We start from the raw sequence: 576,716 nt of genomic DNA on the forward strand, positions 1-576,716 counted from the left end.
CATCAAGATATTGGGATACAAACCGCCCCCTTAATCTGCCTCCCAGAGACAACAGGGTCAGTAAAGGGATTAACAATACAATGGGGTCCCAACCTCCACTATCTATTACTGGCTGAAATCAGTTACAAGGTTTGGCTGGGGTAAATGTCTGTAGTGGTGGAACTGGGGGGGGGGGGACTGACTTATACAACACATTAATGCACCATGGGGTGGGGTCTGATGAAACAATGGCGGTCACTCCCTGATTGCAGATCCTGGCTGTCTGCCAGAGATAATTCCTTCAGCAAGTGATGAGATGATATATTTCTGGGGTACATACAGAAGTCTTTACAAAGCCAAGGGCCAAAGTCGGTAGGGAGGAGGCTGGCTCTCATACCTCTCCAGTGGCCCCAGTGATGGAGGGTTCTGTCACACTCAGATTTTCCTTTTTATTTCCATTTTGAAACAAAGGAAATTTGTAATGGGCATAAACAAAAGTCAGGGTGGAATATATTTGTCCCAACCGGTATTTAGTAGACGTGTGCATGCAAATTCATACAAACTTGTTTTTTAACAAAAATTGCCTGATTCATATGAACCAACGAATACATGTGTCATCTCCAAAGAAACCAACGAAAACTAATTGCAAAAGTTCTGAGGAATTCGTTAGACTTTGTCCATTGGTTGCCACGTGTAGTCACCATAACAAGCTATACTGGCACCATTACATGCTCTTTTTTCTTTAATTTTTCACTCTGACCTTTACAATGGAAATGGGCAATCATTAGATATATAATTGTGCTGGTGCCTTAAATGAGTGTGAGACAGTGACAGTAAGCTTACCAGAGGCTGAGATTGATGCTCATGCTCATATACAATATTGCAAGTTAATAAAGTAATAATAGTTTATTTTAGTGCATAACATTTACCGGTATGGGATGGATTGGAAAAGCCATAGTGTACTACTGTAGTGTATGGATATCATTTATAGATATCATGGACTGCATCAGATATTTTTTCCCCAATTTATTTTAGGGCAAAATCTCTAGTTTTTGGTCAACACAGTTTTAACGAAATTTGCATGTACGGGCAATTCATACAAATCCCTGAAAATGAGGAGGGACCCCTAATAAAACAACCAAAAATGAAGCAAAAAGCTCTGAATTGTCGCTTAAATAACATTGGTTCTTTCACCCTCATTTACCAATTTGATAATTCACGCTCTCTCACACTATCTCACACTCTCTTTCATGCTCTCCCGGTAAGTGTCTCCCTGCCATCTTTGCTGATCGCTTCTGTGTCCCTGTCTCGGTGTCGTGCAGCAACGCTTCTCATCTTGCATCTTCTCTCCTGTCTTCTATCTTCTTCCGCTGCACCAAAAAGTTTGCTTCTCTGTGGACAATGGGACAAGGACATGAACTGGCAGACCTTCTTGGCACATCCTCTTCCCCGATTACAGAATACAATTCTTAAGAATGCATTTCTTATGTATTGCTAAGACAAAGTTAAGGTACAAGAAGCAATTATGAATTTTGTTACATTAATTAATATATAATGAATGCGCCATATGCAGTATTCTTTATTTTTTCCAACTTATCTGTCCAGAAGTGGTTTTAAAACAATTTTAAGCAATTGAATGGTCCATCTAATAGTTCTTTACAATTTTGATAAGACTGTTTTAAAGCTTTTAATCACATTCAATGTGCAAATGAATTAAAAATTATTCAAAGAAAAGAATTTTGTTTAATTTTTGGTCCATTTGTTTTTGGGTGAATTTTGTTTCCTGCCCCTTTGGTTTGAATGAAAATTAAAGGGCATTTTATATTTGGAAATAAAACTTGTTGTCACTTAACCTCTGTTAGGCAGGGCCATGCGGAACACAGGAGAACTTGACCCACGTAGAAGAGACGGTAGATAGGACTCACAAAGCCAAAAATAGGAAAGTCCGAGGTCGGGACAGGCGGCATAGATGCGAGGTCAAAGATATCCAAGGTCGGGGCTGGCAGCACAGGATCAAGGTCAAAAGACAAGCCAAGGGTCGGTACACGGTAGACAATGAAGACACACAAAGGACTGGAAAACGCAAGTACTCAGAGCAAAAAACTGTAATACTCTTTGATCGGGCACTAATGATGTGGAACTCAGGTTTTACTTTCAATAGTTTTTTATTAATTTTCAAAGAAATAAGAAGTACAAATAACACCAATAGTAATACATGAGAGACAGTCACAGCTGTCAGTTGTGATCAAACCAAGACAGTCGCAGCCGTCATTACATTGAAAATTGAAACCATCTTGATAAGCATGTATCTCAGTTACATTGTAACGTTATAAGGTAATAAAAAACGTAAACAAGAAAACTTCCCTGTAAAGGAAGAGGAACAGAACAGTATGCCTGAGTGAATTTTTTTTTTTAAAAAGTGTATATCTGCTCAACTATTTTATAGTGAATAGTTTTAATAGTTGACATGCCATACCAGTGAGGATGACTGTAGTTACAGATAGCATAGAGAGTAGGTCTGGAATCCTTAAATATACTAAAGAACCTCAAATATCTATACAATAGGATGAAGAATACCATGGTTTCCATCTGATAGAGAATTTTTTTGTGTTGCCTGAACCTCTAGATAGATTTTTTTCGTAGGAATATGTAGTATTTAGTTTGGAAATGACTATATCAATAGAGGGAATCTCCACAGTTTTCCATTTGCTTGCAAGAGTATTTTTTGCAATAATGCAAATGATACAGAATAATTCCCCATATTGTGGGGAAACAGTTTGTATCCCTAGAAAAAGTAAAATCAATTGAGGCGACCAATTTATAGGGCAGTTTAATATCGTAGAAAGAAGGCTTTTACATTCTACCCAATATGATTGTATAAGAGGGCAATTCCATAAGATATGGTATAAGGTTCCCTTCTGGCCACACTTTCTCCAACATTTATTTGAAGAGTTAGGGAAAGCTTTAGCTATCCTATCTGGAGTATAGTACCAACGGGATACTGTCTTAAAGGCGGATTCTGCATGTGAGGAGCATTGAAGAGCTTTATGTGAACATTTAAAAGCTAACCGCCAATCTTGAAGGGCTACATTTATTCCTATATCATTTTCCCATTGTTTTATGGGATAAGTTTTATTACATTTATCAGATTTAGTGTAAAGAGTATATATAGGTTTTAATCCCTTCATATCCGATGAGAGGTATTTGAGAGTGACGTTATCTACATGCAAAGAGGAGGGGGTCAAAGATTGTAAAAAATGTTTAATACGTAGATATTTGTAAAAATCCTTATTGGATAAATTATATGTGCGTCGAATGGTTTCAAATGTCATTAATCCATTAGCATCATATATATGCTTGACATGAGATATACCCCATAAAGACCAGTTAGTTAATTCAAGCCCTGGACTGGAGGCTTGAATTATTGACAACGGTAGTTCCCCAAGGTTGGGCACCGTAGAGGAAGATAAGGCAGTATGATATTGCAGCCAAACATTATATGAGGTTTTTACTAATGGGTTTGTGAGAGGAGGCCCGTGAAGGTTCCAGGCTGGAAGTAGTAAAAGATCACTAATTTTGTAGGGATATACCGAGGAATTTTCAATGTGGACCCAATGTGAATTAGAAGTATCGCACCACCACTGTTTTAGGAGAGTTATCAAAGTAGATATGTAATAACCTTTAATATTAGGCATCCCAATCCCTCCGGCGAGTTTCGATTTAGTGATAATGGTAGCCGATAATCTTGGTCTCTTCCCAGCCCATACAAAATGTGACAGGATTCTATTTATTTTAATGAAAAAGGATTCAGGGAGGTGTATGGGCAATGTCCTAAATAAATAAAGAATTTTTGGTAATATGAACATTTTTAAAGTAGCTATTCTGCCCAACCACGAGACTTCATGCTTAGAATATTCCGCAGAGTCTGACTCAATAGTTGCAAGGAGGGGGATGTAGTTGTTAGTGAATAGGGAAGAGAAGGGGTATGACAATTCTACTCCCAAGTATTTTAGACTAGCTACCTGCCAGTCAAACCGGTATTGGGACTTCAAGGATGTTAATTGCTGAGGGGGAAGGTTCAGAGGGAGAGCCTGTGTTTTAGAGTTATTTAAATGATAATATGACAGCTGACCGTATGTGTTGATGTTTTCCATAACTGCAGGTAAAGATGTTTCTGGCAGGGTGAGGGAAAGGATGACATCATCCGCATATAGAGAGAGATGAGATGATCCCTACCATTAATACTCAACCCAGAAATTCTGTCATCTAGTCGAAGGGCCTGAGCCAGTGGCTCCATGGATAAGATATAAATTAATGGGGAAAGAGGGCACCCCTGTCGTGACCCATTTGTAATATTGAATTCCTCAGATAAGGCACCATTAGATAAAACTTTCGCTGAGGGGTTGGAATATAAAGATGACACTGCCAGCAATATACTACCAGCAAAACCCATATGTTCTAATACCGAGAAAGCATACGACCAGCGCAACCTATCAAAAGCCTTCTCGGCATCTAAGGCGAGGATCAAAGCAGGGGCGCTGTCCACCTCAATATAATGGAAGATATTTAATAGTCTTCTGGTGTTGTCAGAGGTCTGACGGCCCGAGACAAAACCCGACTGATCTTGGTTCACCAGATGTGGGAGAATTAAGGCAATTCTATTAGCTAGGACCTTTGCATATATTTTTAGGTCCTGATTCAGTAGAGAGATCGGTCTAAAATTTTGAGGGTGGTCAGTAGATTTGCCTGGTTTTGGGAGGGTGGTGATCAGGGCTTGTAAGTTTTCTTTGGGCAATGAACCACTGGACATGGCCACCCGACAGAAGTTTCGTAAATAGGGGGACAGACTAGTGTTATAGGTTTTATAATATATGCTAGTAAAACCGTCAGGGCCAGGGGCCTTGCCGAATGGAAGAGAACGTATGGTTTTTTGAATTTCTTCTGTGGTGATCTCCTCGTTTAATTTATTTAATTGGAAAGAATTCAATCGTGGTAGATGTAAGCGGTCCAGATATGTCTGAATAGCTTTTATGTGATCTGGGGGGGATATAATCGAGTCTCTTAAGTTATATAAATGAGAATAATAGGTCTTAAAACCATTAGAGATGTCAAATGGGGAGAAGAGCTTATTGTTAGAGGTTGGGTGAATGAGAAAAGGTATGCGGGAATTTAATTGTCGCTTTTTTAAGCGATGTGCTAATAATTTACTCGTTTTATTGTTTTGGGCGTAATAGTGGGCTTGCGTCTTTCGGTGGGCTTTTTCATATGTTGTCAGCATGTGGCAACGGAGATCACGTCTAATAGAGGTTAGTTGTGAGGCCAGTACATCAGATGGTGAGGCTATATTAGCTTGTTCTGTATTTCGCAATTTAGTCAGGAGATCCGTTAATTGTTTTTCTCTTTGTTTTTTGAGTATGGAGCCATATTTAATACATAAACCACGAATCACCGCTTTATGACAATTCCATACAGATATGGGGCTTTCTACAGAGGGTGCATTAATTTTGAAAAAATCCTCGATATCAGTATGTAAATGCTTTGAATATTCCTGGTGAGACAGTAAGAAAGGGCTAATGCGCCACTGATAAACTCCATGTGAGGATATCTCATCGTCAAGCGTGAGTGTGATTGCCGCATGGTCGGACCATGTTATAGTTTCGATAGTTGAAGCTAAGGATCGTAAAAATATTCTATCCACCAGGAACATATCTAAACGTGAATAGGTGTTATGTGCTGCTGATAAATGAGTATAACCCCTCTCTGTACCGTGATTGATCCTCCAGATGTCATAAAGGTCTCTTTCCCACATCCATGATGATAAGAAAGTGGGTTGGGTTCTAGAGAGTGAGGTAGAATCTAGATTATTGTCCATTACGGTATTAAAATCGCCACATAAAATATATGAGCCCCATTGTACCTTGCTAGCAACTTTAAGTAGCTTTTTAAGAAACAGTGATTGTCCAACATTAGGGGCATAAAGAGAGATCAATGTCATAGAAATATTATTAATGGTGCAGTATAAGATGATATACCTCCCATTAGGGTCTGCAATAACCTCTTTACATACAAAGGATACCGTATTTCTAATGGCTATTAGTACACCTCTAGTTTTTGAACTGTAGTGTGAATGATATATATGATGATAGGCAGGGTGTTTCATACGACCCACATCGCCCAAAAGGAGGTGTGTCTCCTATGCACATATCACGTCACATCTCAAGGATTGAGCCTCTCTCCAAAAATGTGATCTCTTATGAGGTGTGTTCAAACCGTTGACATTGATACTAGCTATCCGTATGACCATTTTTCATAGAAAATGGTGATGTTAAAAAATATATATATATTTGTAAGAGTAGGGGAAAGGCGAAAGTGTGTGTTTCCCAGCGAGCACGCACACCTTCTATAGATAATGGTAAGGCACTTTGAGTGGAATGAGCAAGAAATGGTATTAGCATATACATTAACATGGCATTTAAGAACAAAATCAAATAAAAACAGTTAGGAGCAAAAAACATATGGCTCTTAAAACATGAACCAATTGTGTAGTGAGGGGTTATAGTCCGCACTGAAGCCAAGTAGGTATGACCAACCAGTAAGGCCTGGACAAAAATAGGTGCAAATCATACCGCTTTTCTTGATCCTGCAGTGGACCATTCTTGTGTCATGCGAACTTGAGATCGGGTTGACGACGATCTTGCTTGAGGAAATGGTGCTAAGTGGAACTCAGGTTTTAAATAGGAGCAATAGCGGGAAAGTATAGATAAGTGCCAATAGGAGAAAGGTATCAAAGAATGATGTCATCGCGAGCGACACGAACGTGTAGCATCATCGCGCACGTCATTTTGCGGATTTACTGCGCTGGCGCGCACGTCAGCCCACGGGTGCCACAGGCGTGCCACGTCTTGCGTACATCAGCCCGTTAGTGCCGCCTATGTGCGGCAGCATGTCGCAGGACCCGTTAAGATACGGTAGGCATAACAACCTCATTCACTCTCTTGTGCTCTTTCACACTCTCGCTCACACTCTCTCTCATTCATATTCTCATTCATTCTCTCTTCTACTATCTCACACTCTCATCTCTTTCACATTTTCTTTGTCTCCCTACTTTCTCTGCCAACTGCATCCATTTCTCAGTCTCTTTGCCATGCAGCTCTGCTTCTTTTTTTATATCTAGTAGTTCTTCTGTCTTCTTACCCCACCCTCTGCTCCTTGTGACTTCTTTTTTTGTCTGTTGCTTGGTGGACATGGCCTCCCGGTGAACTACTGCAAAAGGGTGGCACACCTTCTCCCTCAATTGGCGGAAAGGGGAAGAGGCTGTCCCCATGTCTCTGCCCTTTTGTGGATGTGAACAGAGAAGCTAGAATAATGTAGATAGATTCACAGAGAAAGAAAGGTTAACAAACGTTTTTCTTTCACATCAAATCTGTCTTGAGTCATTCTGGTCTCCTAGTTAACGTCCCAGCCTCGGGACACACCTTCTCCCCCGTTCCTCCAATAAGGGGAGAGGATGTGCCTAGAAGCCCTGCCATTGACACAGGGACATGAAGCAGTTGGCAAAGGTAGGGAGATATTCAGAGAGCGAGCGTGAGATTGAATGAAAGTATGAAAGAATATGAATGAGAGTGGGTGAAAGTATGAGAGAGCATGATTGAGAAAGAAAATACCAACAAAATTCAACAAAATTCAGTGTTCTTTGCTTCTTTTCATTTTATTGGGGTCCCTCCCTATTTTCGTAGATTTGTAAGGAATTGAGGAAATTGGCAAATTTTGGCAAAATTGAAATTCGTACAAATTTTAAATGCACAATATATGTTATAGGCTTTTGTTTTGCCTAATTGGCATAATCGCATGGACATGGTCACTAATTTTAATAGCTTTTATATATATATATATATATATATGAGACAATGGCTTCTGCTGAAATAAAAGTGACTAATTTCACATGCTCCTTTACAAGATCTTGTCTTAATCCGTTTAATTTTATATACATATATTATGAAATCCAACCTAAATCTAGCTGTCAATTGTCAGATGATTTAAAAACTCAAAGCAATTCTTTCTGCACATAAAACTTACAGGATATTCATATTATGGGAAGTATTCGCTGCTGGAAAACAGGCAAAATCAATACACACATATACTATTATATCCAATATATCTTTTTAAATTACTAAACAATATATGCTATATAGGTTGTATCTTTATACATCATGGGGGGAAGTCAGTCTCAAATCTGGTTAATAAATCACAATGTATTTGTTATATTCACCCTACCACAGACTAACACTCATCTCAGCTTCCATATGGTGAACTAAACATATCTAAATTACCATGATCAATAAGCAAAATCATATGTAGTTTCAATAATTTATTTATGCTAAAATATGTGATGGTGACAATTCCTTTTACGTTACAGGGATGCATTAGATTAGGTAATTCACAAAGATAAGGTTCAGATAATTATTAATGAGAAAGAATGACTATTTATGTCACAAATACAGATAACTCTAAATGTAGAGTAAATCTTCTGTCCAGGGTCTTTGCATTTCTAGAAGCCTATTAATCCCATCAGGCGGAATAAAGCTTAATCCAATCCAATGTTGTGGCAAGAACCAGCCAGCTTTGCCCTATATCAATAGAAAAAGATTATCTTGATCCATCAGTTGTACTTGACTGGAGATCTTGTATTACAATATTTCAGATAAAATGTATATATGACAAAAGGGTATGTTTTCTGTCTACAGTTAAGATACAAAACATAAAAAAATCCAATCTCCTTGACAATCAAGTTTGACTGCGCATACAAATCACCCCAGACCTTTCATTCTTCATCTGTAGCTGCAGCAATTCACCATTTTCCCATTCATCATCTTTATTTGTTTATCTCTTTTCTTAAAATTTATTGCACCTTCACAACATATAAACAAGTGGCGGCTGTCTAGTCATAGCTATACAACTTGATTTGGTTATTTCAATCAGAATGCTGCAGGAGACCAACTAATTAGGAGAAAGGTAATGAGAACTGCTATTTATAATTAAGTCAGGTTCTCTAGAAAATCAATTCCATAGGCACTAGAACTATTACTATACACTGCACAGTATTCTAACTATACAGCATTGGAAGCACAGCTTACCTTGTTTATTTAACTAATTAAGTGCAGATGATTTTAGTAATGTATTTTAAATTGCAAATTAATATTTTCCTGTATTTTTTACCAAATAGTTTTTATGCTAAAGTACTTACCCACTGTTGAATTTGCAGGATGGCACTTCTGTATTTCAGAGAAACATCAAAAATATTTTTCCCTTTTTCTCCAGTATATTTGAAAATGCTTCTGAGTTATGAAATTTTAGTCTTGTAACATAGAGGCTTTTGTATCACCATCCAAAATCACATCGAGTTTATTCCAATTATGCAAATTAAGTGCAATGCTCTGGCAGTTTCAAGGCAATATTCTATTAGTACACATTTAGTTGTAATGTGGTTGTGCTTTTATTTGCCTAATATGTGAATTGGAAATGACAAATACACATACCCTTAAAACAGCTGTGGCCTATTAGTGTGGCAATTTATATTTCCAATGCAATGGAGTCATTCACCCATGTACTAGATTTGAAATATTTCAGATGTTGGATTTTAAATTACAATTGCTATATTTAGTCAGTTCACATGAATTTTACACATAGAACCCCTGTAGATTTTATATTCCACCAACAGCACATGCATATATATCAGTGGACTATATATGTTTTACTTATGTTTGTATTGCTATTGGTTTACAAAGATAGATGCTGAGATATCACATTGAATTTTCCTGTTCATCTGGTTTTGATATGTTTGTGCTTGGCTACTACATCTTAGGAAGTCATATTATTAATATGTATGATACAATTGATTGATATTGATACTATGACAGTAGTAGTTAAACATATACCAATTAACAACATGAAAACAGCGTAACATTTACTGATATACTGTTAAAGAAAAATGTTTATGAAAAATACACATGATTTCTATTTCGGTAAGGACTTTTGCAATCTATTGCTACAGGCTTCTATTTAAACTTTTAGAATCACAATTTGATGGGCAGAAATCACATTGCTTTACAGTGAAATCAAGAGTGAATGTCATTTTCTAATAAAGAAATCACAAAAAGTGAGCTAAATATTATATTCAGTACAAAGAGGCCGCTTGTTCAGGCATAGTTAAATTTTCCTCTAGGCATACGTATTAGGAAAGATCTTCATTTAAATCTCTTGAAAGCATTAATTTGTTATGTTCTTCAGCTTATCACAATTCTAGCTCAATACGATGTACACATAAAGATGTCTCCTTATACTAGGTAGCTCCCTACTCTAGACAAACCCATAAATAATGTCCAGCCTTAAAGGCTTCAAGCATTGACTGTAATTGTCTGAAGACCTCTATCGCTCTGCATAGGACTCGAAAACAAATTTGTATTATTTTTCTAAAGAACAGTCATTATATACTTAATCATAGACCCAAAAGTCTCTTATACATACTGAAGTACGTGAGAAAATATATTTTAAAGTGTTCTTCTAAATCTGTTATAGGGATATCTGATAACCTCTACCATAAGGTGCAGCTGATGTTTGACTCACTAGAATTCATTATGAGGACCTAGAAAGGCAAATAAAGTTAAGTGAAATGTTCCTATAGGATCAAATATACAGCCTAGATCTTTATCTCATGCCTTGGATTTTTTTTTGTCCTACTACATTTAGACCAAGGTGTCTGTCTCTCTTCACGTGATCCCTAAATCAGATAATGTAATAAAACTCATGATCTAACTATTAAGATTCTGACCATGGATAGTGTTATGTTTTGGAAAACTTGCTCTCAGTCTCAAACTCTTTGTGTTTGCTATATGAGCCAAAATAACCATGTGTTATGAAAACATTCTTGTATTTTGTAATGTAATCATTGTGCTAATGCAGGGGTGTCCAAGTTTTTTCTGCAGTGGGCCACTTCATCAGAATTGTATACGTGCGAGGGCCGCACTCATTTTTCACTGTGAGAAAATATGGCCTTTAATAAAATATGCAGATTAAAATAAAGTAAATGACACAAAACCTTTACTTTTCCTCTCACTGATTTCTGGGCCTAGTGTTGTGACTACAAATTCAGGATAATTAAAAATGAAATCGTTCTATTTATTCTAGGGATGCACCAAAATGAAACTTCTGGACCAAAACATTCACTTAGCCAAAACCGAAAATGACCCCCCACCTTTAAAACTAATACTAAAACCTCACATTTTTAATAAAAGTAGGTAACACACCACAATTGGACAAAAAAAATTAGGAATATGACTTGGCATGATAGGAGTGTGATTGCTAACAGCAATCACACTCCTATCATATCCAGGCAGGCAACCAGTAAATGCTGGTACCTAGGCATGATGGGACTGTGCTTGCTGTTAGCAATCATACTCCTATCATGCCAAGTCAGCCAGTACATGCTGGTACAGGGTGGCTGTAAGTGATGTGCAGACCCCATGTTGCTGGCAGCATCAATACACAAGGGGAGCAGCTAGCTAGGTTTCAGCATGTACTGGCTGACTTGGCATGATAGGAGTGTGATTGCTAACAGCAATCACAGTCCCATCATGCCTAGGTTCCAGCACTTACACATCCAACCAGTAAATGCTGGAACCTAGGCATGATGGGACTGTGATTGCTGTTAGCAATCACACTCCTATCATGCCAAGTCAGCCAGTACATGCTGGAACAGGGTGGCTGTAAGTGATGTGCAGACCCCATACTGCTGGCAGCATCAATACACAAGGGGGCAGCTAGCCAGGTTTCAGCATGTACTGGCTGACTTGGCATGATAGGAGTGTGATTGCTAACAGCAATCACAGTCCCATCATGCCTAGGTTGCAGCACTTACACATCCATGATATCACACACACACTCATTCATTCATATACATTCATTCATTCATTCACACTCATTCATTCCCTCAGTCATGCATACTCATTCAAACACCCTCCCTATATTTTATTTAATTGGACGAAATATTTAGGACAAAGATCAAATAACACATAGTCTAACTAGATGGACTGTCCCTTCAGTATAGTGAAACATAGTAACAAAAACAAAGGCATAACCCATATGGCTAAACGCAAATTTTATATGTAACTAAAGATCTGCCATGTAGATCTTCAGACCAGGAATAATGGAGCGCATACACATGTGGGGAGAAAAGACAAATCTAATGGTGTAGTATTATAAATGAAAATAGTAAATTTTAGTGTGTAAGTTGCACTTACAAAAGGACTGAATAAAGCAGGCTCATCAAAATGTCAGGCTTCCAAAAGTTGGGTGCAGTGTTCTATAAAAACAAACATAAACCGGGATGGTGCAATATCTTCTGTCAACTGATCTTAAAAGATCAAAATGCACTTACGATTCAGAAGAAGCACAACTCAGCGAGTATTGTGCAAAAGCGAATGGAAATCAAACATCCGGTGTATGGTGAAAAATATCAAATTTATTCTCTCTACGCGTTTCGCCGATGGGTCGTCGGCTTCATCAGGAGGAAAATAAATTAATAACAATAAAACTGCAATCAGGATCAAACAGCAGCATAAAATCAAATAGTAAAGTTCCGTATGTCTTCTAGCGTCCATTTAAATAGATGGGGATCCTTCCGGGTACGTCATCACGTCCTCGCGTCCTTAATCGCGTCATCGCGTCATCGTTCCATCTCCATGGGTATGCGTGCCGGCATTACTGCAATCCAGCTTCTAGATTGTATAGCGGCATCACCTCGCTCTGGCTGAAGGGGCGTGTCGGCGTCACCGCGTCTCTGACTGGAGCTGCGTGTCGACGTCACCGCCTCTCGAGTTAGAGTTCTGAATTTGCATATGCAAATCCTTCGGTACAACATATAGTTTCTTTCTTCATTGTCTATATACAGCTGAAAAACGACTCGTATACCCCATGGAGTTCTATGGTTAATTTACATATCTTATCTTAATCCCGGAAATCACCAATGGTAATAAATAAACTTGAATATACTGCTGTATATAATCATGATAATAAATAGTTAAAATAACATAAAAATACTATATGGTGTAAATCTAAAGGAGTCCTAGACATTTTGAATACTTTACAAGATAAAGGAAGTATATATAAATCTATATTATTATCCAGAGATGATATGCTACTATAAATATGGAAAAAAGGATAAAAGACTAAAAATCAATAACATATGAGAAATCATTAGTATCATTAATATTGCAGGGATATTATCAGTATGTACACACTATAAATATCAAAATCATTCGTGGTTATATATATTATAAAGTGCTTTGTGTCATTATTGCACATCCTATAAAGTGCTATACATGAATTAATTGTTATATAAATAAAAGTGCTTCATATCATGCATATATACAGTGCTTTATACAGTGCAGACCGTACTTCAGATGAGGTGACAATATTTTATCTTAGATTCATATAGTCAATACATTTCGTACTGTGCAGGTGAGTGTATATGAATATATATATATTTATTTATATATATATATATATTTTTTATTTTTTTTTTATTTTTTTATTTTTTTATTTTTTTTTGTGTATTATTCATTCATAAAAGCTAGAATGTCTAGATCGGTGTTTAAACCCCCATGTTTATGTGTTTGAAATTTAAATATCCACTCCGTTTCTTTTCTCGCAAGTATTTGCTTTATGTCTCCACCTCTCCAATGTGGGGAAATTAGATCGATTCCTATCACCTTAAAATCTGCCAACGAGAACTTATTGCACATATTGCAATGTTTTGGGACACTATGTTTTTGGCTCTTATTCCGTATCCCCCCGAGATGTTCCAAGCCTCTTACTTTAAGCTCTCTTATAGTTCTTCCAATATACTGGATCCCACAACTGCATTCCAAAAGGTAAATGACATTGGTAGACTTACAATGGATGAAATGTCTGATGTTATATTCCTTTTTAGTATTAGAACATATAAATTTAGTGATTTTTTTCTCTTGTTTATGACATGTTCTGCAAAGTTTACATTTCCCACACCTATAAAACCCTGTAGATCTTCAGAGTCTGAAATGGGTTCCTCCTCTTTCCATCCGTTGAAGTCTTGATCGGAGGTAGCTGTTGCTTCTTAACCAGTCTAGAATGATTCTGTGGGTAAAATTGAACAAACGTTATCCAATATTTTGTACTCATAACTTTGTAATACGATAAGCACAACTCTCCTTTATTATATATTCTGATTAAATTGAGAGTTTAAAAAAATAAAATAAAAATAAAAAAACAGATTTGCAGGTGACTTAAAGAGAGAGCTTGTAGATAGACTGCAGTCAAAAGCTTGCAAGTCCCTATGCAGCTTTTTACAAGTGGCCATGCTAGTACTTGTGCATTGATTCCTAGACAAACTTGGTACTAATAATACCATAGAAACATAAAATTTAATTAGAGATAAGAACCCTTTGGCCCATCTAGTCTACTTGTCTTTTTTGATGCAGACGCTCAATCCTTAAATGGGCCTCGGTCTTTTTTTCAGATTCACGATAGCATTATGTCTGTTTAAATTTAATTGATTAGCCTCTACCACTTCTGGTTGAAGACTGTTCCACTTATCTACCCCCCGCACAGTGAAGTTAAACATTATCATGTGACATCAGACACCACTTGGTGGGTGCGATTGTGTCTGATTAACATGTTCCTTACATTTATAACACTATGCAAAAGACTCAATTGTGGCTTACCTGTGACAAGAGCAATTATAATGCTGCCTGGGTTTCCTATAATTGCCTCAAGCACGAACAGATGATTGTTGTTGTTTTTGTTGTTGTGAATCTCTTATTGCCTACCTTTCTTCTTTATTGTTGTCCTTGATTATTTTTGGATAGTTATGCTTCATGAGACTATGTGGACTGGAGTGCAGTTTTTGGAAAGTCTGAGCAACACAACCAAAGCTCTCCTTATACATTTATATACCGTATATACAAGAAAATGAAGGGATCACTTACAGGATTCTTTCAAACCTCTAAGATCAGTTTCATTCAGGGTACAAAAAATAATTTGGGTCACAGCATGACCTGTTATCAAGATAACCCAACAAGTTAAAAGACCAGAAATATAAAGAATAACGGAACTAGCCACTTACCCACAAAAAGTATGCAGAAAATACAGGTACACTGCAGGTGACAAACATTTACTCCACCCCCATCACCATAACCACAGCAAGCTATGATAACCAAGCCCTTGATGCGATGACCTGAGTATTTTTTTGAGCAACATCCCATTTGTCCTTAGCTCAATATACTGTCTAAATTGCATAAAGATACACAATGCCCACCTGGGATACCTTTTATCTCAGCAAGAGGCAGTATATTGAAACCCCTTGCCAAGTGGATTGATTTCCATCTTAAGGGGACAGCAATTACCCTATCTACTTGTCTCAAGGATACTCTGGATTTCCTATACCATGTAAAGCAATTGCCTGAGATTGGTCATACCACACACAGAAGAGTAGTGGCCATACTCACGATTCTTTCTGCATCCTACGATAGGGCACCAATTAATTTGCTACTTGCGATGTTACAATTCGCTTTGATATCTAGGGTTTTATTGAGGGTTTTGACATATCTATGTTACCTGTCTCATTTGAGCCTAATTGTCAGCATATTAAGTGTATAATATTGTATTCATCCAAACACGCAATGTCCAGCTGGGACTTGTACATTGTGGCTAATTTGTGGCTCTGTATTATTATTGCTACTCTTCTCTGTATCCATGTTTAGTTCTTCAGTTGTCATGGTGATAGAGTTTCAACTATGGAGTAGATTTTTTCCCCCCAATTCTCTGTTTATTGAAATGATAATGGCAAATACAATCATAGCAAGGTTCACAAACGTGTCATAGTGGTCATCATAAACATGCAAAGATGTACATCAGGCATTAGAGAACATGGCATAAAATAAGAGAATACAAGAATGGTCCAAGAAACAATTTAAAATTATAGCATACATAAATAGTTGACATCCTGACACATGAAAATGCTCAAATTTATATCAAGACTAGCGAACGGAGTGTTGTCATGAGGTAGTCAAGAGCAGGAAGATGGTCAGTAAATATATGATATGCGTGGCTATCTGTATCATGTAAATGGCATTTTTTTTGTACCATGACTGGTTTTGTGATTGTCTTGGCCTGTCCATGGATAGAGACTGGCACTGTAGACTTGTCATGTGTACTTGACAAAAGGTACACATCCTTCTTGTTTGTTAATTTCACTGCCAGTAGCATTTCCTGGAATAAACTAGTGCTCTTACCCCTCTTTTGTGTAGTTGCAGATAGCTGCTTAGGAAAACCTAAACTTTTTTGTGAATTGTCCCACAGGCCATAGTATCAAAATCTGAATAACAGGACACATCTGTAAAAGTTGCCCAAGTATAAATGGAAACCTTTGTTTACTATGATGTAAACTAAGTCATATACTATTTTTGCATTGGTTCCCAAAAACTGCACAGACTGAAGTGTTGAGGTGGCTATCCATGCCCTCATAAATTATAAATGCCTGAGTGTACCCTGTGCGCTCTTGCACACTATCACAGAATTGTACGCTGTGCCTTGATCTCTTTAAAGGAATGTACAGCTTAAAAACTTTATTAAAGACTTATCAATAGCGATGTTTGTCCAGGTGTATATACATCAGAGATAAAAAAAAACCCTTAACCGTAGGTTTTCTTTAAAAAAAAGAAAATGTGGTATTTTTTTCCTACCCTTCATTTTCTTATGGACTTTGTATCTTTCAATAGTGTGTATAGAGCCCGGGCATATTGGAATCCATTGAGACTATTAAACTGTGTAGACATTGTGGACTTTTGTATAGTATTCCGGTGTGGTTCCTGGGATCTCTTGGAGCCACTCACCCAACTTAGGGATATATATATATATATATATATATATATATATATATTGTTCCATACAATCTTGAGCCACCTCTTGAAGAGCTCTTTGATGAATTTCAACAACATAGGGAAGAAATAAAAGAAAACTGGTAAGTTGAAATTTAAAAAAATAACTGAAAATTCCCTTCTACGGCATTCTCAGACATCGCCGACACTTTTCTCAGCACCATCCCATGTACGGTCCTCCCATCATGATAAGCCCTTGGAGAGGGAAGTCTACATTAAAAAGGTGCAAGTTGCTTCTATGATATTGTTGTGTCTGACACAGATAGGGTTCCGGTAACTAAAGGGAGCATTAATGTGCTCTTTTGGCACAAGTGAAATGTGAGACAGCATCTTGGCAGATGTGGAGTTGTGCACCTCTGGCCTAGTCTATCAGTTACTAAATTTATATTTACTCTTATTAAATAATGTAATATGTGTTTATTTGGGACAAAAATGTCCTTTTGAGTTCTAGGTTCTCTTAATGTCTATATTTTTATAATGGCTGTTATATTTATAACATAGCTTTTCAATGGGTAGAACAAACACATAAAATTGTTTAATATTGCTAAATTATAGTGCCTGTAATGCTACATCTTGAAAATTGCATTTGGGATGGGTTAAAAATAAGTAATAAACCTATAAAATTTATTTTTACAGAGCGATGAAATACAAATTAATTGAATCCTTCGAGGGTGAGCCACATAGGCAAAAGTGTGACACAGTTCATTGCTCAAGGAGCTGGAACACTTCCCTACTCCCTAATAAAATATTTATTTTAATACATATAAAAAAAACTATAAAAGCACTTTCAGCTGTTAAATAGTTTATTGGCACAGTTATGATTTATATAGTCTGCAAATAACTAGTCTTTCCTTTTGTAGTAAATAGAACCATGTTATTATACTATCTTGTTAGGACACCACTGTCAAAGTCTTCCTCATGTTTATCTAAGAGGAAATTTTGTTTTTTGACAAAGAGCACAGTGTATTTTAACTGTTTTTATTAAATGTATAAACGAGATACCTGTATTAAATGTACTTTAATATTTTCATATGAAACTTCTTATGTGTGTGTCTGAAGTATGACTGTTCCCCAGTGCACAAAGCAAAGTCCAAAGAGATATGATTGGATGAGTTTGGTATGGAAGAACTTGACTGGCTCGCGCAGAAACCTGACCTCAACCTCTTATCAGACACCATTGGGATGAACTGGAATGGAGATTGCAAGCCAGGCCTTCTCGTCCAACATCATTGCCTGACCTCCCAAATGCTCTACTGAATGAACGGGCAAACATTCCCACAGAAACACTTCTAAATCTTGTGGAAAGCCTTCCCTGAAGAGTGCCTTGTTACCTAGCACCAGGCTACTACAGAATTGGTTTGGAATGCAATAGCATATTATTGGTTTTGTATATATATATATATATATATATATATATATATATATATATATATATATATATATATATAAAATAAAAAAATAAAGTTTATGTTTATGAGCAAGTCCTAAAATTAGCACTGCATCTTCCCAAAAATCCTGGCAGGGAAAGAGTTAAAATACTAGCTTTTCAAATACCCTTTTCAAATGGGGTAAATTGAATTGGCCAGGTTCAAAGATGCCCTAAATAAGGGGCAGACTGACCAGATGTCAAAATGAAAAAAATAAAAGCACACATCCCAAATGTGGCCTTTTAGCCCCCAAACAACCCGACAGACCCACGAAGCGGTGGTATCACTGTACTCAGGAGATGTTGAACACATATTGGGATGTAGTTTGACAGTGACATATACAAAGGGCTGGAAATTCCTACCTAATTAGTGCATGCAGAATTAAATATCACCAGTTGAAATACACTGGGTTGTCTGTTTTTTTCCCCAAACATGAGAAGGACCAGATGTTACAGTTCCAAGTTAAAAAATGAGTAAAAAGATTTTTCAAATAAAAGTGAGAAAAAGTGATTTTTTTTAAAAAACTTTACCATCTGAAGAAAGCCCTTCTTGTTCAGAAAAAAACCCAATATATAAACTGTGTGGGTATACTAGAATGAAGAAAATTACAGCTAAACACAAGCACCACAAAAGTGTTAAAACAACCTTTGTCATGTAGGGTACAAAAAGAAAAAAACACCCTGGTTCTTAAGGGGTTAACCAGCCCATAACATTTCTTTTTTAATTACTTACTCAATACTTTCCATCAATTTAAGAAGCTCACAATAGCTTTTTTACTTTCTTAATTACTACTAAAATGTTTGGAAGTATGTGTGAGTATATGTGTCATCTGTATGCTATTGAATATAAATATATATATGAATATATATGAATATATAAACATCAAAACTATTTTTTTAAAGTTCAAAAATGTTATTTTTTTCCTTTTATTAGCCCAAAGACAGTTTCTCACTCAGGGATCAAGATCAAATAGATTGACTTGGTGTGCTAGAAATACCCTGCAGCAATATTCAGGAGTTTTTGATCAAGCCAGTTTTAAATATATATTTTTCATTTTATTATATGTAGTTTATTACATTTAACCCTGTATCCTTTTTTGTTTTACAAAAACAAGAAGCTGGAACATTTGTTATCTATTCAATCTAATTAATCAAACTGAAACACATAAACATAAAAATGATGTCCAAGGAAGAGCTGTTCCATGCTTGGGTAGCTTCCATGGAGCAACAACAAGGTCCCAAATTCTATATTATCTTATGCTAGATCATTGACTCATAATTAAAGGGCCAAAACAAATTTCAGTTTATTTTTGAGATTTATTTTCTCTTTTTTCCCTCTCTTTCACACATTGCACTGTACCATTCACTACACCACAAATAACTGACTGATGTCCACCCACAAATGGCTGCATTATCTCACTCACAACAAAACCAATTACTGCCACTTTCCCTACCCATGGGCCATTACTACTACATAGTTAATGTTTAATAAAGTAAGTGCAATACGATTGGACCATGGCTTGAAACCCACCCAGCAAGACCAACAATTCTCTCAATTACCTTTTGTATGTATGGAGATATCTGATGTACTAACATTTTACAACTGCTCAGGTTGTCTGATTACATGGTATTCTCAAATATGGTGTAACAATCTGCCTAAGCGTCCTGCGATGCATCGTTACCGGCGCCATATCCTATTTGTAGATGTATTAATCCCCTTATGTATGAACTGGATTTATATAGTAACCTTTGCATTCCTCATAATTTCTACCTATCCCTCTTCAAACCGTTAGTCTATAACAGTTTCTTTCAAGTTCCTGGCCATCCTGGTCCTGTGACAGTTGATTTCACAGAAGAATATGAGACTCAGGCCATAACAGACTCTAGAATTGATAAAGGGGTCCCCCAGTATCTAGTGTACTGGCAGGGATATGGTGCTGAAGAGAGATCCTGGTTATTGGCTTCCGATGTTCAGGCTTACTGCCTCATCCGACAGTTCCATTCTAGTTGCCCAGAATAGCCTGATGAATCCCTCTTTGGCCCCTTAGACAATAATCAAGAAGAGGTTACTGCAACAACTTACCTCCCTAAGTGTCCCGTGATGCTTGTCCCGCTCCAGAGCCAACCTTCCCCACCAACGGATCTTCTGAGGTAACAGGTGCTCACGGACAGCCTGTTATCTTGCAGCTGCATGGCAGACTGCGCCTCCCTCTGAGAGGGAGCAGGTAGTCACATGAACACGCGTCTATGGGCGTTTATGACCCAAGAAGACCCTGCTTGACCTTAACTGGGCTATATTAGCACGGGACCTTCAGTATCCAACTGCCCTTGGTTGGTGTAACATTCTATATTGTTTCTGCTCTATTAGGATTTATTTTCCTGTAGTGACCCTGCTTCATCTCCAGGTCCTCTTCTCTTGCATCCTAGCCTATTCTGCTTCATGGGATCCAATTTTGAATGTATTTTGAGGTTCGTGGGTAGTGAATTTTTAATTAATTTAATTTTTTTATGATTAGCGGACTTGTACAGTACATTGGTACAACTATGGCAACTTTTTACTTTTGATATTTACATTTTTTGTGATTCTCTATTCTACACAATAGGACTACAGATCCCACTAAGGTTTTGAAAGACTTTTTAGTTTAGATTGCCTCCCTTCTCACTTTGCTCTCCCCTATGTCTAATCCTAAGCAGAGAGATCTATTCAAAGCTCCCGGTCTTCTCAATCTTCACAAAAATATGTGACTTGTAATATATATATATATATATATATATATATATATATATATATATAATGACACATATAAATAGTTATGCATGTAAAGTAAATAAAAGCATCGTATTTCAGTTTACCAAGGTTAGAATTCTTACAGCAATCAAAACTTATCTTTGATATGGTGTATAGCAGTGGTGCATTCTTGCACAGGCTGACTAGGTCTAAGGCAGCAGTTCTAGTGTGGTAATAGCCCCTCTGCCACAGAACCAGTGTCCTTGATTGCCCTTTTGGGATAATCAGGCTCACCAGTTTGCCAAAACACACAACTGGCATAACCTCCATAGTGACCTTACTCCACAGTTCACATGGGTGGCACCAGGATATGAAGTGATAACACAACGTTTAGCATAGTAGATGGCGGTACGTAAGATACATATCTGGTGTATGGTGTATGTAAATTTTTTTACTTTACCGAGAGGGCGGTACATAAACCGAACCGCCTTGCATCAGAAGTGTTAGGGGTTAATACCCTGAGTCAATGAAAGGCAGACTAGATGTGCCTAATGGCACTTATCTGCCACCAAAGTTTCTAAGAGTCAATGCAGGTTAATATTAGAAAATACTGGGATTGCTGGACTAAAATACTCCCCAGGTCTAGGGGCGGCCTTGGACTCCCAGATTTCAAGATGTATTACCAGGCATCACATTTGCTTTAAGTGGTAGACTGGTCTAGCATCAGCAGATAAACAGTGAGTTGAGATCGAAAGAGAGGCAGTGGATGAAGCCCTGCCATTCGGTCCGTTAAGATGCACCCCTTGATCTCTGCTACGCCTAAGGTCTAGAATGCCAACATTCTAGAATTGCCACGGATCAACTTATGTTCATTTTATTTTGCATTAGAAATTAGAACAATTTTTATTTTACAGACTTTCCAGACATGTGTGAAGTGAATTGTGATTTCTTTTTACATTTCGCAATTGATTGTGTAGTATGGTACAAGATTGTGGCTGGCGAATATTCAAGGAAGGAATCACCTACCTTTTGAATTATCTTTAAAAACATTTTCCAGAATGAGATGATCAGAGGGCAGCTCCATCAAATGTGGAGTAAATCTCCACCTGCCTGCACAACGTCTCCAACACTGAAACAATGCAAGTCCACTGGGGTCGTTTACCATCTAGTTAGGATTTTGTAAGCAATTTCTTGTACTCTAGTGGCAATGGAACATTTCTGGGTGAGTATAATGATCTTATGCCATTGATCATCTTTTAGAGAGATTTCTAGGTCACGCTCCCAAAGCCTTACAGAGTAAAGTAGTAAAGTTTTGAAGGAAAGAAGTGTTTATATACATGGGAGCAGGTGTATTTGTGGTTTTTGCAATGAGCATAGTTCCTCAAATGTTGTGAGCCTATTCGGTAGCGGTTGCGTGTTTGCTAAAGACTTTACATAATGTTTCAATTGATGGTGAAAGAAGCATAAACAAAAGGGTGGGGGTGGAACATATGAAATTTCATGGAATGCCAGAAAGGTTTCTCCATTGTGTATATGTCTTACTCTCAAGAAGTCAACATCACGGGGAAATCATGATTGTGAGACAAAGCGAGCAGAAGGCTTGGAAACAGTGTAAGCACCAAAACTGACATCTCTTTTTCTAAAAATTGTTAGTGTTGGTGAAATAGTAGGATGGTGGGGGATGTGCAGAACATAAGATGTTTAGGTAACCATGCAACAAAGGGAATGGGGGCTGATAAACCATTCTGTTCAGTTGAGTCCTATGTTTTTTCGGCAGGAAGCATACATTCTACTCCCCTTGCCAGATGGGCAGCATGATAGTACCTCTTTACATCTGGTAGCCTTAACCCCCCGTCTGACAAGAAAGACGTAATAGGTCTCTATTTTGTCTGAAGAAAGCACAAGGTGTGTGTATAGGGAGAGTCTGTAATAGATATAGCTTTCTAGGAAGGTAGTTCATTTTAATAATGATGATTCACCCCACCCATGTAATTTGGGGCCAAAACCAGCATTGAAGGTCAGCTTTGAGACACCTGAGTAGCAGTGGAAAAAAAAATTTTTAGAGTGTCATTCTTCCATGTAAAAGGGAATTTACATTTCAGTTTAGCTTCCATTGGCCCTGACATTACTGTTTAATATTTTGGATTTATTGACATTTATTTTAGGTTAAAAATGTCCCCGTACTTCTAAAATTCATTATTTATCTGGGGTAAAACTGTTTCAGGGTCCTTTATTATGAACATCAGATAATTTAATGGCCCTCTCATTCATGCAACTTTTCTTGATGGAACACCTCACTGAGGTTATTATTTATGGCAATCTTAATGAAGTATTTTCCTCCATAGACTGATTAATAAGAGTATCCTAATGGTGATTAGGACTGGGTCATTTCCCATGCTATTGGTATTCATATAACAAAAACATTTATCTAACACTGCACTACACTTCACTACCCTACACCTAAGGCAGGGAATGCTAAACAATTTTGTTTATGAGGCACAGCCCATTTTTGTCTGGTGCCAGTGCTGTTTTCCAGGATTATCTGTGGTGATACTAGACATGATGTGGTGCCAACAGCAGAAAAGGCAAAAGGCTAAGAAGCTTTGCATGTTAATCAGATATAGAAGCTGGAAAAGCAAAGTATAACAACCCCAGTGCCTCCAAATGAATGACTTTGACTGCTTGGTCAGGTGTGGATTCCGTAACTCTGAAGTAAAATATCCAGTGTTTTCAATTAATTGTAATGATTTCTTCCATTATTTCCATGTGATTGTATTTTGGGGGGGTTTGCAAGAGGTCATTTTTAATCTATATCCAGTTTATCATAATATACACCCTCTAACTGCTGCTTACGATTTTTCCCCAGGACTATCTCATCCTACAGAGCCATGACTCCGCATGACTACTCATGTAGGCTTTACCTAATTGATCTTGATTTTCCATCTAGGTACTACTAAACAACAACAGGCCTGTGACCATGATGGAATAAAGTTTAACAGGAAATTACTAAAATGGAAAAATAAATGAATGAATAATAATGCATACATTACAACAATTTAAGATACATATTAAAAAACATATTTGAAATTTATTTAAAAGGTTAGTTATTACATAACATTCTAAACATGTATTAAGTGAAAGGTCTAGGTAGGATCAAAGTTTTCGTAAAAGAAATTCCTTACATTCTTATCAACCAGACACGGGATTATACAAATAATATTTTAATTAATATAAAAGACATTATACTTTCAAGCTGACTGGGCTGACAACAGCTGTGCGATTGCAGAACTCTGCTTTTAAAAACCTTTATATTGACCCACTTTGCATAATATGAGGAACATGAAATTATCATGGCCATTTATCCTGCATTATTAATTGACTGATCTAATTATTTTAGATCACATTAAACCAAATGATCACAAGGGAAGTAGTAAGCTACATTATCTGTACATATCCACAAGTTCTCCTTGGGCCAGCACAACGACTGCAGTCTATCTTGGACGAGAAATGACTATGATTTTCAAATAATGTAATACAGTGAAGATGTCATGATGAGTAAAACTGAGAGATAACCAAAGCCATTTTAATACAAACCCAATATAAAATATATTACCAAAAGTTTTCAGTTGATTTGGTTGTTTTTGAAACTTACCAAGAATTTCCCCATTATATTAATATTACACTTTTAGTATATGTAATAATATTTGAAGCAACAGAAACCTATATTGTCAAAAATGAACCGAGCTTCAAGTGGCACAAATGGAATTTGTTGCAATATTTTATCGGGATAAAACACATATCATCTGGTTGAGCTATTGCTTTGAAGATTTGAATTAAAATGTAATCATAGACAGGTTTAGCTAATCTACTCTAGTTTTCTCAGATGGGTGCCTACTTATTTGACCTTCTTCCTGCAAGGCATGTTGTAATGGTGAGATAAAGTTCTCCCTGTCAAACCTAATTACCATATCAGCAATTCCTGTCATCTGTAATTATCTTATCCATAAACGCACCATTAAAAACTGGAAAAATGTTATCACTGTGTATAGAAACAAACACCCATTAATTAAAGTATGTGTTTGCACAGCATAATGTGCTTAAATGAACACACCTTGCAGAATTTTTCTTTTAAGATAAAAAAATAACATGGTATAACTTTTTGACTATGCTCAATCTATGGTATATGTGATAATGTAATAATGACATTTACAACTCCCATTCCAATGTTTTAAACCATAAAAAACCTTGGTTTTAACCTAAGAGGGAGAGTAGCAGTCCTTATATATATTTTGGCAGTATTGGCTCCTCTCCTATGATGGAGTAAACATGTAAGAAGAAATGAACAGTCAGTAATTAATACAATACAAAGGTCAGAATACGGAAAGGTTATATGTCCACTTTAAACAGAACTAGCTAGTATGTTCAAGTAATCAAAGTATGAAATCATATTACACATGAGTAAGCATACATAATTTAAAGCAAAAGAAAAGCGTGATAGTGCTGGAGAAATATGACTAGAAATATACTGAGCCACTAGTAGCCTCTGTTGTACTGTGACATACATAGATGGGATGATGTCATTATACTTGGAAACACATTCAAAACACATTAATGCAGATAGCAAAATTTGACAGCTGGCTTGGAGCAACTATGCATATGTATTTCTAATCATATTTGAGTAAGATATGCAATGTAGTAAGAAGAAAAATCAGAGAAAAACATGTTGATGGTATAATTAAAGTAAACAACACAAATGTTTGTATTCATGGCCACAGAGGCAGACACTTTATTGCAAGTCTAAAATTTGTTACAAGTATGTGAATAGTAAGTACCAATATGTTAAAATTTGCTTCTTAGTTCTTCTCAAAACAATGAACATATTAAATTCCTGGGTGTAAACTCAAATTATATCTAAGCTAAAGAAATTGTAAAAAGTAAGTAAAAAAATAAATTTTTCTTTTTTTTTTCAGTAAGGCCAGAAGGTATTTTTGTGATATACCCATAATTCAACAGACTGACATTTCCAAACCTTTATATCTAGATGTTAAAGAACATATGTGAGTTTGAGTTACAAAAAGGGTTTTACGTTGAAAATCATAGTAACTGTAGACAGATATGATTGGAATCTGGACAGGGTATTCATTTCACCCTAAGTATAAGTAGTGGCCTTCAAAGCTTTTTGAATTTAGTAAGGTTTAACTTGACAAATACGGACCATTATTACCAGGTTCTTATGTATCAACGAGCCTTTAAGACCATATATTTTCTGGAAAAAAAATGAAATGTGACAAAAAATAATACATATCTATAATTTTCATTGTAATTGTGTTTGAAGATAATGATATTTATTTGAAGTGTCTGAGAGAATCATAACGTGAAAGGGTTAATTTTGAGGAAATGGTTAATGTACCCTTAATTCTCTGTATAAAAGTATAACAGGAACTTTAATTCAAAATGATGTCATGTAGAAAGTTCTAGCGTGGCTGAGCACAGTTGAACATGTTCTTGAACATGAACAAGATGAGAATCCTGTTTGTTTTTAACTAACCACAAAATTTCTAACCACACATTAATGAGTATTATCACATAGATAATTTTATAGAGTTTCATGTATTACTAAAAGATGTAAAAGTAGGTCCCATCAAGCAATGAAGAGAGGCTGCCACTGATCAGTGTATAGTGCTTGAAGTCCATCTCGCACTGTGATCCAGCATATAGCCTTTGAGAGTCTCCCAGTGCAGTAAAGGACATAAGCATCATCTATTTCATTCTCCTTTAGCTGGTTATTATTTATGTATTTTGATTTGGTTAATAAACTATATGCACGATTTCATCCATTGAGTGAAAGTGTAATCTCTGTATCAACAAACCTGATAACCCCTGCCTGTACACATAGGTGTGTGCAGTCGTGGGTTAAAACACCATTGTATACATTGAGGGTTAAAATACTACTTTATTGAGAGAAACTATGTTCCCTCTAAACTGCGAGTGTATGAAAATGATGGAGAATGATGGGTGGAGACAATGTGAAATTGTGTTATGGGGCATGAGGGGGATGATTGTGATGCAATATGGGGTGAGATGGAAATTTTGGTGATTGCGGGATAATGATTGTGGTGGGGGAGTTAATTAATTGTGATGTGGGGGTATTATGATGGTCAGGAGCAGCACTATATATTTACATACAAACATACAGATGTGCTCACTCTAACATTTCACACATACATACACACAGCCACTGTAACACTATAAACAGATTTTATATATATATATATATATATATATATATATATACAGTCATACATAAACACACAAACCCGCTCCTTCCACATACATGTGCACACACACTCTGACACCACACACACACACCGTTCCAACACTTACACATACACACTTACACCCACTATAATGCCTTCTACATAAATATATACACAGGTTGATGAACATTGGGGTAACCTTCCTTGATGTTTTATTTTAAGAAAAAATAATAAACTGAGTAGTTGAAGCTTCAATGTAAAGAATAAAATCTTAAAGAAATACAAAACTTTTTAGATTGCATTTATATTTGTATTATATTAAAACACAGCAATAGCGTTTTATTACCCATGGGACAGAGGCTGTGCCAAAATTATCTTGAAAAAAGTTTCAGGTTTACATTTGCAAAGGATTTAGTGCGCATATACTTTTGTAACTTGAAAAAAATGTGCCCAACATAAGACTTCTGCGCACACCAACTACTAAAAATAAGAGGGGGCATTGGTGAGAAGGTTATTCTGGAATCTTTAGAGTTAATGGAAACTTATTTTATTGAGTAAGGCAAAGAATCTAAAAAGGACTTTTAAAAAAGATTTTGCGAAAGCCGGGAAACTTTATATTAATTTTGCACATCTTGAAGGTGTTTTTTAAAGCTTATACATTGAATTGTTTTAGAACTTTTATTCAATCACAGTAATCACATTTCAAATAGTTATTTGATATTAACCATACAGTGTTTCTAAAGGTGCTTGATATTGATGTTTTTTTAGAAACACATGGTATACACATTCACACCCAAGAAAGCTAATCAGCAACCAAAAAGCCTTCCTTGAGGGTTTTAAGTTCTTATTGGCATTCTCAACATATTGCAAGTTGAATGCATCGTGTCTGAGGGTGGGATAAATTAGTTATAAAAAGTGGAATATTTATAATATAACTATGCTTTCTGATGCGGATACTTAACAGTTCTTTTTCAAAAATTTTGTACATGAGATATGTGGCAAAATATTATATCTCACACATGGTGGCTCCCCATATCCCCCAAATCATGTTTTCTTTTCTGTTTGTAGAGCGTCAGCTGAACGGCCGTTTAGATTCCAAACATGTTACTTGGTGATCTTTGTTGTTTACATTCTCATATGGAACATTTGTTATAGACAGACGCCTTTCATTTGCGACCAAATGCAGAGTGACTGCCAGAAAAAAAAATCAATCCTTTCTCAGCCTATGTTCAGGTACTGGTGTATTAACCTGGCAGATTACAGCTGGTAGTTTCCATGGTTACCACAATAAATAATGTGCCTGCCATCTGTATATACTCGTAACAAATTGTATAAATATACTTTATTTATATTGAAAAATGGGCAGAGTTAATCTTGTGGTCTAGAACTCCCAAGACCAGCTAGAAAAATAATGAAGATCATGGGAGTCATGGTCCAGAAAAGCTGGAGCACCAGATGTGAAAAAAGGGTGTAACATTTGTGGAAATTTGTTTTGATCCATAAACTGTGTTTAATTAATAATTTATTGCGGTATTTGGAGCCCACGTTACATGATTATTCTGCAATATCCCTTTTACTGTCACCATGCATGTGCAGTCTACATGTATGCACAACTACATACCTCGAATAAGTTTACTAAGTGTGGGTGGGGGAGGGTCAGAAAAAAATATTACCTTTGGTTTATTATTAGGTCAAGCATATCAAGGGAAATAATTTTATTATACCATATTACATAATGCAGCATTTGTATTGAACTAGGTAGTAAGAACAGCTTAATGTGTTGTTACCTAAATATAACTGAAAACTAGTTAAAACTGGGGCAACAACCGACGCCCCCATCTCATGGCGTCTCGATCCTCTACGGCCTCCTCCTCTCGGCTGTTTTTCCCTCTCCCCCGCCCCATGAGGGCAAATGGGAAGCCTCCCTGCAACTCACCCTCACCGAACACCATTGGGAGAAGATATGCGTGCTCACTCACCGTTGCTCCCTTAGCAACAGGGACCAGGAGATGTCGTACAAGCTGATGGCCCTGTGGTATAGGCCCCCGTCGACCACAGCCCGGTTCTGCCCCGATGGGGGAGATGAGTGCTGGCGATGTGGTGCATCACCCTGCTCTTTGCTTCACCTGTGGTGGTCTTGTCCCCGCATGGCTGCCTACTGGTCGGCCATTCACTCCCATATTCGATCCCTAACCGACCGGGACATTCCCTTTTCGCCGGACTTCCTCCTCCTTCTCCACATGCCCTTTCCGATCTCGTGGTACAAGAACTCTGTGGTCCGCTACCTCCTGACGGCCGCGAAAGCCCTTATCCCCTTGCATTGGGGTGATCCTTCCCCCCCTACGATCCGGGAGTGGGTCCAGCGGGTGGAACGGACTCGCGTTCTTGAAGAACTGATCTATTCTGTCACGGACAGGTCTGACAAACATCATCGCATCTGGTTTCACTGGTTGCAACTACTCGCTAGTCCCCAGTTTCGCCCGTTGCTTGACGGCGTGCCCTCCTGAGCTTGGGTCTCCAGGTTGCCTCTATCCGCGCCATGGCCTTTTTGCCCCTACAGGGCGTCCATCAAACCCCCCCCTTTTGTCCCCCCCCTTTTTTTTATTTATTTTTTATTTATTTTTTTTCCCACCCTCCCTCCCTTGCCCTTGCAGCCTTCCTTCCCTACATGTACTGGGCTCTGCTCCTGGGCGCTGGAGTTGACCGCACGTGCGCTATCCAGCTGCATTCACTCGAGGTTGCACTGCTTTCGTCCCGCTCCCTCGTCATATGGCCTTACCGCATCCCCGCGCCACGCGCATGTGACAGGCAGTCTCTGTGTCCATTGCACCCCACCTACCTGGTTGTGATGCTAGCCTCGGCGCGCTTGGCTGCCTTCTGCTCTCTGGCGTCAGTGCCTCTGCTCCTTCTGGCTCATAGGCGCGCCGCCTGGGCTTCCTCCCTATGAGTTACGAGTACCGGAGTGTTTCCGCGCTCCCTTTTCTCGTGCGCTATGTCTTTGCAGGGGGTATTTGTGACCATGTGTCCTATTGCTGTGGAGCTCCTTGTTCCTGCCGTGCTGTTTATTACCCGCTGTACTCGGATGTTGTTACCATTTTGCTTTGTACTCATGTTCAGCCGATGTGATATCTGTACACTGTATTGTGGGTATTGTGCCTGCTCACTTCTCCCCCCCCCTTCTCTCCCCCTCCCCCTTTACTCCTTTTGATTTTCTGTACCCCTTCCCCGACCTATTTCCATGAAACTTGAAAACCTCAATAAACATTGATTTACCCTAAAACTGGGGCAATAACAAATATCCAGAATCAGACAAAAATATTGAAAATAATAATAATGCCACCACCATGTAGCTGTAACTAATTATGCAGTGCAAATACTTTTTCATGTTTTTTTTTTTCTTCTTAGTAAATGTGAGGTTTGTTTTATTACAGTTAAAACATGTTCTGTTAAAGTTTGCATTATGGCTCATTTAAGTGTACAGCATGTTAGCAGCAGAGCGTAAATGCATTTGTGACCTACTTTCAAAGTGCTTATTGGCATAGTAAGAAAGAAGAACCTAAACTCATAGATCTGTGCATGCTAGCAAATCAGAAAGCTACAGCTGCGTAGCTTGATTCCAGCTAAATCCCTAATACCAGTGGGTACATTTCAGAGAAGCATTGCACTTTGACATCAGCTATGAAAAGACACATTTCATGCTGATTTTATGTGACAGAAAATAGTTTTTATTTTCACTAATATTGTGATATAACAGTTCGATGGCTGAAGGAGTGAAAATCGGAATAATAAATAAAGATTATTATTACTATCAGGGAAGACAGAAAGCATTTATTATCTGCAAAACTGGGATAACACAAAGCAATAATCAAGATAGACAATATATATATATATATATATATATATATAAAAACTGAAAAAAAGACGTTTGTGACTTTGGTGTATTTTTATCATTATTTTACTTTATTTTGTGTTTATTTATTTTATGGTTGAAAGGAGTTCTTTCTGTGGCTAGCAACCATCACCAAAGCAGGACAAATTGTAAAGTATGATATAGTTCTCCAGTGGTAGTATTCTGATTTAGCTGTCGGTGTGCAATTGTACCATTGTTCTGTAAGGCATGTCTTTTCATCTAGTAAATATTATTTTGATTCTGCACCATTAGTCCCCCTCTGTTTTATTTTTTTTTAAATAGACAATGCGAATAAAAATGTATGGTGTTGGCGAGCTCAATAAATAAGATTCTGTCTTTATCTTGTTCCCATGCAGTAATGTGTTCAGCAACCTGCTGTAATTCTGAGTGGGACTCGCTGAGCTTTTTTAAGGGCTCTGCTTTAGTTTTACCTAGAGCATGCTTAAATTATTATTATTATTATTTATTGTTTTATATAGCGCCATCAAATTCCGTAGCGCTATACAATGGGTAGACAGGACATAACAAGTAGTATGTAACATAACAAATTGACTAACAGAGACAACAGGTGAAGAGGGCCCTACTCAAACAAGCTTAATGCCTCTTTAGGGTAGATATACACTTGAGACCTCATGCAACCCTAACCATTACCTATCCTGTACCATTTTGCTTAGATCTGACCGTGGCTGTATCTCAGACCCAGTTTCTGGAATCACTTTCTTGTACTTTAGCTTGGTGGACTGTTTCTTAGTTCCTGACCTATGCTTCAGGTCAGACCAGTGGCAGATTCAGAGCCTGACTTCGGAGAGGTACTCATACTAGCACACTAATGCACACGCATAGACACACACTCACACACTAACATATCCAAACACATATAATAACATACCCAGACACATACAGACAGACACACTAATATACCCGTAAACACACCCTAACATATCCAGACATACAGTCACACATTAAGATACACACACTGAGATATCCTCACACACTAACATACCCAGACACACAGGAGCAATACCAGACACATACACTAAAATACCCAGACACACATTGTGAAGAACCTATGTCTGATCTTCACTGTTATTATTATTATTATATTTATTTGTACCCTGTTTGAATGTGGCTGCAGCTCCAGCCTTCAAAGAGACGATCCTATAATCTGGCTGGGGCTCTTAATCAGCCAGCACAGCCATGTCTGCCCAGACGGCACCCGCACTACAGGGGGGATAACACAGGTGGGGGAACCCATTGTATCCCTTAATCCCCTCACCTGATACATCCTCTGTATACCGATGGGATTTGTGAGGGGATGTGGCTGATGGGATTTGTCATGGGATGTGGCTGATAGGATTGGGGGTTGGGTTCGGTGCACAGTGAATGTAGATTGTATATAAGTTCTGTGTGTTTGTAATAAAGAGAGTTCTGTTTTTAACCTCAAAGCATGAAGTCCTGTCTCATGATTGAGGGAAGTGCTGGTCTGTGACTGCTTTCTTCGGACAGCCACAGCGTGTCCGCTTACTGGGAGAGGGAAGGAGCTGGCTGGCGGATGTGTCCAGTCTGGGGCACAGGACGATCCGTCACACACATACTAACATAACTAACATACTCACACACATAAGTCACAGGGGGTAGACTGTTGTAGCTACGCGTGCTAAGCTCATGGGCATGGAACTGAGAGATCATGAGAGGTGGGCTGTGGAGAGATGACTGATCAAGCTAAACAGTATGCATGTGTGAGGCGTGAGAACCCGGTATGCAGGTAACAACTTGGAGCACACCACGAAAAAACAGGAACGAAAGGAATAGCCGGGGCCTGGTACACGAGATAGCACGTCAGGAATAGCCGGGTCTGGTACACGGGATAGCACGTCAGGAATAGCCGGGGTCTGGTACACGAGATAGCACTTAGGATCACAGGAAAACGAGGTATAAGGCACAATAACTGAGCACTGAATGAGTTTCAGTGCTCAGTTTTTAAACTTCCCGCCAGTGATCGCCACGCCCATAGACGTGACGTCACTCGCACGTGTTCCCTGCCGGCAACGGCGGGGAATGCATAAAGTTTTGTGAGGGCGCGCGCGCGCGCTTAGGAACCACCACGCGGCCGGCAGAGGAGGACGGGACAGCCGCGGCGCGGGACCGTCTACCCGGAGCGGGTAAGTGATACCGGCGAGGACCCTGCCGTCGGTCCTGACAGGAGGACGGGGCAGCCGTGGCGCGGGACCGTTTACCCGGAGCGGGTGAGTGCTGCCGGCGAGGACCCCGCCGTGGGTTCTGACAGCATGAGCTACCTTCGCAGTATTTCTTAGATTTCCTGGTTCTGCTTCACTGGGTGGTTGCTATTTTTTTTCTTATCCATATCCATATATTAATTTTAATTATATATATGTTATACACCAATAAGCAAGACGGAATCGACACTGAACTGGAATGCACATAATATACAGATTGACTTGCTTGTATAGAATAACTCATGTTTGTGTTTTTCTACAAAAATGCGGCCACATAGTACATAAATGTACACACTCCACTTTGCGTGGTACCTAGCTCCTGTCTCTGTGTTTATATGGAGAAAGTTATCTGAGTGTGTTGTTTGGGTACCTGGTCTCAAAAGTGCATGTGTCAAGATTTTGTGAGTGGTCACATATTTGTGTCTTCATACTTGAAATATACATCATTAGAAATTGACAAATGAACAAGCTCTCCCCCACTAGAGATTCCCACTTTCACTCATTTTCTATGATGCCTTGTGTATTTAAATATACTTTTGTTATAGATGTAAGCCTTGTGTTCACATTAAAATAAGGAGGGTTGCATCGAGAAATAGAAATGTGTACTAAAGGCCTGCAAAATAATAATAATAAATATAATTATGGCATTTAATCATACTTTGTCCACAGCCACGTACACAGGCTTCATGTGGAATGTACTGCTACATATACTGGTTAAAGGGATTGTCAAAACATTTCAGAAATATTGGAATATTTATTTTTCTTACTTTCATTATTTGTTTATAAGACCCCTGGATACGCTTGCCACCAGTACAGATTTTACCTGGACAGTCCCAAAATTAAAAAGTAAATCTCAGGTCCTGGAATCACCTCGTTATATCCCTGAAAATGCTGGGCCAGTGGCCATGTGAGTCAGCATTTCTTAGGAGGAATGAAGAGCATTTGGACAAATGAAACTACTAGATTAGCGGGGTCCTGGAAAGATATAAAAGCTATATTTTATGTCTGATGAATTTACTGGGGTTCAAATGTCATCAGTCTCAGTCAGTAATTAGTTTTTCTCTCTGTCCTCTTCTCCCTATTTGCTTCCCATTTTTTATTCTCCTCCCTTCTCTTTCCTCTCTTCCACCTCTTTTTTATTTTTCTTAGGATCTCTCTCTCCATTCTGTCTTTTCTATACTCTCTTCTCTCTCTGAAACACATTTTAGTGTCTGAAACACAACTATGACGTACATAATCTGAATTGTTTCACACAGTTGTCATGTTTCATATTTGTACACTAAGTTTCTTTTGGGGATGAACTCCTGATAAAGATGTTCAGGGTGTAAAAAATAAATGGGTCATACAGCAAAAGAGTCCCTTAAAATATTCCTTTCTACAATATGTTATGCAATATGTATATTATTTCCTTTGTGTGTCTCGGTGCAGCAGCTCTGCAGTTGTTTAGTGGTGACACTTAAAAAAGTATATTTTATTAAAATCAATGGAGCCAGATCAGTCTTTAATATGCTACAAAGGAAAGACATTGATATAAAATTTAACAGACCCTCTGGATCTTCTGTCCCAAGGGTGAAGAATATTTTTCACCCTTCTATTTGTCAGGTATTTTTTAGTGCTCACTAAAACATTGTCATTGTTACTCTCCTGCTTACTCAAGTGTAAAATTCTTTGTGAGCAATAAAACATAAAAAGTCACCAGAGAAAAGGATTGTAGGACAGTAAAACTAAGCTATTGAATTATTCTGTTAAAGATCATTCCCTATGCCTGCTTCAGTAAAGTAGTACTTCTACTGGTGTCAAGCACCATTTACTAAAATTTCAAAATAATATTTGATGAATTTCTTCAATCACACAGAATGTCTTCTAGCTAGGCATTTTAGGTTTGTCTTGAGATATCAAATACTTGCTTTTATTTGCCACCAATTATGCATGCTTACTTTTGTATGAAATAGATGAGAGAATGACACAAATATTGTGTGTGTGTTTGTACATTTGAAGTATAAAACAATATTTCAAGCAGAAATAAATTACATTTTCTTTTACAGTAAGTGCTTGCAAAACATTTCTTAGGGGCTCAGTTCAGCAAATGGTAAACCAATTTTGTTTTAGTCAAAATATGGCAACATAATAATTAGTGTTTTTGTATAATCAAGATTGCATTAGAATAAAATCTTTGGTGAGAAATCCCATAAGCTTCAAGTTCTGATTTTCTGGTGGAAAATTGCTACAAAGCACACACTGAGAAAAGTTCCTCTCTTTAGCACACGATTGTATTAAGGGGAAAACAAAATCTGTAATACAGAATTGTCTACCTTTTTATTTTAATTTTATGTGACCCGAACAGTAAAATCTAACTCTTTTTCTTGGGATTTTCTTTTACCAGATGATGCAGATGTAAGGAAACTGGTTAACAGAATCACTTAATAAAAGCTCTCGAGAACTGATCTTTTCTCTGAAGCACAGAAAGCAGAAAACACATTGTCACATTACTGAAATAGCACAAAGCATTATATATATAAAAAAATGATACAGTGCCTTGCAACAGTATTCACCCCCTTGGTATTTTTCTGTGTGTGCCACATGATCTGTCACATGAATTCAGTATATATATATATATATATATATATATATATACACGCCTGTTGTGAAAAGCCCCAGAGTCTGCAACACCACTGAGGAAGGGACACCAGAAAGCAAGCAGGACCATGAAGAACAATGAGCTCTCCAAATGGGTGAGGGACAAAGTTGTGGAGTAGTACAGATAAGGGTTGGGTTATAATAAAATATCCAGTACATCCCACAGAGCACCATTAAATCCATTATTAGGAAATATAAAGAATATGACACCACAACAAACCTGCCAAGAGAGGGCCGCCCACCAAAACTCATGGACCAGGCAAGGAGGGCCTTAATCAGAGAGGCAACAAAGAAACCAAAGACAACCCATCCAACTTGAAGGAGCTGTTGCCTTGATAGAGACATAGCCCCAAGAGACTTCCAGCTGCAAAAGGTGGCTCTACAAACTACTGACTTGGCCGGGGGGGGGGGGTGTGAATAGTTATGCATGCCCAAGGTTTCTATTTTTTTGTCTTATTTCTTGTTTGTTTAACATGGTAGGCATGTTGTATAAATAAATCAAATGATGCAAAAATCCAACCAATTCATTTTAATTCCTGCTTGTAATGCACCAAAATAGGAAAAATGTCAAGAGGGGTGAATACTTTTGCAAGGCACTGTAGGTATACAATACAAAAAAAAATTCAACACAGAGCAAACACAGTTGGGTTTGAAACTGGGATAAATAACCTTGCTTTTGGGCAAAAACATTCCTCCTAGGAGCAGGATGTGCCGATTTTCTCAAAGGAGTGCACCACATAGAAAATGGTGTGGGATCCTTGCTTCATGTAAAAAATAGAGCAGCGTACTTGGAGGTCTTCCTGGAAGGAAGAGGATGTGTCTGATTTCCACTACCGAGCAATCACCTGGCAGAAGATCACAGATTTGTTTGCAATATGGTGGAATCTCTTGAGAGGACACCAAACAATACCACATTGGCTATTTGTATACACATATCTAGGTTCAGTAAAGTGAAAGTTGGTTTTACATAAATTATGAAATTTGGGCAAAAACAGAAGGGGACCTTATTGCTTTATAGGCATGAAATATAGCTAGATCCCATAACACTGTAGTGAACAATTGTGGTAAGTCTGCCTCCTGTTTTAGAATATATGGGTATTTTGAAGGTATAAATGGGCTCACTATCAGCAAGTAAAAAGGTGTTCTATTTCCTTTGACATTATCAGATTATATATATTTGAACATATACAACATACCAGTTTCAGCCATGGTTGAAAGGGCATCCCTAAAAGGTGCCTATATACATTTTTAATTTCCACCCAAGCAAACATAACATGTGTAGTGTATGTTGCTTGGTAAAAATATAGCAGTATATCTAGAATATGTAGCCCCCTTGCTACATTGGTTTGCATAATAGCTGCTTCGCTCCATTTCTCAAATTAATAAACAATTCTGTTTGACTGTAAAGCAGCACAAACTTATTGGCAGGGGGTTGGTTTAAAATAGTTTGGTTTTGAAGATGTATACGAGTTTAAGAAAATAATGCATTTTTGTCATGTTGTTCTCCCCAACCAGCATTATTTATAGGAGGACCAGATTTGAAGTTGTTTTTCAATTTTTCACCATTTATACACATGCTTTACCTGATAAATATCATATAAATAGCAAGAAATGTTTATATCCAGGTATTTTATATGCCTGCTTCCAGTTAAATTTAACATAAGCTCTCAAGGTATGTTCATGTGACGTCGGGGGGAAACACCCCCATATAAAGGAAAAAATGGGCGGGGAGCGGGTTGAGTCAAGGCCCTGCTCCCGTGACCCGGAGGATTCCAATTTTGACCCGGAGAACCAGAGGAGCAGCACTTAGGCTAGGTTTCCACTTGGGTTTTTTTTGGCTAAAAACGCCCATAATAACGCCAATTCAGCCACACAGCGTTTCTTAGCTGTTCTTCAATAGGAAATCGCACAATGCCATATCCACTTGGCGTTTTTCTGTTTGGCGTTTTTTCAGTCCTCTTTGGCGTTTTTCTGCTTTTTTGGGCTCTGTGGCAGTTTTTCAAAATCGCAGCATGTTGACACTCTGGCGTTTTTTGCAAGGAAATCTTGGTGTTTTTCTCCAATAGAAGTCTATGGGAGAGAAAAAACGCCATGAAAAAGCCATGTGGGTTTTTTGCCTTGGCGTTTTTTATGGCGTTTTTTTTCACAGTTACAATGCAGAGGATGGACCCAGTATCTGTGTGTCCTACGAGAAATAGGCTGGAAACAAACAGTTTCACACAAAACAAAGTTCATATTGAATTTTACACCATTTGGAACAAACATGCCATTACAAACAAACCAACTGGATCCTGCGTGCCACAAGCAACAGCAAACAATTTGCACCATCATTTGGGGCCAATCTTCCTCGAGGAGCAGACATTCGGAATAAAGCATGCCTTACAAACCACAGAAAAGAGACAAAAGGGGTCCGCCGGGGCGTGTTTAAGTAGAACTCTACCAAGGAAATGACATCAGGAGGAGGCAGATACTTGCCATTTATCCTAATCCCTTTTAGCTGGGTGAAAATTCTAACGTGTAAAGGCTGGAAAAGCTGCTTAAGGTCAAAAAAGCAATTTCCACAGAAAGGCTAAAACGCCAGAAAAAACGCCAAAACGCAGGAAAATGCGGTGGCAGTTTTCTTGGCGTTTTTCCTGGCGTTTTTCATCAAGAAAAAAACGCAGGACAAAAACCCAAGTGGAAACCTAGCCTGACCTGGCAATCTCGGAGAGTTCCCAGGTATGATAATAACCCAACACCCACTCCTTATGACTTCTATGAGTGTTGGGAAAGGTAGTTGTTAAATGCCTCATAGTCACTTATACTTTGTGCAGCTCACTGTTCTCTTATGTTGCTCCTGAACCCTTTAGTCACTGTTATTGCTTCCTTCCAAACAGTCTCTCCGCTAAGATAAGAGATGAACCAACAATTAAAAGGCAATATTTTCATTTCAATATAAACATTTTTAAAATTCTTACATACAAGCTTGTGTTCACAGTCCAGCACAACTATCCATATTCTGGTTAAAACTTAAAAGTTTAATCCCATCCTCAATTCACAACACATTTCACCTCTGTGCAGCTTCATCAAGGTGTATGGTAACAAGTTTCACGGTTCTTCTTGGTCAGTCACATGGGAGTATCATCATTAGACTTGGGCACCAGGGGGCTCTTCGTGTTCGTCTTCGTGCTCGTCTTCGGGGGGGAAAAAACCTTCGTATTCCGCGAATATTCGCCCGTTCCTGTCTTCTCTTCGGGCGAATATTCGCGGACATTCTTCGTGCTCGTTTAATCTTCGTTTCCTTCCCGGTTGCCTTGCAGGGGTTAATACGGGGTTAACAACACATCGGAGCAGCAGCAGCTGCCGTGAAGGAACGTGTGTGCAAGTCTATTGGTCGTTTCGGCAGGGGGCTGGTCTGGCATCAACTAGTGAATTGCAGAACGCACTTCATTCGTTGATGGCAGGCCAGCCCTGTAATAAAATGTATATAGGGCCAAATACAAACTTCAAATAATTGGAACACATATAAATGTATGTGCGTCAAAAATAGGCAGAGTCACTTAGATGCAAACAAAGGTAAAACATTTAATACGAACAAAAATAGACGAAGAATATAAAAAGTAGGTAACAAAAATACGAAACAAGTCTTACAAAACCTTGGAGAGGAATTTAGTTCATGACATCTGTCCTATGCATTCCTGAGGATGGAGGGAGGGAGTGTTGGGACGTGAAGAGTCCGTGGATGGCAAGTACATCTTCTCTCGACCTCTCTTCCCATGCCTCCCCATGTCTTACAAAAGCCTAGCTTATATGTGCCTTGGATAGTGATGTCAGTCTATTGGTCTTCACCTAATTGGGTAAACATGCTCACTAAGATCTTTGTACGTCGAAACCCTATTTTAGGTGGTCACTCTACGTATACTGTAATGCCCTTTTAGAGTTACAACTATACCATGCATTAGCAAGCTTCTATCCTATCTATAGAATGCCTGTTCAGCAAATCCTTCATTCTATATTTAAGGTCAAGGAAACCCTGAAGCTTATTATTGAAACCTATTAATATATCTTAATAATCATTTATTTATGAACAATGATTACATATCTTTGACTATTGCCTATACCAATAATTATATATGGTCCATTTCATATTACTAGGGTTAAAATAGATGTTAAATGTGTTAGAATCTTTTACAATTCCCCCTGATGATAGGATAATATCCTTATCATATATTTTCAAATACACACATTTACTCACCATTCATATCACATTCGTATCACACTTATACTACCATCACATCACACTTTACTTGGGACCATATGATAATCATTAGCATGAGACACCCTTTTCTCTACATTTGTTATGGAATGAGAGGATTGTGCTCTTTTTATCATTTCCCTTAATATTCCATCTCCCTTATCTACTTCATACTTAACTTGTTTATATATCTTACCTATTCTACACATAAGAAAACTTTGATAAACAATACATAATAAAACAAGTATAGCTATAATAACAATTGGATTTAACAATATATTACCAGCTGCGGATTTTACCGAAGATTGTGACCACATATTTACTGATTTTTTAAAATTTGACCACCAATTAACTCCAGACATATCATTCCATTGATGTTGAATTTGTTCTAATTCACCTTGTTTATGTTGGAAAACAATTTCTGCATCTTTCAATTGTTGCTTTAACATGGCCAATAATCCCTTATCTTTCTTTATTTCCTCTGTCCATGTTTTCCAAGGAAAATGGTCTATCTGTGTCAGATTAAATTGCTGAGGTAGTGTTTTTAAACGCTCTGTGCCTATAGTGGAGACATTAAACTTTTTCCCATCTATCTCCAACTTTTTCAAATCACCTTCTATGCAATTTAATCCTCTGTGAAGAGTTTCATTATGCATACAATTTGAAAAGAATGCTCTGACCAATGACTCCTCCTTCATTACTTGAAAACAAACTTTCCCTATCTTTACTTGAGTCATTAATTCATGCATAGATGTAACACTTTCAATCCTGGCTTCACATAATGAATGATTGTGAAAACAAGAATGATAGACAACCTTTTCTTGTCCTGGAAGACATATTACTTTGGAAACAAAATGAAGACAAGCTGAAACATCTAATTGTTCCAGATTTTCCCCATCAAATACAAAATCTGTATACCTTAAATTATAATGAATCAATTGTGTGTCACTGACTGGAATTCCTAAAACTGTTACTGGTACCACTACTTGTTCAACTCCTGCCACTGGGATTAAAGATGTCCCTATACAAAAATCCTGATCACAACCCATCCATTTATTAATCCACAAATCAATATGACCCAGACCAAAACTATATTTGTCAGGTAAGCTTTTCAACAAACCCAAAGGTATAATACCACTCTGTAAAGCCTGTGCAACCATCTTTAGATTAGTGGAATATTCTATCTGTATTTCCAGGCATGCCCTTGACACTTGATTCTCCTCTTGACTCTCTATTAAGTCTAAAGTGGCATCCTGTAAGTGAGATACAGACGACCCAATCACAGTAGCAGAACTTAGAACCATTTTTTCCAATAACTGATTTAACCCTTTTTGTACTTTTGCTCCCTGACTTCCAACATAACTCACGGATCCCAAATCGGATTTAAGAGTATTTATATCCATAGTATTAAGTAAGCTTCCTACCGAACCAACACCCCCCAAGATTCCCTCAATAATACCTCGTCTACTTCTTGCCATTCTCAATGGATTTTGTCCAAACCATTGAGCAAGACCTTTTTCCATGTTAGTAAGGTGTGACAAACATTGAGGAAACCAAGTGGATATTTTCCAATCAGTCATGTTAAAAGTCCAAACTAGGGTTACAAACGATCCATTCCTCAACAATGGCTTAGATTGAAAGTAATTAACCTGAAAAGGATTGGATGGTTTGAGTCTAGTACCAGTACACAAATTGTCTTCAGGGGACCAAACACTGACATTTGCTCTGTCACAGTGTTTGTAATCTCCTTTCAGTAATACACAACATTCATATATCCCAGAGTCTTTACGAGTTGGACTATCTAATCTAAGCATAAAATGTATACCATTCCAATGTACATCCCCCATTTGACCCTTATGAAGTATACGAGTTGGATTATTTGTAAAACTTCCTAAAGATGTTTTCCCTTTTGACCAAACGAGTGATGCTTCCTGGGGTAATAGTAACCTTGTCCCACATTGTAGTTCTATAGGTTTCAATTCCTCTTGGCTTTTCACACTATGGGGATTAACTCTAACTTCAGGTGCTATAGAATTAGTTACCGTAAACACAAAAGATACTTTGACCATAGCTATTTCTCTTTCCACCTGAAAGTTCCAAACCCTAGTCCAATCATCATCCCCTGCTGATATAGAAAGCAGTGAAGGATCCAAGATTTTACCATAAGACTGAGTTTTATACCAAATCTCTGTCTTTGATCTTCCCATTTTCCCTGATGTTAACATCTCATTGGTAACATCACCTGTCCATTGTGCATGTTCTTCTCCCTTAATTGTTATAAACCACCACATGGACTCAGTAGGATGACATTCCCAAACACCTGTCTGATTATTATGGGTATAATTCCCCTGTGACTGTGTGAATTTGGCTTTTGGTCCTACTGTTGCATGAACCGTGATCTCTGAGGTATGCTCAAAAAATATAGTCAAACAAGGTTGATCTCTGGAGCCATAACCGAATCTAATTTGTCCAACAATGTCTCTTGATGTATCAATGTCTGATGTCAGGAGTCGATCCACTCGAACTTCTCTTATCTTATGCAATAACAATATCTTCTGTGGTAAATCCTTTGTCTGATCATCAATTTCAATTGGCTTTTGGTACTGTTCAAACAACACAGCTATCAAAAAACTATGCTATCTTGATGTCACGATTCTTGTATTGCTGTTTCTCTGGAGGTTCTCCTTTCAATAGTTAACTGCTTTGTTTCTCCATTTTCTTGCAGAACTGTGTTCCTGCAAGAACAGAATTTAGTTAGAAACATATAATTTACACTGGTCAACATGTACCCACAGCTTCTGCTGCCTACGGGTATTTTTCACAGTCTTTTCTGTTTTTGAACAAGGATCTTGACCCATTGTGTCGATTATTTCAAACGGTCCTTCTCAATTGCTTTCCCAAGGTCCCGCCTTCCTAAAAGTCTTAATCATTACTGATGCTCCTCTCACAAATTTAGAAGAGTGAGGCGGTACCATACTCTGCATTCTAGATGCTGCATGGGGAAGAATTGTTTTTAAATTCTCCTGAAGTACCTGTAACCACTTAGTTCTTGCAATGGCATCTTTCTGTGGAGTAGACAAAAATGGTTCATAAGGAAAGATCAATGGCATTTTCCTTCCTGTCATTAATTCAAAAGGTGTATACTGGGTAGTTGAGGAGCTCGTTCCCCTAATACTCGTCAATACTAGAGGTACTGCATCAACCCAACTATTTCCTTTATCAAGTAACATTTTTGCAATTCTAGACTTAATCGTTCTGTTCATTCTTTCTACAATACCTGCGGACTGAGGATGGTATGGAACATGGAATTGTTGACGTACCCCCAGGATTGCGCAAACAGCCTGCATGACTTTGCCAGTAAAATGGCTCCTTCTGTCAGAAGCAATCATCCTTGGGATTCCCCAAGTACAACATGATTCCTTAATGCTTTTGCCGTAGACAAAGCATCATCATTCCTGACAGGCTACAATTCTACCCACTTATAAAATACATTTACCACAACCAATGCATACCTGAGACCTTGGTTACCTGAAGTAGGAGACCTATGTAGTCAATCTGCAGTATAGACCACGAACCATCTGCAGGTGCAATTCTTAGAAGTGGAGACTTTTGTCCTTTAGGCCTGGGGTTTACTTGAGCACAAATGAGACATGACTGAACAACATTTTGTACAGAGTCCACCTTTTTGTCCCAATAAAACTTATCTTTGAAGTTTTCCAGCAACTTTTGCTGACCCACATGACCTAATCTTTACATCTTATAGCGGGTGAATTCCGTCTGCAAGTGTTTAGGCACAACTGGAAGTAAATTACCTTGCATCTCATAACACACCACTCCGTTCTCACAAACAAAGGGAGGTGTTATTTTATTCTTACATTCTATAATGAACGCATCTTTCATCTTTATCGATGAATGAAGGTAAATTTGCTTCCTTACTCTTTACTGGTAGTACTTCCAACCGTTCTAGTTCCATCACTATCTCTTCTGTCAAAGCTGCTTCCTTTACTAGAGAATCTGCTTTCTCATTTCTCAAAGCTAAATCACTAGTCCCTCTGCTATGGCCTGGTACCTTGACAATAGCATATCGGTTAGGATTTTTAGAAGCAAGCTCAAAAATAGTCTGCAATGTATCAACATGATTTAAGATTTTGTTAGATGAATCCACAAAACCTCGTTTTTTCCACACAGGTAAGTAGTCTGTTAGTGATCATACGACATATGAACTATCGCTATAGATTACCAAAGGATCATTGCTTTCTTTCTCGTTAATTTCCAATACTGTTTTAACAGCTTCAACTTCTGCTCTCTGGGCAGAAAAATGTCCTGGTAGTCTATGCTGAATAGCTCGACCTTTCAAGCAAAATCTAGAACAATCTACAAATACAGGTTCATCAGTTTCCTCTACTTCTTTTCTAAAAAGAGATGGATAATCCCCCTGAAATATCTCAACACATGTGATTTGGATTTATCAAAACTCCCAAGTACTGAACCTCTTGTTTCAGTAATTGGACCTTCCTTGGATTTAATTTCAATCCTGACTCATACAACAGATCAAACAATTCTGCTAACAAGATGAGGTGTTCCTCTCTACTCTCTGTTGCCAACAAGATATCATCAACATACTGTAGAATACAATCTTGCCTTGAGAATTTTGATAATACTTTTGCCAATGCCTGATGAAACAGACTAGGTGACATGTGTGCCCCTTGTGGTAATCTGCAAAATACATATTGCTCATTCAGAAAAGTAAAAGTAAATTTGTATTAACAACTCCTCTCTATCTGAATACTGAAAAAACCATTACTGATATCCAGTACCGAGAAAAACTTCGCTTTAGCATTCAATCAAGACATGAAGTCAGGGGTATCTGCTACAATTGGTGCCACATTTGGGGTACATTTATTAAACATACGCAGATCTAGAAGCATTCTATAAGAATTATCTGGTTTCTTAACTGCCCATAACGGATAGTTTGTCACCGAATTTGATTTGCGTATGACGCCTTGTTGAAGTAGTTCTTCAATAATTTTGGACAAAGGCTCAATTGAATCTGGAGGCAATCGGTACTGTTTCTGAGCTATGGGATCTGTTCCTTCCACTTTGACAACAACATCTTTCATCGTCCCTACCTCATTCTTAGATTGAGCCCATAACGAGGGATGTTTCTGCACAATTTCTACAAGAGTCAAGTCATTACAATCCATTTGTGGCCATACATGATTTGGGGATACCTCCTCAATTAAATTGATGACGGCCACTACACTGTAGTCACTTGGATCAATTACTACAGGCCCTTTAAGGTTATTACTTCTCCAAATCACTTGATTCCCTAAGTCAATGACCCAGCCTCGTTCTCTCATTACATCAGCCCCTAAGATATTTTCTGAGCTAGGACAATGCCAGATATCAATTTCAGTACACAAATAGCCAGGAATCTCAAACAAAACACCAGTAACCAAAGTTGCTGAAGTATTACATTTTCCACTAAAACCTACAATTGTGCAAACAGGTGAGTTAGATGTTATAGGCAAAGCTTGATTAGTCACACTTAATTAAGCTTCTGTATCAACCTTTGGTTAGTAGTATCAATTTATTCAGAATTAGTAGGATTAGTTTGTGGCTTGTGACAGTCATTCTGAGTTAATTCTAGCCGTTTGTCTGTCCATATCTCTCTCCAAGTTCTCTAATTGCTGAGCTAAAACAAAACAGTCGGGACAGCTGTTAAAGTCGTCAGTACTGTCATCAGGGTTAGATTCTGGTACAACTTTGTTAATCATGCAAATACTTTGTCTAGGTTGTAAATCCTCCACAATCAAGTCATTAAACGTTTTAAACATGCTTAGGACATTTTGCAGTTTCTTCTTAAGTTTATCAATACATAACAATTTCTTATCTATCTTCATATTTTCTAGCTCACATTGTTTGTACATACTAGCCCATAACTGTGCATTAGTAGGACAATTATCAAATTGAAAAGTTATTTTACTTTTGTTAGCATAAGTTTTTATAAAATCCATGACTTACCCTGTTTAGTGAACTCTCCGTGAGTGGCTGTTGTTTCACGCTGTATGGCTGTCTTGCGTCTGCCGTCAATAGCGTCTCTTAGCACTTGTTTTTCCAATAAAATCTGGAAGTCTGTATCCTCAAAGGTTCTTTTCTTAATTATCTCCCGACAGTTTGCAAAAAGTGTACAGATATATCTGCCCTTCCCCCTGAGCAAGCTGGAGGGCAAAGGTCAGGAAGAAATACGCAGGGCTGGCACGCCAGATATGTAATAAAATGTATATAGGGCCAAATACAAACTTCAAATAATTGGAACACATATAAATGTATGTGCGTCAAAAATAGGCAGAGTCACTTAGATGCAAACAAAGGTGAAACATTTAATACAAACAAAAATAGACGAATATAAAAAGTAGGTAACAAAAATACGAAACAAGTCTTACAAAACCTTGGAGAGGAATTTAGTTCATGACATCTGTCCTATGCATTCCTGAGGATGGAGGGAGGGAGGGAGTGTTGGGACGTGAAGAGTCCGTGGATGGCAAGTACATCTTCTCTCGACCTCTCTTCCCATGCCTCCCCATGTCTTACAAAAGCCTAGCTTATATGTGCCTTGGATAGTGATGTCAGTCTATTGGTCTTCACCTAATTGGGTAAACATGCTCACTAAGATCTTTGTACGTCGAAACCCTATTTTAGGTGGTCACTCTACGTATACTGTAATGCCCTTTTAGAGTTACAACTATACCATGCATTAGCAAGCTTCTATCCTATCTATAGAATGCCTGTTCAGCAAATCCTTCATTCTATATTTAAGGTCAAGGAAACGCTGAAGCTTATTATTGAAAGCTATTAATATATCTTAATAATCATTTATTTATGAACAATGATTACATATCTTTGACTATTGCCTATACCAATAATTATATATGGTCCATTTCATATTACTAGGGTTAAAATAGATGTTAAATGTGTTAGAATCTTTTACATATGGTTCCAGCCAAACTCCAGGCCATCCTTGATTTTATGACAAGACACGGAGGCTCCTATTGCTTTAACTCTTTCTTTACTGGATAACATAGCAGCAAGAAAAAATGAATAAAGAGAAAAATATAATATAACATGTGACCTCAACGGCCAATCCCACAACAGAATGCTTCATAAGGCTAGACCCCTCCTCCAAAACCTCCTCTTTCTTTGCTGCTCACTGGAAAGATAAGTATTACCAGTGAATTTTTTCCTCATATTATGCCATGTATATTTGGATTGTCATAGTGCATAAATATGTGTAATTTTCTTTTTTCCTTATTTGGTTTTTCCCCTCGGCCGGCCCCACATTAGTAGCGTAGTTCTTTTCCTACCTCCGTTGTCTTCTTGTACTTGGTGGGATTGGTTTGAACCTTGTCGTTCTTTCTGTTAGTGTCTTCCTTGCTTTCAGACGAGATCCCGACGACTAGGTTCCGTTTTTCGTCTGTTCGCGGCTTTTTTCTTTGCCGTTTCAGCAACGGACGGGTTTCGTGTCCTTCTGCGCATGCGCGAGTCCGCCGTTTTTCCATATTGGGGCTTCGTTTTCATCTTCACGAAGCCTGTGGTGACGGCCGCCCCCGCGTTATCGGTTCTAGTGATTTCATCGACGTTTTGCCTCTCGGCATCTCCCGGCACCCTGGTGAACCTGTTTCTTTATTGCAGTGCAGCGTTTTCTTCCCTTTTTACAGTTTCTCCCAGGCAGGGGTAAGCTCCCACCCTGGGATTAGTTTTTCTTGTAGCAAGTTAGTTTTTTCTTCCATCAGGTTCTTATTTACTAAGCACCTGTTAGGTCATGCATAAACCTACTAGTGATGTTCCTGTTCAGGCAGCCAAAAGTTTAACCCCTAGTGGAGAAGTTATCAGTAATATATCTCCTATGGGTATGGAAGGAGGTGAACCCTCTTCAGGGTCAGGACTCCACATGGACTTTCAAAAGGCCATTTTGGCAGCCATGGGCTCCATGACCTCCACTTTATCTCACTCAATTTCTCAGGCCTTAAAATCCTGTCATTAGGATGAGCATTATAATGCTTCTAATCTGCCACTGGGCCCACATACCTCAGCCCCAACCACGTTGTCAGCACCTAGAAAGGCGCTTGCTAAACGTAAGCACATTAACCCTCCGACCTCCAGAACTAGTATGACTGGCGATGTGCATGCCGCCCAAGATGGCGTGATTCCAGCACGCAAACAAGCCTTGTCTGGGCGCGGCGGTGGAAGTGCGCAAAGGCGCTCACTGACGTTTTGGATTCGGAGCTTGACTCCGCAGAGGAGGTCTGGTTAGTGTCGGATGTATCCTCGGCCGAGGATGAGGATTTGGATGAGGAACCTTTACGTTCCTCGGGGTTAGCCTCCCCTACTCTCGAGGACCAGAAGGTCTCTCACGTATCCCCGACCACGGAGGGCATTCTGGACCCCCAGGGCGCATCCCTTTTCGACCCGGAGGATCTCCATCACCCTAGATCAGCTGAATGGGTACCGACGGATCATATCGCCCAATTCCTCGAAAAATGGGTCAGACGACCACTCAGTAAAACCGCTAGACACAAGCTCCGGGCTGAATGCCCGCGACCTATAGTGCCTAACAAGGTCTGTGAGACTCCTGTGGTGGACCCTAAAATGGTCCAATATTTGTCTAAGTCAGGGTGGAACCCCAGAAAGGGCTTAGAGGCAGCCCTCAAGTCTTGTCAAGACAAGCACCTGGATGTCTTTGGTCCTTTGGCCAAATTATTTGAACTGGCGGCTACTGCCAAAGAGAAGGGTGAGGCGGTTGACCCGGATACCCTCTTAGGTTGGATCCAGAGGGCTATATGTATTGCGGGCAACTTTAACACCTCATTTTGCATAGAAAGACGTAAAGCCATTCTTTTAAAGGTGGAACCTAAGCTGGTTAACCTTGCGCTTACAGAATCAGGCAAGGATGCTCAGGGTCTCTTATTTGGAGACTCCTTCATCAAAGAGCTTGGGAGGTTTGTCGGGGCTTTCACCGCATTAGATAAGGCCCAATCGTCTATGAGACGTGTCTTCGACAATCGGGTTTCCACCAGGGCCGGCAGATTCAGGGGCCGTCTGGCCGGCCGTAACACCTTCAGTTCGTCACGAACTTCCAGAGGCTCCTTCACTCAGTTCCCTCCGAACAGGATGGACAGCTCCCGGCAGTACAGACAGGCTTCACCGTTTTTCCCTTCAAGAGCCAGACCTTGGCACTCGCGAGGATCGGGAAGAGCACAGCGACGTCCATATGGTGAGTACACATATCACCACCCTTTCTTCCCGTCTTCAGGTGGGAGGTCGTCTCCGTCATTTTTTTCCTGCTTGGCAAAATCTCACGGCAGACGTTTGGGTCCTCGATTGTGTTCAGGGTTACAAGATAGAGTTGATAGATTTGCCATACCAGACTGTTCTTCCGTCTCCTATTATATTCTCCCTTCAAGACCAGATTTTAATAGAAAAAGCGTTGACAAATTTATGGGGAAAAGGTGCTATAGAACTCGCCAGAGCAGAGTCGCCAGGTTATGTCAGCAACATATTCCTGGTTCAAAAGAAAGGAGGCGGCTTTCGCCCAGTGATCAACCTCAGGTCACTAAATGCATTAGTTCGCTACAGACATTTCAAGATGGAAGGAATCCATCTCCTTCGGGACTTACTCTTACCAAATGATTGGATGGTAAAGTTAGATTTACAAGACGCATATCTCACAGTGCCCATGGCAGAGGCGTCGCGAGTCCTGCTCCAGTTCTTTTGGAAGGCACAGAAATGGCGTTTTACATGTCTTCCTTTTGGGCTTTCGTCAGCTCCGTGGTGCTTCACCAAGCTACTACGTCCAGTGGTGGCTTGGCTTCGTATGTAGGGAGTGAGGCTTATCATCTACCTGGACAATCTCCTGATCATGGCCCAGGACCAACAGACGTTGTTGTCGCACCTCCAGTTGACGATTGCACTTCTATTAGATTTGGGTTTCTTCATAAACGAGGAGAAATCGTGTATGGAACCAGCCCACAAGATGGAATTTCTGGGTTTCCTAGTAGATGCGGAATCAGAGTCCCTCAGTCTGCCCTCTGCCAAGATCCGTGCTATTCGCAAGGAGCTGACCCGGGCTCTCAACCGCCCACTCATCTCTATTCGTTTCCTTGCCAGGATTGTGGGATTGTTAACATCATCGATCCAGGCGATCTTTCCGGCCCTGAAGATAGCTCATCTCCGCGAAGGAGCTTCTTACGCGGATCTCATTTCCTTGGACACAGATACACGAGACGAGTTGCGCTGGTGGATCAAAAATCTGGAATCGTTCGCAGTTCGCAGTTTTTCAAAGGACCGCGCCAATCTATGTATCAGACTCAAGATGGACAATGTCTCGGCAGTTCGATACATCAATCACTTGGGGGGTACCCAATCCAAGGCTCTGGCGAATCTAGCGTTGGATTTTCGGAGCCACTGTCTTCACAAGAACATTACAATCCAGGCGGAATACTTACCGGGGCTACACAACACTGTAGCAGATTGGAATTCACGGTACCTACGGGACTACAGCGACTGGAGATTGGATCCGACGGTGTTCCTCTCTATTTCTTCTTTTTGGGGCCCTTTATGTACAGACCTGTTCGCCTCCAGACTCAACGCACAACTCCCGAGGTTCTTCAGCTGGCACCTGGACCCAGAAGCCTTGGCAGTGGATGCGTTTGCACAGGATTGGACGGGAAACATTCATTATGCGTTTCCCCCCTTTTCCATGATCCCTCATACCTTACTTCAAGTCAAACGTCAGGGGGTTCAGTTAGTGATCATTACGTCGCTATGGAGGTCACAACCGTGGTTTCCTCCACTGTTGGAAATGTGGATAGACCATCCCAGGTTCTTACCAACGTCACTTTTTCTTCTACGGAATATGGAGGGTCATGGCTGATTTCCGGGGACCTTGGTCAGTCCACGGCGTATAGGACACGACTAACCGACTTTTGGCAGAATCTTGGGCTCCGGGAACCAGGAAGGCTTACGGATCAGCTTGGAGAGTTTGGTCCCATTGGTGCATGGCTAGGGACTTGGATCCCGCTTCAGCACCTTTGAATGCGGTGCTCCAGTTTCTTACCTCTCTCTTTGAGGACGGTAAGGCCTACAGAACAGTTAGCGTTTACAGATCTGCGATTTCAGCTTCTCATGAAGGCCTGAATGGTTGCTCGATCGGGAAACATCCTTTGGTTTGTCGATTACTGAAGGGTGTTCGATTTAGTAGGCCTCCTTGTCCTCGATATTCCACTACCTGGGATGTCTCCTGTGTTCTCTCTTTCCTAGAGGCATGGCCTCCGAATGAGGACCTTTCCCTAAAGGACTTATCGGCCAAACTGGTTACTTTACTATGTTTGATCTCGTGCAAACGAGTAGCGGATGTTCGTGCTTTGGATTTTGACAATCGTTCCTTCGACCCGGACGGGGTTACATTTAACATATCCAGAAGGACTAAAACGTTGATCAAATCTATTTTTTACCTGTCTTTCCCATCTAATTTGTCTTTATGTCCAGTGGCTTGTCTTCGGGAGTATGAAGCTCGCACGGTGAAGTTAAGGTCTCTATCGCATCCTAATCTTTTTATTTCGTTCAAAGCTCCATTCGGACCTGTGTCTTCTACAACTTTGGCCCGATGGTTGCGGCGTACTATGGGGCTCGTCGGGGTGGATACCTCTGTTTTTGGGGCTCATTCCTCCAGGAGTGCAGTGGCAACAAAAGTTATTAATTTTGGTGGCTGTTTGGAAGATTTAATGAAAGCGGCAGATTGGTCCAGGCATTCTACGTTTGAAGAATTTTATTTCAAACCTGCCCCTAATCTGTTCTCATCGATTATTGATCAGCTTTAAACTTGCAATAGGAGCCTCCGTGTCTTGTCATAAAATTACATGATTTTGCTATTTACATGATGAAAAGTCCTGATTTTATTAAAGACACGGAGGCGAGTATTGCTTCCCACCCTTCGTATGGTTCTACTCATTCCCACCTGATGGTTTTTTCTGGTAAGGGTAAGTGCATACTTTGTGAGATCTGTTTTATTATTATTTTTCATTGCATCCTTGACTGTATATGGTTTTCTGTGTCGTCATGGTACCTTTTATTTGCGTTGCCTATGCCGTATGTCTATGTCTAGTTCACTGTAATTAACCCATAGATCTCCTACTATTTCTTGTCTTTCTGCAGCCTACGTGGATTCCATGACGTTTCCTTGTTCGACGTTTATATCAGATGTTGCTTTCGGGACCGTGAAGTTCGTGTCTGGCTACTGGTTCCAAGTTTCTTCACGTTCGTCAGCCAAAGAAAGAGGAGGTTTTGGAGGAGGAGTCTAGCCTTATGAAGCATTCTGTTGTGGGATTGGCCGTTGAGGTCACATGTTCTATTATATTTTTCTCTTTTGTACCTTTATTCATTTTTTCTTGCTGCTATGTTATCCAGTAAAGAAAGAGTTAAAGCAATACTCGCCTACGTGTCATTAATAAAATCATGACTTTTTGTCATGTAAATAGAAAAATCATGTAATTGGCCTCAAACATTTACAGTGGTTCTTTGGTTATGCAAACTATTACAAGAAGATTATACATTACTACTCCAAAATCGCTTCTCCCTTGACTGCCCTAACCAGAATGGGGAGTGGTGCCAAATCGTGTCCACCAGAGGCTGTTGCGGCTTTTCAACATTTGAAGGAAAACAATGTGATCCTTATGATCGTGAACTGGTTCACTTAAATGTCTCACATAGTTCCCCTCAAAAAGTTGCCCACCAATTCCATCTTGGCTGACATCATCATCAGAGAGGTAGCCTGCCAGCATGATCTACCCACTGAGATTGACTCTGATTGTTAAAAAGTTCTAAACGGGAACCCAAAATGCAGGAAAGGAATCCCAAAATGCCGGGAGGGTTAAACCGAGGACAGGGATCATAGCAAGGCAGTAAACGGTTAAACAATCCAGGGTCCAGGACACCAGAGAGGCAGCAAAAGAAAAAACAATACACGGTCAGGGACTCCAGAGAGGTAGCAAAATAATTGAACAATACACGGTCAAAAACAGGTAGTAACATAAAGGGAAATACTAGCTACTGAACACAGAGAACACCAAGCACAGATTAGCAGGACCAATCTACTTGAAATGTTCCCAGGGTTTTGGTCAGATGGTGACATCACCAGGGGGCGTTCCTGAGCCGCTTCTTCATACGCTGCCGGCATGCTTGAGCCTGCATCTTCAGCAGGCACAGAGCCCACAAAAGTAAATAAGAGGGACAGGGCTCTGTGCGCAGGAGGTGGGGGTATTCGGCTGAGGTCCTGCGCTGTCTAACAGGCAAGACCAGTACCAAACAATTTGTCGCACGCTTTTGGCACAAATTTACCATGGCACTGGTGAGCTCACTTACCTTCTCTTATCACCTCCATTTTAACAGGGCTGCACAGGGAGCCAACCTGCATCTGACAAAAACATGCATCAAGATTACTGGTCAGATCTCCTATTTGATGTGTCTGCCCGCAAAAATGCTCTTCCATGAGAAAAACACCATTCTACTGTCCATCCTCATCTTTCCTTGTATATTATATTGTCCGCCTGCGGCCTCGCACACAACTGTGCCACACTCAAGATGGCTGCAAGACAATGTCCTGTGCCAAATGACATAATTCCTTTCAAATTTTTGACTATTATTATTTATTGTTTTATATAGCGCCATCAAATTCCATAGCGCTGTACAATGGGTCCTGAACTCTTGCTTCCTGACTATACCTCGTCTTGTAAATCCTGCTTGTATACACTTAGAGTCTTTCCCCAGTCTCAGATGATCATCAAACAATTCAATGGCCGCTCAAATATTAAAGGCTCAGCCTGTTGGGGACGGGGTGAACAGATTGTTGGGAGGCCCTGGGAATTATCCTGCGAGCATAGTCTATGTTGACCTCCAAGGTAATATTTTTAGTAATGTTACTAGGAAGGCAACTGGAGCTTAGAGAGATGAGTGTGTGCTAATGTGGTGTAGAAAGAAGGCATTCAAGTTTTTAGTGAGTTAGGCAGACATTGCTGTCAGCTACAGACTCTATAGCAGGGATGGACTGCCCCTCAATGATAAGGAAACTGCGGTACTGGGGGGAAAAAAGATGGTTAAAGGGCTGGAAAATATGTTAAACTAGAGTGTGTGTGGAGGAGGGAGGGTGAAGATAGCATTAAAGGGGTAGATAGAGGAGGTTCAGGGCAGGGCTTAAGTTTGGGAAGTCGGTAAAGGAATGGTGGGATCAGTATTGATATAGAAAAAGCTAAACCACAACATGTTGTGACACAGGTTGAAAATTGCTTTGTGTTGATGAGTACAAATGCCCTTCGTTTAGGGACTAAGATCCCTGCAATTACTGCATTGTAACTCTTCACAAAGTAATAAGGAGAACCTAAAAAACATTTTGGTAACTTTGTAAAAAAAAAGTGGTTGTTCGCATTGGTATGATATATAGACCACCTGAACAAGCAGAGGATCTCCACCATCTTCTAGTTGAAGAAATGACTGAGATGTCAATGAAAGGCGAGGTAATCATTATGGGAGGCTTTAATCTCCCTGATGTAGATTGTAAAAAACAAACAGCTGGGCCAGCCAGGAGGAGACATCTTACATTTCTTACAGGGACTGTGTCTTAACCAGTTAGTAGAGGAGCCAACAAAGAAAAAGACTGTGTAGGATTTATTATTTAGAAATGGAGACTTGATTTCGGATGTCACTGTAGGAGAGTGTTTGGGCTACTAGAAAACCATGCATTTATCCGAATCGTTTTTTGGGCCATGTGCACAAGTCTATTAAAAAGTATGGGTCCCAGTACTGATTCCTGAGGTATCGTTATTGTAATTATTCCTTGTTTACGGTTTCCTCTTCACTTATATATCTAAATAATGTTTTATCACCTTTTTACATTAACTCCTTCATGTGTGTTTTGGCACATCTAATAATGAGTTTTGCCTCCTTAAGCTTAGTGACAGCTAATTCCTCATCCTGTGTCTGCTTATAGTTCCTAAATGCTACCTTCTTTACCTTCAATATTCTGTATGTACCACATCTGTGGATTACCAAAGTGGTTTCGTTTTTATATTAACCTTACTAACCAGTTCAATGCAATGTTTTACTCACTTTAGCAGAACAACCCTTAATTAATTCAATTTCTTTTGGACTCCTTCTAAAGATCACCAGACCATCAAAGACTCACCCACACATCTTTCAATTTCAGAAAAATCAGCCTTTCTAAAATCCAAAACCGTAAGTGCAGTGCAACACAACCTCTGTCTTTATATTAAACCACACTTATTGATGATTCCTTGAGCCCAAACACTCTCCTACAGTGACATCAAACATCAAGTATCCAGTTGTAAATACAAAATCCAGCATATCCTTGTTGGCTTTCCTACTAATTGGCATACTCCCTGTAAAGAATGTAGGATTTCTCTAAACAGATGCTTGTTTTTTTCCAGTCTATGCTCCTTTTTTTTTTTTAAATATGCATTGGATATGCACATTGAGCTCTAGTGTCCTTGCCATTGTAAGCTGCATGTTTTGGCACACTATATTACTGAGCCTCTAGCTTTCGCTTTCCCCTTAGGCAAGCCTCTGACACTTGGGTTTTTACTCATTACTAGCTGAAAGTTCACATTGACCCATTTTGACACTCTATAAATGCTGAGGTTTTTGGTTTATGTGTTGATAAAAATATACAAATGTGGGAGCTATGTTTACTTCAGAAGGAAAAATGTGCAACTTGCTCTCCAATTAAATTTGGTATCAGAACTTACCCTCTAAATAGATTTGCATTTATTTATCTCTGCCAAATGATCCTGCTGACTTACCTGACAAATTTCTATATTAATGATTACTTTGCTTTAGGTTATCAATGATTGAGAACAGCATTTTCTAATTGATGAACTAACGTTTAATGTAACCTGTCTACTGTAACACTATATTAGAAAATTAACTGCATATGGTAGTGCAATGCCCAAGGGAATATTAAATGTCCTCCTGCCCCTTAATCGTGGTAATTATTTATTGTTGCTCGGTGCCCACATTCATTCTCACTCTCTCACACATTCTCCCTCTAATGCTCTCTAAATATTTCTCTGCTGACCACTTCAGGTTCAGCCAACCACTTCCACTTTAGTATTTCTTCAACCCCTATGTTATATCTTTTCTCTTCTCTCAGATTGGAGGATCAGGAGGGGATGTCACTGGAATCACCACAATAGTGGTTTAAATTCAATTTAGGGCAAAATGACTGCTCTTTAAGTGACATCCTCTCCTACTCTGCGCATTTGGAGGATTGAGGAGAAGACGTCACCGGAACTTCTGCCATATTACCCTAAATTTATTAGCTTAACAGCTAATGTGTGTTAGCTAGTGGGTGTGTGTGTATATATATATATATATATATATATATATATATATATTTTAACAGTTTTATAAGTAAGGATAATGGACATTACCCCCCATAGTTGAATGGGATTCCATTCATGTAGAGCACAGATTGATATTTTGAAGCGATTACGTAATACATATCAGAAGGAGGAGACAGAGAGAGTAACAGATGAAGTTATGAAGATAGATAGAGCTGACAATTATTTTAGATTATAAAAACAAAAATAAAGAATTAGGAAAAATAATTCAAAAACACTGGCACATTCTAAAATATGATGAAGCATTAAAACTCTCTTAACTGACAAACCAAAAATCATTTTTAGAGGGCCCAAAATTTGAAACGTAAACCCACTAAAAGCTACACACACGCTTCCCTAGGAAAAAGGATGCAATCGTTGTACAGCATGCACAAAAACTGAAGGGAGTAATAAAAGGGTAGAAGAATTTAAATCAAACACCGCAGGCCAAAAACACAAAATAAGGGATTTCCTAACATGTAATTTACCTATTGCAGTGTACGTGTGGACTCCAGTATGTGGGTAGGACCATGAGAAAATTAAAGACGTGGATTGGAACAAAATGCAATAATATAGGAAATAAAATGGTAAAAATAGCATGCCACAACAACAACAATCAATCCAAAGATTTTTCACAGCAATTGCTAAACTAAAAATAAATTGGAGAGGGGGTGATATGCAAAAGGAGTTAGGAAAATGATGGCACTTTTGCTGATTTTGAATAATGTAAGTTCCTTTAGTTTAAAAGATACTCGCACCTATACAGAGTAACTGCAATTCTCCCTTAATGTGTCCTAGTAGACTCCAAATGATAGCAATACATTCCCTCTCTAGTTTAGAAGGTGTTAAAATATACTGTGAAATAATAGCAGCTATAACACTTTACATTTTAATTCTGCAATCTAAAGAATTGTAATGTTTTATTTAAATACTTGTTCTTTTGAGACATCCGGAACGTAGAAGAGCTCACTAAATGTCTGTATATGAGAGGTGGGAGGTGTGCCTCGGTCGCAGGGAGGAGGAGAAGGCATGCCTAGACAAAAGGATGACAGAAACATGATATGATGATTAGACTTGCGCATTCGTCTTCGGGCGAACATGAAAACGAGCACGAAGAGGCCGTTTTTTTGTTCGTTCCGAAGACACGCCGAAGAGAATACAGTGCCGGCAAAACGTAGGAGAAGACGAAGACTCACAACCACGAAGAATCGAAGATTCTTCGTGATCGTCTTCGTTTTTGCCGCGCAGCCGCCAAAATTTCAAACAGGAGTGAGCTGATCTCGTCTGTCCAATCAGCTCACTCTTGTGACGTCACGCTAAGGGTCTCGTCCAATGCCTGTGCTGCTGTTTTTTGAATTCTGAAGGCGCCTTTATAAGACCAGAGCTTGCCTGAGAGATCCATTCATTTTTCGCTGTGACTGCTTTGGCAACACTGCTGTGCTGCATCCGAGCGTTACAGAGAGAGATTGTTCTGTTCTGTGTGAGATTGGTAAGCCTTAGCCTGCCATTTCTCACAGTGTACTTCATCCTCACTTCAGTGCTACTTAATATAATTAATAATAATAATTTGATTAATTTAATTTTTTTTATTTAATTTGTCATCAACTGTAGTGTAAGTGCTGTTGTGCCTATTGCCTGTCCTGCTTAAATAAATTAAATAGAATTTATAAATAATAATTTAATAGAATCTATAATTTAATAGTTCATTATTATATATATATATTTGTCAGTCATATATATATATATTCTATAGTATACTAGTGTAGAGTGTACTGTAGACATTCATCTACTAGTGTCTAATTTAAAATCAGTAATATTAATTAATATAATTAATAATTGAATTCATTATAAAATTATATATATATTTGTCAGTTATAGTTAGTAATAGTATACTAGTGTAGAGTGTACTGTAGACATTCAAGACATCTACTAGTGTCTAATCTAAAATCAGTAATATCAATAATTCTATAATTCTTTCTTGTCTTAATAGTTAATTAAATTATCTATAAATAAAAGTAATAATATTAAATAATTACTACTAGCGTATAGTTCAGCTAATCTTATTAGTACTGGTGCTGCAGCTCTATAGTTTGTGCTTTGTTTTAGCAACAGCAAGAGACCAAGTCAATTTTTCTTAATTAATCTTTCATTTTATTTCATTTGTTTTGCTCACCTCAGTCCATCAGTGAAGTGAACTTGTTGGGCTAGTGAGTGCAGCCGCATAAGTGCTGTGTTTTTTTTTGATCAGCAAGCAGTGACGTTAACTGTTTTGCAAAGATTTTCTCATTTATTTTACATTTTATTTCAATTTTAGTACCCTTAGTGTTTTGCTCACCTCAGTCCATCAGTGAAGTGAACTTGTTGGGCTAGTGAGTGCAGCCAGCAGTGAAGCTAACTGTTTTGCTGTGACATTTTATTTTATTTCTAATTCTTTTCAAGAAAAATTGACTGTGACGAGCTGTACTAAGCAAAGCTTCAAGCTACTAGCTGTAGTACTAAAATAATTCTAATCTTCTTTAATCTTAATCTATAATATATTATAAATAATATATAACAATATAAATTCTAATTCATAATCTATAATATAAGTAATTCTAATTCTAAATTCTAATTCATAATCTATATTCTTCTATCTATAATACATAATATATAAGTAAATTATTTCTAATCTATTAATATTATATAACTTAATATTAATTAATAAATCATATACTGAATCTGATTTAACCTCACTTTAGCTTAGTGGGTTTGAGAGCGTCTGCCTAGAGGTAGACTTATAGTAAGCAAATATAGCTTTAGGCTAGCATAGTAGTAGGCTAAGCTCTTAGGCCCGTGTAAATTCAAATTAAAAATAAAATACTGCTAGTTATTAAATAGTTAATCTTGAGTTAATAATTTAAATAACTTTAGCACTTTGGCAGATTGCACACAGCACAGTGCAGTAGTGCATAGTTTTACTTTTTAAGCAGTAGCACTGAAGAGAACTTCCTCTAATTTTTTGTCTTTAATTCGTTTTTCCTTTTTTTTTATTTTTATTTTTTTTTATTTTTTTTATAGTTTTTTAAACACTACACTACACTACACACACAACACAAAATTTGAAATGGATCCTCCTTTTGGGACTAAGGAGGGACAAGCTCCATCTACCACCGCCACCACCAGCACCACCACCAGCACCACCACCAGTTCTAAGATGCAGCCTTTGCGTCAGTCTAGTCGGCCAAGTAGGCCAAGCTCTCGCTTATCATTTGGGGAAGCATTGCTTGAAGGATCATCAAGTAAAGGAAAGGCACCAAAAGCAGGCAGTAGTAGTGCGGCTAGGCCCACAAGCTCTATGGTTTTTTACGGAAAGCCTAAAGCACCAGAAGCACGTTCAAAGTTAAAGGGTAGCACAAGTAGTACCAGCCCAGTGACTAAAAAGAAGTGCCTTTTGCCCCAAGCAGCATCTTCCCCATCCACCAGCAGCATGCAAGGTACCAAGTAGAGCCAAATTAGCAGCAAGACTCAGAGGGGTCCCAAACCAAAGCGATCTCATTCCTTTGTAGGGAAAACCACCACCACCACCACCCCCACCTCTACCGCCTCTACCACCACTAGTGCTGCGCCTACTGTTCCCACTGGTACCGCCACGCCATGTCCTCCTAGTACCACTAGCAAGCCACCAAGTCCTTACAAAATTTTTGTAAAGACAGTTAGAGAGAGGGCTACACATAGTGGAACTCCACCTAGCGAGGTAGCAGAGGAGCCTGAGACTGAGAGGCCAAGTGCAGAGTCTATTCTTCCTGCTCGCACTACTACTAGTCACGAGTCTCACGACGATATCAGTCTTAGCTCCAGCCTAGCAGGAATTCCATTCGATCTGGCTAATGAAGAGCTAGACTATGAGCCAGAGGAAGTAGAGGAGATGAGTGGTCAGGAATCAGATTCCTCAGGGAGCAGTGTCCAAATGACTAGTGCACAATTTTCCCCTTAGCCTCCACCTTCTCCGCTACGATCATCACCACCACCACCACCACCAGCAGCAGCAGCAAAACCTAGCAAATCTAAAGCAATTAGCAGTCCCACTATGGCCAGTACTGTTACCACCAGTCCCACCACCACTAGTTCTGCCTCTGTTCATCCACCCCGAGCAGTAGGAGCAGCACCCAAGGCACACTCCAAGGCTATGCGCGCCCCAATTTGGGAGCACTTTGAAAATGTTGAAGAAGGGCGCTATGGAAAGTGCAAACATTGTGGGAAGCTAATAAGCAGAGGGAAAGTGTCTGGCCATTTTACCAGTGCTAGCATGAAGCATCACTTTAGCACTCAACACAACGCTGTGCTATTGGGGAAAGATGCAGAGGGAAAACTTAGTGCAGGCAGCATAGCTGGTGGCCGTGGAAAAACCCCAACAGCTTCTTCTTCTGAGCCAATAGCAGCAGCAGCAGCAGCAACTAGTGCTGGCAGCCAGAGACCAAGGCAGGTTGGAGCACTGCATGTCCAGCCCACCCTGGAACAATTTGTGGCATTCCAATCCAAAAGGTCAATGCCCAAACAGCAGGCCAATAAAGTAACGCGACTGATTGGTCAGTTCATTGCTGTTGGAGGGGCATCCTTCTCTATGATCGAAGGGGAGCCTTTCAAACAATTGATGGCGGCTGTGGCTCCACAATATACAGTTCCGTCACGTTCCACTTTCAGCAGGAACATTGTCCCCTCATTGTATCGGTCCTGTGTTGCAGCAGTGAAAGAGGAGCTTTCCAAGGCTGCTGGTCAGTCTGTTCATTTCACTACAGATTTGTGGAGTGCACCTAGCGGCCAGCATGCCTTTCTTTCTTTGACAGCACACTGGTGGCAGCCCGGTGTGTCTAAGGAAGCTGCTGCAGCAGGCTACCGATCTTTCCTTCTCCATGCAGAAGTGATGGATGAAAAGCACACTTCCCAAAACATTCTGCATGCGATGAGGAAAATGTTTAGCCTTTGGGTGGGAGCAGAGGCGGGCACCAATGTTGAAGTTGGTTTTGTGGTAACTGACGGAGGTGCCAATATGGTGAAAGCGCTGCGAGATGGTCATATTGTTGGTGTGCGCTGTGCAGCCCACATCATCCATCTTGTAGTGAAGGCAGCAATGTCAGAAGGAACTAATGTGGCAGCAGTAGTTCTGTCCCGCTGCAGAAAGATCTCTGGGCACTTTCACCATAGTGTTAAGGCTAGCCAACTTTTGAGGGAAGAGCAAGAGAGGTCAGGTCTTCCCGTACACTGCCTACGTCAGGATGTCAGTACACGGTGGAACTCCACGTTAGACATGCTCGAGAGGATTTTGGAGCAGCAGAGGGCAATCCATAATCTTGCCTCAGAGCACAATATTGGGATTACCTCTCCATTGAATAGGGAGGATTGGACAGTGATCGCCCAGCTAGTGGCAGTCCTTAAACCATTCAGGGATGCCACAGAAAATTTAAGCTCAAACACTGCCAGTCTGGCCCAGGTAATCCCAGTGTTCTCCCATCTAGGCAGCAAGATGGATGTGTTCCTTGGAAACCGTGAGGCTGTTCAAGGTGGCACTCTACATCCTGACATAGCAGCCATAGTCAGGAAGCTGAAGGATCTGCTAAAAGTACACCTTCGCAAACGAATGGAAGAGAGTCCCGAAATGATGCTAGCGTGCCTTTGCGATCCAAGAATTAAGGGAAAGCTAGCTTTGAAATTTAATGTTCTCAGTAGCTACCGGGAGCAATTGGTCAACAAGGTGCGTGACTGGCAGCGTAAAATGGGAATGCTGTCCGAGGAGGGAGAGGTGCAGGAGGAGGAAGAGATGATGTGGTCTGTTACTCCTAGCAGCAGCATCAGCAGCAGTGCCACAAGCAGCACAACACAGCTGAGTGGAGCAGCTGCATTTTGGGAAGAGGCACTTGGGAGTATAGTTGGACCATCTGACAGAGCTAGCAGCAGAAAGGAGAGTAGTGCTGCTGAAATGGTCAAACTTTACCTCTGTGAAGTTCCTTCTGCGCCTAATGTTGATCCTCTTAGCTACTGGGATGAAAAGAAGAGTGTGTGGCCTGCACTCTCATGGGTTGCGCAGCAGCTACTATCATGTCCGCCAACCACTGTTCAAAGTGAGCGCGTGTTTTCTATGACTGGAAACATACTGAGTCCACAGCGCTCACGCATGGCACCTCATCTGATGGAGCAGATTGCCTTCCTTAAATTCAATCTGCCCAAGTTGGGTTACCCAGCTCTTAGCTTGGAAAGTTAATTTTTTTTATCTGTAATGTTTAAGGTAGTTTCTCCCCCTGGTTGCACGTGTTTGCGGTGTGGCAACGTCTGCTACCTCCGCCGGTGTAGCCAATTTACGCTAGGGCCTAGTGTCTGAGTTCTGGAAGTCCGCTCCCAAACGCCATGGACTGACAGACTTTCATGCTTTGCCCTGGGGTGAAACAGGTGAGCGGGTCGTCAATTGCCCACTCATTCACCTTTTTCCTTTTCCAACGGTGCTGCTGGTGGTGGTGCCAGCATCTTTTGCCAGTTCGCTTCCTGGCTGAAATCATGCCTCAAATGTCCCTAATGGAGAGGGTAGTTTCTCCCCCTGGTTGCACTTGCTGCGGTGTGGCAATGCCTGCTACCTCCGCCGGTGTAGCCAATTTACGCTAGGGCCTAGTGTCTGAGTTCTGGAAGTCTGCTCCCAAACGCCAAGGACTGACAGTCTTTGGATGCTTTGCCCTGGGGTGAAACAGGTGAGCGGGTCGTCAATTGCCCACTCATTCGCCTTTTCCAATGCTGCTGCTGCTGCTGCTGGTGGTGCAAGCGTCTCTTCTCTGCCAGTTCGCTTTCTGGCTAGTGTCATGCCTTAAATGTCCCTAATGGAAAGGGTAGTTTCTCCCCCCCTGGTTGCATTTGCTGCGGTGTGGCAACGCCTGCTACCTCCGCCAATGTAGCCAGCTTACGCTAGGGCGTTGTGTCTGAGTTCTGGAAGTCCGCTCCCAAACGCCAAGGACTGACAGTTTTTGGATGCTTTGCCCTGGGGTGAAACAGGTGAGCGGGTCGTCAATTGCCCACTCATTCGCCTTTTCCAATGCTGCTGCTGTTGCTGCTGGTGGTGGTGCCAGCGTCTCTTCTCTGCCAGTTCGCTTCCTGGCTAGTGTCATGCCTTAAATGTCCCTAATGGAGAGGGTAGTTTCTCCCCCCCTGGTTGCACTTGCTGCGGTGTGGCAACGCCTGCTACCTCCGCCAATGTAGCCAGCTTACGCTAGGGCCTAGTGTCTGAGCTCTGGAAGTCTGCTGCCAAACGTCTAGGACTGACAGTGTTTGGATGCTTTGCTCTGGGGTGGAACAGGTGAGCGGGTCGCCAATTGCCCACTCATTCGCCTTACCCAATTCTGCTGCTGCTGCTGCTGCTGGTGGTGGTGCCAGCGTCTCTTCTCTGCCAGTTCGCTTCCTGGCTAGTGTCATGCCTTAAATGTCCCTAATGGTAAGGGCAGTTTCTCCCCCCTGGCTGCGTCTGTTTGCGGTGTGGCAACGCCTGCTACCTCCGCCGGAGTGGCCAGCTTACGCTAGGGCCTAGTGTCTGAGCTCTGGAAGTCTGCTGCCAAACGTCTAGGACTGACAGTGTTTGGGTGCTTTGCCCTGGGGTGAAACAGGTGAGTGGGTCGCCAATTGCCCACTCATTCGCCTTTCCCAATTCTGCTGCTGCTGCTGCTGCTGGTGGTGGTGCCAGCGTCTCTTCGATGCCAGTTCGCTTCCTGGCTAGTGTCATGCCTCAAATGTCCCTAATGGTAAGGGCAGTTTCTCCCCCCTGGCTGCCTCTGTCTGCGGTGTGGCAACGCCTGCTACCTCCACCGGAGTGGCCAGCTTACGCTAGGGCCTTGTGTCTGAGCTCTGGAAGTCCGCTGCCAAACGTCTAGGACTGACAGTGTTTGGGTGCTTTGCCCTGGGGTGAAACAGGTGAGTGGGTCGCCAATTGCCCACTCATTCGCCTTTCCCATTTTTCAATGCTGCTGCTGGTGGTGGTGGTGCCAGCATCTCTTCTCTGCCAGTTCGCTTCCTGGCTAGAGTCATGCCCAAAATGTCCCTAGTGGTAAGGGCAGTTTCTCCCCTCTGGCTGCGTCTGTTTGCGGTGTGGCAACGCCTGCTACCTCCGTCGGAGTGGCCAGCTTACGCTAGGGCCTTGTGTCTGAGCTCTGGAAGTCCGCTGCCAAACGTCTAGGACTGACAGTGTTTGGGTGCTTTGCCCTGGGGTGAAACAGGTGAGTGGGTCGCCAATTGCCCACTCATTCGCCTTTCCCAATTCTGCTGCTGCTGCTGGTGGTGATGCCAGCGTCTCTTCGATGCCAGTTCGCTTCCTGGCTAGTGTCATGCCTCAAATGTCCCTAATGGTAAGGGCAGTTTCTCCCCCCTGGCTGCGTCTGTTTGCGGTGTGGCAACGCCTGCTACCTCCGCCGGAGTGGCCAGCTTACGCTAGGGCCTTGTGTCTGAGCTCTGGAAGTCCGCTGCCAAACGTCTAGGACTGACAGTGTTTGGATGCTTTGCTCTGGGGTGAAACAGGTGAGTGGGTCGCCAATTGCCCACTCATTCGCCTTTCCCATTTCCTTTTCCATTTCCATTTCATTATTTTCCTTCTGATACACAACCAACCAAACATAACACACACAATAACACAAATAACACAGTGACATAACACATAACACACATAACACATATAACACAGTGACAAGTGACAACACACATAACACACATAACACATACACGTACAATGCAAAAATCACAAGGACCTTTCCTCTTGTTATTTGTCCTGGCCTTCATTTCTACACTCACTAGCATTAACGCTATAACTCACACTTCATACTATAACATTGTTCCATCCACATACCTGCCAACAGACCCAACTTTTTCAGGGACAGTCCTGCTTTTTTCCAGTCCTGTCCCATCTAATTTAGCTAAACTAGGTATGCAAATACACGTTGGTAGTTATAGCTCGGTAGGTAGCACTAGTATAAACATTAAATAAATATAATAAAGTACTAAATAATAAATCTAACTTTAAAATACATTTAAATAAACCCCTAATTTTTTTTTAAAACCCATTAAAATTAAATTATTATTTAGACATAATACATCTTTAACCAAAGCAGTGCACTGCTACTAATCTTAAACATAACCGTACATTAACCCTAAGCTATTTTTTAGTTCTTGTCCAACATTTTTCCATCCGCATACCTGCCAACACACCCAAGATTTTGGTGGACAGTCCTGCTTTTTTCCAGTCCTGTCCAGTAAAAGTTGGGTTGTTGCAAAGTATGCCATTGTAAATAGGTAGCAAATTAGGCATGTATTACAAGTGGTCCAAAATCAATTTAAAAATGTAAAATAATCCCTATTCTTTTATTAAACATCTATGGATGTGTGATTGTGTATGATAAACGGAGGCCAAGTTCCTTGGAGCATTTGTCTCTAGGTCATTTTGTGTACAGTACACCTCAGTACGTGTGTGCAACTCTATTGGTCGTTTCGGCAGGGGGCTTGTAAAAGATTCTAACACATTTAACATCTATTTTAACCCTAGTAATATGAAATGGACCATATATAATTATTGGTATAGGCAATAGTCAAAGATATGTAATCATTGTTCATAAATAAATGATTATTAAGATATATTAATAGGTTTCAATAATAAGCTTCAGGGTTTCCTTGACCTTAAATATAGAATGAAGGATTTGCTGAACAGGCATTCTATAGATAGGATAGAAGCTTGCTAATGCATGGTATAGTTGTAACTCTAAAAGGGCATTACAGTATACGTAGAGTGACCACCTAAAATAGGGTTTCGACGTACAAAGATCTTAGTGAGCATGTTTACCCAATTAGGTGAAGACCAATAGACTGACATCACTATCCAAGGCACATATAAGCTAGGCTTTTGTAAGACATGGGGAGGCATGGGAAGAGAGGTCGAGAGAAGATGTACTTGCCATCCACGGACTCTTCACGTCCCAACACTCCCTCCCTCCCTCCATCCTCAGGAATGCATAGGACAGATGTCATGAACTAAATTCCTCTCCAAGGTTTTGTAAGACTTGTTTCGTATTTTTGTTACCTACTTTTTATATTCGTCTATTTTTGTTTGTATTAAATGTTTCACCTTTGTTTGCATCTAAGTGACTCTGCCTATTTTTGACGCACATACATTTATATGTGTTCCAATTATTTGAAGTTTGTATTTGGCCCTATATACATTTTATTACACCATATCAAACCCTTTAGATGTTATGATATACTCCTGAAATGCTACCATGGTAACCTTGAGTAACCATGAGTAGGCCATGAGTAAGTAAATATACAAGTATATTGCAGACATGCTTTCGGTCAGTTGGCAAATCAGTTGAGTAGATGAGAATGTCATCCAGGTGACCCACAATGAACTGGTAGTGATTTATGAACTTCTGAAATATTGGGGGGGTGGCAAAGACTGAAAGGCATGACCGTGTGTTCCCAATGACCACCCAAAGTGTTGAAGGCAGTTTTCCACACCTGACTGTATCCCAACAATGTTGTAAACTCCATAGAGTTTAGTGAAGATCTTAGCCCCCATAATCTGTCAAACGGCTCTTGTTGAGTTCCCTATAATCGATATTACAAGATACAGAGAGCCGCATGAACCCTCTCCTGAAATTTTCCTTGAAATATGCCTCTATCACCTACATCTCAGGAACGGATAATGGGTAGAAACGGCCTCTGGGGAGCATGGGCCCAGGGGTATGTCTATAGGGCAGTCATAAAGCCAATGAGGCTGAAGTTTCTCAGACTCCTTGTTGCTGTGGCCCTGTGATTCTGTCACACCAGGGGAGACGCTAGTGCAGGATAGGACACTGTGTACCTACAAGAGAAAACCTGATGATCTCACAAGAGTTCTTCACCCTCCAACTAGTCCCCCCTCAGGTTGAACATTTTGGGTTTCGATCGTCTGTAGGACTATTTGATGATCCTCCAAGACCGTGGACAGACCCGCACAGGCAGGATACAGAAGATGAGCCTTTGTCAGAAAGTTCAGTGATAAACAAAATATTAAAGCCAAGGTCAGAAAGCCAGAGGTTAGGACAATCAATACATCAGAGTCAAGGTCATGAAGCCAGGTCTAATACACAGAAACAATAACAGATAATGCACTAGGACAAAATACACTATGTCAGGTACAGTTATGACCACCAGTAGCAGGTTACTGGGGTTAATATAAAGCTATCCTAAATCTAAAACAAGACCAAGGACTGATTAAGGTCACCACATTAGGTAAAAAGGCAGACTAGATGGGCTAAATGGTTCTTATCTGGCATCAAGTTTTATGTTTCTTGAGACTTGGATGAAAAACAGGATTTTACTGCGATGAATGTAAATCAAGTAGACTTCAGTCAATCAATTATGATCAACTAATTTTCAACTAATAATACATTACCAAACATTAATAAACATATAATCTGTGTATGCTAGTTAATTCATTATCTATTCAATAGAATGAGCGCATAAAATTAAAATATGTGGGGTTGACAACCAGAAAATTAATAACCGGGATATTAGAACATGTCAAAAACAAGAATTAAATTACAATTCATTATCTGTCAAATCATTTTTCGATATTTCATGAAAAGATGAAAAGGGTATAGCATTACATTAATGCAAAATTACAATTTATTTGGAAAAGATATAGCTTAAAAGGTAATTTTCTCACAAAGAAGCCCTTTGTAATTTTGATCTACATGTCTCTTGAACCTTCATATTTAAAATGTAGTTGGATTTATTGGACTGCTTTTTGTTTGAGAAAATAAGAGGTGACATCTGAGATAAACAAGTAACACACATTTGTGCATTATCATCTGAGTTTCCTTGTAATGTGTTTAATATTGTATTTAAGATATCTTATACTTTACATTACTTACGTTTTTTTTTTTTTAAATCACATTTGTTTGACTTAATTAACCAAAGTTTGCCATTTCCTTCTTTACATAGCATAAGACCCCCTGAAATAACTGAAATATCTTCTGTATGACATGTAGATCAAGGATAACATGGAATAACAAACATAGAATAAATAAAATAAATAAATAATGAAAACTATTCTGTGAGGGAAGGCTGTAATAGAATATTGTTCTTATTGCACCTGTAAAATATTTCCCTATATGTAAAAATTTAGTTTGAATTCTACTAGCTGTTGTTCACACAATCTTCTGCTTCTATATTTAGTAACTTAATATAATATTTACATGTATTAATATTTTGTTAAGGATTTTTCCCGTATAAGCAGTCCAATCCAATGAAATAAGAAACAAAAAGTTTCATTTTCAGAACACAGCTTTCAACAGTCTCTATGTGCAGTCAGGACCCTATTCTACCAGGCTGTGCTGAATCAAGACTTACATATTCATCATTGTATGGTAGAGGACTGTTGATGGACTGCTACATATAGTTGATAATAAACCCAATCCATACCAATACAAAACTTTTCATCATGGACCGTTTTGTCAGGGAAACAAACTTCATAAGTGTTCAATGAAAAAAAATTGCCCAATGTTCTCACCGTCCTAATTAATAGAGACTTTGGTTGAGCTATAGCTCAACTAGAATTGAGTATATCCAATTAAATATAACAAGCTGCATTACTAATTTTAACCCAAGTTACCACAACATTTCTAATTTAATTGAAGCTTGTTGATGGGCTCCAATGGTGCGAAAATAGGAGATGCATATTACTGCATCTAGCACTTACAATTCTGCTATTTACTATATGACCACACTATGAGGTTTAGGTTATAGGTTTAGGTTATAGCAATTACTGTGGCAACTTGCTCTTCATACAAGAGCCAATGGGCTGAAACACTTTAGGAATATTTTTAGTACAACTTTTCTTATAACAAAATATGGACTTAAACATTTACATAGCACATATAAACATAAACCATACATTATACAGTTTGAAGGTTTTCATCATTATCTAGTCCTTGTAGAATACAACAAACAGTGTATGATATTAAAGTTATATATGATCTTCATATATTTACACTTGGTTTTCAAAATTGGTTTTGCTCCAGAATGATCAAACACTTCCTATTTGATTTGTCAGTTATGACTCTTTTTTTAAGTATAACAAACAAATCCAGTCTGTTGTTCTTTGTAGGGCCAGAACCTAATGACCCTAAAACACAGCAGAGGTGGCTGAGCACAAAGCTCTATTTCAACTCTAAACCATGATAATAGTTATAGATAGCTATGCCAGACTGCCCTTCATATTTGTCCCTATCAAATTGCCAGACTGCGTTTGACTAGATAAAATTGAAGAACTATTTAGAATGTATTTAAGAATGTATTATTTTCTTTAAATAATTGGAATCTAAATAATTGGAGTACATTATATTCCCATGTGTTTTGAGGGACTTTTTTCTGTAGTGTTAAGGTATATAACAGGCAATCTCACATTGTTTTAATTAGGGCTGCAACTAACGATTATTTTCATAATCGATTAGTTGGCAGATTATTTTTTCGATTAATCGAATAAAAAAAACAATATGCAAATGTTTTGTTTATTTAGAATAATTTAATGAACATTGCGCAGACGCCCACCAGCTTCCAGAGAGGAGAATCCGGGTCCCCTGCAGCGCTGTGGGGGATCTGGATCTTGGTGTTATTATGGATTTTATCGATTAGTTGTTACAGCCCTAGTTTTAATAGGTTTTTGTAGGCAGGGCCAGGAAAGAAAGAAGCAAAGAAAAAAAAGAAGGAAGAAACAAAACAAAAAGGAAATGAAAGGAAGGAAAGATTTAAAAAATATTGAAAAAACTGGACAATAATGTATAGGGTTCATTAAGAATGAGTAACAGCAGTCACAAATTCTATTAGACTAATTAATGTTATATTTAACTTACAGAAAGGGTCTCTTTGGCAATAAATTATGAAGGAAAATGTACACAATCTCATATGGGCAACAATACTTGACTGTTTCCAAAAAATATTGTATGTACATAGGGATATCATTTATACATTTATATAATGGTTGTCCAAACCCTTAAAAGCAGTATGAAGATGTTCCAAACATTTAAAAATGGCATAGAGAGACTGAGGGCCACAATCATCCTGACAGGTGGACAGCCGTTAGACTGCTCGGTATAAACTATTAACATAAGTATTGTCTGTTCAAACATAAATACTCAATATTTATTAGCTTTATAAAAATTATTGATCCTCATATAAAAGATGACAAATTTCTTTTAGTACAGTTTCTAAGTAAATACATTTCCAGCACTTTTGTTTAAAAAATAATATGTAAATCAGCAATTTAGAATTTATCACAGCTTAATGGTTTCCTTCATTTCATTAGGCTAGTAATGTACGATGTGAACTATTTTGTCAGTTTATATTATTGTTGGAATCCTAGTGTGAAGGTCCCACTTAATTTTCAGCATTGCTTGTTGGGAAGATTCAAAATGTGTATTTTAATTAATTCATAGTTTGTGTATATTTCTCATTGATTCATAAATATTTTAAAATGTTTCTGAAAAGCTATTCAATACTAGGGATATTAAAATCATGTTTTTAATTTGTTTGTACAGTTGTTATGTGACCTTACATTTTAAATGCCTGCTAATGGTTGGCAGAAACAAATCAATCTTTGTAGTATTTTGAAGTTTATGATTTATTGCTATACAACAAGACAGAAATGATTGTTTGTAGCCTTCAAGTTTGTGTGCAATGCTGCAGGGGCTTTGGTGCTTTATATTATGGTGTGCAAAAATCTGTAAAATGAATCACTTTGTTTCTGAAGCAAAGCAACATTTTTTCCACAGAAAGCTGCCAGAAAGAAAGAACAGATGGTATGGAAAAGGACGACAGCGTGTGATTGAAAAAGACAGTGAAATGAAAGGAGAATCAAAATTTAAAAAAAAATGGAAAGTCGATTTAGATATCGGAATAAACTTTGGAAATATTATGAGGATATATCTCTGAAAATGCATCTAATGGAAAGCTATCATTACAGGGTTTATTTTCCAAACATTCATTTGTGGATATATTTGCTGTGAGATTGCATGCCATCATATTCTAAGAATTATAGATTATGAAGGACCAAACTAGACAAGTTTTTTCTTGCAATAGTCATTGACATGTTTTGTTTAGCATAGCTACTGCAATTAAATTACTTTTTCATCTCACACAGCTAACTCTTTAGCCAAAAAAACTGTATGAAATCTAGTTAGCTTTTACTAGGGTCAGGCTGATTCTATCCTTAGGTCTGAACTTTGACAAGTCCATTGCAACATCTTGATTCTTTTCTTTTTCAGCCATTCTGTTGCTGATGTGCTTTGGGTCATTGTCCTGTTGCATTACCCTAATTCAGCCAAGCTTTAGCTGTCAGACAGATGGGCTCACATTTGATTCTAGAATACTTTGGTATACAGAGGAGTTTATGGTCGGCTCAATGAGGTCCGGGGCTCTGTGGCTGCAAAATAATTACCCCTCCACCATCGTGCTTGACATTTGGTATGAGGTGTTTGTGCTGATATGCTGTGTTTGGTTTTTGCCAAATGTGGCACTATGCATTATGGTCACGCATTACCACTTTAGTCTTGTCTGCCCAAATGACATTGTTCCAGAAGTCTTGTGGTTTGTTCATATGCAACTTTGCAAACCTAAGCTGTGCTGCCATGTTCTTTTTAGAGAGAAGAGGCTTTCTCCTAGCAAACCTTCCAAACAAACCTTTTCAGTGTTTTTGTAATTGTATTGTAATGAACTTTAACATTTAACATGCTGAGGCCTGTAGAGTCTAAAATGTAACTTGTTTTTTTTTCAATTTATCTGAGCATTGCAGGGTATGATCTTGGGGTGAATTTTCTGGGATGTCCACTCCTGTGAAGATTGGCAACTCTTTCTCCCTGTAGAATTATGGACTTTAAATTGTTTGCAAATGGCCTTATAACCCTTCCCAGAATGATGGGCAGCAACAATTGCTTCTCTAAGATCACTGGCGATGTATTTCCTCATTGACATTGTGGTAACATGCACCTGAATGCTTCAGACCAGCAAATTGCTAAAACTTTGGCTTTTATAGGGGTGCCCACACTTGCTGATGATTAATATGAGCATTTTCCTGGAACTCTGTCTGTGAGTCAGGTGGATGTGGATTAATGGTAGATTCACCCAACACTCTAAAGTTTGTTATTTTTTTTAACTATATTTAGGAAATGGTTGAGGGCATAACACCTTTCTTTCTGCGCAAAAGAAATGGAGATTTATTGCCTGGGTATTGACTGGCAAGGAATGATGACTTATTACATGAGACGCAATAGAAAAGTACATTTAAATACTCTGTTTCAACTGCAGTAAAATTATTCTTCATAATAATCATATAAAAATGTAAATCTCAATTTGAATTTATTAAAACAATCAAAGTCATACACAGTGTAATAAATCCAATGATGATTCCATTCAACACTTAAGTATTCTTATTTGCATTTGTATTATTGTAGTACTTTAGAATGATAATAAGAACATGCTCACATGTGATCTTAAAGCACGGTTAAAAAAATGTTCAATAGATACATTTTTAAAACGTATTTACTAAATAATACTTTAGAAAAAAATGTGCACAGTTTGCTAAGGCAATTATCTTGGTTCTGAATTACCCATAAAAAACAGAATTGTCAGACTGCAATGTTAAGATAGTATTTTGCTGGGAAATCAAACACTTATAAGAAAGATAAAGGTCTAGAACATGTAAAATAACTGCACACATTTTTCACAAAAACAATTTGACGGCAATCTAAAAGGAGTGTTTATCAATGCATTCAAGGGCCACTAATAATAAAAATAGGACAGTATTCATCTTCCATTTAGAGCTTTTTTTGGCAAAGGCAGCTTTCTAATGGTTGTGCAAAATAGTTCCTGTTTTAAAGTGTTCTAGCTGTACAGCTTTGACATCCATTTTTGAATAAATGGTTCTAAATAGCAAGGGAAAAAATATAACACCTATGAAAATGCTAAACGAATTGTATAGAAAGGAAGGATCTCAATTCCCTTTTTTATGGAAGCAGAAATGATCTACTATATAAAACACACTGATATGTTTCAACGTGTCATAAACATGCCTAACGTACAACTCAATGACTGCCCATTTTCTTTGCTATTTGAACTAATTTTAACCATAACATTCTTTCATTCATGGTGAACGTTACAACAAAAATAATATATTGTGCTTTTTTTTTGTTTTTTGTATTATCTGGCATTTAGCATGAATAATAGACTAGTAGGTGTGGATTTGTACAAACTTTAGTTTTAAGACATTTTGCCTAATTTGTGCAATTGTACAAAGCCCTGAAAATGAAGATGGACCCCCAATGAAACAAGCAAAACATATTCATTTTATTCAATGTGACCAGGAGACAGTTTCTTTTCAAAATAATGATCAAACCAATTCTTGTATGTGCAAATAACTTAGTCCTATGTAGACACAGATTTCCCTCTGAAAGGATAAAAAGACCCCACAATTTGTATTATCTAGAGCTAATATGATCCTTAACCCCTTAATGTCCAATGACGGGCCAGGCACGTCAGACACAAACGACCAAACAAGCTTAGAAAGTGATCTTAAATGGTGTTGAGGAATTCAGCAACACTGAGATCAGCATCAGGGGCCAGATATTGCCTCCTAAACTTCAATGGTGTCACTGAAATGCCTCGGTAGCGAGGCATTCAGCGACATGAACACCCACCCAGGACGCACTGTGACCGCTCCGGTCCGATTATAACACAACCTTGTATATAAGACGAAAGGGTGTTTTTCAGAGTATTTTCTCTGAAAAAAATATGTGTCTTATATTCGAGCAAATATAGTACTACTGCAAACTCTGACAAAGGCTGGTGGCAAAATGTGTGTATGCAAAGAGTTAAAATACCAGCATTTGAAACACCCTGGGATGTCTAGTTTTCAAAAATATTTGGTTTATTTGGCAAATAAAATTGGCCAGGCTCAAAGATGTCCCAAATAGGGCATGGGCACAGGATCACCAAATGTCAAAGTTCAACATGGAAAAATGCACACCTTCCAAACATGGCCTTTGGCCCCAAACAGCCGGGCAAACCTATGTTACTAAATGTTACAGGGTGTTGTTTGGAGGTGATATATACCAGAAGCTGTAAATTCATACTTGAATTACAATGTGTGTGAAAAGAAAAAAAACACACAGTTTGAAAAAAGCTGGTAGTAGAATTAGTGAATGGAAAGAGTTAAAATACTAGCATTTAAAACACCCTGGGGTGTCTAGTTTAAAAAAAAAATGGTTTGATGGGGGTATATCGAACTGACTGGCTTCAGTATTTCCCAAATAGTACATGGGGCAGAATGACAAGTTGTGGAAAAATGGTTTTATGCTACTTGTAATTATTACCCTATAACTTGCAAAAAAAAAACAAAACAAAAACATTGGGTATTTCTAAACTCAGGATAATTTTTTTTTCAAATACAAGTAAAAAAAGTGCATTTTTTCTATTTTTCCCGATGTGTTATAATTTAATTTATATATTAGATTAGATGATATGATCAAAATAATGGTATCTAAAAAAAGCCCTCTTTTCCTGAAATAAATCATATACTTGCATAGGTACATTGAATAAGACAGAAGAAAATTACAGTTAAACACGAGCACCGCAGAAATGTTAAAACAACCATTGTCACGAAGGGTACAAAAAATAAAATCCGCCATTTTCCAAAAAGGGTTAAAGTATATGTTGCATTTTTATTATTTTCCCATAATACATAACTTTACATTTGTCTGTATCCTCAAATCCTGTCAAATCCTCCTGCAGAGAAGCAACATCAAGGTTAGACTACCTAATTTTGTGTCATCAGCAAACACTGAGATGTGGCTCTCAGTGAAATATGGTTGATCTTTAATAAACACATTTAAAAGAAGAGGAACAAGGACTCCTGAGGTCTTACCACTTAATACCTTGGCCCAGTTTGAGAATTTTCCATTTAAAAGCTCTTAGTGGAAGATTGTTTAAGCATTATTAAATAATGTTTTGTTGGTGGTCTTACCAATATAATTCTTTCATTATTCATACACTATGACCTAAAGAAGGGACATCACATAATATTAACAAAAGATACGGTAAAGTGCCATAGTGCTGAAAAAAATAACATTTAGATGAATGAACTCACAAACAGGAATGGCACCTGAAGAAAGATTGGAGAGCTAAACAGCAAACGTTGCAATGTGAAAAGCAATTCATGCACAAATCAAATACAAAATGCATTAATCTGAAAGCTCTTTATGCAAGAATGGCACAAAAATATGGCTGGCAAAATGTAAATGACTTAAAATAAGCATTAAAAGGGTGGTTGGTAATGCAAGCAGATGCTCTTTGTACAATGTCCAACAGGTAAGTTATTTATTTCATAACTTAAAAGTAAGCTATTTAATAATCTCAACTAGTGACAAGTTTGCAGTAGACGTGAATGTACCTTGGCATGTTAGCGTTGGCTTGAAGCTCAAAACTAAATGTCCATATAACAATAATATTAGACAATTCCACATTCAGTGACTATGTGCATTTTACTCTCTATATAGTATTCATTTGTTTAGTGGTTCATGTAATGGTTTATGCACACCCAACTCGTTGTTCAAAAGTTTGTTCAGTGACTCTGTGGGCTAGTCACTAAATTCCACCTAAATCTTTTAGTTACAAATACTATATAGTGAAATAGTATGGGCAAAACTGAAATTCTCTATATTTGTATGAGAATCCATATGACATACACATTAGGTTCTGGCTGCTTCAAGACCATATTGATCCCATCATTTTTTTTATATATGTTTCTTTGATGTTACTGTAATGATACTATTGTTATTAGAAAAATAGATACAAATGTTGTTCACCATTTGCCCATTTCCTGATGCATTGTGAATGCAGATTACACCAATGGTTGTATATGTAATCTGTATATATCACAAATATATTCATGCTTTGGAAATATCATTTTGCATTGGTTGTCTGTTTAATCTTCTATGTCTATGTTTAATCTTCTATAATGAATTAATACACTAAACTGATACCAATTTGTACAATGTTCAGTCAATGTGAACAAAAAATATTTAATCATGTCTGGATAATTTATATACATTGCATAAAGTTTTATAAGGGAAAATGCATTTGGCAAAAATACAATAAGTAAATATGGTTTAAGGGAAACTTAAGTTAAGTGTAAATTCAAGCTGAGTTATCTCAGCCCAATCTACTAAACAAACACGCTTACTCCTTATCATACTGCCTTGTGGAAAACAGTAAAATACACAGATCAGCCATAACATTATGACCACTGATATCATGGCACCTGTCAGTGAGTTGTATATATTAGGCACCAAGTAAACACTTCATCCTTAAAGTTGATGTGTTGGAAGCAGAAAAATTGGGCAAGCTTAAGGATCTGAGCGACTTTGACCATTGCTAAATTGTGATGGCTAGATGACTGGGTTAGAGCATCTCCAAAACTGCAGCTGATGTGGGGTGTTCCTGGTCTGCAGTGGTCAGTACTTATCAAAAGTGGTCCAAGGAAGGAAAATTATTATAATTATTATTATTTATTGTTTTATATATCACCTTCAAATTCCGTAGCGCTGTACAATGGGTAGACAGGACATAACAAGTAGAATGTAACATAACAAATTGACTTACAAAGAGAACAGGTGAGAAGGGTCCTGCTCAAATGATTTTACTTACACAATAGGTAAAAGTGCCATTGTAAGGGATGGACCAGCCACACTAGTGTAAGTTTAGAGGGACTAGGAGAGGTGAGCTAAGGGAATATGGGGGTGTTAATGTGCAATATTATAAGTGTCCTTAAATAAGTGGGTCTTGAGGTATTTTTTGAAGGACTGAAGGCAGGGGGAGAGACGAACAGACCGGGGGAGGGCATTCAAGAGGATAGGGGCAGCCCTGGAGAAATCTTGTAAGCGTGCATGAGAGCTAGAAATTAGAGGAGATGATAGAAGAGATCATTGGATGAGCAGAGAGACCGGTAAGGGGTGTATTTAGAGATGAATGAGGAGATATAGGCATAGGAACCGCTGTGAAGGGTTTAAAGGGCTCCAGTGATGATCAGTTATGTATAGATTTTTTTCTTCTTCCTCATGGTGAGGCTAGGTTTCCACTTTTTTTTTTGCTAAAAACGCCCATAAAAACGCCAATTCAGCCACACGGTGTTTTTTTTGTGAAAAAACGCTGCGGCAAGATGTTAGCTGTTCTTCAATAGGAAATTGCACAATGCAATATCCACTTGGCGTTTTTCTGCTTTTTTGGGCTCTGTGGCAGTTTTTCAAAATCGTAGCATGTTGACACTCTGGCGTTTTTTGCAAGGAAATCTTGGCGTTTTTCACCAATAGAAGTCTATGGGAGAAAAAAAACACCATGAAAAAGCCATGTGGGTTTTGCCTTGGCGTTTTTTATGGCGTTTTTCTCCACAGTTACAATGCAGAGGATGGACCCAGTATCTGTGTGTCCTACGAGGAATAGGCAGGAAACAAACAGTTTCACCCAAAGCAAAGTTCATATTTAATTTTACACCATTTGGAACAAACATGCCATTACAAACAAACATACCCAACTGGATCCTGCGTGCCAAAAGCAACAGCAAACAATTTGCACCATCATTTGGGGCCAATCTTCCTAGAGGAGCAGACATTCAGAATAAAGCATGCCTTACAAACCACAGAAAAGAGACAAAAGGGGTCCGCCGGGGCGTGTTTAAGTAGAACTCTACCAAGGAAATGACATCAGGAGGGGGCAGATACTTGCCATTTATCCTAATCCCTTTTAGCTGGGTGAAAATTCCAACATGTAAAGGCTGGAAAAACTGCCTAAGGTCAAAAAAAGCAATTTCCACAGAAAGGCTAAAACGCCAGAAAAAACTCCAGAAAAAACGCCAAAAACGCAGGAGAATGCAGTGGCAGTTTTCTTGGCGTTTTTCATCAGGAAAAAAACGCAGGACAAAAACCCAAGTGGAAACCTAGCCTAATAGATGCTTAAGCAATGTGGTCAAAGAGTAGATTTTTTTTTCATACATATCAGGAAAAAAAGAACAAATATTTATAGCTATGAAAGATGGTAGTGTTCCCAAAAGTAAAATGTATTGAGTTACACAAAAGCACTTTGTTGGCCATATTCCACAGCTTCCAAATACCACATGAAGAACATAAACAGCATTCTTTTATACAAGTCACACACTGTGGTTTGGTGTTGCTCAAATGTCATTTCAAGTTCTAGTTTGTAGTGACATCAACATTCACTCCACTCTCTATTCAGTCTCCACTCTCCGCACTTAAATGCAAAATGTCATTAAAATTATAAACTGGTTTTATTATTCTCACAAGGCAGGCAGAGTTCATTACATACAAGTAATTCAAGATAATTGACCTACTTAACAGCTACTTATGTTTCTAATTATGTCTATATGTAACTGTAAGTTGTATGTGTACTAAAAAGACTTTTGGATTTCATTCATGTGTTTGTTTTATTTTCTAGTAAAATTAGCAGACGTTACATTCTAATTTAAATTTATATGTAACTCTGAGTTATATGTGTACTAACAGACTTTAGGATTTCATCCATGTGTTTGTTTCTAGTAAAATTAGCAACTTCTACATATTTTAAGGATTTTGAATTTGGCTAGGAAATTATATAACCACCTGAAGTAATACAGCAATGTCTTTAGTTTTTTTGGCCTTCTGTCAATGTTCAATATGTCTTGAGGATAATATTTATAAGCAGGGCTCATTAATCTGTAGAGTTGGAAAATCAGGGTTATGTAATGAGTTATTCTTTCTAATGAGAAGAGTCAACAGATTCAAGTAGTGAGTGACAATGAGGCCAGTGAAATAAAATCATGTATGTATAATTTGAAAGGGTAATTTAATGAATCATAAACAAGTGCACAATTTTTGATTTTTATATAAATTACAGATCTGGGTCAAGTTGTTCCATACAAAGAACACTTAAAGCAAAATTCTAGCATTTTAGCCAAATGAGATGCAAGAACTGAAACTCTTTTTTTCCCCATATGGCATAAAATTATTTCTTGAGAATGTAAGACAAAGTACATCTTATTTAAAAAATGCAAATATTTCTCAATATGTTTAGCAGTACACCTTTAGTAAAAAATTATGAAAATACATAAAGCAAATTAAACAACAGCATATAATGTTATTGCTGAAGACAGTATTTATGTTCAATATTATTGGTCGTAAAATATGTACAGTACAATTTTACGCATTTAGGAAATTTAGTGCACCACCAGCTTGTTTGAAATTATTGCTTATAAAAACATTTCTCTATCCCATTAATTATTTTGGCACCCATGTGATAACTCTGGCTTAAAGATGACAATTTAAGAATTTTTGTAATCAGCTTATCCTATTTGTGATAACGTCGACAAAATGCACTTAGAACCCAGAGAGATATATGAAATGAAAGAGTTAAATAGCCCATGCATAAAAATTTCTGCCATGATGAGTTATTGCCTGATTATATAAATTATTTCAATTAATTCTGCTGGGCACCTATTTTCATATTATGACTTCTTGACAGACATCAGGCAGACATGCTTCTAATTGTTTTTTTCGTGGGTACACATCAGATGCCAATATTTTAATATTAACACATGGCCCTTTCTCGCTGTGGGATAAACAAAGTTTTTTCTTATTGAATTAATTTATTATGTATTATTGTAATCAGAAAATACAATTATCTTTAGTAGTGTGGTTAACACACATTATCTCAATAACAAACATGTAATTTATGTATTTATCCACCTCTAGATTGTAAGCTTGTTTGAGCAGGGGCCTCCTGTCAAACTGTAATGTTATATACTACTTGTTATGTACTGTCTACCAATTGTACAACACTATGGAATATGATGGTGCTATATAAAACAATAAATAATAATTATATTTATATATATATATATATATATAATATTACAAAATCATTTAAAATATCTTGTTACAATATCTAAAATTGTATGGCTGTTTATTGGCGTTGTTTCCTAAAAGAAAATATTAAATCAATGAACCTCTTCTTTGTATCACTGCTTCATCATAAATAATAACATGGCTTCCCCAGTTGGGCTAAGAGATCTGAGCTTACCCACAGGAATTGTTAAAGCTGTTTAGAATGTTGTTCTATAGCAGTTTATGAATAAATGGAACATACAATGGTCTTTGAAATGTAAGAATATGTATCGAACATTTGTCTCAATTAAAAATCAAACTCATATTCTAGTATTTTTTAATTAACTGAATTAAAAAATAATGATCTAAAAGGTTTGCCTGCATGTAATCACACCATTAAATCTGGTTTATCAAAATGAAGATAAAAAGGCACAGTTATACTATATAATTGTAATTGAAGACTGTTAGGACATGTATTTGTGATTCGTTTGTTTGCTAGGTTATAAATCCAAACTTGTTATTGCACACCAGAATGTTGTTTTCGAAGAGAATGGCAGGAGGTGACAGATATTATAGGCAGTTTTACATCTTTTGCTTCCATTATCATTAGGCAACCTATAAATGGAGAGCTCTTTCAATGCTAACTTTCTGTGAATACCACTGTTTTGGTGTCAGAAGTCACTTTGGATCAAAGGAGTAAAGAGTTATTATAAATCTGTATTTTTATATGACTATTGCAATAAAGAATGTAGAGTTTATATAGGAAAGATAAATTGCCATAGTATATGGAAAAATTAAAAGCAAGTTCCTGTAGCACAACCAGAATGCATCTATTGCATTATATATTGTTATACCTTTTATTGCCTTTCTCTGATAATTGCAACATGAAATTGTATATCCCACTGTTTTAAGCAAAAAAGCAAAACATTTATATTGAATTGTGTGAGAATTCCCACGAAAACATCTAAATTTAATCACTTGGCGAATTTTCCCTGTCAAAGCAAGTAGAAAATGGGATTTAACAAATCGCTCCCTACCCCTCCTCAGAGTAAAAAATGTGCAGTTAAATGTACAGATAAGTAATAAAGTAAAAACTGACACATTCTGTCTCCTAGAAGATTTGACAGTCATTTTAAATCAAAACCAAGAGTGCATTTAAAGTACAGATACCAAAAAAAATTCCAAAAAGTGAAAATAAAAAATTCCAACCAAAAAATTTACCTATTTTCTTCCTATGTTATTATTAGTTTCTATAGTTCAGGGAAATAAAATTATCTTGGACCAACTGCCAACCTGATTGCTAGTATGTTTTAAATTGTATCATTTCTAGGTCTGCTGATCAAATCCTTATACAAATTAATATACTGAAATATTTAGCTAGTTATGTCCTGTACTCAGAAACACAGTTTTCCCAGTGAAACTGCTATTTATTTATTTTTATCTTAATAGGCTTCAGTATACTACTTAATGTAATACAAAATAAGTTGGTTTTTTCCAGGACAAGAAACCTCTATTATTCTTTGTTGGTTTTTTTTTGTAGACACAGAAATGTTAAACATCCAACTCATGACTGCAATCTGGTCTTTAAATCCAAAATATGAATAATAATATAAAGAAGAAGAAGAAGAAGAAAAAGAAGAAGTGTGGAGTAATGACAAAGTTACACTGATACTGCAGTTTACAATAGTAATATGGGGCATATTTGATCGCATTCAATATGCTTCCATTGCTTCATAATTAGGACAAAATCCCGATGTTGCACAAGAGTGCATACTTATCAAAGCTGACATATCTAGAACACAGTGCACAATTTACCTTAAGGACATTAAAGGGTCATACTGTTATACTGTTGTGTAGAACTATTGTTTAATAATATCATACATAGCTTTAAGGTGTGGGATTCAATGAGAAAAAAACACTGTCATCATTTTGAGCAGAAACTAGTCAACTTATCAGTCTCTTTTTGTGAGGACCAGATATGAGCCCAATAACACAGTGCATTTATTGATCCAATAATTATTGAAATCCAGTAAAATACATATCTTGATGTGACAAAACAATTGATCCTATTTTATTAAATGTTCATGTAGTATTGGTTTTTGTTTTGTTGCAGAATGCAATCACCTGCTTGTCAGATGAATTTAAGTTGCTCTATTTAGCCTGGATAGTGACCAATGGCTACACTAAATGTCTTGTAGCATACAGCTAATAGTGTTAATAGAATCAAACAGAAGGTAAATGCACTTTCTTCCCATAACATACATAGAATACTAGAATATTTTTTCTTCTTTCTCCTCCCTGTGTGAAATGCTTTTATGATGGGAAACCTCAACAAACATTAAGCAATTTAAAATGTAAAATGTCTAAAGTACAATATTAAAAATAATACGATTGCTCAGTATATGTTGACATGCTCCTAACAATTGCTATGACAAAGTGACCTGCAGGGGACTACTGTATAATGTCTATGTATGTTTCTGTCAGTACTTACATCTGTGGGCAGGTACTTATTTTTGGTGGCCAGAAATAACAGGTGATTGCAATTAATTTGTTGCTGCGTGTTTTCCATGTGCCACCACTAAGATTGACATTAACATTCTCGACCTGCCGATCTACTTTATCTATTGCCCATACGTCTACGCCCCTGGACTTATCTGGCCATAGACTTCATTGTGGAACTTCAGCCTTCAGAAGGCAACACTGTAATTTTGGTTATAGTAGACCATTTTATCTCGCTTCCCTTCTCAAGCTACCCTCCACTCCAGAACTAGTTCTAGTCTTCGTTAGAGAAATCATTTGCATGTATGGCATTCCCCAGCAAGTTGTATCAAACAGAGGGGTACAATTTTCTGCTTTGTTTTGGAAAACCTACTGCTCTACACCTAGGAATTTCTCTGGCCTTTTCTTCTGCTTATCATCCTCAAACTAATGGCATCTCTAAAAGAACCAACCAATTACTAGAACAATTTCTCCATCTGTTTGCGTAGGATCATCAAGACAAATCGACTCCTTTTTTCTTTGGGCTGAAGTTGCCCGGAACAATACCGTACATGAAGCTTCTAAACTATCAATTTTTCTACAATTATGACTGTCACCTCTCAGCTCTACCAGACTCGTTTAGCAGCACCCCAGTTCCTGCAGTGGATTAATATGTCAAGTAACTACCTTCCCTCTACGATGGGACCCTCCTACGCTAAAGGAGACAGAGCATGGCTGTCCACCAGAAACATCAAACTTAAAGTTATTTCCACAAAGCTCGCACAACAACATATTGGCCCCTTTTGGATTCCCTGTTACCTATGAACTACTTCTTCCTCCTTTCATGTCTCTCTGCTCAAGCCTCTTATATGCAAAAAAGTTACCAAATATACTCCTCGACCTAGATCTAAGCAATTGACTGACATATAGAATATGAGATACTGTCCATCCTTGATTCTACAAAGGTTAGGAAGTCTATACATTACCTGGTCCATTGGTCAGGAAGAAAGGTAATCTTCTAACGATCTTAATGCTCCCGCTCTTCTTAAGAAATTCCATTAAACCTACCCTGACAAACCTGGGGAGTTTCAGCCTGCTGACAGTTCTCAAAGAGGGGGTAATGTCACATCTACAGGTCTCCCACCAGTGCAGGGTACCTGGGGTTTCATCCTGGGAGCCCAACGCCTGGGGTTCTGTTTTGGGGTCCTGCTACTGGCAGACAGGGAGCTTTGTTTTTCTGCCTGTGCTCCACGTGTACCAGTTTGGCTTGTCTGACCTGTGTGCTGACCCTTGACTTGTATAACTGCCAGCTACCTGTACTGACTTGGCTATCCTGACCTTTCAGAACACTTTAACCCTTGGTTTCTTTATTCCTGTTTTGCTACTTTTCCTACGTTTGTGCCTGAACCTTGCATTCAGCACTCAGTACCTAAACTTACCTGCATTCACCAAGGCCTCCTTACTGTTTGGATCCTCTAAGCCCTGTTTTTTTCCTAACGGGGTGCTCAAACTTTTTGTTGGCTGCATTATAGGCTGAAGAATGTCCATGGAAAGTGCCTCTGGTGTGTGCAGATGTGACACCATCTAATTTGAAGTTCTGTGCTCCTTAATCTTATTTTCTAGTTCCCATGCCCTTTATGCTCTGCTACCTGATTAGGTTACTAACCTAGCCTGTTCCTCACTTTGATGTTTGTCATTGCTTTGAACTGCCCTAACATGTATGACCTTGCTCTGCTTAGTCTACATTACTACTTTTTGACCCTATATAGACTGCTGATTCTGGCAGCTGATCCAGACTGTTCCTTTGTTATTTCATACTTCCCTGGATTGCTCTACAGTGTGTGACCCCAGCTTGCCTAGCCTACTACCTGATTCTGGTTCCTGACTTTCTTTCTGGTGCTTCTGCCTTTTCAACTTCCTGCCTGCACCAGCTAGGGTAGGGTTTGTTCACTTTGTGGGTAAATTCAGGGTGGTGTTTTTTCCTGCACAGGGGTCTATCTTCCTTGGATGAGGTTGGCCAATCATCTTAACCATTTCTAAATGGAAAAATACCAATATGGGAATCTACCAATACAGCTTTAAGGTTGACAACTACACTAAAGAAAAAGGAATGACAAAGACTGCCACAGTAGTTATTATTATTTATTGTTTTATACAGCGCAATCAAAATTATCAAGTCAGTGAGTAAATGTTGTCGAAACTCGGGTGGCTGTATGAGGAATTAAAAGTAAAATACATGATAAAGTGCAGTTGTTACTACTAGTTAACCGGATGCAGTAACTTATAAATAATTAGTGTTACTTGGTTTCATTATAGTGAGCTTCTTCCTGTTTTTTCCCGTTTTATTCCTATTTCAAGGCAGCACTGGAGATTGCTGGAGATCTAGCAATGTTTTGTTAAATGACACTGGACAATTTAACCAGTCCAATAAATGCAATTCATAACACTATTTTCTAATTTAACCCAGACACACTGGAATTTGTTGATTGAATTCTTCATTTCTACCATTCATGGAACTCATTTTTGTATTCACAAATGTGATTATTTCATATGTATCCGTTCAAAAGGTACATGCTATTTATTTCTATCCATGACATAACGTGGAAAGAATTTTGCCTGGGTATACTGTGTAGTTGTCCGATATGTAATTGTGATTGGGTGACTTAATCTACAGTTCTGAGATTGAGTGACAATGTAAGTCTTTTCAGTTTGACTGAGAGTCAAGGCACAGAGCAGGAGATTAATTATCCCTATCACATACCCACAGCTTCAAGGAAACAGTAATCTATCGGTTGGTTAAGCAAGCCAAAAAAATAAGATTTAAAAGTAAAAAAAGAGAATGAAGGGAGTGCATTACATCATGTCCCCATTCTTGTTGTTGCAGTCTATAATAAACTGTATAACTAAAATGCCCCACAATTAAATGTTTGTATGATATAAACTAACACAAAGTGCATTTTTACATAAAATAGGTTCTACAGAAAACAATTAAACATTTACTATTTACATTTAAAAACATAGACAAAAATATAAATTTTACTCCCTGTATTAAATTTACCGTTATATAATCTATCTATATCTTTACCTGCTGTTGTTCCCTGAATAGGTCGCCCTTGATCTAGGCCAGAATGTACTAGTTTAGACACACATTAGATGTCAAAGAGAAATGTCCCCCTTGGGACACCTACTTTGAGTACACACATACAACAGCTTCATAGCTGGGTGTTACGGTAATTTGAACAAAAAGCGCTCACCCAAGCCTGCAGTTTTACACTGACATTCTACTGAAATGATTTCAAGAAACAATTGAAATACATTTTTTTGAGTGTTGGTTCCTAAAGAAGTTTTGTTGGTGAGGTAACATCTACGGAAAAGTTAATTGAATAGAAAGAAAATGCATAGGTTTTCATGTGAAATATGATGCTATGGACCCTGTTTTCTGGCAGGAACTGCATGCTGCCATACCCATCTAGTATGATGTGAATTAGCAAAAGCGCTAGATAGCTATATATTGCAGATTGCAGTGATGGGTACAACAAAACACCCTATTGAGTTCCCAAAAATAAGTCTGGAAAAGCAGCCAGCTCAATAAGTAGTATTACATTAGTTATTATTGAGCTGGCAGAGATTCCAGAATAAATCTTAAAAACAGATTAGAAACATGCGTCTCTTATGATTAATGTCCATTGAAGTTTATTATTTACAGAATTTAAAACATGGTGTATGTAGTGAGAAGGTTAAATATCTTTGCTGCAGTTTTGGCTGACTGTGCATGTGCAGTGCGTTGTATTGTTTCTTATACAATGTTTTCAATGAGTTTAGTCAGGTATTATGGAGATTAGACTGAAAATGTATCCATTTTAGTACTCATACAACCTGAGGGGCAAGTTTTAGAGCAGGGTTTGCATGTAGAATTTTGTGATTGTATTGTTTAGTCAGGCCATTGAATTGCTTTCTGCATTTTATTATGACCTTGGTTGCAAATTACATGACTGAGGTAGCGCCAATGCGACGCCCTCTTTACCCCCCTTCCCACAATAAATACACAAACACAAAGTAAATTAATATAATGCTTTATTATAGTCAACTATGGAAAAATAAGGCCACGGTGCAGTCCGCTTTACGCCTTCCACACCGTGACACAGATATAAATAACTTTATTCATAGTAAAATTAACTTTATTTGTAAACACATATAACATAGTATATAATATAGCAATGCACGTGCCGCACCACCCGACTTACTATGACACGTGCAAGCCTTAAAACTAACAATTGTAAACAAAATATAAAGGCTACAAATCGTAACCCTAAATTGTAAACAACTGAACCGGCTGGCACAGGCGTAAAACCGTAAAAACGTAGAGACCACCGGCGTCCCTTGCACGGCAGCCATTGTCACGGCTAGGATTCACCAAGGCACAATCCCAAGGAGTGTCCTGCACTTAGGCCGAGGGCCTGTGCACCACGGGTCAAACCACACCTAAGGTGGTTAACCCTTGCGCTATGCCAGCTTGATAACCAACCGCCAAGAAACAGAAAAAAGAGAGGGGTGGGAGGGAGGGAAAGCTTTCCTGGTCAATCGAAAAAGTGACCCAAATGGGGTGGGCTCCCATATATATAGTGACCCCCACCCCTAAGCACAGTAAGGTGATGCACACCTATCAATCGTCAGCTCAGGGCCGTCAATCAACATTGCCCGCCGGCCCCCATAGCTGACTCAGCAAATTTACTAAAAACAGGAAAACGGGAGGGGGAGAAGGCTGCCTGTCGTCCCCTCAGTCATGCGCCCTTCTTGCTCCATGCTCTCGCCTGGGGCTTTCTCTTCAGTCAAGTCATTGAATCAAGCCCAATGTTTCTTAAACCATTGTGTATGTAATACCATCACAAGAACTTACATTACACTAAGGCAAAAGGAAAGATACTGTGTATTGCACGGTAAATACAGTTGTCTTTATTTTGTTTGTTTTTTTACAAATTGTTACACTATTGTAAACTATTTTAAATAAGAATGCAAAGTCAGCCATTGCATAATATCTGGAATAAAATAGGATGGCTGGGTCAAGTGGATATCTTTAGCTGGTTTGATTTACCAAACACACTCAGCTTAGTAAAAGCCTCATGAAAATACAACCTGGCATGTCAATTCTAGTCCTATGTTTATTAAAAAGCTCTTGGATGAAAAGATATAAGATGCTTTGAAGCTTGTGCATAAAAGACCAACATCTAGGTTTCTGACTGCAGGCACATGATAGGAATATGTGCTAAAAAGTAATTAGTACAGGGCAAAAGTAAATGCCAGCCCGATTGATCACACAATATAAATACAAGTAGGGTATTTAATAGGTGTCATATTGGATTTGTAGCAACCAAAGTTCCATGGCTATTCCATGGAGTATACACTAAAACATACCTCCATTACCTTCAAATTTATTTTAGGGCAAAACCTCTAGTTTTTGGTCAACACAAAAAAAAAATTATGATAACATTTGGCATTTGACTGTGCTTGCTACTACTACCACCACTATTCCTGAGTAGAGTTTAGCTTATTGACAGTTGCGCATTTACTAGCCAAACTCTAATTTGTGAAAAAGACAAAATATTTTGTATTATCTTTCTATCTTATTGTATATTATTCTTTACCTTCATTGATAAATATGGGTGACAAAACTAGGCATTCTACTGGGCTTTTAGTTGTTTAAAATTTAAAACCAGTTCCTGTGTAGTTACACTACCAGCCTAATTTTGGGCAAGTTATTTATTATATGTAAAACCAAAATAAAGAAGCAGAGGCTCAGCACTCAAATGATAAGGTGAGTTTATTTCACGCAGGCAACGTTTCAACACACAGGTCTTTCTCAAGCCTTGAGAAAGACCTTTGTGTCGAAACGTTGCCTGCGTGAAATAAACTCACCTTATCATTTGAGTGCTGAGCCTCTGCTTCTTTATTTTGGATTTATTGAAGGACTTGGTGGTACCCTGGCTCGTGTACCATCTCAGTACTGAGTGCTGTATTCCAACCTTTTTTTCTGTGTATGATATGTAAAACCACAAAAATCAAAGACGGCGTACTTCCTTTTTTACACAACTAAATACCAGACTGAGTAATGCATAAAGGAACCAGCTATGCATGCTGCACATTCTTGGTAGATTTTGTTTCTACAAAGTCTACAATTGTTATACTTTAGGATTAGTTTAATCTCTTATCAAACAATACCAATTGCTTAACATTAATAAATGATAATGCATTTAATGTGTTTATTCAATCAATTTATAAGAATTGAGTAACACACAAAGTAACACAAGACATAATAAAATTCATTAGTCTTGTATAGTTAAAAATGAAGTAATCTAATATGTAAAAACGCTCCATTTTAAGTCTGAATGAGAAGGTGTTTTTATGCCATTTGTGAGCAAATGCCGATAACAAGAAGATAACTAAAACAATGGAATATTCAGATTAAAACAATGTATTTAAATAATCATTATTTGGAAATACAAAGAATTAAACATGAAAATAAATATTTTTAGGAGATTATCCAGTTAATCTTTTCATTTTATATGGAAATCATATCCTTTTGTTCCTGCTTGAGCCTTGGTATTATTCATTATTATTATTTTTATGCAAGGCTTAATTTGTAAATGCACATTGAATTAGGAAGCATATTATACTAATATACCGTATTTGCTCGATTATAAGACGACCCCCCAAAATCTGAATATTAATTTAGGAAAAAAAGAAAAAGCCTGATAAGACGACCCTATAGGAAAAAAAGTTTTACCAGTAAATATTAATTCATGTAAACTATTTTTTCATATTGAATAAAAGCTATGATTGAGTAAAATATTTTTTGTTTCATGTCCTTTAATTTGCCAACCTGCCCCCCAGTTATGCACATCTGCCCCCAGAAATGCCTTATACCCCCTATATGCCACTCTGCCTCCCTGATATGCTTTTTACCCTCCTATATGCCACTCTGCCCATGATATGCCTTTTAACCCCCTATATGCCACTCTGGGGGGTTAAAAGGCATATCATGAGACAGAGTGGAATATAGGGGCATTTCTAGAGGCAAAGTGGCATATAGGAGGACACTTAGACACCCAGACACTAATTTACCCACTTACCCACCAAGACACTTACATACCCACTGTGACACACATACCCAGACACTAATATACCCACTCAGACACACTTCCAAACCAAGACTCAAGCACTCAAGCAACTAAAGCACTCACCGCGATGGGTCGGCAGGCGCTTAGTATACTGCGGCTCCCACGGCATTACAGCATGACGCGGTGTGACCCCGCTAGGCCCCGCCTCCTCAAAAAAATTAAAGCGGTAAATCTACCGGATCCGCCTTCGACTTTGGGACGGCACAGTGCCGCCCGGGTCCCACGGGGTCTTGCTTCTGGAGTGCCGTGCCAAGATCAATGATTTCCCTCAACCGGCTCTGCTCCCCGGCAGTGGGCGGGCTATCGCGGCGCGGAGGAGGCGTCCCCCATGCTGAGAGCATGCTATGCAGGGAAAGGTACGCTGCTGCCCGTGCTTTCACGGCGCTCACTGATAGACACCCGGTAGCAGCTGAGGTTACTAGACCGGAGGATCCAGATTCCCTGCAGCGCTGCAGGGAATCTGGATCTTAGTCTCATAGTCAGACCTCTGTTTGAGGTCTGATTAGAAGACGACCCCGATTACAAGACGAGGGGAATTCTTCAGAGCATTTGCTCTGAAAAAAACCTCGTCTTATAATCGAGCAAATACGGTATATATATATATATATATACACACACAAATAAATTAATATAATTTATAACAACACCTGGCATAAGTAGCCACATTATCTCAAGTGCCATTTGTGAGCCACATGATTTTTGTAAGGTGTTTTAAACAGAGAGATTGTTACATTTTATAGCTTACCAAACCAATCTGTATAGCAGTCAGTATATAGCTAGCATCTTATTCTAAGCATCATCCCTGGCATCCCACTGACCTGGTGGGAATTAAAAAATATATAGCCATAAACCTGCTGATAGGCATCAATCAGCTCCTATTAGGAGGGGCTCCTATTGGAGCAAAACACCTGTCCTAGCTACACCTATTTCCCCAGCAATGATGACATCTGGTTTCTAATTTAAAATTGTTTTCTACTTTCCTTTGATAACACAATGTGCCATCCTAGAACTGACTCATCATATGACAGAATTTATTATAAAAAGACCAATTGTTAACCACCTGCCTAACCTACTTTAAAAAGTCTACACACCTTAGCAGACTATATGAATTAATGAATTATTGATGCAGTACAAAGGAATGCTGATATTTAAACAATATATACCTTCATCCTACCCTGCTTAATTAGTGGTACCATATGTACATGGACAACTACAACCAAAGTGCATAACAATAAGCACATAGGGGGAGTTGACAGTGTCTGAAATCATATTTGGTTAAGCGCAAAACCAAGATTTGGCAATATTCAATTCCTTTGTATTGTATAAAAAGGCAGGTACAAAAAGACAGTTCCAGCTAAAGTCATCCAAGATCTCCTTTTTAAACAGCCCCCTAACCATGCACTTCTGGAGTCTTAGCATATTGCCTGACTGGATGACTCTACCAACTGCCTCCAAAAATAAGTCACACAGATGTAGGGTCTGCTGGAAAAAAGCATAAGGAAGGACATTAGCTTTTTACTGCCGGCTCAGAAGCGTTCATTAAAAATACAAAGAAAAATTGCCACTCTGATTCCAAACAACATACGAGTGCAGCTAGGATGTCTAAACAGACTATGGACCATGATGTGTGTAGCAGTGAAATGTTGATGACTAAGGCAACGGACTAGTGCAAAGGGCAAACATTAAAAAAATTGCCGTGCCAAGACAGATAAGTTGAGAAAACAATGGACAACCTTCAATTACTTGTGAAAATAGTTGTAATATTGTTTATCTACTCACGTTTAAGAAAGCACAAAAAAAATAATGTGACTTATTTTATGTATTCTTAAATCAACCTTTATACTTTTCTGCCGCTGAACAATACAATTTCCATGATGCAAACACTTAATTCTTTACAGTTCTCCTTAATATTAAGGAAATGGTCTCATATAGTAATTATTATCCATTATATTGCTAATTAGGTAAGCTTTGCTTAAGTAGCCATCAACAATCTTTATTGTTAAGCTGATTGGGAGCATAAACGTCTACTGCTCATAAGTACTGTTAACTTCAAAGTGACAAACAAAAACAAATAGAATATGTGTGTAGCTGATACAGCTGATGTGTGGAGCCTCTTAACCCCTTGATGACAATTGACGGTCCAGGCACGTCACGTGAAAACAAATGGTGCTGCTGTAATGCCTCAATGTCGAGGCATTCAGCAACACTGAGATCGGCATCAGGGTCCCCTCCTCGGGACGTCAACATCCAACCCGGCAACATCAGTCACAACTGCCGCTGCGAGATTTTGTCTTAAAAAAATATATGGTTTGATGGGGTAAATCGCATTGGCCAACTTCAAAGATCCCGAAATAGCACATGGGGGAAGATTTACCAGATTTGGAAAAAATGGTTTTCAAATAGCAAAACGCTACCTGTACTTAATGCCCCATAACGTGCAGAAAAGAGCAAAAAACACTGGGTATTTCTAAACTCAGGACAAACAGTAGAATCTATTTAGCAGGTTTTTTCATTAGCTTTTATAAATGAGTAAAGTATTTTATATTTTTTTATAGTAAATGATATGATACAATCAAATAACATCTAAAGAAAGCCCTTCTTGTCCTGACTGTGGGTTTAGTGAACGGGAAAGAAGAAAATCACAGCTAAACACGAGCACCGCAGAAATGTTAAAACAGCCATTGTCACGAAGGGTACAAAAATTAAAACCAGCCATTGTCACCATAGGGGTTCAAATAAAGTACATTGGCCTTGTTCTGAGGTACAACCTGTTAAGCAAAAGGTTTATTGTAAGCATGAGATGCTTACTTTAGTATAATTGGCATTGCATACGTTATATTCCATGTCCACTGCATTTTTGTATTCTTAGGAGTCATCTCTTATTGTGCCCAATTTACCTGTTGGACATAATTTACAATTTCTTGTTTTATTAATGTATTTAATCTCTACCTGGTAGGTAGAGATTAATGTATTTTCGCTATTATTAATTGGTGATCTCAAATAGTGTAGAAAGTTTCTTGAAACCCTATCCAACATTTCGGGGGCATTTATGAAACAGAGATCAAAACATGATTTCTTTTGAAATGTGCTTAGTTAAAGGTTAGGTTAGAAGCACCCTTAAAAATAAAGCAAAGTCTTTTAAAGTCTTTACGAAAGGGGGACAAAGGAATAATTTCTAAAATACAAAGAACATGAGAATTTCTAAAAAACAATCAGGTTAGCTAAAGTAGACATCAACAATATCACACTGAACAGCTGCAGCAATAAATATTTGTGATACCAGAAAGTTGTATAAATAGCAAGCAAGTAGAATACAAAATAATAGTAATTTTAAAAAAAGTCTTTAGAAGGAAAAAACAATAGGCATAACACCTAGCAGTCTATTAAAATGTATCTAGAAAGTATTTTGGGTCCACACAAACAATATCCATTTTAACCATTAAAAATAAACCATAGTGCGCAGTGAAAGTAATTTATCTCTGCTCTCTGAACGCAAACCGTCCGTCAATGAAACCCTCCCAGCTTGGGACAAATGCTGCAAAAGAAATGTTCCGTGTCTGAAGATGCACGAAAGAAGTCCCAGTCAGCATTTGGCTTGCAATCCTGCCCTATGCGCTTTGTAGATCTAGTCTATTTCATTACGGGCTTGAACAGTGATCGCAAGATAGATATTTTTAAAGAATCTTTCTGTGCTATAGTGTTTTTGTTAATAAATACCATGCAACATGCATAGACACCTATTGAACAATAAGATTTCAATATTAAAAACACAGTCCAAAAACATTAATAAAGATGACCCTACAAACATAATAATACAACCCTGTAATAATAAATATCACAATATAGAGAAATTGATTGATACAAGAGGATTGGAAAAATTAATTCACAGGGAAATAAATAAATATAGAGAATAAATAGGTATGTATATATAAATGGAATATATATTGTTATTATGTATGTAACAATATAAAAAAAATCTTATTAAATAAAATACATTTAAATTGCTTTTCATTTAAAATCAATGTTTAAACATAGCGGGTCTAGGAAACACAGACTATAGATCAATGTAGGTTCTGGCCTAGCTAAAATGGGGAGTTTAACAATCATTGCAAGAGAAAGGAAAACAAATCCTAAAACATTTTTTTCCAGTATATTAACAGCAAAAGGATGTAGAAAGCGAAAATATAGGACAACTGAAAACCAAAGGAGGCACAGTCTTCAGTTTGTTCCCCGGTGTCAGTGTTTGTACCAATAAAGGCGTCATTTATGACTGACACAGCCAAAATACAAGACTACAATACTCTAAAGGCCAAAAAAGCTCATATTGTGATTCACCCCCAGGTACTTTACCAGGTGATTCACCCCCAGCTCAGTAATAAACAAACCTTTATATTTAATTTTTAAGAATTCAGTTTTGACTGGAAATATGCCATTGGATTAGAGAATATGAAATGTGATGCATTTCTTCAAGAATCCAGGGAACTGGTAAGACTAATATTCATAATGGGAAAACTGCTTGAGGGAATGTTAAGAGATGCATTCCAGGATTTTGTTTCAGGTAATAATATTATTAAAAATTGTCAATGTAGATTTATGGCAATCCAGTGAATGTAATATACCTAGATTTTGCAAAGGCTTTTGATACAATGCCACACAATAGGTTACTGAATAAACTAGGGTATATTGGATTGAAAAAAAGTATTTGTAACACAGACTACAGAGGGGGAGGGTTGTAAATGGCACGTTTCCCAGCTGGTATGTATAAAAAGAGGAATATGTTTAAGAGACCGGAATATAATTTTGCCTCTGTATAAATCATTGGTAAGACCACAACTAGAATATCAAGTGCAGTTCTGGGCACCGGTACAAAAAAGGACACACTGGAAATAGGAAGCATTTAGAGAAGGGCTATAACAACTAATAAAAAATTCAGGTATAAAGAAAGGCTGTCCATAGTGGGATTGTTTTCTATGGAGAAAAATACATCTTTGTGGGGGATAAGATAAATTTACAATTTACATACATTTACAAGTATGTTTAGGTCAATACAAAGATCTTTTTAAAAATCTCTTTGTAATCGTACCTTCAAGGCAAGAAGTATGCATCTCTTAAGATTGGGAAAAGAAGCTTTCGTCTTAAACTTAGAGAAGGTTTCTTTACTGTTGTGAATTGTGAATAGACTGCCATCTTAATTCATTTGAGCAATTCAATCAATATATTCAAAAAGCGCTTGGATGTTTTTCTAGATATGAATGCATACAGGGCAATTATGATTAAAAGTAGATAAGGTAGTCAGACTGCCTTGGAGTCAAGAAGGATTTTTCTGTTTGAGATGACATTACTCAGTGGGGTTTTGCCTTCTCCTGGATCAACTAATATGGGTTTATGAAATACTTGAACGTGATGGACTATGCAACTATGATTATACTGGCAAAACATTTTATTAAAATTGCTGGAAACCTTATGGGGTATTGCTTAAGGTTTTTTTTTTAATTTAACACAAAGTAAATATTTAATAATAATTGCAGTAGGATTCAATTATTGATCAATATTCCTTATTGTTCAAAGTCCTCAATTTTATTGTCATGTAGGCAATTGTTTACATTTTATGTCATTGATTAAAAAGCTGGATAAGCTCCTTTACTTTATATGTCCTTAAGTAAGGTTTTCCTTCTCTGTAGAGGAAAGGTAAATGCTTTTATATGCTTGAGGTTACATTTAAGAACCCCATTTGCAGTTGACTTGTCCATATTCACAGTTCTAAAGGTATTTATTCTTCCTATGCAGTGATGTAGTGAAATCTTGGCTTCACATGAGTGCACAGTTCTTAAGAGTTGAGGAGATAGTTCTATATGCACACAGCAGAACAGAAAGATAAGAACAGAGAAAGAGAGAAAAAATCTACTGTCAACTACTGTCAAGCCATTATCATTCACTTTACATGGTATGAAACAAATATAGCTGTCACTTTCTAGAAGTCACTATAGATAAATTGAAAATGTATATCATCCTCAGCAAAGAATTGGAAAGTCTACCTATTATTCAGTGATGCACGCTGTTCATGCAATATATATTACCAAAAGACAAATTAAGTAGCTTGCCGGATGGCTGAGGGCACTAGCGGAGCTTATCAAGTCCTTAAATCAAAAAATAAGAACAAATGCAAAATGACAAAGCAAAAGAATATGCCCTAATCATGCTGAGAAAAGCAAATGCAATTGTTTTTATTTTGTGCACAGATCAGCACACAGTACTGAATTTTTTTTATAGTTGAAGTGATGACAAAGAGCCAGATATCTATATTATGGAAAAATATAGCCACCGTATATATATATATACTGTATGTGGAACATAAAACAAAGGAATCAATAACATTTTAAGCTTCTCATCATAAAGAAACTATGTATGATATGTGTTACTTGTTTACATTAACCATTTGTGAACCATTCTTTATTTGAAATAAGGTATATATTAAATAAATTATTAAAGTAGTAATACATATATATGATTGCACAGACTCTATTAATTATTGCTGTGCAATGATACAGTATATAGTAACTCCTAAATTATAAGTGATTACAATAAGTGATATATAAACAGATACATCAAAAATAAATGTAATGACACAAATAAAAAAATAGAAAATAAATGTATATTTTAATTATATGTTAATATTTAATCAAATTTAATTTAATTATCAAATGTAACATACTTCTTAGATTTAGATATATAGGTCATATTCTGTATTCGTGCCACAGGGTTTCCTAGTGCCTAAGGTAAAAAAAATCCAATAGGCTTCTTTGTGGCATATGTTACGAAAAAACATTTCCTCCTCTGGGACCTCGATGACTGCAATCTATAATCAACAAATCTCCTAATTTAAATTGTTGAGAGTTTTTGTTTATTAGTATGTTGACATCTATCTCAATATCTTTGATTTGTTCACATATTCTGCATTTTATTTGACTGCTGGTTCACCCTTAATTTAATATATGACACTTTTTGCAGCGAATAACATATATTAAATTCTTAATTTTACAATTAGCATATTCTTTGAGACTATATACTAGTACACTTTTTTATTTTGAGGACAAGCCTGTTTATTTAATGAATGTTTATTTTATTTCCACTCTCTATATAAAATTCCTTAACAGCTTACTGGAGCTAAGAAATGCTGCCATTCTCTATAAAGTGATATTCCATAATAGGCCGAATGTCACAGCTTCATTACACAGAATAAAAGAATGACAGGGGTAGCCTCAACTCTCGGGTTATGTCATCCTCAATACCCCCCCAAATAAAACACAAACACCAAATATGGGATGAAAAGGCCACAGCCGATTTATTAACGTCATTGCCACGTAAATCTGTGAACATAAAAAGGTGCATTAACATCCCTAAGCTTTCCAGGACCAACCGGGGCTGAACCGTAAGCATCACCTTAAGGGAGGGCACCCCATGATGTGCCGCCCCCACCCGAGGTTCCAGCAACACGCCCAGCCAGCAACCTCCCACCGACACTTTAACACCAGTGGCAATAACCACATAACACCTGGCAAGCTACCGCCCCCGGCTGTGACAAAATCCTAAAACAGAACAAAGAAAAATTAGTAAACAAGAACACCAATCACCATAATAACAGGAAAAAATCACAAAATAACGAGAGGGAGGGTAGGACAAAAACACCGGGTAAGCTGGCACAACAAAAAGCCCAGAACCCCCCTATGCCCCCAACCTTATATACCCCCCTCACTTACTCCTGCTCCCCACTGAACTATCTTTGACCCCAGACCTATCCCTGCTCTGCATCCCAGTCAATGCCTCTTCCATTCTATTCAGACTCCATGGACATCACTCTACTCATGTTTTGTTGATAATTGTTTATGCTATGCACGTGTTGCAAAGGCTGAAAGAGATAAAAAAAATTAGGTACACATCAGGTTTGTAGGGTGAGTCACATAATAGGAAAACACAGCAGGCAGTGGTGGGACAAATATCATTTCTTTGTATTATGGATTGCCTACAGGGAGAAAGTGAGGTCGCATATTCAGTTATACAGAAAAACTACAAGAAAGGTTAAAAAAAAGAAGATAGTCATAAATAGTTTAGAAGAATTTAGTATTTTTGACTAGGGCAGCATAAATTGTCCCAAGATGTCTACAGAGAGGTAGGTGTAAGAAAATTCAATTGCTAATGTAACTTTATCAGATCACAATCTGGTTTCATTCCAACAAAAAAATGTCACGCTAACCTTTGAGCATCTGTAATAAATAACAAATATATAGGTTTGAGGTATTTTCAGATCAACGAAATGACAGGCCAGTCGTTATTTTTTCTTCCACTAAACTTTACCATCAATAATCATTATAGAGTTTACCCCATTAAACCAAGTTAATACAGGGAGATTAATCTAAAAAAAAACAGCTATCGGAATCCTGAATTTTAAAATGGGTGTAATATTTGTACAAAACATTGTTTTCTTTTCTTTCCTCTTTTTTTTTTAAAGCAACCCTTAATGCATTTCATATTCCTTATATCAGTGTTTTTTATGTTATAAGAAAGAAATAAGAAAGCTCACTGCATTCATCCAACTTGACAAGGACATTAATGTTTAATGCATCCCATGATGCCTGAGGATCTACATTAATTTAGTTCTCTGCAGGGGTAGTACATAATTATAGGTCCATACATCTGATTTCCTGATTATTCAACTTCCTTCCTTTGTGCTACATTGCAAGAACTAATGCAAAAGATCAATGGAATGATCCAATGTATAAACTAACAACTATGGTTAAAAAATCTTGAGGAACCCACGCAGAGAAAATATATATAGCTGAATAAGTGACTATAAAACAAAGGGAATTCTAGAATGCATCATAGGAACATGATATTTCAATCAGTAACACTATCCATAGTGAGAGCAGACACGTGCGCCTCATGAATACACCCCAATCCTGGATGACTCATGGACAACAAGCCAGCTCTTTAGTGATCAATGGTAGCTGCATAGGGAGAGGTAACTGTGTTATGTTCAGTTGCACCCAAGAGATAAAAAGCTTAACATGGAATAACACAAAATAAGTACACAGTCACACACCACATGATGTTATGATTTATAGTGCTGTAGGTTCAACAGTACAACATTAAGTTTGCCTTAAAAATGTCTTCCATTTGTTATTGTCCTGTATTAGGACCCTTTGTGTGGGTGCAGGTTACAGAGAATGTGGTCTTTTGTCTTGAGATAGAACTTTGTAGTCAGAAATAAGGACAAACATGTGTCACGCGCGCCGCCGTCCCTACCTCTGACGCCAGGGCTGCCACGCCTGGTCCCGACTACTCCGCGGCGGTCCCCGCCGGGCGCACACGGCGGTGTCGCGGTCCCACCTCCTCCTCTTCGGCTAGGGTCGCGTCTGCACAGCTGTTTGTAATCACTCACCTATTTAAACACCACTTTTCTCTCCTGTAGTCACCCGTTCAAAGTGTTATGCTTTCTGGGTGTGCTGATTACTCTATATTATCTCGATTTCCTTGTGTACCGACCATTGCCTGTTTTTTGACTACGATTCCTGCTGCCTGCCCACGACCTCGGACCTGTTTAACCGTTTTGCTCCTATCCTGCCTGCCTCGACCTCGGATACGTTTGACACCGCTGCCTGCCTTTGCCCTTTTGATTACGGACTGTATACTGGACTTCTCTACAGTGCTTATCTGCATAGTAGGATCCTTCCTCTTTCCCTGACCCCGTGACAACATGCAATTTCACATTTGACCATAAGCTCTTGATACACATATACAAATACACATATAGTTAATACAAAACATGTACAAAGATCTATATTTGGGACTATATAAATATAAATGTTGTTTAAAATTACTATGATATGACAGTACTGAATTAAAAAAATAATCTGGTTTCATTAATTTGTTTTATAAGCATGTTACAACATAATTTGCTTTGTATAGTATTAGTGTGCTGGTGTATTCCATCATTCATTTGTTTTATGCTTATTAATTGTTTAGCAAGTGTTTGAAATATTGTTCACAAATCTAAAGAACAGCCCCGTAGGGAAAGAATTGGACGAAGGGGCCCCATGAATGAAGTGCCGGACGAGGTACCCCGTTGAAAGCCTAGCGTTAAGGGTTAAGGCATGACTAGGCAAAATTTTAGCACCTAAGGTGTTAAGCCTTTGAGGCACCTGCAAGACCAGAAGGGAGGGGGTAATTGCCCTCCCTGAGGGGATATATAAAGGGGGGGGTTTATGCTATAGGGTCAGCATTTAAAAAAAATATTTTACCTTTTCTGTTGCAGGTCTTTGATGGCGTCCAGCATGGAGTCCTTGTTCCAGGAGCTGCAGGATGCTGCCAGGGACGACGTTGAGTGGCTTCGGGAGCATCTGTCTGGTGTCCTGTCTGCTACTCCTACTCCTGGCCCATCTTCTGACCCGGGGACGGCGCGTTTGGGCCTATCCAGGGTCTCCCGTCCACGCAACAGGCTGAGCCTGGAGGTGTCCAGTCGGAGGGTGACTGCCGCATCTCCGGCCCGTTCCGCACCCCGTTCGGGGCCTACAAAACGCCGCAGTTCCCACCCGGCGAGGTCCGGTAGGGCGGGCAGGCCTCGCCCTGACGTTCGGCCCCTCCATGTCTCCCCGCCGCAGTCTCGATCCAGCTCCGGAGCTCTGGGCGGCGTTGTAGGTGAGTCCGGTGCTGGTGCGCCCGGAGCTACCGGTGCGGACCGGCCTTCATGTAGTCCCGGCGGTACAGGCCGCGACCGGGACGTCGATTTTGCGCGCTCCGGTGCTCGCGCCCGGGTGCCTTTGCCGCGGAGGGCTGCTTCACGGAGGAGGGATCCGGCTCCAGCGCAGGCTGTGTCGCGGCCTAGCCTCCGGTCCGGAAGCAGGGAGGGTTCTGATGCTCCTGCTGCTCGGCGCTCTGCTGCGCCACGCCCTGAGCTGGATGATGACCTCCTGGATACTCCTGCTGTGTTTCGGCCCAGTGATTCGCCTGCACATCCTTCTGAGGCTATGCCTTCTACATCCACCGCTGGGGGCGCTGCATCTCAGAGTGAGCATTCTGTTCCTTTGATTTCTCCAATTGCTTTGCGCCTGTTAGTGGGTTGGCTGGGAGTAGTGGGAGTTCTTCTGTTTTGATGGGTAGCACGCCTGTGGGTTCGGGTGATGGCACTTCAATTGCTTTCGGTCTTTCGGGACCTGGTGGCTACGTGTGGGTTAGGTGGTCCGGGTTCATCACCGGCACGGGTGTGGGGGTCGTGTGGTACGCCTGGGGCTGGTGGTCTCAGTGCAGTTGGGGGTAGTGGCGGATCGCCTGTTCCTGCTGGGGTGCCGTCTGGGGCGGTGGGGCAGGTGAACCCAAGCCCTGTGGTGGTGGCTGCTAGCTCTGGTGGTGTTTCTGCTCAACCAGCTGCTGCGGGTTCACGGGCGGAGGTTGATCCTGTGCGGTTGGCGGATGCTGCCCGGGGGGAAATTTATGTGTGTTTTGAGGCCCCCTTGGGTACTCATTTGAAACAGGAGGTGCGGGAAAAGATTTGGAAAGGGGAATATGTTGAAATTTTTTCCCTCCTTCCCCTTGAAAAATTTAATCTGGATCGGCCGTCTAAGAATGAGGCCACTAAAAAGGAGGATGAGGAGAAGCGGCGATACCGGTTAATTCCTCACACTTTTACCAATTGGCTGCAGGCTTTTGCGATTTTGGCCAGCGTGATTGGTCAGAAGGCGCCTGAGCATTGCTCGGGTTTGTTCTGCTACCTTGACTCTATTGGGGAGGCGTATCGGGTGTACGGAGGGCAGTCTTGGTTGCGTTATGACGAGCAGTTCCGTCAGCGCATGGCCGTGCGCCCTGGGGTGCGTTGGGACCATAAAGATATTGCTTTGTGGCTGCTTGTTATGACACCTGGTCGGTCTGTTTCGCAGCCTTTTCCAGCGGGTGCCGACGCTTCCGGTGCGGGGGTGTCGGCCAGTCAGCAAAAGGGATTCTGCTGGAAGTTTAATGAGGGGCAGTGCAAGTGGGGCACGCTGTGTCGTTTTAAGCACGAATGCTCCGGCTGCAGTGGTTCCCACCCGCTTACCAAGTGCCTTAAGCGCCAGAAGGGGAGTAAGGCCGGTGCTGGAAAAAGGGGAGACTCCGGTGCTGCTGGAGATGATGCAGCCGTGGCTGACTAAATATACTGATCGGGATGCTGCCCGTTTACTGGAGGAGGGTTTTCGGGATGGGTTCCGCATTCCTTCCAGGGTTGAGGGGGTTGTTGGTCGGTTCTGTAATTTGAAGTCTGCTTTGGCCAATCCGGCCGTTGTTACTGAGAAGCTGCAGAAGGAGGTTGGGTTGGGACGGATGGCGGGTCCTTTTCCTTCTTCACCTATTCCTGATTTGCGGGTGTCCCGGCTTGGGCTAGTTCCTAAAAAGGAGCCGGGGAAATTTCGGTTGATCCACCATTTGTCTTATCCGAAGGGGCAGTCGGTTAATGATGGTATCGACCCGGCGCTGTGTTTGGTTTCGTACGCTTCCATTGACAGGGCGGCTCATTGGGTGAGGGTGTCTGGGAAAGGGGCGTTGTTGGCGAAAGTTGATGTTGAGGCTGCGTTTCGTCTTCTTCCTGTACATCCTGAGAGTTTCTCTTTGTTGGGGTGTTTTTGGGACGGTGGTTTCAATGTGGACAGGTGCCTTCCTATGGGCTGCTCTATTTCGTGCGCTTATTTCGAGACATTTAGCACGTTCCTTGAGTGGGTGGTTAAGGAGGTTTCAGGGCTGCCTTCCATTTTCCACTATTTGGACGATTTTTTATGTGTTGGTCCGGCAGGTTCATCCAGGTGTGCTGTTTTGCTGGCTACAGTTCAGCAGGTGGCTCGGTTCTTTGGTGTCCCGTTGGCACCTGATAAAACTGAGGGGCCGCGCTGTTCGTTGAGTTTCTTGGGTATCGAAATTGATTCTGTTGATATGTCTTACCGGCTTCCCGAGGCGAAAGTGGTTGAGCTTCGTTTTTTGGTTGCGAGTTTTCAGCGGCTACGTAAGGTTCCTTTGCGGTCTTTGTTGGGTAAGTTGAATTTTGCCTCTAGGATTATGCCTATGGGTAGGGTTTTTTCCAGGTGTCTGTCGTTGGCTACCGCTGGGGTGTCTGCCCCCCACCATTATGTGCGGCTGACCAAGTCTCTGAAGGCCGATCTTGCGGTGTTGGACATGTTTTTGTGTGACTACAATAGCCGGTCTTTGTGGATGGAGGAGGCGGTGTCTAATGTGGATCTGGAGTTGTGGACGGATTCTGCTGGAGCGGTTGGGTTTGGCGCTTATTTCAGGGGAAGTTGGTGTGTTGGGAGCTGGCCGGATGGCTGGACTCAGGTGGGTTTGACGAAAAATTTGACTTTTTTGGAGTTGTTTCCCATTTTGGTCGCGGTTGAGATTTGGGGCGAGCGGCTGGCTAATCGCCATGTTCGTTTTTGGTGTGATAACCTTGCGGTGGTGCAGGCCCTTACTAGTCTTACCTCTTCCTCGTTTCCAGTGCTGCGTTTGTTGCGGAGATTGGTGTTGCATTGCTTACAACTTAATATGTGTCTCAGGGCTTCTCATGTTCCGGGTGTTGATAATTGTATAGCGGATTCCCTTTCTCGTTTGCAGTGGGAGCGGTTCTTCACTCTGGCGCCCGGGGCGGACAAGGTGGGCGCGGGATTTCCGCTGTGGATGTGGAGTCTGGGCGATCCTGAGTAGAGTTCCTTCTACAGCGTTCACTGGTCCCTGCTACGCGTCAGTTTTACGACAAGGTTTGGCAGGAATGGTCTGTGTTTTGGGATGAGGCGGCCGTTTTGGAACAGGGTCTTGGTAGGGCTGAGGGTCTTCTTTGGCTCGTGGGCTACTGGTTTAGTAGTGGGGTTTCCGTGGCTGGGTTAGATCGCCGGATGGCGGCTTTGGCTTTTCATTTTAAGGCGGGAGGGGAGCCTGATTTCACGAAACATTTTATGGTACGTCAGGCTCTCCGGGGTTATCGGAGGGGTGCAGTACGGTGGGACACGAGGCGCCCGGTTTCCTATCCTTTACTTCTGGATTTGGTGGCATTTTTGGAAGAGGCATGTGTGTCCAGGGAGGAGTTTCTGTTGTTTCGCCTGGCTTTCACTTTGGCTTTCTTTGGCGCGTTCCGGATTGGGGAATTGGTGAGCCCTAGCAAGGTCGTCCCTGGGGGTATTCAGTTCGAGGACGTGTTGGTTGTTAGTGGGGGTGTTCGGTTGTCTATTCGTAGGACCAAGATGTATCAGGAGGGTAGGGGTCGTTTTATAGTCTTACAGGATCTCCCTGGTTCTCCTGTTTGCCCTCATGGCTGTTTGGTGGAGTATCTTGCTGTGCGTCCTAGGGGTGGGGGTCCTTTGCTGTTGCATGTGGACGGGACTCCTCTGTCTCGTTTCCAGTTTATCGATTTGTTCAAGCGGGCTCTTGTGGGCCTTGGTTTATCGGTGGATGATTATGGGTCCCATTCCTTTCGGATTGGGGCTGCCACGGAGGCTGCCCGGTGGGGGTTGCGTCAGGAGGTGATCATGCGGATGGGGAGATGGGAGTCTAGTCGTTTTCGGTCTTATATTCGTCCTCATTTGCTGTGATGTTTTTTTGTTGTTGGTGGTTTAATTTTCTTTGTTTGTTTCTTGCAGGTGCGGTCTGGATCCTGGGGCACTCCTATGTATTTTGGGCGGCGAGGCGTGCTGCTGTGCAGCCGAACGGGAGGCAGCTAGGTCTTGATCCCGCGCTGTTGAGAATCCGCTGGCTCGGTTTTCGTGGTCTACGTTGGGATCGTGTCTCCCGGGAGGTGTCTCGCCACGTTCAGGTTCATTGTGTGCCTCGGATCCTGCTCCTGCATGTCGGTGGGAATGATTTGTGTTCCGTTCCTATCAGGGTTTTGATTGCTGATATTAAGGCGGACTTGCTTCAGCTTTGGGCTGCTTATCCGGAGACGGTGTTTGTCTGGTCGGAAATTGTGTGCCGATTGCGTTGGCGTGGGGCCAACTCGTTGGCCGGTATTGAGCGGGCTCGGAAGGAGGTTAACAGGTCTGTGTCTCGTTTTGTGGCTTTTCGGGGCGGGGTTGTGGTTAAGCATAGGGACCTGGAAAGTGATGTGGCTGGGTTATTTCGGGAGGATGGGGTTCATCTGACGGATATCGATTTGGATATCTGGTTGCTTGACGTTCGGTCAGGTTTGGAACGGGCCGCGGCTGTGTTGGATAGCCGGTGAAGCGCAAGGGGGTCGCGTTCACCGGCCTTGGCCGGGGGCTCAGGTTTTTTAAGCTGGTACGGTGCAGGAGTTAACCATCTAGGTGTGGTTACTTGTGGTGGCAGCTGCCCCTGTGAATCGTATGGTCGTGTGACTGCCGCGCTGGGGGACGCCGGCAGTTCCAGCAGGGATACAGGAATACAGGGATTTTGACAGTAAAATGTTTATATACTGGGCCAAAATATGTTTGGCTAATAAACGGTTATAAAGTTATCAATGATGAAAACATTTAATAAAGGTTGAGTGTCGCGGTGCTGTGTTATATGCGGTCCGCACCGCAGACAAATAAAATCCATAGTTGACAAGTTCATTATGGAAGTTAAGTGTCAGTCCCTATTGACATGCCATTGACCAATTTGCATGCACTAGACTCCATGTAAAATGCACTTCAATGAGCTTTAAAAATAGGGTGTCTCTTTAACAATTTCAAGGGGAGTCTCTTGGGAAAAGAAGATTTTCCTTCATGAGCATTCCATAAATTGTTGTATACAGTTATGTAGGTTACCATTTACAAAAAAAATGTTATCATTGCCATTGCTGTCAGTCATGTGATATTTTGGGTGCTTTCCCCTGCTCCATATCTAACTCCACGGTAAGATAATCTGTTAGGCAATGATAATGAAGTCCGTTCTTCCATAGACTTTTATTGGCTGCATGATTATCAATTAGCCATTCTGTTGGTGTTTATTCACTAAAAGAAGAGTTGACAGGAGAGTTTGTAAGACAAAGCTGTAGGTTCAACTTCCCTGCTACACCGTTCATTATAAAGTGTCACCACTGGCAATCTTTAGCAAGAAGGGCTCAGCTAGCCCTCTGTAATATATAATTTAATGAATGAGGAGACCAAAGAATGAACGAGGAGACCACTGCAATTATTTAATATTGCATGTGGTCAATCTTTTATAGTGTATAGTTAGTACAGTGCTATATAAAACAATAAATAATAAAGTCAAGGAGTTGAAACTACAACTTACTTGCAAACTGTCTCTTTAGTGAATAAATTCCAGCTGTCAGGAACCACAGGACTTAAACCAGCACCCCTAAGCATGGCTTTCAGTTGACCTACAGGTATCACCACCAGTAGGGTTCTGTGGTCATTGGGATTCCAGTCATTCCCATGTCCATGTCCAGTTTGTCGACAGTACCTGTTATACTTGATACCCATATCTTGATAGAGAATTCAGGTAGTATATGTGTCATGCAACGCAAACGCAGAAAGTCCCCATCTCTTACTGCTTTCAACATGTTTGCTGCTTCGTCAGTCACCGCCATTCCCATTTCTTCTGCTGTGCCTGCCTGTGCCCTGATCCACAGCACCAAAATTTTCCTAAGAGCTGCCAAAATGTGAGCTAATGTGGCTTGCTCATCCATAACCTTCACATTGAGTAGAAAAGATCTGCCTTTCTGTCCCTGTTCTTCCCCTCCTGTTACCCCTTGTGACTTGCTGTCCTCCAAATATTTGAGCAGTGTACCATCAGTAAAAGAAAAACATGCTGTGCACTAGTCGCGCTCAATATATCAGCGGTGAAGTGGATGGTTTGTCCCCTTCAATCAAGGAGAAGGAAGCACCTCCAACAGTGATGAGCTGACCATGCAGTCACGTCAATTTATTTGACTGCTGCTTTGACATACCCCTTGAATGCAAAGCTGGCGCGGTAGATGTTCCTGCCCCATCTGTCTCAGGGAACCAGTCCCACTCTTAGAAAAGACAAAGGCCTAACCACTCCCTTTGCTCCTGCAGCTGCTGCTAGAGGCAGCTGTTGTGGGTTTGCTGTTGGCGCCAATGTTGCCAGTTACCCCCTGAAGCAAAGCTGATCTGTGATGTGTATGTGGGTGTTTATTCATCCAAGAATTGGAGAGATGTCCTAACATCTTATCTCATCTCATTACCTTATGAGACAACTTTCACCTTGCTGTGCGCCCATCTCCCATACTCTTAAAATATTCTGACACTTTACTTTTGTACTTTTTTTCTTAATATTACTGACAAGTTAAAATGGCACCAGCACACTTTTATTTCTACTGCTTGTCCCTTCTCCTTGTAAATGCTGATTGGTCAGAGTGAAAAGGTAAGGGGAAAAAAACGACAGGTTGTTAGACCCATCAATCATGGCCATTACTATCAATGAGACCACACACTGATATTTTGTCTACTTCTACTATCATTTTTTGGGGTTGTTTTATTGGGGACCCTCCATGTTATTGGAGATTCATACAAACGCATTAAACAGATACATTTGTTTAAATGGTTGTGGGGTGCACTAAATGAGCAAGTGGGAAATCCCAGTTGAATAAAGACATAGAAAAAGACAAAACCTCTTGGGCCCTGTAGCACAGACATCTTAAAATACCTCCCATCATGAAGAGGTTAAAAAAAACTGCAGGATATTTTTTGAAAACATATTTTAATCTATAAGTAATAAAAATGGTGGGAGTTCCCCTTTAACTAAAAAAAATGTACATAGACACCTATTTATGCTGAATTAGAGAAAATGTAATCTGAAGGGCTATTATTTGTCTAGGTGACATTAGTAATGCTAATCTTTTTTAACATATGCCATCTTTAGAACTAGCAGATTCATTTATCTGACCTTTCTAAATAATAAAAATCCGTCAAACATGCCGATAACACGTGCAGCTTTCATCGCAAACTCACAAGAAAGGAACAAGTGACATGCAGATAATAACCTCTGATAGAGGAAACGTCTGATAGATTACTTACTTTGTTGTCCCATCTGTGAGATGTAGCTTCTATTAATTATTATTTAAAGTAGTGTGCATTTCCTTGTAAATTACATGTATGTCATGATTACATAAAGTTCATAGAGATTACTATTACGTATTGAACTGTTAAATAGTCTCATTTTCAAATAAGACTAACTTAGTCAGGACTGTAAAATGGTGCACTCCATTCACTATTACTGGACAGTTAATGTATGATCCCATAATATGATGATGCATGAAAACATTAAACAAAGGTCATGTCGAGGAATGGTAGGAGTGTGTGCATGTATATTATAGAATATGTAAACCTTTATATAAATAACATTACTACCATTTTACATTTACCTTTAGCAACAAATTAATTAAACTTAATTAAACTCAAAGCACTAAATAGAGGTATATTTGATAATTAAATTGCATATTGTGCTGATTTTAGCTGTTCTGTTGTTCACCGAAGGCGGAACAATGCATGGCCAAGTATACTAAGGAATGAATAGTTGTAAATTATTCTACCTTTTAGGCACTTAAAAAGTAATAAAGCGTTGATTTTCCATTTGACCTACTGTGTAATTATGACAATATTTCATGTATACTATAAGCACATTTGAGCACAGCCCAGATTACCTTTTGGTTAAACATAAAATTCATTTTATGACATTTTAATAGATACCCAAACTGATCAGTTAAGGTTAATCTAAAGAATAATTTCACTTCTACAGTCTAGATGCTGGTAGTATATTCGTATCAATTGAAAGGTTCCATTTTACTCTACCTGACAATCACGAGAATAAGTCAAATGGAGGCTAGATAAAATTAATACAAATAAGACACCTGGAACAGATGGTGTGTATTCCCAGATCCTTTGGGAGTTTAGTACATTAATTGCCAGACCTTGCTTTTAATCTGTGGGGACTCTGTCTCGTTGCCACATGATTGGAAGAAAGCCAGTGTTATCCACACTATTTACAAAGGGATCAAGGATTACAGACATAGCATTAAGATAAAGTAATTGGGGAGATATGTTAAAAATAAATCTGGATGTATTGTGGAATTCTAAACCTCAGCAATTTTTTTTAAAGAGTTTCCAGTTTCTAATAGTTTGCATACAACAACCTGTTACTGCTATTCTTAATACGACATACACATCATGTTATAATGCTGACTTTAAAGAACTTTGAAAATTATGCTGCTGGAATTTAATAGTGAAATGGAAAAAGTAGAATATGTTATTGAAACTGCTCCTACATCATCTTACATTTTCTCCTACTGCCTGAAAAACATGTAAAAAGAAATATATACACATGCAAAGATAGCACCCCATGGACTGGCCATTGGGATGGTGTTTCCCCAAGTACTTTTTTTCTCTTTTCAGGAACCAGATCCCACTTATGGGGTGGTACATCTTTTTATCAGCTGCTGGCCTTTAAGTGCCAGGGCCAATTTTAATCCCCAGTATGGTCATGTCTGCAAAATCCCCTTGATTAAACTCCCATTCACGGTAACAATTAATTGACGGACAGTGATGGAAAACATTGATTTAAAATAGTAGCAGTCAGAATGGACAATAACAGGCAGCCACCCTGTAGACTCCTTTACACATATGTTTCTAAGGGTGGCTAGTGGGGGTGTTCAAATGCCCACTGTCCCTTCTTTAGATACTATTCACTAAAGGGAGAGCTGTCAGAAGAGTTTGTAGGAAAGTTGTGATTTCAACACTATGGCCTCACTATACATTATGAAGGTTTAGCCCCAATTAGCTTCTGCTACAGGAAGAGCTTGAGTGATTCTGTATGATGCATAGTTAGATCAGTCAGAGTGTAAAGTCTCCTCACCCGTTGAATTATACATTATACAGGGCCAGCTCTACCCTTCTTGCTGGCTAAATCTTCCAGTGTTGGTCTCTCATAAAGAAGAATAAAGGGAGTGAAAACCACAATCTCTCCTTAGTAAAAAAAAAAATCCAATTCGGCTGTTGTCCACTCCAATATGTTGCATTCCAAGAAAGAAATGGAGGAGTTGGACTTTGGACACCTTGTCAGACCTCCGTGACAGCCTTGGCAATCCGTTCCCATCCACGGATTGCAAGCAGGCACAGACGCGTTAAAATCATCTACCAGCAGAAAGGAGAAGTGTCTGGGCAGGTGGAGGTCGGTGCAGAAGCTGACTCCCCAGCAAATCTTTCCCCAAACTCCAGTCAGACAAACTGAGCGCGCTGTGGGATTCACCATTTTAAAATAGCGTGGTGGAGCAAGAGTCATGGGATGGCATCAGTGAGGTGGCGGTGATGGCTAAACATATGGTCACTCACATACCTGGGATCTTGTGAGTATCGCAACTTTTCTCAGGAACCTACTACTCCATCCTATACACATACTTGAGGTGAAATAATTAATTTCAAAATCCTGACTCTTACTTTCAAAGCCTTTCATGGCACTTCCCCATCTTAAATCTCATCACTCATCTCTAAATACAAACCTAATCAGTCTCTACGCTCATCCAATGATCTCCTTCTGTCATCTTTTCTGATTTCTACCTCTCATGCATGCTTGCAAGATTTCTCAAGGCCCCTATCCTTTGGAATGCTCCTCCATGGTCTATCCATCTTTCCCCTTGCCTTCGGTCCTTTAAATAATCCGTCAGGACCCACTTACTTAATGATGCTTACAACACTACACACTAACACCCTTCCTCCCATATTCTTTTAGCTCACCTTTCCTAGTCCCTCTCCTGCAATACTTATACTAGTGTGGCTGGTCCATACTTAACAGTGGCACTTTTACCTATTGTGTAATACACCCTAAATCCCTCTAGATTGTAAGCTTTTATGAACAGGGCCCCCTCTCACCTGTTCTTCTGTAAGTAAGATTTTTATGTTATATACTATACTTGTTATGTCCTATCTACCCATTGTACAGCTCTACGGAATATGATGGTGTCATATAAAACAAAAAGTAGTTGGATGAATTTGATGTGGAAGAATTTAATTGACCCGCATAGAGCACTGATCTCAAACCATCTAACACATTTAGGATGAACTGGAGATTGTGAGCCAGGCCTTCTCGTCCAACATCAGTGCCTGGCCTCGCAAATGCTTTACTGGATGAATGGGCACATGAATTCCCACAGAAACACTCTAAAATCTTGTGGAAAGCCTTCCCAGAATTGTGGAAGCTGCAAAGGGGGAATGAACTACATATTAATGTCTATGTATTAGGGATGTGATGTTATAAAAGTCCCTGTTGGTGTAATGGTCAGGTGTCTCAATACTTTTGTCCATATAGTGTATATAAACAGTGCCCTCCACTAATATTGGCACACTTGGTAAATATGGCAAAGAATGTTGTGTCTTTATTTTTTAACCTTTTGATCATTAAATATAAAAAAATGCTCTGTTCTCATTGATATAAACAAGTTCATACAGAATCACTCCAGATCCTTCAAATTTTGAGGTTGTTGATGGTGTACTCCTCTTCAGTTTACCCCTCTATGGGGTTCAATTCTGGGGACTCGCCATGGTAGGACCTTGATTATGTGGTCAGTAAACCATTTTTGTGCTGATTTTGATGTATGTTTCGGAACATTATCCATCCAACCACAGCTTCTTTTGAGTTTTCTGGCACAAGCAGTCAAGTGTTTGTTTAACCCCTTAATGACAAAGCCCGTACATGTACAAGCTCAAATGCATCGTTTTCAATCGGTTTAGGGACCGCCCATTGTCCTTAAGGGGTTAATATCTGTTGATATAGGATATAGTTCATGATGCCAAGTATCCTAACAGAATGTCCAGTTCTTCTGGCAGAAAAACAGCCCCAAAATATTCGCCACCATATTTAACCATAGGCATGAGGTACTTTTCCATATGGCTACCTCTCTTTGTTTATCAAACCCACCTCTGGAGTTTATTGCCAGAAAGCTCTATTTTGGTTTCATCTGATCATAGAACCTGATCCCATTCGAAGTTCCTGTAGTATCTGGCAAAGTGAAGACCACTGAGTTTGTTTTAAGATGAGAGTTGAGGCTTTTTCTTGAAACCCTTCCAAACAACTTATGGTGATAAGTCAACATTGGCAACAAACATCTGCAATTTTCCAGCTGTGATCCTTGGAGATTTTTTTGCCCATCCTCAGCACAGTGCACGTGTCCTCTTTCATGTTCTTTCCCATTGTGATGAATTACTAAGGGAATTTGGCTTATGTGTTACCTAACATCTATACCCTTGTGAAACAGGAAGTCGAGGTTGAACACGACATTTCCTGTTCCTAGTCACCCGGGTGTACTAAAAATTTTGCCACACATACATTTAACTTTTTTGTATAAATCTGTGTTATGTTTGCAATTGTTTGATATCCAGGAGAGCAGAGCATTTTTGTGTATTCTTTAAACAAAAGATCAAAATGTTAAAAAATAAAGACATATTTACCAAGGGTGCCAATATTAGTGGAGAGGACTGTATATATATAATGGTGTTTACGTGTCCTGGACCAAATTTAGTAATTAGGGCAGCAACTCTTTTTGCTTGCACAGATAATAATGTGTATCTTTAGTAGAATTAGATTTCTCTAGTTACAAAAAATTGCTTTTCATGTCATGAAATTGTATAAGGCGTTTGTTTATTAACCCATACTCACTATAAGAATTGCAGAGAAAGGCTTTAAACTATTAAGTTTCCAGAATAACATAATGAAATCTCCTATTTTTATATCCCAACTTCTACTGTTGATTGATTATCCTGCTTCAATTCAGGGAGTAGCTACTTTCCGCTTCAGATCTTCCAGCTGCTGATGTTGTTATCGCAAGCAAACTCTGCAGCATTTAACTGTTATCTCTCAGCCCCTCCAGAGCTCAATAAATCCAAATAGCTCCTCTACAGCTACCAAGCTTTTCATTTAGTGCTCTAAGGGACCTCCCTCCCAAGACCATATAGACATGGATTAGTTATTTCTGGTGGTCCCGATTCAAATAGGTGTATTTTTTTACATAGCAGAGGAATCCTTAAAGTTAAATCTGTAACTTTTACATTTACTATATTTTAGATTTCTATACAGTAAATACATGTATGAAATCATTTTTCAGCTTAAAACAAACAATATTCATGTACTATCTACCTTATGTTTATATGTGGAGATGTATCTTAGCATTCTGTTTACATGATCGGCATGAATATTTCTCCCTATTTTCTCTCTCTCCTGTTGTTTACATTGATGTTATTGATGTGTAAGGACAGGCAAGGAGACATTTAGGACAGGAACGAAAATGCTGGCCCTGCCACATGCTGTCATAGAGCTAAGCCTTCAATAGGTGAACTTTTAAGTATCTCCAAAATAATTATGACGGATTGTAAACACCTCCGAGCAAGGCCTATACACTACTTGCCATGTCCTATTAACCCATTGTACAGAACTTTGGCACACTAATAGCTTACACAAGATGAACAATAACAGCCACAACTCTTAGTACATCATGCTTTGTGTCATGGGATACTGAATATTAGACATGTGCATATGGGCCAAAAACTATTTAGACAAATATTTCGGTTCATACCAACTTTTAGAGCCCTGGTCAGTTGAATGCATAATGGCTGCACATTAAACATTTACATAATCAGAGCTTCATCTCTTCAGTATTTTAAATGTGCAAAACAACAACATATGTTCAAGCCTTATGTAGCTAGGCTGCCACTATCTATATTTCATGCACAGTGTGCTTTATTAAGTGAAATTGAGGATTATTCCTCCTTGTTGTTCTGCGTACATTGAAGAGGTCATTCTCATGAAGAAAACAAACAGTGTGCGATACATATCAGTACATGAATTGGAGCAACAGTGGAAAATGCTGCCATCTGTTCAAATGTACCAAGTCCTGTATTGATCAATTAGTGCCCTGAGCATTAAGCAGAGTGGTCGGTAAAGTACCTTGAACATTGTATTTTTCATCATCCCATTCTCTCTGTTCCATTTATTATAGCAATTTCTGCTTTGTAAATAGTGCAACCATCACCTTGGTGCTAATACATTCAACCCTGGATAAATATAGGAGGGGATATGTCCTGGCTCTGTGGCTGTTAACTATTTGCGTACCAGAAGCGTGCACAACATAATTCAAATTCCAATCTTGTAATGCTCAATGGGTTTAGTCTTTTAGATAAGCTTAGTCATTTTTTTTCTGTAGAAAGCCTTGCAAAAAACTAGCAAAGTGACCTTGTTTACTTTCTGCTTTATGAAGCTACCATTTTTATGCATGAACTTCAATGAATATGGGGTATGCGATTATAAATAGTTTTTTTGTTTCCGTTATCAAAGCTGAAAACATTTGTGTCAATAAAACCAGCATTCAGCACCATTTGTCATATTAACTAATGGTAAATGAACATTTTAAGGACCACAATGGAAAAGAGATGGTTTAATATATTTGATGAAATGGACCATAGAAATTAACTATTTGCAGTTTGAGTGGACATCATGTGGATATCATTTAGAGGGAGTATCTGGAAGAAACCAAGAAATAAAAACTTTGTGCTTGAGAGGATGTCAGACCAGATACCTTTTTTTCTGTTACTTGTATATAGCTAAATAAGCAAAGAAACAAGAGGTCCTGGAGAGCAGGGATTTCATGCTATTCACAGTTTAGGTTCTGTGGGCTTAAATGGGTGATGCAAGTTAAAATACACTCATAACTTCGTGCTGTCACGCATAATAATTCAAACTGTGTTGCGGGAAAAAAAGCACAGATAAGTGCGCAGTCTGTAAATGTGATAATCATTCCATGTGTGAAAATAAGTAATAATAAATACATACACAAAAAAAAAATAGTTGAAGTGCTTAGAAGGAACTCAAAAGGATCCAAGTATATGCAGAAGAAAAAACCCCCAGAAAATAAACAGCATACAGTGTAGTTAGTAAATACATCTTGAATGTATAAAGGAAAAGACAGCTCCTTACCTGATATAGGGCATGAAACAGCTCTTTAAGTTGAATCTGTGTTCTTGTTATATATGGACTCCCTTCTCACTCAAGGCAGTTTATGTAGAAGACAGGAAAACCAGAAGGTAAGAATATCTTTAATAATAAAAAATAAAAATTCAGATTTTTCTTACTTACATTGGAGTTTACACTTCTATTCACCACTACTGTATAACTAATCCATATAGCAGCGTCACGCTAAGGGTGGATACCAGTCCCCAGTGGCTTTGTGTACTTCCTCCTTCCAATGTTAACGTTGCGTCTGATGACGTTAACACGTACCACGCAGACGTGTTTCACTGTAACAGCTTCCTCAAGTACATGTCAGGTAAGTCTTCTAAGCATTTTGAAGATTTTTTGTGTATCTATTTATTATGGATTGATTATCACATTCCCAGAGCACACGGTTATCTATGCTTTTTTTTCATTTTATTGTCACTTATCAGCAGTGAGTTTTTTATAACACGCAGTACAGACATTTGTGTTTATTAATTTTCATAATTATCTTAGGGCATCACTTGATCTGTTTTTGTTCCAACAGTATTCCTACGCAAAGGCATTTGGATTGCTGCATAAACAATAATGCAATGAACTTGGGGAGAGAAAAAACAATGCTTAATTTGTACGTACATACAAACTATAAAAGACTGTATGAGTTTAATACAAAATATTTATTTATAAATAACCATTGCATGACTAGTTTATTAGAAGTACTGACCCTAATAATGAATGATTCACTTTGTTGTTTGCAAATACCCAAAACTTTCAAAGAATAACCTGATTTTGTCTGATATGACTATATGCAGCAGTTGTTGACTATATGTTAGGGACTTACAAACAGATTGGTCAGGCATGCCAATATTTAGAATTAGAACTCAATGAGTATAAAGGATACAAGTTTCCAAGCCCACTCCCTAGATAGGAAAACACTATGTAGTACAAGATTGCTGTGAACAATATCCATGCATTTAAAGTGACCACAGAACGTTTAATAAAAAAATAAGACTTGTGGCTTAGTTTGACCTATACACACCTTTTCTCCTCTGTAATTGTTATGCTTCTTTATTCACAGCTGATGCAATTAAAAGGAACAATCAGAATTAGTCTTTTTTATATTTTAATAAACATTATCCTCATTGTACTCCTCGTGTCTCATGTTATGTTCTTATTCAGGTTTTTCAGAACAGTTCTTTGTTAAAATGCTTATTTTTAACCAGTGGACAATGTTTGAGTACAGGTTTTTCAGATTTTGATACATATCATAATTGATCACAAATGCCTTTTCAGTCCTATTGTCTTCACAAAAGATCATCCAGTTTCCTTTTGCAGGTAGTTTAACAGACAGACTAGCATTTAGTAGTAAGAAAAAGAAGTTAACAGGGTGATGATTCTGCATTACATTCAGTTGCTGAGCAACCAACATAAAGTCTATTGCAGGGCTGTTCTTGATTTATAACAGATGAAAATGTTATCTTTGATTGTCGATGAGCCCAGCACCAACGTCAAAATAATAAATTTGAATTATTTGTGATTTGTATAGTTTGTAGTTTGGAGCACCGTTTGTAGCGCCTTCATCCACTGTAGCACACATGGAATGTCTTGTATTGCTAGTTTAATCCAGGCAAGGATGCAATAAACAATAATAATAATAATAATAATAATAATACAAATAATAATAACCCCAAATAAATCTAGTCAAGTTTTTTTTTACATTTATGATGGCACTTACGGTGAGTGTCATTCAGAGCCTGGGTTGGGCCAACGCAGGGGTTTGGCATTGGAAAGGTTACCCTAGCATAGAAGTGTTTTACATCTTACAGCTTACCCTCTTAAGCCACACAGACTGACACACACCCTGTACATACCGGAGCTCTGCCATAAATTCATTCGGTTCAGCCGGAGTATATGTTGGATACTAAGGGCTAGACCTAGGACGTCTCTCTGTCACACTGGAAGAGCAGAACATCTCACAAGAGGATACATTTTTTTTTAAAAAATGAAAGCACCTCTCCTGGAACTTTCTATGGATTTGTAACATCCCTGATAACCCTCAATCTCGTCAAGGACATTGAGGTTCTCGCAGATGACCTATATGGATTTTGTATAATTCTAAGATTTTACTAGTCTCATGACATAAAGTCATGATTTTATTAAGGACACGGAGGCGAGTATTATAGTGCATTCTCTTTCTTTATTACTACTCCCTCAGCAGCAAAAAACAAGGGAAGCAGTTAACTGAAGAGAAAAACATATATAAAGTGCCATAACAAATCAACCAATCAGCATAGATCCAACATATCAAAAGGTGAGAGACACTGCTGCACTTCCTCTTTTCTTGCAAACTTAATCAGCTCAGAAGCGACTCCACACGAACAAACATGGACATCGGAAACCTTGGACAACGGGTCAGGAGAGTCCAGAAGACGTCAAACTAGAACAGAAGAAAAAGAATAACGGTAGAAACCAAGGACTAAATTGGAATGGTGAACACTAAATGAGGTAAGACAATGCCAACCGTAAGACAATAGTGCCACATAAACATATGAGCAGAAAACACATAGAAACTATCCGAAATGAATCAAAAAATAAACAGAATTATAAATACATCACAACAAACATTGAAGATAATAACAGTCAAGAAACCCAAATGAAGGGAAGGGAACGGGAGGGAATAATACTCGCCTCCGTGTCCTTAATAAAATCATGACTTTATGTCATGAGACTAGTAAAATCTTAGAATTTTATTAAGGACACGGAGGCTCCTATTATAGTGCAAGTTCAAAGCTGATCAACCAAACGCTCAGAAAAATGCTGCACCGGGCGAAGATAGAATTCCCGAAATGTGGAATCCGAAGACCAGTCCGCCGCCTTTAAAATATCCTCCATGCGACAACCAACCACCAGGGCCTTGGACGCCGAAGCACTCCTAACAGAATGCGGGGAGAAAATGGACATATCAATACCTGCCTGCTGCAAGATCCACCGCAGCCACCTGGAAAGAGTAGGAGAAGAGACCGGACCATGAGGTCGCCTAAAAGAGATGAACAACGGGAGAACGGAAGGATTCTGAAGAACTCGAGTGCGAGACTCATATTCACGGAGGCAAAGGACTGGGCAGAGAAGAGGCCTGAGCGGGAAGGACGGATAGAAGACCGACTTTATATTGGTCTTCGTCCTCCTAGATATATCAAACAAGACACCATCCGGACGGTAGACCTTAGCAGAAAAATCCAAAGCCCTGACATCGGAAACCCGTTTACAGGAAAGTATGCAAAGAAGAAGCAACAGTTTCGCAGAAAGCTCCTTGAGAGAAAGGTCTTGATTAGGGGACCAAGCTTCCAAAAAGCGAAGAACAACATCAATGTCCCACGTAGAAGAATAACGTGGAAGAGAAGGTCTAGAGAAACGGATACCCTTAAGTAACCTACAAACCATAGGGTGTTGGCCGATAGGGACCCCGTCAAGAGGGACATGGCCAGCCGAGATGGCAGAGCGATATAAATTGACCGTACGATAGGCCTTGTTGCCATGAAAGAGGTCCGTAAGGAAGGACAGAACCATATTCAGAGGGGCCGAAACGGGATCCAATGACCTGCCCAGGCACCAGCAAGACCAAGATCGCCATGCAGAGGCATAGACTCTTCTAGTTCCCGGAGCCCAAGCATCGGCCAAGAGGAGGAGAGTCTGTTGTGAAACACCCTCGACAGACCAAGGTCCCCGGAAACACGCCAAGCCACCAACCGAAGCTTGCCCAGCAGAATCAGGTCGTGAGGATGAAGGTCCGGGTCGAGGAGAAGATCCCTGAAGGACGGAATGATCCTGGGAAAATCTGACGACGTCTCCAACAGTCTGGGAAACCAATGCTGGGACTTCCAAAGAGGTGTTATCAGTACCAGAGATGACTTGCAGCGAATCATGTGCAGGATCGTCCGCGCAATCATGCTGAACGGAGGAAACGCGTAAAGAAGCGTTGGCGGCCAGTGATGAAGGAACGCATCCGTGGCCATCGCCTCCGGATCTGGTCTCCAGCTGAAAAAGGTCGGGAGGTGCGTGTTCAGGCGAGACGCGAATAAGTCTATTTCCATCGGACCCCATAAGCGCTGAAGCTTCTGAAAGACAGATGGGTGAAGTCGCCAATCCCCGGAATCCCGGAGGAAACGAGAGTTCCAATCCGCCGTGAAATTGGAGAGACCGGGAATGTGTACAGCGGTAACGGAGATCCCATGAAGAAGGCAATATCTCCAGAAGTCTCTTGCGAGACAAGCCAACAGTCTGGATTTCGTGCCCCCGAGGTGGTTGATATAACGCACCGCAGCCACGTTGTCGAGCTTCAGAAGAATGGAACAACGGGCATCGGAAGGTGCTAGACTCCGGATGGCGAACGAACCCGCCAAGAGCTCCAGACAGTTGATGTGGAGGTATGATTCCCCCAAGGACCACCTGCAGCCTGTAGATACAGTCCCGTAACGCGCTCCCCAACCATGTAAGCTTGCGTCCGACTCGATAACTACGTCGGGAGTGGTACCGAAGATGGCCCTGCCGTTCCAGGCCTCCATGTGGGACAACCACCACATCAGTTCGTCTTTGGATTCGTCGTCTAGAGATACACAGCTTTCGTAAGAGGGAACGGAAGACAACGAAGAAGTTCTTAGTCTTTGCAGTGCCCTGTAATGGAGAGGGCCTGGAAATATGGCCTGAATGGACGAGGACAACAGACCTATCATTCGTGCAATCTGCCGCACGGTAACCACTGGAGTGCGCAGCAATCTCCTGATCTCTTTCTGGATAGCCGAGATCTTGGCCTGAGGAAGGAACAGGGACTGCTGAACTGAGTCTACCTGAAACCCCAGAAATTCCATCGTCTGCGAAGGCACGAAACAGGATTTCTCTCCATTTATGAGAAAACCCAAGGACTGGAGAAGGTGGAGAGACCAATCAAGATGTAGACGGAGAAGAGAAGGGGACTGAGCCATAATAAGGATGTCGTCCAAATATATTATCAGCCGTACCCCCCGAGAACGAAGGAAAGCTACCACCGGCTTCATGACTTTCGTGAAGCACCACGGGGCCGACGAGAGACCGAAGGGAAGGCAGGTGAACCTCCATTTCCGATCGTCCCATAGGAACTGAAGAAAATCCTGATGAGAGGACGCGATTGGGATCGTGAAGTAAGCATCTTGAAGGTCCAATTTCACCATCCAGTCCCCTGGCAACAAGAGGTCTCTGAGGCAATGGATCCCTTCCATTTTGAAGTGGTGATACACCACAAAAGCATTGAGGGAACGTAAATTGATGACCGGACGGACACCTCCTCCCTTCTTTGGAACCAGGAATAGAGAGCTGACAAACCCGGGAGAAGACATGGGGATAGGAACAATAGCCCCTTTGCGGCAAAGTGATCTTACCTCTTCTGAAACTAGACGCCTTCGAAGGGTTGGAAACTGGGGGGAAGGCGGAAGCCGATCCTGTCGAGGAAAAACGGTCAGTTCTAAACGATAGCCTTGGACAGTATTTAACACCCAAGCGTCCGAGGTAATCTGAGCCCAGACGTGGACAAAATGCGCCAGACGACCACCCACCGTCGCGAGAGGAAGGGAAAAAGGACTTACCGTAAGGGCGTCTGGATGGGAAGTAACCTCTGGGACTTCTGGTGGATCCAGGACGACCTCTGGAAGGAAAGAAGGGCGTCGATCGTTGCTCGGGGATATGGCGCTGAGAGAAGGAGCCTCTATAGTTTCCAATGAATCTGGAACCACGGCCGGACGAACGGCCCCTGCTTCGCCCAGCCCCTGCAAAAACCTTGGGGGCGAAAACTTTTTTCATGGAAGACTGGGCCTTAGCAAGGGCAGTAAAGGTCTTAACGAAGGAACCGACGTCCTTAACGAACGAGTCACCAAACAAGAGCCCCTTGGCCGAAGGGCCCGGTTCCTGTGTAGCCATGTTGACGAGCTTGGGCTCGATTTTAATCAATATGGATTTGCGCCTCTCGGCACAGAGGGCGGCATTCGCATTGCCCGTTAAACAGACCAGACGTTGTAGCCAGCCGAGGGCTTCGTCAAAATCAAAGGTATCAGGGGAGGCCTTGCCCGCCTCAAGCAGCTCAAAAAGTTTGGTAATGGGGCCTAAACTGTCCAGGAGTTTGTCCTGACAGTGACGGAGTGAGAACTCCAAGCCCTTTCTGGGTTTCCAACCGGTCTTAGAAAGGAACTGAATAATTTGAGGGTCCACCTCGGGGGTCTTACAAACCTCATCAGGAACGATAGGCCGAGGGCATTCAGCCCTAAGCTTACGCCTACTCTCTTTAGAGAGAGGCTTGCGCAATGTGAGCCGGTGGATCCCACTCGGCCGACCTCGGGTGACGCAAGGCATCCGGATCAAAAAGGGGGTTGCCGTGAGGGTCTGTGACATTATCATCAGTGTCCCCAGGAGGGACAAGGGTATGGGCCACATCACCCTCAGCAGAACCCATGGCTAACCCAGGGGAGTCATCCCCAACAGACAAATCAGAACCCGGGTCTTTATAGGAATCAAGATCATCACCACTCTCATCAGACTCAGATGAATCTATTTGAGCCTTAGCTCTTTTCCAATGTCTGGCCGCTTTTGTCCGGTCAGGGACTCTTTTGCGCGGTACACCAGCGCACTCAGGGACAGGAGCAGTAGCATTGTCCATCATGACAGAAACATGGCTGTCAGTCACGAGTGGGGATAAATGTTTAGTCTTAGAAAGGGCCTTTTTGCCCAAGGGAGGAGGGATGGGTACAGCTACAGAAGCTGAGGAAACAGGCACCTGGAGTAAGGCCTGCTGGATAGATTGTGAAATCGAATGGGACATAACACCCATGGCAGAAGACAATGCCTTAGTGATAGAGTGAGACATGGTGGCATCTAATAATGATTGAAAATCCTCTGAGGATAGAGGATGGGAATCATCATCATGATTCCGACTAGAGGAGCCAGAAGCACCAGCAGGGGCAACCTGATCGTTCAAACGATCCATGAGAATAAATTAGAGCCACAGAAAATGTCAGTAAACAACAAAGGAAACCTGTGAAGGGTTGAGTAACCCGTAGGGAAGCAAAACGAGGAACCGTAACGCCAAACGAGACGAAACACGCAGGCAGTACTGAGGAGAAATCTGAAGCCACGCGCCAACAGAAAATGGCCGCCGCGCGAGACACAGCGCATGCGCGAGACGCAGCCGCTGGCCGAAAGACCGATGACGCGGCAGCAAAGAAATCCGACAGATACGCGCCAAGGAAAAAGGCCGCTCTGCTGAAGGGCAGAGCGGCGGCGCGAACGAACGCACCCGCCGACAAAACCGGCCGAAGACGCGGCAGCTCAAAGAAAGAGCACCGCGACACGGAAAAGCAACGGAGGAACCTAAAGGTAAGGGGACCTACAAGGGAGAAAAACGGCAGGCACAATAACGAATAAAGGGAAGATAAGGTATACGGAGAAAACAACAATAAAGGCAGTAAATAAGGCAGTAAGAAATCAATAGGAAATCAATATATGAAATTAATATGAAATTAATAATCAACAATAAAATCAAATGTATAAATCACACAAAGAGCAAATATACTTAACTGTCCGCTGAGGGAGCAGCAAGAAAAGAGGAAGTGCAGCAGTGTCTCTCACCTTTTGATATGTTGGATCTATGCTGATTGGTTGATTTGTTATGGCACTTTATATATGTTTTTCTCTTCAGTTAACTGCTTCCCTTGTTTTTTGCTGCTGAGGGAGTAGTAATAAAGAAAGAGAATGCACTATAATAGGAGCCTCCGTGTCCTTAATAAAATTACTTTTTTCTGTGTTTCTCCTTGTAGTGTAGTATACTCTGTGTGTAAATTATCACCTTTGTTCATATTATTTTTGTATGTAAACAGATTAAACTATATATTAATCCAGTTTCCGTCTCTGTGCTCTAACCTAACTCTACCTTTGAGCAAGCTGGAATAAATCATGTTAATGAATTATTTTACTTAAATTGGGCTTTTTACCCTTTTTTTCTATCCGTTCAATATGGTACTGGGCATTACCGAAGTCCATACAATGTACTCAGCTTGAAACGTAACTTGGTGTTTGCAGCCTATTACCAGTCTTGTGTGGTGTTTGGGGTTAAGTGAGTGGCCAAAGGGCTGGTATCATTAACCCTTGCACACCCATACCCTATGTGTCAGGTTATCTGATAGATAACTGTGATAGTGAACATTCCAGGACAGCTGTTTGTTGTGATTGCAGCTGGTGCAATGGTCTATTGCCATATGGAATTTATCCCTAGACTGTTAACTGCCAATAATTAAAATAACCCCATTAAGAAAGCTTGACATTCCAAGCAATTCATAATGTCTTGGCTATTTCAAAATGTGACATGAATCACAAAACTCAATAAAATTATATAAAAAAACCAAAAAGACATGTCAGCATCTCTAGCAAAGAGATCATTTTAGCTGCCTTTCAAATTTGCATTGACTAGTTCATGATATTGTTTTTTTTTTATTGTTAGTTTTTTTATTTTTAACATTTTAAATTTGTCCTAAAAAGAATTTATAACAGGATTATACTTCTGCTTAACCCCTTTATGACAGTGGTGTTTTTTTGCCATTTTTACTGCATCTTCGTTCAATCATGATTCTTCTTGTCCATGTTTAATGCACCCACATAAATTAGATACTGCTTTTTTCCAGGAAAGATAGGACTTTCTTTTGATACCATTTTTCTAACTATAGTGCAGCATATATTATATAAAATATGCTGAAACCTAAAAAAATTTAAACATTTACATTTTCACAGTTTTTACGCTATGTACGTTTCCACTAAAGAACTGTATTTGCTTGATTATAAGAAAACGCTGATTATAAGATGCCCCACAACACTTTGTTAATAAAAGGAAAAAAAGGTCTTAATGTAAGATGAACGTATTGACACTCTTTTTTGCTTTTATTTATTATTACAAGATCAATAGAGAGGAAGAACAAGCTAAGTTATGCAGGTACTTTCACACACGCACACATACACCCTCTCCCTTAATTGAAGGAAAGAGGAGAGGCTACTTCTGCGGCTCTGCCCGCGCTCCAAGAGGCCATTTTTTAAAGAGGCTCCAAGAAGCCATTACAGATGGATTTGTGGAGAAAGACAGGTGCAGAAACGCCTTTCTCTGAAAATCTGCCTGCAATATTCTGGCCTGTTGTAGTATGACCATGATTATTAGACAGGGTGTGTTTTTCTGAGAAAAACCTTGTCTTATAATTATAAGTGTGTTAATCTTTAAATGTCCTCATTTACATATAATTTTAATATATGTCTTGCAATTACAGGGTATATATAAGAAAGTGTAGCTTTTTGTTTCAAAGTTGTAATTTTATACCATTCGTATAAAGAGTCTGTAACATTAGATATGCAATATATTTTTTGAAAGCAGGCAACCTGGGGTATGTTTCTTGAAGTGAATATTAGAAAAACAAACAAGAGATGATGCCCCAGAATAAGGAAGGACATTAGGACACTGGCAGGAATAGACATCCAGCCATATGGTTTGTACAAGACTGAATTTCCCTAAACATTAGAAAGAAACTATGAGAATTGACCACTCCAGAGTAAGGAATCAGAGACAGCAATAGCTGTAGTAAGCCATGTGACATGGGTGGGCACTGGCAGTCCTTTGGTGCATGACAGAACTTTTCCAATATTCAAAAAAATTACAAGAACTGATCACCTCAGAGTAACTGTTGCCAGTTTTTCCCAGAAGCGATGCTGTGCTGTGGTATGCACATAGGTGTTGGTTCATACCAGAATTGGTGAGATTTTGTAACATCTTACCCCAGCTTGCTTCCTTATGACACAACTTGCAGTGCAAGAATCTCCCACACTCTCAAACTAATCCCACACTATGGCGCGGCCCACAAGGTGAGGTAGTAGTGGTACTAATGTTTTTTTTTCCCATGAGAGTATAAGTGGTGGTGGTGACGGTGTACCTGTGATGCTGTTGAATGGAAGGAACATATCTTACAGATAAATTACTGGAAGATGTGTACCTTGACTCCTCCTTCTCTGAGTCATAATCGAAAAATCCAGGTAATCTTCCACATATAAAAGACAGAGTTAGACCCACTTTTGTGGCAAGGGTTGATCTTTTGTCTTCCCATCTTTACTCAGGGCTAGAACATTCCAGTGATAGCAGTGCTGGTAGTAGTGGCGGCACCAGCGGTGGCACTGCTAGTTGTATTATTCCGTGCTTCACTATAGAATAGTTTACAAACAATCTTCGCCTTTAATGCCTCAAAGGTATCAGGACCCCTTTGTGAGTCGTTGACAGTAACTAAAATTGCCTATTGCATTGGTAGGTGGGGAATATTTTACCACTATTATAGCCAGGATGTTCACTAGTACTGCTGCTGCATGTTGCTGGTTGTATTTCTGACTCCAGGCAAGAAGGCTTCAGCTTACTTGAGCCTGGCTCACCAAGGGTCATCGGACTACCTCTGCCCAACCCATCAAAACCAGGATACACTCAGTCTTAGAGACATTTCCTAATCAATTGCAGTCACTGTTCAAACAGGAACAAAAATCCTGCCCCGCTTAATTTTCTTAATTATTATCTGTGTTGTCTAAAACTAAGAGGTTTTGCTGGTAGTATAAACATGCAAATGTCTTAAACCCTACTCAAAAACAGTATTTCAAGAACTAAAACACACCATGCATGCACAGTCCTTAGTGCCGCCTAATTTGTCACAAGTACTAATGATTTCTTGTTTTGTGTTGTCAAAAATACTAGAGGTTTCACTGGTAGTTTAGACTGTCTTTAACTCTACTCAGGAAAAACTACTACACACAGCATACATGCACATTATTTGTATTTGCATTATGTTACTGGTAGTATAATTGTACAACTTAAACACAATTCAGAAACTAAAACACATTGCACACATGCACAGTCGAATGCCTAATTTTGTCACACATATTTATTCATTTATTATTTTGCTGGGTTTGTAGGTAGGATAAGTGCATTTCTAAAGCACAACTTAATAGGAAAATGTGAAAATGCCCCTAAATAAATTCTTACATTGAAAAACAGCCCAAAAATAAATAAATCAACTCTAACATAAAAAGGGGAAAAACCTTCTACTGCAGTCCCAGTAAATCAATAAAATGAAGTATAGATGTACAGCTTCTCCAATCCATCCCACCCTAGCAAATTTTCTGCACTACAGTACTTGACACTTGGAGTATGGTAGATAGATAAACTTCAATCTCAACTGGATCTAACACTGTCACTATCTCACACTCCCAACTTCTATCAGTCTGTAGCTGCTAATAGTAAGTTAAAATCGCATCAGCACATCTGCATGTCTATGTTTTCCCTTTCCCTTGTAAATGCTGATTGGCCAGAGTCATAAACTATGTCATTATTTAAAGGCCCTAACATGAGCACTTACATGAGCAGTAGTAGAAGCACAAATTGGACCATACTAATAGAATTAGTATCAGGTTTCAATCCTTTAAAGACAAATGCAACTCGTGTGTGCAAAATATTACTTTTCGAACCTTCTGAACTATTTAGTGCAGGGGTGGGCAATTAATTTTCCCATGGGGCCACATGAGAAATTGGAATGGTTTTAGAGGGCCAGACCTCTACAAACTACAAACTCCGAAGCCTTGTCCATTTTGTTAACTTATGTGCTGTTTAATAAAGTTATTCAAGCCTACGTCATTGGTAGAGGTGCTTGAATAAGTAAGGCCTGAATAACTATTAGCACAGCACAGAAGTGAACAAAATGAACAAGGCTTCGGAGTGCATACCGTATTTTTCGCTCTATAAGACGCACCTGCTGATAAGACGCACCTAGATTTTAGAGGAGAAAAAAAAGGAAAAAATATTTTGAGCTAAAAAATGGGCTAAAATATTTATTACAATAACTGAATAAGCTATGAACACAGTAAGACACAAGCAGTAAGACACACACAGACACAGTAAGACACACACAGACACAGTAAGACACACACAGACACAGTGAGACACACACAGACACAGTAAGACACACACAGACACAGTAAGACACACACAGACACAGTGAGACACACACAGACACAGTGAGACACACACAGACACAGTAAGATACACACAGACACAGTGAGACACACACAGACACAGTAAGACACACACAGACACAGTGAGACACACACAGACACAGTAAGACACACACAGACACAGTAAGACACACACAGACACAGTGAGACACACACAGACACAGTAAGACACACACAGACACAGTGAGACACACACAGACACAGTAAGACACACACAGACACAGTAAGACACACACAGACACAGTGAGACACACACAGACACAGTAAGATACACACACACACAGTAAGACACACACACACAAACACAGTAAGACACACACACACAGTAAGACCTCCCTCCCTAACCCCCCTTCTCAGTATCTCCCCTCTAACTCCCTAACCCCCCCTTCTCAGTATCTCCCCTCTAACTCCCTAACCCCCCCTTCTCAGGATCTCCCCCCCCGCCCCGGTCACTTACCTTAAACTCCTGTGTTGGAAGCGTGAGGCGTTTGTCTCGGGTGCCGGCGCTTCACTGCTGATCGCCGGCGTCTGACGTCATATGCCGGCGCCCAGCGTAAAGCGCCGGCACCCGAGACAAACGCTTCCAACACAGGAGTTTAAGGTAAGTGACCGGGGCGGGGGGGGACACCGGACTCATTGGTGAGTCACCAGGACACTCTTTGCGGGCCGGTCCGAGCTATTCAGCGGGCCGGATGTGGCCCGCGGGCCGTGCTTTGCCCAGGTCTGATTTAGTGTCACAACGGTTTGTGCAAATGAAAAGTGAAGATGCTAGCTGTCAACTAAAATTCTCATGATTCTGAGCCAGCCAGGTGTCCAAAATAACACTGGCTGAGCATCATTGGAAGAGTAGTCCACAGCAGCAGAGGTTCTTTTAAAAGGCTAATGTTAGCCTCCCTCCCAGGACCCTTACTGCCTTTACACGCACCTGCCCATAAACACACATATACACATACACTGCCCTTACACACAGGGGTTAATACACCTAAATGTAAATATATAAATAAAAATATAGTGTCCAATGTTTATGTATGATATTATGCAGAGATGGAATCAAGCCTTTAATTTTACACAGATAGCATCTATATTGCACTATTATAGGATTAGGAAGCAAAGACTTGGCCATAAGGGGCTTTATAAATAGTTTACTTTCATGTTTCATATTTCATGTTGAAATATACACAAATATTTAATCAAACTGATTCAGTACATGTTTTGTTTTTGTATACCCATAGTTCTTAAAATCTGTGATTTAGAACCCAAACTATTCCAAGTTGACATTAGTTCAGATTTATGATACATTTGGGCACTGGCATACTGTTACAGCTGATGGGACCTCCTGGAGATGTAATACTGCCCTGGTAATGGAATGGTCAGTGTATTCATTCTCATGCTTATTTCTCAATTTATCAGGCCTCATTCTCCTTGATAAATTACCCTCACTGAGACTTTACAAAGCCAGCAGAAACTAAATGCATCTATACTTTTTATATCAATTTATCTTTGTTTTGTTTGCCATTCCTCTGTCATCTCAACATTAAGATACAAAGCATCATGACAAGAGATCACAGTTTTTATGATGAAAAACAGATTATGAAATATAACAGTGCTTAAGGGGAATCTAAGACAGAATAACTAACATGCAAGAAAGGTACTTCTGTTCTAAAATCTTTTGCAGTTTCATACCAATAGAGATGTTCATTATAACAAAGCAGTAGCCGCTGCGGTGTTCTGCCCTTATGAAGGTCTGTTTTCCTACTTAAGGTTATATAAGATATATATATATATGTCTTATTTTATAAAATCTAAATAAAAGAATAAAACCAACTAGAACCCACAAGCAGATGTTTGAAGCTGTAATGGGATATAATTTAGGAAGAATGATTCATATTTTTTATAAAATTTTCTCAGGTTTCACTTCATTTCAGGTCTTGCTAATATAACTAAAAAGTGCACACATGTAAGATAGGTTCAGGTGTTCTGTTTTTGTCCTTCCTCATTTTTTTTATATTGCTCGAAATGTAATTGAAATAGACATTTTTTTGTAATCCTATAAACCGTTTGCTTCTGCATTGTACCAGAGGTCTGTTTGATGCAACTGATATGTTTTATACAGTGTATGTTTGAGATAGTCCTTTACATATCCCAGTCCATTTTATATATCCCCATCTACTCTATTTGTCATTCGGATAAAAATGCAAATTCATTTTACAGTAGGCAAGAATTTCAATGATGAGATTAAAAGCACAACTATCATTTGAGCAGAATGTTTACTAACATTTGTTATATAGGTATGCCATGATTTTGGTCCCCAGCTCACATGGGGATGCATTTAGACGTAAGATTATTAGATTCCCTACTCAATGGGTTAGCAGATCTAAAATCCAGTTTGAACAGAGGTCTGTCCCTCCACTGCAGATCTATTCTGGTAGAGATGTACCTTCAAATATTAGTTTATAATGTACTACCTTGGCAATTCACATCCTACCACATTGCTGTGTGAGACACTAAGTACCTTAAAACTTCCTGAAAGACTTCCAAGGTCAATGCTGGAGCTGGCATGGGATTTCTGTATTTTAGCAGTATTAGGCTGGAAGGAACTGAAAACATCATTGGCTTCCTCTACTTCCTTTCCATGTTTTCTTTGTTTCACCAATTTGTTTGGCATTGTGAATGGAACAGCCCTGCTCACAGGGCCGGCCCGACAATGGAACTGAGTGGGGCAACCGCTCCAGGCGGCACTTTTGAAGGGGCGGCACTTTGCCGCCCCAAGGCCTTTTTTTTTTTTTTTTAAAGCGAAAGAGAGAGAAAGGCGCGCTGAGTGGTTTTCGCTTACCAAGCTGTCAGTACCCGCTCAGCGCCCCTCTCTCTCTCCTCTGCGGCGAGTCTTCCTGTTCGGTCTCGGTGCCGGCTTGTAATGCTGAGTGTGATCACCTTACTATTTCTTTTCAAAATACCATGATATACATTTTTCTGGTATTGTTGTCATTTTTTCATAATACGTAGAAACATGTTGCTTTTTTATTGTTTTCTTCTTGTTTGCAAAGCAATAGAGTGTGTGTGATTTTTGTCAGTTTATAAATGCCTATTAATATTTTTTTCTTCCACAAAATGGTGGATATGTCTCTGTGTGCAAATTTCAGAAGATTTATTTTCACTCATTTTGGTACCAGTGTAGAACCAAATGGCTGCAGTTAAGGCAAATCGGGAAATTTTGATTTGATATATCTCCCAAACCTATTGGTAATAACACTGTATAATGGGCGGCTGTTAATAAAACAAGAACGGATATTCATGCTAGAACAGGCTGTTAGCTGGCTTCACTTGTGTCAATAGTCCTGTAAAAACTCATGGAGATTTACAGTATTCCCAGGCAGATCAGTATCAGCCTAACAATGTTAGCTGTGGTTCAGAAAGATACTTATTATTCAGTGGACTTTTATTCACTGTGCAGCTGATAAAATAGAATTGCTTGGAGTCAAAAGTTTAGTAAAACAGAGAGTGATGTATCCATGGGTAGTCGGGTCAGTGCTTATAGTTAAGACAGATGGGATAAATTCAGGAAAATATATTTCCCAACAGTTCAATAAGTGTTTCTGTATTCTGTATTTCACTTTTAGCAGGAAAATAGTTTTGGGAGAATAATATTGCTATTCTTAAAAAACATTGCATGGCTCAAGGTATGTAAATATTCATTTCATGACTAGTGCCCAAAATAGAATAATTGGCTAAGTGTCATTATAATTAGAAATTCCAGAGGTCTTTTTCATATAATAATAATAGGATGCTGACCCACAAGGCAGAACAGGTTGAGAAATGCATTTAAAAGATTAGTACCATGGAAAAACATATCCTTTTTTAATAGTAAATATTGTGCTGTACACAGTAATGTAGTTTACAGAATTGAAGAGAACCTGGATATATTTAGAACTTCAATAAACTTCAGTATTGGGACCTGTACTTTTTAATATTTATATCAATAATATTACAGAAGTTCTTAATGGTATGATATGTCTTTTTGCAGATGATACAAAGGTCTGCAACAGGTTAGACATTCCAGGTGGAACAACTCAAATGGCAAATGACTGAAGTAAATTAGAAGAATGGTTGAGAGTGCGGCAGCTGCAGTTTAATATTAATAAATGCAAAATAATGCACTTGGGATGTAAAAATCCCAAGGCAGAATATAGCACTGGTGGCACTGTACTGACAGTAACAACAGAAGTGCGGAAAAAACGAAAGTGGACACTTCTTAGTATATTGAAAGGAAAAGAGTAAATTATACTACCGGTGGAAGTATCCATACCTCGAGGAATGTAACACTGAATATTAACATGTCTCTCTGCTTCTCCTTAAATTATATGAATATGGGCAAATTATTTTGAGTGTGAGAAATGAATCTTGTTTATACAAACATATGTGTATATATGCTTCTCTTTTTTTTTTTTTTTGTTTCTCCATTGATGTTTTTATGCTCAAACTATATATAATTTATTTATATATATATTTGGAATTTCTATCTAATAAAATAAATATTGATTAAAAAACAACAACAATGGAAGTGTTACTTACCTGCCCCCAGCTCCCACGTTGCCTCCGCAGCCGCCACGCAGGAGAGGGAGACCCCCCTCCAATGCACGGCCACCGGAGCCACCACGCAGGAGAGGGAGACCCCCCTCCAACGCACGACCACCGGAGCCGCCACGCAGGAGAGGGAGACCCCCCTCCAACGCACGGCTACCACCACAGCAGCCGCCTCGCAGGAGAGGGAGATCACCCTCCAACGCAGTGCCGCTTCCGCCGTCGTCCTCTGAGCTGCCGCGCAAGAGAGGCAGACCTCCTGGAACACGGCGTCCGGCTTCGGCGAACTCCCAAACTGCAGGCATATATGAGGGGAGATTACGCCACAATCATGATGGCGGCGATTCCCGGACATTGGAAGTGACGTCATGAGGTTTGGCGGGTTCCTTCCTCTGCGGTTCCTATTTAAACCTCCTCAGTTCTGCCTGACATTGCCTTCTGTTGGTTGTCTATGCCTTGTGCTAGTACCCAGATAGCATTTGATTCTGTTTTCTCATGTATGATCCCGGCTTGTCTGACTTTGTTGATTTCCTGTTACCTGACCTCGGCTACGTTTACGTTTATCCTGTTCTCCTGAATAATGACCTCGGCTACGTTATATGACTATCCTGCTCTCCAGAAACCTGACCTCGGCTTGTCTGACCTGTTCTGTCCTGGAGTCCTACCTGACCACGGTGTCTCCTAACTACTTGTACGTGACAGGAAGAGAGGGAATTAGGAGTAATTACCATATTTGCTTGATTATAAAACGACCTTGATTAAAAGGCGACCCCCCAAAAATTTGAATATTAATTTAGAAAAAAAGAAAAAGCCTGAATATAAGACTACCCTATAGGAAAAACATTTTATTAGTAAATATTTATTCATATATAAAAACTATGATTGAGAAAAATGCATTTTTTATTTCTGTTTATTTGCCAACCTGCCCACAGTTGCACATCTGCCTCATGGCTTGCCACTCTGCTCCTCAGATATGCCTTATACCCCCCTATATGCCACTCTGCCTCCTTGATATGTTTATACCCCCTATATGCCACTCTGCCCCCCAGATATGCCTTATACCCCCCTATATGCCACTCTGCCTCTCTGATATGCTACTCTGCCCCCCAGATATACCTTATTCCCCCTATATGCAACTCTGACCCCGATATGCCACTTCCCCCCCTATATGCTACTCTATCCCCCCCAGATATGCCTTATACCCCCTATTTACCACTCTGCCCCCGATGGGCTTACCGATGCATCCGTAGACTTGTACCCGTGCTCCAGACTCCCTGGGGTCAAGTGGGGGCAGCCGGTAGATGTCTGCGCAAAGCACGCAGAAAACCTCCGCTTCCACCCGGGACATCACAGGGGCTTCTATGACTGGGCACCGAAAGGTAACATCATGCCGGCGCACCTTCATAGAAGCCCCGCCGGAAAAGTCGGGTAGCATCGTGAATACGTTCACTGGCTGCCAGAGAGGAGGATCCAGGTCCCTTGCAGCTCTGGGGGCTTCTATGACGGAGCACCGGCGTGACATGACCTTTCGATGCTCCACCATAGAAGCCCTGGCGGAAGTACTAGCCAGCAGCAGCAGAGGTTGTCTACAAGCATCATGCAGACAACCTCCGCTGCTACTGTCCAGTACTTCCGCCGGGACTTCAATGGTGCCCCCAGGGGAACTGCTGCGGGGGATCTGGATCTTAGTCTTGTAATCAGACCTCTATTTGATGTCTGATTATAAGACGAAGGCTATTTTTAAGAGCATTTGCTCTGAAAAAAACGTATCTTATAATCAAGCAAATACCGTATTTCTGATGACTTAAAGGTAAGCAAACAATGCAATAAAGCATCTCAAAAAGGAAGCAGGATGCTGGGTTGCATAGGGAGAGGAATTAGTATCAGAAAGAGGGAGGTTACTATGCCACTTTACAGGTCCGGCCTCACCTATGCACTGTAATTACGTACAGTTCTGGGGACCCCATCTCCAGAAGGATATCGCCACATTAGAGAGTGTTCAGAGGAGAGCTACAAAGTGGTTTGCAGTACAGAAGAGAGAGGGGGGTGCAAGAGAAACATTTAAATATTTAAAGGGATTCAACAAAGTACAAGAGGCAAGCTTATTTGAAAGAAGGAGTTCAGTATATGCCTGGTAGAAGCTTGCTAATCTTTTGATCACATGTGAGTTCAATTGATGCTTATTAACAACCAAAACAATACCAAAATTACTACACTATATATATATTATTTTTTTTCTGGTTTTGTATTAACTATTCTGAGGACAAATTCAAATGGTGAAGGTTGATACAGTGGCAGGTTAATCAACACTTTTTGACTATTTGTATGTGAAAGGAGGAGCAATGTTAGAGAAAAAGGTCATGATCTAAAACTTGGGGGCCCAGAGTCTTAGATGTAACGTAAAGAAGTTCTACTTTACTCAGAGGGTAGTAGATAAATGGAACAGTCTCCCAGCAGTAGTGGTGGAGGTGAATACAGTAAGAGAATTTAAACAAGCATGGGATAGACATAAAGCTTTTCTCACTATAGGACCTGACCAGACTGTTAGGTGTTTACATCAGGTAAATGGGCAGACCAGATGGACTGAATGTTTCTTATCTGCCATTAAATTCTATGTTTCTGTGTAAGACAGTAGAGATAAGAATAAGATGAAGAAGTAGCTAGAGAAGAAGTGGAGCTGTGAGACACTGAAATGGAAGCGGTTGGCGGTGAAGGTAGGGAGTGTGAAAGAGAACGTGAATGAGAAAGTAAGAGAGTGGGATTAAGTAAGCACAAAAAATTTGAACACAACGGCTAAGCTTTTTGCTTAGTTTTCGTCTGTTTCGTGGGGGATCTTACCTCGGTTTCAGAGATTTGTATGAATTGACGAAATGTACAGATTTTGTAGAATTTGCATTTCATACAAATCCAAATGCAAAAGTCTAGAAAATATGAATTTATGTTTTGTATGAGCTATGGGGAGAAAAGACCCAACATCCTCCTCTTTTGACCATTGGTATTGTTTATATAGGCTTAGAGCTAGCTTGAAGGCTGATGTGTTATTATGCAGTTGGGACCATTAAGGGCCCATGATACCTGAGCAAGCAGATTGGAAATCCTAGGCACCATGACCACAATTCAACAGATGATGGATTTTTACCTTTGTGTAGGACAAAAAATCCAAATGTCCAGGGCGGGTGGTTGAATCCGCAGGAAGGTGAAAAGTTAGTAACAAAGCCGTAGTGGAATATTCAAGCCAGAAACAATGATTAGCTCCAAGTACACACTGGTAGCACCAGAAAAACTAAGCAAGGAACACACTAGAAAGCAAACTGATACTGACGCATTGAAACGTTGTTTTGACAGCTGACATTCACAGTAACCGGACTGTGAATGTAAAGACCTCTGTTCAAATCCGTTCAGAATGGGAAGTATGTTAAAAATAAGCTGAGGACTGATCATTAAAGACAGGGGCAAGCAGGCTCTCAAAACTGCTCGAAAAGAGACTGGTCTGATTTAGACTGCCCCACTCCCGGAAAGGGAAATGCAGCTGCGGTAAAAGTGATAAACAATCCTCCGGGAAGGGAAGGTAGTTACAGAAAGGAGTAAGAAGATTAGGCAGTGAGAGGAAGGGTGAAGGAGGGAATATGCATGTGTTAGCATGAGTGTAAGAATGACTGTATCTGTAAATGTGTGCTGGCATGATTATGTATGCGTATTAGCATGAGTGTGTGTATGTGTAATTGTGTGTGTCAGCATGAGTGTGTGAATGTATAAGCATCATTGTATATGTGTAAGTGTGTGTGTGGTAGCATGTGTGTGTATTAACATGAGTGTGTATGTGTGAGTGCATGTTGGCATGAGTGTATATGTATATCTGTGTTAGCATAAGTGTATATGTGTGTGTAGTTGTAAGTGTGTGTATGTTAGCACGAGTATGTGTTAGACTTGTGCGCATGCACCAATAACAATTCAGACAATATTTTTTTTGGGGGGGCTTGGTCCTAGATTTTTTGGAAAACCACTTAATCACACATGCTGTAAGAGGGATGAGCCTAGGGTCAGAGAGGCCTAAGTGCAGTATTTCTTTGGCATCCTTCCCCAATAATTAACACACACATCCTAGCACACAAACTCACCCTTTCACCATACACATATATAAACACACATGTCCCGCTCTCGATCTCTTAGTTGAGATAAACCAACTTGATAAAGACCTCATTGTGAGGTCGAAGCGTTGTTGTCCTTCTCCTTCAATAAATCTGCCTGAGCTGGAACCCTTGAGTGCCTGGAGACTTTATTTATTTTGATCTACTGGGGAGCTGGCCCTTCCTGGCACAGTTAAGCACCTGAGTTCCTTTGGTGTGTGCGCAGATTCCTCATTCTGGTGACTCATTAACCCTAGGCTGACCACTGACTCCAACACCATATGCTGAGACCCACCTCACGCACATGCATGCTAACACCACCCACAAATACACACACTCTTAATACCATATGCAAACATACACATTCACACTAATAACTAACAGTAACACACACAACACCATATTACATACACACTGATGTTAACACTACACTGTTATATATATATGCACCCACACTTAAACACCATATACTAAAAATTAACAATATGCACTAACATACACACTAACACTAACACTACCCCCCACCCCGTCCCATCACCTGTGCAACTCATATTGCTATCCCTCCCCCTTTTACCTTGTACTACCTCCCTACTACCACTGGGCCATGTAATGCTTTTTACATGACCTCACTGGGGACCTTGTTTACGAGTTAGAAGCCCCTTGCTGCAGGGTAGCACTAAAGGTGGTGAACACCAACATGTAGAAGTTAGATGTGTTCTGGAATAATGAAAGATAATCCAAGCCCTATCCACAGGTCACATTTAGCATTCTTTTAGAGGTGAAATCCAAAAAAGAACTTTGTAGATACCTCTCTGTATTAGAGACAGCAGTGAAATCTCTGTGGGTGAACAATTTCTTTCAAAGTTATAGACCCAATTTGATAGCACTAGTTTGTTGCACATATAACTTCTATGTACTGATTTATTGTAAGACCTCAACTCAAATTTTGGCGATGAAAGGTAAATCAGACATTTGCTTTACCTCTAAGAAAAGACACATTTTTACCATTTATTACTACAGGACACCCTGGGTTATATAGGGTATATGGTATTCTATTAAGATAATGCTAAACAGTCTATTTTTTATATTTAATGATCTAGTGTTTCGTTTAGCTTGACAGTAACAAAATTGAAATGTGGGATTTTATCCAATTGTTTCAATATTCCATCAAAGTGCTAAGTCTGTTATGCCACTGTAGTTTGTTGCTGACTTTGCTGTTTGCAAATGAAACATTATTTGGAAGAGTGCCTTTGAGCCCTTCCGAATGATAGATGAATCAAAGATTTGAAGCTTAAATGGCAGACTACTATATGGATTTTTATAATCATTCCTTTTTTCTACCAGGTAGTGTACTGAAATTGAATTAAAGATTAAGGAACAATTCTTTGGCACTGGATCCAAAGATGGTGGTACATAACATTTTTATTAAAAGCTAGCTAGTAAACCTAGACAGAATAATAATATTGTTATTTTTAGGCAAATAAAGACTTGTCAGCTATAGAAGTGTCAGAATAAAATTAAAGGCACTATCTCATGCTAATCTAGCATGATCAGAGGAAAGAGGAAAACCAATCCTGTTAAGCACCAACCAAATTGGGTCCAACCAACCCAGTGTAAAACTTGGTGATTCCAAGCTATCCAGATAAAGCGAAGTGCGACAGCGGTCTGTCACTTACAAATCAGATTTCTGTTGTGACAAAATCTGCCTTCTTTCATCTGAGGAACATAGCCTGGATAAAGCACATAATCCCACTTGAGGACACTGCCACCCTAATCCATGCTTTTGTGACATCTCTGGAACACTGCAACACACTATACCTAGGCCTCCCAGAAAAAGAACTTCATCGCCTACAGATGGTCCAAAATGCAGCAGGCAGGCTAATAACAAATCAGCCACGCTTATGCCATATCACACCTATTCTCCGCTCTCTCCATTTGATTCCTATTAAATGAAGAATCTATATTAAGATGGGCTTGAGGAAGCCCACGGGCGAAACGCGTATCGGAGGATTCACAGAGACATTTCAATAGAGTATATTTTATGATAGTGTTGTCATTTATGTAATAAAGTGTTTATTCTACATGTTACATCACTTTTTATATTATATTTATATACATATACTCCATACACTCTGCTGGATCCACTCTGCTGTCCATCATCTTAAAGGGGGAGTACTGCCCTAAGTCAGTACAGTGTTCTTTATCCCTGGAGCCAGGTTACTGGGTCTAGGCAAGGTGAGACGCTAATTGTAGCCACCCTTTTCTGTTCCATTTCTGATGTGTTGCAATACTGCTCTTTGTGATTTTATCAATTTGTAGACATCTCCATTCAAGTACAGTTGGGTGTGTGATCCCTAATCACACCAGGCATTGATGATTTGAGTCAGTCTTGGTCTGACTCATCAGAATGTGAGTTTTTTATGCATTTTTAAAAACAAATTGCTATATTTTATCATACAGAGTGCACTATTATCCTTTTTTTCTTTCCTGTTATTTTTATGTCATTTATTCTGCATAACCCATTGGGGTGAGTTACGTTTATATTTACTTCTGTCGCTCCGCTCACTGTTGGTGGGTTGCACCACCAATACTTGTCTTTTATCTTGTTGAAGTGTGGGAGAGTGGGATTCCCACAGAATGTTGTAGAGCATGTACACTTTTACCTATTGTTCTTTTAATCCTAAAGAACCAGGGCCTGAAAGAGTTATTATCACTATACATCCCAACTCGCCCCCTTTGATTTACACATCTTTCTTTTCTTTCAGTGCCCAGAGTGTGCACAAAATCAGGCTCCAATGCATGCTGTTATGCAGCTCCTACACGCTGCCACATTCAGCCAGGGAGGCCCCATCTTTAGAGACTTGTAAAAAAATAGACTTTTAACGCATCCTTTCTCCCAAGCATTCAGCTAATTCACTTTTATTGTCCCACATTAATGTCCAATTGTGTAACTACATTAAGTAAATATATATGTTTGCCCCTGTAAAGTGCTTTGAGTCCCACTAGGAGAAAAGAGCTGTAAAAATGCCTGTATATATGTCTATTTGGAGAGTGAGATGAAAAATGCAAACTGGTATGTTGAGCAAAATTGAAAAGAAGATAAACTTTCCAAACTATATTTTTCTGATGTCACATAGGGTGCAGCCAAATAATCTGTGCAGAAAATGGTTCAGCCCTTTGGCTGCCCTTTGACTGACACCAAAGGCTGATGTCTTTGAAAGTAAATGAATGGACATGCAAATGAAATTAGCTGGAACAACAGTCACAAACGATAATAAGATATACCCGTTTCCAGATCCACAGTTGTCATTTCATATCTGTAGCCATTCATAGTGTTGTTTTGTGTAAATGGGAAAACAATTGTACCAATGAAAATCCTATGGATCTTCTCTTTAGAAGCTAAGTTATTTGGGGTGCACCCCACAGATAAAGGCAATTCTTTTTCATCACCTTCATTTGTAATTTAAAATCATTTTATTTGTACTTTTTACTTTCTGTTATAGTGTTTCATAGTTATTTGCATAAAAAAACCAAACCATGGTGGTAATTATGAAGATTTTTTAGAAGAGTACTTCGTAAGCTGGATGAGTCCACTGCCAAATAATTGTTTGCTTGGACTGTTATTACTTCATGGCACCTAAAACATTTTTTTTTCTTCTAAAGTATAATTGATTTTTATTCCCACGGTAGTTTATATGTGTGGAATAACTTAATATTTGTAATATTCACTTTGAAAAGGACTCTTCATTAGTACATTTTATTATTGCGATCTTAACTTTCATTTGAGTGGATTTTATGTAAAATTCTAATTATCTTAAATAATATTTCAAGATAAATTGGATAATAAATAAAATCTTTGGAAAGCATAGCAGTGAATAAAATTAGCAACACATCAAATGCTTCCCACAGAATTTTAGGCTCATAAATGCACAGCACCCTGGATGTTCTCCACAATTAAAACTACATTAGCAAAATCTGGCAAGAAATAAACATGTTTTAGCATAATATATTTTCAGTGAAAGATTTAGTTATATAAGTGAATCAGATTTATTTTTTATATTATCGTAACAAAGTATAAAATGGAATATTTAATGAGGTACCATGATAACACCATACTAGGTCTCCAAGCCCATGGTGGTTAAGCACTGGGTGGCAAACCATTTTATTGCATGCCATGATGTGAATCAGAGGATAAAATGAATGCCCATTTAAAAAATATTTGTGTATGAATGCCAATATTAAAAGCTTCGTTTTATCCAACTTACCTGTTTCATACAGGCAGTATAAAGCTTCTCATATAAATATATTAAATAGGCACACTAGGAGGATGGTAGCAGCACTTAGTAATCATGTGTATGTTCAGAAAGACAGTGGAAGAATGGGGCTCTATAGACAAAAATGTTTAGACATAGCTAATAGAATTCTAAATTGTTTATTTCTATGTTACACAAAACAAGCTTCCACCATTATGGAGAATAAAATGTTCACATTTTGTAAGGGTTCATTCATAATCCATTATAATGAGCCAACATATTTTGCTTCTGATGCAAGGTAGGGTGAGCTGAACCTATATAATGCATGGATAAATCAGGTGAATTTTAAGATGTCTCCTATTTAATCAATGCATTAATACCAGAACCATGAACGCTACACTATACAGAGAGCCTATATTTAAATATTACAACAAACATACAATCCAAGTGTACAATGAGAAAAACTGAGGAACTTCACTTGTATGCTTCTGTAACTGGAGTAAAATAGCAAACTCTGAACTTAAAAAAAAGGCAGCTTGTGTTATTGCTGTGAGGATCTAAACTGCACTTGCAACAAACTACCACCAGGTGTGCTAGCACAACAAGCATATAATAGACAGCACAATTAACCCCTTAAGGACCAGGCTGTTTTTTACTTCTTGTACCCTTTGGGACCGAGGCTGTTTTAACACTTTTGCAGTGCTCGTGTTTAGATTAAATTTTTTTCTCACTCATTTCGTGTACCCACACAAGTTATATATTGTTTTTTTTCCAGGACGAGAAGGGCTTTGTTCAGATACCATTTTTAGATATTATCGAATTTCCTATAAAAAAAATAAAATATGATGAAAATTGGAGAAAAAAATTTTTTTTCTCACTTTTATTTGAAAAATCTTTTACTCATCCAAAAAAGCTATTGAAAAAACCTGCTAAATAGATTCTACTATTTGTCCTCAGTTTAGAAATACCCAGCATTTTTATGTTTTTTTGCTTTTTTCTGCAAGTTATTGGACAATAAGTAGCATTTTGCTATTTTAAAAACATATTTTTTTCCAAAGCTGGTCATTCTGCCCCATGTGCTATTTCGGGTATCTTTGAAGCCGGCTAATTCAATTTACCCAATCAAACCATATATTTTTGAAAACTAGACACCCCAAGGTATTTCAAATGCTAGTATTTTAACCCTTTCATGCATGAGATTTTACCAACAGCCTTTGCCAAAGTTCGCGGTAGTAATTTATTTTTGAATTTTTTTCACACAAATTGTATTTCAGGTATACGTTACCCCAATATGTGTTCAGCAACATCTCCCGAATACAGTGATACCACCCATGCATGGGTTGGTCTGGTGTTTGGTGGCTAAAAGGCCACATTTGGAAAGTGTGCTTTTTTCCCCCCATTTTCGTCAGTCTGTGCCTATGCCCTATCTTTGAGCCCGGCCGCTCCAATTTACCCCATCAAACCATAATAATAAACTATATTATTTTTATTTTATTTTATTCTTTTTGGACTTTTTTTTACATTTTGCTGGAACTGGATGGTTCCTCTGATGCCTAATTATTTTTAAATGTTACCACTTTTTATTATTTAATATTTTACTAATCACATTGTGATTAGAAAGCTGGGCTCCATTGACTTGCATGGTTGAATGCAGTACCTGTTTTCAACCTGCAAGTGGGTCAGAGACATGGAGAGTGTAATTATCTATCATAAATCAGACTAGTTCTTAGCTAATTATAATATGCACAGTTTTGGGATAAAAGGCTAGGTTTCGAGTATGTAGGACTCATCCAAAAAGCATGCACTTTTATTGTAACAAAGTATAAATGATGCACAAGGAGGTATAAGGCTAGAATTAGGTGTTTGTGCCAGCTGCATTGGGAGAGAATGCTTGTTCTTCATTTCTGGTAATTAAATGGATGGTGGAGTATATAAAACATCAATGAAATTTCACAATGTATCAAAATAACAGTGTTCTAGAACATACAAATGCATTGAGAAAAGAACTGACAACACATTTTTTGGGCCATGACCCTTGGCCAATAACCAATACAATAATATAATAACACACATTCAATGGTTTGTACAGCTATGAATTTCAGCAACAACATAATACTACTGCATTGCGATAAAACAATAAAGAACTTCACATCCACAATCCAAAAGATTGCCAGTGATCTGAGGGCTTTGATAAAAGGAATAGCAAATCTTTCTCCCTGTTTATACAAAGATGAATCAATATATACATTAGTATATACATAATATATGTACAACATTATACAACTATTATACTCTTGCACTCTATTCTAAAACTGTAATATCTATAAGAAGACTAGCTTGGTGTATTGCTTTTACCATTCTAACAAAGCAGAGGTGCATATTAACTTGTCAATCATGTAATTACATCGTACAAGCTCATATTTCATAACAATATATAATTGTCAGTATCAACGTCTTTATGTTTGATTAAACAGAAAAAATGGCAGGGAAAAAACAATGTTTTGAGAATATTTTTCAGACTAAAACATACCCATTCAAAAACAGCTCATGACCATAAATGTCTGGGCCAGGTCTAATGTCCTGTCTAATGCCAAGCAACAGATGGGGCAGAAATTGCCCAAAACTGGTTTGAAGCCGTTTATTTCTGTTTCTAACATTAGAATGTTATAAAAGATCTGCCTTAGAAATTTTAGGACATACAAGGGTTAGTGTGACTAACACAAGAGACTAGGTAGGAGAAAATAATTTGTCCGTGTACACTTATTTTCTACCTTAGCAACTGTTTTATCAAGAATATATTGATGACTGTTCCTATTTTGCCCACATGGATTGAACTGTATAATAGTTGACAATGTGTGTTCATTGCGATGGAAGCTTTAGTATAATGTGATACATTATATTGGGCAAAATGTCACATAAGCTTCCAGGTTCTCTTCAGGTCTCTTCAGATTAATAAAATGCACTGATTTTTAACTAAAATACTCCCACCCTTCTTGGAACAATTCAGCTATATCTATTTCCCTTATGTGCATTGCAATGTAAAATAAAATCATTAAGAAAGAGACTACACTGCTACACAATTAATATGAAACAATTGTTAATAATTGTTATAATTAAATGTGTTAGTAGTTTTAGTTTTACCATTATTTATCAGTAATCAAGATACATAATTATCAAGTATAAAGATCAGAATTGCTAACAGAAGTGAAATATGTGCTTTTTTACCTACGTATGTCAAATAAAATGTTAACTCTATGAAGGGGCAATTTTGTCAGCAGTTTGAGTGATATTAAGGGTCATATGTACCATGCCCAAAGCTTAGAGACTATACAAACACCTCTTACGTTCCGTATACACATGCAAAACATATGCACATTGCCCATACAGCGTTCTAAGTCAATGAAGGGGCAGGGACCATATTGGTTCTAAAAGGAAGAGCTCAGTAACAGATTTAATGGCTTTTTAACCCACTTACCTTTAAAGTAAGATACACTGTTGAATATAATACTGATTGAAAACCAGTGCTATGCCCAGAGGCAATCTTACTGGCATTTTGCCCTTACGTCCTTGAGCCAATTTCACATTATACTATCTTTAGGGTACAGAATGTATGGTTGTAAGTACATACCATGCATTGTTGCATGGGCACCATATCCATTTTGGCACGCAAAGATTTTTAAAGAGCTACACCTAAAAAAGTAGTAACGGTAAAAATTCTTCATACTCGGGGTTGGCTGGTACCCTCAAGCAAAACATTTCACACTTCAAATGTTGTTTTTAAATTGATTTTTTTATATGTAAGAATTATTATCCTGTCCTCTGTGTCTATGGTACAGCAGGCTTTATTACCTAGTATTTGAATGTAATAGCTTTGTTATTTCTATTATTACATCAAGCACAAATGATGTGTCCATGAATAAATATCCCATCCACATATGTATATCTTATCAGTGTCACAATTTTCCTTTCTCATGTGTTATCAGTTCCTTTTAAATATGGATGAAGTCAACAGTCATAATGTTGCATCATAGCACAAATGAAATTGTCTGTTCATTATCTTTTTACCCTTTGTATTGCTAGAAATACACTTGGTATTTTCTACTAAAACCCATTATGGAGAAAACACCTGTTTTACTTAACAAATACATAGTGGCTTTTGCCAATCTTACAATTTGTTTACTTGACCTCTAAAAATTCATAATACACAGCTGAAAACTCAGTGGGTGATTTGAGTACTCCAACAGATCTGGGAAAATTACATTGCACTTGTTAAAAAAGCATCAAAATCCCCAAGTGATGCCAGAAAAATATATCAGTACTTTATTTAATTTTTTTTTCACTACAATTTAGTAGTTTTAACCACCAAGTGAAGTGGCTTTGATGGATTCAGTCAATACTTTGGGAGGAAAAGGTTGGTTAGTCATTCAGTTGTAACAATTTTACTTTAGCTTAGTTAATGTTGATCTAGACAAAAGAATATGAATGCTTTCATCAAAAAGGTTTTTTCCACCTCTTTAATCATGATGGTCAGTCTGCGAGATCTAGGGTGGAAGCAGCAGCCTCTGTGTCCCATTAGGGGCATAGATATTCCTCATAACTATCCCTTGTACTACAAAAGTCTGTGCCTAGAACCTTTACCACACATCCTTCAGAGATGGAGAGCTGAATATAATGTCATGTCCCAATGGCTAGAAAAGAAGATGTGCGGCGTGAGCTAAATCCTGTGAGGTGGCAACCCCTATAAACACATCACTGCATTAGGGACAATATTGGATACAAATCTATTGGATCTTTTTGTTCTTCTAGATCAGCAGATATGGTTAGCTAGAAAGGTAGGACTTTGTGTTCTTGTTTTTCTGTGTAATAGCATAATGAAGGAACTTGGAAAAATGTCTTCCATTAGTGCAATAATTATACATTAGTATCATGTATGACAAAAGCTGATTGGTAGACATGGATTAGCTACAGGGTATGCAGGTCAAATGTGTGGTGGACCACAGGGGTCAGTGCCCATATTTAGCCTCAGTTTGGCCCTGCTAATGAGCCAATTTCATAGTTTCATTTATACCTGTTTGTATCACTTTATTGTCATTGATTATGTTTAATTCTACTGAATTACCTTCTTCATAATTCATTAACATAAATTTAACAAATAAAATTGGCAATTGCAAAGCCATACATGCTGCCAAGAGCAAAATAAAAAGCAACAAATCTGATGTTGGTTTTGCATATCACTAAAATACTATAATTACGGTTTAATAATATTTCTTGTTTTTCTCTACTGAATTAAAATAAAGATTTGTGCATATATCTATTTCCATTCCATTTCAAGTTTAGGGTTTTCATTGAAGAGAAGGAAACTTCTAGCTGTTCTAAAAACAGTGCAGAAGGCTTTTCTAATGATGAATTAGTTATTTAAACCTAAACTTGGATCAGCTTAGACAATGTGCCATTGGAACACAGGGGTGAAGGTTGCTGATAAAGGGCCTCTGTACACCTATGAAGATATTCCATTAAATATAAGCCCTTTCCAGCTACAGTAGTCATTTACAACATTAACAATGTCTACACTGTGTTTCTGATCATTTTTTTAATGGAAAAAACTTGCATTTCTAAGTGACCCCAAACATTTGAACCATCGTGTATATATATATATACAGTATATATAATTATATACATATAATTATACTTATATATTAAATATATTTAATTAGAATTGTGAAGTCGATAAAGAAACATGTGAATACAAAATATATTCTGTACCAAATGTATACAGCCAGATGCAGCGTGTAATCTGCAAGCAAACGTTACACTTGGATGGGATCTGTAACTAGTTGTAAATAGGACATATTAAGCTTTTTTTTCCTTCTCTCTTCTCTATCAACAGTAGATATTACTATTACCAGATTACCAGATGTGAATCTCAAACTAAGGTCCATGCCCAACTCATTCTTAAATCTTTACGCTTGAGCTTCTATACATATAGAAACATTGACATACTCTAATCTTTAGCAAAAACTACAGTATGTGTATAGGTATCTCGACATATTCTACTGTGGCATATGACAAAATGATAATACTGAATGAACAAAAATAGTTGTATTATGGAAAAAGCAAATGTGTGCATTGTACATACTCTGCATTATACAAGCCATATGGTAGATGTATTTTTCTTTTTGTATTTTCAATGTAATAAGAGCCTATGAGACAACAAACAGAAACCAGATTTTGTGTTATAGTTAATCAGTAATATCCAAGTAATTTCAGAATATCTCGGAGTAAAAGCAAAATAAATCTTCTCCAATCACACCAAATTAGCATACAAAAGGCATGCATTAATGTAAATCAATATTTATTTTTGTTTAGGAAAATGAGAATTTTTGGCCAATTCTACAGATACTACAGATATTTTTGTAAACTATATATAAATATATATATATATATTTATATATGAGGAGCAGATTGACCTGGTGCACCATTGGTCTGGCTACAGAGGAGATGTCTGATCTCCACAACTGCTCCCTTCACACTATGAAGAGGCTGTGCCTAGCCAGTACAGGCCCATAACATGCTGTTTTCAGATGACGCACATCCTTGATAGCAGTAAGGATGGCAGCTGCAGAGGTTTTGAGAGGAGGGGCTGGATCAGGCCTCGAGTAGGGCTAAACACACACACATATATATATATATACATACATACATACTGTTTATTTTTATGACGTGTCAATAGGCTCTGTCAAAGTCTCGCTACCTTCTCCCTGTCTCTGCTTCTCCTTTGCTCTGCTTCTTCTGTCATCCCCAGTGGTCCGCTTGTCCCAGTTCTCTGCAGAATTATCCTTCCCTGATGTAGAGGGTCTGTGGGAGGATGGTGCTCCGGCGCACACACTCTCCTCCAATTGGAGGAACAAAGAGGGGTCTATCTCAGTGGTGTACAGCGATGCTCCGCCCTGTTGCGGAAGTACTACACCAGGCCAGAATGATGCAGACAGTCCCGCGGAGAAAGAGAAGCATTTCTGCACTTCTTATCAGACCATTTGAGAGCTTCTTTGAAATGTTATAGGCAAAGCAAAACTCAGGAAATCAATAAAATTATTTTCAACCCATTTAGTATTGCATATTTATGTATAGTAGGACAACTTACCATCCTCAATTTAAAGCCACCATTAAGAAAAATGTAAAATTACTTTTTTTTGTTAATTCTCAGAAAATATAATTTCCTTGTTTAGTTGCATCGCATATTTTTCTTGAAGCAACATTTAAATGTATGATGCCCAATTTAGTTTTTTAGTAAGGCTTCCACCATAAACGTTCTACATGTGCAATCTCTTCTTGCAAAAGTAAAATCACTGAAGAAGTAACATAATATGGTGTTCTTCAAAACGTATTACATGTAAGTTGTTCTGTTCCTTTGGGTTTGTTTTAAGAGTGCTGTCACTCACACATTTTTTTCAGTATGTACCCTACTGATTCTTAGAAGTTGGCTTACTTCCAAAACAGCTGGATACCTTGTAGTACGTAATATTACTCTGTGCTCCACCAGATGGTGCTAGAGAGGAAAGTCGGGTTTCTTTAAAAAAAAGCGGTTTAATAGATGTCTTGGTTGTAGAATTAGTTTTTAAACTTTGAAAGAATATTTTTATTCTAAAAAAAAATGTAAGTGTTCATGTGTTGCACCACTTAGCAGCAGGATAGATGGTATGTATTATTGTTAAATGAGTGCAGTTCTCATTTGAAATGGATTTTTATTGTGTAGGAATCTCAGTCATGCATTGCAAATTAAACTGAAAACCAAAGCAATACTTTGCTTAGAAACTATGCAGAGTTAAACATTTCTGGCTCCAGTGATGTATACCTAATTCTTGCCTCTTGTATAAATTCTATTTTACAGGAAAGAACAAAAATTAATGGCCCTTTTGTTTCCTGACATTCTAAATAAATCACATCTTATTGATCCTATACAGATTATCTGATTCCTTAATTACAATGTAGGTTGAAAACAGACTTGCATATAAACAATTTCATTATTACTGCCTTTCATAAATTAATACTAAACATAATGATAAGGGTTGTCCTAGGTAGAAAATAAGGACATTTTGAGAATAGATAATCACCATCCTTTGGAACAAGAACATAATCTCTTGTGAGAGTTCTTAACATTTATTTAGTGTTGTGCCACATAGGGAATAATATGTAAGAGACAATAAATCTGGAAGGCCACTCTGTCTGGACTGTTGGTAATTACTTTATCTAGAAAAAGGAGCAGAATATACAATACTCCTGTTGAAGCTTCAGCCAACATGTGCTCGGCCTTGATAACATGATATTAGTGGGTCTCAAGTTTGATATAATATTATACAATTCCTGAGAGACTTTTCTCTTTAGATGCCTTATACTAAAAAAAAATTGCAGATACAGGTTTTTATGTATGTGTTTATATGTATATGCATGTGTCTGTATGTGTGTAGATATTTGCCATATGTTATATGCATATTCTCATTCAGAAAATAATAATGTATAGTTTTTCTCATATTCACAATTCTATTATATGTTGTAATGACTTGTGTATTATTGTCATCCTTGCAAAGGTATACTCATTTATTTCTGTAGACTTTAACCCATTCTGACAGGTTCACATCCAGCACTCTCATTTGTTTGTGTTTCATCTGAAGCAGGTAGAGTTTCCAATTGCTTTCAATTTGACTTTCATACAGAGCGACTTGTCTGTATTATAAGGATTAGAAGAGCAGTGAGTTTGAGCTGATACAAGTTTGTAACCTTTAGATGACAGATACAGTATCAAAAAGTCTGACTTAATTTTCTCTAAAGCTATTGCATGCATAATAGATGTATGTTTCATAACAGTGATCTGTGTGTTTAAAAAGCTATTACTAACCTAATGGTTCCCTACTTGAACAGCATCTAATGCATGCATTTGATTCATTTAAACAGTTCGATAATGCATGTAAACTGCGCATTGCAAAAACATATAGTTACTGCTTCGGTAGAAATGTTTAGCTACACCAGACTATATTAATAATACAGCACAGTTTTGTTTGCACCGGTTATTGATCTACCAATAAAGCCTGTGAATATCAAGAAACACAAGAAAAAAAAACGGTTGGTGTTTTTCTCTCCCATCAGAAAAGAATCAAGCACTGTTGCTGAGATAGATCATCAAGGAGCCCACAGTTTCCCCCAGCTGCATATCCTGTTATTGCCAGACATATGCACATGAACTGGATATGGGGGGAAGGGAAAGAATGGGAAACAGATTGATTAAGAAAAATAAAGAGTGAGATGCAGGATGAAAGAGAGGTGGAGAAGAGGGATTAAAAACGCTGTAGCGAGCATATGGAATACACATTTGCGCTGTGGGGGATCTGCCCTGCTAGTAATGAATAGATGAGACTGTCTTAAGAAAAGAGGAGGGTATCCCCGTTTCGTTTCTACTTGGCCACCCCTCTAGCCCTTCTGCTGTAGGAAAACACCCGTGTTACCTTTTAAACCCTATGCTCTAGAAAAATATCCTGGCTTAATGCAGTGTTACACCTTGTAATTCGTTTCCACTTTGGCTTCCCATCTGTCCTATATACCAATTCCTCCGATGCTGTCATCAGACACTTCCAACGAACGCGTTTGCAGCTCTGGCAGAGCCCAGCTGAGAGCAGAGTCACTGTAGGTGGGCGCAGGAGGCAGAATTTAACGGTGATACTCGATACCTGGAACAAGCCGACCGAGGAGCCCTCGCTCCTTGCACTTGGCCGGCACCCGGATCTGTAGCACAGTCTGCCAGAGGAAACCGCATACACCGCGCTAAGAGTGTGATCAGAAAAGCTGCTGGGCAGATGGGGATGCTGTAGGACAACCAGCCGGCTTGGGAGCAAACACAACCCAGCAACTTCCCCGAGATGTGTACAGCCTCCTAGTGCGATCGCCTGTATTCAACCGAGAAAGGGACACCAACCCAATCAGAAGTCTCTTTGATTTTCTTGAGAACGATTGGAGTTGTGGGAAATGCCATGCAGCCCTGTCACTTCTCCTCCCCCTTATAGGCAATGAGTTGACTCCAATACCCCACTATAAACAAAGTGCTTTTGCCCAGGACAGGAGCTATTTGTTACTGACTAGTTGACACTGTTAGCAGAATCCTCGGTGGGGAGGATTTCTTTGAGCTGCTGGATGTGCATCTTTATCCTGAATAGGGCACATTTCCAGAGGTGACAGCAATAGAGATTTTAAAGGTACTCCAGTGTTTGTGGGAAAGATGGGATCAGCTGTAAAGCTCCAGGTCCGAGAACGGATCTCCGATCTTCTCTCCTTAGCGTGTTGATCGCTTGATTCCACGGAGTTCTAGGATGTGCTTGTATGGCTGTGGACTTTAAACCATAATACAATACAGCTTCTATATCAGCTCTCGGATCAGAGAAAACACCGGGATCATGAGGAACGGCAGGGGGCTCCAGGATCAGTGGGCTGATACAGTGGTCGTTAGACCCAGAACAACCGAAAGGCAAATCACGGTGCACAGAAAGCTAGTGCTGGGCTTTGCCATCTCTATTCTGGCTTTGATCGTAGTCACTATCATCGCAGTCCTGCTTAGCGTTAGGTTTGAGGAATGTAGCGATGGCTCCGGTAGGATTATTAATAGTAGCACCCTGGAAGCAGCCAGGTTCAACCAAAATCTAGAGGCAGGAAAGGATGCTGGGGATGGGATCAACCACTTACCAGGGAGGGATGCAGAAGAAGAGTGGAAACCCTGGACATTCTTGAGGCTACCTACTCACCTGAGACCCTTACACTACAATCTGATGATCACTGCCTTCATGGACAACTTTACTTTCTCTGGAGAGGTTAACGTGGAGATTGAGTGTCTGAACTCCAGTAAATATATTGTGCTTCATGCACACAGGTTGTCTGTGGAAAAGGTACAGGTGGCAGAAGACAGGGTTGCTGGGGATGTGAAAGTTGCGAACTATTTTTCTTACTCTCCTAATCAAGTGTTAGTGGTGGTTTTAAACAGGACTCTGGATGCCCAGAAAAATTATAACCTGAAGATAATTTTCAACGCTATTATTGAGAATGAGCTCCTGGGCTTCTTCAGGAGCTCTTATGTACTACATGGAGAGAGAAGGTAAGGCGATTGCAAACCAGGCTTTATATAGTATAAAATATCATGCATTTATCTGAGAAAAGGAGTTTTTTCTTTATTATAGCTACTGTGACTTTTATCTCCAAGGGATGGGCGAGATGATAGAAGTTGATGTACTTGGTGGGGTCATTGATGTAGTCTGTACCTGCTCTTCCAGAAATATTGCCCCAAATAGTGTTTAATTACCATTACCCCTCTTTAACATTTTATATGAGACTCTTACTTTGTTTTTCCAAGTGGATACAGATTACAAGGGCTGCTTTCATGTGTTATATTTTATATAACTGATCTCAGCACAACCTGTGTGCAAAACCTCATAGAAATCGAAACGTTGTGCTTAAAAGCTTTTCTCTACAATTAGATGAAAAGAAACACATTGCATTTAGGTGACATGAAGTGAAATACTCAAGCTACCTAGCAGTTGAAGCAACCTGTATTATCCATATTATCCACTCTTATAAAGTCAATGTGAGTGATGAGCGTTTCATAAAATGTTATGCTGACCACTTCACACCTGTAGCATTGGTTTGCCAACTAACTCCTCACCCAAGCTCTCTATGTCCCATCAACAATTATGTAAAAACTAATTTATGTAGCATCTGCACACAGGCATGCAACACTGTCCTAATATCACACATATTAATATTACTAAAGTGGATTTGGTTTAAGGGGTTACCAATATTGTTCTCTGGGGTAGGGAGAGGGGGAGTCAGTTCTTTTAACTTCCAGCTTTTGACATTGAGTTAGTGCCAATCTTTTTTCTGGAAAGCTCATTAATAGGCATTTTATTTGCCATGCCTTCATTTTAATTACTGCACTGGGGTAGACTCTCCAATTCTGCATAAACTACTCCTAATTTGTATAATTTGCATATAATTGAAAAGCCTCCAGCACAGTGTCACACAGTGCATGCCACAGTGTGTAAAAATGACAGCAGTTGTAAATTGTATTTGACAAGCACAATCCAAATTTACAACACCTTGCCTTACTTTTGTGACTAAAGCCCATCCTTACAAAAAAAAATGACACTGTGATATAGTTTGTTACAGTTAAAGTCTGGTGAGCATAAGATGCTACTTAGCAGCATGTGAGCATTTAGCTGGTTTGTAGAGTAGAGGGGCAAGAGCATGGGGTCGATTCACTAAAGACAGAGTTGTTTTTGTAAGTTTTGTAAGGTTCATTCACTAAAGATAGAGTTAACAGGGGAGTTATTTTTTTCAATTCCCTGGGGTTTATACCATAGAGTTAGCAGGAGAGTTATTTGCCAGCTCCTTGACAATATATATTATAAAGGCAGCCACAATGAGCTTTTGCTGCAGGAAAAGATAGACTTGCCCTGTGTAATGCTTAGTCAAATCAGTGAGGGTTCTTTAACATTTTTTTAAGCCTTGAATGATGCATTATACAGGACCAGCTCATACCTTCTTAGTGGTGTTGATGTAGAAGTTGCATGCTAACAAAGTATTTCAATTGCTTTCGCTTAAAAGAATATTGTAAGTAGTTTTTTTTATACAAATGTATTGTTTAAAGGAGATGTTGAAACCTTCACCATCAATAAATAATTTTGTAATGTGTTTGACACTTTTAAAGGAGACATCCATGCAGTTTCCACTTTAAAACACAAATGGCGCTACTTAGCGCTTCCACAAATGGAAGAGACCAGTTTTGCTTATAAAAGAGATGACAGTTTTCTGTATAGCAGTTGGATACCTAATGTAGCATGACTCCATGACCAATCCTGTAAAAAAGTAATCTACTAATTTCACAAATAATCTTGATCTTTATAACAGCTGATTATAAACTGATCTTTATAACTCTGGGTTAAATAATAAGAGCCATGTAAAGTCATATATGGCTTACTTTTTCTTTTTTGTTGGTTATTAAACCATTTCCATATAGAAGCATATAGAAGTGCTATTTTATTAAGCTGGCTAATTGATTTTGATGCAGCCCTATAATATACATGTTTCCCAGGTTAAATGGGACATTTGGTTACCCCAATATAATACATCTGATAAGCCACAATAACACTATAAATACCAAATGGCCCTTTTAACCGGTGACATAAGAGAATCTATCATGCATTAGCCCTGAAAAATAAAATTTATATAAGCATATGGATTTATAATAAATCTGGCTATCTATTCCTTAATGTAAAATTTAAAAAATAAATAACAAATTGTAGATGGAGCACCAAATGTCTGCATCTGGTCACTTTTGGGTGAGTTAGTTTTAAACTCAAATTAGGTCACTTGGGCTCTTGTTTTCCTTATTTATACTTGAATTGTATTCCTTAGATTTCATTACTTTCTAATAATGAAGTTCTAAAGTGAGAAATGGAACTGTTTAAAGTTCAGAATACAGCATATTAGCTTAAATCATGGTCAGATAAAGTGAAGCATGTTCACCAAGGCAAGCCATTGAACAGGCAAAGCGAAGTAGCATCTGCAGTAAATTAAGGTTGTAATGCATTTCTGAACTACTTTGTCTATACACGTTGCCATCTAATTTCAGAAGATGAGATTGTCCGGGACAGCAATCATTTAGATATTGGGCTCAGTTATATTGTGTTATATGTGTTGCGTATTGTGTATATTGGGGCACATGGGGCATCACATATATAAATCTATAGAACAGAAAGCAATTTAGTGGTCCAATGGAATTAAAGTACAACCGGTGCAATCAATGTACACCTTTTGTATAGGTTAGCAGACACAATCATTCCCAGCTAGTTGTTTTTATTACCAAAGTAACATTAATCATTATGTGGGACAACCCGTACTATATGAAATTATTTTTTTACTACAGTTCTTTATTTATGATATAGTTTATGGCACAATAAGACAAAAATACAAAGTAACTTAGTATTAATGCTATTAATGCATCTTTGTAATAAACCCACTTATAATTACACACACACACACACACACACACATATATATATACTGTATATTATAGGAATGCAAAACATGCAACAGTCCCTTTAAATACAGTTGACAGATACATCTACTTAGGCGCATATATATATATATATATATATATATATATATATATATATATATCCCACCAAGAGCAAATCTCAGCAGCATATTAGTATATGGGGTTTAAGAGAAAATAATAGATAACAGAATTCACTAATTGTATTAATAATTGGATGCTTGTGCTCTTGGTTGGAAGTTATACAATGAAGTATCTGACAAGTGCAATACAGGTTTTAGTTACGACCTGAGAAAGCTGGGCTGGCCCCAGCGAAATGCGTGGAGGGATTTTTATGTTGATGATTCTTTATCTTTCTACAATTGCACATTTGCACATCAACATTTTGATTTCACTTTGTAAATGTTCTTACATTTACTATATATATGGTGGATGGTGATACTGTGCCATTAGCCTCTAGCTGTCATTACATGGAAATACATTGTTTTAACAATTATGAATCTGAACTATTAAATACATTTGTGAGTGCATACATACCCTTATATATTGCTTTTTTCAAACTTTGTTACTCTATTTATTTGTTATTAAAAAATCTCCACATGTATTTGCACCCCATTTGGAGGAATTATTGTATTGGAGAAATTATTGTATTGGAGGAATTATTGTATTGCAGGATTTATTGGAATTATTGTATTGGAGGAACACTTTTGCTTAATGTAAAAAAAAAAAACATCATTCAGACATTTTTTTGTGTTTGTTACATTTAAGGGCAAAAGGGATATCACTTAACGTTAAGGGGTATACACACATGATTCACTTTACACTCTTTTACACTTTTACAATAAGCACAGGCAATGATTACAGAATACAAAGCCTCAAAATATGCAACATCTGTCACTTCTGTTGCCATAGACTTTAATCCTCACCATGATCAGTCCTCCAATCCACATACGAAATTTGCGGTTTAAACTACTCTGCTGAATGTAATACAGTTCAACTAAATGTAGCTCTAGAAACTTCATTGCTAGTACTGTTGAAATCTCTTATCATATAAAAGTTTGCCAGAGACATGTGTCATGTAACATAAAAGCAGACATCAATAGGTTGTTGTCCTAGAAACTCAAAAAGCTTCTTAAAAGTTTCTGTATTGAATTAAATAAAAAAAGGATAAAATGTACTTTCTTAGCATGTTAGGAGTGCAATTAAAGTTTTGTCTTAAAGGGACACTCCAGCCATCATATACACTTGAATGCTTATGATTGCTGTGTGGTGCGTTTTTATGTAAAATCCCCCCATTGATTTCATTGGAAGCACACATTGCCACCTATTGACAGTTTAAGCAGCAAAGCAGTGGCATGAAATTTAAGATCATGGAGGAAAAAAAGCAAATTTTTGTAGCATGGCTTTAGTGTCTACGTCTCTCACACGCTCACAATCTTGTTCCCTCTCGCTGTTATTTTCTCTGAAAGTTTCCCTACCTTCTCTGCCGACCACTTCAGCTTCTGCCGGCCACTTCTGCATCTTCTTCTTCTTCTTTGTCCGCATCTCCACGGATATAACCTGGCAGGACCTTCCTCCGGAATAGGGCGAGGACGTCACCAAAAGTGCCCTATTGTGAACTGAGGGTAATATGGTGGAGAGGATGTCACTGCCATTTGGGTAGAAGCTTCTGCCAGGTTATGTGAAGACTGAAGACAGAAGAGAAAAGATAGAAATTGATGAAGAAGATACAGAAGTGGTCTTTTGGTTCCTCAAAAGGGGGTAGCCAAGGCTGTAGCTTCTCTCCCACTCCTACCATTGAGAGAGAGGGCCTGCCCAGAGGCTCCTCCTTTTGGCAAAAGTGTGTATAGAGAGCCCGAGTTAATGGAGAAGCGGACAAAGAATAAAAACAGAAGAACAGGAAGGGTCAAGATAAGAAGCGGAGCTGCGGGAAAGGAGTCAGGGATACGGAAACAGTCGACTGAGAAGGCAGGGAGACATTGTGTGAGACTGTGAAAGAGAATGTGAGAAACAGTGTGAGACAGTATGAGTAAGAGTGAGAAAAACAAGGAAATTGAATTAAAAACTTAGATCTCTATGCTTTGCTTGATTTGTTGGGAGTCCCTCCTTCTTTTTGGACATTCATAATATTGAAATTAATACAAATCACAAAACACATCCCTATGTTATCAGCTGATTAATATAGTGTCGGTGATTTTTTTCTTTTTCCAAAAACATAGATACAACGGCAATGTTTGAGTTAATGTCTTGCATGATGTGGTACCCAGTCATCATGACGTGTCCAATGGGAATCCTGTTTTGCCTGAATTTTGGCAAGTACAGTTTTTAAGCCATAATGGAATTCAATAAGCCACTCTTGTATCCGATGTACAGTATAATGAGCCTGGGAGGTTTGAGCTATGGCTAGACTCTCTAGGGCCTATTAAAATCAGTATTGCATTCCTTGGCTGGACATTAATGATAATACTTAGTCCATTATTTAGCTATTCATACAATTGATTGGCCAATTACATGTTAACCGGAGAAATGATAAAAACATTCTTGGTCTCTTGTGGATTAATTTTGTCATCCCTGTATTACAACACTTTAGCCTTAACATTTAAATATTAACTTAAGCAGATACAATGATAGGCCATTTTTAATCTATTTTTCCACTGTTAATAATCATATTACAACATACATAATATTTTTGTTCTATCAGTGATTAATGGCCAGTATCTAATATTATTATTGATTGTATTATTATGATTATCAGTAATTTAAAAAAGAATGCAGATTTTGCCTGCTGTTCTGCATTTAAGAGCTTTCTAACTACATCATCACTCTTTGTACTATTCAATAATCAAAACCTTCCCAGTAATAATTCTTTAAAAAGTAAAAGAAAATTGCCTTAGTCATAATTTTTGCGTGGAGCAGTTAATTGCTGTATGACACAAAAATGTGCTTTGATAATTGCAATATAAACTAAAACAAACTGTACTGTCCCCTCACCCCAATTTCTGCACCAAGTTATGAAGAAGGCCACTATACAGACATTAGATTGATTCCTAGCTGCAGATGGCTGCGCCTTAGACTTCAGTGCCATCTATAAACACAAACTAATAAGAGCATGGAGTCTGTAGAATGGGCAGACAGCAACATAGTCGATGGAAAGATGTGTCTGTGAGCGTCCAGATAGGCAGAATCAACGCAGTACAAAGGGAAATTATGATTGCTGTCCGAGTCCAAGCCAGCGGTCAAAACCGGAGAATCAGCTACGCTACAGAAAACCATAGAATGAACAAACAGCCAGGAACTACATGCCAGGGTTATAAAGGGCCCTGATTGTTGGAACGAGGAACAGGTGGGACAGGAGCAGCTAAGCATCTTACGTCCATGGGGAGGCAGAGATTGCAGCAAAACCCACCTGGTGGTGTAAAGGTTAGGTGCAATAGCTACCATATGCAGCATCATCGCCTCAAACTCCCCTGATAATTTTGAATAAGCTTCTAAGCAAAAATGGTACATACCAATCAATATTCAGGAAATGAAAGCCTTCAACCTGAGAAATGTTTTTATTCATGTAAAGCAAGACCAGCAAGCTAAATAGCTCATTTAGAAAATGGTTGGTGTTCAAGCATTAACATCCCGTTGACAAGAAACTATAAGCTACAAAATTAGCAATATTGACATCTGTGGGTTGTGCACAATATGTTAGCATTATCTAAATTGAGTAGTCATGTCTTCTGTGATGCCTGCTGATAACGGTACTGCTAACGCTCCCATTAGAAACAACTGTTTCCTAGTTGTTTGCCTTGGTATCTTTGGATAGACATCCATATGGACTCCACTACAAAAGTAAAATAAAAAGTACGTTATAGGAGTACACAAGGAGCAAAATGCATGGAGCATGTGGTTCACCAGCTAGAGTATAATTTTTATATTTCTATTTCTTATATATTCTTAAATGGAGTGGCCACTGTAACAAATGGGTGTGGTTAGAGGGGTTATGTTCGCTAAGGGGAGGAGTTAGCAATATAGCCACACTCAACTTTTTTGCACCCAGGCATTTGTGATTCTAGGCTCGGCTCTGTGAGTTCACCAAGCTCCCTTGAAAAGTGATATATATCAGTTTCCCCCCAAAAAATAAAAAGTAGAATTTCTGCTTAAATATGCCATATGTATTTTGATTTATGCAATATTTGTAACTTCAACTTTATTTTATAAGTTTTTAGGTATGTATTCTCATTCGAAACAGAAGCAAGCTGACCCAAATAATGGAATTTTTTATGAAGCTAGGCTACATGCTTTCTAGATTTATAATTTCTGTACTTGTCCACATGTTTTATGGCTTTGTCCAATGTTTTATTCAAAAGGTTGAAACACATTTTATGCTATAATTTTGCGCAGAATGCAAATTGATAACAGCTTTTTTACAGTAAAGGAAATAGGTCCATACTTCCATTATGACATTCATTTCTAACAAGGTATGGATGTTATTTTGTGCTAGTAAAACTTCAGCTTCTGAAATTTTATTTTGAAAAGAAACAACCATTTACAGCTGTTTTATCTGTAATACAATAGTGCCAGTTTGTATTTCAGTAAGCAATGCAGAAGCAAACTACAAATATTTTACATGACTGTAAAAATATATATCTTAGGTAGCTTCTTCTTGTATATGTTTATGCTATTCATATTTGACATATGCATAGTGTTATTTGCTTATGACTTTTTGACAAATGCATAGATAGTCTTACAAACTTGGTGTTCAAGATTTTATTCTTGCATTAATATATTTATATAATACCCAATTGTCCTAGTAGTTAATCATTTAAAACAAAATAATTGCAATTATTTCTATGCATTTTTTTTCATGTTCTGTTTTTAATTTATATGTGCAATGTTGCAATGTGGATTCATCCATGGTTGTAACTAGTGGATATGTGCATGTGGACCAACAACAATTAAGACAAATTGTTCATTTTGTTTTTGTTCCATTTGTTTTCAGACAAAAGATGGTCTCTTGCTTAGCTTCTCTTCAGATACCAAGCCAGCAATTTACATACAGTTTGCTTGAATGGCATTTTAACAATACTAGGGTTAAATAAATACTCAATTTAATTCAACTAATTGCAGTATAAAATGTTAATCTCCATGAGCGATCAATTCATTATTTTGCAAATTCTTTGTTTATACATATGTGACCCTGCCATTGTACATAATCTTGTGAATTCAGTAATAAGCCAGTAATAATTTCCAAAGCCTAATCAAATTGTGGGCCTGAGTAACATTTGACATGATGTGGTGGATGTCTGGTAGACAATAGCCCTTTCTAGTATGTGATAAGTTTTGTGTCAAAATATTAAGAAAATATTATCAAGTTGGTACAATAATTAGTATATAGGGCATTTTGGAAGAGCAGCAGAGTCTGGAACTATTATATGTTGTAACAAAGGTGGGTATTAGTCTTACTACACACAAGTATCCTATACCTACCTGATGAATAGCCCTTAGGTACTAATATCCCCGACCTAAGGCTTTGTCTATAGTCTCAGGGCTTCAATCACAATCAGACCCATAATAAAGGTTCTGGGGATCTGGATACAATTAGTAACACAATGTAAATAGAGTAATTGTTTTCTTAATTCATTCTAACATTAACTACAAAACTTTGTATATATCCTATAGAAAGTGGGTTTAGGGACCACATTTAACTTATAAGTCCCATAACGTATCTGATATGTTTACCATGCTGTCACAGAGGCATGCCAGGAAATCAACTATCTGCATCGTTGTTTTCAATTTAAGAAGAAAGCCAGTGCATTTAACATTAAACACGCAGCTTTAGTGGAATTCTTACATGTCCTCTGGGGAGGTGAGATGGCTGCCGGTTGACACAGAAGCCAATCAGCAGCCTTCCTTGAGCTATGGAAAGGTGATCGTTTTATATTTTATTTTATATATTGTTGGACAATAATGTCCAATGATTATCCTGGAACATTAAAATTCATAGGTGTCTAAGTTTAAAGGGTTTATCTGGCAACTTCATGCAAAGCCACTGAACCCCATTATGGAGTATGCCAGTTTTCAAGTGTCAATTCATTTTTGTTCTACTAACAAGTAAGATATATTTAGCACCGTTTACAAAATTTGAGCTGTAATTAGTGAGCTGTATAGAAACATCAATATAAACCCCAATCAAATCTGTTCATTAAAATGTCTGTCTTTGTTGTCATGGTTACTAAGGATTTTAAAATCAAATTATGTTTGAATTTTAGCCAGAGGTTTTACATAATTTATATAGTCTTTTCAATTCTCCTTATAGTTCTTATTGAATTAATATTGACTGGCACATGTAACAAGTGCTCTAGGTAGTTTAAGATTTTTGCATAGGGATTTGAAGCATATGTACGTTCAAAGAAATCTCTGTTTAAAATATGTAATTTAATTGGCAGTATCGTTTTGACGTTTGGCTTTTACAATCTAGGAACAAAGGAATTGGTATCCCTTTTTCAACAAATGCCAAGTGTAGAGTAGCTGCAAAAGCTGCCTAAAGATATTACTGCTTTGGATTGTAATTTATTGTCTCAAGGGATTACAACGACTAGATTGTAAACTTGCAAGAGCAAGACCCTCTTATCCTTTTGTACCAGTTTGTTATTGTGTGTGATTTTAAATTAATTTACTGAGTCTGTTGTAACAGCGCTACGGAATCTGCTGGCACTATATAAATACATGTAACATCCTTACTGCAGTTTGACTTGGTGAATATTAATAAAGTAAAAGTGAGACATAAACCAGACTCAAAATGTCTCATTTACTACACCCAAAACCAACAAAGAGGTAAGGGTAACACTTGATCTAGATCAACATCATCGGCATACCTGAAGAGGGAGGAGTCGGAGCCTGGAAAGTCCCAGGTATGCTAATATGGCTGCTTGCTACCATGATAAGGCATGGAATAAAGTCAGATCAGCTGGCTAGCATCCCGATACAAATGTTAATATGTCATATGCCCCTCACATTACATAAAAATGTAAAACAATAACAAAATAAAGAGATACTGTCCCGACTACTGTGACCCAGGAGTGTGCATTGCAGGAGTTATTTGCCCTGAAGCACCTAGCAACCTAGCGGACAGGGACTTATGATACCAACAGTGAGGAGGTGTAAGGCGTTGGCCATAGCTTTATTGTTTAATTTCATGAACCAGCAACTGTACGTACCACTGCCACCAGCTGTCATAAGACCAGTAGGCACATTAGTTACCAGATACACCAAGAGCCCTCTAAGCACCTCAAGCCACATGCAGTCCACGTGTCCCCAAGCCCATGAGGGTAGTTGACAACCCTACATACCGAACAGTGTTGGTCATGATACCGCCAAGCTGTGACTGTAAAGAAACAAAAAAAGGGAAAGGGAGGGTGGTAAACAAAGAGCAGTGCACTTGACAAGAGGCGGTTAAACGATGTCCTGATGAAAGTCAGCAATGGCTGAAACGTCGCCTTGACTTTGTTTGAATAAAGAAAAGTTGTTAACTTGAAGACCTGGAGTGCTGACCATCCTTTGAGAGTGCTTTGTATGGAAACTGCTGGTTACTAGCACCAGGCTTGGAATATTTGGAATGGTGTGCAATGGACTTTGTGAGTAAATATAGATTATAGATTAAATACAGAATATAGTATTATTAAACACTCATCTACAGACACCAGACAAGCCAGAATGCTTGTTTTTCCCTCAGAAATCTCATGGTGCTGCCTGGGTAGGCGCATGCAAATAAGGCTAAAAATGATCGCTTCTATATCCACTTTATACATGGATCCCTTGAAAGTAATTGCCCACTGTACAGAACAGCCTTTAGATACAACTCGGGAAGAGGTGCAATAGCCAGATCACAGCTCATGGACAGCTGTTTAGTTCTTAATGGGACTCGTCAGCATGAGGTTGTGATACTGGCTTAATAGTTGAGGCTTGGGGTAGCCAAGAAATACCATTACATAAGTTATGGTGGGTAAAGGTGATGGAAAACCTTCCACTTAAATTTAAGGGGTAGTAGAAGTGTTATTAAACACTCATCTACAGACACCAGACAAGCCAGAAGGCTTGTTTTTCCCCTCAGAAATCTCATGGTGCTGTATAGTATATAATAAATTTTTGACTATAGACACACAATCAAGCGTTCATGCTTTTCAAACTTTTTTGTCTGTATAGAACAATGTACTGGCTCTAAAAGTATTTAATATTTTAACCAAAAATTTAGAAAAAAATCATATTTAAAATATTGGTGACACAGAACTCCACCACCTCCACATATTCACATATGGCCTTTATGTCGCTTAAAACCTTTGTCCCTATCACTCTGATCGAGGTGGCAGTTTAGTGTCTTAGTAGCATACCTGGGAACTTAGTTTTTCACTGTGGAAAGGCCTGCCCTGGGTGGAGTTTGAACTTGTAATGACCAGCTTCTTGTTGACTGCTGCTGTCCTTATGTCTAGACGTAAAAAGAACCCAAAAACATAGAATTATTTTTTAATTAGCAAAAGGCTTTTTTCCGCAACTAATTACACATGGTGTTGCCTAATCAACTATGCTGCTTTAATTATAATTATAAGTCTGTTTTGTTTTAGAGATTTCATTAGCTTTTCTCAAAATATTCTCCAAAGAGAAAGAAGAAGGAGAAATAAACAAATATTTGACAAAGCCTCTGTGTTATCCACAGTATTGTAGCTGATCTTGCCATCTCCTAAATTACTGAATTTACCTCTTATTCTGTAGAATTATGCTTTGCTATATCATTGGAAAATTTTCCAATCTCAGTGAGGCACTGAGTGATAACTCCAATTATGCAAGTCCTTTTCACATCCCACTTATCTTAAACATTCATATTTAAGTTCCGTACAGAACCTCATCTGTATTTCTTAGTATCTATTCTTCCCAACATGTTTGAGCTGTCACACTATAGAGTAGATTTTGATTCAACAAACCAGTAAGTCAGAACATTTTCAATTATTTTTTGATGCCTCAAGAGCAAAACACAGTGGGATTTTTTATTTATTATGCTACAAATTCTTTTAATAATTTTAAATAAACATCAAAAAAGAAAAAGTGCACTAATCTGGTGCTAATGGTCTTGCATTATACAGAGTAATTTGTTAGAACGCAGCAAGGATGCACAACATTTGATCACTCCTATTAGTTCAACTTGACACAGAATGCGTGTTCACAGTACCAAGCTGCTGTAGAGATAAGAATAAATCAATTGTCTATGTCTCCTGAACACAAAGCATGTACTTTAGCTTTAAAGTGTATTCTCTCATAAAGTTAAAATTAATTTATTTTAAAGTCCAGAAAAGAACAATATGTGGTTATGTAGTGTATTACAGAAAAAGGGACGTGGAAGATTTCACTTTTGTCACCACAATGTTAATATTGTTGGTTTCCAAAGTCAAGAACAGGTGAATCTATATTACATCCTTATAGATTTGGACTATGTTTTAAATGTGTGCCAAAATAAAATGTCCAAAGCTGCAGAATTATTAGTCTACTGTATATAAGGTGTTCTCTTCCAATGGGTATTAGATAACGGTTTGTTGTTCTGCCATTTTTCAAAAATTGTCTGAATGAAATTCTCAATTAATTTATATACGTGAAATAAGAACTTTTATTTTCTTAGCTTTATCTAGCTGTATCTGTTTCTACAGATAATGCAAATTAATAGTAGGATGTGTATGAGATGCTACCAACAGAAATTCAACCATTTTTTAAATACACATGGAACTAATTTATACATTTGAGACACCCAGAGTGTGGAAGAGATGAGTTTCAAGAGATAATGCTAAATATTTCTAATAATTAATAAAACAGAAATAATTAGAAATCTGTTATTAACTCAGTTTTATGGGTGTCCCAGCAAAGCAAACTGTAGGTACATTATAGAGTGCAATTATGACTAATTATTACTCATTTCATACATCTATTGCCAAGGGAAAGCTGGCACCTTCTGGCCCAGCGGATAAGTAGAGTTGTGATAACATGATGTCACATGACTTACCTTTTCACTGTTTCACTATTTATAGATGATCTCTGGTTGCTGATTCGATAGTTTCTCTCAGATTTACATCTCCTAATTTCCCTTTGTTCCAACACAGTAACAAATCCTGAGAAAGACCTACTGAGCTTCAATAGTTTATCTACTCACAGACACTTAGAAACAACTGTTGCTCTTTTAAATAGGGGTAAGAATAAATTATTGCCCCGAAATATCATTTAATGACTGTACATTGCTATTTTCTGATATCTAATTACATATAACACAATAATTCTATGCCCAATATTTTGACAAATTATATTATCAATTAACTTTAAATGAAAATAAAAAATCTAAGACAAAACAAGAGAAAACTAAATGCTATTTCAGAAATACATATATAATATAGATAAGCTTAGGGACTGGTACGCATTGCTCTTCACTTCTGTGATAAAGGAGTTTCAATAATTGTTTGGATGGTTAAACAAGATTACCTTGTGGTATGCATTTTATTTTAGCTCAAGCTTATACAAGTTAATTTTAATGGAAGCGCAGTACGTACAAAACGTTATTACTATTTGCATAGTACGAAATCCATGACACTGACACAGAGTCAATGTTGACAAATCTTATTCTTTTCAATATTCTGCCAAGAATATAATAATGTCAAAAGCATCAATGTGACTGAAGCTCTGAATTTGTCCTTTCACTTCCATTTAATAAAAAAAAAATCCTTAGCTTCATTGTTAATTGCTACAAAGTATCAGGCCAAAAACAGATGGATGGACCTATTTGCCAACTGAACATTTAATGGGTTCACAGTTGCTCAAGCCAGTTCAGTTGTTCAAGACAATTCTACTAAAATCCCTAAAAATTAGATGCTTATCTTTAGCAATGGAAACTTAAGAGTTGATAAAAGGGATTCAACTGAACAATATCTGCTAGATTCCTCAGTAGGTTTGTTGAATTTGATGACTAACCCGATTAATTCAATCACACAATCAGCTCTAGTGAAAAAGTTGACAACTCACCTGCTTTCAAATTCAATTCAAAAGTAACTGAATCCAACTTGATGCAAGACGATATCCATCATTCCACTCAGCAATTTACATTTTGAGTTTTCTAGCTCATTAAGATGTTACTAGTAAGTATACTAGTATGCAATACAGAAGAAAATAAATATCACAGTTCCTTCACCAAAAGTGTTTATCCACATCAAGAAATAAATAATGATATGATGTAATATGTTATTTGCAAAATTAATGCATTAAAATAGCCATATGATAATAACAAATTCTGACATATATACTACACAAAGCTTTGAGAGTATATTAGCTGTGGTTAACCGTACAGTGTGAAAAGATTTAGATCTGATTAGGACAATTCCACTGAGACCACACCAAAAAAGAACAAAAACACAATTACATGCAAATTGCATGACTTTTAATTGGTAGCTATATTTACTCTAGTATTCTTTGGGGTTCTTGAACAATGAAATGTAACTTTGAAATATTGTAATCATATGGTCTAATAAACCAATCTTTTACTATTGCACTTTTCAAAAAATTATGTAAAATTATTGACAGCTGGTGACATTACATACATTATCCAAAAGATAGCAATAACAGTGAATTAAATATCTCAAAGATGATATAAGCAGAGTCCTCATAAATCATTACACACTCAATTATTATGCATTTTTAAAGCTGTTATGTAACCAATGAAATAAATTTGCATTGAAAGATGTTTTTAAGTAGGCCAATTAACACTGCTCTCCTTTTAAGATCAATGCCGTTATTGACAAGCCAGTCAGGTTATATTGCAGAAACATACACATCCTTATTGTTGTCTAAACATGATGTGGGTAAAGTATACATGGGAATATATTTTGTTAAATATGTTTTCATAGCTTACAACCATAAAGGAGAAGGTTGACTGTGAACTGTTGTAATGGTGAGATATAAGAATGTACCCTGTGTACTTGGCTGACTACTAAAGAACTCCATAAACTGTAATCAAAGAAATACTGTGGCCGACCATGCACAGGGAAGTCCACTGTCCAGCAGCAAGAGCTTCCCAATATATCCCTCTCTCTCTCAATGCGTTTCACCGGACAACCGGCTTCCTCAGGAGATGAATCAGGATTTTCTTTTGTAGCTTGCCTGAAGATATAATGTAGACCACCTTCCTTACGGCTCAACAAATCAAGAGTGGTTCCTTATGGCTCAACAAGTCCAGAGTGGTTTAGTCTCCTTGGAAATTGTGAGGCATGCTAGGGCTTTAAAAGGAGGCAGATTTCTACTGGAACTTTATTGTATGCCCCACCCAGAGTGGCAGATAATATCGCATTTTTTGTTACAAATGTATGCCTCATTAGAAACCTAGAATTTTTCAGCAGTGTAATGTGCTGGATAGTATAGTGTGCGGAGGTGAGTGTGGTTGCACCGTTGTCTGCAGAGGACAGAAATACTTCCATATAGTGTTGTGTGAGGGTGGGTGATGAGGCTGCCAGATAGTGTTGTGTGAGAAAAATTTTGTTGTGGGGATAGCGTTATTTATGGTTCTATATGGTCGGTGAGGTGCAATTAAGGAGAGAAGAAAAAATGAGAAGCTTAAATAAGAAAATGAGGGAGAGGAAAGGAACCATTGCCACTGTCATTTCTTGCATATATACCACTTCTTTGACCTGTAAAAAGAGGTTATTCCTCAGCAGCAAATATAGGCTGCACTATAATCCAAAACAGAGAGAGGATAAAAATAGTTACCGTATTTGCCCGAATATAGGCCACACTTTTTCTCCCCACTTTAAGTCTTTAAAGTGGGGTGCGGCCTATATTCGGGGTTTAGCGCAGGAATGCACAATTCGTATCGCCCGCCGCCCAGGACATGCAGCAGGGTTGGGTTACAGATCCCCCGCAGCACTTCAGGGGACCTGCATCCTACTCTCCGATACGCTGAGACAGCCTCCCCTGCCAGCACTGCCCACGGCGATACGCGTAAACAACCTCCCCTGCCGGCATGTCTGCTCGATGTGCTTTAACAATATCCCTTGCCGGGACTTCCCACGGGGGGGGGGTGGCGCCGGAAGTTGTCCACGCGTTTTGCGCAGATGTCCCCAGCCCCGCTAGACACCAGGGAGACAGCATTGGAAATTCTAGGGGGGGGCATATCTAGGGAGCAGAGTGGCAGCATATCCCGGGGGGGCAGAGGGGAGCTTATCTGGAGGGGGCAGAGTGGCAGCATATCTCAGGGGGCAGAATGACAGCATATCTCGGGGGGGCAGAGTGGCAGCATATCTCGGGGGGGCAGAGTGGCAGCATATCTCGGGGGCAGAGTGACAGCATATCTTGGGGAGCAGAGTGGCAGCATATCTGGGGAGCAGAGTGGCAGCATATCTGGGGGCAGAGTGACATAGTTGGGGGCAGAGGGGCATATCTGGGGGCAAAGGGGCATATCTATAAGTAAGGTGCATTAAAATGGCTATTGGTTTTCTGTTTGTATGTAACATATGTTGACTAACTGCATAATAGATACCAAAAATGTTAAAATACAGTGTGTTAGTTAGAATACTGTTTTACTATTCCACTATTGTATATTTTTTCTAAAAATCAATATTTTTCTTTAAAAAAGCACCTAGCTTTTTGGGTGTGGCCTATAATCAGGTGCGGCCTATAATCAAGCCAATACGGTATATAGCATTAGTTGCTTTAGGACATGCCTACAATTCACATTTCTCACGTTACCAGAACCTATTGTATCTGACACTAGCACTCTAGAAGGAATTCCAGGCAGTGGTATAGAATTTAGGTAAATCTACTTTAAAGGAACTTTAACATGCATTCATCAAACCTCTTGTGTGCTTCTTACGTTGTATATTAGTACATATAACTTGGTGGTTAAGCCTCATTGAAGCATTGGAAATGCAACAGTTTGGAATACCTAGCTGTGTATTCTGTCAATGAGTTGGTCCAAGCTGAGTTCCCATTGGCTCAAATGGCCACAAAGTACATTTTTAACATGGTTAGTTTCAGGTTTCTTGTCTAGCCTTGCTAATGTTAGAGTTAGAGTATTGGATTTATTGCATTTTAAATGGATTGTATCCCTTTATTAGTTCTCTTTTTGCTCAATGAATGTACTTCAGCATCATGTCTAAAAAAGAATGTGTACATATCTGACAACAGACAATTACATTATGTCATACGAGGATAACTGCAGACATATAATTCAAGAAAATAACCTACATCTCAAAGAAGACACTTCAGAAACACCTCCATAAAAGTGGCATTCAAAAAAAAACAATTAGATGATGTGTATGCAATTAGGGGCGCACACAAAGATGACAGTATAGTGGATGTATGCTACAGCTGATATATGTAATTGAAAAATAACTTTCATGTTACAAGAGACAATAAAATACCCTTACCTTACAGTAACAAATTGTCAATATGCAATGAATGTCCTTGATAACTACATATTAAACTAAAGCTAATACAGCAATAATAAGGCAGTTACCAAAGATGACAATAGGTAGCTACAGACCTCATATTTCTGAGACAAAGTTCACTGTTGCCAAGAGCAGGGTGAAACACCACTGTAAAATATTATGTCAACAAATGATGGGAAAAATTACAGAGGAGACTCCTATATCCTATCGTTATTAATTTCCATGGGAATTTGAATAGTGGCATATTTAGTTTGGGGCATAACATAAAAGTAAGTAGGGTAGGTTACTTTGACTTTCCTGTGCTAGTATATTTTTCTTGAAATTGGTATCTGGTGTTTCCCTTGTGTAGTTTGACTCTATACCAATACATTTAATTGTTTATTAGGCCAGGTTGCCAGTTGTTTATTGTATCACTCTATTATTGTAAGATACATTTCTCTAAGTGCTAACATGCTGTGAAAAGCATATGCAGTTTTCAACTACAGGCCTTCAACAAACTGCAATGTTAAAATGAAATTCCTGTATTGAGCAAAGCTTAGAAAATGTGCAGACTAGATGGACCCAATGGTTCTTGTCAGCTATTTCAATGTAAATAATGCAAGTGTGAAAATGGGTGTATATTTTCCATTAAAAACAGTGATGCTTGTAGACTACAGGGACTGAGATTTGAACATGTATTCTCATTTATTTCTTGAAGTTGAAGGAAGGGGTTAATAAACATAGAAGCTACATAAAACAGAGGGGTTTACTTGTGTAGCTCCTTTAGAGAAGAAGCTTGTATGCATGATGCCTTAAATTGTTAACTTAAAAGTAGCTAAGCATTTATACCCCATTCCCTCATTAGTTATGGTAACCTTGAAAATATGCAGTGGGGAGGGAAATGCCTAGAACCAGCTGTTAAACTGTAGCTGGTATTAGATATTTGTATAAACTAGATTTTTTTTGTAAATGTACTAGTAATTAGTGCGTTTTGGTGTTCGTTCTGAAGACACGCCGAAGAGAAGACGGTGGCAGTAAAACGTAGGCGAAGACGAAGACACACACCACGAAGATCTTCGTGATTGTCTTCGTCTTCGTCTACCATTCTCCCCCCCTCTTCTAACTTACCTTGTCTTCGCGGCTTCGCGGCAGTTCCCGGAAGTGGAAATCCGCAGGTTAGCCGTCACGGGTTACAGGGCAGTGTGAATGAGCTTATTGGTCGCCTACAGGGACCTCCTCTGGCATCAACCAATTGGTTGATGCCAGAGGAAGACCCTGCAGGTGACCAATAGGCTCACTCGCACGGTCTTTGTAACCCCTGCCAGCGAACCTATGGATTTCCGCTCCCGTTAACCCCTTCGATGCTGCGTTATCTAACACAGCATCGAAGGGGTTAACGGGAGCGGAAATCCATAGGTTAAAGGGCCGTGCAAGCGACCAATAGGCTCACTTGCACGGCCCTTAACCCTTTAAAAAATAAAGTTAACCCCTAACTAATTGAACAGGGAGGGAGACCAGTGGTTTTAAAACCCCAATGCTGCAACTTACCCTGCCGATGCCACTGATCTCCCTCCCTGTTCAATTAGTTAAATGTCCGTACGAACGACTTTATTGTTCGCTCGTACGGACATTGAATTAATTGAACAAGGAGGGAGACCAGTGGGATGTGCCGGGTAAGTTGCAGCATTGGGGTTTTAAAACCCCAATGCTGCAACTTACCCTGCCGATGCCACTGATCTCCCTCCCTGTTCAATTAGTTAAATGTCCGTACGAGCGACTTTATTGTTCGCTCGTACGGACATTTAATTAATTGAACAAGGAGGGAGACCAGTGGGATGTGCCGGGTAAGTTGCAGCATTGGGGTTTTAAAACCCCAATGCTGCAACTTACCCTGCAGATGCTACTGGTCTCCCTCCCTGTTCAATTAGTTAAAGACCAGTGGGATGTGCCGGGTAAGTTGCAGCATTGGGGTTTTAAAAGTCTGCACGAGCGACCAACAGAGTGGCTCGTGCAGACTTTTAAAACCCCAATGCTGCAACTTACCCGGCACATCCCACTGGTCTCCCTGTTCTATCAGTTAAATGTCCGTACGAACGACTTTATTGGTCGCTCGTACGGACATTTAACTGATAGAACAGGGAGACCAGTGGGATGTGCCGGGTAAGTTACAGCACCAGGACCCTAAAAGTCTGTACGAGCGACCAACAGAGTCGCTCGTACAGACTTTTAAAATCCCAATGCTGCAACTTACCCGGCAGATCCCACTGGTCTCCCTGTTCTATCAGTTAATAAATGATAGAACAGGGAGACCAGCGGGATCTGCCGGACAATTACGGCACCAGGAGTTTAACAGTCTGAACGAGTGACCCTATGGGTCGCCAGCAGGGGGCTCGTCTGCCATCAACCAATGGCAGACGAGCCCCCTGCTGACGACCAATAGAGTTGCTCATACGGACATTTAAACTCCTGGCGACAGAGCGGCTTTAACCCCGTTTTAACTCCTTAACCGGGGAAAACGAAGAAAACCGGAACACGAAGAATGTCCGCGAATATTCGCCCGAAGAGAAGACAGGACCAGGCGAATATTCGCGGAATACGAAGTTGTTTTTTTTTGCCGAAGACGAGCACGAAGACGAACACGAAGAGTCCCCTGGTGCCCAAGTCTACTAGTAATCTGGTGCTTTGCTTGTCTATTTACTTTTGTACTGTTGGGTTTTTCTTGAGAGATAGATTGTATTATTTTTTACTCATACTTTATAACCAAATACTTGAAATCAAAGTAATTGCCCTACTTATCACTCAATCACCATTCCAAAGATTTACAGTTTATTAGTGGTAGGTATAGTGTTTGTTAATACATTTGCTCTAATACTATTGATGAGGTGCAAAAATTTTCCCATCATATACAGGAGACACTTACATAGTAACATAGTAACATAGTTCATAAGGTTGAAAAAAGACCAAAGTCCATCAAGTTCAACCTATATACATATTGTGTCCCTACTGTGTTGATCCAGAGGAAGGCAAAAAACCCTTATGAAGCAGATGCCAATTGCCCCATACCAGGGGGAAAATTCCTTCCCGACTCCAAATATGGCAATCAGAATAAATCCCTGGATCAACGTTCTGTCCCTATTAATCTAATATCCATAACTTGTAATATTATTGCTTTCAAGAAACACGTCCAGGCTCCTTTTGAACTCTTTTATTGAGTTTACCATCACCACTTCCTCTGGCAGAGAGTTCCATAATCTCACCGCTCTTACTGTAAAGAACCCCCGTCTGTGCTGGTGTAGAAACCTTCTTTCCTCCAGCCGTAGAGGATGTCCCCTTGTTATAGATACAGTCCTGGGTATAAATAGGTCCTGGGAGTGATCTCTGTACTGTCCCCTTATATATTTATACATAGTTATTAAGTCCCCCCTAAGCCGTCTTTTTTCCAAACTAAATAACCCCAATTCTGATAATCTTTCTGGGTACTGTAGTCCTCCCATTCCCCTTATTACTCTGGTTGCCCGTCTTTGAACCCTCTCCAGCTCCACTATATCTTTCTTGTACACTGGTGCCCAGTACTGTACACAGTATTCCATGTGTGGTCTGACTAGTGACTTGTACAGTCAGATCTAAAATCAATCTAAAATTGATTTTAGATTACATTGCTCTCTGAACGTAATCCACTCATAAGAAACTCTTATGTATTTTAAGTCCAAACCCTAAACTTAGCTTGCCGAACTGTATCTAGATTTAAGAAAATAAAAAAACCTAGTTAGTAAGTGTCCCTTATCCCCATGCTCTTTATGGTTCCCTTGGATCCCTTGGTGGAGGCGATCCAAAATAATTTAATTGTCTATGGCATTGTGGGTGGCTGGAGAACTGCAAGGTTTCTGCATAAGGTAGTATCACAGCTGAGAGTTGCTTTGCCCAACATTTTACATGGACTGGAAATTTATGGGTCATTGTCTTAAGATGAATACAGACAGAGGTTCTAATAGAATTAATCAAAAGTGAGTTTGTTATTCTGTTTTTTTAAATTTTAGTGTCATTGTTTTAGGTGTGCTGAGTGAACGTTCTCCGTAACGTTTACTATGGTAAAACTAGTAGTAGTAAAGCTAGTAAAGCTAGTTTTAGTGGGTCTGAATGCAATATTTCTTAAGCACCGTTTTATATTTTTTATATTACATGATACTGACATAGTAATTAATTAGATGGGCTCCATTGCCCTGCATGGATGGCTGCAGTACCTCAGTCCATCTGGGAACCCTTTTACTTTGTACTTATGAGCGTGATCACACGAAGCCCCAGAGTTTTCCTGTGTTACTGAATTTCTCAATATCGAGGCAATTTAGTAACACCAGCTGAGATTAGGAGGCCATCATTGATCACTTCCTAAGCCCTTATTTTAGAAGCTGGGAACACCATTTCAATATGGCGATCGCATTGGTCTATATTTTTTTTGGTGTTATTAAATTCCTTGATGTTGAGGCATTGCAGTAACACCAGCCGAGCAACGAAAGTGATCATTAATTGCTTTCTAAGCTACTTTATCTTCATGATGCGCCAGGCATATCAATGTCACTAACTGCGTGATTTAAAGTGACATACCTGGCACGTCAAGGAGTTAAATAAAACATTAAGGAAGGTTCCCTGAATGTTCATCAATCAATGTTCGAGTGGATGTGTGTACTGTATGTTTATATGTATGTGTGTGTATATTTGTATGTGTGTGTGTGTATTGTAAGTGTAGAGCTGCCCCTGACCATTGTAATAACCCCCATGTCATAATTAATTCACAGCCTCCACCATGATCATTATCCCCAAAGCACAAAATGTCCATCCCCTACAATCATCAGCCCATATCGCATCAGAGTCATCCCCCTCCATCCTCATGACCCTAACGTAACTGCTCATCATACTCAAACTCATTTGATACTCACATTTTATACTTTATGTATATGTCAATTTACATTTTTTTTTGTGTATTAATATCACAAATTTAAGGAGTCATATTATTATGTTTTGGTTCATTTAGGATTTACTTTACATATTTAATTTTAATGAACTGATGCTAATTTATTGCCTCTTAGTTTTCCTTTAGAAATTTAAAAACACCATCTGCTTTATAATCGTAAACACTCTGAATGCACTTAGTGGATTTTTATTATCCATAACAATAATGCTAGTAATAGGAATAGTGAATCAGGGCAGTGCATATTAAAAAGAAAATTATAATGTACTTTAGGATTATTGAATGTTATAAAAACAATGCTGACTGCATTATATTTGGAGTAGGTGTATGTGCTGAGACTCCTCTGAGACTGAACAGCCTGTTGCAGTTTCTTCAATAGTAATTTAGTAGTGTTTCACAATATTTATGAGAATTGTTTTTTGGGTTTTTCTTGCCATCTCTAAAGGGCCACAATGAGAAATCTTGTCTCAGAATACCCTGGCCCTGCATTCCTTGTCTATAATGTGAAATCAACATGTAAGCAGGTTTAATTATCCTTCTTACAGGATGACATTTGTGTACATTTAAAGTATAGCCTATTTTAGTTCATTGGATCTGCATTGGATTCCTTTAACTATGTGTTAAAAGTACAGTATAGTCCCCAAAACCGCAAAATTGTTTTTGTAAACATGTTTTAAGCATATTGGCATTCATGTTGCATGGACACCAATATATTTTACAGCATATATGTACATGTTGGGGTTAGATGATGAAACTTTTTTCTCATCTTCCTCCTCCCCTGGTTGCTTGTGATGAAACCAGGCAGTGTAAGCAGGAAGCATTTACATGCTCTTTAGTACTATGAAATCAATAGGAATAGCACCATCACATGTATGCTAGTTGAACATCAATTGGAGTTCTACAAAGCATGTGCAAGAAGCATATCCTGCTGTCAGTAAAAAATCAGATACAGGTCTCATTTTCAAACTCCAATAACTGAAGTATGCATTGTTCTTTATTGCAGCTTTGTGTTTCAAGAGGGACTGTCATATCTGAGGAAAAACAAGAGTTAAATCAAGCCAGAAAATCATTTAACCGCGTTACTTTTGTTATTTTGGGGGATAATCTAGAATGAGACAGTTTTTAGTGCCAGTGTGGCTCAAAACTCTAGTGCCTGCGCCAGCAGGTCTAAACACTAGTTATCTACTTGACTTGTGCATTTGGATTGGTAAGAACCTATTTTTGTTTAAATGAATCTCTGATATGACAAAACTGACAAAAAAGAATTGCAAAAGTGCAGAATTTTCTTTAGGATCCGTCGATTCATTACCATGCATTGCGCTCCTTGTATATAAAAATACTGTAAAAAAAATACAACGAATATATGTGCTTCCAATAAAGTTTCTGAAGAAAAGAAAAAAAATATCTGTACTTTTTAATTAGTACAATTAAATCATATTAGTACATAAAAAAAGTTATTTTTTTTAAATCATTTCTGAAAGATATTTTTTTACAAATAAAAACCCAAAGTATGTTAGGCAAAGCCTTTAACAAGGCTCATAGATTTAGCAGAACCAAATAAAACATATAAATCAAAACAGACACAAGCATTCTCTTTTATTAGAGAAACAATTCAGCAAGCAATAAGATGACAACAGTCTGGATAACAGCTGCAATGTACTTGTATCTGACCCAAGATCATGATGCATTTAGGGAAGTACATATAATTTTAAAAACATTTGAGAACTTGCTAGACCAAAGAGCAACAGAATATCAACCATATTTATAGCATAGCTTGATTATTTTATTTATGTAATGCCATGCTTGCTAAATGAAATTATATTCTCTTTTACAGTGAGAAAAAAATATTTTAGACAAATCAGCTGTTGGTTTTAGTTATTTTAATTACTGTACCCATGCAGAATTCTTGTTTGATTGGATTTTCATTCTATCAGAGCAACATTTAGTCTTTTTCATGTAAAATGAGCAGATGGTACAAACTAATGAAACATTGCTCATTATGTCAAAATTTTAGGTTTAAAAGAGCTACTATATATAGACACTTTGGTAAAAAAACTTAATAGATAGTTGGCATTTTGGTCCACACACAAAACAATAGAAAAGCTATTGATTCCACTTACCCTTTTTGGGGAAAACATAGTGCTGCATGTCCTGATATAAAATATTTTTGGGGGTTTGCAAGTAATTATATTGTATTCCTTGCTGTTTGCAGAAATTAGGTCTGTACACTACATTATATAAATTGTACACATTTCAACAGAGCCAAATGCAATCAACAAAATTAGCATTTGCTTGTTGGTATTCAGGGAAAAGAGAGGCCGAGTGTTTTCTGTTAATCTAAGGTGTTTGGAAATAAAATGCATGATGTAGAATTTTAAATTGCATTTCCTAGAGATTTTGTATGATTATGTATACGTTTTAATAACTAGATAGCTAGATAACTGTTGTTTTGCTTCAAGGCATTGATTTTCATTGGTATGGATTGAAGTCTGTTGCTGTACAGTTGCTGTATATGCTGTACTGAATATTTTTAGCCAGAACTCAAATGACTGATATTCACATATCATATTATTAATACATCAGTAGTATTATTGTTAAATTACTATTGTGTCAATTCTTCTGCAAGTATATGTAAACAGACAAGAGACAACAAATACAGAAATTAGTTGCAACTTAAACAGAGAGAAATACTGGATACTGTAACACTGAGTCAATGACCTCAGAGGGGAATTGATTGTTGTGTTGTATTTCAAGGAAAATTGTTGCAACCAAAATACAATTTTTGAACAGTGTTGACTAGATTTGTTTCATGCATCAATGATGATAACTAGCATTGAATGTTTCATAGAACTCATCATTATTTGCAGTCTATTACCCTTTTGTATATGAACCTTAATAAATATAAGGTTGGGGCAAATCAGATGCTTCCCTGATAGTGTTGAATGATGGATAAGCATTCAGCATTGCAGAAATGCAGCCCCTAACTTGCAAAAAACGTCCACCATGCTTCGCTGTTGTCTACCAACACTTGTGACTGAGCTGTTGTAATGGTGACTCCTGTGACTGCTTGTTCTGTGTTAGATGTGGATCTTTCCAGGCAGCAGCTAGAGGCTCCTATTTCTCACTATCACCTCCCCTGTTGTACCACCTTTAGCAGGACTGTGTGTCATTGTTGAAGGCAGAACTGTTCAAGGCAGCTGGACAAACCATCCACTTCACCTCCGACATATGGAGCTCCACTATTGCACAGCATGCCTTTCTTTTACTGACGCCACATTGGTGGCTGGCCAAATATTTGGAGGACAAGCAGAGGACCACTGTAGCCAGTGTACGCAGAGGCACACGGGGTGAAATGAGTAGGTGGAACTGGAGTAGAAGGGCTATAGATCCTTCCTACTCCATGCTGAGGTTATGGATGAGCAGCACAAATCAGCTTACATTTTGGCAGCTCTTAGGTATTAGATGCTGGTGCAGTGGATTGGACCATAGACATGCACAGCAGCAAAAATGGGAATGGTGCTTACTGATGGGACAGCAAACATGGTAAAAGTTGGAAAGATGGAGAATTTGTGGGTTTGCACATATAATACACCTGGTGGGAAGGGCAGCTATTCCAACTGACGGGCAGTGTAGGCTTTCGAAACTGATTAAAAAGTGGCGAAAGATTGCGAGGCACTTTTACTGTAGCCTGATTGCCAGCTAGCAGCTGGAGGGAGGATCAGAACTCAGGATGTAGTCACCACTGGAACTCCACCCTGGACATGATGGAATGGATCCTTGAGCAGCAACGGGCTCTTCACTCCATTTCTTCTGAGCAGAGGATTGGAGTATCCAGCCCATTGGATACGGTGGAATGGGCATTAATGGGGCAGATAGTAATGGTTCTGAAGCCATTTAGGGATGTGACCAAGGACTTAAGACAGTGTACTGCCTCTTTTTCAGGTCATCCCCTTACTTACCATTCATGACTTGCTGGAACAAATTATGTCCTTCTAGGTGAAAGATTACAAGTGGAGGTTGTGAAGTTGACCAGTAGGCTAATAGAGGAGCTATGAGGTTGCATGCAAGCCATCATGGACACCGCAGAGTGCATGCTGGCCACCGTTCCTGACCCAAGGGTTAAGGGCAAGTTGGCCCTTAAAAATAATTTTATAAGTTAGAGAGACATGTTTTTCCTTAGGGTGCATGAGATGCAACACAAAAGGAGTATGCTAAGCGGAGAGATACAGGAGCCGGAAATGGAAATTCCAAGTAGCAGTGGCAGTTGTGCCAGCCACATGTCCCATTCCCTTGCACCCATTCAGAGCAGCTGCACTAGACCCACAAACAATCCACTACAAACACCTATCTAAGGCATACATATTGGGAATTACATCACACTATATGGCCATATATTGCTTAGCCCACCACTAGGTCAAAGTACCTCAAGTTTGGCGAGTGCTATCTAATTTTTCATGGCTATATTGCTTACGAAGGAGCTGAATCAGTGGAACTGCACTCCTTTTTAACCCAAATGAGACTCTCAAGCAATTTAAAGCCATCTGGGCACCATTAATGAGGCACCTGTATGGTTGGAGGGGCTGATCAACCACAAGGTTTGGCCAGAGCCTGCATATGTGGACAGCACCAAAACATACAAACTAGGGAAGTTTGAATTTAAAAGTATACCAGTCACTAAATGAAAATCTAAATATGTTAAAATCATTCTTTTATATGGATAAATATAGAAATGACACTTTAGATAAATTAATCACACAATGGAAACCACAAAGTTTTATACAAGGAAACAGCATTCATTTCAAAATAAAGGCACTGATAGAATATATACTTCAGATAAAGACAAAAAAGAATTGCAATTACCTTTATTATTGTTATTGTCATTATATATATCTTGACAGTCTTGTCACATTGAGTACTTTAAAAAAGGTACAAAGGCTTATATTAAAATTATGCATTCTTAACATACTGTTATGTTAGCTGGAATTCTAGTATGTAATTATTCAAAAATGTATTAAAAAACATATTTATTTTTGATTTTCTAAAGAAGCGCGGCCCAGCATTGATGTAGAGTCATATCATCTTTCAAGACTTCAGTGGTCCCTTTTCCAGACACAATTTTTTACCAATAGCTTTTCCAATGGTGCTCTGAAAATTGAAAATACCGTATTTTCCGGCGTATAAGACGACTGAGCGTATAAGACGACCACCAACTTTTCCAGTTAAAATATAGAGTTTGGGCTATACTTGCCGTATAAGACTACCCCTCTACCCAGTATACAACAACCAGCCAATCACGGCAAGCCATGTACCTTACCGGTAATTGGCTGGTTGTTGTATACAAAGCCTGCTTGGATTGGGTGCGTCAAATCTCTGTAACATATGCCTGTCCACACACACACATGTATAGACATACACTGCCCTCATACACCCCTTCCTTTACACACATATACACGTACACACCAGCTTACAAACATACATATACACATACACTGCCCTTACACACACCTGTCCATACACATACACTGCCCATACACAGACATATACATACATATACTGCCCTTACACACACATACATAAATATATATCTACACATACTAACATACGCCTGTCCATTTATACACTGCCCTCACCACACACCCATATATATATATATATATATATATATATATATATATATATATATATATATATATATATATATATTTACACACACCAGCTTACAAACATACATATACACATACACTGCCCTTACACACACCTGTCCATACACATACACTGCCCATACACAGACATATACATACATATACTGCCCTTACACACACATACATAAATATATATCTACACATACTAACATACGCCTGTCCATTTATACACTGCCCTCACCACACACCCATATATATATATATATATATATATATATATATATATTTACACACACCAGCTTACAAACACACAAATACCTATACTACTTTTACACACACCTGACCATACACATACACTGACCTTACACACACATATATACACATACACTGCACTTACACCCCTTTCTCCCCATCTCTTACCTTTCTCATCTTCTATCTTCCATCCAGTTGTGGGAGCGTGAGGTCTGTCATTTCAGACCGCTGCTTTACTGCTCTCATCACTACGCGCCGGCAATTGATGCCGAGCGCCGGGATATGACGCCATCCCAGCGCTCGGCATCAATAATCGGCGCGTAGTGATTAGGGAGCACGGAAGCTGAGGTCTGTAGTGCCAGACCTCGAGCTCCCTAATGTTGGGCTAGTTAGAGGGAGGTCGTGATCTCCCCAACCAGACCTGCTCATCGTGCGCCCGCTGATCAGGGCTAGTTGGGGAGATCACGAAACTGCACCTACCTCGGCGCGGCCCTGAAGACCGTCCCAGGGGAGGCGGCTTCTCCGCTCCCCCCTCCCCTAGAGATACGCTACATTTTAGGGGCTTCGTGGGGGAATCGTGATTTTCCAGTCGAGCTCGGTAAGTAAGTATACCCGGCGTATAAGACGACCCCCGACTTTTGAGAAGATTTTCATGAGTTAAAAAGTTGTCTTATAGGCCGGAAAATACGGTAGTTAAAATTTAAGAGAGTAAAGATCTAAATGTGAATGGCTATAAATGTAAAATTGTTTTTTAAGCAACTTAACATGTCTATGATACGTAACATGTCTTTTTGTTGTATGTGAAAAGGCCAAAGGGTTGAAAACATAAACCAATGCAGAACTGAATCTTTTTTCCCATTTACCTTGACACACTCCCATATGTTTAGAAAAGGAGGGTTTAATTCAAATTTATCTTCTGAGGTGTTCTTCACAAAGTTATACGTTCACAGTATCAGCTTAAAGTCGGTTGGACTGAGGTTGTATGTTAAATAGAACACATATCATTTTTCTTTCTGTAGGTAAGTAGTGCGTGTAAAGAATCTCTTTGGTGCTTGTAACAGAATTATATTAATATCAGTTAAATTTAATTTTACGTGGTACAACATACCAAATATGAACAATTTACTTACCGTGTTGTATGTTATTTACGCTGTTCTAAATTCCCTAATACTGATATCAATAAAATAATCATATCAATAAAATAATCAAAATAATCAAATCTACTCTTTCCACAGTCTACATTTCATGGTATCTCCTCCACAGCAATAAACGATCCCTAACTCGCTTTAAAAATTCAAAGAATCTTATTCATTTTTTGCTATTTAAAGCAAATTAAACAACCTAAAAGGATCAAGGAGGTCATGTGATGGCACTTTGCATAGATTATACTATGCATTTTAGTTTTTTTTATTATTTCTTCTGGTGGAGGTTTTTCTCGCTGACTCACAAATGAAGTAGGATTCTTATTGTTGATACTACCAAGTATACTAGGCATCCTATTATGCAGCGAAGGCTTATTATTGTGTGATGGTGAGAAACTAATTTAAGGCATTTTTTTTGAACATATGGTATGACATTTATAGGATAGTTCTACATGGCTTTAGATTAATTATTGTGCCATACCATGAGTGAAACTGAATACAGATGACCGACCTTGCTCATTCTATATTATTTAGCAATTTTTTTCAGAAAATCATCTGCATATAGTGAATGCTAATGACTAACACTTCCCTTAACTATTCATTATGCTCTGTTGTCGTGGTTTATTTTTTAATTAAATTAACAATTGGCTTTAAAATAATTTGCTTTTCATTGATTTACCAGTTTTCAACACATTTGCTGTATTATTGCCACTCTCATTTAAATGAGAAGTATATCACGCATAATATAGGGACACTTGCTTTGTTAACAATAAAAATGTGCATATTGCTGGGGAACAAGAGGGAATTAAAAATTATATTTACTGCTATGATGTAAATGTATTATGTTGCCACAGGGGTAATCCTTCTTTGAGACCCATATCCCCCTGTTGCTGATTCCTCCCCTGATGTCCATTCTTTCTACAAACTTATAATGCGTATCACTGTGTTCTATAGCCCTAGAAGTTAAAATATATTTATAGAAACTGTATTAATTATTTTTAGACATTAAATAATGTAAATAAAATGCATTATTTTTCATGTGAATGCCTAATTTCCCTATATAAATTATCAGTAGGCCACAAAATAAATATACATAGTAATACTAAGTTATTTTATACCGTAATAGTATTAGAATGACATTATGTTGGTTCAAGAAACAGACAAAGCTAAAGTGTGTAGCCAAGCCATTTTAGGGAAATACGGAAAAAGACTACAAATATATTCCATATGTTTAGTAAAGATATAATTATTCTTTTTTTGTTTGCTTTGTTTTTTAGGTTCCTAGGTGTCACACAATTTTCTCCTATTCATGCCAGAAAAGCCTTCCCCTGTTTTGATGAGCCAATCTATAAAGCCACATTCAAAATCAGCATTAAGCATCAGACTTCCTATCTTTCCTTGTCCAATATGCCAGTGGAGACATCTGTTTTTGAAGAGGGTGGATGGGTTACTGATCATTTTTCACAGACTCCTTTAATGTCAACCTATTACCTTGCCTGGGCAGTATGCAATTTCACCTATCGAGAAGCTATCACAAGGAACGGTGTTGTAGTAAGTAAATTTTGCCTACTTTACCTTGTCAGTTGGTACCATTTTTCTTTATTTTGGCAGATAATAAAATTGACTGGTTTGTATATTATATAAAGACATTGCAATGAAGCATACAAAGCAGAATCCTCTTTGTTTTTCAGCCTAGACATGGTCATGTACTGTCTGTATCATAGAGCACAACTTTGGTAAATAAAATAAACTATTCTTCTAGATACTGTCCTTAAAATATCAACAGAGTGTCTACTTACATAACAGTTCTTGATAAAGCCCTGGCCCTTGACAAATCTTCAAATGCCACCTAAAACACAAGTGCTTACCTGTATGATCAGTGATATAGATCCATCCAGTCTGTTTTGCACAATTTTATTTGGGGAAATCCTTAATTTATTTCAGGACTACATGCTTCAAGGACTCTAGTCTACAAAGTACTGTTAGAGAGAGAACTGTACATACTTTTTACATTTCTGTTCATGTTTCTAAAGAAATAACACATGGCTATGCTGTGGATTCCGCTGAAAAGATAAAAATATGAAAATCTGAAAGTACATGTAATTCGGAAGAGTTTAAAATGTCAATATCTTGACATGTATAATGTTTTATGTCACAATTCTAAGATAGTAGCTGAGAGGTTAGTAAAAGAGAAATCAATAGTGAAAATCACTGATTATCCCCAGAGATTCATTTTATCACTGAGTGAAACACATGGTATTCTGGTAATGGAGAAAAAAACCAGAGGATTTTACAGCTAGAGCTTGTTTTGTCTCAGAGCATCAGATTACTGTCTGTCAGCCTTCAATAGACAAGACAATTCTGTCTATCAAAACCAGATTAATGGATTTTACTCATGTCAGGTATGAGTCAGGTTATATATATATATATATATATATATATGTATGTATATATGTATATATATATATACACATATATATATATATATATATATATATATATATATATATATATTCTGAGCTGGGATCATGTAACCACACAGTCTTAAGGTTTGAAATACCACATAAGGCTGAATTTTTAGAATTGTAGTCCTTTTTATTAAAAGGTCTGTAAACAAACATAAATAAAACAAACAAAAAGAAAAGCCTTGCTCTCTGAGCATTTACTGACAAACAGCAACTAACTATCGTTGGACGGCTTACCCGCTACCAACAAAAAAAACATTTAGCACAGACCTTTTTCGTTTAGGAACCGTTCAGCAGATTTGTTAGGAGAAAATGCAGTCTCACTCACTGCTTGTATGTTTCTCACCTGAATAACTCACAGGGCTCCTTTTTGTAGCAGCCCCCTGCTGCTCATTGGTAACAGGTGAGTAACTCTCTGGGATAACCAGAACTCCTGGACTGGCTGCATCACCTGCTGCAAGTAAACTGTGGAGTGGAGCACTGGCCCTCCCTTCTCTCCAAATGCTCCACCCCAGGGACCCAAACATAACTACAACATTACCATTATTTTGTTGGTAACAAAACATTCTCCCTGGGGTTATCGAATATATTGCACTGCAGTATTTTGTGGGAAATGTACATGTTATCCACCACCATGCCCTGTTCCCTGTCACAATATACATATATATATATATATTTATTTTTTTTGTTTGTTTTGTTTTGTTTTCCCATTACTGGCTTAGTAATTAGTTTAAAAGGGGTTCCACATCTTTTATATCCTCTATATCTTCTGGAATAACATATAATGCAAAGGAATGTGTTTTGGTATAAAATACAAGTAATATGTTATACTATTTTACAGCGTTTCAGGTTGACTGCTGTAATAGAGGGCATGCATAGCTCCTCAAGCATTGTAGTCTATATATACTTAATAATAATCTCAGGGAAACATTATATATAAGTGAAGTTTTAATACAATTTTTGTGCTTGTAGCAGAATAGGGCAAAATTGTTCCCATGTCACTGAAGAATGGCAGGTTTGGAATGTAGACGGTGAATAATCTGTGGTGTTTGCCTAAACATCTAATTCATAAAAGAGACTTTTAAATTCTGCCATGCACTGAGGCAGTTCTGTTCAATTTGGGGGACTACTATTTGAATGTTGGACTACTAAATGTAAACTATATCATGGAGCATAACATTATTCTGTGTGCAGTGACAGACAGCATCCCTCTCCCTTTGGTTGACCAAAGAAAACAGAAAGGATAGGGGAAATGTTGGCTTGTCCAAAAAAGTATTACACATATATTTTAGCATTAAACATATACTTTTTAATGTAATAAGTATTTTATTTATTATTATGACAGTTCTCTTTACTAAATGACACTAAATGTCTACTAAATGACACGCTATTGAGGGGTACTTTTTGGGAGCTGGTGGCTTATGACTGCACAAGATTGGGACTGTTTTACAAGAAAACAGTCGTTTGGCAGGTATATGAAACGTGTGCCAACCAGAGGCTCAGCAGTCAACCAGCCAACAAGAGGTTGAGTTGTTACCTACCTACCAGCCAACTAGAGGATGAGATGCTACCTGCCAACCAACCAGAGACTGAGCTGTCATCCAGGGGGGTGAGCTACCAAATACCAAGCCAACAATAGGCAGTACTACTGTACTAAGAGTTGTCACTCACTCTCCATTATACCCGCTGCTGAAGGAAAAGTTTATTCATTCATGCACCCTGGGCAGCTCCAGAGCCAGATTTTATTTTTCTATCCACTACCACAAAAGTGCTTTTGTTTTTTTTTACAGCGAGGACAATGCTTTTATGAGTATCATGGGGTCTTAACATTGTTAATTAGAATGTAATTGTCACGGAAGTCTCCATGCCCTGGGCTCCTGGAGGTGCCTGGGGCCAGCCTCCTCCCTATAGACTACTGGCCCTGGCCTAGGAAGGGGTTTTGTTTCTGGGGAGGGGAGTACAAGAGGTCCGCTGGGACTACTACCCCCCCGCGATACAGAGTGCCACGTTTCCCTAGTGACTAGAGACTCTAAAGATTGCGGAGGTCCAATACAAAGTATGGTTACCCTTGTTTTGAAAAGGGTTTTAAGGGACTTGATTTTTGTACAGGTCTCCTGGCATTAGCTATTGTTGGTATTTACTAGACTTGGGCACCAGGGGGCTCTTCGTGCTCGTCTTCGGGAAAAAAAAAATCTTCGTATTCCGCGAATATTCGCCTGTTCCTGTCTTCTCTTCGGGCGAATATTCGTGGACATTCTTCGTGTTTGGTTTTTCTTCGTTTTTGCCGGTTAAGGGGTTAATACGGGGTTAACGTATTATGTCCGTTTAAATGTCCGTATGAGCAACTCTATTGGTCGTCAGCAGGGGGCTCCTCTGCCAATGGTTGATGGCCGCTCGTACAGACTTTTAAAACCGCAACGCTGCAACTTACCCGGCACATCCCACTGGTCTCCCTGTTCTATCAGTTAAATGTCCTTACCAGCGACCAATAAAGTCACTCGTACGGACATTTAACTGATAGAACAGGGAGACCAGTGGGATGTGCCGGGTAAGTTGCAGCATTGGGGTTTTAAAAGTCTGTATGAGCAACTCTGTTGGTTGATGCCAGAGGAGGTCCCTGTAGGCGACCAATAGGCTCATTCGCACTGCCCTGTAACCTGTGACGGCGAACCTGCGGATTTCCACTTCCATGAACTGCCGCAATGCCAAGGTAAGTTAGAAGGGGAAGGGACCGGGGAGAGTGGTAGACGAAGACGAAGACGATCACGAAGATCTTCGTGATGTGTGTCTTCGTCTTCGCCTAAGTTTTACCGGCGCTGTCTTCTCTTCGGCGTGTCTTCGGAACGAACACGAAAACGCACTCTTCGTGTTCGTTTTCTTGTTCGCCCGAAGACGAATGCACAAGTCTAGTATTTACTATCATTGGGTTACTGAGGTAATCCCTCCCTGTTGTGAGAGTTCCTGTAAAATCTGACTAGACTGTTTTACCACCTCCCGGCTGCTAGCTGACAGAAAGAAATGTATTGTACTATTGTTCTCCTGGAGTGTGAAAAACTTGTCCTGTGAGACCTTTGATTGCTTATTTGTTGATGTCTCCTGGAACTTTTACTGTTGCTCCTTTTTTGTCTATGGGGAAGGTTTGGTATTAATGTGTTTGCATGTTCCATAATAAAGATGGTAGTTCCTGTTTGACCCACAAGCATTCAGTCTCTTGGGGGTAGCTATATCAACTTGAGCGGCTGACACCTTGGTATCAACCAGAAACCAGCGAAAGGCTCAGTGGTTAGCGAGGGAAGGCCGGCTTAAGCGGTTAATCCAGCCGGGATACCGACACCTTCTTATCTTTTTAGGCAGCTGCATATTAACCATTTATATATGTTCTAGCTTTTTTATCCATGCCCACTTTATCATACAGTCTATGGGAAACAATAGAATTACTCAGTCTTAATCATCCAGTCTGACCCTGTGACCAATTTAAGTCTATGGTGGAACAGACTTCATTAGCATTGCCATAAAGTGAGGTGTTTGAGAAGAGAAAGTCACCCAGAATATCTGACAACAATGTTGGCCTCCAGGTCTTCGAATAAAGGGGGTTTATTGAAACAAAATGAGATAAATACAGTACAAAAATAAATAAAACAGGGTTTTGTCAATGCTAATCTGCATTACTGTATACATCTATTTTACCACAAGGGGGGTAATATTAAATTGAGAACAATAAAACACCACAACATCACTGTAGAACATATGCACAATATATAGATTTGTACTGGCAGCAACTTTCTTCTCATTCTGTACCAGTATTTATTATTAAATGTGAGATTTACTTAAAGTTCTTGCAATATAACTATGAAATATTGTTCTCTATAAATCACATTGTAGATGCTTAACCTTTTCAGCAGTGCATAGTAGTTCACAGGAGAATTGTGACGTATAAGGCTGAATAAGGCTGTATAAGGCTTACATGTGTTCACACAGCAACAAGATGAAGGGAGTATTAAAATTCAAACATTTAAATGTTTAGTGCTTACCTTTGATAAGCACAAACTTAGTGTCCATCAGCCTTTGTATTGTCCACATCAGCCCTTGTATTGTCTTCATCAGTCCCTGCCATGCCCCCCCTTCAGCCTCTGTCATGTCCCGCTCAGTTCATGTATTGTCCCAATCAGCCCCTGCAATGTTCCAAACCAGCCCATGCCATGCTCCCCCTCATCCGCTGTCACAATCCCCTACAGCCCCTGCCATACCAGAACAGTGCTTCAAAATACGTGACTGTCCTGTGCGATCCAGGACACGTGGTCGGCGTATTCTCAGTCTCTTCACTGATTGCAAGTACACTCAAGGGCTCAATTCAAAATCTGTATACTCAATTTCAAAGCACGTTCATAGTGATTCCTCTACTTACTTCTCCTCACTTATCTTTAAATGCACTTCTACATTGTCTTTGTCTGTCCTCTGCTCTGATTTCTACTTCTCATGTACACTTACAAGAGTTCTTAAGGGCATCCCTCATCCTTTGAAATGCCCTTATTTAGCTTATCTAGCACTTCACTTGCCTTCAGTCCATCAAAAATCCCTCAAGACCCACTTCTTTAGGGATGCCTATGAACTGACAAGTTAACTCTCTTCTTCTCACCTACCTCTAGCTCACCATTCTGTGTCTCTCTCTCTCCTGCAGTAGGACTGTACATATGCCCAGCAATATTATTTACTCAGCTATTGTTAACAACACATAGGTGGCTGGCCCATTGCTAAAAGTGTCACTTTTTCCTCTTATCTTATATACCTTGCATGGAATAGCCTTCATGCAGAAGTGGTATGTGTAAATACAGTGAAGGCGTGAAGACTACATGTATTAATCTATTTTGTTTATTATTCTAAATCTTTTGAACAAAAATAAAAATGCATTTGAAAGAATTTGATTATTTTTGGGTCACATTATTATTAGATTACATTCTCTGTATCTGTCTTTAGTTCTTTGGATCCCGGAAGATGCCAATCCCTACCTATACAATATATCACTGCATGTGCATATAATAAATGATTTATTACTTGTACAATAGGAAATGAGAAGATTAATAGTAATGGTTTATTGTTTGTGAAATCACTGTGAAATGTCATATCTAAATGTGTGTCTGCAAAAATAACATGCCTAGACAAATTTCATGCAAGAGGATTGGTCAGTGATTTAGAATATGTTTTTCGTTTAATCAAAATCTAACAAAGAAGGCTCTAAACAGTGCAACGCCATTAATCTGATTTTTTTTTAACATTATCCCTCAACAAAGCTAAATCACTTGCTTTCTATACGTTTCATATTTGACATATTTTTTCTTACATATTGCAAGGTCTGAACAATCAGTATTTGTATCTACATCTACATTTTATGTGTTTCACAAATTTAAATGATACAGGCAATGGTCTATATTCATATATGCAAGCAATAGAATCAAGCATTAAATACAAACCAAGTCATCAATAAACTTTCCTAAGCATTTTTGTACTTTTTTCCAGCTTGCTGTAAATACATGGTTGATAACTTAACAGACTTTAGTTCAATAGTTAGGAAACAGAACATAAGAAATTATAAATCCATGACTTAACTGTCAATAGTCTGCTTGTGGATGAGATAAACTGATTATATTCTCCTTTAAAAAGATAATGCCTTTCCGACTTGTGCAAATGAACCAAAAATGATTTGGATTAATTTTTCGTTAAGTTTTGGTCCATTTGTTTTCAGACAATTAATTTAGTTTTCTGCCCATTAATTTAGTTTTCTGCCCTGTTCACACAAAATTGGGAGGGCTTTTTATATTCGGAAATTAAATTTGTTGTTACTCGCCCTCTTTCACTTTCTCATGCTCTCTCACACTCTTGCTCACAGTTTCTCACACGCTCTTACAAACGTATTCACGTGCATACACACTCACATTTACCTTCTCTCATGCCGTCCCTCAATGTCTCTCTACCTTCTCCCTGTCTCCTTGCCCAACAGCTCTGCTTCTTTTGTTGTCTCTTTCTTCATCCTCTTCTCCTTGTGTCTTCTTTTTCCATCTGCTTCTCAGCGAACAAAGCCTCCTGGGGCACTTCCGCAAAAAGGCAGAGCCACAGGGACAGCCTCTCTCTGTTCTTCCAATTGGGGGGCAGGGTGTGCCTGGAGGCTTTACCCTTTTGCGGAAGTGCCCTGAACGCAAAATGACGGTGCTTGTAATGACATCCTCTGGTTTATTGCCGTCAGTCGGTTCTTTCGGTGATGTCCTCTTCCATGATGGAGGAGTGGGGAAGATGTTTGCGGGCGAAAAAAGAAGATACCAGATTAAGAATTGAAGATAGAATGGAGAAGATAAGGGAGAAGAAAGATGATGAAGAAGAAGGGGAAGCATAAGTAGTCGGTGGAAGTGGTCGGCAGAGAAGGTAGGGAAATATTCAGGAATCATGAGAGAGAGAGTATGAACTAGAATGCGAGTGTTTGAGAATGTGAGGGAATGTGTACCTCAAATTTCAGACAAAAATACTGAGCTTTTTGCTTTGTTTTTGCTTGATTCATGGGAGGTCTGACCCCATTTTTGGGCCTTTGTATGAATCGTCAGATTTACCAAAAGTCCGAATGACCAAGTGTCGTTTAGATACTGCCCAATTGTCTTATTTCCTATCAGTTCAGTCTTTGTTCACATTTTGAATTCCATGTCTTTTTTGGCCATTCTCAATACTCTGGATAAAAGTCAATGTTACATTTTATCCTGTGTTAAGCCTTTGACAAACATGGGTTATTCCACACTGCTGCACTTTGATCTAAATGAATAAGCATGTAAGCAGTACGCAGTGTATATTCTCATTCATTGGAGAATATATTTAACTTTTCTAGTTATATGTGTTATATTCTGCTTTACTGAAATCTAATTTACATATCATAGATCATCATAAATGGCTTTTAAGACAGTGAGCATGTCAAGACCTTCTTGCAAAATATGCATTGAAAACTTACAATCTATTGATTCCAAGTCTATCGCACTAGAAAAAAACTGAGTATGTAATAGAATGCTCAGTGTTTTAGAAAATATCAGTAGTCAGGAATTGTGGTAAATATTTCCCAAGTGACTTTATATTGTTGACATGCATAAGCGGATAATTTCTCTTATGCTGTTTTAAGATTATGTATAAAACTCTATATACATTTTATAAAATGTACAATCACTTGATTATCAATAACATTGTCAGGACTCGGGTGATCAGGTCGGGTAGGAGCCCATGTGCAGGGGATACTTGGGGTTCGGTCTGTAACCCACAGTGCATGATTATGCAAACAAAGACACCACAAGCAGAAATCCAGGTAATGCAATGTATTTTATTTATATAACAGGACCAGCAAATAAGGGTAATACAGTCTAAGCAAGAAACCGGACGTATGGCAAAATAAATACCGGTAATAGGTCTTTTGACAGGGAGCCCACTTGGAAGGGCACAAAAGGCAGAGAGCCCGCTTGGAAGGGGACGAAAGGCAGAGAGCCCGCTTGGAAGGGCACGAAAGGCAGAGAGCCCACTTGGAAGGGCAAGAAAGGCAGAGAGCACGCTTGGAAGGGTACGAAAGGCACACAGCCCGCTTGGAAGGACACAAAGCAGGGAATCCCCTCGGAAGGACACAAAGCAGGGAATCCCCTTGGAAGGACACAAAGCAGGGAATCCACTTGGAAGGACACAAAGCAGGGAATCCACTTGGAAGGATACAAAGCAGGGAATCCACTTGGAAGGACACAAAGCAGGTAACCAGGAACGCTACAGGTGCAGAGCCACAGCAGAAAGGTCCACAGACTTCAATACAAAGGCCCTGACTGAAGGGCAGGGCAGGTTCATAAAGGCAGGGTAATCCAGGTAACATGGCCCAGCTGGATGTATTGACTAGGGCTCAACCCAGGTTACAAGGCACACCTGAGTTCTGAGTGCTCCAGAGGGCGGAGGGTGGCCACTAGTGGTAGCAGATTTAAACGCCACAGGTATAAAAAAGCCATGGTTCAGGCAGCGAAAAAGTGGTTCCTGACAAACATATTATAAGAATTTGATACCATTTATTTAATAAAACAGCTATTGTATTTCTTTTTCCTCTAATTAATTAAATTGGTTTGTGATCCATTGACTGTGATATGAAGTACTGTAAAACATTTTAGGCAGATGTGAAAAATTGTAAGAAACAAAATGCAAAGTGAGTAACCACAACCAATAGTAAAATCTAAATCAAATCAATATTTGGTGTGACCACCCTTTGCTTTCAAAACAGCAACAATTCTTCTAGGTACTCTGGCACATAATGTTTTACTCGGGAGGTAACTAACTATCCTGGAGAACTAACCACAGTTCTGTGGATTTAGGCAGCCTCAGTTACTTCTCTCTCTTCATGTAATCCCAGACAGATTCCATGATGTTGAGATCTGTGGGGGCCATGCCATCACTTCCAGAACTCCTTAATCTTCTTTACACTGAAGATATTGTGCTTGATTACTTGCTGTATGCTCAGGATTGTTGGCATGATGCATAATACATTTGTGGGCCAATCATAGAAACATAGAACATAGAACATAGAAAATGATGACAGATAAGAACCATATGACACATCCAGTCTGCCCAACCTGGCCTTATCTTATATCTAGCTTAGCCTTCTGCTAAACATTGCCCGCTTCTTTTGAAAGAGTTTGGACAGAACATATGGAAACCTGTCTGTCTTAAATTTCTAACTGGTAGAGACCTTGCAGATGCAGTGTAACTACCTAGTGTCTTGTTGCTGTGCTCAGTCTTGCCGTGGTGTATGACTTTTGACATGAAACTGTCTTCAGCAACCTTATCTTGTTAGTAAGTTTGGCTGTTTCTCACCCAGTTTTATTCCTCTTACACAGCTGTTTCTGTTTCAGTTATAGAGTTCTACCATGTTAGTCATAAAAAGAGAGAAAGCTAATTTTGGTAAAAACAATACCTTTATGGACTAAAGTTTAATGGATTGCAAGCTTTCAAGACTTTCTAGGCCTCTTCTTCAGGCATATTATTATAATATGCCTAAAGAAGAGACCTAGGTAGCTTGTTATTGTTATTATTATCCTCATTATTATTCTTATTATATAAAAAGGTTAAAAAATGTGGAGAATTATATTTCCCTCTTTTTAACAAGGTTCCTTATCAACTCACTGAAGTGTGTATATTTTGAAAGACTTATTTTGACCATAGTGTCCAATCTATTTTTATCTACACATCAGCTGAAATAGTTGTTCAAATTATGTACATCACTTTTGTTTTACCGTTGCTTCAAAAAAGATATACTAAGTTTTTCTTCTGGTCACTTCTAAGTATTCGAGAATTTTTAACATATTCACTTTGAAAGTTTTGCTGTAGAAATACTAGCAGTAATACCTTGAAATAGACTTCAAAGTGTGCCCTTTAGAAACCTATAATAATTTTTAGTCGCCTTCTAGTTTTTTTTCTTTTGCTCTACAGGTGAAACCTTTTAAGAACTTTTAACTTCTGCTAAAATATGGCCCGAATTTACTTGGTTTTCATGCAGTTCATGTTTGCTACTATTAAGTTTGCCTACGTTTTTTATTTTCCTGTAAATTTATTGTATTCAGTCTTCATAGTATAGTTCAAATGACATAGGTTTTAAAATATTTTTAAGGGAAATTGATTACTAAAACATACAATAATGTAAATCCCATAGCAGGAGATTAAGATTGCTGTCTACTGTGGCATAAAAATAAATTTGAATGCATACATATATAAACCATATTGGTCCAAGAGTGAATAGAGCCTTTAGTAGAAGGTAATACCTTTTAATGGGACAACATCAAAAAAGACAACTTGTAGAAATGTTTATACTATGATTTAGCATGGGGTAAATGAAAGAGTTGCACATAATTATACTGCCACAATTTTCAGTACTGATTTGTTTCCTAATGTTATCGTTTCTGCATTACTGGGACACTCTAGCCATCATATACACTTTAATGCATGTGATAGCTGTGTGGTCCTTTTAAATTTTCATGTGGTCCTTTATGTGAATGCATTGGAGGGCTTCTTTAGAATCCTCATATGCATTCACCTTTTTCCCCATCCCCAGCTAAATGCTATGCAGGAAATGTGTTCGGCTGTGTTAAGACCCTCGTGTGTATTTGTGGAACATGCTACTATTGATTTCAAAGGAAGAACTTTCTTGCCACTGATTGCCTGCTTCAGGCAATAGTCAATAGTTGGAAAATGGAGGAGGAGGAGGGCAACTACTGCAGTAGGGCTGCATCTTCTGTCATTTTGAGAAAGACCATCAGAATGACAACCTTGATAATATTTACCCCTTTATTAATTATTTTCAGATCAAATTTACTTGAATTTTATACCCTCCAAAAATTGTGTGGGAAAAAAGTCTCTGAAATTTTTTTTTGTGTGCATGTTCCATGCTTGTGCCTGTTCTACTTTAAACCATGCAGTGTCCCATAACAATGCAAACGTATGCGTGAAGGGCATTGTTGAACTCAGGGAATGTGCAGAATACAAATTGTGAGATTGTTTGTTCATGCATATATTTATACCTGTGAACTTGTGGGCTACCTGGACACTACCCTTTTTTTGGACAAGTGTTGACCCGGAAAACTGGAGAAGTGGCGCTTCTCCCTGAGTTCTCCAGGCCAAACCTAGCGAGTTCCCAGGTATACACAAATCCAGTCAGAGGAAATACTGGTGAAACTGCAGTTTGCAAAAGAGATGCATAGACATGTCCATATACCCCTAGGCATCATAGGTTGTTTAGTTTTTAAAAAGTTCTAGTTTACTTAAATTGAAATATGTAACCACCATAATGCCTCAGATAAGACATGGGCCCATTAAATACATCAGTAAAAAACAGACATACAGGTGTTCTAAGTTAGACACCACAACATCCCAAAAACATGGCAGATCTAAATATGTGAGACTTGGCTGTATCAGTGAAATGTTATCGAATGAACGTTATCATTTTGTACTGTATTTGCATATATTCTGTTGAAGAAATCAATTGTAATACATTTTGTGCCCACTTCTTAAATTATGAGATATATAAACCATTGCTGTCTTGAAAAAAACAATATATGGTTTGTGTGCAAGAAATAAATGAGAGAGGAAAATTCGAGTTAAATAAAGCCATAACAAAAATGCTGAAAGGCCTTTATTCCTCAAGAGTAAAATAAATGCCTGCATCCTTAAGGGGTTAATATTGTTTTATCAGTTTGTACCACATAATATGTCTGTTTTTTTATTGAACTGTGTGAAATGTTTTATCTGTCCTCGTATGTGCTGCATGGCATAAGAATGTGATGATATCTATATAATCTTGTGGTAGTGCATATAAAATGATTTATCATGTATGTGCAAGAAAATATTTTCTATATTTTATATTCTCATGGTATAAAAATTTGGATTTTTCTCTGTGAAAAAAATCAGCCACTTGCCCACTGCTGATTGTAGTCGAAAAATGCCTCAAATTAGAACATCACACTTTTGAGCCCCCATTTCCTTGACGCAAAGTTCATTATTCATAAACAAATTGTTATGTTTATTTGGTAAGGCTTGTTAATACCTTCTCAACTAATATTACAAGCAGAGCATGGTGGAAGGGCTTAGAGGAGAGAGAGGGGCGCAGAGTGGTCGCTGATAACCTTTTCACAAACAAGCGGCTCGATCTTAAAAATGTTTTCTGCTACCTATTGGCGTCCCTCTCTCTCCTCCGCTCCCTGCTGCCACCCGGCTCCTCGGAGGCCTGACTGCGGTGGTTGGAGCCCAAGGCTTCTGTCTCACTGTTTCATTGCAGTGCAGGCACTTGATTCTGAGGCTGGAATATGACATCATATCCCGGCGCTTTGCAGTGAAGTCTTGCGCACCGCAACTGATTAGTGAGACAAAACCCTCGCACTCACACCACAGGACTTCAGCAAGGTAAGCGATTCAGAAATAGGGTGGTAGATAGTGAGAAAGGGTAGAGATAAATAAAGAGAAAGGGAAGGCGTTGTAAGAAAATTCTGAGATAAATAGAAAGCTATGAGGGAGAGATAATAAAGAGAAGAAATAAAGGTGGCAAGTCCCATGTCTGCAATCTGAGTGCTGAGGCAAATTCTGTGTATGCAACCTGGGTTCTGGGCATGTCCTTTGGATGTAACTTGGGTGCTGAGCATCTCCCATGTGTGCAATCTGTGTGCTGGGCAAGTCATATGTGTGCAATCTGCGTGCTGGGCAAGTCATATGTGTCTATGGAATCTACGTGCTGAGCTAGTGCTGTGGTACAATCTGGGTGCAAGGGCTGGCGTTTGGGGTGTGTGAATGGGGGTCAATGAATACTAATAAGCATTTTTCACTTTTTTTAATTCTAACTTAATGTAATAATAACATAAGTTCAATACTGGCACTAATCTTTATAAAATGATTTCCTTAACATGCTCTTACTATGTAGCTAACATAGTAACAGTTAAAAAATAACAAGCAATTCTTACATGTTGTGTGTTACTAAAAAAATCTAACAATGCATAAAATCACATAATAAATATGCAGCTTTTCGTGGGCTAGAAATTGTGTAAACATTTTGTTTTCCATTTGCTAGAGGCATGGAACTCCTAATGTGTTTGTGACTTATGATGCAGGAAGAGAGCTCTGAAAATCCTACTAATTAAAAGCTGAAGCAGAATCAATTTATATCTTGAAGTTGAACAATTACATTTTTATCTGTGGTGAACACTTGGATTCTGATATATTTTTTGTGCTTATTTCTGTTCCGTGTACAATTACAGACTATACTGTTAATTGTTAGTTCGTTGAGGGAATATAAGCGTGCATGAAATAGGCATAAGACAAGACCACGACTACAAAAGACAAGTATGGCTAGAGGACTTAGGCTGTAAGTCTTTCAGGGTAGGGCCCTCTAATGTATCCATAATGTCTGAATACTGTACTTATTATACAGTTGCAATTACAATTGCAATTCTGTACTTCTCCTCTATTATACCATAAAGTGTAAAGCACTAAGTACATTTACATAACTACATAACACATAAAAGTACAATTACATTAGCAATTAATAAACATGGGGGAAAATTATTAAAATGGAAAAAAAAACATGTTTAAATACATGCATAATAAGAAATAAACGGACTAGATGGCTCAAATAACTCTTGTCAGGTGGCAAACAATGTGTTTAGGTCTTTAGAGCAGTGTGAAACTGGGGTTAATTTAAACCAACTTGTTGTAATTACATGCTCCGTGCAATGGCATGTACTCTGCATGCTCTATGACCAGCCAAGGCCAGTATTTTAGTGGCATCACAGTTGGTAGTACAAACAGATTAATCATATTAACTCCAAACTATGCAGCTTATAGAGTATGACAGTAGGAAAACATAAGTGCCCCACATTTTTATACCTTATTTAACAGCTTTATCATTTATGTATGTTCTAGCATTCTTGAATTCCAAATATCAGCTTCCCTTACTTTAAAGTACATTCATGTTATTTCACCTTCCGCTTTCCGACTTCAAATGTTGCAATTTTGTTCTAGTATACCTCTTATTTTAATGAAAAATTAGTTTCCTGTCTGTACAATTCATATGACTGTACAAGTCATATCTTCACTATTTGTGTTTCCCCTATTTGTTTTTATTTTTACTAAGGATATGAAGTCTTTCCTGGTACATATACCATTTTATTGGTTCTTCTTTCTTTTTAATGTCCTTATGGCGTTTCATAGTTATGGTTCATAGTTCAATATTTCAAGCAAAAAATGTGACTTAGTGGAACTGAAGAGGTGGATATTAACTGTGAACTTTTTTTTAACATTTTGTTCCTTAACTACACATTGTGTTGTTTATGTTTGTGTTCTTTATATTGCACTACGCTTTTTGAAAATACTGTGTATGTATTGTAACATTTTACTACTACAGGTTTAATTATTAATGTGTGCAAATTCATGAGAATCCAATTCTCATGAATTCATGAGAACCCAATTCTACCAGAGTGCCATACAGAAACTGCCTTAATCCAGAGCTATATGAACCAATAAAAATTAATGCTGTTAGAGAATGTTCCTTAAGGTTCAAGAGACTTTCCATCCATGAGAGTGCATATAAAAATCTGTGTTGGGTTGCTTGTTTTATTTAGGTCATATCCAAATGTTTAAAGCATGGAATGGTTTGTCCTGTTTTCCCCTTCTATAAACACAAACAACAAGCCTTGCGTTATGGCTAAATGGCCTTTGATGCTATATACTTGTAAATAGCCACTGCTCATAGTCTAAGCATTACATATCTGGGTTGTTAAAAAAGGCAAAAGGGCTTTTCAGCGTAATTAAAGAGTGGGGACGGCTCAAGACAAAAAAATTAAACTGGGATAATACACTAGAAACTGAAATATTAAACATTTTACTGGATGTACTTGTACTAGGTCTTGTTCCTTGTTTGAATAGCTCTCCTACTGACTGGGAGAAGGTGATTGCTGTAATATCACGTCCACTATGAATCTACCTCATGTTTGTGCTTATAAGGTGGGAGTAAGGCTAGACTGGGGATAGCTAAGCACCAGTAGAACTTAAAGACCAGCATCTGCTAAGAATGACTCTCTTCATGTGGTCACAAGTATCCATCTGATGAATGCATACTGCAAAACCTGACATGCATCTGGTGTGCCATGTGTTGAATCTCTTTTGATAATCTTCTTTATGATGGTATATAGTCTTAAACCCTGTGTTTTTAGGAACTAAAATCCCTTTTTCTTAGGGCACAAAATGATGTGATAACTGGAATTATTGCACATCGTGTTATGTTAAAGTAAAAACCTGCAGATATTAAACCTAGCAAACAGTTGTCTGGAAAAAGGACTGATTATTGCTGCACAAAATAGTGTTCCCAAATGCAAAATGTCCCCCACATTTTTGGCCGAACTAAATGAGCGGGGAATGAAATTATTGCCAGAAAATGAATGGGCCAAAAATGAACCGAAAAATTCAGCCAAATCATTTTTGGACCATTTGTACATGTCTATTGTATATGAATATGTTATTAAATATTATATACACATTAAAAATATTTTACGTTCAATTAAATATATAAAACATACAGTACTGTGCAAATGTTTTAGGTAGCTGTGAAAAAAATAGACATGTTAATTTTATAAAAAAAATGCAAAGTGAGTGAACAGAAGAAAAATATAAATTAAATCAATATTTGGTGTGACCACCCTTTGCAAAACTTAACATATGATAACATAAAAAAAATGTTTAGTGCACTCATAATTTGCTTATGTCAAATTGTACCATGCAGTGAATTAATATCTTGGATTAATGAAGAGTGATATTACATACGGTTAACAACAAATGTTACCTATAAAAACGAATGGAACTCCGCATGCAGAAGAGTCAATGCTCTCCTTTTTTGTTGCCCCCTCTAAACTTAGCTTGTTTTATGGATGTTGCTTGTTTACCTATGACCCTGACCTTGAACATGTTTCCAAGCATGTTTCTCTACCATTGATATCTTGCAGCGCAATATTCACAAGGATCAAGCCTTGAGGAACATTCATAGGATATTGAGTCAATGTCTGTACATGGCACATAGCAATTAACTGTGACGCGTGCGCTGACAATAATTGCTACTGACAGTCTTACATAAGAGGCTGTTTTTAACTGAACACCATTAATTTGCTCTCCTCAATAGTATATCTAGTGTGTTTTTTTCAGTTTTTCATGCACATTTAGTGTATGGATTGTTCCTCCTCATAGAATAAAAATAAGTGTCAAAGGGTACCTGGTAACATTACTTTTTCATTAAATTAAACAGTCAATGTATTTCCTCTTGAGACTGTTACTCAATTTCAGCAAGCAATGAATATTTTTTATATTCTATATATTTAAATCAGTTATTATAAGATAGTATTATTGCAGCATATTTTGGAATGCTTTCATGAAAAACAGATAATTCAATAGAAAAATCTAGATTTTGTTGCATACTACTATCAATTAGTGCTGTGCTTAGTATACATAAGCCCCAAAACATAGAAGGTCTGTGTTATAATTGCTCAAATAGACTTTGAGATAAAATGAAAGTGCTTACAACATCCATTTTTAAAAAAAACGTTATTTTGGCAGAAATCTTAGCCTTAACAACAGAGGCCGTAGGGATTTCTCGTGTGTGTAGTGAGAGGGCAGGTTTTGACAGAAAACATACAGTAACCATGGGTTTAGCAGGAGTGGCTTGCCCAGAGCTCTCATGTCAATGTACAATGCCCCAGAGTCTGGCCACTTTCGGACAGGACTACCGTACATGTTTATAAGTGCATACCTGGCTGCATAGTTCCCAGCATGCATCTGTGGGTTTAGCTCCCATAGAGTTGAGATGCAACAAGTTAGAGTATCGAACAAGACCGTGAGACTGTAAATTCTTAAACAGCAGCAGAACAAATAATCTGTTTCTGAAGAGTGGTGTTAAAGGGGGGGGGGTTCATAGGTTTTTTCTTAAGCACTGTTTTATCCCAGATGCCCAATGAGGTACAAATACTTGGACAGGTAGAGCAGGAGAGAGGACGTGAAGTCCTTGACAAGATATATTGGTTAAGTGTATCATATGGAAGAAGAACATGTTCCAGATCAACCCATCGTTTGGTACCCTTACCAACATGTAGCTGCTGAACTACTGTAAATTGTGAATTATTGCAGGGAGTTCAGTAGACCTTAACCACCCACTTTAGTAGGGAAACATGTAATGGTTCTCCTGGCTCTTAGTCTAGGATTGTTCCAGACAAAGGAATCAATCCGAGACTGAAGTGTGAAGTGGAATGGGGTTCATCTGGAACAAAGAAAGGGTTGAGCCGTAAGGTTCATTTTGACAGAGGTCACTCTGCTCAGCCAAGATATCCCATAGTCACCTCATCTACTCAAACCTACCTTTGCACGTGCCAGCATAATTCTGAAATTTATGTGGAAATGTTAATCCCCAAGTATGTGATAAACGATTGGTGCAAAGAATACTGAAAGTCCAACTCTATTAGTTTAATATGATGTCTAGATAAATGTATTGGTAGAGCCTCTGATTTATTATGATTAATTATAATCTGGAAAGTGCAGGATAATCTCCAATCACTTTAAATATATTTAGGAGGAATGTAAGAAGAAAAGATAAAGAAGGACATCATCGGCATACGCCACAGCTTTGTACTCATGATCTCCAACCACAATCGCCCGAATGTCTGGGTGTTCTCTTACAGACTGAAGCAATGACTCCAGAGTGCAAATAACAATGGGGACAGCGAATAGCTCTGCCTGATCCCGTTAAATCAAGAATGTAGCTGAAGGAGCCTGACGCAGAGCCCTAATGGCATTCAAATAGTGATTAGGAAAGCGGAGGTGAGAACAGGTGTACCTTTAATTATACCTAAATGTTTCAGATCCTGATATTGTATTTATGGAAAATATCCCAAATGACGTTGCTCAGTACGTTTCTTGTCTTATATATATTAGACATCTATGGGCCATAAAAAAGATTTCGATGCATTTTTTTTTCATGCGTTTTTCGGTCAACACATTTCTGTTCCCTACCTGAAAATAGCAGTTTGAAAATAGAAGAGAAGGGAAAAGATAGAAGATAAAGATGCAGAAGTGGAATGGGTCACCAGAGAAGGTAGGTGAGTAGGTATATACTGTGTATATATATATATATATATATATATATATATATATATATTTTACACCCATTATGATGGAAATTCAGAATAGTGCATATATCCAACTTGTGCAGATTTTATAACATCAAAGGCATGTGTTTCCTACCATATAAGAATATTGTGACTCAACATTTGCTGCTGCAAGATAATGTTGTCTTCTGTGTAACAGAGAAGCTAATGAGGATACTTTAACATGACCTTTCACTTCCAAAACCATGCTACCGTAATTATCATTACTAATTATATCCATTAAAAGAGAAGAATCCCTTGACATACATTTAAATAGCTTTAATGTTATTAATGGTCAGCATTCCCTCATTGTGATCTACAGTAATTGACTTTCTAGATAAAGAAACCATTTATTTTTTTCATCAGGTCTTACGGTAATGATGAGAACGTTTAAATGCATATATTATATGATTTTTGTTTGTTTTAACCCTTTACATCAAGGCATGTTCTTCTTCTTTCTAATGTAAAAATAATCACATAAAAAACGATGGATAATGTTTTGTTCTCCATAATCGTATACACTTAAAAAATGCTGGTAGCTGTTATGAAAAGAACAACTTAATCGTGTTTCAGTCTATTCTTAGCCACTTACTTTACTTTATAATAAAAAGTTTACATATATCCAGCTATATAGTATAAACATATAGTATATAAACATATATAATATGTATATGTTTGTGTATTTGCAATACATCACTCAAATTAATAAAAAATCGATACGTTACATGACTGATGATCATACAATATTTTTTGTAAGTATTGGAAATATTAAAGCAAATTTCTGGATGGTTTTGCTTTTTATAGAAGCTTATTTTTTTCTTCCAAGGGTTTAATTATGCAAAAAGGTTAGGGAATATATTCTGTAACACTTTCTGTACTAATTTCATCTTTCAATGGTTTCTTTAATACCTCCCTGATAATTCACTTTGTGCTTGATATGCTGTTCACATTTTAATTGTTTGTTGATAACTCATGCATTAAGTACCATTTTTCTTGCTGTGAGAAATGTTTTACCTTTGTTGACAAGTGGGCTTGAATTGCGTTTATTTTAAAGAAATTAACAATTTTTTTTATCATTTTAGAATTCACTTTGTTTTGTGCTATAGGAATTTTTCTGACCCCACCTTTCAACACCTTGTGTAACAAAAATATTGCTTTTGGTAAAAAGAAGAAAGAGGCACTATGAAAGTGTATAATTGTTTCTGAAAAGTTGAATAAGGTATTCAGAAGTTGGAAAAGGTACTCAGAAATGTGTCCTTTTTGGTGGACATATTATCTTTACCTATGTGTAAGGAAATGCAGTTTTAAACCTTTACTTTCATAAGTAAACATAAAGTTTAAACATAATGGGGATCTTGCCAGTAACTGATGCATGTGTATTTTCCATTTACCTTGTTGGTACTGTGATTATCAGTTATAAGTACTCAACCTAAATTGGCTGGAGCCAATCCCATATGGCAAGTGTTAAATGACTATGAAGGCCCCAGGAAGACTTATGTTACTGTTTTATATGATCTTTAGTTCGATACCCTGTGCTTCTCCTCTTGAAATATGAGACTTTGCTGCTTCTGGATTTTAATAATAAAAAATCAGAAAACTATTGTGGATGTTTCTCTTCAAATTTCTTTAATACTGCTTCCGCTTTACTTTCCATCTCTTGTCTACAATGGAAATGTTTTACTGTCTTTTGACCATAGCAAGTAAGGTGATTTGAATCAGATACTAACTGACCAGTGTATACTTTTTACACTAATAAGGTTCTTGAGTACTATGTATATAAACCAAAGCTTCCAGGGCATTGACAGATCCTGAAAGGTGAGCTATTTTGGTTTTCAATCAGCACAAAATCTAAACAAAAATATTTATTAGTAAATACAATCTAAATGCCAAAGAAAGAAGTTAAAATATACAGGTCTCCATCAGCGTATTGTAGACAGTTTTAGTGGCATAATACTAGATTCTGTCATGTTAAATCCACATGCTAAGACATGAGCTAAAAATAAAAACTGAGGACCAAGTGATTATGGTGAAAATGTGCAACATTTCCTATAAATGGGTATAAATGGGAGCATCAATCCACTTTTAGCTAGGGATTCCACACCTGTGGAGGAACAGAGACTCAATCAACTAAGCTTGCCCCCTGCACTTTGTTAAATCCCTTTAGGTATTTAAATGTTTCTATTGCATCCCCCCTCTTTCTTTTTTCCTCTACGCTATACATATTAAGATCATTTCACCCTTCCTGATAATTTCTGTCCTGCAAACCACTTACCATTTTTGTAGCTCTCCTCTGAACTCTCTCCATTGTGTCAATATCCTTCTGTAGATAGTTTCTCCAAAATTGTACACATTACTCTAGGTGAGACCTGACCAGAGATCTGTAAAGTGACATATTCACCTCCCTCTTCCTGCTACTAATAACTGTCTCTAAGCAACACAGCACCCTACTTGCTTTTTGAGATGCTTTATTTAATTGTCTGCTTACCTCTAAGTCCCTCTCTTCCATTGTCACTGACAGAATAGTGCCCACAATGTTATATTCTGCCTTGGGATTTTTATATGTCCCAAGTGCATTATTTAACATTTATCAATATTAAACTACAGCTGCCATACTCACAATCATTTCTCTAACAGATTTGCCATTTGAATTGTTCCACTCAAACTTTTGAATTATTGTTCTTAGACCCCCTCCCCTTAACACAACACCAGATGACTGAGTTTGATTGTTACTTAGTTTGATTGTTACTGAGTCTGATGACTTATCTAAATTTAGCCTGTTAACTATTTCCTTAACTAATGCTATTGGTAAAAACAAAAATCTAAGCTTACCATATAAATCTAAAATGCTCTTATATGTATATTGCCTTTATATTCCTAAACTGGGTAGGTCGTTAACATAACGGTATGCATTTTCTCCTTAAACTAATCTAAAAATATAAAGCTAAGATTAAGCTACTCAAAGTTAAGACATAGGTCATGTAACTAATCATAAAAGGTAAATATAGAGATGTGTCATACTTCTATCACCCATTGTGACCCTGCTTGTTTTTTTGTAGCTCCATATTGGCACATTTTTCAGTTTGATGATTTTAGAACACTATAAATTATCTTTTATGCTTCAGTTTTTCTTTAGGTTTAGTTGAAAATTTTGAGTTGCAGTGACCTTATTAATGTAATTCACTTTAACTCTTCAAATGTATCTAGGATGCTCATCGTTACTTATGGGTATTATAAATGTATGAATTCTAATATACTGCATTTTCTCTTACATTGTAGAAATACGCTACATTACGGGGGTTTTAATTTCCCTTGAGATTTGTCTCTGTCTTAAATTTAACATTCCCTTGAGATTTGTTTCCGCATTAAATTCAATGTTCCACATACAATTTTGGATTTATACAATAAACCATGCTATATCACTTAGATCTGTATTTTATGTATCATTACATCATTTGTGATAAGGGGTATTGTTCATTTCGTTTTAAACTGAGTACATTCTAGGGTATATAGCAGGGCCCCAATAAATAATATAAGGAATAGCATTTCCGTTTACAAAAATATGCAATTCAGTTTATCCAACCATTTCACATGCATACTATTTAAAATAATGTATTAAATACTGATATCTTGACTTGGAGGAAAAAGAAAATCAACTATTACAAATCAAAACTTGTGAGTGCACAATATACACATGTCCATACATATAAAATTAATGTCCAATATAAAATAGTCTGTCACAGTGGACAGGGCTTTTATGCAAAGTCCAATCATAGTGCGCTTGCTGCACAATAATTGGATAATATCCTCCTGAGGGCTTGTGAGATTTTATATATGGAAAGAGAGAGTCATTCTAATGATAAGATATACTCCAGTTTTAAAATGTTTCTTTTGCTGGATACTATTTAGTGTTATGTTATAAAATCAAATTAACTCTGGATTATAAAAAAGAACTCTGCTATAGCATACCACCACCATTTCACCTGTTTTGGGGGTATGACTGGGGATGTTTTTTTTCTGGACCCAACGACAATCAGGGACAGTCTGGGACTACCCTTTTACCTTATCCGAAGAGCCACCTTGTGACACTCAGTTTCACAACATCATGAGGAGGGCATGTTGGAAATGCTATGGAGGTCTGTGCTTCAACAGTAATGGTAAATAAGAACCATCTAGATTGCCATGTTCCCTGCTATAAAAAGGACTGACAGCTTATTCGGTCCTTGATTTTCTTCTAGTAAGCTGTATGCTAGTTTAAATGCATACAGTTTAATGCATGTTTAAATGTATTTACTGTATTAGCCTCTAAGTCCCTGGCCCTCCAGTTTCAGACAAATAACTCTTGACCTAGCATTTATGAAAGGTTACTCTGCCCAAAATAGCAAACATACACTTACTATGGTATTTATGGTATTTCTATAGAAGTGTACAAATAAGAATTCTTACTTATGAAATATTTCAATACATCATTTTATTACCGCTGCACAAATCTGTTTGCTTTTGGTGAAAATTGCCTCAATTTGTAACCTTCGTAAATTTAAATTTTCATTTACTTCACCAGTAATGTATTAAATTGATGTCCTAGATACTGTACTTTGAAACACACAAATGTCCTCCCACAGTTGTACTTTATGAAAGCCTTTATAATAGCCTTTCAAAAATATTATAAAGGTGTTAGAAGTTAGAATTTTGTGCTATACAGGCAACTCTCATTGGTATTAAAACTGCAAGTTAAGGTTTTCTATTCTTTCATCCTTTAATCTAGATATATAATTTTAATCTAGTAAATTTGTTAATTTAGCATCAGATATACTGCAAATACTGTTCCCTCAACTTTAATTCTAATTTGTAAATACAGTCGGCAAAATAATTGGTAATAGATCAAAAGGAAACTGTATTAGAATGTTTTTTGCCAAAGAAATAGTTTTTGTTGTGGTTTGTAAAACAAAATGTATCGGTAAGAAAAAAATGTTTCTTTTTAATGCTTTAAATGCAGGAAAATTGCTTTATCATTTTGTTCTGCTCAGGTTTACATTAAACAGCAACTTTATTATCTTTACTGTGTCTTGCCTAAGGGTCTAGCTGATTAAATGAGATCTGATAATTCATTCTAAAAAATAAGCAATAGAAAAAGTGAAGTTTAATATTTGAAATGTGAAGCTATGAACTATTTAATTATACATTTTGAACAAGATTTTATTTATTTTTCTCTGTCTATATGTGCGTGTATTTATCTATATACAAATCTATCTATCTATCTATCTATCTATAACAAAATCATATTTAGTTGTTTAATATGACGTATGATGTAGATATGTTGTATTTAATTTGTAACCATCAAATCATTATATAAATATGTAAATTATGACATGTTTTGCTTACTTATGGCAGAGTTTGATTTGGAGAAAAGAATCAATAATTTTTTATTAATGAGAAATGTATTTTATGTAATGCTTAATGACTAGTAGTTGGAAAAAAAATAGTGTGTCCACTGTGAACTACTAACTTACATATTGCTTGATAAAATATATATTCGGTGGTGTGAAAAAGAAAGTATACTCTCTTTGAATTCTATGGTTTACATATCAGGATAATATATATATAATAACAACCAACTGTTCCTTAGCAGGTCTAAAAATTAGGTAAATAAAACCTCTGATGAACAACAACACATGACATACACCATGTAATGATTTATTCAACAAAAATAAAGCCAAAATGAAGAAGCCATGTGTGAGAAGCTAAGTATACCCATGCTGCTTCCATAAAAACTATTATGCTAAGTAGCAGACAGGTGCTGCTAATCAAATGCCCTTGATGAATTAATCATCAGCACTTCTATAAAAGCCAAAGTTTTATCCGTTTGCTGGTTTGGACTTAGAGAAGCAATTGTTGTTGCCCATTAACATGGGAAGGGTTAGAAGGCCATTTCCAAACAAATTAATGTCCAACATTCCACAGTGAGAAAGATTACTCAAAAGTGGAAAACATTCAAAACAGTTGCCAATCATCCCAGGAGTGGATTTTCCAGCAAATTCACCTCAATGTGCAGAGAAACTGCAAAAAAACCCAAGAGTTGCATCTCAGACTCTACAGGCCTCTGATAGCATGTTAAATGCATTAAGACTACAATTAGAAAAGGTTAGGCACCGTGGTGGAGGGGTGAATCTTTGGGCTTGTCTTGCAGCCACAGGACCTGGGAGCCTTGCAGTCATTGACCATTAACTCCTCTGTATACCAAAGTATTCTAGAGTAAAATGTGAAGCCATCTGTCCAACAGCTAAAACTTGGCAGATTGCTTATGCTAGTGGCTCCATTGCCAGGGCAAAAGAGCAGAGGAGAAAAGGGGCAACCCTTATAAATGTGAAATGGTTTGAAAAGAAATCTAGACTTTGGCACAAGGGTTGTATAGAAAAAAAATGGCCCAAGTAAAGATCTCCTGAATATCAAAGGCGTGGATTGTCTTCCACAAATAGCCCAATGAAGTCTGTGAAATGCCTTCTCCGCATTAAGCAATAGAAGAAGGCATGGAGATCGAGAAGTGTTGGCTAAAGGTGTAACGTTGATGATCTTTCTCGAACTCCACCTGATCGTTGTTAGTCAAAAAGCAGTAGAAGAGGGTTTAATCTTGTAGCCAGTAATTGCGCATAAAATTTTATGACAGGGATTTTCCTGGTTTAGGGATAGTGATTACGTACGCTTCCACCATTTCTCTTGGTACTTCTGATGGAGACATTAAGTATACAAAGAGAGCTTTGAGGTGTGGAGTAAGTATAATAGTAATTTTTTTTGTAATATCCATTGGGTAGGCCATCTGGGTCCAAGGGCTTTATGTGGCTTGGCCAACCCAATGAGTTGTGCCATCACTTATTCTGTGAGACGATTTGTAGGTTGTTCCCAATATTCCTATGGTAATTTGTGAAGCCGCAAGGAATTTAGGAAGTTGTCAGTTGCCTCAGTGTGAGCTTGGTTGGTTCTGCATTATCCTTAAGGATGAACAGCATTGCATAAAAGTTTGCAAACCTGTCACCTATATCCTTAGAGTTAAAAAGTGTATGCCCAGAAGTTGTAGGTACAGGGTCTTAAACTGAGCGGTACGCCACCTAAATTGGTCAGATAAAACATTTCTGGAGGTTGCTAGTACTTTGTTGTTTACATCTTGTTGGCACCTAGCTGAAACACAAATGTTTCAGATGCTAAAAACACCATCAACCTAATCTTGTGGCACCTAGAGAAGCTACCCCTCTTTGCCCCTTGAATGTTAAGGCTCTGGATTCAGTTGGCATACCCCAGGGCAAAGTTATAGGGTCCCATCTATTTTATTTTAGTTTACCACCTGCATGCTAATAACACCAAGATATCTTTATGTATAAAAAAATATTATTCTGTGGCCTTATCACCACAACAAGCAATGACATGTTTCTTCTGATTGGACCTTTATATTGGACTTTATACATGACTTCCTTGGAGTAAAGATTAATCCAAAAAACAGGTCCAGCCTCTATGGAGTCACTACCCATAGCACCAATAAAAGTAGTAATGTATTGTACATCTAAGCCTTCCTACTTTACTACTTCTTTATATTGTACTGGATACTATTGCCTTGATACTATTGAATACAGATTGAATACATTTTTGGAAAGGCTACCATGGGATTACTATATTAAGTTTTGTTTATATATTTTTTTTGTTATGTTTTGATGAACACAAAAACAGCTGTCATTGATTCCTAGCGAGTAAACAAATTAACCAATAATTTCAAAGATGTAACAATTTTTATATAAACATGAATAGCTGTTTTATCAGAGCTGGATAAAATGAAATATTTTAGTGATTTAAGGTGCAGTCAAACCTCCTCTCCTCTTGTATATGTGTTATTTATATTCCTTATTGGAAAATAACTTTACAATTAAATTACTAAAATATCCTTTCATCCTGAAGGAAGAGCTGTCATTGCAAAGACAGTGTGTGCTAAAAACAGAACTCATTGTAGAATATTAATTAATTCTTAAAGACAGATAACCCAGAGGATGTTTAGTTCATGTTCAGAAGTATATCTTTGTACACATTTGCTTAGCTGTAATACAAAAGGTCATGGTTTGTGTTTAATCCAGAAGATGAAATACTCATGCAACTCCTTGTTTTACAGAAATTGCTTTGCTTTGCTTTGATTAGGAAAAAAATAGCAGAGACACATCAGTAGTACAACCATTTTACTGTGGGTGGTTGCTTATATTTTACTGTTTCATGCTTGAGAGTAGCTGCAGGGCTGGCGCCACCTATTAGTAAGGTAGGCTCCAGCCTAGAGTGCAGATCTATGTGGGCGTTCTTCCTTTGCGATGGACTGAACAGGGAGTCCATTCTGCTGCAGAGTACACAATACTCCAATTGGAAAAAAAGAAAAGAGAGAGAAGGGCTATTGAATCAATGATCAGTTTGGTGTTCAGGTGAAACATTTTAACCAATAGTTTTTTAGCTAATTAAAATTTCAAACATGCATAGTCTTTGACAGCAGATAAAAACCATTTGGCCCATCTAGTCTGCCCATTTTTCATGATGTAAGGACTTAAATACCAATCAGTCCTTGTCCCAGTCCCATAGTCAAGATAACTTTATACCTATGCCATGTGTCACATCCCCGGGTCCCGCTATCGGCAGGCAAAGAGCTGCCAGCCAGCACAAGGTCCTCCTGCCACTGTAAGATACTGCAAGAAGGTTACTGGGGGTACAGCTGTGATGTTTGCCTAGAGGCAGGGCGTGGCCTGGCGCCGGATTTAAAAATCTGGAAATGCTCTCTGCTGGCACCTTGTTTAGCTGTGAGCTCCATTCTGAATTACTTGATCATCCTGTTTTTGACCCTTTGCTTGCCTGACCATCCCTTTGCCTAGCAAATTTGTGATTCTGTCTGTCCTCCACGTGTACCAGTTTGGCTTGTCTGACTACCTGACCAGTGTGCTGACCCTTGGCTTGTGTTGCTGCCTGCTACGTGTACCGACCCGGCAATCCTGACCTTCCAGAATGCTCTTACCTGTTTTGACGCCTATCCTATGTTTGTGCCTGAACTCTTCTGTTATCGCTGACAGAACAGTGCCCCCAATGTTATATTCTTCCTTGGGATTTTTGTGTTCCAGATGCATTATTTTACATTTATCAACATTAAACTGTACCAGCCACACTTTTGACTTCTTCTTAACTCATTTGCCATTTGACATGTACATTCAAAGGTTCTACCTTGTTGCAGACCTTTGTATCATCTGCAAAAAAGACATACCTTACCATTAATACCTTCTGTAATATCACTAAAAATAATATAAAAAAGGAAGGGTCCCAATACAGATCCACGAGGTACACCACTAATAACAAGTCTTTCCTCTGAATATTAACTACAACCTTCTGTCTCCTGACAGAATTTTCTATGGTGGAAAGCGTCAAATGCCTTACTGAAATCTAGATAAGCTATATCAACTTTTCCTCCCTTGTCTATTATTTTAGTTACCAAGTCAAAAAATAAATTGTTAGTATAAGATCTTCCTGTAGTAAACCCATGCCGATTCCGATCATGCAAACCATTTACATCCAGATATTTAACAATCTTTTCCATTAGCATGATTTACATTAATTTGCCAACTACTGATGTAAGATGTATTGGTCTGTAGTTGGCAGAGTCTTGCCTGCAACCTTTTTTTTCTTGCTAGAATTTCCAACTTCCAGTCTTCTAGAACTACTCCTGCCAATAGTGATGAGTTAAATAAGTCTACTAAAGGTTTTGCCAGGACAATCAGTAGTTCATGAATTTTACTAATTTTACTTTGAAGACTTCATGTAGAAATTCTACCTCTGTAAACACACCTGTTTTTCCATATAACTCTATTTCTGTTTGCCAACTTGGCACTCTCAACCTTACTTTCGTCTGCAAAAACAGAACGGAAGTATTTACTCAAGCAGTCAGCTAGACCTTTATTGTCATTTATACTCCCTTCATTTGCCTTAGCTTTATATTTTCTCCTATCTTCCTCATTTTGAGTCAGTTTATACATCCTAAAAGCTACCTCCTCCTTTAATATATCACAGTGGTTTCCTTTAGTCTTACCAACATGCTTTTAGCAGGGAATATCTTAAATATATAAAGGTACATACATACCTGGACAGTAATGTATTTACCTTTTGGGTCACCTGAGGGCAGTACCCCCAGTCTCCTCTACATGATTGGAGTCCAGGTCCCACAATGGCATTGCTTGCCTTTAAGAAATGGACCACCAAGGTATGACATTGTGTCCCGTCACTGTGTCATAAAGGCACACAGCAACTTATTTATTTATTTATTTATTTTTTTAGCCTTACTAAAAACATAAATGTATTTAAGAATGTTTTACAGCATATATCATATGCATGTGCTTTATTTATTATTTTTTTTTTTAATCTTTATTACCATTTTTTTAAGACAATAAAACAAACAGAAAAATATACCACAGAGGTATATATACATATAACAACCAAGGACAAAATTTCTAACATAATATAAAATTAACATAAATTACTACATAATCCATACATAAAAACAACAAAACCAAAAAAAATAAAAAGAAAAAAAAAATAAATAAATACTGTAAACATACACATACTTGGAGACAAAATAATGTTTACCAAGAAACTAGGATAGAGGCAGCCCTTTTTTTTTTTTTTAGCTTTATCTGCTATCTATTAGTATAACCCAACTTTTGGAGACATTGATCCCAAATATATTTTTTTATTATTTGTTTTTAATAGCCGGGAAACTTCTTTTTCCATTATTAATTGAGTCTTCAATTGGTTCATAAAACAGGACCATTCTATATCTCTACTTTGCTTCCATTCCCTTGCAATTATTTTTTTTGCGGCTAAACAGCTGTGGATAGTAATATTTAACTGAACCTGTGACAGGGATGGCCAACCTATATGTAATAAAAAAGATAATGGAGACATATTTAAAATAATATCAATTTTTCTTAGGAATTCGAAAATCTTTTTCCAGAATTCCACCACTATCGGACAGGACCACCAAATATGGAGAAATGTACCCTCTGTCTGGTTACATCTCCAGCACAATTTAGAACTGTTAGTATACATATGAGCCAGTCTAGTCGGGACAAGATACCATTTGTTTAAAACTTTAAATTGAGTTTCAAGCAAAGACAGGTCATGTATCCTAGAGCTCAATCTGTTAAATGCACTTAGCCATTCTTTTGTTGAAATCGTTGTGTTTAACTCTTTCTCCCATTTTATTATAGGTACCCGTATATGCTTATCTCCCTCCTTTTTTCTAGTATATTCCAAACATTTAGAGTAAAGTTTCTCTACCATATTTAAATTAAAGATTTGAGCTAACTTTTTAAATGGTTCTTCTTGGATAACAAAAACATGTTTGTTTATAAAAAAATTTATTCGCAGATACTTAAATATCGATGGGTCTATTATCTGATATTTTTCCATAAGAATGGGAAATGGAGTTATTTGTCCCTGAGTCATAAGGTCTATAATTTTTTTAGCTCCCGTTCTTTTCCATGTATTTAGTGATATATTCTCTATATTGTCTTCCAATGTTTGTATGTCTAGTATATCTAAGAGTTTATCTTTAATGCCACTCTTTTTTTTAATATCGCTCCATTTAGCTATAATATTTTCTAAAATCCTGTTTTTACCCTGTATTTGGGCAATGTTAACTCTATCATTTGTAGACCAAATAAGACTGTTCAAATTATGTTTATCTACTGGTTTCTGCTCGATTTTATACCACACTTCTTCTTTCGATTGTTCGGCACACAGCAACTTTTAATGAAGCCTATGGAAGCTGTGCTGAGCCGGCACAGCCTCAACAGCATAAATAGGGCTGTTGGGGAGATCAAAGAAAATGCACTGGTTCAGTACACTAAACAAATTCAAGATAATAAAAATATATTCTTATTTTTACTTAATAATTCCATGTCTATTCTTGTTAACATTTCTTGTAGCTGGGTTACCTTCAGTAATTTTCAATGTTCTATAACCATTTAATTTGGTTTATTGATATAACAGGGTATGAAAAATGAAAAGTAAAAACAATCTGTTTGTCCAAGGAGAAGTGGTGATTTAATGGATTTGTGTCACAAGTATAAGGCATTAGAGATGTAATAACTGGTCTTTGTGAAATAGGCAAGTTCACATATAAGGTGAAATTAGTCTGTTCTCATATTTTCAGATACATTAAATGTGCTCTCTTGTTATAATAAAATAAACAATGCACTGATTATTTAGTTTACCAGAATTTGTCAAAATTGTTTTAGCGCTAATGGTTATCTGTGCCATATTCCTCATGCTGTTGGTTCAGTTGGAAATTCCACCACCACTTAGACGTACATTGTCATTTCAATGCATAGGTTAATGTTGGCTAATACCACCTGATCTAGATAGATAGATAGATAGATAGATAGATAGATAGATAGATAGATAGATAGATAGATAGATATTTGAACCGACATAAGATGACACAAAAACAAACCAGATCAAATTTGTTTGAAACTAAAGGGAGTAACCCCATTTTTTATTCAAAGGTGAAGCCAAACATGATCAGCAAAAAATTCTTGCATTTTCAAATGCTCAGCAATGTTTTAACAAATATTAGAGCTAAACAGGCAAACAATGGCTTGTTAAAAATGACACCATGCATTACCTTTAAATCAAGCTTATGTGCTAGAAAAAGTGAAGACATTTTGAGTTCTTAACATAACAAATAATAAAAATGTATTATTAAAAATGTAAATAAATGTTTATTTATTTTCATTATAAATATAAGAATGAAGACCGTTTTGAGGGAATGGTGAGATAAGATAACTTACAGGTCATGGACTGAGCTTCAGTCTCATGTCAAATATGTATTCACATGACACTTTGATTTTACTACTCTCTTAACATAAAGGTTAACAAGATATCAAAATGTTGTCAAACCTACTCATGTGTCACAATATACATTTCCAATGTGTAACAAATTGCATACATTTTTATAACCAAAAAAAAATCAATATTTAAGTTGTTTTTTTTCTTTAGCTTACTCTTGGCTTGATAACGATTCAAGTAAAAGTGCAGCATTTCTAAGACCCATTTAAACAATGACCCATTGCTATAACATCATAGTTGTTTTAGTATAATTTGACATTGCTGGTTAAATTATAGGTGTTATTTGTGTTGATGAACTTAACTGTTTAGTAGCTTAAGGGCATTCATTGGAATCAGGGCCGGCCCAAGGCAAGATGCCGCCTGGGGCGAATTTTAAAATGGCGCCCCCCCCTTATCTACCCTTCCTCTCCCTCCATCCCTGCCGCCCCCCCCATTATCTACCCTTCCTCTCCCTCCGTCCCCCCCGCCCCCCCCCTTGTACTTACCTTTCAGCAGTCCTGCGGCAAGTCTCCCTGTTCGGTCTCGGTGCCGGCTTGTAATGCTGAGCGCCGGAAATCTTCCGGCACTCAGCATTACAAGCCGGCACCGAGACCGAACAGGGAGACTTGCCGCAGAGGAGAGAGAGAGGGGCGCCGAGCGGGTACTGACAGCTTGGTAAGCGAAAATCACTTGGCGCCCCTTTCTCTCTTTCGCTTTTAAAAAAAAAAAAAAAAAAAACTTTTTCAAAAGTGCCGCCTGGAGCTGTTGCCCCACTTGGCTCCATTGTCGGGCCGGCCCTGATTGGAATGCATTTTCCAGTAGCCATTAATAACATGGTGTTAGAATAATAGATTTAATTGTACAGTTTACAAGCATCAGAATTATATTTCACTGTGGATTTTCTTCTTCAGTCAGTTTGATGGACAAAATATGGTTTAATCTCAAAAGAGGAGGTTTGGAGAAGAAATTGATATTTGGCTCTCTAATATCACTTTACATTATGGAAACCAAACTCGAGTGAGTGCAGGGACGTAACTAGAAGCCTCAGGGCCCCGGTGCGAGAATCTGTTAAGGCCCCCCACTTCTCACACTATCTACCCCCTTCTCAGGATATCTACCCCCTCTCCCTCCCTTCTCACTATCTACCCTCTCCCTACCCCCCCATTCTCACTATCTACCCTCTCCATACCCCCCTTCTCACTATCTACCCTCTCCCTACCCCCTTCTCACTATCTACCCTCTCCATACCCCCCCATTCTCACTATCTACACTCTCCCTACCCCCCTTTGTAGGTCACTTACCGTGCAGTCCTGTGGTGGGAGCGCGAGGCCTCTGTCTTGCTGCCCTGCCGCGGTGCGCGCACTGCTGAGCACCGGCATATGATGTCATATGATGCCGGCACCCAAGACAGATGCCTCACGCTCCCACCACTGCACTCGGTAGGCAGGTAGGCGGCGGCAGGGAGCAGAGGAGACAGGACGCCGAGCGGTTGCTGAAAACGACCGCTCGGCACCCCTTGGGCCCCCCTGACTGGCAGAACTCCAGGGCCCGGTCGCAGTCGTGACCACCTGCGACCCCGGTAGTTCCTCCACTGAGTGAGTGTCTTTTGTGAGGCGTTCTAAAATGGCCCTGCAAGGTGATGTGGTTTCTTAAAGCTCTCTTCGCTGATTTATATCCAGCTCTCTTTCTAAAAAATAGACTCCAATTTCGCATAATTTTGCCAACCAGCAATAGCAAGTCATTGATATGCATGCTAGTGTACAAAACAAGTTAGTTTGTATTTTTTTTTTGTCTTTAACCTAAACTAAACAAGTAAACTAAATTAGTTTTATGTTCTGTTATGCCGTTTTCAGTTAAAATACCATGATAATCAACTTACACATAAACTACTGGAGTTTGAGTGGTGTTGTAGAATATTGTGTGGGTGTATGTAGGCCTGAGGGAAAACTTTGCTAGCGTGTGTAATTTCCAGGCTTAACATCAATTATATACAGTATTGCAAACAATTTGCCTATAATCATATATTATCAAACAGATAGCGCTCATATGAGTAATACATGTGTTGCATTCCTAACAACAGCTATCAGTAAGAAGGCCATTATTATTAACTTTTAGCAGAATACGTTTTTAGTATCCGAGCCTAATCATGGTGACCCATTCGTTTTGGAACAATGAATTCTGTTTCCTGCCAATTTATTTCAATTGGCGCTTCTGTAGACATCCTCCAAAAGGGGAGAGGGTGTCACTAGAAGTGCCACTATTTTTGTTCACTGGAGGTTCAGCTGAGAAGGTAGGGAGACATTCAGAGAGTATGAGAGAGCGTGAATGAGAATAAGAGTTTGAGTGAATATGAATGAGAATTAACAAAATATGCAATTTGTACAAATCCGAATGCACAAGTCTAGTGCATAGATAAGTGCAAAATTAAATGATATGCATTTCTATGTAGTTATAAATGTACTACATTTTTATGTACGTTGACCATTATCAGCAGACATTTTATTGGTGTCACAATAATGTAGCGGGCAGAAATGTAATTTAAATAACACTTTTTCTGAAACTTTCATCAAGTCTTACTCATACCACTTTACTAATGATCAGCAAATACTGTAAGTACTTCATCTGTTGTGTGATTTTTTTTTTTTACATGGACATTTTCTGATGACAGACAAGGTTAGATGTAGTTAGATAAAGAATCTCATTTCTAGAACTGGGTAATCAAGTCATGGTGGTTGAGCATGTGTTGATTGAAACTGGGATGCACAGTTTGTTGCATCTATCCAGAAGATGCTTTCTATTAGGCTATAATCCAGATTGTTTTTAGTTAGACAGAAGAAAGAATATAGAAGAACAGGAAGAGGAAATACAAGTGGCACTGCGGAAAAGGATATGGAGGCACCGAAGGCAGGCAGAAATTGAAAAAGCATGTGAGTTTAAAAAAAAATAAAGGAATGCAAAAGAAAATACGAATCTCTCAGGTTTGTTTAGTTTGTTTCGTTGGGGTACCTCCTCGGTTTTGGACATTCATACGCATTAATGAATTTGGTAAATTTTAGTTAAAATTAAAATCCGTAGGAATCAAAATGCACAAGTCTAAAAATTACATATTCACACGTTCTATTTGTTTTGTTAGTGTTGATTAGCTGCTAGAGTATCTCCACTAAGTAAATGGATTGTTTTCCAAATTCTAACAAAAAAACTTTGATGACTTCTAAAGAAACAAGATATTATTAAAACTTTATACATTGATTATATTAATAATATAGTTTCAGAAACAGCTGCTTAGGTAGCATTTGCCATTGGAATTCAAACATGCACAACTGAAATACTGGAAAGTGTGTTCATATACATATCAGGCATATGAGAAATGATAAAGGTATTGTAATGATAAAGATATTTTTCATTGGGAGAGCAAAGTTGTTACAGGAATGTTGAAATGACAGCCTTTTGGAAATATCATAATTGAATGACACACAAATATTATGATTAATTGAAAGGATGCTTTAGGTCACTTAGGTCACTGATGACTGCTTGAGAATATTCATTGTAATGTATGGGCATTTAGTATGTTTAGTACACAATTCACATAATGAATAGGAAAAAACTGACAAATGCATTTTTTTATTGCTTAAAAATACAATCTTAACCCCTTCGTGACAAAGGCTGATTTTACTTTTTGTACCCTTCGTGACAATGGCCTTTTTAACATTTCTGCGCTGCTTGTGTTTAGCTGTAATTTTCTTCTTTCCCGTTTACTGAACCCACACACATTAGATATTGTTTTTTTCAGGACAAGAAGGGCTTTCTTAAGATGAAATTGTTTTGATTGTATCATATTATTTACTACTAAAAAAAGTATAAAATATGGTGAAAAATTTAGAAAAAAATGACTGTTTCTAACTTTTAGTTGAAAAATCTTTTACTCATCTATAAAAGGTAATGAAAAAACCTGCTAAATGGATTCTACTATTTGTCCTGAGTTTAGAAATACCCAATGTTTTTATGTTTTTTTGCTTTTTTCTACCCATTATGGGGCAATAAGTACAAGTAGCGGTTTGCTATTTCAAAGCCATTTTTTCCAAATCTGGTAATTCTTCCCCCCATGTGCCATTTCGGGTATCTTTGAACCTGGCCAATGCAATTTACCCCATCAAATCATATATTTTTGAAAACTAGACAGCCCAGGGTATTCCAAATGCTAGTATTTTAACTATTTCCATGCACCATATCTACCACCAGTTTTTGTCAAACTTTGTGGTAGTCATTTTTTTGCATTTGTTTTTTCACACACATTTTGCTTCAGGTATGAATTAAAAGGTTCTCGTTTATGTCACTATCACAAAACACCCCAATATGTGTTCAGCAACATCTCCTGAGTACAGCGATACCTCACATGAATGATTTTGCCTGGCTGTTTGGGGGCAAAAGGGCCACATTTGGGACATGCGCATTTTTCAATGTTGAACTTTGGCATTTGGGGATCCACTGCCTATGCCCTATTTGGTACATCTTTGAGTCGGGCCATTTCAGTGTGCCCAATAAACCCATATATTTTTGTAACTAGACACCCCAGGGTATTTCAAATGCTAGTATTTTAACTCTTTCCATGCACCATATCTACCACCAGTCTTTGCCAAACTTTGTGGTAGTCATTTTTTTGCATTTGGTTTTCCACACACATTTTACTTCAGGTATGAATTAAAAAGTTCTCGTATATGTCACTATCACAAAACACCCCAATATGTGTTCAGCAACATCTCCTGAGTACAGCGATACCTCACATGAATGATTTTGCCTGGCCGTTTGGGGGCAAAAGGGCCACATTTGGGGCATGCGCATTTTTCAATGTTGAACTTTGGCATTTGGGGATCCACTGCCCATGCCCTATTTGGTACATCTTTGAGCCGGGCCATTTCAGTGTGCCCAACAAAACCATATATTTTTCAAAACTAGACACCACAGGGTATTTTAAATGCTGGTATTTTAACTCTTTGCATGCACACATTTTACCACCAACATGTTTTCAAAGTTTGCAGTAGTGTGTGTGTATTTTTCCCACACACACCTACTTTATGTATGAATTTACAGCTCCTGGTATATGCCGCTGTCACACGACACCCCATAATGTGTTCAGCAACATCTCCTGAGTGCAGTGATATCCCACTTTTTGTGGGAACTAAAAGGCCACATTTGGGACATGTGCATTTTTCTAATTGGAAATTAGGTGTGTGGCCATCCTTCCCCCGGTGTTAATTGGGACGTTGTTGAACCTGGCCAATTCAATTTACCCCATCAAATCATACCTTTTTTAAAAGTAGACACCCCACGGGCATTTAATATGCCAGTATTTTAACTCTTTCCATGCGAGAATTGTTTTAAGCTAATATGCTAATATTAGGACTTGCTCACAAAAATATATTTTTTATATATATATATATTTTTTTTGTCTTTTTTAAAAAAAAAATTTTAACATTTTTTTTCAACTTGGAGGTTCCCCTGATAGTGACATCAGTGGGAAATGATTTTTACATTTTACTAGTTTTTTACTATTTTTTTTCTAATTATTATTAATTTTATTTTATTTTTTAATTTATTTTTACTAATCACACTGTGATTAGAAAGCTGGGTTCCATTGACTTGCATGGTGAATGCAGTACCTGTTGTCAGGAACCAATTTTTCACTGCCTGAACCATGGCTTTTTTTATACCTGTGGCGTTTACATCTGCGACCACTAGTGGCCACCCTCTGGAGCACTCAGAACTCAGGTGTGCCTTGTTACCTGGGTTGAGCCCTAGTTCATACATCCAGCTGGGCCTTGTTATCTGGATTACCCTGCCTTTATGAACCTGCCCTGCCCTTCAGTCAGGGCCTTTGTATTGAAGTCTATGGATCTTCCTGCTGTGGTTCGGATCGCTTCTCGGCCTTTTGGCTAAGACCAAGTGTACTTTGTACAGGCGGTCTGGTCAAGAGGTCCTAGTGTCAGCAGAGTTCGGCCCTCGGCCTCCCGGCATCGGCCCCTTAAGTGGGGTCTTAAGCCGGGTGCTGCTATTGGGGGTCCCGACAGTGCTGGCATTGGGAACGAGTTGTGATCGTGGAGATGGCGGGTACCGAACTTTCCTAATACGGTACGGATCTGCATCGAGGACGAAGAACGTCGGAGGAGGATTTCGTTGGAGGAGGTGCAGATGCAAATTGTGGAAGGTCTTCTACAGATGCCTCGTGGGGAGATCTTTTGTCTTCAGGACTTTGGATACCGCGGTTTTTTTGACGTCACCTTCAAGTCTATCTGGGGAGCGCGACATCTGATGGAGCGGAGTCTGACCCAAGCGGAGCACCCATTACTACGTGGTATTGTATTTCGTCCTTCAATGGCAGTCCGGAAGGTGTGTATAACTGTGCATATGTTCAACCCATTTGTTCCGGATGATGCTATCGGGGCTTTTCTCAGCCGTTACGCGTCGAAGGTAGGAGAACCTGAATATGTGAAGAACCCTTTCGGAGTGTATAATGGTAGGAGGAGGTTTTGGGTAACTTTAAAACCCGATGAAAAGGGATACGGAGGGATGGTACATCCTCCGCAGAATTTTTCTATCGGGGGGAATCAGGGGTACCTTTTTTACCCCAATTGTCCTACATTTTGTCGCAAATGTTTTAAGTTTGGGCATACTGGGGAGCACTGCGCCGAAGACCAGAAGTTCTGCCGCAACTGCAAGCAGAAGGGGCATATAGCCTCTGAATGTCCTAATCCTAGAAAATGTGATATTTGTGGAGATGTGGGACATGGGGCATGGTCATGCCCCGTGCTTAGAGAGCAGCGCAAGAAGGCTGCTGAAAGGCAGGAGGAGGAGGAGAGGAGGATAGAGGCGGAGCGGTCGGCGCACGTGGATAGATTGGTGGAGCAAATATCTCTTGCGTCCGGAGCGGCTGTCAAACCGCCGCCGGAGGATCAGCCTGTGGTTGCTGTGGTGTCGGAGGATGCGGTTGTTAAGGTGGCTATGGGTGTGGTACAAAGTGCCGTTATGGATCCTGGGATGGATACCACGCCCCAACAGGAAGTGTCACTGTTGGAGGTAATCCAGGATCCTCCACTCGGTGCCGCGGAGTTGCCAGATATTGGCCGGATAGAGCAGGAACCCGGGCAGGCGGGAGGTAGGTTTGTAGAGGCCGCGATGATGGATGCAGGAGAGGGCTGCAGTACCGAAAAAAGAGTTCGGGAGTACGAAGATGTGTCTTCACCTGATTCCCCCCGGTTGGATGTATTTTCGGAAGGCGACGGAAGTTGTTCTCCTTTTTCTGTTTGTTCTGAGGAGCCTGAAGGTGTTTTTAGTCGTAGAGTGGCAGACTCCGCGAAGAGTTTTTCAGAGGTGGTGGAGGAGACGTTGACTAAGAAATTTCGATCTGGGACATGAGGGGTGTAGCATGGAGAAGTTCTGATGATTAATAATTTATGAGGTCTCTCTGTGTTGCATCCCTCAATGTTAGAAGCATTCGGGGAGCTGCAAGGCGAATTGTGGTGTTTAGGGCTTTAGAGGCTTTAAGAGCTGATGTCTATTGCCTGCAGGAATGCAACCTATCGGAGCCTCTACTGAGTCAGTCTTGGACCATGGGTCCTTCAGTTTTTTCTTTTGGGGTTAGGCGGGGTTGTGGGGTGGCGGTTTTGTTTCGGAGTTTTGATTTTCAGGTTGGTAGGGTGGTTGAGGTGGAATGTGGAAGGGTGGTGGTGGTCTTTTTTAGGTATGGGGGTGTGGGGTTTAAATTAATTAATGTATATGCACCTGTGGAGAGGAAGGAGAGGATTGTGTTATTGCAGCATGTTAAATTGTGGTTGCCGGGGAGGGAATTGGTGTTTTTGGTGGGTGATTTTAATTGTGTGCTTAAGAGTGAGGATAGGATGGGTGGTAGGAAGGGTGCTAATTTGGATGGGTCGAGTAGGGAGTTAGGGCAAATGGTAGAGGATTTTGGGTTGGTGGATTCGATTCGATTCTGTAAGTTGTCTGAAAGGTTTTTTTCTTTTTTTAGTGAGGATGGGAATGTGTGTTCAAGAATTGATTTTATTTTTGTTTCAAAACATATGAATGGGGTGGAGATGGTTGGGGAACGTTTGCCTTTTACAGATCATGTTTGTTTGTTATGTAAGGTGGAGTTTGTGGAAGAAATGTTGATGGGACGGGGGCAGTGGAAGTTGAATGTGTCTTTGATGGAAGATGAGTGGGTGGTGAAATGTTTTGAAAGGTTCTATGTGGGGTTGCAAAGAAAGAAAAGGTGTTTTATGTCTGTTGGTAAGTGGTGGGAATTTGTCAAAGTGCAGGTGAGGTTGTTTTTTGTAAGAATGGGGCGTGCTAGGGCAAAGAATGAAAGGAGAGAGTTGGTAATGTGGCAGACACGATTGGAGTATTTAAGGAAGTTGCGTGGGTTTGGTTTGGATGTTAAGAAGGAGTTGAGAGAGGCACGGCAGCAGGTGAATCGGTATGTGGAGACGAAAGGAAAGAAGATTATGTTTCATGCGAGGGTGAAAGTGTTAGAAGAGGATGAGAAGTGCACGAGGTTTTTTTTCAAGAAAGCGTTTGGGAGGAAGAGCTTGATGGAGAGTGTGTTAAACAAGGATGGTGTGGTTGTGAGAGGGGCAGGGGTTATGGATGCGGTATTAGAATTTTATAGGGATTTGTATGTGGAGAAAGATAGAGATTTAGAGATGGAAAGTGAGATTTTGGATGGTGTGGAAAAAGGAGTAGACAGTGTGGATGCAGTGGATTTAATAAGAGATGTGACGAAGGATGAGGTAGAAAAGGTGGTGAAGAGCATGGCTAAGGGAAAGACGCCTGGATGTGATGGGTTGCCTGTTGAATTCTTTTGCAAGTTTTGGAATGTAGTTGGTGATGATTTTATGGAGGTTTGTATGGAAGTATTGCATAAGAGTGAATTGTTAGATTCTATGAAAGAAGGAGTGATTGTGTTATTATTTAAGAAAGGGGATAGACAAGATTTGAAGAATTGGAGACCGATTACGTTATTGAATGTGGATTATAAGGTGATTGCAAAAGTGTTGGCGAATCGGTTGAGGATGATTGTTACGAGTTTGGTTGGTGAAGAACAAGTGTGTGCGATTCCGGGGAGGCAGATTAGTGATAGTTTGATGGTGTTGCGGGATGTTTTGTGGTATTGTATGGATAGGAAGTTGGAAGTGGCGATTGCGACGATTGATTTTGAGAAAGCGTATGATAGGGTGGTTCATGGATTTTTGTTTAAAATATTGGAGAAGTTGGGGATACCGGCCGGGATGTTGAGGTGGTTGCGAAGTTTGTATGAGGGGATTAGCAGTAAAGTAATGGTAAATGGTTGTTTGACGGAGAGTTTTTTGGTTAAGTCTGGGGTAAGGCAGGGGTGTCCGTTATCACCAATTTTGTTTATTTGTGTGATTGAGCCTTTGTTAAGAATGATTAGACGAGATAAAGTAGTGAGAGGAGTAGAAATACCTGGTAGTGGTGGGAGGAGTTTGGAAGTTATGGGGTATATGGATGATGTAACGATAGTTTGTAGAACGCAAGCTGGGTTGAGGAGGGTTAAATTACTAGTGGGTAGGTTTTGTATGGGGAGTGGGTTTAAAGTTAATTGGGATAAGTGTGCGTGTAAAGCTTTTGGTGTTTGGAGAGAGTTAGAATTGTGTGGGTGGCCAGTGAGGAGGGATGCGATTGTGGTGTTAGGGGTTAATTTTGATGAGAAATTGGATGGATGTAATAGTTGGGATAAAGTCATAGGGAAGGTGAGTCAGAAATTGGGGTTTTGGTCTTCTAGGACGTTGTCTTTTTCTGGGAGGGTGCTGATTGTGAAAGTTGTGATTATCCCGTTGTTGGTGTATTTGAATGTGGTATTTCCTGTTGGTATACGTGTGATTAAGAAGTTGGTGAGAAGTTTATTTTTATTTTTTTGGAATTCGAGGATGGAGAGGTTGGGGAGACAGAAAGTGAGGTTGAAGTTGGAGAATGGGGGTATGGACATGCCTGAGATTGAGCGTTTTTAGTGGTGCAGTATATTCGGGTATGTATGAAGGTGAGTAGTAAGGATTCAATGGTAGGTTGTATGCTGAGATATGCTGCAGGTGGTATGTTGAGGAAATATGGTTTGTATGAAGTAGATCGTAAGAAACCGGTGTGTTTTAAGGTGCCGTGGTTTTATGGAAGAATTGAGTGGGGTATTAGAAAGTATGAGTTGCAAGGGGTGACGGTGTCTATGTGGAAAGAAAAGGGGTGTGTGTTGAAGGTGATTAGGGATCGTGAGTTGGTGGTTGGTTTGGGTGGTTTGACTGAGGAACAGAGTAAGCAGGTATGGAAGATGCTGTCGGATAGAGAGTTGGTTAATAGGCAGAGAGATGTGGGTTGGATGGCGGTGCATGGGTGTTTGCCAACGAGGGAGTTTCAAAGAGTGAGGAGGTTGTGCGTTTCAGAAGTTTGTCCTAGGGAAGGGTGCGGTAGAGTGGAGAATGTGACTCATGTGTTTTGGACTTGCAAGTATGCTGTACAAGTGTGGCAGAGAATGGGGAAGTTTGTGAAGGAGTTAGTAGGTCTGGATGGATGGGGGTTTGAAGAAGTGTTTTTTGGTTTATGCGAGTTGGATAGAAAGAGGAAGCGTTTGTTTTGGATGTTGATAAGTTGTGTGAAGGAGTCTTTGTGGGATGTGAGGAATCTGTTGATTTTTAAGAAGGATTTGATTGAGGTTGATGGTTGTGTAAGAATGATTCGGGGACGAATGTATGTGTATTTTTTGAGAGATTTAAGGAAGTTTGGGGAGGCTGACGCGGAAGGGGTGTGGAAAACAAAGAAATGGAAGGATTGGGATGAGGTTTGAGGGATGCTTTGGGGGTGGGTTGGGTTCGGGATTGTTGTTGGAGTGGTTGGGGTGAGGGGTGGTTATGTGGTTGGTTGGGCGGTTTGGTTTCGAATTGGGTTTGGGATTGGTGTTGGAGTGGTTGGGGCGAGGGGTGGTTATGTGGTTGGTCGGTTGATTTGGTTTTGGGTATGTGGGGTTTGGGGGTGGAGGTGGTTTTGTTAAAATTTGTAAATTGTGTATATATTTGTATATATGTTTTTATGTTGCACTTGGTGTTGCGGTGAGTATAAAATATACCATGAGGATGTTGTATTACTGCCGTCCGGAATTCCATCTGAGGATGGGCGTTGACTGAATGGTATAATAAAAAAAAAACAAAAAAAAAAACCTGTACTGTTCCTGGTTCCCTGCTTTGTGTCCTGTTCAAGTGGACTCCCTGCTATTGTGTCCTGTTCAAGTGGACTCCCTGCTATTGTGTCCTGTTCAAGTGGACTCCCTGCTATTGTGTCCTTCCAAGTGGACTCCCTGCAATTGTGTCCTTTCAAGTGGACTCCCTGCTATTGTGTCCTTTCAAGTGGACTCCCTGCTATTGTGTCCTTTCAAGTGGACTCCCTGCTATTGTGTCCTTTCAAGTGGACTCCCTGCTATTGTGTCCTTTCAAGTGGACTCCCTGCTATTGTGTCCTTTCAAGTGGACTCCCTCCTATTGTGTCCTTTAAAGTGGACTACCTGCTATTGTGGACTTCCTGCTTTTGTGCCCTTCCAAGTGGGCTCTCTGTCTGTTGCGCCCTTCCAAGCGGGCTCTCTGCCAAAAGACTTATTACTTGTATTTTATTTTGCCATACGTCTGGTTACTTGCTTAGACTATATTACCCTTATTTGCTGGTCCTGTTATATACATGAAATACACTGCATTACCTGGATTTCTGTTTGTGGTGTCTTTGTTTGCATAATCATGCACCGTGGGTTACATACTGAACCCCAAGTATCCCCTGCGCATGGGCTCCTACCTGACCTGATCACCCGAGTCCTGACACCTGTATTCAACCTGCAAGTGGAGCCAAAGTTCTCTAGATGGTCTGGACCATCTAGCGAACTTTTAAAATTTGTTGGTTCCTGTTACAGGGCAGCGGCCATCTTGCTTGATGGCGAAGATCATCGGCAGCTGCGGCTGTGACCGCTCTCCGGAGCGGTCACAGCCCATCGAAAGGTAAGTGTTTGGTGTCGCTGGATGCCTCCTGATCGAGGCATTCCAGCGACACCATTTAAGTTTAGGAGGCGATCGTCGATCGCCTCCTAAACGCTTTTAAAACGGGCGTCCGCCGCCATACAAAGTATGGCGGATGTTGACGCCCCGTGGAGGGGCCAGAGATGGCCCCTTCGTTCCGATCGCGGCGTTGCTGAATGCCTCGAGGTCGAGGCATTCAGCAACGTTTTTTTGGGTGCAGAAAGCGAAAACAGATCGCTTTCTGCACCCGTTTAAAGACGTGCCGGTCCTGGCACGTCAATTGTCGTAAAGCATATGCTTTTCCGTGTCGTGCCAGGACCGGCAATTGTCGTTAAGGGGTTAAAGGAACATAAAATAATCATAACATATAAAAATCATGGTGTAAACAAAACAAGCCTAAAACCAATACTTTGTATTTTTTTTTGTTTTTTTACATTTTTTAAGGCTCATACTGATCTAGGCTTTGTTTGCATTATCTACTGTGAGCACCCATTTAAGCCAAGGAAAATGCTGTTTAGAGTTTATCTTCCATGCGATATTAGCTTCCCTCTGGTATACTGCTCAAAATAAAACTACTCACATATGCAAAAGTGCAGTCCACCATCATGCAAAATATATGTTTTTATTATTGTGATAATTTCACAATATTAGAATAAACAGTTTTTACAGTTGTTTGCTAATGGGCAACTTATTCTTTGATGATTGATTTATCAATGTTTAAACAATAAAATCTTACCACCATCATTTTGCATTTGTGCAATCCATGTGGTGAAACAGCAATGACAGCTTGGAAATTGAATTTTTGTATTAATTTTTACATTTCCGTGACATACTTGCTGCTTGGAAGTTCAAATGTGTTTATCTGTTTAATATGGCTAATTTCACGACCTTACCTTCAGTTTCCATTTTTTTAGGTTACAAGGTAGCATTAGGTTATGTGCCATGCTTTCATTCACAGAGTATCTGGTTGATCAGGGGGCTTTGGTACTGGGGAGTGTCCTTCACTAAGAGTATCCAGGTTTCACCATGCCTTTCCTGATAAAGTAACAGACCACCTCTATAATGTCTGGTGGTTACTTTTTGGGGAGGAAAGGTAGGTACAGTCAGGGTTTTGATTATGGGTTAAGCAAATGTATACAAATGCATAAGGTTTAGTAGCAAAACAACTCGGTTGTTATATGCAGAGAAGGCTTTTTTAAAACAAATGGTATACAGTGATTACCAAGTTTGCAGGGGTGGTGTTTTAAGAAGCAAAGTATCAACACTGTTGATGACATAGGTGTTCACAGGAGAAGGTGTAAGTTACAGAAGTTAATGTAATTAAGATATAAGTGGCAAGAATGAGGCTTCAAGATTCAAAATAATACTCCTGGACTGGCCCACAAAAAGCGTATGACAGAACGCTGTTCTTCTTTGGTGCAAGTTTCGCAGCCATCTTCACCCCAGGGCGAAAACTCTTGTACTAAACTGCTAGGGCAGCCGACTTGCCAGACAGAACTAGTCAGATGACACGCTAAGACACAACCAATTACTACTTCCCCCGCCTTCACCGTAAATATAAAAGTGCGGAAGCTTTTCGAACGTCCCTTGTATATATACAGTGGATATAAAAAGTCTACACACCCCTGTTAAAATGCCAAGTTCTTGTGATGTTAAAGAATAGGACAAAAATAAACCATGTCAGAACTTTTTCCACCTTTAATATGACCTATAACCTGAACAATTCAATTGCAAAACAAACTTTGAGGGGAAAAAACAACTCACAATAACCTGGTTGCATAAGTGTGTACATCCTTAAACTAATACTTTGTTGAAGCACCTTTTAATTGTATTAAAGCAATCAGTCTTTTTGGGTAGGAGTCTATTAGCATGGCACAGCTTGACGTGGCAATATATTCTTCTTTGCAAAAGCGCTCCAAATCTGTCAGAGTGTGAGGACATCTCCTGTGCACAGCCTCTTCAGATCACCGCACAGATGTTCAATTGGATTCAGGTCTGGGCTCTGGCAGGCCAAAACTGTGTCAGTGTCCATACATTTCCTGACCTAACAGTACATATATATATATATATATATATATATATATTATGTGGTAAAGTGTATGGGAAAGTGGTGGATGGAATATATATCTCACCTGGTTTCCTCAGCCAGGCACAGTAGCAAACCCAGGAGCCCTCAGGTGAGGCTTCCTATGCTCATTACTGGGGAGGAAGCCTTAAAAGAGAGGGCTGTTGGGTTTGCAGGGTGGAGGAGGGACTGAGGCAGGGAGCAGCTACAGCCAGCGCTGCAGCCCACCAGGTATGAAGCTTTACCTATGGAAAACCTGTTACTTTGCTTTGTGCCAGACCTTAGGCTTGTAGAGAGGTATCCGGATGTTTAGTTAGAGCCGGACAGGCTTAGAGTTTGTTTTGTTTTCAAGGTGCTCTGTGCCTACATCTTCTAAATAAACACGCTTGACTTTTGAAACCTGTGTGAATACTGTCATTGTCGCCCCATGTGTGAGCTATATATATATATATATATATATATATATATATATATATATATATATATATATATATTTACTCACAGAGTCCATTGCACACCATTCCAAATATTCCAAGCCCGGTGCTAGTAACCAGCAGTTTCCATGTAAAACACTTTCAAAAAGATGGTCAGCACTCCAGGTCTTTAAATAGACAATTTCATTTTATTCAAAGTCAAGTCGACGTTTCAGTCATTACTGACTTTCATCAGGACATGATATATATATATAAAATGTATGTGTTGCTATTGCCTTGGTTCAGTAACGTGTAATGAGAGATTATTACATTATTATACAATGAACATTAGAGAGTTTAATCAATTTAACTCACACATTGAGTATGCTGTAATGTGATTTCATGCATTAGATGTTTTAGCAACCATACAAACTAATGCTCCTTTATGAATGTACACCTATATTTAACCCCTTAATGACAAAGCCCGTACATATACGGGCTCAAAATGCATTGTTTTCAATGGGTTTAGGGACCGCCCATTGTCCTTAAGGGGTTAAACCCAATTTCAGCAATTTTCATGTTCTAGAATCCTATTTGTTCAATAATAGTCATCAGGTGAAAAGCCTGGTGTTTGGGATTTTTTTAAAATAATTTAAACCTTGCATTACTATTCCAAAAAGTATTGAAGTGTTGGTTTTCAGCCTAATAATAACATAATACAGAAGAGCGAGAGTTTCTTTTTACAACAGAAGAAAGTTTGAAAAATATCCATATACCAATTACATTTTATATTTGCTGATTTCTGCTTTCTGCTTTTTTATACTAGTTGCTTCTACTGGAAGAGGCTTTTAAGCTTCATAGTAAATTGGCTGAGTTGAAATCATAGAGCTAATAAGCTTTCTCTTTGTTAGACCGTGGATTGAATTTTTCTATTGCGTTTTTCAAATCTTGATTTGACGTATACAATGTTCTCACTTTTCTGTTCTGTATAGGAACTAATTCCGTATTTTTTTTTATAAAATACAATATCTGTGACTTTTGTATTATAAAAAAGGTTATGGCGGTCCACTACATTAACCTGGATTCTGTCATAATGTAGTTTTTTCCATGTAAGTTTGGTAGATTAAACTCGCATAACTAAAAATTCATACTGAATGATGGAAGGTGAAAAGAGGTTGTGATTTATTATAGCATGCATTACATTAAATACTGCTATGTCTGCTATTGTCCTAAGTTGGCCCAAACATTTCTGTACTGATGAAATATTTTCACTTGAATGCAAAAGTAACAATAAATTGATTTTTTTCTTTTTTGGCAACATTAAATAGAATGGTAGAATACATGAAGATGTATTAGTGGAGAGTAGATAGCAAAAAAATAATAACAATAATATAAATAAGTATTAAAGATGTGTTATGTGTGAACATTTTACCTAGGATACAATATTTTGTATTTCTATTCTGTTCTGATTACTGATCCACCATCAGAATATAGTGCTTCTCTCACCAATACATCAGGTTTAGATGCAATCCATTGTGATTTGGAGAAGCAAATGTCACAAAATATTCATTCGTTATTTAGTCACAGGCAATTGCGTTACTGCTGCTGTAGAATGCTCATGAAACATAAGAAATATGGCTATAGATCAATTAAAATAAATTCTCTATCAGTTCTTTTCTCATTGGATGTATTCCAGCAATGTCTTGGTGCAAACACCCCAGTGTTTTTATATCCTTTGTTATCATATCCTTTGTTTTTGTAAGCTACAGATGGCACATTTCAATATTGTATAATGTGTTTCCATGTACAATTTATACTAAATGACTTAGTTTTTAAGGTCATTTGCAAAGTAGAGTTCAGATAAAGTACAGGAATGTTATGTCTTAATGAGCTTATGATCTAAAATCTACTTATTTGAGTACTTATGATTTTAAAAGTCAGAAATAGAGCTTCTTGTTTCAATTAATCAAATAACAGATTAATCTTTTGATCAGTGCTCCAGGTAACTCATCAGATTTTATATAACCACCAACAGGTTTGGACTGGCAATGTAGCAAACCAAGCAAATGCAGGGTGGGCTGCTTTCCATTGGCGCCTCATACTCACCCGATCTGCTGCTCCAGTGGCGAATCAGGTGCTGCAGCGTGCGGCTAATGGCTGGATATGTTTAGCTGCACACAAAGTGAGCTTAAAACTAGTATGCGGCTGCAAATATCCAGTTGTTGGTCGCGCCTGGGCCATCAGATGGCCGATGTACTTAAAGTGCCAGGGCCACCTCATAATCACCAGTCCAGCCCTGGCACTCATAATGCTTGGGTAGCCACCCTACTTTTAGGATAACTATCACTGAAACCCCTACTCTCCACAGCAATTTCCTAGGTTCTTCAGACCTGTAATATAGCCAGTGCTCCAGGCAAATATAAATGAAAAATCAGCTGGGGATGGTGTTAGACCAGCTGGAGAAAATCACCAAGCGGTTATATTTCAGTCCAAGAGTCTCCATTCAGCGCTGCCAAATGAGTTGAGGGCTTTGGCCCCCTAGCCCCCAGAGGCATCAATTCATGTGGCTGTGTCTTGCAGAGCGTTTTTGTGAAACACTACGCATAACTGCACAACCTTTCCTATTTCCATGTACAAGCATGGTATGGGCAAGATGTGGCTGAATTCATCCCAGAGTATCTTTACTTAGTATGAGAATCAATAGAGTTTCTGTCTAAAGTAATTCTTAGCTTTAACAAAAATATGGTTCAGTGATACATTCTCAGTTTAATTCGGTGGTCCATGAAAACATGTGTTCCCTAAGGTTGCCCCCTAGTCTGGAGAGTTAAAAATACATTGAAGTTATTTTATGGTACTAAACAATCTGAGATACATCAATGAGTTTCCCTCTGTTTTCTCTGTGTGTGAGCTGAATATATTAATACATTCTTCCTTCCTCAGTTGCAACGCTAAATGCAACAATAAAGTTTATGCGCCTGAAAAAAAGACACGTTGATCAGTTTCAGACAATTTATTGTTGACTTTTGAGAAGATCTTTGTATATGTATATTGTTTATCTATAACTCCAATTTAAGTATTATGCTCTTTTTTGATTTTTTTATACTTCATTTAAATTGAAAATGACAATCCAACAGTACAATACATACAGACGCAGTATACACAGTATTGTTTGCAAAGTACAGAATAACATTCAGTTACATTCAGTCTGCCTTTACATAGATATATAACTATATATATATATATATATATATATATATATATATATATATATATAATTTTTTATTTTTTTTTAAAACTACACTATGCTATAGCTTACACACTGTCTTTTACCCAGATGGTCTTTAAGGCTACTTAACAACCATGAAGACCAGATTTTTTATCAGACATGAGTAGTATTATTGCTTGCGAGGGACATCTCTTCTACTGATCTATTTTCTGCAAAAAAAATTAATTTGGTATTTGATGTTATTGAAATTGAGTAATTAATGCAATCTGCTGTTTAAAATTCAAAGTTCTATCAAGGTTTGCTGAATAATATCCCATGAGGGTGTAACTTAATATTTGTAAACCGTAATGGCAGTAAACTCAATAGTGAGCCTATGTTTGATGTGTTAAGATATCTAGGGAATCATATCAAGATGAACATTGTTTTCCATACAACAATATTTGTGGATTTTACCATACAAGATTTTTGGAGTTGTGCTAAACAAGAATATGGTATATTCTCCATCTGGTTCTGTTTTAAATTACATGTTTGTCATATGAAAATCAAATGCATATCTCTGCCATATAGGTTTAAATCAGTGTTTAAGTTATCAAACATACTGGAGTAAGGATTTTGCTGTTTATTTTGTGGTAGTTTTTAAGAATCCTTTGTTACCACTAGATCCACAATATGACATTTTTGAATGATGAACTTAATGACTGTATTTATAAATGGTCAGCTTATATATGGAAGAGGAGTATGTTGCATGGCGTTAAAATCTGGGATGTGGATTTACCACAGAGGTCCTTGAGTTATCCAAGTCATTTGGATCCAAGGAGTGTTATTTTTATCATTGGTATCATCCTGTGTATCAAGTGCTGACAGAGCAGTTAGTCGCTCATCGAATAAAGGCTCAGTATTAAAGGGGACAAGGCTTTCTGAACACTGACAGAAACATGTGTTATAAAAGTGCTGTAGAGTTAAACTGGTTTCCCATTTGAAAACAAGCTGTACAGCCAATAAAGCTATGTAACAATGGTATGTTTTTAAAGGATATTTTGATAGTTTGGATGGAAGGTATAAAGGTGGAACCTTTTCTATTCAATGGGCTTATGTATCAAAAAGGATCATTGGTCTAGCCTTTAAATAATAACTAATCATAGACTGCAAGCATGAATTAGCTGTTTAGGCCATTTAATTATATTTTAATTTATTTGTGATGGGAAAAAACTAAGCTAGGATGTCTGCTAGTATTAATGATTCAAAGGTAATATTTTGTAAGATGATCAAGTTGTTTCTTGCTTAGAACCCATGCATAAAATCTATTTAACCCCTTAAGGCCTGGGGTAACATTTTTGCAGTGCTTGCATTTATCTGGTATTTTGGCTCATTCTTTTTAATGTTTTTTGATCATATGATCTAATTTCCTATAAAAAAAAATATGGTGAAAAATTGAACTAACAATAAAACCTGCTTAATAGATTCTAATATTTGTCCTGAGTTTATAAATTCTTTTTGCACGTTATAGGGCAATAAATACAAGTAGTATTTTGCTATTTCAAAACCATTTTTTTCAAATCTGGTAATCCTGCCCCCATGTGCATCAAACTATACAGTTTTTCAAACTAGACACCTGATGGATGTTTCAAATGTTAGTTTTTTAACTCTTAAGATGCCAGGATTTTTGGGAAGATACAGCGCTTTTTTAGCACTTGTTCATATTTATAAATCTTTATATTGTTGGACTTTTTTTTAAACATTTTGTTAAATGGGCTTAATGGTTCCTATCTGCCTTCAAATTCTATGTAACTGTATCCTTGCCCTGATGGTGACATCACTGGTTAATTATGTTTATATATAACAACATTTTTATATATTTTTTTAGATTAGAAAGCTGGGCTCCATTGTCTTGTGTGGTTGGATGGTCTAGAGGAACCCTCTTGGGAACTTGTTTACTTTTTCATGGGTGTCTACATTTTGCGTAAATCTCTTGTTATGGTGCTTGTGGCGGCTCTCCGGGTGGGTTTTCAGTGTTGCTGAATGCTTCGCTATTGAGGCATTTTAGCAACACCATTTAAGTTTAGGAGGCAATCTTAGATCACCTCCTATGCTCTTTTAAATCAGGAGTGCATTTATGGCGGATGTTGATGCCCAGAGAGGGGCCACACAGAGTCCCTGGAACACTTTTCGATGTTGTTAAATGCCTTTACATTTTCTCATTCACATGGTAAATTACACAATCCATTCTCTTCACTTTCAAATAGACAATTGGGAACAAATTGACAAATTTATTGAAATACTCTTTAAAGGTAGCATTACCTAGAACAGTACCAACTGCACCCCCATTGATCAATTATAACAGAACAAGAAAGGAAATACCAGTAGTTATTTCACACTGTGGCTGTCACTGTAAATTATTATGATTTTTTTTCTTACATTATATCAATTGAAAGAATGACTTCTGCATTTACCAGCTCTTTCAATAACAAGAAAATTATCGCAATCAAACATAAAAAAGATTAAAAAGGTTTCTTTGACATCCTTGTGATCTACAAGATGCTTATTCAGTCAAACAATTCTTTCTACATTAATTATAATTTGGATGTACATTTGCCAAGTTTTATTTCTACTTTTAATTTACAGATTCAGTCATGTATTCTTTAGTGACATTTTGCCTCGGGCAAATTTCTTTCCCTTGGTCCATTAATAGCTAGCTTTGCATATTGCTGGTGAAGTTGTTTTTTTATGATCTGTTTTATAATGTTTATATAGAAATAAATGTAAACTACTCACCCAGCTGTAATTCACACATAAAGCTTTCAAAATAAGTGAACATGCAAAAACAAGCATCATACTTGGGCTGAAACTGATAATTGAATATTTTTTCCTTGTTAAATGTTTTATTACGAATGGATCACTATTCTGACCTGTAATTGAGTTGTCCATAGTCCCTGTCCCACCAAACCAAAGGGAGATCACCCTATGAATTATGTTGCTCATATAAGAAACAGAATGCAGAGCTAGTAAACATACACAGAAATTATTAAGACACATACATTTAATAGGCCAGTAAACCAAGTAATGCATAAAGTATTTTAAATCATTTGTGAACAGTACCAACTATTTGGAATTAAAAAAGGGCATACTTTGTCATGACTGGGCTAGAATATTTAAGGAAGTAGATGTAGACACTCAGACACAGACAGTCCAAATACTAAAAGGTTAATAATCAGTCAAGAGAGTCAAGGCAGGCAGCGCAGGATTTTTTTCAGGTTGGGATGTCCGCTATGTCTGTGTCATCCAGTGTGCTTAGTGTTAAAATGGTTGATCACCTTTATTTCAAATGCTTTTTTGGCTTGTATGTTTTCAAAATATTCTTTCAGTACTTTTATCCTAAGTTCCTCAAAGAAGTGGTGGCCGACCGGGTTGCTGTTATTATTGTCGTTGTGTCTGTTAATGGAGTAGGTTCATCCTTAGTTTCAGTTTCTACAAAGAACCTACACATTTGTTGCACTCAAGCCACACACACATAATTACTGGGAATACAGTTAAATGTATATGTAGAAAAAGTAGATCATATAGTAGATAGTAGAACATATATAATCAAATTTTTATTTTTATTAAAATGAATCCACGTTACACCAATATATTTTCAGAATTCCAGCACATAATGAACCCACCTGCAGATCTTTAGCTGGATATCTGGTGGAATATTAAGTCTCTTGAAACCAACACACATCATTAAAATAAAGCTTAACTGCTGCAAAAATATGTGCACAGAATACACCGTAAAACCCTGAAAAGATTTTAAGTTATTATTTATTTATTAACATAACCTCTTTCTTTGGTGGTATTCAGTTGCTTCTAACATCAGAATGAAAAAAACAATGTTCTCAGCTATTACAAATGAACAACATTTGCAAGATGGAATGTAATATGTACCAGCATTGGTTTCCATTACAGAATAGTGATAGTAACAGGGTGCATGAAATAAAATAAATAAATACCGTATTTGCTCGATTATAAGACGAGGTTTTTTTCCAGAGCAAATGCTCTGAAAAATACCCCTCGTCTTATAATCGGGGTCGTCTTAAAATCAGACCTCAAATAGGTCTGACTATGAGACTAAGATCCAGATCCCGATGCAGGGGATCCTGGATCCTCCTGTGCTATGCCCCCCCCCCAACTTACCGGTGCTTCTGAGTCCCCGGTGCTTAGTCCGGGCAGCGTGTAGAGCTCTACCCGATTCGCGTAGACAACTTCCGCTCTACGCGAATCGTGTAGAGTTCTACACACTGCCCGGACTAAGCACCGGGGACTCAGATGCAGGGGACCTGGATCCTCCTGTGTTATGCCCCCCTCCAACTTACAGGTGCATCTGAGTCCCTGGTGCTTAGTCTGGGCAGCGTGTAGAGCTCTACGCGATTCGCGTAGAGCGGAAGTTGTCTATGCGAATACACACTACCCGGACTAAGCACCGGGGGACTCAGAAGCACCGGTAAGTTTGGGGGAGGGAGTGTTTAACGGGGGCAAAAGGCATTTCTGGAGGCAGAGTGCTATGTGAAATGCCTTTTAACCCCCTTAATGCCACTCTGCCTCCAGAAATGCCTTTTAACCCTCTATACGCCACTCTGCCTCCTGAAATGCCCTATACCTCCCTATACGCCACTCTGTCCCATAATATGCCTTTTAACCCCCTAAATGCCAGAGTGGCATATAGGGATATAAGGCATTTCTGGAGGCAGAGTGGCACATGGGGGGGTCAAAAGGCATATCATGGGGCACAGTGGCATATAGAGGGTTAAAAGGTGTATCATGGGCCACAGTGGCATTAAGAGGGTTAAAAGGCATATCATGGGGCACAGTGGCATATATGGGGTATAAGGCATTTCTGGGGCAGAGTGGCAAGCCTGGGGGCAGATGTGCATAACTGGGAGGGGGCAGGTTGAAAAAAAAAAGGAAATAAAAACAAAATATTTTTCTCAATCGTAGCTTTTATTAACAAACAATTGTTCACATAGTTTACATGAACTAACATTTACTGGTAAAACTTTTTTCCTATAGGGTCGTCTTATATTCAGGCTTTTTCTTTTTTTCATAAATTAATATTCAGATTTGGGGGGGTCGTCTTATAATCGAGCAAATACGGTATAATGAATTGCATATTAAAATCCACAATTTAAACATGTGCCAACATTACAGGGATTATTTTTAAATTTCTTCTTTTACTGTATTAAAATCATTTTATTTCTTTTTTTGCTTTCCCATTTATATAAGGGATGCTTGCCAGCGGCGTGTCTAAAGGTGTCATGTGAAGTAAATGGTTTGTTTATTTGTTGTATAACCTAACCTTTTACTTTGCTGACATTGAATTGTTTCTGACATCAGAGTAAACAAACAAACAATGTTTTCAACTGTTACAAATGGAACACATTTACATGGTAGAAAATAATCCTACGGAGTTATACTATTTTTTACTGTTTGTTTACTGACACAAATTCATCTAAACCTTTTTCTCCAAATAGGATAGTGTGAAATTCTTATTTGTTTATAGTCTTTTTCACGTCTTTTTTGAACAGTGTGCTTTCTAAATATGTAATATTTTTTCTCTCTCGAATGAGTGATAATGCAATATTGCACACAAATACATTGGCAATTGAGTGTAGTTAGCATTAGACAGATTTCTAAGGATGAATAGAATGTAACTTGGTGCGCATAACACTGAATTGGGTGCCAGTGTGACTGCATCTTTGACTTAACTGATTTTGTTTCTGGTGCCAGGGCATAACACTAAATGTTGGGACCCCCATGCCAGCAGTTTTTAAAGGCCCCCCCTAACTGGTGCTGTATTAAATGTGGCCCACCGTATAGAAATATAAATGTATCAACTAGTGACAAGAGATTTCTGCTAAGGTGTACTGTAATCTATAGGAATTTTTCAAGCTCAGTAACTACAAATGTTCGCCTTTAATGTAATGCTACACGTTTAAAGCAGCCAAAGTTATTCTTCTAGTATCCCCCCAAATTTTAACATGGCAACTTTCACTTTACAAGTCATAAAGCTGCCTTATTTTGGCATGTAGATGGTGATCTGGTCACTATTTCTGTGTAGTGATACAGTTTTAAGCAATATCGACGGATAACTAGATCCCGTTTGCCATTTGTGGGCCACAACAATTTCTACTCATTGTTTGAGCAGATGGAATTAAGTAAAAAGTGATCATAGCAAGTAACACACATTAGTATCCATACAAACCACAGAAGTAAGCACTAAATGTTAAGTTTTCCAAATATAATAGATTCAAGGTCTTTATGAGCAGAAGCTAATAGGCTGCTAGATGGTATTTTAAGAACTTAATCGGTTCTGCAGTAAGCAATGCATGGAATGCTGACAGTGTTTAAAAAGAATACAGTTCAGAGAAATATAATCATTGCAAATAAATTCTCAAATAGAAACTAGACTACGACCTCTACAAAAGGTACCTGAAATACCTGCCCTTATTTGATTCAATTGGGTTCTTACAAAATTAAATGTTTGCCAGATGAAATGTAATATGCACCAGCATTTATATAAACCCTAACTATAATAGAAGCATTTCTTTTTTTTTGTTGTGCTTTCTCCCTTGATATATGGGTTATTTGCCAGCAACTTGCCTAAAGGTATCATGGGAAGTAACCACATCAAAACCTTTTTATTGCACTACTTTTTGGTTCAAAATTCTAATTTAGCTCAATTGAACGGTATCTTTAACCCCTTCGCGACCTTTGCCGGTTCAGGACCGTCATAACAAGAAGGTCACTAAATGACCTTTGACGGTCCTGAACCGTCAAAAAATTAAATAAGCTTAGAAAGTGATCAAGGATCACTTTCTTCGCTTAAATGGCCTTGCTGCAATGCCTCGATGTCGAGGCATTCAGCAAGGCCGAGATCGGCATCGGGGGCCATGTCTGGCCCCTCCCCGGGGCGTCAACAGCCGCCATACATTGTATGGCGGCGGACGCCCGTTTTAAAAGCGTTTAGGAGGCGATCAACGATCGCCTCCTAAACTTAAATGGTGTCGCTGGAATGCCTCGATCAGGAGGCATCCAGCGACACCAAACACTTACCTCTGGGTGGGCTGTGACCGCTCCGGAGAGCGGTCACAGCCGCCGCTGCCGGTGATCTTCGCCATCAAGCAAGATGGCGGCGGCCCGGGAAATAAAACAATAAAGACGAAAAAGTTCGCTAGAGGGTCTCCAGACCCTCTAGAGAACTGGCTCCACTTGCTGGTTGAATACAGGTACTGCATTCAACCATGCAAGTCAATGGAGCCCAGCTTTCTAATCACTATGTGATTAGTAAAATATTCAAAAAAAATAAAAATAAATAAAAAATGGAAAAATTTTTTTAAAAAAAATGTGCTAACATTTAAAAATAATTATGCAGTGATGTCACTAGATGAACCATCCAGTACCAGCAAAATGTGTAAAAAAAAATATAAAAAAGTATTAAAAAAATAAAATAAAATTAAAAAATAAAGTTTATTATTTTGAGCAAGTGCTAAAATTTCTCAAAAATCTCAACAAAGAGTTAAAATAAAAGCACTTCAAATACCCAAGGGGTGTCTAATATATAAAAAAAAATGGCTGATGGGGTAAATTGGAGTGGCCTAGCTCAAAGATAGGGCATAGGTACAGACTGACCAAAATGGAGAAAAAAAGCGCACTTCCCAAATGTGGCATTTTAAATCTGAAACAACCCGACAAACCCATGCATGTCGGGTATCACTGCCTGAATTACGCATGCCCCAAAAGTAGCCTTTTACCAGCCAAACAATCTGACAAACCCATGCATGTGGGGTATCGCTGTACTCAGGAGATGTTGCTGAACACATATTGGGGTGTTGTTTGACAGTGACATATACCAGCACCTGTATATCTATAACTAAAGTACAATCTGTGTGAAAAAAAAAAAAAAAAAAATTACTATTACAAAGTTTGACAAAGTGTAGTTGTATAATTGGTGCATGGAAAGGGTTAAAATAACAGCATTTGGAATACCCTGGGGTGTCTAGTTTTCAAAAATATATGGTTTGAATGGGTTAAATTGAGTTAACCGGCTTCAAAGATGTTCCAAAGAGGAGATGGAGGCAGACTGACCAGATTTGTTAAAAAAGATTTGGAAATCCTAAAACGCTGCTTGTACTTATTGCCCTATAACTTACAAAAAACAGCAAAAAAACATAAAAACATTGGGTATTTCTAAACTCAGGGCAAGTAGTAGAATCTATTTAGCTAGTTTTTTTACTTGCTTTTTTAGGTGAGTAAAAGATTTTTCAAATAAGTCATAAAATGTGTTTTTTTTTCAATTTTGCACCATGTTTTTTTTATTTTTTTTATAGTAAATAAGATGATACGATCAAAATAATGGTATCTGAAGAAAGCCCATCTTGTCCTGAAAAAAACAATATATAACTTATGTGGGTACACTAAATGGGTGAGGAGAAAATTACAGCTGAACACAAGCACCACAAAAGTGTCAAAACAGCCTCGGTCCCACAGGGTACAAAACGAGCCCGGTCCTTAAGGGGTTAAATAATGCTTATCTTAATTGGCTGCCCAGATCTTTACGATTATCTGAGTTGACAATCAGTAGTTTTTTCGAATAGCACGAGTTGTGAGGCAATACCTGTGGCGAAAAGATTAACACACGTTACTTGACATGTTACTTGACATATAAAATTAAGCTTTATATTAAACACATTGGAGTCAAAGGAGCTATATAATTTATTGCTAATAAATTCTAAAGACCATTAGCCTCCACCATTGGTTCAACCTTTCTATAAGTACTGTTTGTTCTTATTTATTTTTATTTTGTATAACTGCAATAAAGACATACAATGTCATTTATTGAATGTGTATGACAATCATTATTTGAGGTCAGAGCAAAGCATTCTGCATCAATAGTTCCTCATATGCAAAAAAAAAAAGTTAAAAAATACCTAAAAGCAAATGTTTCATACTTTTATATGAAAGACACCCCACCCTTATTGGCATAACACTGTTACTCTTTCATCATGGATTCTTTTCAGATCATGATATCCCTTACTGGGTTCAAACAAGAGATGAGTACACATCAAAGATTCAAGTATAATGATGGATCCTGTGAGCATAATACCAATTGCGGTGTATAAAATTATAATTCAATCGAGGAAACATTTCTTTGGGTCTGATAAGCACTACTAAAGTAAATCAGCAATAGCTGGAATTATATGGGCAACTAACACAATACGAGTAATATACTTTTATAAAATGTAGTAAACAGATATTTTAAATATTGATTATATGACAGCGTTTCTGTTATTCTGTAGAATGGTGAGGAATACTGAAGTGACCCCTTCCAAGACTTCCAAGTTTAGTGATCACAGTGATCTTTACTGGGCTAAAACGGAGGACAGCTGTTTGGTTGTTTTTTTGTTTTATATACAAATAGTTGGATTTGTCTAACTCTTTAAAAACCAGGCATTACAAGTCTTTAGTTAGGAAAATCCCTTATCTTTATCCTTAGTGAAGGCAAAATCGGTACAAACATATATGTTTATAGTTTTTTCAAGTAAGGTTTAGGAAGGTATCATAGAGTAGTATTTTTCTTTTTTTCTGGATGGAGGTAATCTGTATAGAACTGAATGTTTACATATTGCAGAGTGTGGCCTGTTGTGGGGGAGTTGGAAAAATATGTTGTGACATGCTTACATTGAGGTTACTGCTTCTCCCACTTTCTTTCCGTGGAAGCAAGGATGAGTATGAAAATGACAATCTGTCCGCTGACATCACACCCAAAATCAGTCAAAGCTGAAATGTGGGAACCAGGTCTTTAGACAAGAGTTTCACTGGGTGGACAAGTGCTACTTTTCAGAAATCTGTAGATTCTTTTTGCCCATCTCTTTTGGTCACATTGTAAAATATTTTATATTTCATATTTCTTCTGTTATTCAGAAAGCTACTGTAAGGTTGTGCTTCAGTGCAACAAGATGGAAAACGTTTTTTTTTTAATTTGCATATTTCATCTGTATATTTTGTGACCCCCCCCACTAAGCATACATTTTTTTAGTTGTTTATATTTTAAATCATTATAGAAAAAAGGTTTTCTGTCACTTCACAGTTTATAGGTAGAATTAACTGTATTATATAATAATAGTATTCTTCATTAATATGCCTAATTACTAAAGGGAGAGTTCTCAGTAGAGTTATGTTTCAGCTTCTTGACTTCACTATTCTTTATGAAGAGCCAACCCCCATCAGCGTCTGCTGCAAGAAAAGCTTGTCTGGCTGTGTTATAACACATTACATTAGTGATATTTCTTTAGCCATTGACATATGCATTACAAATGGCCAGCTCAGCCTTTTTTGCCCTTAATAATAAATAGTGAAAGAGGGGGCTGAATACACAATTCTCCTGACACCTTTCTGTTTCATTAATACATCCCAACTTGTTATATCAAAGTGTATTTTATTGTTTGTTCAAAAGGAAGTATAATTGAACAGTTGGCTGAATTGACTGAATTAAATATTAAGTAGAGTGAGATACCATGGATGCAATTCAAAATTACATGATCCTATACACATTTTGGCTTGGAAATAGCAAAACAATTGGGATTTAAACTGTCCAATACTTCTATGTTCTCTTTTTGGGTGGTTGTGCTTGAATGTTTCTTTAACAGTATCCCTGCCACACTAAGAATTGAAAGGAGGATCAATTAGTATCTAAATGATGGGTATAAATGAAACATTGAGGGTACGGCTATATATAAATTTTTTAAAACAATAACATTAAAATATTAACACGCCTATAATAATAGGTTCTTTTATTTAGCTTGTGTTTCTTTGGTCTCAGTGTTTAGTTAATGCGTTATTTTTGTAATGCAGTTCAGTTGGAAGAAAAATATAAAACACCTGTTCCATAAATATACAGTAACTGGATACCAGCTTAGCAGTGCCAGTGGCTCTGAAATGCAAGAGTTATCACTTTCCAGGAACACAAACCAAATCTGAATTGTAAGGATTTGCTTTAACCCCTTCAGTACCGGGACGTACCTGGTACTTCCTGGTTAACAGTCACCGGTAGACCGGGACGTACCAGGTACGTCTCCTCCAAAAAACGCCCCCACATCACCACAATCGCGGTGATCGTGGGGGCGCTGCTGCTGCTGTCTGCCCAGGAGTCCTGGGCAGACAGCACAGCCTGTCTAAGCCCGCCCCCAAGCCCACGATCACTCCCACGGAGTGATTCTCTAGGCAGAAACTGCGATTGCAGAAAAATCTGCAATCGCGGTTTCAGCTGCCACAGACAGCTTCAGGGAAGGGGGGGTATTGAATGGGTCTCCACACAAGTGTGGGGACCTGATCCAACACCCCCCTGCTGCCTGATCGCTCCATGAGAGCGTCAGTGCAGCGTTAACCCCTTCAATGCCGCGATCGCGGCATTGAAGGGGTTAATTCCCGTTTTTTTAGGGGGTTCTGCTGCTGGTGGTCTGCCTGGAAGCCCAGGCAGACCAGCAACAGCAACAACGAGCCCCCAGAAGTCCTCTGATCAGTCCTGTAGGACTGATCAGAGAGACTCCTCCCCTACAATCTCCAGTCTATTGGAGATTGTGTCCCAGCTGCCAGAGGCAGCTTCAGGGACAGGGAGACAGGGTTCTTTGGTCTCCACATGAGTGTGGAGACCAGACCCCCCCCACCCTTCCTCAGTTAACCCCTACCCCCCTCTTCCTCAATTAACCCCTTCAATGCTGCGATTGTGTATGACCCCCATCGCAGCATTGCAGGGGTTAATATTAGTCCCCACAAGCTTGTGGGGACTAAATATCAATCAATGCTGTGCTTCAATGGAGCATCAGCATTGAAAGAGTTAAAAAAAATAATGTAAAAAATAATAATAATTTAAAAAAAAAAATACAAAAAAAAATAAATTAAAAAAAAATTAATAAAATAATAATAATAATTAAAAAAAAATAACAGCACTGACCTGAAAGTCCAGGGTGCTTCCAGGTGAAATGCTGGGCTGATCAGATCGCTCCTGACCAATAGGAGTGATCGGATCATTATGGCAGCCCACGGATGACCCTGCTCTACAAAGAGAGAGGGGTCATCTAGGGTAATTATGAAAAAACACAAATTATTAATAAATGAAATAATCATAATTATTACCTGATCACTTGTCGGTGACATTTTAAGTCGCTGATTATTGATCGGTCTCCCTGATTGATGTCAGCGGCCTAAACCTGTCATTTACAAGTAATCTGATGAAAAAAAATATTTAAAAAAATGTAAATGCGCATGTTCCAGTTTTGCCCTCATAGCTTCCTCAAAAAATACATGAACCATGCATGTGAGGCCTTGTTGGAACCGGGGGGTGTTGGTGAACAAAATGTGGTGTTTTTTTCCACTGTTGCACATATGCTGTGCAAGAAAAAAATTTTAACATTGAAATGTATTTGTTAAAAACGCAATAAAATAAATTTTCCGTGAACTTTGGCAGACATCAGTGAAGAAAAGGCTAGCTGAAAACTGTCAAAACTACCCTAGTTGAACACCTTGACTTGTCTACTGTTCATAAATATATACTTTTATGGGGTAATTTACAGCAGGGGCTTCCAAAATGTCCCAAATGGGATATGGGCCCAAGAAACCAATTTCTGAAAATTCCAAATGTGAAAACGAAAATGCGCATGTTCCAGTTTTGCCCTCATAGCTTCCTCAAAAAAATGCATGAACCATGCATGTGAGGCCTTGTTGGAACCGGGGGATGTTGGTGAACACAATTTGGTGTTTTGTTCTGCAGTTGCACATATTCTATACAAAATATAATATAAAATCTAAAGCAACATTGCAACATATGCAAAAAAACCCCCAAAAATATAAAAATACCTCAAAATTTGGCAGCAATTGGCGATAAAATCCCTGTTTGAAAAGTGTCAAAATGACCCTAGTTGTACACCTTGACTTATCTACTGTTCATAAACATATAATTTTGGGGGGGTAATCAGTATCTGTGACAACTATTGCAGTTATTAGACTACCATGCCAAATTTGAAAAAAATTACATTTCAAAAACGTGATGCATGCCTTGCAATATTTGCCCTATACTGGTCAAAATAGATAAAAATCCTGGCCATGTTGGGTGGTTTCCAAATCAGGACAACTTAATGAATATATTTGGGATAATTTTTCCCCATTGGTTTAATGTGTGTACAATTTGTATGTATACAAAACTGTAAAAAAAATGTGTTTTTTTTCATTTTTTCCCCACTTTTTCCAGTTTTTTTCAAACAAAACAATGTACTACCCAGCTTACTATGGTTTCAAATGAAAGCCCTACTTGTGCTGAAAAAAACAATATATGATTTGTGTGGGTGCACCAATTGATAAGAGAGAAATTACAGTTGAAGAAAGACATGGCAAAAACACAAAAACGGCTCCGGTCCTTTAGCGACACGTTAGTATCAAAATCCCGGTCCTGAAGGGGTTAATCATAATACTTGATCCCAAAATATTATTATTTTTATGTATGGGTGCATATGGAAAGATATTTTATTAGAAGGGATTTTGAACTTTATACATATTGTTTATCACCTTTGTGAAATTCTAATTGGCAGTAAGTATGTGCTTTGTTACTTAATGTTTCTCACTCTTAAAAAACAGAAATAACATAAGAGTATTTCCCTGACCTATTTTGTTGTGAATTATGTTCCAGATACATTTCATATGATATAACAGCCTGCATGTTCCTTCAAATGTGTGAATCTAAAATTACTAAAGAGCAATAGTTGTGCTTTAGGACATAATTGTTCCCAAATGTACCACCCTAGCCACCTGTAGCTCCTTTAGCACATCTTTTTGTTTTGGACAGTTCTGTTTGGGGATCAACCTGTAATCAAAAGTGTCTCCATCAGCACATTTCATACAGCAAAAGATTATGTTCCCTTTACCGTTGCTCCATAATATCAATATCATCAGCTAGGTTAGGATTTTAACCCACCCTTACCTTGAGTGATAAAAACAGCAGTTTCTGCTGCATCTTTTTATGATGCCGGTTCCATTTATAAAGCTTGTGAGCTTTGAGGTCATCCAAATCTACAGGCTAGTTGTTGTGACGCTTGGTTTAGGATCATCCAACAAGTACATATACATGTACGGGCTCAAAATGCATTGTTTTCAATGGGTTTAGGGACCGCCCATTGTCCTTAAGGGGTTAATAATAAAAACTAGGTGAGCAAAAACAATTAAAATTTTAATTAAGTTTTTGGAAAATTTGTTTTCAAATAATGAATATATACGTTTCTCACCTTTTGGTTCAGACGAAATTCTGTGCAATATTTACAAGGGTGGCCACTTTCCTGAACCGTACCATTGAGTGCCAATTTCCTTCAAGCAGAAGCATCATAGGGCAGCATTATGTTTAAGATGTGCTGAGGCTGCTGTGTCTCAGTTCTATAGAGTGGGGGAAACTTGCAGTGAGTAGTATGACTCCAATTATATCCAATTAAATTGATTAAACAAGTAAAACATGATTAGTTAAAAGTATGTTTGTATGAATCTGAATGAACACATAATAGAATAGGAAAATAGGCTTTGTCCATGAACGATATGGCTGGGACCATGTTCCTGAGGATGATCACACATATCACAAGGCAGCCCGCCAATGGCATAAGATATAATGCCGTATTCTAAACATGACAGCTGGTTACATTTGTGTGCAAGGTTTCCAAACTCCACACACTAAAAATGCTATCCCTTGCCCTCTTTTTATGACATTCTGTAATTCTCTTGATAGTGCTCTCTTCTTCTTGCTCTCTTTCTATCTCCTGTTTCCATGACCTACCATAACTTGTATTTCATTTTCAAACAATTCATAAGCCATCCACTTTCCTTATCTATCTCCACATAGGCATACAATCATGTTTCCCCCTGTAGTTTCTGTCAAATTACAAAATGTAATAGTATATTACTATGTTAACATTCTGTACCATACAATTGCTCGTATTCACATACTCAATCTTTAATAGCAGCATTGTGCAGTTTATAATATTTCAACTGTTTTACTATTGTTTAAGCCAATCCAGATATTACTGATAAGCATCTGATTTTTTTAAGTGTGGATGGGCTGTATATAGGGCTCTGATAGACCTGTCAAATAAACACAATTAATGGCATGCGGTGAGCAGAAGTTTGGACCATAAATCTAATTCAGCAAACCTACAGAAGGACATGAGGATAAGCATTGTAAGAAATAATGCTGTTTAAGAAAATAATTTAAAGCTTGACACTTTTTATTAGGGTGCTGTGGTCGAAATCGCCACACAATTTATATTTTAATTTAGGTACCTATAAAATAAATAGGAGGACTAATGTTATTCAGTAGGTGCAGTCGAATGCAAGAAATACAGGATGGTGAAACTGACTTTACCAAATAGTATTTCAAGCTCTAGTAGGAACTGATTAATATAAATTGCCTTGCAAAGTCATATGCTGCTTGTTCCAGGGCGTATAAACCAGGGTCAGACTGGGATGTGTAAGTGTCCCTTGGATAGAGCAAATGACTGCTGCATCTAAAATTGTGGTGTATTCACTAAAGGGAACTATAAGTATTTAGTAATGACAAAAATGTGTCATCTAATGCTTGTAAGGACACATTTTTGTTAAATAAGGTTTGATTCTTATGTACAATAATAGTTACTAGCTGTTACTCACCTGTCCCCGGTTGCCGCAACAGCCGCCGCGTAGGAGAGGGAGACCCCCCCTCCACCGCACGGCCACCTCCACAGCAGCCGCCACGAAGGAGAAGGAGACCCCTCTCCACCGCACGGCCACCTCCGCAGCAGCCGCCATGAAGGAAAGGGAGCCCCCCTCCACCGCATGATGACCTCCACAGCAGCTGTCACAAAGGAGAGGGAGACCCCCCCTCCACCGCACGGTCACTTCAGCAGCAGCCGCCACGAAGGAAAGGGAGCCCCCCTCCACCGCATGGTGACCTCCGCAGCAGCCACCACGAAGGAGAGGGAGACCCCCCTGCACCACACGACAGACCTCCAGCTGCACGGTGTTCTGCTTCAGCGCTCGCGAAGTCCCTAACTGCAGATCTTTATGAAGGGAGATTACGCCAGACTCAAAATGGTTGCGATTCCTGGACACCGGAAGTGATGTCATGATGGTTTGATGGGAAATTCATACTTCCTCTGCGGTTCGCTATTTAAGCTCCTCAGACCAGCTATACTTTGCCTTCTGATGGTTGTCTATGCCTTGTGCTAGTGCCTAGATAGCGTTTTACATTACTGTTTACCTGTGTTTTGACCTTGGCTTGCCTGACTACATTGATCTCCTGAATCCTGACCTTGGCTATGTTTATCGTTTATCCTGATCTCCTGAATCCTGACCTCGGCTACGTTTATCGTTTATCCTGCTCTCCGAAATCCTGACCTCGGCTTGTCTGTACTCGTTCTGTCCTGGAGTCCTACTTGACTACGGTGTCTCCTACTACTTGTACGTGACACTAGCAAGCACTTTATTATGGCCAGGGTTGTTAAAAAATAAATAAATGGTGAAACAAGTAGAGGAAGTATTTCTTAACTTACGAAAATTTCTAGATTGTGCATTTACCGCATGATAATAATCATTAGGGTACAATATGAAAGCTAAATAATAAAAATCTACCTTGGAAATAATAAATACTATTTTGTGCATAAAAAAAACCTTTAAATAAAAATGCTCATCTACAAAAACAAAAAAGGTTTAAGGGCGCTTATTAGTTGCTGCTGTTTGTTACAATGACTCCCTTGAAGGACATATTATTTTATAGCATTGTAATTCTGCCTTTAGAATACCTTAGTTATGCAAAGGTAGTAATACAGTTCTCACATTCCATGACAATAAAATCATGCATCCATATGGTCCCTTACCAGCTACTAAACAGTAATGCAACAGAGACATAGACGAGGCTCTGACATACAGAAGGACATGTATCAAAGGTTAGTCTTAAAACATACAGTATATATACATTACATGAACAGTACATATTCCAATGAGGTACAATTCACTTTTTTTACTTCTTAAGATGAAGGTCAAGAAGAGTCCTGCCCTTAATTAAAAAGGATATTACCGATGATGAGATGACTAGATGGGTCAAACTGTGTTTCTATGATGAATAGCTCAAAAAGTAATTTTGTTACACTCAAGTATAGAAACGTTATTCTAGTGTAAATTTTGCACAGTGTTTTATCACCATGGAGACCATTGAACTATTTGTGATAATTAGACCGATTTATGGGTTTGTAGATCAGACCAACAAGAAAAATTATTTCACCCTTTTATATAGTTAATTACCATGTTTTAATTTGGAAAAAAAAATAAAATAAATAAATACAGATCCTGATAGTATCTTGTGATAGGTATTGTTTTTTTCATACTCCACTATACCTCCTATATTGATATTTTCTACAAAATTATTGATTGGGAATTTGTAAGGAAACATGCTCTTTGTTCTGAAATTGTCATTACTAATATTTGATATATTACTAATATTGTCTATTTATATTTGTGTGGTTTCTCTTTTCAAAATTACATTTCACACTTAACTTGAAATGTGGAAGCCTCCCAAAATATAATTCTTATTTTTTAAAAGTCATGCATTACTGAAGATATTTAACTGTACAATTATATTAGCCATAAGCAATATATCCTGACAAGAACAGCAATAAACACTTTGAAGACAGGTGTGATTTATTTGCTGAATGTTTGCACATCAATATGGCTTCAACACAAGGATCATTTATCAAAATAAATATGCTTCATTTTGGCAAACTCTTGGAAAAATGCTGAAATACATCTGTAAAAACAATATTTTGATACATTTAGATCATTATGTACTAGAGGCAAATGTGAACATTGTTATTTCAGCTTTTAACATTTGACACATTATTCAGAAAAGATTGGTACCTGAATGGACCTAAGACAATACACCTGCAATATGAATGTTTGGCTATATGGAACTAGACTTCTAAAAAATGTGAGTGGTGTGTGAAAAAGGGAAAAGAGAAAAGCACTGAATAATTACGGTTACTGTACATTATAATAAAACACTGTAGAGCACATTTAAATATATAATGATCATGTGATTCTAGTATGTGCAAAGTATTTTTTTTAGCAAGGTTAAGTAATCATGTAAGGTTATAATAGTAGTTGAGATGCTTGATGCAATCCTTTATGGGAAACTGAAAATTGATGATAGATAATTGACTAGCTCTTTTCAGAGGCAGCCTACCTATGCATAATAATAATAATAAGACCACCCTGGTGTGTCCTCAGTCCCTTCAACAATATATGACTGAGGAATATATGTGAACCGGATCACACAATAGATATGTATCATCCATCTCAGAATCAAAAGTGTCATCTTTACCAAAAAGGAACATTCTACATATATATTACTATAGCTGGCTTGCTATAAATATTTGATGATACCTTTAAATCTTGGACAGAGGGACTTGATTCAACAGCTATTGTTGGAAATCATTATTCTAACAACAACTCTGAAATTTTGTAGGTTGCAAGAAAGGCACTGTACAAAATTAATTCTATGAATTCTTGTTTATCTCCCACCTGAGAGATCTAAATTCATGATCCTAAAAATATACTTTACTTGGCCTTTTTCATTTGCCTAAATAGTACCTCTAATGAATTCTTCATGCCACTCTACAGAATTCCTGAATTTCTATTCTATTCTAATCACAGCCAAGATTATAATTTTCAGCAGATGATTTGTGGCACTTTTTTGATTCGTTGTATAAAAGATGAATGTTTTGCCATTTTTACAAATTTATCTTTTTTCTATAAAAAAAAAACATTATTAGTACCACCACCTAAATCCTTTAAGTAAATACTTACTAATTCTGATTACAGGGAACTCTCCTGATTTGACCTGCTTTCTCAAATATTTTTTTCTCTGGGCAGGGAAGTGGTGTTTCCTAATAAAGGCTGTTTGGGGCAAGCCCAACTCCTAAGCATGGCTACACAAATATACTGCTCCAGAAGAAGTTGTGGTATGCTAATTTACAATCCACGTTTATAAAAAAAACAACAAATAGCTGGAAATTGTTAAAATACAGACATATTCACCCTATTAACCCTATTTTTTTTTTCAAAATATTTAATCCATACCAGGCAGTCCCTTGCACTTACTATATATACATCCCGTACATGGTACAGGTTATTAATGTAGTACCAACAAGTCTCACCCTTTAATTATAAAACATGTAACCTGCTTTGGGAAAAAACATAAATATCACGTAATTGATTCATAATCTAACCAACAGGAAATAAAGTTCTGTATTTGCTCGATTATAAGATGAGGTTTTTTCCAGAGCAAATGCTCTGAAAAATACCCCTTGTCTTATAATCGGGGTCGTCTTATAATCAGACCCCAACTAGGTCTGAATATGAGACTAAGATCCAGATCCCCCGCAGCCATGCAGGGGACCTGGATCCTCCCCCGCCCACACTTACCGGAACTTCTGAGTCCCCAGTGCTTAGTCCGGGCAGCGTGTAGAGCTCTACGCGATTCGCGTAGACAACTTCCGTGCAGCCGGGAGGAGGTGCGGTTAGCAGACAACCCCCACCGCTAACCGCACCTCCTCCCGGCTGCAGCGGAAGTTGTCTTTGCAAATCGCGTAGAGCTCTACACGCTGCCCGAACTACGCACCGGGGACTCAGAAGCTCCGGTAAGTTTGGAGGGTGAGGGAGTGTTAAATGGGGCCTAATGCATTTCTGGAGGCAGAGTGCTCTGTGAAATGCCTTTTAACCCCCTTAATGCCACTCTGCCTCCAGAAATGCCTTTTAACCCTCTATACGCCACTCTGCCTCCTGAAATGCCTTATACCTCCCTATATGCCACTCTGCCCCATAATATGCCTTTTAACCCCCTAAATGCCAGAGTGGCATATAGTGGTATAAGGCAATTCTGGAGGCAGAGTGGCACATAGGGGGTCAAAAGGCATATCATGGGGCACAGTGGCATTTAGAGGGTTAAAAGGCATATCATGGGGCACAGTGGCATATAGGGGGTATAAGGCATTTCTGGGGCAGAATGGCAAGCCAGGAGGCAGATGTGCATAACTGGGGGGGGGGGCAGGTTGAAAAAAAGGAAATAAAAACAAATTTTTTTTCTCAATCATAGCTTTTATTAAAAAAATTAACATTTACTGGTAAAACTTTTTTCCTATAGGGTCGTCTTATATTCAGGCTTTTTCTTTTTTCATAAATTAATATTCAGATTTTGGGGGGGTCGGTTTATAATCGGGGTCGTCTTATAATCGAGCAAATACGGTATTCTAATTTCATGTATGGTTTCTAGTAAGAGCCAATAAAATCTAATGTAGACTATGCAGGCAAAGCGTGTAGCTGGGGAAAGATGCAAACGCATATGGAAAGATTCTGGAGAATATCTCATGCATCTGCAAAAGACTACCCTATGAACATTGTATATGATGGCTCGAGCGTCCCTTTGATCAGCAAATTATAATATAGAAACGCCTATTTTGTTTCAATAATATCCCCCGTCTCCCATAACCTTAAACATCTGTCTTCCACTTTTAGCACCCTTCTCTGTCCCCCCAGCACCTCCCTAACCTTCCACTGCCTCTGCACCAAACCCTGGCTACCCATTTTAAGAATAAAAAAAACCACATTATCAGGGATAACATCCTCCCCCGACAGTGTTAATCATATGTTACTTCAACCCCTTTCCCTGCTACAAGCCACCCTGAACTGCTTCATTCCAGTCACCCTACTGAGGTTTCTGATGTGCTCTCTTCCTCCCACCTCACCATCTGCCCCTTGACCCTGTTCCCTCACATATCCTACCAACTCTTTCTGGTATCCTTACACCAACCCTAAACAATCTCTTTTACGTCCCACCTGCAAGATCAATAACCTCGTTAAACTCTTTCAGCGACGTTTACTTATCATCCTTGGTTCAATCAACTCATCATCATCCAAGCAGTCCCCTCCTACTGTTTCACCCCCCACCTTAACCACCGACTATATTGTAAGCTTCAAGAGCAGGGCCTTCTCCACCTGGTCATTCATTTTCACTACTTCTAATTGTAACAGTGCTGTGGAAGCTTCTGGCTCTATATAAGTAAATGTAGTGTAATAAAGGAAATACTTGTTACTTCACAGGTAATGTCCATGAAAAATTACTCTAATTTGTTTTTTAAACCCATATGCTAAAGGCTGCTTTATGTCAAACCACCACTAAAAACCTTGTACAAGAAGAGCATAATGTTTAACCTGTTTAGTTCCTGATTTAACAAGGAAATATTTAGCAATAATGCAACATCAGTAAGTTTCAAAAACATGGATTATAATTGTTATTTGTCTATACTACTGCAGATAATTTTTCTATGTATAGTTTCACACTTTCTTTGTCCTCTTAGAAATTGTTACACAAGAAAGGACACAAGATTGTCATCTATAACTTAAAATATAATTAAATAAAATGGGCATTATAAAACAAAAATGAATCACACAGCTTCCAGATTGTTATCTTTCTGCTGTGTGTCTGTGTCTGTGCAGGTACAAGAAAAGGGTGAATTTCTAGTGTATTTAAGGGAAATTATCAGGTGCATTTTATAATTAAATACATTCTATTAATTGTGTCATCACACATGCAAATATAGTTACCTCATCTGATCACAATGTTAGTGTGTGTGTGTGGCTGGATATAAGTATTACCGCACGTTATATATATATATATATATATATATAATATATACATACAATGTCTATACAGAGGCCACAGGAGTTGTATATGTACAGTATATATCAAAATTCAGGCACCATACTTGTTATGCATTACGGACTTGATTATAAGCTAGCAAGCAAGGCACTCTTTACCTCATGGTTTGACCCATTCAGTTTGTCACATATCATGCAATATACAATGTTTTGCAAATTGTTGGTGCTATATACATTTTATAATAATATAATACCTGCATGCCACGAGGCATGTAGAATCTACAATAAGGGCAATAGAACATGTTATTTTGCTATTCATATAGCCATCTCCGAATATCTGGATATATTTCTTACAAATAAGCATTAACATCTTTTGTGTTTACAATTTAGTATTCATAATTTATTGTGATACACTTTTTAAGCACAACATGGCTGCAATGCATTTTATAACCATACAATTACCAGACTACAAAACAACCAGTGGTTTACCTTTCTCTCTGAATTAACTATAAAAGGGCTAAAGAAGTCTCCTTTTGTTGCCAAGAAAATTGAAAAACTGGCTGTTAAGTATCTTCTTTATTTACAACCCCCTTTAGTTAAGTTTTCTAGACTCCTGACAAGCAGGTCTTTGTGATCTCCTTCCTGCAGATAATATTTGAAACAGTATTTTATTGGTGTCCAGTGCTTTTTATTTGTCTATAATTAAGTTCTCAGTAGAAAGCCACATATTACCTTCTAAAGATACCCTTTCATCTCAAAAACAAAAAAAAATTACAAAAAGGATGAAAATATAAACTCTGCAATGTCATGATGCATGAAAATAACAAATTGAATACCACAATGCACAGAAGTACATAGTATCAGATTGAATAATAATTTAATACATGCATATGTATAAAAGCAATGGCCATGATATCTTTATTAATTGAATTTAGGAATGCTGCACTGAAATATGGATGTTTAATGCATAAGCAGTTGCAGCATATTTTCAATGATTAGACAAACAGTGCCATAGACTTTGAGATGACATAGTTTGAAAGTGAATAACAAATATACGCTAATTCATGAAGACCTAATATGCCTGCGTTAAAGTTAATTTTTTTTTTCAACCCCAGCAGCTTGATACACAATTTACAGTGAAAAAATGTCCATCTAAAAATCTCTCTTTCATGATCAAACATTTTCAGCACTGGAAGCCCTCTGCTGCACAGTCAAAATTAATTCAAGCAATGAAAAATAGAAGGTCTTATTTTATAAAAAAATATCTTATTAGTAATAATGTATGCTTTCTCAATATGCTAATCAAATATATTCATACTTTCTAATCAAATCATCTGAAACATAGTTTTACTTTTTTGTTTACTTTTCCCTGCAAATTGCTACTGTGTATGCATTTGATCTGAACAGGCAAAACAATGCATTGCATAAAAGGCAAAATGCAATCTGACTAATCCTGTCTGTTATAACAGTTTTATTGCATCTTGCTTGCACATCTTCCATATCAACAAATATAAAAGAATACATTTCTCATATAAATGCAAATACAAAATGTATCCCCATGTATGTCTAAATAAAACTTGTTTTATTAAAGTTATTCTATTTGTTAAACTTTCACTGAATAATAGAGTAACTTGTTAGAATGTATATAAATGCAACACATTGTATACCTCATATATTTTAGAGTAACCCCATTTTTCATGGTCCATTGATTCAGATTTTTCAGTAACCAATTATCTTTGGTAGTCTCAAGAACATGAACTCCTTCAACTGTTGCCCATTTCTAACAATGGTCTACCTGCAGCCTGACCTGACTCTGTTGCCAGAGTTTAAAACAAACATGAATTCAGGAGGGCAAGAATGGTTTAATTTGGTTCAACATGCCTGGGGTGGGCAGGTGACATGTACTATTGAATTTTCAGGGTTGAAGACATGCAATACACAAAATAAGTTAATGCATGCATGTTATTGAGTGCAAGTGTGTTTTGCTTTTCAAAGTAGGAGATGCATAGACCATGGCCGGCTTGGCCTTACTTCCCTCTCCGCCAAGCCAAAATCTCCCAGCCATCTGTTACATTCAATGAGAGTAAGGACTTGCCCAGCACCCAGATGGCATCCACAGTACTTGCCTTAGCACCCAAATTGCATCAACACACTTGCTTGCCCTTTGACAAACTTGCCCTAACATACAAACACTTTCAAAACACACTCTCTCTCTCTCTCTTACCTCTCATAATGTTCCCTTATCTCCTTATCTCTGCCCTTTCTGTCCATCTCTTCCCTTATATAGCCCCTTCTTGCTGTATCCCCCCCTTTTCCCCACCTCTCTTCTTTCTCATTATCTCTCATCTTCTCACCATCTCTCCCCTCCCCCTTTTCTCATTCTTCCCCTACATCTTTCTCTTTATCTCTCCATTTCCTTACTATCTATACCATACCATCTATCTCTCCCCTTTCTCCCCATAGCTTACCTTTCTGAAGTCGTGGGGTGGTAATGAGAGGTCTGTAAATACAGTAACATGTAACATAAAGTAATACATCACAACCACGTAATATGTATAATCCAACTTTAAATAAAAATAAAATAAAAATGCTGTTAATATAGCATTAAATATATTCCTATATTTCCATGCAAAATAAGGGAAACACATCCAAATTAATGACAAACATTATGCAGGGCATCAAAATATATGATACTGAAATAAAATAACCCCTAAACCCTCTTGATTATAAAATGCAAATAATATTGAAAGGTAAGCTGGTAAAAAAAAGTGAAAGTCAAATGTCAAATATGTAGCTAAATATTAAAAAACAAAAGAATGTGTATGATAAAATATGTAACAGCATATATAACTCTTTGAATATCTCATTTTATACTAGTGGTGATGTGTGGATGAAAAAAAAAATTTGGGGAAACAAAATGTTTTTCATGTTTTTGTTATCTGTTATATAATTCCCAAATTCAGCCATATTTGCATGTTAAATGCAGATGCATACATTCCTTAGACTTTTTAAAATCCCAACATTTTTTTTTACTGAAAACCGTTTACCATTGTAGAGCCCTTCTCGGAATTCTCTTCAGAATATCAACATTCTGTACATCTTGAATATTAATGACTGTACACAATAATCAATGTGAGGGTCTAGAGATCTGCAGGACACATTTTTTCTTTTTGTTTTTGGTCCATCTGTTTTTGGGGCAATTAATTTCCTTTCCTGCCCTTTTAGTTCAGGCAAAAACACTTGGAAAAGTAACTTGTTACTTGTTAAAGTCACTCACCCTCATTGACTTCCCCACGCTGTTTCATACTCTCTTACACTCGCGCTCACATTCTCTTACACTCTCATTCACTCTCTCTCTGAATATCTCAGTACCTTCTCTGTCGACCGCTTCTGCGTACCTGCGTCCGTGCCATGCAGTACCTTTTGGGAGTTATTTGGATCATTAACTTGAAGTCTCTCACCTAAAGATGTAAAATATATATTTTCACTCACGTTGCCTTTGTGTTTAACAAAATATATATATCTATCATATATAATAAACAAAGCCACTGTGATGTCACAGCCTGACAAAAAAAACGGTAATTGGTGCAGTGACGGATGGCAGACCTGAATATCATTTTGAGCTTGCCTCTTTGCTCCTTTCCATGATGTCCATCATTTGTAATGTCTCTCAGACACACACTATACTATAGCATAATGCATATTAAACTTGTGCACAAGGTGCAAAATCATTTTGGGCAAATGTTTAATTTCCTTTCCAAATTTCCTAATTCGTTTTCGGGCAACAAATTTAGTTTTTTGGGTTTTTTTAGGATTCCTCAATTATACCCATTTTTAATGTCTTGTTAATTTTTTGTCCTCATTTCCTGTCTTTTGGCTTCAGGTACTCTTGGTGTGTACTTCTACACCAAAAGTGGTAATTAATAGACTTGTGCAAATAGACCAAAAACAATTTTGTGTTTAATTTTGTGTCCATACTTATGAATCCGAATGCACAAATCTAGTAATTCTATCATGTTCTATCAATTTAGTACAGCTAGGTTTATCAGAAAATAGATCATCAAATGTATGTATTAAACTTTGATCCTCTAGTTTTTTTGGTTTGTCAACTCCTCAGAGATGTAAACAGTATCTTATTCATTACTATATCAGCCTCTACCAAGGTTGTAGAGCATTACAATACATCTCCCCTAGCCATCCAGTGCTTCCAAAGATTTATATGGTAAATCTGTTTCTTCTTTCTATGATCTGGCTTGCTGATTTTGTAATTAACTTACCCTATTTTCTCTAATACTTCATATGGTCCCTGTCATTTAGCCAGCAATTTGCTTTCGGAGATGGGTAATAGAACTCTATGCCCAGGGTTAAACCTCCTTTCACTTCCCCTCTGGTTATGATAATGCTGTTGGGACCCCTTTCCATATGAGTCCTCACTACTGGTACAAGAATTGTCACTCTGTTCCGTGAGTAGGAAACTCTAATATGTTCTTCCCCAGGAATGTTTTTTTTTTAAGGTTTTATTGAACCATTCCACCAGAGTATAATTTCATGGACGATAAATTGATGTATGTACTGCTTTAAGTTTTAGACGTTTATACACTTCCTGTATTAATTTTAAAACAAAAGGAGTGCCCTGATCAGATACAATTTTCCCTGCCAACCCCACCCGGGGAAAAAAAAGTCTCGTACAATAGTTTTAGCCGAGAAATTTCTCAAAAGTATTGCCTCTGAATATCTAGTAGCATAGTCTACAATGACCAAAATATACCGATTACCTCTAGTGGATTGTAAGACTAGGTAGTCTTTCTATGATAGGGGGAGCTATTAATGGGGCTTTCAGCTTTGCCCAAGGAGCAAAAAGATGGCAATTTGGGCAATTAGAGTCAAGATAGGGTTTTACGTCCTCAAAAATTCCTGGCCAGAAAAATTGTTCTAAAATCCTATCTCTGGTTTTCTCTGCCAGGAATTTTAATATGTAGGACAACAATATGTTTTTTCACATGTTTTAAATGCAAAGCAAATATAAATAATCACGTCATATACCTTGTTGACAATGTGTCCTTTCTGTAATTCTCTGTCTAAAATACTTTGAAAGTAATATTTGGTGTTCTTTCAGCACTGAAAGAATAAGCTTCATCAACACATGGGTATTCAAATGAATGCAGTGCTGATGGTGCACCATTCACCTTTTTTTTTTTTTTGAAGTCTATGCAAAATTAAGAAGGTGCAAGGAGCAGTCTGCCTGTCTTCCCATCTTCTCTGCTTATACTAGGATTCAGGGCTCATTATGTTGGGTTCAAAATAACTACTAGTCGATCAGATGTAGTCCTAGCTAACTGCTAGAATAAAATAGATTAAAAAGAGAAGAAAATTGTTTTTTTTTTCATTTGTTGTAGTTTGATTTTAAACTTTTCCTTGCAAAACCTGATTTCTTAATATTTCCAGTTCCATGCTACATTTAAAATACATATTTTAATGAAATAAGTTGTATATGTTATAGTTTTCTTACAAAAGTGCTCTGTAGCTGAAATGATCTATAGGCAATATTAACACCTTGCATGTATAAAATAATAATAATAATAATAATGTGATTTTTTTCGTTTTTTTTTTTTTAGCAATGTGTGCCATAAAACAAGAAGATATATTAGGTAGCATTTTGTACCGTCAAGTATTATTTTCACTCTTCGAAAAATCAATAATAAATTCCTCGTTTTGAGTATTCCATGACATGTACATTTAAAATTGACAGCCATTTTACTAATCCAGTGTAGCATCACATCTCTTGCAAACACATGTGAGTAATTGCTTTGAAATATTTTCTAGATTGTAATGTACTAAATCTTTTTTGGCAACTAAAGAAATATTACAACTCAGTGTGGGATGAATCATATTGTTCATAATAAACACCAAGCCATTTGCCATTCATTTGAAATGTGTTACTCATGTACATGTAGTCAAATGTTCTTTAAAATAACTGTTTGTTCTTTACCTAACAGGTGAGATTATATGCACGCCCAGATGCAATTAGAAGAGGATCTGGAGACTATTCCCTTAACATTACAAAAAGACTACTAGAATTTTATGAAGATTATTTTAAGGTTCCTTACTCTTTGCCAAAATTAGGTAAGAACGTACGGTTTAAAATTAATACAACACACTGTGTTTCTGTGAGTTAAAGTTTTCATTTCAAAGTCACATGTTTTATCAGGATAAACCAAAATCAATGTCCTTGCCAAATAAAACTGAAGATTTATACATTTAATACAGGTTTTTAATTATTTGAAATTAGGTGCGATCATTAATGAACAAAAGTTTTATTTTTTTTCTATGTAGTAAAACATGCAAAATCACTTCAGGCATATAGAAATTGAATATTAATTCATAAATATTCTATTCATGTGTGTGTAAAAGATGCAAAAATCCATAGAGCAGATGTAGAAATCGCAAATAAGTGGATATAAATTGTTTCTTTACCTGTTTGGAGGCAATTTTTTGTCCTAGCACACAATTGCAATACAGAGTGTTCTTTGTCTAATTCCATTTGGGAAAGTGAAGTGATGACAACAGGAATGTGATAGCGGATCAACTAGCAATAGGTCAGCAGACTTACTGTGACACACAGGCTGGCATAATGGGGATTGCAGCAAGATCCATGCCAGGCCTGGAATGGCCATCTGGCACATTGGGCAGATGGCTTATGATTCTTTTACTGCTGCTCCAGAAGCAGAATGCGTGTTGTCAGATATACTTGGGCTGGAAAATATTTACATTATATTTTACCATATTATACATCACACAAAAACAAAAATGGCGTCTGTGAAACTAGAGGCCTTATTAAGTATGCCCTAATTAAATGTATGGTCCAGCTACTCCAGTCAGAAAGAATTTAAGAAATACAAACCCTCTATATCAAGGAAAGGTCGTGGAGTGGAATGTAGATTTCACAGACTTGCAATACACTAAACATCTAAAATTAACTGATGATTAAGTAAGCATTATATTTTAAAGCAAGTTATACTCTTTGGTTTTCCTAGTATATTAATTTTGAATATGATATTTGTATGGTCTTATATACATACACATATTTTTATTGCATTTTATCTATAAGATATGTGATCATCTTTGCCTTACTTATAATTGGTCTACATTTATTTCTTCTTTTAGTTCAGTTTTGGTACTACACAGATCCTATAGATTTTTTTATAGATTTGTGCTTTCACAATGAATTAGATCTTAAGTAACTATAGTTGTGGCATAATATTTTGTGTTGAATTATACATTTTGGTGGGATCTGATATTAGCTATGACCAGAGATGAAATATAGAATAAAATATTGGTTTTGCATTTTTATACCATAGTTATCCCCACTGTGCATCAGCATGCATGGCTGGATCCTCTCAGCTGCACACTGGTATAGTAGAAAAGCATAATGTGCAGCCGCACGTATCCAACCAGCAGGTCCACAAATCTCAATAAGTGACTGCTGGCCATAAAATGCCAAGGTCGCTTTTCTTCCCCAGTCAAGTCCTGAACCATACCTTCAGTGCCTTCCACAACGCCATCGGCCTGTTTTGACTGCGGGACTGTGTATGGGTCACTCGTTTTAGTACAGGAAGCGTAGCTCTAGAAGTTTAACTAGGCTACAGAAGTCTAAATGCCACCCTCCAAAAAGGCATTCCTTGCAGCTTGTGCTTTCCTAACAACTCCCATTTAATCCTTTAGGGTTTGATGTATTTGGGGCATCTGTGTGTGGTGTAAAATCAAAAATGAATTAACTTCTATATGTTATTATTCTACTGATGAATAGGTTAGAAAGACAAACAACTTTTGTTCTTGTTATAGAATACCTTTGTCTAGCTAAGCATGTTGTTATGTACGTTGAGTACCAAAAACATGTATACCAGGCAAAGACAAAGAATGTATATCATACTTTTTTCTTTGTGATATCATCTGTCTAGGCTTGGTGGATACAGTCTGACATTGGTTGCCTGTTCTTTCCATTGAATTGAATTGTTTTGCTGCACTTAAGTGGCAAAGGGAGCTTTGTGCTTTTGCAGAATGGGTCAGGAATGTGTTTGGGATTAAAATCTGTTCTGGCACTTTAATGAAACCAGCTGATAAGTAGCATTTGTAATTGCTGGACACAAATGACCACATGTTACACTCTTGCACCTATTAATATTTATTGTTTTATATAGCACCATCATAGTGCTGTACTGGGTATAGCTGGAACCCCTTGGTGAATATCTTGGTGTAAAACCTAAACATGGTTGCAAGTATGGTATGCTGATGAAGCTCTAAAAGTGCTTTTGACTTGCTCAAGTGCTTAACACTTAAATGTACTGTATGTTGTATGTATCCAGAATAATAATGTAATACACATCGTTTTATAGCTAGATTAAAATAATTTAAGGAAAAATCATTGGTTGCAAAAAAAATGTAGGTTGAATGGTTTGGACATAAATCCTTTGTTTATGCTTACATGTTTCTGCCATTACAAGATCAGAATGATCTTCACATTTCTTTACTTCAATTCTGCACATTCTGACTACAAAGCTAAATCTAGCCATTATAACTAGATAAAGGAATATAAATAATAAATACTGTTAAGTACAGTACAAAAATAATATGTAACAAAAATGTAATTAATGCAATGTCTTTTAGTGGCACCCACTGACACAAAAATGTATTGTTTTTCTGTTTGCATCATCAACATTAAATTATTTAGTTTGGTCAGCTCTCACCTTTCAGAAACTAATGTTCATAAAGTCAACAAAATGTTTAACAGATGATATTTGTATAGAAAAGAAGAATAGTTAAAAAAAATAAAGGTTCTTACATGTTAAATTAAATTAATAAAAATAAAACACCTTATACTACATAAATAAATCTAATTGAAATAGGACATGCAATGTTATACTATAAACCTTTATGTATATAACATGCAGGCTGGAGCCATCCTTTTTCTGTGTTTGTTTAACGCTGGGAGCCAACTCAGATTTCAAATTTGGGGCTTTCTTGGAATTAAACACTGGTTTCTTTGGTAGAATGGTTCCTAAAATCTTCTTTGATTGCATTCCAATGTTTTCAGACAATTGTTTAATAGCTGGAGCTGCTATATTGTATTGAGATAACTTGGATTATTGGATAACATATGTGACTTGTCCACATTTTCCACTTCTTTCTCAGCCTTATAATAATTTGTTTTTGTAATGTTTGTAAATAAACCTTTCTCTTTGCTTCACTCTTTGAAAGGCTTCACCTTGGCACCATTTCTCCTAATTCACCTATTTTGGCCTTTGGATACATTTGAAAACCATTGGGGGTGGTTTTAGTTTTTATTATACCTCCTCTTTGTTCTAGGAAATCAATGCAATCTTTGCTGGAGTCAAAGGTAAAACCTAGGACAAAATTATTTTTGTTGAAAAACAGTTTACATTATTCTAAAGGTTCCTTTAACCCCTTCAATCCCAGGGGTTTTTGGTACCTCAAGTCCCAGAGCAATGTTGCCATTTTTGTCGGTTCACCTATTATTCTCTTTTCCTGTGAATAGTGTGCCCATGTAAACTATATATTGTTTTTTGTTGAGGAGAGATAGCGCTTTCTTTTGATACCATAGTTGAATGATTAGCTGAAAATTTAGAATGAGAAATTTAGTAAAAACTAGCGAAAATTAGAAAAAAATATTTTTTTTTTACATTTTTCCTCTGAATCCTCACAAAATTAGGTAAAGTGAAGGAAAATCCCCTCCAAGTTTATCAATTCAGGTGTCCTGATTTCAGAAATACCTAATTTATATAGATTTTCCATACTTTCCCAGCACCAGGGAACATACTATAAGGTATACATTATATCCTGTCCTCCAGGAATGCCCGATCGCGCGACCGGGCATTTTACACTGCCCGATTGCGCGATCGGGCAGTTTAAAATGTAACGGCTTTCCGGCCGGAAGCTGTTACATCAGATCGGACAGCAGAAAGCTGCTAGCTTTCCGCGGCAAGGAAGATCTCAGTCCGTGTACGGGTTTCCATCGCAATATGTATTTTGTTTGCTGCACTAAATTTCCTTGGCCGACCACTGAATTTACTGTCCTCAGCATTGCTTCTTCAGAAGAGCTTGGACAGAACATCTGAAAAATTTCTGCCTGGGAGAGACCTTGCTGGTGTAGTATAAGTACCTTGTATCTTGTTTCTGTGCCAGTGTATGCCTTTTGAAATTACACAGCAACCTCAACATTTTAGTGAGTTTGGCTGTTCCTCACCCAGTTTTATTCCTCCTACACAGATGTTCTGTTTCAGTTAATGATTGTTTTTAACCTACATATTAAATTGATGATCATTAACACCTGTTTGGTATAATCAATTAACCATATACCTAACTATATGCCTACAAAATCCCTGTAAGTATACCTAATATTGATTTGATTTAGCTTTTTCTTCTGTACACTTTGCATTTTGTTAAATTATTAAGATCTCTATTTTTTAAAGCATTCTTACTTTATAGCATGGTTTCACATTATCCTAAACTTTTCATACATTTGTGCATGTGTATGTTTGCATCTAATGCAAGGTGAAACCCAAAGACTAAATGCTGACCACTTATGTATTCTGTGTTTTATATATATATACTCGTGGTTACAAGGCAGCATTTCATTCAACTTAAAATGGTTAAATAATCTAAAGATAATGATTAGGAAATCTTAGATAAAACATTAATGTAGAGCACTTGCTTGATTAAACGATTGTATTGTCACATTTGATGTATTTTTCTTTATACTAAAATTTCTCATTAGTGTGGTGAACAGACATCAACAAAACTCACTAATGAAGAATCCCTAATGGGTTTCATTGCAATTGACTAAAATGTTCTCATTTCCAGTTTGAAGGTAGCAGTCCCGCTTAGTATGCATAGTAACACTTATCTGTAGCAGACTATACAATTGAGTGCCCAAATGAGATTCTTGCTATCAAGGTGCTTGTTTGAAGTTTGATATCATATGCTAGAATTCCTGGCTCATCTGTTTTTTCCACCATTTCAATAATTTTGTAATAAAACAATGTTTTTTTTTGTCAGATTATATTGAGTTCAGTCAAGAAAAACATCTGTTGCATGTTTACCACACACAAATGTCTAATAAGATTTTATTTGTGAAGCGTATTCACTATATTATTTCACTAAACTGAAAGACGCTTACATACAATATATGGTAATATGGTAATGTTATATAAAAACACCCAAAGCCAAGAGAAGTTTGGTTTAATTCAGAAATACTCATGTCCATGTTTTAGGGGCATAAGTAAATATGTATTATTATTTTAGCCATTTTTTTTAAATCTATGCTAGTTTAAACCATTACAGAAAATTCTTCAATAAAAACAAGACATTCTGTGTTACCCTCTTCTCCCTTTTTGAATTTAATTATAAATGCAAAATTATATATATATATATATATATATATATATATATATATATATATATATAATCATATCCCGTGTTCATGATTGCTCTGATCAATGTTATATTTAGAGTGAAAGGAACATGTTGGAGTTCCAATAACTTGCTTTTATAAATAGATTAGTACAATTCAGTTTGTGTTCTCTTCTGGAACAACAAGCAAATCTGAAGTAAAGGGCAGGCAACCCTTGGAGTAAAAACAAATAACAAACAGAACACAGGTTGGACACTTTAAATTGAATAAGTTGTAATTCTAGTTGGGTAAATATCATTTAGTGCTTGACATCTTATACCTGTCTAAATGAATTGCAGCACGAAGGTTTTCTATTTTTGTAAACTCTGGTGCAGATACATAATTAAACCACTTATCTTCTGCAGTACATTTTGAAGTCAATATTAAAATCATCATTGTCAGTCAGCAGGTTCTGTCACATATAATATAAAGATCGATAATATTTACATGAATTATAAAATTACACAAAGCGATATATGAGAAGATGCTTGAAAAAGAAATGTAATTTACCTTGTTAAACTGTATAATCTAAGATCTAAATCTCTAAAAACTAGTTTGTTTTCTTTAAGAGGATCATTATAGTGTGGCATTATTAAGAAACCATGAACCTTTTGATTCTGGAAAGGTTATGTAATCCGGTGAAGGTTATCTATAGAGATATATATAGAGGGATGGTAAAGAATTAGGTATTGAAATAATAATATAATGTAAAAGAGAACTATTTGAAATGGTAAACAATGAGTTGGAATTGGTTATTCTGTAAATATGTGACATGTTTAGATGAGTATGAGAAAGGTGAATATCAAATAGTGATGTAGAAGACATGGGAAGGAGAAATATATATATATATATACACACTGATCAGCCATCAAAAGTGGTCCAAGGAAGGAAAAGCAGTAAACAGGAGACAGGGTCATGGGCGGCCAAGGCCCATTGATGCACATGTGGGGCAAAGGCTAGCCCGTGTGGTGAAATCCAACAGATGAACTACTGTAGCTCAAATTGCTGAAAAAGTTCATGCTGGGTCTGATAGAATAGTGTCAGAACATGGGGTTGTGTAGCCGTAGACCAGTCAGGATGCCCATGCTGAACCCTGTCCACTGCTGAACACACCTACAATGGGCATGTGAGGGGAGGAACTACACCACTGAGCAATGGAAGAAGTTGGCCTGGGCTTATGAATCACATTTTCTTTTACATCACGTGGATGGCCGGGTGCATTTGGGTCGCTTACCTGGAGAACACATGGCACCAGGATGTATCCATGGAGGCACCACCTCGCAACTTACAGGACTTAAAGGATCTGCTGCTAATGTCTTGGTGCCAGAAACCATAGCACACCTTCAGAGGTCTAGTGGAGTCCATGCCTTGACGGGTCAGGGGTGTTCTGGCTGCAAAAGAGGGACCTACACAATATTAGGCAGGTGGCCATAATGTTAAGAATAAATATCAGGTAAAATACCTATGTGGAGAGAATAGAGAGTGTAATGGGTTGCTTAGTTAGTGTTATAGATACCCTATGAATCCTTCGTCTGTCCCTCCAGGATAGTCTCCAGCCTCAAAAGGCTAATAGATGGATCTTTGTCTTAGATCACAAAAGTAGTCACGACCACCATGATTGTGAAGAACAAATGGAACATTTTATTGTAAAACATAGCCTTATATATCCACATAATTTTATTAACATTAATAAACAGGTACATGTAGACGATCCAACTTTTAATCCCCTTTGGCTACTGAATATCCTCCTGGCAGTAATCCTGTTAATGGGATTTGTTAACACAATGGAGTTCCTGCTTGAGCCATGTTTGTTATGCAGCCAGGCCGGAGCCATCTCTGTCTACCTTGGGGCCCTCTATGACAGGTCATTCTGTCACAGAGAGGTAGTATGAAAAGAATATAGTTTACATGATTTGAGGCCTACGAGGATACAGTTATATAAAAATGAGAAAATAAAATGTTCCAATCCATTGTGTTAATCATGTAATTGTACATGTTAATGGTGTTCACAAGCCAAATAAAAATGAAGATTACAATAGAAAAAATGTCATGGCCCCATAGAACTTATATGTATTTTTGTTCTTCCTTGTCTTCTACCACTGATTTTATATAATCACTAAATCTTCACAAACAGCAAAGGAGGGGATTCTTTACAGTAACGGCAATAAATATATTGAATTCACTGCCAAGAGAAGGTAGTGCTATCAAGTACTCTTCCAAAAGGGTCTTGATTTTTTTTTGGGAGAGCATAACATATATGTCTATAAATAATAGAGATTCTTGATCCAGTGACAAATAGGAATTAAGTAAGAAAAAGAAGGATAGGTAGAAGGACTTGATGGACTGCTATGTTACTTTGTTACTATGTTAATATACAGTATATGGTGTGATAAAGTAGCCATACACATATGCTACATTTAATCTTATTTTTTTTTTAAATTCAGATGTCAGACATACTGATTTTTGTGTACTAGATAATTAAAGGCCATTATTTTTTTATAATTTTTTTTAGCTAAAGTGTTACTTAAACGAAGTCCATAAAGTTACCCAAATTTTTTTGAATACTAATAATTTACACATTTTTAATGAACCTGGGAGATGTCCTGCTATCAAACTGCCCGTATTCAAATGTGCAATTTAAAGAAACCGTGGATTACCTCTGTAAAAGCAAGGGAAATACTTTGTTTTCCTTTTGCAATTACAGGAATTCTTGTTTAGATAATTTTCCACTGCATTGCTTTTTGCATCTTGAAGATCCGTTACGCCATTTTGATAGCTCTTTTAATTTAACTGTAATTAACTTAAACACATTTGTTCTTGTGCTTTCCTTTATCCAGTAACAAAGCTAACAGCAATACATTGTATAGTTTTGCTGGTAACTATTAGCACTCTGATTAGACTGCATAATGATAAGTAAACACATTCAAGAAGCATCTCTTACTCTCTTTCTCGCCTTCTGATCCTATTTTTGTGTGGTTGATTTTTGTTTGTTTTTTTGATCTATTTTGCTGCTGTTTTGTTTTAATAAATAAATGTAAAATAAGACTTTTCCTCCAAGTAGTCTGTAGAACATTTATGATCCCAGACTAAAGCCTTCCATGTATGTATATATATATATATATATATATATATATATATATATACATATATATATATATATATACATAGTATATACACAGTACTATGCAAAAGTTTTAGGCAGGTGTGAGAAAAATAAAGTAATGTAAGGATGATTTGAAAAATAGTTGTTGATAGCTTATTGTATATTTGTTGTTAAGACAATTTGCCTTCAAAACAGCATTCTTGGCACACAGTAATTTGAGGAACTCGGCAAGTAGGTTTTGCCAAACATACTTGATGATGTTGATATCAGGGCTCTGTCACTTCCAGGACTTAATGACTTTTGCTGTATGTTTGGGTTTTTTGTCATGCTTCAGAATAAATTTGAAGCCAATTAGATGCCTCCCTCATGGTATTGCGTGATGGATAAAGATCTGCCTGTACTTCTCAGCATTGAGTAGACCATTAATTCTGACCAAATCTTCCAGTTCATTTGAAGAGCAAGTTCATTGCAAGGAACCTCCACCATGCTTTACTTGTGCCTGAAAACACTCATTCTTGTACAGCTCTTCATCCCTTCGGTGATCTAACTGCCTTCTGCTACAGCCTCTTAACTTTTAAAACACTGGATTTAATGTCATGGATAGGGATCTAGAACACAATCCCTGTCTTAAGACATGGTTAAGGCAGTGCTGGAAAATAATGGTGGCCACACAATATATTGACACTTTGGGCCCAATTTGGACATTTCCACTTAGGGGTGTACACACTTTTGTTGCCAAGATTTAGACATTAATGGCTGTGTGTTGAGTTATTTTGAGGGGACAGCAAATGTACACTGTTATACAGGCTGTACACTCACTACTTTACATTGTAGCAGAGTGTCATTTCTTCAGTGTTGTCACATGAAAAGATATAATAAAATATTTACAAAAATGTGAGGGGTGTACTCACTTTTGTGAGATACTGAATGTTGCCCTTATAGTACTACCTGGAATTTCCCAAACCCTGTGTACAATAGGGTCATAAATCTGCCTTGTCATCCTTCCCTTCTCTGCAGGAGTCTTATGGACACTGCCCATCCTAAAGACCTGTTCTATCCAACTACTTCTATCCTGATCTACATTCCTATCCCCCCCCCAATTTAACAGATTGCCCTCAAGCTGTCACACCCATAACACATTCTAATACTTGTATACATTTTTAGCATTTCTACATACATTTTTATTCATTCACACTTATATGAGGTTTGCATTAAATAAACCTGCGACATCTCATAGTGTAACCAAAAGCCAAATATTTAAAATTTTGACTCATTCTTCAGAGCACCTGCTGCCATTTTCAAGTTTCATTGGGCAACCACTGTCTCTACTGTCCTTAACATTACCCGTTTCTTTGTGCTTCTTTAGAAAATCTGGAAACCCCTGTTAGCCTTGGGATTCCTGCTTGTAGGGCGCCTTGCTGGTTCAGTATAACTTGCCATGGTGTATGACTTTTGACAGTAAACTGCCCTTAGCAACCTAGTGAGTTTCGCTGTTCCTCAATTCAATTAATGATTGTGATATTGTCATATTTAATTTATGACCATTAGCACCTGCTTGGTATAATTGTTCAATCATACACCCAACAATATACCTTCAAAATCCCTGACTTTGTGCAATTGTACCTAGAATAATTTTTCTCTCACTTTGCTAAATGCTAAAAAGAAACTATTGCCATGCCTATTTTTGAAACCATTCTTACTTTACTTATTTTTAACACCTGCCTAATTTGTTTGCACATTACCAATTATATATATATATATATATATATACACTTAATGTATTTAGTTATAAATTTGCCACAGGTAGCATCATTTATTGTTCTTGAGAAAGGCTCATTGAGAGCCGAAATGTTGAACCTTTATTAAGCCAATAAACTTTATAAAAAGAAGACCCGCTGAGTGCATCGACTTTATTTGCATGTTGTATATACTTTTTGGATTGTTAGCACCCGGGCATATTACAACTGACTGTTTCCAGTCAAGTGAGTGAGTGAGTTACATACCATATCTTTTGTATATATATATATATATATATGTTTCTACTATATATATATATATATATATATATATATATATATATAGTAGAAACATTATTAAACACTCATCTACATACACCAGACAAGCCAGAAGGCTTGTTGTTCCCTCAGAAATCTCATGGTGCTGCTACAACCACAAGGGATTCTGGGTAGGCGAATGCAAATAAGGTTAACAATTATCACCTTTTGCCTCTATATCCACTTTAGACATGGACCCCTTGAAAGTAATTTCCCGTTGTACAGGACGGCCTTTAGACAAAACTCGGGAAGAGCTGCTATAACCAGATCACCGCTCATGGACAGCTGTTTCGTCCTTAATGGGACTCGTCAGCCTGAGGTTGTGATACTGGCTTAATACTTGAGGCTTGGGGTAACCAAGAAATACTATTACATAAGTTATGGTGGGTAAAGGTGATGTCCTTGAGTATACCTCTGAAATGTACCTTTTCAGTTTTTGTTAATCTAAATTTTTTTTTCACCTCTGGCAGTTTACTCCAAAATGACACCTCTAACTATACCCCTTAAAAATGGGGTCCATCTTTGGATATTTCAAAAGTTGTGGCCATTAACTTTTGAAAGTGTTCAAGACATTTTAAGGTTTGTTTGTTTTTTTGCATAGGTTTTCATACATGCACGTACCTGTGTGTTAAATATTGTTTTCACCCTTAAATGAAATACTGTTTTTGGTGCTGCTACCATGCATGTACTTTATGCAACAACAATAACTATAATTTTCATAAAACAGAAGCATATTACTGTTCTTAGTAGATGCCAAGAATTTAAATAATATTCATGGTTTATGAATATTATATGATGTATTTTTTAAAATGTTTTTTTTTAGATTTAAAAAATGGTATTTGTTTTCATTTTCATAATGTCAAGTAAAAATGAATACCTGTAATCCTAAATTAGCCATGTATCACTGAATCAGATTTATTTATTTAAACAAAATCTACTTTACTGGATTATGTACAGGTTAAGAAATAAAATAATAATTACATCAGAAATAGGTTATAGCTATAACATAAATCAAGACACACTGGAAAAATGACAATATTGGATGTTCTCAAGATATGTCATAGAAGGTCAAGAATAAAGAAAATCAACAGGAAAGCTTATTTTTATTTAGCTTTCTAGTTAACCCCTTAAGGACCAGGCTGTGTTTTACCTATTGTACCATTGGGACCGAGGCTGTTTTAATACTTTTGCGGTGTTCGTGTTTAGATGTAATTTTCTCTTCACTCATTTAGTGAACCCACACAAATTATATGTTGTTTTTTTCAGGACAAGAAGGGCTTTCTTCAGATACCATTGTTTTAATCATATTATCTAATTTCCCATAAAAAAATTAATAAAATATGATGAAAAATGTAAAAAAAAAACACATTTTCTGACTTTTACCCCAAAAATCTTTTACTCATCCAAAAAAGCTAATGAAAAAACCTACTAAATATATTCTACTATTTGTCCTGAGTTTAGAAATACCCAATGTTTTTATGTTTTTTTGCTTTTTTCTGCACGTTATGGAGCATTAAGTACAGGTAGCGTTTTGCTATTTCAAAACCATTTTTTCCAAATCTGGTAATTCTTCCCCCCATGTGCCATTTCGGGTATCTTTGAAGCCGGCCAATGCAATTTACCCCATCAAATCATATATTTTTGAAAACTAGACACCCCAAGGTATTTCAAATGCTAGTATTTTAACCCTTTCCATGCATAAGATTCTACCACCAGCCTTTGCCACACTTTGTGTTAGTATTTTTTTGGTATTTTTTTTTACACAAATTGTACTTTGGGTATACATTTATAGCTCCAGGTATACGTCACTATCAAACAACACCCTAATATGTGTTCAATAACATCTCTCGAGTACAGTGATACCACCCATGCATGGGTTTGACTGCTGTTTGGGGTTAAAAGGCCACATTTGGGAAGTGCGCTTTTTTTCCCCTATTTTGGTCAGTCTGTGCCTATGCCCTATCTTTGAGCCTGGCCACTACAATTTACCTCATAAAACCATATATTTTTGAAAACTAGACACCCCAAGGTACTTAAAATGGTAGTATTTAACCCTTTCCATGCATCAGATTCTACCACCAGCCTTTGCCACACTTTGTGGTAGTATTTTTTTTAATTTTTTTTTTCACACAAATTGTACTTTGGGTATAAATTTATAGCTCCAGGTATACGTCACTATCAAACAACACCCTAATATGTGTTCAGGAACATCTCCCGAGTTCATTCATACCCCACATGTATGGGTTTGTCTGGTGTTTGAGGTTAAAATGCCACATTTTGGAAGTGCGCTTTTTTTTTCCCCATTTTGGTCAGTCTGTGCCTATGCCCTATCTTTGAGCCCGGCCACTCCAATTTACCCCATCAAACCATTCATTTTTTTAAATTAGACACCCCTTGGGTATTTGAAATGCTTTTATTTAAATTTTTCCACGTCAGGATTTTTGGGAAGATACTTTTTTTTTACATTTTGCTGGAACTGGATAGTTCCTCTAAAGCATAATAATTTTTAAATGTTACCATGTTTTTTTTAAGCTTTTTCTTTTTTTCTTTTTTTTTTTTTAATTTTTTTTCTTTTTTTTTTAAATATTTTACTAATCACATAGTGATTAGAAAGCTGGCCTCCATTGACTTGTATGGTTGAATGCAGTACCTGTATTCAACCAGCAAGTGGAGCCAGAGTTCTCTAGAAGGTCAGGAGACCGTCTAGCGAACTTTTTCAACTTTATTATTTTTTTGCCCGGACCGCCGCCATCTTGCGGATGGTGAAGACTGCGTGCAGCTGCGGCTGTGACCGCTCTCCGGAGCGGTCACAGTCCATCAAGAGGTAAGTGTTTGGTGTCGCTGGATGCCTCCTGATCGAGGCATTCCAGCGACACCATTGAAGTTTAGGAGGTGATCGTTGATCGCCTCCTAAACGCTTTTAAAACGGGCGTCCGCCGCCATACAATGTATGGCGGCTGTTGACGCCCCGGGGAGGGGCCAGACATGGCCCATCATGCCGATCTCGGTGTTGCTGAATGCCTCGACATCGAGGCATTACAGCAACACCGTTTAAGCTTAGAAAGTGATCATTGATCACTTTCTAAGCTTGTTTAAGTCTGATGACGTGTCAGGCACGTCATAGGTCGTTAAGTGACCGTTTTGCATGACGTGCCTGACCCGGCAATGGACGTTAAGGGGTTAAGAAGATAGCATCAGCAGATGAAGGTGACAAAAGTAGTTGTTTATCTTTTCTGTAGCATAAACTTGGTAAATCCCATTCCTTTTACTACCTTGATTCTTTTAAGATCTTATTTTTGTTGTGTAGTTTGAAGAATACACTTGTCTCAGTAGCATGTGCTATCTTTTGGGAGTAAAGATTTAATATTAATGTTGTGCCAGGAAAAATGTACATATGTCCTGTTTTTCTAATATGAGGCAGGACTCAGTCCTATACAATCCTGTACAGTTTGGATGTCTCTAGCAGAGTTTGCATTGTGCCTTGCCCTGTCCTGCCTCTGCTGCTGCTTCCTTACTCTGGAGAATCATTATTATTATTATTATACTTTATTTATAATGCGCCGACAGATTCGGCAGCGCTGTACAAGATGAAAATGTAACAGATAACGACAAGTATGATACAGCAATTGACATACAGATACAAGAGGAATGGAGGGCCCTGTTCCCGTAGGAGCTTCATTTGTATTTCTTCTAAGATTGGAGGGTTCAATCTTTTGGCTGGATGTTTCTGTCTGCCTGTGCCCTGCTCTGCATCTGTGTCTCAATGCCCTTTCTTACTCTGTGGGATCAATTCTTGTGACATACAGTCAGCTCCTATCCTCACCAGGTTCAAACGACAGGCTACACTAATATGGCGCTGACCAGGGCCGGCCTTAGGGGTGTGCGACCTGTGCAACCACACAGGGCGCCATGGCAACAGGGGCGCCTGCCTGGGACTTGTCCTGGGCAGGGGAGCCGAGCGGTCGCTCGTGAAGTTTTCAGCAACCGTTCGGCGCCCCTCACTCTCCGTCACTCCGTCGCGGTGCCGGCGTTTCATGCTGAGAAGCTGTGAAGCGCGCACCACGGCAGAGCGGGAAGACAGAGGTAAGTAAGATAATGAGAAGTAGGGAGGGGAAGGCAGTGAGAAGGGGCAGGGGGGAAGGCAGTGAGATGGGCCAGAGGGGGGGCAGTGAGATGGGGAAGTGAGATAGGGCAGAGGGGGGGAAGGCAGTGAGAAGGGGCAGAGGTGGTAGATAGTGAGAAGGGGCAGAGGGGGGAAGGCAGTGAGAAGGGGCAGAAGTGGTAGATAGTGAGAAAGGGGAGTTTTGTGATAAGATTTTTTTAATGTTTCCTATGATATCAATCATCCTGTGCCCTGCTGCACCTCAGTCTCCATTTTTGCGGAAATCTGTGTCCTGTACTGTGGGACTGGCTGTGTGCATCTGCTAGTGCCTATCCAGTGCCTAACTACTACTGATGCTGCCATATCACCTTCCTTACTCTGAGGGATCAAGTAATCAAAAAGTATGACCTACCTATAACACCTATATGAGCTTGTTGGACATCTAATTTCAAAATCATGAGCATTGATATGGATTTGGTCCCACTTTGTCACTATGTTTGTGGGAATTTGTGCCCATTTAGTCAAAAGAGCATTTGTGAGGTCAGGAAGATTGGCTCACAATCAGTGTTTCAACATATCCCAAAGGTGTTCAATATGGTTAAAGTCAGAGCTCTGTGATGTCACTCTGTGAAGATGATTTTTATGTACTATGCTATTCAGCAATCAGTGGCCCATCATCAAGTAACACGCAAGAACAGTCAGAAGAAGTCGCTATGCATTTTGCAGTGACCAGTATATGACCACTAGTAAAGGTGAACAAAATATTGTTCAAAATCCTTTGCAGAAATTTGTCCGTCTAAAAATCCACAAGCAATATTTTGTAAAATAAGTGAACAAGAAAATACGATGTGCAATGTCCAAAATACTTGTCTACTATTGAAACTGGTAAAACAATTACATTGTAATTATATTTCCTAAGCACATATAGAATAGCAGCTTAGCAAGGTTTACTTATGCGGATACTGATAGCTGGAAAAAGGAGAGGTAAATGGAGAGGTAGCGCTGTATTATATGGAGTGAGCTCTCTTGACTCCCTCCCCACCTTATTATTATGCATGTATTTTTACTTGTGTTTCTAATTTATTTTTGTTATGGTTTTTGCAATGTATCTATGTATTTCTTAGAGAAAGTCAATATGCTTAATCCCAGAAGAGTTTTATATTATTTTCACAGTGGGAAATCAACTTATTTTCTCAGTGCAAGTATTAGGTTGCTTTTGAAAGACTAATATATGAAACGATGGATTGCTTTTAATCACTTATCTTATGTTTCTCTCCATAAAGACACCCAGACTCTGGAAACAAAGCAATAGAGAAAATGTGCATGTTCACACCAATATCAGTGAAGTAATTTTCTTAATACTTTTTAATCATGTTTTTTTAATACTATTTACTTTTATTTTTAGTAAATGTAGGATTTAAAGAGTAATACTAATACTATTGATTCAATTTTGGTATAACAGTGACGTAGGAAAATACCTAAACCTAATTTACCTTTAGGAACGCGTACAGTCACAACCCGTAAGTGGGCAGCAAAAAGGGTTAGCAGGAATTTTACACAAAAAGTAGAGTATTTAGAATCTATATATGAACATTTTAAGTGAAAAAATTTAAATTAGTCTTTCATCCAACCACTCATCCGACCACTTAGACTAAGTGTTTAAAACTGAATACGTTTATAAAAAGTAATAAAGATAATTCTAATATTTTATATATTACTGAATTTTAAAAAAAGTAAATTATTTTCCAATACATTCAAATATCCTTTGGTACAATAAATGCACCCAATTTGCACATTTATTATCAAGGGTCACAATATGGTTCATCAGGTTTGACAGATGGGTAACACAAATATCCCTTCTAGTTATTGTGTTACTGATATATATTAAGACTTATTACACATTAATTTATGATATCATTAAAAAAATTCTATGATTAGAAAACTATTAGCAAAGGTTCACTTGCGCCAAATGCTTACATACTAAAAGGAGGTATTTTCTGTTTGCAAAAACAATGAATGCCATTATGATACGAAACACTTGCAAAATGCATTGGTCACTAGAGCATTTGATTCTATATCAAAAATAAGAAGATGTGTGTAATGAAAATTTGTTTAAACGTATGGATAAAATGCACCAATACAGGTGGTAGTTTCCAATATCTTTAATGTAACATTTTGTACAAAGGGATGGTAAAAAATTGAAGACTTGTAGAGTTTCATTTTTTATATACATTAGCTACATTAAAAATATAGTTAAAGCTCTTTACTTTTTCCATCACATCAAAATCATAATCCTTTTTATGTTACACTAATCCTTATTTATACACACTATATGACCAAAAGTATGTGGACACCCCTCCTAATTATTGAGATAAGGTGTTTCAACTTTACAACATGTAACTTTACAAATGATAAATAGAATAAAAGCAGATGATTAAAACTACTCAATGAATAAGTAGTGCTATAAAATATTAGGGACCTGTACATGTCTGAGTGAAGTGATCAAGTACCTTTCACTTTTACAAAATTTCACTTTCATTTCTACCAAATTATAAATCATTTCATCATAAATTAAGGTAAAAATATGTGCAGTGCTTGTAAATATAAGCTAAGGCAAATCTTGGGGAGTATTAAACAGGTGCTCCACTAAAAAAGAACAGAAATGTGAAATGTGTTGCGTTAGAATAGCTTGCTGTTACACAAACCAAAGGACTTGTCAGGCAATCAGCATCTTTTCTACATCTTAATATTTAAATCTCGCAACCGGTGTGAAATGTTGAATTTTAATGTAAGATAAATATGTCCTTATTAATATTGATACTATCTATATTTAAATACTTTCGTGATTTATTTCTGGCACTTTCTACCCATTGTAGTAAATAGGCTGCTGATAACTGGTCAGAAGTAACGGAGTATCAGTAGCAGTGATGAGTAAAGAAGTGCTTACTAGTTTAATGACATATTTGGGAAATAATTAGAATTTAAATAGAATTACACAGCAATCAATATATAATTGTCAAGAAAATGATATGTATAAACATATGGGTTTCAGACTTTCTATGTATGAAAAAGTTCAATTACAACTTTACTCCACTTACTCCTTCGCCTGAACTTGTTGTATAGCTTTACTAAAGAAATGTGTGAGAATGCCTTATAATGATGTGCACTAAATATATCTTCATTATGTGACTTTGAGTCTGTGGTAGATATTACCTCTTTCTGTAAAAGGTGTTAATTGAGCTGATTATGTTCAATTTACAGGTTTGTTAATGTAAGCTTATCATAACTCTCACTCTTACTTTGATTGGAGGATGTGTTAAACCACAATGACTCAGATAAAAGTTGGAACTGTTCTACAGTAAATTCACATAAAAAGTTTTCCATTAATACTACTTATTATTTTACTAAATGAGCAATCAATCGAGTGATTATTCTAAATATGTTTCTAAAATTTATTTTGTGCTGAATAGAAAGATTACTTAATCAAATTAACTGAGTCAATTACAATGTTCCCCAACATTCACTATAACAATCTGGCTGCAAATTATTACTGAACAGCATGTAAATAAAGGTCCTGCAATTGTAATGGTTCCAAATAACCATTATTTGATAGCAATAATCATTTCTTGAGGACAACACGAAAATTTAAGAATAAATTCCTTAGCACCAAGAACAAGGACAAAGCTGAATTACAGCTCACTCGTAGTCTGAAAAACGGATTTCTGGTGTTCGTTGTAAATTAACTTAAATACAAAAACTTCCTTGTATTCCCAGTGACTTATTCTGGCCTAGGAGATCAGGCCCCCCAGTATCCCGCTCCTGAATGGGCCAGTTACAGGGGAGGTCTTTGATCTCCTCAATCAGCCCATTTACACTATGGCGCATACATGGGAACTGATTCCAGGAGAAGCTCCAGGTCTCCTGGTCGCCACCAGAATACTCCGGGTCCCCACTGCCGCCCAATTAAACAACTTTCTGTCCCGCAAACGTCATCAGCAGGAACCCCCGCAACGTCATCAGGACTTCCTGCCCTCATGCCACAAGGGATATGCTATGGAGGCTATGCCGACTCAGCAAAGCCCCCATAGTCTGCATTAGAAGGTGTGCAGACATATTAAATGTTATCACCTTTTTTATTAAATGTTACCGCTCATTTTGTTGAGCTTAGGGAATAAAGCAAAACAAATTATACATATTCTAAATAGATTATTTTAGGTAAAAATGTAAAAAAAGTGATAACATTCCATACTTTGCAGCACATTTAATCACTTAAAGACTTCATGAAGTTCTATTTTGTCTTGAAATAATGTGCCAAAAAAACCCATATGGATAGCATAGAACGTCATCAGTAAAGAAGCGGTGTGCACACTGATACTCGTAGGTTCTTATGCAGGAGACTGCCTCACACCCGAGGCAGTCCTCTGGTACCGGTATTCCCTGTACAGGAGACTGCCTCACGCCCGAGGCATTCCTAGGGTACCGGTATTCCCCCAAGTCGGAATCTCGCGCAGTGACCTGATCACACGAGACTTATTTTATGAATGGACACTTCATGTTAACAATAAAATAAAACTAATTAATAAAATATGATTGCTGCCTAAAGGCCACCTGTGCAGTGGACCCATATTCATTCAAACTTGCGTGATGAGGTGATCATGACAGACTGACTTCCTTTATGAATTGATGTGTGCGTTCTTGCAGGTGATCAGATGTTATAGCACAGCCATCCACCCCCCAACCTTCACAAATAAATAATAAAAACAATAAAATAAATCACATATAAAAATAAACAAGTAAAAGAAATAAGAAAAAATCACTGCACTCACATTTTATTAACATTTTCTCTTTGCATGTAATCTGTGCAAACAATTCTAAAAAAAATTTAGTGGAAAAAAGCAATGAAAATGAATGTTATGGCTCATTTTGCCAGGTATTGGTGACCAGCTGGTTGCATGATAAGTGTCCAAATGCTCCTAGTGAAATACCTTGGGTTGTCTTCTCTTAAAAAATGTATACTGTGACGGAAGCCTCCATCACTGGGGCCACTGGAGAAGCCTGACTGCCAGCCTCCTCCCTATTGACTATGGGCCCTGGGTTTGTAAAGGCTTCTGTGGCTACCCCCAGCAGTATCATCTCATCAATGGCTAAGGGGATTATCTCCGGCAGACAGCCAGGATCTGCCACCAGGGAGTGACTGCCATTCTGTCTGTTTAATGTTGTATAAATCAGTCTCCCCCCTATTGTATTGTTAATCCCGTTACTGCCCCTGTTGTCTCTGGGAGGCAGATTAAGGGGGCGGTTTGTGTCCCAATATCTTGTTTTATGTAAATGTATGTTTTGCTGGATATATCCAGTCCTGTGTGTGAGAAATAAATCAGTCTTCGTTTGGTTTTACCCTACACTGAGTCTCGGCTAGTGACTGGGGAGCCAGGGAAAGTGTGTTGTCCCAGGCTAAGGGAGCACAAGACAGCGAAGGTGGTCGGACGGACTTGCCAGCTCCGTGACATATACTTATGTGGGGTATTTTGTGCTGACTGGTTGCTAAACTGTCCCAGATGAGACATAGGTGTCACAAACTAAAATCTGAAAAATTCAAGTTTGGAAAAAGGAACAGGCTTGTGCCCTGTAACTTACCAAAAACATTTTTTTTTTAAATCTATACATGTTGGGTTTTTTCACGTTCAAGAAACTGGCATCAAGGTATTTGTGATATTTTTATTAACTGAACTGGTGTGATGACAATTATTATAGGAAAATAGTACAATTCCCAGGACTCAAATGTTATCCTTATGAAACACAATCTACATGGAGTTTTCCCCTTAGGAATTAACATTAAAATTCAAGTTTTCCCCATGGATCCTTGATCATACTGTAACAGTAGCTTCTAAAATCACACAATATTTTTAATTACACAGAAAATTCACAAATTCACTTCAGTCCTCCAGGCAACATTTTAACAATGCCCATCTCTATAATAGGCTTCAAATTTCAGCAGAAAACATGAGGAAATGAGTGGCATTTACAATAAAATAGGCTTACAGATAATCATACTTCATATTTGTATTTGCACAATTTAAAAGTGATTTATTTGCCAATCTTTGCCAAATATTTTTTTTATAGGGAACAGATAATCATAAAACATTAAATATCATAAAAATCATTTAAATTTAAAAACAAAATATTGTTTCACAGTACTGTAGGCTTACTGTAGAGAAATGTTACTATTGTATTGGGATCTTATATGTTTTGGATGCCACTAATGTCACAGTGATATCACTGGGATCCCTATAAAGTTTATTAATTATTGATTTTCCTTTTTTCATTTATTTTGCCATAGCCGTGGGATTTACCAGCAGGGTCTGGACAGACCCACTTGAGTCTTCTCCCTCCTTCCAAGTACTTCCAGCGGGTGTCAGCACTGAAACCAACTGAAATGGCAATGCTCGATTGGGCATTCATATAATAACAGTGTACCGATGATGACTATTAACTAGTATCACTAGCCCAACAGCACATGGATACACAGGCAAAGATCCTACTAGTCATATAAATCCTGTTTCAAATTGTGGTTTTTAAATGTATTTATAGACCTCAAAATGGCCAATTTAAAATGTTAGGGGAGTGGTCAATAAGCCCCTAAAAACTCAGAGAGCAAAATGATATTGCCTTATCAAGAATAATAAAGTACACCATATTATCGAAATATCTCTGTAGGTCAATTTATTAGATTAAGAAGAAATTGCTTATGTGTAGATTAAGGGCTTTTGATATTGCTAAAAAGAAGGCTAGGGATAGTTTATTGTCTAATGTGTCTGTTTCAGGACCACATAAAGTGGAGGATACTAGTTTCACTTTTTCAACCAGCTATAGCTTAGAATGTTATTAAATACGAGCAGTCTTAAAGAAACATTTACATGTCTTATGGGATGATAAAGCAGTATCTATGATTATTCAAAGAGGCATTAATTACGCTATTATTTAAATACATTTATTTGAGCACATGTGAAAAGTGTTCTATTCAATATGTGGGTCAAAGTACTCAGCAGTTGAAAAAAGGATACATGACAAGCAGATGCCGCGAAGAAGGGAAAGACCTCCCTCCACCTCGCAGCAGTTGCTGCCGCTCTTGAGAGGGAGACCTCGCTCCATCGAAGAGGTGTCATCCTCTTTTGTGTCTTCGAAGCAGATGGATTTGTCATAATGTGTTTGTTTTGCTCATCTCACTTGTATGTGGCTGCATATACCTTTAAAACCCAAGATTACAATGGTCTGCCACTGATTAAGCTCATTATGTTCAGCTGTGCTCTTAATTAGTTTTTAATTACATTTTATCTATTGAGTAAAAAAAGGGACACAGCCTGAGTCTGTCCATGCTGCTTTGTGAACAAGCATAACGCTTCAAATATTTTTTAATAAAAAATAATTGTAAAACTAATAAAAAAAACCCTCTTTCTTTCTAATATGATATATTCTGTCAGCAGCATAATAACAAGCTTAATTAACAATCTGAAAAAGTTTACTGTGACAGTTAAAAAAGAAATTTTTTAAAGCATCTAGAATAGTCAGGTGTTATAATCAACCTCTCTTTAAAACTGCATATGTTTTATTTAATCATCATATCATTCAACTACTAAAGGTAGGTAAGCCAGCTGGTTCTGTGATAAAATACGTAGCTGAGCCCAAACCTAGACCAGGCATGTCAGCTTATGCTCAAGTCAAGTCAAGTTCACCACACATGTAAGAAAAGCTTTCATGTCAACACTAATGGGAATCAAAAAGTTTAGTGTGAGGAGTCTGATCAAACATCTGCACTCTTGTTGAGCCAAGCCAAATATTGGGCTTAAGTCAAGACCGGACTCATCTACCTTCGCTCTTCTTTTTCACTAATATCTTCTGGACCACAAATTCATCTGCTGCTCTCATCTGACAGTGCCTGCCTATATTTCCTCAGTGCTGGAAGGGCTTGCAGTAGTGGTGGCACCAGGGACAGGAATGGTAGCACCTGGGTTGGTTGTGGTAGCACTGGGAGTGGTGGTTTATTCCGTGCTTCACCATAAAATAGCTTACAAGCCACCAGCACATGACCCCTCAGTGAGTAGGTGGGGTGGATAAGATTTCAGTACTAATAGTAGATTGAGGATGTTCATTACTCCTGCTGCTGAGGCTTATGGTAGTTTAAGTTCTGACTCCAAGCAAGAAGGCTTCTTCCTTACTTAAGACTGGTATACTTCTTTTTCATACATGCCTGCCTCCAGCTCTGTTCAACTCTGGAAAACTGGAACCACTCCTTCCTACAGACATTTGTACTAAAAATGAAAAATCTAATTGTATACCCCCTACTCAGGAATTTTAAACAGTCAAGTGTCAGATATTTAGAGAGCATGAGAGAGTGAAGCAGAATGAGAGTGTGAGTGAATATGGACCCACAAATTTCGGATGAAAATTTAGATCTTTTTGTTTAATTTGGCCTCCTTTTCGGGGCTTTGTACGAATCATCAAATTTACCAAAATGTGGTAACTTAGCAATTTGTACAACTCCGAATGCACAAGTAAAGTAGTCATACCGCATCAGCAAGGTCTCTCCCAGGTTGAAATTTCAAGGCAGATAGAGGTTTCCAGGTGTTCTGTCCAAGCTCTTTTGAAGAAGCTTATTTCCCTTCGCAATAGGAAGATTTCCAGCAGCATAATCAACTAAGCATTGCAGAAAACAGTGGGACCCTGGTCTACTGTCATCTACGGTCCAGGGTCATTAAATCATTAAGAAGTATCTTCAGCGTAAGGAAGAACAAGGAGTCCTGCAAGTGATGGTATGTCCCCTCCTAAAGAGCACTCATCTAAATAGGTTTGAAACACCCTACTTGCTGAGTTCCTTAAAAAAAACTGTGCACAAGTATACCTAGAAGAATTGATACTGTTTTGAAGTTAAAGGGTGGTCACACCAAATGTTGATTTGTTGCAGATTTTTTCATTGTACAGCCAATACACTGTATTTGCAGCATGTTTACACCTATCTGGTAGGCCTCGTACTGTGTATATATATATATATATATATATATATATATATATATACTGTTTATTACACTTGTGCATTTGGATTCTTGTGAAAACGAGGCAAAAACCTCACAAAACAAACTAAAATGAAGCAAAATGCTCCACATTTTCATTCAAAAAACATGGGCCCCCTTCACTCCCATGTCTCTTTCTCATTCATGTTCTCTCACACTCTGATACTTATTTATTTGCTCATGCTCTCTGAATGTCTTCGTACCTTCTCCGACGACCACGTCTACTGAATATGGCTGAATCTTTTGTGGCCCATTTGCACATGTCTAAATTATATATATATATATATATATATATATATATATATATATATATATATATATATTCTGTTTTGTTTTAACTGTTTGATTTTTGGTGATATTTGTTCATTTTTGCCCATATTAAATATACTGCATATGCATGTTAAAATATTTTGGAGCCTAAAATAAAATTTGTAACATATTTTGCAGGTTTTTGTAGTATTTAATTGGAAGAGTCTAAAAGCTTTTTGATTACATGGAAAAAGCTTAGTGGTCAACAGGCGGATAAAACAGAGCACAGCTGTATTTGATATTGACTATTCTAATTCAGAAATCTTAGCTACTGTTGTATACCAGACCACCAGCTGTGGTTGACAGGAATTCTAGTCCAGCCACAGCAGGAGCCCACCTATTTTCTAAATAGGAAAAACTTGGTAATATAATGCTGTCTGGCTAATTTAGTTTTATATGCTCTTATTAACTTTTAAATATAAAAATGAAGCAAAGTTCTTCTTAATCTTAAAATACGTAATATGACACAACCTCACACATTGGGTCATTTTGATAAAACCGGACAAGACATCAGCATACTATTGCTCTTTTTTTAACTTTAATGACATATTTGCAGGTATTATTTTTACTCTCAGCAGGCATCCCCATAAAACTTTTAAAATACTTTACTAGCTAACAAGAGCAATTCTTAAAATAACTCCTCACAATGGCAAAGGCCTAATTTCTCCATTTAGCTTTAAATGTGCACTAACATCATTAAAAAAGATTAAAAGGGTGTTTTGTGTCTATAGGTGACTCATACATTCATAAAAAAGTATGTTCTAAATTATCTCTCTTTGAGGATGATATAAAGTGAATAGTATTAAAAATATTATTGGTGTAACATATATATCATATATACAGTACATATGGAAATAGTAAGAATAGCATGTTGTACCTTTCTGTGTATTTTTGGTGTTAACCACAAGGTAGCCTGGGCTACTACTTAGGACTCCAGGCCTTGCCAAGTTATATAGGGTCAACCAGAATATATCCCATATTCTAAATTAATGCTTCAAGCACAGTGGTGAGGTGATTCTGAAGCCTACCAGTGGCACAGTGAAATCTTAATTCTGCTATATTTGCATGAAATATATTGACACAGCAGAATTATCTCTACGTCTTTCTTTGCAATATACAAATAAATGGGTACATATTATATGTCAGTATATACTTAAGTTAGCTACATCTAGAGAGACAGGAGGAAGAGTTTTGATGTAAAGTAGGGCAGTAGGAATGGATTAAAAACATTAATATAATTGCCAATATTATGTCATATACACTTGTTATATCTGAAAGATCGTATGCTTTAGCAATGAGGCATAACGCCATTCAGTTCAGTGTTTCCATGGCATGATTTGTGGGATTTCAAAATTGTCTTTATTTTAATTACATGATGTTCTATTGAATGATCTGTCTAAGAGATGTCATCTCTCATTGAACAGCAATGTCTCTTTTAATATGTTATTTGATTGTATATATGTGAGTCTTCTGTTTGTGTTTTTTTTTCTTGTTTCACCATTTCTCATAAGCTATGTTTTGTGTCATGTACACTATATTTTTGGATATGCAAATACAGGGCTCCTTAGTGTTAAATGCCTTGTTATTGTAGCTTCATATGTGCCCTAACAATTCTTGCAGAAATTTAGCCTTTTATTGCTAAGCTGTGATATTTTGTGTCATCATGTTTGGTATTGTCAAAGTGCCAGGGCTGGTAGGTCAAGACATGTATCACCCATCTGTACTGAAGTTAACATATCTTTTATAATTGTATGTAGTTTTAAGACACATTTTGAATTGCATAAAATATATTTCTTACTGCAAATCTGCAAAATTACACCTTCAATTCAAAAATTCTAAAAAATAAAATAAAAAGGGGGGATATTAACTTTATCAGGTTGCTGCCATCTCGGAAAATTCTGCTGAATGGCCATGGCGACAAACAGCTTTAAGTTTCTTTCACCAATTAAATATAGAATAACATAAATGCATGCTCTGGACATGAAAGAATATATTTATATTTTACCATTCATTATATGAAATAAAAATATGTTTGTAAATAGCTATCTTCTTAAATAAATACATACATAGAAAATGGCTTAAAAGATGATCTAACTTACAATGTTTTTCCAAACTTTACTATTGGAAAATGAAAGAATTCATTGTGACTTAAATGATTGCTTATTTAATTTCAGGTTTATAGGGCCAATTTTTAAACTGAATGCACACTTTAAATTTGTGCACATAACTAACTTAGTGTTAAACTATTTGGGGCATTATGCACTTGCTCATTTGAATGGAAGACATATACAATCCATATCTCTCTTCTGTCAAGGCAAGTTGTGCGTCAAGCTTTAACCTGTCTTCTCCCTGATTTAATTGTATGGGTTACATTTATGAGAGATCATTAGCTTCACCCTTATTAACTATGTCAGTCTACTTCCTAATATTTTGTACACTTAGTATATGCAGTTCTTGAACTGTGCCTGAAATTGACAGCACAATGTGTACAGTCACACATGCTAACACATGCCCATACTTTTTAAGTAGAGGCATTACAGGATACTTTTATGCACACAATTTAAAAAAGATATGTGCTTACAAAACAGCAAGTTTCAGGACTAGCCATACCCCATTTATAGATACTAATAAATGTTAAAAAATCAACACCAATAAACTGGAAAAAATCCAATAATGCTCTTATAGTAACATTAACATTATTTAATATGCAGAAACTTTACATATCTATAATTATAGCAACCACATCAACTTGGTTTCTTTGCAGACCATAAAAGAGTAGTATGATTTATGGTACCCTTTTACTCAACTAGCGTGAAAAAAACAACATAAATTAAGCTTTCCTCAGGGAATATCAGAGTAATGAAACAACATTGTACTTAACCTCACTTCAAGAATAGTCATGGGAAGTTGTAGGCTTCCTTTGCTCATACCCTTTTTCCAATCACATTCCTGTCACCTAGGATTTTATTACAATAACTAATATTTATATAGTGCCTTTTTTCCTGTGCTGAACAATAGATGCTATTTTTATTAATCAATTAATAGTACTCATTTTGTAGTACCATCAATTGAGTAGGATGAAGGGTTGAGTTAAACCATTGCTGGGATTTGAACCTGTGACCCTGAGGTTTGAACAGGTTCTATACTCAGGATGTTTACCAACTGTAAGTATTAACCCCTTGACGACAATTGAAGGTCCGGGCATGTCACTCCAAAACATTCAGTTATCGACAATTGACCTGCCAGGACCGTCATAGCTTTAAACGGGTGTTGAAAGCAATACTTACTTACTTACCCGTTACTTACTTTCTGCACCCAAACCGTGTTGCTTTAATGTCTCAATGTCAAGGCATTCAGTAATACCAAGATCGGCATTAGGGGCCATGTCTGGACCCTTCCTGGGTGTCAACCCATTTTAAAAGAGTGTAGCTGAAATGCCTCAATAGCGAGGCCTTCAGCAACACTGAACACCCACCCCAGGACGTGCTGCTGCTCCGGAGAGCGGTCACAACCACCACTGCGAGAGACTTTGCCACTTGCAAGATGGTGGTGCATCCTTTAAAAAAAATAACCAAGTTGCAAAAGTTTCCAAGAGGGTCTGGCAGTTTGAATACAGGTACTGCATTCAACCATGGAGGTCAATAGAGCCAAGCTTTCTAATCACAATGTTGTTAGTAAAATACATTTTATAAAATAATAATAAGAAAGAAAAAATAGTTAAACAAGAGAAAATTAAAACATGTTAACATGTAAAAATAATTTTCCACAGATGTCACCATCAGGGGAACCTTCCAGTTCCCAAAAATGTCAAAACCATAAATTAAAAAAATTATATATATATAATATATATATACATGGAAAGAGTTAAAATACTGGCATGTTAAATGCCCATGATGTAAATTAAATTGGCCGGGTTCAACAATGTCCCAATTAACACAGGAGGAAGGATGACCACATGTCAAATTTCCAATTTGAAAAATGCACACGTCACCTTTTAGCCCCCAAACAACCTGACAAACTCATGCATGTGGGATATCAGTGTACTCAGGAGATGTTGCTGAACACATATTGGGATGTTCTGTAAATTCATACCCAAAGTACAACGTGTGTGCATTAAATACACACATAAATATACTACTGCAAATTTTGACAAAAGGCTGGTGGTAAAATGTGTGCATGCAAAGAGTTAAAATACCAGCATTTGAAATACCTTGGGATGTCTAGTTTTCAAAAATATATGGTTTGATGATATATATTGCATTGGCCGGCTTCAAAGATAACCGAAATAGCACATGGGGGCAGAATTACCAGATTTAGAAAAAATGGTTTTGAAATAGCAAACCGCTACTTGTACTTATTGCCCCATAACGTGCAGAAAAAAGCAAAAAAACTAAACAAAAAAAACATTGTGTATTTATAAACACAGGACAAATAGTAGAATCTAGTTAGCAGGCCTTTTCATTAGTTTTTATAGATGAGTAAAATATTTTTCAGGTAAAAGTAAAAGTTTTTCTAAATTTTTCACCATATTTTATACTTTTTTTTTTAATAGTAAATTATATGATACAATAAAAATAATGACATATGTGTGGGTTCAGTAAACGGGAAAGAAGAAATTACAGATAAACACGAGCACCGCAGAAAACAGCCATTGTCACAAAGGGGTTAACATGCAACCTCTTTATGGGTCATGCCAAAAATAATCTCTGTCCCAAGAAACATGTAGCCGTTGACATTATAAACGTAGGGCAAATTATTGGCCAAAGTGCCAAACATGGAACAAACCTCACAATTGCTTCTAACAAAGTAATTTACCCTGTTTTTCCTCCCATGTGAGATAATTGTCATTATAATACCTGCTTTCTTTTTTAACATCTGCTATTCTGTTATTTCCTATAGTCCAGATCTATTACTACACAAATATCACTGATTCTAATCATTTGAACCACGCTCTTTCCCAATTATTCAATTAATAATTATGTAATATTCTTTGTGATATTTTCAACTATTCATTTCAAGTCCTCATCCCTTCTATATTTGTTTCATTTTTTATTTTGAAATTCCTTTTCTAGCTTTTTTATATTGAGTATTACTTGAAATAAATCTTCTTCCCTGCTTCAATTTGTAGCACTCTTCAGATAAGTACATCTTCTTGTGTTTTGAGTGTATCCCTTCTTGTATTTTGTGCATTAGAGCATGCTTCTACATAAACTCATAAATCACTTGTTGCCTCTCAACATTAGAAATGGCTTCTCGTTAATAGAAGAAAGCACAGCAGAGAAGACCCTTTAACCAGTCATATGATTGCTTAAATCAACAGAATATTTTACACTAGACTTGCGCATTCGTCTTCGGGCGAACATGGAAACGAGCACGAAGAGGCCGTTTTTTTGTTTGTGCCGAAGACGTGCCGAAGAGAATACAGTGCTGGCAAAACGTAGGAGAAGATGAAGACTCACAACCACGAAGAATCGAAGATTTCAAACAGGAGTGAGCTGATCCTCGTCTCTCCAATCAGCTCACGCTTGTGACGTCATGCTAAGGGTCTCGTCCAATGCCTGTGCTGCTGTTTTTTGAATTCTGAAGGCGCCTTTATAAGACCAGAGCTTGCCTGAGAGATCCATTCATTTTTCGCTGTGACTGCTTTGGCAACACTGCTGTGCTGCATCTGAGCGTTACAGAGAGATTGTTCTGTTCTGTGTGAGACTGGTAAGCCTCAGCCTGCCATTTCTCACAGTGTACTTCATCCTCACTTCAGTTCTACTGAATTAATATTTAATAATAATAATTTGATTAATTTAATATTTTTTTTTATTTAATTTGTCATCAACTGTGTAGTGCTGTTGAGTTGACAAGTGCCTCACTGGCACTGGGGTGCCCTTGCCCTGGGCTGGCACTAGTGCCTACTGCCTGTCCTGCTTAAATAAATTAAATAATGGAATTTATAAATAATTTAATAGAATATATTATTAATAATTGAATACATATAAAATTATATATATATATTTGTCAGTTATATATACTATAGTTAGTATAGTATTAGTAATAGTATACTAGTGTAGAGTGTACTGTAGACATTCAAGACATCTACTAGTGTCTAATCTAAAATCAGTAATATTAATAATTAATAATTTAATACATTATTAAATTATATATATATTTGTCAGTTATATATACTATAGTTACGTTAGTAATAGGATACTAGTGTAGAGTGTACTGTAGACATTCAAGACATCTACTAGTGTCTAATCTAAAATCATTAATATCAATAATTCTATAATTCTTATCTTAATAGTTAATTAAATTAGCTATAAATAAAATTAATAATTAATTACTACTAGCTTATAGTTCAGCTAATCTTATTAGTACTGGTGCTGCAGCTCTATAGTCTGTGCTTTGTTTTAGCAACAGCAAGAGACCAAGTAAATTTTTCTTAATTAATAATATTTCATTTTATTTCATTTGTTTTGCTCACCTCAGTCCATCAGTGAAGTGAACTTGTTGGGCTCGTGAGTGCAGCCGCAAAAGTGCTATGTTCTTTTTTGATCAGCAAGCAGTGACGTTAACTGATTAACTGAGTGCAGCCGCATAAGTGCTGTGTGTTTCAGCAAGCAGTGAAGCTAACTGTTTTGCTGTGACATTTTATTTCTAATTTCTTTTCAAGAAAAATTGACTGTGTGACGACAACAACTGTACTAAGCAAAGCTTCAAGCTACTAGCTGTAGTGCTAAAATAATTCTAATCTTTAATCTTCTTAATCTTATCTATAATATATTATATAATATAATATAAATTCTAATTCATAATCTATAATATATATAAGTAATTCTTTCTAATTCATAATCTATATTCTATCTATAATCCATAATATAAGTAATTCTAATCTATTAATAATATAATATATATAACTTAACCTCACTTTAGCTTAGTGGGCTTGAGAGCGTCTGCCTAGAGTTAGACTAGAATACTAATATAGCTTTAGGTTTAGCATAGTAGTAGGATAGGCTCTTAGGCCCGTGTAAATTCAAAGTCTTAAATTTTTTTTATCCCCCTTTTTTTTTTTTTATTTTTTTTAAAGTTTTTTTAAACACTACACACACAACACAAAATTTGAAATGGATCCTCTTTTTGGGACTAAGGAGGGACAAGCTCCATCTACCACCACCAGCACCACCAGCACCACCACCAGTTCTAAGATGCAGCCTTTGCGTCAGTCTAGTCGGCCAAGTAGGCCAAGCTCTCGTTTATCATTTGGGGAAGCATTGCTTGAAGCATCATAAAGTAAAGGAAATGCACCAAAAGCGTTCAGTAGTACTGCGGCTAGGCCCACAAGCAGTGGCGGAACTACCGGGGTCGCAGGGGTCGCGGCTGCGACCGGGCCCCGGCGGCAGTGGGGCCCAAGCCAAGGGGCCGCCCGAAATCTTTTTTCCGTTTTTTTTTGTTTTTTTTTTAAAATAAGGCAGGGGCGTCCAACATGCGGCCAAGGGCAACCGATCTTACGCGAGCCGCACCTCAAGCCCTGCTACTTACTTGTGGGAGGGTCTTCTGGACTGCACAGAGGAAGCGGAGTTCACGTGACATCCTACTTCCTCTGTGCTTTAGCAGAGAAGGCAGAGGGAGGCCGCGCCCCCTGCTGAAGTGAGCGGCATCGAGGAGCTGCAGTGCAGGTAAGGGGGTGGGGAGGGTGTTTGAATGAGGGTGTAAGTGCTGGAACCTAGGCATGATGGGACTGTGATTGCTGTTAGCAATCACACTCCTATCATGCCAAGTCAGCCAGTACATGCTGAAACCTGGCCAGCTGCCCCCCTTGTGTATTGATGCTGCCAGCAGTATGGGGTCTGCACATCACTTACAGCCACCCTGTACCAGCGTGTATTGGCTGACTTGGCATGATAGGAGTGTGATTGCTAACAGCAATCACAGCGAGCACAGTCCCATCTTGCCTAGGTACCAGCATTTACTAACAGCAATCACACTCCTATCATGCCAAGTCATATTGCTAATTTTGTCCAATTGTGTGTTACCTACTTTTATTAAACATGTGAGTTTTTATTATTATTTTTAAAGGTGGGGGTCATGAACCCGGAATGTTTTGGTCCAGAATTTTCATTTTAGTTCATCCCTAGAATAAATCTAGGGAATCCTGAATTTGTAGTCGCAAAACTTTCAAGGCCCAGAAATCAGTGAGAGGAAGAGTAAAGGTTTTGTGTCATTTTACTTTATTTTAATCTGCATATTTTATTAAAGGCCATATTTTTTGTCACAGTGAAAAATGAGTGCGGCCCGCGCACGTATACAATTCTGATGAAGTGGCCCACTGCAGAAAAAACTTGGACACCCCTGGATTATGCCCTTTGTACATGCGCCCCTTTTTCTTTGATTTTTTTACAGATATGATTCAATATGTAAATTGAATTTGTTGAATTTGTTGAAAAAAAATTGTTGGGTAAAAACCATGGTTTTTTGGGGGGGGTGAGGGGGTGGGGGGCCCTTAACAGATTCTCGCACCCGGGCCCTGAGGCGTCTAGTTACGCCCCTGCCCACAAGCTCTATGGTTTTTTACGGAAAGCCTAAAGCACCAGAAGCACGTTCAAAGTTAAAGGGTAGCACAACTAGTACTTCTACTAGCCCAGTGAGTAAAAAGAAGTGCCTTTTGCCCCAAGCAGCATCTTCCCCATCCACGAGCAGCATGCAAGGTACCAAGCAGAGCCAAATTAGCAGCAAGACTCAGAGGGGTCCCAAACCAAAGCGATCTCATTCCTTTGTAGGGAAAACCACCACCACCACCACCACCCCCACCTCTACCGCCTCTACCACCACTAGTGCTGCGCCTACTGTTCCCACTGGTACCGTCATGCCATGTCCTCCTAGTACCTCTAGCAAGCCACCAAGTCCTTACAATAATTTTGTAAAGACAGTTAGAGAGAGGGCTACACATAGTGGAACTCCACCTAGCGAGGTAGCAGAGGAGCCTGAGACTGAGAGGCCAAGTACAGAGTCTGTTCTTCCTGCTCGCACTACTACTAGTCACGAGTCTCACGACGATATAAGTCTTAGCTCCAGCCTAGCAGGAATTCCATTCGATCTGGCTAATGAAGAACTAGACTATGAGCCAGAGGAAGTAGAGGAGATGAGTGGTCAGGAATCAGATTCCTCAGGGAGCAGTGTCCAAATGACTAGTGCACAATTTTCCCCTGAGCCTCCACCTTCTCCGCTACGATCATCACCATCACCATCACCAACAGCAGCAAAACCTAGCAAATCTAAAGTTAAAGCAATTAGCAGTCCCACTATGGCCAGTACTGTTACCACCAGTCCCACCACCACTAGTTCTGCCTCTGTTCATCCACCCCAAGCAGTAGGAGCAGCACCCAAGGCACACTCCAAGGCTATGCGAGCCCCAATTTGGGAGCACTTTGAAAATGTTGAAGAAGGGCACTATGGAAAGTGCAAACATTGTGGGAAGGTAATAGCAGCAGCAGCAGCAGCTAGTGCTGGCAGCCAGAGACCAAGGCAGGTTGGAGCACTGCATGTCTAGCCCACCCTGGAACAATTTGTGGCATTCCAATCCAAAAGGTCAATGCCCAAACAGCAGGCCAATAAAGTAACGCGACTTATTGGTCAGTTCATTGCTGTTGGAGGGGCATCCTTCTCTATGATCGAAGGGGAGCCTTACAAACAATTGATGGCGGCTGTGGCTCCACAATATACAGTTCCGTCACGTTCCACTTTCAGCAGGAACATTGTCCCCTCATTGTATCGGTCCTGTGTTGCAGCAGTGAAAGAGGAGCTTTCCAAGGCTGCTGGTCAGTCTGTTCATTTCACAACAGATTTGTGGAGGGCACCTAGTGGGCAGCATGCCTTTCTTTCTTTGACAGCACACTGGCGGCAGCCCGGTGTGCCCAAGGAAGCTGCTGCAGCAGGCTACCGATCATTCCTTCTCCATGCAGAAGTGATGGATGAAAAGCACACTTCCCAAAATATTCTGCATGCGATGAGGAAAATGTTTAGCCTTTGGGTGGGAGCAGAGGCAGGCACCAATGTTGAAGTTGGTTTTGTGGTAACTGACGGAGGTGCCAATATGGTGAAAGCGCCCACATCATCCATCTTGTAGTGAAGGCAGCAATGTCAGAAGGAACTAATGTGGCAGCAGTAGTTCTGTCCCGCTGCAGAAAGATCGCTGGGCACTTTCACCATAGTGTTAAGGCTATCCAACTTTTGAGGGAAGAGCAAGAGAGGTCAGGTCTTCCCGTAGACTGCCTACGTCAGGATGTCAGTACACGGTGGAACTCCACGTTAGACATGCTGGAGAGGATTTTGGAGCAGCAGAGGGCAATCCATAATCTTGCCTCAGAGCACAATATTGGGATTACATCTCCATTGAATAGGGAGGATTGGACAGTGATCGCCCAGCTAGTGGCAGTCCTTAAACCATTCAGGGACGCCACAGAAAATTTAAGCTCAAACACTGCCAGTCTGGCCCAGGTAATCCCAGTTTTCTCCCATCTAGGCAGCAAGATGGATGTGTTCCTTGAAAACCGTGAGGCTGTTCAAGGTGGCACTCTACATCCTGATGTAGCAGCCATAGTCAGGAAGCTGAAGGATCTGCTAAAAGTACACCTTCGCAAACGCATGGAAGAGAGTCCCGAAATGATGCTAGCGTGCCTTTGCGATCCAAGAATTAAGGGAAAGCTAGCTTTGAAATTCAATGTTCTCAGTAGCTACCGGGAGCAATTGGTCAACAAGGTGCGTGACTGGCAGCGTAAAATGGGAATGCTGTCCGAGGAGGGAGAGGTTCAGGAGGAGGAAGAGATTATGTGGTCTGCTACTCCTAGCAGCAGCATCAGCAGCAGTGCCACAAGCATCACAACAACACAGCTGATTGGAGCAGCTGCGTTTTGGGAAGAGGCACTTGGGAGTATAGTTGGACCATCTGACAGAGCTAGCAGCAGAAAGGAGAGTAGTGCTGCTGAAATGGTCAAACTTTACCTCTGTGAAGTTCCTTCTGCACCTAATGTTGATCCTCTTAGCTACTGGGATGAAAAGAAGAGTGTGTGGCCTGCACTCTCATGGGTTGCGCAGCAGCTTCTATCATGTCCGCCAACCACTGTTCAAAGTGAGCGCGTGTTTTCTATGACATACTGAGTCCACAGCGCTCACGCATGGCACCTCATCTGATGGAGCAGATTGCCTTTCTTAAATTCAATCTGCCCAAGTTGGGTTACCCAGCTCTTAGCTTGGAAAGTTAAAAAATTTTTCTCTAATGTTTAAAGTAGTTTCTCCCCCTGGTTGCACGTGTTTGTGGTGTGGCAACGTCTGCTACCTCCGCCGGTGTAGCCAATTTACATTAGGGCCTAGTGTCTGAGTTCTGGAAATCCACTCCCTAACGTCATGGACTGACAGACTTTGATGCTTTGCCCTGGGGTGAAACAGGTGAGCGGGTCGTCAATTGCCCACTCATTCAACTTTCCCAATGCTGCTGCTGCTGGTTGTGGTGCCAGCGTCTCTTCTCTGCCAGTTCGCTTCCTGGCTAGTGTCATGCCTCAAATGTCCAAAATGTTTAAGGTAGTTTCTCCCCCTGGCTGCAACTGTTTGCGGTGTGGCAACATCTGCTACCTCCGCCGGTGTAGCCAATTTACGCTAGGGCCTAGTGTCTGAGTTCTGGAAGTCCGCTCCCAAACACCATGGACTGACAGACTTTCATGCTTTGCCATGGGGTGAAACAGGTGAGCGGGTCGTCAATTGCCCACTCATTCAACTTTACCAATGCTGCTGCGGCTGCTGGTTGTGGTGCCAGCGTCTCTTCTCTGCCAGTTCGCTTCCTGGCTAGTGTCATGCCACAAATGTCCAAAATGTTCAAGGTAGTTTCTCCCCCTGGCTGCGACTGTTTGCGGTGTGGCAACGCCTGCTACCTCCGCCGGTGTAGCCAATTTACGCTAGGGCCTTGTGTCTGAGTTCTGGAAGTCCGCTCCCAAACGCCAAGGACTGACAGTGTTTGGATGCTTTGCCCTGGGTTGAAACAGGTGAGCCTGTTGCCAATTGCCCACTCATTCGCATTTCCCAATGCTGCTGCTGCTGCTGGTGGTGGTGCCAGCGTCTCTTCTCTGCCAGTTCCCTTCCTGGCTAGTGTCATGCCTCAAATGTCCCTAATGGTAAGGGCAGTTTCTCCCCCCTGGCTGCGTCTGTTTGCGGTGTGGCAACGCCTTCTACCTCCGCCGGTGTAGCCAGCTTACGCTAGGGCCTTGTGTCTGAGCTCTGGATGTCCGCTGCCAAACGTCTAGGACTGACAGTTGTTTGGATGCTTTGCCCTGGGGTGAAACAGGTGAGTGGGTCGCCAATTGCCCACTCATTCGCCTTTCCCAATGCTGCTGCTGGTGGTGGTGCCAGCGTCTCTTCAATGCCAGTTTGCTTCCTGGCTAGAGTCATGCCCAAAATGTCCCTAATGGTAAGGGTAGTTTCTCCCCTCTGGCTGCGTCTGTTTGCGGTGTGGCAACGCCTGCTACCTCCGCCGGTGTAGCCAGCTTACGCTAGGGACTTGTGTCTGAGCTCTGGAAGTCCGCTGCCAAACGTCTAGGACTGACAGTTGTTTGGATGCTTTGCCCTGGGGTGAAACAGGTGAGTGGGTCGCCAATTGCCCACTCATTCGCCTTTTCCATTTTTCAATGCTGCTGGTGGTGGTGGTAGTGCCAGCGTCTCTTCAATGCCAGTTTGCTTCCTGGCTAGAGTTATGCCCAAAATGTCCCTAATGGTAAGGGTAGTTTCTCCCCTCTGGCTGCGTCTGTTTGCGGTGTGGCAACGCCTGCTACCTCCGCCGGTGTAGCCAGCTTACGCTAGGGACTTGTGTCTGAGCTCTGGAAGTCCGCTGCCAAACGTCTAGGACTGACAGTTGTTTGGATGCTTTGCCCTGGGGTGAAACAGGTGAGTGGGTCGCCAATTGCCCACTCATTCGCCTTTTCCATTTCCTTTTCCATTTCCATTTCATTTTTTTCCGTCTGATACACAACCTACCAAACATAACACACACAATAACACATATAACACAGTGACATAACACATAACACACACATGTACAATTCACAAATCACAAGGACCTTTCCTCCTGTTTTTTGCCCTGGCCTTCACTTCTACACTCACTAGCATTAACGCTATAACTCACACTTCACCCTATAACATTTTTCCATCCACATAGCTGCCAACAGTCCTGCTTTTTTCCTGTCCCATCAAATTTAGCTAAACTAGGTATGCTAGTGCACATAGGTATAGCTGGGTAGGGTAGTACTACAACATTTAATAAATATAATTAAGTAAATAATAATAAATATAACTTTAAAATAAAATTCAATAAACCCATTAAAATTAAAATTAAATTATTATTTAGACATAATACATCTTTAACCAAAACAGTGCACTGCTAATAATCTTAAAAATAACCATACATTAACCCTAAGCTATTTTTTAGTTCTTGTCCAAGATTTTTCCATTCGCATACCTGCCAACACACCCAACATTTTTGTGGACAGTCCTGCTTTTTTCCAGTCCTGTCCAGTAAAAGTTGGGTTGTTGCAAAGTATGCCATTATAAATAGATAGCAAATGTTAAGCATGTATTACAAGTGGTCCAAAATCAATTTAAAATAATCCCTATTCTTTTATGAAACATCTATGGATGTGTGACTGTGTGTGATAAAAAGGAGGCCAAGTTCCTTGGAGCATTTGTCTAGGTCATTTTGTGTACAGTACACCTCGGTACGTGTGTGTAACTCTATTGGTCGTTTCGGCAGGGGGCTCGCCTGCCATCAGCGAATGAGGTGCATTCTGCAGTTCATTTGTTGATGCCAGACCAGCCCCCTTCCGGCAACCAATAGAGTCGCACACACGTACCTTCACGGTGCGAACGCATCTGCTGCTGCTGCTGCTCCGACGTGTTCTTAACCCCGTATTAACCCCTGCTACGCAGCCGGGAGAAAACGAAGATGAAACAAGCATGAAGAATGGCCACGAATATTCGCCCGAAAAGAAGACAGGAACGACGAGTACGAAGATGAACACGAAGAGCCCCCTGGTGCCCAAGTCTATTTTACACCTATTTTGTGTTTTGGGGGTAGAGAAAGTATCCTACAATACAAATTATCAAATATATCTGACTACTGTACCTATATAGTTCTATAAAGATGTCTCCAATCTGTGGAAATTCCAGGAACACCTGGAACAGGTACCTACTTGTTTATTAAATGTGCTTTTGTTAGCCCATTATTGTAGTATGAGATAGACATTTTCCAATGTGGTAAGTATACATGGTAGACAAGTCCTTATTCTCAAATATATTTTTCTGGTAGTTTCTGGTAACTAACTTTTTCAGTGCATTGAAATCATTTAAACCACAAAGTGACAGTGTTGGGCTACTACACAAAATACTTAATAATGACCCCCTACTACACAGTTCCTTCAGAAATATAGGGGCAAGTGGTACTTTATTTGACACTTTATTAAGTGATATACCATTTTAGTGCAAGTTTTTCTTCTTTTTAGAAAAGTCAAAGTTTTTAGAGCATCTTGATTCCTTGGCTAGATTTAAGAAATCTCCCCTGCACTCTTTCGCAGAAAAGGTTTTGCCCAAACTTTTCTCCCATTTTAACATTACATCAAAGATGATTTTCCTTCACTTGTCTTGGGAGTGTAGATAACTGAGTCAATTCACTTTCCCCATGCCATGTATTGTCCAATTATTAAACATTTTAAGATCAATCAAATGATCAAGGGTATATAGAATAGTAGCTGCAGAGACAGCAAGTTTTCCTGGTCGCTGTATCCCAGATTTGTACAGGAAGCCTAGTATTGTGAAGAACTATTTGTATCTTCGGCCTTGCGAATTTCTGGGTCCATAACAAGTTTAGCATATCGGATGTATGTAGGTTTTCTCAATAACTAATGGAACTGTTCCAGTGTAGGTGGTTAAATGCATCAAGCAAGCACATTGAGCAGGGGGTTAATCAGGTTTGAAAGCTTCCTTGTAAAAGTTTTTTTTACAGGGAAGGTGTATCTACCTCTGACAAACCACACTTGAGCTTTAATGTATTTTAACCCTTTAATGAAATTGTGAATCACTTTACTAGTCACTTGATCATCAGTATTCTTTGATTCCATCAGTCTAGGGAGTAAAGTTTCTTAGAAATCTATTGATCTTTTGCAATGGTAGTTGGCAAATGTTAACTAATAGATTGACTAGGAACGGAAGGAAATGTCCAAACATACCATTATACCTTTAAACATGATCGTTTAGCTTATTACCAGTGATGCTGCCTTTTTTGACAAAGGGGAGCCCAGCCTTTTCTCAGGAATTCTGGGTGTGTGTTGTACATAACTGGCTTCAAAGGGGTTAATAAGTATTTTATGTGGCAACAATCATGTCACATAAGAGGAGGGCTTGAAAGTATTTATTAGCAATAAAACATACTCCTTTTCAATTATATTTATATTAAAGCATGGGTTTTTTGAGTCATTGGACTCAAGCCCATTCTAACCTACATCTGCATGCTAACCTATAATTTCAGTGGCTTCAGGGATCTCTTTTCTTCTCTAGTACCCATCAGTGCTTTGAACGTACTATAGCTTATAACCCACATAATGAAAAGCAAGTAGTGTACTAACATTTTAAACAGCAATCTGACATCTAGAAAGCTTATTTTAATTCCACATGGTGAAGCCTTTCTGTACATTGTGATGTACAATTTGTCAATAGATACATACATTAACCCCTTAATGACAAGGCTTTTTTTTACTTGGGGCAAAGGCTGTTTTAACATTTTTGTGGTGTTGCTACAATTTTCTTTTCTCATTTAGTGCACCCACACACATATACACATATAATATATTCTAATATTGGCCCTGAGTTTAGACATACCCAATGTATTTATGTTTTTGCTATTTCAAAAACACATGTTTTCAAATCTGGCCATCCTGGGCTAATGTCCTATTTGGGAAATTTTTTGAAGTCGGCCAAATCAATTTACAGTGGGGCAAAAAAGTATTTAGTCAGCCACCAATTGTGCAAGTTCTCCCACTTACAAACATGAGAGAGGCCTGTAATTTTCACCATAGGTACACTTCAACTATGAGAGACAGAATGGGGGAAAGAATACAGGAAATCACATTGTAGGATTTCTAATGAATTCATTGGTAAATTCCTCGGTAAAATAAGTATTTGGTCACCTACATACAAGCAAGATATCTGGCTCTCACAGACCTGTAACATCTTCTTTAAGAGTCTCCTCTGTCCTCCACCCGTTACCTGTATTAATGGCACCTGTTTGAACTTGTTATCAGTATAAAAGACACCTCAAACAGTCACACTCCAAACCCCACTATGGCCAAGACCAAAGAGCTGTCGAAGGACACCAGAAACAAAATTGTAGACCTGCACCAGGCTGGGAAGACTGAATCTGCAATAGGCAAGCAGCGTGGTATGAAGAAATCAACTGTAGTAGCAATTATTTGAAAATGGAAGACATACAGGACCACTGATAATCTCCCTCGATCTGGGGCTCCACGCAAGATCTCACCCCGTGGTGTCAAAATGATCACAAGAATGGTGAGCAAAAATCCCAAACACACCGTCCGGGCAACGAAGGAGTGGCTTCGTAAGAAGCATTTCAAGGTCCTGGAGTGGCCTAGCCAGTCTCCAGAAAACCTTTGGAGGGAGTTGAAAGTCCGTGTTGCCCAGTGACAGCCCCAAAACATCACTGCTCTAGAGGAGATCTGCATGGAGGAATGGTCCAAAATACCAGCAACAGTGTGTGAAAACCTTGTGAAGACTTACAGAAAATGTTTGACCTCTGTCATTGCCAACAAAGGGTATATATAACAAAGTATTGATATGAACCTTTGTTATTGACCAAATACTTATTTTCCACCATAATTTGCAAATAAATTCTTTAAAAATCAGACAATGTGATTTATGGACTTTGTAAGTGAATGCTACATTGGGGAGAAGATGCAGCGATATCGACAATTGCAGCAATTTAAAAGCATCCGTGCATGTACGAGCAGAGCCGGCCTTAAGTGTTCTGGTGCCCTGTGCGAACTACTCCTCTGGCGCCCCCCCCATCCCCAAAAAAGAAAGGGAAAAAAATCTCCCCCCTCTGCCCCTTCTCACTGCCTTCCCCCCTCTGCCCCTTCTCACTGCCTTCCCCCCCTGCCCCTTCTCACTGCCTGCCCCTTCTCACTGCCTTCCCCCCCCGCCCCTTCTCACTATCTACCCCCCCTGCCCCTTATCACTATCTACCCCATATCCTTACTTACCTTGTTGCCGGAGTCCTGCGGTGGGAGCGGGAGGCGTCCGTCTTCCCGCTCTGCCACGGTGCACGCTTCACAGCTGAGCGCCAGAATAATTCCAGGGCTCAGCACGAAACGCCGGCACCGGAGTCACGGAGAGTGAGGGGCGCCAAGCGGTTGCTGAAAACTTCACGAGCAAAATGGGACTTAAATGAAAACAGTTTTTTGTTTTTTTTTGTTTCACTTTATTTAACATCCTCCGTGTTAAAGTTAAAAAAAAACTTTATTTAACATGGAGGATGTTAAATAAAGTTACAAAAGAAACAAACAATGTTTTAATTTAAGTCCCGGACGGCGCCCCTGTTGCTATGGCGCCCTGTGCGGCATCACAGGTCACACACCCCTAAGGCCGGCCCTGTGTACGAGCGTTGTCATGAATGCATTGGATTGTAAGCCTGTACATTCACAAGCTTTGTCGTGAATGGGTTAAAATATATTGTAGCCTTAAGTTTGACTTCTATGTGAGCTTTAAATTTTGTGTTCAAATGTTTTCCTATATTGGCAATAACAATTTTTAAAATCTGCTTAATTCTTTACTTTTCCAAAATAAAACTCAACAAGCACTAGATCTGAAGTGCTTGAATTGCATGAGTTAGTTAATACATGATGTTTCGTCATTTCTAGACATTAGTTTGTACTTGTTTTGGTTCACCCAACAGCTCATTTTGTTTAAGAACCTAGATATATTTGTTCACCATGCCATTCAACAATTTCAGCTAATTGGCACCTGCTGCTTTAAGTGTGTTTGGTGCTATGATAGGTACTTATCTTAGATATAAGTAACAAATGCTGATTAGTGTTCACATGAAATTCAAAATGGTATGATTTTTTTCATAAAGTCTATCGATGCAAACAATCTTGAATTCATAATACTGCATTCAAATCTGATCACTTAATAGATACAAGTTAAACAAGTGGGGCCACACTTCAAAGGGAATAATGGTAAAGGAGAGGCTCGTGCTTAAGCCTAAAAGTCACCTCCAAGCACTAAAATAGTCAGTGCAATAAATATATCCATCCCTTTATAAAGGCTTATACAGCCGAAACGTTGAGGAATCTCACACTGGGTGTCCGCCGTTGTTGTCCTTGTACTATGTGTACTGCATTTGGTATGTTATTTTATATATCCTATGTATTTTGCCCTTTGGTGTTATTGCATCCAGGTTTATAAATATGCTTATTTTTACATGCACTTTTGTCCATGTAGTTATTAGTGCTTGGCTTATCCTATTTATTGCACTTACACCATATACATACACCATATAATTATTTTCTGCAAATTAGGCAAACATCTGCTATCTTAGTAAATTATGAGCTTCTCTTGCTCCCTGATACTGTGATATGTAAAATCCTAAATCTCCAAAAAACACTGTTACAGGGCTATAGAACAAACAATCAGTTTCTACATTGTATTGGCTCACTAGTAAGCATACACCTCCATTGCGGCCTTCTGAAGCACAAGTTCACCAGAGCCTGAAGCAATCCTCACATGATAAATGATTGCCCAAGCCATATGTTGCACATACAATCAATAATGCGTCTTGTATCATGTGTAAATGCTGGTTTCTGGTCTATAATGAGCTACATTTATATTATGTGCCAGATTGCAGAGAATAGTTTTGACCTGTACTCACCTCACTATTCATTTTAGCAGGAAGCAAATATTTAAAGCCTTTTGAACATACGCACACCATATTTTCTATACGGATAGATGTCTAGGTACAGTTTGGAAGATGTATTAAAACAGCGGTCTATCTGTCTAGGTCACTTATAACAACCAGGTCATTAAACCTTTTTAAAGAGCCAACTATTTAACCATATGGTACTGGTAATAACACATAAACTGGTAATAAGAAAATAGTTGAACTTTGTAGTGATATTATTATGCACATTTGGCACATTATGTAGAATGGAGATACATTCTGTTTAAAAGTTTGGTTTTATTAAATAATAAAAATGTTTTAACATGTAAAAAAAAATGGGCTATAGTATAGAGAGAGACTCATTATTTACTTACTTACTTACCTAGTTGCAGTAACACATCCGTTTTATCCTGGGCAGCATGCTATGGGAACTTACCAGGGTTGTCTACCTGGAGCTTTTCCTCTTTTAGCCCCAGTCAGCCTTTAGTCAGAGGAAAGTAAAAACTAGAGAGTCAGAATCTTAGATCTAACATGAGAATGTTTGTCTTTACTGAGAGGGTAGTAGATAAGTGAAGCAACCTTCCAGCAGTAGTTAACACAATGTGGGAATTTAAACATGTTTAGGATAGGCATACAGCTATTGTGAGACCAAGAACCAATTAAGAGTCTTTCCATCGTGACAAATGGACAAACTTAGAGTTAGGGACAAAATAGAGTTCTTATCTATGTTTCTAAGTAGGTTGGGCCCACTAATACTATTCACTAATACTAAAATTTTGACCTGCCCTTACCTTCAGCCATGCCCCCCCAATCCACAGCCTGCCACCTCCAGCCACAAACCCCACCAAAAGAGTGTTTGGACACCTGAAAGGTTGGGGGTTAGCAGTTTCAATACATATTAATGTAACTCCTTTAGCACGGAGAGATTATGCAAGCACTTGTTATGCAAATGTTATAAGTAATTTCATGTTTAAAGCTGCTGAATTTATAAATTACTTTTTACTTTTGTAAATAAATCCAGCCTCAGTAGCATAATTCCTATCATTGGTGGATATCCCAAAAATATCCCTTCCCAGAAATAACATTTAGCGTTTAATCATCCTTAATTTTTCCAGGGAAGACAACTGACACAAAATATGAAAATATGGAGGAAATAATATAATGTCAAGCTATTGCTCTGCCTAAGTGGAACAGCCCCTTTAAGCCTTTTATGATTGAGTGCAAAATGCACAAAACAATTGTGCTACAACATTTTCATAATCACCCTGTAATATATGTAAACCTCATCCAAATATTAAATGCAGGGTAAATTATTACCTTTCCTAGCCATAGACAAGGAACATTTACTAGAGTTTTGCCTTCTTTACACTTTTTAGCTAAGCTATAATACTAAATCATAATATACATAAAAATGTAGTTTTTGTTTAGTGATACATATTTATACATTTAGAAAAATGGCATTTTAAGAAGAATATTTTTTGTGCATATATTATTTCTCATTAGTGTAGTGCCTGTTTTTTATGGATTTTTATCTGAAAACATATTAAATACAAAGGTGCATGTTTAAAATACTAGTTAAATACTTTTCTGCTTTAGAGAGCACGTCTGTTGCATTTTTATATAAATCAGATGCAGCCTCTTTATTAACTTCAAGAAAAAGCTATCTGTTCTATTATGTTGTTAAGGTGTTTATTACCTTTTTTCTCTCACCAACTCTATTTATGTCCAAGGTTATTGATTGCATTTGTTCTGAAGGAGATTATAGTTATAATACGCAGCAGAAAAGAACAATATTTCAGGACTTTCCCATAATGCAAGACTATCTGAGTAAACGATACCCAAAACTGGCAAAAATGTACAACATATTTTCAGAAAAAAAATGAAAAGATCAATTAAAATATATTTGGGTGTAAATTTCCATTTTTTTTAAACGTCATATTGCTTGAAGCATAGGTGGGGAAACTAATGCCTTTTTGAAACACTAAACCATGGTAATTTAATGTCCCCATGTGCTTATATGGGAAAAAATCAGCAATCTTTACTGTGTTGGGGTGTGTGTACGAGTTTGGAGGAACTTGTCTATTTCATTCTGTTGTAAAGATCAATGCCAAAGTAACTAAATGTCAGTCTTTGAAGGACAAAATAACTATTATTGTAATTTCAGACTTGCTGGCTTTATTTAAATAACGTGTTGATTTGTACTTTACTTCTTTTGTCTGTTACAAATTACATACTTGTTCCTACTTCCAAATAGGGCTGTCACTTATCCAATATTTTTCTTTCAAAGGACATGGAAACCCCATTGTCCAAGGCACATTGGTATTACCCTCTCAACTGCATTCAATAAAGGGGAAGTGCCATAGAAAAATCTTTTAGCATTAAAGTGCTGAAAACAGTACTAAAGATTAGCATTGAAAAAACTTTGTTTTATTTTATTTTGTGACTATAAACATCCTTTACCTGCAGACCTAGAGGATACCATTGTGACTCATGTGATATTTTGGGTGACTGCCTGCTGAAACTGTTTATGGCAATGCTAAAGAAGTCCTGCTTAAACAATACAATCTGCTCCACCATAGCCTTTTTTAGTAAGAGGGTGAGGGTGATTAAGACTGAGCCATTCTTTTGTTTACTACAGACATTATGATAAGAAGCTGGGGGTTTTGTCTAGTAGACTGGGCCAAAAAAAACACAGCTAGGACCATTAAATGACTAATATACAGTTATGTGAAAACATAATGTTATGCAAAACTAGAACTGTTAAAAAAGCACAATAGTTTTGGAAACGTATTGTTAAGCTCATACTAGCTTTTGTCAGACCTTCAACAAGCAACAGTGGCATGCAATTAATGTGAACAACCATTTAGTAAATTGGAACAAAGCTCTTACATATGTTCAGAGTGGATCGCATACAGCCTGGGAAACTGGAATAAGGTTTTTCTCTCGCAGTGTGAATAAATCTCCAAGTTCCCTAAAATATCTAAAGTTGTCCAACATTCCAAGATACTACTGAGAGTTCTCGAAGGGTTAAGCATTACACGTCATAAAACCTAATTTAGTAAATGGTAATAAATGCCCATGGCTCACGGTTTACTGTGGGGTTCTGCTTTACTCAAGCAGGGGTGCATCTGTCTATTGAGATTGCTTCTTTTCTTATTATCCAAAACACATAATGGATAGTTTAATAACGAAACCCCTGCTGTTTTCAAATAAGTATTCAATGCAAAAACTCAGGTGAATTAAATGTGAAGTGTGATATTTTTTACGAAAAATAATTTACTCACAAGCTGTCAAGTGTCATTTTTATATGACCTACATAAGGCCAAATAACTCACAAAAAACTTTTGATTATTTTAGTTTAATTTGTTATGCTTTACATGCACAGCTGCACTTAATGAATAACCAAAGGGCTCATGTTGTTTTTTGACTGTTTATCCCATTTTCTGAATATAAATTCAGCAACCCCTCCACTATTTTCTAACCTCTCCACGATTTCCCAAACCTTCCACAATTTCACAACTTGCCATAGTTTTTGTGTGTTTACACATGTTAGAAAGGGCCCTTCTGACCTGGACTGCTCTGCTCCAAGCAGATTGGCCCTTCTTAAACTATTTTGAACCAGCACAGGGAGAAAGTAACATATTGGTGTCACGTTACATCATGTGACTCCACTGTGATTTTGAGGATGCTTGCATAGTTTACAAGAGGCTGGACAGATAGCTGCTGGAGAGGGGGGGTATGATCATGGATGTGTAATCGTATGTGTGTGAGCATGGATGTGTAATGGTATGTGTGTGAACATGGATGTGTAAATGGGGTGAGATAGTGTGTATGAGAATGAATGTGTACGTGTATGCAGTGAGTATGAGTAAATGTGTGTAATGTGTCTTAAGTGTGTTTACATATGTGTGTTAGAGTCTATTTTGGTAGCTGGGACAAAGATGGGATAGACTGGCTGTTTGGGGGTTAGGATGGCACTGATAAGCTGTTTGGGTCAAAGATGGAGGTCACAAGCTGTGAAGTTGGGGGGCCCAGGGACAATTTTTGCACCAGGACCCTGTGGTATCTCATTATGCCTTTGGAAAGACACTCATCTTTGGACATTTTTGTGTATTGTTTTTTCTTCTTGACTCTTTTCTATTAGTTGCCGGTTGATGAGCAGAAGATATTCTAAATGGGGTTTTTTAATTGCATTTTTTTCTAAAGATGCATACAATTTTCATGGCTCCTTTATATAATTAATCTTTATGCATATTGTAACAATATGTCATTAAGTATATATGACTCTTTCTTCATTTTTCCTATTAATGGGTAACTAACAGTTGCTTCCCACCAGGAAACCCCTTCCCGAGCCAACAAAGGTAGGCAATGGGGATGAGGTAAGAAGGTATTGGGTGGGAGAGGGAAAAGGTGGTGGTGGGGAGGATATTTTGCTCCCCTCCCTGAAAAAAATCCTACAGACGCCCATCCATGGCAACATGATCACAAAGTTTTATTGAATGTTATTAATCAACCACAGTAGGCTCAAGCTCTTACTCATAAGTGTGTGCACATGCCCCAAATACAAATAACTTTACAATACAAATAACTTTTGTGGTAATAAAATACAGTATTCACAGTGATCATAAGATTTCTGTCATGACTAATTGCGGCAGAGCACCGTGAAAATCCTTCACTTCCAGACCAAGGTTTTACTTGCGTAGCACCGTCACGTGGCCTTGTGGTGCATGCATTCACATGTTGTGTTAGGAATGCATGCTCCAACACCATCACCTCTTGCTGACCTTGTGTTGACCCTGTTTCTGCTGGACTTCACTATTTTAGCTGGAGGCCTTCACTTTCTCATTGCCCTTTGTTGGAGTATCTTGGTAAATTGTTCCTGTGAGTATTTTGAGCGCTTTTGTTGTCATTGACTCAGCCTGTTCCTGTGACTACAGTTTTGCAGACTGATTTGGTTTGGTGCTACCCAGTTGATTCCCATTGCTGGGCACTTTGATGTCCATGGTTTTGTCCTGCTAATTTGATTAGATACTGACTACCTGGCCTGTTACATTGAACTGTGTTCTACTTGAAGGCCCATCATTGTGTCCCAGCCAGCTCCCTGGATCTTCCTCTTCATTATTCAGTCTCTGCCCCTGGTCCCAGCTTCTGACGCCAAGTGTTAAATTTTCTTTATTTAAATATCTATGCATAGATGCTGCTTACTTATACAGCATATTAAGTATTGATCTATAAGACCCCATCACAGGAAGAGAGAGGACACTTGCCATTCCCTCTATCCTTTGAGTGTTTAACTTACCATAAGGTGTTTTAATGTACAGATTTACAAAAATGCTACATTACTATTATGTCTTTCTTAGTTTGTGAGAGACTAACTACATATTTTGTGTGGGATGTGCTTTTTTTTTTTTAACATATTGCAAGCTGTATAAAGTATATCTTACAAAAGTGTGTAAGAGCAAAAAAAATAAAATATTGCTTTTGGTTTCTCTCTCTCAAAGGTACATGTTGCAGGAGAGTTGCAGTTTCATCATCCTGATTTAAGTTTACATTATAAAGGACTAAACCTAGCCAATGTCTTCTCCAAGAATAGCTTGAATTTGGGGAGTTGAAACCAAAACTCCCGTCAGCTCCCTCTTCCGTGTACATATTCCAATATGTTTGCCCTTAAGAAGGCATATGATTGATAAGGTGCTTACTTCATAGTTTTTTTTAAAGTTATTTTTAAAGTGTTCACAGGGGCTGTTTAGTCTACTTCATTGAAAAACACATGGCTGTCTGTACGAGAGTGACACAGACTGCTGGTGGCAATGTCAATTTAAGTAATGTTTTATTTTAGAATGGATCTATACCGTACATGGACATGTATAGTGGGTTAACATATGTAGCAGTACAATACAATTGTATTTAATTTTATTCTTAAGTGTAAATTTGTATAGATACTTGAACACATTGAAACAACACTAGATAAAATAACGTTGCAAAAAATGTGAACTACTCTTTTTTTGGTATTCCGAAACAACATTTGGGATGTTTCCATAGCCATAAAACCTGTGTGCACAAACATATATCTGTATCAAAGGAATGATAAAGAAGGACAAATAATATGCATAAATATCTTTAATGCCAATAAAACACTTGGAGCAATACGAAAATAATTGCTTTTCATGTTCTCCAATTTGACATGTGATCATTATGGAAATTTCTGAAGGATAATGGCACTGTGTGTGAATAAGAAATTCGAAATAAAGGGATAATAAATGTAATCTACAACCTTTTCATGAGCAGTAAGTGAGAAAGTATTTTAAGTAACTTAAGTAATAGAACCATCTACCCTCATAAATTCAAAATGTGTTACTTTTAAGCTTACGTTTGCGTTATAGAAACAATTTATGGTTTGTTTTTTGTTTTGATGACATTTGATGTTGACAGTAAGCATCACTAATTAGTGTTATTAGAGTGATTTACAACAGGGAATTGGGAATTTTGTTTTTGGTTCATCTACTATGCTTGGCACAATTAAGATTATATGCATGTTTCAGAAAAACATGAGTGCCGTATTCATATAAGGTACAACTAACAAGAATTTGTCTGTTGGAACTGCAGTGAACTTTGCATTGATTCTGGGGCATAATGTAATAGCTTTGAGAATGAAATGTGAGAATGAAGCATGGTTAATATTAATCATGCAAAGCCTCCTGCTGTGCAGAATATTGAGACAGATTCATAAGGATTTCTCCTAAATAGAAAATATGTATGTATATGGAGATATATATGGAAAGTCTGCACCTAAATACAATGTGTTCTTAAACAAAACTTCTCCCATTTATGTATGTCTGTATTTGCCAAACCATTTTTCACTTATGTACAATTTATTGTACAGATTACAGTTTATTAGACTGTTTTGCAATTTAATTTCTGGTTATCAAATACAGACATTAGGATATATAATCCGGGTATAATCTAGAGAAATTGAACTGCACTAACACTGGGCAAATAATATCTGCATAAAGTTGTAAAGTTTAAGCTGCTTCTCCATCATAATAACACATACAATGATATTGCCCATGTTAATGTATATTTGCTAAATAAGATGGGCCAGTTATTGTCATATCCATATACAATGCTTTTGGGGTACATTGAAAAAGGTGGATGCTGTAAATTCTTTGATGTTTATTCAAAAGAACATTTGAAGTAGGCTACACTTACACACGCCACATTTGATACGGAATGTGGAATGTCTTGTGGTCTGCATTCATTGTATGCTTTAAGATCAACAAAGCAATATCATTACACATACAATAGTTGTAATTTCAATTTTTGATTTCCAGGTAGAATTTGTTGTCTTTGAAAAGTACATGGTTTTGGCTATATGTCCATGCTATGTAAGCAGAGCAAGCTAGATTATGATAATGTAGGCTGGTGCTGTCATTATGTTAGAGGTTCATGCAATGTGAAGTGCAGCGTGACTCCTAGTAATTAACCTTGTAACAATCTGATTCAACCTTTCCATAAATCTTCTTTATATTTTACAACAATTATAGCAAGCCAAAGATTTGAACCTGGTGTTAATTTCTGTTCAGCAAGAAGAACATACTTCATCTAGAAATAACAGGAGGTAACGATTTTAGCCATTTTTAAGATTTTTTTTATCTTGATACTTACTGAACAATTCTCAAGTATATCATTTTTTTTTTTATTATGTTAAGTTCACAAAAAATTTCAGTAAGAACAAAAACAAGATCAGAACCTAATATTTTTGACATTGAATATCACTTTATAGTTGATAAGCAGCATGGATCAAGATCACATGAATTATACATGATACTAGTTTAACCCTTTGGGCAAAGCAACACATTTCTTACCATCTGGCACTTATAGGATTTAATCAGTTGGCTCCACAGAAATTTCATGTAGTGGCGCAGGTCATCTGTATTAACAGCATGCACTGTCTTATTCATTCATTAAACACCATAGATGTTCTGAAATTGACTTAAACAGGACGAAGTGCTAAAAGATCTTTGTTTCATCTTAAATTCAGTGACATCAGTTACAGTTTTGAGCAATATAACTCGAGTTGTCTTTTAGTTTTATAGTCTAAAGCTTATATTTTAGTACAGTTGTGTCAGAACCATTGCTTCACTGACAATATTCAACAGAATTTCACCAGTAGCTATGTTAGGAAAAAGCAGTACGGATTTAGTTTCAGATAGCATTATCTTCTATGCTTCTCAGTGTTATATCGTACACAATGGTTTTTTAGAAAAAGAAATGGAAATTTTATATATGCTTCAAATGTAATTTTTACAACGATTAGTGTTCAATGATATCATAAATGCTACCACTGGCTTTTCAAACTCTTGTGATGATTTCATAAGCATGAGTTAAATGCATAATGGGGAATACTGGAAATATGGGGTATTTAATTAAAAATCATGTAGATTTACTTTGAAATATGCAAGCAAATTTATTTTTCTTGGTTTGTTGGACACCATTTGTGTGGTTTAATGTATCATAATCTCCATCACTAAAGAATGTTTTCTATGGCCAATGAATGTTTAATGATTCCTTAAAGTTAACATAAATATAACTGAAAGGTCGAATAAATAAAGGTTAATGAAATTAATTAAATAGGATAGGCTAGAAAGAATGTGAAAAAGAAATGAAATAATTTAGAGATGGAAAGAAATGAAAGGAGAGTTTAATTATGTATATTTGTGGATATCCATATTCCTTCACTTTGTTTCTGTGGGATGTAGGCTTTATTAGGTTGACAAGCCTTTTTCATTTTCTGTTAAACAAACATCTAGGTACTCATTACAAATAAAATCAAAGCTATACTTCATTTTTACTTATTACAATGCGATTAGTAAAATAAGAAAATAAAAAAATACAAACTTTGTTACATATAAAAATAATTTTCCACTGATGTCACCATCAGGGGAACCATCCAGTTCTAACAAAGAAACTAACCATGCAAGAGATTGTTTACCAGTTAATCATGTTTCCACTGATAAAAGAGAGAGCCCATGGACATCATTCACGTGATAAACCGAAATGATGGTGGCCACTAGTCTTCAAAGTATATAAAAGTGAAAGAAAACCAAGTAAAATACTACTCATCAAAGGAAACGACAACAGTAGTAGTGCAAAAGTCTTATTTTTATTAACCCCATTGTGACAATTGCTGTTTTAACAGTTCTCCGGTTCTCGTGTTTTGCTGTAATTCTTTTCTTTCTCATTTACTGAACCCACACAAGTTAAATAATATTTTTTTCAAGACGACAAAGGCTTTCTTTAGATGCCATTATGTTGATTGTACAAGTGCAAGTAGCGTTTTATCATTTAAAAACCATTTGTTTCCAGATCTGGTAATCCTGCCCCATGTGCTTTTTGGGACATCTTTGAAGCCAGTCAGTTAAATTTATCCTATCATACCATATATTTATGAAAACTAGGCACTCCAGGGTATTTCAAATGCTAGTATTTCAACTCTTTCCATGCACTAATTCTACCACCAGTCTATGCCAAACTTTGCGGTAGTAATTTTTCTGTGTTTTTTTCACACACATTTTACTTCAGGTATGAATTTACAGCTCCTGGTATATGTCACTGCCAAACAACACCCAAATATGTGTTCAGCAACATTTCCTGAGTGATACCAACAATGCATAAGTTTGTCACGTTGTTTAGGGGTAATAGGCCACATTTGGGGGATGCGCATTTCAGTTTTTCAACTTGGAATTACTTGAAATTACATTAAAGCAACACCGCTTGGGTGAACAAAGTGATCATAGATTGCGTTCTACACCAGTTTAAAGCCATGACATGCCAGACATGTCAATTGTCGCCAACAGGATGTTTTTCCGTGACGTGCCACATCAATTGTCATAAAGGGGTAACTCAGTAACAAATATGAATTGCTATGTATCATTTCAAAATCCTTACTCTTACTTTCAAAGCCCTTAGCAGTGGTTCCCCTACCTACATCTCATCACTCATGTCTAAATACACTCCTAACCGGTCTCTCCATTCATCCAGTGATCTCCTTCGATTTCTAGCTCTCATGCACGCTTATAAGATTTCTCAAGGGCTGCCCCTATCTTCTGGAATGCTCTCCCCCGGCCTATCCCTCAAGACCCACTTCTTTAAGGACGCTTACAACATAGCACATTAACGCCCTCCCATATTCCTTTAGCTCACCTTTCCTAGTCCCTCTCCTGCAATACTTTTACTAGTGTGGCTGGTCCATCCCTAACAACGGCACTTTTACCTATTGTGTAATACACCCTAACTCCCTCTAGATTGTAAGCTTGTTTGAACAGGGCCCTCCTCACCTGTTGTCTCTGTAAGTCAAATTGTTATGTTACATACTACTATGACCTGTCCTCCCCTTGTACAGCGCTACGGAATTTGATGGCCCTATATAAAACAATAAATAAGAATTATACAAAAAAATTAGTTAAAAAATAAAGCAGTCTGCTAATGCAAAGTTCTATACTGAGGCTAAAAATACCTTATATTGCACCAAAACTACATGACAAAAATTATATATTAAGTTCCATATATCTAAAATGTATCATGTAGAAGTGATGTAACAGCTAAGGACATCTCACAGGTATCCACCTCACTAGTTACATGAATGCAGTACAGAGTAACAACATACTCATATACATAGTAAACAACATTGTAAATATCAGATGATCTTACTGTATTTTTTAAAACAAACAAATCCTATTTACATAATTTAAAAAAATAGGAAAACATTGTCCACAAATAGAGTCAAATACACAACTTAAAACAAGTAAATAGATTGAAATAGTATAATGCAATTGTGTGATCTACTGTATTTCTTTTTATCAACATTTTGTATTAAATATTATACTAATATCATATTAATATTTCATGTCACATTAAACCAATATTTAATTGGTTTAGTGTAGTAGGTTTATTGAATGATGTCTTTCAAAAGACCAAAATGCCTCTCATCCAATTTTAAAAAGCCCAAACAATTACTTTCCTTTTATTTATTTACTGTTTTTTGTTACACATTGATTACACATTGTTATACTATTCCATCTGAAAATGAGACCTCTGAAGTCCCAAAAGCTTATGTGACTACATATTTTCTATCTTGGCCCAATACAAGGCATCACCTTTGACTGACCAAAATATGCCAATCACATCATAATAACGCACATAATGAGAGTCTTGCTGAAGACATTTTACTACTTTAGCAGGATATGTCTTTATATTGTACAACCTGATTAGTTTAATGAGATCTTCTACAAACCAAGAGCCATAATGTATTGTTCATAGAATGTATTCTACAACACTTTTCTGTCACTATTCAAATTTAATTGGTGTGCTATAAAGCAATAGCAGAACTTTAATATTAGATCTGTATAACCTTGGAGAAAGCTTACAAAGGTTAAGCTCACCTGAAAATTGATGAGAAACCGAAAACACTGCAGAAGTGTTAACTTAGTTAAGTCTGAGTCTGCTTGTTTCACCACTGTGGGTACAGGGTCAGGTGGGAGTCTCTGTGCATGGATAGGTTCTTGCTCAGGACCCTGCGTGAAGCAGGCAGGTTCAGAAGTGGAACAGGCACAGGATTGTGACAGCTATTGCCAGGGAGTCTGGGACTGGTAGACAGCAGCGGTGGTAGATGGCAGAGAATCTGGAAACTGGCACATGGCACAGAGGAGACCTGTACACCGTACAGAAGGATAACCCAAAAGAATAATCAAAAGAAGGTAAAATTTCAGAAGATCCCAATCAAATAAACAGGATACTGATAAGTGCAAGACAAGATTGAAGTCTTATCACAATGCCAGGGGTCAAAAATGGATAAGCATACAATGCTGAAAACCACAGTATTCACAACACAATCATGCTCCAGGAAGAGTAGCTGGGAGCAGCCCTTAAGAGCAGCCCTTAATTATGGAACAAGCAGCAAGTGTGTCAGTAACTTGAGATATACATTCCAGGGGATGTGGAGGAGACAGGAATCCCAGTGACCACTCTGTGACATGAGCAGATTATGATGCTCTTTAGTACTAAACAGAGGAAAAAAAGAGTGATATAAGCGTTTAATTATACAAATTAATTTAAGGTGTGCTTCAACCTCAACACACGGACCACAAACGTGCATAAACAATCACAAAATATAATAATAGAGTGTTGCACAAACATAATAAATGTACCCAATGTGATAAAAAAAAGAAAAATGTATACTTAAATATAAACTGAAGATTCACTTGACCCAGGAACATGTACACATAAAAGATTTAAATACAGCCGGTACCCAGACCCCAGTATAAAACTCACATCTTGGTGATCAGTATAGCAGCTCACCAGTGTAGGCACAGGGAGACCAACCTGGGAGCCTGGCTTTTGGAGTCTCAAGCATATTGAGAGGTGGTGCTGGTAACCTACATTGTTTATTTGCTCTGCTGCACTTAGGCTGGTCTCAGTGCCATTTTATTTGTGAGTGCATTTGAATAAATTCTTTTTTGTATGTATATGGGCAGTGTATATCTGTGTGTGTGTGTATATCCTGTTCCTGATACAGATATGTTTTGTATAATGAATTTCGATATATCACATTTTTTATTGTACTTGTTGGGGATCTCACGTTTTTTGGCTCCTCTGCCATGAATTTATGTGTTTCCCTATAAACTGTGAAGTAGTATCATGCCCACAAACTTGTAGTAATTTTGGCATATATTTTTGGCTTCTTTTGCTTTTATTAAGTGCACCCCCATTCAATCATTTTTCATTGAATTCATCTCCCCATGTGGTTTTGTTGTATTTCCACTTCTTTACATGTCATGTAGAGAATTACCTTTAGCCTGTAGCTGACATAATTAATTTCAATTTTTAATATACAAGACATGATCCAGATTTACATTTCACTTATTTCTGTGTTTTTTTCTAAACCGTGGCCTTTAGTTCAATGTAATTTTATTGAGCAGAAAAGATATGCAGTTACCGTATTTCCCCATGTATAAGACTATTGTTTTAGAAAACTTTGGAGTCTAAAAATTGGGTGCGTCTTATACAGTGGTGGTCGATTTTTTTTTAAAACATTTTTATACTGGAATGGGGACTGGAAAGGGGACCTGCTGCTTACCTGTGTTGTTCAGCAGTGTCTCTTGATCCGTTGCGGTGACACAGGAACCCAGTGGAGTCACGTGAATGTACATCACATGACTCCGCTCCGTTCCTGTTCCTGTTCGAGCAACGCAGAGGGAAACAGCAGCCCCCCGTAGAAGTCTGCGAGCGGCACCAGAAGATCTGTAGTTCAGGTAAGGGTGGGGGAGTAAATAAATGAATATGTGTGTGTGATAGCATGGATCCGTGTGTAGGGGGCACAGGGAGGTTAAAAATTATGTACATGTACGGGCTGCCTGAGCATGATAGGAGTGTGATTCCTAACAATTGCTAGCAGCTAACATCAATCACACTCATATCATGCCCAGGCAGCCAGTACAATAACTGTGTAATATATATATTTTTTTTAATTTCGGGCCCCAAAATTAATACTTATACATGGGAGTGTCTTATACTTGAGTGAATACGGTAATTATAAAACCCATAGAGATCCTGAAATCAACAGTATACAGATTTAAATAAACTGTGATAAAACATAGCAATAACAAAATACAATGGTCCATTTTCTCTTTTTCTTTTACATATAAATATAGCAAATGTAGTTGTAGAATGTCCTGTATCTACTGGTCATGTTTTAGATTATAAGCTCTAGCTAGCAAAGCATTCTACATGTTCTGTTTAAATAGGTCACTAATAAAACTTTAGAATTTGTTTGTGCTATATTGTAAATAAATAATACTAATAATTATCACAATAAAAATAATTATAGTATGGCATCTTGAATCATGTGATAAAATAAGAATTCAGGTTTATTACAGAAAAACAGACTCAATGTTCAGGATCGACATTATAGCTTTTCTTGATTCAGACTACGGTTTTATTTTCTATTCACATAGTTTCCCCCACTTTAGCTATTTCTCTAAGGAGCTTTAAAATTCACAATGCATACAACAGTTGCTGTTTATATCAAAGCTCAGAGAAATCAATCCATTGTTTATACCTTTTAATGTTGGGTAATACATTTGTACTGTAATAAGGAACAATAAAAATATACCAATAAACTTGTTTGAGTCACTAATATTTCTGCTGGATGTGCAACACAAAATTCAACTTGAAATGACAGAATATAGTTATGAACATAATGGGATTTGGTTGTATTGAAAGTATATAGAACATACTTGACATTATTACATAAAAACTTTTAGAAACACAGCATAACTCTGTGTGTGCTTTTAGAAAAAATTGGGAGCAATCTATCAATTTACCACTTTATTCTGAATACTTCCCCCATCCCTCAACTGCCCCACGGCTGCCCTCATTATATTATGTATTATTTAGCCTGATATCAGGTCCCAAGTCTTCATTATATTAGTGATTCTAGAGAACACAACTCTTAAAATGCATCTCTGTTTCTACATACCACAAATATGTAATTATCATACTTGGGAACTTCTTCACTCTGGCTACCTGGAGACTTCCCTTTGCGGGATGCGGCCAGGACTGCCCACTGATGTTAGCAGGCGGTCTCACTGGCATTCATGATGTCAGCAGGAAACACCCCCATTTAAAGGTCAAATGGGCGAGGAGCGGCGCGTGTCAAGACCCCACTGCTGCGACCCAGAGGATTCAAGTGTTGACCTGGAGAACCGGAGAACCGGTGCTTCACCCGGAGATTTCCCAGGTATGGTAATAATCTTTCTATTTCAACTAATATATGCAGTATATACATTTGTGACAAGGTCTCTGCAGAAACAGCAACTGCACCGCTTTTTAATATGTTTATTTACAAAAGCTCACAGTTGTCTATAGACATCCAGGGTACTATTTCCCCTTAAGACATGAACCAAAACAAAAGCTAACAAAAACATAAAATATGTTAGGAGACTGACAGGGCAATTCCTACCTAACAGTACTGGCCAGCTAGGCTGGTTCCCAGTCACACACACACAAAACACCTTTGTATAAATAGTCTCACCCCTCAGTTTCATGTAGACTTTCTGGGTCTGTGGTCAGTAGGCTAAATAGGGCTAGGCAGTGTTAATCAGTTGAAGCGGCTACAAGTATTCACCCTAAAAGCTGGAAAACAGTGCACTTTCCATGTGCAGACTTATGTACCTGCCCTCAAGTATCCTGCCCCCAGTTACTGGTCACATTATTAGGGACAGCTCTTAAATTGCTTGTTAACAAAAATAGCTAATCAGCCAATCACATGACAGAAGCTCAATGCATTTAGGCATTTAGACGTGGTTAAGACAACTTGCTGAAGTTCAAACCGAGCATCAGAATGGGGAAGAAAGTGACGTGGCATGGTTGTTGTTGCCAGATGGGCTGGTCTGATTATTTCAACGGCTGATCTACTGGAATTTTCACGCACAACCGTCTCTAGGGTTTACAGAGAATGGTCCGAAAAGGATAAAATATCCAGTGAGCGGCAGTTGCGTGGATGAAAATGCCTCGTTGATGTCAGAGGTCAGGGGAGAATCGACAGACTGGTTTGAGTTGACAGAAAGGCAGTAACTCAAATAACCACTCGTTACAACCAAGAATACCATCTCCGAACGCACAACACATTGAACCTTGAAGCAGATGGGTTACACCAGCAAAAGACCACCCGGGGGCCACTCCTGTCAGCTCACCAAAATTAGACAGTACTGGAAGAACGTTACCTTGTCTGATGAGAAGGAGAACTACTGCAGAAGCATTTCTATACAAATAAAAGGCATGTTAGCGGTGAATTGTTGGTCACGTTATTGAGTCTTAAAGTCATGGTCTAATCTTAGTGTAGTTGCTGCTCAGCCATCGAACTCCTCCAGTGAGATTCATTTTGGTGTTAACACTTGTATTACACCTTGGAAGTGAAATAGTGAGGTGCCATGGAAAAGTTATGATGATTTGTTTCACCATGAACAATTCACTGTGTCTTGTCTGTGGTTGCCAGCCGTGTTTTGTGTAGTCTGTATTATATTGTGTAGCATTATTTTATTTTTTTTTCAATCATCCAGACTCAGTCCAGTTCAGGATTTATCAAACTCAGTCCATGGGGAGGGACAGGGATATGGGGTAAAGGGAGAGAAAGGGTAGAAAGGGGAATAGAACTGGGGGAGTGAAAGGGTAGAGAAACTTACACGGTCTTGGAACATAGAATCAGACCCATCTGTGTATATGAAGGGAGAATAGAGGGGAGATGATATTTGCATTTCAAACTTCACTGTAACTTCACAGCAACATAACGAAGTGAGTTTGTGATCTTAGTCAAAATTGTATGTTTCGCTCAGTTTGTCTTGGCTTTAATAATAATAAACATATTATTAGAAAAGCACTGTAAAATAATTGTGACCTTTATCAAACAGCAACAAATGTGTGTTGTGTTGTTATTACTGTGTTGAATACATTTTATGACATCATGCAAGATATATGTATTAAAATGTTATTATATTTCTTGTTACTTCTACTGAGAAGATGATTTATCCCAGCAGATATCTCACCCTCACCTTCATGATTGCTGTCTTGTTTATTTGTTTTTTTTTAAACTGTTTAGAACATGTTTAATACTTGGTTCCAGGGATCCGAATGCTAGCATCAGCCTGCTTCTGCAAACAAATTAACCTCAGGGTTTCTCTAGTTTCTTTTTTTTTCCCCCATTTACTATTAACAGCTAAGAATTTCTAACTTGTAACTAAAACAGTATTAATCTTGCAAAATGTAATCTATATATCTTTTGACATGCACATCATAAAGCATTTTATATAAATCAGAATAAGCACCTACAATCAGTATTCTTTTATACCAGAACATTTTAATTTTCAAAAGTTGCGGTAATCTTGAAAATGAACAAAACTTAAGCATTCACCTTTGCAGTAAAAGCATAATAAATGCATCAGGATATTCTAAAAGCTAAAATGATTTATTATACTTTATGCTTTTAATGTCCATATTGAAATAGGGAGCTAGCTGAAAGCTCAGTTCATAGTATTTATATTCTGTTAAAACTATTTAAAACTATAAGCTAGATGGGACAACAGAATAATACTTTGATGGTAATATAAAGTATGTGGTGTGAATATTCCATAGTTTCTGAAAAGTCCATACCGTGTAACTTGTATATTTTGATATAAAATGACTCCTAGGATACAATTAATACGACAGAAATTAGCCTAACTGGATAAATGCCAGTTTATAAATGTAATGTACCTTCCAGAGATTACTAACAAATACTTTTTTTTAATAAAAATATCTAGCTCTCTCTATTTGTATTAAAAAAAATACATTCTTGTTGTAGAATAACCTTTTGATTCTAAGATTAACCACACATTTCTTCATACTAAATGTCATAATATTTAAATATGGTTTTAATTTAATTTTAACTGTGTTGATGACACGGGTAGGGTGGAAATTTCAAACTCAATGTTTAATGGATTGCACAAGGTGAAGAAAGTAGATGTGGATGAATAATTATGACACTACAGATAAAAGCCCCAACTGAGTTGAGTTATGAGAAGGTGACAAATCCTATTTTATCATAATTCAGTTTTCACAGTGAGCTTTTGCATGGAAATGATGTGAGCTTCATGAAACTTTCTTTTTTCTAGATTTATTAGCTGTACCTAAACATCCATATGCTGCTATGGAAAACTGGGGTCTTAGTGTGTTTGTGGAGCAAAGAATACTTCTTGATGCAAGCATTTCTTCAATTTCCTATTTACTTGATGTCACTATGGTTATTGTGCACGAGATCTGTCATCAGGTAGGAGAAGCAACATTATAATATATTGCTTAGATTTTTTTTTATTAGTAATAACATTCTGAAGATTTACCTTTATTTTCTGTGTATAGGTTTGATTATTATAATTGCCATGGATGTTGTTATTTACTGTATAATTGTTCAACATTCAATATGTTGTGTATACCGTATTTGCTCGATTATAAGACGAGGTTTTTTTCAGAGCAAATGCTCTGAAAAATACCCCTCGTCTTCTAATCGGGGTCGTCTTCTAATCAGACCTCAAATAGAGTCTGATTAGGAGACTAAGATCCAGATCCCCCGCACCGCTGCAGGGGACCTGGATCCTCCTGTCTCACCCCCCCCCCCCATCATACACACTTACCGGTGCTTCCTGCTGTATTGCCGGGGCAGCGGGTTGACGTCTACGCGATCCGCGTAGACAACGTCCGCTGCAGCCGGAAGGAGGTGTGGCTAGCAGCGGGGGTTGTCTGCGTCCGTCGCGTAGACCTTCCCCGACTGTCAGAGATCTCTGATCTCTGACAGCCGGGGAAAGTATACGCGACGGACGCATACAAACCCCCGCTGCCAACTCCACCTCCTTCCGGCTGCAGCAGAAGGCGACGTCAACCCGCTGCCCCGGCTGGAAGCACCGGTAAGAGAGGGCTGAGAGGGGAGAGAGGGGAGAGAGGAGAGAGGAGAGGGGAGGGGGGGGAGAGAGTGTGTGTGTGTGTTAGTTAAATGGGGGCATAGGGCATTTCTGGAGTGGCGTTAAGGGGGCATTTAATAGAGCACTCTGCCTCCTGAAATGCCTTATACCTCCCTATATGCCACTCTGCCCCATAATATGCCTTTTAACCCCCTAAATGCCAGAGTGGCATATAGGGGTATAAGGCATTTCTGGAGGCAGAGTGCTCTATACAATGCCTTTTAACTCCCTTAATGCCACTCTGCCTCCTGAAATGCCTTATACCTCCCTATATGCCACTCTGCCCCATAATATGCATTTTAACCCCCTAAATGCCAGAATGGGATATAGGGGTATAAGGCATTTCTGGAGGCAGAGTGGCATATAGGGGGTCAAAAGGCATACCATGGGGCACAGTGGCATATAGAGGGTTAAAAGGCATATCATGGGCCACAGTGCCATATTGGTGTGGCAAGCCTGGGGGCAGATGTGCGTAACTGGGGGACAGGCTGGAAAATACAAGAAATAAAAACAAAAAAATATTTTTCTCAATCATAGCTTTTATTAAAAAAAATAGTTTACATGAATTAACATTTACTGGTAAAACTTTTTTCCTTTAGGGTCGTCTTATATTCAGGCTTTTTCTTTTTTCCTAAGTTAATATTCAGATTTTGGGGGGTCGTCTTATAATCAGGGTCGTCTTATAATCGAGCAAATACGGTATTTGGGAAGAAAATGTATGTATGCATTCTCTTACACGTAAAATTGTTTTGTTTTTTGATTAAATTAGATACTCTGGATTAATTTTCTAAGGAGCCATAATGATTATTTCTTACTGTATCCAACTTTCTCAGTCTTATGCTTTTTTTCCTTATTAGTTTTCTTTTGTTAAGGAAATATTCCCAGCTAGCTTAGTGTGCTCATCCTGCCTTAACAACATGTTCTACAGTTACAGTATATACTCTACTCAGTATGATTTCATATGTTTGATCTAAATGCTTACTAATGTTAAATAAAGAAATTATTCTGTTAGACTCCTTTAATCATAGACGAAAAATGTTAAAAGGCTGTTCAGCATCATTGTTAATACATTTCTAAACTATTACTGAAAAAATTAATAACTCATCAGGGAGATAAATTGTCCGTGTTCAAATGAGAATCTGATTGAATTACCATCTACCAATCCCCATGGATTTCAATCAATACTCTTTTAACTTTTTTTCCAATTACAGTGCTTATGTCTGAGAAACTGAGAAGTAGCCTAGGAAAATGATTTATTGCAACAATTGCATATGCTGGCAAGAGTCATGTGCATGTCAAACTTTGTTTTGGCTGAGATTAGTTTGACGTCCACCCACCTCCAAAGAATAGATTTATGTTGCATTATTACAATTTCAGTCTAACATCTATAATTGATGGACATCATTCTTCTGCATCCACAGAATGATACACCTTTGACAGTATGCAATTTCCATCTTTACTTGAGTATTTTCTTAACATTCCTTAGTTGTGTTCTATTTTTATTGAACTAAAATCATTTTATTTTTACTTGATATGTTTAGCAATATCTAGTTAAACACCAATTTTATTAAGGAAGGTTGCTAAAGGGACAGAGAACTTTCCATTTTACTGAGTAACAACCATAATCACAGCCTTCAAAAGTTGAAAATAATGAAATCCTACTGTGCAATCAGCATGTCTCCCATCTTTAACTGTAGAGGGAGTGATTTCAAAAGAATGTACCATTGCAGGTGATTATCACATTTTTTTTTTATATATAAAATAGCACTTAAAGATAATTTTAAATGTAGATGCTAAAAGCTTTAAAATCCTAAAATCTAGCATGTATTTTACTCTTTACATATCAAGATATCAATCTTAAAATAAAGTGGATTCAGAGATTACATTTAATAAATCTTTAGTTTTTTTGTGACAATACACTTGATTTATACTATAGGAGAAAAAGATGTAATATATAACATTCTGTCCTGAATTATCATGTAGAACTAGACAGGTTAAACCTCAAAACAGTTAACACCATAATGTTTAGTTAAAGTTAGATAAATAGTTCACAAAATTGCTTACGTTTTGTTGTTACCAAGACACTGTAGGAATCCACTCACTACAGTATATTGCATACAATATATATGTACACGTGTGTGTGTATATATATATAGTCAAAAATAATTCCAGGGTTGACTTCCTGGAGCTTCCCCTCTTGGGCATGTGTGGCTACTTCAAGGGGAAAGCACTAAGGTCATAATCTAAAACTAGAGACTCAGAGGCTTAGATGCAATGCAACTAAGTATTTAATATGTGTTTAGGGAACACATTTTGTTCGTTCGCCTAAGGCCCATCACTTTTAGGGTCATCTGGCCCACAGAAGAATACATCAGGTTAACTTAACAGTAGAACTTTAGAATATGTGTTTCTATTAGTGAATTTAGTTAATATGCGTACGCGTAGGCCCTTAAATGTTAGCAGCTGGGCAAAAATTTGGGCCACAAATGCCTAAACCAGTAATGTGTCATGCATTACTCTTTTATTTTTTAGAGTATTATAAACCTTGCAAAAGCAGTGTTTTGCATCATTGATTTCTTTTGTATACAACGTAACTTGAAGGCATCTTGGTCAATTATATATCGGGAAGATTTTAATTTTGAAATTGTACTTGTTTTTTTCATATTAATGTTCTATGTTTAACTTATTTAGTAAGGTCAAGCTACTGTATATAAAGAGGTGCAAAAGAAAAGTAAACAATATAATCTGAAATATTTAATTAACTCATTTACAGTGGTTTGGAGATCTGGTCACACCAGTATGGTGGGAAGATGTGTGGTTAAAAGAAGGTCTTGCTCATTATTTTGAATTTGTTGGTACAGACTACCTCTATCCGGGATGGAATATGGTAAGTTTATTTATTAATATTAGAATACTATTCTTTAAACCTATTATACTGGAGCATGCCAAAACCTACCTATATCTATTGATCAACGTATCTATCAATATGACTCCTAACATCACAGACCTATACATTTAGCATAGTGGGGTTATATTCCCACAGGGGGAGTCCTGGCAAGGGAGATTTTAAAGCACATCTTGCAGACGTGCCGGCAGCGGAGGTTGTTTATGCTCGCATCGCCGCTGCCGGTGAACGCCTGCGCGAACAATCTTCCTTGCCGGTACTTCCCACGGCAGAAGTGCCGGCACCGGAAGTTGAATACGCGTTATGTGTAGATGTCCCCCGCCGGCCCCGCAAGACCCCGTGGAGTCTGCACCGGTAAGTCTGGTGGGGGGAGAGACATCTTGGGGACAGAGTGGCCAGGGCCGGCCTTTGGGGTGTGCGACCTGTGCGACCGCCGCGCACGGTCCGCAGCCGCCGCGGGGTCCGACGCCACCGTGGCGTTCCGCTCCCGCCAGCAGCGTACCTAGCGGGGGGGGGCGGTCCGCACCGGGTGCCGCTCATCAGGGGGGCACCCGGCACCCCTCTAGAGACGGACAGTAATGTCCGCCGCTGGAGGAGCAGGCTCGCAAGGGAACGGTATCGGAGGTCTTTAACAGACCTCCGGCTCCCTTGAGTGATTTTAATCCGGTTCAAGGATCTCCTCCGATATCGCTCCCTTGTGATCCGCGCGGCAACAGCTGCTGTGCGCCGGGATTTGTTGTCAGATCCCGGCGCACAACACTGAAGCCGCGCCCACCGCTGTCTGTGACCTCTGACCCGGAAGAAGACAGAAGAACTGAAGAAGAAGAACGAAGAGGAGGAAAAGGAGCTGTAAGGAGAAAAGAGGAAAGGTAGGAAAGCATTCAGTGAGAGTGGATTGGTATATGTGTGGATTGGTATATATGTGTGGATTGGTATATATGTGTGTGGATTGGTATATATGTGTGTGGATTGGTATATATGTGTGTGGATTGGTATATATATGTGTGTGGATTGGTATATATATGTGTGTGGATTGGTATATATATGTGGGTGGATTGGTATATATATGTGTGTGGATTGGTATATATATGTGTGTGGATTGGTATATATGTGTGTGGATTGGTATGTATGTGTGTGGATTGGTATGTATGTGTGTGGATTGGTATGTATGTGTGTGGATTGGTATGTATGTGTGTGGATTGGTATGTGTGTGGATTGGTATGTGTGTGGATTGGTATGTGTGTGGATTGGTATGTGTGTGGATTGGTATGTGTGTGGATTGGTATGTGTGTGGATTGGTATGTGTGTGGATTGGTATATGTGTGGATTGGTATATGTGTGGATTGGTATATGTGTGGATTGGTATGCGTGTGGATTGGTATATGCGTGTGGATTGGTATATGTGTGGATTGGTATATGCGTGTGGATTGGTATATGTGTGGATTGTATGCGTGTGGATTGGTATATGCGTGTGGATTGGTATATGTGTGGATTGGTAAGTGTGTGAGAGTGATGGGTGTTATGCTGTACCATTTCCAATGTCTTTTTCATGATCTAATTATGCTCTAAAAGTACATCATAACTCCCATCACTCTATACTGTTCCATACAGAGCTGGGAGGCAGAGGCCTTGCACCCCCACCGCAGGACTCCTGAAAGGTAAGTGAACTTCAAAGAGGGAAAGGGTAGATAGGAGGGGGTAGATAGGGAGAAGGGAGTGAGACAGGGGAAAGGGGGTAGATAGGGAGAAGGGAGTGAGAAGGGGTAGATAGGGCAGAAGAGAGTGAGAAGGGGTAGATAGGGCAATCATACTCCTATCATGCCAAGTCTGTGAGTAAATCCTGGAATCTGGGTATGCCTGGGCATGATAGGAATGTGATTGCTGTTAATCATATATATATATATATATATATATAATATTATTTAATTGTTTTGTCCTATTTTGGTGTGTTACTTACTTTAAATAAAAGTGTTAGATTTTTTTATGGGGTGGGGGGGTCATATTCGGTTTTGGCCAGGTAAATGCTGCACTTTCAGTTTCAGTCCAGAATTCGTTTCTGTGCATCCCTACTACTAAGCCAGACAATGAAGTGGTAGGCCTACACCACATCAATGTTTGGCGTAGTATATAGTGATTGGGGTTTTGTTACAAGTTTTTATTCCTTTCTTTTTTTGGGATGGGGGGGCGCCAGAGGAGTAGTCCGCACAGGGCGCCAGAACACCTAAGGCCGGCTCTGAGAGTGGCAGCATATCTGGGGGGGTAGAGTGGCAGCATATCTCGGGGGGGGATAGAGTGGCAGCATATCTCAGGGGGGGGATAGAGTGGCAGCATATCTCTGAGGGGGGATAGAGTGGCAGCATATCTCGGGGGGGTACATCTTTGGGACAGAGTGGCAGCATATCTCGGGGGGGGGCAGAAACTTTTTTCTTTAAAAAGCGCCTAACTTTTAGGGTGCGGCCTATATTCGGGTGCGGCCTATATCCGAGCCAATACGGTATATATATATATATATATATATATATATGTATATATATATATATATATATGTATACTTGTCCACAGCAAGAAAAATTGATTCAGACAAAAATTTTGTTTCAATCATTTCGTGTTCGTTTTTGGGGAACAAAATTTCAGAAGAAATTTGGAGGCCTTTTCTAATTCTAAAATTACATTTGGGGGCCGTTACCAAAGGGAGAGCTTTCCCTTTGCACTCAGCAGTGATCCAATTGGTACACACATAAAGCATTATGCTTTTGAATTTCTCAATAAACTGGACAATTTTGATAAATTGATGTCTCAGAGTAGGGTGACAGTGCTGGGGCACTAAGGAAAGGCCTGGCTAGAAAACTTAGAGGGTCTGTAGTAGGAGGAAGTGTCAATTCCTCAAAGTAGGCTTTGACCATTTCAGAGTCACTAGTCTGGCTTTAGGGAGCTTGCATGGTACCCACCAAAGTATCACGGGCCCCATAATGGATTGAATGCTGCAGCTCTGCATGGGTGCAAGGGATTGGGACAGTATTCTGATCAGCATTTCAATCTCAATGTGTATTCTGTTGCCCAGAAAGACAGAGTTTCTTCCAGAAAGTCATTCTTGTTTAAGGTAGGTAAGTAGAGGGACGACCTGGCTGAAAGTGGCACAGTGTTCTGACTGCAATTCTTGGTCACATCTCTGAATGGCTTCAGGACCGGCATGGCACTTGCCCCATTTATGCCCTTACATAGACAGTGGTGAGATAGACATGCCTTCTACTTCTTCTCCCACCGTTGCTGGCTTGCCTTTAAGCTGCAGTGAAAGTCCCCAGCAATCTTATGGCACTTTTAAATCAGTTTTGACAGCCTACACTGCCCGTCAGTTGGAATAGCTGCACTTGCCACACAGGTGTATATACTGTATGATGCGCAACGCAAACCCACAGAGTCCTTATCTCTAACTGCTTTCTCCGTGTTTTCTGCCCCGTCAGTCACCACTACTTCAATTTCTACTGCTGTGCCTACATGTGGTCCAACCCACTGCACCAGTATCTTTCTAAGAGCTGCCTAAATGTGTGCTGCTCATCCATAACCTTAGCATGGCATAGAAAAGATCTATAACCTTGCTGCTCTTTTGCCCCAGTTCCACCCCTCGTGTCATCCCAGGTGCCTACACCTGCTATAATGGTACTGTCCTACAAATACTTTGACAGCCACCAGTGCCAGCAGTGAAACAAAGGCATGCTGTGCACTAGTGGTGCTCCAAATGTTGAAGGTGAAGTGGATAATTTGTCCAGCTGCCTTGAACAGCTCGCCCTCAACAATACCACACAACACCGGTAAAGGAAGTACACAGAGAGTGAGTGCCTCTAGCAGCTACCTGAAGGACAAAACTGCTTGGCCAGCTTATCGATGTCTGAGGTGCTTCCTTCTCAATGATTGAAGGGGTGTCAATCATGGAGAAGACATCGATAAGCTTTCAGTTGATTTGGCTGCTGCTTTGACATGCTCCTTGAATGGAAACCCCCAAAGTGTTCTAGAGTAGCCTAGTGATGTGGATGTCCCTGCCCCACCTGTCTCCTTGAACCAGTCACACTCTTTGCTCTGGCTGCTACTGCTGCTGTTGGCAGCTGTTGTGGGTTTGCTGTTGGTGCCAATTCTGCCAGTTCCCCCTTGAAGCAAAAATACACTGTGGTGTGTGGGTAGGTGTTGGTTCATAACAGTGATATCCTTATACATTACCCCAGCTCACTACCTTAAGACACAACTTGTGGAATGCATCCATCTCCCACACTCTCAAAATGCTCCCACACTTTACTACTGAGTTACCCACCAGAAGAAGAAGCAGTGGTACTAGTGTTTTTTTTCCCATGGTAGTATTAGTGATGGTTGCAATTGTAGTATTGGTAGCACGGTTTCTACAGAGTGTAAGGAGCAAAGCATCTTACAGAGAAATTACTGAAAGATGTGTCACTTGACTCCTTCAAGTCTGGTTCATAATCTAAATCCAGGACATCATCATCTTCAACAGCATTGTTGATGACTATGTCCTTTTCCACTTGGGCACAAGACAGAGTACAGGCAACTAATGATGCAAGAGTAGACCTTCTTCTTTCTTCCTCACTTTCTTCTGCACTAAAAATAGATCATGCCATCATCTGACAGTGCCTTCCCATCTTTGGTCTGCTGATTGCTGGAAGTGCTTGAGGAAGTGGAAGCACCATTGGAGGTTGTGGTGGCACTGGTAGTGGTTTTATTCCATGAATCACCATATAATATCTTACAAGCTATCTTCATCCTGGATCCCACATGACCCCTCCATGAGCCCTTGGTAGTAACTAAAAATCACGCCTTACTTAGGTAGGTGGGTGGACAAGATTTTAGATTCTAGAGTAAGGATGTTCATTACTGCTACTGTATGTGGAAGTTCAACTTCTAACTCCGAGCAAGAAAGCTTCTACCTACTTTAGACTGGTATACCAGGGGTCACCTGGGTACTTTTTTGTACATGCCTGCTGCCAGCTTTGCCCAACCCACAAAAACTGTAATCACTTCTTCTCACAGACATATCCATTTTTTTTTACTGGCCGGTAAAAATGAAAAAAATAAACTGTATAACCCTACTCAGGAATTTCACACAGTCCAATGCCTAATTTTGTCACCAATATTTATTAATGAATATAATTGATTTGTGTTGTCCACAAAGTAGAGGTTTTAGTGGTACCATAAATTGCCAACTGTCTTGACAAACTAGACTCAGGAACAGTATTTCAACAACTAAAACACAGTCGCAATATTTATCAATTAATATAATAATTGTTTTGTGTTGTCCACAAACTAGAAATTTTTCTGGTAGCATAAATAGGAAACTGTATTACTAAACCGAGGCACAGTATTTCTACAACAACTAAAACACACTGTGTGCAAGCACAGTCAAATGCCCAATTTTGTCACCAATATTTTTAATGAGTTACTGTTTTGTGTTGTCCACAAACTAGAGATTTTGTCTAAGTTAATTTTTTTTTAAAAAAAACGGCCCAGAAAAGTAAAAGCTGTTATAAGCTGTCATAAGTACCTGTTAGTCTAATGGTCAGGTGTACCAATAATTTTGTCCATATAGTGTATATATATATACTTATATATATATATTTATAAGTTCCCTGCCTTGCAAGGTTATTTTATCCTTTTATCGATTCCTTCCTTTCTGCTGTCACCGTTTATGAACGAAGTTTCAGTAGAGTTGCTCAGGCTAGCACAAATGAAAATTGAGCAACTCTTCTGTCTCCTCTGTCTTAATCACTACTTGAAGATAGATACTATGAAAAGCAAAGTCAAAGAAAGTCTACTTCAGCACAGTTGAAAAAGGGCTCCCACTTGACAAAATCATCTTAACTTAACAGACTTGATTATTATTATAATAATACTTTATTTATAAAGCGCCGTACAAAGATTCCCCAGCGCTGTACAAAGAAGAAAATGATACAGATAACGACAAGTACAATACAGCAATTGACATACAGATACAAGAGGAATGAAGGGCCCTGTTCCCATTGCTATGGATGGGGAGTCAGTGGAGGGACTTGCAGAGAGGTGCGGCAGATGCAGAGCGTTGGGTGAGATAGATTAGTCTGGCAGAGGCATTGAGGACAGACTGGAGGGGAGATAGTCGGGAGAGCAGTAAGTAGGTTGTTGCAGTAGTCTAGACGGGAGATTACAAGGGAGTGGATTAGTTGTTTTGCGGTGCTGGCAGTCAGGAACGGACAAATTTTGGAAATGTTGCGTAGTTGGTTGTGGCAGGATTTAGAGAGTGATTTGATGTGAGGGATACTCCGAGGCAGCGGACTTGTGGTGAGGGAGAGATAGTGGTACCGTTGACAGTGATAGAAAGGTCAGGGAGGGGAATAGCGTTAGAGGGAGGGATTAAAAGGAGCTCAGTTTTAGACATATTTATCTTGAGGTGGTGAGAGGCCATCCAGGAAGAGATGCCAGATAGGCAGCTGCTGATCTGAGAGAGGACAGATGCAGAGAGATTGGGGGTGGAGAGAGATAGGTTTGTGTGTCGTCTGCATAGAGGTGGTATTTGAAGCCAAAGCTGTCGATAAATTTTCCAAGTGAGATTATGGCTGATCTACGATTAATTGCTGTAGCACACAAAACGTGTAAGGCTATTCCTTATTATTTTTTCAGCTGTGTGTCTGTAATTTTGACCTGGAAATAAAACAGCAATTTTTATATTGGATTGTTTTGGATTTCACTCTGCATTCCATTTTTCTGTGGAACAACAACCGTGTGCAATTTAATTGAAGTTGCTGAAAGGCTTGTAATATTCAGTTCAACAACAAATGATTTAACTTAACAGCAATTTAACTTTTGTAGATAGAATAGACAAGTTGTGGGAGAGTTAGCTTAGTGGAGTGCTGTCGAGGGGTTTTACGTTACTGTATGTCAGTCATGTTATCTCTGTAACTTGATAATAAGAATAGTGAATATACTTGAGAATTGTCTGTTTAGTAAAAATAAATTCAATCCATTCTAAAGTAGACTCTGCCATCCCATTTATCTTGGAAATACATACATCTTAGATTTATTTATTCTTCTTATGCTAAGGACTGTCACCATAGAAGGTAACATTCTATTATTTCCAAGTCAAAGGTTATTTCTTTTTCAGCTTATTTGCTTCAAATTGCCTGTTTTACGGTGTGATGTTATGCAATTGAAACATGCCTGTAGAGCTCAGACAGAACTTTATTGTGGTGGCCACTGGTTGGATACTCTCAGCATGTTGCAAAACACAGCGACATGCTGTTTGTATCTACAAGCTTTTTATTTATTTGCTATACCCTTAAAGTACAAGGGCCCATCCTTCTGGAGAGTTGCATTCAATTTGCAGGGTCCCCTTTTCATTCTTATTAACTCACATGCTTGAGTAATTATACAATAACCATTTTAGGAACCAACCAATATCCCGACTTCTTGTGACTGCTGTTAACCGCATGCTAAATGCCTAATTTTCTGTAAAAAGGGCAGCAATAGGAATATTTTGCAGGTGACAGAGAATTTGATAAAGGCAAATTTGACAAAGAATATTTATATATATATATATATATATATATATATATATATATATATATATATATACACTTCAACTTCCAATCATGTTTCTTTGTCATATATCCCAGAAAAAATGTCTCCCAAAAAGGGTGACGCTTCCTGTCAGAGTAGAGGATGTTACAGGACGCTCTGCCGTTTTGCCCTAAGATAACCTCATGTGAACTTCTATCCATCATTTTGGCGGAAGCTCCCCAGGTAGTTATGTCCACAGAAATGCTAGTGAATAGAGAAGAAAGAAGTGAGAAAAGAGAAGATATGGCACAGGTAAGTTAACTGGGGGGAATAATGATTTAGATTCTTAAAAAGGAAGTTAAGTATACACACAAGTTATATTTGTAGCAGTCATTTTTGGGCTTAAGAATATCCAGATCTAGAAGTTCTCTAGGTCTCATCATTCAGACTGTTTACCATCCTTTATGTATTTTTTTTGGAAAATACTGTATAACTGTACTGTATGTTTGCTAAATAAATCTTATTTTATGTCCTATATCAGACACTACAAATTGTAAATTTACAGAATTTTTTCAAGTTTGGTGGTTTGACAAAAACAAGGCCAGACCCCCCACGAAGCAGACGAAGATGAAGCAAAAAGCTCAGAACTTTTGTCCGAAATTTGTGATCCCTTTCATTCTCTTTGTTCACGCTCCCTATCACGCTCTTTAAATGTTCCCCTACCTTCTCTGCTGACCACTTCTGCTACTACTTCCACATGCTCTTGTTTTGTATGTTCTCTCTTCTATCTTCTCTCTTTCTCTTTCATCTTTTCTATTTTATCTTCTATCTTAGTCTGCGCCTTTGCAGACATAACCTGGCACAAACTTCCGGATTGGAGGATACTGTCAGGGTAGAAGATGTTACTGGTCGCTCTGCCGTTTTGCACCAAGATAACCTCATGTGAACCTCTGCCAAAATGACAGAGCTTCTGGTGATGTCCTCTTCCCAGATCCTCCAATTGGGGCAGAGGAAGCCTCATTCTCCTCCAATTGGAGGATCGGGTGAGAAAACATCACTGGAAGCGCCGCCATTTTGGCATAAGTTCATGCCAGGTTATGTCCGCGGAGATGTAGACAAAGATAAAAGATAAAACAGAGAACATGAAAGAGAGAAGACAGAAGAGAGGAGATGAAGAATATAAAAATGCGGAAGCGTGGTCGGGAGAAGCGGCAGAAGCGTGGTCGGCAGAGAAGGTAGGGAAACATTTAGAGAGAGAGTGAACGAGAATGAGAGTGTGAGAGACTGAGTGAGAGTGAATGACAGTGAATGTGGGCTCCGGGCAACAAATTTCATTCTCAAATAAAAAATGCACTTGTTATAAGTTGCTCTTAATAGGGTTTATTTTTTCTTTAATAAACGCTAATGAATTAACTTGTTAACTTGGGTGATTTTAAGTCTATTATATTATAGAGCCATTATATTTTCAAATATCCACTAGTTACTGTTTTAATTTGCAGCTCTTCTGTGAGGTAATTAGACTTGTAAAATATTTTTACAAAGGGCAGTTCTTAAAGAGTTTGTTAGCGGTGCCTTATTTAGTCAAAACAAAAAGAACAAAGCCGATTTTTTGTAAAGGATGTATGCTTGCAGCCATCTATAGTCAGCAGCATAATATTCCATTTTAATTTGGTTTTTCATTTTAAACATTCTCCATGCCCATATTATAAATATCAGAGAGCCATCTTTCATTTAATCTGCGTGTTCTAATACCATAACGTGGACACGCAGACCCACTTGATATGTGCACTAAGCAAATGAGGAGTTGGTTTTATGAATAAACCTATGCGAGATAACTTTTATAAAGGTGTTATTTTTAGGCAGCTTCTCAGTGCCAACAAGGTAAATGTGTGTGTATATGTACGTAGGTACATATATATATATTATTATATTATATATATATAATAAACAAGAAACCATTATACAAATTAAATGCATCTTATTGAATTTAGTGGACATTTATCAGCCATTTTACAGCAATAAAAAGATGCCGGTATTGATTCAGTTGACTGCATGGGTTTATGCACATGTTTAGGCATTTTAAAATCTCTATTGCTGTTCCCTACAGTGCACTGTGATAATGCTGGTTCACTTGTATAGCCAGCAACACGCAGGGGGTGAACAGTTCTTTTGAATGAGAGTGAGCATTACATGTGGAAATAAAATTAAATGCTCCCTAGAAGACCATGCCGAAGCCAGCCTATGTTAAAGCTCTATCCTTTTGCAGAGCTGCTGTTATGCAATAAATACAGTTATGCTAACAGGGCAAGAGGGAAAATTATAATGTTAAATAGTACAGATATATATTGAACAGAGCCTTCAATCCTGTAAATTCCAGTAACAGAGAAGCAAATTATTTCAGTTTCTGTCTTTTAGCAAGACATGCAATGTTTCACTTAGAAATGCTACTTGTTTACTTTCGTAATGCCTACCTGATGATGTCAGTAGCATTCCTGGACATATGCGCATGCACACATACACGTTTTGTGTGTAAAGGCAATGGGAGTGTACAATCTTATGCTTCGTTGTGCGAATGGTGTGGTGGGGGCGACTCTTCTTAGTGTTCTACATAGAAAAACTTTGCAGAGCAAAGGAAAGCTGCAAAGACTTTCATTAAGTAATATGACCCTGCTTTTAATAAAGGCTTCCCTGCCTACCCTATCTGTCCTGTGATTTCATTACGAATTTACTCATCAAAGACAGTTTTTGCAATTGTTAATGTAACAAGTTAATTATTGTGCTTGTGGTTTTGTTATTAATTGTTTGGAGGTATTGGAGATAAGGGGCTATTTTAAGCTGATATGTGTGACTAAATATGGCTTATTAATTGCCATTTCTGAAATATTGCATTTGTAAGACCTCTGGTCTTACAAATGTTACTACCAACATTGGAGAAATAACTAAGCTGGTGGAAAACACATCTGAGAAGTGGGAGTTAAGATAGCAACAAAAAAGTATACATAGTAGGTTGGTTTCTAATACATATATGCTGCCTATTTTTATCTGTGAACACCATTACATGGGTTAATTTAGTCTACTGAACTGTACATTTTCAGAAACTGACAAATGAGATGCCACCTGCAGTGAAAATGAATTCTATGACTAGAGGTTAATCACTATGAAAATAACATTAATATTGTACTGTGAAGTATTATTTTATTGTGCTTATTTCATTATTTATTTATTTTCAGGAAAAGCAGAGGTTTTTGACAGATGTCTTACATGAGGTGATGCTTTTAGATGGATTAGCCAGCTCACATCCAGTTTCTCAAGAGGTTCTGAAGGCTACAGACATTGATAGAGTATTTGATTGGATTGCATATAAAAAGGTAAGAATTTTTATATGACGCATTCTATTGAGGTTTGCTGCACTTTGTGTCGGTCACCTTTCAGTTGATCAACTGCAAAGCATTTTATATGAGACCAGGAAATGCTGCCATAAGTAACACGTCTATTGGTCCAATTATTAGTTATTATTCTTTGTTGATTTATATAGAATCGTCATCCATTGTATAATGGACTAAAACTTCCTTCTCACCCCAATATAAAAAAAAATGGGATATGGTGCTCAATGAAAACACTTCCATTCCTATTATTAAATAAAATATATCTTCTATCTTGTGCTGATTACTATGATGTGTCATATTTGAACTTAACTTCCAAGCCATTATAAGGTAGGTAGTAACTAATATTGCAGATTACATTGTCAGAGTTTGGAGACATGGTAGAACACTACTTTCAACCTGAAGGTGCCACTATTTTTCGAATGTCCCCAAAAAGTTTGTGAAAGCTGCTTGTACTGCAGAAGCTGGAGTTTCTCACTGGTTGCCAACAGTCTCCTGCCGCTCTTTCAGTGAGCGACACAATTTTTATCTCCTAAAAAAAGCATTCCTGACTGCAGAAGCATTGCTTAGTTGCAGTTTGGTTCAACTCATCAGTCCATCAGCTGTCAGTCAGACAGCTCCAGAAAACATGCCTCTCAGTAGAAGCAGGTCAATTTCTGAACAGAATTGCAAGAGAAAATGGAAAGTACGTTTGGTATCTATCAGAGAAGGAAACCACATTAAAAAAAGGTTTACTGTTTTTTGATAATGAAACAATAAGAGAACAAAATAAAAAAAAAAACATATGAGGGCTGGTAAATGTAATAGTGAATAGATGTGTATGTAACATATGAGCCATTTTTATTTTAGATTTTAATAAGACTTTCTGTACTGTTTGGGACTGGTAGATCTACTTTGTATAGGACATTATTGAAATTAAACTACTGCTATATTTTATATAGACTTGGAAGGCCTGGCACCATTTGTCCCAAGGGACATGTAAAACCTAGTGGCATCCTGGCATCCCTGGCTCTGCCTTCCTGTTCTTACACACACACATGTATCAATTTACCTTGCATAGAGCTCATCTACAGTCCTGCTCTTAGGTAGTCTAAGCTCCAGAGTGGGCCATTCTAATTTAGAGCAGCACTGTTTAAAGAATTTGAACTGGTCTGGGGCAATTTTGTCCCTGAAGGCAGTTAGTTTCAAAACAATTACATTAGATATGTAAACACAGTTTCAGCCATTTTGTTTGTGTAGCTCTATGCTTTTAATAGTAGATGGCCAAGAAAGTAATGAGGCAAAATGTGTGAAGAAACTGGTCATTAAGAGTATACTTAAATCTTTAGTATATTTATCAGTTAACTGATTAATAAACCCAAACAGAATTCCGGATTATTAGTACTGTACTATATTGTAGTTTACCTGACTAAAATGCGGCAACAATTTTATCAGCTAACAAAAAACATATAACAGTGTAGTTCACAGTTAACCGTTTACCTAGAAATGTATAATCATTACTGGAGAGAGTGCCTCCACCAGGTCATATATAAATAAATAACTTAGCTAAAAATTGTTCTCAGAAAAAAATCCATAGATATCTGCAATATAACTAAGTGACCTGCAATCTGCAGATGGTCAGAAAGATTTGGGCAAGATAGCATAGCAAAATAAGAACAAATATCACAGATGGATCAATTTGATAATGATGTATACATTAATCAAAATACAAATATAAAGTGAATATGTGTGTCTTGAAGAATGGATAGTGGAAGATTAATGTGGATGTAATGGGTTTAAGATTATATGAACGTTATGTGTATACCTATTTCATACTAAAATACACATTAACAAATTTGATGGTACAGTTGCATAACCTAGGCTCTCAAGGACTGATCTAAAAGTAGAATGGCCAAATTAGTAAGTATTAAAGGTATCTGCAAATATAAATGAACATACTTGTTTAACAGAAACAGCGACAGCATTAGACTTGTGCATTTGGATTAGCATGAACTTGGGTTTTAATGTAAATTGTACGTTGTACATTGTACGTTCGAAAATGAGGAGGGACCCAATGAAACAAAGGAAAGCAAATGGCAAAACTGCTGAACTGCTTATTAGGTATTAGCAAATGCAAACTGCCAAGGAAACAGCCAAGGACAGGGTGCAACTGGTTACATTCAGCAAAATAAAACATGTAGTTAATCATTGCAATGCCAGGAATATCTAAACTGAAAAAATACTCAGATCACTTATCAATAATATCTTTGAACATCACACATGTATAATAGAGAGGTGCTAAGATGAGCAAAATAAAAATGTCAAGGGTTCTGTGGTTACATCAGCTAGGAGGCTGTCCCACATATGTACCATCCCCTCAGTAAAGTGAATCTGTTTTACATTACATTAAATAAAAGTAAAAATTTCACAGGTTTTGTGGACCTCACACCTCTTCTGCTGGGACGCTGTTCCACATATCCACCACCCGCTCAGTAAAGTAAATATTCCTAACATTTGATAAACGTGCATCAGGGGGGCATAAATAATTTGCAAATGACAATCAACCGTTTCAGTGCCTTAAGGAAAGAGGTGCATTAATTTACCTCTACAGAAGACCAATGATTATGTTATAATTCAGAGAAACTTCTATTGCAGGCATTGTGCATGCACTACACTCCCTCCCACTCCCTCCCCTCTTTCTTAACAGCAGGGCACTCCCTCCTCTCTTCCCTTACTCTCCTCTCCTTTTCAGAATGGTGTTTACTTCTGCAGAGCAAATCAGAGGAGACCAGAAAACAGCTGGAGAAGGTAAGTATGCAGGTAGAGCAGATACAAGGCAGAGGGAGGGTCCAGGGGGCACAGACAAGACTGGAGGACACAGAGAGAGATATGTTTTTTGGGTGACAAATTTCATCCCGAATATTAAAGCACCCCTTATTTCATCCAAACCGAAAGAGCAGGAAACAGAATTTGTTGCCTGGAAAAATAAAGAGCCAAATCCGAAACAACAAATTTGTCAGAAATGATTTTGGGGCTTGTGCGCAAATCTAATAGAAATCCTTCATGCAAATCATTGTTTACTGGCACTTACAAAGTTTGATGCAGATAAACATAAAATATATATAAATAAGAGTGCCACAGCACCATGAAATAATGACCACCTGTTTTAGTTTTTTTTGCACTAAAATGATAAATAAAAAAAGTGATATACTTTGGTGCTAAACTTTTAAATAGTCACCCTGAAGTATTTTAAAGGGTGTTAAGGAACCAATAATCAAAATATTAATAAATCAAATATAAATACATATATAATAAGGGTTTTTATTTCAGAAGGAAGAAATTTTTACATATTGTAGCTTTATTATCATTAAACACTTTTGCTTAGATTAAAGGGATGTATATAAAATATCTTAACCTATCCAGCAAAAGTAACAGGTATAATCTCCATTAAGTACAACAAACTATATCTTTGACAAGCTTGACAGGGTTAATCAGATAAGGTGAGAGGTATATTGAAATATGTTGTCAAAAATGCTATTTTTGTGTAAATGGCAGCAGAAGAACGATTTAGAACATGTAACACATGCTGATTATTACACATCAGTTGTTTTCTTCAATAGGAAAATGTGACATAATTTTTGACAAAAAGTTATATTACAGCTGACATTTAAACAAATATGTTCCCGACCATTTTATATACAACATAGTAAACAGATTAGGGTCAAGAGGTGTCAAGGTGATTGTTAGAGTAAGGTTGGTTTTCTCGCCAACTGGCCAGAAAACTCATCAGTCTCAGTCTGCATCATCATTAATTTTAAATATCTCCTTCTGTTGCTGTCTAAAAACAGCTTGTAATGTCCCTCCGTACAGATTAAAATGGTCAGCAACTGCATTACATTGCAGTGACAAAACTTGCTTACAGTTCATCTCAGAAAGTGTGTCTTTAGAAATGCTTCTGCAATGCACTAAGGGTAAAACTTATATGTATTGTAGATAGTAGTGAATATAAGGGGCAAGAACACAGAACTGAGATTAAACATGCCGTCTTGCACATCTACTAGGGATTTTAAAGGGCTCTGCTCTGGGACTTGCTGCGGTACTGTACTATGTCAGGCCCCGGTAAGTCTCACTGGAAAACACTTTCTTTTTCTTTAAGCTTCCATAACTCCCAGGAATCTTTTGTTCCAGATTTTTTCTTCCATAAAATCAGTCTCCAGCATAGTCAGTGGAAATTTTGACAAATTCAGCGATTCGTATAAAGCTTCTGCCGACTGCTTCAGCATCTTCTTCTGCACCTTCCTCGTCTTTTATCTTCTCCCTTCTCTTCTCTTCTCTCTTCAATCTACAATCTTTTATCTTAGTCCACATCTCCGCATACATAACACAGCGGGAATTTATGCCAAAATGATGATGGTTGTGGTGACGTCATCTCTCCAATCCTCCAGTCAGGGGAGAGGATGTCACTGAAAGCCTTGCCATTTTGCCCTAATGTGAACCGAGGACATAAAAAAACCCCAAAACTATACTTTCAAAAGTGGTACCAAAAGAAAGCCCTATCTGTCCTTGAAAAATAAGGTAACATTTTTACGGGTGCAGTAAAAATAAAAAAGGGGAATCATAGCTAAACAAACACAAAAAAGCTCTAGGTTTTTGGGTACAAAGTACACTGAGTAAAAGAAAGGGTAAATGGTTAGGTGTACTAAAGCATTTCATAAAAAAAAGAAACTTAAATACCGTATTTCCCCATGTATAAGATGCTCCCATGTATAAGACGCACCTTAATTTTGGTGCCCGAAATTTGAAAAAAAATGTATTACATAAAGTTATTGAACTATTTATTCATCATAAATTCATACTCATCATCCTCATCACCCCCATCCATTAACTGCCCCTAAATTAACCCTAAAGACCCCATCAACCATAACTGCCCCTTAATTAACCCTAAACACCCCATTAACCATAACTGCCCTTAAATTAACCCCCACCTCCCCTAACTTTCAGCAGTCCAAATATTAATTTAATATTAATTGAGTTCTCAGTGCTCCAGAGGGCAGAGGGTGGCCACTAGTGGTAGCAGACTGATATACCACATGTATGAAAAAGCCATGGTTCAGGCAGCGAAAAAAGTGGACCCTGACAAGTAGTAACATGCGGTGGGGGCGGCGTTTTTTGCCGCTACTTCCGCCTCTGCATTTTCTTCTTCATCGTCTCTCTTCTATCTTCTCTCTTTCATCCTCTCTCTTTTATCTTCTATCTTCGTCCGCACATTCGCAGACATAATTTGGCACAAACTTCCACCACAATAGTGACACTTTCCGTCACATCCTCTCACCCGATCCTCCAATTGGGGGAAGGAAGTCCTCCTCTGATTGGAGCATCAGGGGAGAGGATATCAGTGGAAGTGCAGCCATTTTAGTGGAAGTTTGTGCCAAGTTATGCAGAAGCGGAAGTGCTCGGCAGAGAAGGTGGGAACACATTTAGTGTGAATGAGATTGAGAGTATGAGTGAAAGTGTGAGAGAGTGAAAGAGAGTGAATGTGGACAAAAGGCAACGAATTTCATTCTTAAATAAAAAATGCCCCCCGAATTTCATCCATTTGCACATGTCTAGTCAGAAATCAGCAAGCATACAATGGCAGGGAGATTAAAATACACAATTATGTGTTCCCAAGAAGAAACATGTGAGAAAAACATTTAAGTGTTTTAATAAAAAAGTACATTTATTTCATATTCATGAAAATTAGTTTCTACCAATGGGAAAAATAATAAGCAAAGTAACGTATACTTAAAGTACATTTCTTGGCTCTTCAATTTGCCCTTCATCGTATCCAGGGCAGTTTTAAAAGACATGAAGTGAATATTATATTGGCAAATCACTTGGTAAGTTGTGCTTTTAGCAGGTGTGGTCTTTTTAGTGAGTAAAAATTTGTGTGTAATTGCTGTGGTAGACACTAAAAAGGCATTGTCCCTGGAAATTGATATTGATTTTTTTAACTAACTGATTAATTAGGTTAATAATTTCTATTCTGCATACAATTAGTAGATAAAAATATTTTGATTGCTTTCACAAACTTTTTATTAGCCTAACTTTCAGCATGTATGAGCAGTGAGTAAATATTTCAGGAATTGTTGCTCATTTTAATTACTGTGGTTCTAAAGGCAACAGACTGACTACCCTTTGATTATGTTAACTTTAAACATAAGAGCTCCAAAGAAATGTTAAACTTAGCACATATTAATTTGTTGCTTGTTAGCCAAACATCTATAGTCAATTTCACAATTATTTTAATTATAAGACGACCCTGATTATAAGACGACCCCCCAAATCTGAATATTAATTTAGGCAAAAAAGAAAAAGCCTTAATATAAGACGAACCTGTAGGAAAAAAGGTTTTACCAGTAAATGTTAATTCATGTAAATTATTTTTCTTAATAAAAGCTATGATTGAGAAAAATATTTTGGTTTTATTTCCTTCTATTTTCCAACCTGCCCCCCCAGTTATGCACATCTGCCCCAGAAATGCCTTATACCCCCTATATGCCACTGTGCCCCATGATATGCCTTTTAACCCTATATGCCACTGTGCCCCATGATATGCCTTTTGACCCCCTATGTGCCACTCTGCCTCCAGAAATGCCTTATACCCCTATATGCCACTCTGGCATTAAGGGGGTTAAAAAGGCATATTATGGGGCAGAGTGGCATATAAGGAGGTTTAAGGCATTTCAGGAGGCAGAGTGGCGTATAGAGAGTTAAAAAGGCATTTCTGGAGGCAGAGTGGCATTAAGGGGATTAAAAGGCATTTCACAGAGCACTCTGCCTCCAGAAATGCCTTATGCCCCCCATTTAACACTCCCCCCCCAACTTACCGGTGCTTCTGACTCCCCTGTCATGCAGCCGGGGCAGCGTGTAGATGTCTTACGCTGCAGCCGGAAGGAGGTGTGGGTAGCAGCGGGGGTGTTACACCTACCTGTCCGGCTGGGGTCCCACGGCGTTCCTCGCGCACGTCCCCCTCGTGTACTGAGGTGCGCTCTACACGCACACGAGGGGGCGTGCGTATAGAGCAGGCACGCCTCCCGGTCACTGACAGCTCTGTTCGGGCTGCCGCAGCATATCAGTGGCGATCGGAGAAACGATCCGCCGCTACATGCTCGTGGCACCCGACCAGTACCTCTTCTGCCTGTGTGGCGCTGCCGCGTCGCTCGCGGCGGCAACACAGGCAGAGAGGACCTCGTAGTTTACCGCCGCGGGCATGCCGGCGGCGATCAAGTGTTTGATCGCCGCTGCATGTCCACGGAGGTTGTTTTACCTCCCCTGCCTGTGTGGCTCCTCCGCGTCTTTCACGGAGGTAACACAGGCAGGAAGTTATGTTTGTTGTTGCTATCGCGACGACGCTAATTGCGCCGGTCGCGATGACGTCATCTTACCTGCTCTCCCGCCATTGGCTCTATTTAAACCTTCCTGGTTCCTTGTTTCCTTGCCCGTTCAACGAGTCCATGTTCTCTGGGTGCTCTTGTGTATTGATTGATCTCCACGTGTACCAGACCTCGGCTTTGTTATTTGACCTTGATCCTGCGCTGCTGGCGTAACAGGGGGTTGTCTGCGTCCATCGCGTCCATCGCGCACCAGCGCGGGGAACTCTAATCTCTGACAGCCGGGGAAGGTCTGCGTGATGGACGTAGACAACCCCCGCTGCTAGCCACACCTCCTTCCGGCTGCAGCGTAAGTTGTCTACGCGAATCGCGTAGACATCTACATGCTGCCCCGGCTGCACACTGGGGACTCAGAAGCACCGGTAAGTGGGGCGGGGGGGGGGGGAGACAGGAGGATCCAGGTCCCCTGCAGCTGCGGGGGATCTGGATCTTAGTCGTCTCATAGTCAGACCTATTTGAGGTCTGATTATAAGACGACCCCGATTAGAATTTGCTCTGAAAAAAACCTCGTCTTATAATCGAGCAAATACGGTACTTAAAATATGTATGATATTATTGAAATCTAACTGTTAGACTGCTCAGGTTCTTTTTCATACCTGCAAACAATATGTTTGTTACCAAAGAGACTGACTTTCATTAGGAATTAATCCACTTACATCCAAGATCTTTTGTAAGTAGCTTTAGTATATTTAATTTAGTAATTAAGTAAATGTAGCAATGAATATGGACTGCAAATTATTGGAAACAGTAATGGTGTTGGATGAATTGGTTAGAAAACAAGGTGCGATTGTGATAGGACTTATTCACTTTTTTATAAACCTCATTGTGTACGTAATGCTTTGATTCGGCAAGGGGCAGCCGTGTCTCAGTCGCATTGTTTTGAATATTGAGAAATTTCGGACTTTCCTTAAGCCCTTCATGACCGCATGGACATACCAGTACATCCTTAAAAAATGTGCCAAGACGTCCATTAGGACGTACCAGTACATCCTTAAAAAATGTGCCAAGACGTCCATTAGGACGTACCAGTACATCCTTAAAAAATGTGCCAAGACGTCCATTAGGACGTACCAGTACATCCTGACTTTGCTGAAGTGGCAGGTACATCCCCCGGCTGCTACACGGGAGATGAGACTCCCCTTGTCAGCAGAAGTCAACATCACTGGCTTCCTGTTGACTGATTCTGTATAACTGATCTTAACAAAAGCAACTGTGCGTCACTGTATAAGGAATGCCCAATGACGCATTCCTTTCTGGTATACTGCTGACACCCACAGGAAGGTTACTGGAGAACAGGAGAGCCTCACCACAGTCTGCTGGGATCTCAGATTGCTTCTCCTTTCTGGCTCATCGCATGCATTGTGATCAGCAATGCAAGTCTGTGGAGCCCTGCTTGCTGATCGAAGGGTAGAAAGTGAGAAACAATGCTTTGCCCTCTTTCCACAAAAGTGATAAAGGGGGAAAAAAGAAAGAAATTTTTTTTTTCAATGAAATATAAATAAAATGATAATACAAAATAAATAAAATAGTGAGCTCATTGATAAAAAAGTTGAAAAAATAAATAGATAAAAAATAAAAAAATTATAAAAAAATAAAAAAGCCCTGACACCCGATTCTACTAGCACTACATGTAAAAAGTATAACCCTCGACCTCTCGCTACCCCAAACCCCTTAAGCCAGAAGTATTAAAAAATACTACCCTATAGGGTACTTTTATTAGCTTATGTGGACCTCTAGAACATAAGAAAAATATATGTACCGTATTTGCTCGATTATAAGACAAGGTTTTTTTCAGAGCAAATGCTCGTCTTATAATTGGGGTCGTCTTATAATCAGACCTCAAAAGGTCTGACTATGAGACTAAGATCCAGATCCCCACAGCGCTGCAGGGGACCTGGATCCTCCTGTCTCACCCCCCCAACTCACCGTTGCTTCTGAGTCACCGGTGTGTAGCCGGGGCAGCGTGTAGACGTCTACGTGATTCGCGTAGACAACTTCCGCTGCAGCCGGAAGGAGGTGCGGTTAGCAGCCGGGGTTGTCTGCGTCCATCGCATAGACCTTCCCCGGCTGCCAGAGATCAGAGTTCCCCTCACCGGGGAATTCTCTCTGACAGCCCGGGAAGGTCTGCACGATGAACGCAGACAACCCCCGCTGCTAACCGCACCTCCTTCCGGTTAGCAGCGGGGGTTGTCTGCGTCCATTGGGCAGACCTTCCCCGGCTGTCAGAGATCAGAGTTCCCCTCACCGGGGAATTGTCTCTGACAGCCGGGAAAGGTCTGCGTGATGGACCCCAGCTAACCGCACCTCCTTCTGGCTGAAGTTGCGTAGACGTCTACACAGGGCCGGCCTTAGGGGTGTGCGACCTGTGCGAACGCACAGGGCGCCATGGTAGCAGGGGCGCCTGCCCGGGACTTAACTTAAAACATCGGTTTTTTTTTTTGTTGTTGTTTTTTTAAACTTTATTTAACATCATTCATGTTAAATAAAGTTTAAAAAAAAAAACAAAAAAAAACGATGCTTTAATCTAAGTCCTGGGCAGGGGCGCCGAGCGGTTGCTCGTGAAGTTCTCAGCAACCGCTCGGCGCCCCTTACTCTCCTGTGACTCCGTCGCGGTGCCGGCATCAACATGAAATGCCGGCACCGCGGCAGAGCGAGAAGACGGATGCCTCCTGCTCTCACCGCAGGAATCCGCAACAAGGTATGTGGGGGGGTGTAGTTTGAAGGGGCGGTGTAGTTTGAAGGGGCAGGGGGGGTGTAGTTTGAAGGGGCAGGGGGGGTGGTGTAGTTTGAAGGGGTAGAGGGGGGTAGCTTGAAAGGGCAGGGGGGGTAGTTTGAAGGGGCAGGGGGGGTAGTTTGAAGGGGCAGAGGGGGGGTAGTTTGAAGGGGCAGAGAGGGGGGTAGTTTGAAGGGGCAGAGGGGAGGGGTAGTTTGAGGGGGGGTAGTTTGAAGGGGCAGAGAGGGGGGTAGTTTGAAGGGGCAGAGATGGGGGTAGTGAGGGAGGGGCGCCAGAGGAGTAGTCCGCACAGGGCGCCAGAACGCCTAAGGCCGGCTCTGCGTCTACACGCTGCCCGGACAACACACCGGGAGTCAGAAGCGCTGGTAAGATTTTGTTGGGGGGGTTAAATGGGGGGCATAAGGCATTTCTGTAGGCAGAGTGCTCTATGATATGCTTTTTAACCCCCTTAATGCCACTCTGCCTCCAGAAATGCCTTTTAACCCTCTATACGCCACTCTGCCTCCTGAAATGCCTTATAAGTCCATATTTGCCACTCTGCCCCATAATATGCCTTTTAACCCCCTAAATGCTAGAGTGGCATATAGGGGTATAAGGCATTTCTGGAGGCAGAGTGGCACATAGGGGGTCAAAAGGCATATCATTGGGGCACAGTGGCATATAGAGGGTCAAAAGGCAGATCATGGGGCACAGTGGCATTTAGAGGGTTAAAAGGCATATCATGGGGCACCGTGGCATTTAGAGGGTTAAAAGGCATATCATGGGGCACAGTGGCATATAGGGGGTGTAAGGCATTTATGGGGCAGAGTGACAAGCAGATGTGCATAACTGGGGGGCAGGTTGGAAAATAAAAGGAATTAAAAAAAATTTTTATTAAAAAAAAATAGTTTACATAGTTTACATGAATTAACATTTACTGGTTAAACTTTTTTCCTATAGGGTCGTCTTATATTCAGGCTTTTTATTTTTTTCCCTAAATTAATATTCAGATTTTGGGGGTCGTCTTATAATCGAGCAAATACGGTATATGTCTGTAAGCAAAGAATGTTGCTGAACATAAATTGGGTCACTGTTCATCAGTGGGACCTACTATGTAGAAGACATTCTAAGCAAAACATTGGAAAAAAGTAGATTTATTTATTTTGCTATAGGTTTTATTTTTAACACTCACAATTATTATTTTTTTCATGTTCCTATGGTGTCAAATAAAACATGGAAAAGGGAAATCTTGATTAAACCAAACAACAAACATACGGTACATAGGGTACTAAAAAACTTGGTAAATAAGGGGTTAAGCTTTTGTGAATTGATTTGGTGTTGAACTCTGATGAAGCAGGTTTCCTTTTAAAGAGATTTTGATCAAGTGTTGGTGATGAGATTCCATTGTGTAGTAACTCAAAACAGCTGTCAACACACTGATCCTCAAGGGCTTCAAGGTAGTCAAATGTAGTTATGCATTTATGATCATCAGCGTCAGCAAAACAGGTTTTCAGACATTGTATTCTTAGATTTTGTTGATATGGATTACAACACCCTGTATAAAAAAGCAAAGATTCCACGCTCTCTATTTTACCATTACCACAAAGGTTGTATCTGCCTTGCCAAATTGTTCCACTTTTCTTCTGGTTGACTTCTGAGATATACATAACATTAACTGAAAATTTGACAGGGTCATTATGTCTATTATGTGTATTTTTCTGTATTCAAGCAAATACAATAAATATATTAATTATTATGAACAGTTGCAAAAAATAGTTTAATGAACAAAAATACTATTGTTTGCTTATTCCCAATAATACCTTATTACCCTTCTTACTACAGTACAGTGACTAAATGTACAGCATGATACTTGGTAACACATGAATCCACTTTTTTGAAGTGGATCCTGATTTTTTTAGGATGGCCTAAATAAAACATTTTTAATTGAGGCACTTAGTTATGACAATCACCACTGCCAAGGTATAATCCACCAGCTACAGATCTCCAGAGTCTCGGTCATTTTTTCTACCAGGTTCCATGTGTAGCCCATCTTTTTGGTGTCAGCCTCAGCCGCCAGGTGTTTCTTAGATGGCCTCTTTTGAGGGTTCCACATCTGGTGATGTTGATGCTTGCGTTGAGTGTGCCCTATCCAGCCCTATCTTCTCTTCCTAATTTCTTCCTCTGCTGGGAGTCGGCAACGTTTATTAGATTATGTAGCCCTCTAATATATTACGATGTTTATTGTAGCCCATCTTTTTGGTGTCAGACTCAAGGTTGCATCACCAGGTGTTTCTCTTTTCCGCTCTCCTTGAGGGTTCCACGTCTGGTGATGTTGATGCTTGCGTAGAGTGTGCCCTATCCAGCCCTATCTTCTATTCCTATTTTTTTCCTCTACTGGGAGTTGGCAAGTTCTTTCCCAAAGATTGATGGTGTCTAGCCAGCAGATTTGGAGAACCTTGCTGATGCAGCTGTAAATGAAGCTTCCTCATCGTTGTTTTGGTTGTCCTCCAGGTTTCAGCTCCATACAGTAGGATTGATTTCACATTGGATTTGAACAGTCATTTCTTCTAGGGGGCTTTCATTCAGTGTGACTGGGTCATTGCTAATTGAGTTTATCTTGAAGATCTTGGTCCTGTCCTGTGATTGCGTGGCTGCCAGTATGTTAGACATTTCCTATGCAAAAGTGTTACAATTTCATTGAGCTGGGTCCCCAATGTTCACTGGACTGTCGCTGATGGATGTTTTCATAATCCTTGCATCCTTGTCTGACTCCAGCTCGGACCTGGAAGCTTTCTGTGACCTTCATTCAAAAGATCACTTTGCAGGACACTTTGAGTTCTTCATCAGGGTTACCAACTTGGCTGGGATACCGCACTGTCGAAGGAACTTCCAGAGAGTCTCTCGATACTCACTGTGAAGTGCCTTCTTAAAGTTGGCAAAGTTGATGTACAATGAGGAGTTCCACTCCAAGGACTGCTCAACTATGATGCAGAGCATTGCTGTCTGGTCCGTGCATCATCTGTTCTGAAGGAAGCCTGTATGCTCATCTTGTAGCTGTGGATTGACACATCCTTCATTCTCTCTACAAGGACCCGGTTGACAGGAGTATGATTGCTCTGTAGTTGGCACAGTTGCAGATATCTCCTTTATTGGGGATCTTGATGAGGTAACCCTCCTTCCAGTGTGTCTGAGTCTCTTCTTCTTCCCAATTCTTCTTAAAGAGGGGGTACAGTATGTCCACTGGGAGGCGTGGTTAGCTGCTGAAGAAGAAGGCTGCTAAAACTTTGTGCTCTGCAGACCCTCTCCGTTACTTTATCGAATAAAGCGCATTTTTTTCAACATGGGCAAGACAAACAAGATCCCTGGAACTCCCAAACCACAAGGGAAAAAGGAAAAAACTTAACTTACCTTGGTTCGTTCCTATTTCCACAGAACTCAGGACCAGGATTCCAGGGACTCATTTCACAACCTGGCTCCTTCTCCCGCCAGCACGAGCAGTGAATGCTTGGATTAAGCATGTCTTGAGCCTTCTTTCTGCGACAAGCCTGCATTGCAGGATGTTCTTAAACTCCTACCTACAAAAGAAGAGATGATCCCTTTAATTGAGAAAGCAACTCAGGGGATCCAGGACACTTTATCTGAAGGCAGACGTATGCCAACTAGGAGATCGCGTGGGACCCGTTGAGGGTGACAATGTCAAGATTGCAGACACAGTGGACATACTCTCCGCTCAGGTGGCTGACCAAGCTAATACCATGCGACTGATTTCAAAAAGATTGAAAGACCTAGATAACCGAGGCAGAAGGAATAATCTGAGAGTAAGGGGAAGCCCGGAGACTGTTTCGCAACCGTAGATTGCCTCAACACTGCAAACCATCTTTAACGACATCCTACAGAGACTGTCAGACACCCTGGTTAAGTTTGACAGGGCTCATTGTGCGCTTAGACCACGTGGAGATGCTGCGGGACCCCCGAGGGATATCATTTGCAGACTGCCCCTTAAAAGAAAACATTCTTAAAAGTTTCGCTCTGCGAAAGGTGATATTAAATGGGATAGTCACTCCATCTCTATCTTTCCTGACCTCTCCCCTACCAAAAAAGACATGCCCTGAAACCACTAACAACGGCAATGAGAGAAGCCTCTATCCTGTACCAGTGGGGGTTTCCGTTTGCATTGATTGCGCGCCGGGATTCTAAAACATTAATTCTCCATCAAGCCTTTGATATCCTGCTTTTCCTGGAGAACCTAGGTCTTCCAAAGTTGCCGATTCCAGATTGGGAAACTTATTTTGCCGTGCCAGAACAACTTCGGGATCCAACCAACCAAGCATAAGCGACAGAAACTACCATCCGCCTAACTACCATCATACAAGTTTGTATCTCCTTTTTCTTTTTTGTTTGGGATTTACCGTTTTCCCCTTCTACCGCATTATCATCTTTACGGATATACAGATCAGAAGAACCTTCTTTCCAAGTTCCACCACGGATGCTTTTCGGCAAGATAACCACCTCTTCTCATGGAAGGACACAACTGCAGGGACACTTCTTGTAATGATTGGATGAGGAGAACCCCGGATGGCGGAGTGAGCTAGGCAAACAGGAACCAGGAGTAGCCAGGAGAGCTGGTAATCAGTAAAGCAGGAAGCCGAATCAAATCCAAAAGAGTAGTCAGACAAGCCGAGTCAATACCAATGATCAGAGAACAGGAGCCAAATCAGAAAACAGGAGTGAAGTCAGCAAGCCGGGTCAAATGAAGAAATAGTCACAGCAACTCGCCCAGGAAAACAGCAGAATAAACCAACCAAGGGTGACCCAGAAGAGGAAGTCCAGGTTTAAATAGGGAAAGGTGCAGGTGTGTCCTGCATTAAGGAGGTCACCTGAGGTAATAAGAACACACTACAGATGTAACGTGTAATATTATGTTTTGACCACAGGGTGTGCTACCTGTTTGCTACCCAGTCGCATGGTCGGCCACGCGGTGAAGACGCCGACTGGGTAGCGGTGGTGCTCGCTGACCGGGAAGCCGCCTGAGGAGGAAGCGTAGCCAGACCGGCCACGGCGCAGGATCGGAGAGGCAGGAAAGTCCTTACACTTCTGCTCATTTTCTTGCTGCTTCAGAACCTCTTGGAGGACCCGCGTTCCATCAGGTCTCCCGTTTTTCCACACCACTGCTCAGCTCTACGAGGGTACTCACCAGGATGACTCACATTGGCATTCTCTTTGAGGAGACTCTTCAGGAGTTCAGCCTGTCCTGCCGGACTGGTGTTCCATCTTGTGAAGGTCCCCTCTATTTCTCTTTTTTATGGCTAATGCTGCATTAGGACACACTGTTGAACTTTCGCCCGCTGGACTTTTAACCCTTTAGCTACAAAGCATACGGCTTATGGGAAGGTAACTATTTTCCTTCTACTGTGTTTTCATGATATTTGGTATATTCTACATTGTGCAAGGTGTGCTGGGACTCTATAATTGTTTCCCTTTTTGTTAATTGTTAGTCGAATACAGTGCTGTAATTGTCCTGAAAAGGAGTGATCGAGCGAGCCCCTGAAGCATTTGACGAGACTTATGTCCAGGGAAGTAACACACTTTATTGGGGAAACACACAGGCTTATATAGAGGTTAGGTGAGGAAAAGACCATAAATCATGTCCACATCTTCCCGCCCTGCCCAGACAGTCCGGTGCAACGCTTAGACCACCGAGCCCCGCAATGTCTGTATAACTTTAGCCATAATTCTCAGGGTCCTGAGGGTATCCCGTCCAAAAAGCGATGCGATCGGCCAAAGGGACCCCGAGCGACAACAGTTCAAAGTTTCTCCAGGACGGACCGCGAGATAGACGGCATGCGTACTGCTGATCTCCGCTCCCCTAGCAGTCCCAGCGACCGGGAATCTGAAGTAGTCATAACAACTACTATGGACGGCACTTATTAACCCTGGGCCGTCACAACAGCTTACCATCACACCTATATGAGCGTGGTGGATATCACATTTTGAAACCATGGCCAATAATATGAAGTCCCCCTGGGAAGTCTAATTAATCCCAAAGGTGTTCAATGGGGTTAAGGTCACAACTCTGTGCAGGCCACTTTAGTTCTTCTGTACCAAACTCATCAAACTATGTCTTTATGGACCTTGCTTTGTCCACAGGACACAATCATGCTATAAAAAGAAAAAGTGTTCTATAAACAAAAGCCTGTATTGTGCCCTTAAAAATATAAAAATGGTCCATTCAAATTAAGGACAGTGATTAACAATCAGTATACTGTATAACAGTTTTCTACAAAATATGATTTTTTTATAGGTTAATGAGCATATATAAAATATTATACCAAGTAGATTACACTATTTGATTATATTATTTTAATTCACCTGGTCCTGCATACTCTTTATACCGAAATAGGTTTTGTTATCTAATATCTTTACAAGAATCAGGATAACCAATGAACACGCATCATAGAGTTCAGTGGAAGAATGCCCACAGGGTATAAGAGTCATGGCAATCTATTGCATATGAGCACTGGAAGAGAGCCAGCTGTGTTTGCATTTTTATAAAGGAATAGAATTGACATATTGTCTTCAGAATACGGGTTATAAAAAACTAACCGATATGTTTTATCCACAGGGGGCAGCCTTAATTCGAATGCTGGCTAATTTTATGGGTCATAAAGTATTTCAGAGAGGATTACAAGTAAGTCAAATGTTCTCTTATGACTTTAATGTATTTTATGGGCATTTCAATGGAAAAAATATTTTTAATTAAATTACAACTGGTTTCATAAATTGCATTGCCAATAATATAACATTAGGTTAGGTTCCATCAGTTCAACTGGGCCAGTTGTTATAATGATACTTTGATAAATAAACATTATTACTTTATCTATAAAAAACAAAACAAATTTACAATGCACATGTTAGATATTGCTGTATCTTCTTTGTATTTTTTTATGCATTTCTATGAAACTATCTTTTTGCATTCACAAAATGCCTTACCGTTAATAACATTCCTGAGGTATGTCTAATAGGCGTGTCAAAAAGTTTGCATGGCTTAAATAAGCAGAAATACCATGTGCCTGTTTTTATAACTGTGTTTGTCAAGCTTGATATTCAGCAGATGGATGACCTGGTTCCTTTTAGTGGTTTAAAGGACACCACTGTCTTAAAATGAATACTGTGCTTGACTTTTGAGCACATGACGTATTAATAAAATCATACATCTTGCACAAATGGAAAAATAAATATACAAAACCCAAAAGGAACATACATGACAATTAACAACAATTGTTGGGGCCTAGAAACTTGTATTTATACGGTTAAAACATCTACAGTGATAAACTTAAAAATAATGACTAATGAATATGCAAGATACGAGGCAGCATAAATGCATGGGGAAAAAAAACAACCAGATGCTGAGGTGAATTTAACATTCAAAACAAATATCTGAAATGCTCAGCACTGTTCCTCAAGTTCCTTCATTAGTTTATTTATTCAGAATCTCTTTAGGAATGTTCACACAAATCAATCATGTGTCTATCTATTAGACCTATGCTAATTAAACTATGTTGTTTGCTTACACAGCCATTAAAAAACAGATTTGTTAGAGGTAACTGAGGACCAGTGCTGGGAAACTATTATGTAAATGCTGTACCAACAAGAATAAAGAAATCAGAAGATTTAAATTTATATTCACAATAAGTCATAATTATGTTTTAAAGCTTTTCACTTTAGATGTGGAAAAGCAGAATATCCTTTATCATTAAATATGTTGACAACTTTTCAACTGACATGTTGATAGTGCTCCAACATCTACTTAATGACAGCTAGACATAGATAATAGTTATCAGGTATTTAACATTTAACGCAAGCTAATCCTGAGATGGAACTCAATATATTCACTGCAGAAATGATTTTAGGGTCTCTTACTATATTCCTAGGTTTACATCAGTATTTTAATGAATAAATTCCTTTAACTCAAACCAAAGCTATAAAATATGCTTTGTTGATACAACTGAATGCAACGGAATTATTGTGTACATTGCCTGTTTTCATTCTATGCCTGTGGATTTCTAATATAAAATACAGACTTTTTAGAGTGAAACTAAGAAACTCTTAAAAATTTCAGTAAGTTTAATTCAAAATAGAAAGGTGTGAAAGCAAATATAACACCAAGGAATGCAATATTTGAAAAGTGGGCAATGTTCGTAGACAAATAGATGTTAAGATACAAGGTCATGTTCTGAAACCAGTGAGTGGAAAGCCCCAGATTAACCGAAAGTGATGTTTCACTCAAAAGGTAATGAATAGTTTAAATACATTCCCAGTAAAGGTGTTTGTGGTTGATATAGTGAGAGTGTTTTAGATAACTAGAACTAATTTGAAAATAAACAGAAAATAATTAAATCTGAAAGCAACAAGGGAAAAAGGGAATGTTTTAAAACAGCCACATTTTATGATTTGAATTTATAATGTCATTTGTGGTGTTAGGTCATTATAGTATATGTATAAAGAGTACATAAGAGGATATAAGTATAAAGACAGTGTGCAAGTGTGAACCATTATGTATTCAAACGCAGGTGTGGAAGCAAAGTTAGTCATTAATAGTTTGAGAAGTGTAAACTTTGGGAAGTGGCAGTGTTAATTATGCCCTGTGTTTAAATACGGGTCATTGCCTTATGCTTCACTTGTTTTATTTTTTTTCAAATGATGACACATTTGCAATAATGAATTGTCAGTACAGTTGTGACTTAATCAGATAATTATTTTACTGTATTCATATGAGCTTGTTAATCACTTTAACACATCCTGGACTAGACAACACTGAGTGTAGACAATTAAGAAAGAAAGATTGTTCGCTCTTTTCGAGTACACATGCAATACCAAAAAAGGGTATATGCATGATATAAAACAAATATGAAATGAAAGTGAAATTGCATAACAAACCACACCAAAAATGTTATGCCAGTGTCCTAAAATCTTCAAATAGGAACAGCCCAATGGTCGTTTTCACCCTTGCCTGTATTCCATGAAGTATATTTGAGCAACCAAGGTGTGTAGGACATCAAAGATTTTACAAATTATACTACTTACATTGCTTTTCAGTTAATAAAGCAATTTTAAAATGTTTTTCTGTCCCTTCATGTATTGTCTTTACCAAGGTACCCAACAGGTAGCTCTATGTAGTAGTATGGGAGTACAATGGTTTAAAGGTAATTGACTCAACTAGTACATCTTACAACACCATTGATAAACTATACCTATACCAACAATAAGTTTGCAAAATATCATTTGAATCATACTACCCATACATCTGGATAGTTATCTGTTAGTTGATGTGGGCCTAACCTAGAGCATTAGTAATACAAGTGTGAACACAAATGATATCTGCTTTGGTAGCAGGATGTCCAAACTTTAAATGTAGTAAACTTATGAAGCCCGTCAATCAAGCCATCAAATACAGTTATACAGCCAGCAAATGATACAATCAATGTATAATTTTTATATGTCTCTTTTAATCTATACTACTTTTAGTACCGTATTTGCTTGATTATAAGACGACCCCACAAATCTGAATATTAATTTAGGAAAAAAAAGAAAATGCCTGAATATAAGACGACCCTATAGGAAAAAAGTTTTACCAGTAAATGTTAATTCATTTAAACTATTTTTTTTTAATAAAAGCTATGATTGAGAAAAATATTTTGGTTTTATTTCCTTCTATTTTCCAACCTGCCCCCCAGTTATGCACTCTGCCCCAGAAATGCCTTATACCCCCTATATGCCACTGTGCCCCATGATATGCCTTTTAACCCTCTAAATGCCACTGTGCCCCATGATATGCCTTTTAACCCTATATGCCACTGTGCCCCATGATATGCCTTTTGACCACCTATGTGCCACTCTGCCTCCAGAAATGCCTTATACCCCCTATATGCCACTGTGCCCCATGATATGCCTTTTAACCCTCTAAATGCCACTGTGCCCCATGATATGCCTTTTAACCCTATATGCCACTGTGCCCCATGATATGCCTTTTGACCACCTATGTGCCACTCTGCCTCCAGAAATGCCTTATACGAAGAGTGGCATATAGAGGGTTAAAAAGGCATTTCTGGAGGCACAGTGGCATTAAGGGGGTTAAAGGCATTTCACAGAGCACTCTGCCTCCAGAAATGCCTTATGCCCCCCATTTAACACTCGACCCGCCCCCCCCCCCACACTTAACGGTGCTTCTGACTTCCCTGTCATGTAGCCGGGGCAGCGTGTAGATCCCACGCACTTACGCTGCAGCCGGAAGGAGGCGTGGCTAGCAGCGGGGGTTGTCTGCGTCCATCGCGCAGACCTTCCCCGACTGTCAGAGATCAGAGTTCCCCGCACCGGTGCGGCACCGGCACCGGTGCGGCACCGGCACCGGTGCGGGGAACTCTGATCTCTGACAGCCGGGGAAGGTCTGCGCGATGGACGCAGACAACCCCCGCTGCTAGCCACACCTCCTTCCTGCTGCAGCAGAAGTTGTCTACGCGAATCGCGTAGACATCTACACACTGCCCCAGCTACACACCGGAGACTCAGAAGTACCGGTAAGTGGGGCGGGGGGGTTTGGTGGGAGACAGGAGGATCCAGGTCCCCTGCAGCTGCGGGGGATCTGGATCTTAGTCGTCTCATAGTCAGACCTATTTGAGGTCTGATTATAAGACGACCCCGATTATAAGATGAGGGGTATTTTTCAGAGCATTTGCTCTGAAAAAACCTCGTCTTATAATCGAGCAAATACGGTAATTATTATGTTAATAGTAAATATCCATTAAAAAACTTCTGAAATGAAAAAACTGTTACATATTGTCTTAGTCTTAAATGTTTGTGTCCCAATTTTTTCTTACATTTCATGTAAACTTAAGAAAGTTGATCGCAGTAGGAGTAGTTATATTAAACGTAACTTTTAATCTATAATTAAAAATCCACAAATTGCCAAATCATTACATGATCTTGCAATCACATAACACGTTTCGTCCATTAGTATGGACTTACTCATAGGTCTGGTGGTGCATTGAATTTAAATACGTTGTTCCTGGCTACATGCTCACCTGTAGCCTAATCAACTGATATAACATTTAAACATTTAAAAACACCATAGATAATTGTTGCAGGATCATGTTAACCTACATTGTATACAACATAACTTTCTAACAACTTACAAAATTAAATGTAGTTAAATTGATTTGATCAATACCAGTAGACAAAAGAATAATTAAATATCCATACACGTCTTTCTTGAGACATTGCAACATTTTTTAAAGCAATTTAATAAATGCTTGTAAATGAACAAATAAATAAATATGTAAGATTCCTTGATCTTCATAGGTTTAGTTACGCATTGTTAACCTACCTATAATCTATATTATTTTGCATATGCATGCTGTAATAATTACATAGTCTTATAATAATTTGTTTGCACTACTGAGATATTTCAAGTAAAAGAAACCTAGGAACACAATCACAGGCATGTAAAAACGAATGTTAATATAACGTTATATATGAATCCTAAACGTCTCTCAAGGGGAAATAAGATCTTCTAGGTGTATATGCAGGTTGCATACACAAGTGGATTGTTCCATGTCACCCTTTCTACATATCTACAAATTATTGTAAAATAGGCAAGCTACTAAAAAAGTATCCAACAAGCCATTCTGCATTTAAAACTTTTGGTTTTCATGTACCCAGGTGAAAAATACAGTTTGCCCCTTTGTGGTGTTCTGACACATTCAATAATTGAACAACTACAGGCAGCTAAACCTTCCATATGGAGTTTAAGGTGTTTTCCAACTGGTGTTATCTGATCAGTCTACATACCGTAAATTACATACTTTACATGTGATCAAATATATTACAAATTCTGTATATTAATTGGAATTACTTTTTAACTATATGTCTAACCTGTGATTCCATCATGCATCATTGCTATTAGCTCCACATGTAATTACTGGTGGTCAAGCCCAGACTGGCTGGGCAAATGCCTTGTGTGGCCAGCAGCTGGATATGCCCAGACACATTCTGTGTCAGCATAAAAACAAAACATGCAGCCTCTTATATGCAGCCGTCGGCTGCACTTATGCCATTGGTGGACGGCAGCCTTGTACCAGGGCTTCTTCATCATCCCGAGTCTGGCACTGATAGTAGAACATGTTGTTTTTCATTTACAAATTATGTACACAGTATTTGACTATTTGAGCATATACAGTATCTCACAAAAGTGAGTACACCCCTAACATTTTTGTAAATATTTTATCATATCTTTTTATGTGGCAACACTGAAATGTAAAGTAGTGAGTGTACAGCCTGTATAACAGTGCAAATTTTCTGTCCCCTCAAAATAACTCAACACACAGCCATTAATGTCTAATTGGCAACTCTAACTTGGCAACAAAAGTGAGTATACCCCTAAATGGAAATGTCCAAATTGGGACCAAAGTGTCAATATTTTGTGATGCCACCATTATTTTCCAGCACTGCCTTAACCCTCTTGGGAAAGGAGTTCATCAGAGCTTCACAGGTTGCCACTGGAGTCCTCATCCACTCCTCCATGACGACATCACGTAGCTGGTGGATGTTAGAGACCTTGAGGGTGCCCCACAGATGCTCAATAGGGTTTAGGTCTGGAGACATGCTTGGCCAGTCCATCACCTTTACCCTTCTAGCAAAGCAGTGGTCGTCTTGGAGGTGTGTTTGGGGTTGTTATCATGTTGGAATACTGCCCTGCGGCCCAGTATCCAAAGTGAGGGGATCATGCTCTGCTTCAGTATGTCACAGTACATGTTGGCATTCATGGTTCCCTCAATGAACTGTAGCTCCCCAGTGCCGACAGCACTCATGCAGGCCCAAACCATGACACTCCCACCACCATACTTGACTGTAGGCAAGACACACTTGTCTCTGTACTCCTCACCTGGTTGCCGCCACACACGCTTGACACCATCTGAACCAAATAAGTTTCTTGGTCTAATCGGACCACAGGACATGGTTCCAGTAATCCATGTCCTTAGTCTGCTTGTCTTTAGCAAACTGTTTGCAGGCTTTCTCGTGCATCATCTTTAGAAGAGCCTTCCTTCTGGGACGACAGCCATGCAGACCAATTTGATGCAGTGTGCCGCGTATGGTCTGTGCACTGACAGGCTGACCCCCCCACCCCTTCAACCTCTGCATCAATGCTGGCAGCACTCATACGTCTATTTCCCAAAGAAAACCTCTGGATATGATGCTGAGCATGTGCAAGGTGTGTTCTGAGTGGAACCTGTCCTGTGAAACCGCTGTATGGTCTTGCCGACTGTGCTACAGCTCAGTTTCAGGGTCTTGGCTATCATCTTATAGCCTAGGCCATCTTTATGTAGAGCAACAATTCTTTTTTTCAGATCCTCAGAGAGTTTTTTGCCATAAGGTGCCATGTTAAACTTCCAATGACCAGGATGAGAGAGTGTGAGAGTGATAACACCAAATGTAACACACCTGCTCCCCATTGAGACCTTGTAACACTAACGAGTGACATGACACCGGGCAGGGGAAATGGCTACTTGGGCCCAATTTGAACGTTTCCACTTTACTCACTTTTGTTGCCAAGGTTTAGACATTAATGTGCTGAGTTATTTTGAGGAGACAGCAAATTTACACTGTTATACAGGCTGTACACTCACTACTACATTGTAGCAGAGTGTCATTTCTTCAGTGTTGTCACATGAAAATATATAATAAAATATTTACAAAAATGTGAGGGTGCACTCACTTTTGTGAGATACTGTAATTATAACACTTTTTTGACATAATGCCAAGATTCATATGAGTATAGCCTATATTTAAAACAAGTTCACCAAAGTATTCTTTTTATGAATAACCTAAAAATAAAATCTATGGAAGTAGCAAAACTAATCCATGCCCTTTTGAGAAATAAAGTGAGTGTGGCTGTTTTATTCTGTTACCATTCTGTGAATTAACAGGTGAAATTAATATCTTCTGTTGTATACCTTAAGCAAAATAAGACACCTAAAATGCTGGAACATGAACCTAGCTAATATCTCATGTTTAGTAATGAATAGCTCCTTTTTGCCTGAGGGTTCCCAAATGATTTTAGTTGATACTATAAAAGTTGCTCTTTCTCCCTGACACTATTCTGTCATGTCTGCGAGTAAAAGGTCACGACATGAAGGGTCACCTTTCAATATTACTTATACTAAGGTTAAAAATAAAGACCCTTGAGAGTGCTGTAAAATGGAAGTATTCCCAGTTGAGAAGAATAAGAAAAAAACAGAAGTTGGAGCTAAGAAGGTTACTTGAGGATAGCATGTATAATTAAAGGAAATTGTTGACGCGTATCACTGTAATGGCGTTCTACATCCACATCAGCATTGTATATATCATTTCAAGATTTGAGATTGACATTTTCAGCTTTATGTATATATTCCTTATTCCTATGTAAATAAAGTGCTACTTCATCTCAATGATAAGGCAAAATACAAAAGAGTCAGGATTTAAAGCATTTTCATGAAATTAGTTTCTGATACTTCTTAAAGATGTAGCAAGTATTTGGCATTATTATCTTTTATTTATATTTAATAGCCTTACAATCTAGAGATTGGCAGATATAGATTGGTGAAGAATACTTGTATCTGCGTCATTATTTTCCATTGTTCTAATTTTATAAAATTGGTAATCTTGGTTCGTTTCATGCCAGAGGAAGATCATAATTTACATTCTACACCACTTGCTGTGCAAGTGAAACCTTAGGAACCTCTTGAATGAAAACACAAAGTAAAAGGACACATAAATACTCAATGCAGATATTAGATAAATTACTAGAGAGAAGAATACAGCAGTACTCCAGGACAGCATACCATATACAAGTCAAGCAGAACATTAAAAAATAAACTGAAAAAAGGAAAGTCATACTCGCTAACTGTCCTGATTTTGCCAGGACAGATCTAATTTTTAAGGCACTGTCCTGGATAAAATTTGTTCCAGCATGTGTCCTGGGTTATGTATGCATTTCTTACCTTTCTTCATTGAGTAGGTGAAGACTAAGTAAAGCTTGTTGGAGGGCCACTGACACTAAAAATACCTGCAGAACCCCTCCGACAAGCTTTGACGAGTCGCTGTGGCTCATTGAATGTGAATGTGAGTATGAGAGAGCCTAAAACTGTAAGAAAGCATGAGTGAGTGTGACAAATCATGTGTAAGAGTGTTACAGAGCATGAGTGAGTGAGAGAGTGTGAGAGAACTTGAATAAGAGTGAGTGAGAGTGTGAGAGAGCACAAGCAAGTGAGTGAGAGTGTTAAAGAACATGAGAGAGCATGAATAAGAGTGAATGGGAATATGAGAGTGTGAGTTAGCGTAAATAAGAATGAGTAAGAGCATGTGAGTAGTGAGAGACTTTGAGAGTGTGAGACGTGAGTGAGAGTGTGAGAGAGCACAGATAAGAGTCAGAAGGTGTAAGAGCATGCATAAGAGAGTGAAAGACTGAGAGTGAAGAAGTGTCAATGTCTGGCTCAGTATATAGTGATGGGAGTTATGATGTACCGCCCTCTGTGTCTGACTTGCTCTAAAATGATAAGTTATACTGTACCATTATCTGTGTCTAGCTTAGTATATAGTGATGGACGTTATGCTGTACCACTGGCAATGGCTGGCTCAGCATATAGTGAAGGGCGTTATGGTATACCACCATCAGTGCCTGACTATGTATATAGTGATGGGAGTTTGCTGTACCACCGTCTTAATCTGGTTTGCCATATAATGATAGGAATTATACTATACCACAGCTTGTGTCTGGTTCATAAAGGAGTTATACTGTACCACTGTCTGTGTCTGGATATATATAAGTCATGTTGTACCACAGTCTGTGTTTGGTCACTGCGTAATGATGGGAGTTATGGAATACCGCTGTCAGGCTAAGTATATATTGATGGTAATTATACAGCACCACCTTCAGTGACTAGCTTACTAGTTAATGCTGGGAGTTATGCTGTACCATCGCTAGTGTCTGGCTTGTTATATGTTGATGGGAGTTATGCTGCACCACTGTCATTGTCTGGCTCAATATGTAATGATGGGACTTGTGCAGTACAATCATCAGTATCTGCATCACTATATAAGGAGTCAAGCTGTACCACTGTCTGTGTCTATATCACTATGTAATGATGGGAGTTGTGGTGTGCCACTATTAGGCTCAGTATATATTGATAGGAGTTATACTTTTCCACCTTATGGCTCAGGAGATAATGATGAGAGTTATACTGTACACCCCTGTGTCTGGCTTACTATTTACTGATGGGGGTTATGCTACACTGTTGCCATTGTCGAGCTTGCTATATAATCATAGAAGTTATGCAGTATCACTATTCGTGTCTGGATCACTATATTAAATTAGGATTTATGCTGCATAACATAAGTCAGACTCACTACGTGATTATGCTTAATATGAACTGCACTGTATCATATCTATGTTTGGTTAACAGTATGCTGATGAACCTGCACATGCATTAATGAGGATTATAGTACACAACCTCTAGAGTGCCAAATGTTACTTTATTATTATTATTATTATTATTATTATTATTATCTTTTAATACAATACAATACATATATTCAAGGGGTATGACAAGACAAGAATTGACAGACTAAGACAAACCAATACATTAGATGGAGAGAGCCCTGCTGGCAAGCTTACAATCTTGAGAGATCATAACTATGTTTGGTTAACAGTATGCTGATGAGGGCTTGAACCTGCACATGCATAATGAGGATTATAGTACACAACCTCTAGAGTGCCAAATGTTATTTTATTATTATTATTATCTTTTATTTATATAGCGCCAACAGTTTAGGCATTGCTTAACACAATACATATATTCAAGGAGTATGACAAGACAAGAATTGACAGACTAAGACAAACCGATACATTAGGTGGACAGAGCCCTGCTCACAAGCTTACAATCTTGAGGGAATGGGGTGACAGGTGACAAACATAAGGCACAGAGAAAGGGTGAGAGGTAGTGTGGTGGTTGTATCAATGACAAGGAAGTTTTAGCAGCTAAGATGGTATGCTTCTCTTCTTCTACCAGAAGAGGGTTTTCAGATGTTTCTTGAATGTCGGGAGGGAGGGTGAATGCTGAAGGTTCGTTGGGAGTAGATTCCAGAGATATGGGGCAGCTTGAGTAAATTTTTAAGACGGGAAAAGGAAGAGGTGATAAGTGAGGAGAAGAGCCTTAGCCCACGAGAAGAACGTAGGGATAGAGTAGGAGATTATTTGCTTATCAGGACAGAAATGTGTGAAGGAACAGTATTATGGAGGGCCTTATATGTTAGTACCAGGATTTTTAATTTAATTTGAAAGGTAATTGGGAGCCAGTGGAGGGTTTAACAGAGTGGGGAAGCAGAAGAGGAGTGGCGCGCAAGGAAGATAAGCCTAGCAGCAGCATTTAGGACAGACTGTAGAAGAGAGAGTCGAGACAGTGGAATGCCAACCAGAAGAGTGTTGCAGTAGTCAAGACCGGAAATAATAAGTGAATGAACCAGAGTTTTTGTGGAATCGGCGGATACAAGAGATGTTTTTTAGGTGCAAGCGGCAGGATCTGGCGAGGGAATGAATGTGAGGGATGAAGGAAAGGTTAGAGTCAAGGATGACCTCAAGGCATCAGGCATGGTTAGTAGGAGAGATAGTTGTGTTGTTAATGGTGAAAGAGAATTCAGGTAGTGGAGTGGAGATGGAGGGAGGGAAGATAATGAGTTCAGTTTTAGAAAGATTAAGTTTCAGATAGCATTGTGACATCCACGAAGAAATAGCAGACAAGCAATTGGTAATACGAGACATGAGAGATGGAGAGAGATCAGGAGAAGTCAGGTAGATTTGGGTATCATCTGCATATAGATGATACTGGAGGCCAAATGAGTTGATTAGTTTACCAAGAGATAAAGTATAAAAAGAGAACAGCAGAGGGCCAAGGTCTGAACCTTGGGGGTCGCCAACCGAAAGTGGAAGGGATGATGATGTCTTTCCAGAGAAGTTGACAGAGAAGGAACGGTTAGACAGATATCAGGTTGTTGGGTGAGAGGAGAAAGAAGAGTGGCTATTTCTTCTTCGGTTGTAGGGGAAAAGGCATTTAGTATGGGAGGAGAGAGTGGTGGTGGGTGGTGTAGGAGGGGGTTGTAAAGAAGAGAGGTCTTGTCTAATAGTCTTCAATCTTCTCTTTGAAGTGGGTAGCAACATCTTGGGCAGTGAGAGTGGTTTGTGGTGTGGGTATGGAGGGACAGAGAAGGGAGTTGACAGTAGAAAAAAGGCGTCGCGGGTTGGAAGAAAGGGAGGATATGAGAGTGGAGAAGTAGAGCTGTGTGGTGAGAGAGAGGGCAGAGTTGTTGGTGCGAAGCATGAATATATAGTGAGTAAAGTCTTCCCTGGATTTGGATTTTCTGAAGTAGCGTTCAGAAATCGTGTGGTTTTGGTATGCCATGGTTGGCATTTAAATTGTCGGGGGTAACATGTAGTAATTGGAGCTATGCTGTCGAGGGATAAGGCAAGTGTATTGTTATAAAAAGAAGCTGCTGTGTCTGGGCAGGAAAGGGTTAAAATGGAAGGTAAGAGAGGTTCCAGTGAGGCTGAGTTGGGTAATGCTATTAAGTTTGTTTTGTTAGGGGTTAGCACTGGAGAAAAGTTTACAAGGTGGTGGTCAGAAAGAGAGAAGGGAGAGATGGAGAAATCTGAAAGGGAGCATGATCTGGAGAAAACCAGATCAAGTGAGTGCCCCTCAGTGTGTGTAGGGTAATTAGTCCGTTGAGAAAGACCAGAAGAGCTAGTAGAGTTGTTAGATATATCTAAAGGAACGTTAAAGTCACCCATAATAAGACAGGGGATATTATGTCCTTAATATCCTATTAAGCTCTTGCAAAATACTTGCTCAAGCCCAGACCAAAATAGAATGTTAATAAATCTCTGGGTTTTTAATTATCTGCAATTCTAATACCATTCATTTCCTTGTTATTCATTTATCTACATTTCTTTACATAACCTCTGTTATGGTGATAAAATTCAACTGCCTGAAAAAGATGCTGTGCTGTAAAAGAATCCTTAGCATACCAAAGACATATGGTAGTGTTGGTGGCAACGTGGTGATATAATCTGTACCAAAATAACTAATTGGGTCTATTTTATGCTAATCCAGTGGGTTGGGCAGAGTGGGCGGAGCTTTGTTGACAGTGGGTGTGGTACATTTTCAAACTGTGCTGCAAAGTGTCCCTGGGAATGTTTTTCAAATCTTGGCATCTATGTGAAAGTCATTAATTTTGTTGAAATCTGTTTTGGGGAATCATTTTACAGGCAACAATGGATGATGAATTATTTATAATGTGGTATACTACTTAGAAATGTCCCTTAAAGTAAATTGATGCTCACCTGAAATACAATTATTCTAGGAAGGCAAGAGCAATCAATCTCATCTGTTCTTAGTAAGCTTTTCATTTTGAATTTTAAATAAACTGCGTCAGGGATCAGGCCACATTTTGGCACCCTTATTACAACTCTTGAAAGTTACAAGTTAAAGATCAACTTTTTTCTTCTCAGAAAATATATTTTGCTAAAACAGTTTTTTTAATGGCTAACCATAATCTCAATAAATACTTTACATTGCATTAATTGCTACATAAGTCTGCTTATAAGACATTTCCTAGAGGGGGCAGTAGCAATAAGGATTGCTGATAAACTAAGCCTAATTAAATCTTTTATAGACACATAGTATGAGATCTATATGATCACTTGTAATAATATACTAAATCTCATACTATATTCCTGTCCCCAATACTTAAAAGGTTAATGCCACAATAGAAGAGCTGTTGTAGTGTATTTTCTTCCAAAATGTCTTATGTTGTATAGCTCATATTTTTTTCAATAAAATCAGAAACAACATGTTAAAATATGTCTTATTTGCAACATATGGTTTATGTCCTTGTAGCAATGGTGAATGAATACTGTTTTTACATAAGGAATTACGGTCTAGAATGTTAAAAGCAGCCAAGTCATAAGTTTTGCTACATTATCTATGCAATTGTTTACGAACATACATATTTTCGTTATATCTTATTATCTTATAGTTAACTTTTGCGTAACCAAAAATGTCAATTAACGGTATGAATATGTATTTGCTTCTCCAGTATGGAGCATTTTATCCCTGGTGAAAATCTGTTGGTCAAAAGCAGTACTATTGGAGACTACGGTGATTACTTGTTTCAAAGATGTTAAGAATAATCCCTTTAAAATGAGAAACACATAATTTGGGACATACTCTAAATCATCTGGACAGTTTGAGATAGTTACTTTATAATTTAAGGATTATAAGGAGATTTTAATTTACACATCCAAATACACACTCCCTGTAACCCTATAACAGTCTCTGTCTTGGGATCCACTTACCTTGTACTGTAGTATGTTTTGGAGGATAATTTAGACTTGAGCAAAAACAATTCAAACACATTTTTTGTTTAGTTTTTGTTCCATTTGTTTTCGGACAACTAATTTTGTTTCCTGTACTTTGGGTACGGACAGCATTCGGAGGGCTGTTTCCAATTGGAAACAAATTAGTTTTCATCCTCATTCATTCTCTCATGCTCTCTCATACTCTCACTCACATCGCTCTCACACTTTCATTCACACTTACTCACGCTCTCTCTCAATGTTTTTTTGACGACTGCTTCTGTGTCCCCATCTCCTTTCTCGCAGCTCTGCTTCTTCTTTTGCCTCTTCTTATTCTCCTGTCTTCTTTCTTCATTCTCTTCTCCCCGTTTCTTCTTTCTGCATCTGCTTGAACAAATAACCTGGCCTCCCAGTGAACTTACGCAAAAAGACAGAGGCACTGGGCAGACCCTGTCCACTGCAAATTGATAATTTTATAGGCAAACAAATTTGGTAGGTTCACACCTCCATTATGGACCGGCTGCTGAAGTTTAAGCATTGCAATCTTGGCCTTTTTATTATGCCATAAAAATCATCCCAACAGTTTATTATGGTGTAAAACATCCTTTTTCTTTACAGTAATAGGCAACATCTGAATTGGGTAAAGCAGTTTAGGAAAGATGATCATCTTATACAAGTGACAGCGCCCCATAAATGAAAGATTAAACTTGGACCAAGTGGTAAAGGAATTCACCATCTGACATAACAGTGGAATACAGTTTTATTTATAGAGTTGAGATAAATTTATCGGTATAGAAAGGCCCAAATACATCAAAGTGCGAGAATGAGTCCACTTGAATGGGAAATCTCTACCCCAGCCCTGCCTTGCTTGTGAAAAAATGGAAAGCGCTTCTGTTTTTTGCTGATTAACTAAGAACCCTGACGCCTTATTAAATTGATCCAATAACTGGAGGAGATGGGGCAGCGTTGCCATGGGGTCGGATAAAAATAAGAGGTCATCAGCAAAGGCGGCAACCTTCAAGTCAACGGTCCCTATTTGTATCCCTTTAAATTCTATGGAACTCTTAATGATGCGTATTAAAGCCTCAATTACTAAGTCAAAAAAGAGAGGAGACAATGGACAACCCTGCAGTGTGCCCTTCCCCAAAGGAAGCCAATTGGAGTTAATGTTATCTACAGTAACTTGTGCTATGGAGGAATGATACAGTGCTCTAAAGGCGTGGGACAAACAGGAGACCAAAATGATGAAACTTAAAAAAGATAAGACCAGGAGATCCTATTAAAGGCTTTATCCGCATCACAACTAATTATAATAAACCTCTTATTGTTCATTAATTTAGAAGACACAATAGCTGTGATTAAATTGCTGAAATTTTGTGTGGAGTGGCGACCCTTCACAAATCACTTGATTCAATAAAGAGAGAGGTCTGTACAAGGACAGCAAGGCAGGATCTCTATGTGGTTTAGGGAGAATAATAATCTGGGAGGCTGTAAACTCCTTAGGGGGGTTCCCCCAGTCTGGAAGCGATTATAAATCTCAGCAAGATGCGCCAGCAAATACGTTGACAAGAGTTTATAATATTCCGTACTTAAACCATCAGGGCCTGGAGCCTTACCATTAGGGAGAGATTTATTAATAGCAAAAATTTCCAGAGGTGTTATTGGTGCAGCAGGGTGCTCCGTATCCACCGAAGATAGTTTAGGAATATTAGCCCTCTGGAAAATGTGAGAAACCATATCTGGGATGACGAAGTGCTCAAAATAATCAGCAAATAATTGTGTGATACTGTTAACTTAGAGTGTCTAACCAAATTGGCCAGGAGTTTGCCAGATCTATTACCCCAACGAAAAGTTTCTTGCATAGTTATGGGAGAGTTGAGCTTTTTCGGTAGCCCAAGCTTCATAAAGTGATTTAATCTCTTCGTAAACTTTTGCCGTATGTGGTGTATTGTGAGACATTTGATCAATATATGCTTGAAAAAGATCGTGAGCTGAGTGAACTTTGCCTCAGCCTCCCTCCTGCTCCCCACCACATAGGCAATAATATGACTCCTCATTACAGGTTTGGATGCACCCCAGAACAAATCAAGATCATCCAAATGCTCATGGTTATCATCCACATAGTCATTCCATTTTGCAAGTAAAAAAGATCTGAACGCTTCTGAATAGTATAGATAATTAGGAAACCGCCAATTGCGAGAAGTCTGGTATAAAGTGTTCAACCGGACATCTATCCAGATACGAGCATGATCAGAAATCATTTGGCCAATATTGGCATCTGCTCGATGCAAAAACAACTCTGGAATTCAAAGGTAGTCAATTCTGGAAAATTAATCATGTGGGTGAGAATAACAAGTGTACTGTTTGTCAATTGGATTAAGATATCTCCAAGTATCCCTCAGAGAAAGGTGTTCCAGCATAGGCAAGGAGGACAACTGAACCGAGCGGGTAGAAGACCCAGAAACATCCAGGGTAGTGCTGGCCACTAAATTAAAATATCCACCCAGAATAACATTAGGAGCAAGCATTTCTAACAAAAGCTCATAGACCTTGGTCAGAAAAGCAAGTTGGCCAGATGACGGGGCATATACATCAACAAGCGTAAAGGTTTAATTTAGTAATTTAACTTAAATTACTTAAGGATAAGATATCTTCCTTCAGGATAACTAATGACGGACTCTTCAACAAAAGGTATCCTTTTTGAAAGCAAAATGGAGACCCCCTCTAGATTTTTTTAAAATACATGACTGAATAGCATGCACTGACCCAAGGTGCCTTTAACGTGTTTTTAACAGGGTCACACCAATCTCCTGAAGATACAAAACGTCCAGGTGTAAGCGCTTAAGATGGTTAAGAACCTTTTTTCTTTTAATTGGGGTATTTTAAGCCTTCCACATTCCATGACAGGAAACGTAGAGAAGACAATTAGATTGTGTCATTTTAACAAGGGTACTCGAAAGGGGCCATTATCCAAAGCCCTGTAGTATTCGAGAAGCCAACAACCAGCCTAATTTTAGTGGCCCAGGAGGGTCCCAGCAAGCCCCCCACAGCACCCATAGACCAACGCACATAGATATAGCATACTGTAAGAGATAATTAAATTTTTCCCTTTTTTTATTTTTAAACCAGAACATGGTGTTTACAACTATACGCCTGGTAACACAATAAAACAGAACAGAAAAACAAATTGAGGAGAACCATCGGAAGACATCCGGTGTTGGAAAGGAAACTGATTTGGCCCTGAATCCTACCACAACGACTGCCCCTACAAAACCCTGGACCTAGTAGAGGGAGGCGTAGAGGAGCGAGACAAAGAGTGAGAAGAAACAGGGGAGGGGTTACCAGACTTTGTAGGAGCCTCAACATGAGAGGAAGAAGAAGCAGCACCATGTAACAAATCAGTCACTGCCGTCGGGGTATCAAAAAAATAAGGGTTCTTAATGAATGATCTTAAGTCTTACTGGATAGAGGAGAGCAAACATTACTCGTTTGTTATGTAGCTCGGAACAGATTCCAGAATATTGTTGCCTTTTATCCTCTACTGCAGCCGAGAAGTCTTGAAACAGCAAGATTTTGTGATTATTATAGTAAAAGGACGAGACCTTTCTGTACACCTCCAAAATATTCACCTTGTCATTATATAAAAATCACCGCCCTTGTGCGTGAGGTAGAAGAAGCTGGTTCCCTGTCGGGGTTGAGGAGAGGAACCCAGTATGCAGGACAGAAGCGGAGACGGCAGCGAAGTCGTAGTACAAATAGCCAAGGGTCAAAACCAGGATAACGTAGAAAAAACAGCAAACGAATAGCTCTTACTGGCACAATAATTGAGCACTAAGTGAAACTCAGTGCTGCTTTTTAAAGCCACCACTAGTTGTCGCCCCACCCCTGTGCATGGCCTCGTTGACGCGAGTTCCTCGCCTTCTCCATTCAGGAGTGAATAAAGAAAGGTGGGGGCGCGCGCACTCTTAGATTCAGCCCCGTGAGCAGCCGACTGAGCAGGAACGGGGATGGCGGTGCGAGCGGCGGCGTGGGAGCTGGTACCCGCGATCGGCAGGTACTCAGGTGAGTTACTTCATTGGGGTTCTCGCATTCACGCCCCACATGATGGACTCTCTCAATCACCAACTGGCCCTGGGTACGCACAATCCATAAGAATTTGGGAAGCACCGTAGCCTTGACCTCCTCCGGTAACCCCACCAACAGGAGATTATTGCGCCGACTGTGGTTATCCAGATTGTCTATGCATTCCTGAAGACCCTCCATCCTCGATATCTGATACTCTTGATTCTAGATCAGTAATTCTTTGGCCCAGAGAAGCCAATTCTGTCAGAACAGAATCAATGGACGTTCACAATTTATCCAACTTGGAATCCAAGTGCGGGGAAATTACAATGACTAGATCTTGAGCTGTCAAAGGATCTTTGAAAGAAAACTCTGGGATAGAGCTGACATCCGCCACTATGGGTGGAGCGACATTTTTTATAGCTGTTGTAGACTTGTCTCTAGCATTGTCTTGTCTGGTGGATGACTTGACTGGAGGATCCATGTATTTATCCATGCGTAGATGAGTTAGAAAAACCCCTCTCCAATTGTGGTGAAAAAAAAAAGGCACCAGGAGAAGCCAAAGGATGGAAGAGGCAAAGAAAAAAAAAACCACACCATGACTCAGTATGTATTAGCAAGGTAGTTAACACTCCACAATTAGAGTGGTAGACCTAAGCAGGATATAAAAGACAAGTAATGGGATACACAAATTATATAAAACCACCACCCTCTCCCCCTAGTATAACAGAACCTGAACCCTGCCCAACTCACCCAACCTAACTACTACCCACCCTTGAGGTCCACTAACTAATGCCTCATATCACCAAAAAAATAGCAAGATGAGACAAAAAAATATATAAATCAAGGGAGGGAAGGAGTGAAAAGAGGAAGTCCGCCAACTGCGTTGTTGGGTCCTATCTCACCACCTGCCCAATCCGCCAAAGTCAGCCGAAGGTGATCAAAGCAGCCCCTGTTAACAGCCGATTACAGCGAGTCGAGGAAGTCCGTGCTGGATGGTATAGTGTAGTGCCATGTAGCCCAGTGTGGCCTCTCCCACACGGCGCTCCTTTGGGACCAGGATCCTTTGGGGTCAGGATCCGGCCAGGCAGCAACCAATAGCCTCCGCGAGCTGCACAGCCCCCAATACCACACCCCCAGGAGGGGGAGACAGAGCCGAGCACCAGACCACAAACCCCCGACCAAGTCCACCTCTTCAAGTCCGCGTCTCCCCCAGCTATGCCTACAATCTCCCAGCAGCCTAACAAGACTACCACAGCAGAGCAGCAAGATGGGATGGGGTAAGCATTGGGGTGCAGACACTTGACTTCAGATCGGAGCAGGCAGATACTCGGTTCCCGGTGTAGAGGTGTCACAGGTGCGCCGTAAGAAAATGGCGTTGAAAAGGGAAAATCTCCACACCAGGCTTATAGCCCCAGATGAGGTCTTGACTCATAGGCCTCAAACACGTTTTGTGTAGGTTGCAGCTCCTAATAAATAAAATAAAAATTAACAGCCAGATCGAGTACCGACCAGGGAGCTATCTTCAAAGATATAGGTAGTGACAGGAAAGTCACTTCCAAACGCTTAGATGACCCTGGATCTAGGCCGAGCATGAGGAGCTAGTCTAAAAAGCAGCCATCTCAAGGGCCCGCCTCCTGGAAGTCCAGGGTGAGTGAGCTTTTAATTAGGAGTATACACATGATATATCGGAATATAAGTATTATTTTTATTATTATTTACTTTATCTTTGTCTTTCTTTTTACTCAACACTAAAAGCACAGTGTTAGATGTAAAATGTGGATAATAGATCAGACAATTGACACTTATATAATAACATTTACGCTGCACTTTTATTTATTACTTTTTTCTTGTGGTTTCACTATGTGCATTGGGGAGGTGCACATAAGTGTCAGCTTTACTTATACATTTATTTTAGATTTTTTAAATTGCTTGTTTCACTTTTGTATTATTCACAAATCTGATAATGACCGACTAAAGGTTCTGTAAAAAAAATCAGAACTCACAGTTTGTCCACCCATTAAGCTATTTCCACAGTAAAAATTTTATTTGATATAATTGTCTATTTTAGCGGTTCGTTTTCTCCACAACTGAATGTAAACACAGACAATAACTCTTCTTTAGGAAGGATTTGCTTCATGTGTTCCAGTTCAATTTGTGTTCATGTCATTGGCATTTTGATTTTTGAACAGGAAGGCAGTTAGTAGTAAGTAAGGATTTTAATCTTTATTTGAATAGTAATTTGTGACTTAAAGCATTGGAGATTAACAAAATGACTATTGATCATATTGATGTTAAACTAAATTCGATGATTCCATTAGACCATGGACATTTTCAGAAATAGATGTTTATTTAATGCTGTTTTACTTGTATCACCTTGGCATGCTAATCAATTTAAAAGCAAATAATGCTCAACAACAATTTAGGAATCCAAATGAACATTTTCATCCAAATTTTCTTATTTAATATGTGTGCAATTCATTTTCAAACAACATTTGTAGAATTTACAATCTTTTAAACGTACGTAAGAATTTAACCGTGGGCACTCCAATATTTTGTAGTATTTATTCTACATCACAAATATGCCAATTAAATAGTTACATACATCTTAAAGAACATTAATTAATAAATAACAGTTGTTGGTGTTTTTTCTGTTTGAATCATTGTTTTTGCAGTACTCAATATTGTTAAATATGTTAAAGGTTTTAGATGATGACCCACTGTTAAAGGGTTTGGACACCAATGAGATATACCTGCAGTAATTAAGGTGTTCATATTTTTTTGTATGTTTCTGTCTCCTAATGTAATGTTTTTGTTATTTTTTTGGCACACAAATAGGGTTTATTTCTGTTGTATATGACAGATAACATCAGTTTAAATGACAGGTACATGCTTTTTTTCTGTCTGGACTGTACAATTTATTTTAAGCTCATTTTTTGTAGGCATCAGTAAGTAATTTGACAAAGTGATGGTTAATTGTTTCCTGCTTGAGCTTTGACCAAAACAGCTTGAAGGTTCCAACAAGTACTTTATTGCCTTCCACTTTCTGGTACTTACATTGCCTTTCCTCTCTTTTTCTCAATTAATATAGCCTAAATATGGTAAAATAAATGTTTGTTGCTTTTATTTTGCTTCCTTTGTTTTAATTTTCTTTCTTTTTAATTGTATTCCTTATTTCTATAAATTTTGTATATAGCAGAGTTGACACAGCTCTTGTTATCATTCCGTGAGCTAGACTACAGATTTACACTTTGGGCTAACCAAGAAAATGCAACCGTTCCTCTCTGGTTAATCTGTTTATCAGGGGTGAACATATTATATAACATAGTACAATGCATTTGGATTCACATGGATTTGAATTTTGTCAAAATTTGCCTATTCTGTTAATTCTTACGAATCTCTGAGAATGACGAGGGACCCCTTGACTCGAAGCTCTGAATTTTCATTTTCATTTTCACTAACGCTATCTCACTCTCTTATCCACTCTCTAACATTATCTCACTATCTCATTCATGTATTCTCACACTCTCACTTGCTCACATTCTCTATGAATGTCTACCAGCTTCTGTGTCCTTGTATCCTTTCCCTGCAAAATCCTTTCTCCTCTTGCATCTCCTTGTTATTCTATCTCAGCAAATCTATCATTATACTAGCCTCCCAGTGAACTTCCACAAAATGGGGGAGCCTCTGGCACACCTTCTCCCCTGATTTGATTTGGACAATAATTAGGGGGGGCTTTTTTAATCTAAGAATTAAATTTGTTGCCTGGTGCCCACATTCACTCTCTCTCACACTTTCACTCTCTCATGCTCTCTAAATGTTTCCCTGCCTTATCTGGGGGCCACTTCCATCAGAAGCACCATCATTTTTCAGACTAAAATTTTGAGCTTTTTGCTTGGTCTTCTTCGTGGGTCTGGCCTCGTTTTCGTGGCTTCATATAAAAATAATTCAATTTGCAATTTGTATGAATACAAATAAACAAGTCTAACACTGATTTCCTTTTCTGAATGTGAAAAATCTACTGATTTTAATCCAAACAGGATGAAAGGCAGGAAACAACATTTGTTGTCCGTAAACAAATGGACCAAATACAAAATAAAAAAAATTGTCTGAATCGTTTTTTAGTCCACTTGCACAAGCCTACAACAATTCAAAAATGATAATTCAAATTATTCAAGTCAAATAATTATATAAAAGGGAAATATGGTTATTTGTTAGGCCTAATGAGCACATTTTTACAGGACAGTATTTTTTCTCTGCAAAGAGATTTGCCTTAATTTGGGTACTGGGCAGCAAAATGACAGATGATATTTAATAATAACAAATATGAAGTTATACATTTCGGGGGGTATGCAAATTACCTTAAATTGAGTTTACCTTAGATGCTGGTCTTGGGAATAATTGTAAACAATACATTTACCAACAGTGTTCAATGTCAGCAGCAGAAAGGGCCAGTGTGGTATTATGGTGTATAAACAAGGTATTGATTTACAGGGGTTAGTATAATTTGCCTCTAAGTGAGTGACCCCACCTTAAATACAGTGGGGCAAAAAAGTATTTAGTCAGCCACCAATTGTGCAAGTTCTCCCACTTACAAAGATGAGAAAGGCCTGTAATTTTCACCATAGGTACACTTCAACTATGCGAAACAGAATGGGGGAAAGAATACAGGAAATCACATTGTAGGATTTCTAATGAATTCATTGGTAAATTTCTCGGTAAAATAAGTATTTGGTCACCTACAAACAAGCAAGATATCTGGCTCTCACAGACCTGTAACATCTTCTTCAAGAGTCTCCTCTGTCCTCCACTCGTTACATGTATTAATGGCACCTGTTTGAACTTGTTATCAGTATAAAAGTCACCTGTCCACAACCTCAAACAGTCACACTCCAAACCCCACTATGGCCAAGACTAAAGAGCTGTCGAAGGACACCAGAAACAAAATTGTAGACCTGCACCAGGCTGGGAAGACTGAATCTGCAATAGGCAAGCAGCTTGGTGTGAAGAAATCAACTGTGGGACCAATTATTCGAAAATGGAAGACATACAGGGCCACTGATAATCTCCCTCGATCTGGGGCTCCACGCAAGATCTCACCCCGTGGTGTCAAAATGAATGGTGAGCAAAAATCTCAGAGCCACACGGGGGGACCTAGTGACTGACCTGCAGAGAGCTGGGGCCAAAGTAACAAAGGCTACCATCAGTAACACACTACGCCGCCAGGGACTCAAATCTTGCAGTGCCAGACGTGTCCCCCTGCTTAAGCCAGTACATGTCCAGGCCCGTCTGAAGTTTGCTAGAGAGCATTTGGATGATCCAGAAGAGGATTGGGCGAATGTCATTGGGCGAATGTCACTGTATGCAGTCCCATTTTGGGCACCTATTCTTAGAAATTACATTTCGAACAAAAGCCTTATTTTTTAATGAAAAAAGGGATGTATAATTTGTGGGTAAATCAAACAAGCAAAAGGGGAATCTTGATTAAACCAACACATGATAACAATGGCAAAAAGCATATGGTATGTAGGGTACTAAAAACCTTGGTATGGAAAGGGTAAAATTAAATTTGTTCTGTTGAGCTGGATACATTACTGAGTTTTGTAAGACATGGTATTAGGTGGTAGTGACTTTAGTTTTGTTTTGACATACAATGCTCACATATACGAGGACTATAGCAGGAGATCTGTTCCGACTAGTTGCAAATCTTCTCCTCTCGCTTTTTTTTTACACTGTAGTACTCAACTATGGAGTATATGCAGGGTCTGACATTTTGATGAGATGTAGGGCCCGACAGATGTTTTCTTGACTGCTACTGTGTAAAAGCACTTACAAGTGAATGCCAGCATTCCTGATTGCTGGGGAGGAGAAAATAATATAGTTATAAAAGCCATCAGTCAGTTACTTGGATTCAGTACACTGCTCTTTATGTTCTGAAACTATAATAGATAAATATACTGTCACAATGGGGATAACTCATTATGGCAATCACAAGCAGTTTGCACAAAGCTGCACAGTAAATTTAAATAATACAACTCTTCATGGTGTCACTCACTAAATCCCATGCTCAGGTCAGCTCATGGTGTCTTTTATTTTGTATGTGCTATATTATTTCCAGTTTCTAGCCCCTGCCCCTTTCCTTTGTAATTTGCAACAAATAATTAGCAAATAATTCTGAGCAAATAATAGCTAATGTTGAATAAATATGCAATGAATGGGAATTGTTCATTATCTTCTTGTGTTTGAACGTAACACTGTACTTTGTTATAGTTGATGAATAAGAGCTCAGATTAGTACTGACAATAGAATTATGTATAGGAAAACTGGGAGATTAGATTTTATGGAAGAATAGTGTTACTGAGGTAGGTTACCTTGATGTGTTATGCCACTGTGTTTTATGTACCAGTTTATATATTTATGTGAATAGAAAATGTTTGCTTAGCAACCTAAACACTTCTGAGATGTGTTATTGAGATTAAAATCTTGCATAAAACAAAAAGCTTTACCACGCTGCAAGGTAGACCATATATACAAAGGTTGACACAGTAGATGATTCCAATTTCAGCTGGCTATAACTAAATTAAAGACAACTAATTACACTACAGTGATCCATTTATATATATATATATATATATATATATATATATATATATATATATATATATATATATATATATATATATATATAATGGATCACTGTAGTGTTATTTATATATATATATAAAAAACACAGTCTTTCAAAGCAAGGTCTAAAGACATGGTTGGATGAGTTTGGAAGAGATGGACTGGCCTGCACAGACCGCTGACCTCAACCATTGGAACACCTTTGGGATGAACTGGAATGGAGACATCAGACATCAGTCCCTGACTTCACAAATGGTCTACTGGATGAATGGGCAAAAATTCCCACAGAAACACCCATGAAGGTCACTGAGTCGCACTGGCCAGCTGACTCAATTCTATTTCGGATCAACGGGGATGGCTTCTTAAAATGCCACCCCTGTCGATTCGAAATAGAAGTGAGTCAGCCGGTGCCGCTCAATAACTTTCGCGGGCAGCACCAGCGCTGCTCAATTACCTTTGTGGGCGGCGCCAGCCCTGTTCAGTGAGGAGGATGGGTGGAGCCGCCGGAAGCAGCAGCGGGGTTGTCTGCATCACACAGATGTTTGACAGCGGGAATCCAACAGAGTGCAAATCGGGGTCTTCAGTCAGGTAAGTTTAAGTAACTGGGGGCATGCTTGGCAGTGGGAGGCTGGGACAAAGATGCCTATGGGAGACTGGGGGCAAAGGCAAACTCTGTCCCCAATTTCCTATAGGCACCTTTGTCACTAAATAGCTTCCCATGTTTAGTAACAAAGATGCCTATGGGAAACTGGGGGCAAAGGCAAATTATGTCCCCAGTTTCCCGTAGGCATCTTTGTCACTAAACATGGGACTATGGGAAGCTTTTTAGTGACAAAGATGCCTATGGGAAACTGGGGACAGAGTTAATTAATGGGGTTAATTAATGGTAATTAAAAGTATGCACTGGTGCTTTTTAGATGATTGCTTGAGATTTTTTTTTATGTGACAAATGCAATTGATAAAACATCAAAGGAGGCATCATAGCATATACCAATTTGAGTCAAATTGTTTCTTTCAGTTTTCACCTTGTTTTCAAGAAGTAGATTTATAAAAATGTTTAGTGGCTCTTTGTTTTATTAATAGCATTTGTCACATAAACAGTTCACAATCAATTATCTAAAAAGCACCAGTGCATACTTTTTCCAGACTATTGAACACTTTGATTAACTGCTTTTCATATATATATATATATATACAGACTCAGGCAGTCTCTCTGTGCGTATGTGAGAGAGAGAGACTGCCTGAGTCTCTGTGTGTGTGTGTGTGTGTGTGAGAGAGAGACTGCCTGAGTCTCTGTGTGCTTGTGTGAGAGAGACTGCCTGAGTATCTGTGTGAGTGTGAGAGAGAGAGACTGCCTGTTTCTCTGTGTGCATGTGAGAGAGAGACTGCCTGAGTCTCTGTGTGCTTGTGTGAGAGAGAGACTTCCTGAGTCTCTGTGTCCGTGTGAGAGAGAGACTTCCTGAGTCTCTGTGTCCGTGTGAGAGAGAGACTGCCTGAGTCTCTGTGTCCGTGTGAGAGAGAGACTGCCTGAGTCTCTGTGTGCATGTGAGAGAGAGACTGCCTGGGTCTCTGTGTCCATGTGTGAGAGAGAGAGACTGCCTGAATCTGTGTGTGTGAGAGAGACTGTCTGAGTCTGTGTGTGTGTGAGACTGCCTGAGTCTGTGTGTATGTGAGAGAGAGACTGTCTGTGTGAGTGTACGAGAGACTGCCTGAGTCTCTTTGTGTGTGAGAGAGACTGCCTGAGTCTGTGTGTGTGTGAGAGATAGAGACTGGCCGAGTCTGTGTGTGTGTGTGCAAGAGTGTCAGGATCCGAGACCCGGACCACAACGAAGCCACTCACCTGAATACCCGTTAGCCGCGGGTATTGGATCCCGCGGCGCTTCTCCTTCCTCCTCTGCAGCCGGTGTGTCTGCCTCTAGAGGCGCGCGCCTCCAACAAACTTTATGCGTCCCCGAGTGGAGACGCCGGGGAACGCGCTTGAATGACGTCACGCCCGGGGGCGGAGTATCCCAGAGCGGCAAGTTTAAAAGCCAGCTCAGTTATTGTGCCGAGTATTGCGTTCCTTGTATATTTCTATTGACTCCTGTGTATGATCCCGGCTATTCCATTGACGTTGCTGCCTTCTATTGTCCCGACCCTGGTCTACTTAACGGCTCTCCTGATTTCCTGTGTACCGACCCTGGTCTACTTAACGGCTCTCCTGATTTCCTGTGTACCGACCCTGGTCTACTTAACGGCTCTCCTGATTTCCTGTGTTCCTGAACCCGGCTTGTATATTGGAGTACGCTACTCTCTGTATACGGACTTTGCTGCTATTTGTATCAGTTGCATCCCGCCTGGTGTATTCTTCCTGCATACTGGACTCCTCTCTCTCCCCAAGCCTTACAAAGAGAGAGAGACTGCCTGAGTCTGTGTGCATGTGTGAGAGACTGCCTGAGTCTGTGTGTGAGAGAGAGAGAGAGAGAGAGACTGCCTGAGTCTCTGTCTGGGTATGTGAGAGAGAGAGACTGCCTGAGTCTCTGTGTGCTTGTGTGAGAGAGAGACTGCCTGAGTCTCTGTGTGCGTGTGTGAGAGAGAGACTGCCTGAGTCTCTGTGTACGTGTGTGAGAGAGAGACTGCCTGAGTCTCTGTGTGTTTGTGTGTGAGAGAGGCTGCCTGAGTCTCTGTGTGCTTGTGTGAGAGAGACTGCCTGAGTCTCTGTGTGCGTGTGAGAGAGAGACTTCCTGAGTCTCTGTGTCCGTGTGAGAGAGAGACTGCCTGAGTCTCTGTGTCCGTGTGAGAGAGAGACTGCCTGAGTCTCTGTGTGCGTGTGAGAGAGAGACTGCCTGGGTCTCTGTGTCCATGTGTGAGAGAGAGAGACTGCCTGAATCTGTGTGTGTGAGAGAGACTGTCTGAGTCTGTGTGTGTGTGAGACTGCCTGAGTCTGTGTGTATGTGAGAGGGAGACTGTCTGTGTGAGTGTACGAGAGACTGCCTGAGTCTCTTTGTGTGTGAGAGAGACTGCCTGAGTCTGTGTGTGTGTGAGAGATAGAGACTGGCCTAGTCTGTGTGTGTGTGTGCAAGAGAGAGAGACTGCCTGAGTCTGTGTGCATGTGTGAGAGACTGCCTGAGTCTGTGTGTGAGAGAGAGAGAGACTGCCTGAGTCTCTGTCTGGGTATGTGAGAGAGAGAGACTGCCTGAGTCTCTGTGTGCTTGTGTGAGAGAGAGACTGCCTGAGTCTCTGTGTGCGTGTGTGAGAGAGAGACTGCCTGAGTCTCTGTGTACGTGTGTGAGAGAGAGACTGCCTGAGTCTCTGTGTGTTTGTGTGTGAGAGAGGCTGCCTGAGTCTCTGTGTGCTTGTGTGAGAGACCTCACCCCAACACATTAATAAGGTTTTGGTAGCAGTATAAACTGCTTTGTGTGCCCACTATGAAGAAGGTGAGAGTAGGTTCTCACCCTATTGAGAGTGTGCCTTGATGTGGCGGGTGAGCTTAATTATGCTTTGGCCAATTCATATAACCAAAACCTCTCATTTATATTATGTTTATGTATTTGTTGCCAACTTTATTAGGGTGAGAAGCACAGACAGTATTTTGTTTTTTGTATACATTGTACAGCCAACACCAGGGCCGGCCCAAGGCAAAATGCCGCCTGGGGCGAATTTTAAAATGCCGCCCCCCCCCTTATCTACCCTTCCTCTCCCTCCGTCCCTGCCGCCCCCCCATTATCTACCCTTCCTCTCCCCCCCCTTGTACTTACCTTTCAGCAGTCCTGCGGAAATCTTCCGGCACTCAGCATTACAAGCCGGCACCGAGACCGAACAGGGAGACTCGCCGCAGAGGAGAGAGAGAGGGGCGCCGAGCGGGCACTGACAGCTTGGTAAGCGAAAACCACTCGGCGCCCCTTTCTCTCTTTCGCTTTTTGGCTCCATTGTCGGGCCGGCCCTGGCCAACACACTGTATTTGCAGCATGCTCACACTGTTTGGTAGGCCTCATATTATGCATTTGTATTATTTGAGCCTGAGACTAGCTTAGCGCACCGACATTTTTTCTTTTCCTTGTGTGAGAGACTGCCTGAGTCTCTGTGTGCGTGTGTGAGAGAGAGACTGCCTGAGTCGCTGTGTACGTGTGTGAGAGAGAGACTGCCTGAGTCTCTGTGTGTTTGTGTGAGAGAGCGACTGCCTGAGTCTCTGTGTGCTTGTGTGAGAGACCTCACCCCAACACATTAATAAGGTTTTGGTAGCAGTATAAACTGCTTTGTGTGCCCACTATGAAGAAGGTGAGAGTAGGTTCTCACCCTATTGAGAGTGTGCCTTGATGTGGCGGGTGAGCTTAATTATGCTTTGGCCAATTCATATAACCAAAACCTCTCATTTATATTATGTTTATGTATTTGTTGCCAACTTTATTAGGGTGAGAAGCACAGACAGTATTTTGTTTTTTGTATACATTGTACAGCCAACACCAGGGCCGGCCCAAGGCAAAATGCCGCCTGGGGCGAATTTTAAAATGCCGCCCCCCCCATCTACCCTTCCTCTCCCTCCGTCCCTGCCGCCCCCCCCCATTATCTACCCTTCCTCTCCCCCCCCTTGTACTTACCTTTCAGCAGTCCTGCGGAAATCTTCCGGCACTCAGCATTACAAGCCGGCACCGAGACCGAACAGGGAGACTCGCCGCAGAGGAGAGAGAGAGGGGCGCCGAGCGGGTACTGACAGCTTGGTAAGCGAAAACCACTCGGCGCCCCTTTCTCTCTTTCGCTTTTTGGCTCCATTGTCGGGCCGGCCCTGGCCAACACACTGTATTTGCAGCATTCTCACACTGTTTGGTAGGCCTCATATTATGCATTTGTATTATTTGAGCCTGAGACTAGCTTAGCGCACCGACATTTTTTCTTTTCCTTGTGTGAGAGACTGCCTGAGTCTCTGTGTGCATGTGTGAGAGAGAGAGACTGCCTGAGTCTCTGTGTGCGTGTGAGAGAGAGAAAGAGACTGCCTGAGTCTCTGTGTGCGTGTGAGAGAGAGACTGCCTGAGTCTCTGTGTGTGTATGTGTGAAACTGCATCTGTGTGTATGTGAGAGAGAGAGACTGCTTGTGTGAGTGTACGAGAGACTGCCTGAGTCTCTTTGTGTGTGAGACTGCCTGAGTCTGTGTGAGAGATATAGAGACTGCCTGAGTCTGTGTGTGTGTGTGAGAGAGATAGAGACTGCCTGAGTCTGTGTGTGTGTGTGTGTGTGCGAGAGAGAGAGAGACTGACTGAGTCTGTGTGCATGTATGAGAGACTGCCTGAGTCTTTGTGTGTGTGAGACTGCCTGAGTCTGTTTGTGAGACAGACTGCCTGAGTGTGTGTGTGAGGTTTTCATCTTTTTAGTACGAAATCTCGGAAGTGGTTACTAAAAAAATTGAATCCCACCACTGCTTATACCCTCCTATATGCCACTGTATCCCATGATATGCCTTTTAACCCCCTATATGCTACTCTTCCTCCAGAAATACCTTATACCCCTATATGTCACTCTGGCATATAGGGGGTTAAAAGGCATATGATGGGGCACTCTGCATCCAAAAAAGCCTCATGCCCCGCATATAACACTCCCCCCCGACTTACCAGTGCTTCTGACTCCCTGGTGTCTAGTGGGGGCAGCCGGTGGAGGCCGGCATTAGTTCCGGAGGGACTTCTATGACTGAGCACTGGAAGGTCATGTGATGCCGGTGCGTCGTCATAGAAGCCCCGGTAGAAATGCCAGCAGCAGCGGGGGTTGTCTGTGTCCATCACGCAGATGTTCGCTGGCTGTCAGAGAGGAGAATTCCCCACAGTGCAGCCAAGGAAGGTCCGTGTGATACACGTAGACAACCTCCGCTGCTGCCGGCACTTTTGTCGGCGCTCGGTGATAGAAGCTCCGGTGGAAGTGCCGGCAGCAGAGGAGGTTACCAGACAGGAGGATCCAGGTCCCCTGCAGCGTTGCAGGGGATCTGGATCTTAGTCTTGTAGTAAGACCTCTATTTGAGGTCTGATTAGAAAACAACCTTGATTATAAGACAAGGGGTGTTTTTCAGAGCATTTGCTCTGAATAAACCTCGTCTTATAATGGAGCAAATACGGTAATGTCTATAAATTTAGAATGCTGAGTCATAAAAGTCCCTGTTATTGTAATGGTAAAGTCAAATGTCCACAGAGTGTATATATATATAATATATGTATATATACTACTGCACATTTATTTATGCATCTTATTATCTACACTTCTCTTTATTTATACTTCTATGTAATAACAATAATAATAATAATAATAATAATAATAATAATAATAATAATGCGGCATAACAACCTATGCTGTTTTCCTGCTATTTATAGAAATTTAGCATTGCTTTCCTTCTTAGGATAAAGTACTACAACTAAGAGTTGTCTACTGTTTATTTTGTCCCAAACTGTTTTCTAAGCAGTATGGAAATCCAATTTTACGCACAAGCTTATTTCAATAAAGAAAATAACAAGAGTGAAAGCCCATTGTTTGCAAAGCTAGTTTCTTGTAAGCGGATTAGAGATAAAATTGCATAGTGTAAAATTAAAAATATACTGTTTCTAAAACACAGACCTTTTCTGAGATTTTGCTCCAAAGAGCAATGTTTAGTAATTAGCATTATAAGTATATAAATAAAAATGTAAAACATTAGCAGCAAAATTTGAGAACTATCTCATAGTATCTCCTAGACTTGTGGATGAGTTCCAAAATAATTTTGGACAAATTTTTGTTTAGTTTTTTAGTAACTCTTAAACAAAATTCAGGGCCTAAAACATGTCTTTCCCCCTCAGTTGCCCACTTACCTTCTCAACCTGTTTTCTTATCTCTGCGTGTAGTGCAGACACATTTATCACTTGCATTAAAAGCTGCTCGAAATTATAATATAATCCTTGCTTTTCTATAGAGGTAAATTAGAAGTAAAGTATGCTTCACCTCAGAGTCTCCATTCAAGTAAATAAGTCAGCTGGGGAGATCATAGATCTCCCTCTTACTGGCCCCAAATTAATGCAGAGTGCCGAGTTAAGATGCCATATGTAGGCACTCAGCATCAGTGGTGAAGGTAGGGGTGTGGTCTGCTCTGGGTGCAACTCACACACAATGTCACGTCACCCCACGGCTAAAGTGAAAGTAAAAAAATCTGCAGCTGTGCTAACTGGGGTGAATGAGGGAAGGAGGGAGAGGGTACAAGGGGAGAGGGAAAGTGTGTAAGTTTTTGTGAGCATGCATGCATTCATGTGTGTATGTTTTGTGCCTGAGAATGTATGTGTGTCAGCATGTATGTGTAAGTATATGTGTGAGCATGTATGTGTGTATGTGTGCATGGAAGTTTATGTGAGCATGGATGTGTGTGAGCATAGGTGTATATATGTAAGCGTGTGTGAGCATGGATCTGTTAATGTTTGTGTGTGCGCATGGATGTATATTGTGAATGTCGGCAAGAAATCTGACGACACCAGTTCAATGAGTTGAGTAAGCAAGAGCTTCTTTATTCAAGTACGCACAGGGGAGAGTCCAGTTCGCAGACTTCTCTCCCCCTCCTTAATTTTCTAACAATATATAGGCAAAGAAGCGCAAACAGTTATTAGCATATTGTCTAGCCATCTGTTGGTATATTTACTTTAATTTGCTGACACACACGGTTTAAAAAGGTCAAGAAAAAATAGCCCCCCCCAGACATGTGAAATCTTTACTTACAGAAGGTCAAGAAAGGGACAACTTGTCCTTTGTCGTGGTGGACAAAGAAAACACACAAAAACATACCATACGTACACATTCTTCCAAGACACAAACAAGACATAAGTAAACTCAGGGCCGGCCCAAGGCAAAATGCCGCCTGGGGCGAATTTTAAAATGCCGCCCCCCCCCATTATCTACCCTTCCTCTCCCCCGCCCCCCCTTGTACTTACCTTTCAGCAGTCCTGCGGAGAGTCTCCCTGTTCGATCTCGGTGCCGGCTTGTAATGCTGAGCGCCGGAAATCTTCTCCCTCTCCCATTACAAGCCGGCACCGAGACCGAACAGGGAGACTCGCGGCAGAGGAGAGAGAGGGGCGCCGAGCGGGTATTGACAGCTTGGTAAGCGAAAACCACTCGGCGCCCCTTTCTCTCTCTTTCGCTTTAAAAAAAAAAAAGAAAATGGCTTGGGGCGGCAAAGTGCCGCCCCTTCAAAAGTGCCGCCTGGAGCGGTTGCCCCACTCGGCTCCATTGTCGGGCCGGCCCTGAGTAAACTAAGAAATGAGGTAGACAGGTGATTGTAGTGTTATCTTATCTGCTATCAGCAGAATAAGCAATGAGGTAAAGATCATTGTGCTGACATCCAGAATCAGCAAAATTCTTCAACTTCCACAATATGTATAAGGGTGTGTGAGCATGTATGTGTGATGTGTATGTGGCTGTGTTTGTGAGTATGTGTGCATGCGTTTTCCGTGAGTGTGTAAGTTTGAGCAAATGTAAGAGTGTGTGTAAAAATGTAAGCCACTGTGCTAAGTTACTGGAGGAGAGACAAGGGAAATATGGGGGATGGTATATACAATAGTGGATAAGAGGAAAAATAGGGATAAAGGAGCGAGATAATGAGATAGAAGAGAGATGGGGAGAAAGGGGAGAGATAAAAAAGAGAGTGAAAGAGGAAGGGGCAATAAAGAAGAGAAGTGATAAAGAGTAAGAGGAGGGGAGATATACAGACATGGGAGAGGTAGTAACAAGTGAGGTAAAGAGAAAGATAAGGGGGGATAAAGGAAAAGAAGAGAGACAAAGAAAATTGGGAGAGATAGAGAGACAATGAAGAGGAGGGCGGATAAAGAGCAAAATGGGAGCTGAGATAAAGTGTAAGATATAATGACAAAAGGGAGGATCAAGAGGAGACCTGAGACTCTGAGAAGAGACCACCGTGGATGCATCTGAGTGTGTTGTAAGTCCTGTGGATGCAATGTGGACAAATCCTGCGGGTGCAATCTTGGTGCTAGGGCAAATCTTGTGGGTGCAATATGGGCGCTGGCGCAAGTCTTTAAGTACATATTATAGCGTTAAAATGGCAAGTCGTTACGTGTGTTTAGTTGTGAAAAAAATAGGAAGCAGTGAGAAGAGAGGTTTATTAGAAAGAATATGGCATATCGAATTAATGAGCAGTAGTAGAAAGGTTGTGCAAAAGGGCCCATCAGCTCTAGACTATAAATAATATTAAGCTTACTAAGACATTTCAGAATTTAAGGCTAAAACAGCTAAAGTGCAATAGGTTCTCTGTTTCTTTTCTGTGTAATATTTTATTTCTTCCTGTATATCTGGCTTTGTGTATTCTCAGGCTTAGTTATAATTTGTGTCTAAAGCAGTCCTGGTGGACCTTATATTGTAATTTTTTGTTTGTTTTGCCTTCTTAAATAGAACACAGTGTTTGGCATGGAAACAAACAAGTGATTTTGTAGCTAATTGGAAATAAGAGAAAGCAATTTGTCTCAATATTGGTAATATCTATTTCAGACAGATGACACATGCAGAATTTCTATGTACTTCTGATCTTCTCTCTAATTTGCACATTTTGTATTGACATGCCTTATTGATTTGGGTACCATGAGAGCAAAACCAATCCTGCTGTTTTACACGTATTTATTTTCTGTATCCAATAATCAGGAATGTACAACTGATGATTATCAAATCTTCCAAGTGTTTATCAAGTCTTGAATTCATTTTATTTCCTTCTAGAACACAGATAGTGCATTTAAGTAATATATTTTATTTTTTTAAACAACATTTTGATGATGTATTAGTCTGATGTAGTATTGTTAGCATTGCAAATGTCCTGGTATGGTTTTTTATGAATGTCAGGGCATGGCATATCTAATTTTGAATAAATAACTTGCTGTGTCACACCTTTTCCAGAATTCATCTTGCGTACCAAACAAAAACGGTGTGCTCCATTTTTCTTAATTATCATTTTTAATATTATGTATATTTATTATAAATTGCTGTATTTTATGTATAAACTGAAAACTTTATCTTGCTATGAAAGGTATTGTTTTACTATTAGCAGCAGCACAAGATTCTGTATTGTAATTTGTAAATATTATGCTATTTTCCCAATGGAAAATGTGGACACAGCTGTGATTAGTGGTCAATGTTTCAGTGAAGTCATGGACATAGTTGGGTGTTAAGTAGGCATATTAAAACATTTAATAACACATTCAAACTCAGTTGAAATAACAATGGTACTTAAACATGCCTCATATTGGCATTTCGGTCACCTTAAAGGCTGCACTGCTCTTGAGCTCTTAAACATATAATAACTGCTTTGCTGAAAATCATGAAAAGGATTCTTATAGAGAGGGCTGCACAACTTACTCTAATATCAAAATGCTTGTGGGTATTACAGTAAGCAATCCTGGAAGAGTAATTGTGCATATTAGCTCTCATTGTCTATCAAACAAGTAAGTAAATTGAGTTTTTAATAGTACTTTTATCTGAACAAGCAACACAAAATGACAACTTTACTACAGTTTTAATGAAACAATAATTTTAATTTTTGGATAGGTTCTATAATTCTCTTTGCACAATATTATTTTTTAAATAGACTAAAGAGTCATATATTAGTTCCATGTTAATTTTGCTACTGAGCAAATTTGGCCTAGTTTTCCCATATGAAATAAAAGTGCTCAGGATCTGATACATCACAATTTCATTTTTTAAATTTCAATATACAGAATTTTATTGTTTCTGAGACCTTTCTCAGAATATCAATTTTTACAAAATTAAACTATATGGACACATCTTAATTATTAAATGAAGGTGTATTAATCAGACCGATTGCCACAGATGTATAAAATCAAGCACCTAGCCAACATTTGCAAAAACAAAATAAAAAAAATAGTTGTTCTAACGAGCTCAGTGAATTCAAGAGCGGTACTATGATAGGATGCCACCCTTGCAATAAATCAGTTCATGAAATTTCATCCCTGCTAGATATTCCACTGTAAATTGTAAGTGGTATTATTAGAAAGTGGAAGCATTTAGGAACAGCAGCAACTCAGTTATGAAATAGAAGACCACATAAAGTCACAGAGCGGGGTCGCCGAGTGCTGAGGTGCATGATGCGTAAAAGTCGCCAACACTCTGCTAATTCCATAGCTGGAGAGTACCAAAATTCTACTGTCTCTCTTCATAACTAGTATCTTCCAATCCCCTTAATAATCGTGTAGCCCTCTTTTGCACTTTTTCTAGTTCCATAATGTCCATTTTAAAGACCAGTGCCCAGCATTGTACTGTATATTCAAGGCGAGGTCTTACCATTGACCTGTAAAGAGACAAGATGATATTCTCCTCCCGTGAATCAATACCTTGTTTTATGCATGCCAAATCCTTATTGGCCCTTGCAGCTGCTTGCTGGCCTTGTGCACTGTTGTCAAGTCTGTAGTTTACCATTATTCCGAAGTCCTTCTCATTGGTAGTTTTCCCCAAGGATATTCTATTCATAGTATAGGTTGCATTTGTATTATTTTTACCATAATAAAACTCTGTCTAAATCCTCCTGCAAAGAAGAAACATCAAGATTAGTTTGAATTACCCTGCCTAATTTTGTGTCATCAGCAAAAACTGTGAAATGGCTCTCAATGCAGTCAATGCTCACATCACCAAGTGCAATGTCAAGCGTCAGAACTTGTGGTATAAAGAAAGATGCCACTGAACTCTGGAACAGTGGAAATGTGTTCTGTGGAGTGACAAATCACACTTCTTTTTTTGGCATTCTGATGGGCAAGCCTGGGTGACTGCATTGTGCCAACTGTAAAGTTTGGTGGAGGAGGGATAATGGTGTGGGGCTGTTTTTCAAGGGTTGGGCCCTTTACTTCCAGTGAAGGAAAATTTTAATGTTTCAGCATACCAAGACATTTTGGACAATGCTATGCTTCCAACTTTGTGGGAACAGTTTGGGGAAGGACCTTTTCATTTCCAGCATGACTGCGCCTTTGTTGGAGGTTGGATTAGTTTGGTGTGGAAGAATTTGGCCTGCACAACCCAATCGAACACCTTTGGGATGAACTGGAACGGACATTGCGAGCCAGGCCTTCCCATCTTACATCAGTGTCTGAGCTTGCAAATGTTTTACTGGATGAATGGGCAAAAATTCCCCAAAAAACACTCCAAAATCGTGTGAAAAGCCTTCCCGGAAGAGTTGAAGCTGTTATAGCTGCAAAAGGGGTGACCAACTACATATTAATGTCATGCTTAGAATGCAATGTCATAAAAGTCCCTGTTGGAGTAATGGTCATGTGTGCCAATACTTCTGTCCATGTAATGTAAGTCTATCCAATTATACTTTTTACAGCTATAATGCATTTAATTCTGCAATCTCAATGTAAATTATAAAAAATAGAACTGATTCATTTCTTTAAATATGTTTGGTGTTCAGCCATCCATGCATGGTAGAGGTAGCTTTAGAATAGTTCAGGGATGTCTAACATTATTAATACAATTGCTAGACCGGTTAAGATACATTTTGTGTGTTTTACTGTAGTACATTTCCTTATGCAATTTGTTCATAGGGAGCTTTGTTTGGTCTCTGGCTTCTTTTAACTGTAATTACCTTGGTTGATGATTTAGTTAATTCAAAATGACATGGCTAATTAGAACACCATAAATATTCCATCCCTTTTGTTCAAGATGAATCATTTACAGTCAGAGTAAGGTGCTACTGGCTAAAGATATATGAATACAGGATACAAATGCATTGATATTCAGAGAAATCGTATAAAAGATTTACAGTTTGCTGTTATAAAAACAGCTGCTGATATATTACAATGTATTGGTTGGCTTGAAGTTGCAGTAAAGATGGATATGTGTGTACATGTATAAATGTATACATATGTAAATATATTTTCTGTATATATGTGTCTTGCAAAAGTATTAGACTCCTCGCCTATTTTTGTTTTACTTTGCTTAAAAAAACAGACACAACTTTTACTGCAATAGCAGCTTTAGGGCCTTTTGAATAGTATGCACTAGCCTTGGACATAGTGTTGCAATGTTGCATTACACGCCATGACTTTAAATGGGTGTAGAAAGTGATCTATGATCGATTTCTTCACCCAAACTGTGAGCATTCAGGAACACCGAGATCGGCATCATGGACCATGTCTGGCCCCTCCCTGGGGCGTCAATGTTCGTCATATGGCGACGGATGCCCGTTTTAGAAGAGCTTAGGTGGCGATCAGCAATGTATTTTTATTTTTTGTTTATTCTTCACTTTGTTGCAAGGATCATTTATATGATCTTCACGAAAGGAGCTACTATAGAATCATGAATTTTGCATCTCTCCAACTGATTAAGGAGAGAAGTAAGGGTTAGGACTGGAAAAGACATTGCTCTTGGTGCCATCAGATGTGGTGAAGTGTTGAGATTGGTTGTCGCTGATCTTCCTGGGTGCCTGCTGTGATCCAAGTTTTCAGTGTTAAGCAGTGGCTTTATATGACATGTATGCTTGCCATTCAGTATGAAATTTCAAAGAGTAAACTGGAAAGATTTTTTCAAGGCTACTACAAAAATAAGACATACATAATGATATCTAATGGTGTGTCAGGGTGCAAAATATCTACATATCTATTTGTGGAATTACAAGAGGTTTAAATTATAGCTATAGTTTCCCAGTAAAGTAGAAAACCTATTGATTTTCTTTCTTAAGTAATCCATTTCCCAAGTTACTGTTCCAGATACTATGTGTAATCTTTTCCAGACCCTTGATTGATAATAAATCAGCTCTGTAGTGTCCTTTTATCTCAAAACCCAGGATTATATTCAACTGTTCTATTACAATACAACACCAGGGACACATATATATACATTTAAACTTAAAATTAGAGCAAGATTTGAAACATATCTAACATTAAAAAAGGTCTTTAAATACTAAAATACTAAATAATCTGAACCGACAAGACAATCGATGTCTTTACCTGACAGGGCAGACCATGGCAAGCTGACTGACAGTGGAGGCACCACATAGACTGGTAGAGTCGAGGTCAGGATACCCAAAGTCATTCATAGTAGGAATCAGAACACTTTACAGAAAGGCACGGATAAATGATAAAAGTCTAGGCCAGGGTAAAGTACTGGTTAATCAAACAGCCAAGAAAAAAAACCAGAAAGGACAAACAGGATCATAATCAAATAGAGTCTAAGCTGGGTCTAAATGGGTAAGAGCAAATGCATGAAATTGGGGGGATGAGACAAAACTTTAACTTAAAATCTGAGGTCAGGTCAAAACATGGAATCAGCACTTCAAAGCAAAAATCACACATACAGATCTTAGCCAGGAAAAACATTGTGGCAAAGGAAACTGAGAGCAACCCCAGTATATCAAGGCTTCTAATTGCATAATTGGCGTAAGTGACACAGAAATATGGAGATCCTTGCAACCCCTCATGCTTAGGGTAGCTGGTTTCATTTGAGAGGTTCCTGACATTGAAAAGTGGCAAGTGCTAAGAATACTACTAGCTAAGAGTCATAAGGGTCCATGGTAAAGTTGACAAGCAGGCCCGGACTGGGACAAAAAATAGGCCTGGGCATTTAAGACTGAGCAGCCCATTTTTGTTAATTTTTTGTTAAACCTATTTCTGACAAATTTAATATACCATTTCTTGTTGTCTATTAGTTATATTTCAGCATGCTTTTGTCACTGTAATCAATTAGCATTACATAAAATATATAATAAATTAATCATAACATCATGCAATTTATAAAGTGCTATATCTTTAATGAAAGATTCAAAACAGTAACTAATCTTTGGCCATTTAGTTGATACTTAGAAAAAGTATGGTTGGTCAGATTACCCTCACGACGAGCGAGTCTGTCAGTCACAAACTCGCAGCACAGCAGGGAAGAAACTCAGACCTCAGACCACCCCAACTGAATTGCGGTGCTCAGCCAATCCTCTAGGCGGAGCAATGTGACTAAAAAAGTCATCATACACGGGACCCCCTGAAGCCACAATTTAGTGCCACTAATCCTTTTTAATCAGATACACAGGTTGAAATAGAGTAAATAACACAATACCTTTACTTTTGCTCTCACTGATTTCTGGGCCTAGAATGTTTGTCCTCTGAAGTGACTACAAATTCAGGAGGGCGTTTTATCGCTGGATAAGTAAAAAGTTATTCCTACAGAAAGTAAAGGGCCAGAAAACAGATGACTAAATACACACCAGGACAGGCTCTGCCACACTGACACCCAAACACACACAACAGGACAGGCTCTACCACCCCGACACCCAAACATACACACACAACAGGACAGGCTCTGCCACACTGACACCTGCATTTGGAGGGTTTCCCTTTGGTATTGATTTATGTGATGGCCAGAGCTGGCCCTCTTATTGTATTGATGCATCCAGCCCCCACGTGTATTTGTGCAATCCAGAGAGCCCCCCATTGTGTATTTATGCCCCCAGCCAGCCCCATATTGCATATTTATCCCACCAGACAGCCCCACTTTAGTATTGATTGATGCGATGCCCCAGCCAGCACCCGCTTGTGAATTAATGCCCCCACACCCTTGCGTATTGCCCCAACCAGCCCCACATTGTGTAGAAGAAGAGACGCTGCTCGTGCGTGTCTACCAGGTAAGTAGCTGGCCCATGCGGAATTGATCGTGGGGGCTGCCCAGGCACCCTAGAGTGGCGGCCCCGGTCGCATTTGCTGCGGGCTTAAGGGGCAGGTGCCCCTTTTGCCCTGCGTTAAGAACGGCCGTATAGGCCCAGTCAGTCCGGTCCTGACTGGGCCTATTTTAAGGTAGGGGCCTGGAGCTGCAGCTCCATCAGCCCCTACGTCAATCCGGCCCTGGACCGCCCGGCCCACCGGAAAACATGGAACCATGTTAAAGAAATGGATTGTTTACGAGAATCTTGCACAGAGGCCTTTTTTGCCATGGTTTCCTGTCACCAGCCTCTGCCCATGGACTTTGTACCAAATGTTTCCTACCCATGGTGCCTAGGATAAAGCCTAAGGTATCTGCAGACAGATGACAATAGTTAGAGTGTTAGTTGTTAGGTTAGAGGGTTTTTTTATGCAAGGCACTGTGACTCTAACCATCACGGCAACATGACTCCAGCCTGACCTGGCATCCCTGCTTGTGACAATAGCTTGAAGGAGAGAAGAGAGAGAACAGATGTAATCAAAACATGTCAATACATACAAGGATGCAACAAAGTAAGAGAGGGAAGCATATTTAAAAAAAGGATAAATGTTAGGAAAGATGGTTAGAGGGTCAGGGCCTTAGAAGTAATGTAAGGAATTTTTACCGCACTTAGAAAGTGGAAGAACTTTCCATAAGTGGTAAAGGTTGATACAGTGATGGCATGGTATGGGGTAAGCATAAGGCTTTGTAAGCCAAGACCATGGACTAAGTAGGACTTGAGGTTTTTTTTATTTATTATTTATTATTTACAAATTTAAAAAAAAATAAAAAATTGCAAAAACACATACAAAAGTGAGACAAGCACCAAAATCAATTATGCGATTGGCAGTGAGAGGGATATATATATCTTACCACATAGATTATTACTCACGGGAAAAATGTAAATAACGATTTAAGATTTGATTCTTTTGGTGTCCATATCTCACGATATAATGTTGAGTCAGAAGAATTGTTATTAAAAATACTTTTCAGAATTAGGTTGAAAATCTAACTGAGTTTTTATTTCAAGCCAAGAAGGAATATCTTGAAACCTTCATTCTTATAAAATAGGATCCATATACATAAATAAATGAGCTCATAGAATGCGCTTAAGGTGGCTGTAAGTAAGTAAGGGTCTCCACAAGCACATTCTATGAGCAGTGAGTGAACATTATCTCAAATCATTGTAGCACTTTATTTGATTTAAACATATTGCACTATATATATGTATATTTTGTTTCATGTATATGGATCATACGTTATGAGAATTAAGGGGCCAAGTTTTAATCTTTTTTGCACATTGGTGTAATAAGCACACAACTCACTTGTTTAGGTTTATTGCTTTTTTGCTGGTTGAGACACCAGAGGGAACTGTGGCTAATCTAGACATTAGGCGCAGCGTACATTCACTTTTGCAAGAAGCAATATCATGTTTCTTCCAAAATCTTGCCAAGGACATTTTGAAAGCAAGCATTACATTAATAGCTAGACGTTTGTTATGTTTATTCAGAAAAGGAAGATACCATCCGTAGACTATTTTGTAATATGTTCATGTACGTTTATACAGTGCACTGCTTCTTTGTGATACACCCAAAATTGCACCAAACTTCAGGTGGGAAAGATCATTATATGTTACTGAGAGCTCAATATTTCATGCTTAATTAGACATGTTGCTTAACTCATAGTGTGAAGGGAAAGGGAGGGAAATAAAAGCAAAAAATAAACACTTTGAGGGACATGTAATTTTAGTTTTATAACTTTTTGTAATTATATTCAGGGTGACCTGACAAGATTACTGTTTCCTCTTTACCTCCTCGGGTGAGGTTCTTATACCTAATGAGAGTCTCCTCATGCTTAATACCTCCCCCATCGCATATGGTTATGAGCATACCTGGGAACTCTCCGAGTTTGACCCGGATGAGCACTGCTTCTTGACACGCCTTGCTCCCCGCCCCCGATGACAGCAGGAACTCCCATTAACATCAATGGGACCGACGGCAGCTGACATCAGTGTGCAGTCCTGGCCGCATCCCGTAAGGGAAGGCTCCTAGTAGCCGGACCCCAGAAGTTCCCATGTATGGTTATGTGTCAAGGATATGCTTGTTATTTGATATGCTTCTGCTTGTGCAACAGACACTGTGGATAACTTTCCACTCTCTTATGTGGAATTCTCTCTCTGGTGGAGTACTTTTTGGGTATCACGGTTATCTTTTCTTCTGTATTTTCTAGGCCTCTTGCCTGCTCTTTCCATCCTCCTGTTACTTTGTCCCACTCCAAACCTCCATGCAATGGGAGACATGATGGGAGATCCTGTCCTTCTAGCTGGATCCAATCTGCCCACAAGCCAGATTGCTCTGTAATGCTTCAGCCATCCGCATCTTTCACTCATAAGCAAACACACCTTGGTAACAGATGGCTCTGAAGATTCTGTCACTTACAAAGACAAATGTTATTTGAACAAGCTACCAAAATGAAAGCTACCATTCTTTGTGTGCAGGAGACGCAGTTTGCAACTAACAAGATACCTACCTGCTTCAATGGAGCATAGACGTTTACCAAAGTGTATATATCATTACGTTTATAAATCAATAAAAAACCTACTACCCACACCCCTGAAATTATCAATGCCACACCACAACTCAATATCTCCATAATGTATGTAATGCTTCCAATGAGTTTCTTAAATGAAGGCAATATCTATGTGTTCTGTGAGTTGACACATATAAGAGGCATCTATCTAAATCCAAATATCCCTCTCCCAGCTCTCGTTCATTCCATTACAGAGTGTAAAGTTGATGAGTCAATTGCATACATTAAACCAAAACATATAAAAATAACCGATCAACTAAATGTCAAGTTAGACAAATCTAATCATGTAGGTAAAAGCTTTAAGTCCCAAGAAACAAGTTTTACTTTGCTGTTTGGGAGAGGTCAAAAAAGTAATCATAATAGAAGAAGAAAAGGAGAAAATACATTTGATTAAGATCAATAAAGTTAAGTATCGCATAGATAAAATCTATAAAGTGCAAGTGCAGCAAACTAGTCTCCATTATACCTTTGTAATCCATATCAAAAGTATTATTATGTGAATTTCCTTCCTCTGTATTTCATAGGTGTGCAAATATTTATGGGGAGGAATGAAACATTTAATGATGAACAATAAAAATATACATTACATGACTTTAATCTATGATGATAAGTGCAAGTGTAACAACTTAACCACAGTTCAATTTCTTAAACCACCTCAACATCAAGATTTATAAAGTGCAGCATGCTTTTCCTTTAGAACTTCATAGATCACATCAAAGAAATTGCCTCTCATCGCAATAATATATTCACTAACTGTGCATTGTACAACTATACATAAAAATAAAAAAGTAAGAGAAATTTCAAAGATCTATAAAATGCCATGTTTTTCCCCTTGAAACCTTTGTAAATCACATCAGAGAAATTACTTCTTATTGTACCATAGATTATCTTTATATATATACACTACTGTTCAAAAGTTTGGGGCTGTTTTCATGGAAACCATGGACATTGTGCCACTGAAACACAGGAGTGATGGGAGTGATAAAGGGTCTCTATACACCTATGAAGATATTCCATTAAAAATCAGCCATTTCCAGCTAAAATATACATTTACAACATTAACCCCGTCTGGGCTGGATTTCTTTTTATGCGAAAAGTTGATTTATAATAGAGAAAATAAAAAAGGAAATAATACATTTGATTTAAATCAATAGAATTGATCATTACATAAATAAAGTCTATTAAGTGCAAGTACTACAAAATTATTCCCATTAAACCTTCATGATCCATTACAAAAACATCGGTACATAAATTTCCTTTCTTCTTACTTTATACATGGGGAAAAAAGTACATTTAATTGAAATCAATAAAATTAACCGTTGTATAAAAAAAGTCTATAAAGCGCAAGTGCAACAAACTTATCCCGGTTAAACGTTCAAAATCCAACAAAAATATTATTATATGAATTTGCTTCCTGTGTATTTCAAAGAGTGCTCCTGTTGAGTGTCTCCTTCCACGGATTTGTAGGATCCTGCGGCCGGTCTTTTGGTCTTTGATTCTGGAGATCTTACTGTTTTCTACTGAGGAGATAGAGCCTAGGCAAATGCAGCTCATAGATAAGCTAATGTGCCTCAGAAAACTTGTCCAGTTCTTGGCATTTTCCTGATCAATTATGAAAAGAGTTCTTCAAAACATAATCAACTGGGAATCGATAAAACTACTTTTCTATTCATTTTTCTGTAGATAATGGATAATAGACCAGAATTTATTATGACACTAAATACTGGATACAGATCCCCATTTTTTTGTGACAATTTTGATGCCAAAGCCTGTAAGCCTAAAAATAAATTAAGCTGAATAACTAATTACTACTAACGGTGCAGCACAAGAATAAGCAATATACTCAACCTATTGATACAGGATTGTTTTAACTTAATGTGAGGAAAACTCTATTCTGTGATATCTGTTTCGATGGGATTTCTGCAAATAACTACAATTACTCTGTCCTTGGCTTGTATTTTGTTTGCTACCTTGTGACAAAACCCATAAACCCAGTAGAATCCAAACCAGTTAATTCAATTTATTCTCCTAGTGGTAGAAGAGTATGTTTAAGTCTGTTTCTAGGGACCAGGAACCAGGCGGACACCAAAGGTAAAGTGCAGAACACCTTTATTGTAAAAACCAAGCCAAACCGTGATCCAGCCGTGTATGCTAAAAGGCAAGCCGGGGTCAGAAACCAAGAGAGGTCATCAGACATGCTGGGTTCAGAAATATGGAGATCAGAGATGTCAGGAAAAAATCCAGGAATCAGCAGCCAAGAGGGAAACCAGGTCATGCAGAGGTAATCAGGAACATTGGAAAATGCACTTGCAACACAGGGGCAAGGAGGATGTGAACCTTAGCTGTTTAACCCCTTTGTGACAACGGCTGATTTTATTTTCTTCCCTTTGTGACGATTACTGGTTTTTTTTTGTAAAGTAATTTTTATTTTGTCAATGTAAAAGATGATTTCCAGAGAAATGCAAATACAGACATGACATAGCAGGTACAATATATAGAGCAGAGCATCTCAAATAATCTCATTATAGGGGGGATGTATATAAGAGAGCCCCAGTTTAAACAGTAGACTGCACCATGTCAATAGGCGTGAGCATTGGCACCTATGTAACGAGAGCCTATAAAGGCGTACAGAGAGCACATAGTATGCCGACATCGGCGGGCCTGAAACAGGTGAAATCATTGGAAAACATCTACAGAAAGAAATACAGAGAATAAAAGGGGGGTAGAGCCAGGAGACAAAAGAAAGACCCGGAAAGAGGAGAGGGGAAAAACAAATGAAATTTAAAAAAAAAAAAGGTCAGGGGATGGTTCGCAGCGGGTAAGCCTCAGAGCCTCAGCTAGCCGAACAAAAGACATCAGCCGTTGATCAGATCCACAAAATTGCCGCAGGTGACATCCCGAACTTCTCCAGCCACGGCCCCCAGGTGAGAAGAAAAAGATGAGACTTGTCATACAGGTTTTTTCCATCTTCAGCATATGCCAAATTTTAGCTTCAACGGCGGGTATCTCAGGAGTGCCCGACTTCCACACTAAGGCAATGGTAAGACGGACCGCCGTACAAACTCGAAATTTGAGACGGTGTGCTGGTTTAGTCAGAGCGTCCGAAGGATAGCATCTACAGAGAAGAGCCGACCAAGGCTCTGGTTGAAGGGGTTCCTCGAGTGCGTCACTCAGCAAACTGAAGAAATGGGACCATATTGGCATAAGCTTGGGGCAAGTCCACCAAACGTGTAGCGGGGTCCCAGCCTCATCACAGCCACGAAAGCAGAGAGGAGAGTGCGTCAGGAACATACGATGTAGTCGCGAAGGAGTAAGATGCCAGCGAGACAATACCTTAAAGCAGTTCTCCTGTACGAGGGTGCAAGCGGTGACTTTCCAAACGTTCTCATAGATTTTCCCCCAGTCAAAGGGGTCGAGGATTTGATCCAAATCGGTCTCCCAGCGACGTTCAAAGGAAGGCGAGGACGGGTATTTCACCCCCAAAATATGATTGTAGAGACGGGAGATTTTGTTGCTCGCTTGTTCGTAAAAGGTAGGTACGTGGTCCGGATGGCGCTTGAAAAACAGAAGGAGAAAGTGGGAGATTTGGTGGTATCGGAAAAATTTCAGTAGCAGGAATATTGTGCAATGAAGCCAGTTGCTGAAAGGAATAGGGTCGATTGTTCAGGAGCAGATCTCCCACTGTGACTAGCCCCTTGTCGACCCACCACTGGAACGGACGAACCTGAAGACCCACCGGGAAGTCCCGGTTCTGAAACAATGGCGTCAATCTGGAACTGTTGTCCATGAGCTTATATTTGCGACGAACTTGATACCAGAGAGAGAATGAGTGGAGGAGGGTAGGGCTGCCGGAGATCCTGCTTTTATCCAGGGTGGGGTGCCACATAAGCCATCGTAGATTCGCCCCTGAGGAGAGATCCGATTCCAGCTGAACCCAACGCGCAGGAGAGGGGCGCACAGAGAGGGATAAAAGCATCGCTAACTGAGCTGCAACATAGTATTCATAAAGGAAGGGGGTGGATAGCCCTCCAGCCCTCTTTGACCTATAAAGGGTCGATTTAGCAAACCTGCTCCTTCGGCCCTGCCAAACAAACCTCTCAATAGCCCCCTGGAGGCCAGCAATATCTTTCCGATGAATTGGCAATGATGGCAATTGGCAATGAATCTTGGCCCTCTGCATGTCCGGAGAAGGACACGCCTCCCCCTTGAGGAACGTATTAAATCGCGCGGCCATGTGCGGGAGAAGGCAGGCAGCAAAGGATTTATAATATTTGGCGGTGAAGCCGTCGGGACCCGGGGCCTTCAAATTCTTAAAGCACTTAAGTGCGGCAGAAACCTCGTCCACCGTAATGAGAGCATTAAGGTTAGCTAGAGCCGAAGGAGCAAGAGAGGGCAACTTACACTCAGAGAGAAACCGTTGCAGGTCAGACGATAGCGACACCGAGGGGGAAGTTTTCTTGCCGTCATATAAGTGAGAATAGTACTCCGCAAACCGATCCGCAATGGCTTCAGGGTCAGAGGGTGACAATGACTGTTTTAACATTTCTGTGGTGCTCGTGTTTACCCGTAATTTTCTTCTTTCCCGTTTACTGAACCCACACAAGTTGTATATTGCTTTGTTCAGAACAAGAATTTTTGATTGTATCATATCATTTACTAAAAAAAAAGTATAACATATGGTTTTTATGTTTTTTCTGCACATTATGGGGCAAAAAGTACAGGTAGCGTTTTGCTATTTCAAAACCATTTTTTTCTTAAATCTGGTAATTCTTCCCCCATGTGCTATTTCGGGTATCTTTGAAGCTGGCCAATGCAATTTACCCCATCAACCATATATTTTTGAAGACTAGACACCCCAGGGTATTTCAAATGCTAGTATTTTAACGCTTTCCATGCACTAATTCTATCATTAGTCTTTTTTCCACACGCATTTTACTTCATGTATGAATTAACAGGTCCTGGTATATGTCACTGTCACACAACACCCCTATATGTGTTCAGTAGCATCTCCTGAGTACAGTGATACCACCCATGCATGGGTTTGTCTGGCTGTTTTAGGGCAAAAAGGCCACATTTGGGGCATACACATTTTTCCATGTTGAACTTTGACATTTGGTGATCCACTGCCCATGCCCTATTTGGTACATCTTTGAGCCCGGCCAATTCAGTGTGCTCAATAAAACCATATATTTTTAAAAACTAGACACCCCAGGCTATTTCAAATGCTGGTATTTTAACTCTTTCCATGCACTAATTCTACCACCAGCCTTTGCAGTATGGCTAAACAGCCATATTTGCATTTTTCAAATTGGAAATTAGTTATGTAGTCATCCTTCAATTGGGACAATGTTGAACCCGGCCAATTCAATTTACCCCATCAAATCATTTTAACTCTTTCCATGTGAAAAAACAAGCGCAAATTTTAGGACTTGCTCATAATTTTTTTTAAAATATATTTAATTTTTTTGGCCTTTTTTTAAAAACATTTTATGGAACTGGAAAGTTTCCCTGATGGTGAAATTAGTGGGAAATTATTTTTACATGTTACCATTTTAAATAATTTTTTTTACATTTATTTTACTAATCATATTGTGATTAGAAAGCTGGACTCCATTGGAGCCAGAGTTCTCAGGAGAGACTGAGACAGTAGTAGATGACTGCTTGAGTAAGTTGATTGTAGTGAGGGTAATATGAAGGAGAACTCTATGTTGATCCTGCAGGTGGGCATGGCAGATAGTTTCATTAGGATTCTGCTTGAGGGTAGTAGGAGAGAAGGTCGCAAGCTTCTCTGAATATATATATGGTTTTAATGACATGTTTACAATTACATAGGAGACAGGATATACCTTAAGCAGTCGACAAATATGTTAATTTTGTACCACGTTCTGTTATGATATAAAAGTTAATAACATATTCAGGTCGATGACAGATACTCATGTAGATTTTGGTAAACCGGGAACATTGCTTAGAGCATTATCATGCATCTCATGAAAATGCACATATTTTTTCATTCTACGTATAAATAAATAAAATCGTATCAATACAAAACTTTAGACTTTAGACACATGACTAAAATAATAAAAGTTTTGGGAGTGATTTAGTTAAATAATTACCACCACAGGCAACATCTAGAATGCATTCCATTTAAGTTATATTGGGTATGATAAAGAAAACAATATTTGTAAACTTTCCCTTAAGGTAGTTTTTAGCTAAATAATGTAGCTAATCTAATACAAATAAGGTTAATTTGACTATGTTCAATCAGTTCCATTGTGCAATTGAGCTTATCAACTGAAATGGCGATATTTGAAAGGAAATTAAAAAAACAAACAATTCATCAATTAACTTTTCTGAAACAAAGTGCATATCACTATACCAACACCATTTTAAAAAGCACCATATTGCTATTTAAAGTACTAAAATTTGTACAGCTCTTGGAGAGTAAGACATTTGTGAGCAGTCACATCCCAGGTTTGTCTGAATACATTACTTAAAGAAGTTTAACTGAGATAAGTTGATATAATCTGCCTATCTCATTTCCTCCATCCTGGCTCCTGTTACATTTGCCCCTCTGCTCACAACGCCTCCACAAACATTTGCGTTCCATGTTACATTCTCTCGCCAAACACTACCCTCACAAAGAAAAATAACAGACTACACACAACCTGACACGACCATTAACAAACAACTACCCTTCAGGTAACTCAAAAACACACAATGTCCACATCCAGTTAAACCATCACATCTCAGAGATCAACTCGATCTCTTTATACTGCTTTCCCTTCTTTTCAATTCATAATAGAGTCTAATAGATTCAGGTTCCAAATTAAGTGTCCAAGTACTAGCTCACATTAGGCATTTGAATAATCTCATCAAATGTATCTATTTTACATAATATTTTCTACATATTAGTCAAGTGAATGTATTCTAGCTAGGGTCGGTTACATCTGAATTTTTTTTTCCTGGACGGGTATTTATTTATTTTTTACATGTTAACAACTACCGATTTACTGCATCCCCCTGCATTATGGGACATTACTAAACTTGATTAAGTAGCCACAGCCTATTAAAATAAGATGCGTCTTTTTTTGTTTTAGCTCTTATCTTAACTCGAACACACTGACTCTTTATCATACAGCCTCTTGGTCTCAATCATGCATGACTCTCTGACTAGTGGAATCAATGCAAGAAAGGGGTTTCATTGTACAAGCGCCACTTCATTAGCATTGCCGTAAACAGTCAGCTCAGTGTGGTGTTTGAGCAGGAACGTCAACCAAAAATATGAGAGCATTAGCATCCCCAGGTCTAGAGGTATTGGAGCAAAACAAAGCCCAGTTTTGTTAAACTATGTCATTGTATTCAGTACTATACTTTTCTAAGGTGATCATTTTCAGGTCTTCAAAGAAGAAAAAGCTTGAGTCTTGTCTTTGTGCAATTAGCCTCCGTGAGGTTAAAGAGAGCCCAGGAGCCGTATAGGCGGAAGGGGTTACATGACCCAGCCATGCACTCAGGAAGGAACTGGGGAGGATTGGGGTCAAACATCGGTCTGCTACTCAGTTATGAGCTGGGTGGGATTTAATTTGGCAGGAAAATATACTGTATAAATGTATGTGAACATAACCATATTTATTATTTCAACTGATATACAGAGAAGAGGAAATTCCCGCCCTCCCTCCTCAAGTCTAGGTGTTCAGCGTAGGAATGCTGCATTGGATGTTGGGATCTTGCGGAGTGATACAGATGTTTTTGGGATGGGAGTGGGTCAGAGCAAAGGGGCTGGAATGATCAGAGGAGAGCTGGAGAGAGAGGGTGAGGAGGAGTGAGGTGGAGGGTCAGAGCACAGGAGGGATGACCCCAAACAGAGACGCGTTGGAGGGAGTGGGTCAGAGCAGAATAGGAGTAAGAGACTGAGATGATCAGAGGGGAGCTGGAGAGGGTGAGGAGGAGTGAGGTGGAGGGTCAGAGCACAGGAGGGATGACCCCAGAGAGGCGTTGGAGGGAGTGGGTCAGAGCAGAATAGGAGTAAGAGACTGAGATGATCAGAGGGGAGCTGGGGGGCATGAGAACAGGCATGGCAAAGACACAGATGACACTTGTCCTTGTGTTAAATCAGGTGCTGAGCTGGACAGGGACCACTCAGAGTGCAAGACTAACAATTTCAACTACTTCAAATATATATCCCCAACGAAACGACGAGAGCTGTTTCTCTGTTAGTGTTGCTGTAGGTCTTCTGTCGATCCATAGTTCTCTAATATGCTTCATAAATCTCCTCTCACAGGTACTTATTTATTACATTGTTTGTTCGTTTTTATTTTATCACTCATATATTGGACTGACCTCCTGTTATTCTCAGTAACCAACGCTCTACCTAATTGTCAAAATACTTCTACAGTGGTAACACGGCTGCATTGATATTCTGCAAGTGTTATTGTATTATTGTTTTGTATTTTTATTTTGTTGTAAAAAACATATTTATATTTTTAGACATATGTATATATTATAGTGTATGTGTGTGTATATATATATCTATATATATCTATATATATATACATAAATATATATATATATATATATATATATATATATATATATATATATATACGGTATATAATAAAGATTTTTTAGAGATATTATCAACAAGCATGTACTTTATTTAATGGCAAAACTATTGGGAATTAATTATATATGTTTCAAGGTTTTACTCTGTAGGTAGGTTATTTGTATTAACAATAGTGCGTCTTTTTCTTCTCTTAGTATTTAACAGTAGGAGATGTTCCAGATTTTCATGTTTTAAGTTCAGATTACATCAGTCAGTATGATGAATACCACTGTGCACTGGGTAGTTTGATTGATTCTCCACACTACATACCAGCCATTGTACCCAACATGTGTTTCAATATGACAGCTGCTTCTAGGGTCACTGCAAGTTATTCTTTATTGCATATCTTATTTATAGTCTCACTGGACAAAAAAAAAAGAAATTATTTACTATCACTCTCATGCAGACAGGTAAGCTAGTCTTATTAAACTTTGGCAAAAACAACACTTGTCTGTACCATATGACTCTATTAAATATTTTGATAAAAAAATATTTTGCTCAGATTATTATGACAATACATACAGTTTCATCTGATTATGTCTAATAATACAAAACAAAAACAGATATTATTGTATTTTAGGAAAGTAACCAGTATATTAAAGAACAACATTTATTAAGAATATCAATGCAACCGTGTTACCACTGTGGAAGTATCTTGACTATTAGGTAGAATGTTGGCTATTGGGAATATCAGGAGTTCAGTTCAATGGGTGATAAATTATGCAAACAAACGATGTTATAAATAAGTACATTGGAATATTCTTCTGGCTTTATGCCTCAAATTGATCCATGGGAGAAACTGAAATGCAGAAGTTTTTTCTGTATAAAGCAGGATGGCGTCTTTTTGTGTATTTTACATTTTGTTTTTAAAAATGTAGCAAAATGTAAATGTGCATTGGAATGTTTAATATTTAAGAATATATGTATGATTGTGATAGATATTTTCTTACATTTAATAGGGAAGCCTATGTTTCCTTGTTCCTTATTTTGTTGGTTATGGATCATACAACTTTTCCCTTTATTAGGGTACCTTTTATCAGTAGATTACATAATAGAGGTCTCTTGTTACTCCACAAAACTGTACGTTTTTTTGCAAAACAAAAAAACTAGGTTTCGAAAAAATGGGTGACTGCATAAGTAAGGATGGGAAGAGGCTTAGGAATGTGCTTATTGTCACTTTTCCTCACAGTAGATGTCAGTAGATGCCACAGTATTGGAAGCTTAAATCAAATATGACCTGGAGAACAAAGAAAACAAATGTAAATAGTGATCAAAAGACATAGCTACAAAGTTTTAAATAAATTATGTGGAAATAAGAAATGTCCAACCATTGTCAGAGAACCTTATGCTATTTTGTTTTGGGAACATTTCCATGTTGATGAATCATAGCATAAATTCACATAATTTGGTTCTCTCAATATCTAAGTTAAAGTAGGGTACATTTTGCCTTAGGGTCAAGATAAGAGATAAGGCAAAGGGAAATATATTTTTTTTATATTTCTGGTGAACAGAGAAAATGGCAGATAAGCACTTCTAGCATTAAACCTTAAAGCTTTTGTTCTAGTGTATGTTCCCCTCTTAGTAGTCCATGTTTTAAAATATACATGTGCACTTATTAATACAAAAGCTGTCAAATACAATCACCACTGTTAAACATATTTGAAATATATCATTAAAATATTGTTTATAGTGCTTGTCATGGAAAATATCAGAAACAACTTCTGTCTGCATAAGTCACATTTTCAATTATGTAAAGTAATAAAATATTTTAACATGTAATTATGTATTATAGCATATTAAGAGCATCAGAAAAAAAATCCAGAAATCATAGCATTTTCCTCCCAACATTATCTCATTGCATCACATGGCTTGTATCGTAAAAAAAATCAAGAAGAATATCAAGGCCTCTTCTGCTTGGTAAGATTTTGTTTGAGCAGCATCCATTTAACGTGCCGACCAAGTAGCTTGAAGTGATTTTCATGTTAAGGTAGTGATGTGTTACATAAAAACACCTCGCCAATGTGTAGTGAATTTCAAAGAACAATGCTTTCTTTCTACATGTTATTGAAGCATTATTCTCTACAAGGATGAGAAAGTGCCATTTGTAGAGAATGTAACATGATATATTTACTTGGAGCTTGGATTTACATATAAGCAGCGGTTGCACGTCCTGAACAGAGTGATGTCACTCTGTTTGAATTTTTGAACCAAATACAAATTTGATGCCTTTTTTCCTCCTATGCTCTATAAAAACCTCAGAAGCTTACTAATCATTGCCCTCTGATGGTAACACACATGCTTGTCATAGTGTATCCAAAGGTCAGATATTTTTGATGGTAGTGTTTTTTTCAGTAATGAAACCTGGAGCCCAAACATTTTTTTGTTCAAGATGCAGCTTTTATTTCAATATTAGAGTAAGTAAACTAATGGCAATATTTTCCCCAAATTACTTCTCTGTTCCACAAACATGGATACAATATTGAATGTAAATTACAGTAGCTATCTGAACTTCCCCAGTGAAATTTGCATTTATTTGTCTGAATCATGAGTGTGAATCATCTCACATATTGTTGGACACATAGCTACCAAATCTCTGGGAACCATTTTTAACACCTTGAAGAATTGTAAGTATTTGGGAACATTTATCCACATTTCTGTAGATAACATTTGAATTGTCATCAGTTATACACTAGATTCTTTATATATGTTGGGGCTTTTTTTATTTTAAAAGGATTTAAGAAAGCCAATGTGTTTTGTTGATTTTTGTACTGCAGCTGCTCTTCTTTTTTTATGTCCCTTGTGACAATTTAAATCTTGTAAGTGGCATTTATGTCCTTAATTTTTTCATGGAGATTGACATTTTGTATTACAACTAACTGTGACTCTGATGGCAATGCTGTTTTTTCCATGATCCAGAAAAGAGACAGTAAGTAGGCTATATTTTATTAGGGTTGCCACATCAGAAGCAATTTTGTTGTATCCTAAAGTAATTTCTGTATATCTATCATTTAGAACAAAGGATGCTTCAAGAGTGCAGATGTGCACACTGGGAGCAGATGTAGCATAGTGTAAATCCTACTTCATCTTCCTACTTTGTCCTTGTAAGTCTTTTACACTAATATGTCCGTTTTATGGTCCATAAGAGACCACACTCATGGGTGTAACTAAAACAATTAGGAATTAATTTGTTTAAAATTGTAACAACTTTTGGTTTTAATGCAGCTGTGCAGTACCATTCATTTCTCAGAAACTCTTTGTTATAGAATAAGGGCTCGTTATAAGGAATTCTTCGTGCGGGGTTATAATGTAACCCAAAATGCATTTCCTTAAAAGACAGTGTAGAAACATAAAAATGTCCTGGAAAAAAACATTTTAGTGGAAAATTCAGATGTAGTGAAATTGTGAATAATGTCTACTAGTGCAAACTCCAATAGAATGACACTGGATAGAGTAAGCAAAGGGCAAACAAATATGGGCATCTATAATGACCTGAAAAGTAATGTTCAACAATTTTAAATCATTAAAATGTTTTTTAAACTATATCTAGATTTGCTATAAATGATGATAACTTCCTTTTCATTATTCCTGCCACCTTATCTTTATGGAAAGATGGTATGGAGCAGCAATATTTAAGCTGAAACCTGCATCTAATACCTGCGAGCAAGCGATCCTTGCTTTGTTGGTTTGTGTATTTGTCTGGCGGGGACATCATAGACACTCTTCACCGTTCTTTTTACTTTGGGTAGAGGCTGTGGGTGGAGGCTCAGTTGTGGTTTAACCATTTAACCAGGCCTGGGAAATTGTCAACTGTGCAGTCCATTGAACCAGTTGTAGTTGGTAGAGTGATCTTTGCCAACAGAGACATAGATATCTCTTCCGTAATACACTGGATGCAGGGGTATACCAGAACTGATGCCTAGTTGCAGCTACACTTTTAAAAATCCTATTGTAATGCCAGTATCTCTTTATATCCTAGTTTTTTCATTCCAATCTTTGGTAGGATTGTTTTTCAGTTGCTTGTGATAGATTAACATATGTTATTGAATTCATCTCTATATCTGTGTAAACCAGTCCTGAAAACCTGAACATTTTAAACAATGGCTCCAGTAAATAAGAGAGGTTAAACCATTTGTCCTCAAATGCTGTTCAATACAAAATACAAAGAAGAAGAAAAGAAGAGGAAACACAAGTGTATTGTTATTATGTTAAAGCCACCAATGACATTTAACATAGTAACTGTTCTCATTTCACGTATGTAACCTGTGATTAAGTGGGAGTAGTTGCATGTTGCCTCTTTAAGTTTGATGGCAAAAGCTAAATCTTTTATCGTATTGAACAATTTGCATGTCAAAAATATGCCTCCTGGATACCAATTATTTTGAACTATGAAAAACTGCAAAATACAAGACATTTTAAAGTTGTGCAATTTGTTTGATACTATATTCCTTTATTCATTGCCAAGTTAAGTATGGATACAATATCTCTTTTTGTGATTTTATTGTGCCTACTTTTATTACACAATAGGATTTTGATTTAATTGTTATGGATGGTCATTTCATAAATTATATAAATACTGCCCAATTTTATTTTAGTGTGGAATAAGCAGTTTAATAATAATAATACATCTGCAAAATGGGCAGAGCCACTGTGCATACCACAGGAACAGCCTCTCCCCAATCCTCCAATCCAGGAAAAGGGTGTGGGTAGGGGCTCCGCCCTTTTGAATAAGTGCTCTGGGAGGCTTGATTAATGAAGCTAATACTGAGAGTGAGAGAGTGAATGAGAGTATGAGAAAGTGTGAACGAGCATGAGAAAGCATGAGCAAGGGGGGGTGTCAACAAATTTTGTTTCTTAATGGACAAAAAAAAAGAAATGTGTCCGAATCATTTTTGGTCCATATGCACAAGTCTAATATCTATTCTTTTCCCTTTAAAAATAGATTTCCCACCAGAGTACTGTTACATTATTGCCCAGAATGTGAGTAGTAGTATGTGTCTTGCATTTAAAATTGTAGTGTGTTATAAATACTTTAATTAAATATCACAGGTATTTGTGCCACTGATGCCTCAGGAATAATGTGAAAACAGACCGGATTCTTTTTAGTGCCTTAGCAGTCCACATCTGATACTACTTGGGGATATATTTTTTTCTGTTAGAGTCAAGAGGTTTGCCCTTTGCAGATGCACAAACTGGGTCTATGAAGATTGTATTGTTTTTTCATTGCTTTCCCTCTCTTGAGACAGTTTCTTCTGCAAAGCAGCCTGAGGTTGATGACCAAATTGCACAGAGTTATTACAATTGCAACAGGGTAAATCAATGTTCTGTGTTTCATAGCTTGTTCTTAATGGTACAGACATAAAGTAGAAGAATATAACAAATAATGATGGCTCTTGCTAGTTGAAATTATTTTAATTCATATACTTTGTAATGTATCAAATGGCAAATTAGTAAAATTATTAATAATTATTATTGGAAGTATCACTGTCATGGCTACTATATAGGATTGTTTTCAATGCTGAGCAAAAAGGTACACAATTACCTTAAGTGTTTATAGTAGTTATGTCTTGGGTTCTGTCAATAGAGTACGAGCAGGTACCATTGGACTGGGCCCAGTTATAATTAAAGTTATTAAGATATGAGTGTACGATCAATATAAAAATCATTGAAAATATTCTGCGTTTTCACAACTTTATTACATTCAGTGAGACCTGAGTCAGTTTTTGACCTATAGCTGGATTTAGTGTACTAAATCTACATATATTCTGAATATGAAGAACTACTTGTCTCTGTATGAGTTACACATTTGTGACATTTATTTGAAATTAAATGTCAGAAGAGTGTAAGATAGAAATTCAGCATTCTGTACAGAGTTTGTGTAGCTGCATTTTATCCAATGTTGTTAGTAGTGTGGGTACTTGATCTCTGGCAGTAATTGTGGTGAACATTACAGTGAGGGCATTGTAAAGTCTGTAGGCATATTGGGCAGACTGGGACCGGGGGTCCAAGAAGCTGGTATAGGCCAATGACAATATCTGTGTCTAGTACGTAACAGAGTTTCAGGGCCGGTCTATGACCAAATAGTACCCATACAAAAATACTGTTTAACCCACCTTCCATACCCTTATTACACATTTTCTGCTGTTTTCACTCAAAACATTATGACCATATTATGACCACACTATGACCTCCTGGAATAAGTGTATATCAAGAGATGAAAGAATGATTTGGAGCCCAATAGAGCAATTTGCCCATAGTAAAGCAATCCAAAGGCTGACACTAATTTAGACCTGTATGCCTACAAATAATATGCCACTGCTAGAGACCTCCTGATTCAGGCACCCCAGGCAAATCAGCCATGTAGGGTTCTGTAAGTACTTCTTATAGTAATTATCAAACAGATACACCAAGACGTCTCATTATTGCGAAACACAAACCGAGGTAGGTAGGTTATCGTTATCGTCTTTAGAAAGAAACAAAAAGTTGTATTATTTTATCCTTGAAATAGCTGCACTTTTTAGTTTACCATAATAAACATGGATATTGCTCTTATTGCCCCAAAGAAAATGTAGTCTTTAGATGTAGATACTTATTATAGGGCCGACATAGAAAGAATTGTAAACTTACATCATCTTTCGGGACCTCAAACGTCTCTTCTTCAGATGGAATGTGAAAGCTTACATAACTTTACATCTTCTTCTCTGTTGACCAAATAAAAGGTATGGACTTCATTCTATTTTTCTATGCAAATCTTATATGTTAACATTTCTCAATATAGATGTCATGTTTTAAAGATATTATGCAATAGCTCTTGGTTTTATATTATTTTATTATTTTAAAGTTATGTAGCTGATTTTTATTATTATTTTTAACCTATATTTTTTCTTTAGGACTACTTAACGACTCACAAGTATGGGAATGCAGCAAGAAATGATTTGTGGAACACACTCTCCAAGGTAATAGAGATATAATATATATAATTTAAGTTTTCCATAAATATTTTCATTTTTCTGTGCGCTTTATTATTTTTGAATGCATGTATTGCTCAGATCTGTAGTATATAAGCTTCACATATTATATATAATATGTTATATTATTATATTGTTTAATATTAAGGCCCTGAAGAATGAAGGTAAATCTGTGAATATCCAGCGAGTGATGGACCAGTGGACACTTCAGATGGGCTATCCAGTGATAACCATCCTAAGGAATGAAACAGTAGAGGATGGAATAACAATTACTCAGGAACACTTCTTATACAATATGGATGCAACTATCAGAGACTCAGAGCTCACAAATAAGAGGTAAATGCTTTAAAGTTATCTTATACAATTTGATTTGTCAGGAGAGCTGGCAAGGGGATCAGGAAACAATAGTCCTCTGGGCTGCTTTGGGTCAAATATTTTAGCCCACTGCCTGTTATAATCTTATATTCTTGTTATATTGACCAAAAGGTGGTGCCTTTTGGTGAATATGTGAAAGACAGGACTGAATATTGAACTCTAATTAAGTTTGTCTGGATGTAAATGATACAAAGAATGTGTAATAATCAGGTGTAAAGTGAAAGTGGCTAAAGTAAAATTAATCACTTTAATTATCTTTCCCTTCTATAAGTAGTAGAGAGATAAAACATTTAATGATTTAACGTCTGCAGGAAAGAAGAATAATACCCCTCTGAGTTTATGGGGCCATATTATTATTATTATTTAATATGTGACTTTAGGTGAAGCACAGAACAAATGGAATAAGTGCTGCTGAATCACTGAGGGTAAAACTCTACAGTTACCCCAAAAGTAATGTGAAATAACAAAGGTAATTAGTGACAGCATTCAAAAAACACAAAACAAAACAAATCAATAAATAAGAAGATATACATCCCAAAACATTTGTTTCACGGATGGTGTAAGTTCTCAAGAATCCTAGGTACTTGAAAGAATGAAACAAAACAAAAAAACAAGGAACTTTATGGAACTTTATTTTTGAGCTCTGTCACTAATTACTTTATTGTTATTATTATTTCATGATTAATTATATGGTAAGATTGGCTTAATAAACCCCTATGTTGGACCTATGTATCCTAATGAGACAAAACCTCATTTCTGTGGAGCTTCTGGGCATACCATCTCCACATTTCACCAATCGGGGGAGAGGATTTGCCCAGAAGCTCTGCCATTTTGTGGAGGTTCACCGAAGGTCATGTTCCATTGTCAATGGAGAAGTAGATGAAAAACAAATACTTTTTTGGAGCAACATATGAAGAAAGAAGACAGAAGAAAAAATACAAAAGGACAAGAAGATGCAATACAAGAAGCAGAGCCACACAGCATCGAGACAGAGACACAAAAAGGTCAGCAGAGAAGGTAAAACATTTGGAGTTCTTTTGTTTGTTTCCTTGAGGTCCCTCCTTGTTTGAATTGATGGAACTGGAAAATTTTGTTTATATTGCAATTTGTAAAAATTCTAATGCAAAAGTCTAGTGGGCAATAGCATGCTCATGATAAATTGTCTGTTTCACAAAACATTTTTGTATATTTTTTTCTGCACTTTGTCATACATACCCTGATAATGTATATTGACAATTATTAAGACTTTTTGCTATGAGTAATTTGTTTTTGTTCTCCATTGATGATGAATAGTAATTATTTCTGTATGACTATTGGTGATTAAAAAAATATTTTTGGTGGTCAAAAGAGCCATTTCTGGCTCTTTTTATTTTAACTGGGTTAGTATATATGAAGTGTTCTTCTAAAGATATAGTGGATGTTTCACTACATCATGTTAACAGGACATCTGTGTCTAAGCAGCAAAGCAAGGACTAGAGTTCAGAGGTTCAAATTCCCCAATAACATCATCTGTACAAACTATATTTTCAGCTACTTGCAAAAATGTGATAGACTGTCAACAAGGCAGCAGAGAATATGATTCTAATACGGTATCCTACTTCAAATTCCCTTGTGTAAAGACTTTAAAAAAAATAATTGTTGAACTAACCCATAAAAGGGGTCTTTCATATTTGACCACATCATATATTCATAAACTAGAATGTTTAGTGATTCCCAATCATAGACTCAAACAAGTGATATATTCATGTTGACCTAAAATTCCACCAATAGCTCATAATAACTGAAAGAGAAATGCATTTTTAAAGCTGTTAAGGTCTACGTTCTATTACCTGAGATAAGTTACTTCGCTTGTTTTTAATCTCAGTATTTCCTATTTCAGTTGTATTTAATTAGCATAAATAAATGTACCACAAGGACTTTGAGTAACATTTCCCACTATATATTTCAGCGTGTAAAAGGTGTGACACACTTCATATTAGAATAGTTAATTTATTTAATCAAACATGATGCTTAGCACATTTGGAGGTTTCATTTTTTTTAACTATATAATAATATATCAACACATTTTAGGATAAAAGCCTTCATAGCTTAAAGGATAAAGACAACTAAAATGCAAACTCCTTGAATGTGAAAGAACATTTTGTAACATTCACACTTTTTTGAAAATAGTTCTATATGCTGAGAAATCTTGAGTTACCTGAAATATACATTTTACACAGAACAGTAAAGCTGTTTAACTTTGTATTGTGCTTCTTCCAGTTTTCTTGAAGGTACATAAAAAAGCCTGAGTTCGGTCTAATCTACAACTTATATATTTTCTAATATGTTCCATATTGTTCAATATTGCTCAACTAAAATAAAATGTTATTTCCATTAAACCCCTGATCCAATATGCATGTCTCCTCTTCTTGAGAGTTTTTAGAGGGCTATAGAGAAAATATATTATTAATAAGTAAAATCATGAAATTGTTGACTAAACTATGAGTACATCAGCAATTTAAAATAAAATGTCATCAAAATAAGGTAACTACGCACTAAGCATTGATTTAACTATGCAGCTCCGTTAACCCTGACAACCTTCCCCGGAGGAAGATTTGGTCTTGCATAATGCAGTTAACGTAGTGAAATGTCTCACATATCCAACTTATTATAGAAGACTAGCCACGTTCTTTTCACTGCAACTCAGTTGTTTTTTTTTAAAAAAACCTTTATTTTCTTGTGTTGTCAGAGTTCAGTGCTGTTAAGATCAGTCAGCTGAATTATGTGTTACACAGTTGATAACAAAGTCCTAACTGAATAGATCTTTTTGTATTGATAAAACTATACAAGATTGCACTACAGTATTCACATGTCGTTTGGCATTTATTAACTATTTTTTCTTACAAGTAAACGACACATGTGATCTATAACATATAAGCAGGCCATAACACATATTAGCATTTGTTTAGGTATAAATAATGTCTGGCGGCCTAATGAGAGATAAAACTTTTACTGCAATTGAATGGGCACAGTAATGGAACTCATTTTTAACACTTTTCCCCTATATTTAGATGTACAACTGTTCTTAATACACCACCTCCGAATCTATAATGTGATCACTTTGCTAATATATGTAGCCAAGTGGCTCTGGGCTCATAATGTAAGATCAACATTATGCAGCTTGTTCAGTCATCCTTTATCCTTTTCTAAAATAATCCATTGGTGTGCACAATAATAAGGCAATACCTTATACATCATACCTGCAGACCTTGACATAACATATCTACAGAAATACAAATTATACCAGGCAAATGAACAGGCAATATGATGCTACCATTGGTCTTCTGGAAAAAAGAGGTACCTGCTGTGGACTCCCCGGGGTTCTGTCTCCAAAAACAAACTTTGTATCAATCACCGGAGAATCTTATTTTAGTACACAATATGGCAGTCTTAGATGTCTTCCTCTTGAATTGTTTACTCATTTATCCCACTAATAAATGAAGTTAAGGCTTGTGTATCTAGTCGAAGGCAAACCATTAGACTTACTATGTAAATCGTTCAATTGTAATGCTACAATATGGATAGATTGCTGCAGAAATAAAAATGCTAACAACTGAATAATTCCTTTTTTTTTTCACTTTACATATAAAATAAAACTTTTTGGGAATTAAATCATGCCTCTCTTGAAATGCTATTTATGTTGTTGCTTCCTTCTGTGCATGCAAATGCATGTTCACACTTTAATTTTGTACAATTTAACAGAATATAGTTTTATAGTATTTAGCTGGATGTAACATTTCTCAGCATTTATAATTTATAACCAATGTATCTTCTTTTAATTTTCTGTAGCAGACTGTGAATTTGATAAACTGTGACTTCAACTCCTTAGCCCTTTGATCGCTTATGTTTGTTGAGACCGTACCAGATCCTGTGTCAACCAAACTTTCAAATGCACATGCTTTTGAAGATTATTTTTTTTAAAAAATATGCCAGTTAGATTCCTAAAAAAGGACCATGTCTTTGAGTAGTTCAATAACAAAGTTGTCCTGGAAGACATAAGAGTAAAAATGTGCCTGTCTCACATAACTACTTCATATGGTATAGGCTCAGGTTGACATTTGAGGCCAATTCTTCCAATTCAAATGAACAATGATTTTTGCTGTCCAGTGCTAAACTTCCGATCTCTTCAGAGATCATGGCTGCAGTAACTGCTTTGTGGATCTGTAATTTCAATTACTATTTAGAGTTGGTGACATGATTATATTCCCTATCTTGTAACAGACACAAGGCAGTGGATAAAGAGCTGACCATACGATATTTGGGATGTCCACCTGTCAATAATGGAAAGGAAGTATATGTTTTAGGAACTTTTGTTTTATTTATAATTTGATCATTCATAATGCAACTTAGTTTAACCCCTTAATGACAAAGCCTGTACATGTACGGGCTCAAAATGCATTGTTTTTAATGGGTTTAGGGACCTCCCATTGTCCTTAAGGGGGTTAATTCCTAGGGTCAAGGACCAAAAAAGGGGTGCCGTCCAGGCTGTAGGACCAAATTATGTATATGTTGATTGCAACTCCAACTTGAAAAGGAAGTCTAAAATGCTTGCATGGATCCCTGCTAGTTCGTGCTTTCCAAAAAAAAAAAAACTTTCGAAACTAAAATGTCCAATTTATACTATCCACTCTTATCCAAAACACATTCACAGAAATGGATGCATAAAAATACATTAAATGTAGCTGTATAAGAATTTGAAGGTAAAATACACAATAAAAGTTTGTGGCCACAATCTTTACATCAAAGAAGCATTTGCCTCCCTGACCTCCAAACACAGAAACACAGAATTTGACGGCAGATAAGAACTATTCGGCTCATCTAGTCTGGCCATCTTTCCTGATATATCAGCCTTTGTTCAGGTCCTATAGCGAGCAAAACGTTATGTCTATGTCCCATGACTGTTTAAATTACCTCACTGTTTTAGCCTCCACCACGTCTACTGGGAAACTGTTCCATTTATCTACTACCTTCTGAGTAAAGTAGAACTTCCTTACATTACATATAAGCCTCTGACCTTCTAGTTAGACCATGACCTCTTCTACCATTGTTCCTCCTTTTAAATAAACTTGCCTCCTGTACTTTGTTGAATCCCTTTAAGTATGTAATATTTCTGTTGCAGCCCCCTCTCTCTTCTTTCCTCCAAGCTATACATATTAAGATCCTTTTAACCTTCCCTAATAATTTCTGTCCTGCAAACGACTTACAATTTTTGTAGCTCTACTCTGAACTCTCTCCATTGTGTCAATATCCTTCTGGACATTGGCGGAACTACCGGGGTTGCAGGGGTCGCGACTGCGACCGGGCTCTGGAGTTCTGCCAGTCAGGGGGGCCCAAGGGGTGCCGAGCGGTCGTTTTCAGCAACCGCTCTGCGCCCTTCTGTCTCCTCTGCCGCCTCCACCTGCCTCAGCGCTGCCCCGACTGCAGTGGTGGGAGCGTGAGGCGTCTGTCTCGGGTGCCGGTGCTTCACGCAGTGAAGCCATGCGCAACACAGCAGAGCAGCGAGGCCTCGCGCCCCCACCACAGGACTTCCCGGTAAGTGACCTACAAAGGGGGGTAGGGAGAGGGTAGATAGTGAGAGGGGGGGTAGGGAGAGGGTATATAGTGAGAAGGAGGGGGGTAGGGAGAAGGTAGATAGTGAGAAGGATGGGGGAGGGTAGATAGTGAGAAGGAGGGGGGTAGGGAGAGGTTAGATGATGTGAGAAGGGGTAGATTGGGTTGGGGTGGGGGGCCTTAACATATTCTCACACCGGGGCCCTGAGGCTTCTAGTTACACCCCTGCTTCTGGAGGTGGGGTCTCCATAACTGTACAGAACACCAGAGATCTGTAAAGTGGCATATTCACCTCTCTCTCCCTGTTGCTAATCCCTTTCCCTATGCAACCCAACATCCTGCTTGCTTTTTGAGATGCTTGCTTGTGCATTGTCTGCTTTCCTTTAAGTCATCAGAAATAATGACTCCCAAGTCCCTCTTTTCTGTTGTCTCTGACAGTACCGTGCCATAATGCAATATTCTGTCTTGCTATTTTTACTTTTCAAGTGCATTATTTTACAGTTATCAATATTAAAATGCAGCTGCCACACTCTCAACCATTCTTCTAATTTACTTAAGTAATTCGTCATTTGAATTTTTCCACCCAGATTGTCTGCCCTGTTGCAGACTTTGCATTATCTGCAGAAAGATATACTATACCATTATTACCTTTTGTAATATTACTAATAAAAATATTAAAAAGAACATGTGCCGATACTTATCCCTGAGGTACCCCACTAGTAACAAGTCCTTCCTCTGAAAATACACCATTAACTACAAACATCTACCTCCTGTCACTCAACCATTCCTTTAGTAATTTAACTATTCTGGCATTCAAACCCAAAGACTGCAATGTCTATGAGGGACAGTGTCAAGTGCCTTACTATGTAATAATGTAGATTATCAGACCCTCCCAGGTCTATTATTTTAGTGACCTGGTCAAGAAATTAAGTTAGTTTAGCTTGACAGGGCCTATCTAAGCCAGTCCTGCTCTAATGGTGGGTGCTCCAATTTAATTTGTTATTAATGTTAATGCATTTGTTTACTTTGGAAATAAAATGGATTTTACATTTTAGATTAGGCTTAATTTATTAATGATTTGATTAACTAATTGACTAATATGTAAATTACACATGATGATAAAGTACTATTTAAATATGTATGCAGAAATACTTATCTATGTAACATCAAGAACCACAGGGAATCAATTGCTTTATTTAGGTCTTTGAGATTTATTATTTCATACATTTACTAATGTTTGGTTATTTTTACTCCAGGGTTTGTATTTTCCCCAAAGTGTAAATTATAATATTTGCTCTAAAATGGTCTCTTTTTTTTATCACTCCAAAGCATACAAATCATTTGTAGCTTCCGGTGCTGCATTTTATATTAATTCAAATGCAATACGTTACAGCCCTGTTTGTTACATAATTCTAAACTATTCTAATGGTAATTTTTGATATGTATTTTTGTTTATTGTTATTCTTTCCATGGTTTTTTTGTGTTAATGCACCTAATGGATCACATTAGTTTTTGGGTGATAGTTTTATTCACTTTAAATTGTGTTTATATTATGCAAGATGCCAGAAAAGGGTTTACACCATAGCATTACTAAGATACCACTAATTGCATTCATCCAAATGGAGACAAAAATGTAGCAGTTTGAGAATCTGTTTACTACTATTTTTAGCAAAAGTATATCTGCAAAACTCAGCCTACAACACATTTTGGTTTAGACCAACAAAAAGCTGTACAAAATCTTGAAAAAGAAAATCACACATGTGACACTGTATAAGTATGTCACCTAGCATAAGCATGTCAACTAGTGTACTGCTAAAATTTAAGATATACTATGTGTTTATATACTGCTTTTGTATGATTTCTTTTATTTCTATTCTAGTTCTCTTTTGGATGTCATTCCAGGCCAAATTGTTTATTTCATCTCCTAGGTTTCACATACTGCAAGTAATAAGTTCAATGTATTTAAGTTTTTTTTCAGAAAGATGTCAATGTTAACCACTTACTACCACAGAGCTCCATCTGTCAACTGGTATTTGTTTTTTCATAGTGTTGTGAAACCAAAAATGTTTATTTGCTTATCTTCTCTCTTGTCCAGCTTTCATATTTAGTGGGGGGCACATGGAGGGACAGGGACCAAAGTAGGGGGAGGAGGGGCAATCATAAAATGCTACATATACACTATATACAGTATATCTGTGTTAAACACAAGTACATACCTATGCTCTCACACACAGAAGTATACAACCATGCTCTCACACATACACAAGTACACATCCATGCTCACACACACAAAGACATATGCATGCTCACATACATACGTATGCATGCTCATACACACACGTACACACCCATGCTCACACACACACACAAGTACACATCCATGCTCACACACACAAAGACATATGCATGCTCACATACATACACAAACAAGTACACATCCATGCTAACACACACAAGTACATATGCATGCTCACACACAAGTACACATCCATGCTCAAACATATAAACAAATGCACATCCATGCTCATACACACACAAGTACACTACACATCCATGCTCATACACACACACTCGTACACATCCATGATCAAACACACACACACAAGCACACATCCATTCTATCACACACATACAAGTGCACATCCATGGTCACACACACGCACATCCATGCTCACACATACACACACACAAGTACACATCCATGATCAAACACACACACAAAAGTACACATGCATGATCAAACACACACACAAATACATATCCACGATCACACACACACACATACGCCTCCATGATCACACACACACGTACGCCTCCATGAGTAAACACACACAAGTACACATACATGTATGTGAGCAGTCTTGGTTTCACTGCATACGTTCCTGCCTCCCCGTGCCAGTTGAAAATAGTTTAGAAAGGTCCCTTCTGACCTGGATCGGTGTGGTCCAGGTCGGAAGGGCCCTTTTTAAACGATTTTGAACAGGTACGAGGAAACAGAAAGAATGGGTTGAAGCGGTCGCACCAGGCCCTTATAGTTACTCCAGCGCTTGGAAGCATCAATCAGTGCTCCCTCGTGGCTGCACAAAAAAATGGGCATGGCCCCCCTGCCAACTCCACTGGTCTTATTCCAAGCAACATACATCACTCTGTCACTCAAAAGGCACGTAAAGGAAATTAACTCCTCATCTTTAAGAGATCCTACTTGCCCATTTGATATAAACTTACACCAGTTAGTTTGAATGTGGAACTGTTTTCCAGTTAATAAATGGTGCCACCAACACACCTCTCATATTGCATTGTAAATACTGGTGTTTCTCATTTATCAGAATGCATAAAACCCAACTTAATGCTATTGTAATGCTTCTAAATAGTCTGTTTTAATGATATTATTATTTGTCACTCTCTCTACTGAAATGACACTACAGCATCTGCTGCTGTCTAAGTAAAACGTAATGCACTGTACTTTTAATAAATAAGCTATAAATACATTCAATGACTAGTATTTCTTTTAAAACATTCATGTAATTATAGTTTTTCCAACCATGAGGTATTTGAGAGCAAATTTCATGACGCTAAAATAAAGGTCAAGGGGCACCAACCAGAATACATAAAGAAGAATGCCCTAAAGGGAATTTCTATTGTCCCTGTCGGCCTTACCAAAGAAGGAAGATTAAAGTACTTAAAAATGCATTCCTCAAACGGTTAAAAATAAGTACTTACCTTGGGGAGAAGCCGCAGATCCCTGGTTCATCTGTAAAGCTGTTTGGATCACCCAATTAGTGGAAGGAAAGCACTCCTATTAAAATCAATGGAAAACTTTCAGCACATGCGCATGGGGGGGTCATCATTTAAACTTCCCTATGATGCTGACAGCCAGAACTGGAGCTAACTGGTGGTAAGTATATTATGTGTCAGGAAATGTGTTCAGCTGAACACATCCCCTGTATAGAAAATAGCTGAGTGGTTGGGAAAAGGGGCAAATGCATTTGGGGGGATTCTGCATAAATGTAAAGATACCTCAAATCTAGCATATATATTAAAGTCCACTGGAGTGTCCCTTTAAGGGAGCAAAACGGTGTGCTATTTTACTCATTATTAAGAGTCCAATGTCAAATGAAATACTTTTTGTCTGGTTTAGTTGCTTTCACAATAGAATATTAATTCAATCTTTGAAACTAACTGTATCTGTTTTTCACAGACATTGTAAGACTGATTACGTATCATTGACAGAAAATGTTTCAAAACATTCTATTACTTTTGTTCCATTACCACATTCTTATTCTTTCAGCACTATGTACTCTCGTCTTTTGGTGCCTCAGGCAACTAACTAATGTTTAATTTCCCCTACCTTAAATTAATTCCAGCAGCACTACTACCAAACATCTTATTTTTCAGTTGCTAGATTATTTCCGAACCCTTTATGTGATGTCTGAGCTGTAATATGACATTTCTATATCAATCTGGTTGTGTTTGAGATTGTTTCATTATTTATTCTATAAGTTATTAGATGTCATTTAAAAAATTACAGGTACTTAATTTTTGCCACAAAATAAGATTTTGTTTTTCTTTTGTATTCATGCTCACCGAGAGTAATTACTACTGTTCCTGTGTTTTTATTCAATTTCCCTTTGTTTTTCAGCTACCTGTGGCATGTTCCATTAACAATTGCAGTGGGAAATACAAGTCATATCTCACCGCAGACAATTATATGGGTGTCTAACAAATCAGGTGAGAATATATTGGTATCTCTAGAAACATAACCAAACAATGAGTACCAATGGCAAATAGTTTACCGAAAATGTTAACATTCATCTTTACTGTCAGGTTGAGAATATTTCAGCTGTCTAATAAACAAAACATGATATTAGGTCTCTTTGGAAATTTTAAGACCTTCATTATAGACTACCATTCAGAATTCCTTGTCCCTTTTTTTCATTACACAATACAATTTAACTCGGTTAAGCAGGTCGCGTAGGAGCTCAATTGCAGGGGATACCTGGGGCTCTGCCTGTACCTATGATGCATACCGACAAATAAGTACAGAGGAGCAAATAGTTAAACACAATATAAGTCTATGTTACATATATGTGCTAGCTGGACAGAAGTACAAACAGGACTGGTTACACAGCAAGCTAAAGCATAGGCAGAGTACAGGCTGTAGGTAAATGCAGGGGCGTACCTAGAGTATTTGGCACCCGGGGCGGATCCTGTAAGAGGCACCCCCCCCCACCAAATGTAAAGACATCTACAAAATTATGTTAAGAATATTTATTGCACCAATTTGTAAACTGTATGTCAACTGTAAACAACAAGAAATCTGAAAAAATAAATTAATTACTTATAAGTAAAATAAATACATTTAAATAACATTTACTGAACATATAATAGTGCTTTCTTTAATAACCCTCCAAAAAAACAGCGTCCACATTGCCCACATAGAACCTGACCAGCACCCAAATTACACACACATATGACGGGCCATCTTTGCCCCCAAACAGCCCAGCATGAGTCAGCATTGTTCCCAAACAGCCAAGTGTACGCCATCTTTGTCCCATGAACACGCTACCTGTGCCATCTTTGTCCCATGAACACGCTACCTGTGCCATCTTTGTCCCATAAACACCCTGCCTGTGCCATTTTTGTCCCTTTGTCCCATAAACACCCTGCTTATACCATCTTTGCCTTTTTGACAAATCAACTATACACCTATGATTAACACAAACACTTTTACAGTCACTCACTAATTCATTTTCATTCACACAATTCATTCACACAATCATTTATTCTTTCACACAAATTATTTACACATATTCATTGATGCATTCTCACAAATTCATTAATTCTCTCACTCATTCAAACAATTCATCCACACATTAATCCATTCATTTTCGCTCTCTTATTCTGACTCTTTATTTCAATATTCTTGCTACCCTCCTTTCTCCCATTTTCCCATTCTCATCCCCTTCTGCCCTATCCCCCCGTCTCACTCCCTTCTCCCTATCTACCCCCCCCTAACTATCTACCCTCTCCCCCCTTTGAAGTTCACTTACCTTTCAGGAGTCCTGCGGTGGGGGTGCAAGGCCTCTGTCTCCCAGCTCTGCCACTGTATGGAACAGTATAGAGTGATGGGAGTTATGATGTACTTTAGAGAATAATTATATAATGAAAAAGAAATAGTACAGCATAACACCCATCACTCTCACACATTTACCAATCCACACATTCCACACATACCAATCCACACATTCCACACATGCCAATCCACAGATTCCACACATGCCAATCCACAGATTCCACACATACCAATCCACACATTCCACACATACCAATCCACATTTACCAATCCACATTTACCAATCCACAGATTCCACACATACCAATCCACATTTACCAATCCACATATACCAATCCACAGATTCCACACATACCAATCCACATTTACCAATCCACATATACCAATCTACAGATTCCACATTTACCAATCCACAGATTCCACACATACCAGTCCACACTTACCAATCCACAGATTCCACACTTACCAATCCACTCTCACTGAATGATTTCCTACCTTTCCTCTTTTCTTCTTACAGCAGTCAGCTCCTTATCTTCCTCTTCGCTCCTCTTCTTCTGTCTTCTTCGCTCCTCTTCTTCTGTCTTCTTCCAGGTCAGAGGGCACGGACGGCGGTGGGCGCGGCTTCAGTGTTGTGCGCCGGGATCTGACAACAAACCCCGGCGCACAGCAGCAGTTGCCGCGTGGATCGCAAGGGAGCGGTATCGGAGGTCTTTAACAGACCTCCGGCTCCCTTGAGTGATTTTAAGCCGGTTCAAGGGAACCGGCTTAAAATCACTCAAGGGAGCCGGAGGTCTGTTAAAGACCTCCGATACCGCTCCCTTGCGAGCCTTCTCCTCCAGCGGCGGACATTACTGTCCGTCTCTGGAGGGGTGCCGGGTGCCGGAAAGTTGGCACCCCCCTGGTCAGCGGCACCCGGTGCGGACCGCCCCCCCCTCCCCGCTAGGTAAGCTACTGGGTAAATGTATGGGCTAAAAAGTCTCTGTACTGGGCACTGTGGTTGGATAGTCCACAGACCGGACACTGTGGCAAGAATACTGATGGAATCCTGGCTGGAATCTCTCTTGCAGGGCACTAGACAGGAACATGGCTGAGGGCCTCTGGCAGGGCACTAGGCAGGAACACTGCTGCAATCCTTGTGGCAGGGCACTAGACAGGGCACACTGCTGGATGCCCTCAGGCTAAACAGGGTATTTAAGGGGAAGGCCAATGCCCAGGTGCAGCAGATAAGGTCATTAACATATACTTTTTCTGTTCTGATAGATGGCCTCTAGAGGCTGCAATAGACATGACACCTGATAATAAACACAGTCTTGACTGCAAGGGTGGAACCCTGACAGGATGGCACTAAGTAAAATTGAATTTCCACGTGAGAGTCCAATGCTCCTCACAACCCCTACAATTTCATTTTAGTTTTCGCTTAAATTCACTTTGGCCGTTGTACAACTTTAGCTCACTTGACTTAAAGCACTCATCAAATGTAATATACTGTATTGCTTACCTAGGCACTTTCTAACTGTCCAACATTAAATCACTATTGATTTATTGAAAGAGACTCATGTAAATATAAAAGCACCATGAGCTTCTAAGTGGTGTATAGATCTATAGCTATTTTTGCTATCATTAAAAAGCACTTGACTATGGCTTGTTTTCCCTGATTCATCTATCATTACTTTATATAGGTCACTTGCAACCGTCATTTTGAATCTTTATTTCCATCCTTGAAAAATAACTTGAAATATAACGATGTAACTCAATTTTTACAAACAACTTCCAATAGGAATAAAATATAGCAGATGACTTCACATAAGACTATTGCCAACATATTGATGCACCAATTCTTATCACCAGAAACCCCATATATTAATATGGTAACGATTGAGTATATGAAGTGTATTTAAGCTAGACATTTGCATCCTATGGTAACAAGTAGTTTGCTTTTTTATGATTTATATAAAAATTTAACAAACATTCTTTTTTTGGCGCATATCTTTCTCATTCATTGACATTTTTTTAATCAATTCAGCAACTATCAGAAAACAAGGTATTTATAATATTATGGTAGGGAAGGCAGCTAACTCCAGTGGGTCATTAGTTCTTCCATTTGTATTCGTAATAAAATCAATACGATAATGGACTCGAATTAAAGGAACCTATAAAAAAATCTGGAAAGAACGATGCACGCTACTCAGCAAAAGAATGACAAGATGAACGCTTTAGTTTTAAGATGGACAAGTATTTAAAAACACTATGTAAGGCAATATACTTAAATTAGTGCAAATACAGTTTTGACAAAATAGTTGGACAAAGGTTCATGACAAGTAAATTAGCGGTTTGCTTCTAGACACCACACTAAATTGAGTTTTCTGATTTTCCACTAGAAGTCAGTTTGAAAATATAAATAACAAAATGTATACCCTTTTGAATTCTCTGTAAAAAATCTGGCAGAGCGACAAGCTATTTGCCTGATGTTAAAAATAATTTACACAGAAGCTCACTATGAATATTATCAGGGAATATCACTAGTATTAATAACCCAAATTACTAACCTTAAATACCTATTCTTAAAATAAAATTACAGTGCTTTGTTATTGAATACAACATTTACATAAACTGTACCTTCCACTAATAGCTAAAATTAAATTATTTGGGCAAGATTTAGAAAACAATGATAAATTCCTTGTCTGTAAAAGAGGGTAATTAAGATGTGATATGGGAAAACTGGGAAGAAACTGGCAAACATACAAAAAGTAAATGTTTCCAAGCATCATGGAAACATAGAATTCGATGCCAGATTAGAACTGTCCTAACAAAGCTAAACTTTTGTAGAGACAGGTGTAGCACATATAGTTCCATTTTTATATGATTTCAATGAGAAAAATCTATTTCATAATATTGGAATTAAATATTCTCTGTGAGTGTGTCATCTGAGACTTCTCTGTTGCAAATACCAAGATTTACTTACAAAATAAATTAGGTTTTTATACTGTAGAGTTGATATGGCATTCAAGTTTCCATCATTTGATTTTTTTTATTTTATCCTGAATCTAAGATGAGACCAAAGATTAAGACCTGAGTCTTACATTGGGAAAAATAAGCAGACTAAATGGGCTAAATTCTGTTTCTAAAATCAAGCACCCTTGATTTGTTTTTCTATTTTTGACCAAGCACATCCTAGTCACTGTCTTAGCAAACCAGCAGAGAGTAGCTTAAATGCCTCAGTGGGACTTGGAATCAGTGAAAACATAACCACAGTTGGTAATGTTACCATTGCAATAAAAATAAATAGCAATCAACATGAAACCTGCCAACAAAAGTAAAAAGAAAAGATGTATACCAAGCATTAGTGATATAAAAAATGTTCGTTCATAGAATCAAAAGTTCTGAATTGTTAGTTTTAGTAAATAAACATAATAAAAATGAAGATCAATATACAGTTGTGCTCAAAAGTTTCCATACCCTTGGAAAATTGGTAATCTATGTACAATTTTTAAAGGAAACATGAGTGAGCATTTATTTTATTTCTTATGGGATTCATATTCAACTGTAGGTTAGAGCAGAATGGCACAATCATAAAACAAACATGGAGACAAGGAAAAAAGAAATGACCCCGTTCAAACGTCTGCAAACCCTTAGTTCTTAATACTGTGTATTGCCCCCTTTAGCATCAATGACAGCATGCAGTCTGCTGTAATAGTTGTCTATGAGGTCCCAAATTCTTGCAGGTGGTAAAGCTGCCTATTCGTCATGCCTCCAGGTCGTAAAGTCTTGCATGAACCACATGTTTGAGATGTCCCCAGAGAAGCTTGATGATATTAAGGTCAGGAGACTGTGATGGCCACTAAAAACCCTTCACTTTTTTCTGCTGTAACCACTGGAAGGTCAGGTTGGTCTTGTGCTTAGGGTTATTTTCAAGCTGGAAAGTCAGTGTCCCATGCGCACTTTTGTGCGGAAGAATGCAAATTGTCTTCCAGTATTTCCCGATAACATGCTGCATTCATCTTGCCATGAATTTTCACAAGATTCCCTGTGCTTTTAGAGGTCACACACCCCAAAACATCTATGAACCACCACATTGCTTCATAGTGGGGGTGATATTCTTTTCACTATAGACCTTGTTGACCCCTCTACTTGTGACCATAAAGCTCTATTTTGGTCTCGTCACTCAAATTACAGCGTGCCAGAAGCTGTGCAGCGTGTCAAGGAGTTGTTGGGCATATTGTAACCGGGCTTTTTTGTGGCATTGGCCCGGTAAAGGCTTCTTTCTGGTAACTCGACCATGCAGCTAATTTTTGTTCAAAAATCGTCATATTGTGCTCCTTGAAACAACCACACAGTCTTTTTCCAAAGCAGCCTGTAATTCTACTACTGTTACTTGTGGGTTTTTCTTTGTATCCCAAACAATTCTTCTGGCAGTTATGGCTGAAATCTTTCTCGGTCTACCTGACTTTGGCTTGGTATCAAGAGATCCCTGAATTTTCCACTTCTTAATAATAAGTTATTGAATAGTACTGACTGGCATGTTCAGGGCTTTTTATATCTGTTTCTATCGTTATGTTCCATTACCTTGTTGTGCAGGTCTTTTGACAGTTCTTTTCTGCTCCCCATGGCTCAGTATCTAGCCTGCTCAGTGGATCCACTTGAGAGCTAACAAACATATTTACTATTTATACACAGACATTAATTGCAATTTAAAAACCCACAGGTGTGGGAAATTAACCTTTTATTGCCATTTTAACCTGTGTGTGACACCTTGTGCGTCTGTAACGATGCCAAACATTCAAGGGAATGTAAACTTTTGATCAGGACCATTTGAGTGATATCTGTTATTATAATTTAAAAAGGAGCCAAACAACTATGTGATAATAAATGGCTTCATATGATCACTACCCTTAAATAAGGCATGTTTAATCATATTTTCAAAATAAATGCCAACATTTGACAATGTCTGCCAGGGTTTGCAAACTTCTGAGCACAACTGTAAGTTCTGGCACAAATCCAAGAATGACATCAATCTATTAGCAGCACTCAGAACCTGCTATATTGAGACATTAATTATAGTGAGTGTACAGCAAAGCAGTCGCACGAGAAACCACCCAGATCCGTTGCTAGCATTACAATGGTATTAAAATGCATGTGGTCCTGTACCTGGGTATGATAAGGCTTGTGTCTTGTTATGTTATCGTGGACATGTGTTTGTATAAAAGTATTTGGAAAACACAAGGAGACGATTGATGGTTTTTCTATAAAACATAACTGTCAGCCAGGCTTTGTTCAGCTGAATAAGCTTGCAAGCTCTTTACCTATTGTATCGGTTTATCGTAGTATGTCAATCCTAGTTTTGCCATACGCCTTAAATATATGTATTGTAAGAAGCCCTACATACATTGTTGGAGCTTTATAAATAAAAGATATTAATAATAGAGAACCACATAAATAGTAAACTTGTGTACTCATGGCAATCTGTCACAGGTTAAAAACCAGTGTCGGCATGCGCAGCCCACCGAACACCTAGACTGGCAGATTCCTATATATGGGCAGGACATTTTGGTGTCTTGCAATAAAAGCTAAGTACTTTTGAAGACCATGAGTGAATTACCATTTGATTATATATGACAGCCATCCCACTGCCTTTATATACAGACCAAATGCTATAAAGGGATACTTGCCAACTGTCCTAATTTTCCCAAATTAGTCCCAGTATTCCGGAGCTTGTCCCGGTACATCTCCTCCCCTCAGTACAGCAACTGTGAAAATGTCCGCCATGAACCATGACTGTGTCTATCTTTGGTTAAAATTAGTGTGCATGTGACTATGGGTGTCACTGTACAGTATTAAGTGTGTTTTAGTATACATGGCCAGAGTAAGTGTGTGTAGGACAAAAGTCTATAAACTAAACAGTGTACAGTATGCTTCAGTGTACAATGTTAGATTATGTGTCAGCATATAGGGTGTGTGAGGGGAGTGTAAGGGTATTTTTCTACAATAAGTGTATGTCAGTGTACAATGCTAGATTTTGTGGAGTGTTAAAATGAGTGTATGTGTGTGTGTGTGGTGCCAGTGTATAATGTTAAATTGGGGGGGGGGTGCATCAGTGTACAATTTTCAGGTGTGTGGGTATTTTGGAGTGTACAATGTTATACTGGGTTGAGTGTATGGTGTTAGAACAAATGCATGTTAGTGTACAGTGTGTGGAGGTCATGTCCTCGGAGATGTGAACAGGAGCAAGATGCTAGAGGAGAAGCAGAGCTGACAGACACCGAAGGGGTCAGTGAAGAAGGCAGCGAGACATTCAGAAGGCATGAGAGAGTGAATCAGAGTGTGAGAGAGTAAGTAAGAGTGTGAGTGCGAGTCAATGTTTGTTTGAAAGCCCCCTGATTTTTTTGATGTAGTGTATATTGGTGTTATTAATTTCTACTTTTAAGATATCAATTTAAGACTTCCATGTACTTTCCCTAATCTTAAGAACAAATGTTAACCTTGTTTGGCATAGTATGAAGAAGTAATTATTGTGTGCCATCCTAGTGAGGGGGAGTTTTACAGAACTCTTTATTTCAAAAAAACATTATTAAGCCCATTTTCATTCCTTTATTTCATCATTTTTTTGATAAATATGTGAATAATCTCCAAAATGTCCCTTAATTTTGTCAGAGAATCTGACAGTTGCAAGGAATTCTTTATTATTACCTCTTCTGTAATGTGTACTTTCTAGGTGTTACTGTTTTGTTAATGGTTGTCCTGTATATATTACATAGTCATACAAGCTTCAAACATGATGTCTATTTCAATTGCCAGCAATCTGTTAATATGATAAGCCAATGTTTGTTTTGCACAGGTCTTCATCCTCATGGCAAAATCTTTGTGTACTTGGGGCAAGATTTTTTTGTTTTTTTGTTTAGTACATGCATGATTTCATTCAGTTAAAGATGTAAGTGGATCGGCAAAAGACTTCCCCATGCATTAACATGCAGGATGATTCGGGTTTTTTAAACATTGTTTTGTGTTCTGCATATTTTGTATAATATTTGCTTATTTGTTATTGACAATAAGCAATTATTTATACCACCAATCATAAAAGGGTTAGACTAAAACAATACAAACAGGCCCTGTCTTAGAGGAGTTTGGCGATAAAGATATTGTCAGAACTTTTAGTTTTTTGTGACATATTAAAAATAAAACACTTTTTTTGCAGTAGCTCTCATATTATTTTTAGTATTTTCTCCCTCTCTCATTGACAGCTATTATACATAGAACATAGTTTCCACAGCAAGACTGTGTGGGAGGCTGTTTATGTCATGCTCCAAAACAAAATATGGCGATGGATGCAACTGTATAATAGAAAAGTTAAAGTGAGGCTAATATAAAACCATCATTGTTAGTGATCATTTTCTTGTAAACTGTTCTATCAGTTATTTTATGGAACTTTTTGTCATACTGCTATTTTAATAAATGCTACTGTATTCTACCAACATCCTTACAGAGTGAAAAGTCTTTTGTTACTAGGGAACAAATGATGCTTAAACTTATGTAAGATAGAATATATTGAGCCCTAAAAAAACTTTCTGCAATGAACTAATATGCCCAAGAGCCTGTCTATAGGTGATAAACACATCACATGGGCGACTTTATTAGTAAATTTCATTACAACTGCTCATTCAAAACATTACAGATATCCTATTCACAAAGTTTTAGTTTTTTTTACCAAAATAAAATATCTTAGGCAAGTGTTGGCTGGAACATACTCAAGCAGAAAGGGTCATAGCTGTTATACCCCTTCTCTTTGCCAGAAAAAAGTTCTGCTATAGGCATAAATCTGCTTTATGGGAATCAGATTTTGCACATACTATGGTGGTGCCCTGTATCTGGAACTTTTGATGAAAAAGAGAGCAAGTCAAATTGTTATGTTATATACTACTTGTTATGTCCTGTCTACCAATTGTACCCTGCTACAGAATTTGATGGCTCTATATAAAACAGTAAGTAATAATGATAGATAGAACATGATAAAATGCATATAATCTCTGAATTATAAATAAATCTCAGAAAGGTTGCTGCACAGGCTTCACTTCTTTCCAGAACATTAATTACATGACTTTTCTGAAGGTTTCATTTTTCCATGGTGGTTATAATTGCACATGGTGTGTTTATTAAGAAAGTCTGAAGGCTATTCATAACTTCATTATTAAATTATGGAAGAATGGCAATGCCATCTTTTCTTGATATGACTCATAGTGTAGAAACATATAACACTATTTACTGGCAAAACAAAAATACAATATTACCCAGACTATGATTGTTACTAACCTAATAATGAAACATAGAGAGAAAGGGTTTTATTATAAGTGTATATTTTAGCAAATGTGTTATATAAACCTGCTTCATAATTAGCCTTCTTGTATTTCATATAATTGTGCCATGCAGGTTTAGGTAGCAAACCTATAAGACTACAAGTTACTGCCAATACTCTGCCTCACCCAGTGACTATTGAACCCCACAAAATGTTTCTCAATTACTTGCGTATAATACATATAGTAGTAATTAATAAATGATTTTGCTGATCCTTTTTTACCCATGGCTATAATTTTGTCTTTTTGTTGTCTGCCTATATCTTGGAAAAGTAATCCTGGTATTTGTTTATAATAAGTATTTATTAGGTTAACTTTGTTTTTATCAACACCTATCCCACTCCTTAGTAGGGGGAGCTAATATCTTAGTAATGTTCTTATGGGTTTTTGGGACCATCTTTGGTTATATATATGTATTTATATACATTGGGGCAAAAAAGTATCTCCCACTTACAAAGATTAGAGAGGCCTGTAATTTTCACCATAGGTACACTTCAACTATGAGAGACAGAATGAGACAACAAAGTCCATAAATCATATTGTCTGATTTTTAAAGAATTTATTTTCAAATTATGGTGGAAAATAAGTATTTGGTCAATAGCAAAAGTTCATATCAATACTTTGTTATATACCCTTTGTTGGCAATGACGGAGGTCAAACGTTTTCTGTAAGTCTTCACAAGGTTTTCACACACTGTTGCTGGTATTTTGGACCATTCCTCCATGCAGATCTCCTCTAGAGCAGTGATGTTTTGGGGCTGTCGCTGGGCAACACAGACTATCAACTCCCTCCAAAGGTTTTCTATGGGGTTGAGATCTGGAGACTGGCTAGGCCACTCCAGGACCTTGAACTGCTTCTTACGGAGCCACTCCTTCGTTGCCCGGGCGGTGTGTTTGGGATCATTGTCATGCTGAAAGACCCAGCCACGTTTCATCTTCAATGCCCTTGCTGATGGAAGGAGTTTTTCACTCAAAATCTCAGGATACATGGCCCCATTCATTCTTTCCTTTACACGGATAAGTCGTCCTGGTCCCTTTGCAGAAAAACAGCCCCAAAGCATGATGGTTCCACCCCCATGCTTCACCGTAGGTATGGTGTTCTTTGGATGCAACTCAGCATTCTTTCTCCTCCAAACACGACGAGTTGAGTTTCTACCAAAAAGTTCTACCTTGGTTTCATCTGACCATATGACGTTCGCCCAATCTTCTTCTGGATCATCCAAATGCTCTCTAGCAAACTTCAGACGGGCCCGGACATGTACTGGCTTAAGCAGGGGGACACGTCTGGCACTGCATGATTTGAGTCCCTGGCGACGTAGTGTGTTACTGATGGTAGCCTTTGTTACTTTGGTCCCAGATCTTTGCAGGTCATTCACTAGGTCCCCCCGTGTGGTTCTGGGATTTTTGCTCACCGTTCTTGTGATCATTTTGACACCACGGGGTGAGATTTTGCGTGGAACCCCAGATCGAGGGAAATTATCGGTGGTCCTGTATGTCTTCCATTTTCGAATAATTGCTCCCACAGTTGATTTCTTCACACCAAGCTGCTTGCCTATTGCAGATTCAGTCCTCCCAGCCTGGTGCAGGTCTACAATTTTGTTTCTGGTGTCCTTCGACAGCTCTTTGGTCTTGGCCATAGTGGGGTTTGGAGTGTGACTGTTTGAGGTTGTGGACAGGTGTATTTTATACTGATAACAAGTTCAAACAGGTGCCATTAATACAGGTAACGAGTAGAGGACAGAGGAGACTCTTAAAGAAGATGTTACAGGTCTGTGAGAGCCAGATATCTTGCTTGTTTGTAGGTGACCAAATACTTATTTTACCGAGGAATTTACCAATGAATTGATTAGAAATCCTACAATGTGATTTCCTGTATTCTTTCCCCCCATTCTGTCTCTCATAGTTGAAGTGTACCTATGGTGAAAATTACAGGCCTCTCTCATCTTTTTAAGTGGGAGAACTTGCACAATTGGTGGCGGACTAAATACTTTTTTGCCCCACTGTATAGTACATAGACTAAACACAAACAAATTATATCACCTTTTAAGAAGCTATTGGGACACTATATGCTTTATGATCATTTTGGCTTTGTTTATAATTTTTCAGTTACCAATAAGTCAGCTGACAACTATGGTAATTGCCTCACTGCAATTTTTCTTACAACCATAGGGTTTGCCAGAATAAGACAAATAAGGCATGTGTTATCTTTCCTGTCAATGCCAGGATTTGTCCATGGTGCCTGGAGCTTCTTGGAGATTACTTCTGTGGGCTAGTATTTATGCGCTGCTATATTACAGCCCGGAATATGTACATATTTTTGCCCCCTTTCTACTGCTGTTATGTATCACTCATTTGTACATTCGTTGCAAACTGACATTGGTAGCTTCTCTGGAATAGAATTGTGATGTGTGACATACTGTGTGACTGGATTGTTTTGAAAACACTTCATGACAATGGTTGTTTTAACATTCCTGCAGTGTTTGTGTTTAGCTTTATTTTCTTTCTCATTTATATTACCCACACAAATTACTGTATACAGGCTATTTTGATCGTATCATATAATGTATTATATAAAAATGTCTAGTTATTTTTTTACATTTTTAATATTTTTTTAACTTTTTTTATATTTATTCTGCTACATTGTCCTGCATTGCCGGTCACAATACCTGTGATCATCCTGCTGGGCGACCTCAGTGGTCTCAGGAACAGGCCCATGGGCGTAGGAACCCCTAAAAATCTGGGGGGACAGCATTTTCCCCCATCAGATCCCCACTTTCTCCCCATCTCTCACACTATCTACCCCCTCTCCCCCTTCTTACTATCTACCCCCTCCCTACCCTCCCTTCTCACACTATCTACCCTCTCCCTACCCCCTTCTCACTAGCTACCCTCTCCCTACCCTCCCTTCACACTAGCTACCCTCTCCCTACCGCCCCCTTCACACTAGCTACACTCTCCCTACCCCCCTTCTCACCAGCTACCCTCTCCCTACCCCCCTTTCTCACTAGCTACCCTCTCCCTACCCCCCTTCTCACTAGCTACCCTCTCCCTACACCCCCTTCTCACTGTCTACCCCAGGGGTGTCCAATTTTTTTCTGCAGTGGGCCACTTCATCAGAATTGTATACGTGCGCGGGCCACACTCATTTTTCACTGTGAGAAAATATGCAGATTAAAAAAGTAAATGATACAAAACCTTTACTTTTTCTCTCACTGATTTCTGGGCCTAGAAAGTTTTGCGACTACAAATTCAGGACTCAGTATAATTAAAAATGAAATTGTTCTATTTATTCTAGGGATGCACCAAAATGAAAATTCTGGACCAAAACATTCACGGTTCACTTAGCCAAAACCGAAAACAACCCACCACCTTTAAAAATAATAATAAAAACTCACATTTTTTATAAAAGTAGGCAACACACCACAATTGGACAAAAAAAAATAGCAATATGACTTGGCATGATAGGAGTGTGATTGCTAACAGCAATCACACTCCTATCATACCCAGGCAGCCAGTCCATGCTGGTACAGGGTGGCTGTAAGTGATGTGCAGACCCCATATTGTTGGCAGCATCAATACACAAGGGGGGCAGCTAGCTAGGTTTCAGCATGTACTGGCTGACTTGGCATGATAGGAGTGTGATTGCTAACAGCTAACAGCAATCACAGTCCCATCATGCCTAGGTTCCAGCACTTACACATCCAACCAGTAAATGCTGGAACCTAGGCCTGATGGGACTGTGATTGCTATTGGCAATCACACTCCTATCATGCCAAGTCAGCCAGTACATGATGGTACAGGGTGGCTGTAAGTGATGTGCAGACCCCATACTGCTGGCAGCATCAATACACAAGGGGGGCAGCTAGCTAGGTTTCAGCATGTACTGGCTGACTTGGCATGATAGGAGTGTGATTGCTAACAGCAATCACAGTACCATCATGCCTAGGTTCCAGCACTTACACATCCATGCTATCACACACGCACACTCATTCATTCATATACTCATTCATTCACAGATTCATTCCCTCAATCACGCATACTGATTCAAACACCCTCCCCACCCCCTTACCTGCACTGCAGCTCCCTCGATGCCGCTCACAGACTTCAGCAGGGGGCGCGACCTCCCTCTGCGTTCTTTGGTACTGCACAGAGGAAGCAGGATGTGATGTCACGGGAACTCTGCTGGGTTCCGCTTCCTCTGTGCAGTACAGCAGACCCTCCCACAGGTAAGTAGCAGGGCTCGAGGTGCGGACCGCATAAGATCGGTTGCCCTGGCTGCCGATCTTACGTGGGCCGCACCTCGAGGTCTCGCGGGCTGCATTTGGGGGGCCCTGGGGGGGATTTCTTCATTATCGGCCCCCCCGCATGAGTTACTGGGGGGGATCTGTCCCCCCCGTCCCTCCCGGTTCCTACGCCCATGAACAGGCCCTCTTGGATCCTTTTTACTTTCATTGTTTCAGGGCACCGCCATCTTAGTGAAGGCATGCTTCCTTCCAATATGGCGAGTATGGTGGCTCCAGAGCGAGATCACATAGCTCCCTGGTTTTTTTTTGCAACCACAGTACAGTTCAAACGCATTAAGCATATTCTGCAGTAAGAGTAAGTTATAGATCAAATGTTAGCACTATCCTATTATACTTATAATTAAACATAATTAACATCCAATATTTGTAAAATATTTATACAATTTTATTGCAATGAGATTAACTTACTATAACAATAACATCAAAATATTATACCACTGAGAGACCAAAAGCTCTTCAAGAATTATGAAGATGCTGTATTGATAATAAAACATGTATTTTAATGAATGTGAGCAGAATTATATACGCATATTATACTATATGCGTAAAAATAAAATCTAGAAAAAATCTAACAAAATGTATTACATATTCAAGGATGTGGAATTTCAAGTTTAAATGATACAACATTTCATTATTGATTGTGTTTGAAATATGTACTCATGGTGAGTGCAGGTTTCATAATTGAGGCTTCAATTATCAATAAGGCAACATATAAAAATGGTGCAAGTGCATTATTTGCCATTCTTCTGATGTCTTTTCAGTCAGTTTAGTAACATAAAGTGCTAATGAAACCCAAACCAGATTAATCATTTGTACAAAATATATTCAAGTTATTTATTATCCAACCTAAATTCATTTATACCACGTTTATACAATATATTTTAATTTCTAATGCCGGCATTGCAACAGAGCAAAGGTTTGCTGCACAGCCCCTACAACGCTACACTAATAGACTGCCTACACAGCCATGAACTGGACCAGCATAAAATGTATGCTAATACAAGGAAACACAACTTTGCTGATTTTCCATATCTAGCTCGCCTTCGCATTGCTGAGTCTGTCCATGACCATTAAAAAAATGTGCATGGAAATTGATATTAACACCTTTTCACACAGTACTGTAAAAACTGTGATGTTTTTATGTAGAGACAATGTTGAAAATGAATTGCTAAATTCAGTTCTACAGTTAAAATAAATCAAAAATTAAATGTATTATTTTTTATTAATTTTTATTTTAGTGGACCCTGGAAGTGAAGCCAATTTTTTACAAATGTTGTGTTGTCTGATACTTGCTTGAACATACATGTCAAGGTTTCCTTAAGGGAAAAAATCTGAGGCTAAATTACCTTATATTCAAGGTCACCTTAAGTTCCTATTTAAGAGCCATACCTGCATTAGCTGTGCTCAGCATACCATTGATAGTCCTCCTCTTCATGCTGCCACCAGTCCTCCTCCCTTTCCCCATTCATAGCTGCTTCAGCAGCCAGCAGTGTTCTCTCTTGGTTTATTTTCTTCTCCATATTATTGCCCTTTTGTGAGGTACCTTGGACCTGATGTTATCACCTTCATTATTCTAAACCTGAAAAAACTTGCTGGGACTAATAAGCTTTCCTTAAAGCAATTCCTTACAAAATGAAATAAATAAGGAAAGAAACAGAATGGAATATCTCAATATCACAACTTAAAGATGGCTTCTCCCATGATTTACACATTATGCGGGTTTCTATAATATCGATAATATTTTTAATCCTACATTATAAAAATATCTTAAGTATACAAATAGATTTTGACTAATGACATCACAACAATCATTTTCTAACTGTAATATTCATTTGCAAAAATATTCATGTGGTTATCAATCAGGTATTTTATTATACATTCCATGTCATAGCATATTAATTTGGAATAATTACCACTGTTCATACCTAAAAAATGAAGCAAACCACCAATATATTTTTGGTTCTCAAAGATAATCAACTTAATTCTACGGCTGGCTTTAAATTGAATCAGTAAGGTTAAAGTAGAAATAATATCCATCACTGTACTTAATAAATCAATGATGTTTAGAGATTGTAATGAGCAATATACTGTATATGCATTCAAACTCATGGGTATACCATGGGATCAGCTATGTTAACTTACTTTTATAAAGATTTCCATGATGTAGTGACACGCAGCACCACGCATTTTCTTTCAAGTGTAGCTAAACACTCTGGAATACCCATATAGGGCTACATTTGTTACTGTACAGGCAGTTTGGCTTCATATTCAACAATAGAAATTTGACTCCCTAGGGGGCCTAGAATGCACCCAAGTAACGTGTAAATGCAAAATCAGAATATAAACTTTACTTTAGTGACTACTTCTAGAGAAAGTAGAACAGGCTACAAGCAACTCTTATAATACTCCATAAAAATGTTCACCTTGTCATACCCTGGCTATCATGACAGTGAGAATTCCTATAGGTGTAAGGTTGGGAATACATGTCGAAATTTATACAGCAGACATTTATAGGTGAATTAATTTGAAAATAATTTGGTTGACGCCCAGACTATGTCTACCCGCTTTAATTGTCCCAGAGATATGGGGTATGTGTACGCTGAGATGATTTTGTCCCATACATGATAAAAAGATCAATCTTAATATACACAAAATGTTTATCAGACTGGGTGTGTGCATTTTAGTGTTCTAAATATTTGTTTTCTAATGAACGGCTGCATTGCAACCATATCAGCCAAGTGTAACGGGTCAACCAGCAGAAACATTCAATATGTTGTTAAGACCACGTTTTAAACATTTCTCCAGAATATTTTTTTATACAGAATCCCCTATGTTTTACAACTGTTTCTTAACTCCCATGTTCTTTTATGTGTCTATTTAAAAAAAAATAGTTTTAGGTTATTAGGGTACAGTCAACAAAGACAGCCTCTCGCCAATTACTATTACCATACAGGAATTGCATGATAGTGTTGCCACATGTATATTGAACCATGACTTCTTTTAGCCTTCTATAAAAAAAATCTTTGAATCAGGTTGCGTATAAGGTAACATAACATAAAAGGTAGCAAAAGCTTTTTTATGTTAACATGTCAAGTGATTATTATTACAAATGATTATCTTAGCTCTTTTTATCTCGATTGTATATCTTTGACCAGGCTAAAAGGTATAGGAGATTTCCATTTCATTGAGTAACATTTAATACCTAAACATTTCTTATTTACAGTGAGTATTTAGCATATATATATCTGCATATATTTCCATGATTCTATGCAGATTGGATTGGTGTGTCACAAGTGTATGTCAATGTGTTGTAGTTTAAAATACAAAAGGATAATGATATTAATTCATTTGTTCTATACAAGAATCTGGCTAGAGTGTAAAAAAGTATTTACTGTTGTGAAAGTAAAGACAGCTGCTGTATAAATAATTCCAAATTCGCGTTTGTTGGCTGAAAAGTTTTGTTGTTAAGTAATTTACTTGGACAATTAGTAGATTTAATGAGCATAAAGTACTGTTAATCATCCATTTTTGTTCCTAATATAACATGTTTTTACTAATTGTTTAGAAAGCTGTAGAACTCAAAGTGAAGCTGATATACATGTTTTATCCATTTACAGAGTATCATCGAATTCCCACACTAGATGAAAGTGATTGGGTGTTGGGGAATATTGATCAAATTGGCTACTTCAGGGTTAATTATGATGTCAAGAACTGGGGTTTACTGATCGACCAACTAATGAGGAACTCTGAGGTACTGTAAGTTCTTGTTAAATTTGTTCTTCTGGGGTTTTGTTTTGATCTAATGTTACCTACCAGTATTATCTTTCTAAATGATACCAATTTTCTTATAGGTCATTTCTGTCAGTAATCGAGCAGGACTGATCGATGATGCTTTCAATCTGGCAAGGTATGCTTTCTTGCAGATGTCCAACTTAATGAGTGTTCTTGTCAACTATTGCTTGAAAGCTTCAGTGGGGAGCATGTCTGAACTACTTATACTTCCAGTTTGTGTAGAGCGGCTTCACACTTGAAGAGACATATCCTTTCTATAGAACCTCCATGCATAAAGCTTTGGTTCTCCCTTCCTCACACCGTCTCAATCTAAAGCACTCTCCATAGTGTTGATCAATAACAGCTTCAGGGTATTTCACAGTTTCTAAAGGCATGATCAATTTTTTAACAGGTTTATTCTGAAGATTAATGATCTACTCTGTTTTCTTTTGCTAATGAACATCTTTAAAAATGACCATGTTGCCATGTTACATTTTTTTAATGAAAAACACCTTAAAGCTTCAATAATTATATTTAGCTTTTGCAGAAAACATAACTTCCGAAGAGTGATAGTTTGATCTGATTTTTACAGAGCTTAAATACTACTAATAATAATATGCTATAGACAATAAACAAACCAAAGAAGATAAATTATTCAGTTGCCTTTGCAAATGTCTTGCATTTCTAACAGGTTGCTTGTATGTTTTCTAATGGGTTTAATCTATTATTCAGAGTAAATAAAAAGAGAGTGACTGATATAGATATAAAAGTGATTGTATTGTATTCCTGCGATAATTAAATGAGTTCAAAACAATACCAGTTTGAAGTTAGTTTTACTTTTAGATTGATCTTCAAAATACGCACGGCATTCTTCAACATTTGATTGTTTTATTTTATAGTCTCCAAACCAAATTACAGTTTACCCTTTAGAGTGGACAAAGGTATTCAAAGCTTTGGAAACCTGTTTAAATATATTGCGTTGATATAATTAAGCAATATTCTCTCACTGGTCCCTGACTTAGGTGCCGTTGGCTAACATTATTATTATTAATTTAGATTGTTCCATCATATTCTGCAGTTCTGTACAATATAAAACATTATACTTCCCAGTGTAGAACTGTATAAGACCACTTTGTTACTAGTGACTTTTTTCTTTGGGGAGTTACCTCAAAAAGAACACAAATTCAGCCACATTTATAGGACCTCTGACTTCATGCATTTTGTTGCAAATTCCCTCTGTATCATTTGTTAGAATCTTCACATTTGGTGCAAAGACCCAGTGGTTTTTGGCTAGGTGGCCACAAGATAATGAATTGTATTTGCACTCAAGGACTCATCTTGTATGGACTCGGTATCAGGCAGTGACTACTAGGAAGGCATGTTAAAAAGTGGAACAAATCCTGGTTGTGGGACAAATAAAGAACTTAAAGTAATTGAAGCCTTACTGAGCCTCATGGGAGAAGCTAGCCTCTGATCCAATAAAGCTGTTTTGTATATGAATTAAAGGAGGCAAGGGCTGGGAGAGAGCGCTGTGGAGAGTGAGGAGATCCCATGTGGTTGTGTTTTGATTAAATCAGCCTTTAAAGTGTGCAGCAGAGCCTCAATGAATGCCCCTTCCCGGAGAAGGATATGCAGAAAGTAGAGAGAAAATAGAAGAATCAGAGACTGTTCCTGTTTGAGACCACAATCCATTATAATCAGGAATGTAGTACTAGCCAAAGAAACAGGCTGCTATCACGAGTCCAAAGTGCCTATCCAAGTCTGTGTTTTGAGATTTCTATCTTCATTTCGAAGAGTCCCCTATCGAAGTCTAATGTGCCTATCCTGAGGTGCCTGTTTCAAAGTGCCTGTTGCTATTGTGGTGCATGTTTCTGTCCAGAGACTTTCTTATCCATGTGTTACATGTTACAGCCTTTGGACATACTTGTACTAACATACAAACACTTTCCCCTGTCTCATTATCTATACCCTTTCGGCCCATATCCCTAATTTCTCATGTCCCGCCCCTTCTCATTTTCTCTCATCGCTCCCTTTCTCTTTATTTCTTCCCTTCTCTTTGTTCATCCCCATTTTTTTAATCTCTCCTCATTGTATTTACCTCACCCTTTCCCCATCTCTTTTCCTCTGCATTATATATATTTTCTATCTCTTCCTTTTGTTTTTAGCTCTCTTTGTTCTCCTTGTCTCCCACCCTCTCTTTATCTTTCCTTTTTCTCCATTTCCATTTTCTCCCCTCTCTCTTTATTTCTCATACTCTCTCTTTACCTCATCCTTCTCCCCAGTTTGTTTATCTCCCCCCCTTTTTTCTGTTTATTTATCCTTTCTCTACATCTCTAATTTTTTTCTACCCCTCCTTTTTTGTCTTTTCTCTCCCCCTTTTCTTTGATTCTACCCTCTCATTATCTTTCCTTTATATATATATATATATATACATATATATATATGTATATATATATATATATATATATATACATATATATGTATGTGTATATATATATATATATGTATATATATATATATATATATTTCATCTCTCATACTATTTCACTTCATCTCTCTTCTTTCTCTTTATCTCATCTCTCCCTTTTCTCCCGGTCTCCTCTTTATTCATTATCAAAACCTTTTTTCAATATTTTCCCCCTTTTCCCAATTGCTTTTCTTTCTCATAATCTTAACTTTACTGTTCTCTTTTCTGAAGTCCGTCTTCTTGCAGACCTCCATCATGGTGTGCCCGACCTCACTGCAGCACGCTGGGATATGACATCATATCCCGGCACTCTGCAGTGAGGTCGAGTTCACTATGATCACTTGCCGGTAGCATCACAGAAGGCTTTAAAAATGCAAGGTCAGGCACAACATGATCACCAAAAGCATCACTAGGGAGCAATGAAAAGCAAGGTCAGGCCCATAAGCTATCTGTGGTCTAGGCCGGCACCTACCTTGTCGGCCCTGCATTTCACTATATGAAAAGGTTCTTAAAAAAATACTAAAATATATTTAAGGATTCATGACCCCTCCCTGTTTCAGAGTGCCATTCCCAAGGATGTGGTTCCAGATGTTTTGCAACATATACAGCCAGATTGCTGTACACTTTTTCTGCTTTGAAATGTGTATGCTACAATTTAGGGATACTTCTATTTACATTGTTTCTGTTAATTTGTTCCTGTTCACATGAGCTTTAGTTGAGAATTAACCAGAATCTTGACACACTGGCATTACATTTCAGTATCAATATTGTAACCCAATCAATCACCGATTGATTTTTTTACTAAGCTTTTTCTGTTGTGTGCATATAAATACCCTTGAAAACTCCAATAAATAAGTTTACCCTTTGGAAGACACATTCTGTTTGCTTTCTTGAGGATTGATAAGCTAAGTGGTATATCCCTGTATCTTAAGGCTATTCTAAAGCCACAGAACCTGTAAGGTCTGCCCCATGATGTATATTCTTGACTGTTATGACCCTGCAGGAATTACTTTGGAAGGCTTACCCCGTGGCCTGGAACCGTATCTTTATACCTAGTTTTCCTGCAGTCTTTTTTGGTGACGGCGTAACATCCATAAATCTTAAATACATTCCTTTTTCCCCAATGCTATTAATATGCTCTGTAATTGCTACTTCATATCTTTCTTATAACCATTGTCCTTCATATGCCACTAAAAACTCTCAAGTGAGTGTCTTATTTATACAACTAATTAAAATATGCATTTATTAATATCCCAAGCCACACACCTAATATGTCAGATGACATACTGTTATCACCAAGTAAACTTTAAAAGTCTCCAATTTAATTGTGCAATTATATGACAACAAGATAAAAAAAATGTGTTTCCAATATCAAGTAATGAAAACAGAAAATCAGGTATCTGCTGAAAGCAGTTTGGATGATGCTTCCATAGTGTGTATGAAGAACATAAAAAAAATGTATCTGGCTGTAAAAGTCCAAGAGAAAATGGAGCCTTTAGTTGAAGATTTCCTGGGAGTTTGGTCGATAGCCTCTTGTTATATTTTTGGCAACATTCAATCTATGGGAATATTTTAGCCAGGTGGCTCAGCAATGTGGGAACTGAAAGCATATTTGAAAAACAAGCCTCTTGTTATATTTTGGCTCCAATAAAATATGTGATAAAAAGTGATAACTAACTGTTGGGCAAGTTCCTACAAAATCTGGGCAAAGTTTCAAGAAGGGGAAGTCAGCCAAAACAGACAAATCAATTAACACATGTATGATGAATATTTGAGGGTTCTTGTTCATTTTCATTCATTTTAGGAGATTTGTAGAAATGCACAAATTAGGTAAAATTTGTAAAACATATATATATAAACTAATCCAAATGCACAGGTCTCCTGTTAACTAGATTCCTTATTTTTACACTAATGCCCCTCTCAACAGAAAATTAAAACATTTCATGTGGTTAATAACTAAAGTTTTCAGGGCCCCACTGAATTCTGTGCCAATACCATAATCCTAACAACGGATTGCAGTATTCCTGTATAGCTGAATCTACATATGGTTGGCATTAATCATTGCTGAGCACTCAAGCAGAAAACTAACACTGAAATAATCATCCTATTAGCTACATCACCAACACTATAAACGGCTGATAAATACTTTAATGAGAATAAACATAAGAAGAAGAGGCAACTACACACAACACTAATGACTATTCTAAATACAAGGAACCCCTAATCCAGTGCACTCCTATCCATAGCTCCAGATTTTAGGAAGTCATACTAAGAAGCTAATTGCATACCGTTCAATCAGTCCTCAAAATGGTAATTTAAACACCATAATTATGATGCTGTGATAATAAATAATTACAATACCTAATACATCTGTTGAAAGCATTAATTGAATAAAGCAAAAGGTTACCAGGACCCTAAATACTCTGCAGTGCACTTGTGCATAACGACCAGAATTGATTCAGACAAATTCCTCATTTTTGCTTCATTCGTTTTCAGACAACAAATTTTGTTTCCTGACCTTTTTGATTGTATGAAAATGAAATTTGGTGCAATATAGAATATTTTTCTCTATCAACATGCTCATGTTAGACAATATACAGTGAATCTATATTAGACAAATATTTACTACTTTATACATATTCACACTACCCTAGACACATACAAAATAGACAATCCAGTTGCAGTGCCCTATACACCTGGAATATACAATCACCCTAAATTACAAAATGCTGTTGCACTACCCTATACACATGCAGACTACAGAATATACAATGACCCTACCCTATAAACATGCCTACTAAACTAGACAGTTGCTCTACCTTATATACATACTACACAATGCAGTTGCAGTAGGGTTATAAATAGAATAACATTAATATTTTACAGCTTCTTGATCCAAGGAGAAATCAGATTGCCTCTTGGAGTCAAGAAGGAATTCTTATGAACTATGTAACTATGTAACAACCCTATACAACTGCAAACTAAACAATACACAGTGACTACCCAATACAGATGCTTTATAGTGTATACACAGGCATACTACTTGTCAGGATTCCACCCTACTAGCCCGGACCATGGATGATTTATTTTGCTGTAATGTCCTGCTGCTACCACTAGTGGCCACCCTCCCCCTCCCTCTTGAGTGCTCAGATTACCAGGTCAGCTGAGTCTGATCACCTGCCTTCATTAACCTGCCCTGCCCTTTAGTCAGGGCCTTTGCACTGGAGTGTTTAGACCGCTCTGTTTTGGCCTTGAACCAGTGCCTGTACCTGGACTACCTGCCTGTACCTGCATTCCTGCCGCCTGCCCTGCCAGTGCGCTACTTGCCGTCAGCCCTGCCAGTGGGCCTCCGTACCCGTCTGCCCTGCCAGTGGGCTTCCTGCCGTCAGCCCATCCGGTGGGCCTCCGTATCCGTCAGCCCTGCCAGTGGGCATCCTGCCTAGAGACTTACTGCCTTTACTTGCTGGTCCTATCACCTTCATCAATACAGTACCTTTCCAAGTATTCTGCTTGTGCTGTGTTTCATTGCGCCTGTCCGTACCATCCCACTTACCGTCATGCATTGTGGGGTACAAACGGAACCCCTTGTATCCCCTGCTACTGGGCTCCTACCCGACCTGCTTACCTGGGTCCTGACACTACCCTAGACACAATACAAAGTGAACCTATTTTATACATATGCTTACTTTCTTATATGCTGGTGCACTACCCTACACACATGCAGAATACATAATGCAGCGATCCTATCCTAGAAATAATAGTACTCAGGGAGGATACCCATTGCACATGCACACCTACCCTATACACTTGCATACCAAGCAATTCACAGTGACGTTATGCATGCTAAACAATACACATTCACATAATGATATACACATCTTCTATACAGAGTCACAGTACCCTGTTTATTATGCACACTGATACTACTTGATAAAACTACACAACTTACTTTACCTGCATTCTTTTAAATATTTTTGGTCTGAATTCCTTTCTGCACTGTTTACCTTAACCCCTTGAAACCTTGATTTTGGCTCCAATAAAGTATAACAATTAGTACCTAGCTGTTGGGAAAGTTCCCAAAAAATCTGGGCAAGATTTCAAGAAGGGGAAGCCAGCCAAAACAGACAAATTAATTAACAAATGGATAATTAATATTGGAAGGTTCTTGTTCAATTTCATTTAATTTGTTGGGGCTCCCTCTTTGCTTTCAGAGATTTGTACAAATGCACAAATTAGGAAAATAAAATATACTTTTTTTATGAATCCAAATACACAGGTCTCCTGTGAATTAGGTTCCTTGCTTTTACATTACAGGGAAAGTTTGGCAACATTCAGTCTATGGGAATATTTTAACCAGGTGGCTCAGCAATGTGGGAACTGAAAGCATATTTGAAAAACAGCATGCCCGATCTTGTCCAAAATGTAAGACACGTAATGCATAAAATACATAAATGATAGAAAGTATCAGTTCATTAATGGAATGATAGAATGATTTCAGAGAGACTATCTCCAGTTACAATTGCTATATGTGGAATTGCTAGAAACATGACTGGACGGGTCTACTGGGATACCGGGAGACTTCCCGGTAGGCCCCCTCCCCTGGGCCACCTGATTATACGTGTGGCCATGGCCACCAATAAAGCTTCAGGAGCAATATAGATTTTATCCCTACAGCTGAATTAGTGGCTGCGGTCATTTACAGCACAGCATTGACTGGCAGATGTGACCCCCAGCGCCAGTGATAAAAGCTGTAGGCCCATGGTGTGCAGGGAGAGCAGCTTTATAGTATCAGTAAGAGAGAACACTGTGAGTGAGACAAGGGTGTGTGAGAGAGAGAGAGAGAGAGCAAGTATATATGTATGTATTTTAGAATCATAATGTATGCATAATTGTGTGTATGGTAATATGAATGTGCAAGTTCATGTGTGCATCAATGTGTATGGGTACTTATTTAGGCACTTGTGTGTGAGTATTGATGTGTAAGTGTTTGTGTGTTAGCACAGACAGGCTGTTTGAGGGCACTGACAAGCTGTTTTAGCAAAGATGGAACATGCAATCTGTTTAGGGGTATGGACAAGATATGTGGGGGCAAAGATTGCACATGCAGGCTGTTTGGGGGCAAATAAGGCACAGACAGACTGTTTGGAGCAAGGATGGCACATCAAAAGCAAGATGTTTGGGGCACACTATGGCATAGACAAGCTGTTTGGGGGCAAAATATGTCACAGACAAGCTGTTAGGGAGGACAAAGTTGGCACAGGCAAGCTGGGAGGGCAAAGATGGTACAGACAAGCTATATAGAGTGATAATGGTAGAGGATGGAAATGAAGGTGGGGAGAAAAATTAATATGATAGTCGAGGTTTAATAATTGTGGTTGGATATTATTATTATTATTATTATTATTATTTATTGTTTTATATAGCACCATCAAATTCCCTAGTGCTGTACAATGGGTCAGCTGTACACTACAGTACATACACAGTTACTCTAACACCATAAACATACCATACATACATATACCCCCTAACACTTTACACATTCATGCATATACACACTCACACACACTCTTAAGATCATACACTTACGCATAAATACATACAGCCAGATTTATGACATTCAAGAAATCATATGATAATTTCTAACTGTAAGCACTATGGGAGAAGAACATGCTTTCCTAATGTATTCATACCTATTGTACCCCAATCAAATTATCTGTAGACTACGATACTTTTTTAAATGACTATACCTATTGCATTTCCCATTTTATTATACTATAAACTGTAACTGTGCAAGGCAAATGTGTTAGTTCTTAAATAAAAATATACGCACATACATTAACATATTATACTGTTACTTATGTATCAGATTAGCTAATTAGTAATACACCTTACAAATGGAATACTTTCATGCCGTTTTAGTTACATATTGTTAATTATATTATTGAATTCCGAAGCAAGGGTACATGACTATTGTATCTAAGGGTATAGTTTAGTATAGTGTCTTTGGACATTCTCCTTGTGAATCTATCCTGTCTGTCCTCATGACAGGGATTGTTTCACATTTTCTGAATTTATGGAACAGATAATTCGCATCTGACTGATAATTTTCCCTTGGCAATTATACCACCATTTGGTACTTTGTCCCCAGAGGGAAAATGAATGCACTAGGATATATCCCTGAGTTCAGCAGCCTGTTTTAAAGAACAAAGCAAGGTTAAAATGCTGCAGAATATATCGAGGCTTAATTCTGTCTCAGTCTTTCTCATTAACAGCACATACAGTTTGAAAATAGAATGTTAAAAGGTCAAGTATTTCTAGAGAAAGTACCTCAGAAGCAATTGTATTTATAACATTCTTTTATACATAAGGAGTGTTCTGTCTTTTATACATCGCAGCCTCTGTGGGAATATATATCCAGAAAATATTGCTTCTATGTGAGTCTATTATTGATGAAATGTGTGTATTGCCTTGCAAGATAGATATATAACTATTGAGTACTTTTTTCCCTAAAGTACACGTCTTCCTCTTAGTTCCTATACAGAATACAAATGATATATATTTGTATATAATTAGTGCTTAGATTTTGTCTGTAAAATAATATAAACAACATGTTTTGCTACTTGCCCTGAATTTATTGGTTTCCTGACTATGATATAAGACTAAATAATAAAATTTAAATATTTTACATTTGTAATTATAAAAATTTCGTCCTTGTGTTATGAAACACCTACATTTGGAATATGTCATATTTAATACTTGAATTGATTTTTTTATAATTCTGTATTATAGTGATAGTACTGAGATTGCTCCTGCACCAGTGTGTATAAATATGTGCTAATCTTGTCAACACATATATTGTCAGTTTAATGTTATTCTTTATTTACGCTGTCCCTCAATTTGTCCTAGCCCTGCAGATTCCCATGGCACACTGTAAATGTAACAATGTACTTTTTGTCTAATGGTTTTATATTTATTTTACTATACCTTCTGGCTCATGTTAAACAAGGGTTAACCCTGCTTTTGAAGAATAAAACTCAAGTATAGTCAATTTGAAGTGCAAATCCCTTACAGAAACTCATGCAACCAGCAATATAATATTCTCAGCTTTGATGTCTGCATCATATGTAAGACTGTGCTCATCACAATTAATGGCTCTCTCATAATATAAATGAAATGATGATGTTTTCAAGCTTTTCTCATAATTGCTTCCTATTTGTATGAAAATGAGCTAAACGTTTGTAATAGCTTTAAAATTGTTAATTTCAAAGCAATAAAGCTGTTGCATTTTCAAGGAATGACAAAAAGGCAGCCTCTTACCATACCCTAGAATTCTGACATGAATGAAGTTTAAAATGTATATGCATATTCTGGCAATCAATTTAAATCATACGTACGGTTTGTCTTATATTCAAAACTGATTGTGGCTATATTCATTGGCTAGCGTAATACAGGAACTTTTTGAATTGATGCTATTAGTTCTACAATACTCAGAATTATCTCAATACAAGTGGTGGGCAATGTCCAAATATTTAGGTAATTTTATTTAATATGCTTTGCTACTCCAAAAGTAAAACTGCCAACCCTGCAACAGAACCTTCTTGAATTATTCCAATTAGATGTATTCTCCAATTTGTTTTCTTGGATAAAAGTAGTTGTCCCCACAACTCTACATCCAGAAGACTTGATACAATTGAATTGCTATGTTCATACTGTGTATAGAACGACCATTGGGTATTTTCTAACTACAACTCGATTTAGTCAGGTCCATTGAATTGAGCCATGTATCTCAATTCAATGGACCTATTTGTTCAAAAACATACCTTAGGAACTTCCTATGGCAGGCTACTGAGGCCTCTCGCTCTTCTGAGGGAGAGGCTTTGTGAGACTACCTGCATGAGGCATGTGTTAGCTATGGAAGTGGCCGGGCTAGCCCCAGATGGCAATAAATAGAAGTAGGAGGAGAATTGGGCTGGGAGTGGGCATGGATAAACACCATTCCCCTGCTCTAGAGAAAAAGGAGAAATAAGACAGTAACCTGGAGACCCAGAAGCATTTCACCTAACTCAGAGAGTTCCCAGGCATGCCTCAGTCAATTGCTTATGCTGATTATTACAGTTTTAGATTGTCATAGAATATAATTGTATTATTAGTATTACTAATTATCATTCATTAGACTATACATTTATGGGTTTTTTCAGTTTGCTTATACAGTATTTGTTCTGGATTTTGCATGATTTAGGTATAGAAACATAATGTAGATAAACTTCACTACAAATCATACTTAACATTCCTTTTTTAATTTTACAGAGCTGGATATTTGTCTCAAAATATTCCTTTGGAGATTCTGAGATACCTTTCTGAAGAGAAGGATTTTCTTCCATGGCATGCAGCAAGCCGAGCACTTTATCCTCTAGATAAATTGCTGGACCGAACTGAGGACTACAGTATATTCAGTGTAAAGCATAAACTTTTTTTCTACTATGAAGTAATGGAGTTAGTTTCATTCTGATAGAAACATAAATTTGTTTTAATTTCTGGGAGACTCATTTTGCAAAAATGAAGTAACAAAGGTCTCACAATTTTACCTATTCAAAAATTAGAAAAACATGTAAATTACAAAACCATGGAAAGCACAGTATTTTAATAACCACATGAATTTTGCATTACAGAGACATGATATATGAAAATGGAATAGATGGGAAATGTGATAGAAACAATGTCTACTTTGCCTTATGGCTCATGAAAAAAGGAAAAAACATATAATTAAAAAGTGACGACAGATTAGTCATTTCCACAGTATTGTTGTAAAGTAAGGTATTGTTGTAAAGTAGGGTTCTAATACAATGCCAATCTTTCGAATATTAAGGTAAATGTAAGCTAGAATATTTGAACAGATAAAATGTATACTAAATGTGATCACAGTTAAAAAAGCAACAACATGTTAATTACTTGTGTTATTGGCAAAAAAACACAAAAAGTATTTTCACTACATATAACAATACAACACACATGAAAAAAAAGCTCACAAAAAACATACATTAATTTCTAACAATTTTGAATGACCGTGAAACAACTACAGAATTTGTATACCATCTTTTGGGGTTTTCTATTTGTAGAAGCTATAGTGTCCAATAAGAGACCTTAACAAGTAGTTATGCTATTAGATCAGAGGTATACAAGCTTTGTTTGGATCTAAGAGCCAGCCAAGCAATTTAGGAGCCAACTGTTTTTTCTGACCCAATAATGCTTTACATTCTCTCTTTTTTTTTTTAAAGATGGCAAACATGGTTTGTTTCTCCTGTATACATTTTGTTCTAAAGAGCTTTTCAACCAACCTTATTTGTGGTATACATATATTGACAGCCTATTCTCTTGTTTTGGTTCATGGGTAACTACTAAAATGATTTAAGGGCAGTCTAGCCATAAGCTATTTATTTTACCAGCCTAATATTTCCTTTAATGAAATAGAAGCCATTATTGGAAATAGATTTTCCTTCCACTGACACGTGTGATAATGTAAAAAATATTTTATACACAGTACATTATTAGCTCAAATGACTAATGAACGGAAATATTTGAGTTTGATTTAAAATGAAATTATTGAGCTGTCAATTCTTCACTTCTTGAATGAATTGCGTTTTGTTATAACAAATGTGTTCAGAGTATTGCTTTAAATCATGATTTTACTTCTACAGGAGTACATATTAAAGCAAGTAGCGACAATGTATTTCCGCCTTGGATGGCCATCTAATGGACACAATGGATCAGTAATCCAGACTTCCTACCAGACTGAGTATTGCTGTTTCTTTATCTCTTCTTTATATTATTCTTACATGTAGTAATTTAACTAATATGCATTTTATGGATCTGATAGAGGTGGAATTATTTAGCAACTATTCAATTGCTAAGTATGTCACACATATATAAATGTGTGTTCTGAAATGTGATGTGTTACATCTGGATACAGCATTTTCACAGAAAGAGTGTAAGTTGAGAGGTCACACTGTGACATGGAAATTTAGTGTGTGTAAATGGCTAAATAAACTGGTGTATATATTAGTGTGTGTTTGTGTCAGCATGGCTAAGACTGGTCAGTGTGTTTGAGTTTACATAAGCATGGCTTAGAGTGACCTAAGAGCTCGCAAATACGTGCCACGTAATAATGGCGCTATTCGGGCTGACTTTTATTTCCAGTTTGGTCCTAACACATTTGTTTTGTAACTTATAATGCATATTATATGGAATTATACTTTTATACATACATATTGATGAAACATCATATGATGCTTCTTGCATCACCTAGCATCTGTTTACTTGTGCATGAAGACATGTAGTTGTCGTCTGACATAAAACCATGACGCTATTCTCTTTTACATCTAGAGACTCATTTTTTTACTATTTATGTGTAAATCAAATGCAAGAGTTCAAACCATTTTTGACAGGATAAGTCTGAAGCTTTCAACTATTTGTCTCTTCCTGTGTTTTTTTCATAGTCACACATTTTCTACTGTAGTTACTCTTCTGAATCCCAAGGGAGTTTATCTTTAATATTAAGGCTTACAGTACAGCTTCAAAAGAAGAAAGCTCCATTAGTGTTACACAGTATGACTGCACCAGCATGATGCTCCTCTTTCCTGTCGTTCCTGTTTGATATTTCATTTCTCTAAGGCCCTGCATCTTTGAGATTTATATTCCCCTGCATGATATTTTTAAAGCAAACAATGTTCTGCTTATCTCTGGAGTTGCGACCTCAAAAAGATGTTGAGATTCGATCGTATGCTTATCACTGGGTACCAGAATGCTGGCACATACAAAAGAAGATGTCACTTCATTTACCAAATCCTAGAAATGTTTACATTTGCAAAGCCTTTTAGTTGACTGAACTTTCTCAAAATATATCTTGAAGCTATTAAAATAATTTTTGAAATATTGAATATCTTCATGAGAATGTATGGCTGGTGTTTACATGGGAATTAAATCCCTTCCATGCAAATATTTTAACTGTTAATCTTTAGACTGTACCTATAGTTATATACGCTGAGCATATGACCACCTGCCAATGGTAAGATTTGTGACAGAAAAATCTAGATCCAAAATAAATTGGAACTAACACACAATTCTTGTTTTCTCATTGCTTCCCTGTTGCTTGTTAAATTAGTGTTAGATTTATAAATTGACAGTCTTTCTTAACATGTCTTCAAGTGGAAGCATTCAGTAAAAATGAAACAAGCCCTGTCAATATGTTTCCTGCACATCTATTTCTGTTACAAATGATTATTTCCAAAGAGGATAAGTGCATTTCATAATGAAACCATTAAAAAAAAAAAGGTTGTATTGACTTACATTTTGTTAATCTTACTATCCTTTAAAATGTAAAAATATATATCAGATGCAATGAGGTTATGTTTATTTTTTATATATCATGATTGAAGACATTATATTTTAGTTATGGTGCACCAGCAGATTGCAATAGTCGAGAGTGAAAGCTATAACATTAAAATAGACGATATTAAAAAAAGACAATAACATGAACACACATTAAGACACACTGGTATAAAAAGAAAACAAAGTCCTGCTTTTGCAAGCTTACAATGTGTTAAGTTAAAGGGAAATTAGACAAAGGTTAATGGGCTGCTTGGGAGAGGATTATTTGGCTGTACTGAGGGTAACGTGGAAAAGTCAGTGGCCTGGACATCTCAAAGCTGTGGAGAACAAGCTATTTATTTTCAGAATGTATGGTAAGTAGAGTATTTTGGGATTAGAGCAGATAAATATGGGGTGCAGTTTTGTTAGGAAATCTGAAGTGAAGGTATAAAAGAACCAGTAGATGTACTGACATAGTGGGTCAGCAGATAAAATTGCATTGGGATAAGAAAATCAGTCTAGCAGGGGTGTTCAGAGTGGATTGGCATGGTGAAAGACAGAGGAGGAGGTCAGTTAGTATAAAGCCTCAATAATTCAGAAAGGTTATGACAAGGGAATTAATTAGTATTCTAGCAGTGTCTGGTGTGAGGAAAGGATGAATTCAAGAGATATTTCACAGGTCAATGCAAAAGGATTTTGTGATCCACTATGGGCAGAGGGTGAAGGAGAGAGCAGAGGCACCAAGGAAGCGAATTTAGTCTAGCTGATAGAATCTGAAATTCTCAACAGTAATAGATGTCAGGAACTGGGAATGTTGTGCTTCTGCTCATGGAATACCATCCAGGATCCAATTTCAGAGATGGTTCATAAAGTCAAATTAGAAGTGATGGGGAGGCCAAGAGAGGCCAGCATTTCATTAGTGTAGAGGTGGCACTGTAATCTGAATAATTATTATTCTAAGAGAAGAGGTGTAGATATAGAAAATTAGAGGCCCAGAACCGAGACGTACGATAAAACCAACTGAGAGTGGAAGAAGTGATAAAAAAGTAGTAAAAAATGAGATAGGATTTAAGCCAGGTGAAAGCTTTATCAAAGATGCCATAAGAATAAAGGGTTTGCCAGAGAAAGGGATGGTCAACGGTGTTGATGGTTGCATAAAAGTCCAAGAAGATAAGTGAGGAGAAGCAACCTTTTGTTTTAGGTGTAAGAAGATAATTAATGATAATTATTTTGGTTAGGACTGTCGGTAAAGTGGTGTTGATGTAAACTGGATAGATCTCAAGGTCTTAGGCAGAGAAACTGTAAGGGGGTGTATCTTGGGGACAGGGCCTCCATCAGGGGGTACAACCATTACAGTTGTAAGGGGCCTGACTATCTTTGGGGGGGGGCTCTGGAAGAATAAGTCTCTGGAGGGCTGGAGGGGAGAGCCCTCACTAGGGTGAAGAAGGTATCGGAAAATTCGGAAGAGACTTCTCAACTTTCCTGATTACCTGTAACATCTTTCATTCTTTTTGGTACACTTTCCACAAGATTTTGGAGTGAATTTTTCACCCATTCATTCCGTAGAGCATTGGTGAGGTCAGGCACTGATGTTGGGCGGCGAGAAGGCCTGGCTCACAATCTCTGTTCCAGTTCATCCCAAATGTGTTCTATTGGGTTGAGGTCAGGTCTCTGTGCAGGCCAAGCAAGCTCTTCCAAAGCAAACTCATCCAACCATGTCTTTATGTACCTTGCTTTGTGCACTACTAGTTGGACAAAAGTATTGGGATTCACCTCTTTATGATTGAAATCAGGGTTTGACTTGGCCCCTACTTACAATGAAGCAAATTCTTAATGGTTCAGCATACCAAGACATTTTGGACAATGCTATGCTTCCAACTTTGTCTGTGCCATATTTGCTCCCAAATGGCTTGTCAGTGCACCCAAACGACTTGTCTGCATCATTTTTGCCACTTAAAAAAAAATGAATAGAAGAGAAAATCCTAATGGTAAGGAGGGAGGATCATCTGGGGAAGAGGGGTCATATGGGGAAGTGGCAAAGATCATTGTTCTGTTGGGGGCCCCAAAACATCTTATGGCAGCTCTGCTTAGGGATGATGTTGTTAGTTAAAAACAGGCATTTAGGGTTGCAAGAGATGGAATAGATTATTCAAATACCGTTTGAGGAATTAATTAATGAAGTAAAAAAGTTTTATATAATCATGGTGGTAATACAAACAAAGCTTGACGTTTCAGTCTCAGCTGGGGACTTTTATTGAGAAAACCTGAAAGAGTACACCCATGGCCTATTTATAGAAATAAACCTAATGCATTTAAAAAATCTAATAAAGATAGTAAATATGTTCATCCCTCACCTAAATCCAGTAAAACACACGAAGATGTGACTCAAACTGAAATATATCAGGGTATGCACAATCTACAGTAGAACCCCACTTTACATTTTAAGTTGATAAAGTGAACCTACTCGCTACTAGAAATATACTGTTGAATATATTCCTGAGAAGAGCAAAACTTATGGTTTAACACAGCTTTCATAAATACACTAACCAGCATGTAACTTTAAAAGGTGCTATGGCAAACAAATGTGAAAGATCACTCTTAGATTTATTTGCCCCCTTTTCCTGAAAGACCGTTGGAAAAAGGGAGTCAAATGATAGAGGTTTGGCATTCTTGCAGTTACATAATCTGACCAGAGATAGTTCATTACCAACTTAATTACTACAACCACTAAATCCCATGAACATTTGTTCAAAATCCCTATCCATTTATGGCACAATTTGGATTGTAGTTTCCCAATTGTAGGGATACTGCATTTCTGCAAACCTCTAGGGATGCATTTTGCATGAAAAATAATCAAATCAAGAGAGGCTGTGTAGAAGTCCATTTCACTCTCTCAATTTACATAAATCAAAATATATATTTTTTTAAAGAAGTCATTCATCCAATTGTGATGAACTCAAGTGAACCTTTGATGTGCCTGATTCAGATATGTGTAGTGTGTAATCGAAATCCAATAGGGAACCTGATTGTGTACTTTCTTTCTAATAAATGTGTACAGGTGAATTGGTTACTTGGGTTTTGAAATACTTATTACTGTAATCACTGTGTATTCAGCCTGTGTCTTTAAAGCACTGATGATTTTTATACAATGCTCACAAAGATGTACTTGTCAAGGAGATTGTCTTGCAAGAAGCACATTTAGTCTATAAAAAATTAAATTAAATTTCAAGTTATGGGCTTGTTGTGCCACAAACTGTAATTTGAATATTATACCTGCAAGATTCATAAAATAAAAAGTAATATCAGGAGGTAACTGTATTAATGAAAGCTGTAGCCTGATGCTAATGGTTAATTAAAAATAAGCCTGGGATCTTGTGCTTTGTATGGCTGCAATTACAGAAATACAAACCAGCATTAGGATAATATAACGTTTAGATGTTAAATGGCTGATACAATCTGCTGCTTAAAATTGTATCTTCTAATCACAAATTAGTTAGTTATAATATTATGTAATATTGTAATTAGTAAACTCGGTAGCACTTTATTAAGCTACATTAGAGAAACAGGTACAAACTGAGTTTATATTTTTATTTTTCCCATGGCACTATAGAGAACTCAGACGTGAAGTTATTATGTTGGCTTGCAGTTTTGGCAACAAGCAGTGTCATCAGAAAGCAGCAACAATGATCTCAGACTGGATTTCCAGCAACAGGAACCGGTGAGTATCTACAATAATACTATAAAAAAGTATATAAAATTCTATCTTTGTTAAATTATATTACATGATTAATCAAATCACTTTCCTGTGGTGTATCCTCATATAATCATCTGCAATGGCAGTTTTAATCCCTTCCTGACAATACTGTTTTTTAAGTTTTTTGTACACTTCTTGACAATGGCTATTTTAATATTTATGTGGTGTTTATCTGTAATTTTATTCTCATTTGCTGTACCCACGCGAAGTATATATTGGTTTTTTTACAGGTCAAGAAAAGCTTTCTTTAGATACCTTTATTTTAATCATATCATCTAGTCGACCTGTGTAAATGGACCAAAAACGATTCGGAACAATTTTTCACTTCGTTTTGGGGCCAATCATTTTCAGAAAATGAATTTTTATTCTCTGCCTATTCAGTTCAGCTGAAAAGTCGGGGGCATTTTTAATTTTGGGAACAAATTTCATTGCCTGGTGCCCACATTTACACTCACTCTCTCACACTCGTTCATTCTCTCTCTCTCTCACGCTCTCTGAATGTTTCCCTACCTTTTCTGACGACCACTTCTGTTCAATAATTGTTGTCTAAGGGTTAAATAATAAAATATACATTTTGGGATACGTTATTGTAAGAATAAACTATTACAGCACATTATATATATATATATATATATATATATATATATTTGAGTTTAATGTTACTGTCCTTTACATCTTGATTATAATCACTGTTTCAGTACAGTAGGGTTAAGGAAAACATTGCTTACATCATTTTGATTGTTAGTCATTTAAGGAGCAATCTCACTTTTAAGTATATTTCAAAGAATAAATGCATTAGAGAATGTTTAATCTATACTGAGGTGTAGCATCCATATTCATTACGTTGCTCAAAGTTTGCATCCCTGACATTTTAATGTTGTTCTATTGAAGCTTCTTCAGGTTGGTTGTATAACTTGGTAATCAGAGGTAAACAAAAGAAGTTTATTTGCTCTTATTTTTTCTAACTCCTTTGTGCAACTCAACGCTGATAAGAGACCTCTTTCTTGATGAAGATGTTCTATTGAAACCATGGACACAATTATCCATGTGTAGCTCTATGCAGGGCCGGCCCAAGGCAAAATGCCGCCTGGGGCGAATTTTAAAATGCCGCCCCCCCCCTTATCTACCCTTCCTCTCCCTCCGTCCCTGCCGCCCCCCCCATTATCTACCCTTCCTCTCCCTCCGTCCCTGCCGCCCCCCCCCCCCCTTGTACTTACCTTTCAGCAGTCCTGCGGCAAGTCTCCCTGTTCGGTCTCGGTGCTGGCTTGTAATGCTGAGCGCCGGAAATCTTCCGGCACTCAGCATTACAAGCCGTCACCGAGACCGAACAGGGAGACTCGCCGCAGAGGAGAGAGAGAGGGGCGCCGAGCGGGTACTGACAGCTTGGTAAGCGAAAACCACTCGGCGCCCCTTTCTCTCTCTTTCGCCTTAAAAAAAAAAAAAAAAAAGGGCTTGGGGCCGCCCCTTCAAAAGTGCCGCCTGGAGCGGTTGCCCCACTCGGCTCCATTGTCGGGCCGGCCCTGGCTCTATGGTTCTGTGCATAGTTATTGACAGAGGACAAACCTTGATGGAGTACGGGAATAAATGCATTAAATGTATAACAATCTTATGATCTGTGTAGTCAAAAATACATCCCAGTCCATAAAGGGGCACTGGTAGATCTTCATAGATCATCTCTGGGTATTTCTACATTTATGGTCAAGACCATAATAAACCATAACAAGTTAAACTGTTCTATAGTCTAGGTTTGGGTTATGTTACTAACTAAGTTTGCTGTTAAAAACTCTTTATGGAGGGCCTTCTTGTGTCCTACATGATTAAACCCACATGATTAAATCTGTGTTGTGTATTAATCATGTAGGAGACAGAATACATATAAACATACAATATACATACTGATGAGCCATAACATTATGACCACTGACAGTTGAAGTGAATAAAATATGAGGCAAATACCACATGCTCATCTAGACATATTCTAATTGTTGTGGCTTATTTAAGGTACAACTTTTAGCAGTTAGCGCTATGACTTCTAAAGTAAACAGTAATAAGTTAATCTGTTATACTTAAAGTGTTTTTACAGTAGTGCTGCTGGGTTCAAATGAGCTTATCTGTATGCCCCTTTTCCAAACTACTGGTGACAAAGATTACAGTAAATATTACATTGTATTGCGTGGGACAGGTTCTTACTTCTGACAAAATGCCCCTTTTTATAATGAATTCAGTGGCAGAGAGTTCTCAGAGAGGAAGATGTTGGCTTTATGTTGTAATTCCCCTAATTCCCCTATCCACTGAATGCACTGAATGCAAGGAATTATTGTAGGTAAGAAGCTGTTAGTAGGGTACCTCAGGGATCCGTATTGATGATCCATTAAGTTTGCAACTGCAAGATAGCAGGTAATTTTTTTCACAAACATGGGATTTCTAGAAGTCATTTCACAAAAACATGCACATGCTGCTTATACATAATGTCTAAAATGTTTCCAGTTGTCTCATAAATAAATCTTAAGAGGACACTCTAGTATCCCATAAATTCCCCTGAGCAATGAATGCATATGAAGGTACTTTGTATGCATTCTTCAAATCTGAAAAAAAGAAACACATGTACTTACCTTAAAGAGAAACTGATGCTTACTGCCCCCCTCTGGACGAGAGCTCTGTCCATTCAAGCACATGGGGGCCTTGTTAAACCTTCCCAGATGCATTCACAGAGCCAGCACAGAAGCTGACTGAAGGTCAGTATATTACATATTAGGTGATGTGTTAGACCAAACACACCACCTTCAGGGCAGATTACTAGGGTAGGAAAAGGCCCATGTACATAGTATGAGTTTCCCAGCATAATATGTACTTTAATGTCTATGATAGGTGCATGGTGTCTTTACATTTTCAAGTAGCCCATTTTGCAAATTCATAAAGGGATTCTGCAGATTCCTGCCAAATGCATTAGTTCCTTACTAAAAGGAGTTCAGAGACATTATACTGTCCATTTAAAGTGCATATAATGGCTGGAGTGTCCCTTTTAAGGTTGTCATTTGGTAAACCTGAAAATATTTTGCGTTACTTTATGATTGTATTCACTTCTTTCTAATTGACTATAATAATTAATATCAGCAGAGGAGGGCTGGGACATTCATGTGTCCAGTACAAAGAGAGAATTTAAACATGCATGTGATAATCATGAAGCTATGTTGAGTCTAAGATGAGAAAAAGAACTGACTAGGATCAGAGTCTTACATCTGGAGGATTAGTCAAACTGGATGGGCTGAATGGTTCTTATCCACCATCAAATGTAAGTGTGTGTATCAGCATATGATGTTGGAGTGTTTGTTAGTGTATGTCTGCATGTGTGTGTGTGTGTGTGTGTATTTGGTGTTAGCATGTGTTTGGGGATGAGTGTTAGCATATGTTAGTGTCAGTGTGTGGTGTTGAGTGGAAAAAGAGTGTTTGTATGTAGTTTTTGATGTTAGAGTGAGCGTGTGGGTGTTAGAACATGTTTGTGTGTTAGTATGTTTGTGTCTTATTTACGGCAGGCGCCAAAGAAATACTGTACTTAGCCAGCACTAAGCCTGGACTCACGTCTGAAGGATGTTTTCTCTATTTGCCTTGGCTGCAAAAATATGATGACTATGTAAACTATCATTATATTCTGTAACTTCTATTTTTGTCAGCTCCTAGTGAAGGTGTGTTATGATCTGTGGTTATCATTGAATGCTTGTCTCTCAATGCTACACAAGATAAGAGAGCTACATGTCAGGTTCATCATATCTCAGCCCTTACTGGATGTTGGAGTCCATAGCGCAGGAGCGTAAGGACGCTCCTGCGCTATGAATGTTGAATGTTTGAATATATATATATTAAACAAAGCAGATACATGTCACCGTAAGTAGCAGAGTAGGAGGCATATCAAATATACAGACTGCTGGCTAGTATGAAGTTAGAATAGTCCAGGTAAGAATCCAAAAGGGTTTGGGACGGGTATCGAACAAAAGGGGTAAATCCAATAGGCGGTCCAGGTCAAAAAGGTAACAGGCAGGCAAAATGGTAAATCCAAGAGACAGATCCAGTCGGGCATGAGCTGTAGCTCCAAAGTAACGTAATTAACTCACACCTCTGTTACTGAGAGGCAGGGATATGAAGCCTGTTGATTAGGTCAGGTGTGTTAATGACATAGGCTTCAGGTGAGGGAGGCAAGGTTATAAAGCCTGTTGGTTAGTTCAGGTGTGGTATGACATAGGCTTCAGGTGAGGGAGCCATGGATATAGCATAACCAACACAGCTGAACATAAATACACAGAACACGGATTCTAAACATAACCAGACAATACATACATGGTACATGACACCACAAAGGACAGGGAACAAGGAACACAGGGGATGGAGTGAGGAACCGAGATCCTCAGACGCTTCTCCTTTAACCAAGGATAGGATATCTCAACCAGGACATGGGAAAAGGAGAGAGGAACTGAGATCCTCACATGTATAAGGGAAAGAGGGCAAAGGTACATAAAATACAAACACACAAGTAAACAAAACAGCAAGCTGTGGAGAGGAGTTCAACTCCAGGCAGACAACTTAAAGGGGCGGCCACGCCTGGCAGTTTGCAGGGCGGGGGCCGAATGCTGATACTACACCAGGTGTGCATACCTGGGAACTCTCCGGGTTTGACCAGGAAATTGCCGGGTGAAGCACCGCTTCTCCAGTTCTCCGGGTCAAGACCCGAATCCTCCGGGCCCCGCTCCCCACCCATTTTCCCTTTAAATGGGGGTGTTTCCTGCTGACATCAGGGGCAACTCCCACTGACTTCAGGGGGAACTCCTCGGTGGCCACATCCCACATTCCCAGGTATCCAGATATGGTACCACCACTTATATAAAGAAAATAACATTTACTGAATATACATAAAATAGCAATTTAAAAGAAGACAATATGGATGTTCAATGTCAATACTGAGCATAATAGTATAACAATTGCTTATAAAATAAATTCTAATAATATCAATACCATCTGTTAATGAATTTATTCTTATCACCCCAGTCCCTTTTATAACATAGGATGTCCCAAACATACCAAAATCTTAGTTCTCCTCCCAAAGCAACTCTGACAGTCTCTTAAGTTGCATTAACACTACCCTTACTGTTGTGCCCAAGGTTTATACCTGTTATTGTAATTCTAATTTGTGATCTGTATTCTTACACATAGGACACAATACTTTAGCTTTATTTGATTATTTGCCCTCACACACCTTTCTCTTTTTACCAAGTATTTGTGTAAACATGCAGCTATGCATTGATGCTCCCAAGTATTTCTTTTTGTGTCATAAGGGCTCAGTGTCTTGAGCAATTTGGCCTACTTGAACCCAGAGAATAATATAGAGGGATTAGGTCCTACCATCCAGCAAGTTCCACTGCTTCAAAACAGTGGACCTCCTGACACTACTAGTACAAGTACTGGTAGGAAGTTTGCAGTCCTTGAGGTTTTGGAAAAGAGTAAGTTTTGCTAGCTGGTTCCTATGCATCAGGTGAGTGTTCACTGTGTCACAAATATCTTCTATTTGAAAACCCGTGTAAAATGAATTGAAATGTAGTTTTTGCAATTTTTTTATTAGCTTGGTGAGGAAAGTTGGAGTGGCTTATCAGGTTCAGCATTAGGTAGGTAACACTGCTGTTCTGTATGTTGCCAAAAGTGTAAATCTTATTTTTAGATAGAAATAGGAAGTCAATTTATGAAACTGTATATATATACAGTATTACCAAGTATATACCAAGAACTAAGATTTTGAATATATTACCTAAAACATTAACAATGACAACGTAAGGTTAAATGAGCTATAATTGAGTGTATTTGTGTGAATAAGAGAGTGTATATGTAAATTCTGTGCCGATTATTTAAGGACTGTACTTGCCCCAAGGAAAAAAGGTGCCAGGCCTCCCCTGGTTTTGCATCATAGATCAACTGTTTTCCCTTGATCTCCATGAATACATTTTTATACAATTGTGTATACATGCAACATACATTTCATATACGGTAATTATATAGCTAAACCTAGTCAACAATGTATAGTTATTGGCCTATTGACCTTAAATTGTCCCTACAAAAGACACATAATTGGGAAACAATAAATGAAAATAAATAAAACAGTTTTATGAAATGATTTAAGCAGAATAATTATGAGTGGTTTATTATTACTACTGAGATATTATAAAAGGGAAATCTTTGTACCATTAACATTGGGACTGATTTTTGTAGAGCTCTCAATTTTCTACATAATTCATTCACAGACCAGCAACCCTGTCATAATCCTACTATGAATATGCAATTAGTGACGTTAAAAGAAAAACAGCATAACAGTATATAAAGTATGCATGTTGAATGTTGGTGATTCAGTAGAAGATAGAAATGTGACTTATACAGAGACAATAACTCTGTCTGTCTTAGTGTGTGTCTTAGTGGAACACTGTACACTATTAATGTGAGTAGTTTCCCCAGGCCGATATCAATTATGAAATATATAAAACAAATTATCTTTATTACAGTGAAACATAGCTGTCCATAAATCTTGAACAAAGCATTTTTCTAGATTTTGTTTAAATTAGCATTTATTTCAGGACTAATGGGAAGGAACATAAATCATGGAAGTTGATATTTGCAAATATACTCTGATATGCTGTTGTGCTAAATACACAAATAAATGTTACATAAAATGACATGGTTGTTTCAAAATTTATTATTGTGCTTGGTAAAAGGTTGACATCACTGAAATGCAGTTGTAAGAACTCCAAGAACTCAGATGGAATATAATATTTAAAAAAGAATGGCAGTATAAGAAAGCAAACATTTTTTAAACAAAATTCACATAAACAAGAAAGAAAATAAGGCTCTTTTTTTAATTATTAAAATTATAAAATGTTGCATTAATCCATCGCAGTAGACTATTACTATTTAATGACAGAATTAATGAGAGTGACTGCCATTTTTTCAAACAATCTAAAAACATAAACATGATTTCAGAGAATTTGAAATACAATAAACAGACCATAGGATGGACATTTAATTTGTTAAGTAACTGAATTGACCCTATGGGAGACACACCCCTAAAAAAAGTCAGTTTAGAGAATATGTGGGACAATTTATAGTTAAATCAGCAAGCTTTCTTTAATGTCTGATAATGTATTATGAGGTCTACTGAGTTGTATCAAGATAAGTCATTTTCTTTGAACCTTTCGTTTAAAAACAAGTTCATAGTATGAAAAACTAAGTGTTATTACTTTGGCCTATTCATTGTTCCAAAAACTACGAAAGATATAAAAAAACTCATACTTTGTTTTAAGTACTCATTTAAGTACTAGCATTAACATTAAAAAATAAACATATTACCTTGTTACCTTAGGCAATATTTTTGCACTCGTTTTCAGAACTAAAAGCTGTAATCAATTTCCTGGATGCTTTTTTAACCCCTTAACGTCCATTGCCGGGTCAGGCACGTCATGCAAAACGGTCACTTAACGACCTATGACGTGCCTGACACGTCATCAGACTTAAACAAGCTTAGAAAGTGATCAATGATCACTTTCTAAGCTTAAACGGTGTTGCTGTAATGCCTCGATGTCGAGGCATTCAGCAACACCGAGATCGGCATGATGGGCCATGTCTGGCCCCTCCCCGGGGCGTCAACAGCCGCCATACATTGTATGGCGGCGGACGCCCGTTTTAAAAGCGTTTAGGAGGCGATCAACGATCACCTCCTAAACTTCAATGGTGTCGCTGGAATGCCTCGATCAGGAGGCATCCAGCGACACCAAACACTTACCTCTTGATGGACTGTGACCGCTCCGGAGAGCGGTCACAGCCGCAGCTGCACGCAGTCTTCACCATCCGCAAGATGGCGGCGGTCCGGGAAAAAAATAATAAAGTTGAAAAAGTTCGCTAGACAGTCTCCTGACCTTCTAGAGAACTCTGGCTCCACTTGCTGGTTGAATACAGGTACTGCATTCAACCATACAAGTCAATGGAGGCCAGCTTTCTAATCACTATGTGATTAGTAAAATATTTAAAAAAAAAAGAAAAAAATTAAAAAAAAAAAAGAAAAAAAGAAAAAACTTAAAAAAAACATGGTAACATTTAAAAATTATTATGCTTTAGAGGAACTATCCAGTTCCAGCAAAATGTAAAAAAAAAGTCCAAAAAGAGTAAAATAAATAAAATAAAAAAATAAAGTTTATTATTATGAGCAAGTGCTAAAATTAGCGCTGTATCTTCCCAAAAATCCTGACGTGGAAAAATTTAAATAAAAGCATTTCAAATACCCAAGGGGTGTCTAATTTAAAAAAATGAATGGTTTGATGGGGGTAAATTGGAGTGGCCGGGCTCAAAGATAGGGCATAGGCACAGACTGACCGAAATGGGGGGAAAAAAAGCGCACTTCCAAAATGTGGCATTTTAACCTCAAACACCAGACAAACCCATACATGTGGGGTATGAATGAACTCGGGAGATGTTCCTGAACACATATTAGGGTGTTGTTTGATAGTGACGTATACCTGGAGCTATAAATTTATACCCAAAGTACAATTTGTGTGAAAAAAAAAAAAAAAAAAAAATACTACCACAAAGTGTGGCAAAGGCTGGTGGTAGAATCTGATGCATGGAAAGGGTTAAATACTACCATTTTAAGTACCTTGGGGTGTCTAGTTTTCAAAAATATATGGTTTTATGAGGTAAATTGTAGTGGCCAGGCTCAAAGATAGGGCATAGGCACAGACTGACCAAAATAGGGGGGAAAAAGCGCACTTCCCAAATGTGGCCTTTTAACCCCAAACAGCAGTCAAACCCATGCATGGGTGGTATCACTGTACTCGAGAGATGTTATTGAACACATATTAGGGTGTTGTTTGATAGTGACGTATACCTGGAGCTATAAATGTATACCCAAAGTACAATTTGTGTAAAAAAAAATACCAAAAAAATACTAACACAAAGTGTGGCAAAGGCTGGTGGTAGAATCTTATGCATGGAAAGGGTTAAAATACTAGCATTTGAAATACCTTGGGGTGTCTAGTTTTCAAAAATATATGATTTGATGGGGTAAATTGCATTGGCCGGCTTCAAAGATACCCGAAATGGCACATGGGGGGAAGAATTACCAGATTTGGAAAAAATGGTTTTGAAATAGCAAAACGCTACCTGTACTTAATGCTCCATAACGTGCAGAAAAAAGCAAAAAAACATAAAAACATTGGGTATTTCTAAACTCAGGACAAATAGTAGAATATATTTAGTAGGTTTTTTCATTAGCTTTTTTGGATGAGTAAAAGATTTTTGGGGTAAAAGTCAGGAAATGTGGTTTTTTTTTTACATTTTTCATCATATTTTATTATTTTTTTTATGGGAAATTAGATAATATGATTGAAACAATGGTATCTGAAGAAAGCCCTTCTTGTCCTGAAAAAAACAACATATAATTTGTGTGGGTTCACTAAATGAGTGAAGAGAAAATTACATCTAAACACGAACACCGCAAAAGTATTAAAACAGCCTCGGTCCCAATGGTACAATAGGTAAAACACAGCCTGGTCCTTAAGGGGTTAAACAATAGGTATCCTGTATATAAAAAGGGAATATTTTTATATTTGTCATTTTGACTGTTTATTGATTGTGTCATGTTGTTAATGCTGCTTAGTTTCTATAATTCATCCATAATCCTAACTACAAAATCAATATGATATGAATTATTTCTTAATATAAAGATTTATCACTCCAGTTATATTTTTTTCAGAGCGAATATAATTAAAATAATATTTTATATAATTAATATTTTGACATTGAAACCATGGAAAGCAAATTTGTTTATATTTCCTCATGAAGCATGAGTTATCAATGCCCACCTTATGGAGATCTATGGATAGGTGTCCTGCTTTGATATTTCAAAAGGAAAATTTGCTGTTGCATTTTATTATTTTAGCTTTATATCCAGTGTTATATGCTTTTTGTTCATACACTTTTAAGACAAAGACAATCTCTGATTATTTACTAATATGAATAGTATATTTATTTATTGATCTATTTATTGACTTATTTTGATGTAAAACATTTAATTGGGCAGATGCGATCCCGTTGTGCTCAATAGACTGGAAAAAAAATTACAACCCTTTGTAGTTTTTTGTGAACCAGTGACAACATCTGTTCCATTGGACTATTGGATACTAGGGATAGTATAGTTTATGTAGTATATAATATATTTATATAAAGTGCCAGATGGCTGTTTGCAAAATATGACATTTCAGATACACATCCTGCTACCAAAATAGCTACAAAATGTATAGGTGCAATTTTAGTTTATGTAAAAATCAGCCTATGTATGAATTACATGTGCATAGAGATACAAGTATGTATACGAGTGCGCACAAGTATGTATTGTGGGCACTTGGACATAAGCCTTTCCACCATTTGTGAAGCAAAGATCAGGCTATTTATTATTGGCCACCAGAATGTAATAGGCACCAACTGAAAACAAATGAATAAAGATTAACGGCATGTCCATTAGTAAGTATTTCAGTTTTCATGGACCCAGAGATAAATAATTTTTCTTTTCTTGAACCGCCTTGTTTTTTTCAATGTAAAGTAGGTTCCCCTGGTATAGGGGCTAGGGGCTAGAATTCTGACATATAGATAGAATCATGACATTGGTAACTGGAAAAATCCCTTAAATGTGACACAGTCAGTGACCCTGCTGAGTATACAGTAGTGTAGGCAAGAATTGTATTACATCTGAATGTAAAGATTGATGTTCAGGGTAGAAATAAAGGGTGGCTATCCAGACAACTAAGCTCCTATGTAATAGTACATATTTATAAGATTTTAATATAAAAGCCACTAATGTTTTTCAGTTTTACCACTTTTAAAGCATATCATTCATTGTACTGCTGTCCTTGACTGCTTAGGCCCAGTTGCTTTTAACAACCCAATCCAACACCTTCACCCACCCACCGTAAATAAAGACATAACTCACTGGTGTGGGTAAGGGCATTGGCCACAGCTTTATTAACAGATTCCCGTAAAACACAACATTGACATAACCATTAACAACCCGCCAGCTGCTAAGCCTAAGCCTAGCAGGCGGTTACAAACCACGGGATACCAAGAGTTCTGGCCCAGCGGGTGCCATCAGCCACCCCGCCTCCCCAAGCCCATTCGGGCGCAGCTTCCAGATGTCACCACTTCCAACCAAAAAGGGGGGGGAATCTTCCGCGCTGTGACTAAAAGAAACCACAAAGAAAACAGAAACCAACACATGCACAATGAAAAGTACAGTACAGCAAAATAGGGAGGGAGGGTGGGACAATGCCCGACCTTAAGCTCCGGCAGGAAAAGAGGTAGGATTGCATTTGTCCTGCACTTTTACACCCTAGCATGCAACAATGTTGCGCCCACTAACCAATGAGGCAAAAGTTAACCTGACCTCCCGTTGACCTGACCTGGGCCAGCAGTTTCCCCCTTTCCTTATTTTCCAGGGGGGCCCTTTCTCATGCTTATGGTTTTATGTCAAGACAACCCCATTTATAATGTTTAAGAACTAATCTGTAGTTTTGTGACCTACTGTCCTCTAGTCTCCTGTTTTGACTCATGGTATAATGTATCTAAACTGAGATAGTTTTTAGCTGTTATAGCAAATGAACAGCATTTTAATTTCATTGTTATCATTGTTACAGGATTGTTTTGTCCTTTGTATTTAACATGCATTCAACTTATAGTACGCTTATTTATTTATTTTTAAAATCTTCATTTTGTTTTCCTTTTTCATGTCCTATTCTATTACATCTCCACAGTATTCATACATCCCATGCTGCATAAATCAATGTGTTTATCTGTAGGTTTTTTTCACGTTAAGTTGCTGCTGTTTCATTACATGAAATTGGTCGTTTAATATCTTAATTTGCCTATGTGACAGAATGATGATGCCACTAAGCTTAAAATGCCATAAGAACTTTGTTATCTGCTTTATTTATATGTAATCTAAGATATAGAAAAAAAAAACATTTAATAGCTACTTTCAAAGATGTTGGTTGTTGAACATTGTTTTGCACAGTGCTGAGTTTACATGTGATTTCCAGCTGGTCTATGCCTGCAATGCTATGTTTCTGTACATTATTATTGTATACCAGCAAATACAGGATTTGTATGTCTGATTCTGTTTATTTGATCTATACCTTCAGTGCTGAGTTCACATTTATAGACTATTAAAACTAGGGAGACACAGGCTTCTGAGGAGGATTGGATTTCCCCAATATAGAATACTACCACCTTGCCTGCATTCTGTCACAGGCAATACTTTTTCACGCCACAACAGATGCCCTCTCTTCTTTTGCTGAGGAAAACAGTAATATGGAACCTTTTTAAGTTGCACAGACCCTAGGGTTAAAGAGGAGAGTGGGTCCAATCTTGCCTGATGTTGCCCCCGCGACCACATACACAATAGAGGTCTGGGATAAGGTATCTCACTGGATCCTATTCCTCAAAAACTCATACCACCCACCCTTTTATGTCTATCCCATTCATGTTTAAATTCCCTTAGCATCTACCATTTCTGATGGGAGTCTGTTCCATTTATCTACCACCCTCTCAGTAGAACTTCCTTACATTACATCTAAACCTCTAACTCTCTAGTCTTAGTTCTTCCTGATATTCTGCAAACCATTCAACATTTTGGTAGCCCTCCTCTGAACTCTCACAAAACTGTCAATATCCTTCTGGATATGGGGTCTCCAGAACTATACACAATACTCTAGGTGTGGGCTAACCAAATATATGTAAAGTAGCAGAACCACCTCCCTCTTCCTGCTACTAATGCTGCTATCTATACAACCCAGCATACCACTTGCTTTTTATCAACATTAATTTGCAGCTGCTACACTCTCAACCATTCTTTTCATTTACTTAAATCACTTTCCATTTGGCTTGTTCCACCAAGAACGGCTACCCTGTTGCAGAGCGTTGGATCATCTGCAAAAGACATACTTTCCCAATAAGATCTTTTGTAATATCACTAATAAAAATATTAAAATGTATGAATCCCCATACATGTCCTTCAGTTACCCCAATAGTAACAACACCTAGCGCTGAATGTACACCATTAATTACAACCTTCTGTTTCTTGCCCCTCAACCATTGCCTTTTCCATTCAACTATTTTAACATCCAAACAGTACAATTTATTTATATGGAGGTCAGTGTCAAATGCCTTACTGAAATCCATAAAGACTACTGTGCCCTCCACGAATACTGGCACCCTTGGTAAATATGAACAAAGAATGCTGTGAAAAAATGTCTATTGTTTAACCCTTTGATCTTTTCTTTAAAAAAAAAATACACAGAAATACTCTGCTCATGTCTCAATGCACTGTGAAAAGGATGGTTTGAGTGGCCAGAAAGTCTCCAAGGGTCACAGCTGGAGAACTGCAGAAGTTAGTTGTGCCTTGGGGTCAGAAAGTCATGCCTTTGTATAGAGCACTGGTGAGACCTCAATTGGAATATTGTGTACAGTACTGTATACCATTTTCGTGCAACAAATTTCAATTCCCAGCTGTTCGGATGAAATTCGGGGGCCTTTTTTGATTCGGAATGACATTTGGGGAGGAGTTCCCAAAGGGGGAGGGCCTGACACCTTCTGGACTCACCTTTCATTACAGAATTTAAACAAAAAAAACATGGTCAAAGAGGTGCAGCAGTAGTAGTAGGGCACTGGGCCTGGGCAGGCAAACACTGGCAGATGATAGGAAGATGTAGCCTCTTGGAGCAGAAATGAATTTCCCCAATATTATAGAAATTTAAAAAAGAAGGCTCCCACAGAGTACAGACAGTTAAAGAGGTGCAGCAGTAGTAATGGGGCACTGGCCCTGGGCATGCAGACACTGAATTTCCCCAATATTATATACTTTATATATTATAATGCCTGGTTTTGTCACCAATATTTAATTATCAATGAAGAATAATAGATGATTGAAAGTTAATTAAAAAAGCCCAATAGATGATATGATAGAAAGATGATATAATAATTATAGGTTTCGCTAGTAGCATAAATGGACAACTGTCTTAACCAACTAAACTCTACTTAGGAACAGGGAAAAAATGTCTGCTGTTGTCCTACTTTACAGCTTCTCTAATCCACTCTACAACAATACACTTCCTGCACTAAAATAAACTATTAATTAACTTGCAGTATGGTAGGTGAGTAATGAGTATTAATCTCAGCCTCTTCTAAGCTGTCACTGTCTCACACTCTCATGAGTCTGTAACTGCTGCTACTGACAAGTTAAAATGGCATCAGCACACTTATCTATCTAATACTTGTCCCTTCCCCTTGTAAATGCTGATTCCCCAGAGTGAAAAAAGTTATGGAAAAACTTCCACAGGTTGTTGGACCCATCAATCACAGCCATAACATTAAGGAAACCACATCTTGTTTTTTGGCTACTTCTGCCTGTCAGTCATTTATATGTACCCTCCCACACACAGTCCCTCCCTAATGGCGGCTACACATGGCAACGAATTGACACATTTTTGGCACTTTTGCAGTTCGTCTTCGTCAGTTTCGCCAGAGATCACCCCCGTTATTGTTGATTAGAAGGCAATTGTTGACGAAACAGGCAATTTTTGCTAAAAATAAAGTTCAAACGAAAACAATTGCAAAAGCCTGAGAAGTATTAACACAACAAGAGGCGACAATAACTAAAAGTGATATCAGGAAATATTACTTTACTGAATGGGTAATGGATGAGTGGAACAGCCTTCAAGCAGAAGCGGTAGAGTTTAAGCAAGCATGGGATAGGCATAATGCTAAGCTAGATATAAGATAAGGGTAGGGACTAAGGAAAGTATTCAGAGGTTGGGCAGACTAGATGGGACGAATGGTTCTTACCTGCCGTCACTTTCTATGTTTCTTAACTGCAACCCCACGTCACTACACCACACCATAAGTTGTTTGGAAAAGTTTCAAGAGAAAAATGACTCTTAAACAAAAACAAACTCATTGGTGTTCAGTTTGCCAGACACTACTGGAACCTCAAATGGGTTCTGTTTCTATGGTCAGATGAAACCAATATTGAGCTTTTGGGCAATGGCATAATCTACTCTATCAAATATCAACACATATTGACCGAACACCTGACTGCCTCTGCCAGAAGACTTAAAATGAGTCGTGGTTGGATCTTCCAGCAAGACAATGATCCAGAACATACATCAAAATCAACCCAAAAATAGTTTACTGACCACAAAATCAAGGTCCCATCAAGGGCAGTTTCCTGACGTGAACACCATAGAAAAACTGAAGAGGAGAGTCTACCATCGCCAACCTCGAAATTTGAAGGATCTGGAGAGATTCTGCTTGATGTAGATATTTAACAGTTTTTTTCTTTTAGCAAGGTTTCTATTCATTTGCCAACTACTACATCAAGTGTAGCTGATATAAACTATATCAACTAAAGATAGATAGTTCATGGTCGAATGTAAGTGGTATAATTGGAAAGTGGAAGCATTTAGTAACAGCAGAAACTCAGCCATGATTCAGAAGACCACATAAAGTGCTGAGGTGCATGGTGCATAAAAGTTCCCAACCCTCTGCAAATTGCATAGCCGAAAAGTTCCAAACTTCCACTGGCATTACAGGAGCTCCATAGAATAGGTTTCCGTGGCCGAGCAGATGCATGGAAGACTCAGATCACAGAGTACAAGTCAAGTGAATGGAAATCTTACTGCTTTAGCATACCAAAACATTTTGGACAATGTTATACTTCCTACTTTGTGGCAACAGTTTGAGTATGGCACTGTTCTATTCCATCTTGACTGTGCCCCAATGCACTAAGCAAGGTCCATAAAGACATGGTTGGATAGGTTTGATGTAGAAGAACTTGACTGGCTCGCACAAAGCCCTGACGTCAACCCCATCGAATACCTTTGGGATGAACTGAACCGGAGATTGCAAGCCGAGGTTTCTCGTCTAGCGTCAGTGCCAAATTTCACAAATGCGCTACTGGAAGAATGGACAAAAATTCCCACAGAAACATTAAAAAATTATGTGGAAAGCCTTCCCAAAAGAGAGGAGGCTGTTATAGCTGCAAATATTAATGTCTATGTATTTAGAATACAATGTCATGAAAGTTCCTGTTGGCATAATGGTCAGGTGTCCCAATACTTTTGTCCATCCAGTGTAGTTTAACAACATCTTCAATAAATAAAATAAAATGTTTTTGATATCTTCACTTTAATTACCATTTCTTGCATTTTGCATTTCTTGATAAAACATTAATATTAGTTTGTCTTTTTTAAAACCAGTCCTTAAAGGGGCATTTTTTCTTATATCTCACAATTTTGACAGAACTTCTACTATTTTCATGTGAGATCTCCAAGCTCAAAATGATGTATTGCCTTCATGTTAATTGGATAGCTGGTATGATACATGAAGATCTGACTTATAAACCCTAGACCATACCAGACCATCATTACATTGTACGCCATATCTACATAACAATAACATTACAATTAGATTTTTTTATCACAGAGAAACTCTATTACTTGTGCAATCTCCCATTTGTAATAAGCAGACTGCTTTCTCCATTTATTTTTTATTACACTATTTTCAGTTTCCCTTCTTATATATTAATGACCTATGTTATTCATAATTCTTAAAAAAACAGTAAAGGAGGGTTTGCAGAGTTTTTTTTTTAAAATTTGCTGTTCTAAGTGGAATTTCAATTTTCTACTTAATTAAAGAATCGTATAAAATGCATTCAATTACATTTTATAAAATTAGAACACAATTTGCCCAGGAGATAAGTAATTATATCTTGTATTTTACAAATGTATTTTATATTATTGGAACTTGACTAAAATTTAAAAAATGTTAATTAATCATAAGTGAAATGATTTGTTGTAGCTTTTCATGGGTGCCATTTTCACTGCAAAAGAACAAGTTATACTAAATTCTGCAAAACTTCATTACATACAAATTAAGTTGAATCAATGCAATTTGCATATGAATGTGAATAACATTATTGTTTGTAATGTGTTTTTAATGGCTGGCCTTTCTGGTAATGCTTTGAATTTTTAGATGCAACTTAGATTTTACTTGCTCTACAAAAAAGAAAGAATATGATAATATATTATGATACCAATGGGTATTTTAATCTAAAAATACCTTTTTCAGGAAGTTTTATCAGCAAAGTCTTCTTAAGGTATCTTATTCTGAAAGATCATACATAATGAACATATTTGTTTAATGACAAATGTTAGTGTGCAAGTGTAAGCACAGGCTAATTGCTAAGTCAGAATTACTGTACATTTCAGGATAAACAATTCTCCCCTTTTAACATCTTACATGGCCATATATATATATATACACACATATAAACAATGGCTAAAACTGTGTAGATATAAAGTACTTGCCATCCATAACTAACATCTTTGACATGATTAACGGGTTGTCCTTAAACCTGTTAATGACAATGCATTGTGAGCCTGTACAGGTACATACTATGTTGTGAAGGGGTTAAAATGTATTCAGGTCTTTGTCTTTGTTCTTAACCCCTTAATGTACGGGCTTGCGGTGCAATGCAATGACAACAAAGCCTATACATGTACACTGACGTCAGGGTCGATCACGCTGACGGCAGCGGGAAACACCTCGATTTAAAGGAAAAATGTGTGGGAGCAGGGCGACCCGGAGGATTTGGGTCTTGACCCGGAGAACCAGAGAAGCAGTGCTCACCCGGCAATGTCCAGGTCAAACCCGGAGAGTTGGCGGGTGAGCTTAATTATGCTTTGGCCAATTCATATAACCAAAACCTCTCATTTATATTATGTTTATGTATTTGTTGCCAACTTTATTAGGGTAAGAAGCGCAGACAGTTTCTGTTTTTTGTATACATTGTACAGCCAATACACTGTTTTTGCAGCATGCTTACACCTGTTTGGTAGGCCTCGTATTATACATTTGTATTATTTGAGCCTGTGACTAGCTCAGCGCACCGACATTTTCTTTTCCAAACCCGGAGAGTTCCCAGGTATGATAATGACTGAAAAAAATACATATTTATGTATTTTAAAAAACATTGGTTATAATAACAACTAGTTCCATATATCACTTGTTTTGGTGGCTCCTGTGTGAAGAAGCATCAAGAGGGAGACATTAAATAATACAATAGTATCACCAGTAGTATTAAGTTCATTTGGCAGGACATTAGCCAAGGCTGATATATAGAAAATTCACCTATGTGTAAACAGGTCTCCCCTTCAGCATTTGTCACAGCTGGGTATATTATAATTTGTTGGGCTGCTTTGTCAAGATAATCCCCTAAACATAAAACAAATCACAGTAATTTTGTCAACAAATATTTTGGAACTAATACAGCTAATTGCTAAAAACATATGATTTAACTGAAATGCCACCAACCAGTGAGGCTAATGTTTAATAAAAACATATCATCAATGCAAATAAAGAAGGAGGCTATGTAATTTGAAAAACTTGACAATTTACATGCAAGTTACATGTCACTATAACTAAATATAGCAAATTCTGCATTTAGATATTAGAAAAGTATTTCCTGTATATCTGATGACAGGGCAGGTTGTAAAATGTATTATTGTCATTGAGAAAAAATAGAATATGATAAGACATTAAGACCCTTGTGATCAGACTGGTTTTCAGTTTTGTGTGCCTTTCATGACAATGGTTTTAACATTTCTGCATGTTTGTGTTTAGCTGTCATTTCCTGTTTATCGTTTATAGTACCCACAGACATTATATATTGGGTTTCTTTCAGGACAGGAAGGACTTTCTATAGATACATTTATCTTGATCATATCTTATTTACTATAAAGCAAATATTAAAATATAGTGAAGAATGGAAAAATAAACTCCTGATGCTGAAACTTGGCCTGGGGAGGTCTGTGTTCTGTTGGTCGCCGGCAGGGGCCTCCTCTGGCATCAACCAATGAAGAGCTGCTTACTGTTAACCCCTGCAATGCTACATAGACAAGGTAGACTAGAGGGAGTGATAGTATGAGAGGACGGGAACAGGGAGATTAGCTAGGGGATATTTGCGAAGACAGACACGAAGATTCTTCATGTTGTGCTTCTTTGTCTTCGTGTATGTTTACCCGCCACCGTATTAGTTTATTCGGTACTCGGTTTGAACAACGTAAACATTCATGTTTATTTTCATGTTCTCTGGTATACAAATGCACAAGACTATGTTATAGTCTTTATGGCTTAAAAGTATTACCTGGTTTTCTGCATATATTGGCCATGACTGCTTCAACTAATAAAACGCAATTATCACAATGCATGGTGGAAAATATATGAACCTGTGAGGCCATGACCGCTACAATTAATGAGACAACATTGGAGGTGTTGGTCAAATCTGCCCTACCCTAAAAAAATAAGAAGCTTTGCTTGACATGAACCATGGCTCAAACAAAATAGATCTTAACTTGAATAAAGCTGGAAACAGTTACAAAAGTATTTCTAAAAGCCTTCATGTTCATTAGTATTTGGTAAGAAAAATTGTTTATAAATGACCGCAAACATGACTAAAGACTTGAAGAAAGGGAAGATACCACAGAGGAAGCCACTGCTGTCCAAAAAAACCGCTGAAATTAATAAAAAAGAACCTGATATTGAGTTGTTTGCAAGGAACATACAGTGCTATAAGCGAAGAAAAAAAACGACTCTAAGCACATAAGTAAATCAACAATAGAGAGTGACTAAACATCCCAAAATTACTGATGAACTATTTTATTCAAAAGGAATGGTCTAAAATTATTTTTGACTGCTGTGCAGATCTGATGCTGAACCGATTATTAAATTAAAGGGTTCACTTACTTTTTCCACCCTGTACTGCGAATGTTTACATGGTGTTATTAATCAAAGCACATAGTGTCTATTATTGTGCCTTTGTTGAAGATCAGTGCAAATTTAATCCAGCTAATCCCAGAAGGTTGACATGCCTTTTTGCAACCATAAATGTTATAATCACATACATATGAGTGACTGCTTCAGTTTATTAATTTCAGTAAGAGCTCTACAGAGCATGCGCGAAAAGCAAATTACACTATGCTCCCCACTGTCAGAAAAGGCATCTGGGGAGCAATGAAATGAAAGACTAGAACTCCAATAACTGAAGAAAGTCTCAATTACTTGCACAAACTACAATGCACTGGGATATATGCAAAATGAACTCTAATTTGCATCTAACATTTAAATAGGGAAGGTTTGGTCCTTTAAAGAGTACTTCACCTGTGACTTCCCCTCCATGGTATGATGGGAGCCCACCTGTAATCAGTAATCTCAACATACTCATGATTTAAGTGTCTCCTGAAAAAGATACATGTTAAATGTGAGTGTATTAGAAATATTAGGGAAAATAGAAAACTGAGCTTAATTTTTTCTATAAAAAATTGTATATCTTAACAGAGAAACCCATGAGAAATTGATACCTTCATACAAGTAAGAAAACACTTTAACCTGGTATCCTCATTTACGGTTTAGAACCTAGAGATATATTGGATTGCTTTTTTTGATTCAGGAATATTTTTCTATTCTAGAGGTGCAATCAGAAACTGTTAATTTGATTTTTTTGTCTTCTGTCCTGGAGTAGTGTAAAAGTAAACTAGGAAATTCTTGACCAGAATGTGTTTCTCTTATAATTTTTTTTTTAGTGATTGAATTATATATATATATATATAGTATTTGGATTAAAAAATATATATATTTGCAGTTGATTGCCAGACATAAATACAAAGAGGTTTTTGCTTTAGGCATGTATATGTATATGAAATTACTGTTTTTTTAAAGATTAATGCTACTTCTGTAATTACATTCAGAAAAGGTTTCTTACAATGAACGGATGTAAAATAATCCTACCAATTTATGTGAAAGGTGTTATGAGAATTTATAAATGGGTTTTCAAATGACTGGAGCCCCTCAGTCTTTGGGTAGGCTGACGATGCTTTACATTTTTATGGGGATGAGAGGAGGAAATGGTGTGGGGAGTAGCGCGTGTTTAAATAACTCTCTCGCAACCTTGAGATTTCGGGCCACGACCCAGAAAAACGCAGAGTTCCCAGATATGATCAATAGGTAGAGGCAGGAGTTTTCAATGGATGACAATTGTTTCATTGAGGTCACCGCTCTGAAAGCTGGAATACCAGTTACTCGTGTTACATCAGTTTAACAAAAACAGACCTAACCCATTTTATAATGTTAAAAATATTAATTTGAATGTTTCTTTAATGATTTGCATTTATTCTTATGTTTGTTTTGCATCTTAACTGTCAAAAATAAAGCAAATGTCTTACATATAGTTTTCATGTAAGTATTTCCTCACATGAAAATGGCGTAAGTAAATGAAGTTGATTAAGGAAGAAGGTGTTTACAATGTGTGTTGGGGGAGACTTGTGGCATCATAAATACTAATTCCTGCCTATTAGCAGGGATCAGAATTTTTTCAGTGTGCTAGCTATGTATGTTGTTAGTGACTTAAACTTGCTGTACTGTAAATTGTGTATTATAAGTTTGTGTTCCCGTAATGTTTATTTTAATGCATATTATATAACAGACGGAAGCAATCCAAAAGCAAATAACAACAATGCAACTATTTACCTCTTTAAACATCGGAATTACTTTGACTTGAGGTTTCTACAACTTTAACATTTTCCTTACTTTATTTTTTTTCAATGCCATCTGAAAAATATATAATTGCATCATTTTATTTTTGTACATTGTGTACACTGTATCTAACTGTGTATGTTACTAATATAGTAACATGAAAAATAGATATACATATACTCTTACTTATATTAAGAATGGATAAGGAATATTTTAAACTTTTATTTAAATAGCAATGTAGTAGAGCAATAAGAAATGCTAGCAGATTGGTTATATAGGGAAATGTATTAGCAATAGAAAGAGGACAGAGCACTGGTGAGACCTTACTTGGAGTATTGTTACAGTACTGGAGACCATATGTCCAGAATAATATACTGTAGATACTTTGAAGGGAGTTACTAAGGGAGTTACTAAACTGATTCATGGATTGCAGGATCAACTTTGCCAGGAAAGGTTAAAGGTTCTTAACATGTATAGCTTGGAAGAAAGATGAGATAGGGGGTACAATATTAATCTAGAAAAACATAAACACAATCAACACAATAAAGGAGGAGGGCATATGTAAAAGAAGAAAAACTAATCTAACAAATTAGAAGGGCAAATGTTTAAACGTTATATTAGGATGTATTCTTATTATGTAATTATTTCCCCAGTATTCCACCAAATGTGCGAGACATTGTCTATTGCACAGGAGTTTCCCTAATGGATGAAGATGTATGGGAATTCATTTGGATGAAATTTCATTCCTCCACAGCTGTGTCAGAAAAGAAAATATTATTGGAAGCGCTGACTTGCAGTGACAACAGAAACTTGTTGAATAGGTAAGCAGTTCACAAAGAAACCATTCAAAAATTTGATGTTTTTTTTCCTCATAAATTCACTATGTTGTTACTTCTTCTCAATTATATTAAGGCTTCTCAACTTATCATTGAATTCAGAAGTAGTATTGGATCAAGATGCGATTGATGTTATTATTCATGTGGCAAGAAACCCCCATGGAAGGGATTTAGCATGGAAATTCTTCAGAGACAAATGGAAGATTTTGAATGCAAGGTATAAGCAGCATTTTGTTTTTCTTCCTGAGTACATGTACAGTAGACAGATATTCGTACATTGACTTAACAAACAATAACATGTATAAACTGTAGTACTATGGAATAGTGTTTAAACTATTTCCGTACGAGTGCTACATACTACTGAACACAAAAATGCATAATTAATCTAGGCATAAACATTTAGCAGTTGAATGGAATCTCTTGTACCAAAAACTTTTGAACATTCTGCTACAAAAATTAGGTTCAGTACAGGACACTTTTGCTTGAGGTGACTGTAAGATTCCAAACCTGTTCCAAGGGATCTATGGACATTAAGGAACATTTGTGTAAAATGTGCTGGCTAAGTCATTGGTAACAGATGTTTCAATGGTTGGAGATTTATATAACAGACAAGGATGAATAAATTGCAATAATAGTACAAATTAGGGATTATTTTCCTAGCTAAATTTAATGTTGGTTCACAGATGTGACAGTTTTCCTTTAAGGTCACTAGACTTGTATGTTACCAATTGAGCAAAAGAAATGTGTTCTTTAGTTAGGCTTTGCCTCTGCGCGTGTATTGTTTATACGTACATTTTGGAATCTTTATATTGCCAGTACATGTATTATACAATGCGCTAATGCAACATTCCTTTTTTTCAGATATGGAGAAGCATTGTTTATGAATTCCAAGCTTATTAGTGGAGTAACAGAGTTTCTAAACACTGAAGAAGAACTGAATGAGGTAAATGTGTAATATATTTTTTTTCCCAAAAAATTAAGGAACTATATTTTAAAGAAATCAAAGTATTTTCTTGAAATTATGGTATACTAATATGATAATGTTAAAACTCAAAAGAACCTACTGTTATTTTAAGTTACTTCTTCTATATCACTCTCCACCAGACGGGCGGACTTGAAAATGGTTCTTATAGGTCCTTTTTTAATTCCTCCTCCTTCTGTCTGGATTTATTAATAGTCTTCACTCAGGGCTCTAGCTTCTCTGTTAATGCAATGAGCATTTCCCAGTGAGCTGCAACATTAGCACCTTATACATTTTGAAGATAATGACTTTCAAGAGCATATTATTTCTATCCAGGATTATGTTCCTAGTTTTAATTCTATAAGTAAACTTTGAAACTTACCTTGCATGATTTTTTCCTGTACTTAGAGTTGCACGTCTTTGTGCAGAGGTTGAAAGTTAAGAAGGCAATTAGTTTTACCTATTTCAAGTGGATCTATTACAAAAATGCTCACCAAAAGTGCTTTATTTCGCTCTTATGTCAATACCTTTTAGACCCATCATATACGTTTTCTCCTTCCTACATGGTCAGTGGATAGGTGAACTGGTGGAACTAATAGAAGGCACAGACCAGGGGAACATCTGAGAGACCTTTTTTTTTCCTCTTATAGGAGTGCGCTTGCAAAACCATGTTGACATGGTATATTACCCTAGCTGTGGAGGGGCTGTAGACATAAAGTGTCTTATATCCACACATGGTGGTTGTGCCTGCACCTTTTTTGTATTGGTATGTTCTCTGCATTGCCAACCAATGCCAACCAATGGAACTTGGGGAGGTCTGTGGATATGTCAGACAACACAAAAAGGGAAGTGTAGCACACAGAGAGCATATATGTAAATACTCCAAGCTGTGCCCACAAGGTCTATATATAATGAGAAAAAGTAATTGAATAGCGTAGCACTCAAAAAAGAAGAAAACAGTAAAAGTAAGTTTGACTAGCTCATTAAACACTTCGACCATAACCTTCACAAAGGGTTTGACTCCCCTTTTCTGATTTTCCTTTTTAGTTTTATTAATTTCCTTTTTATTTCCATTTGCTGTTGCCAAAATATTCATTGTTAAAAAGATTTTGGTCATTGTTTTATTGGAGTTTGCATGCAATGAACATTAGTAACAAAATATTTAAACAACTAAACGTAGCATAATAATATGTCAATTAACCCCATGTGAATGTGCAGATATTTGTCTAACATAATAGACTAGATTCAACACCAACTATCCTTGCATAGATTACAATGGAAATTAACAAGATAGGAAAACAGGAGTTCATTGGCCCATATTCATTAACTGAGATCAAATGTATAACTAAGATACATGTATATAATTCTCCATCTACTCTTCCACTCCAGTCTAAAGGAGGATTGTAATTAAATGACCTTTGATAGATCTAGCCCCATATCTAGTAGATATTAATTACTGAGCTGTATTAATCAGAATGTGTTAAAAAAAAAATAGAAAACAGCTTCCATAGCCAACACATACAATTGGTGCAAAAATATTGAGCCATTCAGTAATGTGAGAAATAAAAGGGGTAATACAAACATCCAATAATAATTGACAATGGAAAATTCAAGCATAGTGCCTATATCTTAATCACCCATACTACAAATTATCACAGAAAATCAGTACATTAAAGCAGACATATAATGTATGGGTTTGAATATATCATTTGAGTAGATATGTACCATACCAGCCCTTTATGTGCACTTATAAACTGTGACAATTCTGATTTCATATACTTTTTATATACTTTTAAATTTGCAGTAATTTGCTGGCTTTGTAGATGACAAGTTATAAAAATATTGCTATGTTGTGTTTTATTGTCAAAGCAGTTCCCCATCACTGCATATACAATTTATTTTCTTTTACAGCTTGTCTTAAAAGTGTAAACATAATTAATAATAAGTATGTGTTAGGCAAAATAGGATGCCTAGGTTTTAAACAAAAAAAATTAAAACTGTATCCCAAATAGATTTTAAAAATAAGATACTGTTTTTTTATATACTTTACAATGTACATACAACCATTCATGAAAGTCTTCCATTGGAAATTGCAAGATATTAGGGGTATATTCCCTAAAGTAGTCTCCTGCTAAAGTAGGATTTAACATGATTAACATAGTCGTTTTGCATAACAGTGAATTACATGGCATAAATTAACATTAAAATTTAACCCATGTGGTAGATATAATATTACATCTCTGCCGTAAGTATCATCCTCTGGCCAAAGTTTAAGTTTACAGTAAATTACTGACCTTGATTATAATCATTTTATTTTATTTTATTACAGCTTAAAAGTGACATTGATTATAATCATGTTATTTTATTTTCTTACAGCTTAAAATTTTTATACAGCAACACAAGGAGGGATCATCTGTGGCATCTCTAATCCGGGCGGTGGAGACTGTAGATGCTAATGTTCGATGGCAATTATTGTACAAGGAAGAACTATTTCAGTGGTTAAGAAAATCATTGAAACACTGAATTTTGAAATAAAAGAGAACAATCCAATTTATCATCTGACTTTTCATGGGAAGAGACCAGAATGCATGCTGTAAAATTATTGAAAACAGCAAAGATGGGGCAAAAAATGCCCTTCTCTATTTTTGCAATCGGCTCTTTTTCAAACCAGAAGAAACTTTTTCAAGAGAAGTCATAGCAACTGACAATTCAGTCCCCAAATTCTATTGTATAGGGCATGTTGATGTTACTACATATTTTTCAAGTTATATTTTGTGCATGGTTGTAATGTCTGCTTGTGTATCCCAGCATGCTTTATTTTAATGTCCTAGTTTTGTATTTGAACTGCTGTTACATCGAGTGGGCATTATGCAAAAGCACAATGACTAACTATGACAATCATTGCAGAACTGAAATTCTAAGAGTGGTAACTACATTCAAAAATTATGTCAAGCTGAAATTCTAGCTAACCATACCCTAACTTGTACATGTAATTCCAAAAAATGGATTGTCCGTCATTGATTGTCATTTCTGTTAAAATGGCAACAAATATTTTGAGAGTTAAACAATGTAATATATACATGCATATTAAATTGATTTCTATTGCTTTTCTACTATGGTCCTTTCAGTGTTTTCAGTTACAACCTAATTTTAATGATTTTATTTTCATTTATGTATTGTTAAAAACACAAAACAAGATTTTACAATCACATTATTTTGTTATAAAGACTTCAGTATTGACAGAAGCATCTGTTTTTTACATGCCTTCAAGTAATTCATTTTTAATGCTTACATATATTTAGTGTTGAACTATAATTGAATTATAGGTAGATGTGTATATTTATATATATATATATATATATATATATATATATATTATAAATACACACAATATGTGTGACAAATATGTCAAAAGTATTGGGACACCTGACCATGATACCAACAGAGACTTTTATGACATCACATGCTAACTACATAGACATTACTATTTAGTCCCCCCCCTGCAGCTATAGCAGCTTTCTTTCTTCTGGAAATACTTTCCACAAGATTCTAGGTGTTTATGTGGGAATTTTAGCCCATTCATACAGTAGAGCATTCCAGTTCATCCCAAAGGTGTTCGATGGGTTTGAGGTCAGGACTCTTATGGGCCTTTCAAGTACTTCCACACCAAACTTATCTAACCATTTCTTAATGGACATTGCTTTATGTACTGAGGCACAGTCATGCTGGCAAAAAAAAATGGTCTTACCCAAACTTTTTTTCACATTTATTAAATTGTGCATGCCATGTATTAGCCAAACATGGCCTTTATGGATTCCAGCATAGGCATAATGAGCAGTTATGCCCATGCATTAGCAGTTTTAACTCTATTGGTGTGTTCTTCACCGTCAATATAACAACAAAATAGCCTAAGGGTGTAAGCTGTTAAATTTACTGAATCAAGTCAAAATTGTCTAGTATGCAAAACAGAATCCTAGGGAATTTGTGAAAATCATTGTTTTTTATGATGATTAAGTACACAGAACTTAGAAAAATAAAGCTATGCAGATTGGGTTATTACTTCTCAGAGTTACACAGACAATTTGCATTCTCCAAACCAGTGATTACATGGGTGAAATGTACACTAATAAAGAAAGCTTCATGGAGTTTATTGTTATCAACGTGATCAGTTTTAATAGTAAAAGACTTGCAACAGCTCTTGCAATTTGAAAGTTAGAGGGTCAAATTGCATAATGATGCATCAAGTTAATTATTTATCTAAGGCAGATGCAATGCGAATAGTAATTATGACTGAAGGACATAAAAGTAGCACATACATAATTACTACGCTGTACCCTTACAGCAAAATTAAATATAAATATTTATAAGAGATATTGCTTAAAATAAATTTGACACTCAAGAATTAAACTATTAAAAAGATGTAGGCCAAGCCTGGGACCCATCACTAAGACCCATGTACCAGTCTCTTCTGCCATCTGATGAACAAAAAATCACTTTATGTGTTTTCTTATATGTTTGTAAAACAGACCTACATTGATCCAAAATATGTATCATATATGGATAAGCCTGGAAAATAGAAGTACATTTTAATGGTCAAAGGGACAAAACAAACAGCTGATGGACTTCCTTTCTCGTGAAAGCCAAACAGACTAGTGACATCATTGGCGTTAAAGGTACACTCCAGGCTTTATATGAACTTTAATCCGTAAGGAGATCTGCGGAACTGCTAAAAAATATTTGGTGAGACTTATGCCTGGGACAATGGAGTGCCCGATTAAGGTCTTCCTATTTATAGTAACAAATAGCTCACATGTGTAAAAGTAAACTTTGAATGGGTGTACCACAAGAATAATTTGTGTGAGTTTATAATGCATTGAAAAACAATGCATTAGCCTTTATTTTCATGCGCATTTTTTTCATAATGATGGTGACACAGAATAGATCCTATTAAAATAAGAAACTTAACCACATAGCATGCATCAGCAATTCATTAAAGTAAATCTAAAAAAATAGGTCAGTCTTCAGAATCCTAAACAAGAGGCCTGGGCTAATTCAGATGAGATATAAAATGATTTCAGAACGTGTTAAAGGAAACAAGGAACTACTAGCACATCTCTAGTTTAAAATCCAATCAAAACACCTGTGTTGAAATAGATATCTCTCCCTTTTCTCATGTATTATTCATCTTTTTTCTTACAAAAGGGCACAGACTATATCATTTTGTTGCAGAGAGCTTATAATGATACCTTTTGTTTTGTTTGTTACTTCCACAAAAGTATTAAATATAATACTTTCAAATACATTTCTTATTCACGGCCATGCAATTTATTCAGAAACAGGAAAATTCACAGTTAAATCATGTTAATAATGATAATTGTAGTTTTAATATATTTTTTAATGTTTTTACACTGTATTCATATGGTTACCTAGTTGCATTATGGTTTACATATTTTTTTATTTAATCTGACTTTTCATGTTGTATGATTCAGATTGCAATGTGTAGAATTCATTTGTTCTTCAGTATTGGTGCACAAATTATTGTGCTACAAACCTAAATCATTTTTTTGTGTATGTTTTGGTATAAATGTTCACAGTTCTGGCAGTTTTGTGCAGATGGATTGTTTAAATAGCTTAATGGAACATCTATAAGACAGATATCTCCATGTATAACCAACTATGCATGGTAACTTCACCAATAGCTGCACTTAAAACACACTTTTTGTACCTCTTCCACTATAAACACAAAAAATATTTATGTAAAGGTGGTTGAGCTACATCACTAGCTTGTCACAAGAGTTATCTGGCTAATTAGAAGGAAAAATAACACTCCACCTCATTCGTATATATTATACGCACTTCTATAACCATGTGTTTTAAAGATGAATAAACATATTTTTTATGAAATGCATAGCTCAGTATTTTTCACCACTGACTCATAGTTTCTGCTACCATGTTTAATTTATATTGTGTTAAACCGTTACTTTTATGTAACTTAAAGAGCATTACAAACTCCATTTAATACTTTACCTTAAATCTAAAAGAAATGTGGACAGATCACAGAGAGTCTCAAGCCATTGGAATACCATGGGGCAATATTAGAAGTGGTGAGGAAATATCCAAAATGTAGTAAAACCTGGAGGGCTCGTTATGTTAATTTGAATTCCATTTTGGACAAAAAACAGGGGTCATTTGTCAGGAACCACAGAGACTCAAACCAGCAACCTCGGGTATGATAAACTACCTATCCATTATGCAACCAGGTGGCTTTTGGGTTGCTGGTTCTTTTGGTCTTTTCATGGACATGTTATGCCTTTGTGCTCTTGAGGCACACCTGTCCCTCATTCTAGTCATCAAATGCCTATATAAACCAGGCATGCTCTGAGCCTCAGTGCTGGAACCTTGTGTGCCTGGCCTTGCATACTGAGCTTGTGATTTGCTGCATCTGATCTGTCTTCCATGTTTGACCTTTGGCTTTGGACTCTGAACAAGTTCTAGTTCATACCCTGCTGATCATGATATTCTGGTCTCTGCCCTTTTGGCTTGGATTGCGCCTATTCTTTGGATCACCCTTTGTACTATGCATAGGTCAGCATCCCTGTCAGCCTCTGCTGCCATGTGTCCAATTGCCCTGCCTGAGGTCATTCCTGCAGTGTGTCCAATCACCTGCCTGAGGCCTATTCACCTCACTTGACTGTGCTTGAACTCTGATACTTACTTGCTTGTTTTCAGAGAGGAAGCCTCCACCAGTCCGGTCACAGAGAGGGGGCCCCCACCAGTCTGATCACCGACAATGGGCCCCCACTAGTCCGGTCACAGACAATGGGCCCTCGTCAGTCACGTCCATGGGATATCCAGCCATGTGCCCAGAACGTGGGCTATCCAGTCATGTTCCCAGTCGGTGGGCTATCCAGCCACAGTGTCCTTCCCAAGGACTTTCCAAGCAGTGTGTCCCTAGCTTCAGTTCATATGTTGCATGTTTCCATATTTCCTAGAAATGGCTTCTAAACTGAAGACTAAGGCTATGGCGGGCAGTAGTCCTAAATTGGACTCATCACCTTTTGTCTGGCTTTAGCCATGCTCTGGGCCTGATCTTCTCTCTGCATCGCAACTCTAACTTGATTCGGCACTACTTGCCATTACATAATTTAAGGTTCGGAAACAAAATTAGTTGTCCGACACACTCATATACTCTCACTGTTTTATGTTGCTTTTGCTTTTTGCTTTGAGATCAATGTAGTTGTTTTAGAGATATTTGATTCATCTGTCACAAAACAGATTTAAGGTCATGCCCAGCCATGATTAGTGCCAGCCCTGTTGAATCTAATTATCAAAGAAACAGAAGCTCTCTTGCAAAGTGAAGTAGGCTAAATGTGTCAAAAAGCAGCACATGATGCCGAGATCTAAAGAAAGAACCAATGGGAAACAAAAGCACTGCCATCCATCAGTCTAGAAAGGTTACAAAGCCACTTTTAAGGGTTTGGGACTCCAGCAAACCACATTGAGAGGCATTATCTATAAAAAGAGAAAACACGGTACAGTGGTGAACCTTCCCAGGAGTGGCCGTCCTACTAAAGTTCCTCCTAAGGGTGCATTGATGACTCATCCAGGAGGTCACAAAAAAACCCACACTAAGATGTAAAGAACTGCAGGACTAATTTCCTTCACTTAAGATCACTGTTCACGATTCCACAATAAGAAACTGTGCACAAATGGCATCAATTGGACACGAAGGTTTGTCTAACATTTGCCATGGAAGCCACCATGCCCTGGGCTCCTGGAGGGTCCTGAGGGCCAGCCTCCTCCCTACAGACTATGGGCCCTGGCCTTGAAAGGAGTTATGTTTTTGGGGAGGTGGGTTTGAGAGGTCTGTTGGGACTACTTCTTCCCCTGGTACAAGGTGCAATGTTTCCACAGTTACCAGACACTCTAAAGACTTTTGAGCTTGGACACAGATTTTGGGTACCTGCACTTTGGGACGGGGTTTTATGTGTGGTGTTTATTCTCCATCGGGTCATGACATACAGGACAGAGACCTCTATGACCAGTATTTGCACCAAGTTCTGATACTCAGCTGGTTTCGTCTAGAAGTCAGGGAACCACCTGTGTTTACCATCTTCCCCATAGACTACAATAACGACCCCCTACTGGACTGAGGTGGGAAATACTGAGCAGTGTGCAAAGGAGGGACATTGGGAACTATGTGTGTATGTAACTTACCCCTTTGTACTGTTTAAATACTCGTGTGTTTCCCATTAAACTTTGGTTATGATTTTACCCACAAGCATCTAGAGTCAGCTGATGTTTCTTGAGGGGAGAGGGTTTGCTGCCAGTGATATCCTGACATTGGCCGAGAGGTTCAGAGGTCGGGGTACCGAGATCCGTTATACCCACCATCAAACATGGTGGTGGTAGTGTGATGGTTTGGGACTGCTTTGCTGAATTTGGACCTGGGCCACTTGCCATAATTGATGGAACTCTGAATTCTGTTCTATACCAAAAAATCCTGAGGTAAAAAACATTAGACCATCAGTTAGTGACCTAAGGATCAAGCACAGTTATGCAGCAGGACAATGATCCGATGCACACAAGCAATTCCACCTCTGAGTCAAAGTTCTGTTTACTCATGTTGTCTTTGTCTTATAGTAAAATTAATTGGATGATCTGAAACATTTAAATGCGACAAATAAGCAAAAATAAAAAAATCAGGAAGGGGGGATGGAATCCTAAAATGCTGTCCTATAGCAGTGGCAAACCTCAAGGTGTTCATCACAGGCATTTCTGCTTCCTAGTTACTACTGTACTCTATTGATATGTGTATGGTAATATAAACATATGCTATATAATCTTGAGAATACAGCACATTTGTGTATTATTCATATGGTTATATATTTTTAAGGAAACATTAAATCGAGGTCAGGATGTTTTTCTTTTTACTTGGGTAATGTTACTTATAAAAAATATGTAATATAGATGAGATTTTACAGTATGTGTTCAGTCCTTGAAGGTATCTACAGTTTTTCCTTAGTTCTTTCAATTTGCTCCCCAAACTCCCAGTATCATTCTGGATGCTGAGCTTTTTTCTAAATAAAAGCAGGTGTAACCAAATTTGGTTGTTTTGTACAGAACTAAATCCAGATGAGATACTTCTTAAGCTGAAATATTATTCATTCATTCTTGCATATGCATTGGAATGCCTCTGTAATAAACAGCTGTTGTTTCATAGCATTTAATTTATCCTGTCTTATACATAACTCCAAATCTTATGACTATTATGGGCACAATTCTTCCAAATGTGCAATCATAAATATGGAGGCTGAAAACATAAGCAAATTTCATTTTTGTTTATGGATACAAATTTTATTTTTCTATATATTTATAATATGACTCCCTCAGCAGGCTATTAGACCAACTTGAAAGTGACAAAAAATAATCTGTATGCAAATGAAGCCTTGCAAATGCCTATATCTGCTGAGACATTGTATCCGCATCATTAACATATTAGCCGCACACAGATTAATATAAACTTTACCTACTTGTTTACCTAAATTGTTACCTACTAGTTTAGTTCCTGTTTTTCTTTTGCTTAATTATTTTGCTAACAACTACTGGTACTGTATATATGTATCCTTCAAAAAAAAAAAAAAAAAGGATGAAGAAATAAAATAAAGTTATTTCCTATTTTATTATTATTATTATTAGCATAAAAGTGCTTTTACTTTGTTAAGGTAAATGTCATCTTAATAATATGTAATATGTAATAATTATAATATGTTGATTTCATTATTGATTGGTGAGATTTAAGACACATTAGGCATGAAGTCACAATTCTGTTATCATGTGATAAGCGCAAGGTTCTTATATATATAATGCTGAAATGCTTAAGTGTCCCAGGAAGATCAGGCTAATGAGTAAGTAGATGTACTCTGAAGACTCTCACTACATGGGACCAGAGGAGTAAAAAAGTAGATACTTTTGTGTGCGTGTGTGTAGGGGCCCCAGAGGGCTTTATCCAAACCTATGTGCAGTTCAGTGTAACCCTGTGTATGTCACTGATGCACATAAATTTGACAAAACACTGCTTTGTTGAAATCTTACTTTATAGACAGGGTCATTGAAGATTTTTTGTACATCACAATAAATCAAGCAACAAATACTAAATATCTGTCCCAACTTATTCTGGGTTATAGGATTCTTTTACAATCTACAGTTTCCTTAGGTTCCACTGTTTGACAGGCATGTTGTTTTCTATAATTGTATCCAAATGTGAAATCCCACATAATAAATCAGGGATTATGATCTCACAGATGCCACTCATGGTCCATTTTAAACACCCAACTTTTCAATTAAAATAAAATAATGTTAAAAAAATAAAGTAAGTAAAGTAAAGTAAGTAAGTAAAATAAGTAATTACTTTACTAAGGGGTAGAGGCTTTCAAGAAAAATTAAGTAAAGAATGCTTTCCTTTATCCATGAAATATTTGATCTTCTAGTCTCAGAGGAAGAATTCTTGTTCTTTGTATATTTCTGTTAATGAACATGTCACTGGGGAGAATATATACTACTTGTATGTTTAACATTACATCATATGATGAGATAAATGCATTACCCTATACTAAGTACCTATGAGTAGCTGTGGACTGTTTGAAACGTACAAGAAACCTGATCTGTGGTCCCCCGATCATTTTAACTTTTTTTCCCCCAACCAGTAAAGATTTTTTTCTGGACATTTTTAAATATAAAAATATGTATTACATAATAAACATTTAAATATATTTTAATTTTAATGTGCCCTTGTTTATTAGTGGGTGCTAAATAATCAGAGATATTCACACTCTAGTAGTGGTTGGGTATGTAAGAGATACATTAGCAGAAATGCAGTTGGAAATGTTTCCTCCAATCTTCTAAAAAAATAGCTCATACAATTTAAAAGATTTTGAATTTGCTAAAACTGCAAAATTCTGTTGAGAAACATACACTTTAGCTTAAGGTTCTTATCTGTTCTCTTGTGAGAAGTAGAGTATTCTCTTGTAGAGAAGTAGCGTATTTTAAAACAAAACAGAATGATGTTATTTCAAATCACCTCATTTACATACAAGCGCAAAGAAACAGTGAATTTCACTGATCTATATAATTATTTTTAAACCTTAATTACTATAGAACTTTCCACATACCGGTGTATTTTACAAGAAAATTGTGGATCTTTGGTCATTTCTTATGTCCCACTTACATATCCATGCTATCACACACATATTGTTTCATTCAATCATTCACAGATACTCATTCACAAATACTCATTCACAAATACTCATTCACAAATACTTATTCATTCATTTACTCAGGAGCTGCACAGGTGGATCATGGATATTAAGCACTTGGATTTAAAATGTTTTGAACCTGAGGGAGAGGCCAGTGTGAAAAGTCTCCAGGTTGGTAGTAGATCTTACCTGATGGATACCCAATAGAACGCCTTTCTTCTACCTTCAACTTCCTTCTCTGTCCCTCCATACCCACACCACAAACCTCTCTCACTGCCCAAGATCTTGCTACCTACTTCAAAGATAAGATTGAGACTATTAGATAAGGCCTCACTTCTTTACAACTCCCTCCTACACCACTCACCACCACTCTCTCCACTCGTCCCATACTAACTGTCTTTTCCCCTACAACTGAAGAAGCGATCGCCACTCTTCTTTCTTCCTCTCACCCAACAATCTGTCCCCTTGACCCCATCCCATCACACCTCACAAAGTCTCTATGTCCATTGCTTGGTTCATCACTTACCCACCTATTTAATCTTTCTCTAATATCTGGAACTGTACCAACAGTCTTCAAGCATGTGCTAATCCTTCCTCAGATCCTGTCTGTCTGACTAACCCCCCATCTCTCTGCTACATTTTACCTCTAAGCTGTTTGAACGGATTGTGTACAATTGCCTTACTAACTTCCTCTCCTCTAATTCCCTCCTTGACCCCCTACAGTCTGGTTTCAAACCCCTTCACTCTACTGAAACAGCTGTAGCAAAAGTCTCCAATGACTCTCTACCAAAGCAAAAGGCCACTTCTCCATTCTAATACTATTGGATCTATCTGCTGCTTTTGATACTGTTGATCACAACCTTCTTCTTGACTCACTTGCTTCCTGGATCTCCTCATATCTGTCTAATAGTTCCTTCTCTGTCAGCTTCTCTGGCAAGACATCATCACCCCATTCCACTTTTGGTTGGCATCCCACAAGGCTCTGTCCATGGCCATCTGCTGTTCTCTCTTTATACTTCATCTCTTGGCAAACTAATCAACTCATTTGGCCTCCAGTATCATCTATATGCAGATGATACTCAATTCTCCCTGTCTTCTACTGATCTTTCTCCATCTCTCATGTCCTCGTGTTACCAATTGCTTTTTCTTCATGGATGTCATAATGCTACTTGAAACGTATTCTATCTAAAACAGAACTCATTATCTTCCCTCCTTCCATCTCCACTCCACTACCTGAATTCTCTATCACCATTAACAACATGACTATCTCTCCTACTAACCAGGCTCGATGCCTTGGGGTCATCCTTGACTCTAACCTCTCCTTCATCCCTCACATTCAGTCCCTTGCCAGATCCTGCCACTTGCACCTAAAAAAATCTCTTGCATCCGCCCATTCCTCACCCAAGAATCCACAAATACTTGGATTTATTCACTTATCATTTACCGTCTCGATTACTGCAACACTCTTCTGGTTGGCATTACACTCTCTGCTCTACAGTCTGTCCTAAATGCTGCTGCTATGCTTATCTTCCTTGCACGCCGCTCTCTTCTGCTTCCCCACTCTGTAAAACCCTACCACTGGCTCTCATTACCTTGTCGGGCACGGAGGCCCCCTCCTACCCTGTCTAGAGGTTCTCCGTGCCGTCCCAACGTCAGGGACTGCCGACGTCTTGGCGGCATGGCCAGATCGCTGAGTGGCAGGCCACATCCTTCTCACAGCGCGGCCACGCTGCCGCATGGCAGACCACATAGGCAACTACCATCCCTATATAATCCCAGCTGTTCCTACACACAATACATACTCGTTAAGCTGTGTACCTGTGTGTTACCTGCTCTGAGCGTTTTGGATATTACCTATATTCTGACCCTTGCATTGTGACCCCGTTTCTGAACGTTAGCTGACTGCCTCAACCTTTGGCCTGTGAACCCGTTTCTGATAAATAGCCGCCTGTCTTGACCTTTTGACTGTGACCCGGACTTCTCTATTTGGATTTGCCCCTGTGTACTGGCAAACCTTTAGAATTAAATTTAAAATCCTGGTACTAACATACAGGGCCCTCCATAACACTGTTCCTCCATACATTTCTGCCCTCATAAGCAAATACTCTCCTACTCGATCCTTACGTTCTTCCCATGGACTAAGACTCTCCTCCTCACATATCACCTCTTCCTTTTCCCTCGGGCTGCCCCATATCTCTGGAATCTACTTCCAACGAACCTTCAGCATTCACCCTCCCTCCCAACATTCAAGAAACATCTCAAAACTCACTTCTTCAAAGAAGCATACCATCTTAGCTGCTAGAACCTCCTTGTCATTGATATAACCACCACACTACCTCTCACCTTTTGTCTGTGCCTTATGTTTGTCACCCCATTCCCTCAAAATTGTAAGCTTGCGACCAGGGCTCCCTCCACCTAATGTATCGGTTTGTCTTAGTCAGTCAATTCTCATCCTGTCATACCCCTTAAATATATGTATTGTATTAAGTGCTGCATAAATTGTTGGTGCTATATAAATAAAAGATAATAATAATAATAATAATTTACTGTGCTTCAACTGAGGGTTGGCACACACTGGGTATGATGTTTTATTACTGAGCCACATCCACTCCCCTGCTGGGAAAATATTTCTTGTTTTGTGATTATAAGACGACCCCCTAAAAATCGAAATATTAATTTAGGAAAAAAAGAAAAAGCCTGAATATAAGACTACCCTATAGGAAAAAAGTTTTACTAGTAAATATTAATTCATGTAAACATTTTTTTCATATTTAATAAAAGCTATGATTGAGAAAAATACTTTTTGCTTTTATTTCCTTTCATTTGCCAACCTGCCCCCCCCCCCAGTTATTCACATCTGCCCCCAGGCTTGCCACTCTGCCCCCAGAAATGCCTTATTCCCCCCTATTTGCCACTCTGCCACATGATGTGCCTTTTAACCCTCTATATGCCACTCTGCCTCCAGAAATGTCTTATACCCTCCTATATGCCACTGTGCCCCATGATATGCCTTTTAACTATATGCCCCTCTGGAGGTATATATATATATATATATATATAACTGGTAACAGCAATTACACTCCTATCAAGCCCAGGCAGCCAGTACATGCTGGAACCTGGGAATGATAGGAGTGTGATTACTGCCTCCCTATGCCATGCTACCAACCCCCCTTACACATCCATGCTATCACACACACACTCATTCACAAACATTTAAATACTCATTCATTCCATTAGTCACACATACTTGCTCAAAAACCCTCCCCCACCCCCTTACCTGAACTGCAGATCTCTCACTCGCAGAGTTCTGCAGAGGCCTGGTGTGCGATCACCTTCTCTGGCCACGCCCCCAGAGGAAGAAGGAGGGTTGCAGAGTCATGTGACGACTCTGCTGGCTTCCTGTTCGCCTGCTGCTAGTACAAGAGACCCTGCTCACGACCAAAGCACCAGTAAGCAGCCTGGCCCCAGCGGACATTTCTTGAGGTCTGATTAAAAGACGACCTCAATTATAAGACGAGGGGTATTTGTCTTATAATCGAGCAAATACGGTATTACTTAAGTATGTTTATTACTTACAAAGTATTCATCTATCAATCATGGCTTTCCTGACAAGATTGTTTATCTATTTTTTGCTCCTAGCGTCACACATTTTATTATGCCTGCAAAAAAAGTGTTTTCCACTTATGTCATAAACCTCAGATTCACAGCATCATGGCAACCACATTAATGAAAGTGTGGCAAAAACACTGGTAGGTGGGAAAACAAGAAGACATATAGGGTGATAATTAGACCATCGCATGATGTTGTAATCTTTATAGCCTCTAGTAGTTATTACTGGCATTTAAGGTAGCGGTTAACAGGAAATGGGTATTGTAGTGCAGCTTAGAGTCAAGGCGCTTTCAGGTTCACACCATTCAAGCCTCTGTTGCCTGTGTAAATGCAAGCACAAAGTACAATGTACATTCAGGTGCTTCCATAGGGAAGCACTATAAAATTAAAAGCTTCAACACATGCATAATGAAAAGATACCGATACTGACAGGTGCATGTATAGCGTGCATATATACTGTATTTTCACAAAACTATATCTTATCTTACTATTTTTTTTATTCCATTCTGTCATTCTCCATTAGTTTAATAATAATAATATAATTACAGGCTTATTCATCGTGATCTAGGCTATACTTAGGCATTTTTGTCAAGGATGCATTGCAAAAATGTAGACATTGCCTTTTGAATATTTTATGCAGTCATTTTAACACAGTTGCCTGTTCATATAGCGAAACAGCATTCATTTCAGAGTTGTGAAGGGAAGCTTTTAATCATTACAGCTGCAGAGTAAAGATGTTAAGGATTATTAGGTGTGAGTGCAATTCATATGCATAATGTTGAAATTCAAATTGAACCACAGAAACATACACATTTATTTTTAGAGAATTATTCTAGGTCCCTTGTTATATATTTATTTTAACATTACAGGTGCTTCTACAAAAGAACAATTTATATTTCTATGGATGATTTAAATGTACCCAGGAAAACAGGAAAGGTCACTGGTGTGGGTTAGATATAGCTAGAAGATAGTATTACTATGCATATTCTATGAGCCAAAATGCTGTAATTTAAATCTGAATCCAAGCCAGCAGGTTAAAAAGAGTAAACCCAGATGTTTATTTAGATTTTCAGAGCAACAAGATCCACTGGTGCATACAAGGTAGGATTATGCAGAATGCTGGATTAAAAACCAAATACTTTGACATCAGTCCGAAACCTGGTCATGGTCTACAGTAAACCTAATTTTGAATTGCTGGTAGCTCTCTGCTGAACTACAGCATGGTTACACAATGCTTGTTTATTTATATGAAATATCACATTGTGCAAACCTCTTAATTATAGGCATTTTACTGTCTAATAGTATACATTAAAAAAAACAGTATGTGAAAAAAACTTCCACCAAGAATATTTAAATTATCTCATACATGTACAAGAAAAACAAAACCACATACAAAACAAAATACAATTTTTGCTGGAATGTTATTTCATGAAAAAACACAATAATTCTCACCTTCGGCACAAATTACCACCATGACAAGACATTTGGGTGGGAATTGACATGTTACATTATACAGGATTTCTTACACATCCGTGTAGTCATAGGCTTCAATCTTGTATATCTGTAAAAAGGGTATAATTAAAGTACTTTTAACTTTTTAACTATACAATGCAACAGAAACGTAACGAAACAAACTTATGTAGAATCAGTTAATTAAAAAAAAAAATTATGACAATAACTAGTAGTCTACCTTCAATATTGATGGATATAAATAAATATTGCTAGATAGGTTGTAACATATTAAATGATAATGGCATTGATTTATAACGGTTCCTGCACATTGGAAGATTTGATGGTTCATTAGGATCACGCAATGGCTTAATATATGTATATATATATATATATATATATATATATATATATATATATAATAATTATATATTACTCATATTCGATTTATTGATTTCCGCTTCATTTATATTCTCTATGTGTGTGTAAAATATATATGTATCTATCACACACCCTTCAGAATTATTAGATATTTATCACCTTTTGCTTTGACTTCAAGAATGCTATGGATATTTGAATATTTTTCCTCTAACATCTTCTGTTTGTACACATGACAAATCATTTTTGAAATTTGTTTTTTTTATTACTTTTATTTTTTTTACAGAAGCCGAGATTTTGTACACTCTCATAACATTCTAATTTAGAATAAATGCAATAAGTTGCTCTTTGGTAAAATCATTTCAACTGAAGTACGATTGAAATTACTTTTTAATGGGTTTCATGCATTCAGTAGTTTATATTCCCTGGTTTCGGAAACAATATTCAATAACAGCATGAAATGTGTATAATCATTGTTCACATGAAGTACTCAAATGCATTTTTAATGTTTATGATTTTTATTGTTTGAGATGACATTTTCAGTACACTTAATTTAACCATTGTGAAATAAAAGCAAATGCATTGGGATTACAAGCAAAGCATACCGTTCTGGAGCAAAGTTGTTTTTTGTTTGTTAAAAGCAAAAAACTGACTTTTACCTTTTAGCCATCCTATGCATGACTGAGTTCGGTTCGTGCAGCAGTCACCTAGAACTTTGATTGGCACTGAGGTCTAGCGCCTTTCTACAAACATTACAGGTTCAGCCAACAATATCCACATGCAACACCACGAGTCAGGCAAATGTTGCATGAGAAATGCAGCATGGGTGACACTTGAGATTAAGACATTGTATTATGATCCAGTATGAAACTATTACAGACTGAAAAGGAAAAGCAATTTGGAATCTGCTACAATAAAGAAAAAATCATCAATTGGGCCATAAGGCGAAACTTTCTAAGCACCTTAAAAGCAGGGTTAGAGTTTGCATGTTAGTATGTATGCGTGTAACAGGGGCTTCGAAGAAATACTGCACTCAGGCACCTCTAACCCTAGGCTTTTTGAGAATGATACAAAGATCTGCCGCACAGTAGACAAGTTCAAGCAAGTAAAGTAAATTAAGTAGATTAGAAGAATAGTTGAGAGTGTGTCAGCTGCAGTTTAATGTTGATAAGTGTAAAATAATTCGACTCATGCATTTAGATTTGTACAAATTTAGATTTTATAGAATTTTGTTAAATTTAGAAAATGTTATCAATGTCCCAAAATGAGGAGGGAACCCAATGAAACAAAATTAGTTTTTTTCTGGTTTGTTTTACTCACTCTCTCACCTTCTCTGTGAATGTCTCTCGGTGTCTCCACTTCCACTTCTCCTTTTGCTTCATGTCTTGTTCTCTGTTTCTTCTTTCTTCTGTCTTCTCCGCTAGTCTGCTTGTTCCGGCTTGCTGTAGTAGTTCTGCGACAGGGCAGAGCATCAGCGCCGACTCTGTCCCCCGATTGGAGGTATGTGGAGAGACTGCCCCAGTGTTGCGTCTTGAGGCTCTGCCCTGTTGCAGTACTACACCAGGCATGAATAATGCATACGAATCCTGATTCATCTTGGTGTAGTGGTTTACAACAGGGCTCACCACGGAAGTACATGGAAGAGGGCAGGAAAATGCAGGAGAGCCAGAATCGGTGGAGAGTAGGGAGAAGAAGCACAAGAATAGAGGCTGCAGAGAAGGAGACTGAGAACCAGAGACATAGGAGGAGAAATGTAAGAACAATGTAATCTAAAAATGCTATCAGAAGTGGTAGAAGCTAACACAGTGAAGGAGTTTAAACATGCATGAGATAAACATAAAGCTATCCTGAATCTAATACAGGATTAAGGGCTAATTAAAATCTTATTATCAGCATCTAGATGGGCAAAATGCTGTCAAGTACCCTTGTTACATGAGAAAGACTAGTGGATTTCCATTTTCTGGCAATTGCTAATTTGGTATCTATCAGACTGTGAATAATAGAAAATATATATAAAAAAGCCCCAAATAATAAAGTGTGTTTACTACATTTCCATGGATGGTGGAATGTCTAATTAGTAGTTTGCCCACTGCTCTCCTTTATAATGGTGAGCAGTGAGCAAACATAAACACAAATATATTCCTCTTTCTTTGCTTTGTACACAGAGGTTTGTAAAAATGAACTTAAGGGCAAATATAGAAGACAGATTTTCATTGGAATGTTAATTGTTACCAGGACAAAAATTAAGTAAGGCAATCTTGGGATCTGAAGGCATCTGACTTCCCAAAATGTCTTCTATAACTATATAACTTAAAGATTCTTCTGCAAACCCATAAACTATGAAATTATATAAACTAACACTAATGTTATGATTAGACTCCTAACATATATATATATATATATATATATATATATATACAGGGCTGGATTAATGTAGGGGCTGATGGAGCTGCAGCTCCAGGCCCCTACCCGAAAATAGGCCCGGTCAGTGCCGCACTGGCCCACCGGGAAGTCTCTTGGTTCACAGGCCAGTTGAACGCTGGAGCAGCGTGATTCAATGTGGCCGATTTGGCCCCATGACCACCTCCAAAGGCTACCTAAAGTTAATGCGTCTGGCTTGCAAAAAAGTAAAGTAACCAAAAAAAATGATGATGACGACATGACATGATACTAAAGGTGGGGCAGGGTGGCAAAAGTATACAAGGTAGTAAGGGCAACAATACACAAGAGGGGGCTGCCTGGGGCATCACATAAGTCAATACTAGGGGGTGGTGGCTGGGGGTATAAATAGACATTGTGGCTGGAGATCACAAACATCCGTAGGGGCTGGTGGCATCAGTACACAAGGGGGACAGCTGGGGCCATCTCATAAATTAATATTGAATGGAGGGGTAGACTGGGGGCATAAATACACATAGTGCTGGCTGTGTTGATTTTTTTTTTTATTGTTGTAGCTTAGCCTGTCCAGATGTGGGTGGCAGAGCCTGTCCTGGTGTGTGGGTGTTGGTGTGGCAGAGCCTGTCCTGGTGTTTCCTCCCTGTTCCTTGCTACCCCATAGCAATACGGAGGAATGGTTAACATATAGGTTTTGTAAGGGGATGTTTACCCTGCAACAGCTGTGACGAGTGACATTCAGAGGTATTAAAATGTTTGGAGAAGCATGCATTGTAATGAGCTATCTAATGCATTTATGTATAGTTGCCATCAAGTGAAAACATTATTTATTTTGAATGAATTGTGGCCTCAACCCCCAGTACATTTAAAAAAATATTATGTAGATTTGCAAGGGTCATAACTAGTGTTGGAGGTGTGGTATGTACAGTATCCACTGAAAGAGGATTGCTTTCTTTGCTGTGGCTGATGTTTTGAGATCAGCTGATGGGGCATCACACTTGGGACAGATATCTGTTATGTTTGGGTCATTTTGAAGCACTAGAAACCAGTGGCGACTCTAGAAACAATATATAGGGGGGCACACAAGATACCACAGTCAAACTGGGGGGCATTAATAATTTCCACCATTAAATCATACACACACACACACACATATATATATATATATATATATATATTGCCAAAAGTAATGTGCTATGGAATGATACTTTTGTTATTGGACAATACAATACTTGATCATTCAACATGGGAAGCCTGAAGCCACAATTTAGTACGACTAATCCTTGAAATCCTTTAAACAACACAGTACCTTAACTTTTCCACTAAATGATTTCAGGGCCTAATATTAGTCCCTGCTGCCGATATATATATAAATATATATATAAATATTAGACCCTGCTGCCGATAGCAGGCATAGATCAACACATTAACACACAAACCCATCTTTGCATGTATAGATCAATTGAAATTCACTTGTGATCTCAGCACTGAAGGTATATATCAAATAAACAGAATCAGACATACAAATCCTGTATTTGCAGGTATACAATAATAATATATGAAATGTAGCATTGCAGGTATAGATCAAATCAATACATGGAAACAGCATTGCAGGTATTAATCAACTGAACAAGACATACAAACCCTGTATTTGCAGGTATACATAAATAATGTATGGAAACATAGCATAGCAGATATGGATCTACAGAAGAACACACAAACCAAGCTTTGCAGGTACAGATCAATTGGAATTCACATAAAAACACGGCATTAAAGGTATATTTAAAACCCCTAAATTACAGGCATAGATCACAGGTTGCACACCCCAACCACGCTGCCCACATAGAACCTGGCCAGCACCCAGATAACACACATAAGATTTGCCATCTTTTTCCCATATACACCCTGCCTGTGCCATCCTGTTCCCCAAGGCTCAAACATCCTGCTAGTGCCATCTTTGCCCTTCCACAATTATACATCTATGATACACATAATCACATTAACTCATGCTCTCCCTCATTCAGACAAATCATCCACATATTAACTCATGCTCTCCCTCATTCAGACAATTCATCCATTTTAAGAAACTACACCCCTTGGAGCTTCAAATGAGGGGCTAAATGTATTTCTAGGACAAAAGTTGAGTGCACAAATAATGATGGAATATGTCGCTTTGGCTTGAAAATATGTTTTTTCTAACCATAACAACATGTTCATTTGTGTCTTGCGCACTCCAGGTTTGTACTAGAAACACATGCAGTCCCTCATTTGATGCGCCAAGGGATGTCGTTTTTGCAAATGTGTACTTTTTGTGCCATAATTTAACTTCCTACGTGAGCAATAATGCCAAGTCAAGGCTTAAACCCTAATTACTGATCATTCACACGCCTTTCATATCTCCATTCACTCACAGAAGCACACGCCATTCTTTCCATACATTTACTCACAGTAGCACACACCATTCTTTCCCCTTACAATCCCAAAGAAATGATGGTAAAGGGAGAAAAAAAATCACTTTTACAGCTAAAATAAGTTGTGCCGTAAAAATGCAAGGGATGATATGGTTACTCACGTACCGCGCAGGCTAAATGGCTGATTTTAATAATATTTGCAGTTCATCAGGATTTCAAAAATTGCCTCCCTCTACCGTTGGCTAAATTTAACCCCATGATCAAAGGGATCATAGGATTAAATATTAGTATCGGCCATTTTTAAAAAGGGAATGAGACTTTTTTATAGCTATATGATCGTTGTGGTAACATTGGCTACCACAGTGATCATTTAGCTAGAATACTTAAACTTTTTTTTTTTTAAAGTTAAACTACTTTATGTTTAAATAATTTAATTTGGGGGTCTCTAGGCAATTTTGATCTTTTTTTATCTGCCTTAAGAGACCCCCAAATCATTTTTTTTACATTTTAATTTTTTTTTAACTTAATATTGTTTATTTTACAATCTATATACCGTTGGAAAGGTGGGGCGATTACCTTTCCAATGGTATATGTTTGGGGTATATAACTGCTTAGATGCCTGAGATACAGGCATCTAAGCAGCATGCCCCCATACCTCTTTAACTGACAATTGTCAGTTGTTAATAAAGTTGCGCGGTGACGTCATCGCGTAATTGCGCGAGACGTCACCGGGCAGATCGGGTGGCCCCGGTGATGACCTTCAGTGTGAGGGGCAGATCGCCGGAGTAGGTGGTGATGGAGGTCCACAGACCTCCATCAAGGTAAGATAGTGCTAGTGACGGCATGGTTCCGTTGTTAGCACCTGACTGGGACTGCTAGCGACGGCACCATGCCGTCGTTAGCAGTCAAGGACTGTCCTGGGTGGTTACAAATTCGGTGGGGGGGCAACAGGGGGGGCAAGGAATAACCTAGGGGGGGCAATTGCCCCCCCTTGCCCCCCTGTAGCGACGCCACTGCTAGAAACTAATATTTTTGTTGTTGCTTTGTTCGTGTGGTCAGTGAGAGTGTCAACCTCAATGCTTGGAATCTGCGATACCCAAGCTACCATAACCTGTGTTTGTGTTTCTAGATTGATGGGTGAGCACATTAGTTTATGTAGAAAATGGAGTATGGTTGTGTGGTGCAGGAAATAATATGTAGATCTAGTGGATTATTCAAGCCTCGATTCAACAGGTGGTGACAGGTTGATCTATAATAACTGGCCAACTGTAGGTTGTGAAGGGCATGAATATATAATGATAGAAATCTATCAATTGTTGGTATGAAAATAGTATGTATAGATTTATTTTAAAAAATTACAGAAACTGTCCCCTTGGTCCTTTGTAATTGTTAAGTTTTCTTTTGAGGGAACTAGGGAATTGTGTTATTAAAATATCAATCAGATGGATTAATGCTTTATCTACAGCATACCATCTAAAAGATTTATGAATGTGTTATGTGCTTAAGATTACGACTGATCCAACAACAGATACATCCAAACACATATCAATGAAATCACAATATGTATTCGGATATATCTCCTGAAGGCTAATGTGTTTTCTAGCTACAATAACTACACTTATCCAGGTGAATGGGTGTATGGGTACACTTATGAAATATGCACCGATAAACCCACCCACTGGTTTATTAAGTTATACAATCCCTGTTCTATCTCTTCTAACTTTTAAGGTTTGAACTGAAAACTTTCGCTTCTTCCAGAATGCAACAGAATATTTTGAAACAACAACAGGATATCCAAGAATCCACAATGCGGCTATGATACAACAATACAAACTTTTACTAGAACGTTCCAAATATAAAACAATACAAATAACAGTACAATAACAATAATCCCCACATTAATTGACACACTTACAACAAATACATATAAGTTCCTATTTACAATATTCAAACATGCATGTTCATAGTTACCTTCCCTGAGAGCTCCAGGTTAGTGATGTTCCTTTGTCTCTTTACTTTCTCTCCTCTTCTTTTCTCTTTCACTACCTGTCCCTTGATATACTAGAGGGTCCCAATTGAGTCTACTGGGAGATCCCTGATTGGACCCTGTGGTTGCCGTAGTTACCCTTTGAAGTTATTCCCTTTGGCCAACACCACACCCTGGGGTCTTTACAATCATGGGGCAGTAAAACCCAAAGATCTCCTGACCTGATTCAATCTATTTCATGAGAAAACCTGTCTTTCTTCCACACACCCTTCATCACGCATATCAGTGTTATCTAAACTAAAACAAAAGGTTTCCCAAATATTTATCATTCCCGGCCACCTCCCATGCATCTTGATTTAACTAGTATTAACAGAAACCATGATATATATATATATATATATATATATATATATATACACACATACACATACATACCTACATATGCATATCTACACACATGTACATCCATACACCCGCATACACGTGTCCATATACATATTTATTCACACAACTGCTTATAGTGTAACAGTAATAATTGGAATATGTGATTTGCCCTACTGTGGTGCTCTGGCAGAGGAGCTCCCTGCCGGTGACCAATAGAGCCACTTGTACAGACCTTTAACTACTGCCGGCGGAACTTGGCCTGGGGAGACCAACCTGCTCCAGGAGTTAAAGTAGTGTAGTGTGTAACTTACTGTCAACCCAACAGGGGTCATGATCCACTCTATTCTTGTAGACTGAAGTCTATGTACCAAATAATCTGTTAGAGAAAGAATTGTGGAGGTGGGGAAAAAGTAGAACTGCCACTCAGGATACTGGTATCTACCAGATTGAAATGATCAAACAGTGGTACAGTGGCAAGACTGGCAATAGGAGCATGTGAAGTAGACTTATCCATTGTTAAATTGAAATCCTTCCTATAGGTTAAGGGTGGCAATATTAGACAGTACTTTATAGATTTGCTAAAAAGTAATGTTGATCAGAGTTGGGTGCATAAATACAGACTAACGTGTATAATTCGTTCTCAGTTCTCATCTTTAGTTGAATGTATCTTCCCTCACAGTCTTTCCCTGAGATTTCCTTGAAAAAATATTTTTAGGGCGGGAAATTACCTAGTAGTAGTAGTGTTTGCTTACTATGGGTTAAAACAGATGTCTGTGACATATTTTCAAGGTATCGGATGAGGATCAATTAACCTATGCCAGTATGTTGAGATATCTGGATGATTAGTAAGCCCCAAATCCAGGTCAGAGGTGTGTCTCAGCAAGAATCACACCACAACCCAACACAAGTGCAACACTGCATGTTCATGGTAATACTAAAACAATCCACCTCAATCTCAGTTTTAAACTAAACATTAACAATGGTGCCAAAAACTTTCCCAGTATGAAGATTGTGTGTACTACAGCCATTCAGATTGGTAAAGTCACTTACCGTTCTATTTCTGACAGAGGATTTCAAGTGAGAAACTGGAAAGGCAATGGTGTTGACTGTCATGTCAACACCATTTGACTGGTGTGTGTGAGCATGGATGTGTACTTGTGTGTAAGAGAGCATAAATGTGTACTTTTGTGTATGCGAGCATGGAAGCCCAGGCAGACCAGCAACAACAAAAAAGAGGACACGAGGAAAAGGTTCTTCAGTCTCTACCTGAGTGTGGAGAATAGCCCCAACCCTCCCCTGCTGCACAATTGCTCAATTAAGAGTGATCGTGCAGTGCTAACCCCTTCAATGCTGCAATTGTGTATGGTTGTGTGATTGTGTTTTCTGGCCACTATTGGGGCGCAACTCCCAGCATACCACATTTTTAAAAAATCCTGTTTAGAAACAGTGATGCGCGTCATTCATATTTAACCCTGTAAGTGCCAAAATAAATGAAAACACTCATATGAGGTGTTTCCAAAAACAGGACAAAAACCTAAATACACTTTTGGAGGTTTTTTTCCCATTTGCACAAGTTATGTATAGTTTTTATAGGTCTAACTGTGAAAATATTTCCTTTTTTTCCCTAATTTCCCCCACATTTTTAGATAGTTTTCATACTAAATGATGGTATATATATATATATATATAATTATTATTACAAAAGAAAGCCCTACTTGTGCTGAAAAAAACAATATATGATTTGTGTGGGTACACTAATTGAGAAACAGAGAAATTACATTTGAAGAAAGAAAATTGGCTCTGGTCTTTTAGCGCAAACATGGTAAAAAAGCCCTGGTCCTGAAGGGTTTAGGCAGCTATCATTGATAGAATAGGCTCTGATCTCTAAAACAGAGCATTGGTTTGGTGGTGTTACTATCACCTCTACTTGCACTACACACACATATACAAAAAGTCAAACAGGATAAAAAATTTATAGATATCACTGCCTGTCAGTTGACAATGAAACCTAGATGTTTTTCCCCAACTTTCATAAAGGCGTAAATTATTAGATTCTTATCTTGTATGCATGTGAAATAAACATATTCCTTTTTAACATAATGTATCATTTTTCAATAGTTTCTTGTTGAAAACATTTCAGCTCTGCACTGCTCTACTGTGGCTGCCTGCCCATTTCTGTTAACACAGAAGTGGGGTGTTAACTTGAAGGACTAGTTTACAGGGAACTGGGAGTAGTGGTAGGTGGTCAGACTGTACTGATGTAATACATAGAGGAGGGCTTTGGAAGAATGTTAGGATTGTTTATATGCAGCTCTAGTGGGAAGCTTCATTTGTGGGAAATTGGGGGATCAATTTGTTAGCTTTTATTTTCCTTGGAGTGCAGGCAAGAAGGCCTGGGAATTTTAATTTTTCAACTTAAAATCCGTGAAGAGCTTCTCAAATCCACCCAAAAACTCTATCCAGGCACCAACTGGCAGTTGCAGATATTTTTAATCTATTGAGTTTTAAAACAAAGCTTGGTCCATTACTTTGTGGGATACATAGGAAGATTTGTGAGGCCATTTACAGCTGTTACACTGTTTTTTACACAAAACAACATAACATACCAATTAGTATTTATATAGTGCTTTCCTCTCACTGGTTTTAACATACACTCCCGGAATTAGCCGAATCAGCAGATGAATAATTGTTATTATTACTCAATGGTACTCATTTATCGACCTCGGAAGGATGAACGGCTAAGTTGACCCTACCAGGATGTGAACCTATGGCTCTGCAGTCAAGACATTTACTAACCAAGCTATCTCTCCTAGAATGTCTACCTAATTCCCACTGCCTAGTACAAACCAAATACATTTTCATGTGTAATAACAGATTGTGGTTGTGAGAAAAAGCTCTGTCAAACCAGGCTATTAATTAATTTGCAAACTAGTCATTGGGTGGCAAAAAGCTCTGTCAAAAAATTCAACTGCATTGACTGTAGATGTGTGAGCTCGAACTATATTGGAGGTGGCTTAGCACTCATTTGTCTTTTGACAAAATAATATGTTTCCTCATCTCATTATGTAATATTTTTCCCAATATTACCAACACTTTGATTACTTAGACTACATCAGGTCAACGCTTTCTTCATCTCTTTAAAAAAACATTTTTGTATCCTTAATAACTTTTCAAAAGGAACTATCATCTGCCTCAATACTTGAGATTAGCACAAACCTACTCTACTATAGTATTAGATACTTAGTTACGGCAGATAGTGATCAAACATGAATAGTATTTCACTATTTTCTATAATATACCCACCAGTCTGTTTCCAAAACACATGTTCTGTGTCATTTTTTTGTAAACTTACTCCGTATTAATATTATCCTTGTTATGAAACAAGTAATTGTTCTACTGACAGTTTTGCCATTTCCATTTACAAATGGAACTTTGCTTGCTATTTTATAAGTCCTGAATCCTAACCTCTGTGCCATAGACTTTACTTTCTGCAGCTTTTAAAACTGACAAAGAAATTGGAGAATGGTATGAGTTGGTGAAGTTCCATTAAGCCATGCTGATCCTCTTTTGCTGCTATTAAAATTGTCTATTCATTGGCCAAACTGATTTATTATCTTGATTAAACAAATTAGTGTTAATCTAACCACACATTAATCCGGATGTTCTATTTCTCATTTGTACTCTCCCTCATCTTTGTAGGTGGGTATCAAAATACACATACATTCATTCTCAATGCATACCAAATAGATGGGGCCAGAGTCTAATAAATTATACCATATGGCCAGAGATAAACATAAAGGGCCTTTATAAGCCTGATCTTGCAACTGTAATTAGCAATCACATACATCTTCATGATTCAGATATGCGTGTTTGTTCTTGATTTAGTTTACAAATGCGGCAGAATTGATTTTCTTCAAAAATAACAAAAGGTTGAGAGAAATTGTAAAAAGCTATATGTATACTAAACTACATGCATCTTTTTAAAACAATGTTTTAAAAAATCTTTTTATATTGAGCTTAGCTCATGGATTTCAAAAGCATATATTTGAGGGAAAAAAGCTTTTTGTTGTTTATAAATCTTCTCATGAGATTAAAGATGTTGCTTTTTAAAACTGAAAGTTCAAGTTGACAAAAACAAACAGAATTGAATTAAGAGCCTTGATGTGAAACGTAAGCAGAAACTTCAAAAGAAAGTAATTGTTAGTATCAGGAAACTAAAAAACTGAAAGGATATTTTACAAAAGTGTATAGCACATTTTACTTCTTGGAAATATCTTGAATTCTGAAGCAGTAGTTATTAACTATTTGTGGGACCTCCTCACCTGTTGTCTCTTTAAGTCAAATTGTTATGTTAAATACTACTTGTTTTGTCCTGTCCACCCATTGTATAGCTCTATGGAATTTGATGGTGCTATATAATACAATAAATAATAATAAAAATAATAATTAGTTGTTTTCATTGAGATTCATAGATGTTTTTTATAGCTACAAATCTACTAGTTAGTAATACATGAATTGTCTAAACTTATTTTTTTACGCTGTGTTGGGATACCAATATTTTAACGCCAAATGCTGGGAAATCCTTAGTAGTTAGCACTATTAAATGGACACTCAAGGCATATTTAGTAGGGAAATTGTACATTGGAGTTCAGTTTGCATAGAACAACTTATGTCACCTGAGCATGTGCTGTAACTAATGGTAGCTCTCAGTGGGTGTTCAACTCTTGCAGGTAGAAGGAAAACTATTTTTCAACTCAAAAAAAGGAATGCATGTGTAAAATGCATCAGAAACCTTGTGGTTAACATGTACAGGTTAACATAGTGACAACTAACTTAAACATTTGATATTTAGCTAGTTGTTTATATTCTGTCCAATGCTTCTGACACATTTTGTTCATGTTCTTAATGCATAATTGGACATTTTAGCATAATTGAGCCCTTCATCAATCTGATTAAGCCCCAGTTGGTTGATCTACCTTTTACATATATTTCCACCTGGATTTCATATCCCTTTTCTGGCTCCTTTTCTGGCTCCACCCCTTCTACTCGTTGTGCAATTCACTTTTTCATGTCAGACATTTTTAAAATAATTTCACTTGATATATACCTTGCATGGTATTTGCATAAATACATATCTGTGGATTCGCTATCTAATGGGAAGGGTTTTGATTGTGCTAACTAGCATCCTGGCCTAGCTACACTTACCCAGTGTTAAACCCAAAACAGATTTTATTAAAAGACAGGAGGCTTCATATTATGCATTATTTATTTTACTACTGCGAAATAGCAGTAAAGGTATAAACATCAACATGGGTAAACAAAGAATTAAAAATTTTTTGACTATTGATAGAATCCACAAATCCATCAGGACATCAGAGAGGATGTAAACTTTTTAACAAGTGTAAAAGTCCTCTTTCTCTCCTTCCTACAAAGTACTATCAAACTTATTTTTGTAAGAATATTTTAATATTATATATCTTTTTATCATTATTTAGTTCTATTTTATTATGTTCACATTGGTATGATATTTAATTTCATATTCTGTTTAATTTTTCTTTGGATTGTTATTTCATGTATCAATTTGGAATTCTAGAGTCAATTGCTTCCATTATACAGTCACAGTTTTTGCTACTGTCCTGCAGCGTTAAGGCTTTCTTCTCTCCATTTCTTCAGGCCTTTCCCATTGTTCAGTGGGTGTTTGTGGAGTCCATATTTCAGAGCCTGCTAAGATGTTGCTTCTTTTTATTACATCCTTGCCTAGTTTTCTCTTTAGATGAATTTATTCACCATCCATTTTTAACCTAATTTATATTTTCAATTTTAAGTAAGACATAAAATAAAGTTTTAAAATTCAGAGCTAGCTCACATTTAATTTTTTATATAGCAACTCCATTTTTTTCCTCAGAAACCTGCATTGTGTTAATTTATTCATTAAATGTCCGTTATGTTGAAAGCATCCCTTAAATTGTTTCTTGTTTTCCATAATAACACTGATCAAGCAGAATATACTGCATAAATTAGTAAATTCTAAAACTATATGATGTCATTGATTTCTAGTACCATAATAACCGTTCATTGTCTTAACTGGAAGAATGTATTTTGTTCAAACTAGTAAGAAAGATGCTGACAGTGTAAACCTCATGCCCTGCAGATAAATTGCTTCAATAGATAGATAATGTAATAAATGTTAATATACACTGAATGTAAGCAGAATGAATGGAAGCTATGGTAAAATGCATTTATTTAGGGTGAGAACTATCTGGGCTTCCTCTACCTGCAATAAAAAGGAAAGATTTAAGGAGATCAGATATATTTTTGCAAATAATGTATGCTACATATCTCTGTAAAGGGCTGGTGCAAGGATTTTTGGCACAAGACATGCCCCCAGCACCCTTTGTCCTTTCCTTAACTGTGCTATACCTCTCTACCACATTTAGTTCAGGTATAGATCAAATAAATACCATATGGAAACACAGCATTGCTGGTATAGATCAACTGAGAAATCACAAGCAAACTCAGCACTGAAGGTATAAATAAATATACATTATATAAATATTATATATTAATAATAAAGTATTATTATTAATAAATAAATATTGTAAGTAAGGAAAAGATCACAGGCCGAACACACCCCAGAAGGCAGTTCTAGCACCCAGATTGCACAAATAGGACTAGCTGTAGCACCCAGATTGCACACATAGAGTTTACTGCAGCCCCAATATTGCACATGTCTGATTTGCCCAGAACCCAGATTGCACAAATAGGATTTACGGCAGCACCCATATTATATAAATAAGACTTGCTTCAACACTCAGATTGCACACAGACATGATACTTGCCCAGATTGCATCCACGGGTTTTACCCAGCACTCAACTTCTGCATTGGAATTCTTATGAATCACTAATTTAACTGCATTTTGGCAAATTCGTCAATTTATAAGAAATCATGAAAACAAGGCCACCCCCCCCACACACACACACAAAGCGGAAGAAAACAAAGCAAAAAGCTCTGATTTTTTGTGGGCCCTTTCACTCACAATTTCTCTCATGCTTGTTCACACTTGCTCTCTAAATTTGGTCCATCTGCACCAGCACCCAGATTGCACCCACAATGGCCACCTATGCAAATGAAAAGTCATATAAGCACTGTACATTTAGAAAATAATTCTGTTCTATTTCAGGTAGGTAAACATAATACATTATATCTGCCACAGGCAAGTGAAAGCTCTTACAGTCAAAGATCTGTGAAACAAAGATCAATATCACACAGATTCTGTAATCAACATGCAGATTAATGAACACTACCGCATTCAGAGGGGAGCACCAGAACAAAGATCAGATGAGTATTATAATTGCTGAGTTACAGTTAATTCCCAGTTCCCTATCAATCTCCATCTATTATGACTATTGATGCATTGCAGACATTCAGAAAAAAAATAACCTAATGATTCATAACTGCTGGTTTACAAATGAATTGTTGGCATCACATAAGAAAGGACTTATTTGTCACTGTTTCAAGAGCTAGAATGTCTCTGTTTCAGATTTCCTTCACTTACGGCCTTCTTTCCACTGGGCTTGTTAATCAAATAATATATGTACAATATGGGATTTATTTATTCATACTTATTATTATCAATTTGTTTCTTTTTTGTTATAAAAGCCCTTGACCAATTCTGTAATAGAGTTAAGTATTTTGTAATGAAGTAACAGGGACTTGATAAATTTGAACAGATGCAACTTTTCTCTTGGCAGAAAATGTACCCTCTAGTCTAATTATTTCCGACATTGTGACCATTACAGCTCATGCTGCATTAAATTAATGGATTGAGAAAATTGCAAATATTTTGATCTTTTTGTATCAGTGAGAGAGAAAACCCAAGCTACAGAGAGCAGGTATACCAAAAGACTGACACTGGGTTGTGTATCTTGTTTTCAGGTGCCTGGATTAGCTGGGTACCAAAAGAGTAACTGGAGATATAAAGTCCAGCCAAGTATAGTTAGTTATCCAACTGGGAGGTTTTTGTGTATTTAAAAAAAACCACCAGTAAATGTGATTTTCCAAACTAATATTTACACAAACTGTACAAAAGCTTGCTTATTTTAAATCTTGTTGGCAGAGTTCCGGGCCCATGCCTACAACCCTCAAAATATCCACCAGAGGCAGAAAAAACTTGCAAAACCACATTTTGTTTTAATTTCCTTCCACCAAATACTTATAAAGTGACATTATTGGTTTGAACACTCTGGTCTATACATTAAAACAGACAGTACCAAAATATCAATGCATCTCTACTAATTTTGCATGTTTTAAATAATATATAAGAACTTTATACATATTTAATAATTAAGAAATACTTAAAAGTTACATTTTCAGAGGTAATATCCTGCTTAAAGAAATAATGAATAATTAATGCTCATTTAGAACAACAAAATCAACTATCTTTTTATAAGGTCAAGAAACACTATAATTAATTTTATCTACCCTGTAAATTAAGTGAGAATTTAAATATAATTTTAAGTGACAAGATGTTTATCTTTACCATGAATAATCCAGTATATATTTGAAGCAAGCTGTAAAAAATATTACTTTTAAATACATGTTTGAAATGATTACTGCATTAGTTCTTTTTAGCTAATTTTTTGCATGTAATATGGGTTTAGTGTTTAAAAAATATTTGAGATTGATAAATTAAACTATATTACTCTGGGACAAGACCATGAAGCGAATGGGATTTGAGTCCTTACATCCAGAAAAAAAGGGCGTAGTAGATAGGCCAAATGGTCTAATCTGCTGTCAAATTCTATATTTCTATGTTAAGAGATAACACCAAGCTTTGTGAATAGTAACCTTGTCAAGTTTTTCATGTAAGAAGGGTGAGATGGCATAATGGATAGGTGGGTTGAATGTCTTCTTGGTAATTTTGATATACATTATTCAGGGTTCCCCTCAAGCCTTCATAATGCATAGTGAAGCTGGTGGGTCAAAGATTTTTAATCTCAACTGCAAACACCACAATATCAATAAACATTCATATCACATTAAAATTATGTCTGACTGTCACTAACTAAGTTAGCAAATTAAAATTGTGTTTCATTTATATAAAAATACAAACCATAATATTAATGATAAGCCTAGAATAGCAAGCTTTCCATTTATGCACAGTGTTTTAAATATTCTGTAAAAAAAAATTTAAAGGGTGCTTAATGCATTAGATATTTGGCGTCTAAAATGTGGCAAGCATAAACACTTATAAATAAAATATTAGGTACTTTATGTCAATCAATTAGACTAAAATATTTATATTGTCCTCTATGCTTTTGCTAAACAAAATTACATTTAGTTTAACCTTGGCATTCCCAGGAACTGTTAAAGGAATGCTTCCCTTCAACTACAGGAAGTATTTTCAATAATAATTGTATTTTCTTAAGTCATGTGAATATAAGTATTCATTTAATTTTAAATGCAACCAACTAGTTAACTAAGTAAATCAAATTAATAAATCAGTTATTATTATTATTTGAAGTTCAGATCCAATTGTATAACATTCATTTGATATTTGTTTACTTAAATGTCTGCTGGAGAAACCACCTAAGCCCTAAAAGAGTTATCCCCAATGCTTTAATATGATATTTACTCTTATAGGACATCTGTTTACTCCTTACAGCATTTCTGGATCCTTTCTTGGAAGTGTTGGTGTATGTGGCATTCTTTAACAGATATTAGACACAGGTAACATCTACTGTCTTCCTTATGAAACTCAGCCAGTCATTTATTGTTTCTATCCATTTAGATAGTTTTTGCTGACTCACCCAAACAGATCCATGTATGGATCTATACAGTCTTCTTGGCCTATGTGTACATTTTATACAGGGAACCGGGTAAGAGGGAGATAGTTACTATAAAATCTCTCTAAATGGAGAACGGATCACACATCAGATTATTAATGTGACTAACACAACTAAAATTCAGTACAAATGATCCAAGAAATTTATCAAGAAAAAACATTTGTTATGGAAGACAAACTAAACACACTAAAGACTGTTCTCCCAATAGTCTTCTCACAGAGTTTCAATTAGAACAACTTTCCATTCTTCTATTTTAATAATTTTTTTATGTTTGGCTGGATGTTGCAGAAAAGATCCCTTTTATGCTATTATGTCACAACATGTTTGTGTGATGATGTTAGGAATTGCATGCCACAAGAGGTAATGATATCATTATAGTAAGTATACTGAGGTGATTACCCATTTCAGTGCAATAGGAATTTGGGTCTTCCTATTGGTATTCAAACTCTATTAATTATATTTGGATACATGTATTGTTTTTCTCTGGTCGTGATATGCATTGTCATATGCATTCTGCTTTGTTCATTAAACATATTGAACATATATAGGTGACCGCGCCCCCCAAACCAGATAATATAAATAATACCAATTCAATGTAGCAATCCCATGTAGCAATTCAATGTAGCTTCAAAGACATCTGAGCAGTATGTTAAATTCAATCATAAAACAAGAAAAAAAGAAAAAGACATCATAGTGTAATTCATCAAGACAGGCAAAATTGGTAGGCAAATTGGACCCTTATGTTTGGTGGGGCTTATTCAAGCCCATAGATCGTGCAAAGGGAAGATTTTTACTCTCCACCGTTAGATTTTTTTATATCCAAACTTCGTAATCTCAGAAAAAAAGAGAAACAAGGGAAATCTTCCCGAATTCTTGAAGCACAGATCCGGAGGCGACTTTAATAAATAAAAAATAAATAATCAGCATAGCGTCAGTTCTCAAAATCACGGCTGCCACGGATCTGGCTAGTAAGGGGGATACAAACCGCCCCCTTAATCTGCCTCCCAGAGACAACAAGGGCAGTAACGGGATAAACAATACAATGGGGGGAGACTGATTTATACAACATAATAATGCACCATGGGGTGGGGGTCTGATATTAAATTAAAACAATGGCAGTCACTCCCTGGTGGGAGATCCTGGCTGTCTGCTGGAGATAATCCCCTCAGACAGTGATGGGATGATATATGCTGGGGGTAGCCACAGAAGTCTTTACAAACCCAGGGCCCATAGTCAATAGGGAGGAGGCTGGTAGTCAGGCCTCTCCAGTGGCCCCAGTGATGGAGGGTTCTGTCAAAACGGCGTCCCGCGTTCATCCACTGCTGCACAGCCGAACGTATATCTACAAATAGCAATCACGTCCTCCTTCTCCTCCGTCACCACGTAAGACGCGTTTCGTGCTATACTTCCTCAGGTACGTAAGAAAGTCTCTTTCTGTGCTCCTTTATATCCATCTTCAGTTAATTAAATCAGTGGTAAATTGTCCACATAAGGTTATCAATTGTCCATAATTAGGTTCCTCGTTATGATCGTTATGATAAGGTTAATTAAACAAATTGGTCTATGAAAAATCAGCAAAAAAAAAAAAAAAAGCTCTGTTTCTCTGAGGAATCCAGTAGGTTAATCAATGAATATGCTGCATTTTTTATTTAATGTCCCTTTTGCACATACTTTGAAATCTAAATAAATGTACTGTAACAATGTAGCACCAAGTGATTTACACCAGCAGCAACAGAGATCAGCATGTGATTCCCCACAACATACCTATGGTATATACATTTCTTATAAAGTGTAACAAATAGATTGTAACCTGTTTCTTTTCCTTGAAACACTATCTTCATTCATAGGTTATTAACCCATGTTATGCAAGAAAAAAGTCATAACAAAGTTTATACTAGACTTGTGCATTCGTTTTTGGGCAAACATGGAAACGAACACGAAGGGTGCGTTTTCGTTGTTCAGCCTGAATACCCAACATACAACGTGGCGGTGGCAAAACGTATATGAAGACGAAGACACACAACAGGAAGAATCAGACAACCAATAGGTTGATGCCAGAGGAGGCCCCTGCAGGCGACCAATAGACTCACTTGCATGGCCCTTTAACTCCTGGCTCCATAACAGATGAGTCAATTAATACAGTGTAATTAAAATAATTAATTAAAAGTGCAACGAACCACTTTGGATATTCAACAAGAGATACAGTATTGTTGGAGGTGTGTTTTTTGACCATGCCTTTATCATCATAAAGAGCATTCATTATAAAAGCTAATTTATTAGTGGAATTTATTTATTGTTTGTTATTTATTATATAATTGATTAATCGGAATTTGTTATCATGATTTTCTATAAAAATGTATGTAATATGTTTTGATTAAAAATTAATTTTATTATAGAAGACAATTTAGGTAAAAAAAATGTTTAATAGTTTTTATAAAAAGTTAGAATGCAAGGGTTGTAAACAAAACACCCATTGTAAGGTTTGTCTTACCAGAAGGAATCCGATATGCAGGACTGGAACACACTTGCTCAAAAACAGAACACACGCAAGGGGCCTGGTGAGGATAACAGGGCACTGTAAAGCCATAAAGCACGTATGGCAGCATGAGCAGAGGTAGTGCGAAACGGATAGTCAAATAAAGTGTCCATAGCGTGACTGAACTCGGTCCATGAGTTCAGGACTGGATTATTGGTGCGTAGTAGATGGTGAGCCCAGATCTGTGGTTCCCCTGATAATAAAGAAATCACAGTTCGTACCTTCACATGATCAGAGGCGTAGGTTCTGGGTTGGAGAGAGAACAGGATTTGGCAGGACGTCATGAATGTACGATAACTGGCTCTGTCTCCTGAGAAGCGCTCGGGAAGAATAGCCTTGGGTTCAGGAGTAGCAGCAGCAGCAAAGGCCCCCTCCATTGGTGGAAGCGGAGCGGGAGCAGGAGATGGTGCCCCAGGGCCAGGGGGGTTAGTTTGCAGTTCATGAAGCTGGTGCTGCATATGCGCATGGCTGGCTTGGAGGTCCTGGAAGGAGCGAGTAAGTGCAGTAATCTGTCCAGCGATGGCTGCAAGAGCATCAGAAATTCCTGCGGATTCCATGTCGAGGCTCAGTTATTCTGTAAGGTTTGTCTTACCAGAAGGAATCCAATATGCAGGACTGGAACACACTTGCTCAAAAACAGAACACACGCAAGGGGCCTGGTGAGGAAAACAGGGCACTTGGTGGTGTAACTGTAAGCACGAGTGGTCAGAGGGAAACCGTTTAGCAGACCAGGGTCGGGACGCCAGAGGTACACGTAGTCGGGTCGGATAGCCAAGGTCAGGATGCCAGAGGTACACGTAGTCGGGTTGGATAGCCAAGGTCAGGATGTCAGAGGTACACGTAGTAGCAGGGAGAGCCAGGGTCAGGAAACCAGAGAAACACAGGAAGCCATTTAGCAGACCAGGGTCGGATACCGGGAGAACAGGAACAAGATAAATATATATAGGATACGGGAGAAGCTCACGTAATACGGACAGAACCAGTATAACTGAGCACTGTGGATACTGTGCTCGAGGTTTAAATAGCCCGGGGGGGCGTTCCCCGACGTCCGGGACGTGATCGCGTCCTGCGTCGCCATAGCGACGCAGCGGAATCCAGCCGGCGGTCAGCTTCATGAATATTCATGAAGCGGCTGCGTGCGCGAGCGGCTGCTTCAAGCTCCAGTCTGTGGTGCCGGCGTTTCTGCCGGGGAGGAGAAGAGGACGGCCGGGAGCTGCTTAAGGTAGGTGCCTTACACCCATTTAATTTCTTTCATACCAAAGTGTATTATTATTTACCATAAAGTAAGCTTAGAAATCCATCAAAGGTCGCTTTCTTTGCTTGCTCTAATGCCTCGATGTCGATAGGTTTGGCATTCACCGAAAACCCAACTCACGACATACTGTGGCGGCTCGGGAGAGTAGTCACAAGCTTCATTTCACAAGATGGCGGTGCCCATGACAAAAATAAACAAATTTACAAAAGGGTCTCTCCAGACCCTCCTGAGAACTCTGCGTTCTAGTTTTAAAAAATGTATGGTTTGATGGGGTACATTAAATTGGCTAGGTTCAAAGATGCCCCAAATAGTACATGGGCGCAAACTGACCAGATGTCAAAATGAAAAAAGAAAATGTGCACCTCCCAAATGTGGCCTTATAGCTCCCAAACAACCTGACAAACCTACATATGGGTGCCATCACTGTACTCTGGAGATGTTACTGAACTTATATTGAGGTGCTATTTGTCAGTGACATGTAACAAGAGCTATACATTTTGAGTGACCAGATGTGAAAATTATAATAGTTCAAAATGGAATTTGCATATCTCAAATGTGCCCTTTTAGCCTCCATATAACTTGACAAACCCATGCATGGAGATGTTGGTGAGCACATGTTGGGGTGACAGGAGCTGTAAATGTATACTTTAAGTACAATTTCTGTGGAAACCCCCCCAAAATAAATTACTGCCACAAACTTTGACAAAGGCTGGTAGTAGAGTAAGTGCATGGAAAATGTAAAAGTACCACCATTTGAAACACTCTGGGGTATCTAGTTTTCAAAGATATATGGTTGTATGGGGGGTAAATTAAATTGGCCAACTTCAAAGATGTCACACATAGGAGATGGGGACAGAATTACCAGATTTGAAAAAAAAAATGTTTTGCAATAGCAAAATGCTACTTGTACTTATTGCCCTATACCTTGAGACAAAAGTAAAAAAAAAACATAAAACATTGGGCATTTCTAATCTTTTCTTTAGAGGTCATATTATCTTGCCTATATACTGAAGCCCATATGGGCATTCTGCACAGTGAATTACATTACTTGGGGAGCAAATGAAAAACTTTTTTATTATGTGGTGGTAGATTTAAAATTTGCACGTAAATTGTTTTCATCCTTACTTACTATGCATGCTGTACATTTTCTACAAGAATAAAACATTTTTTTTGGAGTTAAGCAGTATCCCACTTGGCTTGCCAAATGAGGAAGAAGGCCCCTTGAACCTGGAGCTCTGTCACACACTGCTTAAGGAAACAACAGTTCAATCTGTAGCCACTCTCACTACCCATATAAGTATTATACACCTAAAAAAAGAAACTGCACCAGGGCCAGATTGTTTCACCAATCAGTACTATAAAAAGATCAAGGATATATTAGCTCCATATTTAGCATCAATCTTTATGTTTATTGTAGAGATGGGGTATGTTCCTGCATAAAATCTTAAGGCAGTTATCATAACACTCCCAAAGCCATGCATTTCTGGCCATTCTCGCTTCTGGTCAATCTAAAAATATATGCTAAATTCTGGACTGGTTTCATCCTTAATAGACAACCATAAGACACATAAGCTCCTAGATGTCATCTCAATCAATGAAAGCACATAGCCTCTTGAGATCATTCAATGCTGTGAAGACTTCTGAAATTTTTATAAACAGTGCTGCACAAATTAGCTTTCCCTACCATGGTGATCAAAGCCATTCTCACACCCTATACAACATGGCGAGCTTTGTATCTTCAACAATCCTAATCACAAATAGGACTAGAAAGGAGTGCACCTATCCCGCTTGCTATATGTACTGGCACTAGAACCCCTTGCATGTTCAATCAAGGCAAACCCCAAGCTAAAGGATTCTCCACCCCCCCACAGGCAACACAATACACTACGACTATACGCAGATAACATTATAGCAATTTTGACCAATCCCATGGACTCACTCCCTGTTCCAATTAGACTTTTTTCATGAATACAGCCAGTTCTCTTACCATAAAGTAAATCTGATGAAAACACAACTGCTCAATGTTGGATACCCCAACCAAATCCCCACAGTCATAAACACATATTATGGCACAGAGATTTGGAAAGATTATATCCAGTACTTGGGAACCAAGCTAGCTTCCACAACTTACATGATTTAGTTCCTAAATTTAACCAATTCTCCTCTCTGTGAGAGAAAATTCACACTTGTCAGAAACTAACATGACTGTGCAGGATAAAAGCACTTAAAATAATGTCCCTACCAAAGCTTTTGTATATCATTCGAACATTCCCACTCAAAATTCCAGCCTGTCTATTAAGGGAGATACAAGCCATATTCCTCTTATTCATTAAGATGGGTGTCAAGGATATCCATAAGAACCTAGTTTGGCCCAATATACATGGGTGCATTGAGTGCCTCAAACAGAATTCTACTACCATTCCATGGTGCTAGCACAGGAAGTTCAAAGCCATGCTGCTAAGGGCCATTAGTCTGGCTCGATATTGAAAACTAAAATTTAGTTCAGGGCAGGCGGCAAACAGCGGTAGTCAGGAAACGAGCAGAATTCAATACCAAAAGGTTCAGAGATAGTCAAAACGCTAGAGAAGTACAGAGGCACCATCACAGGCAATGTAGAATACAAACTGAGGGTTTAAATGTCGCTCCAAGCTTCTAGACCCTCCTACCCATCTAATTAGGGGTTGTGTAAAAATAGATAAATGCTGCTTTAAGGATGTACATGCATATTCATGAGATAGCTGTCCGTGCATGCGGGGATAGCTCTCGTGTTGTCATGATGCGCGCCCCGCTTTGATCTATTAATCCTTCTGGGGGCGTATGTCTAGGAGCTGTGAGCATCTTCCACCGGCTCCCGCTATCCGGACAAGCAGGGGGCTGAACGCAGGGACTGCGTCTGAGCTCCCCTGCACGAGGGAGCACCGGAACCCTGACGAAGGTAACACCCGGAGACCATCAACCGTAGGCCTAAGTGTGGCGCCTAATATGCAGTAAATGTTGTTCCATAACCTTAAAGATTGTATATGTTGAATGAAGTGTAGTGTGTCACCTCTATAAACGAATGAAGAAAAAAATTACAAGTAAAAAAACCTCCCACATTATTTTTATTTCATATTGTAATTTTTCTTTATTATTTATTTTTATTTCTTGTTTTTGTGTAAATACAACTTTTGGTTTCTCTGCTAAGAGTTTCCTAAGGACATGCTTCTGCAGAATACCCCAATGTCTATTCATGGTATGTTTGACTATGTTGACTTATTATTAAAAATAAAAATCACTGGATAAAGAGTGTGTTTTTCTTTCTGTTTTTGTATGTAAAAAGTTAATTTCTTTGTGTCTTTTGTGTTGAGTCACATTCTCTTAATATACTTTTTCTAAAGGTATTTTTGGAATGAGCATACCTAGGTGGCAAACCTGGTACTATATGTCAGATATATAGATGATCTATTTTTTTTTTTTTATCTAGAAAGGAGTGAGGGGCGACCTTAATATTTTTCTACATTTTAATAACAATTACGCGAACAGTCAGAAACAGGTAAATTTCCTGGATAAACATATATATATGAAAGATAATAAAATATTTACAAAAAAAAAACATTTTAAATAAGTTGATGCCAATAGCTATATAGGCGCACAGTTGTCACCACTCCTCATGGCTAAAGAATGTTCCCCAAGTCAATTTATTAGAATTAGGAGCAATGGCGACTCTAGAAACAATATATAGGGGGGGGGCACACAAGATACCACAGTCAAACTGGGGGGGCATTAATAATTTCCACCATTAAATCATACCACTGAAAAAACACACACATATATATATATATATATATATATATATATATATATGTATATATATATATATATATATATTGGCAAAAGACATGTGCTGTTGAATGATACTTTTGTTATTGGACTAACATAATACTTGATGATTCAACATGGGAAGCCTGAAGCCACAATTTAGTACGACTAATCCTTGAAATAAATATTATAGAGTAAATAACACAATACCTTAACTTTTCCACTAAATGATTTCAGGGCCTTGAACGTTTTGTCCCCTGAAGTCACTACAACTTCAGGAGGGCATTTTATCGCTGGATAAGTATAAATTAAATAACTCCTATTGTAAGTTAAGTGCCAGGAAACAGATGACCAAACACACACACCAACACAGGCTCTGTCACACCAACACCCAGACACACCAGGACAGGCTCTACCACACCGACACCCAAACACACACACCAGGACAGGCTCACACCAGGACAGGCTCTGCCAAACCAACACCCAAACACACACACCAGGACAGGCTCTGTCACACCGACACCCGAACACACACACAGGACAGGCTCTGCCACACGGACACCCAAACACACACCAGGACAGGCTCTGCCACACCAACACCTATACACACACCCCAGGACAGGCTCTGCTACACTGATAACCAAAAACACACAAACAGCAGGACACAATCTACGTCACAGGCATCTACATCAGGATGGATTTTTTACACTGCGTTGTCATTTATACCCTCTTTAGTGTTTTTGCCCCTTGTGTATAGATGCCCCAGCCAGCACCCTTTTAGTATAGATTAATGTGGTGCCCCCATACCCTTGTATGATCGCCTCCAGCCACCACTATTTGTATTAATGCCCCCAGCAAGCCCCTCCCTTTATTATTGATTTATGTGATGGCTCCATCGCATATATGCGTTAGACATGCATTTTTAACTACATAATGAGTACCGTATTTGCTCGATTATAAGACGAGGTTTTTTCTTTTTTTTGTCATAAGTTAATATTCAGATTTTGGGGGGTCGTCTTATAATCAGGGTCGTCTTATAATCGAGAAAATACGGTACTCTTTGAAGTAAAGACTATGATTGAAACATGATTTCAAAATTACAGCTGAACTGGCAGTTTCGTTTAATATGAGACCCTGCTGCCGATATAAATATTAGATCCTGCTGCTGACATATATATATATATATATATTAGCCCCTGCTGCCCATATATATTAATATTAGCCCCAGTTGCCGATATATATTAATATTAGTCCCTGCTGCTGATAGCAGGTATAGATCAACACATTAACACACAAACTCAGCTTTGCATGTATAGATCAATGGAAATTCACTTGTGATCTCAGCACTGAAGGTATATATCAAATAATCAGAATCAGACATACAAATCCTGTATTTGCAGGTATACAATAATAATATATGAAATGTAGCATTGCAGGTATTGATCAAATAAATACATGGAAACAGCATTGCAGGTATTAATCAATTGAACAAGACACACAAACCCAGCTTTGCAGGTATAGATCAATTGGAATTCACATAAAACACGGCATTAAAGGTATATTTAAAACCCTCTAAATTACAGGCATAGATCACAGGCTGCACACCCCAAAGAACCTGGCCAGCACCCAGATAACACACATAAGATTTGCCATCTTTGTTCCCAAATAGCCTGACCTGTGCAATTTTTGTCCCCAAGGCTCAAACATCCTGCTAGTGCCATCTGTGTCCTTCCACAATTATACATCTATGATACATACATACTCATTAACTCATGCTCTCCCTCATTCAGACAATTCATCCACATATTAACTCATGCTCTCCCTCATTTAGACAACTCATCCACATATTAACTCATGCTCTCCCTCATTCAGACAATTTATTCACACATTAATTCATATTCTCACTCATTCACACAATGCATCCACACATTAATTCACACTTTACTTATTTCAATATTCTTACTACCCTCTTTCTCACTATGTACCCCCTCTCCCTCCATTATCACTCTCTACCCCTTCGCCCTCAGTTATCTCTTTTTGCCCCCCTGTAGCGACGCCACTGCTAAGGAATATACACTTGTTATTGCATTTTACAGCAATAAGGTGATATCATACAATTTAATGTAACACATATTACATATGCGAACAATCTAGGTTATATTTTTATATTTGACATGTTTCAATGTATATGTATTTTTATATTGAGTTCAGGTAATATTATTTAGTATCTGAGTAGGGAAAATAAATTGCGCAATACCTGTTTACATTAAATAAGTATGACTTTAGGAGTATATACATTCCAAATGTTTTCCAAGGCACATAAAGTCTTGTCAGCTGATAAACGTAATCATAAAATAATATCGGTCCTATAAAATGCTAATATAGTAAATGAAGTAGTAATATGAATAGTGGGATTATCCCCGAAAAAAATCACAAATTGCACTTGCCAACATTGTTTATTAAAATACAGTTTTGAAATTGTGGCAAGCCATTTTAATGAAGACATCTACAGTCGAGAGGAATGATTCACTTTCACCTACATTAAATTTTAATAGGTAAAATAAATGATCCAATGATGGTCACAAAATAATGAGAGAAAATTGTCTTTAAATATTTAATATTTAAATCTAATCAAAATTGACTTATGGTGCATTTTAAACCATGATACTATGATTATATAGTATTAGATCCTACAAATTACAATGATTTCATTTATTTTGTTCATGTCTTATAAGCATAACCCCTTTTTGCCTTGGTGTGCTAGACTAGCAACACTTAGTTATGGTTCTGACACCAACAAGAGGATCATGAGTCTCTGCAATATGTGGAGAGATCAGGGTTTCAAGATATTGTTGGAAGTAACTACAGGTCTCTAATATAGACAATAATTTCTAGCTAAGTGGCAAATAATGGCCGAGTCTGTGATAATGTACTGTAATAGGAATGGATACTAGATTTGTGCAGATGGACCAAAAATGATTTGGAATGATGTTCTGTTTAATTTTTTTCCATTAGTCCTTTCGGTTTGGAAGAAAAATTCTTACCCTAATTCACTCTCTCATACTCTTTCACACTCTTTCACACATTCACTCTCTCATGCTCTCTCTAAATGTCTCCTTACCTCCTCCCCCAACCACTACCATGTCCCTATCTCATTGTCATGCAGGACCGCTTCTCCTCTTGAATCTTTTTTTTTTCTTCTGTCTTCTTTCTTTGTCTGCTGCTCCTTGTGTCTTCTTTCTTGTGTGTATAGAAGTGAGAGGGAGTGTGTGTTATTGCGAGATAAGAGTATGTGTGTCTATGCAGTAGCGTACCTAGTGGGGGGCGGGGGGGGCAGTCCGCACCGGGTTCCGCTCATCAGGGGGGTGCCAACTTGCCGGCACCCGGCACCCCTCCAGAGATGGACAGCAATGTCCGCCGCTGGAGGAGCAGGCTCGCAAGGGAGCGGTATCGGAGGTCTTTAGCAGACCTCCGGCTCCCTTGAGTGATTTTAAGCCGGGTTCAACCCTTGAACCCGGCTTAAAACCACTCAAGGGAGCCGGAGGTCTGTTAAAGACCTCCGATATCGCTCCCTTGCGATCCGCGCGGCAACAGCTGCTGTGCGCCGGGATTTGTTGTCAGATCCCGGTGCACAACACTGAAGCCGCGCCCACTGCCGTCCGTGCCCTCTGACCCGGAAGAAGACAGAAGAACTGAAGAAGAGGAGCGAAGAGGAGGAAAAGAAGCTGTAAGGAGAAAAGAGGAAAGGTGGGAAAGCATTCAGTGAGTGAGAGTTGATTGGTATGTGTGTGGATTGGTATGTGTGGATTAGTATATGTGTGGATTGATATGTGTGGATTGGTATATGTGTGGATTGGTATATGTGTGGATTGGTATATATGTGGATTGGTATGTGTGGATTAGTATATGTGTGGATTGGTATGTGTGTGGATTGGTATGTGTGTGGATTGGTATGTGTGTGGATTGGTATGTGTGTGGGTTGGTATATGTGTAGATTGGTATGTGTGGATTGGTATGTGTGGATTGGTATGTGTGGATTGGTATATATGTGGATTGGTATATGTGTGGATTGGTATATGTGTGGATTGGTATGTGTGGATTGGTGTGTGTGTGTGGATTGGTGTGTGTGGATTGGTATGTGTGTGGATTGGTATATGTGCGGATTGGTAAATGTGTGAGAGTGATGGGTGTTATGCTGTACCATTTCCAATGTATTTTTCATTATATAATTATGCTCTAGTACATCATAACTCCCATCACTCTATACTGTTCCATACAGTGGCAGAGCTGGGAGACAGAGGCCTTGCACCCCCACCGCAGGACTCCTGAAAGGTAAGTGAACTTCAAAGTGGGAGAGGGTAGATAGTTAGGAGGGGGTAGATAGGGAGAAGGGAGTGAGACGGGGGGATAGGGGGTAGATAGGGAGAAGGGAGTGAGAAGGGGTAGGTAGGACAAAAGGGAGTGAGAAGGGGTAGATAGGGCAATCATACTCCTATCATGCCAAGTCTGCGAGTACATCCTGGAATCTGGGTGTGCCTGGGCATGATAGAAATGTGATTGCTGTTAACAATCATATATATATATATATATATATATATATATATATATATATATATATTAATATTGTTATTTAATTGTTTTGTCCTATTTTGGTGTGTTACTTACTTTAGATTTTTTTTTATGGTGTGGGGGGGCCCATACTCGGTTTCGGCCAGGTAAATGCTGCATTTTCGGTTTCAGTCCAGAATTCGTTTCGGTGCATCCCTACTACTAATGAAGTGGTAGGCCTACACCACATCAATGTTTGGCTTAGTATATAGTGATAGGAGTTATGCTGCACTATTGTCAATGTCTGGCTCAATGTATAGTGATAGGGATTACGCTGTACCACCGTCAATGTGTGCCTCAGTATATAGTGATAGGTGTTATGTTGTACCACCGTCATTGTCTGCCTCAGTATATAGTGGTAGGTGTTATGCTGTACAACCGTCAATGTCTGCCTCAGTATATAGTGATAGGTGTTATGCTGTACCACCGTCAATTTCTGCCTCAGTATATAGTGATAAGTGTTATGCTGTACCACCGTCAATGTCTGCGCCGGTATATAACGGTAGGAGCTATGCAGTTTTAAAGTGTGTGTGGGGGGGGTGCCACATACAGGATCCGCCCCAGGTGCCAAATACTCTAGGTAAGCCCCTGTGTCTATTTATATATATATATATATATATATATATATATGTGCCAGTGTGTATGTTTGTGACCAAGGAGGGTGGAGTTGGTGACTGATGGGGCCACTTTGCTTTGCCTGCCCCTAGGCCAGAAGGTGGCAGGCCTCCGTTATTAAAAGCAGTACCTAAAAGGGGGTGGGGGGCTAAATGTATAATAGTTATATCCCTGAAGAGAACTGGATTACTGTTGCAAAAGTAGTTACATTACATTACATTTATTTATAAAGTAGTTATGTTTTTTAACATTGAGGCAGGTAGCTATAGTTTTATTTCTGACTACCTTTCACTGTGTATTTGTTACATGGTATTGATGCATTCAGTGGATACAACATGTGTACCTGCTTTTAAGGGTAAATTTTTCCACTGATTTTTGGGGGGTTTATACAGGATGATGAGTTGTCAAAGACAAGAAATGCATGGATTGGCCTCTTACAAGTTCATTTGCATCACTGATATACCATAAATGCTTGGGATTAAACTTAAGTTAGTGTTGCCAGATGATGTACAATGGTACTAGGTAAAAGTGCTGGATCTCCAATGTTGCTAGTGATGCCGTTTAGGTATCAACGTTAAGGTAAGTCGTGAAGAGAATGAGGCCATCATTTAGTTTGTCTAGCTATTTAATGTGCTGGTGGGATAGCTCAGTGGTGAAAGCCCTGATTGCAGCGTTTGTTGTAACCTCTGGGTCACAGTTTCAGCTCAACCCTTCATGTTTCCAAGGTTGATAAAATGAGTACCAACAACTGGATAGTAATGGCTGGAAGAAAGGCACTATATACATATTAGTTGTTATGTGTTGGGGAATCCTATTCTCTCTTTTTAATCTATTTTTGTAAAACTATTCTGAACTAGGTCAGGTTAAAAAAGAAACCCCTAGTGTGCCATTGTAGTGATTGTAGAGCTTTGGCACTGCATGAGTTACCTGAAAGTACTTTAAAGGGTTCTTTGCAGCAAGAATAATAAAGATATATGATTCGCTACATACAGAGGCTGTGTTATCAAATTCAGTTGTTATGTTAAATGTGGGATGGATGTTTGGTTTTTTTTACAGAAGAAGAATATACAGGGATAAAAAACACAATCATGCATAGCTTGTTGATACAGTGAAACATCATATTGAATTTCTTAACTCAAGGAGGAAGTTCCCCCTTCTTGAGGTAAGATTGCTAAAGTGAGTGCCCTTTTACCTTCTTCTTGAGCAACAGTGGGGTTGAGCTTGAAGAAAAAAACAATGTCATGAGTCAATTTTGACTAGACTTCAATGCATATTACGTGAAGGAAATTGGATTGGATTGGATACACATGCTTTAGTTAGTTATGGTAGAAGAAAATGACACTTTTGTATTGTTGCAGTATATTCCTGGCTGACTATACAAAAACCAGGATGTATTAGTATGTGGACTTCTAAAAATCATCAGTAGCATGAAGAAGCAGCTAATTGCATGTATGGTAACACAATGTCAGTTTTTAAGTAGCATGGATGTGTTTGCTGCTACTCACTTTGATTTATATGGGAGTTCTACTGAGCATGTGCAGAAATCATACTGAGGTATGCTCTCAGCTTTTAGTAGGAGTTAAATGAGACAGAAAGTCTATAACTCTCGATACAGGAGAAGACACCACTGGAAGCTGCACCATTTTGGTGGACGTTCCCTACGGGTTGTGTCTGCAGAGATGCGGACGAAGATAAAAGACCAAAGATGGCAAATCAAAGAAAGACGAGAAGGGAGAAGATAAAAGACAGAAGTTGAAGAAGAAGATACGGAGGTGGATGGCAGAAGCGGAAGTGGTCAGTAGAGAAAGATTTAGAAAGAAAGAGTGTAAACGAGAATGAGAGTATGAGAGAGTGAGTGTGAATAAGAATGAATGTGGGCACTCTCTCTCTCCGCTGCCTTATTTAAGAGCATTGAGACTCGAATGGGTTAACTTATCACTATTATTTTAATTTTTTTCTTTAATGATATGGTATATTTTGGGACTATGTGCAATAATGTATTTTCCATTAATAGTTGAATTAATTACATGATCTGTATTAGTTTCAATTATACATGATTATCTTTGGAAATAATTATATATATGAGTTTATAACTAATTGATTTATACATATAGATAAAAATATTTTTTCATTAGTGTAATTATGAAAAACATTCATGCTGTTTCTTGATAGTAATATTTATTCATGTTTTTATGGTCGGTTATTTCATATGAATTGATTGTGAAGGAGTTAATGCTTGTTCATAATGTCTGTTATGAATGAGTTACATATTGTTTAACTGTTCACAGGAGTAAACCATTATGTATGATAACTATCCCACATTATGATTGGTCTATGTACATTTTAAATGTTAGTGTATTCTTGAGAACGTTAGTCTATGATTAAGTTCAGTGTGGACGAAATGCATGAGATGTTGTTCTAATTGTTTTATGAAGTCCTCGTGAATCAATAAAGTTTTATATTTTTGGATGGACACATACACTTGGTGATTTCTATTCCTGACGTCCCACCCTATATCTGCTTGTATCTTTTATGCACATGTCTAATAGATACTATATAAACTGTAAACATCATATATATTGGGAATAATCTTTTTGTATCTTTTTGGTTCCCCCTATACATGTAATAGTTTTCTTTGTTCTTGATTATCAGTAATTTTGCTTGCTTCTAAACATTTATAAAAAAAATTGTAACTTGTATTTGAGACACTGTGAACCGTCAATATAAGTTGAAACACCTTACTGTAATGACAGCTCATGAGATTGAAATAGAAATGTGCATAAAATAAGAAAGATAAGATGTCCCAGAACACAGAAGAAAATAATGCAGAAAAGCATTGAAAAACCTTGAAATTATAAAATTTGCAGCTTATTTTTATGGCATTTCTATATGTGCTTTGTTTTTACACATATATTATTTTTAGTAGCCCACCAAAACAAAATTTAGGTCACAACAAATATGCCAGTTTCTTATATAGGTCTGGGTCTACGGAGAAGCTCAACGTCCAGGCAGCCATTCTGCAGATGGACAAGTCACACCCCTGTTCTTACATTTGCATAATTTCTGTAGTTTCAGATTGTTATACTTTTTATTAGACTTGTGCATTCGTCTTCGGGGGAACATGAAAATGAACACGAAGAGTGCGTTTTCGTGCGCGTTCCGAAGACACGCCGAAGAGAAGACAGCAAAGGTAAAACGTAGGCGAAGACGAAGACACACACCACGAAGATCTTCGTGATCGTCTTTGTCTACCACTCTCCCCGGTCCCTTCCCCTTCTAACTTACCTTGGCATCGCGGCAGTTCACGGAAGTGGAAATCCGCATGTTCGCCGTCACGGGTTACAGGGCAGTGCGAATGAGCCTATTGGTCATCTACAGGGACCTCCTCCGCCAGAGGAAGACCCTGCAGGTGACCAATAGGCTCACTCGCACGGTCTTTGTAACCCCTGACAGCGAACCTATGGATTTCCGCTCCCGTTTACCCCTTCGATGCTGCATTATCTAACACAGCATCGAAGGGGTTAACGGGAGCGGAAATCCATAGGTTAAAGGGCCGTGCAAGCGACCAATAAGCTCACTTGCACGGCCCCTTAATCCTTTAAAAAACAAAGTTAACCCCTAACTAATTGAACAGGGAGGGAGACCAGTGGGATCTGCCGGGTAAGTTGCAGCATTGAGGTTTTAAAACCCCAATGCTGCAACTTACCCTGCCGATGCCACTGATCTCCCTCCCTGTTCAATTAGTTAAATGTCAGTACGAGCGACTTTATTGGTCGCTCGTACGGACATTTAACCCGGCACATACTAACTAATTGAACAGGGAGGGAGACCAGTGGCATCGGCAGGGTAAGTTGCAGCATTGGGGTTTTAAAACCCCAATGCTGCAACTTACCCTGCCGATGCCACTGATCTCCCTCCCTGTTCAATTAGTTAAATGTCCGTACAAGCGACTTTATTGTTCGCTCGTACGGACATTTCATTAATTGAACAAGGAGGGAGACCAGTGGGATGTGCCGGGTAAGTTACAGCATTGGGGTTTTAAAACCCCAATGCTGCAACTTACCCTGCCGATGCCACTGGTCTCCCTCCCTGTTCAATTAGTTAAATGTCCGTACGAGCGACTTTATTGTTCGCTCGTACGGACATTTCATTAATTGAACAAGGAGGGAGACCAGTGGGATGTGCCGGGTAAGTTGCAGCATTGGGGTTTTAAAACACCAATGCTGCAACTTACCCTGCAGATGCCACTGGTCTCCCTCCCTGTTCAATTAATTAAAGACCAGTGGCATCTGCAGGGCAAGTTGCAGCATTGGGGTTTTAAAACCTCAATGCTGCAACTTACCCTGCCAATGCCACTGGTCTCCCTCCCTGTTCAATTAGTTAAATGTCCGTACGAGCGAACAATAAAGTCGCTCGTACGGACATTTAATTAATTGAACAAGGAGGGAGACCAGTGGGATGTGCCGGGTAAGTTGCAGCATTGGGGTTTTAAAACCCCAATGCTGCAACTTACCCTGCCGATGCCACTGGTCTCCCTCCCTGTTCAATTAGTTAAATGTCCGTACGAGCGACTTTATTGGTCGCTCGTACGGACATTTAACCCGGCACAGACTAACTAATTGAACAGGGAGGGAGACCAGTGACATCCCACTGGTCTCCCTCCCTGTTCAATTAATTGAACAGGGAGGGAGACCAGTGGGATGTGCCGGGTAAGTTGCAGCATTGGGGTTTTAAAAGTCTGCACGAGCGACCAACAGAGTGGCTCGTGCAGACTTTTAAAACCCCAATGCTGCAACTTACCCGGCACATCCCACTGGTCTCCCTGTTCTATCAGTTAAATGTCCGTACGAACGACTTTATTGGTCGCTCGTACGGACATTTAACTGATAGAACAGGGAGACCAGTGGGATGTGCCGGGTAAGTTACAGCACCAGGACCCTAAAAGTCTGTACGAGCGACCAACAGAGTCGCTCGTACAGACTTTTAAAATCCCAATGCTGCAACTTACCCGGCAGATCCCACTGGTCTCCCTGTTCTATCAGTTAATAAATGATAGAACAGGGAGACCAGCGGGATCTGCCGGACAATTACGGCACCAGGCGTTTAACAGTCTGAACGAGCGACCCTATTGGTCGCCAGCAGGGGGCTCGTCTGCCATCAACCAATGGCAGACGAGCCCCCTGCTGACGACCAATAGAGTTGCTCATACGGACATTTAAACTCCTGGCGCCAAAGCGGCTTTAACCCCGTTTTAACCCCTTAACCGGGGAAAACGAAGAAAACCCGAACACGGAGAATGTCCACGAATATTCGCCCGAAGAGAAGACAGGACCAGGCGAATATTCGCGGAATACGAAGTTGTTTTTTTTGCCGAAGACGAGCACGAAGACGAACACGAAGAGTCCCCTGGTGCCCAAGTCTAATATTCACATTATATTCTGCCAAGACAACGTTCTCTTTTGTAACGTCCCATAAAAATATAACTTCCCATAAGGCTTTTAACTTCCACTGTTCCCCTTACTCTACTTTCTTCAACCCAAATGTGTCTCAGACTCTCTCTGACCTTGAATGGAGCTACTGCCTTTAGGCTCTTGACTGTCTTTACATATAAGGATAACATGCTATTAGATCATTTTTCTATAAAATCTTTTGTAATGGTCTACAAAGCCCAGTTTTTAAACACAAGCAACCTGAAAATGTATTATTACAAATAAATAGAAAACCATAAAAAGATATACTATGAAGATTCCAAAATCATTAAAGAACATGATAAACAAAAAGAAACAGAATAGATTGACTTTTAGGCTGAATTTAGCTGAAAATAGATGAAAAATGTTTTTGTGGATAATTGTTAAAAGGTTTACAATAAAACTAAATACAAAATATTAAAAAAGGAAAGGTTGTAAAAAAAATGCATTAAAATATGAGTAAAATACACTGCACCCAGTAAAATGATTGTCTTGTTTGTGACCCAAATAAATTGACCTTATGAAAATTGCCTGCCTGTATTTCCACTGAATATGGACCTAAAATGGATTTGAGCTGAATATACAGTAGATTTGCCCTTGTCAGCATTCTAGAATATAAAACACTGGTATCATTACTATCTTACAATGAATAACATTTTATCTCACACTTTTTGCTTTTAAAATGAAGACAATGTTCTCTTCACACTTAAACTAATTATAAGTGCCTGAAATAGCTCACAACATAATTATTCCTTTTCCCAAAACTGCATTTTCTGTGATGTGCTTCATTTATTGAAAGAATATTTTAAGAAAAGCAATACCGTCCCTTTTGGAACAAAGTACTTGGAATTAAGTTTAGAATTAACCAGCTATCTTAGATAGTCTTTTTTTTAATAAAAAGGATACGACTAAAGCGCTTACCAGTACCAGTGGTGCTTTAAGTAATGTCAGTCCTGACACCGCAGGCGACATTAAACATTAAAAATAATAATAAAAAATGGGGGAAAATTAAAATAAAAAATAAAAATTGGAAAATAGTTTATGCTCCTCCCACAAATATACATTACAAGTGCCCTTCCTTGCCCCAGGTTAAAAAACAAGAACACATAGTGTAGAATATAAGGAAGCATTTTACTCTGTTGTTCTTCTCAAGGGATATTATTGAACATAAATGCCTCAAAGGGACCTAATTTGTGAAAGAAATTCTAAGTAAAATTGCAAACATTTGTTTATTTTTCAAATGTTTACTGTTTTTATATATATTATTTATAAGAAATGACAGACTGTTAAAAAGTGGTATTACAATAAATCCTTATCTGTCTTTGGAAAAACAATACATAATTTGTGTGAGTACCCTAAACAAGAAAAAGAGGAATCGTGGTAGAACAAAGATATGCTAACAGTGGCTTAAAAGCTCTGTCACAAAAGGATTAAATAAAAATATTCCTGTGTACCAAAATGTACCAGTGATGTAGAAAGCTTTTTATCTTAATTGACCTGTGCCATGATTCAGATACAGAAGATTATAACAATGCAATGTTGCCAAAAAAGCATAATACCAAGACAAATATTATTTGAATGCCTGCAAATAATAGTGGCATGCCTGTGCCACTGCAAACACAGTCACATGGAAATACCTATAACCAAGGTTACATATATCTAACCAGACATTTAAATTGCAGCAATGTTGTTCTGGCAATATTTGTTCTGTACACAAGTCATAGCTATTTACTTAAAAAATAAATAAAGTTTCTATTTTTCTAAATGATGTGTTTTTAAACATACCAAGGGTGTGAGTAATTACTAAAAGTGTTGATCATAAAAAATGTTTCCCAGCGGCCTCAATAAAAAACATAAAAATATATGTGTATTGTTATTATCTCAGCTGGATAATACAGTATTTGCTCGATTATAAGATGACCCTGATTGTTAGACAACCCCCCAAATTGTGAATATTAATTTAGAAAAAAAAGCCTGAATATAAGACTACCCTATACCAAAAAAGTTTTTAGTAAATATTAATTCACAAGTAAACAATTTTTTTCATATTTAATAAAAACTATGATTGAGGAAAATGCATTTTTTGTTTTTATTTCCTTTTATATGCCAACCTGTCCCCCAGTTATGCATATCTTCCCCATGGCTTGATACTCTGCCCCCCCAGATATGCCTTATACCCCCTATATGCCAATCTGCCCCCCTGATATGCCTTATACCTCCTATATGCCACTCTACCCCAGATATGTCTTATACCCCCTATACCCCCCCTGAATTACCAATGCATCTCTAGACCTGTCCCCCGTGCTCCAGACTCCCTGGTGTCGATTGGGTGCAGCCGGTGGATGTCTGCACGATGCGCGATCCACAGGACTTCCACCGGGGGTTCTATGATGGAGCACCGGAAGGTCATGTCACGCCAGCGCTCTTTTATAAAAGCCCCGGCAGAAGTGCCGGCAGCAGCGGAGGTTGTCTGCGTGCATCGCACAGATGTTCACCGGCAGACAGAGAGGAGGATCCAAGTCCCCTGCAACGCTGCGAGGGATCTGGATCATAGCCTTATAGGCAGACCTATATTTGAGGTCTGAATATAAGACGAGGGGTATTCTGAAAAAAAAATTGTCTTATAATCGAGCAAATACGCTACATTACATTTTAAAATCAAATAGACACTGTGAAATTTATTCCAATCAGGAATAGACTGGAAAAAAAGCCTTGGCCAGCGGGCAATAAATCATAAGCGTGGATACACACATCTGCACATTACACATTTACATTAGACTCCTTTACAAAGAAAAGTAGACTTTATGGATGTTTATCCAGGTGACAGACATACACTTGAGTATTTATTAACCATTTTTATGACAATTGATGTGCCAGGCATATCATAGGGTTCAATAAGCTTTGTTGATTGCTCAGCCGGTGTTGCTGCAATGTCTTGATATCAAGGCAATCAGCACAACAATTTACAGGGGTGCCATGGGATCGCTCTCCTGAGAGATCACATTTGACATATTGAAAGGCAGCACGCCTTTACCAAGATGGTTGTGCCCTTCTGCTGGCTGGAACCAATGAAAGTAAAAATGTTCCAAGAGGGTCTGTCCAGAACACCTACAGGCTGATCACAGGTACTACAGTCAGCAATACGGTCAGGACAATAGCTGTAAATAGAAAAAGTAGAAAAATAAAAAAATAATAAAAAATGTAAAAACAGTTAAAGAATAAATGAAAGTGCAATAACGTTTAAAAACACATCTGTACGCTACCGACCCTCTTGAGACCTCTGAGTTCATTGTCACGATGGGTAAAACATTTGGGAAACAGTCCGGTCACAAAGGGGCTAAATTGATTTTGGTGGGAGGTGTTATATGACACTGGCCCAGAAGACATTTGCGCAGCATGCGAACCTAATTCTAAAATTATATCTAGTCTATGACCATGAAAGTATATCTGCTGCTACCTCCTCTAAATAATATTTGTGACATTGTCATTCTGGGCTCTGCAGCCTATATTAAGCCTGCACAAAACATAATAACTCCAACTGTCCAGCTTTGCGTGAGACAATCCAGATTCTCCCACTATATCACACTGTTCTGCCAAGCTCTATTTCAGCTCGGCAAGACAGCTGGATTCTAGATTTCAATCCTGCTCTCCTGATTTCATTCTCCAGTCCATTTCTCCAGCTGCTGATGCTTTATTCGGTTTGTTTGTCTCACTGTGACTGCTTCAAAATCACATAACAGGATTGAGTCCGTAATTCCGGAAGAAATAACTTTTATACAAGGTAATGCATTGGCTTTTGCCAGCCAACTTTGCTCAAGGGTTCCGTTCCTGAACACAGTGGCATAACAAATATGTAAAACCTGCAAAAACTCTCACCTTGAAGCTGCAGCTCCAGACCCACACCAGCTCACAGAGGCAGGGCTGGATCTGGTTGGCAATAAGTATATGATGTGGCAGGAGACATATTCGCCCAAGTACATCTACTGCACATCAAATAGCTAGGGACAAATTCTTATGGCGGGTACTGCATTTATGCATTTGGAAGGGGGCATCATAAAAAAAGACCACTCAAGTATCAAATTGTTTCTGCAACGTGTGTTTTTCATAGCCTGTGTATCTTATGAATGCCTCTGTTAGTGTTATATAAATAATTATAATGAATATTAACAATTATAAATATGTCCATAATTTACAGATCCTGTTCAAATCCAATAAATAATTCAGCTTTTGCTTTAAATATCTTTCACTGCTTGATATGCCTGTATAGCCTCATGTATATTCATAAGAACAAATTATAAAAAAATGTTTGTACTTTGACAGTACGTCAAAGCAGGTGGTATTACAGATGAAGTTGATACTGTACAATAAACACTTTTTTTACTTTGGTGAAACTCAGATGTCTGCTAAAAATATAAATTAAATAACAAAACAACAGTTTTATGTATACTATATGACCAAAAGTATATGGACAAGTACCCATGACACTAATAAAAGCTTGTTGGACATCCCATTCCAAAACCATGGGCATTAATATTGAGTTGAGTCCCACCCCGCACCATTTGTGACTGTAACAGGATTCACTCTTCTGGAAAGGATTTCCACAAGATGTGAGTTTTTGGAAATGTGTGCACATACAAAGGGGTATTTGTGAAGTCAGACAAGAAGGCCTTACTTGCAATTGATGTTTCAATTTATCCGAAGGGTGTTTAGTAGGGGTTAAGGTGCAGGAGTTCCTCCACAGCAAGCTTGTCAAATCATGTCTTTATGGACCATGCTTTGTGCACAGTCATGATGGAACAGTAAAGGGCCTTCCCAAAACCGGTGCCACAAAGCTGGAAGTATGCAAAGTCTTCCTAAGCTTTAGCAATTACATTACAGCCCCAGGACATTATCTCTCGTCCACCAAACTTTACAGAAGGCACTATCCATTCGATTAGTTAGTTTTCCCCTGACATCAGCCAAACCCAGATTTGTCCATCAGACATCTAGACAGTGAGGAATGATTCATCACTACAGAGAACATATTTTCGGTGCTACAGAGTTCCGTGGCAATATCCTTTACACCCCTCCAGATACTGCTTAGCATCTTTGAACGTTGTCCTCTTAATGCTTCAATCCTTTTCTGTGATGTGTTACAATAGATTAACATAAGAATCAATCACATTGTCAATCGCTTTTAAAATTCCATTTTTTTTGCCTGGCACAAATTCGTATGTAAGCACTTTATTCTTCTGGCTGGAACTAACGCTGTTTTCTTACATAAGTGTGATTCTGTAGCTTTGGCTTTACCTCACCGGTGCTGTGATCTGAAGTCAAGCTATCAGGTAGTTTTAAATCTTTATTATCCCACTTGCAGTTATTATACACCTAATGCTAATCAGAAACAAAATGCGCCTGATGGCTTGACCACTGATTTAAAACTGTCGGATAGCTTGACTTCAGTGTGCAGTTACTGATACCAGCCTGGAACCTGCGCACACTCTGCACTCAAGAAATGGTAGGCTAGGGCCTGTTTGCAGGGAAAGCAATATATAACATTACAACATTCCTCACTCTCATGCTCATATCTGACCCACCCTTCCTGTTCCAGAAGCTTCTAGAGTGAAACCTCTACTGTCATAGGCTGGTTAACATGTCCATCATACCCGTTGTCGCCCATTTCGTCTAACCCTGCCTTTCCTCCTGGTATGGATCGTGCCGATATGGCGCATTTCGTGGCGGGAGGGGAGAGGGTTCTGCGTGTGTCCCACCTCTATGCAGGGGACTCCATACGCCCCATAACTGATCTGGTACCCATTGTTCCACTTCCCTTTCGGGTGCGGTTTACCTATCATCAAATTAGACATTTCCTTGCCTCTTTATCCCCCACATCCGTTCTGACCCGGCCGCTTACGATGTTTGAGCTATTGTGCACTGATGCTTCCAGACATTCGCATCTTCTCTCCGTATTATACCAACTTTTATTAGCCCAACGCTTTCTCGCTAAACCGTATTTTTTCGGTCTATGGGAAAGGGATCTTAATCGTATGTTTGAGCCAGCTGATTGGGATAAAATGGTCTTGCTTATACACAAAGGCTCTACTTCAAGCAGACTGCAGGAATCTGCATATAAGCTGTTGACGAGGTGGTATCGGGTTCCTGCGGACCTCCATCACTATGTACCTCTTGTCTCTCCCCTATGCTGGAGATGCGGACTCAGTACGGGCACTTATATTCATCTCTGGTGGGATTGTCCTCTCATACAACCTCTGTGGTCGGCGGTGACCGCGGTTATTCGGGCGATTGATGATCCTGACTTCCAGGCCTCCCCCGAAACGATGTTGTTGCACCACACTGACTCCAGTATGGGTTCCTACAAGCGGTCTCTGTCGCTTCCTTTAATCAATGCGGCCAAAGCGATTATTCCGCGTTTTTGGAAACAGGCCCTGTCCCCCCCTATTTCCGCCTGGCTTGATAGGGTCAATTTTATCTGCCAGATGGAAGATTTGGTTATGTCCTCTAGAGGCCTTGGGTTCAAGAATGGTTTGAAGTGGCTACCATGGAAGGAATTCCTTTTGTCTCCCTCTTTTTATACTGTTCTGGGTAACTATTCGGGACCTCCCCCCGATCTGGATCTAGAACTTTAAGGGTTTCAGACGGTCCGTGGCCTTCAATTGTATGTCTGCTCAGGTATCCTCATAATTGGGGTTTACTTCTGTTCCTTTATATTACTGGTTCGTTTTCATGTCGACTTTGTTGCACCTTCCACCCATTTACTTTTGGTCAGTTCCTTTTGGTTTTTTTTTTGTTTGTTTGTTTTTTCATTGTTCATTTTTGGTTATTCTCCGCTCTAGATTCTGTACACGGCACTATTCTGCGATGTGGTGCCCTTACATCGTTGCGTTCTGTTTATATTTGTATTGGTACCATCTGATTAGCTTTTATGCAAGATGTGTATTAGGCTCTACTTGTACCCCATTTTTTTATCAACTGCCTTATGTTTTATGTGGGATGACTGCCTGATGTCCGCTGATTGCTTGTACCTCATTCTTATTTGCCTACCAACTGTACTGTGCAGTTTCTTTTTTTAATAAACGGAGATTTGAAAAAACATGTCCATCATAAAAGGACAGCTGGCCAAATAATGCTGATTGGCTCACAGCAGACAGCAGCCTAGTGACTGTTGCATGGGGTAGTTTGGTGCCCATGGCTGCAGGGGGATTAAGCAGAATCTCTGCACTAGGTTACACGAAATGCAAAAAATTACATTAAATCTACAATACAGACAGATAGTAATTTCAGATATACTCATCTGATAAAGTTTGGATTTATTGTTGCTTGACATTATTTTTAGGAAAACAGGATTCCTAATTAATAATATATCTTCAAAAATATTATTGGTTGTAAACATTGCATGAACAGCAAAACTATTGACATTTATTAACATTTGTTCATGTTATTTATAGGTCACTGGAAATATTTAATGAGCGCTCATCATGATCAAGTGTGAGTAATGTGAGAATCTTTGAAACCGAATAATCCATTCATTTTTATCTCATGCTGTTCTAATGTATTTTTTATGCTAAGCACATTGCTCTTAATGGGAAACAACTGCTAATCTGATTTGAACCTTGTCATTTTTTCCTGGGGTTGTGGTTTGATTTACAATTAGCACATGTAGTGACATTTGAGCAAAACTATGATTGAAGTATACATCTTGGAGAAATAGGTCAAAAGAAATATCAGCGAATTTATCTTCCACGGTGTTTGATGTTAGCAGAAAATATTGTATAATCAGGGGTTATAAAAATATGTCTGTGTTTGGACTTAAAAATAACATTTCATACATGTTATGAAAATATTTAATTATATATTGTGGGTACTGTAATTGCTTACCATTTATTTGTGAAACCCAATATAATATCTTTCTTTATAATCACTGCTTCTTCTACTCAAAATGTTCCCTCTTGGGAAAATATCTTAAACACATCTTTCCTTGAATTTCAATGACTCAAAACATGGCTCAGTTTATTATGAAATCGATTTATTTAAACTGGTGATTTGCAGACATTTAAAAACATAACAAAATAGGTATTTTGAACAAAATGCACTTTAAATGTTTTTGTTTTACGTCTATTTGCAGCTACGGTAAAAGCATAACATGTTGGCAGTTTGACTCCTATTTGTACAACATGTGTTGTGGAGAGACTGGCTTTATGAAAATATAGTAGTTCATAGAAAACTAGGACCAATAATATTTGTATCATATTTGACAATTGTTCTTTTACATGCAACTATCAAGGGGACCTTGCATTCGTTTATAGAATAATTAGAAATATGAAATTTTCTTTTCTGAACATGCTCAAAGCAAAGTGTGTTTTCTAAGGGGAAATAGTACATTCCTTTGGCTGTCTCCCCAAAGGCAATATAAACCAAAATAAAGAAAGTGTTTTTGTATTTTTTTCTAATTCACATATTATGATATCTGTATCAAATACAAATTTCATTAAGAAAATATAAGAACGTCCTAGCTCTGTCTGTAATTCATTTATAGTACTTAATTGAGAACTTGACCTAGAGTACATGTTACCTGATTAAACCTACTATGTCTTAGCAGAAGATAGGCACCACACAAGGTAAGCTGATATATGTAAGTAAGTGAATGGGAGTATGTATGTAGGTACATGGGTTAGAGAATGGGTTAAGAAACCACTATGTTTAATTTGACCTTATGGGCTAAAGAGTGTCTTTAGTTATTCATTCAAATGCAGAGAGCATTGTTGATAACAAACATGCTGCACTAACTATTATTAAATACTAATCTACACCCACCAGACAAGCCAGAAGGCTTGATTTTCCCCTCAGAAATCTTAACAAGTTTAGGAAGGGATCAACGATCACCGGTGCTTCTAAAATGCATTATTTTCCCTTTAAAATGACACCTCTAAATTTAATAACAAAGGATTTGCTCAGTAATACATAGCAAATTATTATTGTTCTTGGTCTACTTCTTCTTCTTATTATTATTATTAGTAGTAGTACCAGTAGATTAATTTAGCCATGACTGAATGATATGTTTTGATATTTCAGACAAGTGGCCATCCCAATGTTCTTGGTGGCTGGTGATTGACATTGCTATGTCTCTAATGATGTCTTTAAACTCATGCTTGCAGCAGGTGGCTGATGAGTGCAACGTAACACAGTGATTTATCTTTCTATTTTTTTTAGTGTATCAATTAAATAAAATATTTTCAATACATTCTGTCACAAATAATAACATTAATATGCAACTATGCCATTGGTCTATCACAACAAACCGTGTAAAATCAGATAAATATCAGAAACTTAAAAGAAAAGCTTCTCTATCTAACTATAACTATAGTTTTCAAAAGCTACATTTGTGGTTTTTGACTGTAGCTAGTGTCGGAGGTCATCAGGTTAATATGAACTACTAAGGTGTACATTTTGAAAGGTCATAAAATAGCTACATCAAAGCAATGGGATAATAAATACATAGACCTGATTTCACAGAAGAATTTAAATTTCCATTGGTCAGAAGATATGTTATTTAGCTCAACAGTGGTGGCAGGTGAAATTGGTGTTTCACAAGACTGTTGTATATGTTATTATATATATGTATATATGGTGCGTTTCCCTGTCAGAAAATTTCCATTTGCATTGGCGGCCTATTTGGTTGGTGTGCTATATGCCTTCACTTTTATAAGAAATATATATATATATATATATATATATATATATATATATATATATATATACATACTGTATATCAAGCTATTTCTAAAACCAAAGCAACACACTGGACTGTTACAATGTTTGATTCAACCTCACCTAACTCACGGAAGAGCCTGTGTACTGACAATAGGAACGTCCAAACACTGTCCTGATGTTCTTAATTATACTTCATTATATACAATTTTAAACTCTTTTTATTGAAAGAATAAAAGGTATGATAAATCATCAAGTGTACAAAAACATACTAATTACTCCAAATAGTGCTAGTAAGTGTGTGCATCACATAGAGAAAATATGGTGAATGGAAGGGTACATTGACATATACAAAACTCTCAAAACAGGAGAACAAGAAATACTGTTTGTATCATAAGAGTAAAGCTTGACAATAAAGCTTAACACTAAAGCTGTTGCAATGTTTTCATTGACCATCTGAGATCATGTATGAATACACATGTAAGGAACGCACCAATTAGAGGTTGCATGACACCCCTTTTATCAAGAGGTTTGCTTGCCAGGGCTCCCAAACACAGAGGAGAAACCAGCAAAGTGGAGGGGTACAAGCCCTGTATTGGATGCGTATCTCTCAATACTTAGTCAGGACCATGCTATATCTTGAAAGGTGTTGTACTATGACAGTCTAGTGGATCTATCCATGGTACTGATATAAAGAGACAATTTATTTTTAAAAATGGCAATGAGCTGGAATCTAGCCACTGTGATAAAATAGCCTTTTGCTAACCGGTAATACAGTAAGTAATAGTGTCTTATTCTTGGCAGAGAATGATGACCACAAAAAGAGCCCATGTAACTGTGATTTGGGACTTGAGACCTAGCTTGTTGTAAATGTATAATTGGACTTATCCCCATAAGGCCCTATATATCTCAAATGTTCATCCATACCCATAGAAAAATGCAGTTTAAGAGTTACATAGGCTCTGTGTAAGATCTAGTGGCATTTTGCGATATGATCCAGATACCATAAGTTGTAATTCATTGTGGTAGCCTTAACAAGTTGCTCTAGATGAATCTCAAGAATATCATTCTTCCAGGATGATAATGCTTTCTTGAAAATACTCCAATAGTTAATGGGTTGTTAAAATCTTTGAGAGGCCCAAGAAAAGTTTCCTCAAACATTTTAACTTTTCTCAAACCTTTTAACTACCACTAATGTAAGTAGTGCATTTTGATAGGGCAGAATCTTTCCTGTATTTGTTGCTAAGTAAGCAGTTGTTCCGTTCCTGGCACAACAAAGTCATCCACCAGTCAGTCTACCATCTTGGCCAACTTCCTAAAAATGTAATCCTCCTTTACATGTTGGACCCTAAGATTATGGACCACTGACACAAACCTGGAATTGTTTAAGTAGAGGCTCATGCATTTTCTGATGAACGAGTAGTGTGTTAGCGGATAAGCCTACCAATTATGAGTTCTTAGGCAGGTCCAAGAGGGAGGCTCAATTACCTTCTTCCATATGTTTGGGGAGTCTTCAACATGTTTTTTTGGCAAACAGCAAACATGTTTGCTCATTTTTCTGGCCACTCCATAAAGCCCAGCTCCATAAAGCTGTATGCTTAAAGTGGTCTCATTGACAGATAATCCAATCTCCTTTCAAGTCCATTACATGAAATCCAAATAAAAAAAACCCATGGATTGCAATAAAATAGGAAAAATGCCTCCTGTACCCTTGCCAAAAATAGTCTGGAGACGTGTGGCCATTATTTTGGATAAAAATGTTAAGACCTGATTTAGGAGAGATTTTGGCTGATAGGAGGACATCAGATCAGTATCTCAGTTTGGTTTTAGGACAACTTTTGTTATGGAAGCATTAAAATCCTTAGGATGGGCCTTTCCTTGTAACAAATTATTATACATTTCACCAAGATTAAGACAATTAAGAAATAATGGAGGCATTGCTAAGCACTAACTTCCATCCACCAGGGAAGCCACAGAAATCATGTAGTGCAAGGGATTCTGGGTAGGTATATACAGATCAGGTTAACAACACAATGTTAGCCTCTATATCCACTTTATACATATTTGAAAATATTCAGAAAATTCTGTGATTAATTTTTCAGGGTCAGTTATCAGGGATTGGATGCCTGCCTTTAATTGAAGAACCATAGATCTCTTTGGCCAGATTTGTCAACAGACCGATTACTCCATCTTAAAAAATCCTTTCTAATATAATCATACACAACAAGTTGCAGTGGGGTATAGGTAATGGAAAACTCTTCCACTTAAAAATAAGGGGGTAGTATAGGCATTGTTAAACAATAATCTGCAACCACCAGACAAGCCCAGGGACTTGCTGTTTCCACATAAATCTTGTAATGCTGCCACTACTGCAAGGGAGTATACATATGGGTGTGCAAATTAGGTTAACAATAATCACTTTTTTTGCCTCTATATGCACTTTAAACAGGTTTTAAACAGAGCTCAGGACAGAGGTGCAAAAGCCAGATCACCACCCATGGACAATACTGCCCTACAGCCCAGTCTCCGAAGGGAGGGGATCATGCTCTGCTTCAGTATGTCACAGTACATGTTGGCATTCATGGTTCATGAACTGTAGCTCCCAGTGCCGGCAGCACTCATGCAGGCCCAAACCATGACACTCCCACCACCATGCTTGACTGTAGGCAAGACACACTTGTCTTTGTACTCCTCACCTGGTTGCCACCACACACACTTGACACCATCTGAACCAAATAAATTTATCTTGGTCTCATCGGACCACAGATTATGGTTCCAGTAATCCATGTCCTTAGTCTACTTGTTTTCAGCAAACTGCAGGCTTTCTTGTGCATTATCTTTAGAAGAGGCTTCCTTCCGGGACGACAGCCATGCAGACCAATTTGATGCAGTGTGTGGCGTATGGTCTGAGCACTGACAGGCTGACCCCCCCACACCTTCAACCTCCTAAACAATGCTGGCATCACTCATACGTCTATTTCCCAAAGACAACCTCTGGATATGACGCTGAGCATGTGCACTCAACTTATTTGGTTGACCATGGTGAGGCCACTTCTGAGGCCAGTTCTGAGTGGAACCTGTCCTGTGAAACCTCTGTATAGTCTTGTCCACCGTGCTGCAGCTCAGTTTCAGGGTCTTGGCAATCTTCTTACAGCCTAGGCCATCTTCATGTAGAGCAACAATTCTTTTTTTTCAGATCCTCAGAGAGTTCTTTGTCATGAGGTGCCATGTTGAACTTCCAATGACCAGTATTATGAAAGTGAGAGTGATAACACCAAACTTAACACACCTGCTCCCTATTCACACCTGAGACCTTGTAACACTAACGAGTCACATGACACCGGGGAAGGGAAATGGCTAATTGGGCCCAATTTGGACATTTCCACTTAGGGGCGTACTCACTCTTTTTGCCAAGGTTTAGACATTTATGGCTGTACGCTGAGTTATTTTGAATATATACAATTATATACTCACTACTCACTACATCGTAGCAGAGTGTCATTTCTTCAGTGTTGTCACATGAAAAAATATAATAAAATATGTGAGGGGTGTACTCACTTTTGTGAGATACTGCATATATATCTAAAAAATCCTAATTCAGGTAACTGTAAAATTAAACACCAACATATATTCGAGAGGTGCAAAGAAGAAGAAGAAAATAAAATAAACATCTCATCAGAGGTTCTGTGGACCTCAAGTAACTTCTACTGACAGGCTGTTTCTCATATATTGACCATCCCTTCAGTAAAGTAAATCCCCCATGCATTAAGTTAGACTTTATTACATTAAATAAATGTAAAAATCTCTGGAGGAGCATAATCTGAATTAGAGGCCATCATTCTACACCCACCCATGGATATGGTGGTCCAGATGTTTAGCCCTATCCCAGTACACCAGTGGGTCCCACTGAGCTCTCACCAGAGCCAACTTGTTGTGGCACACATGCATTGATTCTGTTTTTTGGAAGGTGGGTACTAGGGGTCCATTGGGACTACTTTTGACCCCTGGTACAGAGTGCCACATTTCCCCAAGTACCATAGACTCTAAAGACTGTGGAGCTTGATTCCATCAGCTTGATTTCATCTATACAGTTTTGAACTCTCTAAACTGCTCTAGAGTGGGATTGAGGGGTTCCCTTTTCAGGGCTGATGCAATGTGCTTTTTTGATAATCAGTTTATCCTGCTGTGGTTTTAGTTCCAATGACTTCAGAAGCCCCTTGGAAACTAGCTGTAGTAAGGAGAAAGCCTTAACAGATTCAGGCAACAACAGTAATCCTAAATGCTTGCATCTGCTACAGTTCTTTAGGTCCTTAATGCAGTTATGTAGTTTAGCAATTGTTTCTTCCTGAGTGCACTACAGTCGTTATTGAGTTGTTCTGATCCTCTATTCCAGAGACTATTGATTCCAATTCAACAATTCTTTGGTCCTGTGAAGCAAACTTAGCCAGTTTTTTTCTAGGGAGGTTGTCAGCTTTTTGAGCTAGTAAAGGAAAAATAATATTAATCATATCTTGAGAAGTTAATGGTGCTGCAGGAGGATTTTCTACAGTAAGTCAGTGGGGGTTGACAGGAGACTCCATGTACTTCTCCATGTGCTTGAACAATGGGACCCCACTTCTGCTACAGAGACATGTATTATTAGGAACCAAATGATGTATGAGCACCAGAGACACAGTGACTCCGCGAGCTAGGGAAAGCAAACAGAAACTGACAAAATAAACCATTACATCAGTAATAAAGATGTATTCACCATGAGGCATAGGGTTTTGGTATTCAACTAGGCCTCACAAATGCACCAGGTGTATAGAGAAAAAGAATTACAAAGAAAATTGCTACTACAATTATGCACAAATGTAAAAACAAAATAAGACACCATTTGCAATAAAGACATTGAAGATATCTCCACAATGAGAGATAGTGTCTTACTATCACTAGGCCTTATACACAAACCAGGCCAAGATATCACCCAAAATGATTGCTTCTACAAGTTAGTATCTATAACACAGGTATTATTTGTACTAACGCAAAATTTGCTGTCTCCTCTTTTACAAAATAGCTTTAAACAACAAGATAATGCACAAATTATATTTAAGTCAGTAATTCCACCCCTGTCTTGTGATAATGCTGCACTATAGTTGCGCTGTGCACTAAAAATGTAGTCACTGATTTGTGTTCACCAAATGTGGTGTTTAACCAAATATAAAAAAATGATCATAAAGGTTCATCTGTTTTAACAGATATTTAATAAGAGACAAAAACACAGAAACATACAATAAATGAGTGACAGTCCAACAATCAATGCAACACTTTCCAAGACTAACTTTCAACCAAAAGGCCCAACATAACTCAGCAAAACACAGATTGCCCCATCCATGCAGGATAGTGGACAGAGAGAGACTGAATTTTGTATTCAACAGGCATTTTGAATTGCTTGTAAGATCACTGGAGGTGTGCCCTCATTAATATATCAAAAGACACATGTGATACAGGAAGAGTTCAACTGGCAAAAACATTAACAACCAATGCTTGTTATATCACCACATTTGACAGGAGACTATATGTACTTTACCATGTGCTTAGACAATGGGGATCCCACTTCTGCTAGAGAGACAAGTATTATTAGGAAACAATATAACATTACTATAATTAGAACTTCCTAAATTAATTAAGATGATGTATGAGCACCACAGACACAGAGCTAAGGAAAATATGAATATATGCAGAATACCCAGGTGCCAAAGCACTCACTAGTATGTAAAAACAAATATAGATTTTATATTTCTGTAGGTGCCAAATAGAAGTTATGGCTTCAGGTAATTTGAGAAGTCTCAATACAGTAATTCCAATTGGAGCACAGGTAGGCTGTAACTCAAACATAAGAATAGGAGAACTGATAAGTCAAAAAGTACACCTCAGCTGCAGAGATTTGACCTCCTTCTACCGGCAGCATATCTGAAAGATGGTGATGATTTCACTGTGTCCGGGTGAGATTCATCCGTAGTACTCAGTGGGATTCTTGTAGGTGAGCTGGAGCGTGAGTTCACACTCATAGTCATGCCCCTCGTAGATTCCTTGCTGCCATGTAAAGAATGGAGGAGATAAAGAAAGTGGAAAAAGAAGGGTGCCGTTTGGTGGAGGAGAGGCTTCTCAGCATCTGAGAGGTACCCTCAAATGACTATTTCAGCAAGGATGCTGCTTCCCAGGACCAAGTAAGAGTTCCTCAATAAAATGGTAGCATTTGAATCATTGTTCTCCACTTTAGCTGTGGAGAGATGGTAGCAAATTCCACTCAAGGTCTGAGAGAGCTCAGTAAAAGGCAACCATCTTGTTGGCCCGCCCCTGTGAAGTCTCTTCTTCATTATTAGGTTAGGGATTAGGGTTTGATGCAGCAATTGCTAAGAAAGCACTGAAGTTATGCATACAGGGACAACATGTTTAGGGATTCAACCAACCAGTAGCCATAACTTGGGGCCTGGACACCTAGGGCAGATTTGGAGTTCTAGCATCTTGCTGGCGTCACATTAATTTTAAGTTGAAAAGGGAGCAGGGGGACCGCAAGAGCACCCCTCACCTCTTGTGGTGCTTGGGTAGCTGCCCCATGGACATTATGTCCATAATACAGATTATTCATATATGCTAATGTAAGCAGTGCCAGCCATCCACAGAAAAAAGGACAGCATTAAGAAAAGATGAATTGTGTAGGTGGGGCTGAAGCAGGGAATGTAGCAGTCCAAGAGTCTTTTCCCAGAGAAGGTTGTAACACTTTTTGTAACAATTTTAATACAATTGGCCCTTTAGCAATTTGTAATATACTACCTTTCCAATATATATATTTTTTTATCAAGGTTTTAATTGGAGTTATTTTGGAATCATAATGTAATCTTCTATCTTTTTTCATATTGGACACACTTGCTATAGATCTAAAATGGGTGTCGCTTTTATTTGGTTTTATTTTATCTGGGATATTGTTTTAAACCTGAATAACTATGTAACTGTAGTATATATATATATATAGAGAGAGAGAGAGAGAGAGAGTATATAGCAACACATTGCTGGGAAATGGAAGAAGCTGAAATAAATGGCTCTGGCTCAATGGTTATGACTATGGTTATGCCTATAATGTATCAAAGTGACTTTGGTGTAGAGAATGGTCTTAACACTAGAGAGAAGTTAAGGATTTCAATAGGCATGACAATACTCTTTCTATGGGTAAATATTTAGCAAATTTAGTATCAACTGCTTGATTAGTTTATCTTGTGGTACATACCTGGTTAAATAAGATAAGGTCCGCCTTTGCCCCCCTTCTAGCCTTATATTTTTAATAATTCTGTTTGTAGCAATGCTTCACTTTGTATTATAATTTGAAAGTATTGTCAAGGTGATAATTCTACTACAGTATATGATGTTACTCAATATATTTCTCTGTTTTAGGCCACAAGCAAGTACTGTGAAGGTCAGGTGTTGAATGTGAGTAACATAATTCAAATGCCTTGTGAGCCATCAAATTATATCAGCTTTAGTCATATTACATCAAGCCTGAAGGTGGTACAGACATTTCTGCTCCCAGCATTGAATAACTGGGCTCATGTCAGACAGTCATTCAAGACATACAAATCATACTAATAACTTATAAATCTTTCTTGTGCCTTTCAAATGTTTTACAGTATAGTCTTGTGATTCTCATGAAAAACACCACATTAATGTGATAGGTCGTTCTGTAACTAATTTAAAGATAGCAAACTCAATTATAGGTGTACTATTTATGTTACTTAAGACATTGAAACCATAATATATAACATACAGGTGTTAGATATTACATGTTTTAAATATAGCAGCACTCTGTTTAAAGTGCAAGCCCACAATGAACCAGAATCTTTTTGGCCAATCTAGCCCTGTGTTCTACATGTTTTCTACTTGCTGTAAAACATAAAACCTTCCTTCACCTGTAATACCCATTCCATGCATGTTGAAATTCCTGTCATGTATTAGGCTGCTCAAATATCTGTACTTTCTTTAACCCATTGAATACCAGAGTTCGGACACAAAATAAAAATATTATCTTCCCGTATATGCCTAACCATATGTTAAAAAGGCATAAAGGGATGGAAAAAAAGTCTGTTTCTGAAAAGACCAAACTCCTTTAGCAAAATGTATACAGTTATACCATAGACCATACATACCGTATTTCCCTATGTATAAGATGCTCCCATGTATAAAACACAACTTAATTTTGGGGCCCGAAATTAGAAAAAAAATGTATTATCATAAAATTCATGCTCATCACTCCCATCCATTAACTGCCCCTAAATTAAACCTAAAGACCCCATCAACCATAATTGCCCCTGAATTAACCCTAAACACCCCATTAACCATAACTGCCCCTAAATTAACCCTAAACACCCCATTAACCATAACTGTCCCTAAATTAACCCCCACCTCCCATAACTTTCAGCAGCCCAAATATTAATTTTATACTTACTGTTAGATGAGTTGCTGTCTGAGCAGTGTGGACCCTATAAGAAAAGGGGCGGGGCCAATCGACAGTGAGTCAGAAAGGGGCAGGGCCAATCGGCAGTGTGACTGCAGGGAGGTACTGGGAAGTAGTAACTGCAATCTACAATCTACAACCCCTGTATAAGACGCATCCGGTTTTTAGACCCCACATTTTTTGAAAAAAGGTGCGTCTTATACATGGGGAAATATGGTACATGCCAATTGCATACAAAGCCCATGTAGATGGGAGTACACTGACAGTACTATATATTGCAGGGTATGCATACATAACATGGGCGTAAATCCCACAATTATAAATATTATTCCTAGTTGCACAAAAGAAAGATAATATGGTATGACACCATTTTGAGGTCTCCTACAACATCACCCTAATTATCATTATGGCAGAGGACCATGGGAGTTGTAAACCACAAAAACTCACCAGCAAATTTTTCTTTTGGAGGCAAATACATTTATGTTTTGGACTACCTTCTCCATGCCCTCATCCCAGTCTCAATGTATAGGGGCTAATAAATGAAATGTTATACTTTTGTACACTATGTCCAGTTACCATATTTCGGGTTTTTTATTTGCGAAACTGCACAGTACTATGTTTATTTTTTCTGATGAAATTAATTCAACAAAATCTATAAGAAATACCCTACCTACTTGAGCCGGTTTTTATAGGCTTGTTTATAAGTGAATGGATTTCCTGACAGGGATAATGATCACATTCTAAGTGTATATTTACAGAGTCACACATGTCACACATGTATGTTTGTTAAATTTAATTCTTTCATATGTCGCTGAGTTTATATATATATATATATATATATATATATTACCAGGCAGTGAGAATCTTATAGCAATAAGTATTAGTTGTACATGGTTTCTTTTTGTGCAGCACATTATTTGTTCCCTTTTTTGTTATGTTTTGAGTGGTTGGAAACTACACCATTGTATTTGCTGCATTTTTAGGGAAGGGGCTTAAATCACTTTTCTCCATCACAGAGATTACTGAAAGTTTTGTATAGACTACAGTCTAAGGGGCTAAAACATCAATAGTCATATGTAAGTTTGCTCAGAGCTCAGTTACCTATGTGGGCCATGTGGCATCAGCTGCAGGAGTAGCGACAGATCATGCCAAAATAGAGGCAGTAGTAAGTTGGCCAAGACATACAAATGTTGAGGAACTATGGACTTTGAAAATTACCTTTGAAGATGATCCCAGGTGAAAAAGGTCAGAATATAATTAAGACTAAACAGCCTTTTGGAGGTTTGGACCTGTGAAGAGACTTTTAAGTTACTTAAGGAAAAAATTACTAAAGGCCCCCATGTTGGCTTATGTCGACCTAGAAAAAAAATTTCATTCATCATGTGGATGCAAGCAAGGATGGAATTGGAACTGTCCTTCATCAGCAGTATTGAGGAAGGTGTGAGGCCTGTAGCTTATATGAGTAGGAGTCTCCCTGTAAGCAAAAAAAACTATTCTGTGCATAAGTTGGAGTTCCTGTCATTGAAGGTCAAGCTTACTGTAAGTCCTGTAGGTGGTATATCCAGAGGAAAATTCTCCCTACCAGAGCTGCTCCAATGAGTCATCTCAAAAGTTCAGACCACATGGATTTGTTTGTATGGACTTCCTCTGTTTAGAACCAAACTTCACAAGAACAGGGAACATATTGATTATCACTGACCATTATACCCAGTATGCTCAAGCTTAGCTAACCAAAAATCAGCTGCTGTCGTAGGTAAAGTGGTTTGACAGAGGTTTTTCATCCACTATGGGCTTCCTAATAGAATAGACTCAGATAAATGAAGAATCTTTAAAAGTAAGATAATTAAAGAATTATTAAAGCTAGTACAAACTGAAAAGTCCAGAACTACTCCATGTCACCCGGATGTAGATGCAATTCCTGAGTCACTTACTAGAGCTCTATTAGACCATCAAGTCACACTCACAGCCATGACTGATTCAGGAGTGAGTGGTTGTTTCATAGGCAGTACTGTAGTATAGCAAAACATGATACCCACAGACCAGAAAACATCTCTGCTCAATATTCAACTTATAGATGGGAGTCCCTTGGAAGCCAGTCCCATCACATGCAAAACCAAACCTCTCTCTGTCTCTGTTGGTACCCGTCATCATGAACTACTGTTGTTTGAGGTTTTGGATTCTCTTCTCTTTTCAGCTATATTGGGTCTGCCATGGCTCAGTCTCCATAATCCTTACATACAATGGAGCCAAGGAACATTGACTTTTTCTTCTCCATATTGCCTCACCACTTGCAAACCCAGCACAGTTGGACTACATACCTCCGTCATCACACCATAGACCGTACATCTATTTGACTACGCTAACCTTCCGAGTACCAGTCATATATGGAGGTTTTTTAGAAAAAAGATGCAGATAAACTACCTCCGCATCGTGCTTTTGATTTTCCCATGAGACAGGGAGCTGCCATACCATTTGGACACATCTATCCCTAGTCTGAACCAGAGCTCCAGGTCTTAAAGGAATATATAGAAGACCATCTAAAGAAAGGATTCATACGCCCCTCTACATTGCTGGAAAAAAGGGCTGGCATCTTTTTTCTTACCAAGATGGTCTCTGTCCATGCATTGACTACTGGGCCTTAAATGAAATCATAATAAAAAAAAATAATACCCAGTACCTCTTATACCTGGAACGTGTAAACATGGCCTCCATCTAATCTAATCTAATATCTTTAAGAGGAGCCTATAATTTGGTTCACATAAAAAATGGAAAACAGCCTTCAGATCACACTATGGTCACTTTGAGTACACTGTTATGCCTTCTGAGCTCTGTAACAGCCCTGCAAAATTTCAAGCTTTTCTAAACTACATTTTCAGTGACTACATTGGTTTTGCAAATTTCTGTAAGAGAATCATTAAGAACTTTTCTTCTTTCCATTGACAACTCTAATTAAACAAAACCAATTGTTCAGTTGGAATCCTCAGGCACAACAGGCTTTTGTACACCGAGAAAAAGTGTTTACTTCTGCACCGGTTTTGGCTCTTTCCACCAGTAGTTCTCTGCTCCCTGTGCCGGTCGGTTATGATGTGAAGTACCAAGTGCAGGACATCATAGATTCCTGTTTTCGCCGCTGTCACTACGAGACCTTCATACAATGAAAGGGCTAAGGCCCTGAAGAACCATCATGGAAACCTGCCTTCCACATGTGCTTCTCCGGATCCCAGGATTGAGCACGAGCCTTGTTGGGGGGCACACCAGCGTTCTCAAGTCAGAATCCAAGATAGCGGCCGCATGTCTCACCATGCCGTTTTCAAAGATGGCAACTGTATACACTGCAATCTAACACAGCCCTAAACCAAGATGGTGGCTGCAGATCTCACGAGACTAGTCACAAGACAGTTCCCTTGTTGTCATTGGACGAGCTCCGTGGAAGAAGCGTGGCCTAATAAGGAAGTATCATTGAATCACCAATGTGATTAGCTTAGCAACCAACTCAAGACACCTGAAGGTAGGAGGGTTCCTTCAATTAACTAATGCTTCATTTCCTATTTATAGCTGGCCATGTCATTAATTCATTGCTTCTTCAACGTGAAGCTACCTCCCAGTCAGTGTTACCTGCTGTGTAGTTTTCATTCACCAATGTAACCTGCCTCTCAAGAATTTTCTGTGTACTCAAGACTTCCTGCCTGTGACCCTGACGCAGGGGGACGCAGGAATCCAACGGAGTCACGTTACGTACGTCACATGACCCTGCTGCGCGTCTGCTTCCCCTGTGCGGTAGAACAGGTTGTCCGCGGAAGTCTGCGAGCAGCACATACATCATCAGTTCAGGTAAGGGGGGGAGGGAGGCTGTATGAAGTATGAGTATGTGAGAGTGAGTGAATTAATGAGCATCTGTGAAGGAGTGAGTGAATGAATGTTTGTGAATGAGTTAGAGTATATGTAAATGAGTATCTGAATGAGGGAATTAATGAGTATCAATGTATGAATGAATATCTGAATGAGTGAATGATTATCTGTGAATTAGTGAATAAATATTTGTGAATGTGATAGCATGGATGTGTAAGGGGGCAAAGATGCCACAGGCAGGCTGTTTTGGTGGCAAAGATGCCACAGGCAGGCTGTTTTGGGGAAAACATGCCACAGGCAAGCTGTTTTGGGGGCAAAGATTCCACAGGCAGGCTGTTTTGGGGGCAGCGACCATCACATAAATCAATACCAAAGTGAAACCGTCCATGGAAACCCTCCGGATGCGGATGTCAGTGTGGCAGAGCCCGCCCTGGTGTTTGTGTGTCAGTGTGGCAGAGCCTGTCCTGTTGTGTGTGTGTTTGGGTGTCGGTGTGTCAGGCCCTGTCCTGGTATGTGTGTTTGGGTGTCTGGGCGGCAGAGCCTGTCCTGGTGTGTGTGTGTGTGTGTCACTGTAGCAGAGCCTGTCCTGGTGTGTGTGTGTGAATGGGTGTTGGTGTGACAGAGCCTGTCCTGGTGTGTGTGTTTGGGTGTCGGTGTGACAAAGCCTGTCCTGGTGTGTTTGGATGTCGGTATGGCAGAACCTGTCCTGGTGTGCATGTTTGGGTGTCGGTGTGGCAGAGCGTGTCCTGATGTGTGTGTGTCTGGGTGTAAGTGTGGCAGAGCCTGTCCTAGTGTGTGTTTGGGTGTCAGTGTGGCAGAGCCTGTCCTGGGGTGTGTGTTTGGGTGTTGGTGTGGCAGAGCCTGTCCTGGTGTATGTACAAACACAGAAAAGAACCCCAGCACTCCAATCAGCTTCCAATGCTTAGGTTACTTTATTCACAGAAAGCAAAACAAAAAAAGCAACGTTTCGGCCAAACAGGGCCTTTGTCAAGCTCAAAAGGTATATATATATGTTTTTCATAAAAATGGGCTGCTCAGTCTGAAATGCCCTGGCCTATTTTTTGTCCCAGCCCAGGCCTGAATATATATATATATATATATATATATATATACAGTATCTCACAAAAGTGAGTACAACCCTCACATTTTTGTAAATATTTTATTATATCTTTTCATGTGACAACACTGAAGAAATGACACTCTGCTACAATGTAAAGTAGTGCGTTTACAGCCTGTATAACAGTGTAAATTTGGTTGTCCCATCAAAATAACTCAACACACAGCCATTCATGTCTAAACCTTGGAAACAAAAGTGAGTACACCCCTAAGTGGAAATGTCCAAATTGGGCCCAATTAGCCATCTCCCTCCCCAGTGTCATGTGACTCGTTAGGTCTCTGAAAAAAGAATTGTTGCTCTACATAAAGATGGCCTAGTCTATAAGAATATTGCCAAGACCTTGAAACTGAGCTGCAGCACGTGGGAAAGACCATACAGGGGTTTCACAGGACAGGTTCCACTCAGAACAGGCCTTGCCATGGTCGACCATAGAAGTTGGGTGCATGTGCTCAGCATCATATCCAGAGGTTGTCTTTGGGAAATAGATGTATGAGTGCTGCCAGCATTGCTGCAGAGGTTGAAGGGGTGGGGGGGAAGCATGGTGGTGGGAATGTCATGGTGTGGTTTAGACATTAATGGCTGTGTGTTGAGTTTTTGGTTTTTTTTACACTGTTATACAGGCGGTACACTCACTACTTTACATTCTTCAGTGTTGTCACATGAAAAGACACCACTAACCCTAGGCTTGCCCCTGTTCTTATAAGGTGTGCTTATGGGAGGATCTTAAGGTAGGGGTAGGTCAGTGGGATGGACATAGGGCAGGCTGATGGGAGATACATTGGGGGCCAATCGCTAAATGTGCAGACTAGAAGGACCGAATGGTTCTTATATGCCGTCAAATTTATATTTCTATGTTTCAAGCGAGTTTAGAAGAGTTCATTGCTAGAAAAAAATAGTTAGTAAACCACTAAATGCACACATAGTCAGGAGTCAACAAGCAGCACAGTCTATAAATTTTAATCACATGGTGGGCTCAATAACTTTGGACATTTATTCATGGAAACATTATTCGTTGTTTCTGCCTGTATCGTGTTACAAGTGCCGACCAGCTGCTTGCCGGCAGCAAAGCCTAAAATGAAATTCCTCATACAAAATACATTATATAGTTGGTAGCAGAGAATATTTTCTTTGATAAAGCTTGTTCCGTTCATGTGCTTCACAATGTTTATGCTTCATCTGCTACAACTAGAGACTGTTAGTCAGAAACAATATTTTATCAACTTGTTATTTTATGATGCTATGAAAGTTACTGCTGACAAACAAATAATACCCATACTTACACCTCATTTGAATATTGTTATTGTGTTGATTTATTAGCAGAATGCCTTGTAAGTGCTATATATATATATATATATATATATATATATATATATAATATATCCACCAATAATTTGAAGCACTCACAGGTCTTGTTAGAATAAACATATTTTTTGAATGCACCGGGGCACTGAGCACCACCACCATTTAGCCCTAAAAGGACCTTGTGTGAACTTATGCCAGGAGAATATGTCTGCTGAGGTGCAGCCTAAGAAAGAAGGTAGAAGAGAGGAGAGCAAGACGATGCAAGACACAGGGCCGGATTAAGGCATGGGCTTGCCGTTAGGGTGACCACATGTCCCGGATTGCCCGGAACAGTCCCACCGCGGGACTTCTGGAAGGTAAGTGAACTACAAAGGGGGAGAGGGTAGATAATGAGAAGGGTAGGAGAGGGGGTAGGCAGTGACAAGGGAGGGAGAGGGGATAGATAATGAGAAGGGAGGGAAAGGGGGTACATAGTAAAAAAGGGGGGATAGGGGTAGATCGTGAGAACAAGGATAGTAAGAATATTGAAGTAAAGAGTGAGAATAAGTGAGAGAATGAATGAATTAGTGTGTGAATATATTGTGTGAATGAGTGAGAGTATGCATTAGTGTGTGGATGAATTGTCTGAATGAGGGAGAGTATGAATATATGTGTGGATGAATTGTCTGAATGAGGGAGAGAATTAATGAATTTGTGAGAATGCATTAATTAATATGTGTAAATAATTTGTGCGAATGAGTGAGAGAATAAATTATTGTATGAATGAATGATGTGAATGAAAGTTTGTGTGTTAATGTGTTGATCTATATGTTCCCTTACATTATTTATGTATACCTGCAAATATAAGGTTTGTATATCTTATTCAGTTGATCTATACATGAAAGTGCTGTTTGATATGTTGTTTATTTGATCTATACCTATTTTATGGTGCAGGAGCAGAGGGAGCGAATATATATATATATATATATATATATATATATATTGGCAGCAGGATCTAATATTTATATATATATTAGCACCAGGGGCTAATATTAATACATATCGGCAGCAGGGGCTAATATTACTGCCAGTCCAGCTGTTATTTTGAAATCAAAGTCTTCACTTTAAAGAGATAAGTACATATTATGTAGTTAAAAATGCATGTCTAATGCATATATATATATATATGTGTGTGAGCTCTTGCACTTCATGTGTCCCTGAATGGCAGAAATAAAATGTGGTCACCCTAGTTGCCGTCCATCCAATAAAAAAAATATATATATCATGCATTACACTTACTTCCTTGATGCTGGCATTGCACAATGAATGAATACCGGCAAATCGTTTTTTTTTGCAGTGGCGTGGGGACTCTGGGAAGCGGGCCAAATATCCAACTATATTTCCGGATGCTCTGTACATAGCAGTGCAGAGTGTGCACTATGCGCATCAGCACATGTGTGCCACCAACGTCCAAGACAGGAAGCACGGGCTCAGTCTCAACCAGATGTGCAAACTAAAGAGTGATGCAAAAGTCACTTGACACTAGCATATACATCTTTTCACTGACCATAGCAATGGATGGAGTCAACAAATAACAATAACAACCAAAACAACAACCAATATGAGTTATTTAATTTTTTCTGGTTAAACTTGCGGACTTTAAAACAACAAAAAATTACAAATCCGATCATAATTGATGCAATAAAGACGAGCTTTAAGATCAGGGCACTAATGCGTAGCACAACAGAATTCACTCCTTGTACTCCTGTAAAAGTATTGAATTTTTATATACAAGATTTAAATTTATCGAGGTGGGTCTTAAGCGGTATCTCTACTTGTCTACCTCCTTCATTAGAGAAATGGCAAACAGAATGTGCAATCTCATTTCCCATCGAGTGCTGGTCGAATGCATGGCTCCAGGTTAGGAAGGCGGTTCACTCTGTTAACCTGCATGAAATGTATTTTAAACTAATCCACCGGTGGTATTTGGTCCCTTCCCGTCTGTGTAAATTTTCCAGTTCAGCTTCTTCCCTATGTTGGAGATGCCTTCGCGCATAAGGGTCTCAATACCATATATGGTGGTCATGCTGCAAATTGGCAGATATCAAACTGGAAACTATCAAGTCTCTTTCACATATATATAAACTTAATGTCCCTCTCTATCCTCAAACCTGGCTGTTCCATTTAGATTTACCTGCAGCAAGTATTTCATGTAGATGTCTGGCAGTTAATATCCTACTTGCTATAAAAATATCCTTGGCCAGACATTGGCGAAAGGGAGAGGCTCCATCTTGGATGGAGATCACAAAACGAGTAACGTACCAATTAAACATGGCATGCTATTTCTACTCAGTAAATCAGAATCTCTCTAAGTATAAAGATATCTGGTCTTCGTGGCAAGAGTATATTGATTCTTAGTGATAATGGATGCATTTGCGGTCAATAACAGATGCTTTAGTACTGAAATTGCAGGATTGTCTTACTCTATATTGCAAATTTGTATTTAGTTATATTACCCTGGTAAAGATGTAAAGGACTTTAAGGATATACCCCAATGGGACTAGCGCTGCCTTAATTTAGACTTTGATTTTTTGGTCTTCTTTCGTTTGCTGATTGGTTGTGTTGCGAATGTATGAATGTTATATAAAGTGGTTCAATACAATCCTAAAGATACTCAGGCATTATTGAATACAAATCACTGATATATGTATTTTCATTTATTTAATATTTTTCATTGATATTTATGTAATTTTGTATGTGAATAATAAATTCAGAGATAAGATCAGAGATAAGACAGAGGTACTATTTGCAAAGTTTGATGAATATTGTAATCCACGAAAAAACGCCACAGTGCAAAGAAAGCTGTTCTAAGAGAGGAACAGTGAATCAGTTGATGAGTGGGTCACACAGTTATTGCTTGCAAAATACTGTGCATTTCATGATAGCAGAGATATGATAAAAGACAGGATATTAATGGGCAGTCAGTTCAAGGAAGTGCAGGAAAAGTTACTGCAGGAGGAAGAATTAACCTTTGAAAAAGCTATCAGATATGCGATGTCAACCACAAGTCAGTGCAATTGAAAAGCAATCTAGAAGTCACATAAAAGAAAGGGTGGACTGGAGAGGGAATAAACACAGAAACAACCTGTGGATATTGTGGAAACACACATCACAGAGATATATTATGCCCTGCAAGAGGCCAAATATGTAATAAATGCAGAAAAAATGGGTACTTTGCCAAAATGTGGAATGATGACACAGACAGCTCACAGATATACCTTGCATCAATGCAGAACACACAACACTCTGCAGATGAAGCAGTGGTCACCTTACATCTAGGGGATGCTAAGTTTAAGATTGACACAGGAGCTCAGGTAAATTGAGTGCCAGGCGACATATATCGCAAATTCCTCAGTAAGGAATTACAACTCGAAACACAAAGGCTACCAAAGCTAAGAGGCTATGGAGGAGAGGTCCTGGATGTTATTGGACATTGTCATACAAAATGTGCATATAAAGGAGCTGAAACTAACTTACATGTTTGTAATAGAAACATAGGCTCCTGCTGTGCTTGGTCTGCGGACAAGCCAAGAGATGGACTCATGAAACATATTTACAGCTCACGGCATTAAACATGATTTCAGTGATGTATTCAGAGGACTCGGATATCTTCCAGGGATATACAAAATTCGGGCAAAAGAAGGGGCACACCCTGTTATACATGCACCAAGGAAAATACCTTTAGCTCTTCAAAGCCAAGTAGAACAAGAACTCTCAAGGTCACAGAACCATCTGTATGGGTCAGCTCTATGGTGGTGGTGGAAAATAAATACACAGGAGCAATCTGAATCTATGCATTGACCCATGTGATTTAAACAAGGTAATAATGAGAGAACATTACAGATTACCCACTCTAGAGGACATAGCACACAAACTTGTTGGGGCACACAGTCTGGGTACTGGCAACTACGTCTAGATGAGAACAGCAGTCACCTCACCACGTTTAACTCCCCTGTTGAACGATGGAGGTTTATAAGAGTTCCTTTTGCTGTAGCACCTGCTCAAGAAATGTTCCAGAAAAAATCACACAAGCTAATTTCAGGCATGCGGGGGTGTGGAAGTCATAATTGATGATTTATTGGTCTATGGCAAAGACCGTGTGGAACATGACAAGAACCTGATTGCATTACTTAAGAGATGTCATGTCAGGGTCCACTCTTTGCTGCCTGAACCGTGGCTTAATCATACATGTGGTAGTTCCATCTACTACCACCAGTGGCTACCCTCCTCCCTCTGGAGTGCTCAGAATCAGATCATCAGGTATAGCTGCGCCTCATTGCCTGAGTGAAGCTCTGCCTTTATAAGACCTGCCCTGCCCTTCAGTCAGGGCCTTGGCATTGAAGTTGAAGGACTGCTTTGCTCTGAGCCTCTTCCTGTACCTGAGCTTGTTCCTGAACCCCGTGCCTGAGCCTGTTCCCGTGCCTGTACCCATTCCCGTACCAGTGCATGAGCCTGTACACGTGCATGAGCCAGTACCTGTGCATAAGCCTGTACCCGTGCATGAGCCTGTACACGTGCCTGGCCCGGTATCACTCCGTTCCTGTCCGCCCTGCCAGTGGGCCTCCGTTCCCGTCCGCCCTGCCAGTGGGCCTCCGTTCCCATCCGCCCTGCCAGTGGGCCTCCGTTCCCATCCGCCCTGCCAGTGGGCCTCCGTTCCCATCCGCCCTGCCAGTGGGCCTCCGTTCCCATCCGCCCTGCCAGTGGGCCTCCGTTCCCATCCGCCCTGCCAGTGGGCTTAACTGAACCTGTACCTGAGCCTGAACCTGCCATCCGCCCTGCCAGTGGGCTTACCTGAACCTGTACCTGAGCCTGAACCTGCCATCCGCCCTGCCAGTGGGCTTATCTGAACCTGTACCTGTACCTGAACTTGCCACTGGGCTTACCTGCCAGTGGGCTTACTTGCCAGTGGGCTTGTGCCTGTACCTGCATCCGAACCTGTACCTGCACCCGAGCCTGTACCTGCACCCGAGCCTGTACCTGCCGTCCGCCCTGCCTCAGCTCCCGTGTCTCTGCCTTTCCAGTTCTGCTACTCTGTCTGTACCCATCTCTCTGCCACTATGCATAAAGGGGTACAGACAGAATCCCCCGTATCCCCTGCACATGGACTCCTACCCGACCTGCTCGCCCGGGTCCTGACATGTCGTGAGAAGAACATGAAGCTCAAACCGAACAAACTGCAGATTGGCATTGAGGAGGTAAGCTACTTTGCGCATACCATCAGTAAAGATGGTTTAAAACCTGATCCCAACAAAATACAAGCAGTCACTAAGATGCAAGCACCAACTTCCAGAAAAAAAGCTAGAAACAGCACTGGGCATTTTCAATTGTCTGTCAAAGTTTTCGTAGGGTTTAGCCCAACAAACAGCACCTCTACGAACTTTACTGCAGAAAAACGCATGCTGGTCTTGGGATGCTAATATGCAAACAACATTTGAGAAAATCAAGGTCACTATAAGCAAACAGCCCGGACCCATCTTGAAATATTTTAATGTGAACTGTGATACTGTTCTTCAAGTGGACGCATCCCAATTTGGGTTGGGTGCAGAACTGACACAAAGAGGTCACCCAGTGGCCTATGCCTCGAGAGCAGCTCAATCCAACTATGCTAGTCATTGTCAACGGATGTGAAAAATGTCATCAATATATCTATGGGCGTCCAGTATTAGTGGAAACGGACCACAAGCCTTTAGAACACATAATGAAACCACTAAACTTAGTCCCTCCACGCCAAGAGAGAATGGTAATGAAACTGCAACCATATGACCTTACTGTCAAATACAGGCCAGAGAAAGAAATCCCAATGGCAGACACGCTATCCAGAGTGTTTCCAGCAGGACATGAAAAACAGGACGAACCTGATCTGGAGGAACAAGTGCACATAGTCTTAGTCCATGTACCCCTATCAGATGTCAGACTGGAAAGAATTAAAAAGGAAACGGTACTGGACAAGCAACTAGAAAAACTTTGCCGGGTCATGTGCAATGGTTGGCTGGAGAAGCAAAAGAAACTACCACCAGAATTACAGGAATTTGGGCCTGTCAGACATGAATTGTCAAATAACGAGGGCATTATCTTTATGGCTGAATGTATACTCATTCCTAGAAGTCAACGGAAACTGGTTTTAGAACAAATTCACCAAGGACACTTAGGCATGGCTCTGTGCAAACGACGGGCACAGGAATTGGTTTATTGGCCTAACATAGAGTCTGACATTGGGAGGTTTGTGAAGATTTGTGATACCTGCAACGAATTTCAACGACAAAACACAAAAGAACCTCTCATGCCTTGGAGTATCCCTTCTCGTGCTTGGCAACGACTAGCTACAGATATTTTTCATAATGAAGGGAATGACTACCTGATTATTGTTGACTATTACAGTAGGTACTTCGAAATAGTACAACTGAAAGATCTGAAATCATCAACTATAATTTCGGCTTTCAAATCAATACTAGCCAGGCATGGTGTACGTGAAGAACTTGTCTCTGACAATGGTCCACAATTCTCCAGCGCTGAATTTCAATCTTTTCTCCACGAATGGGGCATCAAGCACAGTCCCGTTAGTCCACATCTACCACAGGGTAACGGACCGGCTGAAAAACATGTAGGCATTGCCAAATCCATTCTAAGGAAAGCACAATCGTCTGGGCAGGATGTCCATTTGGGTCTTCTGAACTATCGTACAACACCACATGCTCTCCTGCACAGTTACGTATGGGCAGAGCACTTAGAACCACAGTGCCCATGTCTCCAAAGAAACTTAAGCCACAAAACTTTGCACATGCACACGTGTAGCTGCTTAACAAAACAAAAGCATTTCTACAACAAAAGCGATATTATAACAAATCAGCCAAATCTCTGACACCACTTGCCTCAGGACAAGCTGTAAGACACAGAGTCGATGGAAAAACTTGGGAACCTGCATGTATAGTACGAGTATCGGAAACCCCGAGGTCATATGTAATCAAGAATCGGCTGGGTCAGGAACTCAGACGAAAAAGATGTCATCCACTTCCTGACTTTTCAAATTCTACTACATGTACTTCAAATGATGGGGTACGCCCACCGCCTTGTAACAGCTCTGTTCGAGCTGCCGCAGCGTGTCAGCAGCGATCGTGTTCTGACCCTGCCGCCGCGACACGCTCGCGGCACACAAACATTAAGTCCTCTGCCTGTGTGGTCCCTCCGCGAGAAACACAGACAGAGTTTGTTTATTTAGTGTTGCCATCGCGACACTGCCGTTTTGCGTGTGTCGGTCGCGATGACGTCATCCAGGGGCGTAACTAGATGCCTCAGGGCCCCGGTGCGAGAATCTGTTAAGGGCCCCCCCACCCCCTCACCCCCCCAAAAAAACCATGATTTTTACCCAACAATTTTTTTTCAACTAATTCAACAAATTCAATTTACATATTGAATCATAATCAAAGAAAAAGGGGCGCATGTACAAAGGGCATAATCCAGGGGTTTCCAAGTTTTTTCTGCAGTGGGCCACTTCATCAGAATTGTATACGTGCGCGGGCCGCACTCATTTTTCACTGTGACAAAAAATATGGCCTTTAATAAAATATGCAGATTAAAATAAAGTAAATGACACAAAACCTTTACTCTTCCTCTCACTGATTTCTGGGCCTTGAAAGTTTTGCGACTACAAATTCAGGATTCCCTAGATTTATTCTAGGGATGAACTAAAATGAAAATTCTGGACCAAAACATTCAGGGTTCACTTAGCCAAAACCGAAAATGAGCCCCACCTTTAAAAATACTAATAAAAACTCACATGTTTAATAAAAGTAGGTAACACACAATTGGACAAAATTAGCAATATGACTTGGCATGATAGGAGTGTGATTGCTGTTAGCCTAGGCAACCAGTAAATGCTGGTACCTAGGCATGATGGGACTGTGCTCGCTGTGATTGCTGTTAGCAATCACACTCCTATCATGCCAAGTCAGCCAGTACATGCTGGTACAGGGTGGCTGTAAGTGATGTGCAGATCCCATACTGCTGGCAGCATCACTACACAAGGGAGGCAGCTAGCTAGGTTTCAGCATGTACTGGCTGACTTGGCATGATAGGAGTGTGATTGCTAACAGTAGTCACAGTCCCATCATGCCTAGGTTCCAGCACTTACACATCCATCCAGTAAATGCTGGAACCTAGGCATTATGGGACTGTGATTGCTGTTAGCAATCACACTCCTATCATGCCAAGTCAGCCAGTACATGCTGGTACAGGGTGGCTGTAAGTGCAGACCCCATACTGCTGGCATTATCACTACACAAGGGGGGCAGCTGGCCAGGTTTCAGCATGTACTGGCTGACTTGGCATGATAGGAGTGTGATTGCTAACAGCAATCACAGTCCCATCATGCCTAGGTTCCAGCACTTACACATCCATGCTAACACACACACACACATTTATTCATATAATCATTAATTCACAGATTCATTCCCTCAATCACACACACTCATTCAAACACCCTCCCCACCCCCTTACCTGTACTGCAGCTCCCTCGATGCCGCTCACAGACTTGAGCAGGGTGCGCGGCCTCCCTCTGCCTTCTCTGCTAAAGCACAGAGGAAGTAGGAAGTCACGTGAACTCCGCTTCCTCTGTGCTGTCCAGAAGACCCTCCCACAAGTAAGTAGCAGGGCTTGAGGTGCGGCTCGTGTAAGATCGGTTGCCCTGGCTGCCGATCTTACGCGGGCCGCACCTCGAGGTCTCGCGGGCCGCATTTGGCCCGCGGGCCGCATGTTGGACGCCCCTGCCTTATTTAAAAAAAAAAACGTAAAAAAGATTTCGGGCGGCCCCTTGGCTTGGGCCCCCCTGCCGCCGGGGCCCGGTCGCAGTCGCGACCCCTGCGACCCCGGTAGATCCGCCACTGACGTCATCTGTAATCTGTCCTGTCATTGGCCCCTCTCCCCGCCTTTGGGCTGTATTTAAACCTCCTAGTCCCATTCTATAGTGCCCGTTCTACGAGTCTCATTAGTAGTACTCTGGGTGTTTTGTGCCTTCTGTGTTCCTGTTTCCCTTTTGCTTGATTCACGTGTACCAGACCTCAGCTTGTTTATTGACTCTGATCCTGTGCTGCCTGACCCGACCTCGCCTTTGTATCCTGACTCTGCACCTGAGCTGACTACGCCAACCTCGGCTTCTCCCTGTTTACGCTTCTCTGCCTCTGGCCCCGATCTGCCTACCTGCTGCACTACTAGCTGGTGTGTACGTCACCATACCTGCTTAGTGGGTCCAAACCTGGGTTGCGTGCGATCATCGACTGGCCTGTTCCTCACACTGTGAGGCCGTGCAACGGTTTCTGGGATTCGCAAATTATTATCGGCGCTTCATCCGTAATTATGCCTCCATAGCTGCACCCATCATCGCCTTCACGAAAAAAGGGGCTAATCCTAAAATCTGGTCGACAGAGGTGATCAAAGCGTTCCAGACATTAAAACAAGCCTTTGTTTCGGCTCCCGTTTTGCAGCGACCGAATCCAGAGTGGCAGTACATTCTGCAGGTGGATGCATCAGAGAACGGAGCAGGCGCTGTACTTTCGCAACGCAATCCAAAGACGCCCAAGTGTCTTCCCTGTGCCTTTTTTTTCGAAGGGCTTCTTGACGCTGAACGCAACTATGATGTTGGCAATAGGGAGTTACTTGCAGTCAAATTGGCCTCCGAGGAATGGCGTCACCTCCTCAAAGGTACCGAACTACCTGTCGTGGTCATGACTGACCACAAAAAATCTACAATACATAGAAGCAGCAAGACGACTCGGCAAGCCAGATGGACCTTGTTTTTCACCCGCTTTAACTACCTGATGACCTACCAACCTGGTTCAAAGAACGTCAAAGCGGATGCCCTCTCCCATCAATTTGACAGCCAACGGGACGTGAAACGAGATGAACCCATCATTCCACCAACACGGGTCATTTCGTCTCTGTCATCTACAACGATGTGTAAAATCCGTATGCAACAAACACACAACACTGCTTCCCAACGCCCTCCTCCTGGACGCCTATATGTCTCGCAACCATTTCATTCTGACGTCTTGCATTGGGGCCACAACACACCACTGGCTGGTCACCCAGGCACCAACAAAATGGAGTTTCTCATTCGGAAGACATTCTGGTGGCCGTCCTTATCACATGACGTTAAAGCATACGTAGCTGCTTGTCCTCTGTGTGCTCGTCACAAGTCCACACACACCCTTTCCCATGGCTTATTTTTGCCTCTTCCTGTTCCCAGGATCCCTTGGACCCATATATCCGTGGATTTTATAGTTGACCTTCCTGTCTCGCGTGGACACACCGTTATCCTCGCTGTAGTCGACAGATTCTCCAAGCAGGCCCACTTCATTGCTCTGCACAAGCTGCCAACAGCATCCCAGCTGGCAGATGTGTTCATGAGAGAGATAGTCAGGTTACACGGTCTACCCCTCCATGTGGTGTCGGACAGAGGTCCTCAGTTCATCTCCCGATACTGGAGAACCTTGTGCCACAAGCTGGGCATTCGCACACACCTCTCGTCCGCCTATCATCCGCAATCCAAAAGTCAGTCAGAACGCACCAATCAAACCCTGAAACAGTACCTATGCTTGTTTGTCAATGACCGACAGGACAACTGGTCCTCCCTATTGTCCCTAGCAGAATTGACATACAACAACGCCTTGCATGAATCCTTACGCTGTTACGCTCGTGATACAGAGTAGGCGATCTCGTTTGGTTGTCCTCGCGGAACATCTCCTTTCGTCAACCTAGTAATACCCTGGGGCCCTGGTTCCTTGGTCCCTTCCGCATCCTCCAGCGCATCAACAAGGTTGCTGTGTCCCTTGCGCTCCCTCCTTCCATGCGGATTCCTAACTCATTTTATGTGTCCCTTCTGAAGCCCTATGTGCCCAACCGCTATTCCGTGACCCCTCGTCCACCTGCTCCTGTTCTTGTCACGAGGAACATGTCGTCCGTCAGGTGCTCGATTCTCGGTGGCACTGTGGCTCCCTCCAGTATCGGAAGGGGTACGTCCCTGAGGAGAGATCCTGGCTCACGGCTCGCGCCGTTCACGCTCCCCTCTGTGTTACCCGTTTCCTCACCGTCCTGGTCCTTCGGTAACACGACACGCTCGCGACACGCTCGCGGCACACGAACCTTAAGTCCTCTGCCTGTGTGGTCCCTCGGGCGTTTCTCGCGGGGGTAACACAGACGGAGTTTGTTTATTTAGTGTTGCCATTGCAACGACGTCGTTTTGCGTGCGTCGGTCGCGATGACGTCATCTGTCATCTGTCCCATCATTGGCCCCTCTCCCCGCCTTTGGGCTCTATTTAAACCTCCTAGTCCCATTCTATAGTGCACGTTCTACAAGTCTCATTAGTAGTACTCTGGGTGTTTTGTACCTTCTATGTTCCTGTTTCCCTTTTGCTTGATTCACGTGTACCTCAGCTTGTTTATTGACTCTGATCCTGTGCTGCCTGACCCGACCTCAGCTTTGTATCCTGACCCTGCACCTGCACTGACTACCCCGACCTCGGCTTGTCCCTGTTTATGCTTCTCTGCCTCTGGCCCCGATCTGCCTACCTGCTGCACTACTACCTGGCGTGTACGTCACCATACCTGCTTAATGGGTCCAAACCTGCATTGCCTGCGTCAGCATAACATTATGTAACTTGCAAGAGCAGTCAGTTGGCACCAGAAGGAGAGAGCATGGAATAAAGAATCTTTTGCATGATCTGTCTGTCTTTATTGTACATACAACACAGGTATATTAAAATTAACATTTGTTAAGCGAATTATGCCCAATCCGATATTACTGGGGGCCTCACAGTACCTGTAGCCCAGGGGCTTACAATGTCTTAATCCGGCCTTGCCAAGACATGAAATCAGAGCTGCAAGACACGGAAACGGAAGTGGTTGGAAAAGAAAGTAGAGAGCATGAGAGAGTGAACGAAAATGAGGGTGAGAGTAAAGGTGGGTGTCAGACAAATGTTGTTCCCAAATATAAAATGCCCCCGATTTTCATCACAATCGAATGGACAGGAAACGGAATTTGTTGTCCAAAAACAAACTGAAAAATGTGACTGAATCGTTTTTGGCCTATTTGTACGTCTATTTTATATATATATATATATATATATATATATATATATATATATATATATATATATAATCATACAAAGTTGAACAGGACATCTAAAATCAGCATACTTTTAGTTAAATAGAAACCTAAGTCTCATAGAAAGTGACAGACTCTGGACATGATTTATATTAACTTTTGGTAGTGCATGGAACTCTTTGAATGTTTTAATATATCTCCTAATGAGACTGATATCTAAATTGGTATAATAATTTATTTTAGAATAGACTGACAGAATTCTAGAACATACAAAGCTCTCCCAAATAGCCTTGATTGGCTTGCTTTTACTATTATCATCCCCTCTTTCATTTTATGTCTCCAAAATATTCTATGGAATGAACTCTTCCATTCTAACCACCTTCCTTTTGTTTTTTTGTGTCATGACTAAAATAATAAAAAAATCTTCCTTTTCTTTAGATGATTCCTGTTATATAGCTACAGTGACTGAGTGAATTAGCTAATTCAATCCATTAAAATTAAAAATAATAATAATATAAAAAAATACAAATATATATATATATATATATATATGTAACGGGTTTTTGAGTAGGCCCACCAATATCTCTGTGGTCCTTTACCCCAGTTACCTCTTTGTGCTCTGCAGGCCAATCCTGAGCCTCCGCTACCTGGGAGTTGGGATACATAACTGTGGCAGTGCCTCCACCCAACGGAGCATCCAGGGTATGGATATGAGCTCCCGCTGGGAACATAGCCGAGTGATTAATAAAACTGACACAGGGCTAACTTAAAATTAACTTTGTATTGCACAGCAAAACACTATGCATAAATGCAACAGAAAACATGAAATATAGTAGAATGAAATATACAATCACTGCCGCCCACCCTACTCTTCGCCCTAGTGGCCGCTGGGTACCTTTAGTTGGTGCACATAACACAGTTGGGGCCCATGAGTAACTGACTCTACAGTATGGGTTGAATTGTATTGGAAACTTCAGTATGTCAGTGGGACTGGAGATCAAAAGCTTTTATTGGTGTGTGGCTGAATTCAGGGTGCCCTGTTGTGGAGACAGGGGGAGAGGTTTAAGGCTTACCACTCCACCATCTGCAATCAAGGCAGTTCAGACTTTAACCTCTTCACTGCCAACTCTGCTGCAAACAGCTCTGTACCTCTGTCTGCTGGAAGATTCTGCCAGGATGCTGCAACACTCCTCTGAGCATGGATTTCAAGCAGGCCTCTGTTCCTAGGCCTCTCGCACTCTCCTTCTCTCTCAGCAGGGCTCCTTCACCTCTGGCATCCAACTCTCAACTCCTCTTTCCAATCTCCAATGGCCTCTTTTTCACCTCATTCATGTGCTTTTCAGTTCGCCATCTGTTGGTCACTCCATAAGAACTGCAGGTGAGTCAGTGACACAGCAGCAATCACTAAAATCCCTTGAGGGGTTACATATACCGTATTGGCTCGGATATAGGCCGCCCCCGTATATAGGCCGCACCCTAAATGTTTGGTGCTTTTTTAAAGAAAAAGTTTTTTTTGCTGCCACTGTCGTCCTCCCCCCAGAGATATGCTGCCACTGTCCTCCTCCTCCTCCCCCCCCGAGATATGCTGCCACTGTCCTCCTCCCCCCCCCCCCGAGATATGCTGCCCTCCCCCCCCCGAGATATGCTGCCACTCTGCCCCCCGACTTACCAGAGCAGACTCCCGGGTGTCTTGCGGGGCCTGCGGGGGACATCTACACAATACGCGTATAAAACTTCCCGTGCCGGCACCCCCCCCGTGGAAAGTGCTGGCAGGGGAGGCTGTCTGAGCGTATCAGAGAGTAGGACACGGGTCCCCTGCACCGCTGCGGGGGATCTGTATCCTAACCCTGCTGACTTAAAGTGGGGGAAAAAGTGCGGCCTATATTCGAGCCAATACGGTATATATATATATATATATATATATATATGTTATTGTGAGAATATTCATAAATAACCTAGAAGAACCCTTCTCAAAATTAATTGAGCTTTTCTTATGATACACAGTATTTCTTAATTTAGGAAAATGAATGGTTAGTCGACTTGTGCATTCTGATTCGTGTTTCAAGTTCATATGAATGGACGATAATGAGGAGGGGTCCCCAACAAAGTAATCCAGAACAAAGCAAAGAGATACGAATTTTTGTTTGCATTTGGTTGTTTTGGGGGGTTTTTTTACACTCACTTAAGCTCTCTCACACTTTCCCTTAAGCGCTCTCTCTCTTGATGGCTCCCTACCATCTCCAGTGACCGCTTTCACCTCCAAGTTTGCCTCCACAAAAAAGACAGAGCCCCTGGGCATACTCTCTACCCTGATTCGAAGGAATGAGGAGAGGCTATCCCCATGGCCCTTTTGTGGAAGTGCACCGAGAGGCCAGAATAATGAAGACAAATTTGCACCTCTCTTTGGCCACACAGTGTTTTTTTAGTGAAAAAACGCTGCAGCCAGATGTTAGCTGTTCTTCAATAGGAAATCGCACAATGCCATATCCACTTGGCGTTTTTTCAGTCCTCTTTGGCGTTTTTCTGCTTTTTTGGGCTCTGTGGCAGTTTTTAAAAATCGCAGCATGTTGACACTCTGGCGTTTTTTGCAAGGAAATCTTGGCGTTTTTCTCCAATAGAAGTCTATGGGAGCGAAAAAACGCCATGAAAAAGCCATGTGGGTTTTTTGCCTTGGCGTTTTTTTATGGCGTTTTTTCCAAAGTTAGAATGCAGAGGATGGACCCAGTATCTGTGTGTCCTACGAGAAATAGGCTGGAAACAAACAGTTTCACACAAAACAAAGTTCATATTGAATTTTACACCATTTGGAACAAACATGCCATTACAAACAAACATACCCAACTGGATCCTGCGTGCCAAAAGCAACAGCAAACAATTTGCACCATCATTTGGGGCCAATCTTCCTAGAGGAGCTGACATTTGGAATAAAGCATGCCTTAGAAACCACAGAAAAGAGACAAAAGGGTCCGCCGGGGCGTGTGTAAGTAGAACTGTACCAAGTAAATGACATCAGGAGAGGGCAGATACTTGCCATTTATTCTAATCCCTTTTAGCTGGGTGAAACTTCTAACTTGTAAAGGCTGGAAAAACTGCCTAAGGTCAAAAAAAGCAATTTCCACAGAAAGGCTAAAACGCCAGAAAAAACTCCAGAAAAAACGCCAAAATGCAGGATAATGCAGTGGCAGTTTTCTTGGCGTTTTTCATCAAGAAAATAACGCAGGACAAAAACCCAAGTGGAAACCTAGCCTTTCTGTGTGAATCTTTTTGTCAAGTGCAGATGGCACACAGTAAATAAACAAATGCAGCACTGTAACCTAAACAATAAAACAAGTCATGTGCCACATTCCCTATTGCTGTCCAACAGCAATCCAAAGAAACACATAGGGAAGTGATACAAGCTTAAGTCCTTTGCAACAATATAGCAATGTAGCAGCAAAGATGCAGCAAGGCAGTATGTGAGGAAGAAAGCATTTAAAAACAAACACACTTAACTCAAAAATGTGTTGGGTATTGAAGCACACAAAAAAAATTAAATTATGGACTTAAACCGTGTACATATAAAATATCAAAATATAAAAAATATATATACCGTATTTGCTCGATCATAAGACGAGGTTTTTTTCAGAGCAACTTATAATCTTATAATCGAGGTCGTCTTCTAAACAGACCTCCAAAAAATGTCCGCTGGGGCCAGGCTGCTTACCAGTGCTTTGGTCGCGAGCAACGTCTCTTCTAGCAGCAGGAGAACAGGAAAGTAGCAGAGTGTCACATAATTCTGCCTCCCCCCTCCTTCCTCTGGGGGCGGGGCCAGAGAAGTTGCTCGCACAGCCGGGCCCCTGCAGAAGTCTTCGAGTGAGAGATCTGCAGTTCAGGTAAGGGGGTGGGGTAGGGTTTTTGTGATTAATGTGTGAAGTATGTGTGATTAATGGAATGAATGAGTATTTAAATGTTTGTGAATGAGTGTGTGTGTGTGATAGCATGGATGTGTAAGGGGGGTGGTGGTGGTAGCATGGCATAGGGAGGCTGTACTCACACTCCTATCATCCCCAGGTTCCAGCATGTACTGGCTGCCTTGGCTTGATAGGAGTGTGATTGCTGTTAGCAGTTATATATATATATATACCTCCAGAAATGCCTTTTAACCCCCTATATGCCACTCTGCCCCATGATATGCCTTTTAACCCCCTATATGCCACTCTGGCATATAGGGGGTTAAAAGGCATATCATGGGGCAGAGTGGCATATAGGAGGGTATAAGACATTTCTGGAGGCAGAGTGGCATATAGAGGGTTAAAAGGCACATCATGGGGCAGAGTGGCAAATAGGGGGTATAAGGCATTTCTTGGGGCAGAGTGGCAACCCTGGGGGCAGATGTGCATAACTGGGGGGGCAGGTTGGCAAATAAAAGGAAATAAAAATATATATATTTTTCTCAATCATAGCTTTTATTAAATATGAAAAAATTGTTTACATGAATTAATATTTACTAGTAAAACTTTTTTTCCTATAGGGTAGTCTTATATTCAGGCTTTTTGTTTTTTTCCTAAATTAATATTTAGATTTTGTGGGGTCGTCTTATAATCAGGGTCGTCTTATAATCGAAAATCGCAAATAAGGTAATACATGCAACTAGCATTTATATGTTAAATATTTTTCCCAGATATGTATAACACAAAATATTTACAAAAATATTGTACACAAATAATCCAAATATCAAATAAAAATTACAGTAAATGATATACTTACAGTAAACCAATGCCATTCAAGCTTTTCATTAAGCACATTAGGGGGCTACCATTGGCGAATGTTACCTTTTTCACTAAATTACAATTCTAAATGTTTAGGCTCATTGTCTTCACTAGTAATCCTTACTATACTAAACAATTAAGTTTCTTGTTTTCTTCAGTTATTAGTGTTTGTGCTTCTCAAAAAACAGCACATATTACACCCAGTGAAACAGAATCATCCCTTTTTAAATTGTGATTAGATTATTACTTTGCAGTACAGCAGCAGTTTGGTAATATCCAGATCATTTAGCTTGGGCAGTCCATATGCATTAGTGGTACTACTCCAATCTCTGCAATCATAAACAAATAATTGTTGAATTTAATTTATTTATAGATTTGACTTGTTTACATTATATAAAATATAAATTCTCTCTTTCACAATACAAATTGTGTGGTACAATGTACAGAAATTAAATGAAGATAATCCTTTCTAATGCATATAGCTCATAAAGCAGTTGGATGTGAATGCTTGGGGTAATAAGGGAACTCATTATGATAGTTGACCTACATTTATTATTCTCTCTTGTAATTGTATATTATGTTGAATATTCACCAATAATAATTAATATTTACTTTATTTTCTTTTTTACATATTCACATAATTTACCTTTTACATTTTCATTGACTTTATCTTTTGTTATGCATGGCAGATTTTAAGGACAATGCATTCAGGCAGAAGTAGGAGAGTCTGTTTCCCTGTCTGTTGACCGGAGGGTAATATAGGATTATGCAGATGAAAAGATGAGGGCATATAATAAATGTTTCATCTGTTGTACTCCAAACATTAGAATTATTGAATGAAACATACGATAGTTTGTACAGTCTTATTAGCAGTTACAAAAAAAACACTTTACATTTACATGTGTTCTCTCACAATGCACATCTTATAGCTAACTGAATATAAATGTTCTGCATTAACAATGATCTGAATATAAATTGTTTTGTAGCCTTTTAAATATTAAATTAACCACAAATCTCTTCCAAATGTAACATATTAAAATTGTGCCACATGTAAGGTACTTAGAAGAACTTACTTCAGGTTCTCCAATTTACTCTTGCAAATAGTATTGTAAATCTGCCAGCTACATTGCAATTTTAGCTTCTGCTTTAGCGGTTCATTGAAACAACTGTTTTACGAAATCTGCATTTATATTTAGATAAAATTTGTTGCATAAACCACTGAATAATGGACAATTTTTTTTTGCTTTAAATGTATATGCTAATTTAATGTTTGCAGAAACACCAGTTCTGCAATGTAATATAAAGATTTATGAAAGTTAAAAAAACAGCAACCCATGAGGAACAAAAGGAAAAATTACAATTAATTGCAGTAATGTATTTTTAGGAGATCATTTTACATGCAAGAATGGTAATTAAATATTAGCTTGCATCTTATATGAATTATTATACAGAATTGGGTATCTGTCTTTTAAATTAATGTGTGGTTTAATGTACGTGGGGGATAATACCTTGGCCAAAGTCTGGATGGCCATTGGGCACACAGGGCAAATACTTGGTGGACCAATGCAATTTGGTGGTTTATTGTGTGCCCTTGTCCTAAATACATGCAGCGGTATACTTTAATAACCCAAGAGGCTAATGTAAAGAGTACACCACACACATGACTTGTCACCCACTGGCCTTAAAGAGCTAAGGATTTTTTTCAGCACCACTGTGTTCCTGCCTTAACCCCTTACATTGGATATGTGAGAACATAAAGGTTTGATTAGAAGTAAACATTTTTAAATATTAAGCAGCATAACACATTATGGAACAAGGTCATGGTGTTTCTCATTTTTAATGTAGTTATCCCAAATGGTGGTCTTGAAAAGGAAATATTTTCAAGAAAAGCTTTTTATAATTCTATTATGCACACACCATTTGAATGTAAATTTAATTGTGTGATTAATAATCAATGCACTTGTTTTACAGTTCATACATTGTTATCACCTAGGTGGTATTACCTTTGGACAATATACATTATGAACATTTGAATACCTTGTATCATCGGTTGCCATGGATTCTATCTAGAATGTTTAGTTGTTCATTAAGTCTCATGTGTTTACATGTGATGTTTCAGTACCTGAATGCTTTCCCAAGTGTTATATGCCATGTTTTTACATGTAAATAATGTATAGGTTATATGATTATTTCGGACCTTGTCTGATTTTATTTATGTTTTCCAATTTATTTTTATTTTAGATCTTTGGATAGATTCTTATTTATAAAAATATAATGTAGTGTTAAAACAAGTGCTATTAAAAATGGTTTATAAAATAAAGAAGGATTGTTTAAAATAAAATAAAAGCTACTGTACACACTGAATGTTCTTTTTATAATATAACAAATAAGTTTTTGGCACATTTGCCATTAGTAGTGGCACTCTGAAGTATTCTGGCTAGGAGCAATATGCAGGGAACAGATTCACTGAGTGTTATTGGACAGACAGCCTCTGTGAGCTCTTTATATGCCTGTTGTATTTGGAATCCATAGGAGTGCATGATTTCAGTGTCCCACCTCCTTTTATATGTCCATTTCAAAAATTGCATAAATGGATGCCAAATTTTAAGTATTGACGAAATGGTGTATAAGAAGGGCTTACTTTCAATTGAAGTAACAAATACACAGAAATGGGAAGAGTGAATTTGTGGTAGCGTTCAGACTAGACTTGGGCGCCGACCAACTCTTCGTGTTCGTCTTCGTAAGGGAAAAAATATCCGTATTCCGTGAATATTCACCCGTCCCTGTCTTCGGTTCGGGCGAATATTCGTGTGCATTTTTCGTGTTCATTTTTTCAGTTTTTTTGTAGAAGCGTTTAATGCGGTACAGACTACGCAGCAGCTTTGGCGCCAGTTTAAATGTCCGTACGAGCAACTCTATTGGTCGCCTGTAGGGGCCTCCCAACGACCCCCCTGCAGCAGACCTATAGGGTCGCTCGTACAGACTTTTAAAATCCTGGCCCAACAACTTGGCCGACAGAGACCACTGGTCTCCTTGCTACAACAGTTAAAGGTCTGTACAAGCGACTTTATTGGTTGTTCGTAGCAGGGAGACCAGTGGTCTCTGCCGCACCAAGTTAACCCCTGACGGCGAACCTATGGATTTCCGCTCCTGTTATCTCCGCAGCATCGCAGGTTTTAACTGGAGCAGAAATCCGTAGGTTCGTCGTCAGGAGTTAAAAAGGCAGTGCAAGTGAGCCTATTGGTCGCCTGCAGGGTCCTCCTCTGGCATCAACCAATTGGTTGATGCCAGAGGAGGACCCTGCAGGCGACCAATAGAATCGTTTGCACGGCCCCTTAACCCCTGATGGCGAACCTACGGATTTCCGCTTCCGTCAACCCCTGCGATGCTGCGGAGATAAGGTAGGCTAGATGGGGAAGGGACAAGGGAGATTAGTAGACGAAGACGAACACGAAGATTCTTCATGTTCGCCCGAAGACGAATGCACAAGTCTAGTTCAGACTAATAAACGGTTATAGAGCAGTGTTTCTCATGTGTAAGTGTCAGGACTCGGGTGATCAGGTCAGGTAGGAGCCCATGCGCAGGGAATACTTGGGGTTCAGTATGTAACCCACGGTGCATGATTATGCAAACAAAGACACCACAAACAGAAATCCAGGTAATGCAGTGTATTTCATGTATATAACAGGACCAGCAAATAAGGGTAATATAGTCTAAGCAAGTAACCGGACGTATGGCAAAATAAAATACAGGTAATAAGTCTTTTGGCAGGGAGCCCGCTTGGAAGGGCGCGACAGACAGAGAGCCCGCTTGGAAGGGCACGACAGACAGAGAGCCCGCTTGGAAGGGTACGAAAGGCACACAGCCCGCTTGGAAGGGTACGAAAGGCACACAGCCCGCTTGGAA

General features: G+C 38.5%; 1 protein-coding gene across 1 annotated transcript; it reads left to right on the forward strand.

Moving 5' to 3' along the window:
* The first annotated feature begins 150,859 nt into the window (after positions 1-150,859).
* On the forward strand, positions 150,860-481,998 carry LOC149302725 (thyrotropin-releasing hormone-degrading ectoenzyme-like). The gene is made up of 19 exons (XM_089482127.1): positions 150,860-151,551; positions 182,215-182,488; positions 259,495-259,621; positions 320,277-320,431; positions 323,890-324,003; positions 334,785-334,922; positions 351,685-351,750; positions 409,906-409,971; positions 410,132-410,319; positions 420,587-420,675; positions 438,283-438,416; positions 438,517-438,572; positions 449,211-449,358; positions 450,599-450,696; positions 455,878-455,985; positions 478,332-478,499; positions 478,591-478,731; positions 479,376-479,457; positions 481,852-481,998. The coding sequence occupies exons 1-19, from the start codon at positions 150,860-150,862 to the stop codon at positions 481,996-481,998; spliced, it is 2,991 nt and encodes a 996-aa protein (XP_089338253.1).
* The last annotated feature ends 94,718 nt before the right edge of the window (positions 481,999-576,716 follow it).

Source organism: Sceloporus occidentalis, unplaced genomic scaffold (assembly GCF_023333645.1).
Source record: "Sceloporus occidentalis isolate IW3139 unplaced genomic scaffold, rSceOcc1.0.p SCAF_17, whole genome shotgun sequence".
In the NCBI taxonomy this organism is placed as follows: domain Eukaryota; kingdom Metazoa; phylum Chordata; class Lepidosauria; order Squamata; family Phrynosomatidae; genus Sceloporus; species Sceloporus occidentalis.

What these genes read in the sequence shown, in the direction of transcription:
- LOC149302725 (XM_089482127.1), top strand. Translation starts at nt 150,860, where the DNA reads ATGAGGAACGGCAGGGGGCTCCAGGATCAGTGGGCTGATACAGTGGTC. An exon ending in ATTTCCAGCAACAGGAACCG is followed by an intron (nt 455,986 to 478,331) that starts GTGAGTATCTAC and finishes TTATTTCCCCAG; the next exon opens with TATTCCACCAAATGTGCGAG. An exon ending in CTGAAGAAGAACTGAATGAG is followed by an intron (nt 479,458 to 481,851) that starts GTAAATGTGTAA and finishes ATTTTCTTACAG; the next exon opens with CTTAAAATTTTTATACAGCA.